The sequence below is a fragment of the Aphelocoma coerulescens genome, chromosome 21, assembly GCF_041296385.1.
Source record: "Aphelocoma coerulescens isolate FSJ_1873_10779 chromosome 21, UR_Acoe_1.0, whole genome shotgun sequence".
Classification (NCBI taxonomy): domain Eukaryota; kingdom Metazoa; phylum Chordata; class Aves; order Passeriformes; family Corvidae; genus Aphelocoma; species Aphelocoma coerulescens.
In genome coordinates, this window is record NC_091034.1 from 1,492,412 (window position 1) to 2,045,671 (window position 553,260).

A 553,260-nucleotide genomic window follows, 5' to 3' on the forward strand; every position below is an offset into this window, starting at 1 on the left:
TCCCGAGAGATGTTTTAGGGTCATCCCCAGGTCCCTGTTCCATATCCAGGTCCCCATTGCTGATCCCAACGGATGTTTTAGGGTCATTCCCAGCTCCAGCCCCATATCCTGGTCACTGCTCCTGATCCCAGAGGATATTTTGTGGCAGCCCCAGGGGCATTCCCAGCTTCAGCCCCATATCCACATTCCTGTTGCTGATCCCAGAGGTGTTTTTATGGCATCTCCAGGATCATTCCCAGCTCCTGCCCGAGAGTCAGCTCCCTGTTCCTGATCCCAGGAGATGTTTTAGGGTCATCCCCAGCTCCAGTTCCATATCCAGGTTCCTGTTCCTGATCCCGGGAGATGTTTTAGGGTCATTCCCAGCTCCTGCCCCATACCCAGGTCCCTGTTCCTGATCCCAAGGGATGTTTTAGGGTCATCCCCAGCTCCAGCCCAATATCCAGGCCCCGTTGCTGATCCCAGGGGATGTTTTAGGGTCATTCCCAGCTCCTGCCCCATACCCAGGCCCCATTGCCAGCTCACCCCGAGCCGGAGCTCTCGGCGCTTCCCGAGCGATTCCAGCTGCTGGAGCTGATTAAACCGGGCTGTGGCCCTGCATAAAATCAGGGAGTTCCGAGCAGGGCCGGGGGCACGGGCGGGAATTAAATCCCCGAGGAAGGATTTCCGCGCCGGGCCCGTTCCTTTCTCTTTTCGGGATTAATGTTTAATTAATTAAGATCCCGTCCCGGCCAGGCCTCGTCCTCCCCTGGTGCGGAGCCGCCCGGAATTTTAAGCGGTGTGCGGAGCTCACCCTTCATCCCCCGCACACCCGTGCCAGCCCTCCCCTCACCCTCGTGCCGGCATTCCCAGAATTTCTGCTCCAGGCCGACTCTTTTTGGGGCAGTTTTCCCGGGAAAGGGGCGCTGGGGGATGGGGCGGGAGGGGAAGGGGAGCAGGGTGAGGTGCCGGCATTCCCATATCCGCATTCCCAGGGAAACGCAGCCTGGGGGAGCAGGAATTGCCCCACCCCCCCTCCCCCCGGAGGGCTCTGGGGTGCGTCAGAGCCGGTTTGGGGTTTCTGCGATTGCCTCCATCCCAATTCCCTCCTACAGACGCCAAGGGAGCTGGAATTCGCCGGGAGCAGGGCAGACCCCGGGATGGGAGGAGCCCTGGATTTCCCCGCTGCTGGGGGGATCCTGGACACCCCAATTCCCTCCTCAGGCTCTGTTTTCCCCTCCAGCACCCCCTGGGCATCCCCAAATCCCACAGGGAACAGGCCGGGTTCCGGGGGGAGGCAGCGCTGTGGGATGGGGCCTCTCCTGATGGAAAACACCGGGAATGTTTTCCTAAAGCCCGGAGCTGGGGGCAAAGCGCCCTTCTCCCCACGCCCCCAAAAGCCCAGAACCCCAAAAGGTGCCCTGGAGCCCTCTCCCAGCTCCAGCGCGGGGCTTTCCCCGCTCCCGCCTCTCCCCGCCGTCCTCTGGGAAGGGATTTTCTCCCCCAGAGCTGCCGCACCGACCCTTCCCCTCGTTCCCACCTTTCCTTCTCCTTCCTCTCCTCTCATCCCTTTTCTTTTTTATCTCCCTCCCAACAATCCCTGAGCTGGAGGTGGCTGGGAAATAAAGAAATAAGTGAATGAAGAAAGAAAGAAAGAAAAGAAATAAGTGAAATAAATGAAATAAATTAAATAAATTAAATAAAGAAATATAGAATAGAATAGAATAGAATAGAATAGAATAGAATAGAATAGAATAGAATAGAAATAATAAATAAAATAAAATACAAATGAAATGAAATGAAATGAAATGAAATGAAATAAAATAAAATAAATAAAATACAATGTAAATAAAATAAAATAAAATATATAAATAAAATAAAATAAAATAAAATAAAATAAAATATAAATAAAATAAAAATAAAATAAAATAAAATAAAATAAAATATTAAATTAAAATAAAATAAAATAAAATAAAATAAAATAAAATAAAATAAAATATATAAATAAAATAAAAATTAAATATAAATAAAGATAAATATATAAATGGGATTAAATAAATAAATAAACCAAATATCCAGGAATCCTGGCTGATCCCTGCACGTCCCTCACCCCAAATTCCACCCAGGATTGTCTTTTGTGCAGAGCCAGGCTAATTGTTATTAATGGCCAGATACGGGTTTATTTCAACCCGGGGAGAAGAAAAATAAAGAAAAGGCCAAAAAAAAAAAAAATTAATCCGAGGAGGACGAGGGAGGGAGGGAAGAGGGGGGGGAAAAGGAGGGGAAAAAAAGGAAAAAAGGGAGAGAAGAAAACCCAGAAGAAACTGTTCACATTTCCCGAGACATGGCCAAAGCTTTTATGAATATAACTGGATTTGTAACAAGCATTGCAGCTGCATATAAGGCATTCAGACATGGAGACAATTTTACTAGATAATAGACTATCACGCAGGATACAATTTAAATTAAAAAATGCAATTTTCACCTTGAAATGAACAAATGATTACAATTTCTATACAAATTAAGGCATTCAGGCTCTCTTTCAGTAGTGGCATCAGCCCATGAAATATGACATAATTACCATGAAATACATTTTCAAATATTTTGATTTTTGTCCGCTGCTTTTAAAAAACACAGCCCGGGCTCTCGTGTGAGTGTGTGAGCGTGGGAGTGTGCGCGGGGGGAGAGCGGCTCCCATTATCCCACCTTCTGGGGAAAAACACATTAAAAAGAAAAGAAAAACTACCCAAAGATTAAACCTCCCCCCCCTCTGCCTCCCTCCCCCCCGCCCCGCTCCCCCTCCTCTTGACTCGCGAGATAAAATTGAAAAAAAAAATCAGACAGAAAGAAAAGGGACGCAGGCGAAAGGCTCGAAAGCCTCGAGATTTATCTAAATTACTACGCTTATCTGCAAAAATCACATCTGCCCGTTATCTCCCCGCTCCGCGCGCCGCCCGCGCCCCCTCCCCGCTCTCCCTCGCCGCGCCGGGGTTTGATTCCTCCCTTTTATTTTTTAATTATTTTTCCATTACGCTCCCCGAGCCGAGCCGCGGCTACAAGGGGCGATCAGAGGGGCGCTGACCCCGCGCAGGGGGAGGGAGAGGCTCGGCAGTGAGAGCCGGGAAGTTCGCGGGAGGAGCTGGAATTTGGGGGGCAGAGGTGGGGGTGGCGGGTGGGGGGGGGTCTTTCCATCCCCCCCTCAGCGCTATCCAGGAAAATCCCCTGGGAGCAGCGCTGGACACTCGGCTCGGGAATGATGGAGAGGGGGGATTTTGGGGATGAAATATCATTTTCAGTGAGTTTTTCCCGGCCCATCCCGGTTTCTGAAGGCACCAGGAGGTTGCACAGGCCAGGATGGCTCTGTCCCTTTGTCCTCCTGCCCGTCCCTCCCTGGTTTTTGGGGAATCCTTAAAATAAACCTGGATCAGGAGAACGGACAGGGCCTGGTGCTGCCCCGCGCTCGGGCAGCTGGGCCAGACTCGTCCTTTCTAAATTCCTCCCCAAAATGGGTCAGAGACCATCGGTGGAGGGGTTTGGATGGGATTTGGGGTAGGAATTCTTGGCTGGGCCGGAATTCCCGGAGAAGTCGTGGCTGCCCCTGGATCCCTGGAGGTGCCCAAGGCCAGGCCGGGCGGGTTGGGACAGTGGGAGGTGGCCCTGCCCATGGGTGGCACTGGATGGCTTTAAAGTCATTCCAGCCCAACCCATTCCAGGATTTTCTCCATTTTCCCCGCAGCCCTCGGGATTCCAGGAGGGGCTGGAAGTTCCCTCTTCCCTCTGGGGTGCGGCCTGGGCTTGAAGCTCTCCTCCATCTCAACCCGTTTTCCTGGAGATGTGGAGTGGGTTGGGAAAATCCTGGATTTTGGGCTCCTGGTGGGCACCTCCGGCTCACCCGGGTCCAACACCCACAGGATTTTGGGAAACCTGGGCCGGGGTTTGTCCCTTTTGCTCCCCGCTGGGTCCCATCCTCGTCCAGGAACCCGAGCTCGGGGACAGGCCCGAACAGCAGCTCCCAATCCCCTCTTTCCATGGAATAAAATCCCTTTTCCCCCATGGTTTCCACCCCTGCCTCTCTCCAAACCTGGCGTCCCCACAGGAATTGGGGATCCCTCCTCCTCAGCGGGGGTTTCTTGACCTCCATTCCCATTTCTGAGCTTTTACTCCCAAATTTTGGAGCTTTCGCTCCGAATTCCCACTCTGGGATCCGTGTCCAGCTCAGCAGCACGTCAGGAAGGGGCGGGGGAGGATGAATTCCATCTCAGTTTGGAAATTCAGGGGAGTTTTGTGGCAAAAAATCGGGTTTTTGGTGGAGGTGAGCGGCCCCTGGGGCTGCTGGGCTGGCACCGCTCCCGAAGGGGATTTTTAGCCAAAACCTGGAATTCTTGTGAGTTTTCCATGAGGAAATCCTGGAGCTCAGTGCTTGGATGCTCTTGGAGAAGGAGCTGGGAGTGATTCCTGCAGCCCTGGCAGGGGAGCACTGGAGCAACCTTGGAATCAGCCCCAGCTATAAATAATTTTATTTTTTATTAACATATTCTTTTAACTTTCATCTCGAAGATCTCGCAGCTCTTGATATCTAATAACTGATATTGATTTTAGGCTGGAGAGCTGCGCCGGGGCAGAAAAGTGCTGAGCAGCGTTTTTGAGGCGATCGATAATTTCAGCTGAGAAATTGTTCCTAATTCAGGAGGAAAAAAAGCTTTTTAGGGGCAGCTGGAGCTGCTTGTTCTGCACTCCAAAAATTAAAATGGAATAGAATAGAATAGAATAGAATAGAATAGAATAGAATAGAATAGAATAGAAATAGAATGGAATAGAATAGAATAGAATAGAATAGAATAGAATAGAATAGAATAGAATAGAATAGAATAGAAATAGAATGGAATGGAATGGAATGGAATAGAATAGAATAGAATAGAATAGAATAGAATAGAATAGAATAGAATAGAATAGAAATAAAAATAATAAAAAAATAAAAAAATAAAATAAAATAAAATAAAATAAAATAAAATAAAATAAAATAAAATAAAATAATAAAATACTGTGAGATTTCTTTCTTGAAAAGGAGGAGGAGAGGAGAGAAGGAGTCCGGGAGGGGAAGGAGGACAGGGCAGGGAATGGGATGGGGATGGGTGGACACTTCCTTATCCATGATGGGAATGCGGGAATGAGTTCCAGGAGAGGCTCCAGCACACCGAGAGCATTGCCGGGCTCGCTCTGGCCCCAGGGCAGCCATCCCTGGGGCCGTGAGCGGGGCTGGGGCTCAGCTTTGGCTGGGTTTTGGTGGTTTTTGTTGGGTTTTGGTGGTTTTTGTTGGGTTTTGGTGGTTTTATTTGCCCGGACTTTGTTCCTTTAACCCAAACTGCAGACAAAGGGTCTGCGCAGTCCCGGCCTCACCGGGAACATTTCCCATCCCCATTCCCACCGGATTTCAACCCAAAGAAACCCAGATGTGTCTCCATCTCCCGGGAGCCAGAGTCCCCTCGGGATGGGATGCGGGAAAAGCGGATCCGTGTCCTCTCCGGGTGTTGGGACAGAGCCGTTCCTCCCTGCCAGCCCCAGGGCTGTCCCTGCCAGCCCCAGAAGTGCCACCAGCCGGGCTGTCCCTGTGCCCCGAGCCCAGAGCTGTGCCCAGCCGGGCTATCCCTGTGCCCAGCCGGGCTGTCCCTGTGCCCAGCCGGGCTGTCCCTGTGCCCAGCCGGGCTATCCCTGTGCCCAGCCGGGCTGTCCCTGTGCCCCGAACCCCCGAGCTGTGCCCAGCCGGGCTATCCCTGTGCCCAGCCGGGCTGTCCCTGTGCCCAGCCGGGCTGTCCCTGTCCCTGTGCCCCGAGCCCCGCCTGTCGCAGCTCGGGGCCAGCTGGGCCCAGCTCCGCTCCCATTCCAGAGCCGCTTCCCAAAGCTCCGGAGCTCAGAGCCACCCCCGGCTCCAGCCCTGCTCGGGACCCTCTGGACGCTTCCCAAGGGGATTCCCGCTGCTGGGAGGATCCCTCCCCTCCCTGCTGAGCCCGCGGCATCTGGGAACACCTGGAATGCCGGGTTTCAGTTCGTTTTCCAGGCGGATCCCGCTGGGAAGAGCCTGGGGCTGCCAGAGCCGGCTCCTTCCCAAACCTCCCATTTCCTCCCATTTCCCGTGGCTCCACCGCACCTGGGAAGCTCCTAACACCTTCCCAGCCTCGCCTTTCCCGCTGGGAATGCCCCCAGGCTGCCTTGGGATGCTCCGGAGCTCCCAAGGAATGGCCAGAGGGAGCTCAGGAGGGTCCCTGTGACCGACCCCGGCCTTGGCCGGGAGTCCTGGGGGGCTCAGGGCTGAATTTCACCTCCAGCCACGCTCAACAGGTGCCCGGGTTTGTCCGAGGAATTCTCCTTCCCTCTGACAGCTCCTGCACAGAGGCCACACCCCGGAGGGGGTGTGCGGAGAGCCAGAAGCACCAGAGGTTGTTTATACTATTATTATTATTATTATTATTATTATTATTATTATTATTATTATTATTATTATCATCATCATCATCATCATCATTATCATCATAATTATTATCATTATCATTATCGTCAATATCATGAATGTGTTTATTATTATTTATTATTTTTATTATTATTTTTATTATTATTATTATTACTATTTCCCATCAATTCCCTGTCACCAGGAAATCCGAAGCCTCCGAAGGGAAACCCAGCGGTGCTGGCTCAGCCCCTTCCCCGCAGATCCGCGCAGCTGGAATTCCTGCCGGAATTCCTGCCCGTCCAGAACCCCACAAAGGACCTGGCATCACCTCCTCTCTCCCAGGGCAAGGCCGGAGGGGTTTTTCCCCCTGGAAATGGGACCGGCCCCGTTCCAGGTCACCCAAAGTCGCACCCGCTGCCGCCCCGAGCCGATTTTGGCCAAACTGGGGCTCGAGCAGGAAAAACAAAGGAATCTCCATCCCTGGGGAGGCCGGCGGGGAATGGGGCGAACCCAAGGATCCGGGCCGGGATTCGGGGAGGTTTTTCCGAGCTCCCTGCGCCTTTAAGGCTGGCCCCAGCTGGGATCGGCACCCGGCTGGAGAGGATGCGGAATTAAGTTATGAGAGGCTCCCGCAGCTGAAGCAGATGCGGCTCAGAGCGGGCTCTTTATGTATTCATGAGCTGTGTGGAGGGGAAATAAAAGGATTCATTACCACGCAAAGTGTTACTAATGACATGTACCTGGTGCCGAGCACCTCTGGAAATCTAATGCGGCGCGGGCAGGAGAAAATGCATTCCCTTCTCCGGGGCCGGGGCCGAATGGAAAATTTCCCCTCCTTGGCCCTGCCTCATTCCGCATTCACTAAAAGCCACATTTACAATTCTTCTGCCATTATGTCCTACCAGGGCCTCTGCGCCTCTTGGCACGACCTTGAGATGAGCTGAAAATTGGAAATTCCCTGCCGCAGCCGGGCTGGGAAGGGTGGGAAGGGACCGGCTCCGGCTTTCCGTGGGCTGGGGAGAGAGAGAAAAGAGGAGAGGGGGAGAAACGGAGAGAAAAAGAGAGAAAAGGAGGGAGGAAAAGAGAGGGAGAAAGGGAGAGAAAAAGAGAGAAAGGGATGGAGAGAGAAAGAGAGGGAGAGAGAGAAAAGGAGAGAGAAAAAGAGAGAAAAGGAGAAAAGGAGAGAAAAAGAAAGGGAAAGAGAAAGGGATGGAGAAAGGGGAGGGAGGAAGAGAGAAAGGGAGGGAGGAAGAGAGAAAGAGAGAGAGAAAGAGAGAAAGAAAGAGAGAAAGAGAGAGAGAGAGAAAGAGAGAAAGAGAAAGAAAGAGAGAAAGAGAGAAAGAGAGAAAGAGAAAGAAAGAAAGAAAGAAAGAAAGAAAAGAAAAGAAAAGAAAAGAAAAGAAAAGAAAAGAAAAGAAAAGAAAAGAAAAGAAAAGAAAAGAAAAGAAAAGAAAAGAAAAGAAAAGAAAAGAAAAGAAAAGAAAAGAAAAGAAAAGAAAAGAAAAGAAAAGAAAAGAAAAGAAAAGAAAAGAAAAGAAAAGAAAAGAGAGAAACCCTTAACTCTCTTGAAGTTCTCGGCAGGAAAAGGCGGAGGATGTGTGCGGGATGAGGGCTGCGGGACAGGGATAAAGGGATTCATGGGAGTGGATTCAGTCCAGCACCATCTCAGCCCTCACCGGGCTTTGCTTCGGCCCTCCCGATGCTCCACGAGCTGATTGCGATTCCTTTATCTCATCCCAAATCCCATTCCCAGCCCCGGGGCAGTTTCGGGGATGGCTCTTTAGCTCTGTGCCCTGAGGCTGGTCAGGTGTTGGCGGTGCCTTGGCGTGTCCCTCCCACAGCCACATTTCCTATGGAAAACCCCTCATCCCCTCCGGGGACCTCTCCCACACTCCCGCAATGGGACGGGCTCACCCCAGGCCAATCCCAAACCGCTTCATTTCATCTCTCCCAGTCCCTTTCCCCACTCCCAGCTGTACCCGGGCCGTTGCTGGAGGTTTTCTCCAAGATTCCCTCATTTTTGGGGGATCCTTGTTCTGATCGGATTCGGGCTGGGCTCTGGGAAGCTGCGGAGAGGGACTGGGAGAGAAGGAATGATTCATTTCATCGCGGTGTGAGGGGGGAGTGCTCCCAAAACGGGAGGAGAAGGGGCTGGGTGGGTTCTGCTCTCACATCCCTCAACGCTGATGCACCTCCAGCACCCTCAGCCGGGTCATTCCTGATTTATCCCGTAATTTTCATCCCAGTGTGCTAAATGAGACACTGAGGAGGGGCTGCCCACGAGGGACAGGGTGAGGTGTGAGGAGGGAGCCTGGCACCGGCAGGGGAGCAAAGCCGGCCTGGTGCCAAATCCCAGCTCCTCAGTTTGCACCGAAACCTCGGCCAGGTGCCCCTGGCAGGGCCGGGAGTGTCCCCTCCAGAGCTCAGCCAGGCTGGAGCTGCTCCGGAGCTGTGTCTGGAGCTGTGTCTGGAGCTGTTCTGGAGCTGTTCCTGGAGCTGTTCTGGATCTGTTCCTGGAGCTGTGCCTGGAGCTGTGCCTGGAGCTGTGCCTGGAGCTGTTCTGGAGCTGTGTCTGGAGCTGTGCCTGGAGCTGTGTCTGGAGCTGTTCCTGGAGCTGTTCTGGAGCTGTGTCTGGAGCTGTTTCAGGAGCTGTTCTGGAGCTGTTTCAGGAGCTGTTCTGGAGCTGTGCCTGGAGCTGTTCTGGAGCTGTGTCTGGAGCTGTTTCAGGAGCTGCTCTGGAGCTGTTCTGGAGCTGTGCCTGGAGCTGTTCTGGAGCTGTGCCTGGAGCTGTGCCTGGAGCTGTTCTGGAGCTGTGTCTGGAGCTGTGCTTGGAGCTGTTCCTGGACCTGTTCCTGGAGCTGTGTCTGGAGCTGTTCCTGGAGCTGTTCTGGATCTGTTCCTGGAGATGTTCTGGAGCTGTGCCTGGAGCTGTTCAGAAGCTGTGCCTGGAGCTGTTCAGGAGCTGTTTCAGGAGCTGCTCTGGAGCTGTTCTGGAGCTGTTCCTGGAGCTGTGCCTGGAGCTGTTCCTGGAGCTGTTCTGGAGCTGTTCCTGGAGCTGTTCTGGAGCTGTGCCTGGAGCTGTGCCTGGAGCTGTTCTGGAGCTGTTCAGGAGCTGTGCCTGGAGCTGTTCTGGAGCTGTTCAGGAGCTGTGCCTGGAGCTGTTCAGAAGCTGTGCCTGGAGCTGTGTCTGGAGCTGTGTCTGGAGCTGTTCCTGGAGCTGTTCCTGGAGCTGTTCTTGGATCTGTTCCTGGAGATGTTCAGGAGCTGTGCCTGGAGCTGTTTCAGGAGCTGTTCTGGAGCTGTTCCTGGAGCTGTGCCTGGAGCTGTTCCTGGAGCTGTTTCAGGAGCTGCTCTGGAGCTGTTCAGGAGCTGTTCTGGAGCTGTTCTGGAGCTGTTCTGGAGCTGTTCTGGAGCTGTTCCTGGAGCTGTTCTGGAGCTGTTCTGGAGCTGTTCCTGGAGCTGTGCCTGGAGCTGTTCCTGGAGCTGTTCTGGAGCTGTTCCTGGAGCTGTGCCTGGAGCTGTTCCTGGAGCTGTTTCAGGAGCTATTCTGGAGCTGTGCCTGGAGCTGTGTCTGGAGCTGTGCCTGGAGCTGTTTCAGGAGTTGTGTGTGGAGCTGTTCCTGGAGCTGTTCCTGGAGCTGTGTGTGGAGCTGTTTCAGGAGCTGTTCCTGGAGCTGTGCCTGGAGCTGGTCTGGAGCTGTTTCAGGAACTGTTTCAGGAGCTGTTCAGGAGCTGTTCCTGGAGCTGTGCCTGGAGCTGGTCTGGAGCTGTTTCAGGAACTGTTTCAGGAGCTGTTCAGGAGCTGTTCCTGGAGCTGTGCTTGGAGCTGTTCAGGAGCTGTTCCTGGAGCTGTGCTTGGAGCTGTTCAGGAGCTGTACCTGGAGCTGTTCCCGGGGCTTTTCCTGGAGCCGGTTTGGATCCATCGCAGCCTCGGCGGTTCCCGCACCTTCCTCAGGCAGGAAAAGCGCTCACACGGCCCTGCCCCGGAGCCCTCCCCTGTGACTTTCCACCCTTCGCCGTTCGCACCTCGTTCGCAGGAAACCCTTCCTTTGCTTGGCTTTTCAGGGGAACGTTTGGGGGGGAAATCGCCTTCCTCTTGTTCCAAGATTCCCTCATCTTTGGGAGATCCTTGTTCGGGTCAGGTTCGGGCTGGGCTCTGGGAAGCTGTGGAGAGGGACTGGGGGAGAAGAAATGATTCATTTCATCGTGGTGTGAGGGGGGAGTGCTCCCAGAACGGGAGGAGAAGGGGTTTCTTCTCCCCGTTCCTGCCCGGCCGTGCCTCCCTCTCCCTTTCCTGCTTCCCAAATCCCTTCCCTGCCTCCCAGCCCCGGCCCCTGTCGGGTAGCTGCTCATCCACTCGATTAGCGCCGTCTCCCTGTTTCCCGAGGCTGTTTGTGTTAGTGGAGAGCTTTCTAATTTAATCAAGCTGAAGACGCAGTTCCAGGGCTTGTTTGCCCAGCACGCCGGCCCCGCTCCCTGATTAATTCACCGGGCGTCACATGCGCTGTTCTGCCTTGTTTGTCACTGCTGCCATCGTGCCCTGCTCCGTTCCCGCGCTCCAGGTGCGCCGGGCCCGGAAAACCCGCGGGATGGGGATGGGGACACCAAAAATCCCCGGGACGGGAATGGGGATGGGGACACCAAAAACCCCCGGGACGGGAATGGGGATGGGGACACCAAAAACCCCCGGGATGGGGATGGGGACACCAAAAACCCCCGGGATGGGGATGGGGACACCGAGCTGCACCCAAACCCCCAGGATGGGGATGGGGACATCAAAAACCCCTGGGATGGGGATGGGGACACCAAAAACCCCCGGAATGGGGATACCGAGCTGCACCCAAACCCCGGGATGGAAACACCGAGCTGCACCCAAACCCCTGGGGTCGGAACGGGGATGGGGACACCGAGCTGCACTCCAACTTCTGGGATCGGGACGGGGACACCAAAAACCCTCAGGGATAGGGATGGAGATGGGGACACTGAGCTGCACCCAAACCCCCGGGATGGGAGCGGGGGCACCGAGCTGCACCCGAACCCCTGGGATCGGGATGGAGATGGGGATGGAAATGGGAGCCACCGAGCTGCACCCAAACCCCCCGGAATGCGGACACCAAGCTGCACCCAATCCCTTGGGATTGGGACGGGGATGGGGATAGGGGCAGGGGCCCCAAGCTGCACCCAAGCCCCCTGGAATGGGAACACCGAGCTGCACCCAAACCCCCGGGATGGGGGTGGGGGCACCGAGCTGCACCCAATCACCTGGGATGGGGATGGGGATGGGGACATCGAGCTACACCCAAACTTCTGGGATCAGGACAGGGACACCAAAAACCCCCAGGGATAGGGATGGAGATGGGGACACCGAGCAGCACCCAATCCCCAGGATGGGGATGGGGACACCAAGCAGCACCCACACCCCCGGGATGGAGATGGGGGCACTGAGCTGCACCCAAACCCCTGGGATCGGGATGGGGATGGGGGCAGGGGCACCGAGCTGCACACAAACCCCTGGAATGGGGACACCAAGCTGCACCCAATCCCCAGGATGGGAATGAGGATGGGGACACCGAGCAGCACCCAAACCCCTGGAATGGGGATGGGGACACCAAGCTGCACCCAAACCCCTGGGATCAGGACGGGGATGGGGATGGGGACACCGAGCTACAGCCAGACCCCTGGGGTCGGGACAGGGACACCAAAAACCATCAGGGATAGGGATGGAGATGGGGACACCGAGCTGCACCCAAACCCCCGGGATGGGGGCAGGGGCACCGAGCTGCACCCAATCCCCTGGGATGGGGATGGGGATGGGGACACCAAGCTACACCCAAACCCCTGGGATGGGGACAGGGATGGGGATGGAGATGGGGATGGGAGCACCGAGCTACACCCAAACCCCCCGGAATGGGGACACCAAGCTGCACCCAATCCCCAGGATGGGAATGAGGATGGGGACACCGAGCAGCACCCAAACCCCCGGGATGGGGATGGGGGCACTGAGCTGCACCCAAACCCCTGGAATCGGGATGGAGATGGGGATAGGGATGGGGATGGGGACACCGAGCTGCACCCAAACCTCCTAGGATGGGGATGGGACACCAAGCTGCGCCCAATCCCCAGGATGGGGGCACCAAGGTGCACCCAAATCCTGGGACGGGGATGGGGTGGGGATGGGGACACAGAGCTGCACTCAAACCCCTCAGGATGGGGATGGGGACACCGAGCTGCTCCCAAACCCCGGGATGGTGATGGGGATGGGGATGGGGACACCGAGCTGCACCCAAACCCCGGGATGGGGATGGGGACACCGAGCTGCACCCAAACCCTGGGATGGTGATGGAGATGGGGATGGGGACACCGAGCTGCACCCAAACCCTGGGATGGTGATGGAGATGGGGATGGGGACACCGAGCTGCACCCAAACCCCGGGATGGTGATGGAGATGGGGATGGGGACACCGAGCTGCACCCAAACTCCCCAGGCCGGGGCTGTTTGGTGGGGCCAATCCCCACCTTCAGCTGCTGGGGTGGCCCTGAGTGGTGTAACTGGTGTAAAAGAAAGGGAATATGGGATCCTGAGCCCACATTCCCACACTGCAAGGAGCCAACATGCCCGAAGTTCTTGGTGTCTCCCTGTGAGTTCTTCGTGTCCCTCTGGGTCAGTGAGGTCAGCCCAAAACGGGCAGCTGGGTGTTTTGAAATGTGAAACTCTGCCAAAAAAGGGGAGAAAATGTTCAATTTCTTTAGTTTTAACTTAAAAAAAAAGTTTTTAAATCTCGGTTTCCCACTGCCAGAGGGAGGGGATGGATGGGATGTTGGGAAGGAATTGTTCCCTGGGAGGTTGGGCAGGCCCTGGCACAGGGTGCCCAGAGCAGCTGTGGCTGCCCCTGGATCTCTGGCAGTGCCCAAGGCCAGGCTGGACATTGGGGCTTGGAGCAGCCTGGGACAGTGGGAGGTGTCCCTGCGATGGCAGGAGGTGGAACTGGATGGGCTTTACGGTTCCTTCCAACCCAAAGCATTCCAGGATTCTGTGATTCCCAAACCATTCCAGCCGGACTCTGCCCAGCTCTCAGCGCCTGTGGGATGCAGCCGTGCTCCTTTCCTTCTCCAGCTCAAACCGGGAGTGAAACGTCACCGCTCCGATTCCGGGACATTTTGTGGGAGTCTCAGAGCTGGGTTCTTTCCCTGCCAGGCTGATTCCCACCGAAGTCGGATTTTGCACAAGCAGGGCCCGGCCTGAGGCGCTGACAGGAATTTCCAGGGGCTCTCTGCTGGTTCAGCCATTTCCATGACCCATTTGCACCCCTTACCTGCCTCTGGGGCCAAATATTCCCCACAAAACTGGGGCATCCGGCTCTGGCTGTGCCTCAGCTCCCTGCTGGGGACAGCAGTGGCTTTTTGCAGGAATCGCCGCTGGGGAGCTCCTCCTGGAAAAACCGGGATAAACTTCCCAAAACAGCCATCCTGGGGCACTGTGGGAATTGTGTCCTTGTCCATGGGCACCGCTCTGCTGGGCTGGGAATCTGGGGAACCCCTTTGGATGTCAAATCCTCTCTAAAACAGGGATCAGCAGCATTCCCGGCGGTCCGGGGGGAGCACAGGGATGACACCACATGGATGGAGCTCCTCATTCACTGGGAGGTTCCTCCTGCGGGTTCTGTGCCTGGGAGCTGGAAAAGTTCAGGAAAATATTCCCTCACCAAACAGATGAGGTTGGAAAACCGGGGTGTAACTTCAGGAATAACTTGGGATGGTTGGAATTACCGTGCCCAAAACAACGGGGTGGGGAGGGAACGGGTTAATGTTTTTGGGGAAAGGAGGTGTGGGATCCATAGGGCTCCCAGCAGGGATGGCATGGGATGGGATGGAATGGGATGGGATGGGATGGGATGGGATGGGATGGGATGGGATGGGATGGGATGGGATGGGATGGGATGGGATGGGTGATCTGTTCTCCCTAAGGAAAGCAGGGAAAAGCTCTGGATTCTCCACCAGGGCTGCGAGGTTGGGGTGAGAAAAGGGGGGTGGAAAAGGAACGGGAGAAGGGTGGAGGGGGCAGCCGGAGCTGCGGCCGCTTGGATTTCAGTTCTCTCAGGGAAAAGCGGAGCCCTGAACTATTTTCCCAGGCCGTGAGGAGGAGCCGCAGCTGGTTCCCCCCAGCCGGGACTCAGGCAGGGGCTGAAGCGGTGCCAAACCTCGGCGTTCCCGATGAAATCGGGGGCTGGGGAAGGCTCCAGGCGGGCTCTCCGTGGCTGGAGCAGAAAGATGAGACCTCCCTGCCAGCAGCTGCTCCCCACATTGCCCAGCTCCGGGAAAACAGCGGCGGGAGCCTCTGGCGAGCTGTCATCGCCGCTCAAAGGAGCTGACAGCGGGGGGAGGCTGCAAATGCAGGTGTTAGCGGCGAATTATCGCCTTCCCCGCAGCCTGCACCGCTCTGAATCAGCCCCTCCTCATCTTCAGGGGACAGGGAGGGACCGAGGGGCGCTGGGAGCCGGCAGGGACAGGGGTCGGGCTGGGAATGGGTGAGGGAGCGGATCCCAAGGGGCAGCATCACGACCTGGCTGGGTGCCCCGTGCCCTCCAAGGGGCTCAAAACGCCCCAGCTGGGAAAAGAACCCAGGCGGGTCCCGGTTTAGGGCCCAAACCAGCAGGAAAGGTGAGGATTTCACCTCCTTCTTTCCTCCGTCCGTGCTCAGCCTCTGCCCCCAGCATGGAACGGAATCCCGGCTCCCGGAGCCGCTTTTCTGCTCGAAGCTGCTCCCTCCTCCCCAGCCCTGGGCGAGGTGAGGAGCGGGACGGTGTCCAAAGGGGTGGGACAGGGCCGGGAGCAGCACCCGGGCCATGGACAACCCTTTAATTTCCTCCGTTCCGGCTCCTCCGAGGCAGGAATGGGTCAGGACCGGGATTTTTGCTGGTTCCTCCCATCGTCACTTTGCCCCTCAGCTCCCCAAACCCGTGACTTTGCAGCTCCCTGCTGCATTCGGGCACGAGGCTGCTCCGCCCTGGAGTCAGGCGCTGGAAATCAGCCTGGTTTAATCAGCCAGTTCCTATTTTTGATAGCGTGGAACCGCTCGCTGAGGGCTCAGTTCCTTCCCGAGACGGATTTATTCATTGTCGTGGAAAAACGAAGCGGAGGCAGCGGCGGGAGCTGTGTCAGGAGGTTTGGGATGGAGATCAGGAATCCGACCAGAGCGTGCTGGGCACTGCCCAGGCTCCCCAGGGAATGGTGACATTCCCAAGGCTGCCAGAACTCCGGGAGCACTCGGACAACGCTCCCAGGGATGCCCAGGGTGGGATTGTTGGGATCATGTGCAGGGCCAGGGGTTGGATCAGTGATCCCAGCGGGTCCCTTCCAGCTCAGGACATCCCCTGAGCCTGTGATTTCTACTCTGCCCCTGCCAGCGGCATCTCTGGGATGCAGAGCCTCCGTGCCACATCCCAAAAGATGCCGTCCCAAATCCTTCCCAGGAGCTCCTCTCCACCTCAGCCACCTCCTCCCGTCGCTCGCTGTCGCTTTCCCCGACATTTATGAGCGCTCCCAGCTCGGGGAATGTCACCCCCGGCCTGCAATCCATCAGCGAGCCACGGCCGGGCTCGGAAAACCTCCCCGAATCCCCGCGCTTCAATCGCCGGGCTCTGCCCCGCGGGGAGGATGGCGGCCCTCGGGAAAGCCGCTTTGTTCCCGGGCACGCCATTCCCGGAGAACAGCTCTGCGCAGTGGGACCATGGCCAGGAACAAGCTCCCCGAGGAGAGGGGGAACAAAGGCCCCGGGACAGCGGCAGGAGCTTCCCGAGGGCAGCGCGGAGCTCCGGGAGCGCCGCTCGCCTCGGGGTTCAGCCGCAGCAGCTCTGCGGGCAGGAATTTCCCTTTCCAGGCACAGATTTCCCTGTGTTTAGCAGGAATTTCCCTTTTCCAGGCACAGATTTCCTCGTGTTTCACAGGAATTTCCCTTTTCCAGGCACAGATTTCCCTGTGTTTCCACACGAATTTCCCCTTTCCAGGCACAGATTTCCTCGTGTTTCACAGGAATTTCCCTTTTCCAGGCACAGATTTCCTTGTGTTTCACCGGAATTTCCCTTTCCAGGCGCAGATTTCCCTGTGTTTAGCAGGAATTTCCCTCTCCAGGCACAGATTTCCTCGTGTTTCACACGAATTTCCTTCTCCAGGCACAGATTTCCCTGTGTTTCCACAGGAATTTCCTTTTCCAGGCACAGATTTCTCTGTGTTTCCACACGAATTTCCCCTTTCCAGGCACAGATTTCCTCGTGTTTCCACAGGAATTTCCCTTTCCAGGCACAGATTGCCCTGTGTTTAGCAGGAATTTCCATTTTCCAGGCACAGATTTCCCTGTGTTTAGCCGGAATTTCCCTTTTCCAGGCACACATTTCCTCATGTTTCACAGGAATTTCCCTTTCCAGGCACAGATTTCCATGTGTTTCACAGGAATTTCCCCTTTCCAAGCACAGATTTCCCTGTGTTTCAAAGGAATTTCCCTTTTCCAGGCACAGATTTCCTCGTGTTTCACAGGAATTTCCCTTTCCAGGCACAGATTGCCCTGTGTTTCCACAGGAATTTCCTTTTCCAGGCACAGATTTCCCTGTGTTTCACAGGAATTTCCCTTTTCCAGGCACAGATTTCCCTGTCTTTCACAGGAATTTCCCTTTTCCAGGCACAGATTTCCCTGTGTTTCAAAGGAATTTCCCTTTCCAGGCACAGATTTCCCTGTGTTTCACAGGAATTTCCCTTTCCAGGCACAGATTTCTCTGTGTTTCACACAAATTTCCCTTTTCCAGGCACAGATTTCCCTGTGTTTAGCAGGAATTTCCCTTTCCAGGCACAGATTTCCTCATGTTTCACACAAATTTCCCCTTTCCAAGCACAGATTTCCCTGTGTTTCACAGGAATTTCCCTTTTCCAGGCACAGATTTCTCTGTGTTTCCACATGAATTTCCCCTTTCCAGGCACAGATTTCCTCGTGTTTCTCAGGAATTTTCCTTTTCCAGGCGCAGATTTCCCTGTGTTTCACAGGAATTTCCCTTTCCAGGCACAGATTTCCTTGTGTTTCACAGGAATTTCCCCTTTCCAAGCACAGATTTCCCTGTGTTTCAAAGGAATTTCCCTTTCCAGGCACAGATTTCCCTGTGTTTAGCAGGAATTTCCTTTTCCAGGCACAGATTTCCTCGTGATTCACAGGAATTTTTCCTTTCCAAGCACAGATTTCCCTGTGTTTCTCAGGAATTTCCCTTTTCCAAGCACAATTTCCTCGTGTTTGCCGTGTCTGTTTTAGCTTCGAGTCTTCAGGATTGGGGATTATCCTGGGCCCTGCAGCTGGGTGGAAACTGGGGAGAAGCAGCAGATCTGCTGGTTTAGGATTTTGCCAGCAGATTTTGGGGGATGTGGGCTGGGAATGGAGAAGGAGCATCTCTGAGTGTCACCTGTGCAGGGTGGAGGAGGGGAAAGCCCAGGAGCAGGGGGGGCTGAGGCTCCAGGGACCCTCCCAAGGGGTTAAATCCCTGGAACGGGGGGGCTGAGGCCGCTGCAGCTCCAGGGACTCTCACAAGGGGTTAAACCCCAGGAGCAGGGGGGGCTGAGGCTCCAGGGATCCTCACAAGGGGTTAAATCTCTGGAACAGGGGGGGCTGAGGCTCCAGGGACCCTCCCAAGGGGTTAAATCTCTGGAACAGGGGGGGCTGAGGCTCCAGGGACCCTCCCAAGGGGTTAAATCGCTGGAACAGGAGGGCTGAGGCTCCAGGGACCCTCCCAAGGGGTTAAATCGCTGGAACAGGAGGGCTGAGGCTCCAGGGACCCTCCCAAGGGGTTAAATCGCTGGAACAGGAGGGGCTGAGGTTCCGAGGACCCTCCCAAGGGGTTAAATCGCTGGAACAGGGGGGGCTGAGGTTCCGAGGACCCTCCCAAGGGGTTAAACCCCCGCCCAGGCTCCCCTTGCCCTGCCAGGGAGCCGAGCAGGGGCTGCCACGCCGGGCTTGGGTTTCACAGGCAGCTCTGGCTGTAAAATCTGATCGTGGCTCTGCCCTGATTGATGGTTCCAGGGAAAACATCAGGCAGAGCGGCCCCGGGGGGGATCACGTTCTCAAGGGCTGACATCCTATCCCATCCCATCCCATCCCATCCCATCCCATCCCATCCCATCCCATCCCATCCCGTCCCACCCGATCCGATCTCCCCTCGCCAGCCCAGCAGCCAAGCTGGGCCCAGTTGTGCCCGTCCCACTCGTCACCAGCCAGGGATGGAGGGGGAAAGGGGGGCAGGGGGGAGCAGAGTCTTTTGGGGGCTTGGGCACCACTCCCGGGTGGGTCATTTTTGGGAAGCAGCAGCTCAGGGGGAGGTTTGGGGTTGTGGGAAACACTGAAGAAGGAGCTGTGGCTGCCCCTGGATCCCTGGCAGGGCCCAAGGCCAGGCTGGACAGGGCTTGGAGCAGCCTGGGACAGTGGGAGGTGTCCCTGCCCATGGCAGGGGTGGCACTGGGTGGGCTTTTAGGTCCCTTCCAACCCAAACCTTTCCGTGGTTCTGTAATTTATGAACCCTTCTCACCACACACGGCAGCAAATTTGGGGTGCCCGTCAGCTGCCCTCCCATTCCACCCCAGGGCTCTCCCAGTGGCATCCCAGTGCCCGTGTGGGCAGCAGCTCCGTGGTGTGGAGCCTAACAAAGCCCTTCTTAGCACATCCAGCTGCAGAGCTGCAAATGTGCAACCCCCGGGGAGGCGCCGGGAGCGGGGAATTGGCTGCTGGACGAAGCAGAAGGTGCCGGCACAGCTCCTGGCTACCAACATCCTCCTCTAGGCACAGCCAGCCCGGCCTGGGCCCGGGTTTTGCCCCTCATTGGTGTGTAAGCCCCGAGCAGCAGCAGCCACGGAGGGCAGAGCTGCGGAGCAGGAGGAGCCGAGGGCAGCAGGAGCAGCTCCGAGCCTCCCTCCGCCTGCATCCAGCTGGAGCTGCCTCCCCTCCTTCCCTCCCTCCGGCTGTTGGCATTCCCTGCCTGGAGGCACCAGCAGCACAGACCTGGGGCTGAGAAAAGAGCCCGCAGCTGGATTTTGGGCAGCTGGAGGGGGGAACACCGCGGTGATTCCGTGATCCAGCTCGGCTCGGGCGTTCTCTCTGCCCGTACGGACGGAGCGGGGTCGCACCTTTGTCCCAGCACCGGGATTTGTGCGCAGGAATGGCCCCGTTCTCCTCCTCGGGAGCCAGTGCTGCCTGGACCTGCCGGCAAGCGGAGGGTTAAGGGCAGCACGGGCTCCTTTTCACCCCCCTTTCCCCCCGGAGAAGGAGCCCTTGGCCGCGGCAGCGCTTCCCAGCCGGGGGTGATGTCAGGCGGGCGCAGGCACAGCTGTCCCCGCACATCCCGCTGCCAGGCGGGATTAGGGCCAGCCGGGCTGGGAGGGGGCCGCATTCCTGGGCCACGGGCGTCACCGCCGTCCCCGCAGAGCCGGGGTGGGGGTTTGACCCCGCTCCGTCACCTCGGCTCCCACCGCTGCTCCCCGCGGCACCCCGAGGGTTTGTCCGGGTGCAGAGCAAGGCAGGGACGGAGGTGCCAGCAGCGCGTGGAGATGTCACCCCCCTCTTTCCAGCTCTGACCCCCTTCCCAGAGTTCCCAGAGCTCCCATCCCGCCACTTCCCACAGCAATGGGAATCCCAGTTGTCTCCTTGTTGGTTGCAGAGCCTTCAGCCCCTTCCCAGGCTCGCTCCCGGGGCTCTGCCTCAACTTCCCCACCCACGCAGGGATGCAACACCGCCCTGCCTGAGCAGGGATTCCTACGGGAAGGGGTTTGGCATCCTTCTGGGAGCACCTCTGGATGCACCCACTGCACCTACCCCGAGCCCCACGTGAGCCCCCAGCCCGGCCCCTGAGGACTGGGCTGCACCCTCTGGAGCTCAGGGGGATTTGGGACCCAGCGAATCTCTCTGGGAGCCCCAAATCCAATTGTCACTGTTCCCCACAAGCTCCCAGGTTCCACCGGGTTCTTTTCCCCAGGCACCAGGCTGGAATCCCCTTTCCCTGCATTATTGCACCTCTCTGGGCTGTGGCTGTGGCAATGGAGGAGCAGCAGACTGGTCCCAGTTTGCCACCCCTGCACAGCCCAGTTTGTCCATGCAGAGGGCACAGCTTTCCTTTCCTTTCCTTTCCTTTCCTTTCCTTTCCTTTCCTTTCCTTTCCTTTCCTTTCCTTTCCTTTCCTTTCCTTTCCTTTCCTTTCCTTTCCTTTCCTTTCCTTTCCTTTCCTTTCCTTTCCTTTCCTTTCCTTTCCTTTCCTTTCCTTTCCTTTCCTTTCCTTTCCTTTCCTTCCCTTCCCTTCCCTTCCCTTCCCTTCCCTTCCCTTCCCTTCCCTTCCCTTCCCTTCCCTTCCCTTCCCTTCCCTTCCCTTCCCTTCCCTTCCCTTCCCTTCCCTTCCCTTCCCTTCCCTTCCCTTCCCTTCCCTTCCCTTCCCTTCCCTTCCCTTCCCTTCCCTTCCCTTCCCTTCCCTTCCCTTCCCTTCCCTTCCCTTCCCTTCCCTTCCCTTCCCTTCCCTTCCCTTCCCTTCCCTCCTGCCCAGCTCCGGGGGCCTCCCGGTTTTTGGGGTGCCAGATTTCTCCCGAGCTGTGCGGAAAAGCGCTCAGGGAGCTGCGGGAAGGGCTGATCTCACGTGGATTGAATGTTTAGGATGGCACCGGGAGCCGGAGCGGGGAGAATCGATTGTCCCCGGCAGCTCTGCCCGCCTGGCACTGCGGCACAGCCTCCCAAATGTCAGGTTTGTGATCTCAAATCTGCCAGCACGACTCGGGGTGGGGGCAAAGAACCAAAGGGTGGCGTGGGGGGGGGGGAAATCCGCCACAAAAACAAGGTCAGAGCGGGGCTGCCGCTGGGAGAATGTGAATAATTGGCCCCGGGGGTGGGGGGAGCATCCACGGGAAGGAGCGGCGGTTCCAGCGTTCCCTGGGTGCTGTGTACACGCAGATCCCTTATCGCTGAGGGATGGAAAACAGCAGCTGAGATGGAACCGCTGATACATTTTAAACACCCGAGCCGGGGCTGGGGAGGGGGCTGCGGAGTGAGGAGCTGGGGTGTGCGGAGGGGGGGGGGTCTCTGCGCTGGTGCTGAGCCTGGAGGGGGTTGGGTTGTAGGGACAGGAGGAGATTTAGGGGCTAACCTCCCCCCAGGAGAGGGACTCTGGGTGCACAGAGCCCCCGGTGTGAGGAAATGGTGCTTCCAGGGAAAAGCATCCACGGGGATGAGGTTTGTGCTGCAGGCCTGGAGCTGTGTGAGGATGAGGAGGAGGAGGATGTGGCATTTGGGGGTGTTGCTGTTTGCAGGAGGGCACTTGGCCCCGAGGGCAAAGGGCTGGAGCTCCCCTGTCCACCCCGGACCAGGATCCAGCCTTTGGATGGAGCAGGATCCAGCCCTTTGGATAGACCAGGATCCATCCCTTTGGATGGAGCAGGATCCAGTCCTTTGGATAGACCAGGATCCATCCCTTTGAATGGAGCAGGATCCATCCCTTTGGATAGACCAGGATTCATCCCTTTGGATAGACTAGGATCCATCCCTTTGAATGGAGCAGGATCCATCCCTTTGGATGGAGCAGGATCCATCCCTTTGGATAGACCAGGATCCATCCCTTTGAATGGAGCAGGATCCATCCCTTTGGATAGACCAGGATCCATCCCTTTGGATGGAGCAGGATCCAGTCCTTTGGATAGACCAGAATCCATCCTTTTGGATAGACCAGGACCCATCCCTTTGGATAGACCAGGATCCATCCCTTTGGATGGAGCAGGATCCATCCCTTTGGATAGACCAGGATCCAGCCTTTGGATGGAGCAGGATCCCTCCCTTTGGATGGCTCTGCACGGAGCAGATCAGCTCCGACCCTCCAAGCTCCCATCCCATGGGATGGGGCCACCTGAGGTGGTTCCGTGCCCCCTCCAGCGCCAGCCTCTCCCCGTCCCTGGGGCTGAGGTGGCCGCGGGTGGGGCTGGAGGCGGCGGGGCCGCAGCTGGAAGGGGCAGAGGCTGCGGAGGAGCCGCTGGCAGAGGCGAAGTTGTCTCTTAATCCCAAAGCACCCCGGGCCAGCCCTGCCGCGGCTGCGGCTGCTGCTGCTGCCAGGAGCCTCCTGCTCCTCCTCCCGAGCCAGGCCGGGCCCGGCAGCCAGCGGGGAGCGATTCATGTCCTGGGGGGGCTTCCCCGCAGAGCCGGGGGGGCCGGGGCCGCCTTCACCTGTTCCCCTTCTCAGGCAGCCTGGCTCCGAAGGAATTCAGCTCCCAGACAAGCGCTCCCCGGGGAAGGGGGGAGCCGCTGGCACAGATCTGCTCCTCACCCGCTGCCGGAGCATCCCCAGCTCCGAGGGGCTGGGAAGAGACCCCGGGCCCGGCAGGAAGGGATCCAGGCGTCCTTCCAGGTGGGAAGGTGGGCGCGCTCTCTCTCTCCCCAGGGACGCACCCGGAGCTTTTCAGTGCATCGTGAGCGGCGTGGTTGTGTAACGGAGCCGGCGGGTGCTTGAGGGGGTCTCTGCCTCCCAATCCCTTGATTTTCCAGGGGTTTTTCCCTGCGCTGAGGTGGGGTCACGTCTCCTTCCCGCTTCGCCGTGTCAGCCTGAGGGATGTGAACCCCCTCTTTATTTATTTTAGCTGGAAGCTGACATCCTGCTGCATTCTCATGACTCCAGGACCTGGGGCTTTAACAAAAATGTTAAATATTAGAAGCCTCGCCGTGATTTTGCAGCATTTTTGGAGGGGACGGGGAGTGCAGGCACTTGCTCTTGAACCCGCGGTTTGTTTGTGGAGCAGGGATGACGCTCTCAAACCCTCTCCCCTCTCTTGCTGTCGGTGTTTCTTTCCTCGCTTCCTCCCTGTGGGAAAATCCGGCTCCGGAGCTGAACCCTGCGGCTCTTCCCTTTCTTCCCCCTCGGCCCCATGGCACCTCCTCCTCCCGGCCCTGGTGCCCACCAGCTCCCAGCCCAAGCCCCCCTGGATGAGCCACCCCGGCCTCGCAGCCCGGTGGGAGCCGCTGGTTTTCCCGGTTTTCCTGCGGAGAGCGGGATAAAGATCTCCATCTGCCGCTAACTCCTTGTACTGCAAACCCCTGCTGCCCGCAGCCCCCCGGGAATTCGCCGCTCCCCCAAAGCCACCCCAGGGAGCGGGGATAAGAGGCCTCGGGCAGAAACGGAGAAAGGGAGAAATAAAATAAGGCAGAAACAGAGGAAAACCAGGCCTGGGGGGGCTCTGTTTCCCTGGAAAACCCCCGGGATGATGCTCGGGGTTCCTGGCTCTCCCCGTGCCGCGTTTTCCTCTCTCCTGTCCCCACCCTCCCTCCCTCCCGCGGCTCTTTTCTCCTCACCATCCTTTTATTCAGGGAATGGGAAAACAGGAAGGCACGGGCTGTTCCCAAAAATCCCTGCCCGGAGGGACAGCCCCAGGACCGGGAAGAGGTTTTTGGGGCTGTGACCCCTCTTCGTGACCTGCTCCCTGCTCCTGGCTGTGGGAGCTGTATCCTGTGGGATATTGCCTTTATCCCGCAGTTTGGCCCTTCCCTTCCTCCCACGCAGCCCTCCACCACCTGTGTCGGGAGTTTCTCCAGCCTCTGCTTGGGAAGTGAGGGGAAACTCCCACGCACAGAGCCGGGAACTCGCCCCCAGCACCCCATGGCACCAGCACAGGGCAGAACCAGCCCTGCGGGTGGTGGGGAACACTGGGAATGCACCCCTAGGACACCGGATTTAGGATTGTTAGGAGGAATCAGGCAGGCTGGGAAAAGAAGGAGCCCTAATTGTCTCCCCCGAAGCAGTTTGTGGGAAAGGGGGGTTTCACCAGGCTGCAGCTGTGAAGGGGCTCCGGGATCCTGCAGGAAGGTGCTGCCGGCACCAAGAGGAGCCCAAAATCCTGGGAGGGGGAGGTGGAAGCAAAGGTGAGTGTGGGGCTGGAGCTGTGCCCCTCTGGAGCAGGGATGGGACTGCGGGATCTGCCTTTGCAGGGTTTGGATCCCGTGAGGTCGGGCAGGGATCCACCCTCTGTGGGGATCTGCTGGCAAATTCGGCTCCTGGGGTTTCCTGGAGGGTGGCAGGAAAAGATGCAGCAGCTGGGAACCTGACAGAGCTCCCAAGGTGGGATTGTTGGGACTGGGTGACCCCTGCGGGTCCCTTCCAGCTCAGGACATTCCACGACTCCATGAAGTGGCGATGGGAGCTGGCAGAGCAGGAGGGAGATGGAGATCGAGCCCTTCCAGGGATGTGTGCAGTGAAGCACCACCCCAATGTCACCCTGTCCCCTCCCCGGGGGCCTTGCAGGGACCCCAACATGTCCCAGAACATGGAGAGGCTCTGGAAATAAAGGAAATTTGGTGCCATATTCCCACTGGCTGCTCCTGCTGCCCAGGGCAGGGGTTCAGAGCTCATTTATTGACCCCTCAGGGGTCTCCTCTGACCCCCCAGAGCCATTGAGACCCCCTCCCGTGGTTGGGTTTTTATGTCCTGTGCTCAAGGTGATCCCTTCATCCTTGGGTTTTCCAGCTCCATGGCCTGTCCGGAGTTGGAGCCATTCCCAGTGAGGGGAATTGGAGGCATTCCCCTCAAAGTTAAACCTTTCCTTTAAACAAACAAGCAAAGCCGAACTGGTGACCGCTGCTTCGAACAGCATTCAGGCAGAAGTTGTGGTGGTCCTTGTCTCTTTTGGGCAATCTGGGCAATTCGAAATTAAAATTTAAATGCAATTTTTAAAGTTTGTTTGTTCATTTGTTTGTTTTTGTTTGGGGGTTTTTTTTTGGTGGATTTCTTGTTTGTGTTTTTTTTGTTTTGTTTTGTCTTGGGTTTGTTTGTTTGTTTATTTTTAGGGGTTTTTTTAGTTTTTACATCTCCCAGGAAGCAGAAGCTTCCCTGCTCAGTGCCAGAACAGCAGGGGGGCTGTTCTTGCGCCTCTTCCCATCCCTCTTCCAGCTCATCCCACAAGGATGCCCAGCTCCACCCTGCCTCGGTTTCCGTTTTCGTTCCACTCAGGGCTGCAGCTCTCGCCGCTCCGGGGGGTTCCCGTTATCGCCCCTGCCCGCCCGGGGTGGCGAGGAAGGGTTTGGGATCCATCCAGGATCGGCCCGGCCGCTCCTGAGGCGGGGCTTGATCGGCCAATTGTCCCCTAACGGGAAGCAGATGGAGCCGAGTGTTATCCAGGGAAAATCTGCCACTTCCCAGCCGGAACCTGGCTCAGCTTCCCACCCTGCTCCGGGATGTGCCAGGGAATGCCGAGAGCCGGGAAATGGGATCGGAGCGCTACCAGGGCACTCCAGACCTGTTGCCGCTCATTACTGGGATCGTGCAGACCCCCCCAAGCCCTCCCCAGGCCCCTTTTCCCATTCCAGGAGCAACCAAGCGGGGATGCTGGAGCAGGAAGCTCTCGTCTCTCCCCACGCCTTCCCAGGCGTTTATCAGCTTCAAAAAGCCAACGTTTAAATGGCATTAGGGGCCTGATTTGGAGCCACAAAAGCCATGAAATTCAGAGTTAAGGCTCAAAAATCCACTTGACACTCCGGCCTTGAGGCGTGAAAGGCGCGAGCCGGGGGCAGGGGCTGGGCCAGGAGCTCGGAGCCGGCGCTGCCCGGCCAGAGGGGCGAGGCCGAGCCCCTAACGAGACTGAGATGAGCTGAGGCCGGGCTGGAAGGGTCGGGGATGGCGTCTGGGGGAGCTTTGCAGGGGCTGGTCCCAAACTGGGTGGCCGGAGGTGACTGGGCTGCAGGGGACAGCGCTGTGGTCACACCCGGGGCCCATCCCGGTGGGCAGCGCGTGGTTCTCTCCTGCCTGCCCTGGGTTTGGGGTTCTCTCCTCCCTTCTGGGGCTTCGGGGTATCCCCCTCCCTGCTGGGCTTTGGGGTTCTTTGGGGTTCTCTCCTCCCTGCCCGGGGTTTGGGGTTCTTTGGGGTTCTCTCCTCCCTGCTGGGGCTTCGGGGTATCCCCCTCCCTGCTGGGCTTTGGGGTTCTTTGGGGTTCTCTCCTCCCTGCCCGGGGTTTGGGGTTCTTTGGGGTTCTCTCCTCCCTGCTGGGGCTTTGGGGTTCTTTGGGAGTCTCTCCTCCCTGCTGGGGCTTTGGGGTTCCCACCTCCCTGCTGGGGGTTTGGGGTTCTCTCCCTGCCGGGAGTTTGGGGTTCTCTCCTCCCTTCTGGGGGTTTGGGGTATTCCCTTCCCTGCTGGGGGTTTGGGGTTCTTTGGGGTTCTCTCCTCCCTGCTGGGGGTTTGGGGTTCTTTGGGGTTCTCTCCTCCCTGCTGGGGGTTTGGGGTTCTCTCCTCCCTTCTCGGGGTTTGGGGTATTCCCTTCCCTGCTGGGGGTTTGGGGTTCTTTGGGGTTCTCTCCTCCCTGCTGGGGGTTTGGGGTATTCCCCTCCTGCTGGGCTTTGGGGTTCTTTGGGATTCTCTCCTCCCTGCTGGGGGTTTGGGGTATTCCCTTCCCTGCTGGGGGTTTGGGGTTCTTTGGGGTTCTCTCCTCCCTGCAGGGGTTTGGGGTTCTCTCCCTGCCGGGGGTTTGGGGTCGGCTGGGGGCAGAGCAGGGCTCCCTCGTGCCCTCCCAGCGTGCGGCACCGGGATGCTTTGGAGTAACATCGATGAGGACAAGGGGGAGTGGCTTCCCACTGCCAGAGGGCAGGGTTGGGTGGGATACTGGGAAGGAATTCCTTCCTGTGAGGGTGGGCAGGCCCTGGCACAGGGTGCCCAGAGCAGCTGGGGCTGCCCCTGGATCCCTGGCAGTGTCCAAGGCCAGGCTGGACATTGGGGCTTGGAGCAGCCTGGGACTGTGGAAGGTGTGCCTGCCCATGGCAGGGGTGGAACTGGATGGGCTTTAAGGTCCCTTCCCACCCAAACCATCCTGGCATTGTGAACGAGGCCCCTTGTCATTCCTGCCTCTCTCTCCCTGAATCTTTGTTTTAGCAGAAAATTTAAAGCTGGGTTGGTTTTATTTAAAGGTCCCCAATGCCGACTCGCTCTCGCTCTCTATCTGACAGCAATCCGGAGAAATAATTCACAGAAGCAACACAAAGAGGCTTGAAAATGATTTTATTGCACATTTTTCTAGCTGAGCCAGGATCCACAGGAATTCCAACCACTCCTCCCTGCCCCATAGACGGACTGGGGTCACCACTGACCCCAACACTCCGTGCCAGGGTTCCATCCACCCGCAAATCCCGTTAATTAGCAGTAATTAATTCTATGGGTTAGAAACAAACACGTTTGTGAATTAGAGCTGAGCCTGGAGGAGGCAGGGCCTTGTGTTGCAGATCCCTTTTCCCGTGTGCACTGCAGGTCCCACCACCGAGCCCTGGCTGAGGGACACCCCAGGATCAGGCCCGATTTAAGGCCTGGTTTAAGTCCTGGTTTAAGGCCTGAACTCGACAGCTGGCAGAGCCCTGGGGATGGGGGCAGGTGGGACAGGAGCTTCCCAGAATGGGAGAGGGGTCCTGGAGCTCCTGCTCCTCGCAGGGGTGGTGAGGGACGGTTCCCCCACCCGGGCTGCTCGTGCAGGAACATTCCTGAAACATCTCAACGCCTCTCCCATTCCTTCCAGTGCCCACACAGGGATCAGAGCAGGGGAAGCAGCCAAGAGCTGATGGGAACAGCAGAGGCAGCCCAGCCTTGTCCCCAAGAACGAAACCAGGGGACCAAGGGGGTGCTGCTGCTCCTCTGCCCCACGGCTGAGCCCAGCTGGGAGGTCTCGTGCAGGCAACCCCGGCCGAGGGCTTTGAGGGATGGAATGAGGCTGGAATGAGGCTGGAATAAGGCACTAGAGCTCATTTCCGAGCAGCACCACAGCTGCCCTCTCCTGGCACGAGGTTCCTGCTGCCGAGTTCCCTTCCCAGACTTGGTGGGGTGTGAGGCTTTGCTCTGGCTCAGGGCTGGGGAGCAAACCCAGCTCAGGGTGTGGAACCAGGCCGGCTCCCCCCGCCGCAGGCAGGGATTGGGGCTGGTGGGGACACAGGGAGGGACAATGCTCAGTACCAGTGACAGGGACGGGGCCTCCTAACCCTCATCTCCTGCTTCGATTCCTGCTCAGCCCCGGGGGGAGGGAACCACTCTGGGCTGCTGGGGATGGGAAAACTGGGAGGAAAAGGGAGATGGGGTCCAGCTGTGCCTCTGCAGCCACCCCTTAATTAATGACTGACCTAACGAAGCATGCTCACACAGAATCACTGAGGTTGGAAAAGACCTTTAGGATCATCATATCCAACCACTGCCACATTCACCATTGTGTCCCCCAGTGCCACGTGCCTGAGGAAACCATGAGCACTTCCAAGCTTACAATTTAATAACACTTTTTTTTTTTTTTTCCTTTTTTTTAATAACTCCTAAGTGGGGCGGGTTAGAGATCAGTAGTTTAAGTGCTGTGTGGAGTGGCAGCTGTCACCCCAGGGCTCAGTGTCCCCAATGTCACTGCATGTAGGCATAGCGCCAGTCCCGCAGGGGCACGTGCGTCTCCTTGATGGCCTGAGGGGACGTCCAGCGCAGGATGTAGTGGGGACCCCCAGGTTTGTCATTGGTGCCTGTGAGGGGACGGCAGAAAGGGCTGGTGACACCACTGAGGGTGGCAGGGACACAGAGGGACGCTAGGGACAGGAGGGACATAGAGGAATGGGAAGGACATGGAGGGACACAGAGCACAGGAGGGACACAGAGGGATGGGAGGGACATGGAGGATGGGGACATGGAGGGACACGGAGCACAGAAGGGACACAGAGGGATGGGAGGGACATGAAGGGATGGGAGGGACACGGAGGGACACAAGAGACAGGAGGGACACGGAAGATGGGGACATGGAGGGACACAGAGGATAGGAAGGACACAGGGGACATAAGGGATGGGAGGGACAGGAGGGACATGCAGGGATGGGGACAAGGAGGGACGTGGAAAGACAGGAGGGACACAGAGGGATGGGATGGACACAGAGGGGCATGGAGGGACACAGAGGGACATGGAGGGACACGGAGCACAGAAGGGACACAGAGGGATGGGAGGGACATGGAGGATGGGGACATGGAGGGACACAGAGCACAGGAGGGATGCAAAGAGATGGGAGGGACACAGAGGATGGGAAGGACACAGGACACAAGGGATGGGAGGGATGGGAGGGACATGCAGGGATGGGGACAAGGAGGGATGTGGAAGGACAGGAGGGACAGAGGGATGGGAGGGACACTGAGCACAGGAGGGACATGGAAGGACAAGGAGGACGGGAGAGACAGAGGGATGGGAATGACATGGAGGGTGGGAGGGACACCAAGGACAAGGGATATGAAAAATGGGAGGGACATGGAGGGACAGGGAAGGACATGGAGGACAGAAGGGGACACAGAGGGACATGGAGGGACACAAGAGACAGGAGGGACACGGAGGATGGGGACGTGGAGGGACACGGAGCACAGAAGGGACACAGAGGGATGGGAGGGACATGGAGGGACACAAGAGACAGGAGGGACACAGAGGATGGGAAGGACACAGGGGACACAAGGGATGGGAGGGACAGGAGGGACATGCAGGGATGGGGACAAGGAGGGACATGGAAGGACAAGGAGGGACGCGGAGGGACGCGGAGCCGAGCTGGGAAGGGCCCGGCCGGGAGCGCTGGTGGCACCTGAGATGCGGGAGCCCCCGAAGGGCTGCTGGGCCACCACGGCGCCCGTGGATTTGTCGTTGATGTAGAAGTTGCCGGCGGCGTTGCGCAGCAGCCTCCGGGACTCCTCGATGACTTTCCTGGCCAAGGACAGGCACAGCCCTGAGCACCCCCCAGGATCTGTGGCTCCCTCAGAGCCACTAAAACTGGGCAAAAAAGGAGTTTGGGTTTCCTCGTGCACAATTCCAAAAACCTCGGGGGTTTCACACACACACTCATCTCCTGCGTTATCCCAGCCTTGGGGTTTTTATCAATTTCTTTCTCTATTTAAGTTTTGTGGTGATAAAATGAAGCTCGTTATCTCTCATTGTCCAGGGAAGCTGTGGCTGCCCCTGGATGCCTGGAAGTGTCCCAGGCCAGGCTGGATGGGGCTTGGAGCAGCCTGGGACAGTGGGAGGTGTCCCTGCCCAAAGCACTGGATCAACTTTAAGGTCCCTTCCACCCCAAACCATCCCAGGATTCTGTGATAACTTTTGGGTGATTCTCTCTGAGGTTACACTGCTCTTTGCCCTCCCCCTGGGCCGTGGGTTCACCCCTCACATGCTCCAAACATTCCTTTGGGATCATTCCTTCCTGAAAAAAAGCTTTTTTTAGGCTAAGAAACCACTTTCAAACTCCGTGCAGGAGGAGCACTAAAAGCAGCACGAGCTTTGTGGGAAATGCTCTTTCCTCCTCTGGAGAGGAGGAAGATCCGGGGCTCACTTCAGACAGGGAAAATATCCCCGGTTGCTTTTCAGGGGAATTTGGGGAATTTTGGGACTCACTTCTCCTGGGCGAAGACCGCCCCCGTGAGGCCGTAGGGGGTGGTGGTGTCGATGAGCTCCAGCACCTCCTTGTAGCGATTCTCGGGATACACAAAAACCGTCAGGATCGGCCCAAAAATCTCCTGGGAGCCCAAAGAATGGCACAAACCATCAGGATCGGCCCAAAAAAACCACACACCCCATCAGGATCGGCCCAAAAAAACCACACACCCCATCAGGATTGGCCCAAAAATCTCCAGTGCAGCCCAAAGAACACCACAAACCATGAGGATTGGCCCCAAAAAATAACAAAACCCACGAGGATGGGCCCAAAAATGTCCTGTGCAACCCAAATAACGTCACACACTGTGAGGATCACCCCCAAAAATCTTCTGTGAGCCCAAAGAACAATGAGGATCAGGCCAAAAATCTCCAGTGCAACCCAAATAGCTACACACCCTGTGAGGATCAGCCCCAAAATCCCCCAGATCAGCCCAAAAATCTCCTGTGCAGCCCAAAAACCAACACAAATCATGAGGATTGGCCTGAAAAACGACACAAATCATGAGGATTGGCCCAAAAATCCAGTGAGGACCAGGCCAAAAATCTCCTGTGCAGCCCAAATAGCTACACACCCTGTGAGGATCGGCCCCAAAATCTCCTGAGAGTACAAAGAATGACAAAAACCATCAGGATCAGCCCAAAAAATAACAAAATCCATGAGGATCAGGCCCAAAATCTCCTGGGAGCCCAAAGAATGAATCAAACCATCAGGATCAGCCCAAAAAAACCCCACACCCCATCAGGATTGGCCCAAAACTAACCACAAACCATGAGGATTGGCCCAAAAATCTCCAGTGCAGCCCAAAGAACACCACAAACCATGAGGATTGGCCCCAAAAAATAACAAAACCCACGAGGATTGGCCCAAAAATGTCCTGTGCAACCCAAATAACGTCACACACCGTGAGGATTTGGCCCAAAAATCTTCTGTGAGCCCAAAGAACAATGAGGATCAGGCCAAAAATCTCCAGTGCAACCCAAATAGCTACACACCCTGTGAGGATCAGCCCCAAAATCCCCCAGATCAGCCCAAAAATCTCCTGTGCAGCCCAAAAACCAACACAAATCATGAGGATTGGCCTGAAAAACGACACAAATCATGAGGATTGGCCCAAAAATCCAGTGAGGACCAGGCCAAAAATCTCCTGTGCAGCCCAAATAGCTACACACCCTGTGAGGATCGGCCCCAAAATCTCCTGAGAGTACAAAGAATGACAAAAACCATCAGGATCAGCCCAAAAAATAACAAAATCCATGAGGATCAGGCCCAAAATCTCCTGGGAGCCCAAAGAAATGACACAAACCATCAGGATCGGCCCAAAAAAACCCCACACCCCATCAGGATTGGCCCAAAACTAACCACAAACCATGAGGATTGGCCCAAAAATCTCCAGTGCAGCCCAAAGAACACCACAAACCATGAGGATTGGCCCCAAAAAATAACAAAACCCCCGAGGATGGGCCCAAAAATGTCCTGTGCAACCCAAAAAACATCACACACTGTGAGGATCACCCCCAAAAATCTTCTGTGAGCCCAAAGAACAATGAGGATCAGGCCAAAAATCTCCTGGGAGTACAAAGAATGACAAAAACCATCAGGATCAGCCCAAAAAATAACAAAATCCATGAGGATCAGGCCCAAAATCTCCTGGGAGCCCAAAGAAATGACACAAACCATCAGGATCAGCCCAAAAAAACCACATACCCCATCAGGACTGGCCCAAAAAAACCCACAAACCATGAGGATTGGCCCCAAAACACAACAAAACCCACGAGGATGGGCCCAAAAATCTCCAGTGCAGCCCAAAGAACACCACAAACCATGAGGATTGCCCCCAGAAAATAACAAACCCCATGAGGATCGCCCAAAAACCAACAGACCCCGTGAGGATTGGCCCCAAAATCTCCTGTGCAACCCAAATAACTACACGCCCCGCGAGGATTAGCCCCAAAATCTCCCAGACTAGCCCAAAACTCTCCTGTGCAGCCCCAAACCCTGGGATCAGCCCCAGGAAGGAGCAGTGGGTGCTCCCCCTGCCCCAATCAGCTCCATCATGAACAGATCCATCCCCGCAGGATGCAGCAGCTCCCCCCGTGTCCCGCAGGGATTTTGGGATGGGGATCCCTCCTCCACAGCTGCTCCCACCTCTTTCATGATGGGGTCCTGGGGGTCCTTGCTCTCCACGATGCAGGGCTCCACAAAGTACCCCACGCTGTCGTCGCAGCCGCCGCCCGCCAGGATGGTCAGGTTGGGCGAGCTCCGGGCGTGCTCCAGCCACTTCTTGATCCGTGCGAAGGACTTGGGGAAAAGGGGGCGACAGGAAAAGAGTGATTTTGGGGGGCTGAAAGGGGGTTTGGGGGGCTGAAAAGGGGGTTTGGGGGGCTGAAAAGGGGGTTTGGGTAATTCCTCTCAGGGGCACGGCGCTCTTGGTGCTCTCCCGGCTCAGGAGGGGGATTGGGAGCTGGGAATGCACACAAAAAAAACTCATGTCCAGGGGTCATTTCTGAGGGAAAAAACCCACTTCTCAAGAGCAGGCCATGCAAAAAACTCCTGTCCAGGGTCATTTCTGAGGGAAAAACCTCACTTTTCAAAAGCAGGGAACACAAAAACCTCATATCCAGGATAATTTCTGAGGGAAAACCCCCACTTTTCAAGAGGAGGCCATGCAAAAAACCTCATGTCCAGGGTCATTTCTGAGGGAAAAAACCCACTTCTCAAGAGCAGGGAACACAAAAACCTCATATCCAGGATAATTTCTGAGGGAAATACCCCACTTTTCAAGAGCAGGGAACACAAAAACCTCATATCCAGGATAATTTCTGAGGGAAATACCCCACTTCTCAAGAGCAGGGAACACAAAAACCTCATATCCAGGATAATTTCTGAGGGAAATACCCCTCTTTTCAGGAGCAGGCCATGCAAAAAACCTCATGTCCAGGGTCATTTCTGAGGAAAAAACATCCCACTTTTCAAGAGGAGGCCATGCAAAAAACTCACGTCCAGGATAATTTCTGAGGGAAAAAACCTCACTTTTCAAGAGCAGGCGATGCAAAAAACTCATGTCCAAGGTAATTTCTGAGGGAAAAACCTCACTTTACAAGAACAGGGAACACAAAAACCTCATATCCAGGATAATTTCTGAGGGAAATATCCCACTTTTCAAGAGCAGGCCATGCAAAAAACTCCTGTCCAGGGTCATTTCTGAGGGAAAAACCTCACTTTTCAAAAGCAGGGAACACAAAAACCTCATATCCAGGATAATTTCTGAGGGAAAACCCCCACTTTTCAAGAGGAGGCCATGCAAAAAACCTCATGTCCAGGGTCATTTCTGAGGGAAAAAACCCACTTCTCAAGAGCAGGGAACACAAAAACCTCATATCCAGGATAATTTCTGAGGGAAATACCCCACTTTTCAAGAGCAGGGAACACAAAAACCTCATATCCAGGATAATTTCTGAGGGAAATACCCCACTTTTCAGGAGCAGGCCATGCAAAAAACCTCATGTCCAGGGTCATTTCTGAGGAAAAAACATCCCACTTTTCAAGAGGAGGCCATGCAAAAAACTCACGTCCAGGATAATTTCTGAGGGAAAAAACCTCACTTTTCAAGAGCAGGCGATGCAAAAAACTCATGTCCAAGGTAATTTCTGAGGGAAAAACCTCACTTTTCAAGAACAGGGAACACAAAAACCTCATATCCAGGATAATTTCTGAGGGAAATATCCCACTTTTCAAGAGCAGGCCATGCAAAAAACTCCTGTCCAGGGTCATTTCTGAGGGAAAACCCCAACTTTTCAAGAGCAGGCCGTGCAAAAAATTAACATCCAGGGTAATTTCTGAGGGAAAAACCCCAATTTTCAGGAGCAGGCCATGCAAAAAACTCATATCCAGGGTAATTTCTGAGGGAAAAACTTCACTTTTCAAGAGCAGGCCATGCAAAAAACTCATGTCCAAGGTAATTTCTGAGGGAAAAACGTCACTTTTCAAGAGCAGGCCATGCAAAAAATTAACATCCAGGGTAATTTCTGAGGGAAAAACCCCACTTTTCAAGAGCATGCCATGCAAAAATGTGATTTCCAGAGTTTTTTCTGAGGGAAATTCCCCACTTTTCAAGAGGAGGGCATGCAGTGCTCAGCTGATACTCAGCTTTTAGCTGATCCCTGATGTCCCCACTTTGCTGTCAGCAGCAAACCCCACACTGGGGGAGCCTGGTGCTGTTCTGAGCTCACCTTGTCATCGATCACCGCCGAGAAGAACGTCCCGAAGTCCTGGGCGGGCTGCGGGGAGGCAGAAAGGAGGGGACGTGAGCACGCCCTGAGCCTCAGAGCTCCCTCAGGAGCCTGGGGGAGCTGCAATTCCCCCAAAAATTCTTCCCCGTGTCTGAGGAGCTCCCCTTCTCATTGAAGAGCTGGCCCAGCCCTCCCTGCAGACTGTGGCTACAAGTTAATTTCTAATCACGGCCAGAAGCTGGGGGGGAAGGCTCGGAGGGGCGGTGGGGGGAGCAGCCGGGGATGAAAAGCTCGGTTCAATGGGAATTAGCAGCCAGTTACCGCAGCCCCTAATCCCATCAGCCTCCCGCTGAGCCGCAAAGCCCTTCAGCAGCCCGGCAGCTCCGCTCACATCTCCCACTTTGATCTTCCCGTGCTCCTCCAGCAGCTTCTCTTTGATGTGGGGCCACAGCGAGGCCGGGGCGTAGAGCCGGGAGCAGGCGGAGCATTTCTGGCCGCCGAACTCGAAGGCCGAGCGCAGGGTCGCGTTCACGGCGCTGCCCACGTCGGCCGAGCTGTGCACCACGTGGAAGTTCTTCCCTCCGCACTCTGGGCGTGGATGGGAGGGAAAAGGGACAGGGGAGGAGCTGTCAGGGTGTGGCAGCTCCGAAAAGGGGCCTCGGGCTCGCCCTGCCTGGGTGGGGCTCTGAGGGGAACGGGGAGAGGCGTGAGCCTGGGGGCACAACCCTGGAGCAGGCGGATAGAACTCATGGGAGAACAGGGGGATAAAACTCGTGGAAGAGCAGGTGGATAAAACTCATGGGAAAGGGACCAACCTAAATTCCCAAACTTTGGGACTCCAAACCTTGGGACTCCAAGCCTTGGGACTCCAACCATCACCTCCCACCCAAGCGCCACCTCCCCACCCCAAAATCCCATCCCGTGCCACTCCCACAACTCTGAATACCCAGTGATTTCCTGCGTCCTCTGCCCACAGGGACAGCAATCCTGACCCTCTCCTGCCCGAGCAGAGGAGAAGCTGCCCCCTCAGCCCTGCATCGCCCCAAAACGGTGGGAGGAGAGGCTGGTACCTCCAGCCAGGCGCGGGAAATTGCGGTAGCGATCCAGGTTTTCCGAGACCTGCTTCCAGAGCCGCTTGAAAGTCCTGGAAGAGGAGCGAGGAGCTGGTCAGGGCACTCCTGTCTCTGCACACAGGGAAAGGATGTGCCCTGATGGGAAACCCCCCAAAAAAGGGATGCCCTGCACAGGGAAGTGGGAAGGGGAGCACAGGTATCAAAGCAAAGGCTCCACGGTTTAAAACCCTACGGTTTTAAAAATAAACTGCTGCAGTCCCAGGGAAGAGCATGGAGTGAGCATCCAGAAGTTTCTGTTCCTCCCCTTTCCCCCCTTCCTTTCAGGCCTCACTGTGACAAACCCCTCGACTGGAAAACAATAAAAATGGTAATGGCCTCGCAGCGGGAGGCTCAGCCACAAACACCGAGTTATGAGCTCCCCACCTTCCCAGCCCGTGCTCACCCGAGCGTGGCCTGGCCCTGGATCGGGGTCCCAGGCTTTGACAGCCCGTGCGGACCCCCCACCACACACAGCCCGAGCTCAAACCCACCTGGGGTACAAATTCACCTGAGGTACAAATCCACCCGGGGTACAAATCCACCCGGGGTACAAATCCACCTCAGAGCACCCCTGAAGTGTCACTGCCACTCTGGCTGTCCCTGTGCCCCAAGTTTAGCCCCAGAGCTAAAAGCACTCCCCCCACAGCACGGAAGCCCTGCTCAGACACTTTTTGTCACCAGCTTTAACCCCTATTTTCATATAACTGCGCAACCACGTCCTGCCGGCTCTAGCAGCCCTTCCCAACGCTGGCCTGGCATTCCAAGGGGCACCAGGGGAGCCCCCAGCCCCCTCCCTGCCCGGCAATCCCTGTCCCCAACCTACGGCACGCTGCCGGTGAAGTTGAGGCCGCAGAAGTGCTCGGAGCTGGTGACGGTGTCCCCGAACTCGGGGCCATCCGAGGGCACGAACTGCACCACGTTGGGGGGCAGCCCGGCCTCCAGCAGGATCTTGTAGATGGCGTAGCTGGACAGCAGGGCCGTGTCACTGGGCTTCCACAGCACCACGTTCCCCTGGGGAGTGGAGAGGAGAGCAGCTCCATGAGGGATGGCTGAATTCCCTGGAAAACTGTCCCAGAGCGGCGGCACCTCACGGTGATTCGCAGCCACCTTCCCCCAGCACTGGTTTGGGATGGGCTGGGATTGCCCTGCTCAGCTGAAGGCACAAACCCCCCCCCCTTTTCTCTCACCAGGTCGCTGTGCCAGCCTTCTGCACCCTCCCTTCCCCGGGATGAGCTCTGCCTTCCCTAAGAGGAGCTGGAAACATGGCCCTGGTGTCTGTCTCAGGACACAGCCAAGGAACGAGCTCCCGCTGTCCCCAGCGCCGCCAGCGGCTTTGGGCAGGGCCCAGCAGGTGTTTGTGCCAGGCAGGGCAGTAAAACCAAACCTCCTGCCCAGATCAGCCGGGCACAAACAGCACGAGGGGCTGGAAAAGTGCGCTGGTGACACCCCACCCCCTTGGCCCCGTGCCACGGCCTCCCTCCGGCTCCCAGTGACCGCCCCGTGTCCCTGTCACACGGCTTGGCCTCCCCTGCACGGGCTCACAGCCCTCGGGGGGCTGGACAGGGACTTCTGGATTCTGTCTCCTGCTTTCCAGGGACTTGCTGTGCCGGAAAAGCTCCGTCCTGGGCACAGCTCCGTCCTGGGCACAGCTCCTTCCCGGGCCCCTCTAATCCGTCCTGGGCACAGCTTCTTCCCTGAGCACGGCTTTTAATTTGGGAATGTCACATTTAAAGCCGTATTTGAGGAGAAGCATTTGAACCTGTCACTTGTGTAGGGCACGAATGGGGGGGACAAGGAAGAGGGTGAAGCCAACACGGAGCTGGGAAGATTTCTGGGGAGAGAGGTCCCTTCCTCCCACCCCACAGGAAGGGAACAGCTCCTTCCCGGTCCCCTCTAATCCTTCCACTCCAAACATCGAGAGAAACAAACCACACCGTGCAAAACCCTCCAGCCTGCTGGGCAATCCAATCCAGCCACGGCTGGACACAGCATTCCCAGCAGCCTGGATTCCGGGCCGGTGCAGCAACTGCTCCAATCCCAAGGAAATCCCGTTCCCAGGACTGACTGCACGGATTTCTCCAGCTCTTTAGGCCCAAGCAGTGTCTAATCCCCCGGGAAGTGCGCTGTGGTGGCTGAAACACCGGGCTCTAATTAATATCCCCCTATTAAGCACCGCTTTCTCCTAACTTTAATTCCAGGTGCCCCCTGCTGCTGAGCTTTTCAAGGCACCCGCTGATGTCCTGCTCCCTTCTGCTGCTGGCCCAGGGCAAGGCGGGGGATTCCAGCACCCTGCAGCATCCCGGTGGGAATTCATTGTCACACGCGAGGAGGGGGAGCTGGATGAGCCACAGGATGCCCCAGATTTCACTCCGAGCTGCCAGCTCGGGTCTGCCCCGTCCCAGCAGGGCTCATCTGCTCTGGGATGAGCTCATCTCCAGCTTTCCCAAAGCCAAGGGCCTCCCTCGGATCCTGGGGTGCAAGGAAGGGACCTCTCTCCCCAAAAATCTTCCCAGCTCCGTGCTGGCCTCACCCTCTTCCTTGTCCCCCCATTCCTGCCCACAAGTGACAGGTTCAAATGCTTCTCCTCAAATATGGCTTTAAATGTGACTTTCCCAAATTAAAAGCTCTTTTCTCCAGCCTCTTCCAGCTCCAGCTCTGCTGGAGGGCCCCTCTTTGGGGCCAGGAAGAAATCTGAGCCTAATTAGCAAAGAGCTGAGGACAATTTGTGGTTTGGTTTTCTTCTTCCCCAGTGCAACAATAAATTAATTATTCCTGGCCCAAATCCACCAGGTTATTCCAGTCTCTCCCCAAAATCCACCCTTCAAAGGCAGGAGCTCCTGTGCTCCATGGGGTGGGACACAGAAATGGGGATGTACAGAAATGCTTTTTACCAATACTTGGACTTTTTTGGTTATTTTTTCACACCTGCTGGGCTCTCCTGTCTCCCAGTTCGCTGCTAAATGGCAGAGCCACGACCTGCCCTTGCCTTCCTTTGCCAAACAAACCCACAGCACTCAAAAAGCGTCATCCCAGAGGAATTTGAGCAGCTACAAACTGGTTACACTCTCATGTCCTGACAGCACCCCTGAGCCCAGGTAGGGAATCAAACCCCAGCTGTGTTTATTCCCCAGATCCCAAACCCAGCCTGGGAAGGAAAAGACATTTTGCTTCAGAACAAAAACCCCAGAAGGGCAGGTTTGGGCAGTTTGTGCTTTTCCAACACTTCCCCCATCACCCTGGAAATCCAGACACCGGGATGTTTTCTGTTAATTAAAGGCAAATTGCTGATTCAGTCAAGGGGACCAACAGGCCCCAGGTGTGGAACAGCCCCAGGGAGGCTCAGCTCACTCCTTGCCCATCCCAGCCCAGCTGAACCCCAGCCTGAGGGCCAGGGTCCCTCTCCCAACCTTTCCCTGGACTGTCCCATCCCCCCTGTCCCCCCCAGACCCCCAGGACTCACCATCAGCGCCGGAGCCCCCGCCAGGTTCCCCCCGATGGCCGTGAAGTTGAAGGGGGACACAGCAGCCACGAACCCCTGCGGAGGGACAGGGAAAAGGGAGCACGGGGAGCACGGTGGTGCCGCCTGTCCCCGTGGGGTGACCCAGTGTGGGCACAGAGGGGCTCAGCTCACCTCCAGCCCCCGGTACACCATGGAGTTGGTGCTGATGTCCACGCTGAGGGGCTGGCTCTGCTCCAGCTCCAGCGCGTACTTGGCGTTGAAGCGGAAGAAGTCGATGAGCTCGGCAGCGGCATCGATCTCCGCCTGGATCACGGTCTTGCCCTGCAGGGAGAGGCCGCGGGCCACGACAGGAAGGGGGAATGCAGCAGCCAGAGCTGCAGCGGTGCGGTGCTGTCTGTGGGGTGCTTCTCCCAAGCTCTGTTCTCGAAGATGGAGCCTCCTGCAAGGCCTCACGCTGACCCTGCTCCCAGGAGCTCCCAGCCCCGCTTCCCTCCTTTCTCAGCAAGGAGTGGGGATCCCCCTGTATCCCCTCACAGGACATCAACATCCATTCCCACTGCCAAAAACCACCCCGGCAGCTCTTCCTGCCCTGCTCCCCCAGCTCCCTCCTGCTCAGCCCAGATTCCCCCCTGCATCCCCTACCTGCCCGACCATGGTCTTGGCCAGCACTTCTGCTCGCCGGGGCCCGCTCAGCATGTCAGCCGCCTTCAGGAAGATCTGGGCCCGGTCCTGCACAGGTTTCAGGTCCCATTCCTTCCTGGCTGCCAAGGCAGCGTTAATGGCTTTGTTAATGAGCTCCTACGGAAGGCAAGGCGGAAAGGCAGCAAAGAGGAGCCTCTCCAGGTTCCCCTCCACCACCAGCTCACAGGGAAAAGCGAGGGGTCACCCACCCCCAGGCACAAAACACTGGTGCCATCGCAACCCCGAATCTGCAGCTCCTGGTGTGGATTTGTTCTGGGATCCCTGGGGCTTGGAAAGGCTCCTGGAGCCTCCCTGCTCACAAAATGCATTTCGCTTGCTAAACCCAGGCAAAGTACTGCTGCTTCCCCCCAAAACAGCCCAGAAGAGGGGGGACAGGGAGGGCCACTCACCTTGCTGGCGTAGCAGTACTTGGCCACCTTGTGTGCATGGTTAAAGGGCTGCAAGGAGAAGAAAAGGCTCTGTAGGAACCAGTCCCAGAGAGCCTCCTGCAGGGACACCCCTGCTCCGTTCTCCCCCATTAAATAAGAACCCCCCGACTCACCGAGAGCTGGTACCTCACTGTGGGTGTCCACACCTCCTCCCCCCCGATGACGCACGGGATGTCCTCGGTTTTGCCCTTCAGGTCAGCGAGGGCCTGGCAGAGAGGAGAACACGGTGGGAGCAGCTCTCACCCCCTCCAGCTGCCCTCCATCCCTCCTTCCCACGTGCAAAGGGAACCTGGGAACAGGCTCTGGGCATGGGGTGCCCACAGGAGGCACGGCTGTCCCCAAGGGGAAGGAGCAGGAGCTGGGCAGGACGGGGCTGTCACACCAGGGAGAGCCTGGGGCTGCCGTGCAGCACCTGCAGCACAGCCCGGGCCCCTCCAGCCCCAAAGATCCCCAAATCCCGGCACTGGTACCTTCTGGAGCGCCGCTCGCTCGGGGCTCCCCGGCTTGAACTCCAGGATGGGCTCGTTGGTCACCTGGATGGCCGGGCGGTGCTGCCATCTCCGCCTGGGACAGGGGCAGGACAGGCGCTGCAATCCCTCCGTTCCCTCCTTCCCTCCGCTCCCCAGCATCCCAGGGACACCTCAATCCCGGCCAAAGCAGCCCTGCTCCATCCCTCCCGCTGGATGCGGATGCCAGAACCGGGAACTGAGCCCCCAGCCCACCATCCCTCCTCCTCGCTCGGGAAAAAGTGCTGGGAAAGGCATTTTTAAGGGACGAGGCACAGGGTGAGCTCCGCATCGATCCGGGCTGCTCCAACATCCCCACGCTCCGCTGGCTCCCGGCAAAGTCCAGCGGGCAAAAGCCGGCCTGGCACCTCTGAACCTGCCCCGGGAACAGCTCGACCTTGGCAGCTTTCCAACCCTGCGTGGGTGCTCCGCTGTCCAGCTCAGCGATAACGCCCGAAAACAGGAGGGAAATGGGAGAAAAAGGAGGGGGAAAGGGTGAAAACGAAGGGAAAAGGGTGAAGACAAGGGGGAAAGGGTGAAAACGACGGGAAAAGGGTGAAGACAAGGGGGAAAGGGTGAAAACGAAGGGAAAAGGGTGAAGACAAGGGGGAAAGGGTGAAAACGACGGGAAAAGGGTGAAGACAAGGGGGAAAGGGTGAAAACGAAGGGAAAAGGGTGAAAACGAAGGGAAAAGGGTGAAAACGAAGGGGAAAAGGTGGGGGCAGGGAAAAAGGGGGAGAAAAAAGAAAACGAGAAAAGGAGAAGACAACGGGGAAAACAAAGGGGTAAAGGAGGAAAACCAGGAGGAAGCAGTGGAAAACAGGTAAAAACAAGGGTAAAAGGGAAAACAAGAGGTAAGCTGTGGGAAACAGCTAAAAACGGGGGGGGGAAAGGGAAAAACAAAGGGAAAAACGAGGGGAACAAGGCGGGAAAAGGGGAAAACAGTGGGGAAACAGTCGGGAAACAAGGGCTGGCAGTGCCTGCGGTTGGCAGCGGGACGGTGCCCGGTGGGAGCGGGGATGGCAGAAGCGGCAGCGCGGATGGCGGGGACGGTGCGGGAAGGGGGCAAGGGAAGGGAAGGGAAGGGAAGGGAAGGGAAGGACCCCCACACTCACCCGCCGTCCCGCAGCGCCCGCAGCCGCCGCCACATCCCGGCCCCGCCGCGCTCCCGGCCCGCGGCCGCCACCACCCACCGTGCGGGGGGGAGGGCAGGGAGGAGACACAACCATTGATTAATTACTAATTAATGAAACCCGGGGGGCGGCGTTCCGCAGGAGCGGCTCCCAGCCCGCCGCTCGCTGGGCCGTGTCCCCCCCGCCCGCGGGGTGGCTGTGGGGTGTCCCCACCGGCGCGTTCCCCCCCTCCCCCCCCCCCCGCGCGGCGATGGTTGCGCCCCGAGCGGAGGGCGGCGGCGCGCGCGGCACGTGGGAGGGGGCGGGGCGCGGGAAGGAGCCAAAAGTGATTTAAAAAAGGGAAATTCGGGAAAAACAACAGCAAAACTCCCCCCCCCCCGAGGCGAGGGAGCGGCTGGGGCTGCGCGCGGAGCTCGCAGGGTCCCGGTCGCGGGAGCGGATGTGAGTAGAGAGAAAGAGAAAAGCAACGGAGAACCCCTTTGGGAACTGAGAATTACCAAAAAAGGGGGGATTTTAACCCAAAAGGGAGGCCTGGCTGGGGCGCGGGACCAGGAGAAGGCTGAGGTGTGCAGCGAGTTTTTTAATTTCCAAGGAGAGTCATGTTTCAAGAGCAGCAGCTGAAAGACCCTAATTTTGAGGGGAGTTTGGGCTATTTTAGGACCCCAAATCACCTGGCTTTTAGGAAACGAGGATGGTCCCTCCCTCCTCAGACCCAAATCCTTTTGCTTTAGAGGCGTTTTCCACCCCAAGAATTAACACACAGAGCCGTTCAACCAGGAGTTCGGTATTTATTTTATAGTTTTTTGTGGTTTTCCTCGTCACCAGAGACCGACTGGGACGCGTTTCATGGACAGCTCCCGCCCCCTGTTCCCACAGAGGAGCCCCTGGGGTCCGGCACCGCGGGCTGAGCCCCGGCCCGGGCAGGACGGAGGGATGGACACCGGACGGACACTGGCCGGACACCGGAGCAGCACACGGAGAGCCGCCAGCAGACCCGGGACGGGGGAGGTGGGGGTCGGTTTTGGCACTAAAAAAAGGAAAATGGAGCAAATCTGCCAAGCTCAGAGGAGAGCGGGTGGTTCTGGCTCTGGCTGAGGGAGTGTCCGGGGCTCCTCCTGACGTGGATTGGATTCTTGAAGCATTTCATGGTCCGAAATCCACTGGCGGTGTCCCATTCCAGAAGCTGCGGGTTCCCAGCACAGCATTCCAGCCCCATCCCCGCTCCAGAGCACGGGAGCTGGGTCATCCTCCGGCCTTTCCCCACCAGGGCTCCAACATCATCATCAGTCCAGTCTTTGTCGTTAAAATTAGCTAATATACAGAATATAAAGCACAATATTTACACGGGGACGGTAACCAGGGGCGTTCCCACACCATCAGTAGTTCGTTGGGGATAAAAGAAACTCTTACGTGACCTAAAGAGGAACCGACAAGAAGTGACACAGCAGGAGGGAAGAGCCATCGATACCCTCCACTTGAACACGATAAATAATAAATAATTCTTTTTGGCAGAAGGTAGCTACATTTGCTTTAACCACAGGAAGGTGTTTTAGGGGCTGAATCGTGAGCCTTTGGGTGAAACCACGTTACACAAGGAGTGTGTTTGTTCAGTGACCGAGGTTTAACCGCCCTCAAACCCTCCCCAGTTAAACAGAAATTTCGGCTTTCAGGGGTGGCAGTCTGGGCAGCCCCGCTGGGTTTGTGGCACCGTGGTCCTGGGCTGTTCTGCCACAGAAATGACACAGGTCTGAAGCCACCCCAGGGGTTGTTTTATGCATTAACATCATAATTTCCCAAAAAAGGGAGCTGGCCAGACCCACAAGCACCCCCTTCCCAAGTGCTTCACTGTTGGAGTGCCTCAAATCAGGAGGGATCGGCGATTTCTACACCCAAATACCCACACTTAAACACAATTTGTTGCTCCTTCAAAAGAGAAGCTTTGCAAGGCTCCTGCGAACGCAGAAGGGTCTGAGGACACAGAACTCGCACAAAAACAGACAAAGGAAAGGGTCAGGTGTTTCCTCACTGCTCTGCCAAGGGCCTGGGCGAGCCCTCAGCCTTCCCTCTGCGGGGAGAGGGGCTGGGACCCCATTCCCACGAGAATTCGGCAGGCAGTGCTTCCAGCTCACCTCCACCCCCTCATTCCCACCGGGACACCGTGCGTTGCCTCCATTGGTAATTTTGTTTCTCGGTTAAAACTCAAAGGGACACAAGTTATGTTCCACTACAAAGCTTAAAATCAAGCGTTGGGGTGGCAACAGCAAAGGCAAAGAGCTTTAAAACCTGTGTGTTCCCCTGCAGCCGAGTCCTGGACCCGTGCAAAAGGATAAAAACCCAAAAGTCCCGAAACCAAAGGCGGAAAATCCTCACTGGGGTGCTCCTGCCTCATGGAAGCGCGGGGATGTCTCAATTCAGCCGGGATAAATCACTCCTTAAACATTCAGCTCTAAAATGAAGCACTCGAACGTGAAACAGAGACCTCCCAGCAGTGCAGCTCTTCCAACACAAACATCCTTCCCCGTGCTCCCAGAGCCAAGGGAAACACCGGGAAGGAGCTCCGGGAGCACCCACGGCCGCTGCGGCTTTTCCTCAGCCAAGCCCGGCCCGGGAGCCAGCTCGTGTTTTTGCTGGCAGGAACGATTATGGAAAAGGAAAATTAATATAATCTCTCTTTAGAAGCAGCTTTAGATGCAGACTCAGGCCTGATTCCCACCTGTTGTTTTGTTTGGTTGAGTTAATCCCAATTTCTACAGGTACAGACAACCATAATTTATCTTCCAGGCTGAGGCAGATTTTAACGCCTGTCCTGCTGCGCTCCCAGGACTCGGGAGGTCCCGACCCTTTCCGGGATCAGGGAATGAAATCACAGGGAGGCAGCAGCAATTCTGCAGAGGCAGAAAAGCTGCTGAGCCTGTTGGCCTCCCCTGGAGGAAGCGACCTGTGAGTGCTCCACAGCCAAACCTGTCCCGATTATTTCCACGCTGACTCTTGGAACCGTCAGAGAATTTGGGGGTCTCGTCAGAGCAGAAGAGACTTTACAAGGGAACGATTGCATCTGCAACAGAAATCTGTTTGCACTTTAAAAACCTCTAATAAAAATAGAATATATACTGTGTTTTTATAAATAGATTACACATTTAGCTTAGATGAGCTTCATGACATTCCCCCCCAAACACTTTTTTTTTTTTAAAGAATTTTGCTTTTTTTCATTGTGTGAACTAAGACGACTGTCACTAAGTCTTTGAAAAACATGTTTGTACCACATTATTCTTTAAAACATTTGTACCACATTATTCTTTGGACGTTTTTGAACAACATGCATCCACAAACTGCCATTTGTTTACTGAAAACATTTTTGTACAAACCCAGTTTAGGAATTTGATCTATTATTACACTGCTAACGAGCAAAAAAATTTGCTTCCTTGAAATCCCCTTTTAAAAAAATGAGAAAGGATGAGGAGGATTTTCTGATTGTAAATCTAAAAAAGTGTCAATATGACACCGCATTAAGAATAGAAAACAAAAATAAAGTATTTACAGCTTTACAAAGGAAAAAAGGAAGAGGTCATCAAAATCATTTCCAGCATTTTTACATTTAAATTCCTTTTTTTTTTTCGTTGTTTCTCTGGCGAGCTTTGATCTGGTTTCTGGAGTGGTGCCACACACACAGAGCAGGACCTCGAACCAACGACCTCCCAGGGAAACCCCCAAGGACCAACCCCAGCTGCCCCCAAAAGGTTGGTCCAGCCTAAATGAAAATAAACCCCCGACCCCGAGTATGAAAACACCTTTCCTTCCTTAAAAAGGGATTACATGTGGTTATAAGAAAGACACCAACACCCATGGGAATCTACTGTCCTACACATCACCACCGAGCACGTGAGTTCTACACCCTCTACTACAGCCCCGCATCCCTCACACCCCCTCCCCCACTAGAGGTGCTCCTCCTCACCCCACACCCGAATTCCTGCCTCGGGAATTCCCTGCCCTCAGCACAACAGCTCCTGTGTTTGGGAACACTCGGCCTTTTTCCTGCTGGGACGCTGATTTTTAAGGAAAACCAACAACCCCGCAGCGAGGCGGCAGCGCCAGGAGCGTTCCCGGGCGGAGGAGAGCCAGGGGCCGGCTCCAGGAGCTGCTTCACCACACTCAGCAACGCCTGCCCCGGCCACTGAAGCATCACAGACATCCAGCCTTGGCAGACGCTTCCTCAGCCTCGGGAGAGGCTCCTCGGGAGCAGCTGAAGTTCAAACGGGCTCGAAACCCTTCAAAATTACAGATTTCAAACATGCAGTCCCAGCCCCCTCCAAAAAATACCCCAAACACCCCCCCAGCCACCCCCCAGCTTGCAGCCCTCGTGAACATCACATTTACCACTTTGGCCACCTAAGAAATAACAGGAATGAGCACTTTGGAATAAGGTTTCTCTTCCAGAGAAAAGTTATCTACATTTATAGGACAGAGCAGGCTTTGGAAAGCCCCTCGCCCACACCCAGGATCCAAGGAGTTGTCACCTGCTCTGCACTGAGCATTGCCATCAGTAAGGACACCACGGGAATATCCTTGGATGCGCTGGCTTGGACTGAAGCCATCAGCTGTGGATTGTGCCCTCCCCACTGTGGACCCCGATGGATCAGCCTGGGCCCTCCTTCCCAGCCTGGAAAACGCAGGGAGCCCACGCGGCCTCGAAGCAGGAGATGGAGCTGACAGCCAGGCAGCAACACGGGAGACTCCAGGGGAAAACATTCCTGTGCCCACAGCTCCACCAGGAACCCCCCGAGGTCCTGCCCCTCTCCCTGGCCGTGCCAGACTGAGGAATTTCCACCCAGGAATGAGCCATTTTCCAAGACACCCGTGGCTCTTTACGGAATGGAGCGACACAGACCGACACCGGCTGCTCGCAGGGATCCCAGACCAACACAGCGGAGCCTTGGAAACACCAGGCAGGAAGCTCACAGGATTGGCCACTTTGCCTTTCTGGAACACTGAGAGGGTGCTGAGATGGGGATTTTCCCTGTCCAGCCCTAGCACTGCTCCTGCACAGCACCTTCCAAGCTTCCTGGCAGGAAAAACAAACACATTTGGTATTTACTCCCAGTCTTGCAACCACTACTTAACTCCACAGCTGGCTTTGGGCAGTATCAACCACGCTCTCAATCTTGGTCTAAAAACAAACAAAAAATTATTGGCTGAGGTTTATACCCTGTTTTTACCTGGCTGAGGTGCTACAATTCCCATTCTAACCGTGAGGAGCTCGGTGATGCTGGAGTTCCCTCAGCCACCACCGAGTGATCCGACTTCTGATGCTGCTTCTCCTGGGTAAAAATACAGAAAGATGGGCAAAGCCAAGGTCTTGCCACTTTCTCACAGAGAAAGCACATGGCTGTTCCTCCCCAGTTCTAGGGCAGCAGCAGTTTGGGATTCAGTTTACTACGCCCTAAAAAGGATTACAGCATTTCCCAGTGTTCAGCTTTCCCGAAGAACAGTGGCCTGGATCTCTCCCAAAGTCCTGTCTCCAGCCTACATCTACGTCAGTGCATCCTGATGCTTCACCTACCCCACTCTACACATCACAGAAGCAGCATAAAATGGAGTTATCTCCCTGTCAGCAAAGGAAATTCTGCAAACACTAAAAAAAAAACCCAACAAAACCCTGAAAAAAGACACAAATCAACACGGACCTGAAGGGCTGATTCCCCTCCTAATCCCATCACTGGAAACAAAGGCATTGTGATATGACATTCCACCTCAAAAGCAGCTCTACAGACATCTAAGTGTGCAAATGTGGGTTTAGCTTTCCTTTTCCCAAGGGATAACTGTAGCCCAGCAGGGACCAAACATTCCACATAAATAAGGCGAGCTTTTTTTTTTGTTTTTGCATAGTAGTTAATCAGTGATAGTCCCCCCCCAGTGACCCCTCCTGTGCCCACCTGCTTTGCCACCGAGCTGAGTCCTGCTCCTCCAGGTCCTGGAGTCCAGCAGAAACCTTGTACACATCCCAAAGGCTCCCTCACCCCGAAAGGTGGGATGAAGAAAACCCTTTGAGTACTGGAGAACTGCTTCCCCCTACGAGCTGTCTCCAAACCCGCTGTGATTTTTAAACGTTTGCAGTTCAATTTGGAGGCAATTCCTTTTTTTTTTTTCTTTTGTGCCAGACATTGGAAATTGCACCATAATTGTCTTGGTTCTGCTGCTCTTTTTGCCAGTGTTGCTTTTGCCAATCAGTGCAGCAGCTCAATAAAAACAGCAGCTTACTGAAGTACCCAGAGCCTCTGCAGCACCATCCTCTGCTGCTACCAGCTTTGGTTGGCTTTTTTTTTTTTTTTTTAAAGAACATATTTTATAAAAACACCTGCTATTAATATTCCACTGGAGCTCAAAGTGGCTCAGCTTGGGGCAAAGGCACAATTAGAACACCGTGTTTTCCTACAGGACTCCGCATTTATGGTTTGTAGAACAGTAGAAATGTACAGCACCAATCCTTGGGTGGGAGGGGATGCGTGTAGGAATGAGTCCTCAGAGTCCCTCTGCGAGGGCTCTCGAGTCTTTCACCTTTCCCCCAGCAATTGGTTTGGAATCTTTGCTCTCCATCTTCCCCTTCACCGCAGTGCTCCCGCTTTCTATCAGCTGACCATGGGCTCCACGTCCGTCTCTCTGTCCAAATCGTCCTGAATTTCGTCTGTGTTTCCTGAGTCGCTGCTGGCTACGGAGCTGGGAGATGGAGAATTCCTGCAGGGAAAGGTGCAGCCAAAAAATTTAATATCAGTGACAGAAGGAGGAAGGGAAAAAAAAAGAATCTTTAAAGAAAACAGTCACTTTCCCTCCACAATACTATTGAAAAACTCCTTTATTAACATGAAATGTTGGCACTCCCCAAAGCTATTTAAAAACCCCTTTAATAACATCAAACATTGGGTTTACAGTAAATAGCAGCAGTAAAATTAAGCTGCCACCCCACCCACCCCCTACACAAACACAGGGGCTGTCCCAGGTTTACTGATGGGGAAATGGAGAGCAAAGTCTCCTCCAGAGACTCTCAGCATCCCTAATACCCAGAGCCCTGAAAATTGAAAGTTTATCATCTTGTTCTACTGGGGTTGAGCAAGAGATAAGAGAAATCCCTCATAGTGTAAGGTTCTTAACACATGAGAAGATTAAAAAACAAGTTCTTCACGTAAGTCCAGAGTCGAGATTTAATTTGGGGTTTTAAGAGTTCTAAATCTGAGATGTTCAAGACTGGAAGTCCACCCGAGCTGCAGCTCCCTGTGCTTAGGAGCAGCTGCTGAATCCTTGGAGCTGTCACAGGGTGTAGGACCCCCCCACCCTCTGCTCCAGGCCCCCCTTCCCGGCTGATCCCGGGACACAGGATTCTCCCAAAGACAAAGCCATACAGTGACAGTGCTGCCCTTAGCCCCAGCTGGCAGGAGGCAGCAGGAGGGAGCTCGTGGGGCAGCAGAGGATGCCAGTACCTGTCAGCTGAGCCCTTGATGAGCCTCCTGCAGGTCTCCATCTGCACGTCCAGGCCCCGCTTCATGCTGCACATTTCCATGTACTCGTGCAGGTGCCGGTTCATGTCACTCTTGGCCGTGGCCAGTTCCAGCTGGGGGAAAGAAGGGGAAAGAACCAGCCTCAGGTGAGGTGCAGTCCCAGTTTCCCTGCGCTTCCCACCTTGGTGGGGAGGCCTCAGCTGCCCAGAGCCCACCCAAACCCCCCGCAGTGCACGGTCAACCTCCCTGCTCCTCACTGCCAAGGCATTCACCAGCCCAGGAAGGGCAATCAGAGCTTCACAGCTGGTTCTCAACAGCCCTGGAGGGGTTTTCCTGCTCTTGGCACCTTGTTTGTCAACAGGCAGGAATTAATGAAAGCCTGTTGGAGGCAGGGCAGAGATTTTGAGAAGCTCCAGCTGTTGTTTCTGGCAACCTGTGAGGCCACACCTTGGGAAGCATTTCCCAGGGTGAGGGTGGATATGCAGAACAAAGGGGGGGAAAATAGAATAATAAAAAAGAATAATAGTGTGTTTTATTCCCTTTGTTCTGCAGGTTTTCTGTCTCCAGCAGCCCCAGATTTATGCTCAGTGCTGAAGTATGGAGCAATAATAGCACAGAGAATGGCATTTAGAAAAATCCCCAGGGCATGTCAGAGGGAAATGCCTTTGCATTCTTGGATAGATGGACATTCCTCCTTCCCTCTGGGACTCCCCGGTGCGTGCCCGTGTCCCTCCATTAGGAACAACTCCCCCTCCTCACCTCTATCTGCCCTATTGTCTCCTGGTATTCCTTGTCTCTCGTTTTGAAGAAGGACTCTGTTTCATGGATCAAGTTTCCCAGGTTTTCTTCCTGCAGGGGAAAGGAGAACACAAAGAATGAGCAAGGAACTAAAAGCATTCAGGAGAGAACGGAGGATTTTATTCAGCCTCCCCTGGAAATGCAGGTGGTTGTGTTCCTTCATGCACTGATTTTTTTTTTTTTTTAACGCAGGCAAGGAATATTCTTCTTCAAATTGGAATACCAGGAGAACACATTTCTGTGCCACGAGCACAGCTTTGGACACACAAAGGTGAGGGCTGATCAAGGCTCCAACAATTAAACCCATGCACCTGATGCATTCCAGAGCACCAAACCCCTGCATTTTCCCGAGCCTTTCACAGCCTCATCACACTTGCACTGACTGGAATTGCTCTCCAGCCATGAAACTTTTCATTTTCCCTGCACTGACCACACTGCTACTCACAGCTTTATCCTGGAATTGTCACTTTCCAGTTTCACATCGTTACCCTCCAGCACCCCCCGTGCACGCACGGATCCCCTCTGGAATTCCTCAGGGCACTGCTGGATAAAGCAGCTGAACAAATGCTGTCCTGCTCTGGAGTGACAGTACAGCCTGGGCTCCCAAACACACAGAGCTACTTTGTGCTGCACAAAAAGGCACCACAGTGTCACCTCTTCCACATCTTCAAGCAGCTCTGCTTTCCAGAGCAAAATCATCCTCGATTTAACACGAGTGCACCGATGAGTGCTAGCGGCCTTTCCGTGCTTTGGCCACATCTGTGGCAGATTTACAGGGCTCATTCCTGGTACCCACACCAGGCTATCCAGCCTGGAGTTACAAGAATCATCCCACTGATCCTTTTATATGCAGAAGAGCTTTAAGGAGGAAGGTCATAAAAGAAGGTGGCGAGGGCAGCGTGTAAGAACTTGAATAAAACCCACGGAAGGAAGATTCAGGCATGTAAAGCACATGTTAAAGAGCAGGCACAGCCGGAGCAGTCTTTATTCTGAACCTCCATCTACAAGCCAAATCTACCCTTTCCTTGTATAATTTTCATTTAGAAGGATTTAAGCTTCTTAAAATCTTTAGAGTTTCCGCGCGCGGGGCCTGGGCTCGGCGCTATTGCTGTGAAGGCTCTGCTCAGCCAGGCACGCCCGGCCTATGCAAATCAGCCTGTCATTAATTCCTGCACAAGGCTCCTCGTTATCACCCTGCCACTCTCCTGCTCCTCATTATCACCCCGCCACTCTCCCGCTCCCCGTTATCCCTCTGCCACTCTCCCGCTCAGCGCGGTTTCTGCAGCTCCAGCACTTCCCAGTAATCCCCGCAGCCTCCGAGTGCTCCGGAGGGATGATCCACGAGCAGGGAGGTGGAACACGGACACGCCCTGGCAGCCAGCCCCAGACCGTATTCCCGAGGCTACTGCCTCAGCATCTTCCCTGGCCGGGAGGCAGCAGGATGATTTCCCACCTCCCACCACTGTGCTGCTCAGCGATGCAGTAACACAGCCATTCCCAGCCCTTCCCAGCCCTTCCCAGCCCTTCCCAGCCCATTCCAGCCCATTCCCAGCCATTCCCAGCCATTCCCAGCCCATTCCCAGCCATTTCCAGCCCATTTCCAGCCCATTTCCAGCCCATTCCCAGCCATTTCCAGCCCATTTCCAGCCCATTCCCAGTGCTTCTCAGCCTATTCCCAGCCATTCCCAGCCCATTCCCAGCCCATTCCAGCCCATTCCCAGCCATTCCCAGCCCTTCTCAGCCCATTCCCAGTCATTCCCAGCCCTTCTCAGCCTATTCTCAGCCATTCCCAGCCCTTCTCAGCCCATTCCCAGTCATTCCGAGCCATTCCCAGCCCATTCCCAGCCCTTCTCAGCCCATTTCCAGCCCATCCCCAGTCCTTTTCAACCCATTTCCATCCTCTTCCCAGACTTTCCCAGCCCATTCCCAGCCCTTCTCAACCCATTTCCAGCCTTTCCCAGCCCATCCCCAGTCCTTCTCAACCCATTTCCAGCCCATTCCCAGTCCTTCTCAACCCATTTCCAGCCCATCCCCAGTCCTTCTCAACCCATTTCCAGCCCATTCCCAGCCCTTCTCAACCCATTCCCAGCCCATTCTCAGCCCATTCCGAGCCATTCCCAGCCCTTCTCAATCCATTTCCAGCCCGTTCCCAGCCCATTCTCAGCCCATTCTGAGCCATTCCCAGCCCTTCTCAGTCCATTCCCAGTCCATTCCCAGCCCGTTCCCAGCCCATTCTCAGCCATTCCCAGCCCTCTCCAGGCCGGTTTAAGAAGGCTGCGGAGTGGCTGGACGAGGCAGCACGCTGCCATTAGCTGCCTTTCCCGGGGATCTTAGGGATTAAAAGGAAGCTGCTCATTATCCACCACTGCCAGCAGATCCCCTCTGATGGGGAGAGGGAGATTCACGGCTTCAGAGGATCCCTGGGGCTTCGTGTGGTCCTGCAACCACAGGTTCTTTGTTTGGGGTGGGATTTACGTCCTTTGACACCTTCCACAGACCGCCCCGAGGCTGCTTTGCTCCCCACAGGAACAACTGTGCCACCCCGTGCCCTGCACTCCACAAATGATCATGATTCAAGTGTGAATGACAATGCACAGAGAAAGGAGGTGCTGTGGGGAAGATCACGGAATCCCAGACTGGTTTGGGTTGGAGGGACCTTAAAGATCATCCAGTGCCACCCCCTGCCACGGGCAGGGACACCTTCCACTGTCCCAGGCTGCTCCCAGCCCCATCCAGCCTGGCCTTGGACACTGCCAGGGATCCAGGGGCAGCCACAGCTGCTCTGGGCACCCTGTGCCAGGGCCTGCCCACCCTCACAGCCAGGGAAGGATTTTTTCCTAAAACCCATCTAAACCACTTCCTGTCAGCCCAGAGCAAGGGTGACAGATTCCCTGATGCCTCTGGAACAGACACCTTGGATTTTTTACCTCTCACTTGGTACTTTTAAATACTCAGTTTGAAGGAGCCAAGGAAATAAAGTTTGGCCAACAGAGTGATTGCACAGACCAAACATCAACCACAGAGATGAAGCACTAAGAGGATTTTAAAACCGAAGTAGGTTTGTGTGGCAGGCTGGATCACCAGTCAAACACCCACAGGCTCAAATGGCTGAAAGAGTAGCTGAGGGAGAGTTTCTGCAGAGAAGAGCTGGAGAAAATAAGGGGAATGAACTCACCTCTCCTTGGAGGTCAATTGAGGGATTGCAGTTGGTGAAGTCTTCCCAAAGCAGCAGCGTTTCCTCGTTCTCCTCCCATGTTAAACTGTCACAGTCGTCATCAAAATCAAACGTCTCCCGACTGAGAGAACAGAAGAGGCATTAACGAAACCACTCCAGCCCCACTCCCTCAGTCCTTTAATTAATTGTCTAGAAAAATGGGCTATGAGAGCTGAATGAGGGGACAATGCAGCGGCTGGAAATCCTCACAGCTTTTACAAGCAGCCTGTGCCACTGTCCAAGTCCCTCTTTCCTGGGCTCTCTGCCACCCCACAGCAGAATAAAAGATCCTTGTTGGATCTCCTGCTCCAAGCACCAGGCCTGGCTCTGCCCTCCAGATGGAGCTGCACAGAAGCTTCCCCTGTTTGCAAAACCACAAAAATGTTTGGAGCTGTTCCTTTGCTCCGTGGGCAAAGGAGCCCAAAGGCAGCGCGGGGATGTTACAAGGCACGGAACCCGCGCTGATTTCACGGCGGGGTTCAGCCAGCCCGTCCCCTGCAGCCCTTGGAACACGGGCTCTGAAAGGAGCAAGGACGGCAAGGCTGAGCCCCAAAGTGATGTGTGAAGGAGACAAACACTCCTGCAGCCACCAGGGCAGAGCAAACAGGCAGGAGGGGCCTTTCCCACCATGATCTGCTCCAACTTGTGCAATAAAGGAAAGTTTCAGGGGGACAGAGCACAGAGCAGTAGCTGCTTCTCATCCTGGTTCAGGAGCCCTGACAAAGAGCTGGAATTGCTCCCCAAGCAGCCTGCATTCCAGGCTGATGCATTTTTATGGCTTTAGCTCACTTCCTCTGAGCTGATAACATCTCAGGAAGCAGCCCGATGCTGTCCCAGGAGGCTGCAGAGCTTGGCAAGGGACAGGAGGTTTGTCTGGATCAGCAGCGCTGTAAAAATGTCATTTACAAAACTTGGACATTCATGATTGTGCCTTTTGCAATTCCACTTCTTCAAATTGTTTTCTTTTTGCAGGATCTGCCCTGGCCAGAGAGCACAAAGGCTCCTGGCCTGACCTCACACACTGCTCAAAATCCACGGCAGTTTGAATTTTTTACGACTTAATCCTTAAAAATTAAGTTCATTACAGCTAAAATGCAAGTTGTTTTGCTTCTGTTAACAGTATCAGCTCCTCAATCTATTTCTAAACTATTAATTTCTACTTCACAGAGACCCCAAACCCGTCCCCGATGAGCCACCACCCCTTCCCCACATCACCCCAGCTTGACAGAACAAGGTTCCTGTAGCACTTTGTGCCACGTGTAATAGGACCAGGAGATAAGAATTACCCTCATTAGCAGCACCAGTAACAACTGGGTCTCACAGGGCACGTTTGGGAATGAAATTAAAACCCAAATGCATGACCAACCTAGTAGGTACATTTTAATTTCTTGCTTTTTAAAACAATCCACACGCTGCCTGCCGTCACAGCGAATTTAGCCACGGAGAAGCCAAAAATCTGTGCTTATCCCACTGATTATTACTAAGGGCCTAAAGACATCTGAAAGGAGCCCTAACAAGGGGAATCATCCACAGCTTTTGCAAAAAACCCCCCTCCCACACAGGGAATTCAGGCAGAGAGGAGGGAACACTCCCCCTGGACGCAGAGCTCTGGGCACTGCCGACAACAGAAGAGGACTTGGTGGTTCTTAGACCATCCCTTGTGTGCTCCTCCACACAGATCCTGTCCTGCCCCGTGTGGGAAAGCCCTGGGAGCTGCCAGGAGACACCCCACACCCCCCTCAGGTCAGCAGTCAGACCCACGGTGCTTCCCGGGGCTTCTCTCTGCCAAAAGGGAACAGCAGAGACCCCGAAAGCCTCACCTGGCTGTGGCTACCCCCGTCCTGTCCCTGATGGGAGAAGGGGACACAGGGCACATCTCCAGCCACCCCCCTGACCTGCTCAGTGCAGCACCACGTGCAGGGAGTCCCTCCTCAGCTGCTACAAACTTCCTTCATGGGAGGAGTTTGGTTTGGGGTAAAGCTTTAGGCAAAAAGATTTGGTTTAGGGGTAAAGCTTTAGGCAAGATAAACTCCAATTCTCATCATTGGTGAGACTGGGCTTTGCAGCACAGCTGACAACACCAACATTCCTGACATCTAGAAACTGTCGTCCCCTGATCTTCCCAACAGATCCACCACTCCCATTTGCCTACAGCCCAACTGAAAACCACCCCGGAACACCTGAGAGGTTTGTATCCACTCCAGACTGGGCTTTCAGTTCAAATTCTGTCCAGCCAAGCAAACTCTAGGAATCAAATACTCAGGCAAACAGGCAGAACAGATTCCTGGTTTTGACCCTTTTTTGTTGCATTTTTCCTCTCTCACAACAACACAGCAGCAAAACCAGTCTGTATTTTTTCTATCCTCTGTAGTTCCTCCCACCTGAGGGAGAAGCAGGAATCCGTTCACTTTATTTGAACTTCCCCAAAGCCTCCTGGCCTGAGCCACGCTGCCAGCTCAGGGCTTCCAGGCTAAGGCTGCCTGGAACAGGAGCAGTTTTCCCGGGATACTCACAGCTGGTTGAACATCCTCTTCATCTCATCCGTGATGTTGAGGGAGCAGCTGACCTCGTCGTCCGAGAACCTCCCGTTGTCCGCGTCCTGCTCCGACAGCTCCTCGTCGGACGTGAGCTTCCGCTCCTTCTTCTTGGAAGCCACCTTGGGTGGAGAGAGCAGCAGTGACTACAGGGCTCAGCTGAGGGGGAGTGGCAAATCGGGGTGGAAGGAGAGGACAGCGTCAGGTCTGAGCAGCTCCTGGGAAATGCACGGATTCCCTGCCCGGACTCGTGGCGGGCATCGCCCCTGTAAGGAGTGGTGGACACGGAGCACAGGGAAGCAGCTGGGAAGAGCAAAGCAAGCTGCAGGCTGCCAGCGCTCTGGGGATGTTCATCTGCTCACTGAGCCCGGCCTGGGACCTGCCAGAGGCCATGCAGAGGCTGGAATGAGCCAGGGAAAAGCGGAAGCGGGCAGCGGTGCCCGGGCAGAGAGCAGTGACAGAACTCTCCCTCTCCTGCCACCACCACAGGTGTGGCCTCCAGCACGGAACCCCCAGCAAGGAACAGACAGGAAACCTTTCCAGAGAGCCTTTATTCCAGGGCCATCCCCACCCCAGCAGCGGCAGCGGATTGAGGATCCTCAGGCGGACACAGAAGGGTTGGCTGAGCCATGGAAAAGCCCGGACAGCCCCAAGAAACGAACTTCAGGGAACACAAGGGACACCCCTGCAAGGGACACACAGGGCTGGGAACACCCAGGATGCTCCCAGATCCCAGAGGATCCCAGAGGGCTGGGAACACACAGGATGCTCCCAGATCCCAGAGGATCCCAGAGGGCTGGGAACACACAGGATGCTCCCAGATCCCAGAGGATCCCAGAGGGCTGGGAACACACAGGATGCTCCCAGATCCCAGAGGATCCCAGAGGGATGGGAACACACAGGATGCACCCAGATCCCAGAGGATCCCAGAGGGATGGGAACACACAGGATGCACCCAGATCCCAGAGGATCCCAGAGGGATGGGAACACCCAGGATGCACCCAGATCCCAGAGGATCCCAGAGATGCTCCCAGCTGGTGCCAGAGCCACAAACACACAGTCCACTCCCAGCCTACAGCAGTTTTCCCTCTGCTTGGCACACAAACCATCCCTTGTTGGCATTGTTCTCCGAGGTTTCATTCTCCTGGTCATTTTAACCCCTGCAGGCCTGACCAGCAGTGTGCTCTACAGTCACCTCTGAGCAGAAAGACTCAGCAATTCTCCTCAGAGACAAGAAGGAAGCACTGGCACCACGCAGTGGCTCAACTTGCCAGAGAAATAATTCTCCTCTGAGGAGGTTTGAGTCTTTTGGGGAACATAAGGGGAAAAAAAAACCATCAAACATTTAGGCAACTTCACCAGCAGAGCCCACAAGGATCCTTTCCAGTGCTTTTGGACAGCATTTAGAACACTGTGTGCTATCACTGCACACAGACAAGCATCAGATTCACTGAGAGCCTGAACAAGACACGTTTAGATGGAAGCAGAAGGAAGGTGGGTTAATCAGGGCTGAAACTGCAGTTGTGACCAGACCAGCTGCACTGGGAGTGACAGCTCTGCTCCGGGCAGAGCTTTCGGAGCAAATTAAAGGACTTTCCTTCTAGCACCAAGGAAAGCAACTGGAGCTTGTGTCTCACAGAGCAGCCAGAGCTCACCATCACAGAAATGTTATTTCTGGCCATGGAGCTCGAGCCAGAAATAAGAACATTCAGATGACAGTTCCACGAGCTTAAAACCTCTCACTTGTGAAGGGAACAAATGGGAGGGAGGAATTATACAAACCTAGGCCCTGTAACATTGCTTTTCTCCCTGCATTCAGTGCAGACTAACATCAGACTCACAGCACGGCTTAAAGATCATCCTGGGACTTGTGGTTTTTTTTTAAACCCTCTGCACTTTGTGCTCCTGGTGCTGCAGCAGCTCCTGCAGCAGAGCTACGCTGACAGACAGAGGCAAATACGGCCATAGAGAGAGTTCAAGAAAAGGCAAATGACCTGGACCACGCTGCTCCCTCCTGCCCTACCCTATGGAAAATTCAGGGCCTAATCACCTGGAAAATCTTGGAAACGTCTTCCGAGTTGCGCTGCTGCGCGACATCGCACAGCTTGGCCGTGATATCGATTCGGCGGCAGATGTCCATGTCCACCTTCATGGCCTTTTCTTGGATCTTTGTGTCCAGGTCTGTCATGGGCTGCAGGAAGGACAGCAGGGATTATCTTCTATTATTAGACAGTTCAGGCAAGAAGAGATACCCCACAGTATCTCTGGAACCCCAGGCCACACCAGTGTTTAACAGCATCACACCCTGCTCTCCGGGCAGGCAGAACTCCACGGCTCACAGGGAGTGCTCACCCCTGGTTCTAAACCAAAGTTTCAACTCTCAGGGATTTGCCACCAAAAAAAAACCTGCACCCACCCCAAAACAACTGCTCAGTGTGGCAAGGGGGAACCTTGATGGGTCAGGAACAGGGTGGGACAATGGGATGCCCAGAGAAGCTGTGGCTGCCCCTGGATCCCTGGAAGTGTCCCAGGCCAGGCTGGATGGGGCTTGGAGCCACCTGGGATAGTGGAAGGTGTCCCTACCCATGGCAGGGGGTGGCACTGGATTGTCCTGAAGGTCCCTTCCATCCCAAACCATTCTGGGATTCCATAAATAACACTTTAAAAATGGAGAAAACCCCCCCTGTGCAGCGTGTGCAGAGCAGAATGACACCTAAAACCTGGTGAGGATGCAACACTTCCCCTCTTTCAGACACAAAAGCTGTGCCTGCACGGAGAAGATGCTGTTAAACCAGAACCCAGGCCACGCAGCAACTGCACACAAAGCATGGAACCATCAAACCCTGACTGGATCTAAAGAGATCCATGAAAACCTTGGCACAGAGAACACTCCTTGCTGGCACTAACCTGGCTTCCAGCCCAGCAAAAATTCTGCAGGAAAAATTCTGCAGGAAAAATACTGCCTGGTAGTGGTTCTAATTTCTGAGAGATACTCCCACTCAGACAGAACATCTGGCTCCTTAGGAAGGAAGAAACACTAAAAAATCCCCAAAGCACATTCTCCATCCTAGGCAAGACTTGCTCTGTTGGACAGTCCCACTCCTAAGCAACACTTCCACTTGGGACACCAAAGTGGAAAAACCCTTTGCAGACCATTCTTAAACACCAAATCCCCTTTCTAAGAGGAAAGCTTTGGCATTTTGTTGGTTAGCTTTGCTTTTTCCCACCTTTGTTTTTGTTTTAAATTATTACACAGAGTCTTCTCCAGCCCCCGTGAACCACCTTTGGAGATTTCTGTTTTCCAGCCACACTGAGGAAAACAAATCTCTCAACACTGACACACTCGACACAATCCTATCCATTGAACTGGTGATCCTTATCTGCAGGAAGGAAAGAGCCACGTGCCCACATTTTGCACTTGTCTCTTCTAAATATTTACCCAGTGAGGTTCAAAACAAGCACTGCCGGTGCTTTCCTTGGGTTCCCTTATCCCTTGAAGTGTGCAGAGCCCAGAGCACTTTCCCTGAGCCCAGGAGGATGTTTGCTTTCACCACCACCTCCCTTTTTGTACACACGGAGCACTGAGTTCCTCAGTGAAATGAAGTCACAGCCATGGCCCCAGCAGCCTCTCCCATCCAGGCTGCCTCTAGCCAGGCATGGCCATCCTCGATTAACCACCAGAAGGACACCCAGCTAATTGCCAAATTTCCCACGAGCAGATCTAGTGGCCCCGAAAGAATGGATTTGACAGCTGGGAGCGGGTTCTGCAGGTTTGTGTGAAGTCAGGAGAAGGCTGTGGCGTGCAAAAATTACACAATAAATCAGCGTAACAGGGTTTGTTCCTTACACAAGTGGCTTCAGCACTACCTCAGGCTTACTGAGAAAGGCACCTCAATGTCCACCTGGCTTATCTTTCCAGATATCTGCATGCTCTCACTGTTTAAACAAAAGCATCTTATCCTAGAAGATCCTCCGGCTTTGAAGAGAACTCAGTATCTAAGGAGACATGAGGAAATTCCTGAGAAAACAAAGTCTTTTCTTCTTTCTTTTCTTTTTAAGCCACGAGGTTGAACCAGCCCTGGAAGCAAAGCCAATACCTGAACCAGGACTACTGGATTCATCTTTTCAGAGTTTCATTAAGGGAAACGGGAAACACCCGTGAGGGTGGGCAGGCCCTGGCACAGGGTGCCCAGAGAAGCTGCCCCTGGATCCCTGGCAGTGTCCAGGGCCAGGCTGGACATTGGGGCTTGGAGCAGCCTGGGACAGCGGGAGGTGTCCCTGCCTGGGGCAGGGGGTGGCACTGGATGATCTTTAAGCTCCTTCCAACCCGAACCATTCCATGATTCCATACAACGTGTTCCTTTAGGAACGTGATTTTCCCACATAACTCGAGGCAGAGCCCCTGTGCCAGCAGCTTCTGGTGCTGCACAGTGGTGAACCTGCAGCCCAGTCTGGGAGCTCTCCAACCCTTCTTTCCCAGATCCGAGTGCTGGCCCTGCCAGCTGTGGGGAAGGGGAGGGGAGGGCAGAGTCCTGGTTATGGGCTAAGCAGCAGTTAATGCATCTCCACACAGACCAGACAGGAAGCGGGGAAGGGGGATCTGTCTGATGCATTAGATCCCAGCAGCCATGGCTAATTACACAGCAGCACTCACTAATTAATTACACAGCAGCACTCACTATTCACCTGGCCATGGGTGAAGCCATTTGCAGGACACAACACCCAAGAGGGCCCTCTGTACTTACATCACTCATCAGACCCTTAAAGACCACAAGCTCTGCTTTCAGCCTCTCAATCTTCTCGTTCAACTCCTCCTGGAGAGCTTCTGCTTCCTGTGCCTCCTGCAAGGGAAAACACACCAGAGGTGAGAGGGGAGAGCACAGCAAAGCTCCTCACTCAGCCTGAGCAGGCTGAGAAGGCACTGGGGAGAAAGGGCTTTAGAATGGAACTGAATTCTTTAGTGAAATTTGTTATCCTCCATTGTAACTTCCACTCCCTCCTCCCACTTTGTCACAAACTTTGGCACAGATTTCATCCCAGCTTCCCAACATTAACACTGTCCTCTACAGCAGCACAGCTGCTCTAGCCAGAAGTCAGATTTTTAATTAAAAGACAAATAAAATGATGACCAGCACGACAAAAGGTGCAGAAAACCCCGGCACCTTTCACTCCAAACTCCTCAAACCTCACCTCTCGCAAGGTTTCCACCATCGATTCCAGGCTCATCCTCCTCGTCAGCTCCTCTTCCCATCTGCAAGGCAAGATGTGCAAAGTGGTAATTATAGAGAAAAGCGGTTTTTGCCCCTCAAAATCACAAGTGTTCTGATAGCTGTGGGAGGATGACAGTTACTGGAAATGCAGAGCAGATGGTCTCCCTCAAAGCAGGAACACCGAGTCTGAAAGGGAAGAAAAGCTGTCTCCACTCTTAGCGGGATCAGCTTTCCTCCTGCTCTCACACATGACAGAACCACGGGATCCCAGAGGTTTGGGCTGCAAAGGAATTCAGAGCTGATCCCACTGCAGCCCCTGCCATGGCCAGGGACACCTTCCACTATCCCAGGTTGTTCCAGCCTGGCCTTGGACACTTCCAGGGATCCAGGGGCAGCCTCAGCTCCTCTGGGCACCCTCACAGGGAAGAATTCCTCCCTCACTTCTAACCTAAATTTCCCCTCTTTCAGTTCGTTTGATATTTGGCTGCAAATACGGTGGGAAGTTTTCAGTTTGAAAAGAATCGAGTGTAGGGAAGTCACATCAATCAAAAATCTCACCATTTCCCAGCTCACTCCAAGCAATCCATGTTTCTGTGCCCTCTGTATCCAATTCCTCAATAAGCTCCATGCCCCAGTCACTTCCCAGCACTCCAACTGCCAGGGGAGCACTGGGACGAGTCCCTGAGTGCTGGGTACACACACTCAGTGCTGAGGGTGGCAGCGAAGGAGACAGAGCTATGAACTGTTTAATTAAACCTCACACCGTGCTCGAGGTCATTAGTGGGGCTCAGAGCAGCCTGGTCTGGGGAAGGTGTCCCTGCCCGTGGCACAGGGTTGGAATGAGATGATTTTATGGTCGCTCCCAACCCAAATAATTCTGGGATTCTACAATTATTGGATTAAGTGTTAAAAAAAAAAAAAAAAAATCCAGTTTTTTAAGCAGTGAAACCCTTTTCAGCAAACCCAGAATTTGACACTATTAACTGGAAAGATTCTGGAAAAGTGATGATACACATGGATGTGGTTTGAGTTTAGGGGGAGAGGGAACACCAAGTGTGTGCCCCTCTTTGAACAGGCACCAATGCCAGCCCAGAGTTGCCTGGTCTATTGGGACAACAGGAATTACACTCCTGGAAAAGAAACTTTGGATACAACAGATCAAAAAGAACCCTGTGAACAGCCTCCCTGAGTGCCATCACAACCATTTCTGTTGCTACTTCAACACTTCTTAGAGTTCAGCTGCAGCTGTGAGGCCAGAAATCCACGGAATCAAAGAAAATGCAGCGGTTAAATCCACCAAAATGCACGGATTCATCCCGTTTTCCAACACACAGAGCACGCTGGTGGTGGCTGGAGTGCAGGACGCTCCCGTGGAGGCCGATTTGCTGCACTCACCAGCACGGTGCCCTCGGACACAGCTCTGCCTTCAGAGGGCAGGGTTAATCCCAGCTGGCACGGCAGCCAGAGGGAATGTCTGGGCAGGGAGGGACACGGTGCTGCTGCACTTGGCTCTTCCCAGGAGCCAGAGGCAGCTGGGCAGGCTGCAGCTCCGAGGACATTCCCGCTCCATCCTCTCTTCCCTGCTGCTGTGGGGTGGGAATATCCAGCACAGCAGCGTGTGAGAGTTGGATTTGTGCAGGAGGACTTGCTGTGCATCTTTTCACCAGCATCCAGTCACTGCCAAGCAGGGGGAAGTATTTAGGCTGGAATTCGCATTTGTCACCAAACGTTTCAGCTCGGATTTCCATGCCCTGGGTGGGTTTTGGACTAATTACATGTGCACTGCTATAAAAATAGCAAGTTTGCCTTTCACATTCTAATATCAGAGGCAAGAAGGTGAAATTAATTAAAGCAGGCAATTATATTGGCAATCTGTGAGCTGCTTCTCCTGTTACAGGACAATCATCCCTCCTGCTCCTGCCGCCAGTTGTGGATGGGAGTTGAGCAGACACTGCAAAAATTGATCTGCTGCTTTCTCAAGGTTTTAACTCTTGGAAGGAGGGATCCTGGCTGCATCCAGCCCTCCTGCTGAATTATTGCATCCTCCCCGTGCTCCATGCCTTCTGCAGAGGGAGGGATGCATTTCTGGCAAACGTCACCTGCGTGTTTTTCCTGACTCTGCCAAAAGCCAGGGAAAAGGATCAGCGTTCCTCGCCAGCAGGTCAGCCACCCCAAATTCCACATCCCCAGGTCTGCTCAGCCCAGCCTTCCTCATCCTGCAGAGATTCCAGGAGCTCCATTGCTTTGCTTTGTGCCTTTTGCAGAGCAGCAATTTCCAGCCCTAATTCCCTCCTGGCAAACCCAAACCAGGGTCTTCACACACCCTCCCTCAATCCCTGTGTTTCTCTTAATTACAGCAGCAATAAAACCATCAGGTGATCTTTAAGCAAAAAGTTCCTGCCTGACCGAAGGGAATTTTCACAGGTCTGGCAAGAAAGGTCCTGCTAACCATCGACATCAAATCCTTAACCCCAGAGCACGTTTCTCCCACCCACCACCGAGCTGATTAACCTCATTTACCAGCTCAAAATGCCAATCTTACTCTCCCCTCGCACTTAAACCCTGGGAGAATATTTGCAGTGAGGAGAGGAAGGAGCCCGGCAGGAAGGTAGGGGATGACAATGGAGCAGAGGATTAATTCTCCATTTCAACTTCCAGGGAGCTGAGACAATGGGAAGATTGCTCATTCCTGTGATCATCCTGTGTTTGCTGCAACACACCCGACTTTAAAGGGACCTTGGCAGCCGTGCTGCTGCACATTCCCAAAATCCAGGAGGCAGGGCACTGAGAGGATGCTAATTATGGCTCTGCTGCCTTTATTATTCAACACACTCAATTATTCTCCCAGTCATTCATATTAATCAATATTTTTCTCCTCGGTTACCATCTAAAGTCAGAAGAGTCTCCCACAAGTGGCAATCCCAGCAGGCTGTGGATGCCCCTCTGCTCCTTGGCACACAGAGCCGTGGGGTGCAGCCCAAAACATCCATGGAAGGGCCCAGCAGCTCCGGGCACTCCCTTCATCCTGAGGGAGAGGGAAGCACCTCCTGAAGAAGCAGCTCTGCCCAGCCAGGGAACTCCACAGCAGGAAAGCCACGGGAGGGGAGCAGGAGCTGCGCTCCCTGATCCCTGTGGGTCCCTTCCAGCCCAGGGTGTTCCACGATTCTACAGTTCTGCAATACCCAAATGGGAAATGGCTGGAAAACCAGCAGCCTTCCCATGCTTGCAGCAGGATATGAACTCTCCAGCTGCTCCCAAACACACTTTATTTCTTGGCTCGCATGCAGCTATTGCAATGATTTCCAGCTGCATCCAAAAATCCTTCTTCTGACTCAGAAGCGTTGCTGTCCAAAGCTCCCAGACTTTGGGGCTTTTTATTGCATTTTCAGTTATTCCTTCTAAAAAAAGGTCAGCAACATGAATTTCAACCCGAGCCAGGCTTTTTTTTTTTTTTTTCCCCCCTTCTTTCCCACCTTCCAAGGACGTGTCAGTTCCATCCACCCGCAAATAAAGGGCAAGTCTGACTTTTTGGAAGCCCTTTTTTTACCAGATGTGACACATCACATTCCAGGGGCATTCCGTCATTCCTTCAGCCCTGCCTCACGTCTGAGAGGAGAACAAAGGACGCCCGGCTCTCTGGGAAGGATATTGGGCAAACAAAACACTGGAGCAGTCAGGATTAGCATCGCTTAAAGCGGTGTTCTTGTAAAGCTGAGTCACACCGAGAACTCGAGTTCCCTCGGAAATTGGAAGAGCAGCCACCAGCTCCCAAAAAAGAGATGGAGACACCTCAGGATAACAGCCCTTAAAAGCTTCTCTAGGTTTTCCAGCCTTAATGTTCAGTGAATTACACCAAGCTCTGTGCTGACACAAGCCCCAAACCTCTTTGCCCCTGCCTTAAAACCAGTGTCAAGGAGCGGGATCCTCTTTCCTTTCTCCTGTCCCAGTATCAAGTCCAGCTCGGGAATATGGACCAGGGAAGGGCAGCAGATTCACAAAACCCCCTTTGGAACAGAAAGTCAGCTTTAGACAAGTTTGCCTTGCCCAAAGCTGTTCAATAACTGCCTTTTAGGGGGTTTTTAGATGTCTGGTTTGATTTAACCAACGAACAACGAGCTCACAGAAGACACCAGGTACAAACATGCTGGGTTAAGAATGTTTTTGCTCAAGGCAGGAAGGCACAAACAGAGCAGCTGATCATTAATGATGCCTGATGGTATCAACTGGATTATTCTTTCATTAAAAATATCCCTCCCTCAAGCAATGAAACATTCATCAAGTCATACTTAATGACAAAATATTTATTCCAAAAGCAAAATTCCTTAGGAAGACTCTTTTATGGAGGGTTGTGGAGGGAAGAAAACTTCCAAACAGAACAAGAGAAGCTTTGCCCGTGCTCTGAGCACCTCCCCTGCCACTCTGAGGTGCCAGCTGAGGCTTTCACTCATTTATTGCAGCATCTTCCCATCAGTTTTCAGGGAGCAGAGCAGCAGCAGGATGGGAAGGTTGAAGTCCACAATGGGAAATGGAAGCGTTAGTTTGGGCAGTAACCATGAAACGCTCGTGGAGACGTGAGCTGGCAAATCCCGAACACACAAACACCCTGAACCTCCAGCACCCAGGGAGCAGAGCCAGCGGCGTTCCCTGCCCACCGCGCCAGGGCTGGCACCAGCTGCTCCCAGCCCTGCTCTCCTGTGGGATAGGAACCACAGCTGCCAGGGGCTGCAGCCCAGCCCCGAGGCCGGGTACCAACACATCAGGGCACCCCGAGGCCTCCCAGGGCCGGCTTTGTGCTCCCCACGGAGCTGGGCGGCTCCAACGCCTGTGGGGCACTCACAGGAACCCTGAGCATGAGATGTGCCCACACTGGCACCATGGCACTCACAGGAACCCCGAGCACGGGGCTGTGCCCACGCTGGCACCATGGCACTCACAGGAGCCCCGAGCACGAGATGTGCCCATGCTGGCACCATGGCACTCACAGGAGCCCTGAGCATGAGATGTGCCCACGCTGGCACCATGGCACTCACAGGAACCCCGAGCATGAGGCTGTGCCCACACTGGCACCATGGCACTCACAGGAGCCCTGAGCACAGGGCCGTGCCCACACTGGCACCGTGGCACTCACAGGAGCCCTGAGCATGAGATGTGCCCACGCTGGCACCATGGCACTCACAGGAGCCCCGAGCATGGGGCTGTGCCCACGCTGGCACCATGGCACTCAGAGGAGCCCTGAGCATGAGGATGTGCCCACACTGGCACCATGGCACTCACAGGAGCCCTGAGCACGGGGCTGTGCCCATGCTGGCACCATGGCACTCACAGGAGCCCTGAGCACGAGGATGTGCCCACGCTGGCACCGTGGCACTCACAGGAGCCCTGAGCACAGGGCTGTGCTCACACTGGCACCGTGGCACTCACAGGAGCCCTGAGCACAGGGCCATGCTCACACTGGTACCATGGCACTCACAGGAGCCCTGAGCATGAGGATGTGCCCACGCTGGCACCATGGCACTCACAGGAGCCCTGAGCACGGGGCTGTGCCCATGCTGGCACCATGGCACTCACAGGAGCCCTGAGCACGAGGATGTGCCCACGCTGGCACCGTGGCACTCACAGGAGCCCTGAGCACAGGGCTGTGCTCACACTGGCACCGTGGCACTCACAGGAGCCCTGAGCACGGGGCTGTGCCCATGCTGGCACCATGGCACTCACAGGAGCCCTGAGCACAGGGCCATGCTCACACTGGTACCATGGCACTCACAGGAGCCCTGAGCATGAGGATGTGCCCACGCTGGCACCATGGCACTCACAGGAGCCCTGAGCATGGGGCTGTGCTCACACTGGTACCATGGCACTCACAGGTGCCCTGGCCATGAGGATGTGCCCATGCTGGCACCATGGCACTCACAGGAGCCCTGAGCACGAGATGTGCCCACGCTGGCACCATGGCACTCACAGGAGCCCTGAGCACGAGGATGTACCCACACTGGTACCATGGCACTCACAGGAGCCCTGAGCACAGGGCCGCGCCCACCCTGGCACTGCTGGTGGCCCCACGCTGCGCCGGGTGTGCCACTCGCGGCGCTCACGCGCTGGGGAGTCACTCAGCCCTGGCCCGGGGCTGCAGAACGTGCCCACTAATCCCCTCTGAACACCCACAGAGCACCCAGCTGCAGCACAGGGTGCAGCTCTGCACGCTGATTTCCCTGCCCTGCACTCCAGGGCCCCTCAGATGTGCCAACCTGGCTGCCCACACAAAAGGATCCACGCTTTAATCCTGCCCTCGGCCACGGCAGAGTCTGGGCAGGGTTGTTGCTGTTTGGGCAGGGTTGTTGCTGTTTGGGATGGGAAAGGATCGTGTTCCAGATCTTCTGAACAGATTCAGGGAAGCTCTCGTGGCACCCAACTTCTGCTGCAGCGCCAGGGTCCATTTAACCATTTTGTCAGCTGTGGGAAAAGCCCCAGCTGCCCCCACCCCAAACCACTCCTGAGGCTGGGAGTTTGGGATTGGAACCACAAACAGCTCCATTGGCTCAAAAGATCTGAACCAGGCAAGCTGGATTTCATTTCAAAAAAAGAACTCTATGAAACCTTCTTTACTTTCATGGAATCCCACAGTGGTTTGGGCTGGAAAGATCTTAAAGCTCATCCCATTCCACCCCCTGCCATGGGCAGGGACACCTCCCACTGTCCCAGGCTGCTCCAAGCCCCATCCAGCCTGGCCTTGGGCACTTCCAGGCATGGGGCAACCCCAACCTCCCAGGTTTTGTTAAACAAAACAAAAGAGACAAACAAAAACATAAAAACAAAAACCAAAACAAACGAACAATTCACCATTCTCTCCGATTTTGGAATCCTTGCCTAAGAGATCATTTTCCTTCCAATCTTGGTTTTGCACTAAATTAGACATAAAGCTGCATCAACCAAGTAGATTCTTCACAATTGCTACCTGTCTAAATGAGCATTTTTAAGATGCTGTAAAATACAGGGATTCTTCCTGATTATCCCAAGCGTTGATCATGTTGATCCAACATGCCCGGCCTCACTGAAGCAAATTAAATGTTAGTTGATGGGCCCTGTGGAAAGCATATTAATTTAATGGGAAGGGCTGATTCCATTAAAGCCTGGCTGGAACAGAGGATGCAGCACTTGAGTGAAGTTGTGTTTCTGCCTGTTGCAACACCCTCTCCACAGAAGCTCTTTGCCAGGATCACGCCAGCATCAAAATTCCCAAACATCAGAGGCATGGGGGAGTTTATCCCTGAGCCTCCACTGTGAGACACCAAATCTCTGCAGAGCAGAACTTCCCAAACATCAGAGGCACAGGGGAGTTTATCCCTGAGCCTCTACTGTGAGACATCAAACCTCTGCAGAGCAGAACCTGCCCCCTTTGCACCGCTCAGGATGGGTGCTTCACCATAAAGGAGAGGTTTCATATTAAAGTCTTACTCTAGGCCTGGGCTCTACTTAAAGCAGCAAGCAGACCTTTGAACAGCAATTCCTTGTGAAGAAAATTGCTAAAAGGAGTTACTCTACAGGAAAACATTGCCTAATTACACCCCCAGATTACACCCAGCGAGGAAGATGCTCCAGCCTGTTACTGGAACCACAATAAAAAATCATCTGCAGGTTCCTTTGTGTCTCCTCGCTGCCCACACGGGCTGTTCAAACAAAACCTGGGTTTAATGACACCACAGGTCAACAACATCAAGTAAAAGCAGCAGCCGAGCCTGCATTCCTTCAGAAGGAAAATTATGGGGCTCCCAATAGAGCAGGGGAATCCGCAGGGAACCGTGCAGCTTTAGCCACCCTGGAAGCTGCAGAGCTCCGAGTCACCGCTCCTGTGTGACTTATTCCTGCTACCACAAAGGGCACTGCTGAAGCTGCCTTTTGAATCTTGGATAAGCTGAGGATCCCTCTTGTTGTCCCTGCCCAGCCCCTTGCACAGAAATCCCTTCACAAGGACACGAGAAACTCCTTCAAAACAGGCCTGGCACGGCAGGGGAGGCTGCTCTGGGGCTTTGATACAACAGAGGAAGCGCCTACAACATCTCCTGGCCTTGCACAGACCTGCTGATGGTGAACTTGAGGTTTTTTCAGCCTCACACCCAACAAAGTGAAGGAAAAATCTAATCACTGTCCTAAGCCATTCCACTGGAGAATCCAGAACTTCTGCAAGTAGTAGGAAAAGTAGGACAGAAAACTTTTGTACAGCTTCTTCTTTCTGCTGCCCACTCTTCCCTTCCCTAATCCCATTTCTTATTCTCCTGGAGAAAAAGATCAGGCTGAAGGTGACAGAAGCCCAGCGTGCCTATCACTGATGTGCCTATCCCACAGTGATAAACTATTTTAAACACTGTTTACCAGGTTAAACCATGAGAGGTGTCCAAAGCCACATCTCCCACCCACGGTGGCCAGGAGTACACACTCCTGAGGAGAACCTGGTCATGGAAATTAATTCCTTAGTTAATTCCTTCCCAGAGTTCCAGGGAAGCTCACAGAGTCTGTCCATTGCAACCTGGCCCTTGTGCTGCTCCTGATCTCAGGAAATCAGAGCTGCCTCAGAGCAGCAGAGCTGTTACATCCCAAGGAGCAAAACTACAAAAGGCCTCTGCCTGTGCAGTCTTTATAAATGAAGCATCCACACTCAAGAAACTGGAGTGTAATTAAAAGTACATTTTATCACACCTCCCACCGTTGTGCCATCGAGGGAACACAGCGTTTCCTGCAGAGAAGGATTTGGGGTTAGTCATAAACTGCTCTGGCTGATAAGGTACCACCAGGTGTGGAGAAAGGCTTGGGATGTAATTTGTGATTTGATGTGATAAGAATGTGAACTAAACTCTGCTTCTGTATCTTCCTCTGCAAATTTGTGCCCAACCTGCCCCAGCACCGAAACCACAAGAAATAACAGACCAAGCTGGATTTCACAGAACTGGATTTCACAGAATCCCAGGATGGTTTGGGATGGGAGGGACCTTAAAGTTGATCCCGTTCCAATCCCTCTGCCATGGGCAGGGACACCTCCCACTATCCCAGGGTGCTCCAAGCCCCATCCAACCCGGCCTTGGACACTTCCAGGGATCAGGAATCCACAGCTTCTCTGGGAACCTATGCCAGGGCCTCACAGGGAATGATTTCTTCCCTCTGTTTTACCCCTGGCAGGCTGCAGGCAGAGCCAAAGCTGGTTTTATTTCCCTCCGCACCAGCAACTTAAATTCATTTTTCACTCCTGTCAAAACCTTGCTGACAGTGTTTACAAGCCCTGAACAAATGCACAGCTCTTAAGCATGAACAAATAATTCTGCAGTGGGGATCTGCTGCAGTTTTTGACAGCTGAAATGCAGTTTTTGGGGAGGCAGAGCAGCCCCCAGGGAAGGGGAGAGGGATTTGTTCAGCACCGCCTGCCTCCCATTCCCAGCCAGCTGCCCGGGACTGCAGCAACCCAGAACTGCAACCAACAAAAGAGCCTTGTGGGAAACAGCAGCCTGGGCAAAGGTCTGCAGGGCTGGCCTGGGCCTTCGCTGAGTGGGGAGAGGGATTTACTCTGGAAATCATGGAAAAGCAGCCAACAGACCAAGCACAAACAAGTCTGCAACCAGAAAAACATCAGTGATAACACTGGGTGAAAAACGTCAGTGGGGAGGGGGAAAACGTGCAGCACAGAGAAGAGGAACCTCTCCAAAGCCAGATAGCTCTAGGAAGTAATAAAAAAGGGAAATATGATGATGAACTTCAAACTTCCAATTTCTGAGACTGCCCATCGTTTCTCTGAGACAGACTTGGAGCCACCAGAGACACAACACCAGGGACACGTGAGCTGCCAAAGAACGGAATTAGCCAAAACACCAAGTTCTAGCAAGCTGCTGTGTGTCACTGGGACAGGCCACTGCCCTCCCCGTGCCCACAGGGCCTCAGTCCCCAGAGCCAGTCCCAATTCAGCCGCCTGCAGGGACACGGAGCCTCCCAGGGACACCTGCGGGGACATTTCACTCTTGGAGGGGATGGCACACACTGCTCGGCAAGGCAGCTCCCATCCCAGGGACGTGCCCACGTGGCACAGGGAATGTGGTTTGATCTGAGATTTACCCCAGACACCCCTCTGGCACAGCCTGTGGCATCTGGGGCAGGATCAGAACCAGGGCGCTGCAGGCCGGGCTTCTCTTGAGCTCAGCTGGGCAGAACTAAGTCATCCTTGTAAATATGACTGTGGCCTAGGAGGCTACACCACCTTCCTTCCCAGGAAAAGGCTCAGATTCCCAGTTCTCCTGCTCCTCTACCCATCAAATCCAAGCCATCTCCCCCAGTTTGCACTGTGTATCTGCTTATTTTTTCCATTTCTTTATCTACTTTTATTAGCAATGAAAAGAGATTTTAAGACGGGCACATCCTGGTTTCAATTTGGGAGGATGGCATCACATTTCCAAGGCTTTTTCCCGTGCTGCTGTTCTTATTTTACCTCTGAGGGGTCTCAGGGTGCTGCTGGGAACTCGGGGACTGGCACAACTGAAGAACAAAGAGGGAAAGGAGAATGGTTTGGGTTGGATGGGACTTTAAAGACCGATTTATTCCAACCCCTGTCATGGAAGGGAGAGGGGAAGTTCCACAGAACTCAGCTAAAACTGGGAAGAAATCCCGTTTTTCCAGAGCTCCAGCAGTGTCTGTACCACACTCTCGTTTTTAGCTCCACTCTGATCAAACTGTTTTCTCCCAAACGAGCAGCTCCACGCTCCTCTCCGCACATTTACCAAATCCTTATCTCCTCTGCCACTGAGGGATCCAGGGAATGTTCTCCAGGCCTGCGAAGACAACTGCGGGCAGAGCTCAGGGAACAGCCCCACGGAACGTCAACACTCCTGTACAACTGTTGTCACACCGCAGATAAAGTAATTACTGCGACTCCTTTGGAAACAGGTAATCTGAAAAGCACAGGATTACATTGCTGGGAGTGCTGCTGGCTACGAGTTAATTATCAAATCCTGAATTCCCGGGGAAGGGAATCTCCAGCAAACAGAAGCGCTACAAACCTCCTGCATTAACGACAGCCCCTCACGCACAGACATTTATTTACATTTCTTTTACAGCCCCGCCTGTTGACAAGCTGCAGTTTTATGGGATTTAGCGCGTTGTGCATTCAGGTGTTTTGTCCCAACACTGTGGCACAGGCAAATATAAAAAACTGCTGCGAAATTCAGCTGAATAAACTCACTGCTGCCCACTCTCTTTGAAGAAAACACTACCAGAACACAGCAGCAGATGCTTTAGAATCATTGAGGCTGCAAAAGGTCCTGGAGTCCAAAAGATCCTGAAGATAAAACTTCAGCAAAGGGCAGAGAACAGAGATGTTGAGCCCCAAGAAAGCACTGATTTAAGTCAGTATTTTTTCTAAACTTCCTGCGAAAGTCCCAAACCCAGTTATCCTCTGCTCCTGAGAAAGTGCTCTATGTTTATCTCCCCACCTATGGGATGCAGGGGGGTTAAATCTCATTATGAGGGTCTGGCAGCCAGGCCCAGGCAGCTCCGAACAAATGAGAAGCAGAAGTTGGACATCTTGAAGGAGTTTTTTCTGCTGACCCTGCAAGAGCAGGGCAGGAAGAAGGAGCCCATCCAGTGCTTTTAAATCCCATTTCACCCCTGGCCCGGACTATTCATCATCTCCAATTCTTCTGGTGCGAGTGCTAATGTGAGAAACTTGTAGGATTGCAGTGGGAAGGTCAAAAGAAGCTTCAGAGACCCCGAGCAGACAAAGGGGAGGCTGCGCCGGGAACACAGCGTGTCATTATCCCGTGTCCCAGTAAAGCCATGTGATTCCTTTGGACAGCTCAGCCCCGCAGCCACATCATTACCGACAGGAATACAGGAGAGGCCAGAGCCAGGAGCAGCTCCTGCAAATTGGAGTTGGGTTGTTTACAAGGGAGTTCCCCACAAAACTGGAGTGCAGCAGCGAAGCTGCGCCATGGGAAGGGGTGATTATGGCTGAGTCACGGGATAATCACCGCAAAATCCAGCCATTGTTTAGGGAAACTTGGAAATTGCCTCATGCTCCTCCGTTCACCAAACGTAATAAACCAGCGGGAGATAGGCACCAGCATGCCTGGCCCAAGTTTAATAGAAAAAAAAAAAAAAAGAATTAAAACATTAAATAAAAATATTACCAAAAAAATCTTATTATCCCAGCCTTCAATAAAGTTTTAATAAGTTGCTAAGATGCAGGATTGACCCACATGAGGACTTCAGGAAAAATCCTCCGTGCCCTGTAACCTGCACCCCAGGTAGTGTTAAGCAAGTATTTGTAATAAATAAAAGCTCTTTGCAAGCTGCCACCCACCAAACATAACCTGGCACTCCCACCCTCCCCACTAAAAACGTGACCGGCCTCGATCTCCCGAGGTTTCCAAAGCAGGGGTCCCACCCTTTTCTCCTCTCCCCACCTCAAACTCTAATTCCTTCGCCTCCCCTCCAGCACATGGATCTTAGGGTAACCTAAAACACCCACTGAGAAATCCCACAGGTCCTGAAGGGCATTGCCAGCACCCAGCAGGCTTTGGCAGGACTCACTTCTGAGGCCAAGCACCCCAAGAGCTTCAAAATAAAATTCAGCACACGAGACTTGAGTTAATTTTCAAGGCTCTCCCTCAGGTCTTTAAGTAGCATGAGAAGAACCCGTATTTTTCCACATATACCTGTATTTCCCCTCCTCTCAACCTTTCCTTCTTCTTTTACCCTGAATTCTCAGTTCTTTATTCTGGTTGGGTTTTTTTTTTTATCCCCCGAACACAGGAGACACTTCCAGAGCTGATAAGAACATTAATATGGAGGAGGGATCTCGGGCAGGAGGGAAAAGAGTAAGAAAAACAAAGCCCACAAATAAACCAGATTTGAAATCCCAATCAAGAACACGCTGTAACAAAGCAGAATAATTCCCCATAGCTCCGGCCTGGCAGCCCCTCTGAGAAGGTGACACAAGAGCGTGCCCTAATACACACCATCACCCTTTTAAAAATACATTTGTGTTTTTATGGTGCTCAGGATGTTTCCTTTGTCATTTCTCACCTCCTACTGCTGCCGAGGCCTCTCAGCACCAGGCAGAGACTCTGCCAAAGTTCCGGCAGCTCAGACAAGGAGTTCCAGGAGGGATTTAAGGCCATAATAAGATCTAAGCTGTCGGAAAGTCCAGGCAAACTTCTGTGGCATGTTTTTCCTTTCTCTTCCCTATAAACACCTCATGAAAGCTCTCCTGAATGTCCTCCTGGAGGCTGCCAAGTGAAAACAGGGCATTATCTCAGCGGCTGCACATGACTGCGGGGAAGATTCCTTCCTCACAGCTCCCAGGAACTGTCCACCAGGCCTGTGACTGCAGGAAAGTTTTCCCATGTAGGGTGAGGATTATTTTGTTTCACAACTGCCTTGTGACTTCAGGGCAATCTTGTGGAGAGGGAAATGTGGATGTTTGGAGTGATGCCGTGGGTCTCCTGCTCTCCAGACGGAGCAGGGATCTCCTGGTACTGGAACTGCACCCTGGGCTTCAATGGTCCCAGTGAGGTCTCTGGTGGGGAGGGTGAGCCAGGACAGGGCTCAGTGTGACCCTGGCAGCAACCCAGGGCTGTCTCCCTGATTCCCAGAGCTGGAAATCCATCCCAGTTAGGCTGACAGCCTTCCTGAAGGATTGCTCTCAGGGACACGCCAGGCTGAAAAAAAAAAGGAAATAAATCCCTGGGATGGCACAAACCCACCAGGGACAGCACCACTTCCATCACCTGCTGCCAAATACCAACACACGAACCCCACCAGGATATTCCCATCTCCTCTCACTCCAGCATTCGGGCAAATCACCCGTTTTTGGGACAAACTGCTCCATCCTGTAAAGCAACACTGAACTATGCAATTAAATGTGCACTGGCTGAGCTCAGCTCTTAGAATGGAACCTGCACAAGGCTCAAAACACTGCTGCTGAACATCCTCTCTCATAAAAGGCCTTTATTTACTTTCTGATTCCATGAGTAAATGCTGGCTATAAATAGCCCTCCCTGCCCAGCCACGACGTAACTGCTGTTATCACCTCAGTCATTGGAAAAGGCCCTGATAAGACCAAGTGATAATAGATCAGGATTACCCTCCTGTGGAAAGGAGCCCGCTGGAATTCATTACCGCACGATTTTCATTCCTTTGTGCAGTTCTCCAGCCTGAAGCAGCAAAAATAATGGAATGCCCATGTCCTCCTCACCTTGTCTTTGGGTTTATCTCCCTCTCCCATCACATCCTCTCAGAACCAGCCTCAAAACCGAGAGCCAAAGTCACCCCAACTCAAAACTGAGAGCTCGGGTCACCCTAATCTCTGTCCCAACACTAAACACGTTTACTGAACCTACTAAAGATCAAAGAAAAAGTGAGATAAAGCTTATCTGCTCCCAGGAGTCAGGAAGACAGGTGGAATACACACCTAGGGCACAGCAAAGCCTCCCAGCAGTGTCCTACACATCCATTATCTCTGTTTTAAGAGCTTTATGACTTTTGTAAAAGTAAATATATTTAAGTGCAGCTTTTATGTGCAGTGTTGAGATTGGGACCTCAAAAGAAATCAACTTTTCTGCAAGGGTTCCGAGGCCACTGGTGGGAATGCACAGAACTCCTACAGTGCTCCTATAAGATCCATTATCTACATTTCCGGAGTTTTATTACCTTTGAAAATGTAAATATATCGAAGTGTATCTTTCATGTGCAGTGTCAGGGTTATAAGAACACAAGGGCAAGAAATAAACTGCTCTTCAAGGGCTCCGATGGCACCTGAGGAACACACAGCACCCCCAGGAGTGCTCCTATGGATCCATTCCCTTATCTGCATTTGAAGAGTTCGATTGCCTTTGAAAGGGCAAATATATTTAATGTGCAGTGTAACAAAAATGTTAACAAAGGGTAAGAAATAAACTGCTCTTCAAGGGCTCCGAAGGCACCTGAGCAACACACAGCACCCCTGGAGGGCTCCTGCAGATCCATTCCCTTATCTGCATTTGAGGAGCTCTATCACCTTCACAAAGGTAAACATATTTAACGTGCAGTGCCACAACTGTAACAAACACAGATGTTAACAGAGGGTAAGAAATAAACTGTTCTTCAGGGGCTCCAGGGACACTTGAACACAAAAGGAACAGAAGAACGTGCCCCCTGTTCAGGCTGCTTTTATCACCTCTGGTACAACGGGCAGATTGATAAAGTTTAGGGTTCCCAGTTAATTGTGGTTAACTACCATTAAACCACAGCACTCTGCCATTGAGAGGGAAGTAAATTAATAAAGGTGGCAGCTGGGACATCAAATTCAAGGTGAGGCATTTTTAAATATTTATATAAAGGCAGAGTCTTCTATTCACACAAATGAAACAGCTGCTTTTCTGCCTCAGCTGTACAAACTTCCAATTGGAGTTGTTTAGTACCTGAATTTTTGGTAGCGGGGGACACAAACAGCCAGGGCAGGGGCAGCCCTGGGGTATTTGTGGAGGGGAAGGGATGGACAGCAGGAGAGCTCCAGTACAGACTTGGTTTTCATGGAATCCCAGAATGGTTTGAGTTGGGAGGGACCTTAAAGTTGATCCAGTTCAAATCCCTTTGCCATGGGCAGGGACACCTCCCACTGTCCCAGGCTGTTCCAACCTGGCCTTGGACACTTCCAGGGATCCAGGGGCAGCCACAGCTTCTCTGGGCACCCTGTGCCAGGGCCTCCCCACCCTCATGGTGGAGAATTCCTTCTCAAAATCCCATCTAAACTGTCCCTCTTTTAGTTTAAAACCATTCCCCCTTATCCTGATCCCTGTAAATAATCCCTCTCCATCTTTCCTGCAGCTCCTTCAGGCACAGGAAGGCCACAACCAGGTCACTCCAGAGCTTCATTCTCCAGGATGAACAATCCCAATTCTCCCAGCCTTTCCCCACTGCAAAAGGCCAGGGAAAAGGGCCGGAGTGACTGTGGCACTGACCTCATTCCCCCGCCTTCCAGTGCCCTACAATTTCAGGAGAATGGAGCTGAGTCATGGACCCAAACCCCCCCTAACCCACAGCTCACCACAGGGAATAAATCCCTGCCCACGGGCCTGGAGCTGTATCTCATTGGGAATTTTATAGGAGAAAGATCAACCAGTAATTAATGCTCCACTGAAGGCTGGGAAAAGGAAAAGGCTCCGCATTTGGAAACGGGGGGACGCCTCTTTTAGGGCTGAAACAAATCCAGAGCAGCTCGGTGCCTCCACAGCCCCAGGTGAGGCTCCCACCCTCTCCTACCTTAAATAATAGGTGAAAAAACCAGAGAATTCCTCCCAGCCACCAAAACTGAGCAGGGAAGAGCCCGCCCGCATCGCAGACCAACGGAGAGGAGAATCCCCCGCCTCAAAGGGAGAGGAGAAGGAAGGAAAAGGGGTTTATTTGCAGATCCATCTGTGCTCCGGGGCAGGCTCCCCACAGGAGCCCTTCCCGAGGGGAGCCAGCCCCGTGCAGCCTCTCTGCACGTGGGACAACATTCCCAGGGTCACTTTGTCCCTGGAACAAGGAAAGCTGCTCTCCCACTGACAGCCAGCAGCTCTGTGCCGGGTGCAGAATACAGATTAGTGGGAACACATTTTCCAGAGCTTCAAGGGATTTTTAACTGCTCCGAGCTCCCCGTTTCTTCTTTTCTTGAGACAAAATAATAAAAAAGAGAGGGGAAAAATAAAAAAAGAAAGTGTTTTAAAAATTGCAGAAAGAACCCAAGGTGAGGTGATTCTGGCATAGTCATTTGGGGGGAAATTTAATAGAAGAGTTAGGAAAAGATTCCAGACTGCCCAATGCTTCAGCATATGGCCAATGCCTTATGGAAGAATTTAGAGAGGGAAATAAAGATTTCTTTTCTGCCTGCGAGAGGGGGATTTTCTTGTAGCAGTTTTAATGACAACAGCTGTTTGAAGTATTAAATATTGATATTAAAATATCCCCACTGAGAGTCAATATTAATGCACCCCCTGCCAATTCATGGAACTCTGTAAATTCTCACCAATGCCTGGTTTTTTCTTTAACCAGATTTGACTCGTCAGGGTCAAATTCTGTGATTGAACTGACATGGGCCTGTTCAATTTAAATTCTGTTCTCTGTATCAGAGAGAGCTTCATTAAAAAAAAAATAATAAAAATGGCAGAGTTGTATTTCCTCCCCTCAGAGACAAATTTTACCTGTGAGAATCCACAGGCAGAGAGACATTTTCCAGCAGAATCACCAATTTGGAATCAATCCTGAGGCAGGATCCCTTTGATCTCAGATTCCAGCCTGAGTCACTGCATTTAAGGGAAAGGGGGATCCAGTCCTGCTGTAAATCATCACTTCCTTCATCATTCCCTGGCTGCATGAGCCACTGCAAATTAACAACTTCCCTTGCCCACATGAAGAGGAGCAAGTTAATTCCTCCTCTCTTTATTCCAGGATCTCGGAGCTGTCGTGTTTTCCAGCCCTTTTCCAAGTGCTGATGTCTGTGCACACACACAGGGCCCCCAAACCTTTCACAGCAAATAAACCCAGGCACCCCTGAGTGCCCACAACCACAAAATACAGAGCTTTGGGTGAAGTTTACCTGCTCCCAAACCCTTAGGTTTGGGAAATTTTAAATGGTTTATCCACAGAACCAAGAGATTTGGGGAGTTACATGGACCTGAGGTGCAGGCTGTAACACCAAGCCTTGGTTTTGACTGGATTTCAGTGCAAATTCAGAACAAACCCCCTGAAATGAGCATCACATTGAAGACTAAACCCAGCAGCAGTGCAAGGCTCTGATCACACACGGGGAAATTCCATCTCCAAAGCAAGGAATGCTGCTGCTTTCCAGGCAGAAAAAGCCAAAAAAGGGACACCTGAACCCATCCCCAGCGAGAAGGAGCAGCGTGGGCACAAAGAGCCGACGTGACTCGGTGCAATCCCAAACTCCACTTGGAAAGGGATCCAAATTACCAAGGTTTTGGGGAAGTGGGACACAGGGAGCCCAGCAAAACACAGTGGAGCCAGAGAGTCACATGGAGAGGAGTGGATGGACGCAGGAACAAAGGGCTGCAGGGACTCTCCGCCTGTGATTTCAGCCGGTGACGCGGTGCTGGCTGCTGGCCTGGGTCCCTAACGAGCAGGACACTTCGTTAGCGGGCACAGAGCTCCATTCTCTGCCAGCCCTCCCTTCCTGAAGGAGACCCAGAGCCACAGCTGATGTCATTCCTGCACATGGACCAGCGGCACTCGCAGAGAACGACACGGGAGAGGCTCCCACACGCTCCAGGCCTTTTAAAGCACGGCTGAGAATTTAATTTTTAAAAGGTTTTGGAAACCAAGCGCCTCGGTAACCCAGTGGTGGTAAAAATGTGTGCGTCCCCCAGCTGCCACTTCCTGCCACAGCACCAGAAAAAGTCAGGGAATCTTTCCCAAATTTCCTGAAGTCATCGCCTGAGGTGAAAGCACCTCTGGTAAATCACCTGAGCTTTTTGCAGGTTTAATTTGAAGCAGGATGATCTGGTAATAATCTGATAAGAACTGTTTCTGGGCGAGGCGACACCAGGGATTAGGAAACACCAGACGAGTTCTTTATTTCTCTGGCATCAAAACCAGATCTCGCCCTCCTACACGACTCCTCCAGCATCAACAGGCATCCAAAACACATCCCCCGGTGCCACATCCACACGGTTTTTGAACATTCCCAAGGATGGTGACTCCACCACTGCCCTGGGCAGCCTGTGCCAGGGCTCTGTGAGCCTTTCCACAAAGAAATTTTCCCTATATCCAATCTAAAGCTCCCCTGGTGCAACACGAGGCCGTTTCCTCTCGTCCTGTCTCTGTTCCCTGGGAGAAGAGGCCGACCCAAATTAAGGCATTTTAAGGATATATTTGAAATTCAGGAAGCTCTGGGTGTGCCCAGGCTGTTGCCATACTACAGTCATCTTATTTTTGCCCCTTCTTCCAAATTTATCGTGAAGTGGAGGCAAATTCCTTTCCCTTCAGATGCAAGAATGGGAGGTTCAAGGTTAGAAACCTGAGGAAACACTCAGCTGTGGCTGCCCCTGGATCCCTGGCAGTGCCCAAGGCCAGGCTGGACGGGGCTTGGAGCACCCTGGGACAGTGGAAGGTGTCCCTGCCCATGGCAGGGGGGTGGAATTGGACCTTTAAGGGCCCTTCCCACCCAAACCACCCTGTGATTCCATGACTTCCCTGTGCCTTGTTTCCCAAGCCATATCAGTCTCATTCCATTTCTTATCATTTACTGCCTTTTATTATCACTTCTCACTAATCCCTTCAGGGCTCTTGGAACAAGGTAATTTTTTATAGGAAGAGGTCACAAGGCTACACAGGAGTTTCAGTCCCACCGAACAGTGCACACACAGACACTTTTTAAGTTTTTTAACTTAAAAAAACCTGGAAGAAATCTCTTCTTTTAAAAGCTAGTTTTAAACACCAAGATGGAGATTTAGAATCAGAATACCCTGAGTTGGAAAAGACTCACAGGGCCCCTTGAGGAGCAAAAAAACAACATCCTGTGAGTATTTCTAGCACAGAAAAAAAGTAAATTTGGTCAGAGAAAAGCAGATGCAGGAAACCAACCCGAGACCTGGCACAGCAGCACCACAAGCCCTGAGCCACAAAAAAAAAAGCAGCTGCTGAGCTGGAGGTGGGTGCAGAGCTTTCTTTAGCTCCATGTCCAGCACTCCAGAGGCACCTCTGCTCCAGAGTCCCTGGTTATCCACGAGAAGAGCTGGAAATCACTTGTTCCTGAGTTTGCTTCCACCTCAGCCCCACGCTGCAGGGGCTGGGGAGATTATTTGGGTTTAAGATCTGAGCTATTTGAGGGGTTTGCTCCCAAACCTACTCTGTGCTCTGAAAATCTGGGGTTTTATTGCCTTCAGAAAGCCCGGAGTCCCCCAGAGTGAGTCACAGGAGAAATCAAAAGGTAAATTCAAAACACACACATACCCAAAGACCTGTGGTTCTCTCGCAGCAGGGGAAGCTCCTCCTTGAGGAACGTGGCCCCAGTTTCTCTGAAACTCCAACCACAGCATGAGGAGGGCATTTTTCTCCCCACTTACAAATTCATTATTTCAATTCTAATGTAAAGATAAAGTTCAGAATGACAACTTCTTCAAGTCAGTCATAACACACTCAGCCCTCCCATTACAAACCACTGAGGGCACACACAGAGATTTCTCTGCCTATTAAATACTTCAAGCACAGCCCCAACCCCACCGTGGAGCACTGCTAGAAAGCAGGATCAAAGGGAAACACCCTCTCCTCCTTCCAAACCTTCTCCTACATCCCTACAACCCAGAAGTCCCAGTTTCCAGCTGTATCATAGGGGGGAAAAAAATAAATAAACCTGTGATCTGTGAGAGTGCTCCAGCTAGCCCGTGTGTATCCTAAATGTGTGTCTCTGCAGCAGCAGTCTAGAGGGAAAGATGGAATTATTTAGGGGAACTTTATTCTTATGGTGCTTCACTTGCACAGCTCTGAGCAGTGCCACTTTCCACCCAGCAATTACAACTGGATATTTGTGCCACCCAGCCAAGATTTTTTCACAGCAGGCAATTTTATCCTTCCTCCACTGCAAAAACTGACGTGCTCCCAGCCCAGGGAAAAAGGGGCTTTTCAAGCCTGAGTCTCAGGTTTCAGCAGAGCCAGCATTTCATATCAAACTTCACATCTTGTAAGGGGCAGCCAAAAATCCCCCAGACCAGGCTGCTCTGGAAGCGGTGGAAAATCCGGAATTTCTGTGAAAAGCCACATTGAAAAATAATTATCCCTCTAAAAGAGAAAAAGAAAAGCAGGAATAGCAGAATTAAAGAGGTGGCTTTCCACAGAGATTGTTCCTGCCAGCCCTGTGACCAATCGAGGCAGGGACAGGTCTGCCACGCTGGTTACATTCCTCCAGGGGGATGAAAAAATTATTTGTTTTTGATTGGGTCTATGCAGAACATTTGCATCTTGTTATTGCTGATATTTTAGCTTTAAAAGTTCTCAGACATTCCTCCAGGGCTTATCCTAAGCACATTTTTATTAAGTTCCCTGCTCTAAAAAAAACAAGCTCCAGTGAGTTTTGACGCGCGCTGCCTTTGACAATGATAATCTTTGTCCTTCCCAGCTGCAGCAAATTTAAGATAATCTCTTTTCCAAGTGGACTTTATTAATCTTCCCAGTGAAATACCATCCTGAGGTAAAACAATTATTTCCAGTTCAACTCTTAGTACCAGTTAAGCCCATGCTGGAAAAGACAACCAACATCTGGCAGACTCAATATCTGCAGCAATTAAGAGTAATCGTGGAACCATAAATATACAAATCTACCCAAGTGCTGGGGCTGGAGCTGCGCTCTCACAGCTCGAGGAGAGGCAGGGACGGAGGGCAGGGAGTGACTGCAGGAGGATTTCAGCGAGTCAGCAGCCTGGGCTGGCCACCGTCGTGGAGCTGTGGCTGTGGTGGCTCCTCAGGGATCCCGGGAAGGTGACACCTCGGCCCGGGGAGCCGGGGCTGCCCATCGCCCCCACGCCTTCCACGTGCCTCTGCAGCCCTGCTCAGTGATTAACAGGCTTTAACTAATTGTGGGGGGAGAATCCCCTTGGTTCTCCCCAGCTCCCTCCCAGCTGGACCCTCCCCAGCGGTGCCACTGGAGGGGTTGAGGCTCCGGAGCTTCCCAGAAACGGGACAAAGATCCCCAAACAACAGGGCCAGGGCTGGGCTCACCCCCCAGCTGCTCCTCCAAAAGCAGATTTTTCTCCTGAATAACCTGGAGGGATCAACCCCAAATCCGTGCCAGGGAGGAGCCAAACCTGTGCATCCATCCCCCCAGGGATGCAGAATCCCAGATTCCAGCCCTGCTCCTGGAGGAACCTGCAGCTGCTCACTCTCACCTCAAAGCAGCTGAAGCACTACAGCTGATTATTGTTTTTATTCTGTCCAGGGAAAAAAAAAAAATCACTTTACCTGCGTGTTTTAAATTAAAAATTGTGACTTTGCTCCGTTTTCAATTAACTGTCCCTGAAAGTATTTTTTTATTGAGCTGCTTTGACTGCAAAAGTGCAATTTTGCAGAAAGACAGTTCTGCCTTTTCTTGCTAAAAGGGCAACAGTAGATAAAAATTACCAAAGATCTGACAGATAGACAATAAATTATCTGATTTGGAGTCAGATCTGTGGTCAAAAGCTCTTCTAAATGCAAGCATAGCTGGGAAAAAAAAAATGAAGAAAATTAATTTAACTTCATTTTCCCTCTAAAACTCCTCCAGTTGTTAACTCCCTCACTGAAGTCATAATCTCGTGTAAAATCATGACCATTGCAAAAAAAAAAAATGAGATTAAGACAGCACAATAAGTAGAAAATATGCAAATTTATACATTATTAGGGTAAAATATCATCACCTGGGGGGAAAAAGAAACAGCAGTTCTGATCTGAAATATCTGCTGGGCTCCTCAGAGGGAACATTTTACTTCAGACAGAAACAAAAGCCTGGGTAAAAAATGATCTGTGTGCTCAACTGACTCCAGAGCTCCAGTTTGTTGTGTTACAACGTCCTAGGAAAATTATCTTAGGGAATGGAACAAAGAAATTAAACATATTTCCCCAAATGAAGCCATTGCTAATCCCAGAAATTGCACAGGCAGAATTTCACTGGAAAGAGCATCCTGGATGCTGTCCCACTGTTATTTTACAGCAGCAAGGCTACTTTTCCTTTAAAAGAAAGGAAACCAAAGGGATTCTTTCCCCTCCGAGTTCCACCCCTGCATTTTCCAGTTCCCAGGTGTGACATCAGGGAGTTTGCCTTCAACAACAACAACAGAGACATCCCAGGTGAGTGTTGGACACCCAGCAGTTCCCTGAGCAGCATTCCCGTGCCCCACGTCACCACCTGCCTGGCTTTCCCTCGTAGCCAAACCAAACCAGAAACATTCGGTAGCCACAACCTCCTTAACCAAGCGGTCACCCAGGAAAGGGGGAACAGCCTCCCTTGCCCCAGGAAATAAATGGAATTATCGTTATCTGCTTGAGGATGCTTGGCTATGGGCTGGTGGCTCCTCGGTGAGGTTACAAGGCCCGGCTGCTCCACAAAGGTTCTGCTGGCTCTCACACTGAGCAATCAAAGGTTCTTCTCCTGGTCACACACCTGGGCTGGGAGCTTGAGCTCGTGCCCAACTTCCCACAAGCCCCAACACCCCATCAGGAGACGGGCACAAGGCTCCTGCTCCACCTGGAGCTCAGCTCCCTAAATAAACCTGGAGCGTCAAAGGGATCACAGCAAGGTAAGGGAACCCCAAAGAATGCATTTAGTGCAGACACGGAGAGGTGCCAGGCCAGGGAACCCCAGCGCTGCACAAACACCGTCCCAAGCCCTGCAGGAAGGCTGACAAACACTGCACCACCCAGAGCTCACGGCCCTAAACCCAGCTGCTTCATCGGACTGCCAGGAGTGACTTCAAACAGCACAGTCTTGCTCCCTGAGCTTGCCCAAGGCAGCTCATGGCCCCACAGGAAAAAGCCAATCCCCCAAAAACGAGTGTGTGCTGTCCACGTGGGACTGAAGGTCACGGATCAGTGACCAATTCCAGCTCCACAGTAATGAGCATCCATAAAACCCACACTGCAGATGCAACATCACCAACGTGGGACGTGTTGATATGCGTTAATCACATTGTTTTATCCAGAAGGAAAATCTCTTTCAAGGGCAAGAATAAGATCTGAGGTTCCCCTTTGCTCCACTGAATTTATCTGGTTTATGCAATCCCTGAGTGTGCAAGAACACAGACTAGAGGGAAAACATGCTTTACACAAGGGAGTAAAAGCAGAAAAATCAACTTTGTATTAGCAGAAAGGCTGAACCTGAGGGCCCACAAGTCTCCTCTTCCCCCAGAAGCGGAAATAAATCACACATTCACAGAAAAGGAGAAGCAGCCCCAAGTTTTGGTGACACAACCCACACCCCACACGGATCCCCCTTCACCCAAGGCACCATCCAGCACCACTTCCTCTGCTCCCTGCTCCTCCCATTTCTTGGGACCAGCCACAGAAACAAAAACCACCCCGTGCCACCATGGCAGCCACTACTCCAGGCTGGAAAACAGAGACCGACTCCTTTTTTCCACCCACACCAGTGGCTCCAGCCATGAGGGACAGAGCAACCGAGGCACACGAGCTCCAAGGAGATGCACTGGAAGCAGACGGAGCCTTGGCCAAGGAACAGGCCACAAATTCCTACTGGAGCAGCCAAACCTGCCCCAAAAATGCCTCTGAGCCGGGTGATTTCAGCAGGGGAGGTTGTTACAAAAGCTGCTGCTGACCTGAGGTGTGCAAAGAGCTCACTGCAGTGTGTAAACCTGGGCAGAAGGGACCCAGCCACGCTCCACAGGCCACAGAGCCGGGAAACGCAGAAAATGAGAACGGATTCAGTGCGTTCTGCAGGGAAAAACCCCGGCTGGGCGAGCAGGAAATGCATTTTAAGGCTAAATATGCCCGAAGTCCAGCCGGGAGAGCCCACGCCAGCCCCGAAGGACAGCAGCTCCTCAGACAATGCAGGAATCTCCCTGCAGAAGCCCAACTACATTTTTTTTTTTCCCTCTCTGGCCTCCATCTCTGCCACAGCAATCCAAGGGAACGCTATCCATCACCATTCCAACCCCAGGGCTTGCCACAGGCCAGGGGAGACCTCCAGACCAGCAGGGCTTACAAAGGCTTTTGTTTTGGCTAATTCCGAGGAACATCTCGGAGTACAAACCCTGCCCTGCAGTATTTGCAACCCAAATATTGCAGCACTGAGCTAATTTCGGGCAGCTGGCACACAGAACCGACTACTGGAGTAATCAGACCAAAAAAATGAAGGCGAGCTAAATTTAGGAGTAACTATGCAATGCAATATTAATAACTGATTATTTCCCTTCTAAAAAAAAAAAAATATATATATATATATATATGGTTGTTTTGTTTTGGTTTTTTATTTTTAAGTTAAGATGACAATGCTCCTTGCAAGATCCAGGCTCTCCATCCCCCCAGGGATGGATCCCACAATTTTCTGGGTACCGAGACGAGGTTCAACCCCCACCCCGAGGAAAAGCCCCCCACCATCCCCGGGGCGCATCCCCCGCCCGCAGAGACGGCCGGGGAGGGGGAGCCCGGTGCCCGCGTCCCCAGCGCTGTCCCCGAGCGCTCCCGGGGAGGGCTGGCCCCGTTTCCCCGCAGTGCAGCGCGGACCGCCCGCATGCCCCATCACTCACTTCCTCTTGTACTCGTCGCGCTCCCGCTTGACTTTGGCCAGCACGTTGTAGAGGGCGCGGATCTCGGGGGTGATGGTGTCGATCTGCACCCCGACGCCGTCCGGGTGCACCCAGGACACGCCGGGGCCCTGCACGGTCTCCAGGCCGCCGCCGCCGGTGCGCCGCACCTGGGTGTAGCTCCAGATGGTGCCGGGCAGGCGCCCGTAGTGCGGCGGCGACGGCAGCGCCCCGTGCCCGGGGCCCGGCGGCGGCACCAGCGGCGGGGTCCCGCCGTCCGTCTGCACCGCCTGGTCCCGGGAGAAGGTCTTGTAGCGCAGCCGGCGGTCGCGCTCGCTCTGCTGGGCCGCCAGCTGCTTCTCCAGCAGCCGGTTCCGCCGCTCCAGCTCGTGCACCTTGGCCAGGAAGCAGCGGAACCGCACGTTCAGCCCCTTGAGCAGATGGATGTTGGAGCCCAGGTCGTTCCGCAGCGCCGCCGTCACCGGCGGGCCCCCCCCGGCAGCCGCGGGGCCGCCGCCGCCGGGGCCCAGCGGGCAGGAGGAGGCGGCGGCAGCGGCGGCGGGGGAGAAGGCGCGGGCCATCTCCCCGAAGAGCAGCGAGTTCATGGCGGAGGGGGCGGTGATGGAGGGGCCGGCGGTGATGGAGGGGCCGGAGGTGATGGAGGGCCGGCGGTGATGGAGGGCCGGCGGTAGCGGCGGTGCGGAGCGGCCGTGCCGGTGCTGGCGCTGTCTCTGCGGCCGCCGCCGCCGCGCCGCGCTCTGAGGGCTCTGGGCGGGAGCGCGGGGCGGGCCCGGCCCCGCCTCATCCTCCCCGCGCCGGGGCCGAGGCACCGCCCTCTGCCCGTATTTACATAGCCCCGCCCCTATTTCCATACCCGGCCTCTTATTTGCATGGCCACGCCCCTCGTTCCCATAGCAACACGGTTCATTTGCATGGCCCCGCCCCGCGGTGCCGCCGCTCCCTCCACGTGTCCCCAGCGCGGGGTTCGGGATTCGGGGGGGAGCGGTGATTTTTGGGGGGTCCCGGGGTCCAAAGGCGCTCCAGAACCCGCAGGGGGCCCCCGCATTAACGGGCAACCGTACAGGAAATGAGATGCAGGCCTTACATCCCCGCTGCCGGCTCTCGGGGACACCACAGGATTATTAATCCCCTGCTAACCCCTGTGGAACCAGGCTGGGAGAGTTGGGAATGTTCAGCCTGGAGAGGAGAAGGGGCTGTGGGGACACCGTAGCACCTTCCAGGGGATGAAGGGGCTGCAGGAAAGCCTCTGCATCAGCAGCTGGAGTGACGGGACAAGGGGAAATGGGTACAAAGTGAAGGAGGGGAAATTTTGGTTGGATGTTGGGCAGAAATTGTTCCCTGTGAGGGTGGGTGCCCAGAGAAGCTGTGGATGCCACATCCCTGGCAGCATTCAAAGCCAGGTTGGATAAGGCCTTGAGCAACCTGAGATAGTGGGAATTGTCCCTGTCCATGGCAGGGTTGGGACCCGATGATCTTTAAGGGCCATTCCAATCCTTCAACACTGCATGATCCCATGATTGCACGGTTAGGTCAGATCAGACTAAATTATAAACCTTGGATTTTGTTATCCCAAAGCAGGGCCCTGCCTAAGTGCTAAACAATGCTGATATTATAATAATTAAGTTATTAAATGAGCATTTCCCAACTGCTGCTCCCGGACCTCTGGGCAATCAAAGGATATTGTTTAATTGAATGATGTGATTGCCACATTGCTCTCCTGGGCAGGGAATGATGCAAGGGAAACACACGGAAAACCCTCAGCTGGGCTGGTGTGAAGCTGCAGGAGCCCTGTTTACACAAACATGCTTTCTGAAATAAAACCATAGGGCTTGCCAGGCTATATTTATATTTATTTATATTTATATTTTTTTATCCCCGCTCGCTGAAACTCCACCAGCACCTCCAGCCACGCTCAGCACCGAAGCCAGGGCTCTTCAAAGGGCTCTGTTAATGGGTTACAAACCTGTGTTTTCCCAGCGCCTCCTGGAAAAAAAACCATAAATGTGCTGGGTGGAGGTGCCTCATTAAAAGGGTGACTCAAAGAAACACCTGAGAGATTGTCTCTCCCCGAGCACAAAACCTCCTCAGCTCAGTTGTGTTCGGGGCTGAGGTTACAGAAACCCCCTCGGTGCCCGGCTGTGGCTGCTGCTGGGTGTCAGCAAACACAGCCAGGTTCCAATGAAAAACCCCTTGCAGCTGCCTAGGAAATGTGTTCGTGGCTTGTGCCACCGCGCAGATCCACAGAAATACTCGGGAAATGCAGGAATTCACTAAAACTGCCCCTGCTGAGGACATTCCTGGGGGCAGCAGCCAGCCAGGAGTGGGTTTGGCCCAGATTTGGGTGATTCCAAGGCTTGGAACCACCTGGGACAGTGGGAGGTGTCCCTGCCTGTGGCAGGGGGTGGCACTGGATGAGCTTTAAGGTCCCTCGCAACCCAAACCATGCTGGGATTTTGTGGATTTTACGGATTTTACGGATTTCCCCGGTTTTGGGCACCCTCGCTGGTGGTGCTGGAAGGAGCCGGGTGATTTCGGAACCCCGTGGTCAGCAGGTGGGGAAATCCAGCTGAGTTTTATTTTCTCCCTTAGGGAAGCAGGAAAGCACCGAGGGGGTGATAAACCGGACAATGAAGGGTTTTGTACCTGCCCCGTGATCTTGCAGCGCCCTGGGTCCACCGGCGCCTCGTCCCAAGGTCGTTAACTCAAATGAGTCCTTTCCCTAATGAGCTCCAGCCCCTCCCTGGGATGGCCGCGGTCACCTCCAGGATCCCGCTGCGGCTCCGTCCCGGCCCCTGGAAGGGAATCGCCCTGCATTAATGGCAGTAATTAATTAATCTTGAGCTGGGAGAGATGGGAATCCCCGCTCCGGGAGGGCCCTGCAGCCCCGGCCTGACCGCTGCCACCAGCCCCGTGCCAGGCCGGGGACATTCCTGCAGGGAATTCCTGCGATTCCTGCCCAGGAAAGCTTCCCGCCGCCTGCCAGTTGCAGATATAAATAATGGAGCGCGGATGAGCCCTTTCCGATTTGGACTGGGAGGAAAAGGGCTGGGAAATGGGGCTATTTCTGAGCGCGGGGACTCTCGGTGACCACCCCGGCGGTGCCGACGATAATAACAACGCGTTGGGGGTGGCTTTGCTCCCAGTTGCTTCCCCCAAACTCGGGCTGGAGCAGGGATTGGGGAATCTGGAGAATTTTCCCTTCGCTTGGGCAGCATCCTGCTCTCCCGAACCTCCGTTCCCAGGGCTGCTCTCTAGATCTGCTCAGATTTTTAATATTAATTTTCCTGGGGCCGGGCCAGTTGTATCCCTGGAAGCTCTGTTAGTCTGGTACTGATGGGAAATTCTTGTTTCCTTGGTGCAGTGACCATTTTCCAGGCAAACCGACCCAAACCGAACCCCAGGGCTCCCGTCCTGTGCCGTAGGCGCTGCTCCCTGGGCTGAAGGGCATCACCACGGGGTTGGTGTCACTCCCCTGGGGCTCTCACCCTCTCCCAGTTTCCTGGGTGAGGGTGTTTGGGCAAACCCGGCTGCTAAAAGCAGCAGAATCTCTGGCAGTTCCACCTCCAAAATGGTTGGGTTTTACCCCAGCCCCCTGTGATGGTGCGCGAGCATCATCAGGGGGGTGGCATCGGCCTCATCCCGGATGCATTTTTGGCCAGCAAAGCCTTTCCCGCCCCAGCAGCGCCTTTTCTGCACCAGCAGCGGGATTTTTTCTTGGGAAATGGGGGCAGGAGCAGCCCTGCCCTCCCGGAGGATGGGCAGGACTTGGGGACGGCCCCGGTGACTCCGCGGTGACTCAGCCGCACCGAAACAGCCGCGGAGTCACCGAGGCACCGGGGCTGTGCCCAGCCCGGTGCCACCCGCGGGGAAAGGGCCGGGTCAGTCACCGGGCTGGTTCCCTGCCGCTTAGGGGAAGCCTTTGGATCGTGCCGGGAATCGTCACCCGGGCACGCTGCGGGAGCAGAAAGTGCTCGTGGGGCGTGGGAGGGATGAGTGACACCGGCAGCGACAGAGCAGCAGCTGCTCCTCCCTGCACCTTCACTGCCTTTAAAGGAGGTTTCTCCTCCCAAAACGCTGCTTGGTCTCCCACTTGGTCCCCCAGTTTGTCCCCTCCCTGTCCTGTCAGCTCAGGGGAGAGAGGAGCCGCCGCTGAAGCGCAGCACCTTCTCCCGCCGCAGGTTTATTCCCGCGGTCACAAAAACCTCATTTGCCCGCATTTGGGGGTTTATGGGGGTCAGCAGCACGAAACAGATCCAGCCGCAAAGAGAGAGGACGCTCCTGCACAGCCAAAGAGCTGCACGAGCCCAGCAGCAGAGATTTTGGGATGCAAGGGAAGGGTTGGATTCATATCCCCACCGGATATCCCTCCCAGCCCGGCCGGGGCTGATCTCCTCCGTGGAGAGGTGTAAATATTTTGCAAACAAAACCTTCTGCCCCAGGTGCAGCCCCGAGAGGCGGCTGAGCTCAGGAGGAGATAAAGATGCTGAGCGGAGCATCCGCGGTCGGGACACGCCGGTATTTCCGTGGAGACGGCGGCGGAGCTCTCTGCTTCCTTAGGAACCAAACATTTGCATCCGCGTTGAGTAGAGCGGCAAATATGCAGCGATGGGCCCGGACAGGCTGCCCAGGCGTGGCCCAGGGGCGGGGATTGCTCCGGCAGCTTCCCCGGGATGATCCCAGGATGCTGCGCCGGGGATCCGGGCAGGTCCACGTGCTCCGTTTCAATCCCCAAATGGTCACGCTTTTCGTTTTGAAGGCAGCAGGCGGACCCTGGCCTGATTAATTGGAATGCCAATTTCAATTAATTGAAATTGGATGACTTTTAAATTAACAAAATAAATGATTTCTTTCTCGTCGCTGCCCCAAAGTTTGCTGGGTTGAGCAGCACCCCAAGCTCCGAGCCCTGAGGAGAGCTAAGTTGAACTGGGCTTTATTTTTAGCTCCCCGTCTAAACCTCTCTTCCAGAAGCCATTAGTTGATTCTTTTCCTCGCTTGCACTGTGGGTTTTTAGCCTGGCAGGTTTTTTGCAGGACACAGGAAGGAAATCGTCCTGGTGGGAGCTGTGGATCGGGAATGTGGGGCTGGGCTTCCCCCGAGCACCCTGGTGCCTGCGCCGGCATCTCCCACCTCCCCTCGTCTGCACCAGCAGGGACAGCGGGACCTGCCCTGAGGAGGGGACATCACACCCGGAGCACCCCAGGGACAGTGGGACCTGCCCTGAGGAGGGGACATCACACCCGCAGCACCCAGCAGGGACAGAGGGTGGCTTTGCAGATGCCCAGAGATGTATTTTGGAAAATAAAGGTGGTGCCTGCGGTGCCTCCCTGCCCAGAGCACAACAGGGCTGGGATTTATGGACAAGGCAGAGCTGAAAAGGTGGGAACATCCTGACGGTGCTTCATGGAGAGCAGATTGGCCTGGGAGGGACTGAAGGTGACAATGACAACCCCAAAAGACACAGAGAGGGACAAGAACAAAAGGAAGGTGTTTTGGAGAGTTTCAGTGGTGCACAAAGAGCTCCAGACTGCAAAACCTCCTGGGCTGGGGCTGGGAAGTCAGCAGAGACTTTGGGGAGTTTGTTACTTAAATTAGGAATGAGAAGACTGAGGGAAAATGCCTCAAAATGGATGAAATCACTCAAAGTGATGAACTGAACCACGAGCTAAACAACAGAGAGTCAACCCCCTCTCAAAAAAACCCACAAAAATTAATTTATTTGCCAAAGACATTATTTGGGGGGAAAATGTCCTTTGTGATGCAGGAGAGCCTGGGTGAGCTGTGAACCTCAGTGTGGGCAGGAGCTCCCCGAGTTTCTGACATCCCAGTGCTGGGTCGGGCTCCAGGGTTTAATGGATGTGGGAATGACACCCCCGGGAGAGCAGGGACGTGCCGGGCTCCCCCCTGCTGCAGGTGACACGGAAGCCCGACCTTCCCCCGGTACAGCTGATGGCTTCTTGTCCTGCTGCCTCCTCCCCGTGCAATCCCCTGTCCCAGAGTGGGCAGTGCCCTCTGGAAGTGCAATCCCGTGTCCCAGGGCGGGCAGTGCCCTCTGGAAGTGCAATCCCCTGTCCCAAGGTGGGCAGTGCCCTCTGGAAGTGCAATCCCCTGTCCCAGGGTGGGCAGTGCCCTCTGGAAGTGCAATCCCGTGTCCCAGGGTGGGCAGTGCCCTCTGGAAGTGCAATCCCCTGTCCCAGGGTGGGCAGTGCCCTCTGGAAGTGCAATCCCCTGTCAAAGGCAGGCAGTGCCCTCTGGAAGTGCAATCCCCTGTCCCAGGGTGGGCAGTGCACTCTGGAAGTGCAATCCCCTGTCCCAGGGTGGGCAGTGCCCTCTGGAAGTGCAATCCCCTGTCAAAGGCAGGCAGTGCCCTCTGGAAGTGCAATCCCCTGTCCCAGGGTGGGCAGTGCCCTCTGGAAGTGCAATCCCCTGTCCCAGGGTGGGCAGTGCACTCTGGAAGTGCAATCCCGTGTCACAAGGTGGGCAGTGCCCTCTGGAAGTGCAATCCCCTGTCCCAGGGTGGGCAGTGCCCTCTGGAAGTGCAATCCCGTGTCCCAAGGTGGGCAGTGCCCTCTGGAAGTGCAATCCCCTGTCCCAGGGCGGGCAGTGCCCTCTGGAAGTGCAATCCCCTGTCCCAGGGCGGGTAGTGCCGTCTGGAAGTGCTGCCCTTCCCGCCGGGACGGGAACCTTCCCCGCTCCTCTCTGCCCGTCAGTCCCAGCCAGGCTCTCCCGTGTTTTGGCTCTCTCTGCCCCTGCCTGGAAGTGTTTCCAACCAGCAGCGGGCTGGAGCTGCTGAGCATAAACACGCAGCGAGCTGCGATGTTCCAGGGCTGCAAAAGATTCCCTGGACTTTTCCAATGGAGGAAAAGTGATTTTTCTCCCTGGACACGCGTCTGCGGCGCCTTTCAGGACGTGTGGATCCTTCAGCAAGACCGTGGTGGAGCCTCTGGGGACGTGGTGGGGACACCTTGGGGCTGCAGTCCCCCAGGCCCAGATGGAATCCCACATTTTCCTGCGGGAATCTCGCACCAGGGAATGACCCTCCAGCCCCTGGGTGCACACAGCCAAGCCCATATCCCACGGGATTCTCTCCTTGCCTTTGGGACAGCCCAGTTCCAGCTCAGGGCTTATTCCTGATCAGTTCATGCCCCATGGAGCGTGAGGATCAAACGTCCTCCAGGCAGGAGAGTGACAGAAACGAGCTCAAAACCACCAAGTCCAGGCTCCCAAATGAACTCCCGACTGTCACCAGGCAGGTTTGGAGCTGCTCTGGGGAGAGGCCGCCCTGCAGCCCAAGGAGGCTCCCAAAACATCCCAGAGACCTCCCGTGGTCCGGGTGGCTTTTTTAGGAGCCACCCTTGGGTCACGTTTCTGTTCCCTGCCCGACCCGATAACAAAACGGGGACTGGCCTTGACTCGTTGGCTGCACGGCCACGTTCCCGTTCCAGGTGGGGAGGTGGGGATGATTCACAGCTCACGTGTGAGGGATCAAGGATACAGGGAAAAACACGCTGTGAGCTCGCCAGGGGGGCTGGGAGAGGGTGTCAGGTGGATTAAAGACAAAATCACTTCAGGGATGTCCCCCCCGGCACACCAAGCTGCTGGGGCAGCCATGTGAACCTCTGGGACTGGTTACTCCCTTGTTCCCAAGAGGGAAAAAATTAATGATTAAACTCCTGTTTGCAGACTTTTCTGCAGGATTGATCCCATCCGTTCTCATCGACAGCTGGGGCAGGAACCAGCTCCAGCCCTTTTATCCCAGCCCTGGAGATCAGCAGGGATCCCACTCCCCTCCCAAAGGGGAAGGCGTCAGTGGGGGAAGATGCTTTTGGGTAAAATTACCAATAAAACGGCACAAAGGGCGTGTGGAGGGGAAGCCCTCGTGCTGTGTTCTAACCCCAGGCAGGTTTGGGGTCTTCAGAAGCCCAGAAGGCACCATCCTGCTGGGATGGGGAGGTTTTAGGGTGTGTGAGGAGGTCTGGATGTGCCTCTGGAAAGATTTGATTTTCCTGGTGCTTATTAAGCCTTTGCTGAGCAGGATCCCCCCGTGCTCGGTGCTGGTCCTGCAGGTCCCAGGTTTGGAGTGGGAATTACAGCCTCTCTCCTGTCCCACAGGGATTTTCTCCCTCATCCTGTTGTTGCCACAGAACCAGGAGGGATCAGACGTGTTCCCAGCTCCCTGATCCTCACACCTGGATGCTGCAGAGCTCTCCTGCCCCTTCCCTTCCCCCCGGGAGCATCAGGCACCTCACAATGGATTTCCCGCTCCAAAAATCAAGGTTTTTCTTCTGGAAAGAAGTCCCCACCCTGGCACTCCTCAGCCTGACTCAGTCAGGTCCCTTCCCTTGGGAAACACAAACCCTCTGTGGGTGAATCACGGCCGGAGCTGTGGGAGAACCCAACCAAACCTGATGCAACCTCCAGGTCCTCGGCGATCCACAAATGTCCCTGGAGCCGCAGGAGAAACAGGATTGATCAGAGAGCCCAGCTCTGCTCCTGGGGCTGCTGCCATGAGCCCCAGCCTGCCCCACGGGGGGAATGCTTTGGGGGATTTTTGCCACTGGAGAGGCAGGATAACACCTGCCCTACGGCCCTTCTCCAGTGGGGAAGGTGTGATATGACAAAGGGCAAATGTGGAGCAGAAATCAGAAAAATTCAGGTGTTTGTGGTTTAAGTTCAGCTTTGACTGTGGAGAGAGGCTGAGCTTTAAAAAACCCAGGATTGTCATGAACACCAATGTTTAGTCTTGCCAGGGATGTTGGGTTTGACACCTTTCCCATCTTTCCCATCTTTCCCTGCCGTGGGGACAGGGCAGGGGTTGGAGAAGAGATAAAGGAGATGTTTTAACCTGAGGAAGGAGGTGGAGGGCAGGGCAGGGCAGCCAGGGACACCCTGGGCTGTCGGGCTCGAGTGCCTCAGATGGAGAGATCTCTGCCCTAACGATGATAACCCAATAATTACTGTCATTAATCATAATCCCGCTTGTTCTTTCCCAAGTGTTGTGCCAGCAGGACCTCAGTCACCCTCAGCCCATGCCCCGGGGAGAGCCAGTGCTGTCCTCAGCCCCAGATGGGAGACTGAGATGGGAAAGGGCTCGGGATGTTTCTGTGGAGACTGAAATCCTCCGGGGCTTGGGCACAAATGACAGCCCTGGGCGGCGGGGACAGCCCCGAGTGAATCCCGTGTTCAGCCCTGGTGTGTCTGGGGTGTTGTCTCTGGTGTCCCATGCTGGAGGTGGCCACCCCACCCCAGAATCCTAGTTTGGGACACCCCCGGGCCCTTCCCGGGGGTTTAATCCCTGCAGCTTCTCCCAGGCCGCTGTTTTTAATCTCATTTAACGAGCAAGCAGGGCTGCGCTGCGAAGCCGGCAGCACCCTTTAATTATTCCTAACGTTTGATGGCAACAAGCTGATTCCCGAAGGATGACATCAGGCACCAAAGGCGCATCTCCGGAGCGCCGGCTCATTCCCATTTCTCTTCCCTGCAGCCGGGTTTTGCTGCTCTCAGCAGTTTTCTGTAACCCAGCGGCTGCAGCAGCGCTGGAACTGCGGGGCCTCCACCCGAGCGCTTCTCCCTCGGGAGCAGCCCGGGGAGCTGGGAAAGGCCGGAGCTCCAAAGCTTCGGCTCCGTGACTCACTGCGGGTTCGTGCGGCCACCACGGGCATCCCCCGGGGTCCGAGACGGGAACGCTGAGTGTGGGTGTGATGTCCCCTCCTCAGGGCAGGTCCCCCTGTCCCTGCTGGGTGCTCCGGGTGTGATTCCCCTCCTCAGGGCAGGTCCCTGCTGGGTGCTGCGGGTGTGATGTCCCCTCCTCAGGGCTCATTGCAGGGGTGTTTGTAAGAACAGCTTAAAATCTCCCTCTAAGATGCCCTCTCCTCAGTCATAAATGTTGAACAAAGTGACCACGTTCTGCTCCCGGGAACTCAGGATCTGCTGACCCAGCTGAAGGGGTAGAAACCCAGTGATCTGCCTGCTGGAAACTTCACCAGCTCCTGCAGCAGTTGAATCTGTTTTTACAGAAGATCTGTGCCGGCACAAGTGGAGCAAACCAGGATTTCCATCCTGAGCTGTGCTGGAGCTCTCTGGCTGGGAAAGCTGCAGAAGGTCCTGCCAAGGGTAACATCCTTCCTTGGCCAGGCAGGCAAAGCTGGGGAGAGGAGCTGAGGGCACCCCGAGGCTGTGGCTGCAGGGGAACAGATGTGGTTTTGTCAGGAAGGACACTGAGTGGGGAAGGAAGGCAGCCCGGTGTTCCCTGCAGCTCCCAAACCTCGTGTGTGGAGCTTCGCCACCCCTCTCACACAAATGGCAAAGCCAAAACGTGGTGGGGCTTCAGTCGTGCCCCGTGCTGAGGGCCTTTAGAAGCACAGCCACAAAGCCCGGGCTCCTTGTGAGCTGCTGCTGCTGCTCTCGGGACTCGGGCAGCTCTGGAGGTCATTGCCTGCAGAGGGGTTTGGCACTGCCCAGGCTGCGGGGCCGGGAGTGACTCCTGCACCCACCCTGCACCAGCCCAGCTGCTGTCTGCAGAGAGGACTGTTAGCTCTGGCTCTGCAGGGCTTTACAGCGAGGTGTGGTTGCCCTTTGATGTGGTTCCAGGGCAGCAGAGGTGCGGGATCGCTGCTCCACAGAGCCAACCCCACACCAGCCCCTCCCGGACTTCACAGGGCCAGGCAGAGCCACCAACCCACCCACAGCCCTGAGCCCCTCGTGGGACACCAACCCAAACCTCTCCGGGGCATTTCCTCTCCTCAGCAGCAATTCCAGGAGTGACATCAGCCCCCACGGAGGTGAGAACAAAAACACTGCACCTTCACCCCTCTGCTAATTGCCAGATCCCAGCGCGTGGCCAACACTAACAACAGGCACCAAATGGGCTGGGGAGTTATTCAGCCTCTAAAATTATTATTATTATTATTGTTATTATTTCTGGGATGGGACTGTGTCAGGAAATTCAAGTTCAAACAGAGATGAGGAAGCCAGGGAAAGCTTTATGAGATTCCAGCCTCACCAGGTGGCAGCTGGTTACAGCAGAGCAGAGCTGTGCCAGGTGAGTTTCCCACACGCACAGGTGGGGCACAGGGCACGGCTGTGCCTGGCAGTGCTGGGCTCAGGGCAGGGCGGGCAGGGCAGCAGGGGGGCAGTGGGGCTGTGCAGGGCTCTGGGACAGGGCTGGCTGGAGCTGGGAGTGTCCCCAGAGAGGGGACAGGGATGGGAGCAGCCCCCCGAGAGAGGCCGTCCCTCAGAGACACAGCGAGCTTTGGGTCCAGCCTGGGAGAGGGAGCCAGGACAGGCCCTGGACACCCCATGGAGAGGGGACACGGAGCCAGGACAGGCCCTGGACATCCCATGGAGAGGGGACACGGAGCCAGGACAGGCCCTGGACAGCCCATGGAGAGGGGACACGGAGCCAGGACAGGCCCTGGACACCCCATGGAGAGGGGACACAGCCAGGACAGGCCCTGGACACCCCGTGGAGAGGGGACAAAGCCAGGACAGGCCCTGGACAGCCCATGGAGAGGGGACACAGCCAGGACAGGCCCTGGACACCCCATGGAGAGGGGACAAAGCCAGGACAGGCCCTGGACATCCCATGGAGAGGGGACACGGAGCTGCTGCCTGCACCCAGGGGAGGGAAGGGGGGCAAACGTTGTCCTTGCAGAGCCCAAGCCCTGAGGCTCCTGCCCCACACGGAGGGCAGGGAGTGCCTGGCTGCTCCCTCTGGGAGCCTTCTGCTTCTGGGGCTCCTTGGCCAGAGCCAGGGCTGGACAGAGCAGCAGCTCTGGAAGGAAAAGCGAGAAACACCTCGGCATTGAGGCTCCTGGGTGGCTCAAGCACCAGTCAAACCCAGCTCACCCATTTGTTCGGTTTATTTAACTTCAAAGAGGTGCACACTAAAGCATTAAGATTTACTGGTTTGGATTCCTCTCTGTACAAGTTCTTTCAAACAGCTTGAATGCACAGGGCTTTACAGATAGAAGCGCTGAAACACAAGATAAAACAAATCTAAATTCCAAATCACTCCATGAAGAAAAATTGTAGAAAATAAAAAAAAAAAAAAAAAGAAAACCAAAAAACGAAAACAAAACAAAAAATTCCAACAAAAAACTGCAGCACTCCTCAGGGAAGGGACAGACTGCACAAGGAGGGACACAGAGGGGTGGAAGGCAAGCGATGGAGTCTCTGCCCAAAGCTTCTCCGTGCTGGCGGCTCAGGGGATGGAGTTCAGGAGATCCTTGAGGAAGCTGTCGGGATCGTTGATTTCTGACAAGAGTCCTTCGAACAGAAGAAGACAAGAGACAAGAATCAGCCCCTGATTGTCCTGCCCCCACGAGGGATTTGTGCTGGGCCATGTGTGAGCTCCTGACAGCTGCAGGGTTATTTTAAGGCTGGACACGAGGAGGGTGAACCCTGTTGGATGCATCAGGAGGGACTGAAATGTGTCCATTAAATCCACATGGAACTGCTCTTGTGCAGCTCCAGGGACCCAGCTCTGCTCCCTGTGTGGGACAGCGGGAAACTGGCCTGGGGCACAGATCTTGAGGGAAGAAAGAGCAGCTTCCCTGCAGGTTTTCAGCACCTCCTGACTCCTGGAGGCACCAAAATCCCTGGGGAGGAACTCTGGCTGCACCCAGCTGCTGCCTCTGGTGCCTGGTCACATCTGTTCACCAGCACCCCCCAAACACCTCCCAGCTGTGCCACAGATGTTTAACAGAGCAGGGGGGACCTGCAGGATCAGCTGGGAGAGATTTTCCTGCCTGGGGCTGCTCAGGTGTGTCCCAGCTGGTTTGGGACAGCTCAGGCCGTGGCTGGGCAGTGCTGGTGTCCCTCCTCTCCCTGTGCCACCCCCACAGGCTGCAGCAGTGGCAGGAATGCTGCTGTCTCCAGTCACGAGCTGCACAAGGCAGCCTATAAAAGGGCAAGCAAACACTCACCAGCCACATCCAAAAACTCGGAAAACGTTTCCACTGGCATGAATTCCTCCTGGAAGGTTTTCAGGGCCTTGTCTGCAGCCTCGTGTATTGGCATGTCGTTGTGTCGGATGAACTCAGCCAGAGAGAAGGACCAGCCTCCCTCTGTGTTACTGGTAGGCACCTTCTGACAGGGGACAAGGACACCAAATCAGGCCAAAAAAAGAATTATTTAATTAAAAAAAAAAAAAAAGAGTTACTGCAAACCCTGGTGCCTTCTCCCATTGCTCCTGGATTTCCATCCCTGCCTCTTGCAAACAACCACCAAGAGGAAGAAATTCCCCAAGTGCAACTTCAGGACCTTTTGTTACAGAATGAAACAAGGTCCTGGGCATTTTCTCACCCCGAGTACTGACCCCTCTCCGGAGGCTGCAGGTTTCTTTCTGCCCCCACCTCCTTCCTCACCCAAACACTTCCCTGGCACAACCTGGAATGTCCTTCCTTCCATGAACAATGAACAGGAAAAATAAGCAAATACACAGCACAGGAGTGCTGCCAGCTGGGGAAGTCTCTCAATTCTTCAGATCCTGAACTGCAAGGGGTACAAAGAGAAGAGGCAGCTTCCTGTGGCCTTTCTGCTTTTACAAGGTGCAGAAGAAAAAAGAAGGAAAAAATCCTTCCCTGTGAGGGTGGGAGGCCCTGGCACAGGGTGCCCAGAGCAGCTGTGGCTGCCCCTGGATCCCTGGCAGTGCCCAAGGCCAGGCTGGACATTGGGGCTTGGAGCAGCCTGGGACAGTGGAAGGTGTCCCTGCCCATGGCAGGAGGTGGCACTGGATGGGCTTTAAGGTCCCTTCCCACCCAAACCATCCTGGGATTCTGAGAAGTTTTGTTTCCAAGGACTTTGGAGAAAGGGGCTTCAAAACTTTTGCCTTCTGTTTCAAACTCATGTAGTTGCTCAGGTGAGAAAGCTGCTAGAGCTGAACTGGGGCTGCTGTAGAGGAATCCCAGTGCTCTCCTTACCTTGAACATGTTGTAAATGAGATCTACAAGTGCCCAGAAGAGCAGCCCCGAGCGGTACGTGGCATATTCCTTCACAGCCTTATCTGCCAGTCTGGGAGAAGGAAATGAGGCTGGAGTTAATCCCTCTATGAGGCTTTGATAACCCCCTGATGAACTGCAGGAAAGCTGGAACAGCCACAGAGCCCAGCAGGGACATGCAGGGGATGGCTCTGAGTGAGCCTGGCTGGCTATCCCTGGCTGTGAAACACACACTGGGCACCTGAGATTCTCTGTGCCACAACTCCTGAGGCTGGGCAGTCCCTTTGCTCCAGCTGTGCTGTGGGGCCAGAGCAGGTTTGCCAGTAAAACCTCATTCCACAGGAAGGAAACGAGCACAGAGGGATGTGGAGGGCTAAGACTGCAGAGGAAGCCAACAGCAGAGTAGGAAAAAACAATGTCCAGCCCTTGTTTGTGTGTTCACTGCTTGGAGAACAGCAGATTCCTGAAGGAATAACCAAACCCAGGTCTCACACACAGGAGGCATCAGTGACAGAACAGCCTTGAGCTTCTAACTCATCAAAGCATTTCTGCAAGATTCCGAGGAAATATCTTGTCCTCGAAGAAATGGAGGAATTTCCATTTAATATCTCCTTGGTTATTCTCCTGCCAGGAAAGGACTTCTTCTGGAAATCCAGCATCTGGATTTAGAGCGTTAGGAATGCCCTAAAAGGTGCAGAGCTGTGCTGGGACAGCAGCTCCCAAGTCTGCAGGATTAATCACAAACAGGTTCTGGCAAGGCGGAACCTCCTGCCAGCAGTTCTAATGGGTTTGGAATTTTCTTGCCTGTGCTCCTCAGGTACATCTGCCCCATCACGTGCTGCTTCCTGCTCAACACTTTGGAGCTTTGGAAAAACAAAAAGCCCTTTTTTGTGCACCTAGGACCAGCTTAGCTGCTGCTGCTGCTGTGAGTCAGCAACACAACAGGGGGCCCCAATTGCAACCTGCCCCAGGCTGGGGCTTTTTGGGGGAAAAATGAACATTTTGCTGCTCTTATTACAGGCTTCATTTGTGTGTGTGCCCTGAAAACAGACATCTTAGTAGGTGGCAGCCTGCTCGGGCAGCTCAGCTTAATTATTTAAAGGAAACCCAATTAGTAAAGGTGACTAAATTTCCACGGGATGAAGAGCAACTTAGAGCGAGGCTAATTCTGGCCTCCCAAATACTGCAAGCCAGACTTTTCTTTTCATGTGAATGGGTTTGATCTAATTGGAGTCTGCTCCTTTAATTGAAAACTAAAAGGCCCTTGTGGGTTAGGGCTGTAGTTACCTTCTGGAGCTGCTGTGTTTCATTCCTGGGAGCTGGACAGGGACTGCCAGCAGAAAGCCAGACGTGGACACTGGGGAAGTCTCGCTTCCCTCAGGAGCATTTTAGAAAGGTCACGGTGAAGAGCAAAGGGGAAAAAATCAAAAGGATCTTTTCCTTTCAAACCCCAGAAGAAACCTACACTGAAAAACATCTGTAGGGTTTTTTAGCCAGAATTCTTGGTTCAGCAGCAATGAACACTCGGATCAGTTCTTTGGGATCTGTAAATTACATGACAAAAACAGAACAAAGCCGGGTCCATCCTGGTAATTTCATCTTTGGGTTTAAACAGGAAGTGTTCCTAAAACAGGGGAGCTGCTGAGCATCTCCCCCCCTGGTACCAGTGGTCCCATCACTCCTGGCAGAGCCAGAAGCCCTTTTGGGCTCGATTCTCCCCAAATCTGACACTGAGCTGAGGAGCTGGGTGGGCACCTCCCCACAGGACAGGGAATGTGGAGATTTGCTGCCTTGGAATGAGGGAATGCAGAGCCTTGCTGCACCTTCCCGGGATTTACAGGATGTGTCTGATCTGGAGAAGATCCTCAGCTGCTCTGAGATGCACTGTGGGCTCCTGCAGCAGCTCCTGTCCCTCTCTGAGACTCACAGGTAGCAGCGAGTCCTTGAGTGTCCCCAGCCCTCACCCTGCTGTTCTCGGAACGGAGCTGCTCCCAGACAACACCCTGACCATGGAATGCTCATTTTAATCCTTTGCATGCAGACATCACCCTGGTGTCACAGCCGGTGCCTTCCTCACTGCCTCAGCCTACAAATTCCACATATTGGCACTTATCTGCAGAGCGCTTCACCAGCCATCGCCCTCTTCCTGATTTTCCACAAGAATAAATAAGCACAGCCCTTGGAAATCAGAATTGCCATATTGCAATTTCTGAGAGGCTTTATCAGAGGGAGGCTTTGTGCTCCCTTAGTCTGCAGAGATTAAAGAAAGCCCTTGAATAAACCTTGACATAATTCCCGAGCACTATTTCTGAGTGTGCTCCCCTGAAATTCCAGAGATTGGATGCTTTAGCTGGAAGTTCCTGCCTCTGCCTGTTCCAATACAGAACCATTTAGTGAGGGTTTAAAAAGCTGCAAACCCACCCCCTGCTTTGCTCTGCCAGCCCACAGGAAGAGCTGCACACCCCTGGGCCTCCAGGACAACATCTCCTGGATCTGCTGGACCCCTCCTCTTCCCCAGGATTCAGACAGGGAGCTGGAAACAGGGAACAGGAGCCAGGGGGAGCTCGAAAGCAGCACAGAGATCAATAGAGGAGCCCCTTTCAGAGCTCTCTCCTTTTTCCAAGAGCACTGGTTCATGCTGGGTTTGTACAACTACAATGTAATGACTTTATCAAACACCTAATTAATGTCATCAACATAAGAATGCCCTTTAAGGCGACTTAGAATAATAATGAATTGATTCCTAATTATGACAGCTATTTCAAATCATCCTTTCAGAAACCGGAATTCCCTTTCCCTCTCTGGAAATATTGTGCCTTTGTCAGGCAGGCACAGCCATTTATTCTCGTGCTTCAAGTGCCTGACAGCTGCTATTGATTTTTTTCTTTTTAAAAAGCAACGGCATTTGATTTCTATTTCTATTTTTCTATTTGAGGGAGGCTGGAGTGCTGATCAAAAGGGCTCAGAAGGAGCTCCTTTAGCAAGGCAAACAGGGAGTGAGGCACAGCTCGGAGACAGCTCATGGCTGGAGCTGCTGCAGTGCTGAGCTGGGGGAGGGAAGAAGGAAAAGCATCGTTTCCATTGATCAGCTCATTGATCCACTCCAAGAACACCCAGAACTGAGTGCTCCTGCTCATCGCAGCCCTGGGCTCAGGGCCACGATGGATGGGGCTTGCAGCAACCTGGGCTGTGGGAGGTGGCCCTGCCCATGGCAGGGGGTGGCATTGGGGGGGCTTTTGGGTCCCTCCCAACCCAGCCCAGCCCAGCCCAGCCCAGCCCAGCCCAGCCCAGCCCAGCCCAGCCCAAGCCAGGCTGGGACTCTGCAGCTCTGCAGCACTGAGTGCAAAGGTTACTCAGAGGGGTTAACACCCGGTGTAAACGACACACTCTGCCCGTAAGCCGCGGTGGCTCTGTGACAGTGACACGGGCGGGTGTGACAGTGACACGAGCGGCTCTGTGAAGGTGACACAAGCTCTGTGACTGTGCCAGTGACCCGCGGGGCTCTGTGCCAGCGACAGGAGCGGTGCCCAGCCAGGGGAGGGGACTGACCTGCTGGCTCCGCCCGGGGACACCACGCGCGCGTGGGAGGTGACGAGGAGGCGCCGGAGGATGTCCCCGCGGATGGCCCTCCACCTCTCTGGGGGACAGATGTGCAGGGCCAGCACGGTGTAGTAGTGGGGCCCGTCCACCTCGAAGGCGCTCTCCACCCACTTCTCCCGGGGCTGCTCCAGGAAGCTCTGCAGGTTCTTCTCCTCCCGCGAGGTCGCCCGGGTTCTGCAACACAAGGAAAGCCTCAGGGGCTGCTCCGGCCCCGGCGGGCTCAGCTGCTGCTCCCCAGGAGCTCGGGGGGGGCTGCCCGTGCCCCCTGCACAGGGAAACAGCTGGGCATCACCAGCTTCCCCCTAATTCATCCCCTGGCTGAGGATCTGCTCCCAGTGAAGCACGCAAGCCCAGCAAACACATTTTCCTTGGAGCTGTGGGTGCCACTAGAGAGGTTTGCCAGGCAGCTGCCACTGCCCCAATGGAAGACAACACCACTGTAGAGGTATTTTTCCCTTTTTTTGGAGAAAAAAAACGGAGCCAGGCCAGCCAGGCTGGGCACTGGAGTGGAACCATCTCCCATGGGACACCGCACAGCAACTGCAGCTCCCGCAGCCAACCTGGATCCATTTACACAACTCCTCTACTGCAAAAGCAACCCCTGGGAAGATAGAGGCCAAACTCAAACCCCAGAGACACTGCACTTACTGCAAGCTTGTATCAATATAATTTTATAACTTTCCTCCTTCCCCCCAGAGCTCCAGTGTCCCAGGAGTCCTGACACCCCAGAAGTGACAGTGCAAACCACGTGCCACAGGAGACTTTGGGAAGCTGCATCACACTTTACCACATCCACGGCTTTGCTGCACCAGGAAGAGGCTGCCAGCCAGGTCAGACCCTTGGTTTTTAAGCGAAATAAACTCTCCCTATCAGACAACAACCAGCATCCCAGCAGATAAAGCTGTCAGGGTTGTGTGACCTTTTCATCTGCTGGAAGATGCAGTTGGGAGCCAAGCAGCAGCTCTTTGTTTTCTCCATTTCGTATTAATAATTCTGTCTGGGAAGTACAGAAGGCCTTTTTCCACGTCTGCCCAGTGGGTTCTGGGCTCTGTGGTGCTAACAGCAGCCTAACAAGATGAAACAAATAGTTCCATTTATTTGTCTCCCAAAGGCCTGGGAAAACAATAGCACAGGGATCCGGAGATAGATATTAAAAACAAAAGACAAATTGTATTACAGCCAAAACCTTGATTAGTTCCAGGCGGGAAAGTGAAAGGGATTTCACTGCACTGCATTTGGAGTGACCTTGGTGTGTATTTTAATATTTATACCCTCATCTAATTAGTATTACTTACTAATAGCTAACTACTCAAATAGAGGATAAATATGGGCATCCCATTTTTGCAGGATCAGAACCAGCTCATGCATTCCAAAGCATCTGGGTGCCTATGGATGTGGCCATGTAGCCTCAATGCAGTGCCAAAGCACTGCTGTTTATTGGTAAAAAATAATAATGATAGCCCAAAAAAATAATTAAAAATATCAGGAAAATCTGATGGACCTGAACCCTCCTCTAGGAGAATTCCAGGATGTCGAATCTGGAAACAAAACTGTGTTATTTGAACACTGAATAAAATGATATCAGGGTTAAGTTCTCAACTAACAATTACTTCATCGCAGTGTCTCTTCTGCCTGCTCAGGAGAAAATTAAGCTGGCAGAGTTTCTTTAATGTAATAACCCTGTTGCTCACCCCAGAGGTAATAATTACATCTAGAATGGAAAGAGAAGCTAATTCCCAATTGCTTTTACTCAATAGGCTCCCTGTTATCCGGCATGTCCAGGCTTCACTCCCAACAATGTAAATCCTTAACAACCTACTTAAGATGTGCAATCCCGTTCCTCCTAAAACTTTGTGTGATTTCCCATCTTTCCTGCCCCGTGCACAAAGCAGAGCCCAGAGTGCAGCGCCCAGAGCTGAGGGAGGGCAGGGTGAGGGTGGCACTGACGTGTTGAGCACGTAGAGCACGGTGTGGATGATGTAGGGGATGAGGTGGATGTTGCTCTCCCGGCCGCCTCCCCCGGTGTCGATGCTGAACGACTGCTCCATGGCGAAGCGCAGGAACAGCAGTTTGATGTCGTGCACGTTGAGCTGGTACGTGGGCTCCCTCTGCCCCGTGCACTCCTGGAGGTACGTGTTGTGTCTGCAAAACAGCAGGGAAACCTTCACCAGGCTCCTCCTGGCCCAGCACAGCCCAGAACCCAAGCAAGGATGGCCCAGAGAAGCGTTAGAGAGTGAGGAGGCTGCACAAGGGCAGCCCCTGCTACCTTGGATTAACCTCCCCAAAGGGAGCCTCTCGGCTCACTCTGGCAAATCCAATTCCATCTGCAGATATCTGTCCACTCATCAATACTGTTTTCCCATGTCCAGGACCTGGGATACAGCTCCCTGGCTGAAATGCTCCCAGGAGGTTACCACTCCTGATCCCACAGAATCCCACACTGGGATTGGGAGGGACATTAAAGAGTACCCAGTGCCACCCCCTGCCATGGGCAGGGACACCTTCCACTATCCCAGCTTGCTCCAAGCCCCGTCCAGCCTGGCCTTGGACATTTCCAGGGATGGGGCAGCCACAGCTTCTCTGGGCATCTTGTGCCAGTGCACACCCCTTCACAGGGAAGACTTTCTTACCAATATCTCATCTACACCTACACCCTGTCAGGTTCAAATTTCTAATGTGACATTACAAACCCAGCACGAGGTGAACCAGAATCCTGCCAACAGCATCTCCATCTGCTCCAGGTAGGTGCTCAAATACCTCACTACCATCCCAGAGAAGTCTGGAAATCTACCCCAGGGAATCCACTGGCACCAGAAGGTTTCTTTCATACAAATGAATCAACATTGCACCTTCAGCAGTGAGTGGGGGCTAAGGAGGCACCGAAATTATTTACACGAAGCCAAGGAGCAAACAGACACCTGTATTCTTTAGGAGATTCACTCTTGATGGTAGAACCTGAAAGGGCTCAGTTTTACCAAGATTCAGCTGCACCACCCCTGATGCCAAGATTTCAGAGGAGTCTGTGGCAAGGCTCTGACTCACCCAGATGCAACCAGCTGGGGAAGAACCTCTCTGTACTCACCGTGCCAAGCACGTGGCAAAAGCAGACTCAGGCACGTGGGGCCCCCACACGGGCAGGAGCCCATTGCACTTGGTGTTGGCATTTTGCAGGGCTGCGCTCTCCCACTCCTCACGGCCCCGAGCGAGTCTGCACGGAGAAAGGGAGCGGGCAAGTCAGGAGGATGCAAGCTTTTGTCTAAGGAAACATCCCAAAAATGACGAGCCCACAGCTGCTGGCCTTGGCACAGTCCAGGCCTGGACACTGAGAGAAGCTGTGGAAGCAGACCCTGACAGAGAAGGGAAGAATATCAAAGCAGACCCTGACAGAGAAGTGGCTGCAAAGTGACCAACAACCAAGCCCACCCACCCCGAGTTCCACGGTGAGTGTCGTGACCCCAAACCACCCTGAAAGGCCCTCAGCCCCAGGCTGTGGGCAGCCTGTACCTCACAGCTGCCAGGTGGCAGTCGTAGTGCACGATGTTGAAGTGAGACACGGTGCTGTAGCCCTGCTGCTTGCGGGGCTTGTTCTCAAACTCCTCGAGCGCCACGCGCTTGGTGAAGGTGTAAATCCCCAGTACCTTGGTGGGCTGCAAGGACACACAGCTGGCTTAGAAACCACTCAGCTCTGCAACAGGTCACATTTCCTGCTCTTTCCACACCACACTGAATTGAATCTCTCCCAGTCCCCACCTCAAGCTTAAACTGATACTGTGTTTTTCCAGCTTTCACTGAAAACACACTTCCACTTCCCAGCCACCTCTGGAATTACTGATCTCAAGAACCAACCCTGAGACTTCCTGATCTTCCAGTGCCAACACTTGTGCAGCCAGACACTGGCAAGTCCCCTTAGGAGGTGAGAGGGCTCCGAAAATGCACCTCCCTTCACCTGGAAGTTGAATCTCCCTTCACCTGGAACTTCTATCTCCCATTACCTGAAAACTGAATCTCCCTTTACCTGAAACTTGCATCTCCCATCCACCATGACGTGGAACTTTTAGCTCCCATTACCTGAAAACTGAATCTCCCTTTACCTGAAACTTGCATCTCCCATCCACCATGACATGGAACTTTTAGCTCCCACTACCTGGAACTTGTATCCCTCCCGGCAGATGCAGCAGGTCAGTCCCGGTTCCTCTATCAGCTCCTCCATCTGTTTAAGCAGCGCAGTCTTGGTCACCACCTGGCCCTTCTCATTTGTCTGGAAGAGAAAAAAGCTCAAGCAGGTTAAACAGAATGACAAACCACACCAGCCCCACCACTGGCACTGGAATGCCCATCCCACTTCCCAGCAGCCGTGTTCCCTCTCCGGCAGCACCAGGCAAGCTGGGGGCTGGAGCTCTGCAATACCCATCAAGAAATCATTTTACACACTTCCTGCTGAGGCACTTTGAGCAGGGCAAGGAAGAAAAGCCCCTGAATGACCCAGCCATTACCGTCATGCCCAGGGTGCCCAAGGCCTTCTGCCTCATGGCCATGGCCATCCTCTTCTTCTCGGCGCGCGTCTCCTTCCGCGCGGCGTCGATCTTCTTGTTCACCTCGGGGTGTTCCCTCAGTGCCTCCAGGAGGTTCTCTGCCAGTGTCCCAATCCCTTCGTCACTCGACACCTGCTCCAGTTTGTGCAGGTTGGTGATGGAGTCTGTTCCTATTAGCACCTGGCAGGGATGGGAACGCAGCACTGCTCAGGAACAGGGGCTCAGGACAGGGCCTGTCCCCTCTAATCCCACGGGGACAGCAGCCCTGAGCTGCAACAAGTGTCTTCCTTCCTTTTTTAATGCCCCTGAGCCCTAAAGCTGTGTGTAACACTGGGGCAATTTGCCTCTCTGCTGGCCATTACCAAGAGCTCAGATGGGGATGTTGGATAAAACGTTTATTTTTTGGTAAGACACTGTATCGATGCCTTCAAACACCAACAATCACACCCTGAGGAGCTTATCAATAATTACCTTCTTTTCACATCGGTGTGCCAGTCTCACAACACACAGCAGGAGGAAATACTCAAGTCAGAATCTCTGACTTTTCCAGATGATGCCCAAAGCTGCCCAGCAGAGGCTCAAGGCATCAAGACAAAGACACAAAGTCACGTTCCCAATCTTGTCGTGTGACACACAAAACCCAGAGGATGCTCTGCAAAGGCAGAACTTGCCCAGGGAATACCTGAACAGCTTCCATATCTATGCCTACTTTGGGATTCCAAACAGGCTTTCATATTCTTGGAACAGGTAAGATCAGGAGAACTGGATCTTCTCTGCTTTATCCCCCTAAGAAAATTCCTATCAGACTAGAACCAACATCTTCTGGCAGAGAAAAGCTGTGAGCAAAACTGTTCCAGCTATGGTGAGGATAACAAAACCCAAGAGAAATGAGTGCAGAACCAACTCTTAGAGGAATTAACCCTGAGCTCCAGGCCCAAAGCAGAGTGACAATGCAGGCACGTCCCCCGTGCCTCCCGGGCAGTCTCCTCACCTGTGTTGCAGGGTGCTGCGTCGCAAGGCCTCGGAGCAGGCGCAGGATAAAAGGAAGTGCAGGTCGAGATAAGAACTTCTTCCATATGTCTGCATCCAAACTGCATGGAAAACCAGAGGCAGCAGCTGAGGGCCAGTGTCCCAGCCAGCAGCACGGCTCCAGGCTGCAGGGAGGACTCCCTCCCCCGTGTCCCTCGTCAGCTAATTAATGAAGGGACAGCCACACTCCCACTTCCATGCTGTGCACAGCCACGGTGCCAACTCTTAGCCTGGGGAATTTATGTCCATGAGTTGGCCACCAACAGCAAAAACTCTGTTGCCGTGCAACAGGAGGGGACAGGCAGGAAACACGAGGATGGTGATATCCAAGGAATCAGCTTGGATGGGTACCAAATGGGAGGATTTCAGGCTTTTTAGCTCATCCCTGTACGTGCACTGCCTCACCAGATCTCTGAATGCTCCTGAACGTGCACTTGTTCATGGATTTCTTGGGAGATTGTGGGGATGGAATGAGGAGGATGTCCAGGACACTCACACACATTAACCACACACATTAAATAGTGACTCTTACTTCTTTGCACTGGGAATGTGCTTTTTCATGTAATCCAGGGCATTCTGTGTGATTCCCTTCTGCAGGATGAGATCTTTCAGCTGATGGCCGTTGCTGTTGTTCTTTATTCCTGCTGCTATTTTACAGAAGCAGTCTAGGAAAACTTTATCATCTCCACTGTGCTCCTCATCATACCTGAACAAAGAGAAGAAATGGTAACTCTGCCTGTAGTTCTCATTTTCATTATCACTGCATGATGTACCTGCCCCAGCTCAGAGACTCAGAAAAGCCACTCAGGCCCCTGTCACCTCACAATGCTCTCTAAGGACCTATTTCTCAAGCTAGAGCTCACACATTTCTTTCAAAAATGGCTTAGAAGTGAAAGAGGAAATGAAGCTGAAGCCTGGCGTTACACTGGAGCAAGCACCAGTGAGGAAATAAAGGTAGAGATGTGGCAGTACAGCTGATTTCAGGGGCTTTTAGCTGAACTGTGCCAACGTACTTATCGAAGTTACAGTAGGGCTTGAACCGATCCACCAGGATCTGCATCTTCTCCATCTCCCCGAAGGACAGGTAGGGGATGATGCGCAGCAGCCCCTGCAGCACGCTCAGGTTGGAGCGCACGAAGGTGCTGTTGATCTGGTCCAGCAGCATCACCAGCTGGTCCTTGTCCCCCGTGAGGAGCAGGTTGCCCTGGGAAGGAAGAAGAGCAGGATTTACATTCAGGGATCAATCGACAAGAAAATCCTCACTCTGGTAGCTGGAGGACTACTCCAGTTGTGAAGGGGTAGTTGCTGATAAAAATAAAACCCAGCCTCGTTCCCAAAGGTCTTGTGGGATGGTATTGATGCCTTAGGTTTTAACTTTTAGATTTTTCAAATCCTGTACTGCTTGGTGTGTCACTCTGAAGCTGAAGTGTGGCCTGGTAGCTGCTGTTCTCTCATGCTGGTCAGACATAACAAAGCCTCTCTAGGTTTGCTCTTCGAGGACACCTCGATTGTCCCAGGCCCCAAAATGTGCAAACTAAAAGGCTCTGAAGAGGAGGGGCAGACTTGGGGTAATAATTGGAGAATTAACCCTGACATGCAAATGGACCAAACTTATAAAAGTGTGAAGGACCCGTGACCCAGGGTCCATCTTGGACATAGGCTTTGGACTGCCCAGGGTGTACCTTTGAAGGCCCTTCAAATAAATACCTCCTTTTATTCTCATATTTTTGTCTAGCCTCTGCTTTCAGGTGGCCACCTCAAGGCATCAGTATCAACTCCTCTAGCTGACAGCTGGCTTATTCCACCTACTGTTAAAGCATTTTCCAGGCAAAAGTCTAATAATTCCAACCCGAAGCACACCAGATTCCTGTCCACCCACAGCTTCAAAAGATGAGTGAGAAACTCTTCTTGTTGTCAGTCTGGTTGAGATTCATTTTATTCTCAATTAGCTGGAAAATCAATCATGTTTTCAACACATACAAAATCACTTCAAAAAACAAGGCCAAGCTGTGTCTTTTCTTGTCTCTCCCTGGCCTGTGGCCCAAAGCAGGAAGGAAAGGATCCAAGCAGTGCCTAACAACCCTCACCCAACTGTGCAAGACCCATCCTAACGAAGCCTCGCAGTGCTTTTGCTTCAGGGCCCTCCTTGAGCCCTTCCCCAAGACCTGCCAGAAGTGTAAGGAGGCTCAGACTCCATCAGCACCCCCCTGCAGCTCCTGGAGCCCAGCATCCCCGTGAGCAGGGATGTGCAAGCCTTGAATCCCAGGCAAGGGGCCCCGGGCACCCACCTTGTCCTCGCTCAGAGGCTCCGCGTTGGATTCATCCAGAATGATCTCCATGATGCTGAGCACCTGCTCGGCCACAGCTGCTCCCCCGCTGTCCTTGCTCTCCTGCTCAGCCACCAGAGCCTGCAAGACATGGGGGCACTCAGGGGAGCACCAGCAGCCACTGGTTTGAGGGGGGAGGAAGCACTGGAACACCAGCAGTCACTGGTTTGAGGTGGGAGCAGGCACTGGAGCACCAGCAGTCACTGGTTTGAGGTGGGAAGAGGCACTAGAACACCAGCAGTCACTGGTTTGAGGTGGGAGCAGGCACTGGAGCACCAGCAGTCACTGGTTTGAGGTGGGAGCAGGCACTGGAACACCAGCAGTCACTGGTTTGAGGTGGGAAGAGGCACTGGAACACCAGCAGTCACTGGTTTGAGGTGGGAAGAGGCACTGGAACACCAGCAGCCACTGGTTTGAGGTGGGAGGAGGCACTGGAGCACCAGCAGTCACTGGTTTGAGGTGGGAAGAGGCACTAGAACACCAGCAGTCACTGGTTTGAGGTGGGAGCAGGCACTGGAGCACCAGCAGTCACTGGTTTGAGGTGGGAAGAGGCACTAGAACACCAGCAGTCACTGGTTTGAGGTGGGAAGAGGCACTAGAACACCAGCAGTCACTGGTTTGAGGTGGGAGCAGGCACTGGAACACCAGCAGCCACTGGTTTGAGGTGGGAAGAGGCACTGGAACACCAGCAGCCACTGGTTTGAGGTGGGAAGAGGCACTGGAACACCAGCAGTCACTGGTTTGAGGTGGGAGCAGGCACTGGAACACCAGCAGCCACTGGTTTGAGGTGGGAAGAGGCACTGGAACACCAGCAGTCACTGGTTTGAGGTGGGAAGGGGCACTGGAACACCAGTAGTCACTGGTTTGAGTGGGAAGAGGCACTGGAACACCAGCAGCCACTGGTTTGAGGTGGGAAGAGGCACTGGAACACCAGCAGCCACTGGTTTGAGGTGGGAAGAGGCACTGGAGCACCAGCAGTCACTGGTTTGAGGTGGGAGGAAGCACTGGAACACCAGCAGTCACTGGTTTGAGGTGGGAGCAGGCACTGGAGCACCAGCAGTCACTGGTTTGAGGTGGGAAGAGGCACTGGAACACCAGCAGTCACTGGTTTGAGGTGGGAGGAGGCACTGGAACACCAGCAGCCACTGGTTTGAGGTGGGAAGAGGCACTGGAACACCAGCAGCCACTGGTTTGAGGTGGGAAGAGGCACTGGAACACCAGCAGTCACTGGTTTGAGGTGGGAGCAGGCACTGGAACACCAGCAGCCACTGGTTTGAGGTGGGAGGAGGCACTGGAGCACCAGCAGCCACTGGTTTGAGGTGGGAAGAGGCACTGGAACACCAGCAGCCACTGGTTTGAGGTGGGAAGAGGCACTGGAACACCAGCAGTCACTGGTTTGAGGTGGGAAGAGGCACTGGAACACCAGCAGTCACTGGTTTGAGGTGGGAGGAGGCACTGGAACACCAGCAGTCACTGGTTTGAGGTGGGAAGAGGCACTGGAACACCAGCAGCCACTGGTTTGAGGTGGGAAGAGGCACTGGAACACCAGCAGCCACTGGTTTGAGGTGGGAAGAGGCACTGGAACACCAGCAGTCACTGGTTTGAGGTGGGAAGAGGCACTGGAACACCAGCAGTCACTGGTTTGAGGTGGGAAGAGGCACTGGAACACCAGCAGTCACTGGTTTGAGGTGGGAAGAGGCACTGGAACACCAGCAGTCACTGGTTTGAGGTGGGAGGAGGCACTGGAACACCAGCAGTCACTGGTTTGAGGTGGGAAGAGGCACTGGAACACCAGCAGCCACTGGTTTGAGGTGGGAAGAGGCACTGGAACACCAGCAGCCACTGGTTTGAGGTGGGAAGAGGCACTGGAACACCAGCAGCCACTGGTTTGAGGTGGGAAGAGGCACTGGAACACCAGCAGTCACTGGTTTGAGGTGGGAAGAGGCACTGGAACACCAGCAGCCACTGGTTTGAGGTGGGAAGAGGCACTGGAACACCAGCAGCCACTGGTTTGAGGTGGGAAGAGGCACTGGAACACCAGCAGTCACTGGTTTGAGGTGGGAAGAGGCACTGGAACACCAGCAGTCACTGGTTTGAGGTGGGAAGAGGCACTGGAACACCAGTAGTCACTGGTTTGAGGTGGGAGGAGGCTCTGGAACACCAGCAGCCACTGGTTTGAAGTGGGAAGAGGCACTAGAACACCAGCAGTCACTGGTTTGAGGTGGGAGGAGGCACTGGAACACCAGCAGCCACTGGTTTGAGGTGGGAAGAGGCACTGGAACACCAGTAGTCACTGGTTTGAGGTGGGAAGAGGCACTGGAACACCAGCAGTCACTGGTTTGAGGTGGGAGGAAGCACTGGAACACCAGCAGTCACTGGTTTGAGGTGGGAAGAGGCACTGGAACACCAGCAGTCACTGGTTTGAGGTGGGAAGAGGCACTGGAACACCAGCAGTCACTGGTTTGAGGTGGGAGGAGGCACTGGAACACCAGCAGTCACTGGTTTGAGGTGGGAGCAGGCACTGGAGCACCAGCAGTCACTGGTTTGAGGTGGGAGGAGGCAATGGAACACCAGCAGTCACTGGTTTGAGGTGGGAAGAGGCACTGGAACACCAGCAGCCACTGGTTTGAGGTGGGAGGAGGCACTGGAACACCAGCAGTCACTGGTTTGAGGTGGGAAGAGGCACTGGAACACCAGCAGTCACTGGTTTGAGGTGGGAGGAGGCACTGGAACACCAGCAGTCACTGGTTTGAGGTGGGAAGAGGCACTGGAACACCAGCAGTCACTGGTTTGAGGTGGGAAGAGGCACTGGAACACCAGCAGCCACTGGTTTGAGGTGGGAGGAGGCACTGGAACACCAGCAGCCACTGGTTTGAGGTGGGAGGAAGCACTGGAACACCAGCAGTCACTGGTTTGAGGTGGGAAGAGGCACTGGAACACCAGCAGTCACTGGTTTGAGGTGGGAAGAGGCACTGGAACACCAGCAGCCACTGGTTTGAGGTGGGAAGAGGCACTGGAACACCAGCAGTCACTGGTTTGAGGTGGGAAGAGGCACTGGAACACCAGCAGTCACTGGTTTGAGGTGGGAAGAGGCACTGGAACACCAGTAGTCACTGGTTTGAGGTGGGAGGAGGCTCTGGAACACCAGCAGCCACTGGTTTGAAGTGGGAAGAGGCACTAGAACACCAGCAGTCACTGGTTTGAGGTGGGAGCAGGCACTGGAACACCAGCAGCCACTGGTTTGAGGTGGGAAGAGGCACTGGAACACCAGTAGTCACTGGTTTGAGGTGGGAAGAGGCACTGGAACACCAGCAGTCACTGGTTTGAGGTGGGAGGAAGCACTGGAACACCAGCAGTCACTGGTTTGAGGTGGGAAGAGGCACTGGAACACCAGCAGTCACTGGTTTGAGGTGGGAAGAGGCACTGGAACACCAGCAGTCACTGGTTTGAGGTGGGAGGAGGCACTGGAACACCAGCAGTCACTGGTTTGAGGTGGGAGCAGGCACTGGAACACCAGCAGTCACTGGTTTGAGGTGGGAGGAGGCAATGGAACACCAGCAGTCACTGGTTTGAGGTGGGAAGAGGCACTGGAACACCAGCAGCCACTGGTTTGAGGTGGGAGGAGGCACTGGAACACCAGCAGTCACTGGTTTGAGGTGGGAAGAGGCACTGGAACACCAGCAGTCACTGGTTTGAGGTGGGAGGAGGCAATGGAACACCAGCAGTCACTGGTTTGAGGTGGGAAGAGGCACTGGAACACCAGCAGCCACTGGTTTGAGGTGGGAGGAGGCACTGGAACACCAGCAGTCACTGGTTTGAGGTGGGAAGAGGCACTGGAACACCAGCAGTCACTGGTTTGAGGTGGGAAGAGGCACTGGAACACCAGCAGCCACTGGTTTGAGGTGGGAGGAGGCACTGGAACACCAGCAGTCACTGGTTTGAGGTGGGAGGAGGCACTGGAACACCAGCAGTCACTGGTTTGAGGTGGGAGGAGGCACTGGAACACCAGCAGCCACTGGTTTGAGGTGGGAGGAGGCACTGGAACACCAGGTGGTTTAACTGCCCCCCACACTTGCACCCACACCAGATAAGGAACGTCCAGGGGATCATTTGCAGCGCCAGCACAGCAACATTTCCCATCTCTCATAGCTGCCACAAGGCAGCAGGGCAGCCAGAAGTGGCTTAAATTCATTGGAATCCATGGAAACAACACTTCTGGAAGACGAGGCTGTCCTTACCAAGTTGAGAGTCCCCAGCATGACATTCAGAGTGTTCATCTCTGGCTTGACCAGCTGCTGCCGGTTTATTTTCACCTTCACACAGTAACTGAAGAGTTTTAGCAGCACCTACAAAAAACACAGACAAGGGATCTCTGTGGTACCTGCACAGCGAGGGGGGGATTTTGCTGAAACTAAAAGCACCCAGGAATACACCTGATTACACTTCTGGGGTACAGTTCAGCCCAGATTTTTACATCTATATGTACATCTTAGCACAGCTTTGGTTTTCATGTAAGGCCAAGGCAGGAAACGCTAGAGAGAGACAGGATTTAGTCTTACCAACTCCTCAGCTTCTACACACTTCAAGTTCTGTAAGGAATTGTTAACCAAGAGGAATGGGAGAGCTCAGAGGAGATTGTCTAAACCTCATGGATGCCTGTGGCATTTTGCACCCTGTAACTCCTGACCCCAGAGCCAAAGGGAGACTCACGGTTAAGAGGTGCCGGCCCTGCTTGAAGTCCTTGATCCCAGTCAGTCTGTTGAGCATGCACTCCAGGCCTCCACAGGGGGCCATCACTCCTGCCATCTTATACACTTCTTCCTCATCCTCCTCCTCATCTGCAGGACAGACACGGGTGGTGAGGACAGGAGCAGCCACAGGGACAGGCTCGTGCAGTGGAAGCAGAAATGGGGCGTAGAGCAGCACGCATTTACCAGCAATTCAAGTCACTTCAGTTGTATGGAATTCAAAAAGAATTAAGAGCAGGAAGATGAAGAAGGGCTGGGCAGAATGGTCCCCGTGCCATGCAAGTGCTCCCATTTGAAGCACAGCTTTAAAGCGCTGTTAAAATCCTCCTTCACTCGAGGTGAAGCAGGTAAATGCAGCAAAAGCAACGTCAATCAACTTTAAGCTCACTGCTGTGAGGATAATAATGTCATTGCTCTGCAGCAAACCTCAGATTTCAAATCTAATCCCAGCTTTCAGCAGACAAATGCATTACCAGTGGTGGAGTCGAGGGACTCGATGAATTCCTCCGTTGCATCTCCCAGTAACCCCCGCATGCGGTAAATGATCCTCATGGGCTCCCCCTGCAAGAGCAGAGCTTTTCATTAATTGTATCTCTGGGCACTTGTGCACAAGCCTGGTTCTGGTTTCAGGGTGTGCAGACACTGCAGCCCCAGCTCTCCCTCGTGCTGTTTCACCCGAGGATGGTAACACAGGGAAATCTTTCCCTCCCTCATCCTCCCCTTCCTGAGATGAATTAAAAACAACAGTAGAGCCACCTGCAAAAACATCAATAACTCATCCCTAGGTCTGTCCAGCTTTTCTTGGCACTGCCAATTAATTGACAGACTGGTAATGAACAGTCTCTTCCTCCTTACATCTCCTCCAGGTTTCCTTCAGCACCAGTGAAAGGTTTAGCCAAGGAAAACGGGTTCATCTGCAAAGGAACACCTGCTTTCCATGGCAACCTTTCCTCAGAGAGTATGGCACAGCATACCTGGGAAATACAGGGAGCAGGCACAGCCCAGGAAATGAAGCAGGACAGGCTAATTGGACGAATGCTTTCAAACAGATAAAATCTGCAGTGATGGCAAACGGAGGAGGAGTGAAAGGCAATTTAATGAGCTTTCAGTAAGACAGTACCTCACTGAAATGATGCAGCCAAAAAAGCCGTGCTTTTACCCTGAGAAAGGGACAGTTTTCCAGATGCATTTCCAGCTGGAAATACTGACAGCATATCACGAAACTTTCCATTTTTAATCCATAGGTCTGAATAAAAAGCAGAAAAGAAAAATCCCAGATTTGGGAGCAGGAGACCTTGCAAGAGAAAACCTGTCAGGGATCGTGCTAAGCCTAATGTGGAATAAGCAGTGCTTAATGTCACTGCAAATACATAAGCACAGGGAAAGCCCCGGGGGGAAGATCTGCTCAAAGGCCACGCTGGCGACCAGCAATTAACACCACAGGGGCCCTGGTAAAACGGCAGATGAACAAAAAAAGCCACTGAGAGACAAGGGAAACAAAAAGGGGCCTGAGGTTGCGTTTCTTGTGCGCCTGTCGCTCCCAGGGAACGGGCGGCTCCAGGAGGTGCTCACAAAGGAAGACAGATGAAAGCTGTTCATCCACAGGAATGCTGAGCAAACTCTGCCTTTCACCATCAGAGCTGCTGCCTGGGAGAGCTGCACGTCAGCTCCGGCCTGGCATCCCACGGGAACAGCTCCTCGCTGCTCCCAGGGGCAGCACAGGGATCATTTCCACCAGAGACTGGATCAGAATTCAAATCAGAACTCACAGATTAACACCAGCACCTCACTTCCCTTTCCAGGTTGGTACCTCGCTAAAAAATTATCCCTCACAAGGTCTGGGCTCGATTTTGCAGTACTGAAGGCTTTGTTACTGAAATAAAGCATTAATGAGGCCCATTTTATCTTCATTCACTGCTAACTGGCACTTTGTTTGAATTCTTCCCACAAATGATTTCAGGAAACTGAGGTTTCAAAGGTGATTTGAGGCCAGGAGGAAATGAGGAATGACCAAGAAATGCTGGGCAAATCAGTCTTGTTGTATGATCTCAAGCGCCTCTAAGAACATATCTGTAGTGGGCAAGATTGAGCCTGATGGCCTCACTGGGAGTTTATTTTAGTGGCTACGAGGAAAGAAGGGAAGAGCTTGGTCTGGACCACATCCACCTCTGGAACAAGCTCAGCATGACATGGGGGACTGGACCCTCAAGACTGTTGGGTCCATTTCTTCATGTGAAAAACACTCAACAAATACTATGAAAAGCAAACTGGGAGGATGAATCTGCCAAGTGCCTGAGATGCTGATGAAAACCACGAGAGCAGAAGTGCAAATATGGAGAACCATTGGATGTTCTGTGCACAACTAACTTGGGTTCGTCCCCGAAGCACAGACTGATGAGCAATCTGGTGTCCCTGTGTGTACACACACATTGAACTGTCGTGTGCAGATGGAGTGTGAAATGTGCTTTGAAAGGCAGTGACAACGTTCAGCTCTCCCCAAGGGAGCACAGGGAGTTTGTTCCTCAGGAAGAGTCACACGTGACACAGGACACAGCTCACCTGGGGCAGTGCTCTGCAATCACTCACGTTGCAGGGCTGTGCACGATCTGTCCTAACAGAGCACCAAAAGGTGCTGAGCAGTTACACCCAATAAATTACATGCCAGGAAATAAATCCTGACTCGTGTGATTTTGATTTTTCCCCCTCTTTTTTTTTTTTTGGTATGAAGGATGGGTGCTCTGTGCTGTTAACACGTACAAAGGTAACACACACCTCGTTTGTGGGACACCACACCTTCTTGTAGACCTCAGCCACAGGCAGATCCAGACTGATGATCTTGTTGTTCACCAGAAGCTGAAAGGGAGAGAAGAACAAGTCAAGAACAAGCTCAGGTTGTTGCATCACCACCCCAGCAACCACCAGCTGCCCAAAACCAGCATCCCACAGGTCTGTGCAAGAAATCCCCACCTCAAGAAATTCTCACCTCCATCCCGCTGTCGTCCTCCAGCAGAGCCACCAGGTCACAGTCCTGACAGATCTTGTTCTTGATGTCCCTCATGAGAGGCCCAATGCCAGGCTCGTTACTGCTGTAGGGATTCCCTGGCATCCTGCCCTGCAGGAAGTCTTCCTGCTGGGGGTCTTTCTCCAGAGTGACAAAGAACTCGGTGACTTCATTCTCTTCCTAAAGAGCAGCAGCAGAGACAGAGTAAGTAAGTTTTTCCCTAACCATGCTCCCATTCCTGCATTTTTATGGCAGGATGTCCCTAAACCTTCACTCCTTTCCCCACTGCTGCATCTGCTCTGCATGCCACACTCAGAGGATCTCCAGGATCATTCAGCAACCAAATTCCTCAGGGAACTTGAACAGCGACCTCCCAAATGGGATACACTGGGATACACTGGGATACAGATCTGCACTGGCTAATGGCAAACCATGACTGCAGACACTGCTGTTCCTGGGGAAAAGGAACCAGATCTAGGGTTGCTAGAGGTGGTTGGCGGTGATTGTCCTCCTCTATCATGAGACCCCACCTGGAGCACTGCACACAGTCCTGTGCCTCCTCAACAAAAAAAGGACATGAAACTGTTGGAGCAAGTGCAGAGGAGGCCACAGAGTTGCTCAGAGGACTGGGAAGAGATGAGAATGTTCAGTCTGGAGAACAGAAAGTTGTGTGGAGACCTCAGAGCACCTCCCATGGTCTGAAGGGGCTCCAGGGAAGCCAGAGAGGGACTGTTCATCAGGAACTGGAGTGACAGGACAAGGGGGAATGGGTTTAAGCTGGAAGAGGGGAAATTTAGGTCAGATACTGGGAAGAAATTCCTCCCTATGAGGGTGAGGCCCTGGCACAGGGTGCCCAGAGCAGCTGTGGCTGCCTCACCCCTGGAAGTGTCCAAGGCCAGGTTGGACGGGGCTCAGAGCAACCTGGGATAGTGGAAGGTGTCCCTGCCATGGCAGGGGGTGGCACTGGACAATCTCTAAGTCCTGCCCAAAGCACTCCCTGGCTCGGTTTAGGCAGTGTGACTCTCCTGGTGGTGCAGCCCTGCCCCACTCACAGGGTAGATGATGCTGCAGAGCCTCTCGAAGATGAACACTGGGGTCCGGTAGTCGTCGAGGCTGTAACGCTTGGCGGTCTCTATGCACACTGCCATGAACGCCTTGGTCTCAGACTCTGTGCCTGCCAACAAAAGGGAGCATTAAAATGGATACTGGAGTCAATTTTATAGATTCCACTTGAACTCAGCACACACAATAAATCCTCCTGCAGTCGGCCCCACGCTTTGGTGCTCTCTTCTTTTGCGAATCCCCTCGGTGAAAGATGAAAGGGATTTATTGGTAGGGTTACTAGGAAAACCTCTGCATAGCTGGGCTGCAGTAAAACAGCCCCATAAACAGGAGGAGGCTGAGATTCCTGGAAATAAGAGGAGACTAGAAATGCTATTCAACTTTTCTGTGCCAACAGGAAATACTGAAGCCATGAACCCCCCTGACTACAGCAGTCATTTAGAAAAGTTCTTTGTGTGGCTGTTCTGCTTTTTCATCTTGGTTGATCCAACGGCTGGATTTCGGGAACACAGGTGGTTTTACCTGTTGTCATGTCCTCCAGCATCTCCAGCAGCATGTCCTGGGTCTCATCAATCAGCTTTGTCCTCTGCACCACCAGCTTCCTCAAGCACAGGTACCCGTTGAGCACCGTGCCCACCAGCCGGCTCTTGAAGTGCCTTTTGATGGACTCCACCTCCACGAAGGAAGAGAGAAGACCTAGAAAGCCACAAAAATTCAGGAGGTGGGAGAGAATTGGATTTCTAGATTTCATAGCAGCAAACAGGGCACAGTATCATAAAGATGGCTTGTTCCAACTCCCATCAGGCTGTGGTTTAAAGCTCACTCCTGTGAACTGAGTGGTTGGAGGCCAAAGCCTCGGCCTGTCTTGTAAACTGTAACCTATGGAAGAATAGTTTGGGAATGAGGAAAGGGCCCAAGGAGTGTCCTAAGTGCTTGATACAAAATTCTGCACTCTTTGGCATTTTTCTGTTGCAAGCTGTCCCAAAAGCAGATGATTGCTCCTCTTGTAACACCTCTAATACCTCTGACGATGTGAAATGACTTATCAGTGACATCACCAAACTGGTCACTCCAACAATGAAGTAAAGAATCAGCAAACACAAGGATCCTTTCCCATGACACACTGATCAACATGCTGCTTCTTGCAAGAAGCCAGGCTTTGTGAATTCACCCACTAATGTCTGAAGAATGTGAAAGAGGATACAAAAAACAATGACCTAGTTCACGAGGTATTTCCATTTCCAACAAATTTTTGTAAAAGGGTATACACCCTAGAAGATGAAATAAAGCTCCCATGGAACAGGGAGGTAGGAGCAACAGGTAGGAATAAAGCAGCAGGGTTTACAGTGCTGCCAGGGACTGTACTATGTAATAAAGTGAAATGATGAAGCTTGCCTGATATGTTACCACAGTTCAGCTAAAAACTCTTACTAACCATAGGAAATATGGAAAAATCCATTTAGAGATTAAGTGCTAAATCGATGGCAAAAATCCAGTGCTGATAATGGCAACACAGCTGAATGAGATCTCTCTGAAATTCTGCCACAGGCTGTCAGAGAACAATGAGCACCCCAGCTGCAACCCTGCTGCAGGACCACTGAGTACCTGTGAGACTCTTCAGGGCATATCCCTGCTGCAAATCTGTGCTGAGTGTTGCTTCCTCCAAGGCGAGTAAACGAGCTATTTCCTGAAAATAATGAACAAGCCTGTCAGGCCAAGACCCTGCAACACCAGCCAGTAAGGATCAGAGTGTCTAACACAGGGTGCAAAGGAACTCGGCCCAGAAACTGAGCCAGGCACAGAGAAAGCACAATTGCACCAGCAGGGAGGGAAGGGGGAAAGGAGAGGAAAACTGCCACAAAAATCCCACTCATTTTCTCCTTGCACCTTCCTGCCACCACTGCTCGGCTCTAGTGGCCCTCCAGGAGGGCTCAAGGCCACCACTGATATGGAGAGTGTCACCTGCCTGTTTGGAGTGCAGCAGGGAGCCCCACAGAGGACTCCTACCACTCTGAGCACTGCAAACTCAGTGTGCTGCCTCTCCAACAGGCTGCAATTCCCACTCCAGCCATGGCAGCATGCCTGATCCTTCCCTGTCCCTCAGGGCTCTCAGAGTCCAGTCTGGGAGCTGGACAACAGCTTCCAGCTCTGAGCTGGTGCCAAGGCAGTGCAGCAATGTTTATAATCCCAGAGCACTTAATTAAAGTGCTGAGGAATTCTCCAGCTGGGGCTAAAACCCCCGTGGCCTCCCTCTGTTCAGAGGTAACAGCACTGGAGTGCGAACTTGAGAACCGTGGCAGGGTCAGTCACAAGGCACTGAACAAAGGGATGGAATTTCAAAGGGAAAAATGCCAAGCTAGCAGGTCACTTCCTGCACACAAATCCACACCTTAGTGATGAGGCTGCCAATATAGGGCAGAACCCCTCTGGCTGCCAGGTAGACCTTCCAGTGAGCAGGTTTGATGAGTTTCTGATACAGGGCCAGGTACTCGGCAGCACATTCGCCAGCAATGCTCAGCTCATCCAGGTAGCTGTGAAAGAGAAACACAAGCTGACAACCCCTTCACAGCAACAAAAGGCATTCCAGCTGAAGGACACCGTGGAAAGAAAGAAAAAGCCTCCAGAAATCCATCCTCCCTGTGGTCCTTGCTAACAGCATCACTGATATTCATTACTCCCTGGTTAAATTTGTATTTGTCCCAAAAAGGAGTTGACTGTGCTGTCAGCATGAGCTGGGCTAAGTCATGTCCCAGGAGTTGGAAGAGATTTCACCCTATTATTTTGCTGTTGAAGAGGCAGGGGAAATGTTGGCCACACAGCTGAACACCAGATCCTTACTTCTGGAAAAAGCACAGACTGCAACAGCTCATTGCCAGGCAGCAAACCCCAAGTCTCCCTAAATCTATACCCTCCCAGCTAATTAAAAATCCAGCTCAAAAAGACCCCTGAACTGGAGGTATGCAAGGGAGAGGTGTGACAAAAGCTGCAAGAAGGGAGAGATTCTGATCCAAATACTCGTGGAGCTGTCAGGTGTGGCAGCACAGGAATACCTGGTGAGGAGATCGAGGACCTGCTGTTTCCTGCTGGGGATGGTGGCCAGGGCCTCCACGATGGTGCAGGCAGCCTGCCTGGCAGCCTGGGTGGCAGGAGTGAACAGCACCTGGGGTGGGGGCAGGAAAAGCCAGGTCAGACTGATGGGCACAGATGAACTTGTGACAGCTCACAAAAAGGCACAGCACTGGGGCTGTTGGGTGAGCTGGTGGCAGCGTTTCTTGCTCTCCCAGCACTCGGTTCTGTGACAATTCCTGCTTTGCTCAGCACCAGAGTGTCTGAAGAGTGCATGGCGTGGGTGACCTGCTGATCACACACACGAGAGGCAAAGCTTTGGTCCGTGACCCTCAGAGGTGCAGCTCATCAGGCAGGCAGCAGCACCGTGGCAATGAGAGGTTGAGAGTTTAGGAACACACAGACTCCCAGAGAAATGTCTGATGCAGCATTTCTAAGGGAACACAGCTGCAAACCTGACTTGGAACTAGAGGCAGTGAGTCCCAGCCTCCCCAAACACCCCTGCACAGGAACTGCAGCAAACCAGCCACACTCTGTGACTGAACTCTGCCCCGGGGCTCTCCCCACCTTTACCTGTCGCAGCCAATTGTTGTGTCCCAGCTTGAGATCCAGAGGACAAGTTCTCTTCCCACGGCGACTCATGAACTGCTTCCACTTCCAGACATATTTTTCTGACAAGTAGAGCTGGTGAAGCTCAGCTTTGCTGGGAGTTTTCCCGTTGGCATCTGCACCTGCAATGTTGAGCAGAGCCCAAGAGAACTGTCACAGTCATGAACTGCAAACTGCCAGAGTGTTTTTGTCTTCTCACTGGAACTCGCCAAACTTCAGCTGGGAAGCTCAGTGCCTCCCATCTCCTCCTGCTGCCATTTTAACTCCTGTGTGGAGCCATGCTCAATTCCAAGCCTCATTCGATTCCCAGAGCCTCTCTCAAGGAATTCCATCAGCTTTCCAGCTGGCTGGTATCAATTTAAACAACAAGTTTCATTTTTTACAATGCCCTGATTCTCTTCATGCATTTTCTGCTCAGGGTTTGAACAACACAGCCTGGAAAAGTCAGTGCTACAAGTCTAAGGACTAAATGTGAGGATGGTTTCAGATGTCATGGGACAGAAGCCAACACCACTCCACAGAAGCATATTCCACATTAAAGCTGGGGGGACACACATGTTCCTGGCAGAGAACTGCAGGAGGTCACAGGCACAGGGGTTACCTCTGGCAGGGAGGCACTTCTTCCAAGCTTCATACGATGCTTTGGGGTCCCTCTTGAGCCACAGCTGAGCTTGTGCATGGATTTCATTGCTGTAAGGCTTCACAGTGGTGAGAGCATCCATGGGCACATCCTAACAAATGAAAAAAGCTCTGTGACTCTTCAGAAAGCCACAGTCTGCTCCCAAAGAGCAACTCCTGACACCGGGGCTGGGCCATGCAGCTCTCGGACAGCAGCAGGGTAATACAGTGTCTGTTAATGGTGAGCTAAGAGAGAGTAAACCCATCTCTGACATCCACCTGTGATTATCAGACAGGCAGATCAAAGCAGAAGAATACCTTCTCTCCTGCAAATCTAATCCTAAATTAAAACCAATAGCAGTCAATCAATATATTTTTATGAGAACTGTAGCTCTGTATTTAAAAATCTGAGTCAGAAGCACTTGATTCTATTAAATTAGGTACTTGATTCTACAAAGCTGCTGAAAGCACCAAAAGCCTGCCCAAAATAACCAAGCTGCAGCTTTGAAGCAGCTCTTTTCCCGTGCCTCAGATCCGAAGGGGAAAAAGCAAAGTCTGAACAGCAATGGTCAAAGTCATCAAAACCCAGTGAAAAATAGAAAGCAGCCACCTGTAATTTGCAGTGTGTACAGAGCAGAGTCACGGGGCTTGTGCTTCCCCAGGAACAGTGACCAGGAAAAGCAAGTCCTGGCTTCCTCACAAATTAATTCACCACTGTGTGCCAGACTTCAATCAGCAAATTCTCAGTGCTTTGCTCAGCCTCTAAGGCAGTACCTTGTTTTTCTTGCTGGTTGGAGCAGGTGGCTTGATGAGCTTCTGGAGGATGCGCAGGCACATGAGGGTGATGTTTTCAACAACCACCGGAGTCTTGATGTTCACTGCCATCAGGAAGAGGCTGAGAGCTGAAAGACAGACAGGAATGCTCATTATCCTGTGAGAGCTGCAGACAGGACACACCTCCACAGCTCTACACAGCAGATGAAATGGGTTTAGAGGTAGAAATCTCCCTGCATTTCCTGGCCCTGGGCACAGCAGTGGGAAATGCAGCTTTGCCCGGTTCTGTGAGCTCACCGCAGCGCAGCCGGAGCTCCCAGCAGCTGTCCTCCTTGGAGATGGAGTCTGTCAGCAGCAGCATTTCGTACTGGAGGCTGCTCGCCTGCAACACAGATGGTGTCCGAGGTGTTGGGGGTGCCCCATGCCTTCCTGCCTTCTCATCTTTAATAAACTCGGGTTCCAAACACATAGAGCTAAATTAATTTAATGCCATGCACACTTGGGGTGACTGGTAACCTGCTGGAGAGGTACAACCAAAGGCGAGGCAGGGAACTGCCTGAGGAAACTTCAGCATGTATTTGTACACAACATTTTGTGCTTTACTCTGACATTTACCTCATTTCCTATCAAGTCTCAATTTTTTTCTTACAAACAGACCATAAGAGAGAAGATGCAATGATTAGAATACACCAGCAGTGCAGAGGGGCAGAACAAAGAAACAGGAAAACACTGGAATCTCTCACCAAGTCTGGATTTGCCCAGTGTCCCTTCAGAGCCGCAGAAACCTTCCCAATGATCAAGTCATTCATTTGCTGTGTGGCCTCTGGATTGTCCCTGATTCCAGGAGGAAAAAGAGAACACTGTTATGCTCTGCTTGTACCACATGCCAAAAGCTCCTGGGAGTTCAGCTTTGCTGACAACAAATGCCCAAGGGGAAGGAGCTGGAGGTTACACTCTGCTGTCTAAGATACACCCATGGCAGGGGTGGAACTGGGCGGCCTCTCGGGTCTCCTCCAGCCCAGAGCACTTTGTGGTTCTGAGGCAGCTCCTCCTGTGAGGCTTTTCCTTCCCGAGGGATGAGGAAGGGAAGTGCCCGGCGCAGCTCTCACCTGGTCAGCAGGCACATGAGCTGCCGCACCTCCTCGCGCATGGCGGCCGCGCCCCGGCGCAGGTTGTAGTCGAAGAGCTCGCGGATGAGGCCCTGGGCCACCAGGATGTGCCGGATGGCCCCGTTGGTGGCCAGGGCCCGCAGCAGGGTGATGCAGTGCTCGGTGACGGCCGAGGCGCAGCCGTAGCACTTGGTGGAGGAGGTGTGGCCGCAGCCCAGCACGGAGAGCGCGCGGTACTGGCTGGCCGTGAACGTGGGCTGCGCCGAGCTGCGCGAGGACTTGGTGGCCGCCTCGCGCTGCTGCAGGTCGTACTCCAGCAGCTCCTTCCGGGAGGCAAACACTTTCTGGGAACACAGATAGGCAATTCTGAGCTGGCACACGATGCCAGTCCCAGGCACAGGTTATTTTCACCGCGTATTTTGTGGACAAACGTTTTTAACCAAGTGTTTTCAAACGTGAAATCCTTCATGGCAACGGCAGACTTGGGAAATCCATTAGGAGTATCAGCCTAACTCCCAGTTATCTGCCCTGCTGTTTACACTACATGCAATGTAACACTGGAAATGTGACAAATCCATGGTATTAATTACTGTTAATACTGGCAGAGCAAGTCAGAGTAATTTATTCTATATAGAAAGAGCTAAATATATTTAATATGCTTAAATATCACAGCCAAAAGGGCATTCATCATGTAGCAGGTTTTTCAGGGCTCTTTTATGTGAATTGCTGAACACAAATAAATAGATTTAATTTATAAAACACTTCTGTAGGTCACCTTTTAGACTGGTGTGTTTTCAAACACTTTGGATACATGCAAAAATTCAATTCTCTTTAATTAACCATCTGTTCAGTCTCCTGCACTCCATGATGTAGCTGCTGAGAAAACCAGTTTCACAAGCTAGCTGGATTTTTACTAATTAATACATAGCTTTTAGAAATTATTGTTTTATTATTTCCCTGAGAAGATGCAGCTGATCACCTGTTGTTAGTGACATTATTAAATGAAGAATGGCAACATTTTGTTTTTTATTTCTAATGAACACCTGACCCAAATCCAAACCAAAGCACATCGTACCTGGATGATTTTGGAAAGTTCATCGAAGGAGTTCTTGCAGTCCCCACAGTACTCCTGGGCTAACTGCAGGATGTACCTGTTCACACTGGCTGAGGTAGAACTGATCCCTCCACTGCTGCCTGACTCGTCCTGGAACGGGGGAAAGCAAAGAGGAATCCCACATGGAGGCTCCACACAAAAATAACAACTGCAGAGCAGCGTCTGAGGCAAGGAGTGCCTTGGGCAGTGTCAAGGCCAGTGTGTCCCAGCCTGGAGGTCTGGGCAAGCTCCACCTGTCCCCTGTTACCTGGGGCTTTTCAGGGGCTGCCTCGTTCACTTTGCACAGGAGGTTCTCCAGCTGCGGTCGGTGTCCCATCAGCTGGTGATACACCCTGTCAGCCTTGTCCAGCAGAGTGTTGATGTTTGTCACTGCCTGCGAAGGAAAAAGGAAAGGAAACTCTTAGTTCATATTCAGAACTAGCTCCAAGTCTTCTCTTTTGCCTTTCTTTAGGCGGGGGTGGGGGGAAAAATCACTAAATGGGGACCCTGCAGCCTGGTTCTGCCCTGAGAAGCACTCTGGTGACACCACACCGAGCACAGCCTGTGACATGACACTCCACTGAGCACACTGCTCCTTTGGACAGGACATGGAGGCAACGGGCTCTTCATCACTAGCAGGGCTCCTCAGGTGGGATGGGAAGCAAACAGAATAACCCAAATCATCCCCTTCTACAGCAAGGCAAAGAGATGCAGTCAGCTCATAAGCCAGGCACTGAATGATGGCTTTTGAAGAATTTCACGTTTGGTGGAGCAAGACACAAACACGGAATGCATCAGTCAGCGAGCACCTTGAAGGAGCTCCTTGAAGGAGCACTGATTCTGACAGGGGATGGACCCCTGCTGTCCCCACAGTGGCCAAGAGCTACAGCATCTCCTGCCTGCCCCTGCTCCAGCCTCACCTTCTTGCGATCCTCCTCGTTCTCGATGGGATCCACAGCGCAGCAGGGCTTGGCGTAGAGCATGAAGTCGAAGCGGGCGTATTTACAGAAGCCGCAGGCATTGCACAGGAAGGGATCCTTCTCATCGTAATTGATGGACCTGAAAGGCAAGGCAGCAGCTCAGAACCTGCAGCTCAAGGCAGCTGAGGCAATGAAATGAACTGAACAGACTCAGCTAAAAAAGGTGGGTGACTCTTAAAACATCTCAGTGACCACACTGCCCTGGGAAGGGAAATACATGAGAATCAAAACCTACACAAAAAAATCCTTACAGCAGTGCCACATTCTGGCTGGAAAAAGCAGGAACGGAATTTGCTCCTAACAATTCTACTTTAATGACAGCAATTCCCAGTAGAAAGTCAGGCTGGGGCACTGTGTCCTTTAGGAGAACACAGATAAAGGAACTGTTCTGGTTTGTAGGGGCTGGGCTTTGCAGTGGGACTGACTGCAGCACTTCTTACCCCACTGCACACCAGGGCAGCACGGCAGAACTGATTTACAGCTCCCAGAACTCAAGAAGGGATGTGGAAACCTTTCCACACACCAGCAGCCACCAGGAAAGAGCCTGCTAAACACCTCGAATCCCGTGAGAATTAGAGAGGAATATGGGACAACAGTAAGGGGAAAGAGATATCAGATAAGGAGACAAAAGTGACAAAAGAGAAGGATTTCTAAGGCCCAGTGGAAATGTGAATAGCACACAGTAAATTACCCCTGAGCCTGCTCTGAATGAGGAGAGCACAACAAAAGCCCTGAATAGAACTGTCTGTCCAGCCCCAGCCAGCCATCCTGGGGGAACCCCTGCAATCCCACAGCTGAACTCCAGCCCAGGCAGGCCAAAAATAACCTGCTCCTGGGAATTCTGTGGTGTGAACTTCGAGGGCTTGATGTGAAACTTCAGCTCTGTGAGTATTGTGCTCGCAGGCTCCCTTTGTTAGCCTGAATTACATTAAATCCCTGTAAGCCTGTTTTATACTTCCCCACTAATTTGATTGTGCTTGTATTAACCAGAGTGGGGGATTTACATGGCAGGGGTGTGGGGCACCCAGCAGGGCTCTGGGGGACACACCTGCACTGGTGGCACTGCTACACACACTGGGGACACTGGGGACACACAGTGACACTGGTACATGCTCTGGGGACACACTGTGGCACTGGGGACACACAGACCTGCACATTGGCACTGGTAGATGTTCAGGGGACACTGGGAATACCCTGGGGACACCCTGGGGATACCCAGTGAGACACACAGACCTGCACTTGTGGCACTGGTAGATGTTCTGGGCACACACACAGGGACACTGGGGACACTGGAGGCACACACAGTGACACTGGGCACACACAGACCTGCACTTGTGGCACTGGGAGATGTTCTGAGCACACACACGGTGACTCTGGGGACACTAGGGGCACACACAGGGACACTGGGGGCACACACAGTGACTGGGGACACTGGGCACACACACAGTGACTCTGGGCACACACAGACCTGCACTTGTGGCACTGGTAGATGTTCTGGGCACACACACAGGGAGACTGGGCACACACAGACCTGCACTTGTGGCACTGGTAGATGTTCTGGGCACACACACAGTGACTCTGGGGACACTGGGGGCACACACACAGTGACTCTGGGGACCCTGGGCACACACAGACCTGCACTTGTGGCACTGGGAGATGTTCTGGGCACACACACAGTGAGTCTGGGGACCCTGGGCACACACAGACCTGCACTTGTGGCACTGGGAGATGTTCTGGGCACACACACAGGGACTCAGAGGGCACACACAGTGACAGTGGGCACACACAGACCTGCACTTGTGGCACTGGGAGATGTTCTGGGCACACACACAGGGACACTGGGCACACACAGACCTGCACTTGTGGCACTGGTAGATGTTCTGGGCACACACACAGTGACAGTGGGCACACACAGACCTGCACTTGTGGCACTGGTAGATGTTCTGGGCACACACACAGTGACTCTGGGGACACTGGGGGCACACACACAGTGACTCTGGGGACCCTGGGCACACACAGACCTGCACTTGTGGCACTGGGAGATGTTCTGGGCACACACACAGTGAGTCTGGGGACCCTGGGGGCACACACAGTGACAGTGGGCACACACAGACCTGCACTTGTGGCACTGGTAGATGTTCTGGGCACACACACAGTGACAGTGGGCACACACAGACCTGCACTTGTGGCACTGGTAGATGTTCTGGGCACACACACAGTGACAGTGGGCACACACAGACCTGCACTTGTGGCACTGGTAGATGTTCTGGGCACACACACAGTGACAGTGGGCACACACAGACCTGCACTTGTGGCACTGGTAGATGTTCTGGGCACACACACAGTGACAGTGGGCACACACAGACCTGCACTTGTGGCACTGGTAGATGTTCTGGGCACACACACAGTGACAGTGGGCACACACAGACCTGCACTTGTGGCACTGGTAGATGTTCTGGGCACACACACAGGGACTCAGAGGGCACACACAGGGACTCAGAGGGCACACACAGTGACAGTGGGCACACACAGACCTGCACTTGTGGCACTGGTAGATGTTCTGGGCACACACACAGGGACACTGGGCACACACAGACCTGCACTTGTGGCACTGGTAGATGTTCTGGGCACACACACAGTGACTCTGGGGACACTGGGGGCACACACACAGTGACTCTGGGCACACACAGACCTGCACTTGTGGCACTGGGATGTTCTGGGCACACACACAGGGACACTGGGCACACACAGACCTGCACTTGTGGCACTGGTAGATGTTCTGGGCACACACACAGTGACAGTGGGCACACACAGACCTGCACTTGTGGCACTGGGATGTTCTGGGCACACACACAGTGACAGTGGGCACACACAGACCTGCACTTGTGGCACTGGGAGATGTTCTGGGCACACACACAGGGACACTGGGCACACACAGACCTGCACTTGTGGCACTGGCAGATGTTCTGGGCACACACACAGGGACTCAGAAGGCACACACAGTGACAGTGGGCACACACAGACCTGCACTTGTGGCACTGGGAGATGTTCTGGGCATGCACACAGTGACTCTGGGGACCCTGGGCACACACAGACCTGCACTTGTGGCACTGGGAGATGTTCTGGGCACACACACGGTGACAGTGGGCACACACAGACCTGCACTTGTGGCACTGGTAGATGTTCTGGGCACACACACAGTGACAGTGGGCACACACAGACCTGCACTTGTGGCACTGGGATGTTCTGGGCACACACACAGTGACAGTGGGCACACACAGACCTGCACTTGTGGCACTGGTAGATGTTCTGGGCACACACACAGTGACAGTGGGCACACACAGACCTGCACTTGTGGCACTGGTAGACGTTCTCGCCGCAGTTGCCGCACACGCCGGGGTTGGCGGGCACTGAGGCGCTGCAGCGCGGGCACTGCAGGGTCTCGGTGGACGCCTGGTAGTTCTCGTAGAAGTCGGCGAACTCGATCATCAGGTTGGAGGCCACGATGGGCAGGGGCAGATCAATCTTCACCTCCGTCTGCCCTGGCGTCAGCTGCACCTTCTTGGCCTTGTGCCAGCGAGCCGGCCTGCAGGAGGGGAGGGGAGGGAAGGTTTTCCAGAGGGAAGTTCCCTCCCCGCCCACGTGTGAGGAGAAGCCAAATGGAACCGTCTCGGCTCCAAATCTCCTTTAACTGGGATGAATGGAGAGCAGTTCTAGGATTCGTTTCCTTAGCTTCTGTATTGACATGATATGTAGCCAGAAATACATTTTAAGCCTTTATCCTCTTCATAGAGAGAGAGACTGTTTGGGATTAAAGAGCTGTTGATGCCTCATGGAAAAACTTTAATTCTACAGACATTTTCTAGGGATTTTCACCTCCATTTTTTTATTAGTAAGGACATTTGCATGAAAACAGGATATTTATTTCTTAAAGATCTCATCTGCTCCCACTGCTTATTCTCAACCTGAAGTCAGAATCCTCTCTTTGTGACATCATAATCCTCTCCACAGCAGCCACTTGTGATGTCACAGAGGATTAAGACTTCAAATAAGCAATAAGCGGCGGGCACAGATTAATCCCTAAGCCAGAGAGATCTGATTCTGGTGAGAACATCTCAAGAAGTAAGGAGGGGAAGCACATAAGCAGGACTGGCTCCAGACTGAGCAGTGGGTTGAAAAGAAGCCATTTCTGGTAGGTAAAGCAGAGCTGAGAGTGAGACCATCCAACTTCTCATTTTAATTCTACTCTGTGGCTTCAAACAAACAATGTTAATGCTTTCAGCATTCCTGGACATGCTGCAAAGTCCAAATCCCTTTTGCAGTCAAACTACCCATGACGTGCTCTTGGTATTACTACTGGTTCCCACACAATTAAGTCAGGTGCTTAAAAGCGAGCCTGGACAAAGTTGGAATCCACAGATTTTATGGACATTTTTCAAGCTTCAGAAGAAATATGGATCTTTTCTTCAACAACTGTAGGGAATTCAGAACAACCCCACTCCATGTGGGCTGAGAGTGATGAGTGACAGTCAGTCTAAGGAGGAACCTTGGGGAAAACGAGAAGCCAAGGGAACAAATCGGATTTGAGATTGCACACAAAACATGATGAACATACTTGTTCTTCAGCTCCACGATGGCCTGCACGGTCCTGTTGTTGTAGTAGAGGTTGATGGTTCGCACCATCTTGGTCCGTTTCAGGTCTCCAATCTTCACTGTCACCTTGCTGATGGTGTGGCTGCCAATGAGCTTCACCACCTGCTGCGTGGTCGTGTAGCGTGTGTCCACTTTGATGGAGGAGAGCTTGATGTACTGGGGAGACAAACCAAGGACACACTGCCTGTCTGAGGGCAGCCCAAAACATCAGGGACACAGGAAAGCACAGCTGGAAATGGCTGGGATCCCTGAGCTACTGGGGAGACAAACCAAGGACACACTGCCTGTCTGAGGGCAGCCCAAAAACCTCAGGGACACAGGAAAGCACAGCTGGAAATGGCTGGGATCCCTGAGCTACTGGGGAGACAAACCAAGGACACACTGCCTGTCTGAGGGCAGCCCAAAACATCAGGGACACAGGAAAGCACAGCTGGAAATGGCTGGGATCCCTGAGCTACTGGGGAGACAAACCAAGGACACACTGCCTGTCTCAGGACATCCCAAAACCTCAGGGACACAGGAAAGCACAGCTGGAAATGGCTGGGATCCCTGAGCTACTGGGGAGACAAACCAAGGACACACTGCCTGTCTGAGGGCAGCCCAAAACATCAGGGACACAGGAAAGCACAGCTGGAAATGGCTGGGATCCCTACCACTGGGAAGGATTTAATAACAGCAGTTACAGCTGGTGTCCTGCAGAGCAGCTGGAGCTGTGTCAGGGCAGGGTTAGGTTGGATCTCAGGAAAGGTTCTTCCCCCAGAGGGTGCTGGGCACTGCCCAGGCTCCCCAGGGAATGGTGACATTCCCAAGGCTACTAGAACTCCAGGAGCGTTTGGACACCGCTCCCAGGGATGCCCAGGGTGGGATTGTTGGGGTGTCTGTGCAGGGCCAAGGGTTGGATTCTCTCCTTGTGGGCCCTTTCCAGCTCAGGATATTCCATGATTCTGTGGTTCCAGGGTTACTTACACAGAAGGGCACCTCGGGGTTGTTGCAGACAAGGCAAGGATCACTCTCCAGGTAGTAGCCATCGAATTCCACGAGCCCAGACAACGTGCTGGAATGAGGGAACAGCACTGGCTATGGAACTGGGCATTTGCTGTGTTTAAACACAGGCCATTCAAGCAGAATTGCTTTAATTTCCCCCAGTCACAATGTGTAACAGAACTGTTACAATTAAATCACACTGGAAAAAACTGGTTTTAGTTAAAACAGCATTTTCACTGTAATTATCAACTGCCAAGGTGGGACCAAGAACACAACACTTAAATCTGCCATCTCTTATTCGCAGTTGGGCCTAAGATTTTATAACATTTACTGACAGTGAAAGCAGAAGAGCTAAAGCCAGGCCCTGCTGGTAGGGCACAGAATGTCAGGTTTCCACCTGGCAGGAAGGATTCTGCTGCTGTCCCAGCAGAGATGGAACCTCAGCAGGGTCCATCCCCAGCACAGCTGTGCATTCCCCTGTGGATGGAGCTCAGCTGGAAAGCCCTTCAGGGACATGGATCAAAGGCAGAAGTGACTCACTTGTAGATGTTGGAGTTGGGGTGGTTGGTGAGAATGTGGTTTTGAGTCCGGAGGATCTCCACGGCCTTTTGGGAATACTCCTTCAGCTGCAACACAACCAGGAAAAGCCAGTCCTCAAAGCAATGCTTTTATTGCTACACAGACACAAATATCCCTCATCCTGCAGTGTTCCAGGTCCCCCAGACGAGGCACACAGTACACCCACAGGAATTTCCATGTTTAAATCATTACCCAGGACTGTAATCGGTCCTAAAATTAGAGATTTACACAAGTGGTGCTGTTTGTCAGTCAATCACTGCAAATGCCTGCCAAGATTTGTACAGCATTCCCAGCTCTTTAACCATACTCATTCAAGTATCAATGGCTCTAAATTATTTGTTCCAAATCCCACTGATCCCCTAGAAGAGGCCACCACTTCCTTCACTCAAAAATCACGGTTACAAAAGATTTCTAGGAGTTGCAATATCAAAAATCTATAAACTGGAACTGCCAGATCCACATAAAACTCCAGTGGGAAAGAAGTCTTAGAAATCCTTCTCTTTTGTCACTTTTGTCTCCTTATCTGGTATCTCTTTCCCCTTACTGCTATCCCATACTCCTCTCTAATATTTCTCAATAAATAAAAAACTCACCAGGATAATTTCACCCCAAAACAATAAAACAAAAATCCACACTTCCAAATTTTTTAAGGATCCTGCTTTTTTTAACATAGGAACACAAACAATTTCACCCAGAAGCTCTTCTGACAGAAGATCTCTCCCAGCTGTACCATAAATGAGCACCTGGGATGCTGTACCTCCTTTCTGGAATGTCACTGTACCTTTTTCTCAGTCTGTTGTGTTTTCAGGGAGAAGTATCCCAGGAGATCTACAAACTGGGCAGCCTTTCTTCCATAGGCTGGCAGTTCTGGCCAGATGGACCACATGAGATCCAGCAGTAACTCCTGCTGAGACTTGCTGGAGTTCCTGTTGAGAGGATTACAGACAGTCAGGCTGCTGAAGATGGCACAGGTCTCGTGCAGAAGGAGAACACAAGCTCCAGTTCACCAAACTGGGAAACCATCATCCTGCAGAGCTCCCAGAGCTAAATCCCACCATTCCTTGAACCCAGCTGTTTTCCAGCACTCCAAAATGAAAGCAGCTGGTCCCACAACAAGTGAACAGAGCTCTGAAGGAGTCCAGCCCCCTGAAGTGCTCCTTTCCCTACACAACTCCCAACTTTTCACGGTGTGAGTCTGGATCTGCCTCAGAAATTCACTTTGCCCACGAGCACCTGCTCCTGGTCACATCAGGAGTCAGATTGTGCAGACACAAATAAAATGCTCCTTGCAGATGACAACTGAGGTTGATCATGGATAGGTCACAACTTCTGCCTCCATCCCAGTAACTGCAAACCAGTAAGGGAAATTCCAGGGGGGGCAACACCTGCAGGCTCTAGTGTCCTTCAGGAGAGGGGCTCTGGCACTGACCCAGCCCCAGGGCAGGGCCAAGGCCAAGGCCAGGCTGCCCAGCTCACCTGTAGATGTGCAGGGCCAGGCAGTGGGCCTGCCACCTCACTGAGGAGGAGTTGGATTCCAGCAGGAAGCAGCGCAGGAACTGGATGAGGGTCTCCTTGTCAGCAAACTTGTTCAGCTGGTTCACCAGGGCTGTACACAGCTGGTCCTCCTGACTGCCTGAACCCTCACCTAGGGACACAGGGAAGGCTTTAGGGAGAACAGAAATGCAGCATCTCACAGGCAGGCCACTCTCCTGTTTCACAGATCACAGAGCCAGGATTACACAGACAAATGCCAATGTTAAGTTTAACATTCCTGTCTTTTTCAGAAATATAACCTAGTACTCCTGATCAACAGGAGAAAAACTGCTGGAAAACTTGCCAGTGAGGACGTGAGAAATGTGCTACACATCCTGATAAAAAGAAAAGGATTGACCATGAGGCATTGAAAAGACTCACAGAGAACCATCTGATGGTGAAAGCCAAAGCGGTTCCTTGAAGAAAAGCCAAGAGAGAATTTATGCCTGTGACTTTTATAGGGAAGCTTAATTACTTTCCCAGGACTGTGGATATTCATTAAGCAGCAGCCCTGGCTCCAGCAGAGCTTCCAAGGCAGCCAGAGGAAACAAGTCTGAACACAATCCCTGAAGAGTAGAGCTAACTGGGTGTGCATCTCTAGGATTTGTTTTAATCCTCGTGAGCATTTCAGCCTCCAACAACCCAGGACAGGCAAGTTAAGTGGGAGCTGCTTCATCACTAGATTAGGTAACACCATTAGACAACTTCAAACCCATTCAAGGCAATAAACACAGTGAGTTTGGGATGTCCTCAGCATGTGATTTCAGACCAACTCTCAGGACACCTGCTTCACCTTAGTCCCATCCACACACGGGAAAACTGCTCCTCTCTCCTAACTGTGGCTGTGGGGGCCCTTGCCACGAGCCTTTACCCTTCACAACAGTGGAATTTATCACCCAGTTCTTTCTAAACAGAGTAAGAAAGGCTGTGAGGAGCAGACTTGCTCCCTAAAACCACAGGACAGGGCCCAGCTGCCCCTCACCCTCTCGCTCCTTTTCCTTTTCCTCTTTCTTGCTCTTTTTGGTGGAGGATTTGCTCTGCGCTGCCGCCTGCCCGGAGCCTGATGCTGCAGGGGCAGAGGTGGAAGAGGTGCTCGAAGATCCAGAGGATGAAGCCACAGACAGCACTTTGCTGCCACACAGAGCACAAGACAACAGCTGCAGGAGAACCGGGGACACTCCTTCGTCTACCAGGAAGCTGACTTGGAGCAGGAAATAGAGAACCGCTGGGGAGGGAAGGAGAAAATGTTTCAATCACAGAATCATGGAACATCCTGGAAAGGGCCCACGAGGAGAGAATCCAACCCCTGGTTCTATAGAGACACCCCAACAATCCCACCCGGGGCATCCCTGGGAGCATTGTCCAAATGCTCCTGGAGCTCTGGCAGCCTTGGGAATGTCACCATTCCCTGGGGAGCCTGGGCAGTACCCAGCACCCTCTGGGGGAAGAACCTTCCCTGATATCCAACCTAACCCTGCCCTGACACAGCTCCATGCCATTAAAGCCTGAACTGAAAAAACAAAACCAAAACCAAAACCCCAACCTAAACAAAAATCCTTTGTACATGAGGACCAAACTCCCAGAACTGTCCTGTCCTTACACCACAGAAGCCTAACATGGGGATGCACCAGGGAAAGTGGCTCATCCCAAATTACTGTCTGGGACAGCAGCAGCACAAGCAAGAGAACACAGATCTCCTGTTCCCCTAAGTTATCCATTACACTGTATTTTGCTCCTTAGCCAAGGCCCAGATGCAATTAGGGCACTGGGATAATTAGTACGGGAAACAGTTCAGTCCTATCAAGACTCTCAGCTGCGTCTCCCCTTCTCTGCTGAGCCTCCTCATCTGAGCCGCCTTGATCCCAACCACGACCCCACTGCTCCCCCAACCCTGTCGAGACAGAACTCACAGTCATCCTTGATGCAGAATTTCTGCCAGTTCACTGTTCTCTGCGTGGCAATCTCTGCACAAGCCTTTAAATGCTCCATCTGCGGGCACAAGGGGATGGGATCAAACAGCACATCAGCATTCCTGGCACCCCAGTGCCACTCCACGGCCCCTTCCCTTACCAGGGAGATCAGGGTGTCGTACTGCAGGGCAGAGCCCGAGCTGGCAGTGACCACGCTGGCCCGCAGGAAGATGCCCTGCTCCTCCAGCAGCTTTTTGATGCCCCGCACGTGCGAGTCCAGCGTGTGCAGGTCCCGCAGCTGCCGGTACTTGTCCTTGGAGCCGCAGATGAACAGCAGCAGCTTGCGGACCTGGCGGCGCACGAACGGCGTCTGCTGGATCATCAGGTACTGCAGAGAGAAGCCAGGGCAGTGTGAGCTCACCAGGGGCACACTGGGCAGTAAGAAAGTGTGTTTTCTTCCAAAAAGGAAAGAAATGAGAGAAGCATTCACCCAGCTTTAAGGTACCGTAAGTCCCAGGCAGAAGAAACGTTGCACAGAAACACTGCAGCGTCCTGAAAACCACCCCTTGTCATCTCCAACCTCAAATAAACAACCAGCCAAGCCTAATTAAGAAATCCTATCTCGTATTTGTGTAAATATAAGATAACTTGTTATGCAAAGTAGGAAGCAAACTGAGAAGACAAACTCCAAATATCTTCCTGATTTCTTTTTTAAGGCCCAAGTTCCAACCGCTGAGCTCGATGTTACATTTTTCCATCTCACAGCAGGTTTTCTCTCTAAGCTTTGTGGCAGCAACCACTGAGTTCCAGGAAATAACAGCAACCTTATTTTTCATGTATGTTTTCCTACAGATTCCTGTTCAACAGGAACAACACAAAGCCAAGAGTTCACCTTCTTTCAAGGGGATTAAAAATACAAGATGGAGCCGAGATCAGCTCTGCAAAAGCTCATCTCTCCCATGAAAGAAATCATTACTGGAGTTTCCTTGTGGAAATCTGCAGGTGTAACACGTTCTTGCTTACCTCAGACAAAAAGTAGAACCAGGAGTGATCGAAGATGGGTGGGGGGATGCGGGAGTTTGTGTCTGCAATCTTCTTGATCTGGTAGGGCAGGCGCAGCACCATCTCTGTCAGGAGCTGAGTGTAGGCCTCAAAAACATCTGCAGCGTGACCCTGGAAGCAAGAGAAATCCCTCAGGCTCTGGCTCTGAGCACAGCCAGAGCAGTGTCACAACGAGCGACAGGGTGCTTTTGCTGATTTTCTAAAAACAATGGATTTCTGCCCCTTTGCAGCCCAAAGAATGTTCCCAAATGGTGAATAAAAACCTGCACAAGGCCTTGAACTGGATGGCAGCTAAGCCAGTCTGGAGTAATAAAGCATTTCAACTTAGGAGACATTCTTACATGTAATCAGGCTTTTTGCACTGCACCTGTACCAACTCCAGCCCATGGCATAAAGGCACCACAGTGGTGGAACGAGTCTGGGAATTACTGTGGAAATCCCCATCCACTGCTCCACTTCCTTGCTACACTAAGTTCAGGAATTCTGCCTGCCAAGCACAAGGAATCAGGGGCTGGAGCAGCTCCCCTTCAGGATGATTAACAATTCTCCCAGGAACAGGGAGAGCAGCTCCACAGAACACCCGGGTTGGGAGTGCACCGGAGGATGCAGTGAGCTGGGCTGCCCTGTGAGAACCCAGAGCACTCCCAGTTGTGACTTTGTGCTAAAAGCTGAATTTTGGCTGCTCTACTAAGGGCAAACTCGCTGCTTTTCCCAGCTCTGGGCAGCCTCCTCTCAGTGCAGGCCCTGCCCAGCTCCCAGCACGGGGCAGGACTCACCTTCACGTACTGGCGGAGGAAAAAGGGGCTCATGTCAGGGGGAGAGGAAGTGGTGTGAGGTTTCAGGAGCTGGCTGGTGGCCACAGGCTCCTCGTCGTTCTGCTGGCTCTTCCAGTACTCCAGCAGGGATTTGAGCACGTGCAGACAGTAATCAACAGCACCAGAGCTCAGCAAGGCAGCTGCCGTGGCACTGGAGATCAGGGAGGAAGCCTGGAACAGAGGGAAGGAGGTGGGTCAGGAACACACCTGGGAAGCTGCAGTGGGGAGAGCTGGGGCAGCCCTGAGCACCTGCTGACAGTGTGGGCAAGAGAGCAGGTTTGGATGAAACTTTGCAGGCAGCTTTTAAGTTTGGGGTTTGTTTGAGGTTGGGGTTTTTTGGGTTTTTTTGTGTTTATGAAAAGCAACTCAAATATTTACAGAGACTCTTTTGAACAAGTGCTTAGTAAAGGAAAACAAATAAAATCTCCTCTTAAGTCTAATCTCCCCTCGACACATGTGCCAGAGGCCACTCTGCTATGGATTAGACGACTAGGGCTTTTTTCCCTTCCTTTTTTTCCCCTCTTCTTTTTTTTTTTTAAAGTTGGGATTTCTATTTGTTTATCTGGGATTTGGCCAGCTGGGCGTGAATCCTGGCAGAGAAAGAGTCCCCTGTTGCAGCTGCCGCTCACAGGCTCTGCTCCACCCAGGTATTGCTCCACCTGCATTCTGCAAGACGAGGAGCTTTGATTTCTGTGGGAAGCTCAAGTGAATAACAAAGGCTGGAGAAAAAGCTACTGTAAATAAAACTATTAAAGCAGCCCTGTAAATCCAAACAAACCCCACAGCTCATAAGCTCATTAAAATTTGATGCAGTTCAGACTAAATTTTTTAACCTCTATGCTTTTTTATTAATCTCCTTCCCACCACACATACTGCTTTTTATGCCTTATTACTGTACCTTTTAGCAACAAATATCTAAGGAATCCTCTTAGCGACTTTTACGTTGACACAGCAGCATATTGCTTTCCAATAATCACATTACAAATCCTCTTTAACCCCTTCAGCACTGGGAAGATGCAAGGGAAAAATCTGCCAGACTGTTTGAAGTAACATCATTAATGTGCTGCCCTGAGCTCAGTCTGAAACCGTGCACAAAACAAGAGCATCCACTTGTCTTTACACGGCTGCTTCCTCCAGTCCCAGTCTCAAAACTCTTTTTCCACAAGAGTCAGGTAACATTACAGGTTCCCTATAAATTTTTCCAAAGCCCTCTGCAGGATTTTTCAGTTAGCAGCTTTTTGATGAACAAAAGTCTCCCAAGCACATCATGGAATCATGGAATGGTTTGGGTGGGAAGGGACCTTAAACATCATCCCATTCCAACCCCTGCCATGGGCAGGGACACCTTCCATGATCCAAGGTTGCTCCAAGCCCTGTCCAACCTGGCCTTGGACACTTCCAGCCACAGCTTCTCTGGGCAATCTCCACCCTCATAGGGAGGAATTTCTTCCCAATATCTGACCTAAATTTCCCCTCTTTCAGTCTGAATCCATTCGCCCTTGTCCTGTCACTCCAGTTCCTGATGAACAGTCCCTCTCTGGCTTCCCTGGAGCCCCTTCAGACTATGGAAGGTGCTCTGATGTCTCCACACAACATTCTGCAGGCTGAACATTCCCAACTTTCCCAGCCTGTCTCCATAGGGGAGGTGGTCCAGTCCCCTGAGCAACTCTGTGGCCTCCTCTGCACTTGCTCCAACAGTTCCACGCGTTCTTGTGTTGGGAACACCAGAACTGTGTGCAATGCTCCAGGTGGGGTCTTGTGAGAGCTGAGCAGAGGGGGGACAAAACCATCCCCTGACAAAGCAATTTGGAGAATGTACCTCACAAATGGAAGTCTTGGATCCTGACTTGGTCCTGGACATGAACACACTGAGCAGCCTCATCACCACCAAGTGCACCTCGTTCACGGGGGAGCGCTCGTTCTTCTTGGACACATCCTGCAAGAGAAGACACATCCTGCTTGTTAAATCCCAGAGCTGAGCAGTGTCCCAAGCCTCTCAAGTTCAGTGCTCAGATCCTCGGGAAGCATTTCTAATTTAAGCTCAAGCAGTAAGACTAAAAAAGCAGCACAAATGCCTCAGTAGAAGGGTAGGCAGTGACCTGGCTCCCAGGGAACAGTCCCACACAAATGAAAAGCTACATATGTCAATCATGCATTTACTGATCATGGCTGTTCTCAGAGTTTAATTCCAGCAAAACAAATTTTCATGCTCACTTGTGGATGCCAGACCCAGGAAACAGTGGGAGTTCCACTCATGTCATTTTCTACCTTATGTGAAAGGGGGCAAGAGGAATAAACTGCCTGAACACATCCACACAGCAATGTTTCTGTGACTCCCAAGCATTTAATTCCTCCACAGAAAGAAACCTTGCCCAGAAGGAGCAGATTCAGAGCATGTGCCCACACTGCACTTTACCTTTTTGTCCATGCCCAGCTCTGCAATCAGCTGGGACAGGAGGTTATCCAAAGCTCCCTTGTCTTTCTCATCATCTCCATCTAGATCTGTTGTGAGCATCAGAATAACCTGGGAAGAGCAGTCAAGAGAATTATTAGAGGGCAGTTTCCATGTTTTCAAGATAAATAGTTACTTTTCATGAAACAGCACAGATTTTATCTTGATTTATCTGTGTTCTTTCCCAAATCCAGCCTGTGCTATCCCACCCTAATATGAACATTCAGTACAAACCCAGAAGACCTTCCCCAACACACTGGAGCTCAAGGATTGGAGCCCTCAGGCTCCTCAGTCAGCTGTAAAGTCACACTGAGAAAGGGCACACGTCCAGCAAAAATCTGTGGTAAGGAATGCTGAGCAACAGATGGACTCACACTGTGACTGGGCAGCAGGAGAAAAGCACATGCAAACAGAAAGCAGTGACCAGTTTGATTAGGGTTTAACTCTGAGCCCTCCCCACTCACCTGCATGTAGGGGATGGCCCGGACCCCTCCCACGTTCCTCAGCTGGGGCAAATTCTGCAGCAGCCTCTCCAGCAGCATCAGCCGGACCATGTGCAGCCTGGAGGTTCAGAGGCAGGAGTCAGACACACCACAGAACACATCATACCCAGCAGGATCTCCCTCACAGCACTGCAATCTGCCCCAGAAACCCTAAATCATCAAATCCTCTCAGGGAGGAGAGGGCTCCCTCAGACTTCTCAGGGAAGTGATGCCACAGATGCAGAGCACCTCTGACAATGGAGCCCTCCTGCCTAGGCCTGGCCACCTGGAGACTGCAACTGCATGGAAACATCCTGCAAATCAGCTCCACACTGCACTGGAGAAGGGACTGAGATCCCCCAGGACGAAAAACTGCCCAGGTTCCCAAAGGACACTTGCACACGCTCCTGTCCTAACAGTGACTTCCACAGGCTCCCAAGATCTCAGTGATTCTGTGTTAACTAGATTCATGCAGGATTTTTCCATCACTTCCTAGAGGCAGCAGTTTTGTGGGACACACACTGGGTGTGTGCACCACGTTATGTGGTGATTGCACAGAGGGTGCTGGGCACTGCCCAGGCTCCCCAGGGAATGGGCACGGCCCCGAGGCTGCCAGAGCTCCAGAAGCGTTTGGACAGCGCTGCCAGGGATGCCCAGGGTGGGACTGTTGGGGGGGGTCTGTGCAGGGCCAGGGGTCGGGACTGGATGATCCTTGTGGGTGCCTTCCAGCTCAGGATATTCCATGATTCCATGATTTGGCAGTTTGCTCTAGTCTGTGTTTCTGAATTCCCACTTTCGTTACCCAGCGGTCGCAAATCGCGCTCCCGGAATTCCAGCAGCCCCCTCCTCTGCAAACACCCCCAGAGCACCAGTGTTACTCCTGAAGAGGAAACAAAGCTTCTTGCCTGTTGCTGGTGTGGACGTCCCCCTCTGCCTCCCCTTCCCCCTCGGAGCCCTCTCCCTCCTGCTGGCCCGTGGTGGTGCTGATGGCGCCGGTGCTGGAGCTGACGCTGCCCGGCCCTGCCGGGTGGCCCTCGGCTGTCGTGTCCCCGTAGGCACTGCTCCGGCCAGACACTGGGAAAGGAAAGGAAAAGAGGAAAAGACAATGTCAGCACAACTCAACAAGCACCTTGCCAGCTTCGTATCCACCAGCACAGCTGAGCTGTACTTTGGACTCGTGGTTCTGAGGAGATGCTGGCTTTGGTTCTCTTCTTAAAGCTACAAGAGAGGCTGAAGATGCATCTGTAGAAATCTTTTATTTGCCAGCCTCATGTTTGTGGCCCAAACTGAACTGATCCCACAGAAGTCATTCAAACTGACTCAGACAAGGCTTGGATGGGCAGTGCAGACAATTTTTGAAATAAGAGTCTGTGATAATTTTACCTGGGTATCAGTCCCAAGCTAAAAGGGAGGAATTGATCCTATCTCATCCAAACTTACCCAGCAGCATAGTGAATTCTCTCAGTCTTGCTCTAGGCATTCTGAGAGGCAAAGGCTCCGGGGAGACCTTGATGTGGCCTCCCAGTACCTTAAAGAGTACTGGGTACTTATGGTACTTATGAAGAGGAGGGAGAGAGACTTGTAATATGGGGAGAGAGTGACAGGACCAGGGGCACTGGTTAGATGGGATATTAGGAAGAATTTCTTTACTCAGAGGGTGATGAAGCCCTGGCACAGGGTGCCCAGAGAAGTTGTGGCTGCACCATCCTTGGCAGTGTCCAAGGCCAGGTTGGACAGGGCTTGGAGCAGCCTGGGACAGTGGAAGCTGTCCCTGACTTGGGGTTGGTACAGGATGATCTTTAAGGTCCCTTCCCACCCAAACCATTCTGGTATTCGATTATTCTGTTATTACAGCCCAGCAAAACCTGCTGCAGACTCCACACTTCCAGAGAACCACGAAAAGCAGCCAATATTGCACCTGTGGGCACTTGGGCAGAACCCACAAAATGATGGATGGCAGCAGCCACTGGGAGCTGAGATTTCCTCTGTGCCAAGAATCACCCACATGCTCCCATGGTGGGCGAGGCTGTGGCAGCAGAGAAGGAGCAGGGTGCAGCAGGGGGTGCAGCAGGGGTGCAGCAGGGGGTGCAGCAGGGGGTGCAGCAGGGGGTGCAGCAGGGAAGGAGCAGGGTGCAGCAGGGAAGGAGCAGGGTGCAGCAGGGTCAATAGGGTGCAGCAGGGAAGGGGCAGGGGTGCAGCAGGGGTGCAGCAGGGGGTGCAGCAGGGGGTGCAGCAGGGGGTGCAGCAGGGGGTGCAGCAGGAAAGGAGCAGGGTGCAGCAGGGGTGCAGCAGGAAAGGAGCAGGGTGCAGCAGGGTGCAGCAGAGGGGGTGCAGCAGGGGGTGCAGCAGGGGGTGCAGCAGGGGGTGCAGCAGGGAAGGAGCAGGGTGCAGCAGGGTGCAGCAGAGGGTGCAGCAGAGAAGGAGCAGGGTGCAGCAGGGTGCAGCAGAGGGTGCAGCAGGGAAGGAGCAGGGTGCAGCAGGGGGTGCAGCAGGGGGTGCAGCAGGGGGTGCAGCAGGGGGTGCAGCAGGGGGTGCAGCAGGAAAGGAGCAGGGTGCAGCAGGGGGTGCAGCAGAGGGTGCAGCAGGGAAGGAGCAGGGTGCAGCAGGGGGTGCAGCAGAGGGTGCAGCAGGGAAGGAGCAGGGTGCAGCGGGGTGCAGCAGAGGGTGCAGCAGGGGGTGCAGCAGAGGGTGCAGCAGGGTGCAGCAGGGAAGGAGCAGGGTGCAGCAGGGTGCAGCAGGGTGCAGCAGGGGGTGCAGCAGGGGGTGCAGCAGGGGGTGCAGCAGGGAAGGAGCAGGGTGCAGCAGGGTGCAGCAGGGGGTGCAGCAGAGGGTGCAGCAGAGGGTGCAGCAGGGTGCAGCAGGGGGTGCAGCAGGGGGTGCAGCAGGGGGTGCAGCAGGGGTGCAGCAGGGGTGCAGCAGGGAAGGAGCAGGGTGCAGCAGGGGGTGCAGCAGGGGGTGCAGCAGGGGGTGCAGCAGGGGTGCAGCAGGGGTGCAGCAGGGGTGCAGCAGGGAAGGAGCAGGGTGCAGCAGGGTGCAGCAGGGTGCAGCAGGGGGTGCAGCAGGGGGTGCAGCAGGGGGTGCAGCAGGGGTGCAGCAGGGGTGCAGCAGGGGTGCAGCAGGGAAGGAGCAGGGTGCAGCAGGGGGTGCAGCAGGGGGTGCAGCAGGGGGTGCAGCAGGGGTGCAGCAGGGGTGCAGCAGGGGTGCAGCAGGGAAGGAGCAGGGTGCAGCAGGGTGCAGCAGGGTGCAGCAGGGTGCAGCAGGGTGTGCAGCAGGGGGTGCAGCAAGGCTCACTCACCGCTGTGCTCCCCGGCCACCGAGTCCACGGCGCTGCCGCCGCTCTCCGAGCCCACGCTGCCGCCGTGCTCCGCGGGTGACGTCCGCAGCGTCGAGCCGTCCGTGGCCGCCGTGCTGCCCTCGTCGTCGGACGCTGGAGCTAAGAGAATAAAGAGAGCTGTTACAAGTAAAAACACTGCCTGGGAACAACCGCAAACGACGCTCACGCTACGGGGAAGGGCCGCGGGAATCGGGCTTTGGGTTTGGGCTCAGCTACAAACGGAAAGGGAGCTTGGGGCGAGCAGCAGGACAATTAAGGCTGCTGAAAGCAGTGGAGGAGAGACATCCCGAGAGGAAACCTTCTCATCAAACACACAGGCATGCACAGGTACCTAAAGAACAGTGTCTGGTTGTTTATAAAAGCAAGGGAAATACAGCACATGCTTTGTTTTGTCTGCTTTAGTTTAAAGAGAGGAAATAACTTCCTCACAAGTCTACAGTGAGAGTCCATCAAAGCAGGGAAAAGCTGTAAGTACACTCTCACAAATACAAGAAGCCAAGAGTAATAACTGGCTCTTCCAAACCATATTTGCAAACCAATTTTGAGGCATTATTTAGGTCAAAATCTGAAAAAGCTGATTCCTTGCAGTGAACAGTTACCTGATGCTGTTGTGTCTGAGAGCGTTCCGGCGTCCAGCGAGGAGGAGCTGGGAGCTTGGCCAGACAGTCCTAAGCTCTGCAGTCCAAGGGCACTGCTGCTGCTCCCTGCAAGCAGAGCACAAGTTATGAGCATCTTTCTTTGAGAGAATGTAGCTAGTTCTGGCATTTTCTGTACATTTCATAGTTCTGCTGTCTTTGGTTCACTGGTGGGGACAGCAACAGCTTTGCTTCATTTCTTTCCCGGTTTCACAGATTCCATCCCCCTTTTGCCTGCCAACAGTGCCCACATCTGACCTTGCTGATCCTGTTGCAGGCTCAGGGCAATAGCCAATTCCACCATTGTCTCATCATCTGCATCTGGAGGGATATCCAGCATCGGAGGGAAGCCCTCTGCTCCAGCCAGGAGAGCCTCCAGAGGAGAAGGGTTCCCATTATTCACGTTCTCAGAAGTCTCCAAAACCATGGATTCGGACTGTGGAGAGGAAACACAGTGAGAGCTTTCCCCAGACCACCACCAGTAATAGAGCACTACAAGCAGGTTCGTCAGAACTAAATTTAACTCAAGTCCTAGCACACTTCAAAGGCTCCAAGGAGAAGCTCTGGACTCACCACCATCTCAAAGTCCCCATGATCCACCTCGCTCTGTTCCTGGCTCTCCTGTCGGATGTGCTCTCCATTTGCTATCCCAGAGCTCTGCAGCTTGTCTTCTGCATCATCATCATCATCATCATCCTTATCTCCTGAGTGGCAGAGCATGAGTTCATAAATGCACAGCTCATCCCATCCCAAGCGAGGCAGTTAATGCTGGGAAAAACCCAAGCTACCCACAGTTACCAAGAGACTCCCTGACACCTAGAATTTGCTTCAATACTAAAAAGCCTCTCTTGGATGGAGCTCTGATGCTCTAATTCTGGTCTGCACACATCTTTGACTGATTTATTAGACCCTGCAAACATGCATAGAAATACTAACTCTGGATTATAGCTCTCTAGAATAAAATGATCAGATTTTCCTGTCACTGAAAGGGGAATATCTCAGAGAGATCTCCTCTTTGAATCCCAAAATATCACCAAAAAGGTGAGCATTTATTAAATAAAATTTTTAAAAGGGGTTTAAAGGGCAAGGAAGAGCAAAAGAAAAAGGCCGATTTTAGTCTTTTTTCAGTCCTGATTTATAACAAGACTACTTTATTTTTCCTGTCCTATCAAGAAGGCCATGCTGGTCTGAAGGCAGAGGGATGCCCTGGCATACCCATGGGAGTGTTGCTGCGAGGGGACGATGGCAGGGTCACGTGTCTCCGCTTGTTCCGTGGTCTCAGCACCCTGATCAAAGCTTGCTTGCAGGAAAAGCTCACTGCTGGGTCCTGCAGGGTTAACAGTTCATCATTACACTCCTGAAGCTCTCAGTCCTTATTCACAGCATTTGGAAAGATGGCTAAAAATACACTTGTGACTCTCCTTGGCCATGGCTCATGTAGGGCACAAGGCGCTGCCTCAGCTCCCTGTTTCCCTCAGGAGCCACAGAGCAACACTTGTAATTTCACATGCAGCACATGGCAAACATTACTGGAACACAAGGAGAGAGAGAATTCTCCTTGATTGAGCTCTGGCTGGGTGCTTTTGGCTGTATTTTGTGTCTGTACTACGTATTCTTGTTCTACCCACATTTAATTATTTTCACATTATAGAATCATAGCAACACTTAGGTTCAAAAAGCCCTCTGCGATCGAGTCCAGCCATAAACCCAACACTGCCAATCCCCCTAACCCATGTCCCCAAGTGCCACATCTACACTTTTAAATCCCTCCAGAGGCAGTGACTCCAGCAGTGCTCTGGGCAGCCTGTGGCAGGCTGGACAACCCTTTCCATGAAGGAATTTTTCCTGATGTCCAACCTAAACCTGCCCTGGTGCAATTACAGAGCAGAGCAAGATGACGTACTGGGCAAAGCAACATCTGCATGTAGATCTTGGATGCTGTATGGATACAGTCCAGCTCACATGTGCAGTATCCATGGATAATATCCACCAAAGCATTGACTGTGGCTTCAACGTGAGTGAGACCTGAGAGGAATAAAAGCAGGACTGGAATCAGCTCTCTCTGTATTTCAGCACAGAGTGAGGCACTGCAGGAAGCATTTTGTTTGCAGACTTCCAGGCACAATGTTAACAGCACAAATATATTGATTTTCAGTCCAGACTGAGCCAGCCTTGTCTGTCTGATGGAATATTGTGAACTCCATATACCAGCACCACTGAATATCCTCTACCACCACCCACGAAGCCAAATGTGGGTAAATCAATCATCAGTCCCTTTTTCCTGGCACAATGCACATCCCCCTGAACAAAAGCTTCGGAGCAGAATTTGCAGCTCCACATCACAAAGCTCTCAGTGCACCACTAGCACTGAACAAGTCATTTTCTCTGCTTACAAACTTAAAACAGGCCCCTTCAGAAGCCACAGGCTTGCCAATAGCGAAGGAAGAGCTCTCCCACCTGGCAGGCAGGCAGGGGCCAGGAAGGCGTTTTTGGGTTTTGATGCATGGAGCTTCCAGAAGTGGTTCACCAGCTGGGTAATGAAGGTGCAGCCCTCTCCTTCTGTGTGTTTCTGGGCCTCCTGCCCTTCTTCACTCTCTGCACAGATTAAAAAACACCTCTCAGGAATGTGCAGGGGAAAGCCTTAATGAGGGTAACACCAAGTTTATTTGAAATGGCTTTTTTCAGAGGCTTTGATGTTCTCACCACCAGGATATCACACACCTACCAAACGTGTCAAATACATTCCCTGTCACTCCGAACCCGACACCCCAGCACAGCTTCAATTATCACAACAGAAACTTAGAGAAAATTACAGACTTATCTACCTGTTTCCAGCTGTGGCAGCTTTGATTCCGTGTAGTGAACCAGATTGTTGGGTCTCATAATAGCAATGGATCGAGCAGTGATGACCAGCCTCTGGAACACCTCGGGATCAAGGTCCTTTCCTTCTTTGGTTGAGGAAGTCAAATACTGAATGGCTTTGCTCAGCAGTGCTTGATCCTGTAGAGTGAAAGATAACACAGGCAAAGAAAAACAACTGACTGAGCACGAGGAAGCAGCTGAAGTACAACCACGGGACAGATCCTGGGGAAATCCGGCACTTGTCATCTAAGGAGGGACAACTCATCCTAAAAGGTCACAGAATCACACAACTCTGGGGAAACACAAAAGCCAGCAGGGCAGGCAGCAGGAGCTAAAGGGAGATGAGGCAGGTTTGTGCTGCATGGAGGAAGGGCTCTCTAGGGCTGTGCTGCACCTCAGCCATGACCTGGCAAGTTCCAGGAGCCCCCAGATCCCCGTGCCCTGGGCAGTACCTTGTGGTTGTGGTAGGCTGAACGGCTGGTGTGCAAGCTGGCCAGGAGGCTCTTGGTCTGCTGCTGCACGCTGGAAGGGGCTGGCATGGACAGCAGCACAGTAGCCAGTTCCTGAGCTGCAATCTTATTCTTCTCCTAAGAACAGACAAACCCCATTATTCAGTATATTCACCATCGCTCAGAGTACCTGCAGCTCCCTCCCCTCAATACCCTTTTGACAGCCTCCCAATTTACTGTTTGACATTTAGGAAACATTTCACATGTCTACATAAGAGAAGTCCTTCTGAGATTTATGGGCTGCTACCCTGCTGTTTCTGTAAACGAGGTCACTCCTCACTCCGCAGCACAACAAGCCCACCAGCGCTAAATGCAAATGCCAATTGTCATTCTAAACTAGTTTCAAATGCTTTTGGCTAAGGCAACTTTCAGATCAGTGCTCTGAGCAAAAGGGATGCGGCTCTGCTCCTATCAGGCCCCCGGGGCTGCAGGAGGTAGTGCTGAGCTCGCCCCTCCTCCCCCAGCTCCAAAGCTCAGGAATGTATTCAGAAAGTTACTTGCCTTCTCGTTGACTGGTCCCACAGCAAAGCAGCTTTCCAGCGCTTCTAAAGAACTCACTACTAGCCTGGAGGGAGAGAGGAAAGCAGGCTTGAGTACAGCAACCCTTCTCTCTCCTTAGCACTTTGCTTTATGCGGGCTACAGTCATGAGTAGCTCAGAGACAGCTAACGAATGCCAAGTACAAAATCAAAGCATGATAAAACCTGCCACAGGCACCATGCATATCATTTCATTGTGTTACAGACCAGAGTTAAACCTGGCTCACGCTCACAGACAAACTTAGGACTGCTTTAATAATCCACAGCTGAAAGACAGGGGCTTTTCTCTCCCAAAGAGGATAAAACATTTCCTTACGCAGCCTGCAGCAGGGATAACTTGGATTGTCTTGACAGTCCCAATTCACCATGGCCCCCAGACGTACAGATGACTGCAGATCAAGGCTGGCTATGACACATGGGAAAAAGCGGAACCGACTTTGCTAGGGAGCAACATTCTACTCGCTTGCTATTTTCACACAGGTTGCTCTTTCCAATTTGGAGTTTCAGCACAAAATATTCCAGAGGGAAATTAACTCGGAGCACTGGGTGTGACCCCAAGCGAGGAGGGATGCTGAGGTTCAAGCTCTGGACAGTGGGAAGGCAGGCTGGGAAAACACTCCTCCCGAGGGAAAACCTGATTTACAAGTGGCTGCAAAGTCCCTGTAGCAGCACTCCATGCCCCAGGTAGAACTACCTGAAATGCCACCTGACACACCAGAAGGAGCAGGAAGATACAGGAAAAAGCAGGGAAGAGAGAGCATTAAGGGGAGAAATAACACTGTAGGATTGGATATGAGGCAGAAGGAACAATTGTCTGGTGTGGTAGTGATAAATAACATCCCCCTCCCCACAGCCACCCTCATAAAGCTTGGGGGGAATAGAAGTGGGATAAGAAGGCGCAAGTAAGGAACAAAGCAGAGAGGAGTCTGTCAAACGAGCAACAGTTGTGCTGTGTACAGCAAAAATCTGCAAACCACCTCATCTTTACATTTGCTAAACCATCTGCCATGCAATGACCAGAATGTAAAGAAGCAAATGTCACTTGGAAAACAAAAAAACCCCAGTCACCAAAAGCCACACCATGTGTTCTGTCTCTCTGACACACACTCATTCGTGCAGAGAAAAGGATGCCATACTAACCGGTCCAGAGTGGTTAGGGACTCAGTGTCAGAACTTTGGGGGAGCAAAGAAAAAGGAAAAAAAAAATAAAAATGTGTAAAGCTCACAGAAAAACTCCCTAGAACACATTCTAAGCAAAAGGCAAATTAAATGGGGAAATCAGGAAGCTGGGGGAGCGTCAGTCTAAGCAGGGTCTTTCTACCTGGGCAGCACACACCGGTCTGGAGCAAAACAAAGACAGAGAGGAGCCAGGTCACCTCACACAGAGAAGCCAAGCACCACTTAAAGCACCACTTAAAGCACCACCCAGGCTTAAATTCGAGTTCAGACACCAAACTTGGATAGAAAAGCTGCCTCCTGCCTGCCATTAGCTGTTCCTACTCCAGAGGCCCTTTAGAAGCCAACACCAAATAGGAAGAATAGGTTTCTTTTATCTGAATTTTTAGAATATAATCCCACTGCTCTGGAAAACCAGAGAGCATGTCCGTGCCAAGAGGGACATCTTGTGGGGATGTCACAGCAGAGGAGGGAAGGAAAGGGAAAATAAACACAGGAAAAAATCCCATGCACTATTAGACAAAATATTAAAGGATGGCTGAACAGGTCCCTCAACTGGGCCTAACTGGCACTTCAAGCCCTGACCCTTTACCTGAGAATTTCAGTCAGACAAACTTAATCACCACTTCCTCCCAGTTGAGCAGTGTATGTATCCTTTAAAATGCTCATTTTTCAGCAGTACCAGTTCCTCTTTGAGCTGTTTCCCTCCTGTCCTTGCTGCTTTCTACAACCCTTATGACACAGACTGTATGAGCTCAAAGAAAAACACAGCGTGGATAGAAGAATGAACACAAGTTCTATTTATTCACTAAATATATGTCCAGGTCACCCTTGGGGTTTGGCTCTCAGCAGGGATATGGGGGAAAACCAAACACTTTCCCCAGCACAACAGTTCAGCCTGAGGCACGTGGGCTACAGGGCAAGTTGGTGGGAGCCACGAGCCTAAGGCAGGGTCACACACAAAGCCCTCCCCAAAACTGAGCTTAACTTCAGAGAAGCCTGACCTTTGTGAGCTCTGGATAATGAAAAAGGGCCAGCTGGAAATGAGAGAATGTACCAAGGCAGCAGAAATTCCTTTGAGCTCCTCGAGACTGCTTAAACATGAACTAGGCAGCACAAGCATGCACACAGATCTACCCATCTACTGCACCAGATCAACCAAGAGCCACCACGAACCCTCCTACCCAGATAATCACTGTTTTCAGTTGTTGCTTTGTAAGGCAGTCAGAACAACTCACTAATTCCCTCCAGTTCTCCCACTTAGGAAAAGCACACAAGTGCACCCAAGTGCCCCCCACAACAACGACCCATTTCCAAGGAGAAATAAAAGAAAGACTGTGGAAATACCTCTCCAGGACAGTCCCACTGGCAGCAGCAGGGGCAGCTGACTCCGTGTCCCCAGTGCCATTCCCTTGGTTGAGGTTTGGGGGACAAACGTTGCTCACGGAAGCAGATGGGAAGTCCTCGGGGGGCTCGTCAGGCCAGCCAAACTGCTCTTTGGTTTTGCCATAAATTTTTATGGAATCCATCATGGTGACTCCAGCAGGATCCACAGAAGCCCCAACTGTAGTGATGAGAGAAATTTCTTAAAAATTGAGAAAACTGTTGCTGTTGGATACAAACCAGCGTCATTTCACAGGGCCAGGACAGCAATTACACTGCCATTAACACACAGCCACTTGACAGTGCCATCTCCTTTGCAAGGCCATTCTCCTTCTCTTCCCTCAGCACAAAATCACTGAGCTCAACCACTGACCATTCACTCACTGCAGCAAGAAACTGGGCCATAAACAAAGTTATGAAATGTTCAGGGCTCCCCCCTCAGACTGGTTTTGAAGGGTAAACAAACAGATCATGGCAACTCCCTGCTGTGAGGTGAAGCAGCTTCATCCCACCCAAACAAAACCATCCGTGGGTCAGACCAAGCAGTGCACAAAGCCTTACTGAAGATGGTGAGTTTCTTGTCAGCCTGCAAGGCCTCCTCCCGGGTGAAGGGGAAGTCGAACCAGCGGGCGCGGGTCATGTTGAGCTGCATGGTGCGGCCGAAGATCTCCAGGTAGGAGGGAGCTCTCTCGATGGCCTGGGTGCCGATCTGGATCCGCATGCCTGTCATCACCATCGTGCTGTTGTTGTTGGTCACCTCGATGGTGAAACCCCCAGGCTGCAGAGAACAAATCACAGCTCAAAAACCCCCTCTGAAGCCAAGGAATCTGTGCAGAGGTGCCTCCGCTGTTTACTGAATTACGGTATTTGTGCGGGGTCATTTGAACAAAGCAGACTCCTTAAGGCCAGGCATGGTATCAACACGAACAATAATGAACAATAATGTCACCCAGAAGCCTGAAAGAGTCCCCAGATTGCCCCACTTACCTTTGTGTTGGCCACGTACATGCCCGTGGAATTGAGCCGGTGCTTTATCTGCTGGGCATTGTACACCTGCAGCAGGTCATTGCCTCCAAACTCCACGTCTGTGAGCTGCTGGTTGTGCTCAAAGAAGTCAATGGGGAAGTTCACCTGGCTGGATGTGCGAGTTGCTAGAAGGGGAAAGAGATGTTTATGACAAAAGACTTTCTGAACAGGCAAAGCTGTGGCAAAAAACCTGCAGAAACAACTGGCCTCCTTTGGAAACTATTTCTGTATACATCTATGGAAACATTCTACCCACTTAGCCAGTGCTTAGGTCATTGTCAGAGGTGAATGTTTAAAGTATTTAGATGATGCTGATCAATCTTTACATCTCCATTAGTTACAAAGGTCATGTGAGGAGCCCTTACTGATGGCGGCTGCCTTGCGCTTGCGCACGGGTTTCATGATGCTGATGACACTGCTGGGCTGCAGAGAGGGCTGGAGCCAGTAGGACGTGTTCTCCACATTGGCCATGTAGATCCTCAGGCTGCCATCCTCACACAGCAGGATCATGGTGGTCCTCTGCTGCTCGTTGCAGGCCGTGTGACGGATGGCCACCATGTCCTGGATCTGCAAGGCAAAGCAAGGACTTGGCAACTCTCGCTTGGAGGAACAAACTCATTGCATTAGAAAAGCTGCTAAGACTGGAGATCTGGTTGATAGAACAAGAAACCAAATTTTAAGGGTCAAAACCACAGGGAATTCTGACTAACCTTTGCTTTGGCTGGCAAGGTCTTAATCTCCTGGATGAGGAAGGTGTCCGGCTTCACCATCACCACCAGTGGGACACCCGTGGTTTGCTGGACACAGCACACCAGGCCAGGGTGGTTCATCACCTCAGACCACTGACACAGGGCTGGAGAAGTCTTACTGCCACCATTGGAACTGCAAGAGACGAAGCACATAAGCACAATGACATTCATTTAAAGAGCAGCACAAGCAAAACCATGCAAATTTCATCGTGTTCAAGTCAGTTAAAGCTTCCTCCTGAGCAGGGGTTCAAGCACTGCACCAATGAACAGTGTCTGTTTTACAGGTGAGAAACCTCACACAGTCACCAGTGGACAGAAGGCATGAGCATCCCAGTTCTCAGTCCTGATCCCTCTCTGCAAGCTCAAGGAAAAACTTGCTCAGTGTTGCATTTTACGCCCCAAATCAAGGAGATAATTTATAAATGGCTTTCATGAATCTTTTTATCTGAACAGATGAACAGTTCCAGGTTTTAACACACCCAGCAGCAGTAAGCAAAAGTCAATGCAGGAGAGTATGTGTGACTGCTCACTGGAAAAAGTGAAAACAGAGCTGCAAAAAGACTAAGCCAAACTGGACTGGAGTTCAGGAGCTCTTGGAACTTGACCCTCCTTCAGAGCCCACTCGTGACACTGGCTTTTTGTCAGGCTAGTGAAGAGTCTGCGGCCTGCGTGCCCAGCACCGTGTATCAGAAAACACAACAGAACTGTGTTTTCTTGCCACATTCATAGAGTAAGAGATTGCTTTCCCCCAAGGGAGTCTGAAAATCAGCCTTAACACACACAGTGCCCAAGGTGTGCTGCAGCAGTGGTGCCCAAAGGAAACAAAGGCTTCCTGCTTGGCTGCCTCGGCGAGGGCCGATAATCCCAGCGGCTGCACCAGGAGCAGCTCACTCTGCGCAGCTCCACTGCCCTGCAGACACCTTTCTGCTCTGAAATCCTCCTGGGAAGACAAAATGCATGCGTGGCCTACTGCTAAAGCAGCCAGCTTTGGTTTCTAATCATCCTGCAGCTGGGGTACCATGGAATTCCTGAGCTGGAAGAGACCACCAAGGATCATCCAAGTCCATTAGGACAGAAGGACCATGAAAAGCAGCAAGAAATCATCAGCCAAGAGGGAATTTTCACCACGAGGTTTGGCCATTCAGAGCTGGGAATGTTTAATAATAAGCAGTATTTATTAATAATGAAAAGAAATAAAAATGCAGGGAGTCTCCCCCGGGATCCTCACCTCTTGATGTTAATTGGGAAGAGCCGCTGCACTTCCAGGCTGGCCCGGCTGATGGTGGCTGCGAAGGATTTGCCTTGGCAGTAGCTGAAGAACAACATCTGCAGCACGTGGGAGTAATAGACTGACACCCCCCCTCCTGCCACCTGGCCATTGCTGTCCTGGGGGATCCAGAGAAATGCCAACATTTAACATAAACACAAATATCCCCAAACACTCTGTCAGGCTTTTAAATTTACGATGGAATTATTGCCAAAGCCGCCCCTCCTCCCCAGCAGTGAGAGAACAGAGCCCTAAATGACAATTTTCTAAGCTGAACTCCTGTGTGAACTCATCCATCAGACACTTCAAAGGCTCTGGAAGGGGATGCTGAGCCTGCACACCCGGAGGCTGTAGGTAACACCCTGAGCTCCCGCAGCTGTGAGCCTCAGCGCCGTGTGACAGTCTCACATGGAGCATTCCCTGTATTCCCAGCTCATAAAAGCCCTTCCTGAGGGCCTCCTTCCCATCTATTCCTGTTTTGAAGCAGGCTGGGGTAAAAACACTGGAGAGATTTTAAAGGTCACCCCCAAGACTAGAAACAAAGGTTCACTCCAGCTCTCCAGCCCCAGCAATGGTGATTTATCCCTTCTGCTCCTGCACCTTTGGAGTGCCTCGCTCCGAGAGCAGCACTGCTCTGAAGCCATCTCCCTGCTGAGAAATCCTGCTGGGCACGACTTCAGAGCCAGCCACAGAAAGCATGCTCCATTTTCTAGATGAAAGGATCAAGGGGTTTAATTTTCACCCCCACCTCCTTTTACTGTAAGGATATTTCTCTCTTTAGAGGAACGAGAAAGCTCCTTGATCTAGATCAGGGGGCTTAAAAGGAGAAGGGAAAAAAACAGAAGGAAACTTCTGCCTTCAAATGGAAGATGCAAAAAGAGAGAAAGGGAAGTCACCAGCACCTTCAGGTCCTCGTGATTGACTTCAAGCACATTGGTGACATAGAAGGGTCCGTGCTGGGCACTGCTGGCCTCCTCCATGAGCTGTGTGTAGATGTACCCAGCAGAGGACATGATCACTATGATGTTCTTCCCCTCCTCGTTGAACAGGAAAGTGACATCCCTGATTTTGGAACTCGGTAGGAGGAAGTAGAAAGTTGGACTCAAGGCATCTACTGAGAGATCATAAATCTGTGGGAAGAACCAAGGAAATAATTAACTACAACAATTATCAAGGCAGTAATTAACAAAACAGTGCAAACGGACAAGAGCTGAGATGAGGGAATCCCTATGAGATGTTACAGTTTGGGGTTTTGCTCTTTGAATTCTTTGGTTTTGCTTTTCCCTGCAAGAACAGCCCAAACATCCCAAATTTATGTTTCTAAGAATATTATCATATTTTCCCACATGCAGCTCCATGAGGATCCAGACTCTGATGTCTGCAAGAAGCTGTATCATCAATAGCTCATGACCAGATATACCTTCACAAAGTCTGCAGTGACAATGGCCAGCTCTGTTTGAGATCCAGGCAGCCACACGGCTTTGATGATGAAATTCCCAGTGGCCAGTTGGGGATGAAGCACCAAATGATCAGAGACTGATCCAGAGCTGCTGAACGTTAACACGTGGCAGTCCTGGAGTAATCAAGAAATTCAGTTAAATATAAGAACAAAATGTTTATGAACCTTTGAAGCAAGAACGGAGTTAAAAGTCAGCATTTCTCGCAGGGCAAATAATGATTTAAAGAATCTAAATCTAAATTTCCTGCATTAAAGATAAATTGACATGAAGGTTTGAGAAGAAAAAACCATAAAAAACTACAGAGAGTGCAGCTTTTTCTCAGCTAAATAACACATCTGTAGATTCTGCACTGGGAAAGCCAAATCTAAATTTGGGAGAATACAAAGAAGAGGAGTCCTTGCCAAAGAACACCAATAGCTACAGACTAGTTATAACACACTAAGTTTGACGTGACTAAACCTTGGCTCTTCTCTTAAAACAAAATCAGCCTAAATACACTACGAAATACTATTTCAAGGCACTGTCTCATTAATTATATTGTTCATACAGGTCCTGCTTCATTTGCCTCATCTACCTAGCAGGAAAGTGAATTGGGAGCTAAATTAGTGACAGAGCTTTGGAGGCAGCTCTGTGCTGACTCCTTGGAGGAAACAAACACGGCTGGCTTTGAGCTGATGTTTGCAGCTCCCTGGAAAAGCGTTTGGCAGGAACTTACTTTGAGCCCACACACAGCCAGGTAGTCCTCCTTGCAGGGATTCCCAGTCAGGCTCAGCACAGTGAAGGGGACAGGAGCAGATGCCAGGCGGGTGAGGGTCAGTTTTCTTTTGCTGGAGTCAGCTTGTTTCAGCAGGGCTGAGAGCTGGAGCACTGTGATCTGCACCACAGAATGAACCCGGTTATCTGACTTTGTAACTGAGGGAGTCAGGCACTTCAGCTCCAGATCCCAGTTACAGAATCAGAACCACAGAATCATCAAGGCTGGAAGAGACCCACGGGATCACTGAGTCCAACCACCACCATGATCGCCCCTAAACCACATCCCCCATGTCCAGACACCTCTTGAACACCTCCAGAGTTGGTGACTCCACCACCTATCTGGGACACTTATTCCAATGCCTGACCACTCCTGTAGTCAAATTTGTGTTCATAGTAACTAATTTGAACCTCCCTCGGCGCACCTTAAGGTCATTTCCTCTTGTCCTTTCACTGAGTCATGAACCCCCACCTGACTCCAACCTCCTCTCAGGTGCCTGCAGTGAGGTGGGTGATGGCAGCGAGTTGTTCTCGCTCTTCCTGCTGCAGGAGTTCTTTTCCCTGAAGAGTTTTTCCTATGAGACGTTCCCCTAAGCTATGCAACACTTCACACCAGATCTCAGGATGGGCAGAACAAACCACAGTCCTGCCTGTCGCACAGCACTGTTCCCCTTCCCTCAGGAACCCAGCAGCTCCAGCACCGTTCCATTTCCCTCAGGAACCCAGCAGCTCCAGCACCGTTCCATTTCCCTCAGGAACCCAGCAGCTCCAGCACTGCTCCATTTCCCTCAGGAACCCAGCAGCTCCAGCACCGTTCCATTTCCCTCAGGAACCCAGCAGCTCCAGCACTGCTCCATTTCCCTCAGGAACCCAGCAGCTCCAGCACTGCTCCATTTCCCTCAGGAACCCAGCAGCTCCAGCACTGCTCCATTTCCCTCAGGAACCCAGCAGCTCCAGCACTGTTCCCCTTCCCTCAGGAACCCAGCAGCTCCAGCACTGCTCCATTTCCCTCAGGAACCCAGCAGCTCCAGCACTGCTCCATTTCCCTCAGGAACCCAGCAGCTCCAGCACCGCTCCATTTCCCTCAGGAACCCAGCAGCTCCAGCACTGCTCCATTTCCCTCAGGAACCCAGCAGCTCCAGCACCGTTCCATTTCCCTCAGGAACCCAGCAGCTCCAGCACCGTTCCATTTCCCTCAGGAACCCAGCAGCTCCAGCACTGCTCCATTTCCCTCAGGAACCCAGCAGCTCCAGCACTGTTCCATTTCCCTCGGGAACCCAGCAGCTCCAGCACTGCTCCATTTCCCTCAGGAACCCAGCAGCTCCAGCACTGCTCCATTTCCCTCAGGAACCCAGCAGCTCCAGCACTGTTCCATTTCCCTCGGGAACCCAGCAGCTCCAGCACTGTTCCCCTTCCCTCAGGAACCCAGCAGCTCCAGCACTGTTCCATTTCCCTCAGGAACCCAGCAGCTCCAGCACTGCTCCATTTCCCTCAGGAACCCAGCAGCTCCAGCACCGTTCCATTTCCCTCAGGAACCCAGCAGCTCCAGCACTGTTCCATTTCCCTCGGGAACCCAGCAGCTCCAGCACTGCTCCATTTCCCTCGGGTACCCAGCAGCTCCAGCACCGTTCCATTTCCCTCAGGAACCCAGCAGCTCCAGCACTGCTCCATTTCCCTCAGGAACCCAGCAGCTCCAGCACTGTTCCATTTCCCTCGGGAACCCAGCAGCTCCAGCACTGCTCCATTTCCCTCAGGAGCCCAGGGCTCCGTGCAGGGGGCTCACCTTGCCCTTCTCGTGGCTCACGGCCAGGTGCTGGCGGCGGCCGTGGGGCGAGGACAGCACGCACATGGCCACGCGCCGCAGCACGTGCGCGCTGATCAGCTGCCGGATCGTCTGGCCCTGGTCCCCGCTGTAGTTCATGCGCACGTTCTCAAAGGCGCCTTCCTGAGAGCCGAGGGTTGGGACCTGAGCAAGGGAAAGCACCCAAAGGGTGTCACTGGAACGTCTCTGTTTAAAAGCCACTCCCCCCATGCGCACTCTGTTAATCCCTTTTGCTCCGTACCATCAACTGATCCGTCATTTCTACCGATTTGTCCAAAGTGTGGAGCTCGTTGAGAGCCTGCTGGGCACGGCTGCTGCTCCCCATGGCTGAAGCTTGCTGGAAGTTAACCTGGATGGCATCCATCAGGAAATTCAGCATCTCCAGCACCAAAGGGGCAAAGGAGAAGTTGGCCTACAAGAAACAAACAGATTAGGCAAACAAGGAACAAGATGCTCCTGATGGGAGCTGCACATCAACTGCTTTTTAAAGCCTGACACTCCTTTATGACCCCTCTCATCGTAAAAATCAAACAACTCAGCTGATAACCCACCCGGCCTGCCCAAGATCCTCACCATAACCCATTTCTGCTTAGCAGCTGACAATTAATTATACCTGGGACTGCAGCTCCTCTCGACAGCCCTCCACATTTCTGCACAGGCTGCTCTTCTTGGGCTTCTCCTCGTCAGGGCCCTTGCCCTCGCTGATGGTGACCTTGGCCTTCTCGGCAGGGGACGTGCTCGCGTGGCGGATGACGCTCTCGGGCACGCGGGGCTCGCTCTGGAAGGCCGATTCCTTCATGGTAGAGCTCATCCCACTGCTGGGAGTTCTCTTCACCAGCGCCTGGGAATGACAGAGTGACACTAAAAGCCCAAACCAGACTCAACCTGGCTACTGATGAAGTGAATACAGATTGTAAGAGCAGCAATTAGAGCACAATTCTAAAGAAATAACATCCTGCATGTCACCCTCCACCCAAGGACTAAAAAATTTCCATATTTAAGACACAATTACTTTGTTTGCTGCTAGTGGAAAACATGGGAAAAGGTGTTCTTTGCTGTGCAGCAAACTCTGTAAAGGCAGGTGGAATCCCAGGAGTCACTAGGACACCGATTTGCCAATGCTCTTATTTGGTGCAAAAAAATTAATTTCCAGGCGAGCTGTAAATTCCGAGGGTTCATTATAAAGTCAAAGCCTTCAAGTCTTAGCACTCCTGCCATCTCAAATCCTGGCATAACTTACTGCAGAACAGAAAATTGCAAAGGACTCAAAAATCTGAAGACATAAAGAATTTACCAGGCAGCTGCCATCCTCCTTGGCTCCACAGTCACAGAAGAAGGATCCGTACTTGGCGTAAGAAATCTCATGATCCTTGTGACAAACTTTAGCACAAACTGTGCAAACACCAACCCCGTCAACCATCTTGCAAGTGTGACAGTGGTACCTGCCCAAAATAAGCCAGGTGAGTTTTGACAGGCAGTGCCTTGAGGCTCACAAACTCCACCGGTTTCCTTCCCAATGGCCAGAAACACCAGGTTGAAACTCAGAACACAAGCTTGAGATTCTTACCAATGTTGATTCATGAATTCTTTCTGCGTGATGGTGAAGGTACAGAGCTTATTACAGAGAGAATCTTCATCCTATCCAGAAGAAAATTGTTTTAGGAAGGTGTTATAACTGCAGCTACAGTGAAGTACACGTACAGAATAAACTCCCCAAACGTGCATTTTAGGAATAGCCAGTTTTAGTAACACTGAGCTAAAAGGAGGCAGCTGGAATCAAAACCACATGGAGAGAGCAGATGGTGACACATTGTAGCAACATGAAATGGTTAACAAGAAAAAGAAACAGTAACAAAAATTTGATACAAAAAATTTTAAAGAACACACTCTAACAGCTTTTCTTTCACCACCCGACAGCTCTAAAGTGTTAATCTAAGTTGCTTGCTGATACAAAAACTAGTAATTGAGCAACCAGTAGGAACAAACCCGTTTTACTTCACCTCTTCCTTTAATTAAAAAAATAAATATTTAACTTTTGTTGACATCACAAAGTCAAGAGATCTAGGCAGGAAGGACAGATCCTTTCCTCCAGACCTGACAAGCAGGGTTCTCCACTCAGTCTCACATCAGGAATAAACAGCAAAATCTCAATTTATAAACTGAGTGGTTTGCGAGGTGCACAATAAACCCTCCTGTCCTCTGCAGCATTCCCTGTGCCCGTTGCCTACCGAGTCTTCAGCCTGAGAGTCCTCCTCCTCCACCGCCAGCTCCTCCACCCAGTCGGAGTCCACCTCGATGGCCCTCTCCTCCCCGTCCACAGACAGGTGGCTGGGGCCCTGCCCGCTGCTCTGGCTCAGGGCGTTGGTGACATCGGCCAGGTAGGACACGATGTGGCACGTGCACTCCAGGATGGTCACGTGCTGGGGAGCAGAAGTGAAGGAAAATCAGAGGCAACACTCACATCCCCCAACAGCAGCTACAGGGCACGTAACAGGACAGTCCCTCCCTGGCCAAATGGCTTTAAAATTCCCACCATGAAACCAAACCAGGACAGCTGAACTCATGCCTGGGATTCATTCCTGCAAGTGAAGCACCAGCACAAGTCTTACCTTCCCTTGCATGACGTTGGCATTCATTTTTTCTACCACGTTCTTTTGAGACAGGTATTTCTTACTGCAACACAAAACTGGGAATTACTACAGAATGGTTTAGGATGATGGAAGGAATCCTAAAGCCCATCTCATCCCACCCCCAGCCACAGACAGGGACACCTTCCACTATCCCAGGGTGCTCCAAGCCCTGTCCAGCCTAGCCTGGGACACTTCCAGGGATGGGAAGCCCAAAACCCCTCATTGCAGCTGAGAGCCTTTGGGAAGGTACAAACTCAGTCCTGACCAAGAGCTTCAAGCATTCAGTTTGCTTTAGATTAACAACGTATAAATGCAGTAATTCGACTATCCAGAGTAGAAAAGAAAGAAAAAACGTGATTGTTTGGAACAGATGGACACAGATCAGCCTCCCTCAGACACTTCATAGCTCAAACAGCAAACAGTAAACTAAGAGAGAAGGGAATATCTGTGAACACAAATTTCTGTCCCCAAAATCCAGGAAAGAAATGAAGAACACCCCACAAATGAAGCATCAGCAGCACAGAGTTCTCTCTTACCATCTGCCCAGCCAGTCCACAGCAGCACCATGAAGCTGGAGGTGTCCTGCCCCTTGTCCTGCGCTGGCCAAAGTCGCCATGACGACCATCAGCTCAGGAAAGCCTGTGCCATCCCCATTTGCCAACATCTCCGTTGCCATTGGTATCAGGGTGCTGAGCAGAACAGTGCACACGCCTTCCCCCACTTGGCTGAGCAAAAAGGGGACAGTTTCACACAGGTACCACAAACAATCAGCAGCAACTCACACGAAATGTGCACCTCTCAAGAACAAACAGAGCACACAGGACAGGACCGAGGCTGTGCTTTACCTGTTCTCCCGAACAATGTAAGTTGTCAGGAGCTGCAGCAGCTGCCTGTTCTCCTGCACCACGTCCAGCTGGTCCGAGTCCTTGGGTGGGGACATGGTCATCCTGGTCAGCCAGGCCTGCAGCCTCACGGGCTCCACACAGGCCAGCTGAGCCAGGGAGCCGCAGAGGCGCAGCAGGCTGGGGTTGGGGCTCTTCTCAGCTGGGGGGAAAGTTTCTGTCAGTGACAGTTGCTCCAATGAACACTCGTGAAAATGGCTTTTCTTGAAAGCACGGAGCTGTGACCCCACTCCCTCCCACAGCTTCCTCCCAATCTCAGACAATACCAGAACAGTGTGAAGTGGCAAAGGCAGAACGGAGGAGATCCCAGCAGCACTTACTCAGCTGGAAGAGCTTGGTGAAGAATTTCAGCACCCTGTTACAGAACTTGGCCGAGAGGTTCTCGTTGGCCGTCGCCATCATGATCTGCACCAGTTCTCCACTGCACAAAGGGGGGAATTAAATCAGCTTTGTAAAAAGCAGCCCATTCCCTTTTTCCACTGGCTCCACTTGTCTCTGCCCTCACGTTTCAGACTGGCAGGAGTTTGTGTTAACACTGCTCAGTAGCCAAACCACAGAAATTGCTTTCAGCCAAACAGCAAACCCAGCTCAGACCAAAACTCATGAATGGGCTCCTCAGTAGCACTTCAGTGCTCTCCACATACTGAGTCACAAAAGGGCCTGAACTGGTTTCCAAACCAAAACTCAAGATTTTCTTGCCTATCTTTCCCTTCCATACTAACATTGTACAGCCACCAGGCTGTTTCATTCTGTTAAACAAGTAGAAAAACCAGGCAATGGTCAGATTTCTGAGGGAGAAAGCCTTTCCTCTCCTTCACCTCACACTCAGAACACTGTGGGTGTGCTAGGCTATTTCTATCACAGCTCCTCTAGGCTGCTGCCAGCACAATTTGTCTTCATGATTCAAAGTCAGGCCAACCCCCCACCTCCACCCTTAAAATTATCAATCTGTAGCCCCACAGAAGCACCGAGAGAATTTGGGATTTTGCAGCTTGGTCTGTAAGTGCTTTATGGAGCAGCATCTCTCAGAAACCTCCTGTGACAGAACAATCATCTTGCAAGATTCCCCACTGATCATTGCTGTGAGGACTCGCTGAGTATTTGATTTGGACAAAGACCCAGGTCCTCTCCCCCCCAGAGTCTCTTCCCACTCTCCTGCACTGCCTGAAGGATATCCTGGCCTTACACAGTCTGTATTTTCCTGCACAATGGCATTAACATCACCTTGGTGTCTACAGGGACAAGCTAACAGAAAAAGGATGAGAAATGAAGTCCTTGGGCTACAACCTCCATGGTGACTTCACCTTTCTGAAAAGAATTCCTCCATGGCTTTTCTGGCCTGGCTGCTCTCCAGCTGTTTCTCCAGATGCTGCAAACATTCCTCCAAGATGGACTCATCCAGGCCACTGAGGATTAAAAGAGGAATTGATAAGGATTGAATACATGAGGATCAGATAAGAACATAGAGAAACAATTTCAACAATCAGAACAGTTCTGAGAGGCCAGAAGTGATCCATTTTGCTATTACAATTCCAGTAAATTTTCCACCAATTGAAAGCAGCTCTTCTTCCAAGAGACAGGAGAAAAACAATTGATGAATAAAACACCAACAAATCCACCAAGTTCAGAACAAAGGGACACATGATGCTCTAAGGGAAGTCCCAGTCAGAACTCCAGAATAATCCAGACCTTTCAGACACCTCACAGACAAATTCCTATTAAGAGCTGCTCTTTTTACACTTTAAGTCTCTTCTGGTGTTACTCCTCCCCATTCTCTCTTGCTCTCACCCCCTCTCCACAATTCTGGTAATGTGAATAAAATATCTCATATTTATAGTATACAAGTAGAAGCTTTCAACAGATAAAAATAAGCTGATTTTTTCTGTTCCAGAAGCAAGACTGCTGTAGCCAAGCTATGCACACAGCTCTGTTACCTGTTTGGGTCCGAGTGATGGGCCAGGATGTTATAGCACCCTGTGATCAACTTCTCATAAACACGTGCCAGGAACTCATCAGATTCCGCAGGGCCCAAGATCCTTTCCAGGGAGTTGCTGCTGATTTCTGCCACGCTCTCTGTGCTGGTCTCCAGAAGGAGGGGCAGCAGGGAATGAATCACCTGGGGTGGGTTCAGATCATCTGACCAGCTTGAAAAGCAAAGGACACAAGTTAATTCTCTGCATGACGTGTCCCAGAACGTCCCTGCTGGAAACTAGAATTCACATTAAGTGAGGCACAACTCTGAATGCAAGTGAGTGATGAAACCATTTTTAGAAAGGTGGGATCAATACACTGGCCCAGCCATTTCCCTCTCAGAAAAACAGTTCTCCTTTGGAAAATTCTACACGTTGCTTTTGCACATATACACTTAGAACATCTGCCTAGACAGCCCCACTGTCACATATTGTGGCTTTTGGGCTTGTTTGCAGGGTCAACAACTACTTTTTGGTTGCAGAGTATTTTAGACTAAGTCCCTGGTAAAAAAATGACATTTCCCTTTTCCTTACACATTAAAAACTTGACACGAGTGAATGGTAACAAAACACGAATGAATTAATTAGATCCATACTGTGTCAGTTTATATCCCAGTTTCTTCAAGTCCATATTTGATAAAGAGGTTTCTCTCAGGGAGCTTGACTTTTGGAGATATCACATGAAGACAGAAAGACTGTCTGTCATTCATTTAGTATTTGGAACTGTGAACTGGAAGGTTTAGGTCAGAACCAGCAGCAGGTCAGTAAGTGTGGCACAGACACAGCCTGAAGTCAGCCCTGGAGGACACGGAGCAATGCCCCCAGCAGGGCACGGAACACACAGTGTAACACAGGCCTGACTTACACGATGAGATCCCCGGTGAGCCTGACCAGGGACAGCAGGGTGTGCTTGAGGGAGGCTGCCAGGGGCAGGCTCTGGCTGCAGAGGGTGCCCAGGTGGGCGGCCTGCACGGCGCTGATGTAGCTTTCTGCAGGGATGGTGTCGTTGGCAAAGGCGTTGCGCTGGGGAGGGACACACACATCAGAGCCCTGGATCTGGGACAGAGCCACACAGTGCCCCCATTCCCAGCAACTCCTGCAGCTGCAGTCACACCACACCAGGCCTTGAGGCTGGACTCACCCATGAGCCGATGTTGGGGAACTCGTTGGTGTGGATGTTGTTCCAGGACTCACACAGGGTCTGCACAGCTGATGGCAAGTTCTGGACAAGTGTTGGACCTGCAGTTACACAGAACAATCATGCACTGAATAAATTCATGGGTCTACGAGTCAAAATCATCCCTAAGTTTTATTTAAGAGTGTCCCAGCTTCCTCCACTTCATTAAAACTGCAGAAAACATGGCACAAATACTAATTCACAGAAGTCTTGAGCATACTAACATTTCATAGTTCCCCTTGTTATTCCATGCCACCAGTTCCAATATGGTTATAAGAGCATTTCACTAATCCAGAGGAATCCCCAAGATACCGATCCTTTCAAGGTTTGCCCAACTGTTTCAGTTGGTAAGGTACTGAAAGGAAGAGACTTCGCTGTGCTGGCAGCACAACTCACTCGTTTGAACAGAGAGGTGGAGATCACTTTGAAATTGGGTATTGGCAGCATTGAGGAAAGATTCACCTGCAGGGAGGAGGTGCCCTGAACCCCGTGCCCTGCCCCTCACCCAGAGTGTTGGACTTGCAGCGGCTGGAGCCGATGGCCAGGACAGCGGCGTAGCCCCGCAGCTTCTCCTCGGAGGGTTTGTTGTCCGAGGAACCCTCCTCTGAGAGGCTCCGCAGCAAGTAGGATCTGCAGGCAGCATGGAGAGGATTTACTTCAGGAATCAGCTCTGCAGCTCAGAACTAAGTGTGTCAATGGAGTGACAGATAAAACACAAACTTCTGAAGTTCTGCCCCACACTTCATCTTACACCACTAAGGGAGTTCTGGGCTTTATCCCCTCTAAGCTACTTACCAGGAGAAGTGCCCAAAAAGAAAAAGCTGATTTACTTTTGCTTTCTTCTACACAGGTTCTAACGAGAGTTTAGAAGAATTCAGATTTTTAATGTAAGAATTAGCCCCCCTCTCTTTCTCGATGGTCTGACAGCCTCAGTATTATCCCAGAGAAATAACCTTAAGTAGCACTATCCTAGAGGGTGGCTTTATCTTTTGAGGAAAAGCTGGTTTTGCAAACTTGCAAGGAAGCCTTGGAAGATCAGACAAGGAGGCTACTCAGAAACAACAACGTCCCATGCCTGGCTTGAGAAGCTACTTGTTATTCTTCTTTTAAAGCAACGGACCCTCTAGACGACATAAAGCAATTACTCTGGACTGTAAAACTCCCAGGCACTTCTAAGAAAACAACACATGAAGTGCAGAGAAAGCCCAAAGCACAGCAGGAAATGGTATTCCTGCTGGAAATCCCAAGGGCTGTACCTGGTAAACGTGGCATAAGTGTCAATGAGCTGCAGCGTAGCAGGGAGGAGGTTCTTGGTTATCTCTGAGGACTTGTGGGGATCAGTTTCTGCAGCTAACTTGGAAAAGTGCTCGTCTAGAGAAACCTGGATCTTGGAGATTGCAGCATCAAGGGTGTAAATGGATTGTAAACTGGGGACTTCGTGCAGCTGGAGAATGGTTGTGCAGTCGACAGCGCAGAAAGAAGAGATCTGAAAATAGAGAGGGATGGAACAGTAAGTGCAGATCATTCCACAGAAGCAGGAGTTCCGTGTGCCCAGCTGCACTCCCACCACCTCACCTGCCGAGCAAAGTATTCCTCTGCTATTTCCACGTCATACTTCACTGAGATGCACTTGCTGGAGGTCAGTTCGATGAGAGGAGCAGCATGTTCAGCCTTCATGCCCTGCTTGATAAGGTGATCCTACAAATGCCAAACCCCAGACCCATCACGTTTGAACAGTGCTCTGGAATTAACCAGTTTAGAAAAGACAGGCCCAAGCTCCCACAGAACAAACCCCACGTGCAGCCAGCACGGAGGAGACCGACACTCTCACTGTCACCATCTCCACACACCCCACGGAGCTGAGGCTGTACCTTGATCCACACGACGTAGGACGGGATCTGCAGGCGGGAAGACCAGCGCAGGGTGTGCAGGAGGTCACAGTCACTCATCTCGGGGGTGTTCATGGCCAAATGGTGCATGTAGCTTTTGGAGGGAGGCAAAATCCCCAGGATCCGCCACAGGATCAGGAAGTAGTACTGAAGGGCACAGGCTTCCTACACAGAGGAACAGTTGGAAAAGTTAGTACAGAAAGATTGCAGTTTCCATCATTACAGCTACTGAACTATCTCCTCAGGGACTCCACACTCCTGCAGATGTGCCAAATCAGATGAACATGTTGTTCTGGACTGAGTTTCTGTCATATTAAACAATAAAATATGCAACACGGGAGTGAGAAAAGAAAAAGGAAAAGTTATACAATTCTCTCCTGTTTAGTTGTGTTCTAGCCACACCTCCTGCAATTACCAAGGACTTACAGCAAGTCGAAAGCACACTAGGAATTAAAAACTCAAGAGATGTGTAGCCACCATGAACATTATGGTTAGTTATGAGATTTTGAAGTTCCTCCTTACTCCAAGCACAGTCCAAAATACTTTGGTTAAACACTTTGTTTGAAAATACTAAGTTTGAAAACTTGTTACTCCTCAACACAGGCAGCAAGACAGTCTTACCAGTGCAGTGACATTTTTGTTCTCCCTCCTCCTGAGGGTATCAAACTGGGACCCAGCAGCCAGTAACGAGGTGAGGGCTGCGTAGAGCTCGTCGTACTTCGTAGCCCTGGAGAAAAGGACCTCACAAACCTGCAGGAGATGACAAGTCAGGACCCTTGCTCTGCAAAGCTCTTTAAGCATTCAGAATACCCACAGCTCAAAACCATGCAAAATAAACTTCAGGGAGAGGTTCTGTCGGGACTGAGGACGAATGGACTGGGGATAAGGAGCAGGGAGGAGAGAGAGCCCATAACCCTGATGGCAACAAATGTAGTGAGGAAACAAAACCCAGGGAGAACCTGGAGCAAAGTGATGAGAAAGCAACTCTAATGCCATGTGTCAGTCTGAATCCCAAGCATTCCTGCAAGTACCACAACAGATCTTCACAGACTTTGCACAGTGACTGCCCTGACATCCAACTAGGAGCAAAAAGGAATCCCATGTTATCTTATCTGGCCACTCTTCTTTCCTCCACTTAGTGAAAGATTCCCAATCCTCTAAATAAGTCTTTCCTTCTTGTCTGTTTTCCCTGGCACTTGGCAAACCCCATGGCCCTCCAGGAAGTCTACCAGCAGTACCATACCGTGCTATCCAGACGGTTCAGATCGTCCTCAGAAGCTTCTGGAGACAGGATGCAGTAGAACCTGGGCTGTGGAGCCGAGTCTGGAATGTGAGAACAAAAAACACCCTTCAAAGTGGCAGTTTAAACAGGCCACATTACGTTATATTCTCTCCTCCATCCCCATAACCTTCCACATTTTAAGATCACTACCAGAGTCCAAGCCAGCTCCATGACACATTATGGGTTCTCTAACCTGTGGTGCATGCAGCCAGAGTTTTCCTACTCTTACAATCCTGGCAAAATAAACACATACTTATTTTTATATACTTGTTGCATGCTCCTAGATGAGAACAACTTTGAATTTTGTTTAATAAAACAATTCTGGCATTATTAGATCTATTTTTACCTATTGTAACTATGCCCATTAAAAGCAGGAAAAGCTGCCCAGACCAAGGCACAGAAAGGGCTCTCATTTATTTATAAAGGCAAAACTCGGAATAAAAAATTCCTTACATTTTCTTTCTTACCTGATGAACTGTGTTTGGTCCAGTTTTCTTCCACTTCCTTAAAGCCATGATAAAGTGGGACAGACGTTCGCCTGCTGCTGTCCTGGGATCCACTCACCCAGCCAATGGGTGGAGTCAGCAAATTATATTGTACCTGAATTAAAGAAACCAAACAGAAACCCACCCATGGCATCCTTGTCACTGTGGGGTAGGGGGAAAATATCACCCCACAGTGAAAGAACCACAAAATAGAAACAATCCTGTTCAAAACACAACATTCCACACTTCTGGGGGAAGCCCTGGACCCTCTGTGATGATTTTTATTCTGGACTGAGCAGTTTAAATCCATGGCCAAGCTTCCCACAATTGGAAAAGCCAGGCACAAGACACCATCTCATTCCATTAACAAGAACTGTGCCAAAAACCTCCACGGTGAAACACTAAAGCAAGGAGATGGTACAAAAGGTATTTGTGAGCTAAACAGCCAAATACTCAAGATTTTGAAGACATGGTGGGACAACTATCCTGTCCTTACTAGGATACATTAAGACACCAGTCACGCCAGGAATTTACACTCCAACTGAACCTGCTGCTAGGAACCAGCCACGATAATTAACCATTCCTTGGAACCCCAAAGTTTGGTAACAGCATCAAAACTGACTTACAAGGGTCACAGGTAGAACACACCAAATGACTGCCCAGTGCAGATTCCTGCTGGGTGACCAATTAAATATCCAGATGTCAAAATCTTACCTGTTCGAACAGGTACACGGGGGCCTTGGAATACTGGTGGAGCAGGTAGTCAAACACCAAGAGCAGCCGTGCCACGATAAGAGGCACAGAACACTGCTGGGTCTCCATGTTTGCAGTCAGCTCCACGATGGTCTGGATACAGAGCATCATGATGGATCTGCGGCCCCGCTCTGAGAAATTGTGGAAAATGAGCAGCAGCAGCTGGAGATGCTCCACATTCAGATCTTCTGTGTCACTGGGGAGAGTCCCTTGCAAGGCGTTTTGCTTCAGGGTGCCCACAAACCTGGCAACAGGAGAGGAAGTTTGTCAAGTTTAGTTTTCCTCTTACATCCCTCTTTAAAATCTCTTTAACTAGAGCTTAGTTATATTTTTCTGCTTATTGTTCTAATACTGGCAATTTCACAAATGGTTTGCTACTTTATGTACTGGAATGAGACTGTGTGAGCAGTAAAACCTACAGAAATTAAATTAGCAGCAAATATATTTAATGGAAAATAGGAACAATCATTCAGACGGAGAAAGGGTGATTCAAACCTGTTCCCTGGGAAAGGCTGTTCATTAGAGCTTTAAGCCACCTAAACCCTTTCAGAGACTTTCACATCTAGGTAATGGCAGAGAGAAACAATCGTGGCACCATCCTTACAGGACTAGCAGAAACCTGCTGAGATAAGACACTCTCCTTCCCTTTTTACAGCCAGCCCTGCTGCAATTCAGCCTCCTCCCACCTAACTCCTGACTGCAGGTCTCATTTCCTGGGCTCTGGGTGAAGGATTCCACAGCACAGCAGACTGAGCCTCTGCTCCTCCCAGCACCACATGGATCCCAGATCAGAGAACTCACACACTTGGAGTGCTGGGCCCAGAGAATTTTCACTTGACAGGAAATGAGAGAGGTAAGAGATGACTGATTTTCAGCTTCACATAAAATGATCTCACCTTTCCCAGACTTTAAGGCATTCTGGAACATCAGGATCTCCCTGGGCAGTGGCTTTATGCTGCCAAATCAGGAGCAGTCGGGACAGCACCGACAAACTTTGAGGGTGGATGTAGAGAGGCCACGGACCTTCAGAAAAAGGGGCAACTCCCAGCTGCTGGAGAAGTGTGTTCTGGAACAAACAGGGGCTTGTTAAAAAGAGGCAAGTCCTACCTGATGCTTTAATTAACTAAAAGTATGATCTGAGCATACAGATGACAATAAAGAGCAGGGCTCTCAGCTCTGCTCACACAGCAATGGCTCTCCTGTCTGATACAGGGCAGAGTTGCTGAGGGACACTCAATGCTGTCACTTTGCCACCTAAACACAACAAAGTCTTAACACCAATGCAGGAAAAATGGCATTAACGAGCTTTTCTCATTCACTGCAATATCAGAGCAGGAAAGGTTATGCTACTGTGTTCAGTATCTGTGAATTTGGAAGAAGAGCTCTTTAAATGATCACAGTAACATTTGCTTCTTTTCTAAGAGAGTAAAAAGGCAGATTGCTGAAAAGTCCAACTGCTTTTAAAAATTAACAATCAACAGAGTGTTTTAAATACAGTAGGAAACAGCCAACAAAGTATAGGGATTGAATTCAGTGATGGGTGAAGCAGGTTTGTAACCTCCATGACAGGGTTAAGTCAGGTCATCCCATGACCCAGCAAAGAAACCTAGAGGCTACAAAGTTAGGACAGGAAAGCAAAAGGATTAATTTGATTCTCTCCTGAGAGAATCCCAAGGCCTTTTGGCATCAGTCCTGACAGCAGAGCAAATCTGTAGGAATGTCTCTTGATAAACTCATGGATAGAGGCAACTCTCCAAGACAAAATACACAAACTCATTTCCTTCTCAGCTTTCATCACCTTCAAAGTTCAGTGGATTAGTCTGAACTCTAGATGTTAAGTTTACACTGTGCAGGATGTTTTGTGCTGGATGACTGCAAAGGTCATTCAAACCATAGGACTCAAAATATTCCAACCTCTTTTTGCAGAATATACTCGGGGCCAAATGGAACAGCCAACACACTACTCAAGATGTGGAGAACCCACATAGAGGCATAAACAGACACCACCACTTCTTAATTTTATTTATGCATTCAATCCCAGCTCACCTGCAGGGCAGGGGACTGAAGATCTGAGGTCACCAAGGAATGGTTGAAGTGATACAGAGCAGCAGCAAACTCCTCATCTGACGTGCCTGTAAGACAGGGATCGAGAGCCACTTACTACCTTTGCTCTCCAGTATCTAAAATTTTGACGTGAAACTAAAAAAAGAGACACCTCTGAGCTGTACAGCTCTACCAGAGAAGTTGTGCTCACTCACCCTTCAGGCCATCCTTATCCACCTCCTTGATGATGCTCGCCAGCGTGGCCATGTGCTGCTCCGACAGGGACACGCTCAGGTAGTTGCGGATGAAGTTATTCCTGGAGTTCAGCATAGAAGAAGTGATAAAGTTCAAAATGTTTGAAGCTAGGCTCAAAAACTGAAAAGAAAAGAGAAACACACTATAGAAGCAACAAAAGCAGAGGGTTAACATTAAACCAAAACGAAACCACCAGCAAAATAAATCGAGTCCCTTAAACCTGCCCTCCCCTGCAGCAAAGGTGCACTCATGGCAATCCAGCTCCCTGCACTGTGGTCTGGGCCAGGACTGATTCCAGAACTCTCTGAGAAGGCTGGAGGCCTCCAACTTCTCTACTGCAGTATTTATTTTTATCTTTACCCAGTGGAGTTGGAGCTAAAAGCATCTGTCAGCAAGTCACTTCACTTGCAGCTCTACCCCCCTTTTCCCATCCCTCTGTAACCCAAACAGATACAATCTCCAGCCTCTTCTTCCCTGCCAGCAACAAATCCTCAGACATTCCACCTGACAGGAGAGGAGAGCAAACATCCTTCTCCACAGCCAGGACAGTCCCTGATTCCCCCTGAGCAGTGCACCAGCACTGCCTGCCATTTCCCACGGAGGCTGCCAGCACAGCTGTCCCTGGCAGGAGCACGGTGCCACAGCCCAGCAGCGCCTGCCCCGAGCCCCCGCAGCCCCCCGGGACCGAGCTCCGGCCGTACCAGCTCGGGATCCTTGCGGCTGGCCAGGATGTTCCCGTTCTCCCCAGCACTCTGCTTGTTGGGGCTCTTCACCCTCGGAGAGCTCTCCAGAGGAGGGGGTGGAGGGGGAGGCGGTGGGGCCACTTTCTCTTTGCTGGGAGAGATTGTCTCTTCAAACCATTGCCCCAGGATTGGTTCACTGTCGTCATCTAGCACACAGGGCAGGAAAAACAAGCCCATACTCTCATAAGCAAATACCTTATAAAACTACGCAGCCTGAAAAAGGCCTAAAACAGAATTTCAATGAGCACAGTTAAGGTGTCTGCTATCTTCATTTCTTCTTTCCAAATCACAAGGCAAAGCCCTTTCACAGAGGTCCAGCAGGAGTTTACACAAAGAAATTATTTCCACTCTCTTCTTAAGCAAATACTGCCAAATCCCAGCCACTCAGGCTTCAGTTTACACAAAAGAGTGCAGTCAGCACTACTTCTGCCACACAGACCTCACAAACTGCTCTGTATTTTCAGTGTTACCAGTCATACAGTCTGAGAAGGCAACAGCACAGTAGCCAGGTTTCCATTAAATGTGAAAAGCAGTGTAAAATCCTGAGTTGCTACAAACTCTATTACCTTGGCTGCTGTCCTCCTCAGTGCTGCTAAAATCATCCTCGTAGTAAGTGTTGGAGTCAGTGGAGGCACTGGCATCGCTGCTCATGGAGCCCTTCCTCTGGCGCTGCAGGACACAGGCCTAAAGAACAGCACAACAAGGAAAATTTTATGATTATGGAAGATGATAATTTGAAAATAAGAGTAACTTCCTCATGCCTTTTAATTTTCTTCTAGTGAATTTGTCTCAACTAGTTTATTACCAGTTTTTCAAGGCTTAAGTTGTACTAAAAATTACACAGAATGGTTGAAAATAAACAATCTATGCCAAGCTAGTAAGCGACACTTGAAGTAACAGTTCTAATATAAAAGCATCTGTTATCAACACAGCCTTTTCATCTTTCCACTAAAATCACAAATACCACTGAACTTACAAAAAAAGTGCATTTTCATTAGCACAAGTTTGTCAAATTTACATCTCTGAAAAGAGGAAAGAGAGAGGCCCCGGCTGACAGCTTCTGAAAGAAGAACTGTACGTTCTCAGCACAGGCCCAGGTTTGTAAAGTGATGATAACTTGGAGTGGCTCAGCTCTGGAAGTTCTCTAGCTGTGTGCCGTTCCTACCTTTCTGTAGGAAGTAGAGAGCAGAGTCAGCAGCAAATTAGTGAGTGGCACAGAGTCTATGAGCCGCTGAATCCTCTGGATGGACGTGCTCTGAGCCATGATGTCCAGCACTGCTGGCGGGCCGTCGCTCTCCCAGCCCTGGAGAACAGAATTTCAAATTGAATTGAAAGAAAGAGAAATTGGTGGGAGAATTCCAAGTGTGTATCAGTGGAGAAGGCAGAATGTCTCAGGACAACGTCCATGCTACCTGCATACCTTGTGCAATGCTTCCACTTGCAGATCTTGGAAAAGAGATGACAGCAATTTGATGGCATGATTTGCCAGCACCACTGACAGCACCCCAAACCCTTGATGCCTGCAGGAAAAGAAAGGACAGAATGGCATTTCAGGGGGAAAATAATAAAGAAATAAATATGAAATAAAGTGACTGCTTTGCTAAACTGGAGACAACAAATTCTCGTCTTTCCAAGACTCAGGACGTGAATTGCAAAGAGAGATAAAATTTCAAGAGACCAACAAGACCCCACAGCAGCTGCTTGCTGGGCCTGGTTAGATCCCTGGACAATGATTCCTGCAGGGGTGTCACATACCCTTTCCCAGGTCCCAGTTTGGGAGACCCCACGCCCTCCTTAGTGCGAGCAATGATGTCTCTGACGCGAAGAGCAGCCAAGGGATCCTTCTCCTTCCCCTTATCAGCCAAGGCCGTGGGGCTGAGGTTCAAGATGAGGAACAGGCTGTTCAGCAAACACCAAGCCCCAAGCAGCTGGAAGTTCTGATAATGCTATCGTGCCAAAAGTCAAGGGGAAGGGGGGGAGAAAAAAGCACCAAAAAGATAAAATACTGTCAATCCAAACGCCAAAGTACATCAGCACAAACAGAGAGAAAAAGCTTCCCGAGATGGAAATCTTACCTCACCCCCTGCACGGCGTGAATTGCTGATTGCTTGTCCAATCATTTCATAGATTTCAAGCTGCAAATAATTCCAAAAGCATGGTAAGGCACCCCGCCAGACAGCAATTAAAAATAAAAACTCCAAATGTAATTTTATTTTACCCTCTACAATTAGCCACCCCTTTAACTCCTTTATCAGCAAGGTTAATGTCCCAAAATCAATCACAGCTGTGTATTGCAATGCAAATAAAGACAAATTCTGTGCTCTTTGCTTGCTGAGGAGGAAAACAACGAACACTCTGTCATTTACTTACACATTTCTGTACAATAGTAGCAGCATCGTTCTCATAATCCTCTTCTTTGGAGCTCGTCGACCCGGTTCGTACCTGTTGGGTGCTGCCCACGTGCAGGATGGCCATGCAGGTGGCCACACTCACACCTCAGGGAAAACAAGTGCAGGGGACATTCTTAGGAAGAGCCAATCTTGGGACAGAATGTTCCTATTTAGCACATTAAGACAAGCGGTATTGAATGAGTCCGTCAACTTGATGGAGCAGGGAATGCTCAGTATGACAGGGAAAGATTAAAAAATCTTTAGTACCCTCAAAAGAGTGAAGTTTTATCCTACACAAACACATGGGAACAGTTAAAGGAGGTAATGTTTTACCATGTAATTCAATACCATTTTAAAGACAATCTTCATACTCAAGTGCCACATCTCCTTAAAGTCTCCCCCATACCAATTAAACACTCAGGATTTTGGTGTGCTTAAACCACTCCTGGGAAACAAGGCTGATTTGGGGCTATAACAAATTAAGCTGAAGCCTAAAGTAAAAATATATTATGCTCTGAATATAAAAAGAAAGAACAGAAATTACAGGCTGTTAAGATGTTGAGTCACTCAGTCTTTTTCTTAGATACTGACAAGAACAGTGGCAGATCGTAACAACTTCAGTATTAACCCAGTCACCACACTGTGCTGCAGAGCTTCAAATTCATGAGAAATAAAGGCTATTTGCGGGCTGAGCCCCCAACACACAGGTAACAAAGCAGAGCAAAAGACTCTAAAGAACGACTGGAGATCCACTCACCTGCATAGAGACAGCTGAGAGCAAGAACAGTCACGTCCTGGAGACGTGTGGGCGTCAGGGGCTCCAGCACGGGCAGGGACAGCGTATCCAGAGCCATGGTCACATCGATCACCAGCGAGTGGAACCTGTGGGCAGGACACATGGTGAGGACGGGCCAGCGAGCGCTGCCCTGCCAGCACAGTGACCTGCCCCAGGCACACAGAGATGCCCCAGGCACACAGAGATGCCCCAGGCACGCAGAGACGCCCCGAGCAGGGGTGGCACTGACCCGTTGCGCACGGCCGTGGCGTCGGCCACCGTGGCCGGCATGATGAAGAAGGAGTTGGCGGACACGGCGTCCTGGAAGCGGTTGATGTAGCGCAGGAAGTACGGCAGGTTCAGGCACACGCGCAGCAGCTTCTCAGAGCCACCTGCCAACCACAGCAGCAGGGCTGTGTCACTGCTTCAGCCCTAACGGTCCTCAATAATTGACTTAATTGCTCTTGGTGGTGAGAAAATGCCATCAGGGATGAGGCAATAGGATAAAGGCTGTTTTACAACACCAGCTGGTGAAGTTTCCAGCCCACATTTGTAACGGGTGTCACAAAGCTCTGTGTCCATGTTACAGGGCACACCAGGTCCAGCTGGTGGGACTTGATGATCCCAAGGTCTTTTCCAATCTTAAGGATCCTGTGATTCTAATCCACATCTGCTCAATAATCCATCCCATAACGTATTTTATATCATCCACTTTATCTACCCCTCCAAACACAAATACAGTGAGCTCATCTCTGCAATGAAAACTCCATTCCAGCCACAACCTCCCTTGGCAATCACCAGCAACCCAGAGAACCCTTTAGGTCAGAAAGCTTCTTCCCACTCAGAGCTGTGAGATGTAACACTGGACAGAGATTTTTCCAGCACTCTTTTGGCCCCAAGCTAGAAACCTGATTCTCACCAAGTTCTTGCAGACTGGCCACATTCTGAGCAATGAATATGCTCTTGGTCTTTGTTGCAGAGGTTTGATCTGTGGCAGCTTGATCCTCGCTTTCTCCTTCCACCTAAAGCAAGCACATACTAAATATATTATGGGGGCACTAAAACCACATGGTATTTCTCTAAGTCTCTACACAGAAGCGAGATGTATCAGCAGCACGACTCCAAACAGCCATGGATGTCACTGAACACTGCCTTCCATGAGGAAGCAAATCCAGTATTGCCAATACAGCACAAACAGTTTTTGGTTGTTTGCCATTGATCACGTGCAAGCAGGATTCACATTTTTAAGAAAGATTCTTTTTACATTTGTATTAAGAAGTACCACTTAGAGCCCTCTGTCCTTCTCCGCACTGGGTTATTAATGTTGAAATTCAGACTCTTTCTGTTTTAGAGGATTTTTTACCTGTGTCTCTGTTGTGATTGATGGTGATGATGAGACTCTGGGGTTAAAGACTGATGTCAATTGGTTGAGGAAGTTCATCTGCACTTCCTTCTGTCTCAGCTCCGGGCTCACCGGGGAGGCTAATTCCTTCTGGTCCTCAACTGCAGGGAAAACAACAAACCCCCATTTCAGACAGCAAACCCCAGATTTTCTGTGCCTAACTGCAGTGCTGCAGTGAAACACACACAGCTGAAGCCTCCTCCCTACCATCAGAGAGGGTTTTGACAGTCTGAGGGAGCTTGGCTGATTTCATCATTGCTGTGAAGGTGATGATTTCCGTCCGGTCCAGGCGGCTGCAGCCCGTGCACAGCCCCTTGATCAGCAGAATGAGGTGTTTCTACAGAAAACAGAGACATCAAGTACCATTTAAACTCTCTTGATTCCTCCGTATCGTTTACTCTAAGCAGATGGATTAAGAGTAATGCAACTTCAGCTGGTGAGGCCACTGCAACAGCTCTGAGCCACTCTGATCCCCCCCCCCCCCCCCCCAGGATCGTGACACATCCCTGACTGCAGGTAATCCAGGTCACTGACACTGCCTGTGCTTCTTCTTATGGAAAACACCTGGAAAAGCTCTGTCTGCTACAACACACTACATCATGGGAACACTCCTCACAGGCCTTCCCTCTTTCAAACAGATTTAAGCTTTCCCACAAGACAGAAATACAAGCAGGCAAGAAAACATCTTTAAAAACTCAACAAATAGCTGTGATCCAGGTTGTTGCACAAAACCAAACCAGAGTGTAGGAAACTGGAACAGAATTAACTGAGGCTTCAGGTCACCTTTATTTTGAGCTGTGAGTAAGCTTTGATTCTGAGTACAGAATGCAGAGGGAAGATTCAGCAGGAATCAGTGTCTACCAAAGTGTAACTTTAAATATTTTAAGAGCTTCATTAATTTTGCTTTATGCACTGAACATTAGAGCAGATTATTTCAGAATTAGAGCCCAAAGTTCATTTTCACACTGAGGCTGGCCCAGGAGGTCCAAACCTTTGCTCACCTGTGAAACAGCACATGCTTCGTCTGGGTTCTCAAGCCGCAGCAGGGAGAATTCAATCAGGACTTTACAGGCAGCTGCCACTGACTGCAACTGGTTTCTTGGTACTGAAAAAAGCAGATCCTTGTACTCAGAGCAAGTTTTAAAATAGTCCAGTGCAATAAGCTCCCAATGCTGTCAGTAAAGCAGGATGCTCCGCAGTGTGGGTACACACTCAATCTATCCTGCCTGACACAGATGCAATATAAACTCAGTCTTATTACAATGTAACCTAAGAAATGTCAGCAAAGTGAAGGATAATTCCTTCTGCCAGACAGGGGAATTCAGACAGATAAAACAGTTTCCCCAGCAACATTATTTAATGCTGACAGAAGCTCTGAAGAAATGAAACAAGTTCACAAAGCCCATTTTTTTGTTGTAATTGCTAAATTGTCAGCCAAAATAACAGAAAATATTTTGAGTCACAATGTTTTGATCACTAACTCCAACGCAGTAACATAACTACAGAAGCCCTGAATGGTTTGGGTTGGAAGGGACCTTAAATCCCATCCAGTCCCACCCCCTGCCATGGCCAGGAACACCTTCCACTAGATCAGGCTGCTCCAAGCCCGGGCCAACCCGGCCTTGGACATTTCCAGGGATAGCAGTGTTCTAACTGCTGAAGGATAATCTAAAAATCCTGAAAACGGATTTAAACCCTTGACCAAAAATTAGATCGGGTCAATAAGCAGCCAAAAAGGCAATGCAGTCCAGTAGTTAGTGGCCAAATACTCCCATCAACAAGCTTCGCTTTCCAGAGCTGACATTTTGTGGTACAAAAGCCAGCAACGCTGGCCCTAAAGTCTGATTCAGCAAAAGGGCAAAAAAAACAAAGACAAAAATCAACAGTTCTGATTTACTTTTACTGCACCCAGTCATTACACAGGAGCAAGAGAAGGAAAGGAACACTTACTGAGACCACACACAGTAGTGATGTAATGCGTGGAAAGTGCAACGAAGGAGGAGTAAAAGGGCTCATACTGCTTGTCGTGGTGCAGGATCTCAGACTCACTGCAACGGAGAAGGGGAGAGAGGTCAGCCGGACCCAGCACAGCAGCAGCACCACCCCACACCCCAAAGCATCCAGTGACAGGGGCAAGGCAAGATGACAGCTCTGGGAACACAACCCTCGTGTCCCCAGGACCGAGTCCTCCAGCCGCAGCCGCATCACGGCATCAGCATCGCTGTCCACACAGGAAATTTAAGGAAATAGTTCCACTGCTGCCAGTGTTTCTCCTCCACAGCATCAACAGGTCAGGCTCTACCAGCTGCACTCCCTGCCAGAGGCTCATTAACCTTTAAGTTGTCCTAAACTCAGCTGCCCAGAGTGCCTGGGCTGTGTGTTCTGCTAACGCCGGCAGGATTTGCCAGGCCTGGAGCACAGGCATTCCCTTTCTGTCACGGCATGGAGGCAACTGGAGTTTGTGCCAGTGTGCAAATCACAGGGATCAAACCAGGCAACTGCAGAACCACAACAGACACAGGCACAGCCCCTGCGACCACCTGGGGAGGGAAGGGTTTGGCCAGGTAAGGCAAAGCCCCCGAGGCCTCTCAGCGAGACTCACTGGCCTTGGACATCAGCCTTTTATGGCAGAGGTGACACCTTAAAGGTGTCCCACCACATCCCACCTGCACAGACACGGAGAACACAAACGGCTCTGCCTCCGCATCTTGTTCTGCCCCTTGTTTTTCCTGTGACAAGACTAAGGGATGTGCATATCTGCCTATCAAATGATCAATTTACTTACTTTCACATTTTCATGCAGTGATGTGAACAAGCAAGCTGGAAGAACAGATTAGTTGACTCAGCTTCACTTTGCCTCTCCAAACCAAGCCAGGCTTCTCCAACTCTGGGACAGAAGTTATTCTTGGAGGGCAGGTGGGGAGCAGAGGGCAGCAGCCCATGGCACAGGCTGTACCCAACTCCAACCACGATTTCACCATTCCCTGCTGACCTGAACAAAGCCCAGTTTATACCCAGTCACCTTCCCTTTTTCCACCCTAAGCCATCGTTTCCAGCTCCAAGGGAGATGCAGCTGAAACAGAAACAACTCTGGAACAGAACCATTTCTCCACAAAAACGAGCAGAAAGAAATAGTCATCAGCTTTGTAGCTTGATTTCCTAAGTCTGAGGTTTTATTCAGTCTGCCTAGAAAGCTGAAATAGAAAAACAGAAAATGAAGAGAGAAGCTTTACTGGAAGATATTCAGCAGCGTCACACGACCGAGTTCCAATATCTCAGGCCTCACCTCACCCTCTCCTGCCAGAACTGCTCTGGTGAGGAACGAGCCTAGAGACTGAACATGCAACACAGTCCGTGCTCTCTCCTTTTCAGACACTAATTTTGCTCACCTACCTCTCAGGCCCAACTCAAACCCAGCAGCAGTAAGCGGTAGGTACGTAAGTATTGTTAAGAGAACAAATTAGAACAATTGGGGAATAACAGAGTACAGGAGAGGCTGACAGCTCCTAAATTACTGCACAGGTCAAGCTGGGCAATGCACAGTGCCCACAGGCTATAAAGAACACAGAGGTGCAGAATCCAGCACGAGATAGGGATTGGGCAATGAGAGGTCTGAGTTTTAATAAAACACGTTGTGGATGTTAGGATAATGTGAAGTGGAAGGCTGCTGTCAAGAAATCATCAATCCTTGCAAACAACCATCAACAGAAGATAACAGCTCAATCTGTGATGTGCCAGTGTTATTGTGAGCATACAGTGAGATTTAATAATGACTTTCAGCCTCTGTACTGTGTCTTATTGTTTAGAGGGGGTTTGCTTCCCAGGGAAGCTCATTACTCAGGCTGAGGAGAAGCCTCTGTGTCACTATCAACATTAATCAGCACCAAACCCCACCTCCTGCCTCAGCGCTGCTCCCCAGCCCTGACCAGCCCCCGACCAGCCCCTGCCCTTAGGGCAGTGGGCACAAAGCAGCCTCCTCCTCAGGAAGGCACTGCTCCAGGTGCAGCAGTTCTTCCCTGTGGAAACCCCTTCCCCAAAGACCAGCCTGGAGTGACTTCACAGACCCAGAGGTCCTCTCCAGCTGCACCCTTCCAAGTCAGCATTTCCGTCATTTATGTCAAATAAGGGACTAATTTCTATCAATTCTTGAAGACACTCGCTAACAGAGGAATACCAGTAACCTTACACTTATAAATGAAATACAAGAGTACTTAAAAAAAGGAGTTTATTGATTTATTTTGAAAAGAATAATACCAGTGATTTCACTGTCATCTCAGCAAGTTTATTTAAGGGGAAATCCAGCCACTTTGGGGTTGGCTGACACCATCAAGAGCTTAGCGACTGCCTTCTAAAAATAACTTGAACAGATAAAAGATTTTCTGTCAGGAATCTAAAGATAGATTCTTGTTCAGCACAGAAAAGCACAGCTCCAGACACGAACAAGTCGTATTTATTCCTTTGTGATTTAGCACGCCACACCAAGGCATGAAACAAAAAGTACCATCCTGCAAGAGCCCAAATCCTGCCAGATCATCAGACACACAACTCCAACCTCAGGCAGTGCTGCTTGAAGGCAACGAACTGCTGTCTCAAGTGGAAAACAGAACCAACATTCCCTCTAAAGGAGGAAGCAGCCCTCTCCCAGAACTCAAGTGGATCCACTCGAGTGTCCCTGGGATATTTTGATGGAACACTCCACTAATGACCTTTAGGCAAAGGGACAGCAGAGCTGCTTGGGGAAAAGTGACACTGGAATGGTCCCTAAAACAAAGACTGGCCAAAGAACTGCCCAAACCCATCAACACTGAGCGTGCAGCTTCTGGGGGAACAACTGCTCTGTGTATGCAGGCACAGAACTCTGTGAATTGAACTCTTTGAGTCTAAAGCATTCACTGCACACTCAGCCATTCTACATTAAGCAAAAGACCACAAGGCTTTATTTTATCACCTTCCTCAGTGCAGTGTTTATTTTATGTTTCCTAACAACTTGCTGTGGCCGGGGTTATAGATCTCTGTAACTGAGCGTGATGTTGTGGCATTCACATCTCGTGTTTTAGATCATAAAACAAGCTGTAAGTTGAATTAGGTACTCTTATGCTCAGAGTCAAACCTATGTGGTTAAGACAAGGCAGACTTGATTTGGTTCTGCTTTATTTCTATTTAAAATAGCAAAAGTATTGCAGTGGTAAAGACTTAAAGGGAAGTCTGGTCCCCCCAGAGCCCGGTGAGACAACACTTCCCACGGCCCAAGCGGGCAAACTGTGACACGCCTGGACAAAAGCAAAACCACAAGAACAGTCCCGAAGCCTCTCGGCGGGCGCCTGTCCGAGGTGCTGCGGCCGGGCGAGCACCCTCAGCCCGTTATGGGGCCCGAGGGCACCTCCGAGAGCTCCGGCCCCGGGAGAGCGGGAGGAGCTCGGGGCTTTTCCCGGGCAGCCGCAGCCCCGCCGCTTGCCCTGCCGGGCACCGAGCCCGGCACCGGGCACCTCACACCCAGCCGGGCACCGCGCCGGGCCCCGCCTCAGCCGCCCCTCAGCTGCTCCCGCAGCAGCACCCCCAGCGCTCCCCCTGAGCGGGCGACGCCGAGGGGCGGCAGCCCTCGCCCGCGCTCCCTCACCTCTCGATGACCGAGGCGAGCAGCTGCGGCAGCTCCTTCATGTCGAAGGCCGAGTAGGACGCGGAGAGCAGCGGCCGCACGGCCACGTCCCAGCCGGGCCCGGCCGCGGCCCCCGCGCCGCCCGCCGCCATCTTGGGCTGCGCTGGGCCGGGGGCCGCGGCGCGCACAGCGCCCCCTGCCGGCGGGGCGGCGACCGCGCAACGTCGCGCCGCCCCATTGGCCCGCGGCGCGGGCGCGTGCGCACTGCGTGAGTCAGCAACTTTGGCGCGCGGCGCGTGCGCGGCGCGGGGAAGGCGGTGCGGGGACGCGCATGCGCCGTGTGCGCGCCCCGCCCCCGCGGCTGCCCCGGCGCAGGGAGAGCTTGGAGCGACCCCAAAGTCATCCAAAGATCATCCAAAAACACTCGAAGAGCGACAAACTCCCCGCTTCAAGAGTCCCCCAAACACTTAAATAATTAGATAACACCCCCCACTTAATGACCAGAAAAAATCCCCATTTAAATAGCAAAAAATTCCCTCTTAAGTAGCTCAAACCCCACCGAAATAGACCCCAAATCCCATTGAAATAGCCCTGTAAAACCACTTAAACAGCCCCAAAACCCACGTCAGTGGTCCCCAAAAAAACCTCACTAGCCCACCAAAACCCAGTTAAATAGCCCCAAAACCCACCTAAATAGCCTCAAAAAAAACACCTAAATACCCCCACAAAATCCCCTAAATAACACCTAAAACCCACCCAAAGAGCCCCACCAAAAACCACTCAAATAGCCCCAAACCCCTTAAACAGCCCAAGAAACACTTCAGTAGCCCAAACCCACTCCCTGCTCCGCAGCTTTTATTTGGGATCTGGACACTGGGAGGGGGCGGGGGGGACACAGCCTCTCCTGGGGGAAGAACTCGATGCCAAACTGTATCTTAACAATTTAAATCCCAAGGGAAACGCTGAGAGGCTCCTCCTCCTGAACCACCCCTGCCTTAACCCCAGTGCTGCACACAAAAAAAATGCAGGAGAATTTAGAAACAAATGGGAAGGAATTGATGTTGTCATAATAAATAAAGAATGTGGAGAGACTTTGGGTTCAAATTCTTCCCACTGCTCTGCAGCTTTGTCAGTGGCTCCATGAGGCTGTTTCCCACTGACAGACACCCAATTCCCAACATTTTTCCCAAGGAAATCACCCAAGGTCTCTTCCCCACACCAGGAGCTTGTTACCACGTATCAGCAGCCAACAACCCTCACCCCTCATCTCTGCCAGATGTGGGGCACAGTTGGCACTGAGGGAGAGCCCAGGATGGGCAGGACACACATCCTTAATAATCTCTTCACCAACATCAGGGAGACTGATTTTGGGGCTTCAAGGGAGGTTTGGGACATTCTTTTTCAGTCAGAACAGACTAAAAAAAGTCTCTATTTTTCATCTCTTCTGTTTCTCCTCACAGGAGACACGTGGGCAGTGCAGGTTTTGTTCCACCAGCAGCTTTTCCTCACAAATATCTTCCAGCCAAATGGAATAGAGGCGTTTGGATCCATCACTCAGCGGGGCTGGGATCCCAGCAGAGCCCTCCAGGCAATCCCAGCCCAGCTGCTCTCCAGGCTGGGCCTCCCTCAGCGCCAGGCCCGGTTCAGCAGCTTCACCTGGGCCAGTCTCTTGGTGATCATGGTGGCAAAGACCAGCCCGAAGAGGACGCTGCTGATCAGCACGTAGTCATAGTCGTCCTTGAGCACGTCAAACTGCTTGGAGGGGTACACCCGGGTCTGGAAGATGTCCAGCCCGTAGGCCACAACCTGCAGGGGCGAGATCAGGAGCCGGGGATGAAGCTTGGAGCATAAAACCCCACAATGATGCACTCAGGGCTACAGTTCTGATGGAAAGGAGCGATGTTTAAGCTGTGAGCAGCCGTCCTATGGGAGTTACAGAGCTCCCTGACATTGGAATCCATCCCCAGATTCCACACTGAAGCCTCCACCCTGCACTCACCAAGCACGTGGACTCGAGGCCAGAGGGGGCTGTGTAAATGCCCCTCATCCTGGAGATGGTCTGGTTGTAGTTGATGAACCTCTCGGCGTGGATCTGCACGTCCGGCGAGTAGGGGATCAGGTTCTCCTCCCTGCAAGGCACCACAAGAGACATCAAACCCCAGCCAAGCAGCACACAGGGGATGTCACCTGTGTTTCCTACCCTGATTATCAAAAGCTGACCTAAAACAGCACATTTGGGAGCTTTTCCCAGTGCAGATTCATTACTGCTGCAGGATGAAAATCCAATCTATCAGCCAGGTCAGGCTAAACTAGAGCTGCCTCCTTTCAGGCTTTGAAAGTTTTAAAAATAAGTGTAACTCTAAAAAAATCCAGGTCCTCTGCCTGCTCCTCCTGAAGAATACAGAGCCCAGGCTGGTTTAATGACTGACCTGCTGTAATACAGACAAAAGTATCCCATCATCACAGACCGGGAACAGAAACATAGAATCCTTTAGACCTCCAAGATCGAGTCCAACCTTTGACCTTGAAGGAACCTCCCTTCATTCCATGCAAAGACTGCCCTGAGTCCAGCCAGGACGAGTTGTTCCTCTCCACACAACGCATGACACACAAAATCCAGCCCTCTCCACAGCCCAGGGAGAGAGGTTCTCATTCCTTCCCTACCTGCTCTGTTCCGTCGGGATCTCTGGGCGCCGAGGGTCCAGCAGAGCCTTGGGAAGGGACAGGATGGCCCCAGAGGGAAGCCCAACTGTGCATTAAAGGAAAAGCATCTTAAAAAAATCACAGAATCCCACAACAGCTGGGGTTGGAAGGGCCTTCTGGGGATCACTCAGTCCAACCCCCCTGCCCAGGAAGGGTCAGCCAGAGCAGGCGGCACAGGAATCCATCCAGGTGGGTTTGGAATGTCTCCAGAGAAGGAGACTCCACGCCCTCCCTGGGCACCTGGGCCAGTGCTCTGCCACCCTCAAGGAAAAGTTCTTCCTCACGCTGGGCTGAAACTTACTGGGTTTTAGTTTATGGCCATTGCTGCTCTGGGCACCATTGGAAACTCTGGCACCCCATGGCCATTTCTGACAGCATTTTCCAAACAGCCAGCAGAAACACTCCCCTGGTGCTTATCCCTGCACTTGCAGGAGCCCAGGATGACCCCCAGGCACGAGTTTTGGCAGCATTTTGCTTGGATTTCAGTGCTCCCCACTGAGCACGGGGCAGGTACTCACTGAGCAAGTGGCGGCTGGTGATGCCCCGCTCGGTGATCGTGGCTTCCATGGCACTGATGGCAGAGGGGAAAATGTAGGATTGCTGGAGAACCTGAGGCAAAATGGGGCGGTCCAGGGAGCTGAAGGCTGTGGCGTTGTACTGCTCCGTGCCCTCGTAGAGCTCCAGCACGGTGAACTCGTTCCGACGGGCCTTCGTGTTCCAGTACTGGTACTGCAAGCAGGAGTTTTAGGAGTATCAGGGAAGCAGCCAAGGGTACAGGGAAATCACAGAGGGTGCTCAGAAAACTGCCTCCATGCAGGCTCAGGAACTGCCCCTGATGCCAGAAGATCTTTGCTTTTTATACATTTTACATCTATTTGTAGCTCTCCAGACTACTACTATAAAGTTATATAGCTCCTTAACTAACTGTGGTACCTTTCTTCCCCTTCCCTTAGATTTCAGAACAATAAGCTAACCTTGCTGGAATCTTTAGTCTTTGCTCTAGAGTGAGCCAAAGACATCTCATTTTCTCCATATATCACAGACATAATAAATAGGGGGTGAGAAGCAAGGGGGGGCTTCAGTGGGGGCAGAACCAAAAGAGGGGATTACTTAATTAACTGTGCCTCTAACTGGATGATTTCTGTTAAGCTTGCTAGTTTGTCAAACTTATAAAATTACGTGTGCATTTTGCACCGTGAAGGACCTTCATTACAGGTAACCACTTTTTATCACCTTAATATTGTTCAGCCTGTGCTTTTAGGGGTCACCCCAAACAAGAAGCAGCTCTCACCACCACCCAGTTCTCGGAGTGCACCATGTGCACGGGCCCCTTGGCCTTCTTCTGCACAGAGGAGTGGATGATCCTGCCCGTGACCCCGTCCATGAGGTAGATCCCGATGAAGGTGCGCTCGTGGTGCATGTCCGTGCTCTCGGTCACCACGGCCAGCAGGTTGGGGTTCAGGGACTAGGGACAAAGGAGAAACAGCTGAGACCCCCTATCAGACACCTCCTTTCTGCACTTCATCTGGCACTGGGCATATTGTGAACAAATTAGTGTAAATCACCTCAAGAAATCAAGCTGCTGTTTCCCCAGTATCAGACCCTGACTGACTCAACTGCTGCATGAAAACATTTCAGAAAAGAAACCTTCGAAATGAGCGTTTTTCTGCAGAGACACTGGTGCCCATAAAGCAAAACTGGCACCACAGGGCAGCTCATCCCAACATAGCAGCAGGGAATGGTACTGGGATCTTCCTGTGGGATAATTCCTCAACAAAAAGCCCACACAGAGCAGCAGGAGCACCTTGTAGAGGACGCTGCGGTCGCCCATCACACGGCCCTGGGAGTGCACGTGCTCGTTGGACCTTTTCCCTTTGACCATCACTATCCTCTGCACCTCCGTGGGGATGGCCACCTCCCAGCTCTCCTCTGTGCTCAGGTCCTGCAGGGAAAAAGCACGTGGGAGCTTGGATCTTGTCCTCCAAGGACTCCATCTCCACCAGCAGGATGCAGCTTTGTTTGCTTTGGGATTTCACAAGTTTCACAGCGTTTTGAGGCTGAACGCTCCAGTTCGGAGCAAAGCTCCGTGAAGGAAACGGAGATCTGCCATTATCCACAGGGCATTTAGGGAAGTGTAATGGGTCCTCCATACCTTTTTCAACCTGAATCCAGAGAGTTTTCCCTGCTCAGCATCAACTAGGTAAAAATAGATGGAATGGGCTATTTCTTCTAACTGGCGAAGGACGTTTTTAGTGGCTGGGAAAGGTGTAACCTGGAAAAAGAGAATTGAAACACAGGTTGAAAACAACTGACACAGACAAAAAAACACCCCAGAATGAGCCAGAAAGATGATTTCTAACATGTTTATCAAGATAAGGTCTGTCTTACCAGAATAACCTCATAGTTTTGTGTGAAATGTGGCTCAATAGCATTTTTTCCATCTTGCTCCAAAAGGGAGGGGAATAATTAACCAGAATGTGAAGAAAACTGCCTCTAGGCAAAGCAATTTACCTTGTACTCATCATCAATCAGGAGCAGCACTTTGGCATAGTCTTGATCCATAATAGGCAGAAGCAAAGTCTGGAGAATCGGACGTTTCAGAACAGGAGGAGCTACTTGGCTTCTCTTCCCAAAGATGGGGTTAAAGACGTACAGAAAACTCATTCTGGTTTCCTGAAAAACAGGTTAAGTTTTACCTCTTGTCTAAGTCAAAAAAAGAGGTGTTTTTCTAACTGTTACTTGCTGGTGTTCAGCTATTCCATCCTGAAAATATTCTGTTTGGACACACACACATTTGTCCAAACATTTATCCCACATTTGTCCATCACAGCCACGATCATTTTTACGTTTCCTAGGCTTCTATGTCTGCTTCCCTCCAGATCTTTCTCCCCTCCTATCCCCACATCAGTGACAACCAAATGATGCCCAAGAAGATGTTCTACTGCCCTGTCCAAGGGCAGATTTCCATGCCCAGTGGAGGGGCAGGGAAAGGGCCTCACCTTGTCCTTCACGAGCAGAGTGCACTGTGGAGGGTGGGGGAAATGGGCTGTTGTTCTCTGCACCATCAGCTTGAAGGAGGAGCCAGGTCTCACATTCCTGAGGTATTGCTTCCACAGGATGGTGCCAGAGCTGCTCTCAATGCCAAAAAGCTGAGGAAAAACACATGGGAAAGCCAAAGTTTAGGGAAACACCTCTCCTATTCAAACACTGCATCGTCCTCTGTCGTATCCCAAAGAAAGCTGGGTCTTAGTCCTCCCCCCCCTTTACAGCCACCACAGAACATCCTGTGCATCTTCCCATGATTCCTGCCCGAGCCTGGCTAAAAACAGGGCTGAGAATTCAGAGCTGAGACTCTTTGCTCCAGCCTAGAACCAGATTCCTATCCCAGCCTCCTCACCTTCCCCGAGGCAGTGACCATCACCATCATTTTCTGGAGGTTGAATTCATCTCTGGCCAAATTGTCAATGTTAATCTCATTTTTAATCTGGCTCCGGGGCTTCCTGGCATCATAGAACATCTTCCAGAGATGAGCAGTCCAGGCTTGCAGCAGGATGAGCTGGGATGAGAGTCGCTTCAGGAACATTCCCAGCAAACCATCTGCAGATGGCACCCACAGTGACAACAGCAGGGAAAACACACACGTCCCACCCAGAGCTGAAATTATGGTGTCAAACGCTGCCATGCACAAACCTGGGGTAACTCCTTGCCTCCCACTCTGCAATGTTACAGTTGCCATTTCTGTGACAGACTCTGGCATTTACCAACCTTTCCCACTCCACACTCATTCCAAAATACACCCTGATCGACGGAAAGCAAACCTTCATGCAGAGGATTTGTGCTCCTTCTCACCGTGCCCACCTAGAGCTCCCCCACCTCTACAAAAATCCCTCTGCACCCAGAGGAATTAAAAAGACTTAATTCTGCCCAACCAAGGTTTTTATTTAACTTCTTAGAATAACCAAAACACTGGATTTCAACTCTGTTTCAGCCCCAATGAGAGCAAGCAGAGGGGACCAGTGGCACCAGGAAGCATTAGGCAGGAGCAGAGCACACTCCATGCAGGATGGGGTTACCTTGGATGGCTGCATCCAGGACAGCAAGGAAAGACAAAACAAAGCAAAAAAAAAAAGCTATTGGAAACGAGTCTTCCAGAAAGAGTCACAGGAAACATTTAGGAGACATGGCCAAAATCCCTCCTACTGCTGCTGACTGCTTTCTTAATGTAACAGTGTAATACAGTCAGGTCATCTGGATTGGATTTCCAAAGTTTAGTCAGAAAAGGGTTTATTTCTGCTCATTTTAATTGGTATCAGTAGAGATTTAAATTAATCTCTCAGCTCAGAGTAAAGAGAAAACAGTAAGTACATTTATTTAGGAAGGAAAACAAACTCACCAAGGTAGTTCTGTTAAACTCACCTGCTTTTTTTCCAAATTCTCCCTCCAGCTCAGCCTGGGCACCCGTCAGCGGCAGATCCACCATCTCCAGGCTCACCACCTCTGCCAGTGACTCCTCCCTACTCCATACAACTTTTCCTGGAAAGAAGAGCAGAATCTTATCAAAAATCAACTTAATATCTGTGAAGTGACTCACTCAACGTAAGAGTGCAACCTGGAAATTCAAATTGCCTCTTGATGAAATGCAGAACAGTGTCTAAGTATCTAATATCATTAAATTAACTGTTTCATAAAAGACAAATCCTTCATGCAACTGGAGCCACTTCTGGGAAGAAAACCTCAGGGTCAGTAAAAGCAATCTGGTGTTTCAGAAGGGTTACAGTCATTGAGTATTTAAAAAAAGAGAATCACAGAGTGAACTCCTGGATTCCTTTACAGCCCCAGAGAATTCCCATCACTGAGATGGGACTTTCAACCCTTTCTACAAATTAACATTTTTGCCATGAGGATCTTCTCTGAAAACCTTTAAGGAAGATCTACACTAGGACTTACACTCTCATCCTATGAACAGAGATGTGAAATCTGCAGAAACCTCCTGAAGTCCAAAAGCTCTGCCCACACAAAACAGGGCAGAACTGTTTGTCCGGGCAAGGGTGAAAGAGTCTCCTGTGTCTTCCATGGGACTCAGAAGAGTTAAATTAATTTTTTCAGCTTCCAAGGAAAGTAATGATAAAATATAATCCTTGAGGACATGGAATTTTCTCCTGGTGACTGTTATAAATGGAGGAAGCTGTTTGTGGGAGTTACCTGGCTGCTGGAGGAACATGAGCATGTGGTCCTCTGTCTGCACCAAGGCTCGATAGCCCACGGAGTCATCCTTCTTCAGGAAAACCTGGATGTACAGCTGGGAAAAAAACCAAACAAAAAAAGGCAAGGAAAACAACAAGATTAATGATCACATCATCTCCCTGGAGAAAGCAGGAATCAGGTGAAAGCAGGAATCAGAGAAAGCAGAGCAGGCAGGGTGATGCTGTAATCCCTAGAATGCTTTTCCCCTTGGCTAAAGGGCTCCCATCCTGCCAAATCAGGGAAGGGATGGCACTGTAAGGACTGAAATAATCCCTCCCTGCTCACCTGCTGTGGCTTGGCCCCTCCCTGCTCCAGGTTAAAGGTGATTGTGGTATCCAACAATCTTTGCCCAGTTTCAACCAGGTAGAGATTTATGTTGTAGGTTTGATTGGAGCAGGTTAAGGAATCCTGTAGCAAACAGGGCAGAGAACAGGGGTTACACACAGACCACACCAAATTCTGCAGCAGGATTCAATGCCCAGCAAGAACTGGGGCTTCAAGATATTTTTAGGCTGTATTTTTAGGTTGTATAGCTGGTATAACACCTCTGTCATTCTGTTCCTGCAGGTGAAGGAATAAAATGGACTGACAAGAACTTGGGAACAAGAGCAGCCCATACCTGCCTCCGGGCATCCTCCAGAGCACTGCCAGCATGGAGGCCATCAGAGCTTCCAGGTTTCTGAAGCGAGGATGAGAAGAGATGTAACATGGCTTCAGATGCCAGTAAAAGCATAAAAAAATTAGGTTTCCAACTGCCTGACAAGTCTCAGCTCGCCTGTGACATCAGGCAGGAAAGAGCTCTCTTCTGTTCTGTTCTGTTTCTGATAAAAATGAAACTGGGTTTCATATGGCCAAGAACTGAAATCCTCTGTGGATCACTAAAGCCAATTCCTTGTCACATGCCCACCTTCCACAGGGCTGAAACAGGACATTCACTGAGCCAGACACAGTCTGAGCTGGACATAATCAAGCCCTGCTTGTGTTATCACTGAAACTTATCAAATCCTCTTCTTCCTCAAGGGACTCCCCACCCCTGGGCCTGTGAAACACCTGTGGAACCCACCCCCAGTGCTCATTCCCAAGGCTGGGCTGGTCCCAGAGTACAGGAATTGTGCTGACCAGTTCACTCCTGCACGTCAGGACTGCAGCCACCGTCTTCTCCCCGGTTGTTGCAAAACTCACCAGAGCTGCCTGGAAAGGAAAAAAAATAGCATGAAATCATTAAAAAGAAAAACCTCAAGAAACTCTCAAACCTCACCAAAAATGACTTGTGAAGTAAATCAAACCACAGGGGAATTAAAAACAAATGAACTGTCACAGCCAAATTTTAAATTGTATTGTTTCTCCAAACAAAAAAAATTAGAAAAAAAAAAAGACTGAAAGTACTTCTCAAAGAGATGGGAACAGCTGACCTGCCACAGGTTTTTGAGCCATTATGCTTGGAGTTACTGAGATATTTTAAACCTGCCAGCTGGCCCAGCAGTTTGAAGGATGCTCAGCTGCACTTGGCCCTCTGCCTGGTACATCTGTCTTGGGTACCTGCTGGAAGTCCCGGAGGTGGCTGAGCAGCCCCTGCTTGTACTGCAGCAGGGAGAAATGGCTTGGGGACAGCTGCAGGAAGAATTGAGTCCGTGAGGCGCTGGTCACACTGGGCTGAGTGGCCAAGATCCTGGCCTGGAAGTCATCTTCAAACTCCAGCTCCAGGGACTGCAAGGGAGACAAGCACATGTGCTGGGAGAGTTATCCTTCACTGAGACCAACACCTTCCTCCCCTCAGCAGCAGTGAGAGATTCCCTGGGTCAGGGGACAGAGCAGGAGCAGGGAGGCTGAGGCTCCACCGGAGCAAAGCGCTGAAGACATTGATCCAGAAGGAGCAACAGACAAAAAGCTTTCCCACCCTCCCCTCAATTTACAGATCACGATCCCCCACCTCCAATCACCCCCCAGTTCACCAACAGGCTGGGTCAGGCACCAGAGCAGCTGGGCAAGGAATGACAGGGAATGTTCCTGCAGCACTCCTCACCTGCAGCGGGATGTGCCTCATGTCCTGCTCCGTGTCCAGGGCGCAGACGTGCAGCGAGCGCGTGGCCGTGTCCGCACACAGCAGCACCGCCTCCCCCACCACGCCACAGGAGCCCTCCAGGGCCCGCAGCCACGGGGCTGCCACCCTCACCTGCACAGACACACAGAGCCAGGGCTCAGCAGGACACGGCCCTCACGGAAACAGTGTGCACACCAACAGCAGTTTAAGGCAGGATTGTTTTTATCCGTGATTGGGAGGAACTACCTGTCAGCCTGAGGGTTCTGGGACAATCTTGACTAACAGCTGCCAGTCTAATTCAGTTTGGCTTTCAGGACATTCAGCCATGAAATCCCTGAGTTTGGAGGCAATGCCCCAGTGAAAGGGAGGGTTCTCTGTACCACAGTTGATTCCTCTGCCCACCACACCGCAGGGTTGGGAGCACATTTGTTAACATCAAATCCAGCATTTTGGCTCCATTACCTGTTTGGTGATTTCTCCGTCTTCTACATTGAACGTCAAGATGTTCAGGTGGCTCTGGGGAACGATGCCAACCACGTGGATCACTCCAGTCCCACGGGAATACAGCAGCTGGTACTGAGTGCTCTCACTGCAAGAGAGGCAGCAACCACCAAGCATCACCTTCTGACACTGCTGTTTGCAGAAGCACAAGGCAGGTGCAGCCCCTGTTCCTCTGCCCCGTGCCAGGGGCTCACACCTCTCCTTCCAGGTGTTCTCACCTTTCTGGCAGGTGTTCCACCCACTTCTGGTGCCCGTTGGACAGGTAGTGCAGAGACAGGGCCGCCTTCTTCAGCACTGCCACGTACTTAACCGCCTCGGGGAGCCCCACCAGGGCAGCCCCCTGGAAACTGAGCACAGACACAAGGAGTGAGGGGATTACTTTCCTATTTTACCCTGGGGAAGGGTCTGGAGCACCAAGAGTGCCTGAGAGGTCTCAGCCTGGAGCAAAGGAGGCTCAGGGGGGACCTTGTGGCTCTGCACAAGTCCCTGACAGGAGGGGGCAGCCGGGGGGATCCGGCTCTGCTCCCAGGGAACAGGGACAGGAGGAGAGGGAACGGCCTCAGGCTGGGCCAGGGAAGGTTAAAATTGGCTATCAGGAGGAATTTCCTCCTGGAAAGGGTGCTCAGGCATTGGAAGGGGCTGCCCAGGGAGGTTTGGAGTCCCCATCCCTGGAGGTGTCCAAGGAAGGCCTGGACGTGGCACTGAGTGCTCTGGGCTGGGGACAAGGTGGGGATTGGGCACACGTTGGACTCCACGGTCTGGGAGGGTTTTCCCAACCTCTGTGATTCTGGGATTCTGTGCAAGGTTCAGGCATTCACAAAGAATTCACCCAACATTTGTTTTAGAAACTTTACATCTGACTAATCTTTCTCCACAATGCAAGCCCAGACCAAGTCCATGACCCATTTTTTTCCTTCCCAGAGCAGCACTACGAGGAGAAACAGCCCGTGCAGACAGCAAATCCCACCTGCCAGTGTCCAGGGAGGTCTCCCAATTCAAGCCCCCGATGTTGGTCTCCCAGGAACGCAGAATCCGTCCGGCATTGGACACAGTGATGGCATCTGGAAAGGAGGGGAGGGGGATGAACACAGAACACGTACCCACCATGGGCCAAAGAAGGGATGCGTTCTGCAGGTCCAGCCTGTGCTCTAACGCTGGCTCCACGTTCCAGGAGTGCTGCCAGCCCCGGCACGTTCCCCTTACCCTGCCCATGGATCAGCATCGCATCGATGGCTCCTTCCGGGGTGCCCTTGTCCACATGGCGCCACACTGCAACAGACAGGGCCGGGGGAGAACGGCGTTTATCCCACAAAGGCGTTTCTGTGTTATTATGTCTAAACCTGGGCTGCTCACAGAGCCAGTCCTAAGACAGAGCTCTGACCTGCCGGCTGAACCCTCCCGCCCGCCACGGCCCAACCCGCAGCATTAACCTTTCTGGAGGAAAAGCCACCACAACCGCATTGACCCTCGGCCCCAAAGCCGCCGCACTCACGGATTTCGCCGCTCCGGGAGTTCAGGGCGGCTACTACATTCTCCTCGGTGGCCACGACGAGCTTCTTCGAGCCCTGCGAGGCCTCCAAGGAGGCGAACTTGAGCTTCCCCACGTACTGCTGCCTCCTGCGAGAGGGAACGGGAGCGCCGGTGAGATCGGACCCGGGGCGGCAGCGGCGCGGCGGGCGCGGGGCATATCCGCGGGAAGGGGGACCCAGCCCGGCGGGACCCCCGGTGCTCACCAGTCGAACTTGCCCACTTGGTCCTCGTAGACGGCGGCGACCAAAGGCAGCAGGACCGGCAGCAGGACCGGCAGCAGCGGGGGCGGCAGCACCCACGGCCTCGCCGCCATGGCAGCGGCCCCGGCGCCCGGGGGGCCTTCGGCACCGTGGGACCGCCCGCACCGCCGCCTGCGCGGGGAAAGAGCGCCAGCGCCGCGGGGAGCGCGCAGGCAGCGCGCGGGGCAGCCCCGCCCGCTCCCGGCAGCCCGCGCGCCGCTCGGGGGCCTCGGAGCACGGCGGAACCATGCCCAAGTCCAAGCGGGACCGCAAAGGTGGGAGCGGCACCCCCGAGCCCCGGTCCCGGACACCTCCCTCTCCCCACTCCCTTCTCCGTCCTTTTCCCATCCCTTGTCCCCATCCCATCTCCCATCCCCTTCCCCATCCTTCCGACTCCTTGCCCATCCCTCGTCCCCTTCCCGATCACCGTCCCCTTCCTCGTCCTGTTCCCCATCCCGCCCTGACGCTCTCTCCGCTCCCCGCAGTGTCCCTGACGCGGACGCCCCGCAAGGGGCTGGAGGCCAAGCAGGCGCTGATCGCCGAGGTGAGTCTGACCCGGGCCCGGGCCCCGCTGCCCTTTCCCTGTCCTCCCCGTTCCCCCCGGCCCCTGTGCCCGTCCCTGTCCCGGTAACGGCCCCCTCGCAGCTGCGGCGCTGTGTGGACACCTACAAGTACATCTTCGTCTTCTCCGTGGCCAACATGAGGAACAACAAGCTGAAGGATGTGCGGAACGCCTGGAAGCACAGCAGGTGGGCAGGGGGGTGGTGCCGGGGGGATGCCCAAGGGGATGAGCTCCAGGGCTGACATCCTGCTCCTGCTCCTCCTGGGCCAGGATCTTCTTCGGGAAGAACAAGGTGATGATGGTGGCGCTGGGCCGGGAGCCGAGCAGCGAGTACAAGGAGAACCTGCACAAGGTACCTGCTGGGGGTTCCTCTGGATGTCCTAAAGCTTCACCTGGCGTATTCCACATCCTGGAATATCATCCTGGGGTCACGGTTCTGTGGGTGTTTTAATTGAACCCATCCATGTGCTGCCACAAAGGCTCTGTTGTGAGTGGAGCTGTGCAGGACCGAGCCCTTGCAGGTGAGTCCCCAGTGCTCCCCAGTCCCCATGGATGCTCCTTTCTTCCAGGTCAGCAAACACCTGAGAGGGGAGGTCGGGCTCCTCTTCACCAACCGCACCAGGGACGAGGTGGATGAGTAAGTACCAGCCTGGCACAGCCTTTTTGTTGCCACAAAAGCCCTTCACTCCCTGCTGGTTCCCTTCAAGCAGGGATGGTCTCATGGGCCTTTTCCACTCATCTTTGTCAGCCATTCCTGCGACAGCTGGGCAGAATCGTGGAAGGGTTTGGGTTGGGAAAGACTTTAAAGCTCATCTCATTCCACCCCCTTGGACACTTCCAGGGATGGGGCAGCCACAACCTCTCTGAGGACTGTAGGGCAGGCTGTGCCTCAATCCCTGCCTCAGCCCAGGGCTGTTCTCCCACAGCTGAAGCTCTCCTTGCCTGTCTCTGTCCCAGGTGGTTCTCCAAGTTCCGGGAGCTGGACTTTGCCCGCGCCGGGAACAAGGCGCCGTACGGGGTGAGCCTGGACACGGGGCCCCTGGAGCAGTTCCCCCACTCCATGGAGCCGCAGCTGCGGCAGCTGGGACTGCCCACGGCGCTGAAGAAAGGTACAGCAGGGGCTGGGAGGGTCAGCTCTGAGCTTGTCTGTGCAGCTGGGAGCTCTTACAGAGAACATTAAATACAGAGTGGGGTTTAGGCCTGGAGAAAACCTGAGGGACAACTTTGTCCTTGTTAGGCTGGGGTTAGAACTCCTTATGTCCTTCTTGTGCTGTTGTTCCCAAACTCGTGTCAAAGGCTGAGTAAAACCTGCAGATTTCTCCACAATGCCACCTTTCTCCAGGGGAAACAGCTCGGATTAACCCACTCAGGAACCAGGTGTGGGGTTTTAGAGCTGATCTCACCCATCTCTGTGGGGTGCACTGATACTGCCTGGGAAGGTGTCAGCTCCAGGGGGTGGTGTTGGAGGGGGTCCTGGCTCTGCCCCCCACATTCCAGGGGAGTTCCCAGTGCCTGGGAGCCTATTTCCAGGGGGTTTGCTCTGCAGGAGTGGTGACGCTGCTTTCGGATTACGAAGTGTGCAAGGAAGGGGATGTTCTCACCCCGGAACAGGCCCGTGTGCTGGTGAGTAACAGGCCCTGCTTCCTGACACAAAACAACTAATAATTAATTAACACAACTCCTAAAACCCAGCAGCAATTAATTTGGTTCCTGCTTTGCTCCACTTCCCACGTGGAAGCGGAATTTACTGTTTTGCTAGGCTGGGCATGGAGATGGTAAAGCAGGAATGACAGATTTGTGTTTTCTCCTAGAAACTCTTTGGCTACGAGATGGCAGAGTTTAAAGTCACCATGAAGTTTCTGTGGAATTCTGAGACAGGAGACTTCCAGAAGCTCGTGGGAGACACAACAGAGGAGGAAGAGGAGGATGACGACGATGGCAGCAATGAGGACTAACACCTTGGACACCAGACAGTTCTATTTTAGGGACAAAAACAGGAGGATATTTCTCTTCCCTGGGTGCACCTGGACTGGGGTGATCTTTATATAAAATGACTTGACTATGCTTTTTTTAATATTTATATAAATATCTATGTAAAACTCCAGCTGGTTGTTGCTGCTGCCTGTTGCTGTTGGTGGATCCTGGGATCTGAGGAAATGCCCCTCAAACATGAAAACTGGGCAGAAAGGGTGTAAATGTAATGCAACTTTGATACAGCACAATAGGAAAGATGCTGAGAGTTTGTTATTCTGACACAGAAGATATTTAGCTCAATCCTTGGAATTTTACCTCATCTCTGGAAGTGTTCAAGGCCAGGCTGGATGGGGCTCGGAGCACCCTGGGATAGTGGAAGATGTTCCTACCCGTGGCAGGGGGTGGAACGAGATGAGATTTAAGGACCTTCCAACCCAAACCATTCTGGAATTCTGTGATTCAAAGGCCCCAAGTGCTGCCAAAGAGATGCCAGGTTCCAGGTGCAGGTCAGAGATGGGGTCTGCATTAGAAAGAAGTTTTATTCTTGTATGTAGTTACTTAAGATTTCACATTAAAGCAGAACAGGGGCCTTCACCTCGTTAACGCGTTCATTTTCCTGATCAGCTGCATCCTGAATCACGGGGTGTGCTGGGAGAGCTGAGGGGCCGGGAGGGAGGAACAACTGAGGCACGGGTGTGGATCCTACAAAGCTTCGTTGATTCAGGAAAAATCTCCAGCCCTCCACACGTGGGTGGGAGGGCAGGGTGGGGAGTACCTCTCCCGAGTTCCCAGAGCCTGTGCCGGGTGTCCCAGGCCGTCCCTAGCGGAAGTAGTTGGGGCAGTCGTGTGCACTCAAGTTCCAGGCCTCGTCGAACGCCTGCACCACGGCCGGCAGCAGGGGACCGTCCTCGCTGTAGTTGAGGTTCTGCTCCAGCTGCTCCAAGTTGGACATCCCGATGATCACTGCATCTCCAAGAGAACCCTGGAAAGAGATGGGAGGTGGTGCTGATCCCAAAAGGAAGCTCACCTCCCAAGCCACTGTGGGCCAAACGAAGCATCTTTCCACTAAAGAACATCAGCAATTAAGCAACTGACACCACAAGTTCTGCTCACTAGGCCTGGACATCCTCAGGTCATGCCAACTCCTCAAAAGCTGCCAAGTCCTACTTTATGATGGGCTACAGGAACATTTAGGGGAGATGGGGAATGTTAAGCATTAGTTTCCTAGTCCAATGAAGGGTGAGTCCTCTCTCCTTGCAGGGAAGCTGAGTGCGTGGGAAGCCAAGACCCCAGTAACTGGCACCTAAAATCTTCCAGTTCTGACCACATGGGATAGCATGAGGAAAGGCAACGAGCTGCCTCACTCCCGCTGCCTGGCAGAGTCTGTACACCAGTATCCACTTTGGAACACCACAATCCCACAGGATGAAAAGACAGGACACTGAAATTTCCCTGTTTGTGAGCCATGGCAGCAGTGCCCAGTGCTGGCAGCAGGGCCCAGTGCTGGCAGCAGGGCCCAGGTGAAGCTCTCACCTGCAGTTTGGAGTGGTTGTAGAGCCAGCGCAGTGCAGCGGACGCCAGGCTGGGTGCAGTGGAGCCATAAGCCTCTTTTAGAGCTTTTTCTACCAGTGCAATTCCCTCAAAATTGTGTTTTTTCCAGTACCTGCAAAAAAAAAAAAATCATTGTTATTGTCCTTGGGACCTCTAGTCAGTGGTACATCTATATTCCAATCAAAAGGCTTTCAGGAAGCGTCACACAACTCTTTGTAGCCTCTGAGGACTTCTGCAATCTCCCTTGGAAGCTGTGAGGAAGCTTAGCCTAAAAACCACCCTGCAGAGCTCAGTCACACACCACAGCCCCAAGCATGTGTGCTGACATAATCCCAAACTTTGGGCAAATCTGCTTCCTCTCAGCTGCCTATTAGAGTGTTTTTTTTAATGCAGCCATTCCTGCTCATCTGTCAGCTCAGGACATACCTGTCCCTGTAGGCCTGAGCCCAGTCATTCCCAAAAAACCTCCCAGTGGGCTGGCTCGTGTCTTTGTCCTCGTACTTGTACTTGCCAGTCAGCAGCCCTCCTGCAAAGGAAGGGAGCAGCAGCTTCAGGGATGGGCCAGCTCTGCACAGCCCCTGTTCCACTGGGTTTTGTCCCAAAGCCTGCCCTTGCCCCCTGTACCTGCCAGCGGGTTGTAGGCGTAGAAGCGCAGCCCAAAGTGCCTCAGGCAGGGGAACAGCTCGGCCTCCACCTGGCGCGTGGTCGCGTTGTACATTCCCTGCACCGGGTGGGAGACAGCCTGGAACAGAGCTCGGGGCACAGCATCCACCTTTTCCCACCCTTCCCTGGCCATGCTCATCTGGGAGAGCAGCTTCAGCTCACACAAGGTTATGATTTGCTTAGGAACAGACTCGCTGAAGGACTGCAAATAATTTAAGTTCCATGCCAGGGGAGTCACTGGCTCCAGCAAAGAACACACCAAGCTGCTTCTGAGCAGCGACCTCGCTCAGCTTCCTGAATTTCCTCACTGAAAGAGTGGTCAGTCATTGAAGGGGCTGCCCAGGGAGGTTTGGAGTCCCCATCCCTCGAGGTGTCCAAGGAACTCCTGGACGTGGCACTCAATGCTCTGGGCTGGGTGCCAAGGTGGGGATTGGTCACAGCTTGGACTGGAGATCTTTTCCAACCTCAGTGATTCTGTGACTTCCCAGACTAAATGCAGCAGATTCCTTCTCTGTGTTTATATCTGGCACACTGGGGGCTGGTCCTATATTCGGGGAGCCCAAATCCAAGATTCCCCCCTCCCTCACCTGGTACACAGTTGGCATCACCCAGTTGTTGTACTTGCAGATGGTGCAGATTTCTGCCACCTCCCACGCAGCATAGTTTGACAGGCCAAGCTCTTTAAACTTTCCCTGCAGAGGAATGAAAGGGAATTCAGTTCCACTGTTTGAAAGTTCATCTGGACCCAGACAGCACAGATGGGTACAGTGAAAAGGACAGTCAGTCACTAAATTTTAGTCCAGAAGGGTTAATTCCTGTCCACCTTTTCTGACAGACTATGAATTATTAAGACCTGACAAAAATATTTCCCGTTTTCTGTTCATTTGGAATTCACATCTTCTAGTTTAAATGACATAAGTAGATAAACGAAACTCAGGAGTTCTTCACCCATTCCCAGCACTAATTCTAACCCAGACAGGTTAGGATTAACAGGGCTGGAAACAAAGTTCAGATGTTCCAATGCTTCCAAGAGCTCTTGGGAACAAAGTGCACCACGTGAGCACACAAAGAGCAGTGGCTGCTTGGCTTTGCCCTGGGCTCTGTCTCCTCTTGCCACAGCTGCACAAACCCAGTGCTGCAGATGGGCACAACAAGCAGCCCTGGATTATTAAAAGTGGTGGGAAGGAGGGAATCAAGGATTGTCCAGGCTTGGACTCTGCACTTTACCTCTTTGTGCAGCTCATTGCAGGCACGCAGGGTCTCCTCCACCGGGGTCCCATGGTCGGGAGCGTGGAGGTAGAAGAGCTCCACACTCTTCCTCTGCAGCCTCTCCAGGGATGTGTCCAGCTGGGAGCGCACGCTCTCCGGCTTCAGCGTCTTCCCATCCCATGGGTTGGCCTTGGTGGCCACTTCCACTGGCAGAGAGAGAAGGAATGAGCAAGGACGTTTCCACCTTGAGGAGGGGAATGGGGATAAGGCACATAACCCAAGTGTTTGAGGTGTTCCAGGGAAGGTGCCTCTCCTCAGGAATCACATCAGCCTAGCAGGCGAGGCTCCTCTCTGCAGGGACTGGGGGTCTGCCCCAGACAGGGAAGGTCTGCTCCTCAAGGTCTGGGGGTCAGCACTAATAGGGGGGTCCCTTCTCCTCAGGCATGGCATCAGCCTGGCAGGGACAACCCTTATCCTAAGGGGATGAGCCTGGGGCAAGTCCCTTTTCCTCAAGGAGGGAGTCAGCGTGGCAGGGAGGATCCCTCTCCTCAGGGAATGCACCCTGGGGAAGGTCCTTGCCCTCTTGTCCTCAGGGACAGAGTCAGCCTGGCAGAGGAGACCCTTCTCCTCAGGGCAGACACCTCTTCTCAGAGCACGAGTCCTGAGGCACTTCCCTTCTCCTCAAGGACTGTCTCAGCCTAGCAGGAAACACCCTTCTCGTTCCCCAGGGAAGTCCCATCTCCTCAGGGAAGTCTCTTCTCAGGGAGGGCATTTAGCCTAACAGGGAAACCCTGCTCTTCAGGGGACGAGTCCTGGCCAAGTCCTTTCTCCTCAAGGACTGTCAACCTGGCAGAAGAGACAAGACCCTCTCCTCAGGGAAGACCCTTCTAAGGGAAGAGCCCTCTCCTCAGGGCACGGTTCTCAGCAAGTCCCTTCTACTCAGGAAAGACCGCTCTCTTCACGGAACGAGTCCTCGCTAAGTCCCTCCTCCTCAAGGACAGCGTCAGCCTCCCAAAGCGGACCCCTCTCCTCAGGGCAGCCCCCTCTCCTCAGACACGAGCCCCAAGCCAGCCCCTTTCCCCCAGCTGCAGCCCACCCTCCGCGGCCGTACCGGGCTCGGTGCCGCCGGCCAGCAGCGTGCCCAGGATGCGCTCGGACTCGCCGCCCGCGTACATGAAGGCGGTGTCGAGGAGGCGGTATTGGCGGCGCAGGAAGGCGCGGAGCAGCTCGGCGCTCGCCTCGGGCCCGGCGCGCCGGCCCATCTCCATCGTGCCCAGCACCACGGCGGGCCGGGCCCCGCCGGCCGCCCGCGCCGCCATCGCCGCCCGCGCCGCCATCGCGCCTGCGCGGCCTCGGCCCGCCCCGCGCCCCGCCCGGCCCCACACGCGGCGGGGCCGGCGCCGAGCGCCCCGAGCTCGGGAAAAAGCGGCGGCTTTGGGAAAGGCAGCGCCGGGAACCCATAGGGAGTGTGTGGAAAAGCAGCGACTTTGTGAAAAGGCTCGCTGATTTCCCGCCGCGGGGTCGTGGAAAACTGCTGGTTTCCGGCAGCTTCCTGAGAAAGCGCCTGAGGCGGCAGAGGAGACCCGGCAGGATTTGGGACAGCGTTAAAAGAAACCCGGCAGGATTTGGGAGAACAGCGGAGGAAACCGGGCAGGAGTTGGGACAGCGGCGAAGGAAACCCGGCGGGTGTCTGAGGAGTTGTGGATTTGCAAAGAAAAACAGCCCAAGTTTCAAAAAGAGGGGGTTTCCAAGGAAAAATAAAGTCAAATTCCGAACCGCGTCGGTGAGGAGGTGAGTGCCGCTGCTGCGAGGACAGGTTGGGCTGGATTTCGGCTTCTTTTGTTTATTCTCTCCCCTCCCCGCCCCCACCTTTTTTCTTCTCCTTTTTTCTTCTTCTTTTCTTTTCTTCCTCTTCTTTTCTTCTTCTTCTTTTCTTCTTAATTTCTTCTTCTCATTCTCTTCTTCTTCATTTATTCTTCTTCTTCCTCTCCTTCTCTTCTTCTCCCCTTTCTTCTCTCTTTTTTCTTTTTCTTCTTTCTTCTTTTTTCTTCTTTCCCCCTTCCATTTTCTTTTTTCCTTTTATTTTTTCTTCTTTGCCTTTTCTTTTTTCCTTTTTTTTTGTTTTTTTTTCCTCTTCCCTCCCTTCTTTTCCTCCTTTTTCCCCTTCTTATTTCTTCTTTATTTCTTCTTCTTTCATTCCTTCTGTTTCTCCTCTGAGGCCAAACCCTGCCGGGCTGCCCGCATTTCCCACCGGATGCAAACCCGAAGCCAATAAAGGTGTATTATCCACTAACGATCCATTTTTCCAACAGGAGCCAGCTCCCGGAGGAGCCCCAGCCCTGTCCCTCACACAGATCTATCTTTCCCCAGTGTTAATAATTTTTTTCTATATTATTCCCTTCTCCCCAGCGTTATCCCAGCGGTTCCATGGCTGCGCGGCGCTGGAGGGGTCTCCCCTTCGGGAATCTCTCCGACTGCCCCAATGGCTCCCGCTGGATCATGGATGTGTTCAACGAGTGTGCCCAGGACGGCTGGGATGTCGCCAGCGTCGTCCTGGGGCTGGGCTCCATCGGCTGCTTCATCGCTGCAGCCTTCCCGTGAGTACCGCTCCCAGATCCCTGGGGTACCGCTCCCAGATCCCTGGGGTACCGCTCCCAGATCCCTGGGTATCGCTCCCAAATCCCGCAGTATCGCCCCCAGATCCCGGCCAGCCCTTCCCGGGGGACGGCCCAGCCCGACCTGCCAGCACAAGGTGCCAGAGTTATTAAATCCCCCCGGCAAAAGCAGCGAGGGCTTGGCAGGTTTCGGGTGAGGGGAGCCGGCAGCACAGCCCCAGAGCCTTGCTGGCGGCCGTGGTGCTGTTGCTGTGCCCGGCAGCCGGAATGTCCCACGTAAGGCACGTGCAGGGCCAGCAGGACAGGTCATCCTGCAGAAGGAATGTCCCCAGGAGCCCTGGGGTGCTTGGAAGTGCTGACACAAGGGTGGCAGAGGGGCACGTGAGGGGTCACGGCTCTTTCGCAACCAAGAGGGGAGGATCCTGCAGCTGGGATCATCCTCCCTGCTCCTCCCACAGGGCGCCCGGTGAGCAGCAGTGGGGCTCTGGAGTTCCAGCTGGGGTCAGGGGAGCATGTGGCCTTGCTTCTCCTCCCCCGACTGCTTTGGGATCTACAGGAAGCCTGGGGATGGCTCCCAGGTAGCGCTGAACCAGCTGAGGGTGATGTTTGTGCCTCTGCCCAATGCTCTGCAGGCAGTTTTACCAGGCCTGCAGAACGGGCATCATGGACCAGGCTCTCTCCATCTATTTCCTGCTGGGGTGGCTGGGCGGAGACCTCCTCAACCTCATCGGTTCCTTCCTGGCTGATCAGCTGCCCCTGCAGGTACCGGGGCCGGGCTGGCTCTCAAACGCCCCAGCTCCAAGGAGGAGGGAGGGGCTGGGAGCTGCTTTATCCAGCACTGGGAGCCAGAGACCCAAACTGCCCGGGATGCTCCCTCTTTCCCCCCAAGAAATGCTCCTCCTGGGGTTGCTCCCTTTTCACCCCCGGGTGTGGTCCTTTCTCTCCCAAGGATGTTCCCTCTTTCCCCTCTGGGGTTGTTCCCTTCTCCCCCAGGGATGCTCCCTTCTTCACCCCCCGGGTTACTCCTTTCTTTCTCGCTGGGGTTGTTCCCTTCTCCACCCCAGGACACTCCCTTCTCCCCCAGGGACCCCGGGAGAGGAGGGAGCATCCCTGTGGGACCATCCCAGCCCCCGGGCAGGTCCCTTCGGGTGTGCCCAGCGTGTCCCCTCCCGCAGGTGTACACAGCCATTTACTACGTGCTGGCAGACCTGGGGATGCTCTCCCTCTACTGCTACTACCGGGTGAAGAGCGGGGGCAGAGCGTGTGAGTTGGGGCAGGGCCGGGGTCTCTGCTCCCCTTGGCACTGGGAACAGGGAGGGGGAGACTCCAGGGGGCACTGGGAGCCTGGGGAGATTCCAGTTATTAGATGCCTCTTACTGCTTGCTGGGTTTTTTTTTCTCCTTGGGTAATTTGAGCCCTTAGGAGAGCCAAAGCCAACAACTGGCTGGGCCTGAGGCTTCTGCAGACCCTACAAACCCCCCATGGTGTCCAGGCTGAAAATACTCCCCCCCCCAACCTCACTGGACACAGAAATAAATAAATCCTGGGAAATAAATCCATCTGGGAGCTGGGAACCACAGAACTCCTGACTCAGGCAGTGCTGGGAAGCAAATGGGGAAGTTTTCAACTGTTTTGGGGTCAGTGCTCCAGGCTTGACAGGGAAGTTCCTGTCTGTTCAACTGCAGTGAAAAGGGAACCTGAGCAGCTCTTGCAGGGTTTAAACAGCCAGAGAAAACAGAGAAAATCCCTTTTCCAGCACTGCTGAACCCCAAACACAGATAATTGACTTGGTAAAGACATGTAAAGTTATTAGCCACTATTATTAGTTGATATTTGACCCATCAGATACGTAGTTTTGTTAAGCTGGAGAGCTTCTTTGCTGAATATAATCACTAAAAAATGACTGAAAAATAATAAACTACTACTAATAAATAAGCCACAGCAGAGCTTGCTGTGGCAGGGATTTGAGAGTGGCCATCGTGAGTTAAGACAGTGAAATCTTCCAGAGGGGATGATTTTTAAGAGCCCTAAACCCGAAGAAACTGAGATAGGAGCAGTTTCCTCCCTGATAAGGTACAAATTGGCCACATCACTGGGAGATAAATCACATCACTCACCCACAGCAGCCACTGCCCATCCCTTGGTGAGATAAGGGAAAGTTCAGAGGTTGCTCAGTCCCTTGGTGAGATAAGGGAGAGTTTGGAGGTTTCTTCACCCCGAGGGGGTCCTGGCACCCCCGGGGCTGTTGGGGGTTGCTGGGTTCTCCCTCATCAGGCTCTGTCTGACTCCCTGCAGTCCCTGCTCCCATCAACGCAGCCTTTGTGTTCCTCTCCGTGGGGTCCCTGTCCAGCCTCTCCCTCCTGGGCAGTGCCAGCACCGAGGATCCAGGAACCATCAAAGGAAGGTCTCTGCTGTCAGCTCCTGGGGATGAGCTTGGATCAAAGGTGAGCCAATTCCTGAACCTGGGAGATGGGATAGAGATCTGTGTGGGGATGTCCTGTTGGGTGCTGTGATGCCAGAAAACCACCCTGGACCCCACAATGCGTTTTGGGGTTGGGGGTTATTCCTATTTTAGGACCAACCTTCCAGGAGACTGTTACAGTCTAGGAAGGTGACACTGGAAAGAGAACTTTTCCAGAGATTGCTCCAAAATTCAGGAAGAGTTTGCTGCAGGATTTCAGACATTTCAGGGCATTTTCACTTCAGACTTCAAGCACTTCTGTGAGCCTGCTCGAGAGTCAGCAAACCTCACATTTCCCACATCTCTGTTTGCAAGCAGACTTTATCTCAGGTAGCTGCGTAGGATGGACATACTGTAAAAAATGTGGTTTTAAGAGGCTGTTTTCGGGAAATTTGAAAGACTTCTCCCCTTTAATTCTCTTTCCAATTATCCACATTTATATATATTACTGGAAATCAAACAAGCAAGAGAGTGCAGCAAGGTAACTCAGCTGGCTGAAAGTAAAGGGAGGTTTGCAAAATAGTTTTGCACTGGCAGTAGAAAAGGACCTTTCCAAGCAATGCAAATAAACCCAATTCCTGTGATAACAGACTGCACTGGGTATTTTCCTGTGGCAAAGTGAAATACAATTATCAGCTGTAATTATCTCCGGGCTGTCAGGGGAGGGGGAGCTGGGCACAGCCAAGGCTGGGTGCTCTGAGCCCCTTGTCCCTGTCCCCACCCCTGCCTTGCAGCCTTTCTCCAGGACTGAAATCATTGGATTTACCATCGGCTCCATCTCCTCCGTGCTCTACCTGTGCTCCCGAGTGCCCCAGATCTGCACCAACGTGAGTGCCCAGCCTGGGACCCCGGGGCTCCTCACCTGGCACTCGAAGGGGGCTGGGGGGGTTCTCCTTTCTCCTCGGGGTGGAGGATTCTCCTTTCTCCTCGGGGTGGGGGATTCTCCTTTCTCCTCGGGGGGGGTCTCCTTTCTCCTCGGGGGGGGGGTCTCCTTTCTCCTTGGGGGGGGGGATTCTCCTTTCTCCCTGGGAGATTCTCCTTGGGGGGTTCTCCTTTCTCCTCTGGGAAGGTCTCCTTTCTCCTTGGGGGTTCTCCTTTTTCCCTGGGGGATTCTCCTTTCTCCTCGGAGGGGGTTCTCCTTCTCTCTGCTCAGAGGTCCCACGCCCCATCTCCCATCATTCCATTCCACTATTTCTCTGTATTTATTCTCCACCCCCCCCCCTTAACCTACCAATACTTTGAGGGTGGGGCTTTCATTTTGTCTTATTTACAAGCCAAAGGGGAACCAAAAGACTCTCAGCATTGAGTCACCACCTCTTTTCTTCTCTTTTTTTAATGCTGGGGGAGAGGATGATTAATATCACTTTGTACGGAGATTGGCTGCAGCCAGGCTCCTCTCCTCTCCCTCTTTTCCCAGTACAAGAGGAAATCCACCAGCGGGGTCTCCTACTTCCTCTTTGCCCTGGTGATGCTGGGGAATTCCCTGTATGGCCTCAGTGTCCTCCTGAAGAACCCGGAGCCGGGCCAGGGCCGGGGTGACTACGTCCTGCACCACCTGCCCTGGCTCGTGGGCAGCCTGGGCGTCCTGGCCCTCGACGTGGTTGTATCCTTTCCCCTGGGATGGGATCCCATCCTGCCAGCAGGGCCTTGCAGGGAGTGGGACAGGCAGGGACAGGCAGGAGGGCTGGGGTGATGCTGCTCCGTGGGTGATTTGTGGTGTTGCACCAGCTGGGAAGTGCCTCAGCCCCTGGTTTGCATTGAGCTCCTTGTCCCGTTCCCACCTCTCCTGGCACAAACCCTTTCCTCTGGGTGGTGGCACCCAGTGCATGCAGAGACCCTCCCTGTGAGCGTGCAGAGCCTTGACCTCTCCCCAGATCTCCTTCCAGTTCCTGGAGTATCGGAAAGGACGGCCCGGAACCCTCGAGGAGAGGGATGCCCTCCTCAGGGAGCAGGATGAGAGCCCGGAGAGCTGACAGAGGGCCCTGCCCTGCAGGGATTGCAGGAGGGGGATGCACCGGAGGAAGGTGGCCCTAGGGCCGGGCAAACCGGCCCCTCCATCCTGGTGGCTCCTGGGAGGAGAGGCCCCGAGCCCGTGGGTGACGCGTTGTGCTGCCAAGGCGATGGCACAGGATGCTTCTGGGACACCTCGTGCCTCTTTGATACCAAAGATGCTTTCAGGATAAAAGGGAATTTTTGGATACCTCAGTTGCTCTTTGCTGCTCTGGTGCCCCACAGCTGAGCCCAGTCGCTGCTGCGACTCCCGAGGGTGATCTGGAGCTTCCTTGGTGCTGAAAAATGTGGGAAGAGCCTGAGTGGGGAGGGGACAGGGATGACGGACCTGCCACAGACATGAGCACCACTGTGGCCTCACAACTCCCCACTCAGCTCCTTCCACCCAGGGCTGGATCCAGTGGGGAAGGAGCAGCAGAACCAAAGTGTTCAGTCCACACCTATTTTAATTAGCGTGGCTCACCCGTCTATAAAACACGTCCTTCCCCACCTGCCTGCCTGGGTTTCACTTTGCTGCTTTACCTGGCAGCTCCTGCCTCTTTCCTAATGAGTCTCACAGTCCCATTTCTCTGACTTCTCATTTTTTGCCTCACCCATGTTTTAATTGCACAGATTCCTTGGGGAAGTTGCTCCATTGCTGTTCCCCAGCCAAAGAGCTGCCTCTCTGCTCACTCTGGTTTTCGGTTCCTGCTGTCTCTCCTTGATGAATTTATCCTCAACTTGATGAGTTTAGCCCCTTCTCAGGGCCCTGCACTCCTTGACCAGGGAAGGATGGGAAGCAGGGGTGGTCTGGGAAAAGCCGTGTCTCCAGCAGGACAGAGCAGAGGTGTAGCCAGGCTCCCTCCCGGGTGCTGAGCTCTTCCTGCTGGGGATGAGCAGCTCAATCTCCCTGGGAAAACGAGGAAAACCAACCAAAGCTTGGAGACACTTCAGGAAGAGCTATCACAGCTTGTCTTTGTGAAAACAAGAGCTTTCCTTTTCCTGCAGTTGCTATCAGCTCTTCCTTTTGCCTCTCTTTCCCCTTTCTAGCTCCCTTCTGATATCCAACATCGTGTTCCTTTTGGCTTTAGCACCCTTATCATTAATTTATGATTCCTCAGCCAGTCCATGACATTTGTCCTTCCCAAGGAAGTCACTGCTTTGTCCTCACACCAAGGACAGCAATCTGTGGTTACCCAGCTCAGCCTGGATCTCACAAGAAATGGGATTCTGACTGCTCAGTGCCCAAGCTGCACCAGCAGGTTCACTGAAACACAAGTTGGGCCAGTGCTTGGGACTGAGCCAGCTGTTTCCAGAAAGGAAAAGTATTTTTCAGTCCCTCTGAGCCCCTTGGACCAAGTGAGTGGGTTTTTACTGGATTAATTCACCATTCTGCCCCTCCAGGCAAAGCAGCTGCTCACCTCATCCTGAAGGCAGCAGGATTTCCTCTCCTGTCTTTCCCTAGGAATTGTAGAACAATTCATACCCAGTACTAATCCAAACCATGAGCAAAGCCCTCATCTCTGCCACTCACAACCCTAAATTACTGTCACATACTGGCTTTTCTTAAACCTCGACAAAGAACCTGTGCCATAAGGAGGAGAGCACACACACACACATTTATATATATATATATATATATGTATATATTTATCACACACAGTGTGTCCCCATAGGTGTACCCCAAGCACGAGTTAGGTACGAAGTTGATTGACTCTGACTTTACTCAGGCAGGGCAGGAGCAGGAGGTTACACACCTGCAGCAGTCTCGGGGGTGGCCGGAAATTCCTGAGGCTCTCCCTGAGGTTCGCCTGGCTCCAGGTCATCACTGCAGCCCTGTCCCTGCCTTCAGGAGTTTGCAGAGGCCAATGTTCAACCAGAAAAGGCTGAGCAGAAACAACCAGCCCTGAGGGAGAGGGTAACTGAGAACCTCAGCAGGAGCCTCCCCCTCCCAGGCTCCAGAACTCAGCTCCAGCTTCAAAAGAGGCTTGACTTGGGGCAGAACCGTGAGACAGCAACCAAATCCCAGAGTGTTCCCTGGGGGATCCCAGGGCACTGTCCTTTCCCAGCCTGTATCCCACAGGAGCTCCAGCACCTTCCACAGGCTCCGGGTGAACTCTGGCCACGAGCAGGAGTCTGGGTGGGACACAGGTCACGTTACAAGAGCAAAATTAGAGCACGTTAATTAATCAATCAGCGTTAATGCCAACAGCCCCCACTTGCAGAGGGCCACACAGAGGGCAATTCCCAGAGAGCCAGGGGCAGGAAGAGCCCAGCAGATCTTTATGTGCTTCCCCAGTTTTGCCAGGATTGGGTTTGGTACAACCAAAGCCTGGAGCAGGGAGGGAACCCAAAGCTGTGCCAGCTTCCTCTGCCCACCGAGGGCTCAGGAGGCGACGCTGGGGAGGGTCACAGGTGACACAGGGACCAGGGCAGGAGCTTTTGGGTCAGCACCGATGGGAGGAACCACCCAGCCCAGCACAGCCCCTCTGCCCAGGGCTGGACACACAGGTGCCCCACTTTGTAGCACACCCAGCAGAGCTGGACTGTGCCCTCTCCCCTGAATGCACCCCTTCCACGTCTGCTGGATGCCTGGGGCATCAATTCCAGCAGCTCGTAAGGGCAGCTGGACCATGAGTGACACGGGTCCAAGCAGCAGTGGGACATCACACCCCCTTCCAGACAAACGCTTCTGGATGTGGGACAGGCAACAAACCCCAAGTAACCCTGCAAGGAAGGAAAGAGAAACAAGGAGGACACAACCACACACACACTTCTTCCTGGGATTTTTTTTGTTTTTATTGTTTTAGTCTTTTTTTTTTCTTTTTTTTTTTTTTCCATTTTTTAGTATGGAGGCTCAAGTATCAGATGTAGATTCAATTTAAGCTTTACAAAAAAAACAAAAAATCAAAACAAAAACCCCTTTTGCATTCCATAAAAATTGACAGAAAAGCGCCTTGGAACCAGGCTATAGAAGAGCAGAACTTTCAGCAGGTCTCCAAATCACCATCTCCTGCACATCTGGGTTACTCAGCATCGTACAACCCCAAGGAACACCCTCTCTTCCCTCCCTCCAGCCAGCCCCTGTGCCCAGCCCCCAAACACACGTGGAATAGATTATTTTTCTTTTTTTTTTTTGTTTTTCCAGTTCTTCCTCTTTCACACACCACAGTATTTAATAAATTTTTGTTTTACATTTTTTACACCAATGTAACAAAAGGCAGGAGGGGGTGAGGGAGGAAAAGACAAACAATGATCCGTGGTGATGCATATAAATGGGGGAGGGTGGGAGAGGGGGGGAAGAAAAAATAATACATGGACTTCTACAGAAACATAGCCTAAGGTCTCGATAGTAAAATGTGGTGCAAAGTAGGCCTCAGAGACTGAAAAAGTTTGTACAGCTTTATTCATGGGGAGAGGATGGCGTTGCATGGAGAGTATTGGATGCAAATCGTGACGTGACGAACAGAAAAGGGCGGGGGATGATTCTCTACGAAAGGAATCTAACGAGTGCATGGCATGGCTGGTTAGCACGGACAGGACTTTAACTTTGCTGCTTTCTCTTCAAAGCCTCCACCAGGTCGTTTTTAAGAGCTTCTTGTTTTGATTTGTCTGCAAAAGTCTGCACAGACCTGCGGGGAAGAAGGAAAGGCGGGTCAGAGGCGGCGCAGGGGAGGGAAGGGTTGGGAACAGTCCTGGGAGTCAGGAGGAAGGAGAAGCCCCTCAGGCCAGGCTCAGCTCTGCCTGCTGGACCCCGGGAAGCAGAAGGCAACGTGAACACTCAGTGAGAACACAAAGCAAAACTCACTCTGGCAAGGATGGCACCAAAGGCTTCCCCCCCAGCTCCGCTCAGGCTGCCGGAGGGAGATTCCCAACATTTTGTGTTACAGACTGGAAGAAGCCCAGCATCCCACAGCAAAGGGGTTAGGTGCTCCTGCTGCCCCAGAGAAAACCCAGCCCCAGCCAGGAGAAGGGCCGGGCTAGGGAGCTCTGACCCTTCTGCAGACTGTTCACCCAGGCTCGCCTCGGAACCTCCCGCCGGCCTTTGCACCGGTGGGAAAAGCAGCCAGAGGTTCTGGTGTCCAATTTGCCTTTTTTTGTACCTTCCCTAAGGAATGAGGGATCAAAGCAGCGGAAGAAGAGCAGAGGTACTGTCACAAGGTTATTGCAGGGCTTCCCTTTGTCTGCAATACACAGCAAAAGCTCCACCTTTCAGGAATCACCTGAGTTCGGTGCCCTGGGAGCTGCCTGTGGAGGAACCTCTGATTTCAATGAGACAGTAAGTAATTTCCACTTTTAGAAAGGCCCCTCTTAAATAAATTGATAGAATGGGTTCTATCAAGAACCAGACTCTTCCAGAGTGGCTACCACAGAGAGGTGGAAGGATGCAGCTGGGTAGGATTTCTCCCCACCTAAACCACATTTCCCAGCCTTTACAGTACCTGGGATAGTGGAAGATCTCCCTGCCCGTGGCAGGGGGTTGGAATTGGATGAGCTTTAAGGGCCCTTCCAACCCAAACCAGTCTGGGATTCTGTGATTCAGAGCGACCTTATTTTCCCTGGTTGCTGTCTCCTGTAAACAAGGCTGCTCTTTGTGGTGGTGATTTTCCTACCATTTTTATAACAGTATTTCCATTCTCTTGCCTCTGGAGACTTCTGCTGCTTTAATAAGAACATACACATTTATATTTGCATTTGTCACAGGCTGCAGCGATTCTTGGCCACTATCAACAGTAGCTGACAACTATTTGTCAGCTGAATGGGTTTGAAAAAACATCTGTAACTCGTTAGAACTGGAGTGGAAGGTTAGGCTGGCTCGGGGTTAGTCACTGCCGTGCGCCCTTGACACTCAGAGCTCCAGAGCAAACGAGAGCACAGCAACAAATCCCCTTGGAGGCTGTGCAGAGCACAAGCAAGTGGAGGCTGGGAATGTTTGAGTGAGCTTGAGCAGGACTGGGTTTCAAGCTCCAAGGAAATTCAAAATCCACCAGGCCCGTGGGGACGGGCGTGTGGGCGAGCACACGTTTACTCTGAAGTCATGGGAAGTACCAGTCATTTTTGTTTTCCAAACTGTGAGACTCCCAAGATTTCATTCTGCAGGGAGGACACTGGGATTACAGGGAATTTCTTCATGGAAGTGGTGTACCACAGGTGTAAGAAACTGCCGGTGCCCATGGGACAGAGTCCCGGGGCTTCTGGATCGGATCAGCCCAATCCAACACCACTCCAGGCACGGGACCACGGGCCCCTTTCCTGCTCCCAAGCCAGAGTGCAAAGTGGTAAATCCTGCCACAGTTCCGAGCGTGAGGTTTCCACGGGGGAGGAGCCACCAGCTGAAACAAGAACCGCAGCGTTCAGAGGCCGCAGCGAGGAGGAGCCCGGGGCTGACCGGGCGGCGCCGGGGCCGCTCCGCCTGCGGGATTAGGGGTTAGTTCTTCCCGGTTACCATGCAGGGGCTGGGCTGGTGAGTCCTGGTTTAGTGCTGGCTCACACCTCACAGGCAGCGAGGGTACCTGGACTGGTTTAGTTATCAGGCTGGATGTAGATCTGGCGCTGGGTCAACACTTGAGAAAGTTCCCTCTGCAACTGCTTATACTTTTGGTTGTCGGGAATAGCATCGATAGATCTACAGAGAGCAGTGGGAAACCAGGGAGCAAACAGGGAAAAGAACAGTCAGAAGAGCTCAGTAACACAGAGCTGGGGCTCTGAGAGCCACCAGGGAGGAGAAGGGGACACACACAGGTGAGAAGGAGCAGGGAAAGGCTGGAGGAGCCGGGTGTTTCCATCAGGAGCTGCCCACAGGGCCGGGACTGAGACTGAGGGATGGGGAGACAGCAGAGATTCAACCACAACGGCTCAAGGCAATGCTCACAAGAGAAAGACTCTATTACAGATTCCCTCTGAGGTTAATAAATGCTTCCTGGCTAAACCCTGCTCAGCACAAAGGAAACTGAGGCTGTTCTGAGCTGGGCTTGTGGCAGAACAAATATTTAATGAACACATTTTTCTCTCTTCTTCCACATCTCAGTGTGTGAGAGAAGAGCAGAGCATTTATTTGTGCCCTTTGGTTATTCTACATTACCCCACTGTGCTGGGAGGTCTCTCTGCACTTTACAGTGAAGTGATTTGGCATCACAGTTCTGTGCTTTCCTCTGTGAGCATCAGAATTACCAGCTTGGGATTTCCATGTCCAATTCCTGCCCAGGAATGAGCAGGGGCTGAAAAGCACTGCACAGTTTCCCTCCACAAAGGCAGAGGGAATTTAATCTCTTCTCATACACTGCATTTTGACCAGTGGTATTGAGAGAACAACAGAATTTAAATCAAAGTCTAAATACCACAAACCACTCATGTCATGACTTAATTCTGGGACTGTTTTTAAGGGTAGCAGAAAGAGAAGACAGAATTCAAGTGCAGCTTGCAGGACTGTGAAGAATAAAACTAATGAAAAATAATCTGGAAGTACAAGTGTTAGTCGGGCTGTTTCACTCCCTGTGAGGGAACAAGGGATTAAAACATTGCTTCAGGTTTCTGCAGTAAAAGAATTCCCTGAACTCCACACAGCAAATCCTGTCCCAAAGCACAGGGAGGGAAAACAAAAGCAGCTCAAGGCTGGGGTGGCACCACAGGGATGGGAAGGGTCCCCCACCCACTGCAGCTCCCTTACCTCAGCCCATTAACGATGTCCTTTGTTTTTCCAAAATAAATCTCATTCAGTGTACTTCTGATTTTGTTTTCCATGTCCTGGGAAAAAAAAGTAAGACAGCAGCTCTTTAGTCACCTCAGCTGCTGGCAGGGATGGTGCAGCACCTGTGACCACAACACCCGGAGCACCCGCAGCACTCAGATTCCCCCAAACCCACAGGGACCCAGCCTCTCTGCCCCTGTCAAAGGCTTTGTCCCTGCTCCCTCCTCCCAGCCCATCTCTCCAGGCTCGGGGACCTCTCTGCACCACGAGAGGGCAGCTTCTCCCCAGCATTGCACGTTCTGCTGAGAAGGAAAACGCCTCTCGCCCCAACCTGCCCGTGCACTGGACAGACTCCAAGTGCCAAGTCAGTCCTTCAGGATAACCAACAGTCCACAGTTCTGTGCTGAGGGGTGACTTTGGGTTTTTGACTCGTTCCTTAAAGCTCCAGGACAGAGCTCTGTGAGAGATCTTGTAACAAAGCAGCTTTTTTTTGTTACGTTGCTTTCACTCAAGCAAAAAACTTTAAAAAGGGATCAAAAAAGTAGCAGCTGCCTTTCTTTAATTTCCCAGTTCCCTTAAAAATGCATCACAGTTGAGAATTTCCTCCTTTCTTGGTTATAACCATCAAGGAAATGTGGAACACCTTCACTCAGGACAGAGCAGTGAAACAGCAAAGTGGTGCTGCACCTTCTGAGCAGCTGCCACAAAATCCAACACTAAACCCAATCCCAGGGGACTCCATAAGCACTTGACACACAGTGAACTTTCAGTCCAAGGGACAGTGGTGTGTAGCAACCTGACTTGAAATAATTCTCCCCACAAGTGGCTGCAGAAGGGTGGGAAGTTGTTAATTAGTGCTCAGGAAAGGGACACCCATCTCCCAGAAGGTCACTGCAGAGCTGACACAACACCAAGGGCAGAGGGGTGGCTTTGTACCCACAAACAGCTGGAAGTGATGGAAGGAGAGCACTGAGCCATCACACACCGAGCAACAACAGCAATGAAAAAGTTGTTTGTAAAGAGAAAGCAACAAAATTCTGAAGGATGGGGCCAAATGTGGGCAGAAGAACCTCACTCACCTCTACCAAGCGCCCGATATTGGCTATGTGCGGAGAGGAGTCACTCACAGTCTCGTCCTTCTCCATCTGCAAAGGAAAGCACAGATCCATCTGTCACAGGAATCCCAGGGCAGTGTCCAGGAGTGGTGGGGGAAGGGTCTCACCAGCTCCTCCAGTGTGCAAACAGAGGAGAACACGGCGAGGGACTGCCAGCACTTGCCACGGGCACATGTTGGTAACGGAGATGTGGTGGAATAAAAACCAGGAATCAAAACAACCCCTGCTCAGATAGAGCCCACAACAGCCACTGCCTCCCCACTGAGGGACAGCCAAGGGTCTTCTGCAGGAGAAATTCAGAGCTGGAACAACTCAAGTGGACAAAGAGCCCAGTGCCCTCAGTGAACAGGACACAGGTCCCTGAGCCAGGTGAGATCTTTCACCCCAATATCAGAACTGGGAGCTGAACTGCAGCTGCAACGCTTGATTCCATCTGACTTTGCCTCATGGGAACATCCATGCCATGGCCCTCCATGGTCTGTGCTAAGAGAAAGTCCATCTTCCCCAGTTCTTGAGGTGAAAATTGTGGCCAAGACACAGCCAAGCTGTTGAACAACGAACATCAGACCCAGGAACCTCAGCAAGATTTGCTGAGGCAGCATGAAAACAAAACTGGAAGGCAAATGTAGTGGGAAGAACAGTCTTCAAAGGGTTTTACTAATCCCACTGAATTCTCTTATCCATCTGTTCCTATCCCTCCCTCAGGGCAGAGTTTAAAAATCTGGGCCAGCTACAGGTTTCTGCTAATAAGCCAAGTCTGTAACAGGCTTGGGGAAGCGTGTAATTTAGTTGAACCCCCGAAGGCAAAAGATAACCTGGAAGAGGGGGAGAAAGAGCAGCAGGACATTTAATTGTGCCTTTAGACTGTTTACATGGAGTGGAGACATGCTGCCTGGAGAAGGGATCCAGCTGCAGTGCAGGGACAGTGTAATTTCTCAACTACACAAACACACACACACACTATGGGCAGTTTGGGAACCATCAGCAAATTGCCCAAATCTGGGGCATCTGGGAGCTGGCAGTGGGGCAGTTACTGCCACAGGCTCCCTGCTGTGCCTCCTCCACACCTGGACAGGCCCAGCTCCATGGTAAGAAGCAGAATCTGAAAATAGAATTAATTTTTTTTGAAAAACGTGTATTATTACATCTCCATAAAAACTGCTGCCAGAAGGAAAACATTTTTATGTGCTCTGGAAGGCCAGATGTTACGAGAGGCTGTTTAATGGAGTGCAGAGTCAGGATCAGCCATGTCCTACAAACAGTTGGGTTTTGTTGAGTTGTTGGGGTTTTTAAAGGTTCCTTCCGGTGGCTGGCACTGCACAGGCTCAAGCAGCAGCAGGACTTTTGCTGCTTAAATAAAGGGGTTGGTTTGCTTCAAGAGGAAATTCCCTCTATAGGTTGATGTTAAGGAGCAGCTCATCTCCCCAATGTCACTCCCCACCTGCCTGCTGGGCTCAGCCAAACCCCAGGCTGAGCCAAGTCCCAGCCCAGTCCCGGCCCAGTCCCAGCCCAGTCCCGGCCCAGTCCCGGCTCTCCCGTGGCAGATCCAGGGCCTGGCTCCCCTGCCTGGCTCCCCCAGCCATCTGCTCCAAGTCTGACTCACAGGGAAACTCACTCCTCTGGGATATCTCGAGGGCTGGCTGGTCACTTTGGATGTTTTCTGCACGGAATAAAGCAGCTGTCTGGGCTTTCTGTAAACGTTATTTGGACGAATAATACCAAGAGAGATATTTAAGCTGGATAAACACTTTGTTTCATCATGAAAGTGTCTGAAAATACCAGGGAAGGTAGAAGGGAACTCATCCTCCATTTTGCTCTGAAAAGCCAACAACACTCACAGCTGCTCTGGCCACGGAGCAAAGTGAAAATCCCTTTAATGAAACACAAACAGCAACGTGTGCCAAGGGCTCCCAAAGCAGTGAGCAGGCTGAAGGCTCCAGGTGGAAAATATGTGGAATTTTTTGGATATCAGTAAGGCAAAATTTGGCCTGTCTCTCCAGCACTTATTTCAAACTATAACCAGATAAATGGAGGTTGTGATCTCTGCAGGGCTTGCTCAGAACTGACCCCATCCCTTCACGGAGATTTGCTCTCATCAATGGAACCAAACACATCCCATTTCCTCTGCCAAACTCTCCAGCCATAACCATGGGCAAACCTGGGGATGCTACATGACCTTTACCTGCCACTTCCCAGACCTCCTCAACTCCTCTGCTCCTTTTTTCTAAACTATTACAGAACTGAACCTCTGTGAAATCCATGTGGGACCTCAAAGCCCATCCCATTCCACCCCTGCTGTGGGCAGGGACACCTTCCACTGTCCCAGCCTGGCCTTGGACACTTCCAGGGACCCAGGGGCAGCCACAGCTGCTCTGGGCAGCCTGAGAGGTGCCAGGGCCTCCCCACCCTCATGACAGGAAAGTGAGGCAGAAATAATTCCCTAGACAACCCCTGTCAGCACATCCCTGCTGTGCCTGCACCCAAACACTGCTCAGCTGGTGATGAGAGAGACTCCAGGAGCTGAGGGGGAGCTCCAAGATCACAAGAAGATCCCACTGGTGGAAAACCAAAGCTACAACATCTGGAAGTCGGTGGGATGGGCCTTTCCATGAAAGCTGCCCTGAAGGAAAGGGATGAGTTTCCTAACTGCCCTGCACAGGGATTTCCCTGTGATGATAAATGGCACAATGGCTCTGCTGAGGTTTCACTGAGCAGCAGCAGATCCCAGGGCAGCTCTTCCTGCTCGCAGGGACTGCTCAGTTTGCACAGCCCAGCCTTCATCCAGCTCTGCAAAACCTCCTGCCCTCACTAGAGAGTGTTCCAAGTTCAAAAATCAGCATGTCTGTGCTACTTTAATCCCAAATCTCAGGCCTCACTTCCCTATGACTTTACATCCTCCCCTTCCCACATCTCCAAATATAAATAAACTGTAGGTTTGGAGCCAACTTCTTTCTCAGCAAACTCACTTCCTCAGGGCTCATCCTGGCTCAGGAAACCCACACACAGGTTCTTTGTGCACGAGGACAGCTCAGGAAGGCACCTGCTCGTCCTGCTTGGGAGGAGGGGGCTGCAGAAGCCCATCCAGCAAAGTGCAGTGCTGACTGTTTGCCAGGAAATGGGGAGCCTTTACATCTCCTTTGCATGAAGTGAAACAGGATCACACAGCTGCTCTTACCTTAAATAAAAGTGCAGCCTAATGAAAGCTCAAAATGCAGCCAAAGCCCTTCGGAGCCATGGTGAACGACACAAGCGATTCCAGTGTACACAAAGGGGACAGGACCCCGAAATCTGCCAGGGAAATCATCTGCCAAACATCTGGCTTCAATCAGGAGGGGTGGGAGGTACCTGCAGTCCCCAGAGAACGTGCAAGGTAATTGAAAAGCTGCTGGCACGTTTCATTTCCCTGCAAGTCTTGCTCTCTGCGTCCTCTCTGGCAGTATTTATGGAGAACAACATTTGTTCCTAAAAATTACAGCCAAACTGGGCAAGGGAGAGTCTCTGCCCTACAGAGGCACTGCTGCAGCCAGGACCTAATGAAGTGTCCAGCTTTAACTCTCCCTAAGTTTTCAGGGCAGAATTACAATCCATGGATCCTGTGTGCCTGGAGCTGGCTAAGAATCGATCTCATCCTCTCAGGGTAAGTTAATACCTGCACATACATAAAGCAATTATGCAAACAGATAAATCATATAAAGGAGTGGATGTGACAACACACAGGGGTCTGTGTTGCACACTCCTGTGTGTGTTTATACACCCACTTCTCTACTGGATCAGGACAGAATCTGGAATTCTGTAATTGAACTGATAAAGCAAAAACCTGAAATTCCAAAATCCGCCAGGTGAAGTAAATTAAAGCTACACCAAGGGGAGTTTTCAGCTTCCTAAAACAGGCTGAATCCTCTATGTATAAAGGCTGAATCCCTTTCCTTACTCTGTCCACTCACAAATGTAAAATGTTTGTTTCCTCCTAGAAACAGAGACAACTCATACTGTAGCAGATGAAAAACTGCACTGGAAAAACCAAGGAAAAGTAGTTCAAGGCACTGGAAGAGAGATGTCAACTGCCAGTGTATGAAATAAAATAGACACAGGCCAGGGATGTGACCTTTGAGCAGCATCGACCCAGGAGGTACCACCACATGGCCCCAAGGCAGCTGTAGGAACACTCCAAGAGAATCCCAGAATCCTGGAATGGTTTGGGTTGGAAGGATCAAAGCTCATCCAGTCCCACCCCTGCGACACCTTCCACTGTCCCAGGTTGCTCCAAGCCCCGTCCAGCCTGGCCTTGGACACTGCCAGGGATCCAGGAGCAGCCACAGTAACAAACACAGTGTCTTGAAGAGAGAGGAAAAAAATCATTCTCAAAAATTCAGTGCAGCATTCAGGAACAGCCCAAGTGGAGCCTTGCAGGACCAAGGCTGGGGATATTCAAGAAAGGCAGAGTTTTTCCAAATGGTCTCGAGAAAGGCAACAAAAAGCCCCTGTTTGTGCCGGGTGCAGGGCAACAATCTCTCACCTCCTGGAAGTGACTGCACAGACCAGCCATTCCCAGACCCTTATTCCAGCTCCAAGCTCAGCTGCACCACGTGGCATTCCCTGAGCCGTTCCTTTGGCCTGTTCCTGGCCACCAAGTTAATCACTCCATCAGCACTCACAAAATACCCCCCTTGCAGCTACGAGGCCAAGCTGGTTTCACAGCAGTGGCTCTCAGCAGACTTCCCTCTGCAAGCACTGCGAGGCTGCTCTGCCATCAGCTTGTAAGCCAGGATATGACCGAGCTTGTGAACACTTCAAAAGCTTCCTCTCAAACACGAGGACATCTGCTACTCTCATTTTAGGATCAAAGGTGGTCAAGTAGCTCAAATGCTGAGTTGACCAAAACCATGTAAATTTACCACGTACCAAGTTTTTTCAAAATATTACTGATATTGCCAAGGTGAAACTGTAACATGCCATCCAAGAGGTAACTAAAACCACGTTCTGGTGGCTCAGTTTGCTGCAGGCTGTATAAAGGGCTGATCAAAAGAGTTGAAATAAAACTTGCAGTCCCTTGGGTGATGTGGCAAACTGGATTTGGGCAAAGTCCAAGCTTTTGCACTCAGGAGTTTAGTCCAGCTGCAGGTAAATTTCCAGCTGGGGACAAACAGCTCCTCCTCACACAGAACACCTCGAGGCAGAGTGCAGACTGCAGATTTCTGCTGGGATGTGCCCCCCAGGTTGCCCTGTTTGTGCAGGAGCTGTGCATCCTCACCCCGGCGCTGCTGCGCCGTTACTGACATTGGAACCAGGCCCTGGCTTAATGCACCACATCTGAATCCAATGTTCTGCTCTTAAAATGATGACAGAAGCATGAATCTCCCCACCGAAGCTTTGAGAGGGAAAGTCAAACCAAACAAGGCCCAGCAGCCCAGGCCAAGGTGTACTGAGGACACCCATTCTCCACAGGCCCTTGTTTTCCTTGGCACAGCTCAGGCTCCAGAGGCCATGGCCAGAGTCAAGCCCTTGGCCTGCACTTCACAGCTCTGATTTACAGGATTAGCAAGGCCTGTGATTAAATATTTGTCCGGGTCACCATAACTCGGGTGTAATTACTGCAAAAAGAGTCAAAAAAAAAAAAGGCTCAAAACTGTCTCCAGATGCCTTTTTCCTTCAGTTGCTTTTCCATCAGCTTCTTCAAGGTCAACAACGTGGAAAGAAAAATCACCCAGGCTGGGGCAAGCTGTGCAAGACTAACCCAATTTCAGTCCCTCTCTGCAATCCCAGACCCTCCTTGCCTTCACCTGGCTCAAACCTGTACAAAACCATGAGGTTTTTAACAGAGTCTGCATTGTCCTTTGTATGGAAAGCCCCAGCCTGCCCTGGGAAGGCTCATAAAGGAGTTTCAGCTGCTGCCAATCTCTCCAGTCACTCATGACCTTACAATGTGCCTCCTGTCCTCCAGAGTTTATTACTCTGCTCGAGTCACTGACTTCCACAGCCCAAAGCAACCCCAATTCATCAGCAGGGAGACAGAAGCCTTTGGCAGGTGGTGGGGCAGGAGCAGCTTCATCCAAGGAAGTCCAGTTCAGGAGATGCTGCCTGTCAGGGACCCAGCAGCACTGCTGAGATCAGCCAGTCTGGCACCTTCCTGCTGCAAACCAGCTCTCGGGAGGCAGTCAAAGTAATTAATGCTGGCACAAAACACCCAAATGTTTAGGACAGATTTATCTTATTTTTTAAGGAGATTTTTTAAAATCAGTGTCCTGGTACTGCAGGAAGAAAACACTAAAGGAAGATACTGTATAATTGATGTCCTTAAAAAATCCTACAGTCAGTGCAAAACACAGGTTTGTTCACAGTGGTTTTGCTGGCTTTTAAAAGAGAGACATAAGAAAAGAGGTCATCCTGTACTTTTACAATCCTATTGGAATCTTCCAGTGAGAAAGTGGGCAAATCTTACAGATAAAAATATCTGCAACACGCATGGAAGTATAAAACTCAGGAATACCAAAGGACAAACTGAGATTTACAAGCAAGTCTGAACTCCTGTTGAACGTTCTGTATTTTTAATTGCAAGCTCCACTGTGTCAAGCACAGTTCAAGGGGCTTTCTGGTAATTGCATACTGCATTCACCATTTCACTGGGCTGCAGAACAGCAGGAGAAGAGATGTTTATACAACACCTCACAAAACCAATGCTTTTGTGCCTCACTGAGGCTGCTGGGTGTGGAAGTGAGGGAAGGGCTGCCTGGTTCTGCCAGCACCCTGCAGGACACAGCCATACCTGTCTGGTGAGGCTCCCCCCCAGGTTCATGGTACCAGAGCCAGTTTTATTGGTCTGCAGCCACAGCATCACTGTGGAGGTCAGCTTGTAATGGGCAGTGCGGCCACTGGACTTCTCCTGCAAGTGGAAGGGAACAAAAAGGGACAGAGACAGAAGGTTAAAATCCCTGCTGAAGCTGAATGGGGGGCTGGCCTGGCAGACCCCACAAGCAACAGGACAGGTCGGTCTAACCCCCCTCATATAGCACTGTCTCTAAAAGACAATTCCAAGTGTGCACATTCCTCTAATTTTCTCTAATTTTCCAAAGCAAACCTAGTTAGAGCAATTTACCCTCCTATTACCTTGTTTTTATTACCTAATTAGTGATATTTATCTGTAGCCCTTTATGTTAAACCCCCCCAATCTCAGGATCACATGCACAGAAAGTAACATACTTTCAATTCTTCTGGGATTCTTTTTGATTACAGCCCTGACTTATCTCTATCCAAATTGCTTCGGGGCATTTTCAAAAATTAACAGGGGAAAGAAGTTTACAGCCCTGACACAATATTGCATTGTTCAGTGGAACACCTGTGCTCCTTAATTGTCTGGAATTAACTGGGTTTTGTTTTCACTTGGGTGTATCAGCTGCCCCAGAGGCTGTACCTGAACCTCCACCACGTGGATGGAATCCCAGCATCCCTTAATCTTCTTTGATCCATCTCCAGCTTTCTTAATGAGGATCACCCCGGCAAAGCCATGATCCAGATCCCAGAGGTAGACAGAGGAGACTCCACCTTCAAAATACCTGCAGGATGCAATCCAAAGGCAAGTTAAAAGCAAGCAGGACCCAAGCCAGAGTCAGCTATCTATAATAATAATCATCATCTTAAATAAGCACAATTTCTTAGTCCTAATACAGATTATTTTCTTCTTTCAAGACAGCACTCTCTCCCAGTCACACACCCAGAAACACAGCAGTTCAAATCACTTCATAATGCAGAGACTTTAATTACAAAACAACTGCACATTTCTCTGAAGGAGAACAAAGGTCTGGTGAGAACCAGAGCTATGTACAGAATTCTACAGGACTTGAGCAAACAATTCCTCTGATTCCAATTACCTACAACAGCTGGTAAAAGCACGAGCTACAAAGTGGGCTGAGAGTAAGGCTTTATTTTACAATTTGGTCTTTTTTTCCCCCTCTTTTCCCTGGCTATTGGCAAAGTCTGGAAGTTCTTTACAGCAAAGTTCACTAATTAAGACAAAAGGGAGCAAGTAAGTAACTTTATGTTGCTGCCTCAAAAGTCTGTGTGAAGCTGACATTGATTTACTGCAAAGGGAGCAGAACTGAAACCAAGGATCTCAGAAATGTAGAGATGCTGTTGAGGTTTTATTATTCCAGCATCAGATACGGGAAACACGAGAAAAGAAACCAGACTGCCTCAATCTCAGGTGTCTGCTGCTAAAAGTACACTCAGAAAACCAACAGAGCAATGGGATCTGTGGAGCCCCACTCCCTCTGGATGACACTGGTGCAGATGGAAAATGCAGTTAATAAAATAATGGCAAACAACCCAAGACTGCTGGAAGAAAGATGCACAAGGAGTAATTTTGTCTTCTAGAAAACTGGAATTGCAACCCACAGCACTTTACCCCTTCCATTCTCCAGTTACCAAACAGCCATAGGGAGGATGAAGGAAAAGGGAATAAATGCTCTTTCATGGCACACAACTCTCAGATCTCAGGGATGACCATGGCACACAAAGACCACGTGGAAAGGAGGAGAGGCAACTTCATCAACAACACAAAATGTTGGTAGTCAGACTTTTCATTGCCTGCAGGAGGGCAAAATCTCATCATGCAAAAACACGAGGAGCTGCCAGGACTGACAGTCCCCAGCAGCTGAGAGGACCAGGCAGATGAACCTGGTCTGTGCTCTGACTGTCACACACACCTGGGAGTGACCACACATTCCTCTCCTGCAAGAGAGCAAATCATCCCTCCTGGCCAATGAAACAATTATCGAACCTCTGTGCTCCCCTCCTTTCCACCCACAGGCCTTCCAGCTGTGAATGGTGCTTCCAAGTCAATTTACTGTGCAGTTGGAGCTCATGTACTACCTCGAAGCACTGTGGATTTGAGCACATTAACCCACCCTTGCCAACAGTCAGGAGAAAAGGCACTGGGAAGTGAATGCCAGCGACACTTTCAACACTTCCAGCACATTCCCTGCCCTCACAGACCAGCCCAATGTGTTTCAAGAGGGCAGAGCTACCAAAGCGCCCAAATTCCCTTTAACTGCAGACATCCAAGCCTGTATCCAAACCAGTGCTGACCTCAGGGGGGTAAACAACTTCCTGTTAACTCACCACAGCCTCTTATTTGCAATGGGTGGCTCTGCCTCTCCTCACCAAGCTCAGCCCTGCCAGTTCAGGACCCACTGTCCCGTGGCACTTGTCAGCCACTGCTAACACAGCACTGAAAAAGCAAAGCCCTCTTCTGCCCAGCCACGCTAAAGCCAGGCTTCCAGCAGGCAACTTCAACCTAACAAACCAACAAACACCCTTTTTATATCCCCTGGGGAATTCCCAAATGGATTTTGGTTAATGCAGTTAATGGGAATTCCAGTCCTGCAGTGAACCTCAGCTCCAACCTAAGTGACCCCTCCTTTGGCAGTGGGAATCAAAGGCCAGAGAGAAGCAGTTATTGTCCCTTCTCAGAGTGAGATTGCTTAAAAATATATATATATATAACATATTCTTTTTCATATACAGAATCAGTGAATCCACTCAAAATAAACTGGCAGGCACTGAGAACATTACAGTGTGCACAGACAGTTTCCCCATTACCCACTTTACAACCTTGCTACGAGCATGAAACATTAATTAAGAGAGGGACCGAAACAAGGTTTTGGGAAATTTATTCTTACCTACTGTACTTTGATCCTAATGACATGAAACAGGAAAAAAATAATTTTTATGTGGTTCACCTTTATGAGATTTTACATAAAGGCTTTTGTGGGTATTTTAAGAATGTGCTAAAATGTTGTCTGAAACCACATAAAACCATGTGAAGAACCCCCCGCCAGAACCAACAGCGCACACATGGAAACGCTTTAACTGCCTTTGGAGATCTAATGAATCAAATATAGTATTAATATTGTTTTAAATACCAACATGCTATTTCAATAAAACTGCTTTGCCATGGCCAGACCTAGGATCTGGAGACTGGAACAACAATGCCAGCGATTGAATCCAAGGCACGCCAGGATTTACATTATCCAAAGGCTCCTCTGTGCTTCAGCACTACAGAATCACCCAAAATCCCCTCCTCCTTCATGGGGAGAAAATAAATAGCACTGACCACTACACTGGATTTCACCTTCCTCACACAGCACTGAAGTGGGATTTCTGAACCCAGGAAAGTCACAGCTGGAGAGGGGAACATTCCTTGGAACCTGTTGGTTTTGGCTTTTTTTTTTTAAAGAAAAATAAAGAGGTGCCACAGGCTAATTGGTCCATAATAGAAAACAGGATGTCAGATTGGGAAGAATTTAAATTGACATTTGTGGACTTGGATTTGCTGCAGGAAGGCTGGGCTTCCTCCAAGAAACCCCTTCACCACGGACTGAAATGCAGCACGCACTAAAATCCAAGCAGGAGAGGAACCAGCTTGGAAAAGGCTCCAGGAAGGCATAAACTGGGATCTTCTCTGTTAAATGGAAGGGCAGGGCAGAGCACAGGCCCAGAGTCACACGCAGCAGTCGCAGCAGTGCATTAAAGCTCCTGGATGGAACATCTCTTTCCTCGGTGGCCTGTTCTGGATGTCCCTGATGCTCCTGCACAGCTGTGGCTGGAAAAGGCAACCTGTCCTCTTTGGAAGCTGGAATCACAGAATCCTTAAGGCTGGGAAAGCCCTTTAAGGTCATCAAGTCCAATCATCAGCCCAGCACCACCACGTTCAGCACTAACCCACATCTGCAGGTGCCACATCTGTAGGTTTTCTGAACACTTCCAGGGGTGGCAACTCCACCACTGCCCTGGACAGCCTGTTCCAATGCTTTACAAACCTTTTCCTGAAAATTTTTTCCTAATATCCAACTTAAACCTCACCTGGCACAACCTGAGGCTGTTTCCTCTTGTCACCTGAGAGAAGAGACCGACCCCTACCTGGCCACAACTGCCCTCTCCCAAAGCATCCAAGAGACCAGCAGATGCTTTTGGGATGTTTAGGAGACCTCCAGTAGGAGGAATTCACATTGTGGTACCTCAGAAACATCCCCAAGGGATAAACCAATCTCAAAGGACAGCTTCAAAGCAAAGCAATCGTTGCTCTCTGCCTAGGGACTCCCATCAATCCAGGATGTTTCAATCAAGATCAATCAGGCTTTACCTACAGACAAAAGCTTGTTATAAAACAATGAAAAATCATCGTTTTATGGTTGTCATATCCCTTTATTAATAACCAAAACACTGCTAAACGATATCATAGCTGGGTTCAGTTGGAAGGACCTTAAAAGATGACCTAGACCAAGTGACATCCCTGTCCTTGGAGAGGACAGCCAGTGTTCTACCTCTGGGAAAATAACTTTTTGTAAGGCTGCCCAGGAAGGTGACTAAAAGGCATAAGGCCCAAAGTAATCATTCATTCTCTTCACAGAATTCAGAACAGCAGTTCACTCAAAATCAATTACAGTTTTAATGTCATGATCAAACACTGAATTTTTATATCCGTTACTCATCAACCACAGAACTCCTGGAAAAAGCTGTTTTATACAAAAAATGTCACACTTAAGACTGACCTACTTTACAAATGCAAGAATAAAAGAAAATATTTAAGCTAAGAGTGATCCAAAGCTTTATGAAGTGTTTGAAGTTGAAGCGGGTGGAGACACAGGATGGAAACTTGTCTGAGGAGCCGGAGCTGTACCCATGAAATAGAGGCTGTGGCCAGAACAAAGCCGTAACTTCAAGAGGGATGTGATAGGGGAGGAAATCCCCCAGCTTCCAGCACAGACCTCAGGAAAGGAGGGCAGATTAATCACTTTGTTTTACCACTGAAGGACAGCTCAGAAAAGGCCCCAAGACCCTCCTGATAACGTTCTGCTCCTCCCAAGCCTCACCAACGGATCTTGGACCCCGTGTGGAGAAAATGACTTTCCACCACATAGCAATAAAAGCAAGCTCTGACTTTCAATTACACCTCAGAACCAAATCACCCATCCATAAAAACATTTGTGTGTTTTCCAGCAAGTAGCTGAGAGCCAGAGACAAAAAGTCTGTGGCTTATGGCTCTCCCAACCCCCTGACGCCAAAGCACCAACACCTGGAACCTCAGCCTGGCCCCGCAAACCTTCGAAGGGCTTGCACAGGGTTTCAAACCGGCTCATTTAAAGCAGAAAAATAGATTTTCTTTTATTCCCTAAAGGTCACATAGTTATTTCTTCCAGCTACAGAAGTTCAGCATAGAAAGGGAAATGTCTCCAGCTATTTAGATCAACAGACTTCCGAGAAAACTGGCATTTAAAAATCCTACCCCAAAGGAAAATACTGAGTGTTGAGCTACACGTGTTTTTCCAAGAGTGACAATGACTAAAGTCACAGCGTGAGCAGCTGGTGTCTCACAGCAACCCAAAACATTTCCTAAATGCCGAGGTGGGGAAGCAAACATTCCAACTCTTATGGCAACAGAAGACTGGAGGGGCAGGTGACTCGGCACAATCCCACCGAGCCCTTTCCCACCGTCACCTCAAACCAGCACAGGAATCGCAACAGAAACACGATGGAAGTGGCAAATTTGAGCAACCCACCTTCCACCAAACCCAAAGCATTGCCCAGGTGTTCAAGAAATCCCCTGCAATCTCACACCTCAAGCTGGAGGAGGAACAAATTCTTCAGGACATCAGTTGTCCCTAAATGATTGTTGCCTCCATCCAGCTGTCGAGTGACGAGGCTCAGGAGCCTGTTCTGTAATGAAAGGACAGGCTGGTACCAGCAACGAGCCAGGATGGGACACTTCACCCACTGCTGTGAGTCCAGATGATTTAGAGCTCCTCTCTCCTTCCCTGGCCCCAGGAGCACAACTGTGGAACACTTCCACAATCTCACCCAGAGATTTAAAATGAAGAAGGTAAAATGTCTGTGCACAGCCCATGGGTTTTGCACCCCACTTGATGAACTCAGCCCAAATTACGCTTGGGGGCTCTGTACAGGTATTTTACAGGAATTCTTTCCAGCATACACAGGTGCAAAAATCCCTGGAGCAAACATACCAATCCAGTTAGGTATGTGTAACTTCAATGCCAGTTGTACTTAAAAGCACACATCTGGACCATGGTGGGATGACTCAAACTGCTCAGTAGAGTTGTGAAGTGCAGGAACCCTGCAAGTTAGGAAAACAGTAACCAAACAATGGGATCCTGAAGGCTGAAAGTCTCCCAGCACCTCCCAATTTGTGCTTTCTAGCACCTTTCATTATTTAATAAAAACAGCATACTGCTCACGTTTTCCTTCCCATCTGATTGCTCTTGGCAGATGGAAACTAACAACCAAATCCCTCTGGAGAAGTCACCTGGAAAGAGTTCCATCAGCCACCTAATGAGCACGACAAGGGGTCACTCTGGAACGTGTCCAAAGGAGGAACTGCTTCATTAACACCAGGAAGCTCCGACTGCTTCCAAACCCTCTGCCTGTGGCCATCCTCAGGCAGCACAGACACTGCTTCAGCCACCCCCAGTCTGCCACATCCCAGACTCTGCCACATCCCAGACTCTGCCACATCCCAGACTCTGCCAGCTGAAATCCAAACATGCACAGGAGGGGGAGAGACTGCCGAGATCTTCTGTGTCGTGGTTTAAGTTTGCCAAAATCCATGCAGGCTGCAGATTTCACGTGACATCAATTCTTCTAACAGAAGAGTTCTATAGCAGATCTGCCACCAGAAGGCTGCTGTTGTGTAAGTTACTCTGCCTCCAAATTCCATAATTACAACACTGTACATTTGTGAGGGCATGAGGTAAATCTCTGTCCATACAACACCAAGTATTATTAGAGACCACCAGTTCAAAAATTCCAGATCGCAATAAACTGACAGTTTAAAATTTCGTCTCATTTTTGAATGTAAGTAATTTCTTCCTAGGGATTGAAAGCCTTCAGAGAGCAGTGTTTGAGGACAATGCTGCATCATCAGTGCTGACCTCCTAATCCAAGTGTTCAGATTTTATGTAATCACAGAGAACCGTGGGAACCCAAGGGAAAAACTCCTCCTCCACCCAATGTCTCCGATTCACAAGATAAGAATGCAGTGTGTGCAGAGCTGCTCCAGAATGGAACTCCCAAAGAAAAAAAAATCAGATTAAAAGCAACTGATTTCGTTTTCCAGCATGGCAGTACATTTAATTTTTCCCTCTTTTCTAAGAGGATTCTCTAATCTGTGTAATATACATCAACAACTTCAATATTAATTCTGCTCTGAGCTGCCCATGGGTGTGCTCAGGGGATCCTAACACTGCTCTGTTTTCTACATCTGAATAATTTCCTTGGGAAAACAGCACGGCTGTGACTGTAAAAGCACACAGACATGAAAGCAGTGAATGTCTTGGTGGTTTAGACCTGTCTTAGGAGACTTCATCTCACCCTTATCAGCCTGACCCGAGGCAAGAATCTCCCTGATGACACAATCCCGATGTCACACCCTGTTGTGCAGATCCCCAGCCAGCAGAGATGGAGGGGCAGGTTTCCTTAGTGCTGGGATGCACAACAAACCCATCTGGATTCAATCTGCAGGGCCCTCGCTGTGTGAGCCCCAGGAACTCCCATGCCCAGGAGAAGGCCGGCACAAAGGGCTGCAGCAGTAATGAGGAACAGGGAGCTGATGGCAATAAAGTCACTTCAAAGCTTTCCAGGGGTTTCTAGTTCAGGCAGACCAGGTTTGTATCTGAGCACAGACACAGGGCTCACATAAAGAGCTCACAGCTGCCACATCCCTTGGTGAGCTCCAACCCCGTCCAGCCTTGGACACTTCCAGGGGTTGGGCATCCACAGTTTCTCTGGGTACCCTGTGCCAGGGCTGGAACCAACCCCCAGTCACATCTCTTACTGATGTTCTTTACTTGGTGGGACCAGGGCTGTTCCATGCACAAAATACAGCAAAGTTGGTCAAACAGATGAATGCAGCAGTTGCTACAAACCCTGTGAGAAGTGCAAAGTATTTTGTGAGTTGGCCTGAACTCCACTGAGAGGCTCCCAAGGTCTGTCAGGGCAGGGAAAGAGAAATCAGATGACACCACAGAGATCTCAGAAACAGCTACAGCCCAAGGGCAGCACTAATAGAGGTTTCCATTTTTTCTTATCAAGACAAGTGGACTAAGGCAGTGTCAGAGGTGGTTCAAGCACACAATCCAAAATAAACTAGGAAAAAGGGTAAAAACAGCAAAAAAAGGTAAAACCACCCAGCAGTTTACAGGACGTGCACATATTTGGTATAGACGATGGCACAGGTCAGTCAAAATGAGACATCCCTGAAGCCCAGCAAAGCCAGGCTGTTCCATGAGATTAAACACAGCAATAAAAATAACAAACACCATCAGCCCTGAGCACTCTAAAAGTGAAAGGGCAAACTCATCTGTCACTGGGATTTCACTGCAGTACCTGCCCGAGCTCCAGCAAAAGGCTCCTCAATCTGCACATTCCTGAGGCACACGGCCCAGGGAGCTCCTCAGCCTTTCCTCCTCCAGAGCAGAGAAAGGCACTGGATGCTCAGTTGGCTGCAAAGAACACCTGTGTTCTATCCACAGGACAGAAATATCCGTGCTGCAAAGAGCAGAGGCCTGGGGTGCCACCCCTGGCACTGCTAACACCATCCAAAACTGGAATAACCGTTCTGGACCAGATTCCAATCAAAATTCAATAATAAAAGGATTACACACAACAAAGATATTTCAGAGGTCAATCCTCTCCCAGACCTCCTTCCACTCCTACCAAATTCCTGGTCCAGAGCTCTAATATAACAAACTGAAAATGGATCAACATCAAAACACAGACAGAAGCAGAAGTTCAAAAGGTTTCATTGCTCGCTCTGTTGAGGGAATGCAAAACCTTAATCAACACAAGCATTTTCAGGAGCAGAATGATTAAGACGATGTTTTATCTTTTTTTAAAGCTGTTAAAAATCAAAAGCACCAATAAATCCAACTTAGGCTGAGGAAAAAAGGAGGAATAGCTTTCTAAATGTATGTCAGTCACTAAACCAGTCCAAAGTTGCCAAAACTCATCCTGTTTGCAGACAGATCAGCAGCATCCTTCCCAGGGGAGGTCTACTTAATCACTTCAGAAATTATTTCTTCCAGACAACAAAGAGCCATTAGATTACTTAATTAAAGCCCTGATTATCTCCAACCCAAAACAAGGGAAGGCAGAATCTAAAATAGGGAGATTTAACCAGCTGCCCTGGTCCTCATTACGCTTTGATTTCAATCAAGCACACACACGTCAAGCAAAGGGCAATAAATTACAACCATGTGTTGGAAGAAATTATCTTCACCATATTGGAAGTGGAAAGCCAAGGCTCTAACTGAGTGGTGTAAGATATTAGACTTCCATCTGGGAATAATAACCTACTGAACACAAACATACCGGGGCATTAGCTCCAGGCACTGTCGGAGTTAAACCTGGCAGCAGGAGATGGAAATGCAACAGTTGTTTTTTGGGAAAGTGACATGGATTTTGGTAAAACAGATAACCAAGAAATATGCTTGTTGTTCAGCATGCAGAACAGAGAGGGAACTAAAACCTGGTGGAATTCCTCTTGAACCCAAAAGCCTCCAGAAAGAAAAGGTGGGAAACTCCAGAGATACTAAGGGTAGTTTGCACTAAAACAGATGCTTAAGGCCAACTCAGCACTGGCTCAGAGGCACTGAAAGTTCAGCAAAATCGTTCTTCTCCAGCTTACATGATTTCATTACATGCAATACCACAAGACTTCTCCAAACTTGTTTTCATGCTCCAATACACTCAGTGTATTGGCCACTAAGCTTTTGGGGACAAAATTAAATTTTAAGGTCCCCAGCAAGTAAATCTGACTGGATTATTTCACGCAAACTGTTAACAAATCCATACCTCAAAACACCCTCAAAACACCCACGACAGCAGGTGCCAACCCCTTGGGAAATGGCAAATACAATGCAGTGACTCACTGAACGTAGGTGGAGACTTACCACACTCGATGAAAAGAGAAATCTAAAAACGAAAGGTGTGTGGGCCAAAAGGGACTGACACAAGGAAAAACTGAAGCGTTGGGAGAGGCCTGAGATGAATTCTGTGAGATATCAGCACTTTCTGTGTTAAAGGTAAAATGGGAGCCAAGCCAGGGGAGGCTTGGACCACATGGGGAGAGCAGAGTGGGATGGAGATGTTCTCAGAGGTACCTGTTTATCTACAGCTGCTGGAATGACCAGCATAAAGTGTATTTGGAAGCTCAGGAGTGAAGTGAGCCCCATGCACAGCAACTTCTGAGAGACCTCTCCTGTGAAGGAAGGCTGGGAGAACTGGGATTGTTCAGCCTGGAGAAGAGGAGACCCCAGGCTGACCTGACTGGGGCCTTCCAGTGCCTGAAGGGAGCCTGCAAAAAAGATGGAGAGAGGCTGTTTCCAAGGGCCTGGAGTGTCAGCACAAGAGGGAACGGCTTCCCACTGCCAGAGGGCAGGGTTTGATGGGATATTGGCATGGAATTCTTCCCTGTGAAGGTGGGGAGGCCCTGCCACAGGGTGCCCAGAGAAGCTGTGGCTGCCCCATCCCTGGAAGCATCCAAGGCCAGGCTGGATGGGGCTTGGAGCAACCTGGGATAGTGTAAAGGGTCCACAAAGCCACTACTTGCTCTGAAAAATCCAGCAGAAACTCCCATTATAGGAATAAAATGCCTTAACAGCCCAGGAAATTCAGGCACTCTGGGATCTGGTGTTCCCTGTGAGTGCTGTGATTATTTTTGTATTCACTGTTACCTCTCTCCCACAAAACAGCGCCTGGGGCTATAGGGGCAGCTCAGAAACATTCCCAACCCCACAGAGAGACAGAACAGCCTCTTAAGGGACTGCTGGTGAGGAGCTGATGTGTCAGATTTGAGGCTTCTCCCTCAGCACCATTTTCATCCTCTTCATCTGCAGCCACTGCACTTAAACCAGTATTTTTAAAGGGACAATTTGTAATGTGAGGTATCAATTAGCCTGGTGTCCCCAGTGAAGGATCTGTGTGGGCAGACAACCCCACCACAGTGAACAGAAACAATGAAAGCCTCTGCAGGTCAACTCAAAATGTAGATTTTCTGCACACTGCCTACAGACTGATCCCTGTTCCTGGAAGGTGAACCTGGAATAGATCTCCCCATCCAACAGAAACCAGAATTTCCACAAAAGATACAGTCCTGAGGGCTGCCAGCATGCTTAGCTCTTTGATTAATACATCCACGAGCCTGAAGCATTTCCCAATGCTGGAAAAGCTCTGCTGTCCTGGCTCTGCAATTCGGAAGGACCCTGGTGACCAGCCCAGGATGCCTCGTGCACTCCCTCCCCAGCTCCAGGAGCTGCCAGAGCAGCAGGGCAGTGACACCTCCAGTGACACTGCTTGGCCCAGCCCTGCTGCTGGCTTTACAGGGCATTCCCAGTGTCAGCTCCCAGCTCCAGCAGACCATGGGAATGCCATCCCTGCCACTGCCATCCCCTTCCCACCACAGCCCTCCCCATGCAGCTCCAGCAGCTGCTCCGTGAGGAATTGCTGCAGTCACTCCCAACCTGATGTGTTGGCAAGAGCAGCACAGAGAGAAGCTGGCACTTGTTACCACCTCTGAATTTCCCCCCCCCCTCTGATCTCCAAGTAAAAATTAAGCTTCTGCTGTCAAGACACAAGAATCCAACTGTCTTATTCAGGAAGCTGCAAGAACAAAAGCCTGTTTCTCTCCACATCTCTGCTGGAGGTAAAGTACAAATCCTGATTTCAAGCACGACAAACCCTTCAGACACTGAGGTTAAGTTTCCTTAACTCTGCAAATTCTTTCCACAAATGCCACAATTTTTTTACGCCTCTCAGCCAAACATAAACCACCCGTGTCCCCTTCTCCTCCCCCACTTTTGGGATCACAACAGGCACTGAAGTGCTCTGTGCTGGCACCTGTGCTCATCCAGTGTGACCTGTCCTCCCTGGCTGTGACACCAGAGCGATCCCACCTGGAGCCTCTCTGACCAAGTCCTGCCTGTAAAACTTGCCCTGGCAAACAGAAAGATGGAATTTGGAACAATCTCCCCTTTTCCTTCCACACAATTCATGAGGATTGTTACATAAAGGTACTGCTGTACCCCAAGCTGAGCAGGGCTCAGCAGATTCACCTCAGTCAGAGAATCCTGCCCTGTGCTTTCCTTCCAGTGAATTCAAGCTGTTTAAAGAAGTTATTGTATCCAGCCATAACTTCATGGTCATCTGAGCAGAGAGGGATTTAAAAAGACAACCTTGGTTCCATAAACCTCCTCATTTTCGTCTCAGGGTATTAAAAATCTTATTGGTCCTGGTCTGTTCTGCATCTGGGGAGTAACTGCAAACTTGGCTTTGCTGAATATGCAAAATTCCTTTCTTCCAGTTAGTTCAGACACCAGTAACAACTGTTACTTACAAGAGAAGTTGGAGGGCTTTGAAAATAATGCATGAAGTTAAAATTTGATACCTGTAACAGAAGTGTGATGCTTACACATTTGGACAGGCTACATTTACACCCAGCCACAGAATCCAGCAAAGAAAGTTCCTTTTAATGTCCTTCTGTCAGTGCTGTAAGATGAGGAACTACATCTAAGGCTGTGTTTTATCTCCCTTTTTGGGCAACATCAAGCAGCAATGAAGTTTGTTCACTTTTCTCATGGTCTTTAGGCATCTCCATTAGAAAGCATCCCAGTAGTGGACACACTTACTGGTTCACCTTGCTCTGCAACACTCACCTGCTGCACAGTTTTAGCATCACTTCCCACCCCAGCACTGCTTAGGAGACCAGAGAACCTGATCACATCCCAAGGATTCAGATGTAAGTGCAGTGCAGGACCAGTACAGCCCCAATTTATAGAAAAACTGTTCAACTGGTAGGACACCCAGACAGAGAGCTCCTATTGCTGCTTTAAAAAGCCACTGCCTAATCTACATTTATCTCACATGTGCTGTATTAATTCCTTTGTTTTACACCTCTTCAATGAGACAGGGCCTAAAACAAGCATCCTGCAGCAGAAGTGCATTAATCCCTGTCCAACTGCTGCATTTCAGTGCCCAGGGCCTGTTGTTTTACTGGAAGATGTGAGAGCTGCTGCTGTACACAGAGATTTTTTAAGAGTACAGCCTTGAGGGAATGGAAAATGCAGATGGTTTAAGACTGAACTTAAAGATCAAAGAGAAGCCAGGTCATGCCAGGACAGAGACACCATCAATCTGTTAAAGGGGGAGGGAGGTGGGAAAGCACCTCAGCACCTGCCTTTGGCACCAGCTGACAGATCTGATCACGTCTGGCATCACAAAGCCCAGCGGGTCAGCGCTGCCTCCCCCCGCCAGACCCCGTGTGTGCACTGCACACCTGCCCCAGGGGACACACAGACAGACAGACAGACAGACAGGCCTCTGAGGGGAGGACTGACATACAAGTCTCTGTACTGGTCGAAGGCATTGTTGGCTTCCACCTCCAGCTTGCGCAGGCGAGCCGAGGGCATGGCACCGTCCTCCAGGGGAGGGTCGTACTTGTTGCTCCACGGTGACCTGCCAGGGAGACAAGGAAAGGGACAGTCAGGTGAGGGGACAAGAAAAACACACAGACAACAAGACAAAGCCTGCTCACGGCCCCAAGGCTGCCAGAGCTCCAGGAGTGTTTGGACAACGCTCTCAGGCACAGGGTGGCATTGCTGGGGTGTCTGTGCAGGGCCAGGAGCTGGCCTGGATGGTCCTTGTGGGTCCCTTCCAGCTCAGGATATTCCACCACAGCTCTAGAAAGTTTAATATTGGTGGGTCTGACCTCATCCACAGATGCTGAATTCCCAAAAACCCCGAGAGGTGCCCAGAGCAATCACCTGTAAGAACTGCACCCTCCACAGCCATTTCAAACGCTGGCAAAAAGAGGACACTGAGCCCTCAGAACTCACCTGGGGGTCACACCCTGGCTTCAGGTTTTTCTATATTAAAAAAATATCTCTTGGGTTTCAATCTGTTCCTTCTTATATATTCAAACCAAGGCTTCAGCTGTTGCACATTAAATATTTAAAATTGTTTTCATGAAATACAAATCGATTGTGTAGTTTATTTGGGATCTGACACTACCTGAGCCAAACACTGCTGGCTATGAATAAGGTCCACATTTTCCTCCACTCTTCTGTTTTGAAATAAACTCTACCTTTAGCATAACATTAGGAAACCCTTTGAACAGTTTGAAGGATTTAACAGGGTTTGTAAAGCTGCAGGTTTTACTACAATTTCTGCAGGTGTGGAAGAGATTTTTGTTCTCCTAATGAAAGATTTGGTATTAAAAGATTAATGGAACCCTTTGCCCATCTGCTTGAGGCTTTTATAACTCCCATTCTGGAAAGCTGCATTTTGTTTTTCATTTCCCCTTGGAGTAACCAACTCGCACATATCACTGCTGGCTCAAAGAAAAGAACTCTACCCTTGCTCTCCCCTTTCCCCACCCACTCTTCCCAGCCCCTGGTTGCAGCACCAGGTCCCAGTGCTGGCCATAGGGAAAGGCTTTTCCTCAGCAGCCCTTTGTCACTCATTTCTCAGGAAGGCAGCAGGGTCTGACACCTGTTTGATGCAAAACACAAAGCCCAGGCTCTGCTTTGCTCCATTACTCCTCCTGACCACACCTGACAGGAGAGATGAGACCAGGAAAAGTGGAGTTGTTGTGTCCCATCCACCCAGGAGATGTTTTCAGGTCGTAGTTCACCTCAGGGCTGTGTCCAGTCCTGAGCCCTTCATCCAGGAAGGACATGGAGGGGCTGGAGTGTGCCCATAGATGGGAATAGAGCTGGGAAGGGGCTGGAGCCCCAGGAGGGGCTGAGGGAGCTGGGAAGGGGCTGAGCCTGGAGCAAAGGAGGCTCAGGGGGGACCTTGTGGCTCTGCACAAGTCCCTGACAGGAGGGGGCAGCCGGGGGGATCCGGCTCTGCTCCCAGGGAACAGGGACAGGAGGAGAGGGAACGGCCTCAGGCTGGGCCAGGGGAGGCTCAGGTTGGACACCAGCAGGAATTTCCTCATGGAAAGGGAGGTCAGGCCTTGGAAGGGGCTGCCCAGGGAGGTTTGGAGTCCCCATCCCTGGAGGTGTCCAAGGAACACCTGGACGTGGCACTCAGTGCTCTGGGCTGGGGACAAGGTGGGGATCAGGAACAGGTTGCACTCGATGGCCTGGGAGGGTTTTTCCAACCTCAGTGATTCTGGATTTTGTGATTTTAAATAGCTGCTTAAAATGTGGTCGCTTTGGAGGAGAGTCAAGAGCCACAGACTGGGTCAGGCTGGAAGGGCCCACAGTGGCTCATCTGGTGCCACCTCGCTGCTCCAGCAGGGTCAGCCCAGAGCACAGTGCACAGGATTGTGTCTGGATGGGTCTGCAGTAACTCCAGTGAGGAAGATTCCACACCCTCTCTGGGCAATGTGTCCCAGAGTGTGTAAAGAAGTTCTTCCTTATGTTTAGATGGGCCTTCCTGGGGTCAGTTCCTGCCCGTTCCTCTGGTGCCGTTGCTGGGCCCCAGGGAGCAGAGCCTGGGCCCTGCTTGGAGCCCTCCCTGCAGACAAGGAAGGGCAGGGATGAGATCCCTTCTCAGCTCTTTCTTTACTCCTTCACCTAAAATCTCTGAATTCCGGGAGAGATTCACATAAAAATCCCCCTGGTGCTCCCAAATGGCTCAGCTACTGCAGACTGTGAGCAGAGAACTCCTGCAGAACCTCTGTGAGATGCTCTCAGTGCACACACCAAACCCCTTCCACTGGCTGCAGGAATGGGATTGAGGGGCAGCCCAGAACACATCCTTCCAGCCAGCAGCAGCATTTTCATCCCATTCCAGTTGGAGCCAGCAGCAGCTTTATCAACAAAAAAACCTCCTAACACAGCCCTGTATTTTTTACTTTTGTGGAAATGCACTCACAACACATTTAAACACTTAACTGGAGGCTATTTGAAGAAAGACAGATGGACAAGCACTTAAATTTCAAAAGTCAGACCTCTAATTTCCCCAAAAGAGAATGGTTTGTGTTTCAGCTAACAGGTTTCAGTGTTGTTGGCCCCAAAGTCCCCATAAGGATTCCATTTAACAGAGTGATCAAACACACTTTGAGTGGAAATGTATGGACAAAGTCAGGGACCTTGAAGTCTAATATTAAAAAAAAATAATTAATAAAAGCTCTGCCTTCACAATGTGGACTCCATGACTGTTTGATATCTTCACAAACCTTTGTTATTCCAGGAGCACTCACAGAAATGCCTGTGAGACTTCCACAAGCAGGATTTGATAATATGAAGAAAATAAAAACTATCTATTTATGAAGATCCAAGGAGACTCCAAAAATCCACCTTCTAGTCTGATCCATGTTCGATATGGACCAAACCAAGTCTGTCTAAATATAAGGAAAGACTAAACTGTGATGGGCTAAGCCTTAGGATATTCACTTCCCACAGCAGCCTTTTTTCCAGGCAAATTCCCAGTCAATTGTAAAGCCACTCAAAAAACCCAACCCTGTAAAACTGGATTCCCAGTGGGAAAGTCTGACTACCCAGCCCCACACCTTTCCTGCTGAAGGAGAATGAGGCTCAGTTGCCCACGGAATGCTCTGAAATCCCTGGATTAGTGTTAAAAGAAATGCAATTAGCAACCTGTCCAATACGAAGAAAACGTGTTTAGCTTGGAGCGTGCAGGAACTGGGGATGCAGCACGTTGCAGGCAGGGAATAGGATTCCCTGGGACTTCTAATCGAGCATGTGGTTCTGAAAAATGGCTGTGGAAATATCAAAAGCTTTTAAAAGCCCAGTGAATTCCTCCTAGATCTTGGCCTAATTGATTAAATTAGTGTAAGAGCCACTTCCCAGTAACAACTGCAGATTTTATGAGGTACGAAGGAGTGTCTGGACACAGGCACAGAATGGGATTAACATGCACAGGGCAGTGCTGCTGGGGTTTCAAAGGCTTCTGCTGTGTGCTGAAGGAAAGAATTTACTTCATGAATCAGAGCTGGGACCAATCAATTCCAGAAGGAAGAATCACTTCAATCCAGAATGCCTGAATCAAAAGCCTTAGGAACAGGACTCTTTCATGCCAGCAATTAACACATGGTGCCTGTTCTAGAGGAACAAATGAAAGAGCTTTTCTGAAACCTCATTACTTAATAAGTCCTGAAAATTTCAAAGTGATTCTACAAACTGAATTCCTCCTCCTTCCTTGTAACTGTTTAACACCTTCTCAGAAAGAGACGGAGCAAATTTCAGAGGCAAGTGTGACACTGACCCTAGAGGAAGGGCTGTCATGTGCCCTAATTAAACACAGGGCATTATTTGTGATTGCACAATGTCCCATTACTGTCTAACCAGTGCCTTTTCCAGTTCCCTGTGTCCCTGGTGATTGATGTCCATGCCAACAGCCTCAGTAGGATGCACAGGGGCTGCAAGAAACATCACAACTTCAGGGAGAAAGCATCTCTTGAAAGATCCACAAGAAATTCAGGATTTAATCCCTCCTCCTGCATGTGCCAGAGGGGCTGCAGCTGTGTGGGGACATCCCGGGGGTGGCAGAAGCTCTAAACCCCTATTTTATCTACTAATTCAGAACTGATTAAATGCATGTAGCTGCTAATGTAGATTTGACCAGCTGGGGCACACAAAATTAATGCAAAATGCTTTTAGAAGGCACCAGGTTCTTCTGTAGAAGGTTGAAACAGTTTCTAAACACGAGTTTAGTACCCTAAAGAACGTGAGTGACGCTCCACCTTCGGGTCCTGCTCGCTTGCTGGCCCTCTGCAATAGGTTGTATTTTAAACAATCCTCATTAGGATTTACACTCAGCCACAGTCCAGAGGCACTGTCAAACTCTGCATCCACTCTCATTCTCCATCTCCTGTTTCTAGGACAAAATGAACCTCAGCATGTTCTCTGTGTAAATCATCTACACACAGATGTGCTCCAGCTTAGACAAGGACCTTTCCTGCAACTCAGAGCAACTGAACCAATTCATCTCAAATCATTACATCACCTGCTTCTGCAGTGATGCCTGAGCCAAAGAAAAACCATTTGTTAAAAGATATTTTCTGAAATTCCACTTTGAAACACAATTCTTGAAGCATTCTGGCCAGATGAATGTAAAACACTACATCAAACCTGCACAAAGTGAGATTCTTACTGGAGATAGTTCCAAGCACTAAAATGTAAATTATGACACTGAAGCTGGTGGAGACAAGTGGAAGCCTCAGATCATCCCCAGAAGCAGCAGGATGGCTGAGCTGCTCACTCAGGGCAGGAGATGAATGGGGTTGTTACCTCAGAGCCCAGCACCCTTCATTTAGGGAAAGAATAAAAGTGCTGCAAGAGTCCCAAAGGTTTCTGGACTGTAAGCTCGTGATTCTTAAATTAAAGATCTGGAACTATGCCACTGTCACTACAGCCATTAAGGAAAGTCAGGCAATGTGAGAAAGGGAGGGGATAATTTAAACATAACTTAAAAATCATCATCCTAATGGCAAGGTAGAGGGAAAAACATTAAAAGAGAGACTGTGTTCAAAGTGGCAGCCAAAACTCTGAAACCTGATTGTACCATTCCAGTATTACAGCCCCTTCTACTCCAAAATTAATTATATTGTAATTACACACAGCTTATAGGGTTCAAATATTTTCATTCTTTTTGTCTATAGTCCTCAGAATAAATTGGCCATTTTGGTAGACAGGGATTCCTTTTCTTTGGTAAAAACTCGGGCCAAGATTTTCAAACAGAACTAATGACACTGAGTCCAAAGTCAGTCAATTCCTTGCAAAACATGAGTGAAAGAGCCCTTCCCAGCTGGCAAACCCACCCTGTTTTGTACAAGCAGAAGATGATTTTGTTTAAACCCACACTGCTTGCATCATCTCTTTTCTGTCACTATCCATTCCAGAAGTTTTCTAACCTTGCAGTGGTCTAATTTCCTGTTAGGGCCATTTCTGCAAGAGATCTGACTGGTTTTAATCCCGAATACAGAAAACAAAGAGAAATACATCACTCATCCCCCTTTAGCAAGATAACAACAGCATGCTTTGGGCTCTAAATCTTTAAATGACTGATAATTTTTTGACTGAAGAGGGAGAAGGGCCTGCAATAGCTGCACATGGATGTCATTTACAGAGCACCAGCCAGCCCCCTCCTCTGGCTGGGAACTCACCTGTACGAGTCCCCATCTCTGTTGTAGTCACACAATAGATAATCTTTCCCTACCACCTTGTCTCGTGCAATCTTCAAGGGCTGATCCACAGAGGAGAGGAGATCTTCACACAGGCTCGGGACCTGTGGGGTGGGAGGAGACAACAGGGAGGGGAGAGAGGGCAACACGTTCAGGTTAAAAGGCACTGGCACCCCTAAGAACAGATTTTGTTATTAACAGCCCACATCTGTCCCAAAGCCAAAACTCTTTGAGAAATCACTTCAGTTACAACACACCCCTATGCTCCCACCTCCAGTAATTCCAGATTTAATCACCAAACCACTGGGGTGGTCCAGCACACTCCCATACACACACGCTCCATGTTCGCTCCGTGCCAAGGCTGCCCAGGGAAGCGATGTCCAGGGCTGATGGATAAAGGTAAATATTTACAGTGGAGTGGGAATGAGGAATCTGCCATCCACACGCTGGAGTGAGCTTTCCCAAGCTCCCACTCTGGGTCAAGTTCAGAGCAGTCTCCAGGCAGGTGGCCAAGCATGGCCACGCTGGCTAATGAGAATAAACGCATCCTTGTGTGTTCACATGTCAAACCCAACACACCTCCTGCGTCCTCCATAGCTTTCCACGGATCCAGGACCCCAACTGCCTCCCTGCCCTGCACATGGAGAAAGACAAGCTCTGCTTCCAACGTGGCAGAGGGGCTGTGATGTCCTGCAGAGAGATGAGACTCCATCTCCCCTGCACACACCTCAGGTAAGGCACAGCCCTGTGCCCCAGTCCATGCTGGGGACCATCAACAATGATTCCTGCAGTTGTTGTCATTAAACAATCAGGGCATCAGGTGTTCCCTGCTGGAACGACATTCCAGAATTCACTGCAAGAGAAATGGACTAAAGCAAAATGTCCTTTCCCAACAATACAACAGGATCACAGGACAACTGGCAAGTTCTTGAATAGATTGGTAACAACGTGCTAATAAAACAAGAAAGAAAGAAGCGCTGTGGAATCTCTTCTACATTTCACTCTGCATCATAGAGACAAAAACCTGACTGAGAACATGAGGACAACAGGCAATCAAGGGCAAAATTAACCACAAAGTGATGAATTCACAACTCCTCAGAAATGAAAAGGGGAGGGAGGAATAAAGGAAACATGGAAATGTGCTTTCTTCTCTTCAAGCCACTGATTCAGTGAATGGATTAGCATCATTTCAAAGGAAAGAAGCCTAGAGGAGAAAAAACAAATTTGGGATGCAACAGCCCCGAAACTATTTTAATGCACCAGATGGGACAGAAGAAATCAAAACTGCCTGGAACAAAAACATTCCTAATCCCAAGTCCAAGGCAGTAACATACAGAGCATGACAGTCAGAGTGAGCAGGGACACACATAAACCAGTGTGACTATGAAAGAGCAAAAAAAAAAATCCTAAATGGAAATGACAAAACAAACTGTGGCTGCCTCATCCCTGCAAGTGTCCAAGGCCAGGTTGGACAGGGCTTGGAGCAACCTGGGATAGTGGAAGGTGTCCTGCACATGGCAGGAGGGGGAACTGGATGGGCCTTAAGGTCCCTCCAACCCAAACCATTCCATGGCTCTGAGACCAGCAAGTGATGCAACACCTGACCCACACAATCAACCCTTAAACACACAAAAAATCAGAGGCAAACCAAGACATGGTTGGTAAAGTGCTGAAAAAGCCGAAATATTCGTTTGAGTGTTTTTATTTTGGTCTCTACAGACTGTAATGTGGCCGTGAGTGAGAACTGCAGAACCCAGATCAAGAGCAGGGCAGTTCAGGATTTAACCCAGCTTGGGGCTCTCATGGGCACTCATCCTTTGCTACCTGCAGACCTGGCTGAAGAGGCCTCAAAGCCACAACACATTCCCTGGGTAAACAGAAGTGGACAAGCAGCCGCAGCTCTTAGGGAAATCCTTCCTTTTCCTGAGACCAGCCAACCCAAATGCTTCCTGGAGCTGATCCAAAGCAGCAGTGTCATGGCACAAGTCAGGTGAAATGATGTATCTGTGTCTGTGAGCACATCTGGTTCCCCTCTGTCCCTTCCTTCTCGTCCCCATTAACCATGAACTTTGGGCTGACTCTTCAGGCTGACAGCAACTCCGTGTGACTGCTTCACCTTCACATACAGCACAGGCAGCCCAGAGCAGCCCAGCACTGGGAGCTCGATCCTGAGGGTGACCAGTGGGCCACATCCCTCCCCTCCCCTCAGCTGCTCCTTGCCCAGGAGCCCATCAGCACAGAGAGAAATGTCCAGGAACAGGCTCCTCGCTCCGACCTGCCTTTAGGATGAGTAACAGTGATGCACACCATCGGGGGGGAAGTGGCTTTTTCCCAGCCTCTGTTTCCACTCTGTTTCTTTGGGAACAGCCCTACACTACACATGTGGTAAGGGAGCACGAGAGGCCTCGCTGTGCAATCCTCCAACCCCAAATATCCACACAAAGCGTTTTCACAAGAAACCCCAAACCTGAGGGAGAGTTCATTCCCCTGCAGAAAAGCTGAATTTATAACCCTTATAAAAAACCTCACACAAGTAACTTTGAGGTTTAACTTTCTTTCAAGAACAGCACATGCCTGGTGTGGGGTTTCTGTAGGGCTCAGAGCACAATCCCATATTGACTAGCAGGAACTTGTAACCCATTGTTTTTTTTAAGATACAATCTACTGAACTGAACTTATCTGTGGATGACTTGGTAACAAACATTCATGAGCAGGGTCACTTTCCCAATTTCTGAGGGCTGTGGTTATTCCTACAGCCATAACAGTGACTGCATTATATCACACATGTACCAGAATATAATACTGCACTGTACTGTAACCCCCCACTGTAAAACAAGCTGTATATCCCCTGTCTCCTTGGTACAGACACTCCACAGGACTTCAGGCAATCTATTCTTTTCCCCTTCTCTTCTGTCAGAATAAAACAGAAAAAAAGCCACTCATCTAGTCTGGAAATACTAGAAAATTTCTACAGTATTTATAAAAAGAACAGATATTCCAGCTGATGGAACTACTCGTGTAATTCTAATTATTGGAAAAGCACCCAAGTGTGGCACAGTTACTCCGAGAACATAATTTTTATACCATTTATTACATCAACTGTACTTCCCAAGAATGAATTCACAATTTATGCACACTTTATGCACACTGCCCTTCCTCTTCTACTCCTGAAAACTGCTTACAAGGCAAAGGCAGTAACTTGAACAAGGGAATTTGCAGCTTTAAACACTTCAGCTTTATGTTCATGAGATGATGATTCCTTCTGACTTTAGGTCCTTTGGATTCTTCTCCATGTCAAATATTAAATCTTACTAAAACATTTAAATTACTGCTGTGCACATTCAGACTCTTGCAGGATTCAGTTTATCTTCTGATCCCAGCAGAGACAACTCTTGTCTGGAAGGCAACTGATGCTCTGAGTTTTCAGCCTCAAACAGATTTGCGTTGTTAAGTTTTCTTTTTAAGCTTGTTGTGTGTTAACTGAAGAGCCAAAATTCACTCAGGTGCCTGAGCACTTATCCACAGCAGCCATTCCACGGGGAATTCTGACTTAAATTTAGAACCACAAGAATTAACCCACTCCTCAGGCCAAATTGCAATGCCAAGGCAGTGATTTTGTTCCATTCCTCACCGCACTATAAATAAATGTCACTTTGATGCAAACACTGGGGGATGAGGTTCTTGGATAAGCAAAGACTGGGCTCCCATCTCTGTTCTGACACAAGTTTTTCCCACTCTAGGCACTGGAAGGTCACATGCAGAACACAATCTGCACCTTGTATCTTCAGCAAAAGGCCAGCATTAATGTCACCTGGCCCTAATGCACTCTTGTTGCCTCCCATCAGCTCTCAGTCATCTCTTCTGGTGTCTCTGGGTACTCAGGAAGTGAGACCACCCTCAATGCAAATTGGAAAGAGAAAAAACGGTATCTGGGGCTCAGGCTGGAAGAACAGCAGCATCATTCAGAAGGAGCAGGGCACGGTGTTTGGGGGATATTTTCTTCCAAGGAGATATACAATGGATGTGTAGTGCAGAGGAAAGAAAACCTGAATGAGAAAGCGAGGGAAACGTGTCGAACAAGGATCCTGTTGTCCCGTGTAACCAAACTCTCCAGCAGAGCTGCCCAGGTATGTGGACAGTGTTTTAATTAAGGCAACTGCTCTGCTATCAAGACAAATAATCACTTGTGCCAAAGTGGAAACCGTACCCTTTTTGGAGTAGCTAAGCTCAGCCACTCCTTCTGGACTCACTACTTGGTTCAAGGAGCTTATTAGCAATTACACAATTACTACCAGATTATTTTTTAAAATATGATGAAACAAGTATCTAAAAAGAAATCCACAAAGGAAAGAGGAATTATATCTCGGTTCCCCATGTAAGACACACACTCCCCATCCTTGCTTTGATCACACTAAATTGTATCAAATTCTGCACTTCACACACTCAGGACAGCCAATATCTTGGCTCAGTAGCCACTCAAGTTGAGTACACCCAGGTGGCTGTTTTCTTCTACAGCCTTGACTGAAATGTACCCCATCTACCACTGAAACAGCAGCATTCCTGGTGTAACAGCCCTTGGAAATAGTCTTTTTCCATGTTTATTCAGAGGTCAGTGTTACTGACCTCCACAGGAACCTTACACACTGGAAAACTATGCTAAATGCAGCAAAATTAAAGATGGTATGTTTTTTCCTTGAAGAAGCAGAAGGAACAAGGGGGAATGGCTTCAAAGTGAAAGAGATTAAGTTTACTTTGGAAATTAGAAAGAAATTCTTCTCTGTGAAGGTGGGAGGCCCTGGTACAAGGTGCCAAGAGCAGCTGTGGCTGCCCCTGGATCCCTGGCAGTGTCCAAGGCCAGGCTGGCCAGGGCTTGGAGCAGCCTGGGACAGTGGAAAGTGTCCCTGCCCATGGACTGGGTGCTCTTTAAGGACCCTTCCAACCCCAACATTTCTACAGTTCTGGGAAGATGAACTTCAATTAGCCAAGGAGCCATTCAGATCCATCTGTGTTTTGAATCTGCATCTGCAAGGTGCAGGTATCTGAAGACGCATGTGATGAGAGCAGTTTTTAATTAAAAGCCCATCCCACCAGGAAAGTGAGTATTTTAACCACATGTGAACTTCTAACATTAAAGGAGGACAGAAGCACTGCTCCCATGGCTTGGGGAAACCACTCAAACACAAAGAAGAGACCCTGGAAGCTCCCTGACCATCTCACAGAACAACCATTCTGGCACAGCTCCAGCTCAGATCCTTCATCTAATAAAACATCAGAATAATGTTTCTGAGTCACTGCACAGCCTCAGAACTTCCTGCTCCTGCAGAAGGCAGCCACGGCCTAGGCTGTTGTGTTCCACGGATGTTGTGGAAACTCAAGAAGGAAGCCTGGCTCTGCTCATCTCGGGCCTAAAACCACCAGCAGAGTCACTCCCACAAATCCACACACAGTGCTAAACCTTAATTCAATCCACCACATGTCCAGAGGCCACACAATCATCAAGCTTTGTTTAGTAAATGACACTTAAATGGACTTTTGTGTTCACATATAATTGATACTGGAAACAGCTCAGCATTATTCATGTATTTGCACTAAATTCCAACACTGCAAGAACTGGCAAAACCAAAATTAAACCAAATGAGCTTTTCTGCAAAAAGACAGATGTTAACAAGGTTGCAAATCCAGGTTTGTCTAGCTAACTGTGTCATAGCAGGAACGTCACATTAATTACAGAAAGTTTTAATTCTGCTCCAGGAACTCCATTTAAAAAGGTGACAACCATTCATAAAACAGGATCCTTGGCTTTCTTCCTGTGCCTTGCTGGATAAAATAGGGCTTTTGCTGGATTCCCATTCTGAGAAACAAAAGGCAGCCATCTGGCAGGCACAGCCAGAGTGCCCTGGACTGTGCCTGGTGACCTGCAGGTGAGGGCTCCTGTATCTCATTACCAGTCCCCAGTCCCAGGAGCCATCACAGAGTATCAATACCTTGGGAAGTCCTGACTGTGTCAGACTCCAGCTGGGGTTGGAGATATCCAGCAACAATTCAGGGATATGCAGGACATATCTCCAGTGGTATTTCTCTATCCCAGCCTTCCCCTCCATCCTTTAAAGAGGTCAGGTAGGTTTTCAACTAGGATTCATCCTCATACACACTCCCTTCAAATGACATTGAAACAGTTATTTTAAGGGTCTCTAACACCAGCAGTGCAGTGGCAAGAGCCTGGAAGACAAAAAGGCTTAAAAATAGGGAGAATAAGTGATATGAGGCCAGAGCTGAAATTCCCTTTTCCAATCTCATGCCAGGAAGTGGGGTTGCTAGCTCTAAGCCAAGCATCACATTAACAATTTACATATATTAATTGCTATCTCCAATTACCATCAAGATATCCAGAGGTAATCTTTGCTAGCTGGAAAAGCTCCTGCTTACAGCCACTCACCAAATGGAAAAACTGGCTCTCAAGCACCATAAATTTATTCAGAGAGCCAGAGCCCCTTTCTTTAGCCAATAATCCTTGTGTTAGAAACCTGCCTGGCTGCTGCTGGCTGGGAGCTCATCCCACAGGTCAGCAAGTCCGGTCAGAAACTCAGCTTTGAGCCCACAGGGCTGTCAAAGTGCTTCTGCTTCCACCACCTTCTTTTTCAGCTTTCACTGGGTCTGATTTTTTGTTTAAAACATCTTCCACCCTCACCAGACGCTCAGCTGGCCATCTGCATCCAATTATTTTATCTCTCCCCGTGATGCGGCACAGCGCTCAGGCTCTTGGACTCCAAATACAAAAAGCTCCAGTCACATTCTCATGTTCTTTATGGTCTGTGCAGCCCAAGCAGCACAGTTTGCCTGGGGGTAAATTCTGTAGCTTCATACATCTTCAGTACTGAAGGCATGCAAGCAGATTTGGGACTTGCCTGGAGCTTGCATGAAGCAACGGCCTGAACCGTGTTCAAATATTTCAAAATCCTACGTTTATACATCTTAAGATTCATCACTCTGGGATTTTCTAAAAAATAGCACATTCTACTAAAAATACTTCAGTATTCCCCTGCGATGAGAAAGCAGAGCTGATCACCTCCCAGATCTTTAATTGCAAACAGAGCCTTAAAAAATAACCAGCAAAGTTATGACTGCTGTGTCTATAAAGAACTCTCACTTTAATTCTTCCATGGCAGCATTACTTGGTTCTGCTCTTCAAGAAAGCTTTCACTTTTGGGAATGAGTGCTGTTTCAATACCAGTCTTACTGGGAGAAGAGAGGGAGAAAGCTGTGGCTGTGAGCAGCCCCCCCTCTCCTGGAGAGCCTGTCCATTCTGTGAGGACCATTTTCTGTCCCCACATCATGCCAGGCATCTGATTTTCCTGAGTCAGCTAGATTTTTCATCTAATTTATATTATACACACCCAGGCAAACATCCAAATTAAACACTCAGCAGGAAATTTGTATTTGCTAAAGGAACCTGCTTAACTTTCACCAAGACTGAGAGCACATCAACTTCCACACTCGAGTCAAAGCCATCAAGGCAACCCTGCCACAGATCCATTACTTGCTGCACGTGGCCCACAGGGACAATAAATTCAGCTTCCACCTTTGCCACCTCAGCCCTCGAAGACACGTCAGTGAAGAAAATACCCCAAAAGGACTCTGGAGGCTGTGATCCTGGGCATCACTCACCCCCCTTGTCCCAGGGGCTGATCCTTCTTTGGGATTTCTCTTGGAAAGAGCACAGCTAGAAGTACAGAGGGCTGACTTTCTGTACAGCTGACCTTAAGAGAAAGGAAGCAGGAGGACAATTGCCATGGATTGTTCTGACCTTTCAGGATAAGCTGCTCAGCCACTCGGAAGCGAGCTCTACCAGCTTCCCTCCCTCACGCCTCCTGCCACTCAGTGTGACTTCCACGAGGCAAACAAAACCTCACTCTCAGCTGATCCCAGGACACATTTCCAACCAGAGCACATCCTCACAGTCCCCTTTCTAGCAGATGATGAGAACAGACGTGATTCACAACAGGCTTCATGCAGTGGATCGGCAGCAGCAACTCCTGGACAACGTGAGGCAGTAAGGAGGTGACACAGCATTTATGTGACATCTGAACTAATGCTCCAAGTGCTGTCACTACACACAGAGTAATTTAGGCTGGAAAAGACTTTAATATCATCAAGTCAAACCTTTGACTTGGAGCATCCTCACAACTAACCCCTTTAAGAGCAGTGCAATCACCTTTCTCTCTTCTCTTCTGGGAACTTCCTCACAGCTTGGACTTGGCCCACAGGTAGATGCTCCAAGGCTCACAGTTTCCAGAGGAGCTCCATGGAAAATTATTCCAATTTCAATTAGTTGTCCTTAAAATGGTATGTGCCTACAGCAAACTCATTCTGTAGAGATTCAGAAGTCCTCTTGTACATTCTGACAGCCTCTGAGCAGTGTATTTGCAAATAATGACTGACTGAATCCCGAGCAGAGCACTCCACGCCAAGACCCATTTCCAGCACCATGCACAGCTTCTGTCAGGCAGGACTTCTGGAGGGCTGTGATTGACAAGGTCTCTAATGAACTCTAATTGAAGCCTCAGCAGTCTGAAAAACCCAACAACAGATGTGGTGAAAGGGCAAACCACAAACTGTTTTGCTAATGAATGAAAAGTGTCTGGGCTGATGAGGGCCAGTGACCCAAAAATTCTCTTCTTCCACCCACCCTTTTACTTCATGTTCAAGTTTGGGCCATTTCCCTTGTGAGCACAACACTTGGGGGCAGTCATGGACAGTCCTGGATAGTCCTGGACATACTCCATGTATTCAGGTTGGGACCAAGATGCTCTTTTGTGAGAAACAAGCAGCAGAACATGGACAGAGTAAGAGGGACCTCAGGGAGGGAACTTAGTGTGGTTATCCTTCCCAGCAGGAATACCAGCCTAGGAGTGGTTTTAAACTGCCAGAGGACAGGGATAGATGGGATATTGGGAAGGAATTGCTCCCTGGGAGGGTGGGGAGGCCCTGGCACAGGGTGCCCAGAGCAGCTGTGGCTGCCCCTGGATCCCTGGAAGTGTCCAAGGCCAGGTTGGATGGGGCTTGGAGCAGCCTGGGATAGCAGAAGGTGTCCCTGCCCATGGCAGGGGTGGCACTGGATGACCTTTAAGGTCCCTCCCAACCCAAACCATTCTGGGATTCTGGAAAGGAGATGCCAGTTTCTTACTGGCTAGTTTTGGAAAACTTTTTACATACAATGACATTTTTAAGCCATCTTCTCTCCTTTCAATGGATCTCAAGCAAGCAGCTACCATCAGTCTGGAGATCAAGTCCTCTAAAAAGACCATGGCAAACTGAGCTGCAAACAGACTTCAGGTAATACCCTAAACTTCACAGTAAATATTGACATGAGCCTCTGCTTCACATCTACTCCACCGTGGCAGTGGACTAAAGAAATCAGGAAGTCAGGGTGCCACGTTTTACAATTCTCTCCCAAGTTTAATGAACCTGCTCATGCTCCTCATGCTCGTGCATTTGGAGCTCGTGCCCTTTTCCTCAAGGAGGTTACAGTCTGCTAATGGGACAAGCAGCAGAATCAAAACGTCAGATGTAAAGGTCTGGATGAAATTTGCCCAAAAAAGGTCAAAAAACTGTGTGTTCAAGTCTGGCTCCTGATATTTCTGGAGCTGTTACAGGCAGCAGAGCACACCCTGCTCTTGTCTAACCAGTGGAGACTTCAGGAGGTCAGGCTGAGAGTGGCTGCAGAACAGGTCTGCAGGTGTCTCAACAATAAAGGAATCGTACTGGATTTAACAAATTATTTCATCTCTGCCCCAGAGGAGGGACTGCAATGCCTCGTGTGGGGGTCACAGACCCTCCTCCTAACAAGCACCAAACGGGTCTGGTTCGTGTTACACTATGAAAAGAAGCCCAGTGAGCGTGTTGCTGATGGAAAGCATGTAGAGCACTAATGAGCACCATCCAAAAGTAATTCCAGCATTTAGAGGTACCCAGCCATTTTCTGAGTCATTAAAAAACCTCAGACCAATTACACAGTCAAGCTTGCCATGGCTCCCCAAACAATTCCTCGTTTTGAGTGGTCCTGGGAGCTGCTCAAACCCCAATATCTGCTCAGTCCTCCAATTTCGTCACAAAACCAACCATGTCACACCAGATCAGATCAGTGATTTAGTTACTTGTGTCCTACCTCCAGCAACAGCCACAAACACGATGCTCTAGGTTGCCAAGAGTTTTGGGGGCACAGATGTAGCCAATTACTAAATGGTTTCAAGAGAGAGAAATAATCCCTTCCTGAAGGGAATAACTTCTTTCCTGACCCCCAGAGCTCTCTTACCTGTACCTGGACTTATATGAGTAAAAGAAATGTTTAGAGTTTGATAAATTTAAGTCAGCCACAACTTTTTGACCACAGCTTACCAAAACCAGCCTCAGAAGCACTTAGGAACAGACCTTTCCAACCAAATCTCTACCTGGTGAGCAGCTGCTCTTTGCACAAATGTAGAAGCTTAGGTCAGAAATAAGCCATGTATTTAGACTGGACAACAGAATCCAGTTTTCCCACTAGCAGACTCTGTATAGATTAAATCAGTATTTTAGTAACACCTTCAGTTACTCCAGAGGCAACTGTGCCACACACTGTTTTAAGGGACAGTTGGCACTAACCAGGTTATTACAGCCCAAACGTGCATCACAGGATGTGCAACTTGTAATGAGCCTAGAAATCCTTCCTAAGTTAGTTTCCTTCCCTAGCACTGTGTAAAGGACAAAAAAAGTTCCAGGGACAAGCAGAAAAAAGGTATCAGACACAAGATGGTTGGCCAGGTTTGCTTTTTGACACTGGACTGCAGAATATCTGATAGAGCATAAATTATAAATAGATTTGGGTGCTCTCCAGATGCCCAGACACTCTCAGCAGCGTCTTTGCAGCGTGTGAGGCAGCACAGCCACTGCACTTCCCAGAGCTGCACACAGCAGGTTGTTTATCAGGAGATAACACCCAGGTACAAGGGCCTGCACCCATCTGTACACACTGTCCCACATCCAAACAGCAGCCTCCGAGCTGGCAGTGAGCTCATCACGAGAGCTGCTAATGACCCTTCATCCCCAAGTGTCCCTGCACACACAGCCTGTTGGCTGGCCCCAAACAACCACGTGGATTCCTGACATTGCTCAGGCAGTGGTTGGTTGTCTAACCTTGCCAAAAGACAAGGGGACAAACAAATCACCACACCTTCGAGATGCCTCAGAAGAAGTTCTTACATACCAGGCCTTCGTCACAGCCACTTCTTGGGGACAGCATCCAGTACTCACCAAGTCAATGAGGTCACTGAGATTCTTCTCTATCTGCTGCGGAGGCAGACGCCTCATCAAATCCAAGGCACAATCCAGCTGCTGGTCACTCTGCAGGAACAAGAAGAGCCCTCGGTCACAAGGTGGACACATAACACAACACACAGCTCCCAGTTCTCAGCATGCTTTGCATTAATACAAGTAAAATTCACTACACTTGATTGTGGATTATTGGCAATTTAACACCGTGCAGTTGATGGAAAGGAGTCCAGTCCTTACTTCACCCAAACTGCTTCCAATGTTTGTCTAAGTGTTTAATGCGTTGTTTTTCCACACTATCTCAACAATAACCTGGGTTAGGGAACTGAAAGTTGCTTCTCCCAAAGCAGGTTTAACACTTCCTCATTTGCACTCATCAGCTTGAGACAACCAGCATCCAAGACAAACTCTGTTCCACTACAGAGCTCCCTCCCCCCTGCAGCTTTATCAGAAAACCAGAATGAAACATGCACACAAAGCATGACCCATAATTTCCTTCTTCCCACAAAACACACCCCAAGGGCTGCCTGTATCTAAGAAATCAGGGACATCAGTTATTTAGAGCAAACACGGCAACCTTCTCCAAAGGGCTCACTGTAGCTGCTCTCACACCAATTCTGACACAAAAAAACACCCTTAAACTCTACTTCAGAGTCAGAAAATGTGCCCCAGACCCTTGAGGAATTGAGCCACAGTCCTGACATAACCTTTAGCTGTCCTTTTCATCAACAGACACAAACAGACACTTTCCTGCTGACCTAACAGCACCCACAATCTGCACAAGTTCCTTTGATCACAGGTCAGGTGAAGCAAAACCAGTTCGTTTTCACTGCTCCTCCCCTCCCCCTTTTCTCTTTGCCATTTCCAGCCACCCAAATCCCACGAGGTGAGGTTTAATTTCACCCTCCATGTTCTTTCAAACGCCCAAAGTCTTCCTTAAAAACAGCTTCAAGACTAACACAGTTCTATCATCACATTATTCAGCGCAGCAGCCCCCAGGACAGGGAGAAACAGGAAGCCAAGTTTCCTGCAATTAAATAGCTAAACCTGTGGAATGAGGGAAGGAGGGAGTGCTCAGTTTAGTGGACATCCATTAGGAAGCTGTTCATTAGATGGCCAGGGGAAGGGAACTCCTCACTTTTTGTTACTGAACTCTCAGTCTCCAAGCAAAGATACTCTTTAGGTGGCCTGAGTCTGCCCAGCTCCTGCAGCCAAGCCCAGGCAGGGGATCTCTCTTCCCAAGTATTGTCTGTACTTCCTTCTATCTCTTGCATCCAGGAAGGAAACCTGGCACATTGACACAGGGTTGCGCTCTTCACTTGTGGATCGTGGGAACACTCAGGGAAGTGCTCTGTCCTCCTCTGTCAGCTGGAATTGTTTAAAAGACAAAAAAGCCTAGGGAAGGATGTTAAAAACCACCACTAAAGCTGCAACCCCAGAGTAAGTATTTTACAGCGAGGCAAACTGAAAATGAAATACACTGAATGGAGGAGAATCCACACTTGCAATGTTTATGGATTAACCAAGAGAACCTGGAGTGACCATTTTTATCCCAATAGATTCAGTAACAGCTGTAAAAGACACAAGCAGGATTGTTTAAGGCAGAGATTCTCCAAGGGGTTCGGACACAGCTGACACACATGGCTGTGTGCAGTGGAAAAACAAAAACATCCAGGCACATACAGTGCCTGGGTAGAGTGCATTTTTCTGGTATCCAGGAGGTAAAAGCAAGGCTGAGCAGCAGGACCCTTCAGTTTCTTGTGGAGCATTTAGGTAATTAAACAGCTTGCCAGCAGATCTCTTAAAGCACCAAAATAAAGACAGGTTCTGCTGGAGTTCTGTTCCTAAATCCATGGTTATACAGTCACTTCAATCCAGCATAAATCCAGCTGGAATGGTCAAAAAGGCAACACAAAGCTGACAGATTACAGAGCCAAGTGGTACCTTGGGTATTGGATACATCTGGTATGACCTATTTCAGAATTGAACAGGCAATTGAACCAGGATCTTTTGCTCCCAGGTCTTTCTCTGCAGGTGAAGATTTAAAAACCAGGTGTGTGGTCAAACCCAGCCTATGGCTCAAGCCCAGCCTGTGGCTCCAGCCTCTGCCCAGCTGGGAGAGATGGAGCAGCTGCAAGCACTGACACACAGAGGGACAGGAGCCACATTCCAGGTGCCAGCACCAGCAGCACCCAGTTCCCTAATTTTACAGAAGGTGAATGCTCCCAGGGATGTGCTGCCACTGCAGTTTTGAGAGTGGCATCTGCTGAAAACCCCCCAAAGCCTTCACACAACTGTGTGAGTGGAAGGTGCTCTGGGGGAACTCAGGACATGTGTCACCTATCTCTCCAAACCCCACCTACTCCTCCAACTTCACCTGTCTTGGATTTCCATTTGCTTAATTCTTTTGTAAAATCACATCCTGAAGACCACGTTTCTTAACAGACCTCCAGATAAAACATTTCCACTGAATTTTTGCCTTTACCCAAGGAGAGGCTCCTGAAGCCCTGCTCTCTGAGCAGGTGAGCAGACAGGCTGTCTCCCAGGCTGGGCTGCTCCCAAAGCCAAGCTCTTTGAGCTTGCAGGACTTAATGAGCTTAGTGTTTACTTGATAGGAGGTCGTTTTCCACCATTCCTGTTTCATCCAGCCCAGAACCTCCTGTGGAGGAGCAGGGAGTTCAGACAGAAATTCTAAATGAAGTTTTATTACAGCTGAAGTCACTGAAGGATTTAGAGATCATAGGAATCTCAAAGACTGAAAATATTAGCTTAGATGAAAGGTCTTTAATAAGTTTCCTTTAAAGATGTTTGCCTATCTAGAATCTCCACTTAAGCACCTGTTATAGCATTCCCATGGCACCACCCCAGGGAAAAAGGTTATGAGTATGTCTGTAGTAGTTATTTTACAGCCTCCTTTGTCTGCACCTCCTCTTCTTTTTGGTCTCTTTGCTGTATTTAGCTTATATCCAAAAGAGAAACCCTCTCACAACAGCCACAGGTCTCTGGTCATCTGGGCACTCTGTGTTAAAGCTCAAATCAGAAAAAAGCAGTACTGAAAAATAATAATTTTTAAAAAATTGTATAAATGTGCAGTTGTAAAGGGGTGCAGCTGTGCACCCTAATTTTAAAGGCCGAGTATGGGCAGATGTCATTCAATGCAGAAAACACAAATTAAAAACCCCAGGTAGTTACTATAGGTATGGAAACCACAAAAACTGAAACAGGCAACAAGCTGAACTTCCTTTTGACTGCCACTTGCCACGTCTAAAGCACAGAGCTCTCCGGGATGAGGGGGACAGGGCACAGGGGCACTCCCTGCTGAATCTGTCAGCAAACAGGAGCTGACCCAACACAACACAAAAGCAAAGAGCTTCTCCTGCAATAACCCACACCACAGCACTGTCACCTGATCAATGAGCTCCTATGCACCAGGATACACATCCAGAGCCTTCCCACCTCCAGCAGAACCAGGAACACTTCCCTGAAGTGGCACCTGTTTGCTCTTCTCAACAGACACCAGCACTCAGATGAGTTACTACAGGTATTCTGCATTTTCAAAATATCTTTACACATGCTTTTGACTCCATACACTTACAGAAATCCACAGGCTTTATTCCCAAGTTTTGACAGTTCTCCTTGCACCTTACCTGAGACTTAACTTATATTCCATCTTTCAGGAGGGCTTACACAAACCTGCAGCTCTCCCCATTCCAAAGCCATTCCACTTGAAAGGAGGTAAAAGACCTCATTTAAAGCTCCAGCCTTCCAGTCAGCAGCAATTTGCTCCGGTTTATCACAGAGCCCCGTGGATTGACTCCCCCTTCACACCTCTGTTGGATACTCCTGCTCATCTGACCGTGTTATTGCTGAGCATAAACAGAGTTGGGCAGAGTCTTCCAACAGAAACCCAGGCTGGTTTCACTTCTGTGCTCTACTTCTGTATTAACTCCACTCAGAGCAAACTCCTGAGCCAAGAGCTGAGGTAGCTCAGTGCTACAGCAGTGGGAGCTTCTCCCAGTTTAGTCCTTCCCGGGAAACAATCCAGTTGGGCCACCAAATCTTTTCCACCAGCAAACCCAGTTCAACATTTCTACTCCAGGCATGATTGTGCTACTGACCCCCTTCTCCATCTGTGACATCAGCTGAGAACAACTGGGAGGCCTAAAAACTACTTCAGTAATTAAGATTGAGGTGAAAAAGCCACACACCTGATGCAACAGGTAAACATCTTGGAGATGCTTCACACACAAGTTTTACTCCAGACTGGCATCTGAAAGGTTACCCAAATTCAAAGTACAAGTGCCATCTCAATGTTCAGACAGCAAAAATAAAAGGTAACAACCTAAAGAGACACCACAACTAGAACCTCTGCTCAATGCCATGCAATTCGAAGCACTCACACATCAGATCACTCTGATCCCTGGTCAGTTTGCAGGCAAAATCTCTTTGTAAATTAATCCAGGGCCAGAAGTACACAACCAGCAAATGACTCTTTTTCCTTCCTTTCAAGCTGCAGACATACCCAAGATTGTAAATCACATTATTTCCTGTCAGTTCTCCCAACAGGAATGTCTGACTAATGTTTCAGCTTTGTGGTACTACAACACTAAGTTTTTTTAATTGAAACAGATACCCAGCTTCCCCTCCTGCTTGTCATTTTAATCCCTGCCAACTTCCAGAGCTCCAAGGGCAGAAGACTCCCTTTTCCAATTACACAATAGGATAGCATTACTGCTAGAAGCTGCAGCAAGGGTTGAATTATTGTAACCCTTGGGTAATAAAAAGTACAGTAGTATGTTAAGTTGCAGGGTTCCCTTCTCAGCTGTCAGCATTCACTTTTTAGAATATTAGATGGGAAGGGGAATAACTGTCTGACCTGGGAAAGCCCAGAGAAGTTCTGCACTCATGACAGTTCCATCAGCTGCACATATTCCTTGCAATCTGTTTTTCCACATTATTTTTCCCTTGACTATTAAACCTCCTCTGGCAGATCCTATCTAAAACCATTTGTAATGGACTCATAAATCACTGCTCTGTGACAGCAAGGTGTGCTAGGGGAGAAACAGCAATAGCACAGTTAGGAAACAATCAAAGGTAATAAAACCTGAAGGTAGAATCTGCTGTGGACACTCATAAAAGGTCAAAGATTATTAAAAAGCAAGACACTGATGCAGACCTCATTCTCCTTCCCTTGAACTACTTTTACCTTTGTCTGGTTTTGGTTGGGGTGGGATCCAGTGGCTTTTATTATCTCAAACACTTCTGACCACATCATATGCTCAGTAACGAGTTCAGCCCAATTTGCTGCGGTCAAGACCAAACAGACCAAGTGCTGACACCGCTCGTTCCACGAATACCAAGTGAGAAGGATTAGAGATTAAAATAAAAGCAAGAAGTGATGGATTGGAAGGCTTTAGCAGAAGCTGCTGTACTCTGTCTCCCCCAGGTCCCCTGTAATCTGTATTTATTTACAGAGCAATTGTACAAGTCACGTCACGGCTTCTGAGTCAGTGAATCCTCCTCGGAGACATTCCCCTGCACATTATTTATTTTATTCTTCTGTGCTCTAACTTTTAAATACAATTGAGCACATAGCAGTACTAGCCTCAATTAATGCCTGAACAATTAATGCCTGAACACACTCTCACAACTTGTTTTCTGAATTCAAGTCTTGGTGTTGTACACACCGCAAATGCAGCCAAAAAACCCCAGAAACACTGACCAGCTTTTGTCCTCCATTGCTCCAGGAATGGAACACACACGAAATTCAGAGGGAAAAGAGGGATCTCTTTAAAGAGGTACTCCAGGAACAAGCAACACGTACATCTGCCCTGAAGCCTCATGCAGAGGAACTAAAATAATCCATGGGCAGGAGAGAAGCGAGGCAGCTTCACTTTCCTTGGCACCAGAGTGCTGCTGACATCGGATACTTCTCACCATTTCAGGCTCCAGCACAGCCATGGCAAGTCCTGCACAGATTAAAGGAGCAGCAATGGGCTTCTAGGGGCAGCTACCAAAGAGATCTTCTCCCCCTGCAGACAAGCTCAAGGATCAGTGTTTTGTCAAATCCTCGTTTATCACTTTGGCCTCCTGCAGCTCTTCCAAGCATCCTTGCAATCAGCTGTACCTGATTTCCCTTCCTCATTCCCACCTCCGAGCCAGGCCAGCACTGTTCTCTGCCCATGATACAACTCCCAACATCCCAGCCCAACTCCAAAACAACTACCAAGTGAGTTATAACACACTGAAGGCACTTCCATCTGGGAGCTTCTAAATAATCCAGAGCTGCCTGCAGCTTAATCTCATGGACCAACTAGTCATCAAAACATGTTACCTCCAGGGAGAAGAAACTACAACCCTGGATAGTCTCGAGCAGGGCACTTGTCTGTAACTCCCTAATAGTTTACAAGTAAGGATCCAGCATCTCTAGGAGCACATTCTGCAAGTGGTTTCCATCCCTGTAGGTGTTTTCTGACCAGATGCAGTTCCTGTTAGCACATCTACAAAGGTGTACAGCACACAGGGAAAAATTAACATTTCCTTGGCACCTCCTTCCCAGCAAGGATGTATTTCCAGAGGGCACATACTTGTGTCTACTCTCAAACTTTAGTTTCTATAAATCCACTGCAAGTCTCCATCATGTGTCCAAGGAAAAGAGCCACCAGGCCCCAACAGAAGAGCAGGATGGAGCAGCACCAAGGCTTTCTGGAACAGCTCTTCATCCCGACCTTTTGCCAGGATCACTAATGATTTCTGCACCAGCATTTGTCTTCTGGGTAACAGAAACAATGTTTTATTTATTAAACTTGTCATTGAACATGACAATGCAATTTACTGGCTTTCATCTGGTGCCAAGAATTCCTGTGAAGCATAAAGTTTGCAAAAAGTCACTTCCCAATAAATCATGGCAGTGAGTGACTTTGCAATCTGTGAGCCCCACATGAAAGAGGGAAGTGGGGGCTACAGATAAAAGTTGCACAGATGGCAAAAAAAATCTCTAACTTTTAATAAAGGGATTAAAGACATTGAAGTTGCCTGTAGAACTGACCAACTTCACCAGTAGGTTTTATGACTAATGTTGCTGAACAATGGGAGTTTTTCCCCATTTCAAATATGGATTTCACACAAAATAACATTTTCTTTGTTAGTGCTAACTACAAATAGGAAATTTTAGCCAAAAAAAAAATTCAAATAACCTGTTACAGCATAGCACTGGCCTGGTTTTGCAAACTCTCCATAAGGCAGCTGCAACACCTGGTTTCACAACCAGGAGGGATGAATACCAGTGTTTGTGTCCGAAAAAGTTTTGAAATCACCCAATGTAGTAGGTCTGAGTTGGTTCACAAGTCTGGTGACCTGTTTTTCACACTGTCTTCCTGCCTTCTACTCAAATATTCTGAGGAAGAGCCCAAATCCATCCCTGGAGAAGGGCTGCCTTATTTTTACAGGGATCACTTATTTTATTTTTTAAATTGAAACCATAATTACTACAAATACAGCAGCTCTTGAGATTCAACGCTGCCATTTGCCATCCTGACCATCTACAAACATGTCATTTGTGATGCTTTCTTTTAATCCTGCTAATGCTCAATGACCTTTTCAAATGCTCTTTTCTTCTATGCACTGTTTGCTTCATGTTCCAATCAGCCTGGTCACAAAAGTTTTGGAACTGCTCAATTGAAATTGAGAGGTTTTTTCTTGCAGGAAGAGCAAAGTTGGGCAAATTGGTCTTGCCCTGACAGATGCAGGCTCTCCTTCCAGTCAACTGCAACTGAAATTCTGTTTTGGGAGAAATCACATCAAAAACATTTGAGAAAATGCACATTAGTAGAGCAGCAGGGAGCATGCACTATATTTGAAGGTAACAGCAAACCTCCTGTGCTCACTGACAGCAGAACTAACACAGTGTCAACATCTCAAATTCAGGATTTGCTCTATCCCAGCTCTCCCTGAAGCCAACAGCTGCCTGGCTTCAGATGCAAACTCAGCACTTTCCAGCTCCTGGAGGCTGTAGCCAGGGTTGTAAATTCAGGAGATAACTCTGGCAAGTAACCAGATGCCTGGCAAGGCAGGCAGGAGGCAGAGAGGATCTCTCATTAGCCCTCTTCCCTGAAAGTTCTCCCATTCCTCAAAGGTCAGAAAAGTAGGTTAATATGCCTTCTGCTTGGGTCTCGCACAATGTGCCTTGGTGACTGCCCTGCAAAGCTCCCAACTGCCCAGTTCTGTCCTCGGATTTCCACTTTTAAACCAGGAAGCTCCTGGTTTTGCACACCTATAGGCCATAGGAATATCACACCTAACAACATACTCACACTTCCCAGAATTCCTTCCTTTGCTGTAATTCCCAGACCTGCCTATCCTTGCAGTTTTTTCATGCCTTCCTCGCCACTTTTGAGCCCGCCTGGCCTACCCTCCATCACACCTGCCCACAGGCACCCAGCTCCACACAGGCTCTGTGAGCAATGCCAGCAGTGGGGACAGTTTCTGTGCAGCAGGGTTCACCTGCTACACACGAGCCACCTTCAATCCCCGTCACGTTTTTCCTTCACTCTCATATGAAGTTAACAGTGACTCCATCTGGCCAGTTTGCACCTTACCAAGCTCTGGATTCATGGCTATGCAAAGCTGGTTTTGACCACCCAGTGGAGCACTGTCAATGCTGAGCCAGGTTTACACCCAAACCTCTCTCGATGACCCCTGGATCTGCAGGGTGACAGCACCTGGTGGATAAATGAAGCTGTAGTCAGCACAATGCAGCTGATATTTTACCTCATTCCTCCATTTCATGGCTCTCTCCTCCCTTGAATTAACACACCAAAAGCCCCATCTCTTGTTTCCTGAGCCTTTCTCAGGTTGCAAGCCCAGGCTGGCAGCCAGGCCCCCACTGCCTGGGCTGGCAGAAGCTTTTGAAATCCTGGTATTTACCAAGGCAAAAATGTCCAGGGAAGGCAGGTAACAGGACATCACTTTCAAACTCAGCAGTTCCTCTAATGGAAAAGAGAGAAAATATCACCTGAAGAAATGCAAACAACATTCCCTGAGAGAATAAAGAGTATTTTATTTATGGTGGCTTCAGGCAACCACTAAGCTTCTGTCTTCAGTGCAATCTCAAATATTTTTCCTTCCGCACAAAATCCTCTTACTTAAGTGCTGTTTTCAGTCTTGTTTCAGCTGATGCTGCTAAAATTGTGAGCTCCTGAGTTCTGCTTTCACCCGGGCTCGTAACGCTCCCACTTTGCAACAAGGACGTGATTGAAATTCCAATTTCACGGGAAAGGACTCGACTCCACTTTCTGTGGAGGACATCCCCTTCAGACTGGGGAAGGACACGCTCTGCAGCACGGCTGCAAACACCTGGAGTCGAGTCCCAAGGGGCTAAACCCAGAGCCAGGACTCCCAAACCAACTCTGCACCGAAAATAATGCAGGTGCACTGATGAAATATAAACTAGTGAGGTTTAATTTGCATAGAGCAGGAATAAAGTAGGTAACTTATGAGCAGGGCAGCCAGGTAAGTCAAGTGCCCGCAAATCCATTCCTTAATTCTTCAGCCCAGCTTGGAAGGTGTGGCACAAAGAGCAGGAGCTCTAAGCAAGCTGCATATTTCCTTCTAAAGCCTAGAAAAGGGAGGGAGGGCAAAACAGCAGCACCAGATAATACAAGGAGATTAATCTCCTGGTTGGTGCCAAGGCTCAGGCCACCACTCCAGGAAACAGAGCACCAGGTATTACCTAATGCAACTAAAGTCATTCTAAATAGAAGATTATTTTGGGCACAGGCAAGGAATAGATCGTGCTTTCAATTCCTCACTCAAAACTTCACTGCATCTAGAAATGCAGAAGGTCAGGGCTCCACTGCATCTGGCATTACAGAGGAGAATTACAATATTTTAACTGAGAAACAAGCAAAGGCCCTTCCCCAAATCCACCCTTCCATGATAAATCCTCTCAGCTCAAGTAACAGAGCCTTTAAAACTTCCTCAACACCACATTCCCCCTCGTGTCCCACAAAGGAAGTTTCAAAAGCAAGTGTCTCGTCTATCACACAGGCAAGAGCTCCAACTTCCCAGGACAACCTGTTTGGAAGCATCTGTTCCCATCCTGCTTGAGAACACAGGACTAATAAGTGAATTCCGGCCACTGGGTCAGGTCCAGGAACCCCAAATTATTCAGCTCAAGTCACAACAGCTTCACACTCTCCAGGTGTTTCAGTCACACCTTAACCAGGTATCCACTACAGTATTTGGTCACTTCTCACAGGAACGCCAGCACCAACCCCTCAGTCACAGACTATTAAACATTTAAGAAGGCATCACACCAAAGATGAAGAAAAAGATCAGCTTATACTCCAGTTTGAAGTGGCCACACCCCCACTGCACTGGCCTGAGCTCTTGATCTTCAAGTTAGAGAAGCTTTTTAATTAGCACGACCTATCAGCAAACAAAATTTGGGCTAAAGCCCAACTAGAGAGAGCAGGAAGCCTGGGAAAAGCTTGTGTTGGTCAGATATATTAATTACTCCTTCAGGAATGAAGCCTCTGTGGTGCAAAGAAAATCAAATTTGAAATCCCATGTTTTCCAGTGAGATTTTTTTTGCCCTTATTCCTGGAAATGGCAAAGGCTTAGGAAGAACTGAAGCATACACAAGCTTTGGGCCTTGTGCATTAAGGAGAGACACAGAGATTTATTTGCTTGAGGCTTTTTAAATTCTTCAGGACTCCTAGCATGAATCAGTGGGAAAGCAGGAAATTTCATAATGCACTTTAAAAATCAGTTTATGAATCACTTTATAAAGTGATCGGCTAAAACATATCGATAAAAACAGAGGATGAGCATCTCTTTTGAGTATCTTCTACTGCTGTAATCATCTCCTCTGCCTGGGAAAAAAAGTTATTAAAGCACATTGGATTAAAGTGGAGTGAAAAACCAGGGCTGAGCATGGACAGGGCTCTGAGCAACCTGCTCTAGTGAAGGTGTCCCAGCTCACAGAGGGGGCTGGACTACATGGCCTTAAAGGTCCTTCCAGCCCAAAATATCCTGGGATTCCATAGCCCTGAACTCTGTACAGGCACCTTTCAGAACCTCACATTTCTCCAGTAAAATTGCTCTCTTCGGCACCATGGAAAATAGTTTTATTTTGCCTTGAGGTGGCTCTACCACAGTGTGAACCAGCTCAAAGGGAACAAATCCCAGCAAAATGCTGCTCTACAAGTTTACTTTGCAGGCTAAGGAGCTCCTTGGACTTGACCAAACATCCCAACAAAGGGCGGGCAGAAAGACAAACACGGGCACTGGCACTGCCCATTGAGTCTGCAGATGTATCCCAAGTCTAAATTTGAATTTTAAGGCTCTGGGGTGACCTAACTGGGGCCTTCCAGTACCTGAAGGGAGCTGACAGGAAGGATGGAGACAGACTTTGGACAAGGACACGGAGGGACAGGACACAGGGAATGGCTTCCCACTGCCAGAGGGCAGGGATGGATGGGATACTGGGATGGAATTCTTCCCTGTGAGGGTGGGGAGGCCCTGGCACAGGATGCCCAGAGCAGCTGTGGCTGCCCCTGGATCCCTGGAAGTGTCCCAGGCCAGGCTTGGGGCTTGGAGCACCCTGGGGTGGTGGAAGGAGCCCCTGCCCATGGCAGGGGTGGGATGGGATGGGCTTTAAGGTCCCTTCCAACCCAAACCATTCCATGATTCTATGATGCACCAACAGCAAACTGGACCAGTACAGAGCACTGGGGAGCACTGGATGATGATGTGCAACCCGAATGCTCCAGCCATCCTTCATCCAGGGAAGTCAAGGGATGGATGGAAAGCAAAGCTGACAGCTGTGGAAGTGGAAATTGAGAAGGGCAGCATTGTCGCTTTCCCAAAGAAAGTAATTTCTCAACTCAATTCCAGTAATAAGGACTAAAAATAGTCACTCAAAAGAGCTGAGCTGCACTTTCATTTTGTTTCACTCCCAGATGTCAACTAGTCCCATATCAGCATATATATTTACCATATGAGGAAATCCTGTTTGAACAACTCCAGCTTGCGAATGCTTTTCCTTCCCTAATAAACCACAAGATTAAGCATCACTGCAATGGCAGTATTCCCTATCCCAGTGATATCCTCTGACTTGATTATTTTGGGAATTTGCCGTTTAAGATAACATTCAGCTAAGCTCACACACTTGGCTTGCCTAATAAAACACAGGCTCCACAAAACAGCTGAAGTTGGTGTTTCTCAGAAGGCACGGGGTGCAAAAGACTTGCTGTGGACACTGGCAATGTCCCCACACCCCCAGAGCACATGGTGGGGGTCCAAAAGGGACATAACCAGGCTAGAGATGGGCTCTGGTTCCAGACAAACAATTCCTGTCCTGAAAATCTTAGTGACCCTGAGCAGCATATGAGGTTTGTGTTGGTGTCACTGTCACATTACACACCCTGGGCTGTGCTTCAGTGCTCTTTATGTGCCTCACAAATCCTAGATGGATGATGCACAGCCAGCACTACTCTAGACAGTCTGAATTTATGGATGACTGAATCATAAATTTTGCTAAAATTGTCCTCCTTTTCCTCAAGAGTTGCATAGCCGAAGAAATCCTTACTAATATGATCAGGCCAGTTTACATAACCTGGAAAGGGAGGGTTTTATTTTTACAAAGAGTAACTGGATTCCATCCATTCATAACCCACAATTCCAGAAATCTCAGCAGATCCACTCTCCCAAGTCCTGCTTGCCCTGAACAGGGCATTCCATTTATTTTTAGCACAGGAGACACTGTCCATCCAGACAGTTTTCAAGCCTCATGTCTTGCCCTGCCGTTTCCCTGAGCACCTGACTGAAATGTGGGCACAGCTCCGAGTTTTCCAAGGAGACAAAGGTTCCCATCTCTGCTCTACACAAATGTTGGTAACCCCATGGCACCAGGAAGGTGTTTGACCCAATATCCTGCACCCCAGCTGCTCTCTTCAGTGAAAAGGGCCATTCCATCCTTTCAATGCTCCACTTCTATATTCTGGTCTCAGACCACTAAAAGTAAAGATCCTGGAAGAACCCTAAACACTGGGTTTGTATGCGAGTTGAAACTGGAGGCTGCAGGTTCATCCCTGAAGTCCACTCAACATTGGAAACCACCACATAGCGTTGGAAGTTCTGATCAGATTTCTCCTATGCCCCGTGGTCTCCATGACTAAACATGAAAAAACCAGAAGGCAGCAGAAGCTTTTAACACTCGGGAAATTTCCAAAGGATCTGTGCTGTACCTCCTCTAAATGACTGACACGGTTACATTTAAACCCTGACTGGATTCTCCTAAACAACACGTTTTTATACCCCTTTCAAAGAGGTTGGTACCACCGTTGTTATTTTACATGAAGCTTCCTTGAACTCCTTTCCTGTGAGGATTTTTGCCGTGGCAGAAGTTAGGACAGTTTGCTGGAAGCCCAGTTTCAGATGCCACGGTCGGGTCTTGCACATACAGATTTCAGTACGTTAAAATAAGGTACACAGCTGGAATAAGATGCTCTGTCCTGCCAGGAGTCAGGTACAGCACCTGCTCTTGTTTGAGCCAGTGAGGAGAAGAACTTTGATCATAACTGTTCTTCACCTTTCACCTGACATTAAAGATCTTTATCCTGCATGATACAGGTGGCTCCAGCTCCAGAGAAAAAACATAAGGCATTGCCTCTGAAATTCTTATGGATGAAGGTAACAAGTAAAGAATTACACTTGTGTGGTTAAACAACCTTTACACTGCTGTAAAGCCGAGCTCTGGGTTGTTCTTTTATAAACTAAACATATTTGAACATTGTTAAATTGTCATGTTGGAAAACCTGAATCACAAATTCCCAGCAGCATAAAGTGATGTGATTCCCTACAAGTGATTCCATCCATGCCGAGGCTCAGGAAAAGCCACGAAGGCAGGGAGCAGAGCAGGGCCTGGGCCAGCTCCCCTTTCCTTGCTGCCTGGCCGGGAGCTGATGGAATCTGCTCCCTTTACACAGCACCAAAGGGAAATCGAAAGGGTTTGTGCCCTGGGCTAATCCATTCGGGAAACACAGCGAGATGGAGATTATTCCACACGGCTGAGGAAACTGGAGGTTCTCCTTGGGAAAGGAAAGTTCTCAGCCCTGAGGAGGAGCAGCACCCACGGCTGCAGCAGCCCCTGCTCGGGCGGTGCTTGACTTTCCCGTATTTCGCAGATTCCATGAGATCACAGCACACTTAACACCAATCCCAGCTTCCAGACGGTGGGGGACAACTTGGATTTATGCACAGGGGCGACACGGATGGGCCCAGCGCTCCCAGACGCTGCTGCACCCGCGCCGTTCGCGATACCCCGGGCGGTACCACTCTCCGCCAAAGCGGAGCCATTCCCCATGGGATTCTACAGCATTCCCTCTGGAAACACCGCCCGGTACCGGGACCAGAGACCTGGCAGGAACCGAGCAGCGGAGCTCCGGGCGAGTCCCCCGCCCCCGGGCCCTGCGGAACACCGGGCTGAGCTTCCGCCAGCCTCAGCCCCCTCGCCAGCGCCCCCAGGCCGGGCCACCCCTCCCTGCGTCCCGGCAGCACCGCCTAGGCCCTCCCTCCCTCCGTCCTCGCCGCCCGGGGGAGGCCGGGGGAGGCCCCCCGGTGCGAGGGGGCGGTGTGGGCGCGGGGGGTGGCGCAGGGGGGCCGTGCGGAAGGGCGGGGGCCGCGGCTGGGGGCGCGGGGCCGGCCCGCTCTCACCATGTCGGCTGGGCGGGTACGCGGGGCGGTAGAACGGCGGCGCCTCCCGGTCCGTCCCTGTCGCTCCGAGGCAGCGGCCCGTCCGCTTCCGCCGCCGCCCGGCAGTGAACATCCGGGTCAGCGCCGCCGGCCCCGCCCCCGCGCCGCTCCCCGCCAATCAGCGCGCGGCTCGCCGGCCATCGCCAAGTATGGATGCGCGGCGGCGGGGCGGGACGGCGGGGCGGGGCGAACCAAGCCACCGGCGCGGGGGGGAAGGAGCGCACGGCGGCACCAACTGCAGCGCGGGGGTGAGAGCGGCGGCCAATCAGAGGCCGGAGGCGGTCCCGGGGGCGGGGCCTGCGGGGGGCGCGCCAGCAGCTCGGGCCCGGCCGTCAGTCGGTCCCGGAGCCTCCGCGCAGAAACATCGCTTTCTTAAACACCTTTAAGCGCACTTGTTTAAGTTTAAACGAAAGGCAGAACGAGGCAGGCGGGTAGCACGGCAAACGCCACCCAGAGTAGGTAACAAATAGCAAACTCATCAGCCCTAAAGCTGGGTTTTACACTGGTAAACTGTACTTTACACATGCCTGTAACGCATCCACCAGGTCAAGTGATGTGGAAAAATAATCAGCCTCCGGCTGCTTAAGGCCAGGGATAATTATTACTTATTTTTAAAAGGAAGTGTTCAGTGTTGTCAGGGAGGTACCTGCTGGAAGCTGGGTAGATGCTGACATAGTTGAATGCCTTCAGGGCTCAGGCAGTTGTCATAGGGATAACAGGATCACAGATTTCTTAGAGCTGGAAGGGACGTCAGGAGACCATCTCATCCAGCCCCCCACCACGGCAGAGTCACCTGCAGGTGACCTGGAGCAGGATCTCCAAATGCAAGAGCAAAATCAGGGTATACTTGCAAATAAAACATTTCTATTTTGCTCAGGCTGTCCCAAAATAAAGCATTTTTTCCTTCTGCTGGACTAATTCCCATTTCAGTGATTTCAGGTAAGACATCCTGATTCCAGACTCCCGACTTGTCCTCAACATGGACCTGGGAATCTCAGAGCTACAAAAGACAATTACCCCAGGAAAGCATAGAATTCATTACGCAGTGACACCTTCCTCTGCAGCTTTTTTGGAACAGTTCAGGCCTTGTTTCACCTCAGTTTTGTTGCCAGGACCCTAAAACCCCTCCACTGGGACTCTGTGCCCTGGTGAGCCAAAAGCCCTTCCCTCGATTTGCTGTAGGAGCTGGAAATGCTGACACAGGGAGTCACACCGGGCTTTTCTCTTGGATGGAACGCTGGCACATCCTCCCCAGCGGGGACAGCCCAGGCCAGGCTCTGCCCTTGCACTCCCACGTTATCGCAGGTGTTTGTGGCTGGACGCTATCAGGTACCAAACAGCAGCTGGCAGGAGGGAGCAGCTCTGACTGCTCCTTAACTTAATGGGGCAGAGCAGCCAAGCTTTCAGTCTGCAAAGGACAGCCCCGATTTCTAGGGAAGTGAACGGCTTGGCCATGGATCCGGTTACAGTAGCCAGAGACAGGGCTGTACCACATGAATTTGCACCAAATGGACCCCGTGCAGGCAGAACAGCTCTCACTGGAGAGCAGGAACAAAATGAACAAAATGAAGGGAGGAGAGAAAACAGTAGAACGATCTCAGGAAAAACAGGAGCTGTATTACTTCACAGAAACACAAACCCACATAAAACTCCATCAATAACCAGTAAGGTGGGAAATTATCCTTGCACATTTGGGAGAGCAGCCACCTGACCTCAGAAGGCTCAAGAGACTCCAAATTCAGTTCTTTGCCACTACTCCTCAGCCTAACCTCCTTCAGCCCGCTTTGTAACATGCAGCAATCCCAAATGGCTCCTATTTTGCAGTCCCCAGATCCTCCTCCAGTCCTTGCATTCCCTCAGAGCTGCCTCCCAGCAGTAATTAAGAAAAGAAAACCTGTTAATTACACAGGCCAAATTATTCATTCATTTTCCAGGGATCCACGCATCTAGTGCACGTGTGCTCCTCAGGGCTGGGAGGCCAGAACTGATAAATTTGAAAATGCCTGTTCTAAACTTCCTTCTTTCTGTCACAAAATGTGTGCAAAGTATTCAATGACAACTCTACTTGTAGTAGCTTTTAGTTTTGAACAGAATCAGCTCCTAGGTGGTTGCTGAAGCAGCACAGCAATAACAGAATTAGGCAGCCCAGTACATTTCAACCAATTTGAGCTCCAAATGAACGTCGAGGCCAAGAGGATGTTTTTCTTAGCGGAAGAAATACAAGCAATCCTGGATTTTGTTTTCCTGCTAATAGGTATAAAGAAGAATAAACAGCTGCTTTTTGTTTTCCAAAAAATATTTGCATTAAGAAGAGCTGCAGATTCGTTTTGAAATGGATGTCACATCTTTTTTCAAATGAGGACCAGCTGTTTGCTTTGCTTGTTTATAGCAGGACATGTTTCAGGGATTTTTTGTTGTTTGTTTATTGAGATGTAGGACCAGACTCTCCCAGGCAGGCTTAAGTTTGGGGTGGGGAGTGGATCCCAGCAGGCAGAAGGTCCATGTACGTCACTACCATCCTGCCTTCTGTTGGGATTTGTGGAGGGGTTGACACTAAATGAGGCAAATTCAGGGATATTGCACAAATCCAAGTGCTGTGAGGTGGCGTTACCTGCGCCTCAGGCACTTCCCAAACCTCCTGGCGTGGATCACCCACCTACGAAGGAAAGAGCACTCAAAAGGCTTCGTGTCAGGCATTATCCCTCTTTAGAACGAGGGTCTATAAACAAAGGAAGCAAACAATGATGTCAGTTGACATCTTAACGGCCCAACAACATCAGATTCATGTGCAATTAATAACAAGGCTTTTGATCCTGCAATCAGCAGCTCTAAAATCCATGTGCTTTCCCTGTACATTTGATTACATTCAAGGAAGCAAAAGGATAAACACTTATTAGCATTACAAAGTACTTTTCACGTTCAGCCAGAACTTCCTGAAGCATTTGTGGTCCAGCATGATGTGGTTTTTATTTTATCCTCCTGCATGCGTGGTGAAACGCTATTTATTCTGTTTATTCCAGCATTTATCCAGGACCAAGGGTGACTGTGAGAACATGCTGAGGAACAAGGTCTGAGAGAAAAAAACCTTCATGCTTCACTGAATAGTCATTTTTTTTAATAAAGAAAGAAACATCTTGAGCTTTTTTTTTTTTTTTTTTTTTTGGTCAGATTGCCCATTTTCTTTCATGGCACTTGAAAGATATGTAAACTTTTATTAGGAGTTCTCATAAACTGAATTTACTGCTGCAAGAGTCTTCCAGCAATGGTAAAGTTTAGCTTGCTGGGTTTTATTAGTCAGAGTCAGTAAAACAGCAGCATCACTTGATTTGAGGCTGAAAACCAAGTGTTTCTTGGAAACTAATATAGGAAAAAGGTACCTACAACACCACCCAACGTCTTGGAATTCTATGTTCAAGCCACAGATAGTTCTCACTATGGAGATCTTTGTACACAGTGTCAAAATAGCGCACAAACAATAAAAAAGTCCCCCATCCTGAATCCAAAGCAGCTTTGCTGAGTGTACTTTTGGAATGTAAAGGTTTTAAGAGTTTCCCCATTTCCTGCAGGAACTGATGAGTAACTCCAAATACCATGTTTAATGAAAAACAACATATTGCCCATTTAAGTGTGAGGTTTGAGGCATTCCCCTCCCTGCATTAAGAATGTTTTTTCCACTCCATCAGCACCCAAGCAGATCAGCTCCTTTGGTTAATGGAAAGGACAATAAACCCAGCAGCAGCCCAAGATGTCCATACACTGCAGGACTACTGGGATCCCTCATGTTCCAGCACATCCTGCTTAGTTGCATATCCCAGGACACTGTTTATTCCTGTTCTTGCAGCTATTTCTTTAACTTTGTATTTTCAACTCAGAAAACTTGAGAGACAAGAGCTGTCTTTAGCCTGAGCAAAGAGAGTATTGAGGACATTCTTGTCAAACTCGGTCATTAACTAGCAATAGTGTCTGTGGCTTGTCATTAAAAAAGAATCAAGGAGAAGCTGATTAAATACACCAGAAGAAACAAAACTTTCCATTCCCTTACTTTTTCCTTGACACGTTGCACTTCATTTGAAGCCTGCTAATATACCAGCCAAAAGAATTGTAAGGGCCTGGATTCTTTCTTAATACAATGGTCACGGTTCAGTAGTTAGAATCTGTATAGAATTAGCCAGAGACATGGACGAATGGAAAAACATACTAAAAGGCTGAAAAATAGAACTTTTTCATGGGCTTATTCGTTAGAAAACCTCATCAACACAGCACGGGGAGCTTTTCTCTTTCTACTATTCTAAAAAATTATCACAAAATAGTACACAGAAAATAAAGACAGAAAATGTCAGAGCACTGCTTTTGCTTGGAATTTCAGAGTTGGCAAAAACTCAGGTCAGTGTTTCCATGCAAGTGCTTTCCTGCTGAGATTTTTGGGGCAAACTTCATCTTCACGGCAAAAGCAGCTTAGAGAAGAATTAGCACAACGAGCTGTGACACATCTTGTCCCATTTTTCCAAGTTCTGCTTCAACCAGCCATACCTGACAGCTGGAACCAGCAGCACCACACACCAAATCCAGCCAAAGTGGCATGGAAATCCATCAGCACAGGCAAAAAATGTGCTAATTAACGTGGATATGATCCCCATGGAAAGCACAAGCTGTCCCTCCTAATGCAAGTCAGCTCAGCTTCAGAGTACTGTTCATCCCACAGCATCCGACTGCCGTCCACATAAAATCAATAAGGACAGCACAGGAGACTTAATGGAGTCGCTGGCACCTTTCCCATTTCAGGGCAAAGTCCTGCTGAGGAGTGATTTCTTTCTCCTCAGACTTTTTTTTGTTGTTGCTTGGATAGCTAAAAGGTTTTCAAAGAGAGAAAGCAGCATCGGTGTCTGTTGGTGAATGTGGCTTGTGTTTGGGAGGAAAAACCCAACACACTGGAGTGGAGATTGAGAGTTGGAGGTTCCCACCCAGGTCTGATGTCTCTGTAACATGAAAGAATTGTTCTGGAAGTACAGGAAACAATAGGGGCCCACAGCAAGGCTGTGTCAACCATTTCAAGCAGATAACTCCTACACTGCTGCCTCCCTGTGCAGATCTTGGCAGAAAAATAAATAATAAATGTGTGAGTGGGAGGTGATTCATGTTATTTAAAACTATGGGAGAAGCTGCATGTGTATTCTTTGGAAAAGAGGAGAGCAAGAGTGTATTAGTATCCAGTGGGGAAATGACAGGAGGAATGCTTTAGGATTCTTTGAAAAAATAGGATAGAAGGTGATATTCTCATCCTGGGGAAGGTTCAAGATTTAAAAGAAACTTGCTGGGAACTTTTGAAACAAGAACTCCTCCTGCACTATGGACAAGCCAGAGGTAACAGTTGAAAGAAAGTCTGCTCTGTTGAAAAGGGTTTGAATTCCGGCTGGTACAGTTCCAGAGGAGCTCCTCACCTCCAAGTGCAGCTGTGGAGTCAGAATCCTTCTGGTTGGAAAAGACCTCCCAGACCATCGAGTCCAACCTGTGACCAAATCCCCACCTTGGCACCAGCCCAGAGCCCTGAGTGCCACGTCCAGGCCTTCCTTGGACACCTCCAGGGATGGGGACTCCAAACCTCCCTGGGCAGCCCCTTCCAATGCCTGACCTCCCTTTCCATGAGGAAATTCCTGCTGGTTTCCAACCTGAGCCTCCGCTGGCCCAGCCTGAGGCTGTTCCCTCTCCTCCTGTCCCTGTTCCCTGGGAGCAGAGCCCGACCCCCCCCCCGGCTGCCCCCTCCTGTCAGGGAGTTGTGCAGAGCCACAAGGTCCCCCCTGAGCCTCCTTTGCTCCAGGCTGAGCCCCTTCCCAGCTCCCTCAGCCGCTTCTGGAGCTCCAGCCCCTTCCCCAGCTCTATTCCTGCCTCTGGACACGCTCCAGCCCCTCAATGTCCTTCTTGTGGTGAGGGTCCCAGAACTGGACACAGCCCTGGACGTGCCCTCTGCATGGATCTTCCACTGGCCACAAGGGAAGCAGCAATTTTGAAGAATAATAATGGTACTTATTCATCTGAGATCTCCAATCCTGCCTCTGGCTTATCCGATGGCGTCTCTGCTGAAAACCTCAGCAGTGTCTAACTCCTGGTGAGCAGCTCCTAATTGCATACACAACTCAGTCAGTTATAGAGTTAACAAAACTGGGGATACAAGGTCTGAACCTACTTCAACTAGAAGTTGACTTCCACCAGAGAAATACAGGGCTTATTTTGAAGCTTTCTGGCTTCATTTCCTCCATTTATTCATACACTTTTTTACTGGAAAGAAAGGAGAGGAGAGCATGAGGGGAGAAGGGAGGGAAGGAATTCTGGGACAGCACATGTTGGGCTGTAAAACGCAAAAAAGGTTTTTCAAAACCGCATGTTCTAAACATCACCTTGGAGTCCCACAATAATAAATACTTGATATTACACTGCGAGGGTCTAATTGCCAAGTAACTATAGCAATGGAGAGAAAAGCCTGTCTTCGGACACATTCCCTCCTGCCTTAATTTTTCCCTGGGGTGGGGAAGGGGTACAGAGAATGTGCTCTAGATCCTTAATGGATAACGTTTTCCAGAGCCCCCTCTGATCACTCAGTGACTCTGGGATTTAAAAGCAGCAGAGTGATTTCTCCAAAGGAAGCTGAACGTTCAAAACAATTACCCTGAACTATTCCATCCCCTTGGAACGGGTTTAATGCACCAGGTCCTGAGGTGAGGCTGTCAGGATACATTGAGACACAGCAACACAACCCTTTACAAAATGCCTCACAATCCAGCAGCTCACCACTCCTTCCTTCATCCCGAAAAACAGCGTTTTCCAGGGAGCCCAACAGCCTGAAAATGAGTAAGTGTGAAGTGAGACTACACTGGCCTGCACCGAGCATTTGTTTTTGCCAAGAGAAGACCACATTTCTGGGCTGCTTTTAAACACTGCCTTCTGGAACTTAATTTTGGGGATGAAAATTAAAGAATTATTTTGGAGGCTTCAAGTTATCTTTCCCCTCTTGATATTTTCCAGAGCTGTTTGGAAACGGGAGGGTGGAGCTGGCACCACTGGGGCAGTGGTTTCAGAAAGCACTTCTGCAGCTATTCAGGGAAAAAACTGCTGGATCATGTTGGTATTTTTATAAGTAACTTGATGCGTGGTTCTATTTTGGATACCAACTATGCAGCAATGCAGACTGGTTTGAGCAAACTGCAGGGGGAGGAAGAAAAAAGGAAGATCCCCTTACAGAACAAAGGCTGCCTCCTCCAGGGAAACCTCTTGAACCTCCAAGGGCTCAGTTTAACCATGTGCCTTTCAAAATAAGTTTTGAAAAGCCATTTAGATTTTATAAGGAAGTGAAAATAATAGTCAATTGTGATTGTTCTGTGATATGTGAAGGAGTTGAACCAAACTAATTAAAAGTAAAAATCTTCCATCATGACTCTAGATCAAAACCAGTTGTACTTTTAAGATAAACAAAAGACCTAAACCAACAATAACTTCATGAAATTTTTGCCACCTTCAATAATTTTTCATTTCTGTTTGCTGCTTTGGTCTCTAATTGACTTGCTAAAGAACTTCCCATTTTATGAAGCACCAGAACCTCCTCCACCTCAATAAAGAAAATTGCCAGAACTTGAAGAAATGAAAACAAGTAATGCCAGCTAAAAATTGCCTCACAGTGTGAATGGGGACATTAGTACTTGACAAACACCCTGGGATTTTTTTTCACAGGGCTTTTAGAGAATGCCTTCCAGGCAACCTACACACCATTTGCAACACAGAATTCATTATAGTAGGTTTGAAGACATTCACACTTACGTTGCTGGCTCCACAAAGCTGTAGCACGCTGCAGGGTGGGCTGTAGAAGCCCCAAAAGTCAGTGGGAATCCTTCCCACAACCTCTTCCTCTAAAATTAGGAAATATGTATGTATGTATGTATATATACAAGGAAGAAATTCTTCCCTGTGAGGGTAGGAAGGCCCTGGCACAGGGTGCCCAGAGAAGCTGTGGCTGCCCCTAGAAGTGTCCAAGGCCAGGTTGGACAGGGCTTGGAGCAACCTGGGATAGTGGAAGGTGTCCCTGCCCATGGCAGGGGGGTGGAATTGAATCAACTTTTATTATCCCTCCCAACCCAAACAATTCTACAATTCTGTGATTCTAATTATCAATCTATTGTGTGGAATAACTTCCTGAATGCGACAGAATGAGCTTGCTGAGATTATTCAGCTCCTTTTCTCAAATAAACAAGAATATGGGGGGGCCAGGTTGCTCTTAAGATTAGGTGATTCCTGGGCTATTGACAGGGATTGGCAACAGCTGTCTTTCTATTCACACACCTGTATCTCATTTGAGGCCCTGAGGAGCCACTGAGGCCAGACAGCAAAAATCACAGAATTATTAGGGTTGGAAGGGATTTCTGGAGATCATTCGTTTCAACCTCTCTGCCAAGGCAGGGACACCTGGAGCAGGTGACACAGGAATCCATCCAGGTGGGTTTGGAATGTCTCCAGCGAGGAAGACTCCACACCCTCCCTGGGCACCTGTTCCAGTGCTCTGCCACCCTCACGCAATGTTTTTCCTCCTGCTGAGGTGATGCAGGAACTGTGCGGGATGTAGGGCCCCTGCCAGGAAAAACCTACACGGGAGTGTGTGTCCAGTGATGTACCCAACGCTGCAGTGAGAAACCTCGCTCTGCAGCACAGCTCGGCTCTTACCATGGCTGAGGCGAGAGCCCTGCGGGCAGGGGGGCGGCGGGCGCGGGCCCAACCCAGGCTCCTGCGAGGAGGTAGGGACGTTGCCATGGGCTGAGGGAGGCGAGGGCTAACAAGGACACAGCGGGAGCTCTAGACGGAGAGACGGAGCCCGGGGCGGGCTGGGGACGTGGCGAGCCCGGTCTTACGGGGGAAAACGGCGTTTTGGGCCGGATCCTACGGGGAAAAAGGGCATTTTGGGCCGGGCCCAAGGTCGGGCGCGGCGGCCATGACGCCCTCCCGCCGGTAACCATGGCAGCGACGGGGCAATCTCGCGAGATCTGCTGGCGTGAGCGATAGGTGGAGCACCAAGTCTCGCGAGAGTTGCGCGGGGGAGGAGGTGAGGGGACGGGCAAGATGGCGTCGGAGGGCGACCTGGGCAGGAAGTGGGACCGGTGTGTGGCGGACTCCGCCGTCAAGCTGGGTAAGGGCGGCACGGGCATGGCGGAGCGGGAGGGCCCAGGGAACAGCGGTGGTGGTCCCCGGGGCTCCCCGGAGCCGGGAGAGCGGCCGCCGGCGTGTCCCCGCGGCGCGGGGCCCACTGCCCCCCGCCGCCCCGGGTTCGCCTCAGAGCGGTTGTGAGCCCGGGAGGGGCTCAGGGTGTCCGGAGGATCCGCCCTCATAGCTGTCCCCGGCGTCGGGTAGAGTCGGCGACCCCGGGCCTGGTAAGGTGACCTTGGCCGCGGGCTTGGACCCCCGCCGGGCCCTCTCCCAGCTCTGCGCCCCGGCCCGGCCCCGGCTTACCGCGGTCCGGGCGTGTTTGACCTCTGGTTACTCCCTGTGTTGAATGTAAGATGTTTCCGTGCGAAATGCGGGCTCCGTAGGAAATGTGGGAGGCCTCCCGGCCGGAATGAATGAGCAGCGGGCAGGCTCGACCGGGTCCTGGCGTGCCGCGACCTTGCCCGCCTTCGGCTTTGCTGCGGCGGTGGGTTTGAATCAGTCTGTGCAGAGCTGTTCGCATCAGTCCGTGTGCGAGGGGGGCTGCGTTTATTAAAAGCAGTAGGCAGCGTGACAGGCTGAGAGCTCTGGCACGTGTTACTTAGTACAGCGTGTGGAGTGTGACATTGAGAAGCTCCGTCCGTGTCCCAGCCCTGTAGTTCTGCCTTTTCGCTAAATAGGGGAGCAGTTCTGTTGGATTTTTTCCGTATTTATTTGCCCTTAAAGTGAGAGCTACGCACGTGCCTCAGTTTTCTGCAACAAACCATTCGCGAGGTTTCACTAAGTACTGTGAGTTTTAGGGGTGGTGCTGGTGGCAGCGCCGTGCTCGCCCTGTGACCGGCTGCAGACTGACAGAGCTCGTGGCTTCGCAAAATGTGCTTACAAACCCAAAGCCTTCAATGCAACGTATAGAGCAAGAAATGCAGTGTCTGACAAAAGGTATTCGTTCCATGTTGGTGCAGATGTCTCTTTTAGAACCATAAATAATATCTGGGAAATGTGAATGTTTATTTCTTGCTGCTGCAGTGGCCTTGTGCTTAAAAGCTGATGAGGAACTTGGGGGTTTTAGTTGCTTAATACTTTTCCATTAGAAAAGATGTTTAATAATTTTAAGTAAACTGAAACTTCCATTGTTTATAACAGACCTTTGAAAAGTGTCAAGTGCTCCAGAGCAGTGTTTTTCCTTATGAAATTCTATTCAGGTTTGTCTGACAAACATATCTGGATATGTTTATGTTTCCATAGCATTGGTTGCTTTATCATAAAATATTAAGTTTGCCAAATTATAAACAAGACCTTGTTCCATGCTGCAGCTGTACATGTCAGAATCCTGTACATCCTCTGTCCTGAAGGCTGAAAGAAGTGGATACAGGGTTGATTTCACAGAATCACAGGCTGGTTTGTTCTGGAAGAGACCCTAAAGCTCATCCTGTCCCACCCCCTGCCATGGCAGGGACACCTTCCGCTATCCCAGGGTGCTCCAAGCCCCATCCAACCCAGCCTTGGATGCTTCCAGGGATGCTTCCTCACCCTCACAGGGAAGAATTTTTTCCCATTATCCAACCTAACCCTGCCCTTTGTTATTGGGAAGTCATTCCCCCTTGGCCTGTCTCTCCAGGCCCTTGGAAAAAGTCTCTTTCTATCTTTCCTATCAGCTCCCTTCAGGTACTAGAAGGCTGCAATTAGGTCACCCCAAAACCTTCTTTTTTCCAGGCTGAACAATCCCAATTCTCTCAGCCTTTCCTCCCAGCAGAGCTGCTCCATCCCTCTGATCATCCTGGTGCCTCCTCTGGACTCTCCCAGCAGTTCCACGTCCTTCCTGTGCTGGGCCCCAGGGCTGGGGCAGCTCTGCAGGTGGGGCCTCACCTGAATGAGGCAGAGGGGCAGAATTCCCCCTTTCCTGCTGCCCACGCTGGGGGATCAGCCCAGGGCACGGGGAGTTTCTGGGCTGGGTCACGTCCAGCTCTCACCCACAGCACCCCCAGGTCCTTCTCCCTAGAGCTGCTCCCAATCTGTTCATCCCTCAACCTGGATTGATCCTGGGGGTTGCCCTGACCCATGTGCAGCACCAGCACCTGTTCCTGTCAAACCTCATGGGATTCCCATGGGCCACTCCTCGAGCTTGCCCAGGTCCCTCTGGATGTCCCCGTCCTTCAGGTGTGTCTGTGCCACTTAGTTTGGTGTCTGTCACCTGCACTCCTGACTCTTCAGTGGGCCTTTTGTTTTGATTCGGTGTTTTCTTCCAACCTAAAGTGGCAACAGAAGAAAGAGAACCTGCTTTGCCTTGTGCACTGGTGCTCCAGTCCAGGGATTCCCAGTGTTGGCTTCATGAGGATGAGTAGAGATCTCAGTCAAATTCATGGTTTTCATTAGACAGCCCAAAAAGATCACATGTGCTGCATCTCTTTATCTTAGCGCCAAACCTGGTGGGATGGGCTCAGACACGTGTTTCTCTTCATGTGTGAGGGCACTTTTCTGGTTTGTGTGCTTTTACAATTGATCAGTAACTGAGTCATTTGTGTTGGCAACCTCCTCCATGAACTGTGTGCTGACAACACAATTTTTTCCGTGGTATCCCAGTGGGAACGATTGTTTTCTCTGCAGGGACATTAAAACCTTGAGTGGTCGTGTTGATTGGTTTTGTAATATTACTGTGATTTGTAATATTACTGCAAAGTTTGCTGGAGTTTCCAATAAATTATCGAGGGTGATTGTTGTACTGGAAAGAAGGAAGGAAATAAAATAAACTTTTCTACTTGAGGATTTGGGTGCTTGTTACATGGGATATAGGATTTGGTAAATGTGTTACTTTTTTTGTCAGACTTTTCCCTTTGGTGGCCGCAGTTTCCTTCCCCAATGCTCCTTTACTGTCCTTCCTGAGTGCTACATCCAGGGAGATCTTTCCAGGCAGTGGTTGGAGAAAAACAAACATTGTGATTAGCCCAGTGTTTTCCCATTCCAGACTCTAAATAAAGGAAAGCACTGAATTTCTGGAGCCTTGCATGCGGGACATTTCCCAGTGTCTGTGAGAACTGTGGACAGATAACTTCTGTGGATTAGTTTGAGGGCTGGAGGGACATGGGAAACAGAAAAGGGGGAGAAGGGGAGGTAGGGCTCTCAGGCTGGCTTTATTAGCAATAATGTGGTTTTAAATTCCAGCTGGGGGCTGTGCAGCCTGTCCTTAGCCCATCAGGATTCCCACTACGCTGCGTAAGCCAGGGTTTGTCGTTAGCTCTGTTGTTTGCAGTTGTGCAATGCTGTTTTAGTTGGAGACCAAGCTCCTGAAAAAAACTTGATCTTCTGCCACTAAAACTTCCAAAATAAATATTTATCTTGTGTTGCATCTTTTGAAATGCTGTATTATGTTTTCAAGCTCTTGGTTACTACCTGTGTGGATCTTGTAATTCAGGATTAACTTTTTCCTGTTAGTTCCAAACAGAGGATGTTGTCAGGCGTTGTTAAGACAGTGTTTAATTTCAAAGAGTAAGTAAACCTGGTTATGCCTGCGCAAAACATTGAGCCATTGTTAAATGGAGCTTGTGGTGACCTCGTTTTTTATTAGGGCTGATATTTATTTGTTTTGCTAATGAAGAGGCTGTATCTAGGTGGTTTTGTTCCTCTTCCATTCCAAATGTAGTTGTGAGCACAGTGTTTGTGCGTGGGGGACTGGGTTGTGCTTTCTTAGCTGACCAGGCGCTTTCTGACAGACAGTCCAGGTCTTGCTGGCTCTGGCTTTGCACCATTCTCAGGGCTTTTCACCCAGGCAGTCATTTAAATAATTTAACTTTCTGTTCCTTTTTTTGGTTCTGATACTGATTTTTCGTGCAGAAAAGCTAGTTGTTACTTTCTGACAGAAAAGTTGTTTGTTTGGGGTGTGGGAACAGGGACTCCAACTACCGAGGCTTTCTTTTTCTTCCCAGCTTGCAAACCTTTCTCAGCTCCTGTGTCTTCCCCAGCCTTCACAGCCAGTTCTTCCTTTTCAGTAGAGCTCTGCAGAGGAGGGATGATGAAGTAAACAGTGTTGTGGTCTTCCTCCATCCTGCAGGCTCCAAAGCTGGTTCAAAGGGTTGGTCTGTTTGTTTAACTGATGGATAGTTCATGGCTGTTTATTTGGAAAGACAATTATTCACAAAAGACTGACAGAGGTGGTTTTTGCTACAAGGCTGTAATTTTGGACAAATTATTATTATGTGCTGTTTCCAGGGGACAGAGAGGCAATAAAGAGTATGTGTGGAAGGGAGGGAGGTTTATGTCTTGGTTTGTTTTGAAGCTGTTGTTATTTTAAATGAGTTGAACACTGTAATTTCCCTGACACTGGAAGGTAATCCTAGGGAAGCTGTTTGCTTCCTGACTTGTGTGTGTGAAGTTGCTGTGTTGAAATTCATTTTTTTTTTCTGGAGAGAAATATTTTGATGTATGTCTGTGATTGACCAAAATTCAGCCTGGAAGCTTGTAAATAACCCAGTGTAGTGATTTCATTTTCCTCTAATCCTCTGTTTTGACATCTGAAAATAAAATGCTTCTAATTTCCATTTAATATGGATTTTTTTAAGAGAAAAGGGCACTTTGAATTCTCCTACAACTGTTAACATGATTTCTTCTGGCTTGCATCATCTGGCCTGCTTGAATAGCTGTTCTGTTAATGGCAAGGGTGAAATTGTATTGTTTGTGTCATTCCACAGATTGGGTATTTCAGAAAGAACCATTGTATGGATTGCAATGTCAGTATTTTTAAATAATCCTTCCCATGGTTGTGAATAGGATAAAGTCAGTCTATATAATGATAAAACTTGATTACACTTTCTGAAAACTAGATTAGACTTTGTCTAAATATACAAAAATCCTGAAATTCCTGTTTTGAAGTGTTTTTTTGCTTGGCAGTTGGATCGTGGTCATCCAGTCTTAACTACCAGGTCAGAAGGCTTGTTCTTCCTTTGGGGTTTTGTTTTTAATGCTGCAGATCAGGGATATTATGTGAGCACACAACTGCATTGTTGTGTGAGCTTTGTTGGAACCCCAAGTTATTTTTCTGTGTCGTACAGAAGATCCAGCTCTACTAGTTGTGTCTTGCACAGAGCAAGTAGTGTAAATATTAACTGCTTATGGCTGTGCAGGGAGGCAGCACAGACAACAAAAAATGTTTTCTTTGGAAGAGTTGGGCAAATGCTGTTCTGAGAATAGGCTTTTAGTCAAAAATCTAACAGCAACATTTAGTTATTATGTTAGCAGAGCTCAGAATACAATGTCCATCTACAAATTAAGGGGGTAGTCTGTTGGAAGAAAAAGACAGGAAACTCTTTAGGAATCCAGGTCTCCTCCTAACTGCATTGTGCCCCTGCTGTTCCTCTTGGCTGGCACTCTGGATGAGTCAGGGAATGTGCCCTGCTGAGGTGTGTCCCACCAGCTGTGCCAGCCTGCTCTTGGTGGACTTTGGAGCAAGAGAACCTGAGAGAAGAGCTGTGACAGTCCATCGGCTAATCCATTGCAGCCTTTGCAAACCCCAGACCTCCTCAGCTCTGCTCCACGGGAAATGAGTGCAAAATGCCCTGACTTCCCAGACCTCTGCGTTAGTGCATTGATAAGATGCCAGCTCTGCCTTTTTTGGAGGTGGCATGCAGTGGCAGTGCCCAGGGGAAAGGGACTGTAGCCAAGTGATATTCTGAAGTTTGGTCCTTGAGATGTTACAGCAGTAGGTGGGAACAAGACTTTGTTGGTTTTTTTATATCAGAAACAGTTCTCTGAGAAAATCCTTTCAGGGCTGCTGGCACATCCTTGGTGATCATAAATGAATAGCAAGAGGTTTGAGAAGGACCAAACTCCTTTCCTCTTCATTCCCGCCAGTGAGATGCCCCTGAAACTCTTCTTGCTCTCAGTTGCCTCCGTTTCTGAGCTGGGCCAGCAGACGTCAGTACTGGCCAGCCTCTGCTGGCTGGGTGTGAAGCAGCAGCACTGCCAACCCTCATAGCTGGGCTGCAAAAGCCCTGAGTGTGGGTGTGTTTACTCCTGCTAAATCTTTCTTTTCAGCAATGTTATTGTTTTTATTAACAGAACATGTAATTGCAGTAAGACAAGGTAAAGTTTCCTGTCAGAGGGGTATTTTCTGTGTTTTCAGAATATTGCTGGTTTTTTACGTATGAGCTTCTAAAGCAAGCACAGCCCTGATTTGTCTAAAAGCTTGGTGCAACATTGATCACAGAATCCCAAAATGGTTTGGGTTGGGAGGCACCTTAAAGCTCATCCAGTCCCACCCTCTGCTGTGGGCAGGGACACCTTCCACCACCCCAGGCTGCTCCAAGCCCCATCCAGCCTGGCCTTGGACACTTAGAGGGATTGGGCAGCCACAGCTGCTCTGGGAAATCTTTGCCAGGGCCTCCCCACCTTCACAGGAAAGTTGCACTATCTCATCACTGAGCAGCTTCCACTCCTCTCCCCTTCCCCTTTTAAAGGAGGGAGAAAACATAGTGCCCTCAGGTCTCACAGTTCTGGTGTGAGGCTGAAGTTTCTGGTCCAGTATCACCGTGATTCCTTGGGAGATCACGGGCCCTTCCTGCTGCTGCCTGTGCCTCTGCTGATGTTTACCCAAGGTTTGCCTTTGAGCAGCACTTGACCTGACCCTGAGTGCTTAAGTGTGAAAGCAGCCCCTGAAAACATGTCAGGATTTTTGATTATAATGATATTTGGATATTAATATTTTGTTATTCCAATTTTTCTGTGTTACTACAGTCAGATGCTGGTATAAAACAAAACACTATTTTTTCTGCTTCTGTCTTGAGTACTTGGTATATAATTTCACTGTGTTTTCTTCTCGTGTCCTTGCTCATTTTTCTGTCTGCTCTGCAAACAATCCACACCACAGGGGAGATGGGAATGAAAGCTTCAAAGTTGGTGTTTGAAGAAAATCTGATTCCTGCCACTAAGCCCTTGCAAAGAGTCTGCTTAAAATTAATTCTCTCCGTAAATAAGTGATTTCATGGTCTCAGATTTCTAACTGGTGCTAAGTGCTGCCCTGTGAAGGCCCTAGTGTATGAAAGCAGTTTTTCCTCCACATTTTTGCAAAGCAATTCTTTATGTATCTTGTCAGAGTGGGATCGGAGGCTGGAGCTCTCAGTTTTGTGTTTGTGTGTGTGGAATGGCAAAGGAAAATAATAGTTTTTGTTTTGGGATTAAGTAATTGAAAACCTTCCAGCTGCTATAGTAACAGCAACACATCTACCAGATGTCAATGAGCATATTTTAATCCTTCTATTTTAAGTTTCAAGCTATTGAAACAAAGTACATCTAGGTGTGGCTGTGTTAATAGCTGCCTCAGCCTGTATCTACTTGGGGAGCCTAGGAAAAGAACCATGTAGTATCTCTCTTGGAGCGACTGCTGATTATATTTATAGAAAAAGCTTTTCCCAGATGTTCTTATGGGGCAGGAGCCCATCCTGAAGATTTGTGTTTCTCTCCGAGACACTTTTATGATGTCCTGTTGGGTATACAGCGCGTGCTCTCCTGCGTGTTAGATTGATTGGCGGTACCAGGACGTTTTTCTTGGAAGGTGTAAGAGCCAAAAACATAGAAAGAAAAAGTTTTGGCGCCTGGGCTCACTGCCTAATGCCAATTCCATGTGGCTGGGACGCTCTGTGTGGCTGGGACGTGTAGTGGGGAGCAGGGGTGAGGTGTCCACACAACTGTCCTGTCCCCTGTTGACACTGTAAATGAGTTTAGGCTGAAGTGATGGATGTGGGGTGGAAGAGGCTGTTTTTCTAGTTAAACATTTTAAACTGTCAGAGAAGGTGAAAAATGGGTTGTACTCTTTCCTGTGGCCTTTTCCTCCAAAGAGTCTGTCATGCAAGAAAGGGAGGGAAAATGTGCCTGGCGTGGATCAAGACCTTTGCTTTGCCATGTTCGTTTGTTTTCATTGTAAGATAAACCTTTCATGTTTTATTGTTACGAAGTTAAAGCCTGGCCTAGAGGTGCTGATCTTTAGGAGGAACAGCTGGAGTGTCCCCTGGTCAGGTGGGAGACTCTTTGAAGCGACATGTTGCCTTTTTAAGAGGAAATGGAGCATGTGAGAACTTAAACCTGTAAAACTCATCATCAGCTCTGCCATTGTTTATCTCTGGTGTAACTTTATATAGAATTAAAGTGAAATGCATTACTTTGCTCCCAAGGCAAGATGGTTTTGCTCCCCCTTGGTCTTGGAGACACAGGAAATGACCACATAACCACAAATACTTTCTAGTGGAATGAAGATGAGTGACAAACTTCCCGCAGAAAGAGGTTCTTAACCAGACGGGCTAAGGAATTAAATGTAGCTGAAGGTTCTGGGTTTAAGTTAAAACCAACTTCTAGCTGTTCAAGCCAAGTAGAAAAGAGTGAATGCTGTACATGCAGTGGCTGGTGTGAGGGGCAGATCTGGTGTTTCCAGTAGACAGGAGGTTGTGATCACAACAGTTGTGAGCACAGACTGTGCCTCAGTCAGGAGAGGAGTGAACCAAGCTGCCTTTGAGATGAGGAAAGCTAAGGTACTCCTTTGGCTTTGTTTCTCAAGTTGCCTTCTTGTACAGAAAGCCAAAATCCATTAGCTGTCAGATCTCCTTCACTTCTCTGTAGCATTTTCATTACTTAAAGCTTAGCTATCATACCATCATTTTTTTGTACTAATTATCATTATCAGACTCCTTACAGCTGGAACAAAGTGCAATGATAGCCTCTAAAATGGCACAAAAAATGCATTTGCATGAAGAAGAACAGTCCCTTCAAATGAGCTGCTTCAGAAAAAGCTTTAAGATAGAGTAGTTTTTCATAAGTCAGTCATGCTGGACCACATCTGTTTAACAGTGGTGTTAGTGTGGGGGAAGGCATAGTTTGTGTTTTAGGCTTAGGCTGAGTTGCAGTTGACATAAAAATTTTTTCACCTTTTAAGTGTATCCTGTAGCTTCCCCCATGGCCAACAGCAAGCAGCATTGATGGCATCTGAGTGGAGTCCTTACAGAGGGGCTGTAATGTGAGAGAACACCTGAAGGAGGTGAAGAGAATACGAGATAATGATAATTTCTGGAAGTAAATGGAAAGAAACTGTATTAATTATAGCTGCTTCCTTAGTGCAGGGTTGTCTTAAGACAAGACAGGAAGCAGTTCACCACCAGGCTGGTGAGAAGAATGTGGGTTTGACTGGTAACGTGGAAAATGTGGTGACATTAGAAACTGCCCAGGCTGTGCATGGAGATGATGCAGAATTTGTCATCCTGTAAATCATTTCTCATTGATTAGTCAAGCTGTTTGGATTGGCAGAGGGGATCTTCCCAGGGACAGGAAGTGTAGGACCAGGATCGCTTCCTCGTGGCAGGGCTGCTGAACCGGGCACTTCAAACAGCGCCTGGTGCTGTCTGAACAGAGAGAATTCCCCCCACCAAGTCCTTGTGAGCCCTGAAGTGCGACAGCCCAAACCAGACCAGCACAACTGCAGAGTGCAGGAACAGGCTGGCAGAGGAGCCGGGCCAGGGAGCCAAACAGGATGGATTCTGGAAGACAGTGATTATCCTTAATGGCATAAACATTGTGGGAGAGCCAGCACCAGCTGGACTATAGCAAAGGTACGGCAGGAAGGCTCTGTTGGGAGGGGGTGGGGGGATGAGAGGGGTGAGCTGTGGCTCTGAGGAAGGCCTGATGTCTCTTCCAGGCTGCGGGTGAGCACTGCTCTGTGCCATGGGTCTGAACGGGCTGCTCCAAGGAGTGTCTCTTGCTGTCTGAAAGGTACAAAAACCGTGACGCTCTGAGCAGACATCTGAGGATCCGAGACTTTCCCTTAGCTGTGCAAATGATTAGAGTGAAAACCTGACCTTCTGCGAAGCGCTTGGGCTCTAAAATGTCTGGGGGAGTTATGTCAGGATCGCTTGGCAGGCGGTCAGAGCTCTTCCTGCGTGTTTTGTAAGCCTACTCCGAAGTTGTAATGACCTGGTAAAGTAGTTACCTCTGGCACAACTGAAAAGCTGTAGTAAAATGAAAAGGGTTTTCAAATCAACTCCCATTTCCAGCTCTCAGTAAATACGGAGAGTAAAGTCCTAGCAGAGAGTGAACGTGAGGGGGTTTGCTCAGGTCACGTTTGCTCACCTCTGTTCTAATATTCAGGGGTGTATAATCAATAAAACACATGGGATGCTTAGTTAAGGTATGAGGTGGTGCATCCTAATGTACTTAGGATGTCAAGTATTTTTTGAGCTCCTCAATAGAAACTATCAATATATTTTTTACAAGGAAAAAATTTTGAAGAGCACAAGGAAACTTAAAAAAAAAGAAACGTCATCCTATATGCCATGAGGGCACAGGATCCTTGGCATTGTTCTGGACTCAACTCACTTACTGATGCATTCAACAGGATCATATGCTTTTAAGAATATAAAAAAAGTATGTATTATAATTAGTAAACTTATTATATAGAAGTTAAATTTCTTGTATTGAAAGGAGAGAATTGAAACCCATAACAGGATGTGTTTGCTGCAAAATAAACCTGAAGCTGTTGGTTTGGTTTTTTTAATGAGCATGACTGATTTTTTTTTCAGTTTTCAAACTTTTGTACTTCCATGCCTTATCTAAAATTCTTGTTTTTAGTGGACATAATTAAAGGTAGAATTTGCCCACTCAGCTGCAAGTTTTCACTGTTATATTTATTGGGTCCTGAGAGGAGTTTTGCAGACTTGCCTGACATCTTGCACAAAATCATAAGCTCACCTTCCAAGGAAAGCAAAAAATTATTTTTAAATGTGCTGAGTTTTTTAATGGCACTGAATAATTTTGTTTCAACTGCTGCAGTTATTTCTATATAGTATAAGGATGTGAAAAGTCATTCACTCCTAATGTGTTTAAATATGCTCCATAATGAATGTTGTGGATGTGAAAGATAAGCAGCCTGGAGCTTTCTTTGTAAGGTATAGGGTAACACAAAGCTTCAAAGTTCTGCTGCCCTCAGGACACACATTGAAGCAGTTAAAGTAGTGAGATAAACGAACTACAATGAGATACTCATCTGCAGAATCTAAAGCTCAAGGACACAATAAGTTTTCATTTAAGTGTTTCTCATTTGCTGACAATGAGCCAAATAAATTTTAATTCCACATTGTAGATGGTGACAGAAATTCAGGAACTTTCCCTGGGATGAGAGTCTGGTTTGTTTCCCAGATAGTTCTGATAATGTGCTTATATGTTTGGATTCTAATCTGAATTCACTGCTTACAGTTACTTCAGAAAACAAGAATTGTTTTTTTTCAGATTTGTTATGTAAGAGCTCTTTGGTTTGGTGTGCTGAAATAACATGTAGTTGGATAGTCATAGTCTGATGTTCATAGTCTGATATTCCCAAGTTGGAATAAAGAATTGCTGTAAAGAACTAAATAATTTTCCATTACTTTGCTTTGTCTTTGTCCTCACTTGCTGCATTTCTTCTTACAGGTGCTGGATTTGGATTAGGAATTGTTTTCTCAGTCATCTTCTTCAAAAGTAAGTACACTGCATTAATCTTGGCTCTCTGGCTTCCCAGTTTCCACCTGCTGTAGGTGCAGTTAAAAGTCTTTGAGGCATGTAGAAGTTAATCAGCTTGCTAGACCAATTCTTCCATTGTTTCTCCTGTCTTTTCCATTGAAATGGAGTTCCCAAAACTTTTAGCTGTTGTGTAACAAGGTTGTTATCCATGGCACCTCCCTGAGCTCCTCCTGTGCTCAGCTCAAATCCTGGAATTGCAGGAGACCCTGAGCCAAATCACTGGAGCCATGTGTCTAGCCATCAGTTTATGCCAGCCTTGCCAGGGCTTTAAAACTGATCTTAGTTCTTCAGCTGTGCTTTAAAACAGAGTAATTTTCAGTAATACCTTGAATTCAGAGATTGCTCTCTGTTAAGTTCTAAACTTGTGTTACTGTTACTCTTCTTCTGCAGTGGGCTGGTTTGGAGGATTTTAGAACTTGAAAATGCCTAGAATGCATCTTCCACTAATTTGTTCTTTCTTGGTGCTTATGGAACAATACATAACAAACAGCTTTCCTTGACTTTACTTTTTCCTCTCTGCTTGCCTCTTCCACAGGAAAGGCATGGCCTATTGCATTTGGGTCAGGGATGGGGTTAGGAATGGCTTATTCCAATTGTCAACACGATTTCCAGTCTCCGTATCTTCTCCATGGTAAATTTGTAAAAGTAAGTATCAATGCCACCTGCTATTGATCGGTAGCTGTTTGTATGGATACATTTACATGGATATTCCTCTGCCTTTCCCAAAGGAGTGCTGGTAGGAAGAAATTTGTGTTGCCAAAGCTGGAATGTTCCCCTGCTCTTTAATATCTGGTGTGTTTAACAGTAAATTTACTAGACTGAATACATGGAATTAGTTTAACAGATCCCACAGGTAGCTTTTCCCACAACCTGAAAACACAATAAAAATACATGTCGGGAAAGCAGAAAAACTAAACTAATGTTAAGGTTCTTCAGACTTTAAAAGAGATGAGCTGGGAAGAAACTGGAAGTCATGTCAGGCACGTCAGGTAGACCTGCCTGTGGAAGCAGATCTTTGATCTTCTGTAGGGTTTTTTTTAATATGAAAACACTGATCACTTGGAAGTTTTGTGTCTTGTCTGTCTGGATAATAATGTAGTAGTTAGTCTGGAAAAAAATGTACCCTGTAAGCAGTTTTGAAGAGGATAATTTCAATGAGTTCAGTATTAACACTGAAGTAAAATATTTAAAAATAGATTAATTAGCAGGAACCGTTTGTGCTCTCACAACCTGGCTGCAGTGCATCCGTCCACAAACTGACTCCATTAGTGTTTTCTTAATTTCTTCACGTGTCAAAATTGGGGCTGTTCTCATGGTAATTTATCATTGTGGCATCTGGAAAACAAAAGAAGTGTGAGTGTGTGTTTTGGATCCACAAACCCATGGCCTGGTTAAATCATTTCATGACCCTGGTGGAGAGGTGTCCTCCAGGATATATTCACAGTGACTTCAGCACTTCAGAAAGTACCGAGGTAAAATACCCTGCCAGGAGCTTTTCATGCAGGACATGGAGTACAGAAATCCCTCCTGTGTTGCTCCTCTGCCTGGTGCAGGAGGCCTGCAGGTGTTTTCAGGTTTTTCCTGATGCTCGTAGAGCTGCAAGTAGAGCCTAGTCCTCCTTAGATTTACTGACAGATGAGCTTTTGTCAGCCTTCTGCAGCCCTACCAGACACACCTGCTTACAAATATTTTCTCCAGCTGCCTGTTAAAGAGATTCTCCAACAAATAAAATCTTTGGAGAGCAATATACAGAAACTTGACTTGGATACAGCTGATCAGCATTGCCAGCTACTGCCCAGAATCAAAAATCTATGTGGCTCTTCTGGCTGGATTTGTTAACATTAAAGTGTGTTAGTTTTCCACATCATCCTGAGATTATTTCTCCAGTTTGTCTCCAAAAAAAAGCTGGAATGACATGTCTGTGGCTTCATGTGAGTGATAAATGCACTGTTTACGTGTTCTGAGAGAGCATTATTCATTCAAGGGTGCTTGTTCCTAGGGATGTTGGGCAGCAGCAAACAGTGTCCAGTCACCCTAGGAAGGGATTTTATTTGGATTAAGGACTAATTTGGAGCAGGGATGGTCCTTGGAAGCATGAAGTAACTGGAAGGACGCTTCAGATGCCTGCATGGCACAAGACAAGTAGTTTCCAGTGCACTGTCTCCATGACTTTCTCTGGCACAAAGTGGCTGACAGAGGGAAAATGTGGATGAAGCCATCTAATGGTTAATGTCATTAATTCCCTCCAAAATGTAATGTCATGGGTAATGGCTGCAGGGTTATTACAACAAAATTATTTCATTTCTCTTGGTTAGGAACATGGAAAATATTGTTGCATTATCACTCATCTGTTTTTTTCCTAGAAAAATTTGTTATAACCGAACTCTGTAGGATTTCCTGTACAAAACTGAGTTCTGTTCAAATGCTAACTTGTCAAAATGAGAGAATCTGCGAGAAAATCAGCTTTATTAGAGAGAAATGTAACACAGATTAACTTGGACAAAATTATTTCTACTTTTCTGAGCCGGTCGAGTTCACAGGATCACAGGAGAACTCAAGTTGGAAAGGACTTCAAGGAGGTCATGGGGGTCAGCTGTGAGGTCAGACCAGGTTACTCAGGCCTTTATCCAGTTGGGATTGTTGATTCTTCAGGATCAAGTTCTTAATTCTGAGTCCTGAGCCAGAATGAGAGAGGACAGAGGACCTTCACAATACCAAATAATCGGGAGATGTCAGAGTGACTTTGCAGCTGTTCTGGCTGTAACTTGGATCATCACAGTGCCCATCCTTTGGGTTAGAAATTCCATCATGAAACCCCAAAAGAATACTTAAAATACAGAAAAGTTCTAATTTGTGGTCAGAATTTTCTGAGGGCTTTTTAAGTAATTTGATCAAGTGGTTTTCACTGTGACTTCAGCAGAATTTAGAATCAACATCACAATTATTTCAAGGCTTAAAATGCTATGGCTGTGAATTACACAGCCTAGATTTCCTTGCAAAATGGAAAATATCCTATTTTTCAGGTTATTCAGCCTGTATTATCACTCCAACCCCACAATCCTGTACTTTGATAGAACTGTGGGTTTAGATTGATGTGCAGGAACACAAGAAGGCAACTGCAGCCTTTCCTCTTGCCCTTTGTGGCTTTGATTTCAGTCTGATTTCTCTTCAGCCTGTGAATAGTTAACTTGACCAATAATGTGGGGTTGTTTGAAGTACCCAGTTTATCAGAATGGAGGGTTATGCATGAAAACATGGCATGCTTCTGGCGTGGAACAGCTGCTTAATTCCTCCATACACAACTTCTTGCTTTAGCAAAGGATGAAAATGTTCCTGTACCCTCTGGAAATGTTACAGAGCTCCGTGACTTGCTTTACATCCTGCAGCACCTTCCATGTAAGGAACCCAAATGGCTTTTTAATAATATAAGCCTTCTTGCTTTACAGGAACAGTGACTAATGGCTAAGACTATCCCAGTGGGAAGGAAGGAGAAATCAATGATTATTCCTCAGGAATACTGAAGTGCCCCTGGAATAAGCCAACATTCTTCAGTAACGATCACCAGTAACTCTTTATACTCCAACAAACTGTTTCTGTCTATGAAACAAAGTTCTGTTGCTTGTTTTGTATCGTGTCTGAAAAGTGCAAGGAAGAGCTCTTCTGGGAAATAAATAAAAGAAAAATGGCCTTCTCTGGTGTGTTGACTTTGTATGTGAGTGAGAGAGAGGGAGAATGGAAGGAGAGACCTTCATTTGGAGTAGCCAGCAGCTGGGACCACCTGGGCCACTGGGAGAGCTCCTCAGCAAAGCCAGCCATCGTCTGTTCCTCCCCACTCCTGAGAGCAACCCCCATCCACCATCCAGTTCAAAGAAGCATTCCCACCTCATAAATCACCCACTAGACCCCTGCTGCTTGTGCCGGTGTTTGGAGAGGAATATAAATACTCCTATGTCCTGTTTGTACAGTTGCTCTTTAAAATTGGAATTTTGTCCTCTTAGAAGAGGCAGAATCCAAACGGGTAAATCCAAACCGTGTGACGGATGCAGCAAGGCCCTGCTGTCTGTTGTAGCTTTGGGTCATGGAATGACCCCTGTTTGAAACTTCCCAGGATAGTGGGTGAGTTAAACACATCCTCATGCCATCTGGCTCTCAGCTTACCCTTTAGGCTGATTGTTTTTGCACCCCTCTTCTGTGGGAGAACAGAGAGGTTTCAGTGTCTCAGAATGGGTCACGACTACTTAAAGCTCTTTATTGCCTTGGCAAGACACTGCTCCAAACGCTCCCTTCCTTGCACCTACCCCAGTCCTTGTGATGCCTTCTTGGCACGTTGTCTGCTGCTCTTCCCCTGGCTCAGGAGCTCATCTTCACTGCTCTTTACTCAGCACAATTTTCTAGCTATGGAGATGACTCTCTCAGATCTCTTTCCTTTGTCCCACACTTGTGTGTTTTCCCTGTAGCACGAGTGAGTGCATGTCTCAAGATGGAAATGGAATGGCATAGGTTGATACAGAACTTCCCTTTATTGAAAGGCTGTTGTGCTGCATGGTGAGTGCTGGTAGATGGAAAAGTGACAGAGCAACTCCTCCCCAGAAAGGAAAACAAGTTGTACGATAGTTGTTTTTTAAACCATGCCAGGAGAGGAAGGGGATGGACTGAGGGCTAGACTGGAGTTCAGAGGGCTTGAGAAACTCCTTATCTTACAGACCTGAGGTGTGGGTGCTGCAGCAGCCCTGCATCCCCACCTCTCCTGGGCACTGCTCTGTGCACCCTGCGCTCTGGAGAAACGTGTTGAGCTGTGCCCAGAGTCAACAGACACTGAGGAGCTTGCCTGGAGCAAAGGACTTGTGAAATAAAATAGCTCCAGTGCCAGAGCAGCATTAAGACTGTCAGAGTGTGATACCATCCAGGTCCATTGCTCCAGCATGTCCTTGTTTTTCCACCTCCTCCCTTGCCGGACTGCATTCATCAGTCAGGTCAAAACAACTTACTGAAAACAGGATATCTTCCTTCCCAATTTTGAATCATTTTATCCAGCCCCAATTTTTAATTTGAACTATGTACTTTGGAGCCATAGCTCCTCTGTGGTTTGGAAAGGGGTTTTATTGAGTTCTCCGTGTGTGTGCTGCCTGAGAAGTCTGAGAAGCCAGTGGGATCTGCTGGAGAGAGGAGCATCAGCCTGGGCAAGACCCAGGAGACCCAAAAGCCCTGGCAGCACCCAGCACCCTGTCAGTGTGCAGGGAAAGCTTCAGCTCCTGCTGAAAGCTTCATCTGGGCCGATGAGTTCAATTTTTGTTTAGTGCCCCTGGTAACAAGTCATCCTGTCCTGCCCTTACATGCTCTGCTTCAGCTCAAAGATGACTTTCTAGAGTTAATTCTTGTGTTGGGCTACTGTGCCTGTGGTCAAGTGGTTCTTCTGGCCATGGAACTCAGAGACATCACTTGCAGATATCGATCCCGGTGTGTCCTTTATTGCTAGAGTGAGAATAATCAGAACAAGGGTTCTTGCTCGTTAATGTGAAGTCAACATCGGTGAGTGTGAGAAAAGTACACAATTCTAAAAGTGGAATTTAAATTTGTCATTGCTTTTTAAAAGCTTAACTTTTTGGTTTCTTTCACAGCTGCCTTGCTTCTTGTTGTCTGTGTTGATGTATATATATATATATGTATATGCACATAAACTACCACGTAAGGGTCTGTATTTGTTTGGCTTTATTTAATTAAAGATGTATTATCCCAAACCTATGTTTGAACCTGTCCATGTAAGCTGTGCAAAATATCTTCTTGTGAGGACAAGTCTCCTCTTTCCCTCAGTGAGAAGGAGCCTGTACCCTTCCCAGCTGAGGTTGGAATAGGAATGGTTTCCTGCCGCTTGATTTCTAATTACATAAATGGAAGGGGGAAAAGTGGAAATTCTAAGTACCAAAAGGCATGTTAAATTTAGTATAATACACTCATCTGGAAACTATCACATTTTTCCTTCTTTCTTAAGCCTGCTGAAATCATTGCTTCGTCTGTGGCGTGATTTGGATCGGGACCAAAAAGTGCAAACAAGATAGGGCTGAAAAAGGCAGGTGTCCCTACCCAAACGGAGACCTTTTAGGAGAGAACTTGTATCACAATTGTAATAGGAGTATACAGTGAGTAAGGAAACTGTATCACTACCCAAAAAAAAAGAAGCTGTTTGCTGACTAGAACTGGTTTTGAACGTTTAACAACTCCCCAAGTGCTCGACTGACCACAAATCTGCCTCTTTAACAGCTTGATTAGATGTCTGCTGAGGCTTTGAGATGAATAAACAAGTCACGGAAAAGCAGAGACAGCGGGGAAAAAAAATATCAAGCTGCTTTTCTATTGTTTATCCGAGTTGTTCATGTTTGATCAAGATACCGTCATTGCTTTGTGTTCCAATCCTGCCTGGAGCCGTGGCCAAGAGCAGGACCTGGCTGTATGTGGTGCTGTACACACAAATAAAAACCAGCCTCTGCCCTGGAGAACTTACAAACGAAACAGATGGGCTGCAGGGAGGCAGGAGGGTTTGTGATTCCCATTTTAAAGATGGGAGAAGCTGTAGGCAAGGTCAGGGATAAGTCGTGCAGGGAATGTGGTGTGCAGCCAGGGCTCTGACTGGAGTCCAGCAGCCTGTCCTTCCTGACTGGTTTTTCGGGTGGTGGCGGAGTCTCAGGGGAAAGCTGCCCTTCATAGTCTGGGAGACTGCAGAAGTGTTTGTGCCACCCTTTGCCATCCTCAAATTGCCCCAGTTCTTACTGGCACATCCCTGAAAAGTTAGGAATGACATTTTATTGTCCAGAGGGTGATAGCTTATGGAATCACTAGTAGTTGTAAAATGCTGTGATCCTCATTATTGACTTTGGTGATAATCTGAATCTGATAAGGAGAGAAAATACTGAAATGTATTCCCAGTTCTTTGTGCCTCATGGACACTGCTGTGCTAGGCAAAACATAAACATAATACCAGGAGACAGCCATGGCCTTAGTAAATCTACCTTGAATATAAATTTAGGAGGATCAAGGAGACAGCAGCATTTCAGTACCATGGAATCATGGAATGGTTTGGGCTGGGAGAGACCTTAAAGCCCTTCCAGTCCCACCCCCTGCCATGGGCAGGGACGCCTTCCACTATCCCAGGTTGCTTCAAGCCCTGTCCAACCTGGCCTTGGACACTTGCAGGGATGGGGCAGCCACAGCTGCTCTGGGCACCCTGTGCTGGGGCCTCCCCACTCTTGGAGGGAAGAATTTCTTCCCAGTATCCAATTTAAACTTGCTCTCTTCCAGTGTGAAGCCCTTGTCCTGTCACTCCAGGCCCTTGTCCAAACTTCCTCTCCAGTAGTGGAAACACAGCAGTGATGGTGTAACTCAACTCTTCCAGAGAGTTCACACGGATGATTCTCCAAAGGAAGAGGAATTGGTTTCCCAGCTATTTTTCTTGGGTTTCCTCTGAGTTTGGGAAAATTGCAGAAGAAATCACAAAGGTGCTGGTTTGCAAATGGGAATAGTGGGTGCACAATTTGGACTAAAGGTGCCTGGTTGTTGTGGTAGTGATGTGCCACGAGGTACAGTTGATGCTGCAGCTGGAAGGGAGAGGCTCGTGGAGCTGGGCAACCCCTGATCCGTGAGTGACCTGCTGGGAAAACTCCATTTTTCAGCCAGTTCTGAACCAGCAAGGCACTGCTGACCCTTCTTTCACTCCGAGCTGGCAGGGTTTGGTACTTACCCCATACCACACACCCCACAGTAAGAAATAAACTTTCTCCTCCTCTCTCACCCCACTCCTGCCTTTGGAAGTAGGACTGGTGCAAATTTTGGCATGCCAGCTCTGTAGGCAGCTGGATGCAATGTGCACTGTGTCTGTACTGCTCCGAGAGTCCAGCCTATAGCCCACCCACAGTGAAATGCTTAACTGAGATTGAAACTAAATGGGAACATAGTTTATGGAAATTCAGCTGTGGATGGCCGTTCTCTCGTGCCTTCTGGCTGTCAGCACTTTGCTGTACAGCACCGCAGGCTGTTGGAGCTGGATTTTCCTCGTGGTGCTGGATACCCACCTCCTGGAGCTTATAAAGATGCTTAGAAAGTTGCTGGTGACTAATAAATCACTCTTCATCTCTAGTCTTTATTAGTGGTGCTTGTAAAGCCTCCAGCTCTGGGTTAGGAGTGGATGCCCCTTCCTGGAAAAGGTCATGCCCTGATCGGTTCAAATTCAGTTCATAAATCATGCAAAGGAGTGTGTTTCTTTTTAGAGGTTTTAGAGGATATTCTTCCTCCCCCTCGGTGCTGCACTTGAAGTTGTTAGCAGTGATAAACAGCTAAACCCAAACCCATTACTGCTCCCATGAGCCCTGCATTCCCTGTGGATTTGGACTGAAGGACACAGACCTGTTGGAGCAAGTCCAGAGGAAGCACCAAGGTGATCAGAGGGATGGAGCAGCTCTGCTGTGAGGAAAGGCTGGGAGAACTGGGATTGTTCAGCCTGGAGAAGAGAAGGCTCTGGGGTGACCCAGTTGTGGCCTTCCAGTGCCTGAAGGAGCCAACAGGAAAGATGGAGACTGTTTCCAAGGGATGGAGTGCCAGGACAAGCAGGAATGGCTTCCCGATGACAGAGGGCAGGGTTAGATGGGATATTGGGAAGGAATTCTTCCCAGGGTGCTGAGGCCCTGGCACAGGTTGTATTTGTAATTTTAATTAATTATCTAGAAGTAAATACAAGAAGCTGGCAGACAAATAACTGCTGTTTGGTGGGATGCTGTGTAAGCGAAAAAGAAAGTGGAGCAATGTGGATTTTTGTCCAGTCAAATGTGAAGTTCAGCATCCAGGTGCCACAAACACTGATAATACCTGGAGATGGCACAGCCTCAGGGATTATGGAACCCCAGGAACCGAAGGGATTTCTGCTAGCAGGGAGAGGCACAGCGAGAAGCAAGGCCTGGAGGCCAAAGCTTGAGCCATGCAGATGAGCAGTGAGGCACTGAATTACAGACTGGGATGAGCTGGTAGAGCCATGGGAGGATTTTCCAGCTCCTGACGTCTTAAATGGAAGTTACTGAGCTCCACCTGGGAGTGACTGGGTGAAATCAAATGACCTGTAACACTCATGGATTCAGATCAGATGATCCAACTGTGCTTGTTGGCCATAAATTCTCTGAAACTTTTAAGGCCACAAAGGTTGCCTCCAGAATTCCTGGTCTCTGTCCCATGGCTTAATCCAGTCTGAACTAAAGGCAGAGTGTTTTCAGCTCGAGGACCCTGCTCGTTAGACACTCCCTGAAGATGTCCCTGGCAGGGACCTCAGGCAAAAGACAACCTATTTCTGTGCCGTTCCTTGCTGCTTTGTTCCTCAGCTCCTCCCCTTTGGACTGTTTTCCTTGGGTTTGTTTGAGGGAATAGCTGATGATGTGCGCTTCCCCTGCTCCTTTTTCCAGGCACGGGGCCCATTTTTTGTTTAATTTTCTCTGAAGATGACATGGTTCTGTAGATAATCTGTCGAGAGATGGGGTATTTCATATGTCAATAAATACATCTTTCGATGATGGATGGAAGCCTGGGGCTGGAGCTGCAGGAGTGTTAGTGGGATAGGAGTGGAGGTGCCCTGGAATGGCTGCATGGGAAAGCTCACATCGTCCTGCAGTTTGCACCACAATCAGGCAGGACAGGGAAAGTGAGTTCCATGGGTTCTTTTAAGGTCTGAGAAATAATTCCTTTAAATCTTTGGGAGCATCCTAGCAGGCGACATGCTTGTGGGAGGCTCTAGTTTACTATCTGCAAAGTCATGGATTTTATATCCATATTAGGTATAAATAGAGGTAGGCTGGCAGATAGAGGCAAGGTCACTGTGACTCCTCCGAGCACCGGATGAGCCTACGATTATTTAACTGGGGCTTCAGATTTAACTCTTGTCGTGCACTGCAGCAGCCGCTGTTGCCAAAATTAAAACCTGAATGATGCAAAGTTGGTCTAACACGGATGTCTCAGCCTGTTCAGGAAAGCTGTGGTAAGCTGAGAACTCCTGGCCACTTTCATTTCATTCCTCATCAGCTGCAGTAATAGTCTCAAAAATCCTAATCCTGCTCCAGGGCAGGAGGAGAGGGAGGCAATAAGCAGATTTCTCAGGGTCCCACATTTCTGATGTTATGAACCCTTTAAACTATGAAAATCACGTTATCACTTTAAGAAGTGTATTTGCATTTGTGTTTTGGAAGGTGGGAGGAGTGTGAGCTGAGGACTTTAATCTGTTAACAAATGCATTTTTTCTTTTCTTGTTTCTCAGTCATCCTAATTCTTAAAAATGCTGACACTTGCTGTAGCAGGACTTTGAAAAACTGGCACTTTAAGGCTTCTGATTTTGAGTGCTTCTCTTCAAGGCCAGAGAGTTTGTGCATGAGGCTCTTCCCATGCAATATTGCTCTGTGAGTCACCCCGTTTCAGGCGGGTGCTGGTTTCCTTTCAGTAATGTGCAAAATGTTCCCTGCACACATGTGGATGTTCTAAGTTTGTCCTGCTGGTTGACAGTTTGGAGGAGCTTCGGTGCCAGAACTGTCTCTGAACACACACAAGCACCTATTGTGATGAGGCCTGAGCTTGGCTGGGGCCTTCAGGCAGTGCTGCAAGAAAAATAATTAATATAATAAGAGGTTCTGAGTGATTGCAGCAGGGGGAAGTTGTGCAGCAGAGAATAAGATGGTTATCAGAGGGGATTTGACTGGTTGCAGTGGTGGAGTTGGAGGAAAGTGGTTATTTTTGAAGTAGAAAGGAAAAAAAAGCTGTTTGACCTCGTAGGGACGAGGGCACCTGCAAACGAAGGCCAGCAGCTTCTTCCCAGCCCTCCCTGCTCAGAGCTGCCCCTGCACACACGAACTGAATGGGAGAAGGATTTTGCATGACCTGAGTTGCTGGGGAAGCGAGGGAGGGAGGGATGGAGGGGCCTGGAGTGCCTGGGAGCGGGGAGCGGTTGGGCAAGGTGGAAAATGGAGCGATTAAACACACTTGGACTTGCTCAGGGATGGGAGGGGAACGTTTTTACTGCTGCCCCAGGGCCCCAAAATGCACTGGCACGGCGCTACAGAGAAACCACTAATCCCAGTGACCAAGGGGAGGGAACGGGACTTTCTCCCGCAGCCCCCCGCGGAAGGCGAGGCTGATGGGATTAGAGGAAACAGCTGGCTCGAGTCGTGCCCTGCGGGAGCGCGCATTCCCGGGGCCGGGGAGGAGAGGAGCACCCCGCTGCCGAGTCGCATTCCAGGTCATTTGCTGAGCCCAGATGTTTTCTAATGGGCTCTCTGATAAATCCTTTTCCTTCACTGCTGAGCTCAGCCCCTGGCAGCCAGGTCTGTCCCCTGATCTTGCCTTTGCAGTCCAAGCCAGCCCGCCAGATTCCCACCGGGACTCGTTCCTTTCCGCTTTGCCTGCACGGAGGGATTCAGCACAGAGCTCAAATCCGGCGTCCCAAACCTGCGGCTGATGGAGGTTGCTGCTCCCAATTCCTCCCGTGGCTGAACCTTCCCCTCCAGCCTCTCCTCAGCTCCCTGCATGTTGTAAAGCCCAGTGAGTGCTCTGGCTGGGTTGCTCTGAAGGAGCAGTGAGGGGCTGTTGTACCGACGTGCTTTGGGGGAATCTGAGGAAGCAAGAATGGTGTTTGTAAGGACGGATTCACTCTTGGCCGGGCGTGCTGGAGCTGCACAGATGTGAGGGTTTGTGCTAGCAGCACAGGAGGATGTGGTCCTCACACCCTGCTACCACTGTCCCCTCCCTGCACCTACCTGAGGTGGAGATGGGAAATCATCCCTCAGCTTTTTTAGTAGTTAAATCTTTGCCTCTGTCTCCTGGCATGAGTACTGCTCCCTTCACCCAGGGTGTGTATGCCCTTACAAACAGCAGTTTGGGGTCCTGGTATCTTGGAGATGACTTCAGGCTTATTTAGGAACCAAAAAGTTGGAGTTTAACCCCAGCAGGTCTGGTAAGAGAATCATAGAATGGAATCACAGAATGGTTTGGGTTGGAAGGGGCCTTAAAGATCCTCTTGTTCCAGCCTCTGCCAAGGGCAGGGATGCCACACACTAAATCAGGTTACTCCAAGCCCCCTCCAACCTGGCCTTGATCAGCCTTGATCCAGCCTCCCTCAGAAGGGAGCTGATAAAGAGCTGCCTTATTTCAGGGACCAGCAGTGCAATTCTGCCCCCGTTTGCAGATCAGATGCAGAGGTGAAGGGAGCTGGTCTGAGCTGGGCAGGGTGGTCCATGGCAGACCCAGGCATCAGGCTCCCCAGTCCCTTATGGGTCGTGCAAGGGGCCTTATCCCCCGAGAGCACTTCCTTGGACCCTGTGTGGTTTATCTCAGGGATGGTGAACAAAATACCAGTGGGGGAAGAGATGGAGTTCAGGCCCAGCTGTGGGATATGTGCAGAGCCATTCTCCTCACACTGCTCCCTGCAGCCCTTCATGGACACACACACACCCCCCCCACTCATTTCCCACCCACTTTTCCCCCCATGTGTTTTCTAGCATCCCACTGTGGGCAGGCAGGGAGCCTTGCACTCTGCACTGACACAAATAAAAGAAACTGTTTTATTTTTAACTTACAAATACACCCTTTTAATTCTCACACCCACAGTGCCAGGTCCTGTCCTGACAAGTGGGGAGCCCCTGGCACTGTGGGTGTTTGTCAGCAGCCCAAAACAGCAACAGCAGGCGAGGGAGGGACGTCCTGGGTTTCTGCTGTGTCCCAGTGCACGAAGCCTTGGTGATCCAGCAACAGGGCAAGGGCTGAGGGGGAAGGCACAGGGGGATGTGGATGTTTTGGGCAAGGCTGTGTGTACCTGGTGGAAAAGCAGGATGGAATGGGCTGTCATCGAGGTGAGAGTGAGGAGTTGTGTCACACTCCACGTCACACCACGCCGTGTGAAAACATCACTGTGCCGTGGCACGCCTGGCTTAGGGGCAGGCAGCAAACTCCCCCGAGCTGTGGGGAGTGGGAGCTGCTAAACAACGGGGTGATGTGTGCAGCAAGAGCCTAAAGCTGCTGCTGAAGCCAGAGCCCCTGGCTAGGGAAGAGGGGCTGGCTGGTGAGGTCGGCTCCTTTCCTGCTGGTGCTGCCTCCCTGCTCTCCCTCCCTGCGGAGCGGCTGCCTCTGCTCTGTGCCTGAGTCTGTCCAAATGACATCTGCAGGCATCGGGTCATCACTCCTTGTTCTGGCTGTGATATCACATTGCCTAGGAGAAGGGGAAAAGTCTTGGCCCAGGGCTTTGACAGCCTTTCAGCAGCTTCTTTCATCCCCCAGCCAACCCGCTCTGTCCTGCAGCACCTCTGCCTGTTCCTCCTGACACCAGAAAACCTGAACCCTGCTCCGCCTGCCTCCCCACCCCCAGATTCACAGATTGCTGTTTCCCTTTCATGCTGTTTACAGAACTGGAACAGGGATGAATAGTAGGAAGCAGTGAATGAACTGCACGCTGGCTCAGAGCTCCTTGCAGAACAATCACAGCCCAGAGCCGAGGATCCCACAAAACTCATCCAAACACTGAACCATGGACTGAAACACTTGGCTAAATTTCACCTTAATGCCTGTGGTCTGTTGCTTTGTAGCTCGTTGCATCTACATCTTATTTTTCATGGTGAGAACTTGCTTCAAAGTCTCAGATGTCTCTTATTTCACTCATATTATTCAGAATAAAGTAGCCTCCTGAGCAGGGGTTTACTGCTGGTCATGCTGGCCATAGGGAGCAGGTAGAGCATTGGTCAAAGGCCTGGGTTTAGCAGTGGGTGAAAATGCTGGGAAACCAGATTTTGGGCTCCTGCTGGGGTGTGTGGTCATGGCTAGAGGCTGTTCCTCTGTTGTTGGCCCTTTTGGAGCTGAGCAGTGCAGTACAGTTCGGGGCTGGGTAGGTTGCATCTAGCAGGATAAGAAAGTGATGCTGAAGGCAGCTTTTTGCCACCCTGTTTACAAATCCTGTTATCCTGGAGCTGGAAGGAACTGAGCAGCAGGAAACCATTCCTTCACTGGCAGCCTGCAGCCTCCTCCAGCAAACACCCAGCCCCAAAGCCTCTCCCCACAGCTGCTGCCAGGGCACTACCAACACTTCTCTCAGCACAGCTGTTGCTTCTTGCCATCTCCCCTTCCTGCTTCTCTGATCTCTATGCAAATCCTCACACCAACAGGAGCCAGCAAAACCCAGCCAAGCCTGGCAGGTATCTTTTGATTTGGGTAATGTTTAATGTGGGGGCCTCTTTAGATTAATTGTGCCTTAACAGAAACAGAGCCCTTCGGTCTCCAGCAATTATCCTACCTGAGAGAGAGCCATGAATGGGGCTTCGCTGGCGTGGGGTTTGGCTGTTAGTTTTTTAATGGGAAAGGGAAAGAGGGAAAGAAAAGAGAAAGAGAAATAAGAGAAAAAGATGTGAAAGAGGAAGGGAAAAGAAAACCAAAAGAGAAAACCATCGTCTCAAGTGCTGAAGAACTTTCCCAAAATCTTCACTGCAGCCAGGACTCTGCTCCAAGCACTCTCTATCACGAATTATGTTTAAATAAGAGTTGTTGGCGTTCCGTGAGCCCAATCCAGACTCTATGCCACTGCAGGGGCAAGTGCTGGGACATTCCCTTAGGCTCTCCTGGCCGAAGCTCCCTCGTTTTGTGGCCGGGCGTTTCCAGCGGGCTCTCCCCGTTAGCTCTAACACTTGCCGGGGGTTTCACGGCCCAGGTCGGTGGGTGAGCTCCGTGCCCGGGGTGTTGGGGCTCCGGCTCTCATCTCCGAGCCCGGCGGCCGCAGGGGCTGCTCGGGGCTCTCGGTACGCCCGGACCCCGGCGGGGCGGGCGGGCGCTGCCGCCGCCGCTCCCTCGCTCCCTCCTCCCGCCGGCCGTCCCTCCCTCCTTTCCCCTCCTCTCCCTTCCCAGCCCGATTGTGCAATCGCGAGCGGCGGGGCCGGCGGCACCGCCCGGAGCCCGGCACCGGGGGGAGGGAGGCGGCAGCTCCCGCCCGCCCCGCGCCTCCCTCCGAGGCCGCCCCGCCGCGCCGGGGATGCGGCAGCCGCCGGGCACCGCCGGGCCCCGGACCCCATGGGATGCGCCCGCCGTCGCCTGGCTGGTGAGTAGCCCTTGGCTTTGTGTGCCCCCCACCCCCGCCCCGAACCTGCTGCTTTTTCCCCGCACCAGATTTTCCGCCTCTTTTCCTCTCGCTTCTCGTTCTCCCCCCCGCCGGTGATGGATGGCCGGGAGGATGAGGATGTTGCCACGGGCAGAAATCGGTTGCAGATGAGGCGGACTTGGGGGGATCTGCTCTGCAATCGTTAAACTATTTCCACCGCCGCTTTAGCTCGAATAGAATGAAAGCCTGGGAGCCGGGGAGCCGCGCTGTGTCGGTCGCACATCTGTGGTACAGAGTCCTTCCCTCCTTCCCATCCCTGTCGGGGTTTGAAACAAAAGTGCCGAGGGAAGAACGGGAACGCTCAGTATCGATTAACCACACCACCAGCGGACGTGGGGTAGTTCAACGATCGTAAAAGAAATTTTCCCGATGGCAAGGCAGTAAACTTTTGTTCCTTGAAAAGATCATCCCGGGGATTAATTTACATCCTTGTATCGTGGAAATACTTTAGGCACTTACTGGAAAGCTTATATCCAATATAGCCCTACCTGTTTTTTTGAACCCAACGTAGCATTTCAATTTGTCTCAGTATTTGCAGCAATTTTTATTTGTTCTGTACAATAATCTCTGCATTTTAAGATCAGTGGGGATTTCTCTTTTTTCTCTCGGAGGTGTTTTGGGAATAGAACATGCTTTAGCTTGCTTTCAGGCTGCATTAAAGTTGATCTGGGCAATCCCTTATTGCCTACTAACATTTCTCTTACGAGGGCACCAGCAAGTTCTGCTCTGCTCCACAACCTAACTTTTACATATAGGATTAACCCCACCAAATTAAAAATTCAGCCTGTGTGAAGTGTTTGTGGATTTAGGGCACCGTAGCTTTTCCATGCGGGTTTTTTTGGAAGAAATATGCACCCTCCTGAAACAAGTGGGAACGATCCTAGTGATATGGAGAGACCCAGATTTTCCCTTGTATTTTTAGCCGAAGCACTCAGTGTCCCCTTTGCAATGTCCAACCAGCCAAAAATCAGCTGCACACACTGGGCACTTCTGCCTTTTGAAGGCAGTCTCCCATCTCGTAAAAGGCTGCTCGCCTCAAATTTGCAAACCGCAGGATGGGAAATGGAATTTGCCTTCAGTATAAAAATCCCAAGTGTTTGCAAACAGCCCTGAGAAGAATCCGGGCTCTTGGCGTGACCTCTCTGCGCTGAATTCCAGCGTGGGGAGTTTGCGGTCTCACAAAAAGGGCAAACGAGCAAAGTCTTCCCGAGTGCCCGGTCGCCTTTCCGGAGCGAGGAAAACAGTGGAGCTGGAGGGAATTTTGGGTGCTCTGGAGGTGGAGGATCGGGCCCCGAGCCAAAACGCTTTTCAAGGAGCCTTGAAGATCTGCCCGAGTTGGAGTAGCTTTGCTCGCGGCGTGCGCTGGCATTGCCGAGGGCGGATCGAGCTGGTGCAGCCATGGGAAACCTGCCCGAGGAGCAGAGGAAACTCCCGGGCAGCTCCTCCTGCCCAAACTCCGCGCCGTTCCCATTAAAGCTTTAGCAGTACCTCTGCCAGATCCCATATCCGACCACGGGGCAGGCAGAGCAGGGTTCTTGCACCGTCCTCGGGCCTTGCTCCTGCTCTTTTTGTTTTGAAGTCTGCTGGAAAAAAACACCCTCCTCTGTAGGAGCCCGGGCTCGGAGATCCCCTGTGACAAAGCAAGGAGCAGAGTGATGGGGTTCAGCACGGCTGAGGGCAAAGAAACTTCACACCCGCTCAAATCAGACTCTTAAAAACCTGAACAGCTGATAAAATTGTCCTTCTGGGGGAGTTCCGGAGTGGGAGTGAGGGGTGGTCTGCCCTCTGCTAGCCCTGGCGGGGCTGTGCTTGCTGCTGCCCAGGCCTTTGTTTCTTGTGCAGTGCTGTTTGGGGAGGGAGGGACGTGGGGCGGTGGGGGCCAGGGCTTTCCTGGACATAAATTAGCACCGAGGGTGGGAACGGAACAACCCAGCACCCATCCCAGCAGTTGTGGAGCTGGGCTGGGCTGCTGCCCCCATTGCAGCCGAGCTTGCAGCCCTGTGGAGCTGAGCTTTGGAAATGGCGTCAGGATGGAGCCCTTGCTCGGGTCACTCTCAGATGTGCTTTAAGCCTCCTTCTTCTCTGACACAGAGCTCAGGCAACCTGTCCAGAGCAGGGAAAGGAGCACTGTTCGGGTCACAGTGTGATTTCTTTGTGGTTACTGGGCCCAATCCTGCAGTTTTAGGAGAAACTGTCTAAATGTCAAGTGTGAGGTCAGGCCTGGTAGTGGCTGAAAATACCAGCTGGGCCATGGGCTGTTACCTTACCCCCAACTCCCCTGGCCCTGCACTTGCGTGTGTTTTTCTGCTTTGGTCAGTGCCATGGGTAGATAACACAGACATTAGGTTTATGCCATCAAAACTGAGGGGGCTGGTGTGATGTAAAGCAGAGACTAAAACAGGGCAAAGCCACATCAGGTGTCATGGGTTAGCATACATCAGGTCACTGAACTTCTGCTGCTGTGACCAAGATATGGCCTAAATGGGTATAAAGGGAGAGGGAGACAGCAGGGCGGATCCTGAAAGATCCACGGCTCCATCCACAAGCTCTTTTCTCCTTCCCTCTTTCCCCTTCTTGCTCCAGCAGCTGGGAACCTGATCCTGCAGGCGCAACCCCGCTGCGTTGGGTTTTTATGCAAGTTTGGTAATGAATGACCGAGCCAGGCGAAAGCCAGCGTGGTTGGCATCCGAGACAGCTCCCCTCGCTGCCTGCAGGAATTAAAAAAATCATCATCCTGGTGGCCACTCTGCACTGGAACTGGTTTTATCTGGTTCCAGTTAGGCTTGTTTTGAGTAAGACGAGCGGTGCCAGATTCTGATCTCATTTGCACCAGTGGAGTCATTTGGAGGAGCCGGTCCCAGTTTACCTCACTCTAAGTGGAAGCAGAACGGGGCCTGCTGGGAGAAGCGCTCCCCGGGGCAGCGGCCGCTGCCCGCCTGCAAACCCAACCCGGGAGCAGCCAGCGGCTCCGGGACCCTTCCCGCAGGCTCCGGGACCCTTCCCGCAGGCTCCGGGGCTTTCGCTGCCCACTCGTGAAAGCTGTGCTCCAACAGGGAGGGGAGAGGTTGTGGCTTCAGCCGCACAGGGAGTTGGAGTGACTGAGCTCCAGGTGCTCTGGGGAGGTGCTGCAGGTGAGGGATGATGGTCAGGCTCCCGGCAGTGGTGCTGTGCTGCAGGAGGAGATATTCCCTTTCCACGCTGGGTGGGAATCTGCTGCTCGCAGGGGTCAGGGACAGCGTTGGAGAGAGCAGCAAAATCCCTGTTATCCGTGAGATTTTCCAAGGGGCTGCTGGACACCCACCGCCCTCCTGCACGTCCAGATGCCCTCAGGCCCAGGCTGGCTCTCCCGGCTCTGCGGCTGTGGGGCGGCTGTGTGGGAAACACCAGCTCCAGGAGAAGCAGGAGGCAGCCGGGCCCCGCTCAGGCCCAGGCATGTGAGCGAGGCCTGAGGCTGAAACGCTGCTCCCAGCTGCGCTGGGAAGCGCCTGGTTCTCAGATCAGCTCCGACCCAGCGCTGGGAATGCTCCAGCCACGGCTTCAGATGGGTCCTGCCCTGTGCAGGGGCTCGGGCAGAGCCAGGACCCCCTCCCTCTGCCCAGCGTGCCGAGGCTTCCCAGTCCCGCTGCTCCCCAGAACCGCTGCTGCTGGAGGCTGGTCCCAGGTTTGTTTCCCAGGTCCCCACACAGCTGATCCTTGCTCCCATCCCACTCGTCTCACTGCTCTTGGGGACTGCAGAACCCCTTGTGCTTGAAGAAGAGGCAGAGTGGAGGTGTGGGGTCAGGATATGTTCCTGAGCTTCAGGTTGATGCATTTTCCTGGCCGTGATTGTTCTTAATCCTGAAGAAATCGAGCAATTGAAATAAATTACCAGAAACTGTTTAAATGACTCTTGCCTCTTCCACAGGCCATTAGTGTGTCCCTTTTACAGCAGAGATCCTCCAGGACCCCATCCTCAGCCTATCTAAGTCCAGAGGTAGCTTTCCAATGACTTTTGGAGGTAAAGCAGCTCAGACTTTTTTTTCCAGCTGCAAAAAATGAGTTTCCCAAGTGCTCAGTGCATGGTCGAGAAGCCAGATTAAAACTCCCAATGTACCAGCACCTTCTGACATTCTGGCTGATGTGGGCAGGGCAGAAGGCTTTAAACAAGCTGCACTGCTTTTCTTTATTTCTGCTTTATTTCTGTGGCTTGCCCAACCATGCTTGAGTGGAAATTAATATGTTACAGAAAGGGAAGCTCTAACATCTGTTTCTGAAAGGAGCAGACACAGCCAGGTCCACAGTGAGAAACGACACAGCTTTTGCTCCACTATCACAAAGTTCTTGGGATGGATTCTTGTGGTTGTTAAATATCAAATGTCTTCCTGTGGTAGTTCCCTGTTTATTTTTTTGTAATTTCTCCCCAGATTTTACAGCTCAGCGAAGCAAGACTGGAGCTCTGAGCTTGGGAGAGATTTCTGTGCTCAGTTAAGGACACTCTTGTGTCCTGCTGTCCTGAAGAATTACCTCCAGACATTCCCAGTGCAGAGTTCCCTTCCCTGTCCCCTGCCCACATTGTACCTGAATCAGATCCTTTTGGGCTGTTACAGTCACTACAGTAAGGGTCCCCAAAAATGTAAATTTTTAGCTAAATGCAAATTTCAGAAAGGGGGAAGTATTGAATAAGAACAGGTATTGAATAACATCTGTTGTTTTGATAGATGTTTTTCAATACACAATGATTTTCCAGTTTTGTGCAGTTGAGATTTAAGCTTTTCCTGCTAATAATGCTGGCTTATAAATTGTTTTGTTCCATGTAAGCAAATATTATTTGATTTGAGTTTCTCAAGAGCCAATCCCCGGTGGTGTTCAGAAGTTACCGACCTAATCCTGAGCCTGAGGAGAGCCGTGCCCTGGATCTTTCTGGGATATTTCTTTCCAGTTGAAGCATCAAGCAGACACTTCACTCTGGCTTTGCATCCTTTTAGGTGCCTAAATAATAATTTTCCTTTCAGCATTTCCTGCAGTGAGATCTCTCCTGGCCACCTGCACACGCAGGAGTGATCCCACCCGAGTCCTTGGAGAGCTTCCCCCGCTGCCCTGCAGCGCCGTGTCCTGGTGTGACTCCCCCACACGCTGTCCCAGCCCGGCTCCCACCTGTCCTGTGCCTTCCCCCAGCACCTTCCCATCAGGAATGTGGGGCGAGGGCTGCTGGCAGCCAGCCCTCCCTCCTGCCCCGGGCAGCTTTCCCTCCAAGGGAGTCTGGCTCTCCAAACACCTCCCTGTGCTTTGCACCCTCCCTGCACCCATCAGCTCACTTGGTGCTCCCCCATCCCTGCTCTTGCGCCAGGGAAACTGAGGCACAGAGCATCTTTGGGGCCTGCTCTGCTCCGTGTGGCAGCTCCTCTCAGCAAACAGCAGAAACAACCATTGGCACACGAACTGCTGCGACTCTGTCTGACACCAGCCTGGGGCCGCTCTCGGCAGTGAGGGCAGAGCCCGGCTGGGTGAGGAGCTGGCTCTGTCAGGAAGGACAGCCCTGTGTCCAGGGAGGCCGGAGAGGGACGTGGGGACCCCAGCTCTGACCCGGACCAGGAGCTGAAACCTTCACCGTGTCCATCTCTGCTGAGATCTCGTGTGTCACAAAGGACCTGGGTCCCTGAGTGAGGCACTGAGGTGCCCCGTTTTCCTGAGCTGCAGCATGAGGGGGACCCTGTTTCTGTGCCGTGTTCACAGGCTGGAAGCCTTGGCCAGGTGATGTTTGTAAAGCTTTGGGGGTTCTTGTTTCTCAGAGCCTGGGGTGCCTCGTGTGTGGCCATGAGCACAATCTACCTGTGTTTGTGCTTCTCTGGATTTGGCAGAATTGCAAGATCCCGGATAAGAAAAATACCTATAAACACATTTAACAACTCATGAAACGCTCCCCATGTCCACCTGCAAGCTTGTCTTGTGTTATGGCGTAAACTTCCCACTGGAAAAAGAGGGTAAAACTGATTAGATCTGTTTTATTTTCCTCCAGAAGTGTTTGGTTTCCAAATGTCTGGGAACAGCTGTGGGCTGGATGGTGGGAACGTGGCCTCCGAGGTAATTCCAGTGATTGTTCTCCAGCCGATGTAACGATGTGGATTTTCCCAGCTGCTTCCAGGCGTTATCCTGCTGGAGGGACTCCTGAGAGCGCTGAGATTGCTGGGATGGGAGGAAGGAGCTCCTCTAGGTGACACAAAACTTCTGAGGTTGTTCCAGAAGATCTCCAAAGCGGGAAGCTGAGCTGTCGGCAGAACTCCAGGGTCTCGCAGGGGTGCTGGGGTGGTACCCTGAGACCCACTGATGCCTTTTCCTGGTCTTAAAATCAAGAGTCAGACACGGTTAGAAGGGAAAAAGGGATTTTACCTTGGTATTTATTTTAAGGATCCTTAGGTGCACACGCCCAGGTCGAATGCACCGAAATGCACCCCGCAATGCCCACCCCCAAAAGATCTGGTATAACATTATAGGTGTTACTAATTAGCACATCTATCAAAGATTCCCCAATGAGAGGCTCGAGTGAGCCCCCCTCCCCAAGGAACCTTCCCCTGGATGGTTCTGTCTGAGTTTACAGAATGTGTTCTGGAGGGGACCTTGGGGTCTGGGGCACGCTGATCCCTAACTACGAAGCTTCTAAAATGCTGAGCCTCCCAGCTGAACAAACAAGTCCGAGAATGTAGGCGAAAAGCACTAAGAATACAGAAGTTGTAGAAAGGTATAAAAGGCAAAAAAATCTTCATGGCATCACCCCCAGCCCCTCAGCTCCTCGGGCACGGGCTGCCAAAGGGCTCCGGAGCCGCTCACCACGAGGCTGCAGCTGTGCCTGCGCTGAGAAGTTGTTTGTGTCGGGAGCTGGGATGTGCCAGGTCCGGGGCTGAGTCATTTATTTCCCAAATGCTGCCCGAGGGATGCCGAGGAAGCTGCCATGCGGCTCCCTGCAGAGGGAGCGGGGGGAGACCCTCACGGGCCGGTGGCTCTGCCGGAACTGAGCTGAACTTTCTGCTTGAAGAGCTTTGACTAGCGGGGGAAAAAATGTGCCTCGGTGCGGGGAAGAGAAAGAAGCCCCTGTGTGCCGGGAAGTGGCTGCTCCGCCGGGTCAGCCGGGGAACACACTTGTTCCTTTCGGGCTGCAACGTGTAATTTAGCTTGTCACGGAGGAATGTGCTCAATGCCTTTATTTAATCGGGAGTTTGCAAACCTGCTCGAGTGCCTTGTCTTCCTTTTTCCCTTCCCTTCCTTTCCCAGCCGGGGGGGAGAAGGAACACGGTGCTTTTGTCTCCGTCCCTGTGGCTGCTGTCAGATGAATGGTGCTGGTGGCAGCTCTGTTCGCATGACTGGTTTGAGCTATGGACACGCTGCTCCCAGCCCCGGCTCCCTCCCAAACTCAGCTGCATCAGATGTTTTCCTAGGCACTGGCAGAAACCTTGTTACTTATTAGAAAAGTAGCCCTGCGGGTTCCAGGACATTCCTGGGAGAAGGAAAACACCCTGTGCTGTGGATGCGGTGTGTTCAGGGCTGCAGGTCAGTGGGGGATAGCAGTGCTGGGTGCCCTGAGGGATGGGGGAGACTTGGAATTGCTCCAGCTCCAAAGAGGTGCCTGGTTCCCCTGCTGGGGGTACCCAATTCCCCACTCTTCCACCACCCCCCTGCACATGGAACCAGCGGTTGTGGGGCCCTGGTTACGAACACATCTCTGCTCAGGAAAGGAGAAGGCTGCAGCACGTGTTTAAGTGCTTTCCTGAATCCAGGCCAGGGCCTGTGCTTTACAGAGCACAGCCTCACTCATCTTCCTCGCAGGAGCCCAGATGCTGGGAGAGGATCCCTCGTGCCTCTGGCAGTGGGTCTGCTCTGAGCAGCGCTGTGGAAACACCTCCATGGAACACCTCCCTCCAGGAACACAGATCCCAGGCAGCAGCACTGGCAGCACAGACAGGAATGTTTGTCTCTGCATCTGGGTAGAGATGCACAGAAACCTGGAAAAAAAACCCACCTTTCTTAGGAAGGAAGGAAATTGCTCTCTAATCGGACATGTGGAAGTGAACTTGTGCGCTGCCTCCAGAGGAATTTGGGCTGTTCCCCGGGGGGTTGTGATTGCTCTTTGGGTCACATCCAAGCCCTGATCTTGGACTTGCCTTTGGGAGCAGGATTCCTCAGCACAGAGCTGCTGGCATTTGAGGAATGAGTGATGCTTGTTTCAGAAAACAAACCAAGCGTGTGTGCATGTGCAACTTAGCCATGCTCTTCCTTCAGAAACTGCAGAATTCTCCCACTGAAATGGAAAAAGAAATTCAGGCAGAAGAGTCTTCTTCGGGACAGATGTGTTTAACCCCACAACTCTCATCAGTGGCAGTGCAAGCTCAGAGTTTTAACCCTCTGCTTATCTCCAGCCAACACCTGCAAAGCCTTTGTGCAGGTATTCCCACCAGGGACGCATGGGATTCACATCCCACAGGCGCTGGGAGGATTACAAAACCAGGGCTTTGCAGGTGTTGCTGCATTGTATGACTGTGGTTCTTGTATCACCAGGAAATGAGGAAATGTAGCAGAGACCCCACATGATTCCTCCAGAGATCCCATGAATGAGGATGCTCTTTTCTGGGTGCCCTGGGATGGAAGACTGGGAAGAATCTTTCTCATCTGTCTTTTGATTCAGATCCAGGAGGCTGGGCTCAGGGAGGGATAACAGGGCAAAATCCCATAATGACCTTAAAATCCCTGAGTGCTTAGGAGGGCGTCTCAATCGTTTAGATAAGTCTGGTGGTCCTGCAGCCCAGGGTGTGTGGATGAGGACTCTGGAGGAACAGGGCATTTTTCCTCTCCTTCCCAGCAAGTGTTAGAGGGCTGGGCCCAGGAGCCACGGGAATCAACAGGAGTCTTTCCAGTGTGGGTTTTGGATTGTCGTCTGGATAAATAAATAGAAGGAAATAACAAATAACATGGTTCTAACAAATATTTTAGGAAGTACAAATGCCTTTCACCGTGACTCCATCCAAACCCCACACAGGAAAATATTTCCCTGTTCCTGTGATGCTTTTCCATCTGCCTTTCCCCAGCGATTGGGAGTGTTAATTCAGGCGCCTTGGTGGGAGAGCAGAGCCAGGAAACCTCGTGGGGATTTCTCTGGGGCTGGGGCGCGACCTCCAAGCCGCCCACCTTTGCGAGCGAGGTTTGTCCTTGTAACGGGGGCCCCCCTTGTCTGCAGCCCCACGTCCCGTTCTCGGAGTAACCTTTTGCAGGATTCGAGCGGCTCTGTACAAATAAATGTTGTATTGTTCCTTCCTGCGGGTTCCCAGCCCCTGGGCTGAGGTTTCCCCTGCGTGCTGCTGCCTTGCAGCGACATCTGCTGCTGCTCCTCCTCCCCTCGGCCCCGGCCAGGCTGGCAGCAAGGCCGGCTTTGGCTTTCAAGTGGGAGAAAAGGAAGTGGGAAAGCTTGTTCCTTCCTCAAATAATAACATTTCTGTGGTGTGGGACTTCTCCAGCCTGGCTCGGCCCGTGGCGGTGACACTTTCGGTTTGCAAACTTCTCCCAGCCCAGCTTTGGGTGGGAAATGAGGAAAAGCCTGCTCTTGTTCCAGGCACAGAGCTTGGGAGAGGTGATGCAGGTATGACTGTCCCAGAGCTTGTTCTGAAGAGGGAAGAGGCAAAGTAGCACATCCCACTTCCCGGGCAGTGTTCTGGGAGCTGTCCTGGCCTCTGCAGTGGAGGGGGATGTGGGGATGGACCTGGGCTTGTAACAACCAAGGACTTCCACGGGGTTGGAGAAATGGGCTGCTCTGCCAGCTTTCTTTGCTGCTAACGCTTTGCTCTCCGTGTCCAGGTGTAGGATTTTGGCAGAGCTGGCCATGATGTTATGGTTCGTGGTGGGGGCCCTGTTCCCAGCGCTGCTCCTGGCTGCTCCACCACCCATAAACAAGCTCGCCCTCTTCCCGGACAAGAGTGCCTGGTGCGAGGCCAAGAACATCACCCAGATCGTGGGGCACAGCGGCTGCGAGTCCAAATCCATCCAGAACAGGTAAAGATCCATCTCAGCCCAGGGCTGGAGGCACCTGGTGGCACGGGAGTGGCTCTGGGGACTGTCACTCGCACAAGAAGCCAGGCACGGTGTCCTGCCTCTGTCTGTCTCAGGGGAAGGTCACATCTCCTCTGCCTTTGCTGGGAAGAGCAGCACCTCCCCTGAGCCCCCACCCTCCTGTTCTCTTTGCAGGGCTTGTCTGGGACAGTGTTTCAGCTACAGCGTCCCCAACACCTTCCCCCAGTCCACAGAGTCCCTGGTTCACTGCGACTCCTGCATGCCAGCCCAGTCCATGTGGGAAATCGTGAGTATCCCGCTCTGCTGCATGGGGCCTCAGCTCTGCTCTGACACCACTTCAGGGCCAGTTCTTCTTCCCTGGGGTTTTCCCACTCGTAGTTTGCTTCCAGGGCATCTCTCAGGTGACTGTACCCTGTCTGGAGATGCCTGGATGGAAGGAGCTGCTGGAAGCTCTGCTGAATGATCCGTTATCCCTCTATTTGCAGAACTATCTCATCCCATTCCCTGCATTATTTATCCCTGTGCTTATCCACATGCCCACTCTCTCCACTGCTTCGTGTCTCCCGCTCCCCCTTGGCACATTTTGCCGTGTTTGATGTCCAGAAGTGCCTCCCACAGCCAGTCATCCTTAGGCCTCACGGTTCTGTGTCACCTCTGAGCCTCGCAGAGCCATAATCCCATGCCCAAGAGAAGCCCAGAGTGCAGGGAACCGGCTCAGCTCTGCCTTGCTTCCGGCTCACATTTGATGAGAGGGTTTAGTCCAAACTCCCCGAGCTGCTTGGCATCGTGTCTTGTGGGTGGCCTTTGCTGTCACACCAATATTCCAGTGCCAGCAGTGCCTGGGAGCTGCATCCTGCTGGAGTGGGTGCTGAAAGGAGGTGGGAGTGAGGTGGGAATGAGGTGGGGGTCGCTCTCTTCTGCCGTGTCTCAAGTGAAAGAAGGAGAGGAAATGGCCTCAGGTTGCACCAAGGGAGGTTCAGATTAGATATAAGAAAAAAAATCACTGAAAGGGTGGCCAGGCTTTGGAAAAAGTTCCCCAAGGAGGTGGTGGAGTCTCTGGCCCTGGAGATGTCCAAGGAATGACTGGACATGGCACTCAGGGCTCTGGGCTGGGTGACAAGGTGGGAGTGGGCCACAGGTTGGATTTGATGGCTTTGGAGGTCTTTTCCAATCGTAATGATTCAGTGATTCCACAGTTTAGAGGTGACTGTGGTGGCACTGGGTTGATGGTTGGACTCCATGATCTTGAAGGTCTCTTCCTGCCTTGATGATCCTGTGATTTTCCCTGAGTGTCTGGAACGAGACATTCCCAGGGAACTCCCACCTTGCAGACTGCCCGGGGGTTGGTTTCTGTGGAAGGAAACCCATCACATCTGCCTTAAAACTCCCCAGATCTGCAGGGCCCGGGGCAGGTCAGGCCTCCCACCGCATGAGCCTGAGCACTGACCCGCCGTGTCCTTGTCCCACTGCCCAGGTGACGCTGGACTGCCCAGGCAACGAGGAGATCCCCAGGGTGGACAAGCTGGTGGAGAAGATCCTGCACTGCAGCTGCCAGGCGTGCGGGAAGGAGCCGAGCCACGAGGGAGCCCTGTTCAACGTGTACCTGAACGCCGAGGAGAACATGCCCCACGAGGGGCCCGGGCCCCACCACTACCCCCACCACCAGCAGGAGCTGGAGGAGCCGCCGGCCTCCAGCCACCACCACCACGAGGAGGAGGGCGAGGAGTGACCCGGCCCGTGCGGACTGTCCTGGCAGGGCTGTGCGAGCACCGGGGCCTGGCTTTGGGGAGGGAGGGGGGTGCTGGAGTGTTTCCTGTCTCATTGCTGCCCTCGCTTCGCCCCCCGGCACCCCGGGACGTTCCGAGGCGCAGGCAGGGCTGAGGCTGGAGCTGCAGGGTGAGACACGAGGGCTCGGTGTTTCCTGATGCAAAACTACTTGCACATAATAATAATAATATATTGAGAGGAGTGGCACGAGGGGCTCTGGCTGGGAGCAGGGGCTGGGCCGGGATCCCGGGGCTCTCCTCAGGCTCCCAGCCCTGGGGGGAGCCCTCTGAGTCCTGCTTTTCCTCATTCCCAGCATGGAGGAAGAAGGGAAGCAGCCTCTCCACAGCCCCTCGAGGTACCCACATCTCTCCTGGGCTGGTGGTATCAGCAGCATCCCTTCTGCCTCCTCTCTCCCTGCCTGCCCACACGGGCTCAGCGTGGACATGCTCCTGGCACCCGCTGGATCTTAGTCCAGCTCTTTGTATTAGGTGGCTCTTGGGGAGGGTTTTGCCCCAGGATGTGCCCCTGGGGCTGTGTGTGAGGTGACAGAACCGTGGTGGTGACAGCCCTTACCTTGCTGTCCCCAGGGCCACCACGTTGCTCCCTGGGGACGAGCAACTTGGATCAGGAGCGCTGTGGCTTCATGTTTTGGGGCTGCAGGGGAAGGCCAAGAGCTGGGGGGGTCCGGGGGAGCTTCCAGGCCCTGTCCCCCCTCTCCCTGCTGCACTTTCATGGTGGTGGAGGGAGAAGGGGCCCGAGGGCTGGAGCATCCCTGTGCAGGGAGTGCTCAGGCAGTGCTGGGGGTCGGGGTGGGCACGGCCTCTGTTGCCCCTCTCTCTCTGTTGTATAAAGCTGATTCCTTGGCGTTGTCCGGACAAGAGCTTCCAGAGCTTGTAATCGATGCCCCCCCCTCCTTTTGTCAAGTTTTGGGTTTGTTGTTTTTTTTTTTTTTTTTTTCTTAAATAAATTAGTTCTGACTTCCACTGCTCAGCGCTCTGATGCCTGTCTGGTTTTTGGCAGTGCTGACACCAGGACATCAGCCAGGACAGGCAGCGGTGCCAGATGGTCCTGGGCAGGGAAGAGCCGTGGTTCCCGCAGCTTTCTGCTGCCTTCCATCTGGGAAAAGGAGGAGAGAGAGCTGCTGGAAGGAAAACCGAGCCCAAATACTGAGCGTGTGGGCTGCATGTGGCCCGGGGAGCCCGCCCGGGGAGCCTGCGCAGCAGCTGTGGCCGGGCGCGGTGGGTTCCACTTGTGTGGGACTCGTGTGGGATCTGTGGGATCACGCGACCTTCTCCAGCGCTGTTGCCACTAGGTGACAGTCTTGGTCCGGCGTGTTCCCTGGCATCCAGCTGCTCACGGACCCCGGGAACGCTTCTGAAGGCCAGCTCGGACAGGACTGGACATCCCTTCGGGAGTGAGGAGGGGCTGAGCACCTCGGCTGAAGCCAGCGGGCTCTTCCCGAGGGTGTTTGGATCAGGCATGCCCTGGGCAGGGCAGTGTGTGCCCTTGCAAAGCTCTGGTCCCACTGATGCCCAGGCGGGTGTGGATGCGCCCTCAGAAATGATCAGTGATGCTCCTTGGTCTGAGCTGACCCTGGGGAAGGTCCAGCAGCTCCCGGAGGGGCTGGAGGCTGTGCTGGGCCAGCAGACAGCTCTTATTGCCCCCTTCCTTGAGGCTCTGGGGGCTCTGCACACGTTGGGAAAGCAGGTCTCTGCTTTGGGAAGTAGGACAGGGTTTGCATTAAGGCAGGAATTGCCACAGCAGAGGGGATGGGCTGATCAGGGAGGGCCTGGGAGGACTAGAGGTGCTCTGTGTGTCACCATGAAGTTTTTAGGCTGTGAAGTGTCTTCCCAAGGAACAGAGCTTTGCTTGACAGCCAGGAAAAGGTGGAGAAACCCATGGTGGTCACTGAGTACTCTCACAGGGCCCTTTTACTGGTGTACAGTGGAAACAGGCTGGATTTAGCAGGGGGCTGTTCCTGTGAATTCCAGGAGCTGCAGTTCAAGGTGTTTGGAGCAGGACATCTCCACCTCCGTTCTGCACAAGCTGAGCTCCAGCAGAGCAGGCGGCGGAGGGCTGGTGTGCAGATGAAACCAGAAATCGAGGTAGTTAGCCAGACCCTGTCCAAATTCAAACCCAAGGAGCCATCCCAGTTAAAGCCTGGAAGGACATGCTGAGAGTGCAGTGCACTGCTGGACGTTGCTGTGTTGAACCCTGGACTGCCTGGATGTCCTCACCGAGGTCTCTCAGCTCCCAGTTTGACTCTCTCTGTCTCAAACTTTTTTTTTTTTTTTTGCCGTGTTGACACTTGGGTGGCTGTTGATAACCTGGTTTTGCTTTCCCTGCCAGTGGTACTGGAGAGCAGTGCTGGTGGAGTCCATGATCCCTGCAGATGTGGCCAGAAATGCAGCACAGAGAGGCAGCACAGGCAGGCCAGGAGAGCTGCCAGCACGGAGAAGCTTTTGCAGGGACAATGGTAGGATAATGGGATTTGGACCTCATTTTAAGGCAGGTTTTTTTAAACACATTTTGCTTTGATCAGTTCAGATCCACTTCCCCAGCAAACACATCCAAACCCAGTGTACAAAACCTCCCACGTGTGGAGGACGTGCTGGGGATGCTGGGAAGAGGCTGCCCAGAGGAGCCATGGCTGCCCCATCCCTGGAAGTGTCCAAGGCCAGATTGGATGGGGCTTGGAGCAACTTGGGATAGTGGAAGGTGTGGAACGTGGATGAGCTTTAAGGTCCCTCCCAACCCAACCCATTCCAGGATTCCACGATTCTGATCCAGTCTCCTTCTCAGAAGCAAAAGCTCTGGAGCCCAACTGGGATGTTCCTAATGCTGGGAGGCAGCAGGGCTGAGAGCAAAGCCTGGCTTTGCACTGTGGCACCACTTCCTCACTGAGCGTTACTGTGGATCCAGCTGGGATAAATCTGTGCTGCTGCCTTCACTTATCCTGGCTGGGGAGGCTGCTCAGGGTGGGCTCGGGGTGGGGTTTCTCTCTGCTCCCAGCACAGATGGGCCGGGGAAGTGAGGGTTTCCTGGGGCAAACGCTTTTCTAAGGAAACCTCCTGCTGCGATCAGAGCCTCGCGTGTGCGTGCGCTGCCCCGGGGCTCCTGCCAGCACACTGTGACGCCGAGGTGGCCGGGGAGGTTTGGCTGGGAGCATCCAAGGAGAGGATCCCGGGGAAGCAGAGGGAGGGCAGAGCCTGTCCTGGCACGAGTGGCAGCAGCTGTTTGCCAGCGGCAGCCTGATCCCCCCACAGAGGTCCTGGGGGGATAACCGGGGTGGGGTGGGGGTGGGCTGTGTCCCCGTGCCTTCCACCTCCCCATCAGAGATGGTTTCCAGGCCTGGAATCCCCATCCTGGCACTGGGAAAAGCACAACAAATTTGCTAGGAAGTGATTAGAAAAGCAGGACTTTGTAAAGAGGCCAGTTTCTGTCCCGGGGAGGGAGGCTGGGCAGCGCTGGGGATGCGTCGTGCACAGCTGGCTCTCACCCCACATCTGCAGCACAGCTTCCCAGGGGAAGCGTGTTAAGGAAAGCTTTAGTGGGCACTTGGGGAGGAACGGGCAGCAGCTGGCAGTGCCTGGCCCTGGGAGCACAGGGTGGGTGCTGGGTCACACCTCAGCTCTGGTCTGTGCTGGAGCCGCTGCCTTCAGCTCTGGTCTCCCCCAGCAGAAACCACAGCCATTTGTTGGGAAAATGCCACCTTTGGGCAGCTGGATAATTAAAAAACCCCAATCGGTCCCTGCCCAGCACCCCGAGGTGTTTGCCCTGGCTGTGGAGGTGGCAGTAACACACAGAGGCTCAGAAGAGTTTTCTGAGCTGGCTCCTCTCACGTGCTGCCTCCCACCTGCTGAAGGGCAGGGTCCATCCAGGACTGCCCCTCAGGCAGGGAGCTGGGCTGCGCCCAGGCCAGCCCAAATAACTCGGGAGCAGAGGGGCCAGGCTCTCCCTTGTCTCTGTTCCTCCATCCCTGCCTGCAGATTGCTGGAATATCTGCCGGCGAGTCCTCTGGCTGCTTCCTGAGGGCTGTTGTGTGCAGCTGTTTGTTGGGTTTTTTATTTGACTTTGCAAAATTTTGCTTTTTATCACCCATTGTGGAGGATGGAGCCTGGAACTCAGAGCTGCTGGCCAGGTTTGGCCACTGACCTGCTGGCCCAGCTGCCAGGTGCCTCCAGCCAGGGCTCCAGCGCTGGCACAGATGGCAGGGATGGCAGGGGAGGCAGAGCACGGGGCTGTCTCTCTTTAAGGCAGAAACGGGAACTCTCTGGCTGCCACTTTGCGGAGTTTAGCCCAGATCTCTGTTTTCATTAGCGCTTCATTTCATCTCCTCCTCTCCCCCCCAGCCCCACCTCCTCGATCGGCATTTCTGCATCCTTTGCCGTGCATCCAGAGCAGCAGGTGAAAGTCGGGCTGGCACCTGCACACACCCGCTCTCACAGCTCCCTGCGGGCTGGACGCACCTCTGCCGCGGGAGAGATCCCTTCCCGCACTCCGGATCTTCCTCCTCCCGGGAGGGCTTGGCTGGGAGCATCCCGGTCCTCGCCTGAGGCTGCTCTGCCGCTCCTGGCGGCTCCGGCTGCAGCAGCGGCAGCGCCGGGCACGGAGGAGCTCGGGGACCCCGGGGACAGAGCTCTGCAGGGAGCCCAGCCCAGCTGGGGGGCGAGAGCTGAGCCTCGGGGAGCCGGAGCATCCCCAGCATCTGGAGCATCCTGGAGTCCAGAGCATCCCCAGCATCCAGGGTATCCTGGGTACAGAGCAGCCCTGGCATCCGGAATATCCTGGGATGCAGAGCACCCCCAGCATCTGAAGTATCCTGAGTGCAGAGCATCCAAAGCATCTCGGTGTCTTATTATTCCATGGTCCAGTGCATCCAGAGCATCAGAGTATCCAGAGCATCCTGCCATCCCTGGCATCTCGAGTATCCTGCCATCCAGCTCATCCCTAGCATCCAGAAGCAGCATCCAGGGACATCCCAGAGCAGGGGGACTTACAGAGACGAGGAACTGCTGTGAGTAATGGGGAGGGAACCTTGGTCCTGCTGATCGGCTCCTGGGAATGGCATTCTGCCCTGAGTGCCAGTGAAGAGAGAGAGTGGGGGAAGAGGGAGAGGAGGAGGAGAGAAGGGAGGACGGACATGGAGTGGAGAGAGCTGATCCTCCTTCCCCGGCCCCGGCGATGATCACGTAGCACAGGCCACACCGGAGAAAGTCCCCAGCCCCAGAGCCAGCCCTGCCCCCGGCTCCTCATGGAGGGGGATCTGGGAGCCCCCAATGCCAGCGTGCTGGGGGAGCACTCCCTGATCGTGGGCAGCAGCTGGGTGGCCGCCTTCCTCTGCTTCATCATCCTGCTGACCACAGCGGGCAACTTCCTCCTCATCCTCCTCATCGTCACCCAGCGCTCCCTCCGCAACACCTCCAACTACTTCCTGGTGTCCCTGTTCATGTCAGACCTGATGGTGGGGCTGGTGGTGATGCCCCCGGCCATGCTCAACCAGCTCTACGGCCGCTGGGTGCTGCGGGGGGACTTCTGCTCCCTCTGGGCTTCCTTTGACGTCATGTGCTGCAGTGCCTCCATCCTCAACCTCTGCGTCATCAGCCTGGACCGCTACCTGCTCATCACATCCCCGCTCAGGTACAAGCTGCGCATGACGTCCTGCAGGGCCCTGGCGCTCATCCTGGCCACCTGGACCTTGGCCGCACTGGCCTCCTTCCTGCCCATCAAGATGGGGTGGCACGAGCTGGAGTTCGAGGTGCGGGCCCTGAACGTCACTGGCCGTGGGGACGAGGACCAGTGCCGGCTGCTGGTCAGTCTGCCCTACGCCCTGGTGGCCTCCTGCCTCACCTTCTTCCTGCCGTCCGCCGCCATCTCCTTCACCTACTGCCGCATCCTGCTGGCCGCGCGCAAGCAGGCGGTGCAGGTGGCTTCCCTCGCCTCCAACGTGGCCACCACCGACGAGGCCACGCCGCAGGTAAGGTGCCCACAGGGACGTTGCTCTGGCAGACCCCATATTTGGGTGCCTGGGCTGTTTCTGCCTCCTGGAAGGCCTCAGGGTTGGAGCCAGCTTTGACAACCGCAGGGAGGGAGATTTTGGGCAACATCCACTTCCCTGACATCCTCTGAGGTGCCCCGTGCCTTGTGTCAGCAATGGAGAGCTCTGGAGCTGCTCGTGAGCACAGAAATAGCGTGAGCAGAAGCAGAGAAATAAATAAGATTCAGATAAAAATGCTCAGGCGTGCAAAATAAACGCAGTTTCGCCCCCCTCCTGGCTGGCGTCATCCCCGAGGGGTTTAATCTTATCTGACTTTCCACTCGTAAATCTTGGCCGTGGTGGGTGTGAGACACACGGGGGAGAAGGATTTTAACTAATAGCAAATGCCAGATTCCCGAGAGCACCTTATTTTGAACAGAAGCTTCTATTTTTGTTACCTGCTCTATAACAGGAGCTGCCAAACCCCTCCTCGCGCGCTCGCCGGTGGAACCGGAGTGTGTGGGTTTTATAACAAAAACGTGGCTGCACTTGTTTGTATTTCTCCAGGAGAAGGTAATTGCCACTAAATCTAACAGCTTTAATTCCCTGTAATAGGTTTTATTGACCTCATATCCTACAGGGAAAAGGCAAACTTAATTGCCTTTAAATACCTTGATTCAGTTTGTTCTCTCCAAGAGCAGAGCCAGGACTCTGGCCAGCTCCCCCACATGTGATAAGCTGCACCAGACGGTCAAAAGGAAAAGGAGAATCAAAGAATAAACAGATAATACTATAAAGTGCTTATTTTCTCGCAGGATGCCAGGTTTTTGGACTCCACAAAAAAAGTCAGGGGATCAGGGGACGCTCAGGGGCTTTGCTGTGCCATGGAAGAGCAGAATCCATCCCCCTGTCTGTCAGCTGAGGCCCAAAAGGCTCCTTGAAGCCCTAAATTGGCTGAAAAACAAGGTGTCAGCCAGGGAACCCTCAAATTTCATCCTTTAACCTTTTCCATCTTCATCTCATTGTAGGGATTTTTGTTCTCTTTTTGGGCTGGAAGCTGAGTTGCAACAGGGCATCATTTAATTACAGCGGAGGGCTGAGATAATCACTTAATTTTAGATTGCAGGAAGAGATGGATGGAGGGCTGGGTTCTAGTGTTTGGAGGCTGAAATGTTTCATGTCCCGCGTTTAAAAACATAATTAGTTTGCTGCTGTAATCAGCAGCTGGAGCTGCCTGTTTAGGGCAGCTTTACCCTCAACAGGGACCGAGCTGGGTTTTTCTCTGAGGAGCAGCCTAATGAGAAACACGGTGTGACACAGTAAATAGAGTCATACTGTCAATGCTGAGGGTTTCTATTCCCTCCTCTTCCTAATTTGCTCTTCAGGGCTAGGGGTGCGTGCCCTGCTCCTGCTCCTCAGAAAAGGGAATTACTGGCAGGGTTTTTTGCAGGATCTGGAGCACCAAATGCCACTTTTCTTGGGCAGAGGCCAGTGCTGGTGCCGGGGAGAGCTGCCCACCACTCCCTGTCTCCGGCCGCAGGTTCCACGCGCCCCGAGCCAGCCCCTGGCTGGCAGCGAGAGCAGGAGGTTCACCAACAAGCACAGCAAGAAGGCTCTGAAGGCCAGCCTGACCCTGGGAATCCTCCTGGGCATGTTCTTCGTGGCCTGGCTGCCCTTCTTCGTCACCAATGTGGCACAGGTAAGAACCTGTGGGAGTTACGCCGGGTTTCCAGAAGCTTTTCCTTTGGAATCCAGCTGGGTTCAATTGGAGGCACCTGAAGGTCTTGCTGGACCTCTGGGACCAAGGATGCAATTCCCCAGGGAGCAAAAGCAAGGAAAAAACCCTTCAAAAGGGATTTGAAGGTTTCCTTTGAAAGGGGAACGTTGGTGTGCCTGGGAAGCCCCTCTGGATTGGGGCTGAGGTGGGGGACACTGCTAATCCCTGCTGTGTCCCCCCAGGCAGTTTGTGGCTGCGTCCCGGCCGGATTCTTCGATGTGCTCACCTGGCTGGGCTACTGCAACAGCACCATGAACCCCATCATCTACCCGCTCTTCATGAGGGACTTCAAGAGAGCCATGGGCAAGTTCCTGCCCTGCTGCCAGCGCTCCGGGGAGCCCCGGCCCAGCGCCATCTCCCTGTCCATGAGGAATTCCAACAGCGGTCCCCGCGCTGCCACGTCCCTCAAGAACGTCCTCACCCTGCAGGCTGAGACCGACTCTGTCGACTCCGGGGCACCGGGGAGTGACCCCCGGCTGCTCCCGGCCCCGCCGGGCCCCGGCGCCCGCTCCGTCAGCCTTTGGGATGCGGAGCCCCCGGACACGGAGCTGCAGCTCGGCACCCCCGTGGCCTGAGCGCGGCACACGCAGCTCTGTGCGCTGGGAAGGATCCCCCAGGAGCCCAACACAAACCCTCCAGGAGCTGATTTGCCACAAGCCATCTCCCAGATTGCCTGTTCCAGCACACGGTGCAGCTCATGGACGGGATGGCAGCCCCGGGCACTGTCACAAGGAGGATCAAACCGTGCAAAGCCAGGTGCTGCTGCTGAATTAAGCTGCCTTGTGTCTCTCTTTCATCCTTCCTTTGCTCACCATCACCATCCCCTAACCCTTCCTGTGGCCTTTCCATCTCTGGCGAGTCTGACCCTTGGGCTCCAGACCCTCCATCTCCCTGACCTCAAACCAAGGCTTGGTTTTGCACACACAGAGCTCAGCAGATGTCCTCTGAGGGCACCGAGGGGAGTGGTGGAAACACGTCCTGTGGCTCATGGACGAGAGGTCTGGGGCTGCTTCAGCAGGAACACTGAGCTTTGGGGCTGCTTCAGCCCACGGAACAACACGTCCTCCTGGAGCTGGATCTCCTCACCAGAGTCGCGTCTGTCTCAGGTTCCTCACACAGCGAGTTCCAGCTCAGTGGCACCGCCGTGTCTCGTCACGCAGAGCTGCAGTGTGGGGGCTGCATTTGGTGCAGAACGTCCAGCACCGATTTTTGGGTGTTCAGTGGGGGTGTGGGGTGCGACTCACTGCGGCTCTGTGGGTGTCTCGCAGTAGTAACGGGATCAGCTCCTCTTACAGGCTCCATCCCACAGCTTCCCACTCCTGGCACAGGACCATCACACTTCCCTCCGACAACCCATCACGTCCTCAAGGATGCAATTAGAAAATACACTTTTCCCTCCCTTCAAATAAGAATCTAAAGGAATATTGTATTTTAAATGACAATGCCAGCCCCCTCCCCAGAGCCATGTGGCAAGTGGGCACTTCAAAAAATCAATAAAACAAATCATTTTACTAAATTCTTCCTCAAGTGCCTTTGGGCTGGCATTTGGCTGCTGTGCCCTCCCTGGACCCCTTCCCTCCAAGCCTTCTGCCTAATTCCAAGACTGTGCTCCTGGAACTCCCTGCTATCCAAACGGACACAGAGCATCCCTCGGATATGGGATGCTGGAAGAAGCAGCCACATGCCAGGCCACTCTCATTAGTTTTCTTTCCACGTTGCCCATGGATATTCCAGAACTGAACAAGAGTTTGTATGACCAACATGGCATTTATTTGCCACAAATCCCTTGGGAGCCAGGGATGAGTGATCAGGACATGCCAAGCACAAGTTCAAACCTCAAACTGTTCGATGCATTTCGCCACAGATAGAGCTTGGGGCTGGTGTTGAGCACCAAGATCAAGATGTGCATCTTCCCACAATGGCTTCATATGAATACAAGCTTGGACTACAACTCCAGCTAAAAAGGAGCAGATAAAGGCACTGTGGAGTCTGGAAGTTTATTAGGTACCAAATCAGCCTCGGGACATGGACGGAGAGGGGGAGAGAGGGAGAGACCTCTTCAAACCAAGCATTCAAAAGCAATAATTCCTCACTGTCTCAACCAGGCAGTTCTGTCTAATTCAGTGTTTGCTTGTGGACAAACCCGGGCACGAGCAGAGAAATCCCATCCCATCCCTGCAGTTAACAGCATCAACACCAGCTGGCAAAACTGGCTGTGGGATCCCACAGCCGGTCCTGCCTCGGCAGCGAGGCACCGCTCCAGGCCGGAGCTGGGCAGGTTCTGAGCCCCCTTGGATGCTGGATTTAGGGAGAGCAATTGCCAGGCACTGTATCCAAACCATGGTGCTTTGCTAGGTCACAGCATCGCCCCCAAACCCAGCTGTGTCTGACTCCACGAGGAATGACTGATCTGCAGGTAAGGTCTGCGGGAAGCTGGGGATGGAAGGAGAGGGGGATTAACGTGGCTGCTGGGTCGAGGGGTGGAAGAGGGGGAGAACCCTGTGTGAACCAAAACTGGAAGGTGCAATCCCACTGTTTCCCCTCTCGTGAGACAACAGGACCCCCCAGATGGGGGGTGGGAGAGTTTGAACCCTCCCTTGTGGCAAAGCATAAAACTCCAGAGGCGCCCCAGACAGAGGGGGGGGTTACCCGCCTGCCACGCTCCTGCCAGATGCATTTTCCAGGGCTCAGCAGCAAAACAGGCCAGAAAAAGGGCTTTTATGGAAGATGTGGATCATTGCCACATGGTTCTGGAGCTGTGCTGGCAGCGGATGCAGAGCCGTGTCCTTCCCTCTGTTCTGAGACTGGGGATGAAGAGAGTGGAGCCAATTCACTGTTATGGAAGGAGGTAGAAATCAAACAGATCCATGCTTATCCTGTGCCAAGGATTGGTTTTGTTCTAAGCCAATTAAAAATATGTCTGGAGGGGGCTTTTAAGGCTGGAGATGTCTGTGGGACACAAAAGGAAAGTCTGGCTTGGAGAGCCTGGGAGGAATTTTCATAAACCATCCAAAACCCCCTTGGTTTTCCTGCTGCTTTCACCCAGGGTCCCAAACATGTTTCTAACAGGAATGGGGCCTCCAACACCCACCAACCCCAGCCTGGAGACAGGGGAAGTCTTGGAGATGGGAAAGTGCCCGAGCCCTGGCAGCAAACCTGCAGCAGGTGGGGAAAGGAAGCCTGGCAGCCTGAGCCTTTCCCATCCCGGTCAGCAGAGCCGGAGACCGGATGCGGATCTGTCTGGAGAGGGGCAGGCAGAGCCTGGAACACACCTGAGATCCTCAAGCCAAACTCATCTCCAGTGGAAAAATGTTTTTAATTTCCTAGTAACGAAGCCCTCTGCTTAAAATCCCCTCAGCGCCACCTGCTTCCCCCAGTCACAGCAGGGACACGGTGCCGAGGGGTGCAGCTGCTTCCTGCGAGGATTTGGATGGCATCTGCCTCGGATTCCTGAGGAGCAGTGCAGACTCAGGCAGGAATCAGCTCTCTCTCGCCTGGGGGCGGCTGCTCCAAACGCTTTGATCCAGTGCCACGCCAGTGCCACGCTTTTCTCGGGAGGGGCTGGAAACAGCAGCTGCAGCTCCGCCAGCTCCATCCTCTGGGAATCCCAGTGCCACGGATGTGCTGTGACAGCGGGTTTTGTGCTGGCTGAGCAGCTCTGCCCTAATTTGCTCCTTTGCCCACTGCCTGGCCCTTGCTGTCCGTGCTGTGTGAGCAGGGCAGCGAGGGCTCTCCCAGGGCAGAGCTGGAGGAATCCTGTCCGTGAGCGCAGCCGGCTGGGACAGCCTCACCCCCAGCCTCATCCTCCTCTTTCCTGATGTTTTCCTCTCCCCGAGCCTCGCTGCCGGCTGCCTGCTGGGATTTCTTGGCTTGAGGGGAAAAAAGACTTCTACTGCCCTTCTCTTCTGGCTGGCATTCCTTGGTTTTAATGCCCACGGCTTTTAGGATTGTGTCCATCTGCTTCATGTAGTCCAGGTGGCCGTTTACCTGCAGGGAACAAGAACCTTGTGAGTGGGGAACCCACAGGGATCCAGCTCAGCCAAGTCCTTCATCCCAACAGCTACCACTGCTGAGAGACTTGGGTTTAGCTCTGACAGATGGAAAGAATGAGGTTGGAAAAAATCACAGAATCGTGGAATTGTTAAGGTTGGAAAAGATGTTTATGATCATCAAGTCCATCATGCCGAGACCACCACTAAGCCATGTCCCCAAGTGCCACATTCACATGTTTTTTGAGCACTTCCAGGGGTGGTGATTCCACCAGGATAAGTGCAGGTGTCCATTGACCAGCCTGAAGTGGCTGCAACATTTGGGGCACACACTGGTGCTGGATGACTTTTCCTCAGTGATATTTAAAAGCCTGGACCTGGCTGAGTTCCACCCCCCAAATCCTGGGTGCCAGGAGGGTCAGAGGAGGAGCTCTGCCCTGGGGAGGGACACCCAGGAAGGAGGGGAGTTCTCTTAGTTCAGCTGTCTGCTCTTGCTAAAGTTGTCATCCAGGTGCCTCAGCTCCCTTGTAAAAGCCAGGATTATCTTATTTAAATTAGGATGCAGTCATTAAACCTCACACAGTCACCAAGCTGAGGTTCTTGGCTGGAAGCTGCACTGATCCATCCTGCCCTGTATAAAACTGGGAGCCCAGGAGTTACGGGTTTATAAACCAAATAAAGGTCAACAGTAAGTGTAAAAACACAGACAGGTTTATCATAAGATGAATTCCATGATAAGATAACCCCTTCTGAGATGGATGTTGGAAAGTTCCCTTCCAATCAGGGAAGAGGAGGAGAGGAAATCTCCTTTGCAGGTGATTGCTCTTGATGCTAAAGGCCATGTGGCTGAAATTCCTTCCCCATTCCAGGTATCCCGAGTGCTTGATGTACCAACAGCATCCCCAGATATTTCAGCATTTCTGGTAAAATCTAATTTTTAGCAGTTTAAATCTTCCTGACCCAGCCAGAGAGCTGTCTTGGCCTTTTATTTTCCCAAACCTTGCTAGTAATTAGGGAATTTCTGCAGCAGAGAATACCCATAACCTCAGTCCCAGGTTTCCTGCTTCCCACACACAGGGGTGACTCCCCCAGGAAGAGATGATGATGGTAAGAGCACTTCACAGAGCTCTGTAAAGACACCAGCCCTGGACCCTCTGCTCATCTCCTGCTTGCTCCTGCCTGGTGCCAGAGCAATCCTTCCGCTGCCCCATCCCTGGCAGCGTCCAAGACCAGGCTGGATGGGGCTTGGAGCAACCTAGGACAGTGGAAGATGTCCCTGCCCAGGGCAGGGGGTGGCACTGGATGGGCTTTCAGGTCCCTCCCAGCCCAAACCACTGCAGGATTCATGGCTGGGCCAGCACCAGCGTTCCCAGCACACCTCTCCCAAAGCCAAAGACAACCTTTTCACCACAGATCCAACCCCCTGAGCTGTTTGTGTGAAGCTTTGGAGGGGACATTTGGCTGTACTGAGGGTTTGGAGCAAACTGAAGGATTTACTCAGCACATCAGGAATACAAATATGTGACTTGAATCCGTCCAGATGGCTCGACGGGCTCTGGATGTTTTGAAGAGATTAGTTCATTAAAATAACCACAAAAGGACTGGGAGCTGTGGACATTGTCCTCTGGAAAAGTACAACACTTTCACTGCTCAGTCAGGGGGGCTGGAATGAGCATGGCCTTGGGCAGGGTGGGGAGAGACAGGAAGGAACTGGAGTTACTGGGAGCAGGGGCTGAAGGCTCTTGGTTTGCTGCATTCAGAACCTCTCCAGTCACATCATCTGCCTGCCCTGGCTGGGGAATTCTCAGCCTGTTGTTACTGAGTCATTAGTCAGAGAGAACTAATTTCTTTTGCCACACTAAGGACTGATTTTCATTACTCTTCAGCATCCAGCAGCTTCCACTAAAAAAACAGGGAATTCCTCTTCCCTGAGTACCACGATCCCTGAGAGATGCTGGGTATGAGCCATTCTGAGGAGCTCATGCAGCTGAAAGAGAAGCTGGGACCTCAGGAGATTCTGTCCCTACTGCAGCTCTGCAGCTCTGAATCTCTTCCATCGAAACTCCCTCCTGTCCAGGAGAGGATTCCATGAAGCTGGACAAGTGCAATCCCTGAGAAGTGTAAGAGGAGGGAGGACTCTTCTCTGCTGCACTGAGCCACCAGGAAAAGAACAGCAAACAAACTTCCTTGCCAGTTTAAAGCCATCCTGGTGGGGAAATCCAGCAATTCCAGCTCTCTAAAGCCTGCTTTCATCTTCAGTCTGAAAGGCTGAATTCCTCTGCTGGGTAGGTGGTGCTGGAGATGGGAGGGGAACATCTACAACATAGTTAATAAAAACTTTAAAGGGAAATAAAGAACTAATTTAATACTTGTCAGAACAAAGTGCAAGAGGGATTTCAGGACAAAAGGAAGAGCGTCCTCGGCACCAGAGCAAACACATTTCTGCTTGCTGTAAGGAAAGCAGTGGGGTGGGTTTATTGGGATTGTTTAGGTGACTTCTCCCAGCCATATTTGACTTTATGGTTGCTTTGACTGGAACCACGAGCCAGCTGCCTCTGGCACTGCTGCTGCCCAGGACTCCAACGCTGCACCAGGGGATCTCGGGAAGACAAATTTGGAATTTGGCCTTTGCCCAGGGGGATCTATCACCCAGTCAGCTCAGCACGTTTGGAAAGGTTTTCAAGTCCAAATCCACCCAAAAGTATCAAAAATGTCACTGAGCACAATCAGTTGTGAGGATTAAACTGCCAGGGAAGTGTTTCTGTTGGATACAGAGGATTAAGAGTCCTGGCTTCTCTCTGGTTTGACCTACAGGAGCACAGCGTGTCACGGAGGGGGTGCTGCCCAGGGGAGGGCAGAGGAAGGGCCGGGAGAAGGGAGACATTCCATACAATCCTGTCTCTGCCACAGACTCGGGCACAGACACGACTCCGTCACAACACTGATGTCACAACACTGACGTTACAACACGGACGTCACAGGGACAGGCTCGACACCGCCAGGTAACACTTCACTGCTCACTCCAGAGCCAAGAACCTTCAGATCCTGTCCAGGGTCCTTCAATAAAAGCTCCTCCACCCATTCCGAGCAGCCAACACAGGAACGCTCATGGCTCCAGATGCTCTGCAGGGCTGCAGAACTGACAGAGCTCAGCTGAGTGTCCCTCCCCCCTCTGCTCCCTGTGGGCAGGTGAAGGACAGGGCAGCCCAGCTGTGCCTTCCTCCTGCTCCCCCTCACCAAACACCCTACGGATTCACAGGGAATCACTGTGGAGGCAAGCAGTGTGGTGGACAATGCACAGGTCACTCATACACCTGAGAATTTCACTGCTTTCGTGTGTTCTGAGCCCATCACGCCCAAAGAGCAACTTTATTCCGCAGCAAAAGATCCCCTCAAGTTCAAACATGTCTGCAGAGGTTGGTTATTTCAGCAGGAGCAGCAACAACCTTGGAGGGGATCCTTCAGGATTCCCTTTTGGCAAATACTGTGTGTTTTCATAGAAGATGGTATTTTATGGGAGGCGAAGGAGTTTCTGGAGCGAGCTGCAGTTCTGGAGCTTAGTGGATAATCACAGCTCACCTTCAGGAGCCCTCACCTGCCCTGGGTGTCACACACAGAGTGAAACTCAACTGCAGAGCCAGCTTGGCCCCTCTGGGTATTGTTATTGTTTACTCTCCCTTTCCCAAAGCTGTAGTGAATGTGTTGTCCAGGAAAAGCACTGGACTCCAGCCCTGCTCTGAGCTGAACTGCCAGTTCCGGGAGCTGTCGGTGCAGATGGGAAGAAGCTCAAAAGTCACTGCTGCTTTCCAAAAACTCCTCCATTCTGGATGCTGCCTCCGAACCCACACAGCCCAAATGGTGGCACAGGCTGATGGATTGCAGGGCTCCCAAGCTCTGCCAGGTTATCCCTCAAAATCCAGTCAGCTCTGCCAAGCTGGCAGGTCACAGATATTCCCACATGTCAGTGTAAGCCTTAATTCCGAGTCTGGATACATCCTGCCTGACAGAGGGCACCCACAGAATCCCAGGATGGTTTGGGCTGGAAAGGACCTTGAAGTCCATCCTATTCCACCCCTGCCATGGGCAGGGACACCTTCCACTGTCCCAGGCTGCTCCAAGCCCCATCCAACCTGGCCTTGGACACTGCCAGGGATCCAGGGGCAGCCACAGCTGCTCTGGGCACCCTGTGCCAGAACCTGCCCACCCTCACAGGGAACAATTCCTTCCCAATATCCCATCCATCCCTGCCCTCTGGCACTGGGAAGCCATTCCCTGTGTCCTGTCCCTCCAGGCCTTGTCCCCAGTCCCTCTCCAGCTCTCTTGGAACCCCTTTAAGCCTTGGAAGGGGCTCTAAGGTCTCCCTGGAGCCTTCTCTCCTCCAGGATGAACAATCCCAACTCTCAGCCTGGCAGAAAATGTCCTGGCTGTTTCCTACAGTTTTCCGACAGCTCATGGCAAAGCTGTGATGCTGCCTGGGCAGAGGAGCTGGAAAATCCAGAGGCAGAGCAGATTCCACAGCAGAAACCCAAAAACATTCAACAGACCTTGACACAGGCTGTGGCTGAATGCAGCTAGAATAGGAATAAAATTCTTCTGTTTGGATTGTCAGGAAACAATGTCTTCTCAAAGTGAGGACAGTGAATACATCCAGTAATTCAGAAGCTGCCATTTAAATGGATGTATTAAGAAATGGATTCAATTCACCAATTGAATTTGGCACCTGCAGCAATGGTGCATCCTGGGCACCAGCAGTCCTGAAGAAACCAATAAAAATATATTTGAGGAAGAACTGATAGAGCTGAATTTCTTTTGGAAATCCTGACAATGCCATTTGCATGATTCCTCTTTAATGTTTCTATTTCTGCTCTGACAACTGAGGGAATAAAGACTGATTCTGCTGAGGCTCAGAGGCTTTGCTTTGACATCGTCCCTTCACACAATCACAGTCCTTGTGGACAGAATAAGGCACTCAATTCTTATTTTTCTTCTCATTTTAAAACTCACTTGACTGGTAAAAGTTCTCCTTTCATTGCAGTGATATTTTTTGAGCCAGACTATAATTTTTTCCTGCAATCATCTTTCAGCCACAAGAGATTGATCCTCATTGTCACCTCTGGGGTGGTAATTGAGGGATGTTCCCCTCAGACACCCTCAGGCAATTCCACACCAAGGCAAGAGCTTTTTCCAAGAGTTTTTTTCCATCAAACTTTGGTATGTTTTGTGATCAGTGTTGAAAATTCTGAGTAATCACTGGCTTCTGCTGGATTCATCCACTGCTGAAAATCCCTGCCAGCTTTACTCTCAATTTACCTCCAGCAGTTCCAAGAGGATGACGGAGAGGAGTAAAATACAGAATATAACAAGAAAACACAGGAAGCAAATAGAGGAATCAAGTTCTGGAGGTCTAAGGGACAAGATGGAGAGCAGCTGTACATCAGTGACAACAGGCAGCACAGAATTAGGAATTAATATTCTGAATTAATAAAAGAGTCCTTGAAAGAGTTTCAAGGGAAATATGCCTTCACAAATGTCCCTCTGCTCCCAGGTAAAGCCCTCCAAGCCATCCCACTGAAGGAAACAGCTCTTCCATTAATTTTTCAACTGTTTGTGGAGCTGCTGTTGAGTATTTTTTGTTGATGCTCTCCCCAATGACCACCACTTGTTTATAAGGTGGCTATAATTAAATACTCATTTTTTAGTGCTAATCCAAGTGGAAATTATTTAAATTCGATGGTTTAAAGAGTGTTTTAAAAGACCCAGCATAAACTGTGCATATAATTATCACTGGGGAATAATTTGAACATAATGTCTTGGGCCATGGAAGACAAGAGATCCCAAAAATAAAGACTGGATTGATCCACGGAATTGGAGTCATCCCAGAAAGGGCTTAGGGGACCCAGGTGTCTGACCTAAAATACTGGACATACTCATCACACCAGGATTATGGAAAATTTCTCAGGATTCCACATGAGAATACTGAGATGAGGTTCAGTGTCCATAACCAGAAGGATGTAACAGGACCAGCCCGAAGCAGAGGGAGACTCCTGTAACACCCAAAGGGATTGTCACCTGTGCTCTCCCGATCTTGCTCTAGGAATACACAAGATTTGGCAGCTCAAACATTACCATCTCTGCTGTTTTCAAACCAGGTTCTCAGCCCAATCTCACAAAACAAGGTCACCTGAGATTAACTACAAGAGTTTTTGCTGCTTTTGGGGACAACAACCCGTTCTGACTCATCCCTCATGAGCTGATGGCAATAATGTGTCCGGACAAGAAGTCTTGGGCATTTGGGAAATTCCAAGAGCTGTGGAGTAGTGCCACATCTCTCCTCAGCAATGTGATATCCTACAAATCCACCATGCTGGGATTTGCAGCAGGTTTAAGCCCTCCCCGTCCCCCAGTGTCACTGGGGCAGCGACACCTTCGTGGTATTTCAGTGACATTCAGCTCCTATCAATAATTCAGCTGCTCTCATTGCAGCATCTCAAACACGTGACGTGCCCAAGGTGTCAGCAAAGTCAGCCTTCCCCTGGATCAACATTTTTAACTGGCTGTTGCACTGGGATTTTGTTTCCATGTTAGCTGAGGTGGTCAGAAAGGGAGTTCAAAGGGAGCAGAAAAATGATACAGAATCATCATTCGTTTTCCAGCAGAAGACAGGAAATTAAAAGCTGAGTTTTCTGTCCTTAACTCACCTGCCTGAGCTCTGTGTGGGTATTCCTGCAGAACTCAGCTGAACAGTACTTTGGGAAAACTCCCCCTGCTTTGCTCCAGGAAGGGCTGGGACAGGGAAAGCTGCCTGCAAAGCCAGCAGCTACAGACCCACTCACTGCAAACCAGGAAAGGACAGGGGGTGCAGCGCCTGCACCTGCAGGAACTGCCCCATTTCCACATGCAAAGTGCTCTGAGGGGGAAGAGAAAATCTATTGAAGGTGATTTGTGATGCCAGTTGTTCCACAGGAGAAAGATGTGATGGCATCACAACTTTGCCAGTTCTGCAAAGGAATAGTGAAGTTCCTCTGCTGGGCTGCATTTGATGGAAATAGGAACCACCCGTGATGTGGCACTTGGTCCCCTCAGCTCTTCTGAAGGAGAAGCTGCAGTCCCAGGAATTCAGCCCTGCCCAGGGTAGCTGGGGGTTGTGGACACCGTACACACTCCAGCAGATAACGTGGGAATCCCCTGTGGAAGGATGCACATGTGTTCCAGGCACCATGGGGGAACGGGAAAATCCCTCCTGTAAATCTGCAGGAAGTTGTGGCACTCTCCTGGTTCCCAGAGCAGAGCACGTGGGAATTTGGGCACCAGCCTTGTGAAATGTGAGTCCTGTAAAATGGTTTTCTCTCTGCCTTTAGAAGCAGCTGAGCATCCCCAGGCTCCCACAAAGCACATCCAGCTCGAGCAATCTGTGTGTGCTGGAGCGAGGAGGGACATCGGCCTTTGAGGTTTGTCAGCCACAGAGCAAAAACAAACTGCAAGTTATTAACGGCCTCATTTGCACTTTCTGTTTGGAAAAGCTTTTTCACTTTCTTCCTCTGTTCTAACACAGTGACACTGCCAGCACCCTCTGCTTGTGTCCCAAAGGGAAAAACATATTGAATATGTATTTAACGTGGGATTCTTGGAGCTCCCAAATCAACAGCAAGAAGGAGCACAGAAGATGAAGCCACTGATGATTCCAGGGGTGTGGAAGCCATCCCTGTGACCTCACAGCCTCACAGAAAGATGGAATTGTTTCTACAAAGCCCTACATGTCCCCCTGATGGGAGAGGGGCTCTCCCAGCTCCTCCAGGCAGCTGCCTGAAGCCGAGTTCTGCTCCGAGCTCTTGTTCCTCTGATCCTGCCCTTTGGGGAGGTGACACTGCTCACTGGGAACAAGAGAAACAGAGGAGTAATGACACACCAGAAACCTTTTTTTGCCTTTCCAACTCCCCAGGGCTCTTAATGAATCTGCATTTTGTAACCACAATTAATTCTTTGCTGCAAGTCTTGGGAATACAGTGGGAAAAAACACAATTTAATGTGTTTGGAGGAAAAAAGCCTGACTCACAGAAGTGCCAAGTCAGTTGGATTTCACAAAATTCAGACTTTCCATCTGCATATGGTATTGATGTACCTGGCTGCCTTGAATCTGTCTCCCCTCATAATGGGAATTTTGGTCCCTTTTTTGAGAGCTGTCAGGAGGGGGGATCCAGGTGGGGGTTGGTCTCTTCTCCCAGTGACAAGTGAGAGGACAAGAGGAAATAGCCTCAGTCTATGCCAGAGGACATGTAGATTGGATATTAGGGAAAATTTCTCCATGGAAAGGGCTGTTCAGCCCTGGCACAGGGCAAGGATGGAATTTCCATCCTTGGAGGGATTTAAAAGCTGTGTGGATGTGGCACTCGGGGGCATGGGTTAGTGGTGGCCTTGGCAGTGCTGGGGGAATGACTGGACTCAGTGGTCTCTTGAGAGCTTTCCCCCCTCACCAATTCCATGATTCTATGATCCATCCCTGCTCTCCACCAGACTTCCAGCCACGCATTCCCACTGCCTCTAAAGCTGCAAGTTCACCCCTGATTTCTGCTGCTGTGAAACTGCCCATTCCAGACTTGTTGCTGACTCCTGAGCCTCCCTGAAGGTGCTCCTTGAGCAGTTGTGCAATATTCAAATGTTAATTCAGACTGCACTGAACAAACTCCCCTGGGAACAAACAGCAATCAGGATAATCCCCTGCAGCTCCACGACTTCCTTGGTCTCTAACAGGTGCTGTCAAATAAATCCACTGAATAAATCAGCCCCATTGTAACCATGAGGAAGGATTTTATAACTGTGTTTGCTGAGTGGGAGGACATTTTTCTCTCTGCTTTTTTACTGACAGTCAGATAAAAACCACACTAATCAAGAGAGACATGAGATGGAGGCCTCGGAGGTGAATTCCTGTTTATACTGAGGGCTCCTAATCCCCCACTCATTTGAGGATTCTGGAGCTACCACAGAAGAGAGAACCAAACTGGATCCCGTTCAGTTTTCATTATGGATGGACTGGCAGATGCCAAAAATACTGATGCTGCCCTTGTAATATTTTCCTGCCGAGCACTTTTGCATAAGGTACCCTTTATTCTTCTATCACAGCTTGTCCTTCTCCTGGCAGGACACTAACAGGGACCTCCAACAAGGGCATGTGCAGGGATACAGCTGGTCTCCATAAACACCTGTATCTCTACATACCTCTAAATATCAATGTGTATTTTTCTGTTATGCTACTGCACTGTACTTGCAGCAAAATCCATCTTTGCTTTCTTGCCACTTTAAAAAATATTGCCCCTGGATATTTCCTTCGCCATTCTTGCTCCTTTTACTTCTAAGATGTTCCCCAGAATGCACTGTATTTCTTCCCATGGTCTGGAAAATGGATCAAGGCAATGACACCTACTTAATATACATTTTTCCTCCCCAAAGCTTTGCAGTGAGATGAAGGAAGTGTCAATTCCTTCTGAAGGAGAGCAGCACTGGGACTGACTGCCGGCACCAGGCAGCCGGGATGCAGACATACAGCTCTGGGAGATGAGCAGAGAGCAGCTCTGCAGACATTACTCATTCAGCTGAAATGGAAATCCTGCTCCTCTGAGGGGAATGGAGAAGCTGCTGTGATCCAGGCAGGATAAAGTGTGCAGGGCTCTGGGGGGTTTCATGCTTCAGGAAGCAGAGGGTCATTAAAAGGAGGGTCTCTGAAGAGAACCCAGAAAGACAGGGGTGACATGGACTGACTGACAGGAAATGTCACCCCAGTGCCACCACCTGGCATCTTGGGCCATTTTCATGCCAGAAACAGATGTCAGAGAGCAAATGAGTACTGGCAGCTCTGGGGACGGTGAGAAAATGGACGTGGGAGTGTGTGGAAATGCTGACAGCCCAGAGAGATGCAAAGATGCATGGACCATGTTTAAAAGCCTCCACTAAACCCCCTCCTCCCGGGAAGCCCCTGTTTTGTTCCTCCAAGTGTCTGTTCTCTCTGCTCAGCACCAAGCCCTGCGTGTGCTGCCAAGGGCTGTGCAGAGCTCAGTTATCATGAATGAAATGAGCTGAGAACAGTTGGGTATTTATAGGCTCAGCAAGCTGGTGTTCCAAAAAATCTGAAAGCTCTTCAAAGTGCCTTTAGCTGCAGAGCAACACACTGACAGTCCCTGCCAGCTTGTGGGGACATTTGGGAAGAAGAGTCACGGTAGGAACACCGACCATGGAAATATCCTGAGCTTTGTGCTGAGCATCTTCCAGTTTGCAGAGAGTAAACAATGAATTAAAACATTAAGATATGGAAAAAACATGATGGCACATCCAAGATTGCCCTGGATATAGATACACAAATAAGTTCTTCTTTTTCTTCTGTGGAAGAGACAGCAACCTGGTGATGAGTTTAAGATAATTGAGTTGAACATTGCTTAGATATATTGCCAGATGTTCCAACAGGGGCTTATCACTAATGACACCAGATAGCTTTGAGGAAGCTGAATGTTTCCCAGATATACCAGTGATACTCTCTCCCTGTTTCCTGGAGACACACACTCCAAAAAGGCAGCAAGACCTGGCAAACCAATTGCTGCTATCACAGAGCTTCTGTAATTCCAAACCAGTTCCGGCTCCTGCAGCCCCAGGGACCAAGGTACAAGGGCCAGGAGCCTGTCCCTGGATGATCCTGAGCAGTGTGGAAGGCTCCACCAAGATAAGATAGTGGCTTGCACCTGCCGTGCAGGCGCGTGTTTGAGATCCACGTTTTCCAGCTGCTGATCCCACCTCCCCTGGATCCACACTCAGAGGGGCTGGGACCAGGCTTTTTCCAACCCAGACCATTCCATGACTCTGTGACAGCAAGGCCCTTCTTGAGGAGTACAGCATTTTCTATCTCCAGTATGAGATATGTCGGAACCAAAACCCCCAAACACGTCCAACAGGAGAGGTAGATTCTCATTGTTTTGCTCAATGCTGAGTGCTAGCTGGGCCAACAAAATCCAGAGGGAAGTGTGGGTAAGAGTTCCCTCAAAGACAGGAAAGAGGGACGGTGTACCTGGAGGGGCTCTCTTCAGTCCCCAGCTTCCCCTGCACGGTGAGTGTGGGGTTACAGTGCTGCAGGCAAAGGATGATGGAGAAAAAATGAGAATATGAGAACTTACCACAGAGGAAAGGTCCATGTTCACCATCCTCCTGTCATCCAGGTCGACTGGCTGGAGGCCTGCAACGTTGAGCTGGACAGAGGAAGTTCTGTAAACAAAGCTCAGCAGCCAGTCCCCCCTAGAAGCAGAGAAGAGTGGGAATAAATCCTGTTGCCCAGCCAATGCAATGTGGAATCAAAGAATTCCATTCCAGAACAGTTTGGGTTAGAAGGGACCTTAAAGCTCATCCTGTTCCACCCACTACCATGGGCAGGGGCACCTTCTACTAGACCAGGCTGCACCAAGCCCCATCCAACCTGACCTGAACACTTCCAGTGCATTACTACTCAGACCATGAGGAGAGTGGAAGGGCTGGGAAGCACAGTGATGTCTGGAGCAAGACCTGCTGCAGGTCTGTGTGATGTAGGAATCACACCAGGAATCACTTGCTGGATTCAGGGCAGGTTCCTGGGACACAGGGGTGTAAGCCTGAACTGAATCCTGATCCATGGGTGTAGTCTCTTTACTTGCAGGGAGTTTAAAAATCGGACCCTTCTGTTTATTTCTATGTTTGCTTAGCGATTGCATATTGACGTATTTCATCTTTTCCATGTACTGATAGGTTCTCCAGCCCATAAAGCTGTAAAGGTGATGAGACCTACAACACTGATGTTGTGACATAAATATCGACTGTGAAGCTCCTGGGAGTGCTCCTGATTTATAGGTACTGTAGAAATACATGGCTTCAGTGACAGAACTAGGAAGAGTTTGCTCCCACTCTAAAGCAGTGCCATAAGTCACTGTGACAGTTTCAGGGTAGACCATGGCATGAGGAGAGAAGGAAACACAAAACTCTTCTGTGCTGAGCAACAGCATAAAATCTGGGCACTGAAATGCCACAGTGCTCTACAGAGCAGACTGAAGTGGGACATGAGTGGGATTTGTGCTCTGTGATGGCAGCAGGTGAAATGCTCCTGCACAGGTGCCCATTCCTGGCTACTCCCAAATAATCCACACTAGGAGCTGTAAGTAAAACCTTTACAACACATCCACGCTGCTCAGGCGTGGGTTCTTTCAAAAGCTGAGCCAGTCCAACTGATTTGGGTGAGGTTTCCCCCTGGGAATTTGTAACCCCGCTGTTAAGTGGGAGGGGACAGCTCCGACAGCTGACAGGGCTCTCACTCGCCCTGTCCCTTTATTCCAAAACCAAAGAAGAACAAGGACTGAAGCTCAACAGCTGGGCTCAAATCTGATCTTACAGGAATTCTATCCAGTGTAATTCATCCAACCTAAATAGAGTTACTCCTGAAGTGACAGAACGAGGCCACCCTTTGTACAAGCGAGAGATCAGAGAAATCAGAATCAGGTGAGGCCTTACTACACAATGTTTGTATAATCTTTCTCCCATACCTCAATCCTCACAGAAATTACCCATATCTCTCAATCCCCTCCTCTAGCTGCCCCTCATGTTACCTGAATAGCCCCTATTACATGTGACACACACATACTGTATTTTATTCCAACAGCCAGGCAGGCTTGGAAACTGTAACAAGATGTTTTGTGTGTGTGTGTTCTAGGAAATGGATACACTGAGCTTCTTACAGTGAAATTTAGTTTTGTAGAACAGGGAGGAACAATATTTTCTGGGTAAACTCAGTTATATGCAATGATTTCTATCATTTATGGCTTCTTGGAGGAAGTCAGAGCACTCCCAGGGAGGCAGCTTTTCCTCATGCCACATGAAGAACCACTGCAAGTGGTGTTTACATCCAGCATCCCTGAAAATCCTGGGATCTAAAGAGGACAAAAGCAACAATTTCCAGCCTAGCTGAGAGATGGGATTGATAATTTGTTGTTTTAACCTTGAATACTTTTAAATCATTGATTTAATTCTTCTTTCTGAGTTAGAACACTCTGCTAGAAGCACAGTAAGACAATACTTCCCCAACTTCAATGTACGTGTGTAGGCATCCATATGGATGTGTGCATGGAAAACGCCAGCAGCATTTTCAGCTGTCCTTGACCCGAGGGCTCACAGCTTTATAAACTGTCTTGACTTGCAGGTTCTTTGCTAATCTTCTTGCCTGGTTATTTCTCAATTTATTTCCCCATGCTCTTAGTCTTCCCTGCTTCATTCCTTGGTTTTAATTTCCCCTTATCTAATTGTGCTGGTAAGCAGTGTTCCTGCCACAATTATCTTCCAAGACATAGTCATTAGGTTTGAAGCTGTCACTTGAATACTTAATAGCTTTTCTGAGATTGCTTCAGCTGTTTCAGACCTCTGAACCTTCCTCTTCTCACCCAGCAGCTCCCACAACTCTGCACAACAGTTGTCTGCTTTTATTTCTAAAATGTTTTTAAATGTGGTTTTAAAAGGCTGGTATTTGTTTTGAAGACAATCTTTGTATTCTTTCACATCCTTACTAAATTTGCTACAGCTATTCCAGCTATTCTTCCCCTGTAAGTTACATATCTTGTTCATGTGGACTGTCTTGACCAGAAACCCAGTCCAGATATAAAAACCTTCAATTTGCTTGAGCTCCTTCCCTTCCATTGTGATTTTCACATTTTGTTCCCTATAAGCAGCCACAAGTGAACTGCATTTTAAAGCTTTTATAGATTCTAATTCCCATTCTTTAAGTCAGCAAACTTAACTGCTGTATTTATAGTCCTTCACATAAAGCTGAGATTTAAAGGGGCTTTAGAACATACCAGATTACACACACAAACACACTGACCCAGCTTTAGGATCCCTCTATGAACAGGACCTGCTTGAGCTTCCAGTGTCACAAAGAGCCAAGAGCTGGGTCAAACAGCCTTCAAGTGTCTCCTGAAGCTGTTATCTCCAGTGGATCTGAGGGAGAGGCCTGGAGGGATGAGGCTCTGGCACTGCTGAATCAACGTCCTCACCAGCACTCAGAAGGTGCTTGAAAGGGGTAAATACCCCAAACCATTCCCAGGCTAACGAGGCCGGGCCCTGAGCACACACTGACCTGCAGTAGCCGTTTATGATCCTGCCCGACACCACTCTGGTGAGAGCTTTCCAGTGCTTGGCTTCTCCTTCCACTGGAGCTCCCAGTAAGACGACGTCTTCAATGATCCCTTGTGAGTCTGTTCAGGTGAAAGCAGAACAGCTCAGATTTAGAAGATGGATCAGAAGATATTCTTACATGAAGTGTGTTCAGATGTGTGCTACAGAAAAACCATCATTTCAGTGGCTTCAATTTGAAAGACAGGAACACTGGAAAGGAGGATCACAAATACAACTTTGTATACATGTGAAGTGTCCACCAATCACCTGGAGTTAGTAAATGTGAAAAATCAAGATCCTCAGACAGTGCAAAGGACCAGGCTGATGGCAGGAGGGAGAAATGGCCTGGCCTCTGCCCAGGAAAACACTGTTCAAGCAGCAAACCTCTGGAAAAGCTTGGAAACCTCTGGAAAGGTTTCTGCAGGCTCACTGATGTGAGCACAGAGCTTTGAAACAGGTGAAAGGGTCTGAGATCCCACAGAGTGAGCAAATGTTGTGATATGTGAAGCATGAGGAACCCTTCCCACAGCTGATTCTATGAAAAACATGACCTGAACATGCAAGAGAAAATCCCAAATTGTTAATATTGATTTGGAAGTAGCAACAACAGAGGCACTTGCCAATGCACAGTGAAGATCTATCAGACTGGTTTGATTTCCTTCTGCTGTAACCTGAATGCCCAGGGCCTGATTTGCTGAACAGCAATGTTGACTTTCAAGCATAATAAATCTTCCTCACTTATCAGAGAGCTGCAGCTGGGCAATTTCAGGAGAAATAATGACGGAATGAGAAATATTGGGCAGCTCTGCTACTTTCCTAAACTGCTGAACAATATATCAGTATCTTCCATAAATCTTTGTAAAGAGAGTTAAATGGAAGACTCATGAGCGTAACATTCCAAATCCATGCCCTGCACCTGTGGGAGACCAGGCTCCACAGACCTGAGCTAAACCCAACATTTGAGGGAGAGGTGCTGCCTGGGTAGACTTTTCAAATGTAAATCACTTAGCTTCCTTTCCCTGAGAGCAGTAAAAGATTGGAGCTGTCTGCAGTGCCTGGATCCTTCTCCATGGTGAAAATCCCGGTGCCTGACAAATCCAAATGAGCTCTCCTGGAATTATTTCTTATTGCAGAGCAAATTTTTCACCAATCAAAGAGAGCAAAGAGCAATTCAATTTTGTGAGTCTAATCTGTGAGCAATAAAGCCCTGTTCCCTTAATCATGGGCAATCAAAAGGAAACCCAGAGCCTTACTAACGGGAAAGCTCGTTCCAACCAAGGTTCTAAATTCCACGGCCATGGTGTAAGCCAACTGAATAAACAAACAGCTAATTCATCAGGATCCTGAATTTTTAGGCAAGGTGTTGGAAGCTTTTGTTTCTCCAGTCCTTTGTCCAGATTATTGCTTGCTCAGAACAACAAAAAAAAAATGTTTAGCCTTGGCTGCAAAATGCTCATTTTTTTTGAATGTTGACAGGATAGAAACCTGGGAACAGATCACTGGAGAGATCTGCAGAGCAGCTGAGGCTCGAGATAAATGAAATGTATTTCACAGTTTGTAAATCTTTTAGATTATGAAGAACAATAAAGTCTGCAAAAGCAGTGGAAAAAAATTAATTCATTAACCATTTAACCTCAGAGAGTGGCTAATGAATAAGGAGTTTTATAAAGGAAAGTTCCCAATCGAGTCCAGGCAGGTGGGAACAGAGTGAAAATGCCAGGCCAAAATCAAAACCTGATTAAGATGATTTCTCCAGAAAAGGTGTGGAAGAAAGAAGCTGTTCCAGAGACCATAACCAATCCTGGGAGCTGGGCCTTGCTGTGCCCTTGGGATGCAACTCACTGGGAAAGGGAAAGTACCTCAGCACATTAGTCCTGACTGGACAGAGAACAGGGCTGGAACTCAGCTCTGGCTGTGTACAGATGTTCCAGGGCAGAGCTGGCAGCAGCACTCCCAACACCTGAGCACAGCAGGGATCCCAGCCCAGTGGGGTACTGGTCACAGGAGCTGTGATCAGTACCAAACACCCAGTGTGTGACACCTCACTCCTGTCACACACAGCTGGGTTTCAAGGTTCAGGCTCTGGTGGTAACAGCCATTCTCAATTTGCATTCGTTTTCTAAATTGCTAATTATTTATTAAAATGCATGGGAATCACGATGAAGAAATCAGAGCAATGATCTTCCCACGCAGTAACATGTCTCTGATGGCTCATTTACTCCAGCTTCTGCCATAATGTCATTTTCTGGAAACCTGCTGAGCTCTGGCTCCCAATGTCATCCGTGATGAAATATCCAAAGGTTATTCCATTGCTTTGCAGAGAAGCATTTGAGCAGAGTCTGAGTCCCTGTCGTGGTGTTTCACTGGCCAATCCATCATCTGCTATTTGTCTTCAGAAATGCCACTGCCATCTGGGTACAGAGCCCTGCATGACAGGGCCGTGTGATCCTTTCGTGTGAGACATCCAAGTCCAAACCCAAATCAGTCTCAGCTGTCCCAGGTCCCAGCTCCATTCCTTCTGTGGCTTGCTCTGGAATGTGCCTGTGAAGAACGCCTTGGCAATCTGTGCTAAACATGCTGCTTTTCATCTCACAAACAGCTCAGCTTTCAGAACTCAATTAAGGAACTGAAAAATCAGTGTATGGTGGGAGCTGCTCTGACACATCACCATGATACTTGGATTCCTTTGGAGTGGCAGCCAACCTTCCAGACCCCTAAGGATTTCCTTCCTAAGCTATGGGCTCGTGTTATTCCAGAGTCTGCAGGCTGAAATAAAAGCCTGGAAATACCTCAGCCCTTGGCATCCTCAGGACACAAAAAGTGTAGATCTAGGGCCAGATTAGGATCTGGGTGCTGGCACCAGTGTAACTCCGTTAGGCTCATTCTGGATTTGATTAGATTTATTTTGAGAACAGAATTCCTGTATTTGAGGACTTCCATTTTAAACTGAAGTGAACTTCTGGCACACAGCTGTCAGTGCTGACCTTCTCCATCCTCACTTGACCCACCTACTGTTGCACCTACTTGGACTTTACTGGACATTTCCCTTTATAAAATTCCCTATTTATGATTTATTGTGAAGCTAAATGGTTAATGAGTTAAATTGCTACGTGGGGGGAAGGCAGGCTGCACACACTCACTGCTGACTCAACTCCAAGATACAATTTCCATCAACTGATCATAATGATTTTACTCTTCTTTTTTTCCTAAATTAAAAATAGAATCTATTAATAAACAGAACCACAATGGGTAATAAATTGACAGATGGTTTTATACTTGACTTTAGGGGAAAATTACCATGAAAATAGCAGATGACAGTGGCATTTCAGCGACTTAAATGGAAGGCAGGACTCAGGGAATCAGATACGAGAGCTGCAGAGAGCTCCCAAGAAAGGCAAATCCCTCTGCTGGGATCAGGCAGTGTGTGGGCAGCTCCAGACTGATCACAGATGTCACCTTGTTGTTTACAGACCAAAGTGACCCACTGGAACCCCTCAAGTGAAGACAGAGGATTTCATCTGCTGGACTGAGGGAAATGACAGCAGAATTTGGCTCCAAAGGCATTTAAACCTCTTTTTTTGTTTGTTTTTGTCCTATCCTAAAAGAGCCAAGCTGTGTTCTTCCTCTTGGAAGAAAAAATTCTCCATCAGGAGTAAGGAAAATAAAAGAAAAAAAGGTTAGAAGGTGAATTTTACCTTTTTCTTGAGCCATTTCCTGCAGGCAGAAGTAAATGACTCTGGCACCCAGGCTGAAGCCAATCAGTGTGACAGGTCTCTGGCCCTGAGAAAGAAGGAAAGGAAAAAAATGCCATCAAATGGTGTTTTCTCTGGAAAGAGAGACTGGGGTTGGGATCCCCAAGAGCCTGAGACACAGAGCACCTGCTTGTGCATCACCTTTGAAATACTGGAGTGATTTGGTTGGTTTCAAAGGGATCAGGTCTCCTCAGAGTTATGCCCAGTTCAATATGGAGAATTCTACATATCCGAGTATTTTGTATGTTTTGATCTTCAGAAAATCAACTGAAAAAAATCTCATGACCAGCAGTTACAACAAAGCAGATGTTTCAAACAGAACCAAAACAGATGCTGTCACTGGTTTGAAATTTCCAAATGAAAACCTTCTTCAAGGAACAAAATTTTCCTAGAAATGTTTCAATAAACAGAAGAAGAAGCTGTAACACAAAAATACTGACCACGTCCCAGTTTCAGGCTGAGTGACAGCAGCACCATGCGATGGTTATAAAAAATGATGGGGCTTTTAAGCTCTAAGCTTTTATTTTGAATAGCCTAATAAGATTTTCTGTAAGATCAAAGGGAACCTAATCCTAACATCAATGAAAACTGGTCTTTGTAATATGCAGGGAGCAGGTGTGTGATGGACACCCCAGACATCACGTTAACTAGTTTTAGACTCTCCAGCACACTGGAATGTGTGTTTTCACAACAAATGCTTAACAGGCAGGAACAAATGCCACCGAGCAAAACAAAGGGCTTATATGAAATAAAGTTTATTGAGTTTTCTAGCACTGGATTCTCATGAGAAATCAAGTTTGTTCCTCCTCTGCTGTTCCACCTTGCTGGGACACACAGCTCTGGGGCCACGGCTCCCCTCGGGCTCCTCTATAATCAACAGTGACTGGTGTGAGACAAACATGTGGCCAGCAAAAACCAGTGCTGGGCCAGCAAATGATGGCAGGCTCTTGAGGGGCAGAAATGTCTTTTTTCAAGCTTTTTCAGAGAGACTTCTGTCACTTCTGTCAGACACCAGCCCATTCCCCTTCTCTGCAGGCAAAGCCATGGCTCACTGGGCGTTGGCTGCCACCCACTTTTCTCTCACGTTGTTTTGCTGGTGCCTCTTAATGATCAATAAATATTTTTAAAACTCTGTATTCTCCTTTCCTTTTCACCCCACCCCACTTCCTGCTCTCTGACTTCCACTAGGTGAGTGGGCCTGGCTGTGGCATGGTTAAGCCACTGATCATTTATGTTCTGGATCTCTTCTTCCTCATTTAGAAAAGCTTTAGGTTAAATGGAACAAATCTCAGCAGGATTTCTCTGAGTGGATTTCAAGTGGATTTCTCTGATCCACTTGGGATTTCCTCCTTTTCCCCAGTGAGCCAGATATCTGCTGGTCACCTTCATGCAGCACTGAGTTTTTGTTTTATTAATTTTTGTCTCCCATGAAAGATGCCATGTAACCAGCATGACTATCAACCTCCACCCCCCGGGCCAAATCCCTCCCAGCCATAATTCCTGGATCATTCTGGCCGGTCACCTGCTGTCGGCTGAGCAGGATGTGTGCAAGGTGTTTGCCCACTTCAGCAGAGCGATGCAGACACACTCCCCAGGGGTTGTCAATGACACTGGCAACAGTCAGGAGCGATGCTGGCCAAGTCAAGGCTGTCACGATCCCTGCATCACACAGAGGTTTCTTAGAAAACACCAAAATCAAGAGAGTTCACTGAAGTTAAAAGCTAAGCCTAGGAGCTTTTGTCATTTCCAGCTCTTCTTTCCCAATAGCTGTGCTGAGAAATGCTTTGCTGGACTAAAGATAAGAAAGAATCTGATGTTCTGGCATGGGGGGGTGAGTGTAACCTGTGTGTTTCTGTACAGCAGTAAATGGTGTGATAACATGGAGAAATGAACAGTCACACATGAAGGAAGGTGTTTCCAGCTGTAACTTTAACAGAATGATGCAATGACACAGCAGCTCAGCAGTCCAGGAAAGCACAGCTAAATTACAGGTGTGGTAGAGGTCACTTCTCAGGTCACTTCTGCTGGGCAGTGCCAGCACTGCCTCCTCCAAACATTCCTTCTTTAGGAAAGATCCTCTAACAGTGAAACTGCCCAAGAGCCACTCATCAGATGTGATAAAATTTAGTTTCTTACCTGACAAGACAGTGAATTTTAGGGCTTCTTGAGCCATCATGTTCACAAAACCATTCAGCAGGGAATCCAAGGCATTGCCAAGCTCCATCAAGTACTTGGATTCCCAGGCCAGGCAGTACTGCTCACTTGAGTGCAACATGCTGCTCCACGGGGCTGTGAAGCTCCCTGGGAAAGGTGCAAAGATGGAATTCATGTCTGGAGAACACAATGGCTGATTCCTGGCAAGAGGAGCCCAAGAGAGGATCGGAATAGAACCTGCAGGACACTGGAATATTCTGGCAATGCTATTAATGACAGATCAGCACTGAAGGGCAGAGCAGAATTGTCATCTTAATTTATTAAAAGCCTTCCCACACTGTTCCTTCCCCAAACAATGCAGGCAGGTTGAGGCAGCTGCTGATCAAAGTGACACAAGATTCCCACAGTGGACTGTCATCATAGTTGGGGACACATGGATTGGCAGCTACTGGCAACTCCAAAATCACAAAGTGGCAAATTCCATAAAATTCCTGTCCTCAGTTCCTCTGTCTGAAGGAGTGTGTACACACACAGACACTGCTGTAAGGAGGAAAATGGATGACAACCCTAGTTTTGCTCTTTAAAACACCCTCGCAGATTGCTAGTTATGGAAGAAGAATGTGTGTCATCTGTTAACTCCCTTTTAAGGGCAAACAGACACAAAAAGGTTCCTGGAGGGACACACTTGCCTCTCTAACCGTGCCTGGGAGCCCTCCAGCCCTGAGGATTTGGACCTCTGGCAAGCAGATGAAGAGAGAAGCCAAAGCCCAGCACTGCAAAGTGAAAGGAACTTCCCTGTGACAGCAAACTGCAGCCTGGCAAGCGACAGGGTGAGACATCCTTCTGTGTTAATGATATCCAGAGTTAATTATGGTGCTTCTCAATGAACTGGCAGCTGTTCAGTCAGGTTGCTGAGCACATCAGCAGACAGGTGACATATTTTATATGACAAGCTACACTGGAAAATAAAGCACTACAGACCTTTCAAGGTTTCCCCTGTAAGTCACCTCCAGAGTGCTGTGCTTAACAGGATTGACTTGACAGAACTTTCTTGCCAATAAACCTCATTAGCTGGCAGATACAGAGAGAGCAAAACCACACTGTTTTCTGTTAATTCCTGGAGGATAAACATAAGGTCTCGGAGACATTTTGTACTAGTGCTGGCAATCATCTCCCAAACCTTTTCTGGCAAAACCTTCCAACAGTTCCTAACAGAAACAATCCTGCTGCGGCTGCTCCCAATCCTGCTATCACTACCAACTTAATGCCCTCTTCTTTGCCTCTGTTTGCCTGGGATTGCAGATTGGGCTGCAAAGGCTTATGGTGACAACTGACATGGTTTAGTCACCATGCCATGGAAATGTGGGGCAGACATGCTGCTTTGTGAGCACAAACACAGCCTGAAGCGGGACACAGCCTGAAGTGGGACACGGCCATGGCTCTTTGAGGTCCTCTCTGTTTTCTCATCATGTTCTTACCATATTTGCCAGTGCACAGCCATCCAGTGATTGCTATGGTGATGTGGAGCTGCTTCCCTTCAGTAAGTGGGAGGAATTCAAACTCTTCTATGGCTCCCACACGTTTCTTCATCTTGTATCCTACACACAGCCAGGAAGAAACACACGGCTCAGAGATGGCACAGAAAGGACACACTCTGCTAACAGAGTTCATTAAGGAATTAATTGGGTAACCTGGAGAGGGTTTTTTTTCTTCTCAAAACCCTCAGTCAGTCCATGCATTACTTACAGCTTGGTAAGGAGCCAACATGATGCTTCTGAATTTGTTTGATCTGAGGGAATCTAGCCGAGGGGGATTTTTGCTGTAACAGCTGCTTTTCTCCATGGCAGCATCTTTCTAACCCAAAGCAGCAAGTTTGCAAGTCCTTCATTAACCACACACCAAATATTCCTTCCCTATTTGGTCACCAGGGGCTACAGAGTACCTTAATCAGCAGTGACATAAAAATCTCACAGATTACACCTCCAATTGCTTCCCTTGCCCTGCAGAGAGCTCAGTGGGGTGACTAACTGTGCTTTTGCAGACATGATCCTGTGCCTCGGTGCCTGAGAATGGTGTGGTCACTCACCAGTAAGACCAGCTCCTGCTGCTCCAAAAAGGGATGCCATGACAGCAATCCCAGCAGTTGATCCTAAAGCAGCTGCTCCAGCACTCCCGATGATCGTGGCAGCTCCCGCAGCAACCAGAGGGGCAGCCAGGCCTCCTGTCAGACCTGAAGATGCAACAAGAGATATCACCAAACTATTACCCCTTAGGAACCCCAGGCAGGCATTTCCCTGTGCTGGGAGAGTGCTGATACTCCTGCTGAAGAGCTTTTTGCATGTCCAATAAAGGGGCTTCCTGAGACCCTCCCCAGGCCCTGAATCTCTGCCCAAATCGTTTGCCTGACTTCAGTAAAAATGAAGAATCATTTCAAAGTCAAAGGAACATTGTGTGGTGATCTGGGGTGAGCTGTGCTCTATTTTCTCAGGAAACACGGATCTAATCTCACACTTTTGATTTCAGAGTTGAAGATCTGATCCTCTTGTAACACAAAAGCAAAGAAGGAGAAAACATTTTTAAGGCTGACAACCTCAGTTTAATGCTTCCCCAGCTAGTGAAGCTACACTGGAATAACTTTTCCAGCTAATTCTTTCATGTTTATTTTTATGGGGCTGAAAATACTTTTCTTGGAGTCAGACCCCTCTCTGTCCCTGGTGCTGTGTCCCCAAAATGCCAAGGGCAGCCTCACCAATCACTGTTCCACCCCCAACAGTTGCCAGACCGATCAGCAGGTATCTCTTCAGCTTTTTCCTTCTTTCCTTCTTTTTTCTTGAGACTTCCGCAGTTCTGTGGGGGGATTAGAAGTACGAAAACTAAGGGAAAAGCCTGGTGGATAACATTGCTGCATCAGAATCTGCTTTTATTCTCCTTGGTGTAATTTCCCTCCCAGGAACAGTAAAAAGGAACATGCAGGTGTGGACTGTGACAGCACACTGAGATTTATGAGCATGGATTTAGAGATTTAAATTGAATGGATTAAATGGACCACAGATTTAAATTGAAACGATTTAATTGCTGACAAAAGCCAACAGATATTACTTACTCAGAAAACCCTTCCTAATAGGGCTGAAGCTTGTAAAAAAAAAAAAAAAAAGAAACAAAAAGTCAAAAGCATTTCATTAACTATATGCTGCCTAAGTGTCTTAAAAAACCACAAGAAAGCTAAGGAGAAACAGGGAAAAATGTTTGAAATAAAAGGGACTAGGGGTAATTTGTGCTAACAAACAGAGATGCAATTAAACTATTTTCCAACATCAGTGTTTACTTCGAGCTGCTTTCTAATTGCACATCACAATATAATAATATAATAGGAATTAAACACAATCATCAGTTCATTTGTCTGTGTGCATTTAAGCTGTATTTTAACAAGCTTATCAGAAAGAGGTAAACAAACATAAAAGGAACAAATACCACTTATTAGCCACTACTTTTGACTTCTCTTGAGTGTCTTTGCTTTTTCTCTTACAAGAAGTGCTTCAATTTCAGAGGAAAGTAGGAGAAACAGAGGATACTGGAGTAAGTTGTTTCCAAATGAAGGTTCCATCTGGCCTGTTTACACAGTTAATCCAGGCCTTGAAACGTGACAATTTATCTTGCTTCCAAACTTGGATATTTTCCCTGTTAATCCTAGCCTAATTTTGGATTTTCATTATCCATATAATTGCCTAATCCTTCCTGGAACCCCCTAAGCACACTGTAATTTTGATTAAGACAATTTTACACGAGTCCCAAACAATATGCAGCTTTGTGAGGCGCAGCAGGAGGAGAATGGAGCTCAGTGGGTGAAATCCCTGAGTCACTGCACTCACTGGCAGAACTCCCACAGACCTGCACGTCACAGAGATTCTGTCTCCACAGAGACCCTCCAAGAAACCATTGTTCATTACCTTACACAGCTGCAAATGTGGTGTCTGCAGAGAACACCACCTCTCCAGTTTCTGCACAACCACAGTCACTTTCTACAGCCCCACGGACAAAGTGGTGTTTGGCTATCAGAGAATCATGGAATCATCGATGTTGGAAAAGATCTCCAGGACCATCGAGTCCAACCTGTGCCCAATCCCTACTTTGTAACCCAGCCCAGAACACTGAGTGCTATGTCCAGTTGTTCTTTGAGCACCTCCAGGGATGGGCACTCCACTAACTCCCTGGGCAGCCCCTTCCAATGCCTGACGGCCCTTTCCATGAAGAAACTCCTCCTGACTTAACCTGAAGCTCTCCTGGCACAGCTTGAGGCCGTTTCCTCTCATCCTTTCAAAATGCTCTACTTTGTGCCTTAGTCACCAATCTGAATGCTTGGCTTCAGATAAAATTGCTCCTGGAGCTCTTTACAAAAGTGCTGCAGCCGGGCTGTTCATACCTAAGCTGGCAATACCCAGCAATTTCTGTTCTACATGAAGTTCATCAGCTTTTACAGTCACTGCACTGTGTCTGAGAATAATGACAAGAGAGCTGGAACTTGTGTAACCTGGAGTCTGTTGGAATAATGAGCAGCTTGAGTTATGTGGGGAGAAAGAGAGTGGCAGCTAAATCCTGCCTGCCAATGCAGTAAATAAAAGGAGGAGTTTTGCCTGTCACTGCTTCCCTTCTGGAGCTGCCAGCAGCTGCTTCCTAATGGCTCCTCCATTATCATTATCACTGGATTACCAGACTGCTTTTATCCACTGTGGTAATTAACTGCTGCCTCTGGTATTTCTCTACCCTCACTGTATGAGCAGCTTCTTGCCTGAACCACAAATTATGTTCAGAGCGATTGTTATGGGGAACTTCAGGTCATTTTCCAATAAGGAAAAGTGGCAGGAGCGCACATTAGCAAGCAAATGTTGTGATGTTTTCCAGTTTCTTACAGAACTGTGTACAGAAGAAAGATTCACACACCTGCAGGTCAGAACAGGTTTGGTACAAGTAACATGGATCTAAGTGGTTGGAGCGTAATTCTATAGAGGATTGTACATTTAAACTTGCAGGTTCTGGGCCTCAATCCAACACATCCACAGCAGCAAAGGCAGGAGCAAAACCTCCTTTTAACAAATATCAGTAAAAACACCTGTACAGGAGCTGCCACAGTTGTTTCTGTTCCAAAACCTCTTGCTGGTCAAAGCTGGAAGCATCCCAAGCACATGCTGGTGTTCCCAGCCCCAAAATCTGTGAGGTCAAGGTGGTGATGGGTTTATATTTTGCTTCCTTTCCCCATCAACTCCTGACTTCAAACCAAAGACGGGGTCATGGATTCCCCACAAATCTCAGCCTTGTTTTAGCACAGCAACAACAATGTGTTCACACTGCGGTCTTGGGCTCCTCTCTCCATAAGGATTTTTCTTTTTCCTTTTATCTAATAGACATTTATTCCCATGGCTGCAATTTGGGCAAAGGACAAGGCAGGAATCCCTGGCTCCTTCCACAGCAGACACACAGGAACCCCACTGGCTTGGCAGCAGGGATTGAAAGCTGTGCTGTTCTTTTGCTGTTATCAGACATAGCTTAAAGGCCCAGCACTGAGTTTGTTTCCACAAACCACAGCAAAACAATCCCCATCAATACCAACCCTTGCTCCTGCACACCAAACATTTGGCAATCCACGATCTTTGAGATAGATATTCTGACTTTTCCTTTTTACAGTGGGCTATAAAGTTAAGCATTATTTGAATACTGTAATTAGCTGTAACTAGAATATACCCATCACATGCTAGACCCCATGGTAATAATATCTGAGCTGAACCATGGCATGGGTGTTGATTAAAGCCTTTATTAGCATTCAGGGTAATCTCATAACTCATTTGCTGAGTTGACAGATGAAAATATTTCCCTTGAAAGTCCACTACAGTAAATATCACTAAACCATCACACAATTCCTGTGCCTGATGAGAAGAATATGAAGATACTACATTTCTTACAGATTCCAAGGATTAATCCTGTATTAATAACATAGAATTAGGAGCCAGGTCTGTACATATCTGAAGATTTAGCCTGTTGCCCTCAGAAATCTCCCTTCAATAGGAGTTATCCAGCTGTCTCTTAAAGATGGACAGATCCATAGACAACAAACAGTTGAGGATCTAACCCTGATTATCTGCAGGAACTTCATTCTGCAAGAGGCAGTTCTATCTGAAGGAGACTGGGCCAAGAGACAACAAGATCTTTGTGCTGTATTTATTCAAAATCTACAATCTCTGAGAGGCAACTGCGAAGAGGAATGGAGGCAGCTCAGTGCAGAACAGCCTTTACCAGTGTGCAAGGCCAGGTCTCAGCTCTGATTTTAAGAATGCTGAGCTTTTCTGCTTGTCAGTGCTGTCAGGGCTCTGCAACCCTAATCAAGCCATAAATGACTACAGTAAGAGCCATGTGGGGAATAATCAGAGACTGGACTTAGGCACAAGTAATTACTGCTAAGCTTTTGAGCACTGGCAGTGTTTTTTGATCCCATAGTCAACCCAAATGTTCTTACTCTGACTCTTCCTCTTTTTGTTCCTTCAGGCTCTCAAGCAGAGATTCCTCCAGAACTTCCAGATCTTCCAAGGGGATTCTCAGCAGCTGGCTGACATGACAGATCAACACCCTGGCTCGAGCATCATAGTATCCTTGAAAGAGAGAAAAGCCCAGGAAATCAGTCTAATCAGTCTGATCACACAATTTAGTTATGGGGCAGAGCACTCGAGGAACATGTCACAGAGCAGCTCCTTCTCCCAGGCCCTCTTTTTCTTCCAGGAACATGAGAAGAGACTGATAAATGGAAAATCCTTCTTCCCTGAGAATAGAGCCACCTCACCAGGTAATGCCTCTGTGGCAGGAAAAGGATCTCAGATACTTTGGTCTCCATCCTCTGTGATAGAGGCCTGCTGGCAACTTTTCAACAGAGAAATGCTGCAGCAGGACCACTGCTAACTGGAAATATCAAACATGTCTATGTGGGTGGGCACAGCCCACCTCGACTGCACCAGTGCAGGAGGTGGCATTTTGTAAAAATGCAGCTCCATGCAAAACCCTTACCTTCAACTTATCTTGGTGGCAACAAGAGGCACTCGGGAGTGTAAAGCTACACACCAGCTCCCCCAGCAGCACCACAGACTAATGTTTGCTTTTATACTCCCTGCTGGAGATGCAAGAGTGGACAGTGCACTCAGACAACACCAGACAGCAGAATTGACTACTCCTGGGCTTATAAGCAGGTGTTCTTGAAGAAAAGACATCTTAAATGTAATAGATTTTAAATTATTTGTGCCAACTCTTGCTTTTTAATGTGTTTCTCTCATCAGCTTCCTGATGTTTGGCTTTTATAAATGGTTCTTGGTGCACTCTGGGATGAAAACCCAATTGCTTTTCTCAGGGTGGGTGAAGATACCAGCAAGACCCAGATACAAAGAATGTTTGTGATACCTGCTGCACGTAGATCAAATATGGCATTGGGCAATCTATTAAGTTTGTTTATTTATTACCATAATTACCAAGATACCAAACTAATTCCGTGCCTTTGATGACACTGTTCATCAGGGTTATGCTTAGTTGAGAAATGAGGACAGGATTTATCTGCCCTCCTTCCCGAAATGTGGCACGTCCTGCAAGTCCAGGCAGGTGCGTAACGAGCCCCCTTCTTGTTTCCTGTCTGCTGACACTCTGCTGGGCTCTTTCCTCACCAGCCTGGCGGGAAGGCAGCAAGGCTTGGAAAGATATTTCTTCTGAATTCCAGCTTTACAAAATAAGAGGTTTTGCAATAACTGACTTGTCAATTTTCCATTAAAAATAAAGCAAGAACAAAACTTGTTTTGTTCTGCAGTGCAACAGGCTAATCAGCAAGCAGTGAGTTCTTTCCTGGGAGAACATGTTAAAACACAGAGATTCAAAAAATGCAAGTAGTGATAGAATCCAGGCTTCTTTTAGAAGTGGACATTCTGTTCAGTAGACAGTCTTTATTTCATTAATTTTATCAGATTAATCCATGTAATGGATTGCAAACCAGAGAATTGTTTTATGTGTAATATAATAGATGAGAAAAATCACATTTATTTATAATGGGCTTCACAGGACACTCTGGAATTATACCCTGAATATTTTTTTCTTTTTTTTTTTAGGCAACCAGCAGAAATTTTTTTAGGCTGAGATTTTCCTAACAGCTTTACTTCCTTCCTAAAGGAAGAGGTCACCTGCTTCCCTGGAAACATTGGAGAAAAAACACCCCACTCCACCACCATTTACACCTGCTTGCCAATGCATGGTGTGTGAAGGTACGGGGTGAAGAGCTGTTCAATTTTCAGTGGGTATTATTAACCATTCCTAATATAAGAGTTGTTTTTCTTGAAGGGGATGCAGGGAAGGAGTGTGCTGCTTTTGCCAGAGAGGAAGCTGCGATGAAACAGGATAGTACCTTTTTGAGCACTTTAAAGTATCAGATGTAAACTCAACTACATTATTTTTACAAAGAACAAATGCTAAGTAAACTTACCATCTCGAAGAGAGAAGGATAAGAGATCCTAAGGGAAAAAAAAAAAAAAAAAGAATATTCAATTTAAAACTGATGATGTAGGTCTAGAGGGATCAAAATGGAGGCATAAAAACCCATCAGACTGATTTAATTACTGCAGCAGCTCAGTTCATAAGTGGGAAGCAGAAAGCCACAATTCAGTGAGGCAGCACAGAGCAAAACCAGTCTGAAATTCTCCAGAGGCCAGTCCAAAGGGCTGGACAGAAGTAGGCAATGCTTGGTATATGCTGAGGCATCCCACTTTTTTTGTTATTTTGTTTGTCCTGATCTTACACCAGACTTCAAAGTTTGGAGGAACAGGGTTCTAATCCTCCCACTCCAATGCCTTGTGCTCCCCACAGTCATACCTACTCACATATGCAACATCACTAACAGGTTTAAATGTTCCTCTAATGACCCCTATTTTCCTTGGCATTCTGGGAATTCACAGCTCTAGGCAGTAAGGCTGAACTGGCATGAAGTTCTTTTGGATTAAGCGAGTTAGAAAACTCAGAATTTATGGCCATCTGTCAAGATTGAGGGACTTGACTTCTGTGTTGGCTCTTTACCATAAAAACAACGGAAAAACAAATCAATTAAATAGATGGTTTCTATGGCTAAATCCATGAAAAAGAGGCCAGTGTTTTTACAACTGTGTGCTCCTCTTTTATTGCCACTGGACAAATTCTAAGCTCTTTATGCGACTACATTAAGCACCAGCTCAGTTGAGCTGCTTCGCTCTCCTACACGCAAATACAGCACAGCTGAATTTTACAGGGAATCCTTTCAGCCCTCTGGGAACACAAAAAATGCAGCCAAAGATGTAGGAGGCTGCCAAAGAGTTTATGATTATTAGTCCTGTAAGCTCCCAAGCACAATTTGCATCATAAAAACGTCTCTAATCTGAGCGTTCTACACATGAGAAGTGCAGAATGGAGAACAAACCATCCTGAACCACCAGAAGAGGGACAAACTGCAGACTGTTCCCCAGGCTGACTGGTGGGATGTGGGAATTGGAGATGCCAGTCCAGAGGGAGGAATGTAACTGGTTCCCCAAAGCCTGACCACTGGGAGTGCCCAGGGATCAGCTCCGTGGGCACCATCACCGCCTCTCTGGGTCCAGTTCTGGGGGAAGGGTTGGCACAGAGGAGTCAAAGCCCAGCAGACGGTGCAGGGCTGGGAGCCTTGAGCAAAAAGCTGACCAAGCAAAGGGCCTCCAGTCTAGAATAAGGTGAAGCTTGTGACCTTGTTGCCACAATTTTCCCTGGACTGACGTAAGCAGCCTCTGGAACAGGGTGATGGTTTGTAGCCAATAAACTGAGTGAGGCTCAGGGAGACGGGGGTGTGACTCAGGTCCCGTCCCATCTGCCCAATATCACCTGTGGCACCTTGTATCAAACCACCCCAAATAAATCCGGCCTAAGTAAGTACACACGTGCATTTCAAAAGTCACAGATGCACATAGGTAAGCAGGTGATAAACTGGAACAACTGTTTTAATGGCATCTGTGCCAGTTAGCACTCCCAAATTCTCCAGTTTAGGCTGTGCACATACTGCACATGCAGGCAGCTGGAATTCAACCAGCAGTGACTAGATTAGTTCACAACTGGTTTGTTTTTCTCCCTAAGCAGCAGTTGTTATACTGCAGCCTTATTGAAGTCGGTGTTTTGAATCTCCCTGAAAACTCTATGACAAAACAACCATCCATATGATTGAGAAGCCCTACAAAGGAAGGGAATCTTTTCCAAACTTTTTCTGAGTTGATGCAAGTTCAAAACCCATTTCCCTAACAACAGATAGCCCCAAATCCACATTGCAGTGAATGTGTGTAGGAAACCACCGGAAAATGAGCATTCTAAGTATGCTGAGAGCAAAAAACATATTCATAATAAACATTTTCTGTGTTTTATCACCTATCACCACTTCTATACCTCTTTTATTGCATTGCCTTCCCATACCACACCCACAGCCTGCTATGACTACTGTCTTTAAAGGATTCAGTTACCACCATCTGCCTGTGTTAGTCATCTGCAATGAACACAAAGCTAACAATCCATAATCCTCACATGCTCATTGAATTAATGGTGAGCTCACATCTAATCTCCTGACTTCATGGAGCATGCCTTCAGCTCCTTTGAGATGAAGGGCCTTCAAAAATGCAGCATTAGTGCCAGCAAGGCCCTGCCACAGAACACGGCAAGCAATTAAAGCAGATACTTAATAAACAGTAAATATTGCGTCAGCTGCAGCTGAATACAAAGGAGCACAAGCACCACAAAGCAAAAGATCAATAAATCATAAAGCTTTGCCCTGTAGCTTGTTTATTTTCAGGTAAGAAGGAAAAGCTGATCTCAGCTTATCACCCATGTTTCCCCAACACCAGTGTTTTTTTCAAGACACACCTCTGCTGCCTTGCTCTACTAAAGTCTTTCATTCTGTCCTTCCTCAGACAAAATCAATCACCTTGCCCATGCAGATGACTGTGCAAGGGATTGATGTGGTAGCATTAGACTGATAGTTATTCCTCATCTTTGCTTTCAACTGATCAAAGTTGTCTATGGTTTCTGTATTCCACCCAAATCCAGGGCATATCCTCAGTTTCCTGGGTCAGAGCAAAATCCTGCGTGCTCCCGCTGATCCAGAGCCACTTTTGTAAAAGCACATGGAGCCCTTATGCAGCGTAAGCTCGGAGCAAGCAGAAGCTAAATTTCACCCTTAATAAACTCAGCAGCAATGCAGGAAAACCTGCCTCAATGTAGAGAATCCACCCTGAGGCAGAGAGACTGAGGGCAACAATGCAGGAAGCACATCAAGGCAGAAAGAATGAGTGTGGATGTATTGAATTTGAGGAAACAGCATCCAAAGAGCCATTTTTAGTTTAGAAGATCTTCTCTAAATTATTAATTAAGCTTAAGATCTCTGTTGCTGTCCTTGTATTGTTGTAGGACCTTGGGCATTGGAACATTCAGAGGTTTGGAGCAGATCCTCTGAGGCAGTTCTTGGACTGACAGGAGACAGAAAAAGGTGGCTGAGGAAATGGGAGCTGGTCATGGTGACCAAAGAAGTTCACTGCTCTCTTATCTCCCCTTACACAGCCGAGTTCTCACATCTGCTGCTCTGCTGGGCCATTGCTCAAGGTGAGTGTGTGATAACCCTTAATCAATCAATACAGAGCACTGGCTGCATGCAGGGTGTCTGGCACAGGGTGACACAGCACAGGGTGACAGTGCCCACATTCTGTGTGGCACCAGCAGCAGCCTAATGCTCTCTTCACCCAAAATGGCATAACAGGGAGTTGGATGAACAGAGATCTTCCCCAGAAAAAGCAAATGCTGCCAAAATGCTTCACCTCTTTTATCTTTCCATCAGCTTTTACAGCAGAACATTATGGAGCAGTCCCAGTTTCACTTTATCAGTGAAAGAAAATAAAGCCACAATAGCTTCCTTCTGGTCAAAGCTTACTCTGGGAAAATGACTTTGGAAATTGTGCTCCTTGGAGCATGTATGTGGAGGTGGTTTGTATTACATATACAGTGAAGGGGCTTTTAAACAAGTGAAAATCACGTCTACTGTGTTCAGGGTGTCACTAAAATCTGTACAACACATGTATGAATGAAAACCATTGCAGTAACACAAAGTAAAAACTTTGTCAGTTCTCTGTTCTGTAGAGCAAAACCATCAAAGTCACAACTCAGCAGACAGTGGCCGTGCCTCATGTTCATGATTTCCATGAGCTCTTTATGGATAGACTGCCTGTCCCCCCCCAGCTGCTTATAAATAGATGCCTATCAGAAATATTGATTTTATTTCCCTGACTGCACAAACAGCACTTCAGCTGCAAACAGACACGACAAACCTCTTTTGCAAAGCAAACAAGGATGAGGGGAGCACATGGACTTACCTGGGTAATGAGAAGTGGATTTTCTTTCAAGACAGGATCTTTCAGCAAAATTTCAGTGAAAGTTTCTGTGCCCTCCCCTCCTAAGCCATCAGCAAAGGCTGTCATGGCAGGTAAGACAGCATCAGGCAGGTCCAGCCACTTCACAAAGCCCTTGATGAATTCTGTCCTGAAAGAGCTGTAAGGCAACAGAAGCAGTTAAGGTTTCACAACTGGGTATTGCAAGGCTCCACAACTGCGTATTTTTGGAAGCTTTGAGCAGTCCTTGGTTTCAAACATTGGGTCACACAAAAATCAAAGCATCAGGAGTCAGCAGAAGGTGAATTGCTAAACCAACTGGCTAAATAAACAAGGAAACAATCTGAATGGGGCTAGACCTTGCTTCAGAACATGCTTTGATGTCTGCAGTGTTAATGGATGTGTTTTGTGCTCAATTGTAAAAGTCTTACAGGTGCAAGAGAGAAAGGAGCTTCCACTCTCCCAGCTTCAGAAGACCCCACACAGAGTCTGAATCCACCTGCCCTGCCCAGCCCTCGCTCCACTTGTACCTTTGCTCGTTTTCAGGGAACAGCCAGGCGAGGGATATCCCACAAAGTGCCGCGTACGCGAATCTCCCCGGTTCACCCAGCTGCCGGCCCAGGAGCACACACGGCTCCTTCTCCCCGCCATGTTCAGCCTCCTTGTGCTGTTCCAAAGCCCAGCCTTGCCACTTCTCTTCCACAGCCATTTTCACCTGCAAGTTCAAGGAGGAAAAAGCAGCAGAAAAAAAACCAACAGCAAACAGTTGGAAACCAGGAAGTGAGGAGACAAATTGTCTTTGTTTTTACTGCCACACTTGCTGCTGGAATTAAGACAAGGAATTAAGACAAGGAATTAAGACAAGGTCCAGCTTGTCTATTGCCCCCAACACACTGGTGTGACCAAAGAAGACACAGGACCAGGACATGGATGAACAGTTCACCAATTCTCAAAAGTTAAATCTTTCAACCTGGGAAAGGAGAAGTCGAGATGCAAAAGGACTGGGCCTCCTTCATTCAGTCCCACATTTACTGCAAAAATAACATGAAAATAAAAGCTCTGCACCTGGTGCAGGGACCAGTACGGATGCCTGGGAAATATTTTTTCCTCTCTCATCCTCAGCCCAAGTTGCTCCTGTTTGTTTTGCTGATGGCATTAGGAAAGCTGAGTCCAGCTGCAGCCTCTGAGAAGGACTTTGATGTGCCCCATGGTCATTGCTGTGCTTTGCTTGTAATATTCCTCCTCTACACAACCTGACACTGCTTTTTCCCTAAAAATAAGATCCCCGCGCCACATGGATCTTGAGCTGGGCCAAGATATTACTTTTTAGAGTGTAGATGTGCACACTTCCAAGTGAAGGGCTTCCAGCTGCTCGCATGATGGTGCCAGCAGCAAATTGAGACCTCAGACAGAGGTGACAATGGCTCATTTCAAATTCAGCCTGGGTAACAACCTGCTCCAGAGCTCACTTCCATCAGCTGGAATTTCTGCTCTTTTCCTTAAGATTCAATTGGTTTATAAGGGGCTCAAGTCACCCATTTTATTTTATAGTTCAAATTAAAATGTTTCCTTTCTTCCACACCCTGGCTAAATAGGAATTAGGAGCCCATGACACTACAAGTGACTCCTAGGCGATGCAGACACCATTTATGGATAGTTTTAGAGCCCTTAAATAAAGAAGTGCAATAGAAGCCGCTCTTTTAAAAGTGATTTTATTATCTGCATGCCATCTGTCATAGTCCTCCAGGAAAGGTGTCTGTCCTGCCTTCCCACTCAGAAACCCTAAATATCCAAACTTCCAGACCAATTTTCCCAGGAATAATCTAATGCTAAAGTTTCAGTAATTTCACTATTATTTGTCATGTCTGCTCACCTCTGGACACATTATGGGAGACAGCCCTGAAAATAAAACCCCCTTCCCTGACAGATTTGTTGATTTCTTAACTTGGGCTAATATGAAAAATGAAACAGCTAAAAAAAATCCATGAGCAATACAACTGTTTATCCTAATTTCCTAATAACATAAAATATGGAGCAATAATGAAGCATCACCACAGTGGTGCCTGGCATGCAACAAATGATTCAGAGTGCTGAGCAGCTAAAATACCCATAGAAAGTTTCTGGAAGACTTTGCTCTGAAGATGCTCAGATCAATGTACTTTCCTCTACACAAGTATCTTTTCCCTGATAGGAAAAAATGGGCTTGGGATTTTCAGACATGCAGTGTTAAAAAAGGGCAACACATGATTCACTGAAGAAAATTTGGGCCAAGAAGTTTTGCTACAAATCCAAGACGCGGGAATTGAGAGTTAAAAACATATTCCAAAAGTTATTTATTCCAAAAGTTTTTAAGTCTTGTGGCAATGGAATTCTCATCTCTGCCTCGAACAGTGTGGTTCAGCATCAACAGCACTGCCATAATCTGAACTGTCACTTGAAAGAGAATTTTTTATCACTTCCAGTTCTCATTTTTCACACAAAGCCCTTTGTTTTCTTGAGAGATGATGTATTTTATACAGCAGCTCCCACAATCCTGTTTGGAAAGCAGAAAGATAATTCCTTTGGGGATCTAAAGCTGTACGATACACGTGTTCCCTGCAGCTGAAAGAGGAAACAAGAGACATGGCAGCATCATGTTTGTCCTAAACTATGACAAAAGCAACCAAACCATCATCTCCACAACCCCCAAAAGTTAATGAGGCATCTCATTAACTTCAGAGAAGCGGTTGTAGATAATTATTCAGATGGGGCTGGCCAAAAAGTCCTGTGTAAGGCACAGCAGGGACAGCACAGCCCAATTGTGGTTACGCATCACACACAACGCTGTGACTGAGGAAATATTTGGGCAGAAGAGATTTTTTGGGGACCTGCACATGGCTCCAGAGGTGCTGGGAGCAGAGCACCACAGCCTCTGCTTTTAATTCGTAGATATGAGCTATGAACACAGAATGCTGTTAGTTCAGTGCTGTCTCAATGCAAATACACATGAATACGATATGGATGGGCCACAGGGATCAGAGCGTGAGGGGATAGGGCCATGGAGAAGCCCAAAGCTTAAGCAGTTGGAAAAGTGAGCGTGTTTAATTCAGTTAATCTTAAGGTTTGCACAGCAGCGGCTGAGATGTCCTCAACAGGAAAGTGGGCAAAGCTGCGGAGAGGGAAGAGCACATTAAGAAGCATGAAGGCATCACCTCAGCTGAGGAAGCTGTGAGGGCGGACACCGTCACAGCCACCCGTGTTCGCTTTTACCACAAGTTTTTCACGTCTGAAGTCTCTGCTGATCCAGCACAGGCACTTATTCAAGGAAAGCGGCGCTTCTAGCCACGCTGAGGGGAAGAAGCAGCGCCCAGAGGAAGGGAGCGGCCTGAGGGGAGGGTCCCGCCCGCTCGCCCCTCAGCCCGCGACGCTGCCCCCGCCCAGCCGTCTCCCACCCCCCGGCCCGGCCCCGACCTGCCGCCGGCCCGGCCGAGCACCGGGAACCGAGCACCGCGAACGGAGCACCGCGAACGGAGCACCGCGAACCGGGAACCGAGCACCGCCGCCGGCACCCGCCCCTTCCTGCCCGGCCCGGCCTTCCCGCCGGCACTGCGCCATCGGCGCAGCCAAGTGCGTAGGGAGGGTGGGAGCTGGGCTGGGCTGAGGGGATGGAGGGGACTGAGGGGACTTGAGGGGGCCGAGGGGATGATGAGGGCCGAGGGAACTTGAGGGGGCCGAAGGGATGGTGAGAGCTGAGGGGATCACAGAATATTCTGAATTGGAAGGGTCGCACAGGGATTATCAAGTCCAACTCCTTAAGTGAATGGCCCTTAAGGGGATCAAACCCACGATCTTGGTGTTGTCAGCACCGTGCTCCAACCAGCCGAACTGACCCCGGGATCATGGAGAGTGCTGAGGGGATGGCGAGGGATGAGGGGATGGTGAGGGATGAGGTCATGCTGCCTAGGCCCATTTCTCATTATAATTCCCTCTCTCTCAGGCCACAGTGTATTATTACCCAGTCACTATCCAAAATCAGGAGCTAGCCAGGTAAGGTAAGCAGGACACAGGACTTCAGAGCTGAAACTTTCTTAACAAAATGACCGGGATGAATTAAACCTGAGTACAAGCAAATCCTTTACATTTTGGAATAAGTATATAATCCCATTAGCCTTTTCTCTGTAAATTTAATTGCTGCTTCAAAGTCTTGCATGGTTATTGAGCCTTATCTTACCAGACAGGATCTGTTCAAGAGATACCAGGTTCCAGAGCCTCATGACAGCCACCAGCATCTGTGAACTCTTGAATCACCTGCGTGATAGTGGCTCTCAGGCTGAAAAACGTATCAGTGGAACTGCTGAAGGAAAACTTGGAAGGTGCTGCTCCATAACTGTATGGATCCATAGGGATTCTTTCAGAGGGCCAATCTCTCCCTGGAAAGCACACTTCTGTATGCTGCCCTTTCCTGATGGCCTTTTTTTTGGCTCTGTAGAAAGTGGTCTAATAAAACAACTCTTTTGTAAGGGCAGGATGAAAGATAATAACAGATTTTACTGATTATGTTCATTCTGTTTTAATTTCTTCACACCCGTGTGCTGAAAACACACATGGGCTGGCAGGATCCCTTGTGAGTGATCTGTTCAGGCCAATACTTGTTAGAAACCTTTACAGTACCAGTCACCCACTGGTGTTGGTGAAGAGAACTTGGCAAGGATTCACAGACTCATCCATCTGTGAGCTGAAAGACTTGCCTAGGGTTTCTGAAACTATTTTCAGTGCAACTAAATATCTAGTCCAGTCTTTATATTTGGGAAAATATAGTATGTGGGTTTAAAACTACCTTCTTTTTCCCAGCTGGAAAGCTTTTTTCTGGTTGGCTATTAGCAAATGTCATATGTATTCTGCAGTAAGTCCATTGCTGTCCAAAGAGATGAGAAAACCCAAAGGATTTATTTGCCCTGAAAGCTCCCGTTCCTGGCAGAAAACAAACCTGTGTTTTCCAGGACTTTAGGAGCACAAGAGCTCCTACCCTCTTAGTCTAATCTGTTTTATCTGCTGTGAGACACTCTGTATATTTATATACTGAACAACTGCAGGACATCAGTTTCCATTCTTATCAAACACAAATATTTACCTGATCCAAGGTCTCCTGAGATCCTTGACACTCTTAAACGTGCAGTTTAACTACAGAAATCCATTTTTTGGCCTCAATTTAATTTTAGTGCGGTTTCAGGGTATTTTCTTAGCAACAAAGTATTTTTTTAAATGAAAGAACATGCCAACAAATTACTGCTTAAACTCACCAATTCAGCTCTGCAGACTCCCTAATACACTTTCTCAGCTGCAATTCCTGCCAATAAGGAAGATGGGAATTGTTTTGACATTAATTGTCCATGAGGAATTGAAACAAAGAAGTCAATGAGCAATCAATATTATTTAAATTTAATGGAGACATTCCATTTTAAAATATCACATGGTGTGGCACAGCACTCGATGGATTTCTGTTTACCTCTGTGAGCATCTCCAAGGGCAATGTAAGGGGGGCCAGAAGAGAGGTGGTGCAGGTAGCCAGATAAAGGAATTCAGGTGAGAGGAACTATTTCTATGCTAAACAACGTGGGGAATTTGGAGGGTCATGAGTTTTTTGAGCCTTGCTCTTTGCAAGCCACAGACTCAAGATTAGGAATGTTGATTTTGCCTTTTCCTCTCCAGTTTTGTGTGTAACTTCAAAACTGACATCCCCTTTTCCCAGTCCCTTTCCCATCCCTGCAAGGGATTAAGGTGATCATCTGGGTTAAAACTGCTTTCTTCCAACTCCCAGATTTAGCAGCTTTATTTCCCACACTGTCCCAAGGAAAAGTGTCCATGTGTTCAGAGAGTGGGAAACAGCAACTGTGGGGTTTTCCAAGACATCACCTCCAGGGTGTTCCAGGTAACATCCTGTAGGGCTGATCAGGAGAGGACACAGACATGAACAAAATGGCAAAAGCAAACCAACACAATTACTAGTCTGGGATAAAAATTGTGTGGAAAACATATAAATATCAACATATAAATAGTTCATTTTGTTTGCAGTAATGAGATTTAACAACACTGTGCATTGGCATTGAGCCAGCTCAGCCAACTGTGGAATTTATTCTGTGAGAGATTGTTTTTAAGTCCACAACTCACTGGTGTCCCCAGCGTGCATGCTGCCCCAGTTCCTTATCTCCGGGACAGACAGGTTAATTGTTTCAGGCAACAGTAACAACGTGGATGTCCTTGTCACAGGAGGTGGGGGAGTCCTTCTTGCACCTGCAGTGGAATTTAGGAGTGCAGCAAAGCACCATAGACATGACCAACCCCAAAGTAAGCAGGAGACAAATTACCCATTTCACCTTCCCTGAGTACATAAAAGGGAGGATGAGCATGGCGAGGATCACCCCGAGCAGCAGGAGCAGCACAAGTCTCTGCACAGCCAGGCTGGTGTCTGCTGGGCTGTTTTCCTCTGTGATTACAATGTCTTGGCTGCTCTGAGTCCAGCTATTGCTGTCCAGCCCTATGGCATAGGTGTGCACCTCAGGGTTTGAATCAAGGTTCTCCAAGTGCTCCAGGATGTCTTCTTTATTCTGGAGTGTGCGGATGAGCCCTCCTGACACGAAGGTGGGTTTTCTGCAAAGGGGGCAGGTGATTATCCAGGTGTTCTCCTGTTTCCTGAGGATCAGCTTGAGGCAGACGGCGCAGAAGGCATGCTGGCAGTCCAGGAGTTTTGGGACTCTGTAGATGCTGTACTTGTTGAAGCAGATCATGCAGTCCATATCCATGGTGGCTGTGTCTGAGCACTGGTGGTTCAGTTCCAACCTGCTCATTTCGGGAGAGGTTGTGTTCGTTAGCACAGCAAGTGGCTTTGAGTTCGGAGAGTGTCTTTCCAAAACTGCTGGCTTAAAGGCAGCAGGACTGTCTCTCTCTGTTCCTGAAGGTCTCTCCATTTCTTCAGTACACTCTTCAGAGAATCCCACTCTCTTCTCACGTTTTGTGTTTTGTGTTACGGATCCTGCTCTGCTCATTTCTGCAGCACCTCCCGCCGCGGGCGCGGGACTGTCTGCCTCAGCCTGCAGCACTCCAGGAGCCGGCGATCCGTTTTCCTTGTTTGGCTTGTCAGTGGATTTCTCCATGGAGATAAACCTCGGTGCAGCTTGTCTCCCCTTAGCTGAAGGATTTCCCGAGTCTCTGGCTCCTTTTATGTGTTGCTGTATCCTGCTCTATGCCTGATTGATTAGTGAGAGCCTTAAGCGAGTCACGCTCTTACAATACGATGTTTTTATGACACGGGGACCTGAGTTAATGATTGACTTCCCAGCCAAGACAGTTTACAACCACTGATCATATCAGTGAGCAATTCTTGTCCGGAAGCAGACTCCATGGCATTAGCAGACTGCTCTGACAGCCAGACACTACCGTTATTATTAAATTAGAACTCTCTTAGTTGAAAGCAGTTTCATTGTTCTCTAAACAGTGCTTTGCTGGACAGTGACAGGCTTGGGGGAATTACCTGTTACTAACATTGGTGTGCTGAATGCAGTGCTTTGATTAAAGCATAAGTATCACCAGTTTTGAGCTCTCTGGGTAGGAAATTTGCTCTTGGTTTAGAAATATTTACTACCCTACAGCACCAAGAGAAGAATGAGATTGAAATTATTAATTTGACTGTTGAATGTCCAATTGTTATTAACTCTTTTATCCTAGGGTATATATATTTTTAAACCTGTGATAACTCTTTTGTCCTGTTTGTTTTAGTCATCAGAAGGCTTCTAGTACAAACTGAAGCATGACTGAGGCTCAGACAGAGTCTCACAGAGTCCATGAGAAAGATCTGGAAACCAAGACTAGTGTCCTAGATGGTGGGACCATCTTCTTTCCTGTAGCATTCACCAAACACCTCATGCACTCGGGAATGCCTTTCCTGAGTGGTTTTGTGAATATTCATCTAGTCTGAAAAAAATGCCTGAACAAAATCCCGCAGTCTCTAATTTCTTTCTTTTTTATTTGAGGAGTAAAATACAGATGGTTTCTCAGCAAGAATCTCATAGAAGGAAGGAATGAAAGAAGGAAGGGAAGGATCACTAATCCCAAAAAGCCAGATGAGGTCAGTGTTACCAGCAGAAGCCACACAGTACCATGCTGGTAGCCTCAAGTGCACCTGAATGCTCAAACCATCTGTGCCCCATGTCCCAACCCCTCCCTCCCAGAGAGGAGCAGCAGAAAGAAATGAAACAACTGCAGCTGAGGAGGGCGAGGAGTTCAGGAAGGCTCTAATCTCATGAACTCGCTGGAGGGGGGAATGGGGTGAGAAGAGCTTGTTCTTACTTGCTGAGAAATAGAAGGTTTGTCATAAGCAAACTTCGTCAAAGGGCCTGAGCACTGCTGTGTTTCTGCTGATGTGGCATGTAGTGGTGCTTGATGGACTTTTGGATGACCCCAAATTTTAGGAGCCTGGATATCTCTCAGTTGCGTAAGTTGGTATCAAAGTGCAAGAATGTCTGGAAGTAGGCTGGTGAACGGCAAGACTCATCTTTAAAAAGAGAATTTTCTTTTGCATTTCTCATGACTCTTTGTCAGCAAGTTCATGCTGTTAAAAAGATCCAGGAAAGTGGAAAACAGACTTGCCACTATTAAAATACTTTAGAAGCTTCAAATTTGCTCTGTCAGTTCCCACATCCAAAATGGAAATGTCTTAAAATTTCTTGATTCTTAATTATTAGAACAATATAAAAACACCTTGCATGTGTTGCATATTGGAAGTTGGAACAGACACCAAGAGGGACAACTACACTCCTAAACATAAAAAGTTTAAACTAGTTGGGATGAATCTGTGCTCCATGTCTGTCTGCTCTGTGTTCTGTCAGTGGGTAAGGGTGACTTCTCTGTGTCTTTTGTGTTGGAAGGCTCCGCTTTGTCTCTGGTGTCACGAGTGATGCTCCCTGGCTGGCATGTGCCTTGTGTTTATCTGAATTGCCCACAGCCCGTTAATGCTCCTCGGGCTAATTACTGTCTCATCAATCATTTGCAATCAGTTTATGTACTCACGCTGTTTTCCCGCTTTTAGCGTGTTTGTATAAGAAAATGTGTTTCTATGAAATGCCGTGTATGGAATGGTTTATAACAGGAAATAGATATAAAAGAGCAGTTCTGTCATTCCGAGTAAAATACTCACGTGCCAGAGGCCAAACATCCCAGAAGATATTGGGGATACTCCTGTGAGCTTCTCCCTGTGCTGAGCTGTGCTTCAGGTTGTCCTGACTCTGGACCAGAGGAACATAAAAATAGTATACAACTTAAAATCCATCGTGATGTGAAGCCTGTCATTGTATTCCCGGGACTGTTTTGTTTAGTTAGTGTTCCTCACAAAGCTGTTTGGATGTGCCTTCTGAGCTAGGAATTAGAAATTCATAGAATCCCAGAATCCCAGCTTGGTTTGGGTTGGGAGGGACCTTAGAGCCATCCCCTGCCATGGGCAGGGACACCTTCCACTGTCCCAGCTGCTCCAAGCCCCGTCCAGCCTGGCCTTGGACACTGCCAGGGACGCAGGGGCAGCCACAGCTGCTCTGGGCACCCTGTGCCAGGGCGTCACCGCCCTCACAGGGAAGGATTTCCTCCCAATATCCCGTCTAACCCTGCTCACTGGCAGTAGGAAGCCATTGCCTCTTGTCCTGGCACTCCAGGCCCTTGTAAATAGTCTCTCTCCATCTTTTTGTCAGCTCCCATAAGGTACTGAAAAACTGCAATTAGGTCACCCTGGAGCCGCCTTTCCTCCAAATGGAACAACCCCAATTCTCCCAGCCTTTCCTCACGGGAGAGGTGCTCCATCCCTCCGATCATCTTGGCCTCCTCCAGACTTGGCCGATGTGCAGCAGCTGTGACAGCATCGGGCCCTTCTGCCACGCTACCAGCAGAGAAAGCCAGAGTCACGGGCAGGGCGATGCCTTGGTGGGTGCTTGCTGCGTGACTCCTTTAAACTCCTTACTGTGGGACACGTGGAAGAGCCGAAGAGCATGAGGATGGCAGGCAATCCTCCCCAAGAGCCCTGCTCCAGACAAATCACCCATCTTGCTGTGCCTGCCCCTTCTCCAGCATCCTGTGAGGAGTCTCCCTCAGTGCTAGAGGAAGCAAGACGCAGAGGTTCAGTTTATTACACTTAGCACATTTAATTAATCGTTGCTGTCTCAGCTCCGCTCCTGCCCCGCCGCTGCTCTCAGCCCTGTTCTCCTGGTGCCACCTCGCGGGTAGTGCATCTGCTCAGCTCCCCGATTTGCTGGGAGTTCATTTGGCAGCGCTGATCTGGGGTTGAGCAGACACGTTTCGGAGTGGCGTGTCCTAGAGCGGCAGAGAAAGCGCCCACCCGTGGGGTCACAGCGGGCCGTCACGGTGAGGGCCGGGAGCTGTGCTGGGCAGCAGGGGAATGCTCCTGGGCGGGGAAGCGCAATTAACAGCAGAGGCCAATTAGCCGGAATCCGGCAGCTTTTGGTACATTAGTGATTTGTGGCGCTGCTTTCCGCAGCCTCCCCAGTGTTTCTCCGCGGACATGCCGCTCCCGGCGCTTGGCTGCGCTGTCCTTCCCTTCCTTCCCCTCCCCCTTTCCATCCCCATCCTCAGTTTCCCCCCCGGGCCCCCTCTGTTCCCTCTGCCCTTCCTCCTCCTCCTCGAGGGTCCCCCGGGCGGGCAGGCGCTCACGTGACCCGCTCCCGGTGCCGCGCCCACGTGACCCGCTCCCGGTGCCTCGGTCACGTGCCCACGCCGGTGCCTCGGTCACGTGAGCCGCTCCCGGTGCCTCGGTCACGTGAGCCGCTCCCGGTGCCTCGGTCACGTGAGCCGCGCCGGTGCCTCGGTCACGTGAGCCGCTCCCGGTGCCTCGGTCACGTGAGCCGCGCCGGTGCCTCGGTCACGTGAGCCGCTCCCGGTGCCTCGGTCACGTGAGCCGCTCGCGGTGCGGCAGGCGCGGCGCCCGGCGGGGATGTCCCGCAAGCAGGCGGCCAAGGCCCGGCCCGCTGCCGGCGCCAGGAAGGGTCGGCGGCCCCGGCATCCCCCCGCCGGACCGGCCCCGGGCCCCGCTTCAGGCAACAGCGGCGGCCTCGCCGGGCAGCTCCGGGCTCTCGGCCTCAAGCTGCGGGAGGTGCCGGGAGATGGGTGAGCGCCGCGACGGGTGTCCCCAGCAACCCCGGGGCCGGCGATTCCCCGGGCATCCAGCCCTGAAGGCTGAGGGCTTCCTCCTCCCCGGGTAATGGGAGCCCGTGTCCCCGCGGCCGAGGGCTCTCATCGCTCCCGGGGATGGGGACCCCGTGTCCCGGGAGCCGGGGATTTTTCCCTCCCGGTTCAGTGGGCCCAGTGCTCCGCAGGGGCGAGGATTTCCCCGCTGTACCCCTCAGGGATCTCTGCTGTTCTCTGCGGTTCTCTAGGGCCTGACGGCTCGGCCAGTCCCAGCCCTGGTGCCCGGGGGGCCGAGGGCTGCATTGTCCGGCGGAGCAGAGCATAGGAAGGTCCATAAATGTTCTTATGGAACACTTTCACCCCCTTCTTTTCCATAAGGTGAAAGGGTAGTAAGCGTTTCTGCTGAGAAGCGGCTCGGTGGGTCATTGGCTTGTCCTTTGTTGTTTTATGTCACTTGTCTGGTGTCGGTGTAAGACACTTTGGCCCAGCAGTTGTACCGTGACACGATCGCTCAAACCCAGCCGTTCCAGCAGCAGCAGCAGCCATTCGAAGCACGGGGAATGAGTGCTCCTTTGCATTCGTACCCTTGCTAAACTGGGCAGAACGAGCGCAGCCCTTTCCCTTTGACCCCGTATTCCTTCTGCTGCCTCAGACACGTTCACTCATCATTTCCCTCTCGGCAGCAACTGCTTGTTCCGGGCCCTGGGGGACCAGCTGGAGGGGCACTCCCGGAACCACCTGCGGCACCGCCAGGAGACGGTGGAGTACATGGTGAGGCAGCGCGGGGACTTCGAGCCCTTCGTGGAGGATGATGTGCCCTTTGACAAGCATGGTATGGGCTCCGTGGGACATCCTGGGAGGCGTCCTTGTGGCGTGGGGTTGCATCTCCTCAGAGCAGCTCCTTACGAACCAGTTCCTCATCCCAGAACTACCTGAGGGCTCCTCCTTAGTTTTTAGAAGCAAGGATTTTACACTTAGGGCTGTTGTTCTGATGCTGTGGAAAGGCGAGCTGTTTAATCCGCATTGAATTTGTCCTGGAAATGATTTAAATTTAGGAGGAACTTGGAGAAGGAAAGAGAGACCAAAAAGGCAAGGAGTAAAAATTAGGTGTTTTCAAAAGGAACTTAAGAAAACTTGTCTAGTTCTCCTTGAATACTGGTGGGTATTTGGCTGTTTTGGTGAGTGGCTGATTTCTTTGGGTTTCTTTCTCCTTGGAACTCAGTATTTCCTACTGGGAACCCAGGGGAAGATCCAAAGCAGAGGTGAATACAGCCTTTGATGTGCCAGGCACCGTGCAGATAATGCATGAAAGTGGTTTGGTCACTTAGTACGTGGCACTCCTCCTTCTGAGGTAACAGAGCCAGTGGCCTTGCTTAGTCTAAGAGTGTAGTGCCCTTTTTAGAGATCTCTGTGGTCATTTAAATGTATTAAATTCTGTTGCTGCCAAATTCTTGCCTCAGCACTCACTGTTTCACAGGTGGGATTTCCCTTCCAGAATTTCTTGGGCTCATGTTGAAATCTAACCCCTCCTTATCCCTCCACTGCTTCTGGAAGTGTCAGAAATCAGCTTTCAACTCTTGTGAATGTTTTTTCCTTTAGTTGCCAATTTGGCCAAGCCTGGTACTTTTGCTGGCAACGATGCTATCGTGGCCTTTGCAAGGAACAATCAGATGAATGTGGTTATTCATCAGCTCAACGCTCCGCTGTGGCAGGTGAGAAACAAAGCTTCTGCATTTTGGCCTAATTTTTACCTGATGGATATAAATAGTGTGGAAAAATCCTGATTTATTAAAAAAGAGCAGTCGCTGCAATGAGCTGGGCATGGTGCAGAGCTGTGCTTGGTTTTGAAGAGGGGAAGCACTCCAGATTTTGGCTAGGAGGAAAGAAAACAGCGAATGCATGAAAGATGGGTGTGTGGGGGCAGAGCAGTGTGTTTTAGTTGGGTTTGAAGCTGTGAGCTTCAGTGCCATGCTCTGTCTCCTGAAGATCAGACTGCATGTGAGGTGAGTTTTCTGGTAGGAATCCCAGAATGGGTCAGGTTGGAAGGGACCACAGTGGATCATCTGGTCCTGTCTCCCTGCTCTCGAGGCTGAGCAGCCCCGGCTCCCTCAGCCTTCCCTGGGCACGGAGATGCTCCAGGCCCTTCCTCGCCTCGGCTGCCCCGGCTCCAGGAGCTCCCTGGCCCTGCTGTGCTGAGGAGCCCAGGCTGGACACAGCACTCCAGGCGTGTCTCCCAGGGCTGGGCAGAGGGGCAGGGTCGCTCCCTGACCTGCTGCCAATGCTCCTCCCAGTGCACTGCAGGATCCCATTGGCCTCTTGGCCCCCAGGAGGCTCTGCTGGCTCCAGGACAGCTCGTTGGCCATGGGACCCCCAGGTGCTTCTCCGTAGAGCTGCTCCAGCAGGTCACCCCCAGCCTGTGCTGGCACTTGGGGTTGTTCCTCCCCAGGGGCAGGACCTGCACCTGCCCTTGTTGAGCTTCAGACAGTTCTTCCCTGCCCATCTCTCCAGCCTGGTGAGGCCTTCTGAAGGACTGCACAGCCCTCTGGGGATCAGCCCCCTGGAATTTGAGCTAGGCTTAAGGAAATCTGTACAAGAAAGTTCAGGAAGATGGAAATGAAGGTATAGCAGGGCATGCACTGTGTGGGAGCGAAGCTCCATCAATTCTGCTTGGGATGTGGAATGCCAAGGTTTCTGACAGACAGAGAAATGAGGTTCTAAAATAAGTGTTAAAACCTTAAAATGGTTCCTGGAAAGGACTGTGTGGTGTGGTTTCCTCTGACAGAGGGACACTGAAACAAGTAATCCATCAGGTCCCTCATTTTCTCTTTTTTGTTGTTTTTCTGTGGCAAGTCCACACTGGAACGGGTCCATGCTCAGTCTGCCTGGCCATTGAGCAGGTGAGAACCTGTATTCAAGCCAGGATTGTTTCTGGCCCCTATTTACAGACAGAACCAATGAAGTATATAGATTAAACAGGGCAATAAAGATAAAACACCGTCTGAAAGCTGTCAGTGACGTCTTAATAGATTTAAAACAGCGTCAAGTGGATTCCTGAACTCAGACAAGTTTAAACTCTCCTTTATAGGCAGCCATGGCCAGTGGGACAGGTGGGTGACGTGCCTGTGCAGAGGCAGTGACCCTGCAGGGGAGGTCACAGGGGTGGTTTTCATGTGCTGTTCCTCAGTGTTATAATTTACTGGGATTTTGATGTCCTCCTGAAAACCTTGGTTCTTTAATCTCTCACTGACCATTTTAGGGTGTCAGTACAGAGTTTGTGATGAGGTTCTGTCTTGCCCAAGCAGTGCTGTTAGTGGAGGGTTGTCTCAGGCCCTTGAGAATGGTGTGAGTAGCTGTAACATCATGAGAAGCTCCTTGCAGGTGGACATCTCTGCATGGAATTTTTAGGGTTTTGAACACCCCTTAACTTTTTTGATAGTGACTGTAAATCCTAGAATTGGTAAGGTTGGAAAAGACCTTTAAGATCATGGAGTCCAACCATAGACTCAGGTTAGCTGAGATTTGTAGGTTATTTTATTGGCTTTTTGGATAACGGGTTGGCTTTTTTTCCCCTCTGTTTTTAATCTGCAGCTCTCAATTACTTACCAGTTTCAGTGTGTTCATAGAATCAGAGAATCCCAGGTGGGTTAGGGTTGGGAGGGACCTTAAAGCCCATCCAGTGCCACCCCTGCCATGGCAGGGACACCTTCCACTGTCCCAGGGTGCTCCAAGCCCCATCCAACCTGGCCTTGGGCACTTCCAGGGATCCAGGAGCAGCCACAGCTGCTCTGGGCACCCTGTGCCAGGGCCTCCCCACCCTCACAGGGAACAATTCCTTCCCAATATCCCATCTAACCCTGCCCTCTGTCACTGGGAAGCCATTCCCCCTTGTCCTGGCACTCCAGGCCCTTGGAAACAGCCTCTCTCCACCTCTCCCATCGGCTCCTTCAGGTACTGGAAGGTCACAATTAGGTCTTCCTGGAGCCTTCTCTTCTCCAGGCTGAACAATCCCAATTCTCTCAGTCTTTCATCATAGGAGAGCTGCTCCATCCCTCTAAATCAATTTGGTGGCCTCCTCTAGGCCCACTCCAGAGTGAAAAGAGGCTTCTCTAATGAGAGCTAAATTGGCTAATTTTCAGAATAATCTTTCAAGAGCTTTGGGATTTGTTAGATACCTATGCAAGCTCTGGCAGAAGATAAATCTTTGAGATTAATCTGACCAAGTTTCGGCATTTGAATAATTCAGTAGGATAAAAAGCAGGAGTTAAGTATAACCAAGTGCTGAGTTGGAACCTGAAGGTGAAATAGATGAATGGAGAATTATTTGTTGGAAAACCTGAAGTCATTAGTGCAGCACAGACTGCAGACACAGCTGAAGGGTGACTTGGTGTGTGGTCTTGGAGCTGAGATAAGGCAATTCACAGACGTAAAAGGGTTGGGAAACTCTGGAGCCCTAAAGCAAGGAGTTCTGGTCCTTTGCTTACTGACGTCTGCTCCAGGAGAGCTGTTGGGTCTTTGAACTCAGGCTGGCAGGTCAGGCCAAGCTGGTCTGCAAGTGCAGTGGGATTTTCTGCATTCCTGGCAGGAGCTGGAATGGTGTAGCTCTTATCTAATAGTTTGAGACACTGATAATCAGGGCAGTAACAATTCTCGCATCAGTACAGATAATACTCAGAGCAGGAATTTTCTGTGGAAACTGCTGTAACGTGGTGCTGACAAAGCAAAGGAACATTTGGTTGTTAACAGTGCTCCTGAGCAGTTAGTACATTTTCATGGATTGGCTTTCTTTTAAAAACAAAACACAGCCACCTGGAATGCTGTTAAAACAGCATCTTGTCCCAGCTGCAGATCAGAATTTCCTCTGAGTGGCTGTTTCCACCGTTGCTGTCACTTGAATGGCATCTCTTCCCTCATATTTGAGGGTACAGTGACATGGTACCTTCCCTGGGAGCTGTTGCTGAAGTTGGTTCTGGGAAGATGATCAGAAAACTGATAGCTCCTGTGGAAAGTTTAGGAAATAGTCCTGAGCTTTCCACAAAAATATTTTCATCCCACGTTTTGTTTGTTCTGATGTAACTGCCCAGTATTTTACATCTGGCTTTCAAACCTTCTTCTTCTCTTCCTGTTTCAAATGCTCCGGCAGCCACGTACTCGCTTCCTCCACGGCGTTTGCCATCGCTGCAAAAAATGAATACTTTGATAAATCTGGTGCTGAAGTCCATTCCAAATCCTGATTTGCTGTTTGCTTCTTTTACTGAGATTCGGGGCACGGACAGGAGCGAGGCGAGGGAGCTGCACATCGCCTACCGGTACGGGGAGCACTACGACAGCGTCAGGAGGATCAGCGACGACTCCGAAGCCCCGGCCTATCTTCGGATGGAGGTTGGTTTTGGTGGAATGAGCCAGCTGTGGGTGACAGACAGAGCTGATGAGTGCTGCCAGTTGATTTCCATTCTCCTTCGGGATGGAGGGAAGAGCTGGGTCTCTGTGTCATGCTGGGATAGCAAAGCCCTGAGGTCGTTGTAGCTCATGCTGCCGGCTCTCCTGGGAGGGGCCGTGAAGGATTTCAACCTCTAGGCTGGAAATGAATCCAAAGCTGATGCTGTCTTGTGGGCTGTCTGGGAGCAATCTCATCTAAATGACATAATTGTGCACCTCAAATGGAAAAACAAAGGGAAGGGAGGAAAGAGCTGGAAATGCAACAGCTGGATGCAGCTGTCCTCTTCATATCTCCCTTTTTGATGTTGAGTAATTGTGCTGTGTGAGAGGTTCTCTGCACACAGCTGAGGTGTGGTATTGTATTAAAAAGAATCCATTTAAAAGCTTGTTTATTGTGATTCATGATGCTGTGGTACACTGGAGTTTGTTCAGCAAACAAACTGGAATGATGGTGGAAGTTACACAGTTGCCAAGGTGGTTTGACAGGGGATGTTCCCGAGAAAAGTGTGCAATGATAATTACTTTTTTTAGGATGTCAGATTTTTTGGGTTGCCTGCTTGTGTGCTCTGCTGGGCTTTGCTCTTCTTCAGATGCTTTGCAAGAACGATTCAAACAAGGCAGAGGAAGTGAAGCCACAGAAGGGCGACTCCGAAGATGAGACTGAAGTGGAGGTGGAAGATGCTGTACAAAAAGTGTGCAGTGCAACTGGGTGTTCAGTAGGTATCGAGGAGCCTTTCTGTGCTTAATGTTGAAACCTCCTTGATACATGAAAGTAGTCCTGGGGAAAAGTTCTAAAAAACACTTGTCTTGGACAAACTTGAGTACCATGGCCATCAGTCAGGGTGCGTCTCATCCTAGAATCAACCCTTAAATGCAGGTGAAATACCTACTTTCTGTGGATGCCTAATAATTTTGGAAGGTTTGTCATGCAGCTCTCATAAAATTCACTTGGAAACAAATCCTGTAAGTTCTGAAATCCTTTGGGGCTATTGAAGATCCCAGATGTCTGGATAATCTGTGACTCTTGGCTCTTGGCACTGTGCAGGTGCCTAGAACAGAAGGGGCCAAGAGGGAAACTTATGCTGAAACAGCATATTCCTTTTTCCTGATATCTTCAGGAATTTAAGGTTTTCCCCCTCACCTTTTCAGAAGTGAAGCACAGACCAATTGAGTGATCATAAAAGCAGCAGCCCCCTCTCAGTGGTGCAGGTGTTGTTAAGTCAATGTAGGTCAGAGATTTGAACTTCCTCAGTGTTCTCCTTCCCCTCTTGTGGACAGGACACTGATTTAGTGAGCCACGTTCTGGAAGTGGAGGACTACAACGTGGAATCTGCAATATTTGCCATCTTGCAAGTGAAGGAAGGGGAAGGAATAGGTGAGTCACAGTTTGTCACCTGGGGCTTCAGGTGGCTGTGATGTTGGTGTTGGGGACAGAAACAGGGCAGGTGGGGTTTGTGTGCTGCCACTTCAGCCTTCTGTGCTCAGGAAGGTTGGTAGTGAGGGCAGCTTCAATCCAGCTTCCAAAAAACCCCGGGACTTCTGGGAGAAGGAGTTGGCTGACAGTGCAGCAGCTCCTGGGTAGAGTGTGTCTGAGGAAAACCTCTGCTGTTGGTAGGTACCGAGGAGCAGCAGGAGCCCCCGGGCAGCGAGCAGAAATCCTGCAGCAGAACACTGTGGGAGGAGAATGGAAGTGGTTCAAGAATCTTTGGAAATCAGAGCTTGCATCAAGGTGAACCAAAAAACGACAAGGGACGGGCTGGATCCAGGGAAGAGAACCGAGCCAGCAGAAACCCAAAGGTGTGTGAGGGGTTTGGCAGCAACATGAGCACCCTTCAGTGATTGGGGGATGTCCTAGCATTGCTTACTCAGCACCTCTCTTCTCCTTTCAGTTAAAACCAGCTTCTGCTCACTGCATGTTGTCACTGGTGCAGCTGTGACTACTCTGCCACAAACATTTCCTGGTGACATGTGGCACTGTTCCCAAAACAACTTGGAATAAAGTCCTGATAAATACTTAGCAATGTCCTCTGGCAGCTGCCTTGGTATCTGCTTGTCTCCTTTATTACTTTTCCCCAGCTGAGCAGAACACGTGTGGTTTGAACTTTGTGTTTCCATCCTTCCCTTTCAGGTAGCCAAGAAACAAAGGAAGGAGCAGCAGCGGCTGGAGAAGAAGAAGCGGCAGGAGGAGAGGCACCGGCAGAAGGTCCTGGCCACCAAGAGGGACAGTGCAGACAACAGGACAGAGACAGACCCGGGCAACCATGTCACCCTGGTGAAAGCCATGGCAGCCCTAAACATATGACTCAGTGCTCTGCTGAGAAAAGTCAATAAAACTGATGAAGACAAAATTCCCCCCAAGAGAATTTCCAGGCACCCATTGTTATCTTAAAATCCATCTCTGCCGGGATTTCCAAGCACGAGAGAACTTCCTGTTCCTTTGCTTGTGGGGAGGACAATTGCTCACTGATTCTGCATCAGCCTGTGGTGAGAAGAGTTGTTTGAACTTAGCAGGAAGTAGAGACTTGGGTCTGTAATCTTGGAGTTAGATGAAGTTGAGAACCTTTTCTTCACACAAAGGTGTCACATTTGTTTGACATCTCTTGATGTGCCTGGATTTTTTTTTTTTTTTATTTGATTATGCTTGGAGGAGCTTTATTTTACCTTGCTGTCAGGGAAAGCTTAACAAATCTCAACTCAGGAATATCCCTGGTGGGTTTTTTTCTATTTAAATTCAAACAAAGTAAGGGAACAGAGTCCCAGAATCCTTTCCAAAGCAAAGTATGTCAGGCAGCACTGTCTCAAACATGACATTCCTCTTTTCTTTGCCATGCAGGAGTGCAGTGACAAGTTTTAATCTCACGAGAACTGCTAGCTTTGCACTGGGCTGGCTCAGAAGTGATTAATACATGGAGGGAGATTGGGATTGCTGCATCCATGAGGTTTGGGATCAGCTCCTGAGACCTGTAGGGGGAAAAAAAAACCACCTGAAACAACAATCCCAGTGGACTCATGAGACTGCAGAGCCAATTCTTCTGATCTGGTAAAATATGACAGGAACGGGCATGAGATTCCTGGTGAGTGTTGTTACTTGGACACCTGGAATCTTGTCCCCTTTGCCATGTTCCAGAGGTTTTGGGCTATTCCAGGGCTTTAGTCCAAGCCAGGAGCTTGATAGGTGTTAGTCTCCAAATGAAATTAGTATGGCCAAAGGACCAGGAGTCCTGGGAACAGGCTTCCAAGCAGCAGCGATCCCTGGGAAACCTGCCTATTTCACCTCATAAATCAAGCTTTTTTTCCAGGGTAGGACTTTTTTTTCATCTTAAATGCCATTTTGGTGAGGTCACCAAGTAGGATGTACAGCTTGACTCCTGGGATATTTTCCACTGTAGGGCTGAGAATTTGGATGGAGGTGAAAGGACTGTGGGACTCAGCCTCTGACTTATGGCTCACGGTGTTTCAGCTCCACTCAGGTTTTTGGGCTTGTAACAAGCACTAAGCTTGAAGAAAGCACATGTGCACTTACACACAGGAGGCACCTCCTCAGCTGGGGCAGAAGTGAAAGGGATCTTCTGAAAGTAAGGAGTGTTGCATTTGAAAAATTTCTGCCTGTGCTTTGAAGTTCATGAATCAGCATGAAAATAGAAATGTTGTTTTTTTTTTTACTGAACTGCCAAGAACTGATCTGGTACTTGGTGTGCTCTGCTGCTGTTACTTGAAGAATAAAAAGAAAGGGGCTCTCCTGGAAGAACTGGTGGTGTAGGAATTCCTGTTTCTCCGAGACAGTCGTTTTTACAGTAGTGGAAAGAGAGGTGAGTCACAGCTTAGTAGGGAGAAAGTGCAACTTCATTCAGGGGGTGGTGAGCTGTGACAGCAGGTTTGGCAAGGCAGTACAGATGAATGTGTCACCTATGTCCTCACCTGTCTTGTATTTTGGCCTGAAAAGCAGGTGTGTTCTGCAGGTTTGAAGAGATAAGAATTTGCAGTTGTGTACTGTGAATAAGAGGTTTGATCTTAATGAATTGGGTTTTTGTCCTCTGGAGCCAGAGCTGATAAGAGATTCCTTATTGCCTGGAGCCTGAGAGCTGTGAAGGGAGTTGTCTTGGAGGCTCACGGGGGAACTCAAACCTCACCCCATCATGTCCAGGATGAAAGGGGGGGGGGTCTGCAACAGCAGCACAAACAGCAGAGGGAGAGACTGGCCAGCAGCTCGTGGCCTCTGATACCTGGAACCAAATCTGGGGCTGAAAATGCTTTAATTTCCAAGTGGCATAGGACTAAAATAAACTGTTGATGTGCTGGGCTCAGAAATCTTGACAAGATCTTTATCTTGACAAGAAAGCTTTGTGCCTGCACAGCCAGTCTGTATCCAAAGATATTAAAACTGATTTTGTCTGTTTCAGGTTTCTCCTGTTGAAATTTCCACCTTCCCAATGTATATATTTTTTTTCCTGGGGAATCTTTGTGCAATATTCTTCACAGAACTCAATTTATGCAGTGAATTTGCTTTGTAAACAGGTTGTGGATTTCCCTGGGAGGAGGAAGGGAGGCGAGGAACAAGAGCAGAACAGCACCATGATTCATAGTGTGTGTTTACTCCTTGCTGGAGCTGAGTGCTCCGTAATCCACGGGCTGAGGATGGACAATAAGCACTGGATATTGCCTTGGGATTTGAGGAGGATGACTGTTTGTTATTAGCTGCTGGCTGACAAATTTGAGGGTGTTTTGGCTATTGCTGCAGCAGGGTTCACTGTGAGCCTCTCAAGGGCGAATGCGCAGCAGGAGGGTGTAGAAAGCCACTTTCCCTGCATCCTATCTCCCACCATCATCTTCCCTGGACTTATTTTCCTAAATCCTGCCCCTGCAGGTCAGGAGTTCAGTTGAACTGGAAGTTTTAAGCATTTAGGCAGGTTCTGACTGCCCTCCATAAGCATGTCTGCGTATGGGAAGGGTTTTCTGCCCATGCTGCTCCGTGTCTCCTGTCCCTTGTTCCTCCTTGGGAGCTGCCTTCTGGTTTATCTCACAGCTTTGCCACACCACCCACGGTCTCCATGGCCGTAGAGCTTTGGGACCTGCAGACAGGAAGGGAAATTGGGCCTGAAGAACGATCCATAATCCAGTGTTGGATGAAAGGTAGATGGTTTGTGCTGGTGTTGAGCTGGAGGGTGGTTCCTTGGAGCTTCCTGGGTGCAGGTGCCAGCCTTAGAGGACAGCATTGGCTCTGTCTCAGCTTCTAGAATCCTTCAGTGGCTGTAGACAATGAGAGGAAATGAGTGGTTTGGAGTTACAAAAACACCACATTTACTCTAGGGGTGTTGCTTGTAATGAAACACTTAACAGAGTCAGGCAGGAGCCCTCAGCACTGAGGTGGAACTCAAAGAAATTACCCTTAAAACTCCTTTATTTTAGGCAGAACGCATCTCCAGAGGCAGAGTTACAGTTGGAGATGCCCCCATCGAGGCCCAGGGCTGTGGTACAGCCAGCCCTGGCTTGTTAGAGGTAATTAGGGCTGATTTGGGATCATGTGCAGCTGTGGTGTGGGACCAGGTGGCTGCAGGGAGCTGCAGCCTGAGATGTCTGTCTGCAAGAAAGAGCCACCCAAACCTCCGAGACCCTTCCATTGGATTCCCCCATGCCTTCAGTGAGTATTAATTGCTTAAACAGTCATTAGGAGTGGGATGGGGCTGAGCTCCTGGAGGGAAGCTGGGCTTGGAGCCTGCTTTGGGGTTGGGGTGCAGCAGCCACTTCCTGTTTCTGTGGTCATTTTTTTCTCTGGAGCTCTTAAGACTTTGTGGTTGGCTGCTAAAATGTCACTTCTGGTCATTTTTTAAGAAAAACCATGTGCAGGAAAGAATATTTGCTTCAAAAAATCAGCCCTCAAGCTCTGTGCTGTTACCTACCCCTTCCACCACCGATTCCCAAAACACAACACTAGTCACAATTTACAAATTTCTTTTAAAAATGTATCTTTATTTGCAGGGTCTGCCTCATTTTTATGAGTTATTTAACCACGGGGAGCAGTTTTTCCCTGTGCCAAGGCTCTGAGGAAAGGTGCTGGACACCTTTTTGGTGCCGCAGGGCTGTGCCATGTCCTGCCTGGCCACAGGGAAGGCAGAACACCCCCAATTCCGATGGTTTCTGTCAGGTTTGGAGCCCCAGCCTGGCAGGTGTGTTCAGCAGGAGGGTGTTCGGCCCTTGCACTTGGATTGGGGGTAATTGTCGTAGGATTTGCGGTAGGTCTTGGCTGCCCTCTGGAAGCAGTCCACCGCCGCCTTGTCGCAAGCACAGGTCCTTTTTTGGCACGAATTCCCGGCTCCTGGAAGAAAATTGGGGGGGATGGAGGCAGGCAAAGGCTGTGAGGGTCAGGGGGAGATTTTTGGATAGTCCCCACTGCTGAGTTTGGGGTGTCTCAGGTGGTCTCACCTCTGGGGTGTGGAACTACCTGGCCCTGGAGGGAAGGCTTAATTCACTTTCTCTCTGATGTGTCTGTGGGTATTTTCCTGGATCGCTGGGATGTGCTTTGCTTTGGTCCATGGAACAATGAGTTTGCTCTGGGGGACTCACAGCAGCTGTGCCCAGTCCCCATCCAGGCTGGGAGGGTCACCTCAAACCCTCCGTATTTGGTCTCTCGGGAAGGACAAGGCCCCTCCTCAGGGAAGTCTCCAAGCTCTAAACTTCACCATAATCCAGCAAATATTTTTTTGCCTTATTCCTGGCACTTTTCCTGTATTTCCACCCACTTCACTGTGTGTGGTTTCCAGGCTAGGATGGTCTAAAGGGGATCTTGGAAGCCAAGCTCCCCGAGAGTGTGGGTGGTTGTGCCCCCGTGCTCAGAGCTGTGCCCCCCTGCTCAGAGCTGTGCCCCCCTGCTCAGAGCTCTGCCCCCGCCCCACTCTTACCGCAGGTTATTTGGTTATTTTGGAAGGAGTACTTGTAGGTGGCAATTTTGGGGTTGCAGTGGGAGGAAGCCAATTTCTTGTAGCAGCAGTCGTGGGCATGGCAGCACCTGGGGACACGAGAGCCGAGGTCAGGGCAGGTGACAGCTGGGACAATGCAATAGAACATCAAGGACGTGCATCTTTGCTGCTGCTGCTAAACCGCTTCTAAAGAGGCTTTAAGGACAAGCAACAATTTTCTCTTTGCTACTTCCATTCCCAGGAGCAGGAACAAGATGCCCCTCGCTGGACCCAGGGAGGTGAGGGGGCACCTGCTCTGCCTTCCCCAGGCCCCAGCTTACCTGTCAGTGGCATCCAGGGGCTGTTTGGATCCCCCCCAGCCGCAGTAGCAGCCGTATCTGTTGTAGGCCAGCGGCGATTTCCCGGTCTTTTGCTTAATCATCAATCCAAACTGGACCAAGTTGCAGCTGACAAGGGCCACTCCTAGGACTGGAGATGGGGGGTTAGGAGCACTGGGAAAAGCAACCTCCCATCCCACCTTTCCACAGCAGAAATGAGCATTTCACCCTCCCAATCTGTCTATGCACGGGACCTGGGAGCTCTCCCGGGGTGGAAGCTGGCAGGGGATACTTACAGAAGAGGAGCAGTGAAAGGAGCTTCATTCTGGCGGTGGCAGCTCCGGGATTTGGTGAGCCCGAGGTGCTGCTGGTTACACCTTTTATGGCTGTGCACCCTCAGTGGGGCCCCTCCTTCGGAGAGGCCAAAGTGGGCAAATATTGACAATCCTCCCCATACCAGTCCAGCTGCTGTGCAGGTCTGCTGGCATTGCTGGGGGCCCTGGCTGTGGGATGCCTTACGTAGTGAAGCTCTTGTTTGGATACGTGGGGCGGCCTGGGGTCGAGTCTGTGCATGGCTCTGGGTGTCTCAGCATTCCCAGAGCTTCCCTGAGCAAAATGGGAGAACTTGAGGGAGAACAGGAACCACTTAGAGCAAGGTGTCCCTTCCCATGGCAGGGGGTGGAAAGATACTGTCGAGGGGTCTGTGATTCCATGATCCACTTTCTTGCTGAATGAGTGTTTTTTGATGTCTTGGCTAGAAAACACCTTTCTGTGTCTTACTGTTTCCATCCTGACTTACCTGGGCAGGGAGAAAATGCAGCCAGTGCAAAGCATCCTCCACTCTCGACTTACCAGAGTGGGTGAGATGCAGCCTGGGGAGTGGAGGAAGATCCCACGATCCCCAGAATGGCTGGGAATTCCCCCCACTATCAAGAAAACCACCATACATGGCCTCTGCTCAGCTCTTTCTCAGTGCCCAGATGCCCCCTGCATTTGGGAATGCTCCATCCTTCTCCCCACGTGTGCTGGGCACTGAGTTTTGCTCTCAAAAACCTCGTGGCATGAGGTGTGTGGTTCACCTTTATTTAGAAGCAAAATAAGGCAAGTGGCAGGGAAGAAAAAACGCAAGTGGTGTATGATGGAAGGCGGGGAAAAAAGAGGCTGCTTGTGTCGTGAGAATCTCAAATCGGTGGTACTGAACAACAATTTAGCAGATTCCTTCTGGCAGAGATTGCAGGTGCTGCTTTTTGGGGAACCCCAGCAAGGGCAGGCACTGAGGCAGGGGAGGAAATCCCCCCGGGGCTGGTAGGGAAACTGAGGCAGGGAACAAGGATGCGACTTGTGTGAGAATCAGAGAGATGCTGAGAAAAGGGAACTTGGCTCAGCAAAATCTCTTCCCCCCCCGGCATGGGCCCTTTGCCTCATCAGCTCTCTGGGCTAATTTAAGCAGTCCCTTGGGATGGTGTTGAGTTAATTGGCTAAACCAGGATTTGCCATAATTCAGGATTTTCCAAGTCCACAACCAGTTTTATCGCAGGGGAATAAGGGATATTCTTGTGCACCAAGCTGGCTGAGCTCCAGTGAAAGCCTCTCCATCCCAGCCCCTCCACCTGTTGCAGGTTTGCACGATCCCTCCTTCAAATGGGAAATAAGCCCCCCCCCCCAAGCCAAACACCCCCTGGGGAGATGTGGATTTTGTTTCATAGTATGAAAACCACAACTTTTGCAGCCCAGCTTATCACAATGCTCTGAGGGGGTGCAGTATCTGAGCCAAAGCATCAGCACTTGGAGCTCTGTGTGAATGGATTTGTACAGCCGGATGTCCAAGCAGTAAAATTCATGGATGGTTAAAATTCACCCAGAATTTACAAAGGGAGAGTGTGATTCAGTTAATCCCAGCCTGCAATCTGTCTGGGATATCCTCTCGGTGAGGATTTGATCCTTGATTTATGTCCTGCAAACATCAGCTGCTGGGCAAAGAGCTCCTTCCTCATGTCCCCCAGGATCCCACACAGCTGGAGGAGGAGGAGGGTGGTAGGGCCTGCTTCCTGGGTGACAGCTGGCAGAAGATTGCTGATTTAAGGGCTGTTTCCTGGTGCCCTTGATTTTAGCTATGGGGCAATCCAGGGGAGAGTATTCCAGCTGGGCATCAGCCCCTGGGGAAATAGTGTTTTGTTGCTGTTTCTGTGGCTTTATTTCATTGCTGAGCCCCCCTACGAGAGTTTGGAGCACTGAGACCTGCTGGGGTCAACACCCCGGGGCACAAAAGCTGGGGATGCCGAAAGGGGGAAAGCAGCCACTGCCTGAGCAGCCTTTTCCTAAGGGATGTGCTCAGGGCTGTTGCAGAATTGGGCCAAAACATTCTTTTCTGGTGAGAACTCTGTTTTGCTCAGCACCGGGTGTGAGGCAAGCTCCCGGCCACCCTGTTGCAGCAGAGATTTAGGGGATCACAGAACATCCCGAGCTGGAAGGGACCCACAAGGATCATGGAAATCCAAGCCCGGCCCTCCCACGCCATCGTGCCTGCCCCCCAGCCCTTCCACCAGCCTCCATTTCTCCATCTCTCAGAAAAAACGGGAAAATTTCAGAGCCTGAAGGTTAAGAGCTAAGTTGGGGCAGTTCAGGGGTGAGTTGTGTCACCCCTCAGGTGTCATTTTCGCTGGGTACTTCAACAGGAAACCCGTCTGAGATGTGAGGGGTGGTCGCTGGGCTCAGCTGAGTCACGGCACGCTGCGAACCGGTGCTTTGGGCTCTCTGGTTTTATTTTGGAGCAACAGGAGGGAATTTGCTGTGAAGCAGGAAGCAGAGGGAGCAGACAGGCAGCCGAGGGGAAACGCTTCCCATCTCGCCCCTCACCGGGACGAGGGGCAGGTGTCCGCCCCTCCCTTGTTTTGCTGTGCTGGGACACCACGTCAGCGCTGCTCCCCCTCCTCGGATCCCGTGACGCGGCTTCACCGGAGGGTTGTTGTCCTCGCCTCGAAGCCAAAAAGGCCCGAGGAGGAGGCTCGCCAGGGCTGGGAAGCGCTGCCGGCGCCGTCCCTTCGCGGCTCAGCCCGGAGGCGGTTTTGCCAAGGGAGGTTTTGCTTCAGCAGCGCCCGGCCCGGCCCCGGCACCTGGCGCGGCGGCGGAGCTGAGCCCGGCGGAGCTGAGCCCGGCGGAGCTGAGCCCGGCACAGCCGCGCCGCCCGCTCGCACCTGCAGGCGCCGCGCTGGCACCACGTCCCCGACCCTGCGGGGACCGACAGCGCACCTGAGACCTTCCCCGAGCGCCCCGGGAAAGGGCGCCCCGAGAGAGGGGATGGTGCGGAAAGGGGCATCCCGAGCCCTGGGGGGAGCACTCACTGCAGCTGGGGAGCCCCGCCGGGGCCGCAGCGAGGGGCTGCACGGGTCCCACGCGGCACCGCCGCGCTGCCAGCTTGGCATAGCAGCAGGCTCGGAGCAGGCAGCACCTGCGGGAGAAGGAGAGCCTGGACTCGCCGGGAATGTGGCACCGGCCGCTTCTGCCCCACCTGACACAGGCTCTGCGAGCCGCCAGCTCTGCATCCACCTGCTCTGGATGCTGCTCTTTCCAGCCCGTTCCCACGCCAAGCCTCTGCTTCCCCGTGCAATCCCTGCCCAGCGTCCTGGCTTCGGGACCGTCCCTCTCCGCTGGTGCCATCCCAGTTGTCACTGGCACCACCCTACTGACTCCGGGATGGAATTAGGGGTGACCACTGCCTCACTTTCCCTACTTCCCGAAAACCTGATTCTTTCCTGCTGCTGCCAAGCACTTGGTCTGCATTTTGCAAAGCTTCGGGGAGGGGCTGCAGAGCCCCGGGATTATCCCGGGACCAGCGTTAGCCCTCCGGGGCAGTGTTGCCTGTACCGGTCCATTGAAGCCCTCGAGGTGCCCCATCCCGAGTAGCATCCGTGGGCAGTCAGGTTTCCTACGGTGCTTCCCTCGAGTCCCGGTGTGAACGTGCGTGGGTGCTTCCCACGAGCTGTGAACACACCTAGAGTGACCGGAAAAATGTGATTTTTTTGTAAGTTATATGCAGAAATGAGGCCTGGGGAACTGGGGAGGGAAGGAGGCCTTGCTGGGAGTTTCCCTGAGGGGTGCACAGGAGTTTGGGGATGAGCCTGGCTCCCGTCTGTGGGTCGGGGATGCACTTACTGCAGGCAAACAGCATCGTCAGCGCCAGCAGGACCTTCATCTTCCTCTCACCTGGGCCTGGGAGGAGAAACAGGGCACAGGCTCAGCCGAGCAGCGTGGCCAGTTTGACAGGAGCTGCCGTGAGAAGCTTCCTCTGAAATCGGATCAACCCCCAAAATTGGGAGGGAGGAGAGCAACTGTGCCCCCTCACATCTGTGTGCTGCCTCTTGGCCGAGGGCAGGTGGTTTCTGAAGCTGCCCCCCCACCTGAGCATCCCCCACCTCCCGTCCCACCACTCCCGCACTTCTCACCTCCTGTCCCACCGCTTTTGGCACCCAGTGCCGCTCTCCCCGCGGGTGCAGCCTCCCAGCTGTGCTTTCATTGGGAAGCGATTACACTTTTCCTGCAGGCACGGGCCGTTCCCGCTGCCTCCTCCCGACATTCCCCCCGTATTTTCCTTTCCACAGCAGCGGCGTGAGGGGGGGAGTTGCTCACCAGGGATCTTCCTCGCTGTCAGTCTGTCCTCCCGGGGAGAGCTGGCCCTCCGTGTCCAGCCCGCGAGCTCCAACTGGAAGCTCCAAAATGACTCGTCTGTCCCAAACCCACGGAATGCTACGCCCCTTCCCCCCCGGCCAGCCCCCTCTCCCCGTGGGCTGCAGCCTCGAGTGACGCAGGGGCCGAGACGGAGTTCTTGGAAAGTTTTGGGAAGATGTTGATTATTTACGGGGATTTCTCTCCCTGCCCAGCAGCAGGTCTCAGAGGAGCGAGGACGCTGAACAAGAACATTGTTTATTTGCGCGTTGATTTAATTTACAGCAGCTCTGGTGTGGTCAGCACAGGCAGGGATGAAGGGCGATCCCGGCGCGGACCCGCGCATGCTCCGGCCCCGCATCCCAGCTCCCATCACCAGCACAGCTTGTTGGGGTAGAACTGGTAGAGTTTCCTGTAGCTCCTGACGTTTCTCCTCAGGCACAGCGCCAGGCTGCGGTCGCACTCACAGGACAAGAAGGAGCACCGGGAGCCGTTACCTGCGGGACGAGGGGAGCTCAGGGTCAGCCCCGGCTTTGGGGGGGAGGGGAGGTGGGGGTGACACCCCCTTTTCCAGGGCCCTACTCACTGCAGGAGAGGCTGTCATGGTGCCAGCTGTAGTGGTAGAGCCGTGTCTTGGCATTGCAGTGGTAGTTCAGGAGGTTTTGGTAGCAAGTATCGTGCAGCTGGCAGCATCTGCACGGGAGATCGAAGCTTTAAGGGATGGAATTTTCTCCCCCTCACCCCATAAACTGAAAAATATTCAAGAACGTGTCCGGCCAGGGGGCTTTTAAGTGGATTCTCACCTGTCTGTGGCATCCTTGGGGTGCCCCTTGCCCCCCAGGCCGCAGTAGCAGCCGTAGAAGCCGTAATGCAGAAGAGCGTTTTTCCCTGTTGCCTCCGAGATCATCTGGTGCAGCTGCAAGAGGCTCCCGTGGGCTGGGGACAAGCCTGGAGGGGGGAAATCAGGGAGATCACGCTGAGTCCCTGCCCCCCCCAGCAGCAGCTCCATCTCTTCAGCCCCCAAACTGGCACCTAGGTGGTGATGTCTTAGAAATCATAATGCAATGGAGAGGAAATTTGTTCCCAGCTTGGTGCAGGAGAGCTGTTGCACGTCTGGGAGAGCTGGTGAAGAAATCACCAGCCTGGTCCTAATTTCAATGAATGTAACTGCACAGAGAGCCTTGGGACTGAGAGAGGACACTTACCCCAAGCAAACAGCACAGCGAGGCCAAAGAGAGAGTTCATCCTTCTGACAGCTCTGGGGGAGGAAACCAAACCATTCCCTGTGATACCAACCACCACCTTCTTTATTTCCCTCCTCATCCAAGAGCAGGGATGCTCCCTCTCTCCAGGGACTAGGAGAGGTGAGGGGCATAGGGATGCACCCATTGTTTCAGCACAAAGTGTCAGGGATGGGAAGTGATGGGAATCAGATGGTGGAGGGGTGGGAAAAAGCAAAAATCAGGGGAAAGGCAGAAAAATTGGAGGGATGATCAGCTCTCGAGGGCTGCACCCGCTGCTCTTCTTCTGGGCTGGCGTCTCAGGCAGCATCTCCTTCAATCCTGCTTCCCCAGCATGGCACTCACCCCCCACTTGCAGCGCAGCTTCTGGTTAGAGGAGGAAAAGAAGGAAAAGCAATCCTCCATCCGATCCTGCATCCCCACTTACCTTGGGAAAGCCCTGCTGGCTTGCAGTGCTCTGCAGCCAACTGGGCTTGCTTTATATAGTTCGTTCCCATCTGCCTGGGGCTCCTTTACCCAAATCTCGCTGACTGGGCTTTCCTGTGAAGGGGAAGGTGCCATCCTTCCCCTTTCGAGGAATGTCAGAAATCCCCCAACGCCCCGGCTCCGTACCCCATGCACGGGGTGGCTGCTGCGTGGGATGAGGTGGAAAAGCAGCGTCACTTCCAGGCCAAGGAGGAAGCAAACACCCTCTTGCCTCAGTCAGAGATGCCCAAGGGCCTTCTCCTCTGCCCTTCTCAGCACCAAGGAGCCGCATCAGGGGGGAAAAGAGCAGCCCTGGTTCAGGCTGGGCATGGACAAAGCAGGTTTGGGGCTTTCAAGGGGGTGTAAGGTGGTTCAGGGAGATTTATCAGTTCTCTGGGAAAAGTTTATGGGCAACACTGAAAGCATCTCTAAACGTTCAGTTCCAAGAGACACAAGGCTGGGCAGACACTGGATGATTACACCTTCGCTCACCATGAAAAAACAGAGAAGCAAAATGAATGTTCTGAGGTGAGAAAGTGCAGCTTCCCTTTATTTCTATCCTTGTGGTTTTTCCGCCCCCCCCATTCCACCCTTCAGCAGAAACCATTCAATCAACTGCCCTCCTGAATTAGCATTTGCCTCATCTAAGTGGTCAAGGCTTTGAAATCTTCCTTCCTCTGTGGATGATTACTCTTTAGCCCTTATGTCCAAGAGTCATGGAATCCCAGACTGCTTTGGTTTGGGAGGGATGTTCAGGAAGGAAGGTGATCTGTCTGTGTCTTTTGTCTTACGTGTTGGAAAAATAGTTTTTTGTTGTCCTCCACTGACAAAGTGTTCAGCCAAGCCCTGATTCTAGCTCTGCTTTGTCCCTTACTTTGTCCCTTGCCTTGTGCTTATCTGAATTGCCCACAGCTCGTTAATGCTCCTCGGGCTAATTACTGCCTCATTAATCATTTGCAATCAGTTTATGTACTCACGCTGTTTTCCCACTTTTAGCGTGTTTGTATAAGAAAATGTGTTTCTATGAAATGCCGTGTATGGAATGGTTTATAACAGGAAATAGATATAAAAGAGCATTTCTGTCATTCCGACTAAAATCCTCACGTGCCAGAGGCCAAACATCCCAGAAGATACTGGGGCTACTCCTGTGAGCTTCTCCCTGTGCTGAGCTGTGCTTCAGGTTGTCCTGACTCTGGACCAGAGGAACATAAAAATAATATACAACTTAAAATCCATCGTGATGTGAAGCCTGTCATTGTATTGCCGGGACTGTTTTGTTTAGTTAGTGTTCCTCACAAAGCTGTTTGGATGTGCCTTCTGAGCTAGGAATTAGAAATTCATAGAATCCCAGAATCCCAGCTTGGTTTGGGTTGGGAGGGACCTTAGAGCCATCCCCTGCCATGGGCAGGGACACCTTCCACTGTCCCAGGCTGCTCCAAGCCCCGTCCAGCCTGGCCTTGGACACTGCCAGGGACGCAGGGGCAGCCACAGCTGCTCTGGGCAACCTGTTCCCCAAACTTAGTGCTTCACATTGGGACAGATCTGTGAATTACAGCCCTGTGGGGACCATGGAAATACTGGGGTGTCAGGCAGATGTTGTGGCTGAGGTGTGGGACGCAGAAGTGCTCCCCAAATTCGGCAGCCACAGTTGCAGTGCCTCAATCTCAGCAGCCCTTACAGGAAAACGCCACGGAGAACCAGTTTGCATCCCTTTTATTGTATCTCTTTATTATCTTTGCTGGGAAATAAAATCAAGAGAGGAGGAAGGGACAAAAAAGAGGACGCTGGTGTGTCTTTCCAGGAGCTGGTGGGTCTCCATCCATGGTGTGTGTGCCCTTCTCACCCTGAGCAGCACCTCACAGGGAGCCTCGGGGGCTCTGCCTTTTCTCAGCCCCCAACCCAGGCCTTTCTTGCTGGGGTAAAAACCAGCCAAAATCTGGAACTCTGTGTGCCGATTCCCCCTCCTCAGCACTGCAGCTTGCTTCCTTGGCATTTGAGCTTGAAGTAGAAGCGGTAGGAATTGTTGTAGGAATGCAGGGTGCTCGCGAAGCACGAGGCCACCGCGGTGTCACACAGGCAGGTCTCTCTCTCGCACCAGCTCTGCTCGTCACCTGCGGGGGGAACACGGAGCCCTGCGGCGGCTTTCCCGGCCGGAGGCATCGGGGGAAGGGGAAAGAGCAGCGTGTCCCCGTGCTTGCCCTCCCCAACCTGCCCACATCCTCAGTGCCCATTTAATTATCCCAGGCGGCCGGGAATGGGGCTGGATTCATGCAGAGGATGCTCTCCTGTGTGCCCTGCTCCGGGGATGGGGTGTCTCGGGGAGCAGTGCTGCTCCGCACTCCCCGCTCGGTACTCACTGCAGGTGACGTGCCCGTCGGTGGAGGAGAAGCTGTACGGGGTGATCAGGGGGCTGCACTTGCCCTCTCTCAGCCTCCTGTAGCAGCAGTCGTGGGCTTGGCAGCACCTGCAGGGACCCCACGTCAAACCGCGGCCCCCAAACCCTCCCTCGCCACACCTGGAGGGCAGAGGAAAGTCCAGCCTCAAATTTAAGGCGACCAGGAGGAGGAGGAGGCGGCAAGGCAGCAGCGGGACTTGGCTGGGAAACGGTGCAAACCCCACCCAGGGCTGGGAGGCTGCCAGTGAGGGGCTTTTAGGGACCGCAGGCTGGGAGCGGTGATGCTGTTCTGGGTACTCACCGGTCAGTGGGATCCACGGGGGTCCCGGTGCCCCCGATGCCGCAGAAACAGCCGTACCAGCTGTAGGACAGCAGGGCGCTCTTCCCCGTGGCCACCCTGATCATCCGCTCCAGCTCCAGGACGCTGGTGCCAGCCGGGAGCAGCCCTGCGGGGGCACAGGATGGGCTCGTGCCGGAGCAGAGCGGGGAGCCCGGTGCCATTCCCTGCACCTCGCACCGGCACGGGCATTAAGCTGATCTGGCATTGCTGGATATGTGCACTTTCAGGGCTTGAACCATGAGAAGCTTTATCCCCCTCCTCCAGAATTATGGAATCACAGAATCATGGAATGGTTTGGGTTGGAAGGGAACCTCAACGCCCGTCTTGTTCCACCTCCTGCCATGGGCAGGGACACCTTCCACCACTGTCCCAGGCTGCTCCAAGCCCCGTCCAACCTGGCCTTGGACACTGCCGGGACTGGGGCAGCCACAGCTCCTCTGGTCAGCCTGTGCCAGGGCCACCCTCACAGGGAGGATGGCTTTTACAGTCTGGCTTTTACAGCCTCTGGATTTGGTCTGGCACGAGATATTTTGCCCTATGGACTGGCTCTGCTGTGCTGCAAACTGCAATCCTCCATCACCAGGATCAGCCATGGGCTTGGCACAGGCAGGAAAGGTGACAACAGGCTCCAGGGCCTCCCAAAATAAATATGGATCTCAGCATCCCAAAGCCTCCCCATGACAAAGCCCTCCAGGACTGCAGCACTTCTACACAAAGCACTAGAGAGAAACAGCCAGATTTAAAAAAACCTGAGTTGTTCACAAAGACTTGGGGTTTGTACGTGGATCCCGGCCTGGCCAGGGACAGCAGGGCACTTACCACAAGCCAGGAGCACGGCAAGGAGGAGATTCCTCATCCTGGGGCTGCCCTGGAGAGGGAACAACAAGGACGGGCGATGAACCGGGGGCAGGACAGAGGCTCCTCCAGTGCCCCCATGAGGGGCATGGACCCAGCTGGGCGCACCCGGGCAATGCCTCAGGTGACAGTTGTGTCACTGTGGATACACAGCATTGTAAGGCATCACCGAGTGAATCCTGACGGTTCTTTATCCCAGTTTTGGGATGTGGCTCCTGGCAGGGACGTGGTGGCTCATCCTGCCCGGGGCTGGTGGAGCAGCTCAGGACCTGCAGCCCTCCCCCCGTGCCCTGAGCTGCCTGCTGAGCACCAGGGCAGTGAAATCCCCTCTCCTTACCCCACCCGGACCTGCAGCTCCAACGCCGCCGGCGCAGCGGGGTGGGTTTATATGTCTGCGAGGCCCACCCCCTCCTCTATCTGTGCTGACGGCGTGTGTCGTTCCGAGCTGGGCTTTCCTGGAACAGGGAGCAGATTCCCATCCTTCTCTTGCCCAAAACCCACGAGTTTTCCCACAGCAGTGAGCACCAACACTCCCTCCATCATCTCGCTCATCCCTGGGCACGAGGCCGTCTCCATCCCTGTGTGAGGCCAGTCAAGGCCTTGGCCATGGTTTTAAAATCCATGGGATTTGGTGGCTGGAGAGATGGGATGGATTTACATCCAGGATGGCACCTCAGAGGCTGTTCAATCCTTGTTCCAGGTTTAGAGGCAGCACGTTGGGCTCAGTGTTGCCTTGGCTTTGCCAACTCACTCCCTGAAGCCTCAAAGATGATTTCACTTGGCTCCTTCCTTGCCACCACCTCCCCAAATCCATGGCTGCATCCAAATCTGGCCTTGCCAAATTGCAAGGGAGAGAGCGAACACCAGGATTGCAGTTCCTGGGTCTGCAGTTTTCCTGTCCTGCCCTCAGGTTTTCCTGTCTACCCAGGGGGCAAGGGGTCTGTGGAATTAAACCACCAGCAGCAAAGGCTGGAAAAGCCATGGAAACCCGACTTGGAATGCTTTGGGAATACAGTTTATTTAATTACCATAAGCCAAACATGATACAGAGACACGGGGGAGGCAGAAAACCAGAGGAGATAAGGAACAAAAGCTGCTGTTTTCCCTCGAAACAGTGGGGCCAAGAGCAAACACAGACACAAGCGCGGGTATCGGGCGATATGCAGGGCCCCACCCTCAGGGATTACCACACTCCTGGGGAAGGGAATTCGGGTTGGGAATTGTGAAGAAATGACTGAAATGACTGCTCTGGAGTCAAGAAGAGAAACTTTTGTTGAAATTCCCAAGGGCCACCAAAACTGACATGGAAGGGACTTCAACCTCTTGGCTGTCCTCCAAGGTGGCAGAGCTCTCTGTCTGTCCCTGGGTTTTCCTTCCCTCTAACCTTTTATTTCTTGCTGCAAGTGGAATAAATCCCCATCCAAGCCTGTTAAGGATGGGCAGCAACCTCTCACCTGCCTCCCCACTCGCCATCTGCACAAGAAACCACTCCAAAATGCCACAATGACAACCCCAGCCCCTGCTTTCCCCACCTGACTTTTAAAACCATAGCATCCCTAATAATTAATTAATCAATCCCTTTCCCACCTCCTCCACAAAATGCTTCCATTGCAGAAGGTTTCCCCCACTGTGGTAGTCATAATCTGTGCTGCTCCTGCTTTGGTGTTGCAGGCCCTTGGATTTGGGGGGAAAATCTGGGGGTTCGCTGTAGAGTTTGGACAAATTTGTGTGAAAAGCATTGTCCAGAGATGTAAAAGGAGAGCAGAGGGCTGGGATCACATGGATTTGGGATCCACACATGGTTTTAACTGAATCCTCTCATTTTAGGCCCTCCCTCTCTGTGGAGGATCTCAGGGGAGCACCCACACAAAGCTAAACCCTGTCTTTAACTAACCCACAAACTCGAGGGCTTAAAAACCACCTGTGGAAGTTATTATCCCACTGGAAATGTGGAACTTTTCAGCCTTCAGCCTATGGAGCAAGCAGAGCCGGGTATCACCCACCCATCTGTTTGTTCAGGGCCCTATTGAGGTGCAAATACCCCTTTGTGCTTTGATCTGCAACGCGCCTGTTTTCCCAGCAGCGTTGCTACACATCCTGGCCTGCGGTGAGCTGATAGGAAACTATTTCCCTAATTATTTTATTTATTTTCAGTGTGCAGGTTCGCCTTGATCCTCCCGCCCCGCAGGGTGGGGACCCCAAGTTTATGGTGGATATTTATTGCTTGTTTCTTGCTGCCTTCGATGGGCATCTGTTAGTGGGGGCTTGAAATAGGAGTGGGTTTAGAAAGGGATTAACGGGGAGAGATGGGAAGGTCGGTGTTTTGTGGGGTGTTCCCAGAAGGAAAACTGACTCAGGGATCATTTGTAGTCGGGGGGATCAGGAGGACTCCCCCTCCCTCCCAGCTGCAGCTTTCCCAGCACAAACTCCCCCACAAGAGTTGTTTTAGGTCCCCACGTGATCTTGTGGGTGAAGTGTAATTTTTTAAGGTGTTTTCATCACAATTCGTGAGTTTGGGGTTTATTTGTCTGGTTTTATTCAGCGGTCACTGAATAATGTCACAGGGAGGTTAAACTCTGTCTTGGTGCTCCCATCCTGCTGCCTTTGCTCAGGACGAGCTGTAACGCCTTGGTTTCAAACCGCTGGGGTTCAACCCCAGATTTGGGTATTTAAGCAGGGTGACATCATTGTGGTTTTGCTTTGGGTGGGTTGGAGGAATGAGAATTCCTGAAGGAGGGCTGGGACACCCCGGGTTCCACAGTCACCCGCGGGTGGAGTTTGGGAGAGGCCCCTGAGCCACCCCTGCTCCCCCCTGAGCCACCCCCTGCTCCCCCCTGAGCCACACCCCGCTCCCCCCTGAGCCACCCCCTGCTCCCCCCTGAGCCACCCCCTTTGTGGTGGGCGAAGCCCCCGGAACCTTCCCAACGTCACGGGGCTGCTCCTGTGCCATGCCGAGGCCTGAGGCCGTGTCACGGCCCCGTGCAGAGCCCACAGCGGGTCACGGCATTCCCTGAGCCTGGGGACGTCCCCCGGGACCACACTGGGACATCCCAGCCGTTCCCAGCCCTGGTTCCATCCACCCCGCCAACAACATCCTGGTTGTTCCCATCCCTGTATCCACCCCGGGACATCCCAGCTGTTCCCAGCCCTGGCTCCATCTCTGGATCCACCCCGGGACATCCCGGCTGTCCCATTCCTGCCTGCTCCCATCTCCGTTCCCATTCCCATTCCCATTCCCATTCCCATTCCCATTCCCATTCCCATTCCCATTCCCATCCGTTCCCATTCCCGTTCCCATCCATTCCCATTCCCGTCCCCATCCGTTCCCGTTCCCATCCATTCCCTGTTCCTGTCCCGTTCCCGTCCCGTCCCCGTTCCCGTCCCCATCCGTTCCCGTTCCCATCCATTCCCATTCCCGTTCCCATCCATTCCCATTCCCGTCCCCATCCATTCCCGTTCCCATCCATCCCCGTCCCCGTCCCTGTTCCCATTTCCGTCCCTGTCTCTGTCCCCGTCCCCGCCCCGTTCCCGTCCCGTCCCCGTTCCCGTTCCCGTTCCCGTCCCCGTTCCCGTTCCCATTCCCATTCCCATTCCCGTTCCCATTCCCATTCCCATTCCCATCCGTTCCCATTCCCATTCCCATTCCCATTCCCATTCCCGTTCCCATCCATTCCCATTCCCATTCCCATCCGTTCCCGTTCCCATCCATCCCCGTCCCCGTCCCCATCCCCGTTCCCATTTCCGTCCCCGTCTCCGTCCCCACCCCGTTCCCGTTCCGGTTCCCGTCCCCGTCCTGTCCCCGTTCCCGTCCCCGTTCCGGTTCCCGTCCCCGTCCGGTTCCCGTTCCCATTCCCATTCCCGTTCCCGTCCCCGTCCCCGTTGCCGTCCCCGTTCCCGTTGCCGTTCCCGTCCCCGTTCCCGTTCCCGTCCCCGTTCCCGTTCCCATTCCCGTTCCCATCCCCGTTCCCGTTCCCGTTCCCGTCCCCGTTCCCGTTCCAGTTCCCGTTCCCGTTCCAGTTCCCGTGCCCGTTCCCGTCCCCGTTCCGGTTCCCGTTCCGGTTCCCGTTCCGGTTCCCGTCCCCGTTCCCATCCCCGTCCCCGTTCCCATCCCCGTTCCCGTCCCCGTTCCCGTTCCCGTTCCCGTTCCCGTTCCCGTCCCCGTTCCCATCCCCGTTCCCGTCCCCGTTCCCGTTCCCATCCCCGTTCCCATCCCCGTTCCCGTCCCCGTTCCCGTTCCCGTCCCCGTTCCCGTTCCCGTCCCCGTTCCCATCCCCGTTCCCGTCCCCGTTCCCGTTCCCATCCCCGTTCCCGTTCCCGTCCCCGTTCCCATCCCCGTTCCCGTCCCCGTTCCCGTTCCCATCCCCGTTCCCGTTCCCGTCCCCGTTCCCATCCCCGTTCCCGTTCCCGTCCCCGTTCCCGTTCCCATTCCCGTTCCCGTTCCCGCGCGCGCCGGGGGGCGGGGCGGGGCGTCGCGCGCGCCCGGAAGTGCCGCTGTCGCCACGGCAACGGCGTCGTGCGGCGGGCGCGGGGCAGGTGAGGCCGGCGGGGCCGCTGCGGGACCGGGGCCGATGCGGGACCGGGGCCGGGGCCGGGGGAAGGACCGGGGTCTGGTTCCGGGTCTGTGGAGCCGCGCTCGAGGGCCGGGCTCTGCCGGCGGGGCTGCGCTGCTGCCGTGGGGCCCGGCTGTGGCCCCGGCCAGGCTGTGGCACTGAGGGCTCTGCCTGGGGCTGTGCCAGCCCTCACCGGGACAAGGGGCAGCGGGCAGGGACTGATGTGCAGGAAGTTCCACCCGAACATAAGGAAGAACTTCTTTAAACACCTGGAATGCATTGCCCAGAGAGGGTGCGGAGTGTCCCTCACTGGAGATGTTCCGGACCCATCGGCAGAATCCTGTGTGCTGTGCTCGGGCTGACCCTGCTGGAGCAGGGAGGTGGCACCAGATGAGCTGCCATTGTCCCTTCCAGCCTGACCCAGCCTGTGATCCCGTGCTGTAGGTCGGGGGTGGGAAGTGCCCATCTCCCAGGCCCTGGGGTCATCGTTTTGGGGGCACCTGTGGGCACAGCCCTCCGTGGCTGCGGGTCCCCATCCCACCCCTCAGCAGACCGCGTGTTTTCAGCCTCTCCTCTCTCACATACACCGTGCTGGGGCGGTACAGACACTCGCGGAGGGTCTCACCAGGGCTTTGCCAGGTTGGTTGGTTGGGGGTTTATTCTTGGAAGTGGCAGCGTCACTGGGGATATTTGTAGGTGCTCCCGTGTGCTTGGGAGTTCTGCCTCAGTGCGTTGTTGCCTTGGAGTTCATTTGTTAGCGGCAGTAAAGGGAAGGCACAGCCCCCGTCCCTCCCACAGGCTCCGGGGAGACTGGGGTGGGTCACCTGGGCGAGTGTCCCTGTCCAGCTCCGCTGGAGGCTCGGGACGGGCAGGTCTGTCAGCTGGGGCTGGGCAGGGTGTGCTGGGACTCTGCCTTGGCCGTGCTGAGCTGGAGGAGAAATCAGGTGTTAAATAACAAACACATTGCTGGCAAAGTGCCACAGGGGCTGTTCCCTCTGTTAGTTTGGTTTAGAATAGAACCCCAGAAGGGGTTGGATTCGAAGGGAACCTAAAGCCCATCTTGTTCCATCCCCTGCCATGGGCAGGGGCTCCTTCCACTCTCCCAGGCTGCTCCAAGCCCCAATGTCCAACCTGGCCTTGGACACTGCCAGGGATCCAGGAGCAGCCACAGCTTCTCTGGGCACCCTGTGCCAGGGCCTCCCCCACCTCACAGGGAACGATTCCTTCCCAATATCCCATCTAACCCTGCCCTCTGTCACTGGGAAGCCATTCCCCCTTGTCCTGGCACTCCAAGCCCTTGGAAAAAGTCTCTCTCCATCTTTCCTGTCAGCTGCCTTCAGGTACTGGGAGGCCACAGTTAGGTCATCCTGGAGCCTTCTCTCTCTGGGCTGAACAATCCCAACTCTCGCAGCCTTTCCTCCCAGCAGAGCTGCTTCATCCCTCTGATCATCCTGGTGCATCCTCTAGACTCTCTCCAGCAGCTCCATGTCCTTCCTTTGCTGGGGGCCCTTGAGCTGGAGGCAGCTCTGTAGGTTGTTCTTCTCCCAGGACTGCTCTTCATCCCTTCTCCACCCAGGTGTGCCTGGGATTGGCCCAACCCAGCTGTAAGGTTTTGCCCTTGGCTTTGCTGACCTCGGTGAGGTTTGCATTGACCCGCTCGCTGCTGGGGTGACAAACAGCAGCCGAGTGTGACTGTGTCATTTCTGGAGAACGCCAAGCAATCCAAGATGACCTTTTTTTGCCCCCTCAGTAAATGCTGCCATGAAACCCACAGGAACAGAAGATGAGGTTCCCTGTGGCACTTCTCCAAAGTGTTGTTGTGAGGTTGTGACCCCATGGCCGGGCTGCCTGTCCTGGCATAGCCGAGTGCTCCGAGCGCAACTTCCTTTGGGGAACATGCAGCAGATGTGGAGGTTCTATCACAGAACCATGGAATATCCTCAGGTGGAAGGGACCCACAAGGATCAGAGTCCAGCCCCTGGCCCTGCACAGACACCCCAACAACCCCACCCTGGGCATCCCTGGCAGCGCTGTCCAAACGCTCCTGGAGCTCTGGCAGCCTCAGGGCCGTGCCCATTCCCTGGGGAGCCTGGGCAGTGCCCAGCACCCTCTGGGGGAAAAACCTTTCCTGATATCCAACCTAAACCCCCCTGCCATTCCCTCAGGTAAATCATTCACTGTTAAGCAGCTTTTGGTCACAGGAGAGTCAGAACAGGTTTCTGTGTATTGAGTCAGGGTTTTTCAATCTCAGTGGTCTTGAGATATCTCTAAAATATGAAGTGTAGTCAGTCTTATCCCAAAATCCACAACGGGAACTGAACCTGCCACTGCAGGAACAGTGGAAAGGCCAGAGCTGTGCTCGGAGCTTCACTCATCTCCTGTTTGCACTGAGTTTCCAGCTTCAGAAGAAAATAATTGTTCTTTCCATCAAAGGAAAGAACATTCAGTGGCTAAGGGCACAACCTCCCAAAGCTCTGGGTCAACTTTCCACAATTCCTGCCAAAGCCAGTCCCTACAAATAACACATCTCCCCCCCCTCTGTGACTCAGCCCTTACTGCACCACAGGGTTGCTGCCTGCCCACGCCGTGATACCCCAGATTTATTCTATTATGACCTGACACGCAGCACAAGGTGGGAGTCACAGGGAGATTGAACTTTTCTAGAGTCTTCCTGGCCAGTTCCTGTAACTTTTCCCTCTGCTCCCGGCCTGCAGGTGCGATGGCCACAGCGGCTTTCCTGGACTTTGCACCAGCTCAGCTCTGCTTCCCTCTGGGCACAGCCACTCTGCCGTGGGCCAGCACTGTCACCATGCACGTCACCAGGCCCAAATCTGCCAAGGGACAGAGGCGAAGCATGAGCCACCCTCAGGGCATGGAAGCCTGTCCGTGCCACGTGCCGGCAGCCTCTCCTCGGGAATTAGTGAACAGCCGGAGAGCATCACTCACAAAACCGGAGTTCCCACCCAGCCAGGTGTCTCCTGAGAAAATCCCAAAGCTCCTGCAGCAAGTGCCTTTGAAAACCTCCTCGTCCCTGAACAAGTACCGGGTGCTCCCCTCCATCGTCCGGAAGGGCGCAGGGAGCGACGCCGTGGAAGCGCTGGCTGAACGGACCAACCGGCTGGAAGTGAGTGAGGGGCAGGAGGACGCTTCAGAAGGCATCAAGACTCTTTCTGGAGAACAGGGATCTGCCAGCACATTGTCAGGAAGTGACATTCCCACTGAGGGCAGCTCACACATGCACTGTGCCCCCGAGCAGTGGGGACAGCAAGCGAGGCACGAGAGCCCTTGGATGTCCCCTGCAAGCCTGGAAGAGCCGCACGTGCTGCTCGCTGTCCGGTCTCCCTCTGGGCAGAGGTTTGAGCACCACTTCAAGCCCTCTGATAGTCTCCAGACAGTCCTTGCTGTGGCAGGACAGAAACTTTATGCCAACTACCAACACTGCAGCATTGAAACCATGGAAGTGCCCCGGAGGAGCTTCTCTGACCTTACAAAGTCCCTTCAGGAATGTGGGATCCTCCACAAGTCCGTGCTGTGCATCCGACAGGACGAGCAGCACGATGCAGCAGATCTTTAGGCACACAGAGATGCCTTGGGTTGTTCTGCCCAGTGAGGTGCATTGCTGCTTCCAAAAAACTGAGAGTCTGATGCTTCCTGTGCCTACTTCTTTCTCTTCCATCTCCCACAAAATCCCTGTGAAGCGGAGTTATGGCTATGTCTTGAAATAGTATTTCAGATGCATAAACCTGATTGAGACAGAGCAGCTTGAGTCGAAGTGCCATCACAAATTTCTGCCTCAGCGCCACCAACCTTCAGCCTTTTTGGTTTGTTGAAGTTGCTGATATTCTTTGAAAACTCAAGTTTTCAAGGCCTTTCCCCTTGTCCTTTTCTATATTTTGGGAAGGTACCACTTCTCTGAATGCAGAAGCACCATTTGGGAAAGTAGAAACAGAACTGGTTTAGCTACAGGACCACCTTCACTAGCTTCTCATTATCCTAAACATCTTCTCAAGAGACTGAAAAGGCGATCAAACCCCAAAACCATCTGGAAATAACAGTATAGACACATTAATGGGTTATTGTGAAGTATTAAATTGCAAGAGTGATCGTAAAATACCTGTGAGGGCTCAGGTCTTTCTGACTAACCTCAGTCCAGCTCTTAACTGTGATTAAATCATCTTTTTAAGAACAAATAATTATTATTTTGGCTGTCTTGAGGAGGATTTTCTCCATAGCTTTCCTTCTCTTATTCGGCTCATGTGATCCATAGGTAAGAACAGATGGATCATTAAGGGATGTTACAGATAATTCCATTTAACACCTCTACACTGAAGCGAGTTAGTCCGAGAAGCAAGTGCTGCTTTGGGAATTTTTAAGTAAGGTATTAATGGGATTTGACTGGGAATTGGCTCAAGGAGTAAGCCATGTTTTACTAAACCATCATTAAAAGGCTGGTTGGGTGCCTTGGCAGGTTTAGGCAAACACAATGTGCTTGTGCTAAAACAAGGAGAAATACCTCCTAGTTTCTGATGGCATTTCAAAGGCAATAATTTTTAATCTCCTTAAAGTATGAACCACTTGCCACACAGATGAGTGAGTTTAAATGTTTTGAGGCAAACCCAATTTATTTCAAAGCTCAGTGTAACTTGCCAAACCAACTCAGCACAGGAGCAGAAAGCTGATGCTGGCACTGGCTACGTGTGGAACCTGATGCTAAATCAGTGCAGAGGGTCCAGCAGCTTTGTAAAGCCAGTACCTGATGGAACAGTGGTACCTGCTGCTGTCGGTGATGGGAATCGCTCAGCAGCAGTCCCAGATATTGAAACACATGGATGCCTTCAGCAGAGCCACCAAGTATTTCATTGGAGAAAGGATCATTTTCCATGTTCCTTCAGTGTTAGGTAGTTAATTCCCTTTCTCTGCCTGTTGTCTGTACTGTGTTACTCCTACATTTCGGAGCGTTTCCATCCTGTGTTAAATAAAACCTTTTAGGCTGAAACTTGAACGTCAGATGATTTACGTGAGCTGAGGTTTATCCATCACACCTGCTCTTAAGAAACCTTTAATTCCATGGCAAATGCTCAGGGGCTGCACAAATCGGCCTTTGGATGGTCAGCTGCCCTCTACAACCACCCTCCTGGAGTTTGGATCTGCATCCCGTGCTGGATGCAAGATTGGAGCCAAGGAGGAAGCACTTTGGATCAGAGACAAGCTGGGGACCACCAGGCAGGTGTGAGAGCACAGGGGCTCTGAGCAAGAACAGAAGAGTCAGACAATTCAATAACTTGGCTCACAGTGGACTTCTCCTGCTGGAGGATGTTCCTCCTGGATATCTAAGATAAAGCTGGATGAGTTTGGTTCTAATCACCTCACTAAGCCTACAGCATCTCCAAAGATGGGCAAAAAGTATCAAGTCTTGATCTAGGCAAGCACAGCACAGGGAAAACACCTCTTTTCTCCCTCAGTTCTCCTCCTCTTCCCTTCACAACTGTTCTGGGAAGATTTTAGCAGCAACTCTGCCAAGTCCAGAACAAGAAGCACAGGGGGGAAGAACAATGTTTATCTGACCTCATTTATTGTGTGGCATCATTTAACGGCCTTCTTTGTGGGAATCTTTTAAGAATTTCAGCATTAAAATTCAGTCTGTTACAGGATGAGGAGGTCACAAATACAAAACGTACCAGGACTTTTGGCTGGGAATGTCCTTACCTGAGGCTTTTTAAAAACACCAACAAAGTATTCAAGCAAGAAGTCAGCACAGGGATTGTTCAGTATGTGTTCTTTAATTCCAATTAAAAGTACATTAGAAACAGCACACAGGACCAGCAGCAGCTTCCATGACAATTCAGGCCAATACTCTGCTGTCACCAGGTCATTCAGCTGTACTAGGAAAGTAGGTGATTAAATCAAGTCTTCCACTCCACACGAAAGCACTCACTCACCTGCCACTTTAAATAGGATTCCAACAGAATAAAAATAGATACACCCCAGAATACAAAAAGTTTAATTTTAAGCTGGTTTTTTTTTTTCTTCACTAAAGCCTTTATACAAATTGATAAAAGGGTGCACATTTCCTAAAATTTTAGGTACATTTTAAATGAGCCTTTTTTTACTTGGTAAAAGGATCCATGTTCCTGTCTTTGAACAGAATATGATGGCCAAAATTGCAAAGAAAACAATTCAGTTTAAATTTACAATTTATACATTTGTTTTGACATGATTCCCACACTGAGTAGCAGGCCCATGGCTGCTCACGCATGTCCCATTTCCCCCCAACAAAGAGCTGTGCACCCTAAGTTCTGGTTCAGGAGCCTCCTTCTCCTGGAGACAGGGCTGAGGGAACAGCCCACAGCTTCCAGCTGTGTGCACCAGAGTGCTTCCAACACACAGGTGTCATCCTTCCTTCTCCAGGAGTTGTGAATCCTTCCTTCTCCATGGAACACCCTGGGGCAGGGACCAATGACCTATTTTGCACTATGGAGCACTTCCCACCTGCAATTTGGCTGAGCAATTTAACTCAAAACTCTGGTACTGAAACATACTGTAACAGGTAAATTCGGTGTTTTAAGGGTAAATTCTTTTGGTCAATCCAGGCTATCATGATTTTTTTGTTTTTGTTCTTTTATTCCTGTATCTGATGGGTGAAGCCCAACAGCTCTGTACATTATCCATGCTGAGCTTCACAGCACGGTGCATTTAATCACATGGTGAATTTAATTCACAGAGGTGAATTTAATCAGACAGTTCATTAGTACAGTTCCTTTCATACTGCCCCTCCCACCCCACCCACCCACACCGAAGCCAGGTTAAACACTTGGGATGAACTTCTGTAGTGTCACCACCACCCACGTCACGGAGAGCGGCCATCCCAACAAATCCAGGACAAAGGAAAAGAAAATACTGCCCAGCAAAAGCAACACGGCACCTGTGTCTGTGAGGAGGAGCTACTGGAGACATCCTCAGGACAATTTATGGAAGGAAAAGCAGGGCAAATCCACCAGGAAGCCAGAAATGAGTCTTAAAGAGCTCAGGGGAGTGCCAAAGAGAAGGACATCCTAGTTTGTACAAGTTGAGTATTTAGCCAAAAACCAGCTGCCTTGTTTGGGGCTTTTGGTTTTTCTTTTTTTTTTCCTTTCCTAATGTCCGTTATATATTCAGCTGTTGAATTGAAACTGATCAGGTTAATGCTGCACATTATTCCAATTAAAGGCAAGAATGTTTTTTTTTTCTTTTAAAATTTTAGATAATTCCCTATTGCCTCTCTTTTGGCAAGTGTATTTCTCAGAATTCCAAAGATCATCCCATTTTAAGGCTAAACTAAGAAATGTTAAAAGCTTCTGTAAACATTTCCTCTTTCTCCCCATAGTTGCACAATTTGAAGTCCAACTGCAATTTTGAAAATGAGGTAATTTTTGTGTACTCGTATCTTGAAGAGTCCTTTTCGGGACAAGCCGAGAGGCTGTGCCAATCCAAACGCTGATCCAATTGTAGTGGGAGAGCTTCCACAGCAGGGCACACACCAGTTCCAGCAGCTATTTCAGTTATTTATCTTCTCAATTTCATCCAAGTCGTCAGTATCCAATTTGTTTATCTTTTTGTCTGGGAAAGAAGAGAAATAAGTCAGATTTTGTAACACTGAGCAGAGAAGGGAACGCTGCTCTCCCCAGCTGGACCTCAGCTCTGCTTTATCAGGGAATGTTCAGTCAGGTTTTAAAAACACAAATTAAAACTGTTTCCTTTTAGCAAAGGCACCTCTGGGTACTCCAGTGTTACCCACCCCTGGAACATCCACTTCAAGGACTACCCAGGCAGCCAGCAAACACAGCCTGATTTATTCTGCTCCTGTCACAGGCAGCAGGTCACAATCCCAAGTGACACTACACCAAACACCTCTGCTGTGCTCCTCTGCCACCTGCTTAAGGCTCCACAAACACTGGAGACCTGCTCAGCATCCACCGAGTCCAATTCTGCAGCAGTTCAGCAGCTCAGAGAAAGAAGAAAGCCTGAGGGTACGTACTGAAATGTTCCTGGATTCTGTTGAGAATGTTCATGCTGTGCTTGCTGTCCACCATGTTAATGGCCAGCCCTCGCTTGCCGAAGCGGCCGGTGCGGCCGATCCGGTGCAGGTAGGTCTCGTTGTCTGGATTTCCATCCTTGTCCACAGGAAGGTCAAAATTGATAACAACAGAGACCTGCTCTACATCGATCCCTGACAAAAAGAAAGCATCGGGTTACACAACTTCACTTAAATCCTTTTAGAGTAGGAACAGCCTCCTCAGACTCTGAAATGGAGCTTTTCCACAATATTCCTACAGGGTACTTGGAAATAAAACCTGTTGAGCTGTTAGAGAATCTCACTGAAACAGCCAAAGGCACTTACGTATTTTGGAAACACTCTTCCTCTGCAAAGCTCTAAAGACCACTTGTTTTTTTCTAAGTAGGATCCTGTCTTAACTGTCTAGGATGTCAAATTACACCACAAATTCCTACTGGGACAGTGAACTGGATTTTCCTATTTTCAGTTTTCCGTACTTGGGCACCTGCTCACTGCAAACCCTGAAGGTCAGCAAGGGCAAGGCAGGCTTGGTGCCAGATTCTCACAGGATGGACTTGTCCATCTCAAGCAGCAGGGAACCAACAAGGAATCCTGTGTTTGCCCACAGGCACACAGTGTAAGGACACCAATTTCTCCCAACTGGAACCCCTGAGGAGGCGAATTCTCCCTGCGAGCTGGCCAGGGGTGTGTGTTATCTTAGGGAGTGCTGCTTCCAGCCCTCCCTGGCCCTGGTCTGCCGTGTCCTACCTCTGGCACAGACGTTTGTGGTCACCAGCACCTTCTCCTTGCCCTCTCGGAAGCGCTCGATCACGGCAGCTCTCTGCTCCACCATCATCTCCCCGCTGAGCAATGCCACCTGATGGCCCTCCCTGGACAGCTCCGCCGCCAGCCACCCCGCCGTCTTCCGAGTCTGGAACACACAGCCAGCCCCACATTTGGGAGGGGGTTTTAATGTTGGAAAGCAGCAAGAAACCTCTCTGGGGGCCCACTGGAAGCTCAGTGGCTGCTCAGTTTTTGTCCCCGTTACAAACTGTATCAGAAGGAGGACAATACACCTCTGCCACCACAGGAGCCCTTGATTAATAAAGGAGATGTTTTCTTTGTGCTCTGCTCCTTTGATTTCACCCTTCTGGAGACTGACATTACACATGTACACTGAAAACTCCTGAAAATTGTCACAAAACCACAACTACTCAGCTTGGAAAACGGCAGGGTCAGACCTGAACGTAGCTGTGAAATCCCACAGAGGCTCTGCACAGCCTTGAATTAAACAGTTCCCAATTATGATACAGTTTTTTGAGCTCCAATTATGTCTTTACACAGCCTAAAAGCAAACTGCTGCAGCAGATTCCAAACACTTTCATCCTGTCTGTCTCATTTTGGCTGGCTGTTCTGTGCTGTCAGCACTGATTTTTCCCTAAAAGTTATTATGGTGGCTTCCAGAAAAAGAAAACAAAGTCAGTGTGATTCACAGTGAGATCCCAGAGGTGTATCCTCAATTACCCGAGGGAAGTGGAGTCCCAGGAACAGCTCTGTATCAGCTACAGAAGCAAAAGACTTCCCAATCCCTCATTCTGCCCTATTTTCACCCATTTTCCAACCCCACTTTTTTTTCAGTAGTTCAGAGTTTTGGAAAAACGTGCATTACTCTGATCTTTGCTTCAGAGGACTTCAGGGATAACAACAACCATTCAGGAATACAAAAGTCCAATGCTGCCTCCTGGATGGACAAACCCAGAGAATCAAACCAGCCAGCGCTAACATGGCTTTCAGGATTTCAATCCAAGACGGAGCCAGAGAAGCCACAAAGGGCAATTTTGTTCTCACTTTCTGGCTTGGTTTTGGCACTAGCAGACATAGAGGGGGTCACTAGGACTGACGTTCCCTGGAAGCACTCACGTGGCAGAAGATCATGGCCTGGGCGATGGTGATGGCGCCGTAGATGTTACAGAGGGCCCGGAACTTCTCATCTCTGTTATTGCACAGAACATAATACTGCTTGATGGTGTCCAGGGTCTCCTCCTCGCGCTTCAGTTTGATAATGTTTGGGTCAGGAACAACTTTTTGAGCAAACTTCCACACAGAATCCTCAAAAGTAGCTGAGAACAGGAGCATCTGGCAGTCCCTGGGAAGCATTCTGAAAGAAAGAGAAATAGGGAGGGTTCTCACACAACACTGTCATCTCCTGATAGCCTGATGGAATTCATGCTACGGGCAAAGGAGAACCATAACCCTGGAACCAGTTATTTCAGTGGCTGGAAAGATTAATACCAATCTTACCCGCCCATGATCACTCCCTCATGGACCACAGGCATCCACACTTGCCTTCTTAAAAAGGAATAAACCCTGCTCCAGGGACAGGATTTTTATTCTGTAAGGAAATGAAACTGCTTGTCATCCCCTCACATTGTGCCTCTATTAACCACCAGGACTAGAGCTGATCTGTCATTTAAATCTTGTTGCTTCATCAGTGAGGACAGAGGTCCTGAGTGCAGCCCCGCTGTGCCTGTGGCACCGGTCTGTACCTCTGAATGCGGATGCTCTGGTCCTGGTGGCCCTGGGTTGCGATCATCACATCCGCCTCATCCAGCACAAACACCTTGATCTTCTTGGGATCGATGAACTTCAGTTTGGAACACCAGTCCAGCACGGTGCCGGGTGTGCCGATTACGATCTGCTCCGAGATCTTCTGCCCCCTCTCCACTGCCGAGACAGAAGGAAGGGCTGCTCTAGGGTGGCTCTGCAGGCAGGGAAATGCTCTGGCCCTCTCTGACCCAGCTATTTCACCACCTGGCTGCTCTGGTGCACCTGAGGAGTCTCATTCTCTCATTCCTGCCTGTAATGTTTCCCCTTACTCACGTTTGTTGCCTCGGACAGCGTACGCAAGTTTCAGCTCTGGGTAGAAGTTTCCCATCTGTTCAATCACTTTCCCTGTTTGAAGTGCCAGCTCGTATGTTGGGGAAAGGCACAAACACTGGAGGAACAGAAGGATAACGAGTGAGATGATCAACATCCAGGACAACACTATCATACTTGCTTTTTAAAATCCTTGTTGAAGTTTTCTTCAAGATGAACAGGCAAGTGGCTGAACAGTTTCTCAACCATTCCATGAGGAAATTGGATTTAAAAAGTCCCTTCTGGGCATTGTCTGCTCTGTTGTCACAGTTACCTTCTCTTCCACCCCAAACCCACTTACCCAACACTCTTCAGGCTGCACTATTTCTCTGATTTAAGTCCTCCCAGAAAGATTTAACTCCTCACAGAACAACGGCATCCTGTGTGATGCACAGGAAGGATTGACAGGAACAAGCTTTAAGCACAATCCACATCTTTTGCACTGAAGGCATTTTGATAAACCCCCAAACCTCCATCCCCTTTAAAGAAATAACGCCATGGCCCCATCAAGCCATGAATTTACATCTGAAGGCCTCCCAGCAGCTCAGGCTCGTCACTAGATGGCACTGCACCACCACGGAACGCCCCGAACCAGCCACATCCCACAAACTTTACCTGTGGATACTTGTTCCCAGGCTCAACCCTGCTGAGCATGGCCAGGACGAAGGCAGCTGTCTTGCCAGTACCAGACTGCGACTGTGCGATGAGGTTCTGCGGGCTGGGGGCACAGCAGGCACAGCTCAGAGGGTGAAGCACCACGGTGGCATTTGAATCCTGTCACATTTACCCCTGCTCTGGATCCATGGCCAACCTGACCAGCTACACTCCATGGGGCAGGAATTACTTCCTGCCCAACACTCCCCTTCACTGTGTCTCAATTATGAAGATTTGGAAGCAGAACTGTGGTTATCTCTCAGTAGTTCCCATTTCAATCGTCTTCCCCAGTGTCTCAGTATCATACACATTCCAGCTCAGGGTTGTGGAGAGGAAAACCAGCACCTCAGCTACTCCCACCAACCTGGGATTTCTGAGCTATTTCCTATTATTTCTTCCCAAACGAATGAGGAAAATGGGAATGCCCTCCCAAACAGCACAGCACTGCGTGTTCAGTACGAGACCTAGGAAAAGGACAAATCCAGGGCTGCTGTCACACAGTTAATAACCACAGAAACACCGTGGCATGGGAACCCTTTCTCCATACCCCAAGAGTTTCTCCATCACCCTCCTCCCAGCCAAAATCCAGGAGCAGCACACTGAACCTTTCAAATCCTTCTATTCTGGGAGGGAGTAGGAAGAATGTGTACGTACGGTTCAGCAAGCATCATGGGCAGGGCATTCTCTTGGATCTTAGATGGTCTGTTGAAGCCCATGGCATAGACTCCTTGCAGGAGCTGTGGCTTCCTGAAAAGAGAAATTTTTATATTGAGACCTATTAAAGTCCGTTTAGTTTTCATTTGTGTAAAAAAAAAGTGAGAAAAACCCTTGAGAAGATGACCTAGAGCTGTCCCTGCCACAATCCCACCTGTGAAACAACTGTGGTCAGCATCTGGAAGCACAAGTGACAGCAGAAGTTTGGAGAGGAAGCTTTGGAAAAACCCCTGGATTTAATAAGTCAGCCTACCTGTCCCAGCTCGAGGGCAAAGCCTGTGTCTAAGGCCAGCTTGTTCAAAGCAGCTTTTCAGACAATCCAGGAATCCCAGAGCAGAAAGCATTAATCCTGTCCTTCAGGCCAATCCCATTTCCTCAGCCATACCTAAGCTTGGTGCCAAAATTATCACTCCTCGATGACTCAAACACAGGACAAAGCGATCTCAGTACATGAGGAACAGGATGAAGGGATCATGAGATCATTGCAAGGACTTCAGGAAGTCGTGTGGATTCTCTAATACAACTGAGCGAAGCTGGCTCAGGTAAATGCTCAGTTTGCTGTGACTACACCTTGTGATCGTGGGTGCAAGCCAGCCCTCACACCCAGAACTGCATGGTGACACTGCTGGCCAGCAAACTCTCATCTACTGCTTTCTCTTGAGGGAGCTTTCTACTCTCAGCAGACACTTGTGTAGACAAGGAGACCCCAGAACAACCTAAATCCAGGTTATGGTGCTGGAAGCTCTCAGCTGATGACCCCCGAGTGCTCCCTGGAGGCTGGGAGTGCTCTCAGAAGGGCTCTCCTTTCAAAGAAGGTTACAGGTCTCCTGCCTGCATTTCCCACTGCAGTAACTCCCTATTCAGCACAACGGGCTTTTGCAAAAATCCTGTATTACTTTCCAACGATGGCTGGAACAAAAGCTCTTTGAAAACGTAACCTTGTGCTGCTCCAAGCAAGGACAGACAAAGCCCAACTGCACCAGTTGCCAAGGATACCCCGAGTCATAACAAAATGAAGACTCAATTAGGCTGGCTGTCCCTGTCATTAACTCCCTGGGATTGTTTGCCTTTCGAAACACAGGAATTAGTCTAACAGGCACTGCAGGACCTCAGCTTCTTTTTGTAGACATTCAACCACTAACACTAACAAAGCAAAACATCCTGACATTTCAAAGGGAGAATGCTCCTTAGCTCCCATTGCCCTGTAGAGCTTGTAGAGCAACAAACCTGAGATCAGTGTGAGCACAACAGTCCCAACAGGACACACTCTTCAAAATATATCCATCTGTCATGCCTTAAATATACTTATCATCACTTGAAAGCTGCACTGGTAAAGGTTTCCAGTGGGAAAGAAGTCAGAAAAGACTGGTCTCTCCAATACATAAATCCAGTATTGCTGGAAAAGATAAGCTTTTCCCTTTGTGCTGTCACTGCTGTTGTTTCAGATGGAAACCCCCACCAGGCACCCAGATAAACCAACTCTCCTTTGCATTTAAATAATACAAATGATACTCATTTATTAATGACACCTTGGCAGTAACCTGAAACACAAACCCATGTACTTTTGAGTGGTGTCTCCTATGCAACCAGGGAATTTTTCAGGACGTGAGGAAAGGTTCCAACTACCTGATGGGCTCCAAACTCACACCTGCTCTGGTAGTTTTAGTAGAACTGCTCTTCCAGAGTTTACTAATAAGGCTGCCCACAACAAACTGAAAAATACAATTATAAGGGAGCCTATTTAATGTATCTGATCCCAGGATTTAACAGCTCCATGCGGAGAAGGTTCTGGCTCATCCCAGCAGGCACTTACAGGCGCAGCTCCTCGAAAGACTTGACGGAGTAGAGGGGTGATGTGGGGTCCCTCTGCAGCACCTCCACCTGATTTGTGGTGTCAACCAGGTTACTGCGGATCAGCTTGTTCAGTAAGGACTGGGCAGCTCTGTCCTCTAAGAAAGGAGGTGGAAAACATAAATCCATCAGTCACAGCCTGCTCCAGGTCTTGCTCCCACTGAACTCCTGAGCCAGTTAAAAGGGACAAAATCCCTCCAAATACTGAAATTCTTCATTAGAAGAATGTAATGGCTTGAGGAGCCCAAAATTCCTGGATGAGACATCAAGAGATCCCAGAGATTCCCCCTTTTAATACCCAGGAAGACAAACCAAATGAGCACTGTTCTAAGGAGGCCTTTAACAGATCCAGATTTCTGCTTATTTAAGATTATTTTAGCTTTAGCATCTACCTGGGACAGTGTAAGGCTGCCGCAAGCCTCACTCTGACATGTGGGCACACACATCTTAGAGTTTTATTTTTAAGGAAATTTTGAGGATAAATGGTACTTCAAAAGATTCCAGAGCTGAAACACAAGGGCTGAGGATAAGGGAGATCCAAACAAGGTTAAACTGCTGCACTCTGGGGTTTTGCTGCTAGATCTGCTCCCTAAAACCACCTTCTGAAAGATTTTGAGCCGTTACCCACCTCTGAACAGCCACTGCATAAACGCAACTGTTGGTTGCTACAGCAATCCCAGCTCCAGGTTATCCAATTGCTCCTGTATCCAGTCCTGCCTTGAGGATACTGCTATCCCCTTATTTCTCTCCACTCTAATCCAGGAGTCTCCCAAGTTATTACAGGACACAATGCCTTTAAAAGTATTTTGGAGGAAGGACATGTCTTACAATTAAGTCCTTGGGGCAGGATACAAGATCAGCGGTCCTGAGACATAAGGCAGACTTACTTTAAGCATATATTAAATCAATATAATCACAATTAATAATGATATTAAATTAATTTCCTTGCCAAAGCTTTTTTCAGGAAGGCACTTACCCTTCTCCTCATCCTCCGTCTTCTCCACATTGTCATCTGCCTTGACAACGGCACCTGAATTGGAACAGTTTTGGGGGGCACAGGTGAGGTCAGGCCTCAGGGACAGCCCACACCCCCAGAGCTTTGAAATATTGTGGGAAAAGCTACAAAACAGCTCATTTTCCTGAGGAGAACTGCCCTGCTCCATTGCTGTGCAGAGGAAACCCAGGCTCCAAGTGGAGTTTAGCAACCCCACCAATGGATTCTGCTCACACAGCTCCCTGAAGACACCACAATATTTAGTCTGTGCTGCTGCTTAGTCTCAGCTCTTCTGGAATTTCATGATTTATCAGGAATTTACTTTGTCAGCAGTGCTCTGGACCCCACAGGGGGAACATTCCACCCTTTCCAACCCCATCTGAGCAGCTGGAACTCACCATTGGCATCTGGTTTGGTTTTTTCATCCTTCAGGTGTAAAGTGCTCAGCTAGAAATGAGGAAAAACACAAGATCAGAGAAATTCAAAGGCTCCCTATATTCTAATTCCAGCCAGGAAAACCTAAGCTTTGGATTTATAAAGTACTGCACAAACCCTGCTCAGCTGGAAGGGATGAAGATACAAGAGGAACTTGATTTCAAGAGTTTTAATACAACTATTTCTAAGCAAGAGTTTTAACACAAATACAAGTTTTTATAAGCTGTAAGAACAACACAGAGAAGGGGTTGTTTTCTGTCCTGTAGCCTCCACTCCCTAATAGTTCTGCTGATGGAAAATGGGAGAAAATCAGCATTCCATGATGGAAACAGGATCCACGCACAGTCCTGGCCAGCACAAGCTGCCCCAGGATGAGTTTGTTTCACCACCTGAGATGTGAAGGGAGAGCAGCCCCGAGGGTCTTCCCCATATCCAGGGGCCCAGTAAGGGTTCTGTGCCCAAGCACAGTGGTTGAGCAGCTCAGAAAAAATAGAAAACAATTCTTTTGAGGCACAAAGTTGCATCTTTTCATTAAACAAATATGAGAGAAAGAGAGAATTTTTTTGGATGCTGGAAGACAGAGCTGAGGCTGGGTGAGTGCCTGAAGCGATGCAGTGTCTGGATGGAGGGTGAGGGGGACGGCAGGGACGTCTCTGCCCTTTGGATATGCAAAAAATGGATGAAGGAGAAGAAACTGAAAAAATAATGGTAAGTAAAAAAAAAAATTAAATGGGGTTTTTGCTTATAAAAGAAGAGCCCAAGCCCAGGGACAACCCGATACCCCGGGCCCTCCCCGTCCCCACGGCAGAAAATGGGGCGAAAAAGTGTTTCCCCGATCGCTGTTTTCTGTGAGGAGGCGGCGGGGGCCGCGCGGCCCGTGGGACCCCGCGCCGCTGGACCGGGCCGGGCCATCCCGAGCCCCCGCGGGCCCCGGCGCGAACTCACCGACTCGGCCGCCGCCTCCTGCTCGTCCACGGCCAGGGCCCACGAGTCGGTGGCCATGGCCGGCCCGGGGTGGCCGCAGCAGCCGCGATGGCGCCGGGCGGGAGCGGCGCCTGCGCGCCCGCGGCACCGCCCCGCCACCGCCCGGACCCGCGAACCGCGGCCGCGCACGGGCGTTCCGGGGGCAGCGCGTTCCGGGGGCGACGGAGAGAGGGGATGGGGGGGCTGAGGGGTGAGATCGGGGGGTGTCTGAGATGGGGGGGAGGTGGACACGGTGTGGGGTGAGCCCTGTGTGGGGCCGTGAGCCTTGTGTGGGGTGGGGCTGTGAGCCCTGTGTGCTCTGTGGGGCCGTGAGCCCTGTGTGGGGTGAGGCCGTGAGCCCTGTGTGGGGCTGTGAATCCTGTGTGGGGGTGGGGCCGTGAGCCCTGTGTGGGGCCGTGAGCCCTCTGTGGGGCCGTGAGCCCTCTGTGGGGCCGTGAGCCCTGTGTGGGGTGAGGCTGTGAGCCCTGTGTGCTCTGTGGGGCTGTGAGCCCTGTGTGGGGCTGTGAATCCTGTGTGGGGGTGGGGCTGTGAGCCCTGTGTGGGGTGAGGCTGTGAGCCCTGTGTGCTCTGTGGGGCCGTGAGCCCTGTGTGGGGCTGTGAATCCTGTGTGGGGGTGGGGCTGTGAGCCCTGTGTGGGGTGAGGCTGTGAGCCCTGTGTGCTCTGTGGGGCCGTGAGCCCTGTGTGGGGCCGTGAGCCCTGTGTGGGGTGAGGCTGTGAGCCCTGTGTGCTCTGTGGGGCTGTGAGCCCTTTGTGGGGCTGTGAGCCCTCTGTGGTGTGGGGCCAGGCAGTCAGGTCCCCTGAATGTTGAGGGGGCCTGCAGTTGGGGGCCTGGTACCTTGAATGCTGTGGGGCTGAGATCAGGACCCCAGTATGATGTGGGGGTCTGGGGGTCAGCCTGTGTCTCACAGGATGTGGGGCTCAGTCCCCTGTGTGACCTGGGCCTCCCTGGGGGTCAGGCCCCCCATATGGTGTGGGGCTGGGGCTGTCCCCCCTGGCTGGTTTGGGGCTGGGGTCAGGCCCTGCCGTGCTGTCTGGTGTGGGGTCTGCCCCCCTGTTTGGTGTGAGGCTGGAGCTTCTGTTTCCCATGGAATGGAGTCCCTGTGGGAGCCAGGGCTGGGGGAAGATCACGCAGACACTGTGACATTTGTGAGGGAACTGCAGCTCTGTGTCTGGAATAGGGATGGAGGTGAAAACAAGGTTGTAGGATGAGTCATGGAGGTGTAGAAGTGGCAGGAGCTGAAGAATCATTTCTGTCCTGTCTCCTGCTGTAGGGCAGGAACCAGCTTAGGCCTGGTATCAAACCTGTTCTTTAAAGGTCCTGGAATAAAGAGGAGTAAAAGGGAAAGTAGAAATGAAAGAAGTGTGGGAAGAGCCTGTGGGATTTCCTTGCTGGGCTGCTGTTCCCTTCCTTGAGCCTTCTTTTAAAGAGCAGCTCTTGAGGGTCTGAATTTGTGTTTTTATTCCATGCAGCAGAACCAGTAAAATGGCCAGGCTTGCAGGCATCAGCCACAAGTTCCCAAACCAAGGATTATTTCCCTGTGTCAGTAGTCCCCCTCCCCTTTAACGGAGACACTTAATTTGTTCCCATTGCCTAAAACTTCCATCTGAGCTGTTATTTCTTTCTGTGCTGAGAAATCGTATCCCAGGCAGGGCTGGACCCTTCACTATTGCTCTTCACACCAATTGTGGGTGGTTTTTTCCTTAAAACTAAACCGTGTCATTATCAAATATTATCATCTGATGCTTTTCCATCTAATTCAGTTTCCTGCTTGGAAGTGGCAGCCCCGTGTCCCCCAATCCATCAGGATCCCTCCCCAGCCCCACACCTGAACTTTGGGGTCTGGCAGCTTTATTTGTGGAAGTGACATCATGGCTTTTTTTTCCATGGCAACAGGAGGATGCTGAACACAGGAGCTGAACGCGAGGAGATTTTCAATGGCAACAGAGCAGGCAGCCAAAGGCAAGTCTGAGACATTAATTAGTTAATTAGGGTAAAAATAAAGATGAATGTGGGAAGTCCCAGAGGCTGACAGGCTCGTGCTTCCCAAATTAGTGTTTTCTTGCAGACACACCTCCTGTAAACATATTTAATTGGGATTAGTCCCATTTTAGAGAGGGGAAACCAGAGGCACTGAGCAGAAGACAACCATGGTCAGGTAACACTGGCTGGGGGCAGATCCTTCCAATTCCTCCTTTCTGCTCCTTGACCTTGGCTACAATAATTCCTTGGGATTTTTAGGGCTGTGAAGCCTGTCAGTGAGGTGTGACTGTGCTGGGTGTTTCTCTGTTCTGTCCACAAGGAAGGACTTTTCTCCTCAGTCTCTGGAGCAGGGGTGGGCTCCTGTGGGTTTCCTGTGGGTTCTGTGCAGGGTCCTTGATTTCGCTGGAGACTCTGCTGTCATGTAATTACATATTTATTCATATAAACATGAGATAAATATTCAGATGCATTTAAATAAATGCTTAATTCACCTCACCAGCAGACTTTGGCTGTGCTGGAATGAGATCTCACAATGGTGGAGGTTGGATGATGGAATTTCATTGGAATTATCTGCGGTCCTTACACACCACCCAGGCCAGAGTCTTCCTTGCCCACACACAAACCTGCTGCGAGGAGGAAGAAGAGGAAGACGAAAAGGAGGAGAAGAAAGAGGAGGAGGAAGAGGAGGAGGCAGTCCCTGCCCAGCCCTGTGTCATCACGATCTCCCCAAAGGGTGATTATTTGTTTCTTCAGAGCATTCCAGGCTGAGGAAAATGGCATTTACATACAGAGCACACATGGAGATCATGGGGAGTGCCCGTTGCTGTCCATCCAGCAGGAGATTTGGTTCAGTACTGGTTTTCTTCCTGTTCTTTTTTTCAGTTTTGAGCCTGTCTGAATCTCCCAGCACAAGAGCACCACACTTGCACACTCGAGTGAGCTGGATAATGAACCTGGAAAGCCTGTCCTGTGCTTGGCCAGTCCCAGAATCCACCCAGGCGTGAACCAGGACTGGAAATACTCCTCTGTGGTGGTTAGAGGTGCTGCTGTTGCCTGGCCCCAGGGGGGTAAAGCCACAAGCCTAGTGATGGCACTTAGGTGACCTCAAATGCTATTTTTAGCTTGTCCCCTCCTCAGTTTTGCCTCATTTATACCCATCCACTTCCCCACTGCTGCTCCCTGGGAGGGGCTGGCCCTTGTGGATGGTGGGGTGTCATGGGCAAAGCCAACCTGGAGAAGATGAGGAGGAACAAACACCAGCTGAAGGCCCCTGTGAGCTGTTTTGGGCAGCACTTCTGAACACCTCATTGATGCCCGTGGTGATGCAGCTTCACCATCAGCACTAAATATTAATTCCCCCCAAAACAACTCCGTGTGTGTCCTCCTGAGGTCTCACACTTGCCTCATCCACCGTGTCAGATGTTGCTTTATCTTCTAAACAAATACCCCGCTGCTACCACATTTGTTGGTTTGAATCCCAGGATTTCTCCTGACATATGTTATTTTCTTCCTAGAAGCCACAAGTGGTAAACAAACATTTACAGGCGCTGGGAACACAGGACAAGGGTTTCTCCACGGCTGACTTATTTGTCTGGCAAGAACCATAAATTCTGGAGGTTCAGGGCTGAAGTCAGCCCTGGGGGCTGGGCTTAGGAAAAAATTCTTGAACAGGCATTTGTTTGTGGAGTTTCTTGCCATCTCCTCTAAAGCATATTGTTCTTGGGGAGCAAGATGGGTCATTGGGGATGCCACATGTCTGGTGATCCCAATCCTACAGCGTGGATGTGTCCTTGGAGAGCAGGGGGAGAAGGATAAGCTTTACCCTCTATATGCTCTGACCCAGGCTCCCTGTCCAGCTCTGCTTTGGGATAATATCCAAGTCTCTGCCACTCCAGCTGCCTCAGCTTCCCCTTTCTACAAGTTGTTTTTCTGGGTTTAAGTTGCTCCGGGCAGGGACTGTATCCCACCAAGGACATCCCTCAGTGACAACATTGCTCCCGTGGGGAGGGTCCTTCTAGACCCCCATGGATGGGGGCTGTGGTTGAGGGGCTTTGGGTCTTCTGGGGAGGGGAGGGTGGTTGAGCTGAGATGGGAACGGGAACAACAGCAAGAGTGGAAGAGAGATCCAGTCTAGGGCTGCAGAGGAGGCCAGTGAGGGGTGACGCATCCTGATTTTGGGAGGCTTTAGGGTGCTTTCCCTCTTTTAAAAGAGGAAGGGGATGACAAGAGGTGAATGCGGTGGGTTCTTCCCCTCCCGGCAGCTGCTGCGGAAAATCCCGGGGAGACAAATCGTGAGGATGGGTAAGGGGAGTTCACAGCCTGTTTTTTCCACCAGCCTGCCCAGCTCGAGGGCAGCTCCTCCGCCCGGGTGGGCTTCGCCCCTCGCCCTTTCCCTCCCCTACAGCCCCCGGGCGCAGGAGGGGAGAGAGGGGAGGAGGAACCGCCAGAGTGTTCGGGGGGGTCGTCATGGTTACCTCCTTGGCAAAACAAATGGCTCCACTGAGTGATGATGATGATGGTGATGGTCACCCAGACAGCTCCGGACACTTTGAGACAGCGGTGGGGGGCGAGAGACCCACCCTGGGGATCCAGAAGCCCCCCCTCCCAGGGGAGCCAGACACCCTCCCGGCTCCGGGCAGAGCCTCCCCGCCGGGGCACATGTTGCTGCAGCCGGTTCGGTAAGACCCTTCCTCGCCCCGCAGGGACCCCCGGATCCCCCGGTTTCCCCCACCCCGCTGCCCGCTGGGGAGGGTCCGGAGGGGTGATGCCACCGGTTGCTGAGGTGGCTGGTGGTGCAGCGCTCCCCCACCCCAAGCCCCGGCGCTTGCTCCTCTCCCTCTCTCCCTCCCTTTCCCTCTCTCCTCATTTCCCTCTCTCCCTGTCTTCCAGAGACAAAAGCGCTCCGCAGCTGTGCCTGTCGCCTTCGGGATTCCTCCTGCCCCCCCAGCCCAGCCGCAGAGGGGCTGGAAGAGTGGGTGAAGTTGCTCCAACCCCCCCATCCCCTTCTTCCTTCTCTTCCTCCTCTCTCCCAGGAAAGGTAAGAAAAGCAGTGGCTACTCTCCAGTTGCTCCTGCACCTTTTTAGCTCTGCAGGGGTGGGTGTGAGGGGTGTGTGTGTGTGTCACTTTCCAAGGCTGTGCACGATCCCAGCACAAAGCCGCTCACTGAAGAGATCCCTGTCATAATATTTCTGCAGGCATAAGCCCACACTCAGCAAGCTGCTGCTTCCCAGCCTTGCCTTTTCCCAGCTGGATGGTGAGTCCTGGAACATCCCATCCCTCCCCAAAAATTGTACAGACATTAGTAGTGGCTGTGTCTGTCTCTGTGCAGGCAGAGGACAGGGATGGATGGGGGGATGATGCTGGGGGTGATGGACTGTTGCTGTCCTGGGCAGCCAAGGGGGATAAGCCGTGTGTGGACACACTGTTCGGGGAAGGAGGAGTGACCTTGGCAGGGTGAGGGGGGCTGATCCCCCCCGGTAAGGGTCAAAACATTGAGACCTGGCTGGAATCCACCACAGTGGCTGGGGCAGGGCAGGAAAGGGGTAGATGGAGGAGGGCTGTGCTGCTCCTGGGGACCCTGTGTGTCTCCTTGGATCCAGATGCATCCCAAGCAGGAAGCAGGCTGCAGGTTTAGCCCAGCTGAGGGGTGTCTGGGCCAACACCCCCTCTCTGGCTCAGCCCAGGGATCTTCCCCGGCTGTGAGCCTGGTGAGGTGGGGGTTAACTAACCCCTGTGTCAGAAACGTGTGATTAACAGCTCTAGGAAGGGACTTGGGACATGAATCCAGGTCCTTGAGACCCAACTCTGGGGCCAGGCTGGTGGTCCAAGAGCTGCCAGGGGTGTGGCTGACAGTCCCCAAAATCTGTCTCTGCCAGGGCTGTCATATCCCAGCCTGGCACTGTGTCACCTTGGGGAGGAGGACCTGGTTGCTTCCCCTGGGCTCTGGCAGGAGCAGCTGCTTCCCAATCTTTTCCCTGTCTCCTGTCTGAGGCCTCAGCGTGCCCTTGAAGCCAGCAGTCCTTGTCACTGCTGTGGCAGTGGGGGGCCATATTGTCACCCTTTGGGGGGCCTGCAGTGGCTGTTTTCCTGGTTTTCCATCAAGTGGGATACTCCGCTTGCAGTTTGAGGCAAAGGCAGGCTGGAGATGGGAGAACAGTTCCTGTAGCTTTTCCTGAGAGTATCCCACAGGCCTGCCATGGTGGATCCATGGCTCTTCCAGGTAGGACAGTGCTATGTGTGCTCTTTCAAACCCCATTTCCTCCTGTTGCTTCCTAGAGATATTCTGGGGGTTGATCCCAGTTTCCTGGCCAGGTTTGAGCCTCGTGCTTTGGGAGAAAGCAGCTGGAGGGGTCCTGCACGTCTTAGTCATGACCTGCAGTGATGTGGGTCAGGTAGGTGAAGTCAGGGGTCCCTCAGCAGCATGCCCACATCTGCTCCCTGAGCCCTGCTGCCCCTGAAAACCAGGGAGAATTCCCAAGTGTGACTCTACTTGAGAGCCCTGAAAGTTTGGGAAATGCAAGGCTTCTCCTGTCTTGGATTTGCAAGCAGGGGGGAGTTTGCTTCCCCGTGGTGATTGCCCAGGAATGCTGATGGAAGGCTGTGGAGCAACGGGCATCCTTGGCCAGGTCTGTCCACCTGTACATCTCCACAGGGCGCTCCGGCTGTCGTCATCCCGGCGAGCCACTGGATGTCAGTGTTGATTGAGACAGACGACGTGGAAGGAATATTTTACCCAGCTGCAGAAAACCTGGTGTCCTCTGAGCAGTGGGGATGTGTCCCAGGTCTAGCTCGGACCTCGAGGCGAGATCTCCAAGGGAACCCGTTTGTGGCCGGTCAGGGGTTACGGCAGGGCGGGGCAGCGATTCAGCAGCCCAAAAATGCGTCTGACACAAGGTATGGCACCAGGGCTGGGCTTCACACGGCTGCCTTCCTGTCCTGGCGAGCTGAAACAGCCGGGCTGCCCCTGGTATCTGCCCTTCAGGCAGTAGGGCCGGGTGGGGCTAGGTCGGGTTTTATCCCAGCTCCTGGTCTGGCTCTCCCTGTCCTGTTGTCGGCTGCAGATGCCGCAGATCCTGTGGTGTGGTACAGCTGGGACCCCAGCCTGCTCCTGGGAGTCGGGTCCTGCCGGAAGCCAAGCTGTGTGCTCACAGTTTTGCTCTGTTTTCCTATTCAGTGCATGAAAATAGACCTCAGAGGAGCATTATTCTGCCCCTGTCTTTACTCCGTGTGCTCAGACAGATTTTTTGAGGGCCCATCAATGCTCAGAGACACAGACGGACACCCTGGAAGCTCTGAGCAGCTCTCCAGGCACCACCTGCCCTTTTCCGGCACATAAACACCTTTTCCCATCCCCTAAAATCCAGCCCCAGCCTCTCGGGAGTGCTGGGACAGGTGCCTGCAGCCCTGTGGAGGGGCTGGAGCCTGTGCTCCGGCTCGCAGCCCGGCGCTCTCTGCGCGTCACCGGACCGTCCGCAGATGTCGCAGCAGCATCAGCGCCTTCCCCGTCAGTCGGGCACAGGAACTGGCCGAGGGTATTGCCTGGAGTGGGGTGATCACACTTCCGCGTCTCCCTCCCCTCCGTGGCCAGGAAGAGCAGTGGATTGTCAGGAAAGAGCGCTTACAAAGGAAGGGGGAAATAAAGATCGATCCAGTAGCAGCCTGGTGTGCCAGGTCCAGAGTGTGGCTGGCCAAGGGACAATGTCTGTCCCCAGCCCTGAGCTGCTCTCTAGTTGATGGGATTACAGGTGTATTTTGAGGGCTGGAGGTAGTAACCAGCGGTTTCCCTTTTTCCTGGGATGCCAGATGCAGTGTGAGGTCGGGAGGCACCTGACCAGGTCCATGGGATGGCCCCGTGCCTGCTGTGTGCAGGAAGCAGGACACATTTGGTGGCAGTGAGGGGACACGCTGAGGACCGGGTGGGTGTAGGGATACCCTGTGCAGCATCCAGCTGTTGGTAATTTTTTGGGGATGCAGGGTCCTGCCAGGTCCCATCCTTAGAGTCCAGCCCTGTGACCTGAACGGAGACTGAGCACACATCCCAGAGCAGCAAAGGCAGGATGGGGAGCAGGCAAGGGGCTGGTGCTGAGCTCCTGGGCGGCACAGGAGAGACATTCCAGCCTTCCCACTGCTCTCCTTCACTCCAGCCTCTCCGCTGCTCTCCCTTTCCATGCTGCAGTCACTTGATGGCGTTGGTGACACGAGCTGTGTGGAGCAGCCCCATGGCTCTGCTGGCAGCGTCCCCTATCAAAGGGTTTTTGCCGGGAAGAGCCCTCTGAGCCCTCCCTATCCTTGTGGGGTCGATTTTTTTTGGCTGGCACAGCAGTAAGGACTGGTGCCAGGCTCCTCTGAGCCACCTTGGAGCTACAGGAGAGGTGCAACTCTCCTGGCTGGCTTAAACAGGACATGGCACGGGGCTCTGCGTCCCACTAAGGGTCCCTTGGTGCTTGTCCTGGCCCAGGTGATGCAGAAAGCCCTGCTGGCAGAGTGGTTCCCAGGGTAGTTATGTCCCCAGTCTCCCACGGGTGCAGGAGATGTGAGTGGCTTGGATTTCACCCATGGCTCTGCACTAAGTCCCCGCTTCCAAGCTGAAGTCACACTCTTGGAGCCCATATTCACCCCTCTGGCAGTCCCATAATGAATTCCTGTTGTGCCAAGCTGGTAGAGAGCTCCTTCCCATTATTATTTCTTCCCTAAGGTAAAAGAATTCCCTCTCCTTCCTCCCCCTCCTGGCATTTAATCACTTCCCGATACCTTGATGACCTCAGCCACATCTCGCATTTAGGGGGCCTTCATTATCTCTCCCTGTGCAGGTGAACCCTTGCCAGCTCCTGACTTTTCAAGCCCTGTTGGCACAGCTGGGAGCATCCCAGTGTGGGATGGCCTCCCCTGGCTCAGGCAGGACTCCTGGTTATCTCCTGACTGTGTGGGGCTGCATCCCCATGGATGCATCCCCGACCTCCCTGGGCAGCTCCTGGCGTGAGCAGCATTTGTGGTGGAAGGAGAGGTGGATTCAATCGGGAATGGCTGAGGATTTTGGCCGGGATTCAGGGGCGTGCCTTGGGATTACTGCCCTCTATCATCATCTTTGCTGCTGTTTCCTTTGCTCAGTTTCCCTGGCTGCTTTCCCCCATCCTGAACAGCCCTTCTTGCTCTCTCTGGCTCTCCCTTCTTCCTTTCCTAACGGGCCGTTTTCCTGCCTGAGCACATTAAGCTCGTGGCCTTGATGTCTTCAGTGGCATTTGCATAAAAAGGTGGGTTTTAATAACGCAGGACTGGTAGGGAATGAGAAACTGATGTATTTCAGTGCTGCTGGCTCCTCCTGAGCCTCGTAAATCACTGCATAAAGCATTGCAGAGCCAGCCAGGGAGAACTGCTGCCTAGCAACTTCTCCCGGCTCCCTGGGGGAGCAAGATGGGGCCCTAAAATCCACCTGAAAGGTCTCCTTTGAAACCCTGAGGCTTGGGGGAGAGGAGCTGGAACGGAGGAAAACCTGCTTAGGGAAAAGAGTTGGAATGTAATTGGCAGAAGAAGTCACTTTGCATCTGAATGTGTCGGCTGAGCACAGGAAGGGATGAGTCAGCCCGTGCAGGAAGGATCTGGAGATGCAGGACAGCAGAGCAGTGGCACCTCCCCGAAATCAGCGAGGATGAGGATGGGCAAGGGCATGGGAGGGCAGGAGGATGCCTGGCTCTGCCTGCCTGCTCTTCCTTCCCCAGGATAAAGGAAAACTCTCATGATCATAGTCTTATCCTGGAGAAAGTTGTTGGTTTGGAGAATAATGAGGAGAAAGAGGGACAGAAAAAGATGTTAACCTGTTCTGCCCAGACTCCAGCAGTGTGGGAGCTGGGGAGTGTGGATCTCCGGCGCTGTCTGCCCCTAGCCAGGGAGGTTTGATCTGAACCTCCCTTGTGCCGATGGGGATTTGGGGCAGGGGTTTTCCTTGTGTCTTCCCACCGGGGTCTTGCTCCATCCCCATCACTGCAGTCATCAAGCCCAGATCTTGTCCTGTCCCAGGTCACTCACCTTTCTGTCCTCAGGGCTTCAGAATGAGGTGGCAGAGGCATGCAAACATTTCGGGCACTCAGGGCTCCACATCCATTCTTACCTTTCTCTCTCCAGCTCCCCACCATCACCCAGAGACCCCCGGGAAGATGCCAGGGCTGATTAACCGGGTGACCTTCTCCCGGCTGCCCCTCATCGCGTCCGAGGTGACATCCTGCGTCAGTGGCTATGCCTTTGGGATGACAGCCCTGCTCACCTACCACAACCCAGACCCCCAGGCTTTGGAAGGCAAGTTTCAAGGAGTGAAGCTTGGAATGGGAACTTTAGAGCCAGGATATGGCAGTGCTGGGTTTCTGTGCATGCCTTAAACCTTTAGATGCTGGTGGGAAGCACAACCAAGTGTATTGTGTCCAAGTCTCCAACTTTTTAGGTGTGAAAAATCCCACAAGTGGGATTTTTTTCCCACTTGGGAACTGCCAAAAGGGACCTGGCTGGTGGGTCTGGGGAAGTGGTGGGTGTTGCTAACACCCCTCCTGGCTGGCAGGTCTCTTTGTGTACCCCTTGGACGAGGGCACGACTGTCGTGGGCTTCAAGGCGGCCGTGTGCCGGCGCACGGTGACAGTGCAGATCAAAGACAAAGCCAAGATAGATGACACCTACTTCGACAGCTGCAGCCTCCCCCCTGGAAGAGCTGGTGATGGAAGCGGTGAGGGGATTGAGGGTGTTTTAGGGAATGTGGGGAGAAAAGGAGAGGAAGGGGAGTAGGGCGGTGGCAGGGGGTGGCTGGCTGGTGTCTGCTGTGGCACCAAGGGGGCTTCTTTTGGGAAGCTGAGGGGTTGTCGTGCTCACGTCCCTGCCAAAAATATCAGTCATGCCCATCTTGGAAAGCACTCCTACTTCTGGGCAGCCAAAGGAGTGATGCAGGAGCTGAGGCTGTTCAAAGAAAGCTGATGTGTGCAGCAGGGGTGGCTTTGGGTGTTTGATCCGGGGCTGGGGGTTGTGGGAGGCCTGGAAAGGGGCATTTTCCATGGTTGCGATACCTGGCGTGGTCCTCTCTGTGCAGGAAGGATCATGATGGATGAGGACCTGGAGAGGATTGTTTTTGTGGCCAACCTGGGCATGATTCCTCCCCTGGAAAGTGTGTCCATCTTCATCAGCACCTCCTCTGAGCTGCAGACACTGCCCAGCGGGGCAGTGAGGGTCCACCTGCCAGCTGTGTGCGTCCCCAGGGTCCCCCAGCCCAGCCTGGAGAATGCCAGCAGCCTTTCCAGCCACCAGCTCCGAATGTATGGAAAACCACTGGGTGGACTCTGTCTGGGACTGATCCTGGGGAATGCAGGGCTGGCTGAGCAGGAGCTGCAGGAGACTGGAGAGTGGCTGCAGGCTTTACCTCCGGCAGCCCTGCAGTTCCTGGGGGGATAGAACACGTTCACAGGGTTTGTTGGGATTTATCTCACCGGCAGGGACAAGCACCTCTGCGGATCGGGGAGCCCGGAGCAAGGGAGCAGGTTCTGCCTGGCTCAGCTGCTGGACAGTGAGGCCACCAACCCCTTTGAGTACGAGTTCAGCTTCCACCTGGAGATCCGGGGGCCATGTTTGCTGGCAGGTAGGAGCACTGGGGCTGTCCTGCTGCACAAGGCTGATTTGTCACCTCCCCATGTGGCAATGTCCACACTCCTCCTCCTCAATGCAAATCTGTGTTGGCAACTTAACTGTGCTGGGGTGGATTTACCAGTACCAGGCTGATGCTAACGTGGGCTCCTGTCCTCTGCCACCTTGTCATCTCTTCTCCCTGGTCTCCCCCACCCTCAATCCCTACTGGCACCTCGATTTCCCCGGGCAGGAGTTGAGAGCCCCACACACGAGATCCGAGCAGATGCCGACCCCTCGGCTCGCTCCGCCAAGAGCATCGTGATCACGCTGGCCAACAAACACTCCTTCGACAGACCCGTGGAGATCCTGATCCATCCAAGTGGTAGGTGGGCTCTGCTTCCCCTCTGCTGGTCTTGCCCCTTCCTGGGATCCTCATCTGTAGCTCTGGAGACAGCTGGATTAGCACTGGTTTTGCAAATATTGTCAAGGTTAGGCTTCCCGGGAGGTAATTCTGGCCGCGCTCAGGATTTTCTGGGCTCCCCAAGCTCACAGATACTGCTGCTCTCCCAGCCAAGAGTGCCTGCGTCTCTGCCAGACCCAAAGTGTTACCACGGCTGTTCTTCACACAATTCTCTGCATTTCCAGAGCCCCACATGCCCCACGTCTTAATGGAAGAGGGTGACATGACCCCTGCAGAGTACGAACGACACCTGAAGGGGAAGAATGATTTCATTAAAGGCACTAGGAAAGACCCCAGTGCCAAGAGAAAGGTGAGAAACACAAGCTGCAGGTGTTAACTGAGGCTTTCCATGGGCTGGAGCTGAGCTAGAAGATGATTCCTTGTTTCCAGCATCACTGTCCCAATGAGACCTTCAACATCCTCCCTTGGAGAGGGGCTTGTGTGGAGGAAGAGGGGAAAATACGGCAGTGCTGCTGATAAACTGAGAGTGGAAGGAGCTCTGAGATGGTTATTGTGTGTATAATTAGTGCTAGTCTAGCATAGCATAATTAGAGAGGTGCACTGTGATAGCATTAAGGGTATTATAATTATTGCAATGACATAGAATAAAATATTCTTTTAATTGCTCAGTAAATGTTTACTGTTTCTGGGTAGCTGTCAGAGAGAAAGAAGTGATTTTCCTTGGAATAATGAGCTGAACTGAAGACAAGGTAGGAGAGACTTCTCTTTGTTCTGCTGAGCAGCAAAGAGAAAAATATCTGTGCTGGGATTTGTGCCTCGTCTTCCAGCAGTTCTGAAGGAATGAGTGACAGCCCAGCACTTTGGTGTGTCTGGGATCAGCGGAGAGGAGCGGACAGCTCAGAGCCCTCCGGATTTCCAGGGTGGGCGTCTTCCCCTAAGGGACAGGTTGTGCTTGTGTGGCCACGGCCGGGGCTGATGGTGTCAACTCCTGTTTTACACAGCTGGGGCTCTCCTGTGTGCCCAGGGATGCTCATTTCCCCCTAAACTCCTTCTCCACATGTCTGATCCTGGGTTCCTCTTGGCAGACATCCCGGACCTGCTGCAGGGGTGCCTCCTCATGCTGCTAAGATTTCTCCTTTCATGAGAGACTTGTCAACCCTCCTCTCCTTCCTTCCCTTTGCCCTCGCTCTCTCTCGCAGGGCTGGGACTCCGCAGGCATCTCCTCTAATTGTGTTCAGCGTGTGGCAGGTGGAATGAGATGAAACTCCCACGCTACGCCTCGGATGGCTCCCTAATTATTTCTGCTTCTTTGGCATGTCAAATTATCTAAGGGGGGATCATTCTGGAGACATTTCCCTGCAGGAAAGCCACCTGTGCCCCAGGAGGACTGGGAAACAACTGCAGGGAGGAGAGAAAATGCCTGGAATATCTGGGGTAGATGATGGGCTGCAATTGCTGCTGCTCAGAGCAGGACACTGGCCACTTCTCGGCTTAAATTAAATTAGCCCAGAAATTTCAGCAGTAAATGATAATCAATTCTCTTCCCTCAGTTTGTTATGGAAAAGGCTTGGATCCTGTCAGCTGCAGGTTGGTGGGGATGGATGCACACTGGAATCAACTTTCCTCGACAAAATCTGATTAGCTTACGGTAATTGGATAATGGGTGAAGGGGAACGGAAGGAAGGTGAGGAGATGTTTTCTTTTCTGGCTGACCCCTAGCAGCACCTCTGAAGCTGTTTACTGAAGACTTGCCTGTAAAATTCTCTTCAGAGTCAGTGAGAAATCCCAAATCTGGGCTTATCCTGATCCCACAGGAAATTTATGTCGTGGATACCCAAGAGCATTCCAGGAAGTTCTGTGGATAGGTCCAGGGCCACAATTCAGTCCTTGGACAGAGGCAGCAAGGAACACTCTAGTCTGAAATGTGATAAACTGGAAAAGTTGTTGAACAAAATAATATCATATGGCTGGAGGGAAATGGAAATGGAAAAAGCCCTTTGATTTCTCAGCAGCTGATTAATTTATACCTCATCCCATGGAAGGGAAAGGCAAGAAGATGAGTGGGAGCTTGGCTCATTCCTGTGAGTGGGACCTGTCTTTTCACTGGGTCAGAGAAGCAGCACTCAGGCACAGGATCTGAAAGCAGAGCTCGTGTGTGTGTTGAGCCACAGGGAGTTAGTGAGTTATAGAAAACACAGGTTGGTCATCAGCTCATAGACTGAGGAATGTGACTCATGGCCGGAGAAAACAAGCACAGTTATCTGGGGTCTGGTTTACTCCCGGTGAAACCAATGAGAAAAGCAGCCAGAAAGAGGAGAAGGCAGCAAACAAAGCCCCTGAGGATCGAGCTGCTGTTGTGGAGTTGTTTCCACACTCAGACCCAGGGATGAAAGGCCATAGCCAGGCTCATGTGGGGTCCTGGAGCTCCCTCCAAAGCAGCTGAGGCCGTGAAACTGTTACTGCTCGATACACACATAACAGCACTTTATAAACGTATCACAGGAGGTTTTTACCAGTTTAATTTTATCCCATTTGTAATGAATACTTGAAATAGAAGGAGAGAAAATACCGAGAGCCAGTGGAGCTGTGTGCAGTGCAGAGACAGATCGTGCAGGTTCCTATCGAACCATGGCCGGAGCAGCCGGTTCAGCTTTCCAAAGCCTTTCAATCCCTACAAAGAAATGTGATAAAAGAAAGGGCAGAAAAAGCAGCAAACCAGAGGTGGCAGGAATGAATTGGAGCGGCGAATGCAGCACATCAAGGGCTGCATCTCACACTTCATTAGTGAGTGACCATGGAGAAAACCTCTGGTGTGCCTCGGTGGGATGCTAAGCTGTGCTAATGAACCAGGTTTTTGGGAAGGATCTAATGAAATGTTTGGAGAATCAGTTTTGCAAGGTGCTGGGTAGGGCCAGGTCTTTTGATTTCTTCTCCAGGCTTTTATCTGAGTGTGCAGTTGCTCCATACAGTCGCAGAAGGATAGGGCCTTAAAGCTTATCTTGTCCCACCCCCTGCCATGGGTAGGGACACCTTTCACTATCCCAGGCTGCTCCAAGCCCCACTGTCCAACCTGGCCTTGGACACTTCCAGGGGTGAGGAATACTGTGGGTATGGACACAACAGAACACCTGGACACTGACCCACCCTGGTGTTGTCACCTCTGAGGCCAGAACAAGCAGATTCTGGCCCACAAAAGGCCCTGCACTTGCATTTTTACCCCTGCTCCGATTCCCCTCGAATTGAAGTGGGGTAGAAAAATGAGCTCTCTCCTGCTTTCTTTCAGACGGAAATCATTAGGAAGCGGCTGAACAAGGACATCCCCCACCACCCTGTCATCATGCTCAACTTCTGCCCTGACTTGAGGACTGTGCAGCCAGGCCTCCAGAAAGCCCAGGGAGAGTTTATCTTCCTGGTAGACCGCAGCAGGAGCATGAGCGGTGTGAACATCAACCATGCCAAGGTACCTGCAGGAGGGGAAGCACCTGCCTGTCAACAGGGAGGAATGAGAGAGAGCGCTGGGGGTGCTGAGAGCAGAAGTGTTCATTATCAGGGGATGGGGGGTAATTATGGGCTGTATTTCAGTCACCTCAACTGTGGCGCTTGTTCGGTACCTGCAACGAAGGTGACTCTCCCCCGTTCTCTTCCCCTTCTTCCTATCAGCACATAAAATGCAAAATTATTTTCTTTCCCTCTCTTGCTGGCATGTTTTGTGCATCCCTTTTCCAGTTCTCCCTGTCTCCAGGAGGGCTTTGGGTGATGGCTGCCTAGGGGGAAACCTCCAGGGAGCTCTGCTGATCACATGCTGACCATGTGTTAGGAGAGGTTTTGCTGATGGGCACCTCTGTGCACCCACAGAAATGATTTATACACGAGACATCCCTTTTCCAAAGACAAATGAACACCAGCAGCCTGGTGGATGGTTATGCAAGTTGTGTCGACACCTCTGCATAAAAAATAGCATTGTCAGGATATTTTGTGGGTCTGAGGTTCCCGTGTCAGATGTGGCTCTCACCCAGTGCCAGCCCCGGTGCAGCACGCTGCACTTGGTCTGTTGAACCTCATGAGGTTCCCACGGACCCACTCCTGAGCTTGTCCATCTTCTAGCACATCTCCTTTCCCATCTGTCTCCAGTTTCCATGGGAACTGCTGAAGGACAGACACCTTCAGCAACAAGGATTGGGATGCTGGGGAGCCTGCGGACGGCTGCAGCACATCCCCTGGGATAGGGAGGCTGTTCCCAAGGGGAACAGGATATCTCTGGGGTTGTACCCCTTTCCCCCCCAGCACCTTCAGGAGCCTGGGAATCTTGTCCCAGGGTGGATTTTCACTTTCCAACTCACAGCATGGCTGGGTTTAGGCACCACAGTGTCTGCAGCCTCTGTGGAGGCAGGATTGTCCCCTGGGGATGGGGACCTGAAGGAGCAGAGCTCTTCTCTGAGAGGTCCTGAAATGGAAACCCCATCGCAGGAGGGCTGTAGAAACAGGGAAAAGGCTGTTCCCCTTCAAGAAAAAATATTTTGAGGGAGATAGAGGGGATTTTGGAGGAGATACCTCAAAGGAGAAACCCACTGTCCCTCTTTTGAGTGTCCCAATCCTTGTTTGTCACTCGCAGACACCAGGGACCTCGCAGCAGGGGCTGTTCTGAGAGGGTTTGGGTGGGGTTTGCTTGGTGGAACCTTCTGCATCATTCTCAGCTGGCTGGATGCACAGCATGACAGGGCTCAGAGCTGTGCAGCCTCAGGATGCCTCAGGGATGGGATGGAAGGGCCCGTGCGGAGCAGGAGGGCACTCATCCAAAGCAGCTGGAGTGGAAAATTCAGGGATTTAAATTTCCTGCAGCCAGTTCCTTTCCCACCCTGATGCAGTCAGGGAGAAGAGCCAGGCTGTGATGGTGCTCACTGGCAAAACTACGCTAATAACTGGGAATTGACTTTTCTGGAAGCAAGCGTCCCTCCTTATTGAATTGCCATATAGCTATTGAGTGCAACAGGATCAAGATCAATATTTACCATAAGAAGCAATAAATCTTTCTGCTTGCTGAAACAGCAAGCAGGCATCAGTTGCCCATTTTGGGAAGTGCTTTAAGAGAAATATTTGGAAATTTGTATTTTTTCCCTTGTAATGAGTTCCAAGATGGGATGTCAGCATTGAGATCTGGAAGAGCCAGCATCCCAGGAGCCATCTGGGAGCAGTGGTATAAATATATCCTCGTAGGTTTGCGATAACAGCTTGGATTCAAGTACTCCAGAGCCTGTTAAAGGGCAGCCCTGTTCTTGTACATTATTCCACTGATTTTCAGTGCTCCAGCTCTGCGCTGTTGCTGAGTCTTACAGGCTTTGGGAGCTGGATTGACCTGGCACCACATCCCTGCTGGTGCCAGGCAGGGGGTTCACTGTGTCTCTCTGTGGTCACTCGGTCTTTGCCACTGGTAGGACAACTCGAGGAGGCTGTTCTTGCTCATTTGACCTTGGCAGCTCCTCCAGGGGCTGGCTCGAGGGTTTCTGCTGCCCTCGGCAGACTGGCAGGAGTCTGCCTTGATCAGCATTTAAATAGAGCTGAGCTGCTCCTGAACACTTTGCTTTACATTTTGCTTTACATAAACACTTTGCTTTAAATGGGCCTCCTCTCCTACCACATAATTGCTCCTACAAGCTCAAGAGCTCCTTAGGCAGCTCTTGCCCAATTGCTGTGATCACAAGCTCTGTCCTGGACTTGTCCACGACATAGCTGTGCAACAATTCAAGTTGCTCTTGCCTTATGTAAAGCCCAGGAATAGGCACGTTAGATAACCACCTCTGGTAAAGAAAATAGCTTAAAACTGTCGTCTCCCAGTTATTTTAATTGAAGCCAACTATGAATACAAGAGAATTGGGGATGGGGGAGGCTTTTCCTTTTGTGTAACTTTAAGCTGTTTGTTTATTTTCTGCAAGTTTAGGCATTGAGATGCATTGCGTGTCGCACTTCTCAATTTCACACTCTGCTTCTCACCCACCAGCTCTGTGCTGCAGCACTGTGTTGCCAGCACAAATTGAATCCCTTAAAAACAAACAGAAAAATTTGTTCAGCTCTTTGTTGTCTTTTTTTTTTTTTCCCCCCCAAAGACTCCCCATTTTCCTCACTGCTTCGGGTCCCAAATAACATCAGGGGACTTTGAAAAGAGTGGGGTCATATGGGGGCATGGGAAAGGAGCAGTTGGTTTGTTGTCAGATGAAGGTGGGATGGCTCTGGGCAGGGCTTTTACTGGTCACGTTGGGGCAGCCGGGGAGAGTCCAAGTGTGCTGATACCTGTTTGCTTTCCACCCCTCAGGATGCCCTGTTGGTCATTCTCAAGAGCCTGATGCCAGCGTGTCTCTTCAACATCATTGGGTTTGGATCCACCTTCAAGACCCTCTTTCCTGCCAGTCAGGCCTACTGTGAGGTGGGTGAGCCCACAGTCCATAGAATCACAGACTGGTTTGTGTGGGGAGGGATCTTACATGCCACAGGTGGGGACACCTTCCACTATCCCAAGGTGCTCCAAGCCTGGTCCAGCCAGGCCTTGGGATAGGGATGGGACAGCCACAGCTTCTCTGGGCAACCTGTGCCAGGGCCTCACTACCCTTAGAGTAAATAATTTCTTTCTAATACCAAATCTAAACCTGCCCTTTTTTAGCTTAAAGCTATTCCCCCTTGTCCTGTCACTCCAGGCCCTTGTCCAAAGTCCTTCTCCAGCTCTCTGGGAGCCCCTTTAGGCACTGGAAGTGGCTTTAAGTTCTCCCCAGAGCCTTCCCTTCTCCAGGATGAACAACCTCAACTCCCTCAGCCTCTCCTGTTGTGCTCCTCGGTGCTCGGAGGGTGCTGGTGCTGATGATTCCACTGCTCCTTTGGGCAGGAGAGCCTGGCCATTGCCTGCCAGAGCATCAGGAGGATCCGGGCTGATATGGGCAGCATCAACCTCTTATCCCCGCTGAAGTGGGTCATCCGCCAGCCCATCCACAGGGGCCACCCCCGGCTGCTCTTCCTGCTGACGGCCGGGGCCATCAGCAACCCCGGGAAGGTTCTGGAGCTGCTGCGGGACCACTCCTGCTCCACCAGGTACGGGAGGCAGCGGGGCTCCCCCCTGTGGGGCCAGAAACCTGGCACAGGCTGGGATGTGCCTCTCCTTGAGCACAGCTCCATCTCACAGACATCCCCACTTCAGAGACAGAGGCAGGAGAGATTGCTGCTATGAGCCATGGGAGAACCTCAAAGGGTTTGGAACGGATCCCAGAAGTTCAGATGCTTTTTAAACAATCAAAAGCAGGATAATTGAGCTGACAACTTCACAGCTCTCGGCTGATGCTTCCTGCTAGGAGAGATTGACACGCCAACAATCTTCCTTGCTTTTTTTTTTAATTTTTTTTAAAGCACATCTGGGGCTGGCCCCAGCTGCTTCCAGGATGGGGCTGTGCAGAATTGAATATGCTGAAAGGGAGCAATGTAAAAAGCAGCTAATTTGTGCACGAGCTCCCAGCCTGGCTCCCCAGCTCTGATCACAGGCTGTTCTGGTTTCTCCTCTGCCTCTTTAAGGGGCACAAAACATGAGAAAAATGTATTCCTCTTCCATCTGTCAGACTTCGGGGCTTACCAGGGAAGCTGCTCTGTGGGTCTGTAACTGCACAGAGCTCTGATTGCTTCCCAGTGTAGAGGGCATCCCACCATCCCACCCCTTGCTCTTATGGAGCTGTAGGAGAGGGTTAAATGCAGTCAGAGCTGGAGTGTGGTCTCGGATGACCCTGGAAGGAAGAGTCCTGGGCATGGCCATCTTAAAAGAAGATCAGAGCCTTATTTAAGAGGGGTGTGAGGCTGGCTTAGGATTTGCTGCCAGCTGAGGATTAAAACCCACAAGAGAAAAGCCCCTTGTGCAGATGCAGTTTGCTGCTGAAGGTGCTTTCTCAGCAATCCACTGCCCTGCCCAAATGCTGTATCCCACCCATTCCCATCCTCCTGGCTTCCTGGTGCATCCATCCCCACCTACCACTGCCCTCCCTGCCTGGGCTCCAGCTCCACTTCCAGCCTTCAACCCCAACCAAATCCTGATTCTCAGAGCTGGGAGTCGGGGGAGCAGCCTTGCCTGGCTTGATCCTCCTTCCTTGAGAAAACGTTTTTTTCGTTGCAAGCAGAGATAATTAGTGGATATTTAGTGCTATTGACCACAACCAGCAGGGAAAAGAGATGAATTGAGAGCAAAGCAGCTTGTTTGTGTTTGCAGAGGAGGAGAAGGCTGGAGGTCCTGCTGGGAACCCCTGAGTGTCACTGCTGAAGGCTGGTCCTCGGGGAAGGGGTTTGGGGTCTGCTGAGTGGAGGAGGCTAGGGGTTCATAGAGCCCCTGGATGGTTTGGATTGGAAGGGACCTTAAAGCCCATCCCATTCCGCCCCCCTGCCATGGGCAGGGGCTCCTTCCACTATCCCAGGCTGCTTCAAGCCCCATCCAGCCTGGCCTTGGACACTTCCAGGGATCCAGGGGCAGCCACAGCTGCTCTGGGCACCCTATGCCAGGGCCTCCCCACCCTCACAGGGAACAATTCCTTCCCAACGTCCCATGTAACCCTGCCCCTGTGGGAAGCCATTCCCCCCTGTCTTGCCACTCCATGACCGTGTCCAAAGTCCTTCTCCAGCTCTCCTGGAGCCCCTTTAGGAACTGGGATGTTCCCAGCTCTCCTGCCAGCCACCTAAAAGAGCAGCTGCTTTATTCCTCTGGATGCAGCAGTGGGATAAAGCCGGAGGGAGTTTCCACCTGAGGGAGTGTGTGAACTACATGGGGCTGGGGGGTGGTTTTTCCTCTGGATCCTGATTCTCCCTGTCCCTTTGCAGGTGCTACAGCTTCGGCATCGGGCCAAACGCCTGCAGGAGGCTGGTCCGGGGTCTGGCTGCCGTGTCCAGGGGCATCTCCGAGTTCCTGGCGGAGGGCGAGAGGCTCCAGCCCAAGGTACAGCCCCCATTCCCCAGGGGCCACCCCGTGGGGCTCTAACGATGCTCTGGTTCAGCGAGGGGGAGGCCACGGCTCCCAGCGGGTTCATTCTCCATCCTGGCCCTGCTTTCCCAACTCCCCCTCGCAGCAGGTGGGCGAGAGGGACGGGATGAAAGAGCATCTCCATGTCCGGCCGTCGGAGGGAGTGGGAGGGTGTGCTTCCCTCCGCCTGGGGCCGGGGGGGCCGCGATAGCCGCGATGCAGCAGCTCTGCCTTCAAAGGCAGCTCTGCCTCAGACACGGCGAGGGCAGAGGGACCGGCATCAAAGCAGCCAATTAGTTTTGAAGTCGGGCTCAGCCCTGGCATTGCTCAGGCGAGAAGGACTCGAGGTTGGAGCGGGAGGAATGCGCTGTGATGGCTTTGCTTATTAAGCCGACTTTAAAGCCTCTCCGTTCCCTCTCTCCCCATGAAGAGTAAAACCGTGTGCTTCAAATCCGGCGTAGGGGTGCCTCTGTCCCCTGGTGAATGCACGGAGCCCAGCCTGTTGCCTGCTGCATGACTAAACCCAGAGAGAATTGGGTCTTTAGCTCCTAAATATCTCCAAAAAGCCAGCTCCTACCTTCTTGATCTCACAAGGAGGAGTTGGGCAACCCCCCCCCCCCTCTGCAGGAACCTGGAGCACACAAAAACCTCTCTAAGACAGAACAGCATCAACATTTCTGATGTAAATTAAAAGCAAAGACAGCGAAGAGAGAGGTTTTTAATAAGAGCTATTAATAAGAGCTTTGCAGGCTGTGCAGCTCGATGCCTTCAGCAGTCTGAGGCGTCAATTAATGGCCTTATAAAACACAGCCTGGTGTGTCTTCCCGAGCCTGTGAAAAAGCAGGGAACAATAGGGAATATTTGAGCTCTTCTGCCTCTAAATCCGGTGTTCAGTTCCCTTGGCGTACAGGGAAGCTCATGTAGATGGCTCCCTGGGAGGTTTGTCCATGCGGTATTCACGAATATTGGTCTTCTCCACATGTGGACTGGCAGAGCATTGCTGATCTCTGGCAGTGGCTTGTGCCAGCAATGAGCTGTTCCAAAAATATCAGTGTGTGAGTGCCAGGCTTGGGACAGGGGCTCAGACCAGTGAAGGCTGACAGCTTTTCCTGGGTGCTGGAGGCGAGCAGGGGATGCTGCCTCACATCAGAGCAAGATCCTTCTGGCCACAAGCTCCCACCTTGCTCTGGGCTGGCAGCATGTGTGAGATCAGCTTGTGCTCCATCACTATCTGCTCTTGGGAAAAAATCATGGAATCATGGAGCCATTTAGGTTGGAAAAGACGTATAGGATTAACCCAGCTCTGCCAAGTATAAGTGTGCCAAGGAGATGGGGGTGCTGGGATGGGCATCAGAGTAGACTAAGAGGAAGCAGACTGTCAGGAGAGGGCAGGAATCAGCTGATGGGTTTGTTCGAGGGAATGTTCCCCTTCCCTGCGGCACATGGCACGTGCACCGTGGCTCACCCCATGTCCAGCTGGTGTTGAACCTCTCCCCCCTGCCCTTTGCAGATGATCAGGTCACTGAAGAAGGCGATGGCGCCGGTCCTGAGTGATGTGTCTGTGGAGTGGGTCTTTCCTGAGAGCACTGAGGTCCTGGTATCTCCTGTCAGCACCAGCTGCCTGTTCCCTGGTGACCGCCTGGTCAGCTACGGTGTCATCTGCGACACCTCCCTGTACCTCTCCAACCCCAGATCCGTGAGTCCGTGGGGCTGTCCTGGGAGTGGGGGGTGTTGGGGGTGTACACGAGGGTCTCTGCTCTGTGCGTGGTCAGGAGGTGTCTCTTGCAATCCAACTCTGTCCTTAAGGGAGATGATGGGCAAGAGTTTGGGGGGAAATAGTGGATAAGGGTGCTGGTGCAGCCTGTCTCGGCTGGGAGCCGTGGGCAGACATGGTGGTGGGACCTGTTCCCTCTCTGTGCTTCCCCCCAGGACAAGAGGCGGCGGTACAGCATGATGCATTCCCAGGAGTCGGGCAGCTCTGTTTTCTTTCACTCCCAGGAGGAGGGAGCAGGCTTGGAGAGCTGGAACCACTCCAGAGACTTGGAGGGCTCCTGCCCCGCCGAGCGCTCCCCCGACCACCTGGGCGTGGGCAGAGATCCCGAGGGAGAGTCGGACACGGACACGGGTCAGAGTTTCCTCTGTACATGTGGGGGGGTGATGCCCCTGTCTCTCTAATCAAGCTCCTGTCACTGCTCCCCCAATTTTTTTGCCTGATAAATACATGTCTTCAGCTGCAAAGAGCTGGGGGAGTTCACAGGAGAGATGACAGATCTCCTGAGGCTTGAGCAAGTCTGTTTGGTTTGGATGTTTTATCCAAACCTGTCAGGAAATCAAGGGAAGCCCTGGTGAGCTGGGTTCCCTGGAGATTTTCAAAGCAGCTTTAGCTTTGGCCACATAATTATTTACAAGCTTCCCAAGCTGTGTAGGAGGAATGGAGTGAGCAAATGGGTAGTTCTGCTAGACCATCCCTGTACCTGCAAAGCAACTTCCCAGTTCAGAGGGGGGGGAATGGATCCAAAGCCCAGTCCCCAGGGAGTCACTCCTCTCCACCATGGCTTGGCTGGTGTTTGTGTCAACAGCATGTGGCATAAAGCAGCTGGTTGCACCCCGGAGCTGGGGAAACCTCTGTTACTCACAGGATGTTCTTCCCTTTTATTCCAAGCGGAGCTGTGCTGTGCATCCCCTCAAACTTGTCAAAAGCAATGAGAAATCATGTCTTTCCAAGACAAATTTTAGTCTTGCTCTGACAGGAGCGTGTCTGCACTAATTAAATTTCATTAGTAAATCCTTTGTCTTCTCCAGGGAGGTTTGGGGAAATGCAGTCAGGCTTTTTTTTTGGCTGAAAACTCCTCAGACAAAACCTTCCCAACCTGCTCTCTTGATATCCCCAGGAATTTTGAGTGTTCCTATTTCCTTTTGTGGTTTTGTTGCTTTGCTTAAAACTTTGCAGGGCTGAGTGTGGCCCCCTGAGCTTTGGCAGGACCCTGGGGAGGGTTCCCTGCCTCCCACCATGAGCCAAGGGGGGTGGTGCTGGCTGATCCCACTCCGGAGTGGAGCCGATCCTCTCTCCCACTGTTCAGGAATGGATGTGAAGGCTCTGTCCAGGAGACGGGCGTACAGCACCACCCAAATCTCTGACCACGAGCCTCGCAGGAAGGTGCCCACAGCCAGCGATCCTGGCACAGCCCTGGTGAAAAACCCCCTCCGGAAAACCCACCTGCAGGACCTGCAGCAGGTCAGCCCCGAGCCCTGGCAGGTGGATTTCCAGGTAGGTGATCCCCCGAGGGGTTTTGCCTGCAGGTGGAAGCCAGCAAGGAGAAGCAGGAAAATATCAGGTGGATAAGAGCCTGAGGGAAAGGGTCTGACTCACACTAGTCCTAAAATATTGATATAGATAATAGATATAGATAATAGACATAGATAATAGATACAGATAACAGATGTAGCTCTGCAGCACATCACAAACACGGGGGAAATGAGCCAAGTAGGGAGCAGAGTGCCATCACGATATCCCATAGCAGTCCCTCCCCATGGGTGCCTGCTTTTCCCTGCTCCTCTTCCCCTCAGTGGCCTGTGCTTCACCCTTGCTGCTCCTCTGGTCCTTCTTATCTCCCTACAATTTAGGATTCAAACTCTCCCCATGGCTGTGGCACTTCTGTGCCCGGCAGGGAAAAGGAATTCAGTGCCAAAGCAGATTCCCAGCTGGATCCACAGCCTCATGCAGCCCTGGGATGAGACGTGAACCTGTGTGATGATACACCTGCTGAACAGGGTTATGTCCCCTGCCTGCAGCAGGTGGAATTGGGACAGGTTTTTCAACTGATCCGTGGGAAGGATAGGGATAGTTCTCTGCAATCCTTGGCATCGCCGGGATGCTCTGCTCTGCAATCAGCATCTGCAGGGCTGGGAGGACCAGCAGCACTTGTGTTCCCATGGAAACTCGGAGCGGGATGTTGGGGACTTTCATTTCCCCTCTGCCGTGGTTTAGAGATCACTAGGTGAGGGGTGGGAGGGGAGATGAGGGGGTAAAGGGGAACCAGGGCCAGGGCTCCACAGGGATGAGACCTCTACCCTCAGGCTACAGCACTGAGGATGGTGAACAGCATCAATGACCAAGAACAAGCAGATTTTAGGGGTACTGGCAACATTCCCTGTATTGGGAAGGTCCCCAGAGCATCCCCCTGCCCTCGGCATACTGACTCCCTCCTGGAGGGCAGTAAATGGTTAACAGCATGCATCCTGCTCTTAATTAAATGCAGCCTGGTTTTGCTATCCCTCCTGCTGCCAGGGCTCCCAGCAGCTCTCCTAGCTCCCAGTCCTGCTGCCAGGGCTTGACATTTTCGGGGATGTGAAGCCAAGCCCTCAGCTCATCTCCACACTTGCTGTGCTGGGAAGGAAAGGTCAGCGCCAGCCACGGGCAGCTTAAACCCCCAGCTCCATTCCCAGCTGGCTTCCTCTGGCTAGCAGGAGAGCCGGGCAGGAGAAGAAGCGGGTTTGGAATGGAAAGGGTCTGGCAGGATTTGTCAATATTAGGTTGGTAAATCGCTCCTGGAGCCGCCTGGCTCCCAGTTTTGCTGGTCTCAGAACGACAAAAATTAGGTGGTGGTTGAGGTCATATCCGTGTCTGTCACCCAGAGCAAGTATCCTTCCATCTACCACTTTCTACCACCTCTGTTCTTTGCTGATGTTGTGCTAGGAATACAGAATCTGTCTGTTTTAGATGGATCTTCCCACAGCCCTGGGGACAGGGATGAAACCCAGACCTTGCAGAGGGGAGTATCTGTGTGGAATGCGGCACCATAGGTGCTGAAGTGGGGGATTCATGTCTCCTGAAAGTGGAGAAACAGTCTCATAAAAAAAAAAGAAAAAAAGATAAAAATTCCTTTCTCCCATCCCCTGCGCCTCTCTCCTTTCGTTACTAAGCAACTGGTCCTTGATCTTTCTGTCTCTCTTCTTTTCTTTGGTTCCCAAGTGAAGTCATTAAAATGTCTGGAGGGATGAAACTCATATTTCACCTTCTGCATGTCTGGGGAAGGAGCCCCTGGGGCCAGGGTCCCTTGGGGACATCCTGAGGTCTGGTGGAGGGCTTTGTCTGGGCATGGATCCCAGCTGAGGATGGGCAGAGGGAAGGGCCTGAGTGATTGCATCCCATGCCAGGGTTGGGCAGGGAGCAGACGGGATCAGAGGGCGCAGAGCAGGTCTGTGCAGAGAGTAGAACAGGATCAGAGAGCACAGAGCAGACCCATGCCTTTGGCTGCAGCCGGATCCAGCCCAAACATCTGCTCTGCTCACAGCCCCTCGCGGCCACCCGGCATGGCTCTGCCACCAGGATCCGTGGTGCAGGCGCCCGGCGCCCAGCCCTGCTCCAGCGCAGCTGCGTGTCCTCCTGCCATGACGCCAACTCCCCGGCACCGCTGGACGGGCTGCAGGAAGCCCCGGCAAGGGGCTTGGAAGCACCCGATGCCTTCCCGAGCCTGCGCTCCTCGTCGGACAGCCGGAGCCCCGGGGATCTGGGTAACGGGGAGAGGGGGGGCATGGCCAGCCTCACCTGTCCGTGCCGGGGTTCGGTGGCATTGCGTCGCGCTCCGTGCCACCGTGGGAAAACTGGGAAAGATTAATTATGGCTTTGTGGTGGCAGTGGGTAATTCAGTTCCCGGGGAGGTGATTAATGATCTGCCTCTCCCCTCTCTGCAGAGTCTGCCCAGCATCCATCCCTCACCTTTGAGACAGAGACCTCCTCTGACTGGGAGCCCCAGGACCTGGATATCAGCACTGCCTGCGGCTCCCTGCACTCCCCCAGGACCGTCTGCAAGGCGGTGGTGAAGGGGCTGAGGAACAACGAGCCTGTGCAGTGGGAAGTCGCCTTTGACATCTGCCCTCTGTTCCGGGAGCGGGGGAGCCAGGAGGGTGGAGACACAGACCTGTGGAGTGAGACCTTCCACCACCTGGCAGCCAAGTCGCTCATCCAGGACTTGGAGCAGCTCGCCGAGAGGGAGTGTGAAATCGAGCATGGTAATGCACAGCTGGCTGCAGGCAGACCCTGCCCAGCCTTGCAAAGGCTTTCCAGCAGTCTCAGCAGCCTCTGGAGTGAAAACAAGAGCTGCTGGTGGTGAAATAGTAGGGAATGTCTCACATAGCTCCCAAATAATAGCCCCCTTCAGCTGCCTTGTGCTCTTCTGCTTCTGCAACCTTGCTGCACATGAGTGTTCCCGAGCTCATGCTCCTTCCCACTCCTCAGGAGCAGGAGGTGGACTTGATGGTCCTTGAGGGTCCCTTCTGACTCAGTATGTTCCATGATTCCCTGGCTCCTCTGCTTCATGCACCAGGTAACACGGTTATTTTTAAGGAATTGGTCACCTGGAGCTGGGAGGTGGCATCAAACTCCAGCAGCAGCCACATCACTGCCCTGGGCCACACGTGTCCCTGGGCCGTGTCAGCCCTCTCCCCCTGAAGTGCATCTGGGCTTGTAAAATAAGAGCAGGAGTAGCAGAGTTTAGAGGGATACAGGGATACAGCCCCTGCTGGGCATGGATCCCCAAGCACGGAGGTGGGGCTGGGAGCTGGGTGTGAGGGGTGGGGGAGCCCAGGGGCCCACAGACTCTGACCCTGCTGTCCCTCCCATGGCAGGGTCCGGGCGACGGTTCCAGCTCAGCGCTGTCCACACCAGCAAGGCCTGTAACGTCATCAGCAAGTACACGGCATTCGTGCCCGTGGACCTGAGCACCAACTCCTACCTGCCCACCCTGGTGCAGTACACCCACACAGGTAACGTGGCGCTGGCACAGGCATGGAACCTTGTCCTAGCAGGGAAGGTGTCACTGGGAAACCACTTTCAGGGCAAACCCTATGAAGCCACAGCCCAGTTTGGCGCCAGACTCATACCCAAGGCCATGGCCAAGCAGTTGGTGGCAAGAACCTCTTCTCATGGCCAGACCTCTCCTCTGAGGTCTGGATGCCCAGAGATGACAATAGAATCACATAATGTTTTGGGCTGGAAGGAACCTTAAAGCTCATCCCATTCCACCCCCTGCCATGGGCAGGGACACCTTCCACTAGCCCAGGTTGCCCCAAGTCCCATCCAACCTGGCCTCGAGCACTTCCAGGGATGGAGCAGCCACAGCTTCTCTGGGCAGCCTGTGCCAGTGCTTCACCACCCTCAAATCAAAGGATTTATTTTCAATATCCCATGGAAACCTACCCTCTTCCTCTTTGAAGCCATTCCCCTTGTCCTGTCACTCCAGTTCCTGACCAAGCTCATTCTGTGGTTTCGTTGCCATCGTGCATGTGCCAGTCCCTCTCTAACACTGGCCATTCCCTTCTCTCATGCCAAGGGGCAACCTCCAAGCAAGGCAACCAGAGGAAACAGAAGAGCTCAGGAAACAGAAGGCATCATGGCTGTTCCCCTGGACGTCCTCAGTCAGCGTGTGGCCAGAATGGAGACCATGGATTTTACAGCATGAGTAAGATTCCTCAGGGTTTTATCTCCTTCCTGGTGTTAGAGATCTCAATGGTTTGGGACATCTTCTGTGGTCTTTTAACATTCTGCCTTCCCCTTTGCATACGGTGCTCACCAGACACATGTCAGGCTGGGGCTCATCTCCTTAAATGGTGAGAGAGCTCCAGTTTCCCCCGAAACCCTGAAATCGCAGCTCATGCTGCTGACAATGCTGGGAAGTTAATTGGCAGCCGTGCGCGGATAACACGAAGGATGAAACGGGTGTAATTAGAGGCAGGGGGGATGTGAGACACTCGCTTGTCACCAAATCCTCTGCTAATGAAGACAAGTTGGATCGGACCTTGTCTGGCACTGTCAGAGCTGCAGCTGAATTAAAAGAGCCCCGAAGAGGCTCATTAACCCAATTGTGCCATGGGAGGGAAGGTGCTGGTTTTGGCTGGGTGCTGTTGCTGATGTGGTTCCTCGGTTGCAGATGCTGAGGAGAGCAGCCCCTCACCCTCCAGCACCCTGTCCTCCTCTGCCTGGGAGCGCTGCCGTGTCCCCGAAGGTAGGGAAAGAGCTGCTGGCTCTCGGTGCAGCTACATCGAGTCTGTGGTTTGGGCTTCTGCTGAGTTTTGGGGAATTTAAAAAAAAATTATGACCTAAAATTAGGCTTGTGAGCACAGGGCCTGACTCATTCTGAGGTGCAAAGGATGGAGCCTATGTGGCTGTTGGTATAAATCTCCTCCAGAGAAGTGTGGGAATGTTATTATCCATGTAGGAAAAATGAGGCAAGGGGAGAGAAAGGGTTTTGCCAAAGATTCAGCAGCCAAACAAACCACCTCGTGTCCCAGGACCTTGACTGCTCCCTTTTGCTCCCCTGTAGCACCTTGTTTTACCCCCAGCACTGTGTTTCTCCCCAGGGCCACTCCAGAGCCTGTCAGCTTCCTCTGCACAAGCCCAAAAATCCATCGAGAGGCTCTTTGCTGCCAGGTAGGAGCCAGCTTGACCTTCCTCTGACCTCAGCACATTTCACCTGCATGGGTCTGATGTGAACACAAGTCAGGGGGAGAGGAGGGACTGCAGGGATAGCGGCCAGAGCTGGGACCGAGCGTGGTGCCAGTGTCTGGGGAGCAGGGATGATTTTGGAGGGGAGTGTGCGTGCCAGGATGAGCACAGAGGTCACAGACACCTTTTCATCCTCTCACAGGCTGACCCTCAATAAAACCAGGCTGCTGGTTCGAGCTGCCAAAGGCTTCATGAGTAAATCTCCAAGCAGAGGAAGCGAAGCCGGCTCCGAGGGTGACAATGAGAGCATGGGCTACCTTCCCCTGGTGAGCAGCTCCTCCCCGAGTCCTGTTGGGGTTGTGTGGTCACTGCAGGGGAGCAGAGGAGGATCCCCCCGAGTCTTCCTCCTGCTGTCTCTGACAACCATGTCCAGTGACCTGCTCAGAGATGGAGAGCTGTTCCATCCATCCATGCCTTTTTCTTGAGCTACCCCCAAGTGGCTGGTGTGCCAGAGCTTCCCTTTGTGCCTGCCATCCCTTGCAGGTGTCCCTGCAGCTGGCCTGCGGTGCCTTTCTCCTGAATTCAGCTTTCTGCGATGCCGTCAGCATCCCCATGGAGAAGCTGAAGTGGACATCACCCTTCGCCTGCCACCGCCTGTCCCTCAGCCCCTCTGGCTCCTACAGCACCAGGAGGAACAGTCCCTCCTCAGAGCACAAAATCCTGAACTCCAGCCAGCAGCTCCTGGTCCCCAGTGGGCAGGGGAAGGGTCCCAGCACTGGAGACATGGCTCGGGGAGCGGTGCTGGAGGACACCGGCCGCCTCCGGCACCTGTCGGGCAGCGCGGCCGAGAGCGTCTGCAGCGCCCTGAAAGCCGAGCAGGAACTGTCCCCCCCGGCCATCACCGTCCGCCGCTTCTCCTCACCGGCCGAGTGCCAGGCCCACAGCAGCCAGGGCTGGGACACCGGCGGCTCCCAGGTCCAGGCTTTGCTCTCCGACGTGGAGCTGCAGCAGCAGACGGAGCCCGAGGGGATGCTATGGGCCACGGCCGTGGCCCTGGCCTGGCTGGAGCACAGCTCGGCTTCCTACTTCATCGAGTGGGAGCTGGTGGCTGCCAAAGCCAGCCTGTGGCTGAGCAGGCAGGACTTCCCAGAGGGATCCAGCCTGGCCACGGTGAAAGCTGCAGCCCAGCAGCTCTTTGTGCTGCTCCGTCACTGGGATGAAAACCTGGAGTTCAACCTGCTGTGCTACAACCCAGGCAGTGTGTAGAGAGGAGGAGGAGGGAGGCTTGGGCAGATTAGTGAGGGCACAGGAGCAGGGATTCATTCTTAAGGAAATGCCTCCAAGGAGCTCAATTCCTCTGCTGCAGGGATGTGTGTGTTTATTAGAGCAAACCCTGCAAACAGAGCAGCCTGGGCAAAATCCTGCACTCAGCAGTCATGATTTTGCCCTGGGAGGGAACCTTCCTCTGCCTGCAGTAGATGCTTTTTATTTTCAACTGGAGCAGCACTTCCAGTTACAGCAGTTCCCTCTGATCCTGGTTTCTTCTGGTTCCCAGCCCAGTTTCCAGAGCAGATCTTGTGGCCTGCTCCACTTGCCCTGTCCTTGCTTAGATGCCTCTTCCCAGCCCTGAATCACTGCCAAGCCCCAGCTGCAGCCCCTCAGCCCTGAGTCCCGGCTTTCCTGCCTGGCTCCTGCCATCTCAGATGGCTTTCAGAGAAGACAAAGGTCTGACAACATGCTCATCTCATGGATCAAAGGGAATGGGGGCTGGGAATGACAATGTGAAGGGCAGCCCTGCTGTCACAGCCAGGAGGATCGAGCCCAGCCACGAACAAGCTGGGCTGGTTGGAGGCTGGGACCAAACCCCACCACATCCACACGGTGCTGGGCTCCCTCAGCCCCTCTGCAATCCCAGAAGGAGTTTGTGAGATCCCTTGCAGCCAACGTGTGCCTTTGGAGCTTCACAGGCAGAGCCAGGGGGCCAGGGATTGAAGGATCAAGTGCCTACAGAGGGAGTTGTGCCACTGTCTCTGGCGTGGCTGCCGTGCCTGTGGAGCCCATCTGGAACCCGCTGCCTTTCGCTCCCTCCCTTGGCATGTAGCAGCCTTGCCCTGTCCCAGCAGGCTTCTGTCTCGTGTCTGTGTGTCTGGGGGTGAGACAGGAGGGAAACCAGTGCTGGGGACCATGAGCACCCCTCCGGTCTCTGCTCTGGTGTCACCTCTCCAAGGTCCCCAGGACAAATGAGCATCCTTCTGGTCTCTATTCTCAGTGTTGCCTCTCCGGAGTCCCCAGGATCATCCCTCTGGTCTCTGCTCTGGTTTCACCTCTCTCAGGTCTCCAGGAGCTTCCCTGTGGTCTCTGCTCTCAGTGTCAGCTCTCCAGGTTCTGCAGAACCTCGAGTAACCCTCCTGTCTCTGCTTTGATGTCACCTCTCTGAGGTCCCCAGAACTGTGGGTATCCCTCTGATCTTTGATCTGGTGCCACCTCCCCAGAGTCCCCAGGAGCACAAAGATCCCTCTGGTCTCTGCTCTGGTGCCACGTCTCTGGGTCCCCAGGGTGGCAATGCTCGGTGATGCTGCAGGTTTGCCGGCCGGGTGCCTCGGCACAGTCCTGTTCTCTGTTGTTGCAGATGTGTTGTTGTCCCAGTAAATCACAGCCTGCTCTACTTCCCAGTGTGAGTCCCTTTGTTTTGGGCTGGGTTCTTGGTGGGTTTCCCCAGGGCCACCCTGGAGCTTTGTGTGGCTGTTCAGTAAAATACCCCCCAAAAAACCCCATCATAATTTAGTGTGTGAGTTTAGGTCTGGGTTTCAGAGGGGATAAGGAGCTTCCTTCAGGTTTTGGGGAGTTTTGTTTTGCAAACCCTGGATTGCGCAGCATTTGGTAAGCTGATGGATCCAGGATTTTAAAAACCAGGGGAAACTGGGTTTAATTATTCTCTAAGGCAGAGATGGAGCTGAGAAGTCCTTCTGCTCTTTCTTATTCTCAACAATTTAACCTGTCACCTTGGTCAGTGCAAGGAAGCAGAAATCCTGCCTTCATCCCACACCTTCCTTAATTAGTGTTGTACTTACAGGTGTTAATAAAGCAGCCATTGTGTTTTCCAACCCAAAGCAGAACGTAGGAGCTCTGCCATCCCTTATTTTCCCCTTGGCAAGCAAGGACCCTCTCTGATGCCCTCCTGCTTTTGGTGACATCTGTATATATACATCTATCACAAGAAATAGACACTTCTGGCCCAATTTCCTCCCTCTGGACTCCATCTCCGGGGATGGAGAGGGTCTCCAAGAAGGGGGGATGGTGTCTCCAGGCCCAGCATCTCCGGAGGCCCTCTCGGCACCCTCTTTGCATCCAAGGGGATTTTCACCCCATTAAGACATCTCCTAAGGGCGCTCCGGTGCTGTTGCCGGGGTGACCACAAGTGCCTTATTAAGAGAAATTAGTTTGAATACAGTTGTCAGCTGTGGCTTAATAAATAACCCCCTTTATGCTGCGTAAATAAATATTTGCACGCAGCGTCTGCACGGGGAGGGAGAGATTTCCCAGCCCGGGCAGCCTCGTGCCAAGGGGCGTTTTGGGGAGAGAACCGGCCAAATTTGGGTTATGGTGGGACCCCGCAGAGACCCCTCCGTGTCCCTCCCTGCCCCGTCACACCCGCGGTGGGGAGATTTTGCTGCCGAGCTTCCCTCCTGCCAGGACCGCGGCTCCTCCTCCGCAGGGGCTCATTAGCCGGGAACCGGAGGAGCCTTTTCGTGCTTTGAAGGGTTATGAAACCTGAGGGAGAGGGGGAGGACGGGAGAGCTTAAAAAAGAGCCGTCGTGTCCCCCCCCCGCCCCACAACCCAGCCATCGCCTGCCGAAGGAAAAGGGCTGGCAGCCGTTCCAGCACAGATTGCGCCTCTGCCCCCGTCCCCCGCCAACCCGCCGCCGACGGGCGATGCCGCGGGGTGGAGAACTTTGCTAGAAAACGACATTTTTAACAGAATTTGCCGCGTTTGGTGTGCGCGTGTCCCAGTGCTGTGAGGAGACTGCGGGGCAGAGGCCACGCTGCAGCCGCAACCCCCCGGGAGCAGCCGCTGCGATCCAGGGGCTGCGATCCAGGGGCTGCTCCAGGTGCTTTTAGCTCCCGATCTCTCCAAATTGATGCAGCATCTGCCTGCGATGCTGGGGAGGGGGTCTGAACCCACCAAACAAACCCTCACCCCCAAAACCTGAACCAGGGAGCAGCGTGGGGCCGTCTTGTGTTAACTACAAAATAGTTTTGCTTCGGGCATGTTTTCCCCTTTGGTTTTCCCCATCCCAGGACCCCGGGCATGCCGGCGGGGGATGCAGCCGGTTGGTGCCGTGGGCTCCATCACTCCTGAAATAGAGCTCAGGGGCAGCTTTTGGGTGTCGGAGGCATCTGAGTGAAGTCATGTGGATGTTATGCAAGACTTGATGATAGGTTGTAAACAGCTATTAAAGTGACTGACAGGCCCAGGATGAAGTTTTGAGGGGGGGGGGGGGGGGGAAGAAAGGGGAAAGATGAGTAATAATGATTAAAATAATTATCAAATCGAGACGTTCCTTAAATTAGGGGAAAGTTTGGTGAGGAGGGAGAAAGATGAAGAAATCACATTTGAGCTCTTCTCTGAGCTGGGGGTTGGGAGGATGGGGCAGATACTGAGCACATAAAGTTTGGAAAGGAGGGTTTTGCTTCCTCCAAACCTAAAAAAGCAATTTCAGCAGAAATTTGGCAGATTTGGGTTCACTGAGTGCCACTGGGTGCTGGCTCCCCCAAAACCCAAGGGCTGAGCAGCCCAAGGAGAGCAGCCCCGAGTTAATTAGGAGAAACAAGCAGATTATGGGGAAGACAGCTTCTATTTATATATAAATACTCCAGTAATCAGCAGTGAAGGGCAAGGGAAATCCAATAGAAATATGTGACTGCTTAAGAAGCTTTTTGAGCAAAACGTTACACAATCAGTAGCATTTGCCTGGGTTTCGCTCCAAGTCCCAAGAAATGAAGGGGAGAAAAGAGTGACCCTGAGCAGAAGGAAGGAGAAGGGATTTGTAGAAGCTTCTGCCTATCAGATAAGGGGGAATCTCGGGAGCCTCAATGGAGATCCCAAGGGTGCCAGCAGCTCCCTTCGACCCCAAACCCCCCAGCTTTGCACCCAGACCCAGCGAGCTCCACACCTCACAATGCTGGGGGCTAATGTGGAAGTACAGCTATGTACAGGTGGATTTCTCTTGGCAAAATGATGCCTGGAGCTTCGCTGTGTTCCCAGGGTGGTGCTGTCAGTGGGTGCTGACACGGAGCAGAAATAGCTGCCGGCCGCCCCACGATTTCACACATCGCCCTCGCTGCCTCCCGCAGCTCTGCTTCACCCCAGCACAGCAGAGACTCCGGGGGGTTTTGGGGGCCCCACGCGTACCCTCTGCTGAGAATCACTGTAACAATGGCTTTCAGTGGCAATGGGATGGTTGGATGCTCACCTTGGGGCTGGGAGTTCTTTAAGCACCTCAGGTTGGTGTCCTTTTGGTGGTTTCCCCTCCCGGGGCAGCTGCACTGAGATTTTGTGGTTTGTTTATCCTGAAGGCAATATAAGGCCTGAAGCTGAGGTCTGTGGGTGTCTCAGAGGAGGGATGGGTGCAGACCCGGGGTGTCTGACCCTGCCATGAGCTGGTTGTCCCAGTGTTCTGCCTTTGGGGTGGCTGCTGTCCCCATAGAATCATTCCCTACATAAAGACGGAGGATGGAAATTTGTCACTCCCCAAGAGTCACTGGTGGGTGTTTGCTTCAGCTCTGGGTGTGCCTGTGGTTTTGCAGTGTGGGTTTTGGGGGTTCTATTTAAATCAGGAGCATCACCCCCTCTTGTGCAATGACCTTTTCAGGTTTTCTTTTTTCTGTGCCACCTGTAAAGTCACCTTTGCCATGGGAAGTTTGTGCTGGGCTGGGATGCACACGAGTCCTGCAGGTGCTTGTTCCCTCTAAGTGCTGCCTCTTCGGGGTGCCTTTTAATTGTTAAAATCATTACATCTCCTCAAGACATAGATATGATATTGCTCATTTTAAAAAGCCAAGCTAGAGGTCTGTGGGCTTCTCTGCTTATTAAATTAGAGGACTTCTCAGCTTTTTGTCATAGTTTTTAATCCTTTCTTTACACAAGGCAGGAAAGCAAAGGGTGTGGGTAGTGAGAGAATGTGGGTTTGTGGGGTGAGAAGGAGCTGGGGTCAAAACATCAGCCCCAGTGCAGCAGGCACAGCACCTGGAAATCCTGGAAAGGAACCCTGTAAAGGGTGTAAATCCCTCGGGAAAGGTGACCTGGTTGGGGTTGCAGGTTCTTACAACCCTCTCTGGCCACGTGCTCATCGACAGCCATGAAGTTGAGCCAGATCCGAAGCACCACAGCGGGCATGAGCAACGTGGTCTAGGGCGTGAACAACGTGGTTTAGGGTGAGCTGCCCTGTGCCAAACCACCCAGGGGGCTGGCCAAAGGCACCCCTGGGTGCTGATGTGGTGCTGGTTAAAGGCAATGCTTACGCCCCTGGGATGAGCGCTGGGAGCTGAGGCTGATGCTCACCTGCCTCTCCCACTCCGCAGAGGCTCCCTGGGAGCCCAAGCCCTGCAGGATGCTTCCCCAGCACCTCTTGGTTAAAAGGCTTTTTAAAATGGTCTTCCCCTGGGACTAACCCCAGTTCCAGGTCTGGAAGTGGCAGCAGGTGAGCCAAAGGCTGGTGTGCAGGCTGCTTGCTGGCTTTGGGGGCTCTGGCAGCCTTTCTCCAGCTGTTAAGGGCTGAATTCCTGCTATTTTTGGTCTCTTCAACAAGGATGGTGAAGGGATGGGGTCAGTCCTGTTGCAGGGGGTTGTGTCACCCTCGTTTAGGGGTGGCTGCACGATGTCCTGCTCCAGATCCCACGGGACTCCTGTGGGATATGGACTCTGGCCACGGATCCCATCCCGAGGCGTGGCTTCGGGGCCGTGGTTGCTGCTCACTTTTCCTCTCTCCTTGAGGCTGCTGCCGCTTATGCAAGCGCCGGGAGCCTTGTGTAACAGTGCCGCGGGCGGGGCACGGCCGCGGGGTGCGGGCGAGGGGCCCGCCGGCATCCGCACGCCCGGAGCATCCCTGTCCGGGCTCTCCCTCCGGATCATTCCCCAGGTGTGCGCTTTCCCGGCGTTCAGGACTGTAGGACGGACGCTTTGGGGTCTCGTGGCTGTTTGCTCCTAGCTGGAGCCGGGGGAGGGTGTAGCAGAGCTCCTGACTTCCCAGCTGGGAATTAAACTGGGAATGCTGATACACCTGGGATGGGTTGATGAGATCTGTGCCGGGCAGGGGTGATGGGATGGGGGGCAGCTCCCCAGTCTCCCTGGAAGGGCTGTCCTGGAGGGTCTGTGTGGGGTCACAGCTCCCAGAGCCCGGCCTCAGCCTCCCCTCGCTCCCGAGGCACCGAGGTGTGAAGTGATTTTCTGTACCAAACCCTGTTTTTTGCTGCTCGTGGGGTCCCCCTGAGCTCCCGCCTCATTCCTGCTTCCCAGCACCCGCTGCCGATCTGGGGCCGAACCTGTTGCTATGGAAACTGGTTATAGATGCTGAGGATGCCGCCAGGGTCTCATCCTGATCCCGCCTTTTGCCTTTCCTTACCCTGCGGCGCAGGGAGGGTGCAATAACCTGGGATGAGGCCGGCACCAACCCTGCCCGGAGAATCCCGGGGGCTTAAGCACGGTGGGGGATTAAACCCAGCTATAAGGTGTTCCACCCCCATGTATTTGTCCAGATCCAGTGGGAATAACCCAAGGGCAGCTTTCCTAAGGCACCTCCTCCAAAATCAGCCATCTCTTGTGGTTTTCCATCCCTCTGAGGATGTTTCAGGATGCTGTGGCTTGGGAAGGGCTGGGGCTGGATTGCACCCAGGTGGGAACTGAGTCTCATCCCAGCTCCACCAGCACCCACTGCCCCCCCAGTGTGGTGTCCTGGAATGAGGCTTCACCCTGTGCTGGGCAGGGTCTCTGCTCCGTGCTGGCTTCCCCTGTCCGTGACCGATGGGAATTGGTGCTTCATGTTTAAAATGATGCTAAGCTGAGAAAATATTAATTAATTAGAGCTGGTTGGAAAATCCCAAGTGCTTCCTTGCCATGGCATCAGCAAGAACCTCCTGTGTGTGTGTGTGTTTCCCCTTCCAAAAATATATATTTAAAAAAACATTTTAAATACTTCAAAGGTTCCCAGGCCTGGCTTTTGCGGGATACTGGTGTGTCCAGCCCTTGTGGCACCATCGGGAATTCGGGGGGCTGGAAGGGGCTGCTGCAGGCTGAGCCCCACCACATGTCTCTTAGTCACCGAGTATTTATTTATATTTGAGCAGGTTTGGAGCAAAAATGGGAAACAGGAGTTGGGGGGGGGGGACACAAACAGGCTGCACCGGCTGCCCGGGCTGAGTCAGAGCTGGATCAGCCCCATCTCCACACCCGTGACTCACCGCCGGGTATTTCGGAGTGTTGTGTCACATGGCCTGTTTGGGGATTTATTTTTGTGGTTTGGTTATTTTCCTTTATTTTCTTTTATTCCCTCATCCCGGGAAGGGGCCGATGCTTCAAGCTGTGCACACAAAGCTCCAGGGACTCTGAGATGTTCCCAGCAGCCACTTTGCTCCCTTTGTCCCATGGGAAAGGGTGAGCAGGGTGGGATATCTGCAAAGGAAAGGGCTCGTGCGGGTGTCACATCTGTCTCTGCAAAAATTATATCTATAATATTGAATGTATTATATAATAACATATATATTATATAATATTATATAGCATTATATAATGTAATACTATATATATTAATAATGGAGATGCTGTAGCATGGAGGGGAGCCCAAATTCCTCTGGTTTCCTTCATATTCCTTCGTGTTCCTGGCATTGCATCACCAGCACGAATTTAACAGGGCAATTGCTATCACAGGCACATCCTGCTGAAACTCAGGGGAGGAATTGTCTTGGAAAAATCTGTGGCAGGGAATCTTCTTCCGAAGCCAGTGAGGCTGGGAACTGGGGCAGCCCTGAGGAGGCAGTGGCCATTCTCACCTGCCCTCCAAGGGTCTGAAAATACCCAAATCTGAGGGCACCACAGGCATCCCAACCTCCCAGAAAAATATAATCCCCACCCCCCGAACACTGATTATTCCTCTGGGAAGGCTTTGGCCGGGTTGCAGAGCCTGGTGCTGTTCTCAGGTTTGGGTTTTGTCTGAGCATCTGTTGCTGCATTTGGCTCCGGCTGGAACTTCTCCCGTTTTTTGGGTGAGGTGTCTCCCACTTGTTATTGTCATGCAACAGTTTGACACCTGGAGCGGTGTGTAAATGAAGATGTCTGATGTTTCCCTCTTTAAGTGGGAACGGCTGTTTAGAATATCCTAGAAAAATTTAACTCCAGGCAAAATGAAAATGAGGAGCCTGGGGAGGCAGGCAGCTCCACTCCCAGGCTCCCCGAGGCAGCAGCAGCAGGGGATTTAGGGATTTTCTTGCAGAATATTCCCAAGGTAAGGAATGCCACATCATGGGAGTGCCTTCTTGACCCCTCCATAAAATTCCTGGTGAGCCCAGGAAGGATGCTGCATGAGGGGCAGCATTTCCCTGTCCTCTGGAGATGTTTAGCTTGGGGCAGGACACTCAAAATTCCTGCTGGTGCTCAGCACAAGTCTGAGCAGCTGAGCGGCTCGACCAGATTTGGGAAGAGTGCCCCTGTTCCCTGTGGGGTCCCGGGCTGGGGATGCCCCTGGAGACACCGACAGAGCTCAGGGACAGCCCTTCTCTGTGCTGCCTTTCCCCAGTTTTGCTGCCTCTGTGGATTTCAGGTATCGTTCTCACCCGGTTTTAGATTTTTGGGTGCCAATGTGTGTCCAAATGTCCTGCCTGAGTAAATCAGCCGGGATCACAGAGCCTCAGTGGCCTCTAGTGGCTGTGGGACAAAGATCCCAGGCAAGGGGGACCCGCAGCCCCCCAAAGAAGCAACACGTGGGGTCCATCCCACCAGAAACCACTCTACCCACGGGGAGACCCAAAGGCAAAGGCAAAGCCCCCCAAAAACCTCCAAGGCCATGACAGATGGGGGAGCATCCAGCAGGATGGTGCTGCATCCCCACTCCCGCTTGGCCAGCCCCATTCCCTGGCAGGGATGGGTGGAGAGATTTTGGGCAGCCGCTGGGTTTTTCTCATTCCTGTGTTAAAAAGCAGGAAAAAAACCCCTGAGTTTTAAAGGAGGGTGAAATTGCTTTCACGTCTTTTCCCATTTTTCGTTTGTCTAAATTTTCGTATTTTCTGTCTAATGCCTCAATACAAAACACGAACCCCACGCAGTGAAAACAGTCGAGCGAATGGATCAAAAATGGTTTGATACCGTTAAAATGACCGTTTTTGTGTCTTCTCCACCAAAGGTCACTAAAGCTGCTTCCTTCTGAGTAATTGTGATTTTTCAACAAGGGAAGAGGGAAGAACTGACCCATTTTATTCCCCAAACCCATGGCATTTGGGGGCAGGATGGAGCATCCCCTCCTGCCGCTCATGCTGTCCCTCCTTGCTCCCCCCCATGATAAATAAATTACTTGAGGAGTGCTGGCCTAGTTTAACATGCCCTAGTTTTGATGGAGGAGGGGAAAAAAAAAAAGAGAATATTTATTTTGGGCAGTTGCTCCATGGGTGTCCTTTTGGGAAGAGCTTTGGGGGACTCACCCGCTCCCCCTGCTCCGCTTTGCCCTGGCTGCAACACACTGCCCTCGATTTTGGCTTTTTTATTTCTGTGAGTTATTGCCTGGGTGATGTGGCAATGAGTGGTGGGGACACTGATCCAGCCCCAAAATCGTTGTCCATTGCTCTGAGCTCCCCCCAGGACTGGTGTCATCCTGGGGGGCTCCCATAGGCTGATGCCTTAAAGCCTGTGGAAAACGAGCAGCTTTAGAGGTGAATAAAAGTACAGCCTGGTTCTGGGTGTAAGCGGTCAGGGTTGGCTTTGCTGCAGGAACAACGGTGTTAGCACCTTCTCCCAACGCCAAAATCCCTGGGAAAATGGGATTAAAGCGTGTGTTTGGGCATGGGAGTGGGATTTTGCAAGCGCTCTGGGTGTCACTGGGACCTTTGCACCTCACTTGTCCCTCCCGCTCCGCTCTCTTCCCAAGGTGCCAAGTTTCCTCCGCTAAATAAACCTGCAAATGGCTCTTTTCTATACATTTTATTTTTTCCTCCTTTTTTTTTTCCCACCCCTGCCAAAACGAGCAGCCCATATGGGCAGGGTTGGGTGGGGATTTTTGCAGTTTCCATGGGGATTTGGCTCTGGAGCTGCTGGGTGCTGGCTCCCGGGGTTTGGTTCGGTGGGGTTTTTTTTTTCCCTCTGATCCCTGTAACCGGAGCGTGGTGATGGCACCAGGCTCCTTTCCCAGCTCCGGCATCTCCCAGCCAAGGTCACCGGGGAGACCGTAGGCAGCCGCCGCCTGCGTTGGGCCATCTGTTAAATAATGTATGCAATAAACTCCTGCCCCGGGGCCAGCTTAATCCTTAAATCCTCCTTCAGAACATCATCTCCCGGCCGTGCGGGATGCCCGCCTTGGTCTCTTGGGCGCATCTTTCCCCACCATCCCTCGTGAACCCCTCTCTCCTCGGCCCTCCATCCCGCATCCTCCCGCACGCGAGCTCGCCGGGCTCTCCTGCTCCATTATTTATGTGCCGTGCATGAAAGATGCATATAAAAGAGCGGTTTATAATTTAGCAGAATCTCCTCTTCTTTCAGCCTCCCTTCCCCCTCTGGCTTTCTCTGGTTCATTGCCGGCTTCTCCCAGGCATCCAGGTGTTTTTGGGGGGCTCCCAGGGCTGTGCCTGGGGCCCATCCTCTGAGCACCCATGGACTGGGTCTGGGTTTCAGGGTGGTTTAAGCGCTCAGAGGTCTTTTGATGTATGGAAGGAAGTGGGAAATTGGGTTTGGCAGACCCACAGATCAGGTTTTTTACACTAAAAAAGGGCTTTTTGCTAAACTTAATTAACCTGGTGCTGCACCCAGCCCATGGTTTTGTGTCCAAGGAGCTCCCAGGCGCTGCCTCCTCAGCACGTGTGCGACGCTTTGCTCCTCTCTGGCTGTATCTGCTTTCCCAAAGCCCTGGGCTCACCTCCAGATGCCAGTTGGGGCAGAAAACATTAGTTTTGGGGGAAAAAAATGCCTTCTGAGGGCCATCTTGAGCTTTGGAGGTGCAGCAGATCCCACAGCATAGAAAATCCTGGGGCCAAAACTGCGTGCGCCGAGTCCAACCCACACAGCCGCGACCTCAGAGCTGAACTCGCTGGGGAAAAAATGAAAATAATTGGGGATTTTTCAAGGGAGCAATTCAGCAAAGCTCCTCATCCTACCCTGGATGTGGGAGAGCCTGTGTGGGTTAAAAATGGAGCAATAAGTAGCAAAGGTGGTGGGGAGGGGAGTGTTGTGCAGCCTTTGCGCCCCAAAAATGGGGTACCAGCTCCCTGTGCCACCCCAAATGAATCCATCTGTCCCCCAGGTCATCCTGTACAAATCCCAGCTCAGCAGCATCCTGCTTCCAGTGCAACACATGATTTTCTTCGCAATGAAATCCCACCCCTGGACCTGTTTCCCATCTGTGGTTATATTCCTACTCCCTGGGCACAAAGTGCCCTTGGGGGCAGGGGCAGAAGGGATAAGGGCCTTTTTTTAACACCAGGATTTGGGGTTTTGGGGGAAGGGAGGCAATACTGGAACGGAAATGCCCATTTTCCACAGTTTTTCCCATCAGTGAAGGGGAAGGCACCTTTTTTTCCCCGTCCCCAACAGCCACTTTCAGGACTCAGCACTGAATTTTCCCATTAAATTTGTGCCCCTGAAGCGTTTTCCCATCAAACAAAAAAGTCCCACAAATAAATATTAATGACAATTAATTATTCAGCACGAACAGGGGTCCGTGCTGGAGAGTGGTGGCGTTTTCCTTAGTTATTTTGGGATTATTTGGGTGGACAGGGAGGGATGCTCACGGCGCTGGGCCCCGGCAGCCCATGGGAAAACACGGCAGATCCGCATTTATAATTTTTTTTTTTCCGTTTTGTTTCATTTTCCTTTTTATTCGTACATTGCAGAAATAGCCCTGTGTAGTGGATAAAAGTGCAACATACACAATATTTAAGAAAAGGAGGAAAGAAAAACCTGCCTTGAGGTCTGTCAGTCAATCGCAAACAGAAACAAGAACCAAGCCCGGGCGCCAGAGGCGCTTTTTGTTCCCCCCCCCTTTTTTTTTTCCCCTTTTGTTTTTATGCACGTCATGCAAAATAGTTAAAAAGAAAGATTAGAAAAGAGAAGTCAGAGAAAACCCCACGAGAGATCGACCGAGCCCTAGAAAGAGCAGAAAGCTCCGAGTGCTGCTCGTCTCGGGGAGGGAATCGCTGCCCTCCAGCATCTCCAAGTGTTTGGCACTCTTGTGATTACATTAAATAATTTCTTTATATATATATTTTAATACAGTCTATTAAAGAGAGGAAACTGCCACAATATAAGAAAAAAAAAACCAAGATCACCCACACTACAGACTGCATGGTAGTTAGAAAAGCTGAGCGTCCCCCCACCCCCCGTACATATAAAATCTGTCCCTTTGCTCACAGCAACCAAGAAGTACAAGCTTTAAAAAATAAACCAGCAATTCTTCCTTCAGGCCTTTCCTTTATAAAAGTTTTGGTTTTCCCCCTCGAGAACCCTAAAACGTGACTAAAATTAAATATATATATATATATCTATTTTATATAATTTCCCAACATCCAAAGACATCAACATAAAAAAAAAAGAAACTCATACGGAAGGGGATAGCGTGGTACATCCAAGTGCACGGATTCATTTTTGCAAGATTAAATAATGTAAACAAGGTGCCCGCTGGGAACAGCCCTGGCCGGGGGCTGTTCCCCCCCGCCCCCATTTCCCGCTGCCCCCTTTCCTCTTACCCCCCGATCTAGCGCGGCACAAGGTTCATCAGCCCGAGAAAAGCGATCCCGAGTAATTCAGAGCCGCGGCGTGACTCCTCCGTCCATCCCTCGGGGTGGGGGTTTTGAAGCAGGTGACCATTTTCCCGATTATATATATAGATATTTTAATTTATTATAATTTTTTAATTCATGGCTGGGCTCTGGCTCGCTCGCCGCCCTCCCCTCCGCGCGTCTCCGGAGGGCAGGACGTGCCGCGGTGCCGTGGGACTGCGGGCGGGCGCGGACGGCGTTCCCGGCGCTCGGGCGGTCGCTGCGGTCTTGGGGGGTTATTTTTTGCCGATCACCTGTGCCATTGTAAACCGACCCCACCCCGGGCTTCAGCCCAGCGTCCCCAGGGAGGCTTTAAACACCGGGAGGGGCCTTTTCGGAGAGGTTTTGCAGCACATCATCAATTCTATCATCTTCAATAACCACTAGAAAGCAGAAAGAAACAGAAGCGCGGTGAATTTCCTGCCGCCGTGCTCCCCTCGCCCAAGGTCACCCTGGGGGAGGTTGGAGGGGTCCCACATGCCCGGTGTGGCTGCTGGCAAAGCTACGCCCCGCAGGGTACCTGGTGCACCGTGTCCCGTCCCCAGGGAGGGTCCCCAGCATCGCGCGCCCGGGGCTGGTGCCCTGGCCCTGGGGAAACCTGGCAAAGGGCACGTCCCCAGGGAAGGTCCCCTCACCTCTGTGCCCCGCAGATGGTCCCCAGGGAACGATGCCCCGTCCCTGGGGAAGGTCGCTGCTGCCCTATACCCGGTGAAGTGCCCAAGGCACAATGTCCTGTCCCCAGGGAAGGTCCCGGCTACCCGATACCCTGGTGACAGTCCTTGGGACGTGATGCCTGACATCCTGCAGGGAGTCTGGTGCATCGTGCCCCGTCCCCGGGGATGCTTCCCGGTGCCCTGCACCCCCGAAAGGCGCTTGATGCCCCATCCCTGGGGAAGATCCAAGGAGCACGGTGCCGAACGCCCCTCAGGGAGCCCGGTGCTCCATACCCTGTCCTTGGGGACGGTCCCCAGTGCCCCGCATTCCTGGAGAAGGTCCTCAGGACGAGATGCCCGACATCCCTCAGGGAGCCCGGCCACCGTGCCCCGTCCCTGGGGACGGTTCCCGGTGTCCTGCATCCCCGGGGAAGGTCCCCGGTACACGATGCCCAACACCCCGCGGGATACCCGCTGCATCCCGCCCCATCCCTGGGGCCGTGCCCCGCATCCCGGGCAGCTCCCGGTGCGCCCCGCTCCCTCCGGCACCCACCTCTCTTGCTGCGGCCGATCTGCCCCAGCTTGGGCGGCCGCTTGCCCTGCCCGCCGGCCAGGAGCCCGTCGCCGCCGCGGAGGCGAACGGGGAAGGGGAGCTGCCCCACGGCCGCGTCCCCCGCCAGCTGCCCCTCGCCGTAGGGCGGCCCCTCCGACATGGGGGCGGCGGGGGGGGACCCGCCGCCGCCGCCGCCCCCCGACAGCCTCCCGGGGCGCGGGGCCCGCGGGCCCGGGGCAGCGGCGCAGCGGGCGCGGGGCAGCCGCCCCGTCACATCCCGGCCCGGCCGGCGCTGCTCGCGGCTCCGCGGCTGCGGCGGCGGCTCCGGCGGCGGCGGCGATAGAGGAGCGGGAGGCGGGACCGGGCGGGGCGGGGCGGGACCGGCTCGGCCCCCGGCACCGGCGGCGGCACCGCCCCGGCGGGCTGATCCCGCACCCCGGGGATCCCCGGGACTGCCCCGCCGCCTGCCCCGCAGCGTCCCCGGGGAGCGCGGAGCATCCTCAAGGAGCTCGGACCTGCCCCGCAAGCTCCCCGCGGAGCACGGAGCTGTCCCGGAGCATCCTCGGGGTGTCCCACAGCATCCCTGGAGATCCCAGAACTGCCTAAGACGCCCTGTGGAGCCCGGAGCTGCCCCACTTCGTCCTCAGGATGCCCCAGCCTGCCCCTCCGCGTCCCTGGGGAGTCCGGAGCTGCCCTACAAGAACCCTCTGAGAGCTTAGGTGGCCCCACAGCACTTCTAGGGAGCCCAGAGCTGCCCCACAGCCACATCTGAGGAGCCTAGACTGCCCCACAGACACGTGTAGGGAGTGCAGAGTGAGCCCCCCCAGCCACTCCTGGGAAGTCTGGAACCAACCCCTCCACACCCCTGGGGAGGCCAGCTCTGTTCCCAGGAATACTGGACACAGCCCCACATGTGCCCGACAGAGCCCAGCAGAAATGAGCCATCTCGGGGCCTCTGGCACTTTTGGGGGCTGCAACATGGACGGACAGTCTGGGTGTGCTTGGCTGTGGGACCCCGGGACCTGTCCCTGCACAAGCCTTTCCTGGGGCACTGCAGGAAGACTTGTGGGTCACTGTGAGCTTTCCATGGGGTTTTCCATGCAGGGCTGTGAACAGCAGCGTGGGTCATTGGGGTTATTGCCTGGCAAAGTGAGTGATGGGAAGGCTGGGGATAACATTTTGGGACAGACCACAGCTATGCTGGGGGCGCTCAGGCATCCGCGGTGCACCTCCTGCAAAGCGGAGGGGGGGACAGTAGCAACGGCAGCAAAGAAGCTGTGCAAGGCTGAGTTACAGGAGTCCTCTGGAATCCGGAGTCTGGCTCATTTTGGGGCCGAGCAGGATGGGGGCACAGGAAGAACAGGGCTGGGCTGCGCTGTCCCGAGGCTGCTCCCGTCTCCAAACCCCTTGTTTGCTGAAATCCTCAGCCCCCAGAGCTGCACAAGCCCCTCTCCCCTGCACCCCCGCCCGCCCCCGAGCTGTCAGCTCCTTACATAAGGTTGCGGCTACGCCCAAGATATCACAGGGAGAGCTTGGAAACAGGAGGCGAAGGGTAATGGGGAAGCACAGCCCCTCCAAAGTGTATTTTTAGGCTTCACCTGATGCTCCATTCCTGGGCAAAATGCTGAGGTTCGAGGCTGTGTCCTGCACTGGTCTGAAGGGGATTGACCTCCCCGCTGTCCCCAGTGAGAGGATGAGGCTTTTTGGGGTGGTTGGTGCCCTGGAGAGGAGGGGCATCTCTTCCAGCAGGTGGGATTCTGTTGTTTCAATCTGTGTATTTTCGAGCTGCAGTGTGGCTTTTTGAGCTGTGTTCTGGCTGCTCCCTCTGGGATTCTGTTCCGCAGGCTGCCTCGCCCTGCAGGCAGCCACCGCCATCTACAGCTGGCGGGATGCGGCCCTTTCCCGGCACTGGGACAACCAGGGACTTGCTCCTCCTCAAAACCCAGCTGTGGATTTGTGCCTCAGCCAGAATGGCCTTCGGACGCTGCCCAGCCGCTCTGGTTAATGTTTAATGAGGAAACAACCCATCATCTTCTCTGCTGAATTCAGGGTTTTTTAAATGCCAGTCGATGGGAATGTTTCTTTTCAAACATGCCTGGGGGATGTGAACAGCTCTGCCTGCCCGCAGGCACCGGATGGAGCAGGGGTCTCTCCCCGCTGCCCAGGGGCTGCCTCAGTCCGGGGCTTTTCACCTGTTCCTACTTGAGGCTCCCTCAGCCCCCAGAAATGTTTCTCTAATTGTCCTCCCTAGCAAATGTTAATTGCAGCAGCGCTTTGGGTCAATTTACCCTCTTGGGTGCATATGGAATTTATGGCAAAATGGCGGTGTCAGGGAAGGGAATTCTCCTTTTTTGTGTCAGTTTGGGGGTTTGGCACCATCTGTGTCATGAGGGGACAGCACTGACTGTCATGTCCGGTGCAGGGGGGACAGGATCCCCCCCCTCAGCCAACCTCCATCACAGCTCGGGGTGATCTGGGCTCGCCGTGTCCACCTCAGGGAGCACAAACCTCGTCACTCCCATGGAATAATCCGACACAGACACACTTTTCATCCTATTTTATTACTTCATACCCTCTTTTCTATCCCAAGCCAAGCCAAGCCCAGCCATCAGCCACAGCATTCTCACATCCCCATCCTCACATCCTGGTGTGACAAACCCATTTCGGGAGGGATCACAGAATTACCTGTGTTCCCACCCCCCAGTACGAGCTCTCTGACAGCCCCTCCTGCTCTGCTGGGCCTTGCAGCCCGCTGGCAGCACCACAGGAATTCTGCAGCCTCTGAGAACCTTTAATACATTTTATTTTTGTTTTCCCCATGTTTTTATCAGCTGGGTAAGGGTCTGCAGGCTCTGTAACCATGACACAAACCCTGGGAGTCCAAACCTTAACAGAAGAGCTTCAAGCTGCATCTCCCCCTGAGCACCTCACCCTTTGAAAGGAGTCATCTCTCTCAAGAACACCTGCAGAGCACAGCGTGAGCCCTGATCAGCTGCACAGTCACCTTTTCAGACTCAGTTCTGCCCCCCCGCTGAAGCACCTGCTCCCTCAAGCTCCCTCCCCTTCCCCAAAATCCATCACCCAAGCAGCGAGGCAACAAAACCCCTTTGCCAGTGGCAGCTTTAAATCCAAAATCTCCCCCCCGAGAATCACAAAAAATTAACTGTTGTACAAGGGAACCACCCTGGTGATGCCCTGCCTGCAGATCGGGCACTTTTTGGGCTCGGGAAGAGCCTGGTAGCACTTGTGGCAGGAGCAGACGTGGCCACACTCCAGGAAAACGCAGGATTTGGTGCTGCTCAAGCAGACCACGCAGGCGTTTTTGAGGGTCTCACCGCCCTCGGCGTTCGTCAGGCGCTCCTGGGCCTGCCGGAATTCCTCCTGCATCTGCCTGAGGTGCTGCTTCTCCCGGTGGTGCCGGTACTGCTTCCGCAGGAGGAAGAAGAGGACAGCGCAGGTGGCAAAGCCAAAAACGACGGTCAGGATTTTCCAAAACCGGACGCTGGACTCTTGTTTCTGCAGCAAGGACTCGAAATCCAGGGCGCTCAGGTAGTAGGGCATGCCCTGCTTCGGGGGCTGCAGCTTGATGGTGGCGTTGTCCAGGACCAGCTCTCCCACCCCGGTCAGGGCCGTGCCCACCTTCAGCATCTGCTCCGTCTCCTGGATTCCCTTGGGACGCTCCCCGCTGATGTAGTGGCCGATGACGTCCGTGAAGGACTGGACAGAGGGGTGGAACTTCTCGTACACCGTCTCCAGGCTGAGCTCGGCGGCGTCCAGAGGCTTCATCACGCGCACGGTGACGCCGGCGCCGCCCTCGGCGGGGACCAGGTCGAAGGGGGTGGTGTTGGTTCTCTGGTGGATGACCTTCTCATAGTCGTTCCTGGGGAGGGAAAAGGGGGGCAACACAGCCTGGGATGATCTGCTGGTTTTGGGGACTGCCAGATGGGATGTGCCCCAAGCGGAGTTTCTTTGATGGGGTTCTCTGGAGAACAACACCTTTTCCCTCATGGCACTGTCCAGGTGTGCACAAGGCCACTCCACCCTCACCTCAGTGCTCCACAAGTAGTGGGGGCTTCCTTCATGCCCACCTAACTCCTCCTCACCTGTCTGTGGCATTCCCAGCTGTCACAAATCACCCCGTGAAGAGAAGCACCATGTGTCACACATCCCAATTTGATAAGTGTTATCAAATCCTTATCAAAGAGCATCGCTGGGCTCTGTTTCAGCAGCTCTGGGACCCTCCTTGGGTCCCCTGGGTGTGGGAATCACCCAAATCCAATTCTGTTCTAAAACCAGGTTTTTTTTTTGGAAATGCCATCCTCAGGCCACCTCTGTAACAAGGTGGGGCTGATCTGCCTGTGTTGGGTTACTCGACATGCTCTTCCCCTCCAGCCCCTCTGTGAACTCTAAAAGCCCTAAAACACGCCCCATTTTGGCAGCTGTTGCCGTGGGGGCTACTTTGGGATCCAGCTCTGAGGCACTTGGTCACTCTGGCCATGCCTGAGGCCATTTCAGGGTGTCCCACCCCCCGAGGGCACCCCAGGTGGGCACCAGGCACGTACCAGAGGTGGGTGGTTCTGTTCCACACCATCTTGTGCTCCTGCAGCGTCAACCTCTGAACCACCCCCTTGCAGTTCTCCACAAACTGACTGCTCAGGGTCTCCTTCACCGACCGCACCACACCTGGAACGGAGATCCAAGGGGCTGCTGAGGTGCTCGTCAAACAAACCTTGGACAAGGGCCCGGAGTGACAGGACAAGGGGCAATGGCTTCATACTGACAGGTGTCGATGGGATACTGGGAAGAAATCCTTCCCTGTGAGAGTGGGCAGGCCCTGGCACAGGGTGCCCAGAGCAGCTGTGGCTGCCCCTGGATCCCTGGCAGTGTCCAAGGCCAGGCTGGACAGGGCTCAGAGCAACCTGGGACAGTGGAAGGTGTCCCTGTCCGTGGCAGGGGGTGAAACAGGATGAGCTTTAAGGTCTTTTTCAACCAAAACCATTCTGAAATTCTAAGACGGGGGGCAAAAGCCTGAGAGCCCGTGTTTTCTGCTGTCAGGAGTCTGTGGCTGCTTGGCGGGGGGGATATGACCTGACGGGCACAGAAGGAGGAGCTGGCGATGGAACCCCGCGGTGAGGAGCAGCTGGGGGGGAGATGTGCCCCCGACCCCCGTTTGAAGCATCGCTGCGGGCCCTGACCCTACCTTCTATGACCGCATAGGGCACGCAGCGTCCGGGCGCCTCCAGCAGCACGGCCCGCAGGTCCCCGTCCAACCGGACCTTTCTGGCGCCCTGTGGGGAACAAACAGAGGCCGCGACTCAGCAGGCGCGACCAGGCCGTGGCCCGGGGGCCGGGCCCGTGCACTCCCCCATCGCACCCCTCGCACCCACCTCGAGCCCGCGGGCCACGCGGGCCTTCTGCCGGTAGACGGAGTAGAGCAGGGCGGTGATGGCGGTGCTGGCGGCCAAGAGCACGGCCTGTGCGGCCGAGGGCCGCCCGCCGCCCTCCATGGCCGCCGGGCCCGCCGTTGCCACGGCAACCTCCCACCGCGCCGGCGCGAGGTGATGACGTCACGAGCAGCGCTCTGGCGGCGGCGGAGCCGCCATCGAGATGCGGGTCCGCCAAGGCCGGGCGGGGGGCGCGGGGACCCCCCCAAATCCTTGTTGGGGTGCGGGGGGAGCACAAAATACCCCCTCACAAGGGTTACGGGTCAGGGGAGGCAGGTCAGATCACAGCCTTACGGAGCTTTAGGGGGATAAACCCCATCCCTGGGAGTTGGGGGGCAGGACAGGTCGCAGCCCCCTCACCTCTTACCTCCACCTCCACCCTGGGGTCCTTGGGGAGGACATCAAACTCCAGCCTCGCCAGTATCTCAGGCGGGATTAGCCCAAGGGCCAGCCATCCCTTAGGATCTTGGCAGCTGGCCCCAAATCCTAATGCCCCCAGGTGCGGGGAGGAGCATTCCCCGTGCCACCCCCCACCCTCCCCCCCCGCTTTGGGGGTGGGGGGCCAACCCAAATTTCACCCCCCTGCTAAGTCTGGGGGCGCAGTGGTCAGATCAAAGCCTGCTCCGCCGCGCCTGGGAGGGGATGTCTTCCCAAATCCCAGCCCTATAGCACCTTGGGGAGGGTGCTTGGGGAGGTTTTAACCCCTCACTGGGCTGTGGGGCAGCAGCACCACGTGGCCCCCCCACTGCGAGGGCTCAGTCTCAGGACGCAGCCCCCAGCCCCACTTTGCAGGTTCCTTCTCCCCCACCCCACACAGAGCCATGGCAGAGTGGCAGGACCCTGCTGGGGGGGACACAAGACCCCCCACCCCCACCACCCCATCTCCTTACCATTGCTTATTCTGGGAAAGCAGCAAAAGGGGAAGAAAAAAATAGCATTTTTTCATAAATTATTGATCTTCAGGCCCTTGGTGCTAATTTTGGGGTGGGGTGGGGGGTGCAGGCAAGTTCTGCTCTCCAGTGGGGTCCAAGGGGCCGAAACCCCGTCACAGCTCCCCCGACGTGGGTGGCACAGCCGCCCCCCCAGCTCTATATCTAAAAAATCAAGTTGCCATGACTACGCCGAGCAGCTCTCCCCAGCCCTCGGTGCCGCAGGAAAGCACCGTGGACCCCGCAGCCCCCCCCTCCTTGGCTCGCCTTTCAGGGGAGTATATACCCCCCAAACTGCCTCGGTGCCGAGCTCAGCGCTGTCGTCCGCCGGGGTCCGGGCGAGACACAGGCGCCGTCACACCGCAGAAAACACACATGAATTTTATTATTATGGCCGCTGCGGAGGAGGCACGAGAGCAGGTTCATGTGCGGGGCCGGGGGGAGGGGGTCCCTGGGGTGCAAGCCCACCCCTACCATGGGTCTTCCTGCAAACGGAGCGGGTGTCTTGTCCAGACTGATCCTCGAGGAGGGTCCAGCACCGGCCTGGGGCGCAGGGAGGGCACCTGATGCCCGGAACGCGGTGACCGCCGGCGCTCAGCACACGGCGGGCCGGGGCCCGCGCAGGCTGCAGCCCCTCATGTCGCTGGCCAGCCGCAGCACGGCCGCTCGCTCAGGGTCCCCCAGGGGCGTCCCGGTGCCGAAGGCCTCCTCCTCCTCCTCCTCCAGGATGGAGCTGAGCCGAGGGGCGCAGCGGGCCCGCTCAGCCGGCGGGCGGTAGGGACACTTGGCGTTGAGCAGCCTGCGGAGGGGCACCAAGGGCACGATGGCATCGCCCAGGAGCTGCTGCTGGACGTGGCGGAAATCGCTCTGTCTCTTGAGGCGCTTGAACTCGTTGAAGGCGGAGGCCGAGGTCTGGTAGAGGAGCAGCGCCATGGCGCGCGCCTTGTCGGCCTTGGAGACCAGCACGGCGTGGCAGCGCAGCACCACCGCCTTGTTCTTCACCTGGTGCCGGTACACCCAGGCGAACACCTTGGGGTGCCGGCGGTCGGCGGCGCAGTAGGTGATGCGGTGCAGCAGGTACGCGTGGCCCGGCCGGCGGGCCCCCTTTTCGCAAGGCGTCATGCGGATGCCATGGGGGCCCAGCGTCAGCTTCATCTTGGCCCCGCCGGCGCCCGCCTCGCTCTTGGCCCAGATCTTGCCCACCGCCTCCTCGGTGCAGCCCTCGCCCTTGGCGTGCAGGGTGACGGCATTGCCCAGGTACCGCACCGTGTACGTCGGGTCCTCCTTGTTCAGCTCCACTTTCTGGCGCTTCCCGCGGAAGACGCTGCCCAGGCGCTCCAGCGGGCACTCGGGCAGCAGGTCCGGGCAGGAGCGGAGGAAGCCGGCCAGCAGCGCCGCGTAGCTCAACCCCGGCCCCAGGCTCTTGCCTTTGCACTTACGTTCATTTTCCACCAGCACGAACTTGCTCCGGCGCCAGGGCAGCATCTCGGCTCCGCTCCGCTAATCCCGGCCTCGCTCGCAAGCAGCGGGACCCACCCCCCCCCAAGCCCCGAAGCCGGTTTGGGGGGTGTCCCCGCGCCCCCCCGCGCAGGGGGTGAAGCCCCTACCCCGGCAGCGGGAGGCGGCCGCCGTATCCGATCCGGCTGCCCACGGAGGATGCGGAGCCGAGGAGCCGCCGCGTTCCGGGTGCCGCCTGCGCCTGATGCTGCGGGAGCGACGGCGGCGGCTGCGGGGACGCGGCTCTCCGTGGGCTGCTCCACCTCCCCGAGCACGCGGGGAGCCGCCGGTGAACGGCCCCCGCCAGCTCCGTGCGCGCTCGCTCCGTGCTCCGGCAGGGATTGCAAGCCGGGGGGGGAATTAAGCCCCCCACCCCCCTGCAGCAGCCAGACCTCCAGCGCCAAAACCCACCGGCGTGAGGGGAAATTCCCTGATTTCCCACCTGCGAGGGATGATTTTTGGGAGGGTCAGATGATGGCTTCTGACACTACAACGACAAAAAGGTGGGTTTTTTTTTCCACAAATCAGTGCATTGCACAAGGGTGTGTGCCAGGATTTGCACATCCTGCAGGTTTGCTGGCATTTTTTCCTCCAAACCTCCCATTTGCCCCTGTTATGTCCAAGCCAGTCAGACCTCCTTGCTGCTCCTCTCCTTTTGGGCTGAGCTGTTTTTTAACCTGTTGCTTTTATCTCTGGCCAAGGCCCCAGGACAGCTTCTCTCCAGGAGAAATGGAATGTTATTTCCCCATGGCACAGCTTGGAGGGGATTTTTTGGGAGCACTGTGAGCTTTCAGCCCTGCAGTGGAGTCAGGCTGCTCAGGATTCAGCTCCTTTGGCTCAAACCCTGATTTCCGCCTTATTTTTTTTAACCATCTGGATGTAAAGCAGGGAGACCCCCAGGCTTGGGGATGCTCTGTTTGCCTTGGGATTGAAAAATGGGAAGGAGAAAGGGGTAAAATAACACCATGTGCCCCCACTTTTAGTCCATTTGGGGAAGAAAACCAGAGTGGGGTGTTGCAGGGAACAGGAAGCCATTTCCCAGCAGCTTCCCAGATTTTCTACGGTTTGAGTGAAGCAAATACAGCCTTAAAATAGCAGCTTCACAGGCAGACAGCACCAGCCCCACTCTCTCACTGCCGCGGCCTCGACAGCCTCATACGTTTTTGCAGCCAAAATAATAAAAAATGCATGAATTTGTCTGTTTTTCAGCTTTTCTGATGCAAACATGGGCTGTGTGGTTTGCTCCCAGTGTGAGGATGGTTTTGGGGAGATGGCAATTAGGGAATTAGTGCTAATGAGGAAGATTTCTATCCACGCCAGCCTCTGTCTTTCACAATTTCTATTCTTGCCCTCACTGACTGAGGTGAGGACTGTATTTACTTGCTCGGTGTTCATATTGAGAGGGCAGGTGTGAACCCACCCAGAAGCTTCTTTATTTACAGATCCCACATTACTGGGGTCGGGGTGGGGGGTGTCCCTCTACATTGGTTTCATCCCACTGTGCCACCCACAAGCTGCCCTGGGACTGGTTTTCCTTTGTTCTCCCAGCTTTTGGGGGGCAAAGGAGACTCTGCACTGCATTTTATAGAGGGGAAAACAACCTGGATTTGCAATCTGAGAGCTGGATAACAGGGTTGTGGGCTGGTTCAGGGCTGCCAATCCCTCCTCTCACTCACTGCCCTGGCAAGTAGGGAACTGTCATCACTGGGTTCCAGAATGAACAAGCACCCACACAGTGTGTGGTAGGTGGGTTTCCCAGTTATCCCTTGGACAATACCCATCTCAGCATCCCAGCTTTGGTTTCTTGGGGTGCCTGTGGTGGTCTCACTGTCCCATGCTCTGTTTCAGCTCCCGGAGTTTCAACCCCATCAGAAGTCACTGCCAATTTGGACACCGCTTCCCAGCCTGTTGTGGCTCCTCAGCAGCGACCTAGCACCAAGATTTGCTGGGAAAACCAGCAGGTAAGGTCAAAATCCTCCCCAAATCCAACAAATTGGACAAAAATCCCAGTGATAAATCCTTGGGGGCTGTTATACCTGTCCTTGCAGCTAGAAAATGGGGCAGGAAGCTCCTTGGGCAAGGGGAAAAATAGAGAAATCTTTAATTAAAAAGCGATTTGATGATCACCTGGGAGACCTTTACCTTGTGTGGGCTGATTCCCATGGAAGCACCAGCCAAACTGAATTTGGGCTCCAGTATGAGGGCATCCCAAACTGGGCTTTTGACCATCTGTGTCTTCAGCCAGTTTCCCCTGCTGCCTGTAGTTAGAAGACCTGGGAAAATGTGACATATACAGATACTATTTTTTATGCTTTCAATCAAATTAATTTATTTCTTTTGATCTCACTGATCAGGAACTGTTGTTCCTTCTGCCCCAGGAATGATTAATGACATTATCCTGTGAAGCCACAGAACCAGTTTTGAACTGACGAGGAAAAAACCTCCGGGACGGCAGCGGAAAAATGCTCTGCCGGGACAGAGAAAGGAGGAAGTAAATAACAAAACCAGGAGAAATTGGAAAAAATGAGGCAGCTGGCAGGGAGAGGACGTGGGAATCCCTGAGCACGATGCTTTGGGGGCCAGGGCTTCCCCTGGGGATGCTTCCCGGAGTTCAGCTGCGTGCTGGGGCGTTATCCCGGCGTCCCGGCCAGCCTATTCCAGGCGAGGAAATATTTAACCGCGGCGTCAGCGGGCAGGGCAGGCGGGCGCAGGAATGGAGGGAGGCGGGCAGCACCCGGTCGCCGCTGTCCCCCCAGGCCAGCCCCAGGGTGACCCTCTCCAGCTCCTGCTGCGCCGCAGCCGGGAGGCCAAAAACTGCGCCTATTGCCCCTACAGCCGCTTCCCGGTGGGAGCCGCGCTGCTCACCGCCGGCGGGGAGATCTTCTCGGGTAAGATGGGGACCTGAGACCCCCCCGGGGATTTTGGGGAGCCCCCAGCAAGCCTTGGGTCATGTATGAGGGTGTAGCAGGGTCATCCTGGGGTGCTGGTGTTGTGTGTCCTCCCCCGCTGCCTCTTGGCAGCCGCCATCCCGGAGAGAGCCAAAGATCACAGTGGATGGGAAAATAAATAGGGGAAGCAGGGAAAATGGCTTTTCTTTGTAAATTCCCTAAGAAGAAAGGAGATGATGGGGTTTGGGGTGGCTGATTTCGGGGTCTTCCCTGCAGGGTGCAACGTGGAGAACGCCTGCTACAGCCTGGGGGTGTGTGCCGAGCGCACTGCCATCCAAAAAGCCATCTCTGAGGGGCACACCAGCTTCAAGGCCATGGCCATCGCCAGGTGAGGGTGCTCTGAGAGCTGGAATGGTGAGGGACGGGATGGGGGGCCAGCAGGAGAACCCCTGGTACTCCTCTGGGGCAGCTTCTGCTGCAGCAGCCCCAGCTTTTGGGGAGGGAAAGGAAGTTTTTTGCATGGTATTTTTTGAGGAATTGGGGGGGCAAATCTGTTGTGGCTCTGTAGTTATTGGGGCATGAAGGTCTTCTGCAGGTGTTCCCCCCTCCTCTGACCTCAGGACTGAGATCTGTGCCCTTCTCCTTTGGCAGTGACATGGGGGACCACTTCATCATGCCCTGCGGCGCCTGCAGACAAGTGATGAGAGAGGTGACAGCTCGTGTGGGGCTCCATGGCTCCTTTCCTGACCCCAGACACCATCCCCTGCCCCCAGGCATCTTGCCCTAAAACACCTGGAGGTACCAAGGAGGGTGCAACTCCCCATCCTCAGCCCCATGGCTGGCTCCAGGCTCTTCAAATTGCATTATCTGCTGGGAAAGGAGTATTCCCACCCTGGGTGGGTGTTCAGTGGGAACCCTCACCCTCCCCAGGGGAGTTTATTCTTCCAGGTGCAGAGTTTTGCCCTCGAGTCCTTGCTCTGGCTCTGGCAAGCCTGAAAAGGGGGGTTTTCCTGCAAAAGCTGAGCTTCCCACAGATGCTGTCCGGCTCTTGTCTCCCTCCTCCCGCAGGAATCCCAGCACCCGCAGCCCGTTTTTGGGTCGTTAATATTTAATGGATCGAGGGGCTCAGCTCGAGTGTCAGATTCAGCAGGCTCAGAGGCACCGGGGCTCACCCTGGTGGCGTAAAAACACAAGATCTGAGCCCAAAGTATCCTCTGGGGGAGGTGGAGGTAATGCTGATAAGCCAACCCAAAATACATGCAATAGAGGGGGATACTCCCTGTGAACCTGAAAAGATTGTATGAGTAATTTGGGGAAGAAGTGCAGGTTCTACTCCCTTCTTCTTCTTCTCCCTCATCGGGCTCTTCTTTCTCCTCTTCTCCTCCAGTTCGGCACGGACTGGGATGTCTACCTGACCAAAGCAGATGGCACCTACATTGTCAAGAGGCTGGAGGAGCTGCTGCCGCTCTCCTTTGGCCCTGAGGACCTGAAGAAGGTCTGAGCAGCATGGCCACCACCAGCCTTTGCCCTCAGGCACAGGGGACAATGGTTTTCCCCAATTTTCTCAGCCTGTAAGCAACTTTTTGGGAACAACGCAGTGGGAAATGTGTTTATATTGTTAAGTTGCCTGTTCCTCTGGCTCACCTTCTGATTCAGTGTTGATTCGCAGACTCCAGCTCCACATTGCCCCGAGGAAATGGCAAAATCAAATCATAGAAATTCCCTGTTATTAGTAAAAAAAGCATCCAGACATCCCTGTAGGCAAGGGAGGAGTTCGCAGACGGAGATGGGTTTGATGCACGGCTTGGTACGGAAACTACTCCTGAATAATGTGAAATCATTGCTTGGGAAAGTGCTGGATCCTTCAGCTCTGAAGAGGAGTGAAAGCAAGAAGGAAAAGGTCCATCAGCCCCAGGAGTAATTAATGAGCCGATCCAGATTAGGTGGATTGCTGGAACAGGAGAGTTATCGCATGGAACATGTCCTTTGCTCGTTTCTCCCCAGCTTGTTTTCCTTGCTTTTATTCCATTTGGGGGGAAGAAGAGGACAAGGAGTTTTTGAGGGCTTCTGGAGAGTTTTGTGCCTCCAGGGTAATGCCATTTTCTGATTGTACTATTGATTTATAATACAATGATAAATGAATTCGTTACGTTTCCCAACCAGCGCTGGGTTCAGCATTTCTGCCATGCCCAAGTGAGATAAAAGCAGTTCTGGTTTATCTCCTGCAGTTGTAGCAAGTGATGAAACACAGGGAGTGGGGTCCTGGGGCTGTCCTGCAGCCCAGGCAGGGCTGGGGGGTGCTGGATGTGTCGTGGGAACCTCATGAGGTTCAACAAAGCCGAGTGCAGGGTGCTGCACCTGAGTCAGGGCAACCCCCAGTATCCACACTGACTGGAGGATGGAGAGCACTCCTGCTGGGAAGGACTTGGAGATGCTGGTGGGTGAGAGGCTGGATGTGCCTCGGCTGTGGGGCTGATCCCACAGCATGGGCAGCAGGGGACGGAGGGATTCTGGCACAGGTTCCCAGAGCAGCTGTGGCTGCCCCATCCCTGGCAGTGTCCAAGGCCAGGCTGGATGGGGCTTGGAGCAGCCTGGGCTAGTGGAAGGTGTTCCTGCCCATGGCAGGGGGTGGAACAAGATGGGCTTTGAGGTCCCCTCCAGCCCAAACCAGTCAGTAATTCCGTGATTTGATGATCCCACACACTGGGCTGTGCCCTGGCTGTTCCCAGGGCAGTGCCGTGCTCCATGCCAAGGCACTCCCAGCTGTGTCCTCCATGCCCTGCATTGCACAAGGCTTTACCTTGGCTGCACCCTGCTCTGTGCCCTGTTCAGTGCCCTGCTCCATGATCCACTCCATGTCCCCTTCCATATCCTGCTTCATGCCTTGCTACATATCCTATTCCATGTCCCCTTCCATATCCTGCTTTATGCCTTGCTACATATCCTATTCCATGCCTCACTCCATGTCCCGTTCCATGCCCTATTCAGTGCCCCACTCCATGCCCCACTCCCTGCCCGTCTCCATGCCCCATTCCAGGCCCATTTCCACGCTTCGCTCCGTGCCCGGCTCCGTGCCCCGCTCCGTGCCCCATTCCCTCCCGTCCCCGTCCCGTCCCCTCCCGTTCCCGGGGGCGTGGCCTCACCGCCCATGGGGCCATTTCTGGGCGTGGCCTCTCCCCATTCTCCGCCCCTCGGCCCCGCCCCTCTCCCTGAGGCGGCCGCCATGGCGCTGCGGCTGCTGCTGGCGCGGGCCCTGCGGCTCTTCCCGCGGTGCCGCCCGCCCTGCGCGCCCCGCGCCGCCCCCCGCCCCGGCCCCGGTCCCGGTCCCGGTTCCGGCCCCGGCCCCGCGCCCGCCGCGCCGCCCGCGCCATGGCGGCCCTGGCTGGCCTGGCTGCCGGCCGCCCGCCGCCTCTTCCTGCGCGGCCCGGCGGGCGGGCTGGCGGCCGTTGCGCGGCGGGGCCGCGGCGGCGTCTGCCTGGCGCTGGCCATGGCGCTGGGCTTGGTGGAGCCGCGCCTGGAGGAGCAGCGCCGGGCCGAGGCGGCGTGTCGCCACATCCAGGTGGGCAGCGGGCCGCGGGACCCGCGGGCCCGGGGATCCCGCTGGGCAGCGCCTGGGGCGCCCTCTGTAACGGGGGCGGGGGGCATTGCTGGGGCGGAGACCCTCAGTCACCCCTCAAGAAGGGCACAGGGGGTCGTTGCTCTGCGTAGCCCTCCAGACACCCGTCATGAAAGGGAGGGGGGTCCTTGATGTGAGGCGTCCCTTGACCCCCACCCCCCATGAAGGTCACAGAGAGTCAGTGCCGTGGGGAGCTACTTAGACACGCCCCCCATGAAGGGAAGGGGGGTCCTTGCTTTGGGGAGTCCCTCAGACACCCCTCATTAAGGGTAGTGGGGGGTTCTTGCTCTGGAGAACCCGTTAGACATCATCCATAAAGGGGAAGGGGGATTCTTGCTGTGGGGAGCCCCTCAGATGCCCCCTCTTAAGGGAAGGGGGAGGGTCACTGGGGAGCCCCCCAACCACCCTTGGTGAAGGGGAGGGGAGAGCCTTGTTTATGGAGCCCCTCAGACACCCCTCATGAAGGGAAGGGGGATCACTACCGTGGGGAGCCCCCCTGACAACCCCTGTGAAGGGCACACTGTGGGGAGCCCCCCAGACACCTCTCCATCTCTCCTCAAGGAAGGTGGGGGGTGCTGCAATGAGCAGCCCTCAGGCACATCCCCAAAGGTGGGCTCTGCTGGGAGCAGCCCCACAGACACCTCTTCCTCTCCAAAAACAGGATCCTGGGGAGGCCTCTCACTCGGCAGCCCCTCATCACCCTAAAGCAGTTACTAGGGGACCCTCACTCCCTGTCCCCCTACAGAGGGAGGGGGTCGGGGCCCTGGTGATGGGGATCTCATGTCCCAGGACACTGACGTTGATCCCCAGGTCCATCCCCTCTGCCTGAGACAGATGGGGACCCTGCGGTGCTGGGCCAGGCCGTGCTGGCAGGGCACATGGGACGGATGGTGCTGAACATATTTCCTGGGTAAAAATAGACCTTTGGTGCTCAGAGCCAGCTGTCACCTGCTCCACCGACCAGCAGACACATTCCCTGAAGTTCCTCAGGATGCCTTCTCTCCTCTGCCCTCGCCGGGTAGTTCCATTTGCTGTCTGTGGGTCTGTGTCCCGTTGTCCCATGACACATCCCTAGGGTGATCACTGGTGCTTTGGGGCTGCAGTTCACAGAGAAGGCCGCTGGTTTATATCAGTCCAGGTGACAGCTGGGGCACCGCCAGACCTGTAGGATCGTGAACTGTGATGGAACTCCAGAACAGCCTTCTATGTGTTGTTTTCCCACATCTCTTGATTTCCTCCCCCAGCTCCCTCCCATCATGGAGTCATTCTTCCTCAAACTAACCAGCCCTCACAGTTGACTGCCACAAAAGGGCAGGAAATATTGTTTTTCCTGTTGCTGCTTTTATCTGCGTTTTCTTTTAAATGCTGCTAACCTGATTTATTCATGGAGGGGGAGAAAAGTGTAATAATGCATCTGTTTTTAGAAGTGTTCAGTTAAACTTTTCTTTGCACAACCACAGAATTATGGAATGGTTTGGGCTGGAAGGGACTTTAGGGCCCATTTCCTTCCACCCCCAGCCATGTGCAGGGACACCTTCCACTATCCCAGGGTGCTCCAAGCCCCGTCCAACCTGGCCTTGGACACTTCAGGGATGGGGCAGCCACAGCTTCTCTTGGCAAAATATATTTATATTCTAGATTAGCAAATTACTCCCCCTCCTGGTTCTTCTTCCCTCAAAAAGGGCACCTTTATGAAAGACTGATTTAGGGGTAGATTGTATCAGACAAAAATATATTGGGCTGCCATTTATCTTCCCTGTGGTTACAGTGATTTGAGCCCAATGCTTAGAGTCTGATTGTGACTTTCAGGTTGGACCAACCCACCGGGACGTGTAATACCACTGAAACACCAAGTTCTCCTTCGCTGGGAAGTCTGGGATAACTGAGTGGGTTTTCCTGTTTGTATTCCTTTCAGACCGTGTTTGTTGGGAAGAACAAGCCGCAGAAAGATCCCTTGAGCTCATTCCGCTGGCAGGGCTTCAAGCTGGAGGAATATCTCATCGGCCAGCCCATCGGGAAGGGCTGCAGTGCCGCTGTGTACGAAGCAGCCATTCCCTTCTGTCCCAATCCTCGGGATCGTGCGGAGAGCAGCCGTCTCCCAGCCGTGCAGCAGGACCGTGGCTCAGCCTCCCAGGGGGCTGAAGAGGAGCCTGTAGTGGAACACCAACCGAAAGGGGCTTTTCCCTTAGCTATCAAAATGATGTGGAACATTTCGGTAAGGAGTCGGCGCTGAATCCCCGCTGGGGAATTCTGGCTGGAATGTTTAGTACTGAAGTGTTGAAAGTGCTAATTATGGAGTGCAGGACGAGTGTGTCACAACAAAGCTGTTGGTAGGTGACACTGGAGACGTCGAGTGTTAGTGGAGAGTCCCAGAGCAAGGTAATTAGCATTTATCATCCTCTGGAATCGGCACTGAGAGCTGCTGCTGCTGCTGGAGCTGTTGGGTATGGAGGTGATGTTTTGGGAAGAAAAGGTTTCTGAGGCTGGCTCTGATGGAAAGGTCTAGGAATGGGAAGGCCACTGGTGACAGTGGTTTAGGAATTGGTGTCCTGTCAGTGTCAGGACAGAGGTAGCTTTCTTCCTGAAGAGTCAGTGGTCTCAGGGTGGGCAGTAACCTGCCTGCTGGGTCCCCTTGCCGTGAGGTGACTGTCCAAGATCTGCTCCTGTGTTTCCCAGCCCAGGTGACTGGTGATCCAGTCCCTCAGTGTGGCTCTTCCACGTTTAAAAAAAATCCATGTGGCTTTCCCCATTGATGTGACAAGTGAATATTTCAAGAGAATCTTCCAAAATGCCAACATTTGGAATCCCTTGGGCTCCAGAAGTACCCTGGTATTTAGTTGTGGGCTCTTCCACTTGGGTTTGGAAGTTGAAAGTGGGTGTTAAGGTGTAGTTTGGATTGCTGACGGTCAAGGATGGATTTGAAGTGACAAATAGATTTCTTTCTGCAAATAAAGGCCTTGCCACCTCCCTTGGTGAACTCTCTAAGTAGTTAATTGCCTTCTTTGATTTTCAAGGGAGGGAAGTCCTGGAATCTAGTCTCAGTCAATCCAGCTCCAGACACAGTGCCAGCAGTAGGATTATCTGCTTTCAGCTTGTGTTGGGGCTGGGTGATTTCAGAGCTGAAACCAACATGGGGTGTGATTGTTGCTGCAGGCTGGTTCCTCGAGTGAAGCCATCCTCGATGCCATGGGCCGAGAGCTCGTCCCAGCCACAGGCGTTGCATTATCCGGGGAATACGGAGCTGTCTCTGGCCGCAGGTACGGACACTACAGAGATGGCGAGGTGCTAATTTCATCCCTTGATTAATTCTGCAGCAATCTGCACTGTTAAGAAGGTGGACAGAGCTTTCTAGAATAGCTTCTGAAGGCAGATAAACCTGGGGATTGTTAAGTTTGTTGGCATGCAGGGAATTGCATTGCTAAACTCTCATTGCTAAACTCCAGAGGGAATTGGAAGGGTGTGCCAATAATTTGGGAGCATTTAGGGTCCTGCCAGGGTCCGGTGGGTGGCTGTGGCTGTGTCTTAGCTTCCCTGTGTGTGAAATGTGTTGGCATTTGCTGAGGTAAAGGCTGGAGGAGCCACTGCTCAAACACCATGTTAGTTTGCATTGTGATGCTTTTTAATTGCACCCCTGCAATCAGTAACAGTTTGAGTGTTTTAAACATCAAATGATTTCACTGTAATACAATTTGACTGTGAGGTTTGAGAACTGGCTTAAAATTGGTGTAAAATGGGTGCTGGACAGGGAGGTTGAAACTGTTTTAGTGCAGGAAAACTGGTGAGAAGGAAAATGGAAATGACTCAGTTCCCACTCTTTCACCTGAGTAGGAAGTGAGCAAACAGCATGAAGGTGGAAAATCGCGTGGAAACTTTTAAATTACCTCAAGTTAGCTATCTTTTTGTTCCAAAACGCATCTTTTTGTTCCATTTGAAACAATGGAGTCCACAGCCCAGATTGTCTGATTTAAATTTCAAATCCATCCTGGCTGCCAATACAAATGAATAATGAATGCTGTGCCCTGCGTGGCTGGCTGGGAATGCAATAGAGCAGCCAAAGGGATATTTGACATTCAGGGGATGAGAGACCTGTGTTGCTGACAGATAGGTAACCTGCTTTTCAGGGTAGTGAGAGCTTCCTGCCTGTGCCATAAAATAGAGGGTCTAAATTGATACTCCCAGTGTGAAGTTGACCTTTATTCTATTTCTAACAAAGTAATTGCATTTGGGTGTCATTCTCTAGAGCTGCTGTAGCTCTTTTTGAATGGAGAAGCAGCCTGTGCGTGGCTCTGCCTTTGTTAGCAGCATGGAAGGGTCAGTGGGGCTTGAGTAAAATGAAAAGCAGCATGTCATGTGTGAGGGTTTTTATCAAAGCTTTGTTTGTAGTGCAGGTGAAGCACCTTATTTCCTGTTTGGCCATTGTGAATAGGGAAATCCAGTTACAGCAGAGGCCCTGTGAGGCCTTGGTTGGCTCAGTTTGCTCTGGGAAGCACCGGGGTGGATTCTGAGCTCTGGAGAAGCTGCTGGGAGATGCCCGTTGCTGCGGTGGATCCGCACGGGCTGCGGGTGCTCTGCGTCCACCTGGGAAACGCTGGGCTGAGATGCTGGTTGGGAAATGGGCCATGAAACTGCTGCCCATGTTCTTCCTCAGTGAATGGATTCCAGGATGTGAGTGTCTGCCTATTTGCTTAACGTGCAGTCCTGTAATCCACCCTGTGCAGCTTTAATCTCCCTCTGATGAGGCTTCCAGTGCAGAACAAATGTGTTTGCTCGCTGCTGGGGAGCCCTTTGGTGTGGAGGATGGGCCATAATAATGAAGAGTAATTCCAGCAATAATAGCAATGTGTCTGTGATCCATCAGAACCGACTGAGGGATTGATGTGATCTGTGGTGTCTCTCCTCTGCACAGAAAACCTGTCCTTGGGAGGAAGACGCTTCAACCTCATCCGAATATAATCCAGGTGATCCGAGCGTTCACATCCTCTGTCCCTTTGCTGCCCGGAGCCTTTGCTGAGTATCCTGACGTCCTTCCATTGAGCCTGAACCCCAGAGGGATCGGCCACAGCCGCACGCTCTTCTTGGTGATGAAGAAGTAGGTGGAGAGAAGCTGGTTAACGTGACTTGGGTACTCTGTCCCTGCAAAGCTTGGGCCTGGGCTGCTGCCAAAGAGCAGAGTATGCTCTTGGAAATGCCTCCCAGGACCTGTTCCAAGTCCTTGAGGTTCTAACTGTGCTTCCACAATGAAGACAAACCGTTCTTTTTAATAATTACCCCAAATTAAAGTGAGAAATGTGGAGTTTGTCCCCATTTGTCTGCCCTTCTAGGCCTGAACTTCACCCCTAGTCTGAGCACGCTGCTAGAGACGGAGTAGAATCAGTAATGAGATGAGCCAACACTGAGGTTGAACCGCCAGTGATAAGCCTCCAGGATGCTAATTCCCACTTTGTCCTTGTTCTGCCTAGTTACCCCTGCACGCTGCGCCAGTATCTGCGGGAGAACACTCCGGATGTCCGCCTCTCCACAGTGATGATTCTACAGCTCTTGGAAGGCGTGGACCATCTTGTTCGACATGGAATAGCACACAGAGACCTCAAGTCTGACAACATCCTGGTTGAATTTGATTCTGGTACGTGGATCCCTGAGGATAAATGCCAGTAAATTCACAGAAGTGATTTGGTCACGTAGGTATTTGGGGAGGTCCCACCCAGCTGTGTGTTTGGGGAAAGAAGCATGAAACCTTTTGAATAATTTCAGTTTTAGTTTTTAGCTTAGTGTTTGCTGTCACTGCAGTCATTCATTGATCCTGTCTGTGCCTGAGGTTTTGGATCATTAACATGGACATAGTGTATTGCTGAGGTGATGGATTGCATGACCACAGCCAGCATTGACCAGAGCATCTGGGAACACATTTGGGATGCTGCAGGAGCCTTTGCTTCAGGCTCTTGGCTCTGTCATCTCTCCCAAGCCAAAGAGCACAGGGAGCCTCTTAAAATCCCACCCCGTGGCCAGGTTAATAGTGCTACACCCTGGGCTGGTGAAACATGGGCTGGGAGGGAAGGGAACCAACGCAGCGTTTTCATCCTGTTTCAGCATGTTCTCCTGTCAGCCTCTAGCAGAGATTTTAATTACCTGAGCTCTTTTTCGGTGTGATTGAGATTCAAATGGGCAGGAAGCCATAGCAGGCAGGCAGGTCTGTGTAATTAGGAGTGGAAGAATTTGGTTGAAGAGTATCAGGGAGAGAGACAGAGAGACCACTGTAATCCACCTGCCTTCCTGGAGACTGGCCTAAGAGGCAGATGATACAGAGGATTCTCTGTTCCCCAGGGCTCAGGATGTAGAATCATAAAATTGTGGAATGGCCTGGGTTGGAAGGGACCTCGAAGCTCTTCTCATTCCAACCCCCTGCCATGGGCAGGGACACCTCCCACTAGACCAGGTTACTCTACTGAATATCTTTACCCACAATCCTGACGAGGGGACCAGATGCCCCCTCAGTCAGTTTGCAGAGGACACTAAGCTGGGTGTTGGTGTGATGTGGTGTTAGGTGCAGCCAGGTCCTCCCAAACGGAACCCTAACTCTGGCAGCCCTGTGTTGTTCACAGCTGGCTGCCCCTGGCTGGTCATCACCGACTTCGGCTGCTGTTTGGCAGATGAAAACATCGGCCTGAGGCTGCCCTTCACCAGCTCCTATGTGGATCGGGGTGGCAATGGCTGCCTTATGGCACCTGAGGTAAATCCCTCTGTAGTAGTGCTGGTTTTCTCCTTGTCCTGCTGTTGGGGCGAGAAGTTTTGGTGGCACAGAAGGTTTGTGTCCTACCTTGAGTTAGGCTTGGTGAACATTTGTGCTGAGCTGTGTCAAATAGGCACTTTGAGCTCTAACAGGTGAAACCTAATCAGTTGATGTTAAGAGGCAGAATCAGCCTTTCCCCCCTTCACATTTACTCTTTAGTCTTTATCCAGGCCCATTTCCATATAACTGTTAAGGATTTATGCAGCAGTCCTTGTGTTGCAACAGTGGCTTTTGGCTGAAGTTCAAAGCAGTTGTGAAATTATTTACAGTTCCTTTTTATTTCTCTGATGATAAGCCTAATAAAAGCCAAGACACCCTTAACTGTCTGCTGGACCTGGAGCACCTTGCTGTGGTGTTGGTTGTTCATCTGCAGGTCTCCTGTCTCTAATTCCAGCAGGAGACAGCCCTTGGGACTCTGGGAATGCTGGTCAGGGGCAATGGCTAAAGCCTCGGTGCAATGTCCAAACTCCTCCCAGCATCCCAGTGGGCTGAGCAGTGCCAGAGGCTTAGAGCATGGCAATAGGGAATATTTACACCACAGATTCAGATGCAACCCACCTTTGGTTCCACTCTCTTAAGTTTATTACGGGGAAAATGCTGATTTGAGCATTAAAAATCAAATTCCAACACAGAGGCTGCACTCGAGCTGTTTATTTGAGTAGCCCCCTCTCCGTGGCAGGTGATCACAGCGTCACCTGGTCCTGGCACAGTGATCAACTACAGTAAAGCCGATGCTTGGGCTGTTGGAGCGATTGCCTACGAAATCTTGGGCCTGGCCAATCCTTTCTATGGCCACGGGCACTCGACTCTGGAAAGCAGAAGTTACCAGGAGGACCAGCTGCCGAGCCTGCCCGACCACGTGCCCCTCGAGGTGAAGCAGGTGATAAAGATGCTGCTTCAGAGGGATCCCAACAAGGTAAGAAGCTGTTGCCCTCAAGATACCCTCTTTGGGAGTATCCCTGGTGGATCCCCGTGGAGGGCTGCGGGTGCAGGAGTTAATCCAGATCTCACTGCAGGATCAAAGGACAACATAAGGATCAAAGCAAAAAAAATCTTTGCTGAGTGGTGCTGAATCATTCCAGGGATTTCAGGAGCTGTTTGTTGTCAGGACTGGACCTCACATTGGAGGGTTGCACACAACATTATATATGTACAGTAATAGTCTCAAAGGGCTTTCCAATTCACAGGGTGGTGCCTCAGGGGAGGCCCAGGGATCACCGTGCTGGTGATGTGGCTGAGTGCAGCAGGATCAGCTAATCTCCCCTCCCCTTCCTCTTGCAGAGGTTGTCTGCGAGAGTTGCTGCGAACGTGCTGCACCTGAGCCTCTGGGGTGACAGTGTTGTAGCGTCCAGGACCCTGAAACCCGACCAGATGATCGCCTGGCTGCTCTGCCAGTCTGCAGCCACCCTGCTCACCAACAGGCTGGCGGAGAAGAGCCAGGTAGAAACCAAAATGAAGATGTGCTTCTTGGCAAACCTTGAGTTTGAAGACCTCTGGGCAGCAATATTCCTGTTGCTGGCCTGGAGAAGCCAGTCTGGGTGAAGAAACCACCTGGAACACGAGCATCCCACATAAATGGCACTTTCTAAAGGCACATAGGAACCCGTCCTTTCTGTCTGTCTGGAGTCCTGTAGTGCTTTAGGGAACAAGCTGCGGGCCTGTGTTTAGGAGCTTGAGTTTCTCTCTAGCAAGTGTTAACCACGCCCCTGCTAATTTCTGCCCCTGCTGGAGGAGATGCCCTTGCTTCCTTACCCTCTGGAGGGGAGGGTGTGTGGACCTTGCAGGTGTCCAGAGGTACGTGGTTGGTTTGTAAGTTGTGTGTTGAGTGAAGCAGGTTCCTTTCAGAGGGGTAGCTGGGAGGAGGCACCGTCTGGCTGCATTTTACATGGAAACAATCACAATTTAAACAACACACAGAAATCCAAGCTGACAAAGGGACCTGCCATCTGTTCTTGGGGTAACTAGGGTGGTCTGAAACTCCTATTCCTCTGAGCTGTGAAATGACAGCCTGAGAACTTCCTGGTGAGGTGCTGCCTGGTAACGTGAGCATCAGCAGCACTAAAAACCTCGCAGTTGTACGCAGGATAGTGGAAGCACATCGTCCTCAAATCCCGCTTATCTTTGTTCTTAACTGTTGTAGCTCTGTGGTGGAGGCTGCCCCAGGGTCCAAGGCTGAGTCAGACTCTCCAGTTAGGGATAATGCTCCAAACAAAGTGAGGCTGGGCAGCAGCCCCTGCTTAAAGAGCTTAGTGTGATGCTCTGCTCTTTTACCTGCCTGTGTTTCCTTCAATGAAATAATATCCTTTGGTGGGGAGGACGGGAGACATCAATCTTTAAATAACAACAGCCATGTTTGTGAAACATCATTTGATTTCGTGGCTATAATTGTGTTTAAAGGAACTTGGGGAGAAAGTTATTTATGTTTGTTGCACAATAAAGGGAAGATTAAGCTCTGTGGCTGTGTGGGTTCTCTCAATCCAATTTGGGCTGTGGAACATTGGTTCCGGGCTGTCTTAAATGCGAATTCAGCTCTTTCCAGTCCTTGCTGTGGAACATGGTGTTTTATTCCAAGTGGAATTCCCCAAGGAGGAGGAACAGACCTTGCCTTGGGGATGTTTCGTACTCTCCTGCATGGTACGTCGCTGGCTGCTCCTGCAGTTTCCAGGTAGATGACAGTGGCTGATACCCCTCATCATCACAGGATAACCTGCTCTCAGGGTTCTGCACATTGTTCTGGTGCAGCAAAGAGCACAGAGCCTGGGGAATCAGGGAAAATGAGCTCTTGGGGGGAAAAGTTGCAAAAAAAGACCCTTGTAACATTGATCTGACTCAACCAAAGTGTGTGCTGCTGTTTCTTGCTGAGTTCTTGCAGTGTGTTTCTGCTGCCTTTGCTTTGTGTCTGCCTGGGTCTGGCAGTGAGTCCCATGCCCTGGACACTCTTTGGAGCCTTTTGAGAAATAAATGCTGCTGCATTGGTGGATCTCTACTCTGAGCCCTCTTTCTGCCACGAACATCATTCCTGTGCCTTTCCCTCTCTCTTCCAGGTCCAGTCTCTATTCAAGTAGGGAGCAGAATTAGGGGCTGGGGCTATTCAGTGTCAAGTGTGTTTGTACTTGCCCAACGAAGGTTTTATCTGTGCTGAAGAACTCCACTCGTTGGAAACTTGCTTCCCCTGGAAACCATTTCAATTCTGTCCTCAAAAATGGCCTAAAATGCTTGTCCTGCAGCTTGTTCCTCTGGTCCTTAAATCCCTGTTAATGCTTCCCCTGTGCTTGCATTTTGTCCCCCCATGGTTCTGCTGAGGCCAGACTTTCCTTTTGTTTTCTTTCCCTTCTGCCTTCCTCTAACGAGACGTTTTTATGATTCTTCAGCATTCTGGGTGCTTTTGTGAAGTGCAGGTTAAAAGTACAAGCTGTTAATGCAGCACATGCTGCCGTGCTGTCTGCCTGCAAATGCCTGAGGGGAGCAAACTGGGACAGCTCCCAGCACGGCCTTCCTGCCCTGTCCCGCTAAGCCCTGCCCGGGCTCTTGCCCCTCACTGCCGTGTTTGTTCCCAGTGTTTGCCAGGACTATGCCATTGAGAAAGAGGGTGGCTGGGAGGGTGAATGTGGAGGCTGGGCTGGATTTCTGCCCTTCCCCGGGCAGTGGAGTGTTCGGCTGCACTTTGATCCCTGGAGTGAGGCTTGGCAGAGGCGGCTGGTGCTCTGTGTGACTTGGGAACGGGCTCCACAGCACCCCTCACTGCGTTCCCTGTGGGCCAGAGCGTGGGAGAGTGGGTCAGGATGAGGCCCCTGCTCTGGGCTGCCTGCAGCCAGCTGCTGCCCCAGGGAGCTGGGCTCTGCGCTCCCAAGCCAGCTCTGACCACTCTGGTGACCACTCTGGTGACCACCTCACACCACAGCCTGCGGCCCCCGGCCCCTCTGGCCACCTCCAGCTCGTCACCCAGTGCGTCCGCAGCGTTCCTCCGGCCCCTGGTTCCAGGGAGCAGAGCCCCCACCCGCTGGAGCTCACGGTTCAACGTGCCCCCCAGTGCCCTGCTTGTGGCCCGGCCCGTGGGGGTCTGCTCCATGATGAGGCTTCCCCTGCAGGCATCGGCGGAGGGGCTGGACGCGGCGTTTGTCGGCGTTCCGCTGGACACGGGCACGTCCAACCGGCCGGGAGCCAGGTAAGGGCCAGCCAGGGAAGCTGGTGCTTCCCTCTGGCCATCACCTTCCCGTGGTGAGAGGAGTGCTGGGAACGAAGCCTGGTGGCGTTTCCCAGCCACGCCATCGCCCAGGTTCGGCCCGCGTCAGATCCGCGCCGAGTCCGCGATGGTGAGGAGGTGCAACGGCAGCACCGGGGCGGCACCGTTCGACTCCCTGCGGGTGGCCGACATCGGGGACGTGAACGTGAACCTCTACAACCTGCCCGACAGCTGCCGCCTCATCCGGGAGTCCTACCAGGGGATCGTGGCCTCTGGCTGCGTGCCCCTCACCTTGGGTAAGGAGCCTGTTTCTCCCTGTCCTGCCACCGCGTCCTGGCTCCGTCAAACTCCCTCTCCTTCTCCTCCCATCATTCAATCCAGACTTGGCAGAAGGCGAGCGATGAATCCGTCCCCTGCACGGGCTGTTGTGCTGTACTGTGGGTAAATTCACAGGCTCTCTGCTGAACAGGATGTTCTGTGATGCCTCTTGCTTTGGGTCAGAAATGAGGAGGATGGGTCAGTCTGTAAATACAACCAGTGACATGCTTTTGGTGTCCTGTTGAGCAGGACCCAAAGCAAGAGCAGGTTTTGTCCCTTGTGTCCCTCCAGCTGAGCGAGCACCAGGCTTTGCACGAGGCCTGATTTGGGTGCGCATTCAAGTTTGCAGCTGTTACAGCTTGGCATCACTGAAGGAAGCGAGTGTGTGGAGTAACAAGGGGCAAGTCACCAGTTAGTGTCCTCAGAAGCTGATCAAATGTCTATTTATAAGCCCAATCAAGGGTCCTGCTCCACAGGCTGTCCCTGCTGGCAGTCCTGCAGATCTGGTCCTCCCTAGAAGGAAGGCCAGGAGAAGAGAGGACCCAAGAGAGGACAAAGGAAGCAACCTGCACCTGGGAGTGTTATTTTCCTTTGGCAATGAAGCCCTACATAAATAAGTGCAGGATAAATGCAAAGAGGGAAAAAATGACTTGGGAACAAAAGTAATGAGCGCTGAGCTGCTCTTGTAGTGGTGTGTTCCCCTTCCCTGTGTCCTCTTGCAGGTGGAGATCACACCATAACATACCCAATCCTGCAGGCCCTGGCAGCAAAGTACGTATCTAATCCGGAGATGGAGATAAAGGACCTGGGAAAGCCTCAGAAAGGCTCCTGGTTCCCTGTGGGCCACCATGCACGGGACAGGACTAACGCGGCCACCCTGTCTGGAGCAGGCATGGTCCTGTGGGACTGGTGCACGTGGATGCTCACACCGACACCGGAGACACGGCTCTGGGGGAGAAGATCTACCACGGGAGCACGTTCCGGCGCTGTGTGGAGGAAGGGCTGCTGGACTGCGGCCGCGTGGTCCAGATCGGCATCCGGGGCTCCTCCTATGACCCCGATCCCAACAAGTACTGCCGGGAACAGGTAAAGTGATCCGCAGCCAAGCACTGGGTGCTCTCCCTGCCATAAATACCATGTCAGTCATGACTTGGCTTCAGCAGGGAAATTAATGCATTTTTTGCTTCTTGTTCCATGCCAGCGGCTTGTCCTGCAGGACAAGCACTCCTGGCTCACTGAGTGTCAGCTGAGCAGAGTAAAAAAGTGTGTGTGGGGAGTGGAAGGTGTTTCCAGGTACACTTCTGCAGCTTTGTCTTGGAATGAGGGTTGTTCCTGTAGATATTCCCCAGCAGGGCCAGGGATGCTGCTCATCTCCCCCCCTGTGCCTGTGTCTCTGTGTTCCTGCAGGGTTTCCGGGTGGTCCCGGCTGAGGAGTGCTGGATGAAGTCCCTGGAGCCGCTGATGAGGGAGGTGAGGGCACAGATGGGGGACAAGCCAATGTACATCAGCTTCGATATCGATGGGCTGGACCCCGCGTACGCCCCGGGCACCGGCACCCCGGAGATAGCCGGGCTCACACCAGCACAGGTGAGATAGCCGGGCTCACACCGGCACAGGTGAGATAGCCGGGCTCACACCAGCACAGGTGAGATAGCCGGGCTCACACCGGCACAGGTGAGATAGCCGGGCTCACACTGGCACCCCGGAGATAGCTGGGCTCACACCGGCACAGGTGAGATAGCCGGGCTCACACTGGCACCCCGGAGATAGCTGGGCTCACACCAGCGCAGGTGAGATAGCCAGGCTCACACTGGCGCAGGTGAGATAGCCGGGCTCACACCGGCGCAGGTGAGATAGCCGGGCTCACACCGGCACCCCGGAGATAGCCAGGCTCACACCGGCGCAGGTGAGATAGCCAGGCTCACACCGGCACCCCGGAGATAGCCGGGCTCACACCGGCGCAGGTGAGATAGCCGGGCTCACACCGGCACCCCGGAGATAGCCGGGCTCACACCGGCGCAGGTGAGATAGCCGGGCTCACACCGGCACCCCGGAGATAGCCGGGCTCACACCGGCGCAGGTGAGATAGCCGGGCTCACACCGGCACCCCGGAGATAGCCGGGCTCACACTGGCACCCCGGAGATAGCCGGGCTCACACCGGCGCAGGTGAGATAGCTGGGCTCACACTGGCACCCCGGAGATAGCCGGGCTCACATCGGCGCAGGTGAGATAGCCGGGCTCACACCAGCACAGGTGAGGGGGACACCGCTGCCCTTCCCAGAGGAAGGGGAGGGTTTGCTCCCTTTGAAGGAGGTCGTTTCACCTACACAGCAACGTGGAAGTTTAGGGAGGCCAGGAAGTGTTTCCTTGTGGTGATGAGGAAAGGAAATGTGGAACTGATATGATTTGTTCTGTAGAGGTTGGGTTTCCTTACTGGAGTATGGGGAAAGCAGAGCCCTGATGGGTCTGCTAGGTCAGATGTGTTTCTTGATCCCAAATCCATTTTTCCTTAGGCTTTGGAGATTATTCGTGGCTGCAAAGGCCTGAACATAGTGGGGTGTGACCTTGTGGAAGTCGCACCGATGTACGACACCTCTGGTGAGTCTGAAGATGCCTGAGGGCAAGACAAGTGCCTGGCACAGGCGGCTGTGGGTGAAAGCCTTTGGATATACACAGATTTTTTCTTTTTTTTTGTCTTGTTTTTTAGGCAACACGGCCCTCCTGGGGGCAAACCTACTGTTTGAGATGCTGTGTGTTCTCCCAGGAGTGAAGACGCTATGAGGGCAGTTCCCACCTGCCCTGGGGCGGTGCTACTCTGTGTCCTCAGCCAGGCTTACCATGTACCCTTCCCTTCAGCTGGCTGCAGCCAGCATGGGCTTTGCAGCACAAAATAAATGCCATTTACCACTAGAGAAGGTACTTTTAAGCTGAGAAACTGCAAGGAACAGGCTAGACACCCCATTGAATTGGGGTCTGGAGCTTTGGAGTTGGCCTGGGAAAGGGATAGCTAATGCCATTTTGCCTCTGGAATGACTCACCCAGCTCACAGGGCTCCTCGAAAAACTGTCACTGGTAAAAGGTTTGTCCCATTAGGATGTGACAGCAGGACAATGAATGCAGAAGAAAGGAGGGCATGAAGGGGGCCTGGGCCTCCTGCTGAGAGTAGGGACATCCTTGACTAGATTTCCTGCTGATGGAATAACCAGGAGTTTCCTATGGCAGGAGCAGTTTAATACTCCTGGAATTTCTGAGAGGACATGGAGGCAAGGTTAGTTTGTGCATGGAGACACAGAGCCACCTCATCACACATTAAAATAGTTTATTTTGGTTGCGTAATTGTCTTAAAACAAAATGACATCAGTGCCTGTTCACAAATACAAAAACAAAACGAAACAAAAACCAAACCAAACAAAAAAACCCAAAAATAAAAAAGACAAGTTTGCCAAATAAGTTAATTCCCCCCCTCCCGGTATCAAAAGTGCAAAATAGGTACCTAGTTTTCAGTCCTACTTTTCAGGCTGCGCTCGTGTCCTGGCTCCTGCTTGTTGTGGGTGAAGGGCAGAGACAGGGAGGAGTTTGGGAGCAACCTCCACTCTGGGGCCTGTATCCCTTCGCCTCAGCTGCGAGCACTGTGCCATCGCTCAGATCTCACTAGGAAAGTGCACTAGGACCGAATTTCCTCAATCTTTGGATTACGAACCACCACGCACGGAACAGAATCGCAAATGTTCAGAAAGTGATGGGGGGTGACGGCTCACGGCTGCTGAGGGAGGGCAGATCCTGGGATAAGCAGCTCTGACCGCGGTCTCAGGACAGAAAACACCCGGAGTGCCACGCTGGCACTACAGCCAACTAACCCAGGGGTCAGAGCAGCTTGGCTTTTGCCTCAACCCAGGCAAAAGCTTCCATAAAAATCCAGGAGCTGAGCTCCCGTCCAGCTGCAGCTGGCAAGGGTGGACTGATGCAAGTGCTCCCTCAGCTCAACTTCAGCTGAAAGGGGAGGCTACCTGTGCTAAAAAGAAAATAAACCCAAGGATTCTGGCAGCATGCAGCACACACAAGGGATGTGAAGGCCTTCTCCCCTTCCTCAGGGCAGGGCTGAATTCCCTCGCTGTAGCATAAATAGGCACTTTTTATCACGAGTCGAGGGTTTTCTCCCTGTTTCTGCCCAGCTGAAGAGGCAGCAGAGACACAGAGAGCATTCTTCTACTTTTGCAAATGTGTCAGACGTTATGTGGAGCCTTCTGCTGGGCTAAAACCTATTCCAGTCACATCCTGCACGGCAAGGTGTGGGAAAAGTGCAGGAATGCTGTGGTGATTGCTCCAGCCAGGTGGAAATAAAGTCCAGAAGCATCAGGCTGGTGTTTCATTCCCCCTCTGCTCTCTGTCAGCACTGCCTGTGCACCTTCACAGGAGCTTCACAGGAGCTCCTGGGCAGGAAGAAGACCTCACCTTCCTTCCTTCCCTCTACTTTAGTGCCTCATTCTGTAGCCCAGAATCAACTGGGCTGGAATTAATTAACCTCACGGTTTGTTTACCTGGTCGGTTTGTAGCATCGCAGCCTTTATTTGAAGCATGTTTTACAGGGGTCTGAGGTACCTGTGGGGGTTGGAGCATGCCAGGCTGCTCCCAGGACAGGGAAATGTGGTGAGGCAAGGTTTTGGGAGCAACTGGAGCATGTAGGGAGTGCAATGACTGGAGCACTCCCGGCTTCTGTGCAGGATCAGCAGCTAGCTCAGGGGTTATTCCTACTGACTGGCTGCTCTGCTGAGATGATAACTAAGTTGGCAAGGGCTGAGTCTGCCATTAACACCATGTGCTCGCTGAGTGCTCTGTGTTCCAAGCCCTGTGGCAAAGGCCACTGGCCCCCATCCCTGTGCTTTGGCAGTGCCGGAGTCTGATGGTGCTGCGGGGCTCCAGATCCATGGAAGGCGCCAGTGTCAGCCCCAGAACAGCGAAAAGGAAGAACAAACGTCACAGGATTTCAGTCCTGGGCACAAAGAGAAGCCCTGCTGCCTCACTTGGCCACTCGAGGAGTGTTCAGCAGCCATGAGGCTGCTGCTTGTCCTGCCTCTGCCTTACCCAGGGCCACCCTTTCCCTGTGGTGCTGGAAGTGGCCGTTGGGGCACCGCTACAGCAAAGCATCATCCAAACCCTGGGCTGTGCAGCTGTTCTAACCTCACACACCCCCACTGCTTCCAAAAGACAAAAGAAATACCCAAGCAAACAAACGCAAAGCCACGGGAGCAGCCTGAGCGTGGAGAAATGGAGGTGTGGGGCAAGAAGGAAACGGGTGAGAGGCTGAAACCCAACATCTCAACCCCCTGACTAAACCAAAGGAGCTTCACACGCACGCAACGGTCTGATGATACAGCACTTCTGGGGCAACATTTCAAGAATACAATCGTTGAAGGATGAGGTTCCTTGATACAAAGGAAGGTTGGTTTGTACTACAGCTGGAAGGGTGTATGCAAGGAGCCCCAGTGACTCCCTGGCAGCTACGTAGAGTTTTTTTTACACTTCTACTGGCTCATAGCAGCTCACGCCTACAATCTGAGGACGCAGGTAAAGTTATGGCTCTAGGATACATTGTCTAAAATCGACAGAAGCAGAAAAGGCATCTGAAAAATCAACATGACATTTAAATGGCTCAACACTTTGACAGTATTTTACGGCCGTGCCCTTTCCCTCCCCGTTACGGTTCAGCCGGTGAAGCTGCAGGTGGAACCATGACACGAGGAGCATGAAACATGCAGATCGCCCACGAGCCTGCACCACGGGGGAGTCCCAGCTAAGGTTTGCTACAAGGGAGGTGGTCCTGACCGGATTCTGCATCACTTACCATGGGGAAAGCTGAGAGAGTACAACTGCCTGGTGAGAGGAGGCCTTTCAGAAGGGCAGGGCCTGGAGGAGGGTCTGCAGGGTCTTGCCAGAGTTACACCATGCACCATGGGCTAAGCACACGGGGATGGGGAGGGAGAACCGTGACCCGGCCTGCGTCACCGGCCGCGGCTGGTCCGGACCCAGGGAAGTCACGGCTTTCTTCAACCGAGGTAAAACAAGAGATGGGACAGGGGCGACTCGGGAAGCAGATGTGGCAGGACGAGAAGGGCAAAACAGACTTCTTGGCTCTTCGGTTGTACGGCGTCCAAACGCACGGCGGGGCGGTGGAGGGCACATGGGTGCACTTGGCTGCGCTCCTGGGCTCCGGACGCGGGAGGTGTGTTCTAGGTGCCGGCCCCAGGAGAGTTCATCTAAAACCTAAGGTCCATTCATCACGCTTGTTTGAGTATTCCTGGAAAGAGCTGTCCCTTGTCATCTTCATAAAAAGTTTGTCTTTTAGAACCTCTGTAAAATCCCTCAGTCTAGCGCTGGCCACGAGGGGATATAGAACCTCTGTAAGGAACCCTCTAGAAGGCGTTCCATCCAAAAGGACAATTTGTGTAATTTGTTTTTAATGGATCTAGATCCTGGGCTGCAGGAGGGTTTCCCTCTGGCTTCTGTGTGTTGTAAAGCATCGTAATCCTCGCACAATCCCAGGGTTCCCCCCTCGTCCCCTGATCTGTGAGGTTTAAAGAGGCAGAAGTACTTCTTGTGGCCGTTCAGAGCCAGGACATAGCCCGTGTAGTCACGCTCGAGGAAATGCTTGTCATACTGGTTCGGGATGGGGGCCGCATCCTGCGCAAACTCCAGCAGATACTCCAGCCACTCTCGGTGCTTGTCCAGGCTGAGGAAGGAGAAGTGAAGAGAGCTGCTCCTGGGGAAAGAGCAGAGAAGGCAGTAGGATTAGCACGTGTCCTGAGCCCGGCTGGATTCCTGCTGGGCAGGTAAGGAATTGTCAACAAAGGCGGGGCAGTGCTGTGTTCCTGCAGCTCCTTTTTCAGCTCAGTGTATGCAGCACTGTCGTGCTTTCTATTTGTCAAAACACAGGTACAGCCAAAGTGGCACCAGCACCTGACTCCTCTGGCCACCATCACCAAATCTGGCTGGGAACAGCTTCTCCATTTTTGGTAGCTCATTGCCACTGATGAGGGCAGAGGCCGCTTCGCTCATCAGAAGCGTTCATTCCTGGCAATGGAGTTCATCCCGCTCCTCATGTGTCACCAGAGCAGCATCATACAAGTGGTTAACACAGCAACAGAAACCCAGGAGAGGGCCCAGCCTACCCTGTGAACGTGTAGACTTCCAGGGCGAACTTCTGGAGCAGGGGGGTTTTGGTGGAGTTGGACAGGATCAAGACGACGTTCATATGCCCCGGCCTCAGGCGCACCAGGTTACTGGTGTAGTTGATGTCCGTTAGCTCAGTCACCTCAACAAAGCCCTTTTTGGGAATCCTGCTGCAACAAAAAGACCAGTGAAAGGGAAGCAAGGGACTGGGAGCAACTGAGGATGGAGAAACTGTGAGTGTGTTCACCATCCCTTACGCCGAGCCATCCCTGTGCCCTGTAGCCAAAGCCAGTGTAACTGGTGCAATGGCTTGGTTTGCATCTCCCTCAACGAGTGGGTCAGACCTTTACCCATCCCGAGGGTGCTGTCTTGGGCAAACTTGGTGGGAGTTATTTAATAAGCAAATTAGTGTCCCCCTGTCCTTGCTGCCTGGGTCCTGGCTGTGCACTGGTCCTCCTGCCTTGCTGTGCCTGTTCTGCCCCACACAACAACTGCACTCTGTCTGTGCAACTTCAGCACTTCTTTGCTTGCCACTAATCCTCCCTGCACAGGTGCTCCCTGAGCAATGCTTCTGCAGAGAACGTTGTGGAGAAGTTAGAGAGGGAACCTGTTACTCTCTTTGCTGAAGCTCGCGTCGTTCTTCTCCGTCTTTGTGGCGGTTTCTTCTTTCCCCGAGGGTGGAGAGTCCCTCGTGTCACTCGAATCACTGCAGAGGAAGGTGATTTTGTGTGTGTTTAAGGCCTTGGGTTGGACTGAGGAGCTATCCCTGAGGGCATTTTGGTGTGCACTCACCTGAAAGCCTGAACAATAACGGTGCCAAAGAGAATGAAGAGTGCGGAGAAGAGCAAGGACAGGAGTGGCATCATTTCTCGCCTGAGGGGAAGATGTGCAAGCAGCAGTCAGGTCTGGGAGTTCACATTTTCTGCCTCAGTTTCAGTTCCTGCCTACCTCAGATAACACTGCGTGCCTTCCCCAGAAACTCAGCCTGTTTCTTGGGTCTTAAAGACCATCAAGTTTTTGAGTGCTGTCCAAAAGGAGGCTAAAATTGGATCTGTTTTAAAATAAGGTGACAGGGAAGCAGTGAAAACCAACCATGGATGCCCAATCCGTACCAGTTACTGTGAAACAAACTGTCCCAGCAGTCTGAGGCGTAGTCCAGCGTGGAGTAGAACCATCGGACAAGGAACATCTGCTCGAAAAGAATGAAAAGCAAAAAGCAAATGACAAAACTGCTATAAAGAGCCCCAATAGGTTCAGAGCATGCCACGAGCTTCCTTCCATAAGCAAGAAATCTTGTAAGAGCCTTGCCTTGGTATTTTAAAAGATAAATAATGGCTTTGAACAACCTTAATGGGACTGTCCACAAAGGTAACACGGATGTCAGGCATCTGGAAAGGCCGTGCACTTACGGGAGCGAGCTCGTCATTCAGGTCTGCCACGACGGTCTCTGATGAGAGAAGGCCGGGGTCTGTCCTCAGCTGGTCCAGGAGATCCAGGAGGATGAAGTTGTCCTCTTTGCTGCCCTGCCAGGCCTCCTCTAAGGCTTTGTAGGCAATCTTCCCCACATTATTGCGTCTCTCCAGAATGACCACCTGGATGAGCCAAGAGCATGGCAGATGTCAGAGAGGAAGGGGCTTTTTTATTTTCCAGACAGATGATTCATTTCAAACCACTGCCCAGAATTAGGTGTCAGATCAAGGTACAGAATCAATTAAATGACAGGCTAAAAGAAGAAGGGATTAAAAACATAAAAGGAAGCCCTCACAGCTGATCTTCCACGATACTTCTCCTCATCCATCAGCAAGGCCTCTGCAAATTCCGGCTGCCGATCGCTGTAGATGTGCACAAACCTCAGCGTGTCTTTTGTGTTGGCCACAGCAAAAGTCAAAAAGGCCTCATAAGCCTCAGCAAACTTCTCTCCTTCCCCGGTAAGCAAGACCACGCAGTGCCTGGGTGACACAACAAGATGGGGGATTAAGAGCCAGTCTGGAGGTGAGAGGGAATGACCAACCCCTTTCCTCTTGCCAGAACAATCCTGATGAGCCAGAAACCTCTCTGACAGTGTGGATATTGGGCATGATCCAATGCAGTCATTGCTCTTTTCCCTCAGAATCAAACCAAAAGTGACTCTAGGAGCAGCCCCAGAGCCTTGGGAAACAAAAGAGGGGGATGTGTCACTTACTTCCGCTGACGGTGAGATTTCTTCACAGGACACAGCTCCTGGAACAGCCTCTGGTTGGTGAGTCTGGCCACCATGAGGAACTTATTCTGGGAAAGGAAGTCATCAATGAGCTGCTTCTTCATTTCTCGTGCCTGGCAAGGACAAAGAGAGCAGAAGTCAGAACTGAGCAGGAAGAGGAGGGGAAAGCTGTTGGATGCTCCTGGGGAAGGCTGCCAGCCCTTGTGGTCCTCCGTGCAATCACCCAAGATGTTCAGAGGCCCCAAGACTGGGAAGTTACATGTGTCCCCCCTCCTCAACAGGTTAGAGTCCCCCAAGCTTCCCCTTTTCTAACACTCGCTCTCCTTCTCCTCCAAAGCCTGAGTTTAAGCTGAGAACAAACACTCTTCCTCCAAACTGCACCACTGACCAACCTCTCATTGCCAGCTCGGTCAGAAAAGCTCTGTGCCCGTTTTCCCTAAGCTCTTGGAGAGGGCTCTGAGCGATACCTGCACAACGTCAGCAGGCCGGTCAATGTGCTCCTTGAAGATCATCATGGTGGGAGTGTAGACATTGATGTTGTACTGGCTGGACAACTCCTCGGTGCCTCGGAGTCCGACGTACACGTACCCAAAGGACAGGTAATCTCGGTAGGCAAAGGCCGTCAGCTGGGAGGGAGGAAATCCCCAGCACATGTTTATGTTACAGGGTGAGCATTTTCTCCCTCAAGTGCCCGTGGTGTACTCTTTGCTCCAAGAACACATCTCGCTGTTTGAATGCCATTGGATGTGCTGTGAGAGGTACAAGCCCTTCCTCTCCCTCACTGAACCACATTTTGTGTCCTCTTAGTCGTTGTGCCGGGAGCCTCAACAAATCCACAGCTTTATTTACAGCCTGATGTGTTGTAGGGTAGCAGGGGCTTCTTAGGAAATGGGATTTTCAGTAACCCAAATTAGATATGCCACAAACATCTGTCTTTCCCAACAAAGGTTGTACACCTCTGTTGCTTCTACCTCTGAAACACACCTGCACCTTCACACCCATGAAGGGTAACTGTGTCAGGACAAAGAAACAGACTCCTAACAAAGGTGGTCACCTGGCTGTGCCATTTCCAACCAGCACATATCACCTGCCTCTCCTAGAACCAGTCAGTGGTGTCTGGAGGCATCAGTCCACCTCTGCTCACACCAGGGGCATGTTTTCTTTTGGAACATCTGGATTTATAAGCAAGTCAAAAACACAGTGAGAGAAGTGACATTACCTTGTATAACAAGGGCACAACTGGCATGTGATCGAACAGCAGCACGTGGGGCTTGTTGTCCTTCTTCCAGTCAGACAGAAAGCGGATGTAGTTTTTATCTGTAATCTTTAGACAGAACCAGAATGTTATTTTAACCTCTGAGCTGTCAGACACCGGCAATGCTCTGCAATGAGGCGTCTGAACGAGGACTGAGCCTGAAAGGGCTGTCCCGGTGTTGAAGGAAGCAGACCGTGGGCTGGTCTTTCCACCAGGTATTCCTGATTAAGGAATGAATTAAAACCAACACTCTTGACCTCCCTCAGCCCTCTTAGTTATTGCAGCCTCTGTCGATGCCATTCCAAGTCAATGCCAATGGCACTGTTATTCTCCTGTTTGTTGGGACCATATTCTTTATACATATACATAAAGTGGGAAGCCAAGGGTTAAAAGGCACCTGTGAGCTCCATTAAACCTGCTCTGTTTCAGGTGTAATACCTCTCAGAAAGGACATAAATGGCTGCATTTACTGTAGAATGGAAACAGACCCTGTTTTTGGGGAGAGGAGTCCAATAACTCCAATACCCAGAGGACAAGTCAAGAGCCTGTTGGGGAAAGTGACCCCTGGTGAAGATCCCAAGGGAAAATGAGGTGAGGTGAAGTGAACAAGGCAAAAGCAGAGGCCAGGCAGGTGAGAGTGCTGTGGGAGCTGACCCAGCACCATTGCACTGAAAGGGGCGGTGGGCATTTCAGGACTCTGCCAAAAATCACCAGAAGGCTGAAATACAGGAATATTTTATCAGTTAGGAGGTTTGTTTATGACTGTGAAAGGGCTCATGTTGCCAGCTCCAGTTTCAAAGGTCTGAAAGAAAACTGGACAAAACAAACTGGACTCTGTGTCAGTGAGTTTTGGCAGACGTGACCTATGAGGCAGTGAGTGGTCCCTAATCTGCTGGATGAAATGCTGAGAAAGGAGGAGGGAAGTGAAACCCAGCAGGTTCCTGTCCTAGGGATAGCTTGGGTAGATTCCTGCCAGCTGTGGGGTGTCACAGCTGGGGGCAGCTGGCACTAGAATTACTGATGTGACCACGTGGTAGCAGGATCAGCCCTTTTCAAGGAGAAGTGTGGGGTGGGAATGCTTTTGACAGCTCCAGGGTTTGGAGCTTTGTGACACAGATCAGCTTGGAGCCCGAATTAAACAGATTAGCAACCAAAACAGCCAAGGAGAGAGGGATCTCCAGGCAGAGAGGAGAAGCAGCATCTGACACCCCTGCTAGAACCTACCTTTTCAACAAGATTCCCTGGCAGAAGGTTCTCCACGAATTGCCGCAGGTTTTCCCGAACGACAGCGTTGTGGAAGAAGGTTATTTTCCCGTTAATGAGCCCCAGCAGGGTCGGAGTGCTGTGGGCACCCAGATGATGGGCGAGGCGCCGTTCGTACCCCGCGTGAACGACGCCGATTCCTGCTCCTGGAAAAGGAGAGCACCGGGTTCACCTGAAAGATCCCCAGCAAGCCAAATGCCCAGTGGAAAACTGATGACCTGCTCCTTTGCCCAGCACCCTACTTTGGAGTTAGGAATGTTTGGGAAACCATTAGCATAAATCCCTGAGGAAATCCACAGGGTTTAAACTGGGTCACACAAACCTGAAGGCAACCACTGCAGCCTCACTGGGCGAGGGAGACGCACACCCAACCTCAACAACCTCATCCTTACCCAGCGCCTCCAATTCCTGAGCAACTTCCTTCCACACAGGCTCGATGTGGATGCAGCTGAAGCACCAGTCTGAGGTGATTTTAATGAGGTAAGGTTTCTTGAAACTATCCGGCACGATTTCATTGATGTAGTGGGAAAAGTGGAGCAAATACTTCTCGTCGGAGGTGTCGCGCCTCTCCGAATTGAAAGGGAAATGGAAGAAGGACTCATCAAAATAGAAGCCGTCATGGAAGCGGTGGAACTGGCGATGGTGCTGCTGAGCAAAGCCCTGGCTTTCCCCGGCATCTCCGTAGCGATCAAAGTTTGCCCTCTTTTCCTCGTTGGAGAGAATCTGGAAAGCAAATGATGGAAAAATGATTGTCTGAAACCACGAGGGGGAACTGCCCTGACTGTAATCCCTTAGTAAACAATGTAAGGAATGTGCAGCCTTTGCTGCATGTCAGAGGGATAAATATTTTGGAAGAAGGAAGCATCACATCCTTCTAGGCTCACTGTGGTAAATAAGGGTAAAAAACCCCTCAAAGTCCAAAGAAAAGGAGCCCCTAAATCCAGAGTGCTGTACCCTCTTCTGTCACCAACAGCTCCTTGGGTCTAAACATCCTGTGCTCTGAGCACAAATGATCTTTTCTGGAATGGCTTTTGCTGGTCTCTCTTTGAATCTGGAGGGTTCAGAAAGTGCCAAAAGTTTCACTGAGCAGCCAGAAGCCCTGTAGAGAAACCACATTTTTTAACAGGGAAATAAGGATTTATTTTGATTTGCCACAAACTGGGGCAACCAATTTCCAGAATAACATGCAAATAACTACTGCTAAGAATAATTTGAAGTGACCAAAGCCCTGTGATCATTAACGTTGCTTACATCACCCCAAAATGCTTTTATGTATGTGTGACACAGTCAAGACGCTGCACAGCTGGGCAGGGCTTGGGGAATACCCACTCCTTCCTCCTTTGAGGCTTTTTAGCAAAAACAGGGCAGACCCATAGCAAAGTATTTGCAGCAGAAACCATGCTGGTGACTCCAGTGGCTTTGTCAACAAAGCTGGGCAAACTTTTTGGGTGGGTCATGTCCACCTCCACAGGGCCAAGCTCCTTTCCCACACAGAAACACACAGGAAGAGCACAAAGCCATGTATAAAATAACATCGCTTAATGTTAACGATAGCAAGAGTTTGCAGGAAGCATGTGTTACCTCATAGGCCTTGCTGATCTGGATGAATTTGTCTTCTGCTCCTGGGTCCTTGTTTTTGTCAGGGTGCCTAAGGGGCAGAACCAGAGGAAAAGGGGTCAGTGGGGGGCACAGGGAGCTGTCAGCCTCTGTTTTGAGGTGAGGAGGACATGGGCAGTGAGGGCGTGCAGTGACATCCCTGAGGCTGAGATCAGATTTATACCCAGCACGTGCTGTCTCTGCCCAAACTCCATCCCAAAATGCAGCGCTGGGATGTGTGCTGTGTGCCTGTGGGCCCGTCCCTCTGTCTGCTCCATCCCCAGCAGTCTGAGCCCCGGACACGGAGCGAGTCTGCTTCAGAGCAATGCCTCCCTTGGCTGCTGCCCTACATAACTACCGGGTTCTTCCTTAAATCACCTCCTGCCATGGCCTCGGGGATGTCTCACACAGAACAACATGGGCTCTAAAAGCTCCAGGTAATTTTACTCATTTTATTTCTATGCCTTAAGCCTGTCCCTCACCACACAACACCTGCATGAGGGGTGTGACATTTGCGCATCCAACACATTTCCCTTCCACAGGACAGGGACTGAACTGCCCTTGGACATCAAGGTATCAAGCTGAGACTTCAACCCTCATGTATTAGAAGTTCCCAGGTAGAAGTTTTTCTCCCCACAGCCAGACTCCAAGAGAACTTTCCCCCCCCCCGTCACTTGACTCTGGGAGAACTTTTTCCCTTTGTAGCCAGACTCCAGCAGAACTTTTCCCCCCCACAGCCAGACTCTGGGAGAACTTTTCTCCCTGTAGCCTGATTCTGGGAGAACTTTTTCCCTTTGTAACCAGACTCCGGAAGAACTTTTTTTCCTGTAGCCAGACTCTGGGAGAATTTCCCCCCTACAGACACACTCCAGGAGAACTTTTCCCTCCGTAGCCAGATTCCAGGAGAACCTTCCCCCCATAGGCAGACTCTCGGAGAACTCTCCCACCCCAGCCAGATCGTGGGAGAACTTTTCCCCCTGTAGCCTGATTCTGGAGAACTTTCTCCCCGCGTAAGCAGACTCTGAGCGAACTTCTCCCCCCGCAGCCAGACTCCCGAGGGTTTTACAGCACGGATCGCTGGCACGGAGCATCTACGTGTTTCAGGCTGACTCCCGGCCTGCGAGGAAGCACAGCCAGGCGAGGCGCCTCCTGCCACCACGGCCGCGGGGCCGGCCGCTGTCACCGAACCGGCGTCGGGACCCGCTCCCGGGGCCGGGCGGAGGGGTGGAAGGGCAGCACGTACCATTCCCGGGCGAGCCGCTTGTAGGCCTTCTTGATGTCGGCCTGGCTGGAGCTCCGGCCGACCCCCAGCACGCGGTACGGGTCGAATTCTCCCAGCGCGGCCGCTCCCAGCGCCGGCAGCAGCAGGAGGAGCAGGAGGCACCCGGCCCGGCCCGGCTCCATGGCGCGGCGCGGCCCGCGGGCGGAGGGAGCGGACGGGCCGCCCTCCCGCACCCAGCGCCGCCGCTTCCGGCGCGCCCGCCCGCCGTCCCCATGGAGACCGAGCCCTTCCGGGAAAGCGGGGCTGCCGCGGGAGCGTGCTCGGAGGTGAGGCCCTGCCGGAGGGTTCGTGCCGGCCCAGAAGCTGTGGCGGTGCCGTGGGTTGGGTTCGGAATGGGAATGGTGGCAGCCGGGAGCGCCAGCCGTGTCCTGAGGGGCATCGGGCCAGGGAGGGGATTATCCCGCTCTGTGCTGGGGCGGCCTCACCCGGGATACTGAGGGTGGGTTTGGGCACTGCAATGTAAGAAAGCTGTTAAGGTGGTAGAAAGCGTCCAAAGGAGGGCAGTGAACTTGGTGAACGGCCTTTAGGGGAACAGGAGCGGCTGAGGGCACTTGTTCTGTTCAGCCTGGAGGAGACTGAGGGGAGACTCATCCCAGTTACAACTTCCTCATGAGGGGAAAAGGAGAGACAGGCACTGATCTCTGCTCTGGTGACAGTGACAGGACCCGAGGGAATGGCCTGAAGTTGTATCAGGGAGGTTTAGGTTGGATGTTAGGAAAAGGTTCTTCCCCCAGAGGGTGGTCAGGCACTGAACAGGCTCCCCAGGGCAGTGGTCACAGCACTGTCTGTCTGAGTTCAAGGAGCACTTGGACAACACTTTTGGGCACATGATGTGACTCTTGGGGTGTCCTGTGCAGGACCGGGACTTGGACTCGACGATCCCTGTGGATCCCTTCCAACTCAGCACGTTCTGTGATTCTGTTTTGGTTTTTTGCTAAGTCGTGTTTATCCAAAGTCAAGGACATTTTGCTTGCCTTGTGCTCTGACAGTGAGGAGGTTCACAAAGGAAACTGGGAGGGAGCACAGATGGGACAGGTGACCCGAACTGGCCAAAGGGATATTCCACACCACAGAATGCCCAGTGTATAAACTGGGGGGAGTTACTGGGAAGGAGCTGATCTGGGTTCAGGAAGGGGGTCTGACATCAGTCAGTGGGTGGTGAGCAACTGCATCGTGCATCACTTGTTTTCCTCTATATTATTGTTATTATTGTTGTTGTTATAATCTACATTACTACTGTATTTTACTTTATTTTCAATAATAAAGCTGTTATTTTTTTCAACATACAAGTTTTACCTTGATTCTCCTTCCCATTCCACTGGGGTGGGAGGGGAAGAGAAGGGGGGAGTTGAGCAAGCTGCGTGGTGCTGAATTTCCAGCTCAGCTGAAACCCTCAACAGTTGGCTTAGGGAATGTGGGTTGGACGAATGGGTGATGAGGAGGATCAAGGGCTGCCTGGATGGCAGAGCTCAGAGAGCCGTGATCCAGCTGGAGGTCTGCATTCAGTGGCTTGCTCAAAACTGAATACTGGGTCCAGTCTTACTCAACTTGTTAATCAACAACCTGGACAGAGCTATGGAATGTACCCTCAGCAGGTTTGGTGATGATATGGAACTGGGGAAGTGGCTGATCCACCTGAAGTTTGGGGGACTGGGTGACATGCCTGGGGGAGTGGCTCATCCACCTTGAAGGCTGTGCTGCCATTCAGCAGGACTTTGAGAGGCTGGAGAATTGGGCAGAGAGAAACCTAATGAAGCTCAACAAGGGCAGGTGCAGGTCCTGCCCCTGGGGAGGAACCACCCCAAGTGCCAGCACAGGCTGGGGGTGACCTGCTGGAGCAGCTCTACGGAAAAGCACCTGGGGGTCCCATGGCCAACGAGCTGTCCTGGAGCCAGCAGAGCCTCCTGGGGGCCAAGAGGCCAATGGGATCCTGCAGTGCACTGGGAGGAGCATTGGCAGCAGGTCAGGGAGCGACCCTGCCCCTCTGCCCAGCCCTGGGAGACACGCCTGGAGTGCTGTGTCCAGCCTGGGCTCCTCAGCACAGCAGGGCCAGGGAGCTCCTGGAGCCGGGGCAGCGGAGGCGAGGAAGGGCCTGGAGCAGCTCCGTGCCCAGGGAAGGCTGAGGGAGCCGGGGCTGCTCAGCCTCGAGAGGAGCCCCAGCTGAGAGGGGCCCTCTGCCCTGGGTGTCCCTGTGTGCAGGGAGGGCTCCGAGCAGGGCCAGGCTCTGCTCCGGGGCCCAGCAGCAGCACCAGAGCAACGGGCAGGAACTGATGCACAGGAAGTTCTATCTGAACATGAGGAAGAACTTCTTGCTGTGCGGGTGACACAGTGCCCAGAGAGGGTGTGGAGTGCCCATCCCTGGAGGTATTTAAAAGCAAACAAACAAAACACCAAAACACAAAAGGACGGAATCCTGTTTCGTGTGCTCTGGGATGACCCTTCTGGACCACACCAGGGCTCTTCTAGCCTGGCTCCCTGTGTGATTCTGGGACTCTGAGGCGGCGGCGCTTCCGGGCAGCGAGCGGTGGTTCCGGGGCAGAGCGGCGGCTCCGGGAAGAGACCGGCAGCGGCTCCGGGGATTGAGCGGCGGCTCCGGGAAGAGACCGGCGGTGGTTCCGGGGCAGAGCGGCGGCTCCGGGGGTTGAGGGGCGGCTCCGGGGCAGAGCGGCGGCTCCGGGAAGAGACCGGCAGCGGCTCCGGGGATTGAGCGGCGGCTCCGGGAAGAGACCGGCAGCGGCTCCGGGGCAGAGCGGTGGCTCCGGGAAGAAACCGGCGGCGGCTCCGGGGATTGAGCGGCGGCTCCGGGAAGAGACCGGCAGTGGTTCCGGGGCAGAGCGGCGGCTCCGGGAAGAGACCGGCGGCGGCTCCGGGGCAGAGCGGCGGCTCCGGGGCTGAGCGGCGGCTCCGGCAGCGCCCAGGGCTCCGGGGCCATGGAGGAGCAGCAGCGCCGGGCGCTGCGGCGCGGGCGGGCCCGGCTGGTGGCAGCGCTAAGGGTGGAGCCGCTCTGGGACCCGCTGGAGCAGCGCGGGCTCTTCACCCGGCCCATGCTGGAGGAGCTGCAGGTGGGTCAGGGAGCGGGACACTCCGACACAGCGGGACACAGCGAGCACCGGGGGTGGGCCGGGGAGGGTCCGTGTTCCCTGAGAGCCGGGGACGGGCGTGGCGGGGTAGCTCCCGCATCCTCTGAGCCGAGGTGACAGGCCTAAGGGAGCGTCCCATGTCCCCTGAGCCCTGGTGACAGGCCCCCATGTCCTCTTGGGCCCAAAGAGGGAACCCATATCCCCTGAGCCCCGGTGACGGGTCTGGGGGTGGCCTCCCAAGTCCTCTCACTCTGGTGACAGACGTAGAAGGGATTGTCCTGTGTCCTCTGAAGTCCAAGGGAGACCCCAGGTCCCCTCACGCTGGTGACAAGCTCATAGGGGAACTCCATGTCCCGGTGACAGGCCCAAAGGGATGGCCCTGTGTCCCCTCACTCTGATGGCAAAGCCTGGGGTTGGTCCTTGTGCAGATAAGATGTTTGAGAACCCCCCACACTTGTCCGTTCTTGTTCCCAGCCCCAGGCAGTGCCAGGTGTAGGGCTTTCTGTTCGTGTCCCTATCCCAATCTCATGACACCCTTAAGGTGTCCCCCCCTGGTTACAGGTGCCAGGCCTGGGGGTGTTTTACCCCATCTTACACACTGGTGACAGCTCAGGGGTGCCTGTTTGTCCCTAGGGGCCAGGCTGGGGGTGCTCCCTCTCCCCCTTTCCCTCTTAGACCCCGCAGTGGGCTGGGTGTCCCAGTGGTGACTGTTGTTGTTGGAGGGAGGTCAGGGCTGGGGGTCTGGTGGCTGCTGAGGGTTTCTGTGACTCTTTCCACTTGGTTTTGCTGTTGTTTGCCCCGTGTCCATGTCCTGGGTGCAGATCCCGCATTCCCCTGTTCAGATTGGTCAGAAGGGCTGCGCAGGCACTGCATGAGCCCTTGTTTTTCTGGGTTTTTCTCCTCTGCAGAGTGCTGGCAGCCGAGGAGAGCAAGCCCGGCAGCTGATCATCGACCTGGAGACTCGAGGGAAGCAGGCTTTCCCTGCTTTCCTCTCCATCCTGAGGGACACTGGGCAGGGTGACCTCGCTGAGATGCTGATCCAGGAGTGCGAATCCCGGCCAGTGCTGCCGCAGCTGCCGGACCTGCGGCCCGTGGAGCTGGAGCTGCAGGAAGAAAAACAGCGTAAAAGTCAGTGTTGAGTGTGTGAGGTGTTTTTGGCAAACAGCACCATGGGGGGTGGCAGCTGTGGGCAAGAATCTGGGAAGTCATGATTTTTATTATCCTGGTAGAAGTGACTGATGGGAGAATCATGGAATCCCAGAATGGTTTGGATTGGAAGGGGCCTTAAAGTTCATCTAATTCCATCCCCTGCCATGGGTAGGGACACCTTCCACTATCCCAGGTTACTCCAAGCCCCGTCCAGCCTGGCTTTAAACACTGCCAGGGATGGGGCCTCCTCAGCTTCGTGGGGCAATCTGTATGTCCTGCTCTCCAGCAGGCTCAGGCTTTTGAGCTCAGACTCATCCTCTGTGTTTTTGTCCCATGTCATTACAGATGTGACCCCTCACGAACATTTGTCTGTCCCAGTCCAAGCTGAGAGTGAAAGACCTCTAATACCTTCTGTGCCAGCCCGGGGTAAGCCACATTCCAGGCTCTTCTAGAGACACAGCATGCCAAAAAGCTCATTTCCAGTTGACACTGAACTGTGCTGTAAATCAAATCTCTCCTGATGGGAGAGGGTGTTTTAAAGTCCTTGCAAGGAGTTCAAGAGACAAACTGAGACTTTCCTGGAGTTTCAATGCTGCCGGATAGTTATTTATTAACTCTTATCAGAGAAACAGAGCCACTAGCGTGACCCAGGCATAACGCAGAGCAGAGAATGCTGGAGAAAAGTCCCATTATCAAGATTTACACAGCCTTTTAAAGATAAGTTAACCAGTGGTTACTAGAAATGTGTATTATTTTCACTTTCCTACCAATTATTCAGTAACACAGCCAGGAACTGTGGAATTTTTTGTCCAATCATCCCAAACTACTTTTACTGCAGAATATGGAGTAGTAGAAGAAGAAGAAGATTTGGAGAGCAACAACAGTCCTCCATTTTGATGTTTTTTGCTCTTACCTATTTACTACAAAGAGAAGCCCAAAACCTCTAAATTTTCACCCTGTGACAATCTTACATAGTAGCCTATCACTTAATTCACACCACTGTATTTTCTAGTCTATCACCTAATTCACAACATTGTATTTTCTAGTTCCTGTCTGATCGTAGGCAGTTTTTTCCAAGGCTGGAGGTTAAAACAGTGTTGTTCAGGGGGTTAAAAACCCTTAAAAACAGGCAGAGAAATATTCACGGCACTCTGGGTTCCTACACCAGTGTGGTGGGAAGGGGAAATTAATATGTGTTGGGAAAGACGTGAGCTCTAGGAGTGCGGTCTCATTGTGGAGTGTGGTGAGCTAAATCCTGTGTCTGTTGTGTGTTGTAGGTTCAGCTGTTGACAAGAGGAGCCGTGACCTGGTTAGTATTTGAGTAGGCTGAAAGTGTTCCCTACCAGGCAAAAGCTCTGTGCCTCACGGGTGACTCAAGAAAATATCTCTGGAAGAGCTGGTTCTCATTTCATGTTAGCTGAGCAATTGCTCCGAGGCTGTAACAGGGCTGAGGTCAGTCATTAGCCAGATCCTCCTTAAGACTACCGCAGCAATACCACAAATTCTTGGCTTCTTGTGAGATTTAATGATGATGCCTAAAAAAAATTCCCAGAAATTTCAGCTTGCTGTGGGAGATGCTACAGATAAAGCAGCAGCCAGTTTCTCACAAAGGTTTTCTCCAGTTTAGTGGGTTGTTTTTTGTTCCCGGCTCCTGATGAGAACATGTGTGTGGAGGATGGATGCTCCTACCCATCCCTAAGTGTAGAGAAATGAAAAAGCTGTGAAATGAGCCACTTTAAGGACTCCCATTCCTCACTGGCATTGTATCCTGCTGGATTAGCCAGCAAGCACTTGGAATAAGAGGGAGTTTAATTGTGACATGTCCATGCCAGGTTTATGAGATGAAAATGGATCCCTGTGGACACTGCCTGATCCTCAATAACGTCAATTTCTCCAGAGACTCGGGTCTCTCGACCCGAGAAGGCTCCGACATCGACTGTGAGAAGCTGGAGAGGCGCTTCAAGGCCTTGCGCTTCACCGTCCTGACGCGGCGGGATCTGAAAGCTCAGGTGAGGCTGGTTATGTCCTGCTGACATGAGGGATGAGAGGTGAGCCCCTGGAAATGATGGGAATGCTTTAGGGGATGTGTCTCGTGTTGGCAACATGCCGAAACCGCCCCCCAGAGAAACGATGAACCACTTGCATCCTCTTATTTTATTGTGCTGCAATTGCAGAAGGAGAGAGGACCTTGCACATTTTCACCCCTCTGCCTGAATGTTGAATCCGGGTTGTGATTTGTAGGGAATTGGTGGGGCTGTGTTTTTGGGATAGCTTGGACAGCTGTGTGACGTCTGTTTGTGCCATCCTTGGCTGTTACTGGAAGCGTTGGGGGAACTTGATCATCTGAAAGTAAAACGTGGTTCTCTGCTCACCCACGAGCTCCCAGTCAGAAGCAGCGGATTTCAGCAGATAAATCATGTGGAAATGTGTTTTGGTTCGTGGTGCTGTAAGGAGTGCAGAGAGGTGAGAAATCTGTGTGATTAAAGCAGCCAGTGTTACATAAGGGCAGAGACACAGAAATACTGACCCTCTGCCATGGCTTTTGCCAGCTGTACTTGGGGCTCATGTTATCCTGTGGCAGAGATTGACCAGATCCTTCCACATGGCAGCACAATTAGAGCAGGGCCTGGCAGTAACCTGTGGCTGAGATATGGTTCAAAAAACTCTCATTGCAATGTTTTCCACACAGGAAATGGTTTTGGAGCTGCAGAAGCTGTCACGGCAGGACCACAGTGCTTTGGACTGCTGCATCGTGGTCATCCTTTCCCATGGCTGTCAGGTGGGTTTGTCCCATCTCTCCCTTTGCTCCTTAGGTGTGGGAAGGGCTTAATTCCCTGTCCTGTGGTCTCACACAGGGTGAGAGGGAAGTGGTCTGTCAAACCCTTGTTCTGCCATCACAATGCATTTCAAAGAGTTACATCCTTATTCTGGGTTAAAGAAAACAGGAGCCTCTCTGGTGTAGTCTGATCCAGTGGTGCCAGTGGACAAGTGTTTCCCATTTTCAAAGTTGGGGCTAATACTTTGAAGTAAAGGGAGGTCCCACTCAGCCTCATGCTGTGGTCATTCAGTCCTTCCTGTTCTCCAGCTCTGACAGTGAGACGCTATTAGCAGTAAAGCTTGTTTATTCCAAATCAGTTCTTGAAGGGTGAGGAGAGGCATTCTTAGGAAAATGGTGTATGGTATGTGCCCATTGTCCCAGAGGATGAAGAACTGCTTTGCAGGAGGAAGTGGGATATGAGTTGGATATAGAAGTTGGATTGCTGGGTTTTAGTGCATTTCAAATAACTCCTGGGTGTCCCCTTGCCCTGACTTGGCCACAGGGATTCCCACAAATGCCAGGATTTGTTCTGGTACCTTTCGGCCATGAAGCACCTGATGGGAAAGGGGCTCCCTCGGAACTGGCCTCGCCTTCCGTGTCACTAGGTCCTGCATTTTCCTCTTGCAGACGAGCCATATTCAGTTTCCCGGAGGCATTTACGGAACGGATGGAAAACCCATTCCCATAGAAAAGATTGTGAACTATTTCAATGGGTCCAATTGCCCGAGTTTGAGAGGAAAACCCAAACTGTTCTTCATCCAGGCCTGTGGTGGAGGTGAATCTTTGTGTTGGCTCCGGTAGCGTTGGGCTGCGGAGATGTGGTCAGGCTGTGGCTTTGGCTCCCTTTCTGTTTGTCACCTGCCCCTCTCTCCAGCTGCCTTCTCACTCCAGCTGCCTCTTCTCTTCCCACATGCTGAGAGGCTGCTCCAGCTCCTCACACGGAATGAGGAATTTCGTATAAACCACCAATGACTTTGACTCAAGCAGTGCAGCCGAACGGCCAAAGAGCCTTAGTTTGTTCTAGGGCCTTTGTCCTTTTCTTTCCCCATCTTTTCTTAACATTGGATGTACAGCCGTGAATCGCTTAGGTGGGGTGAACGTCAGGAGCTGTCTTGTTGCTGCTTTTTTCAGAACAAAGAGATCAAGGCTTTGTAGTGGATTGTGATTCACCTGAAGAGGAAGCTCCTGGGGGTTCTTTGGAATCGGATGCGACCCCGTTTCGGGTGCCATCAGATAACGTGGATGAGCCCGATGCCATCGCCTGTTTGCCCACACCCAGTGACATCTTGGTTTCCTACTCAACTTTTCCAGGTGAAGCAGCCTGTGCAAATCCTTTGCTGGGCATGGGGGAGTTAGCAAAACAGTTGGAGCTTCGTGGCCAAAATCTGGCTCTGTTGGAGCAGCAGGAACTCGTTGGGATGAGAACAGCAGATGGGTTTTGGCATAACATTCTCCTTCTTTCTCTGAAGGTTTTGTCTCCTGGAGGGAGAAGTCGAGTGGCTCGTGGTATGTGGAAATGCTGGACAGTGTGCTGGAGCAATATGCCCATTCAGAAGACCTGCTGGGCATGTTAGTGAGGGTAAATGTTCTTTTTTTTCCTGCTTTTTGTGGATGAAGGAAATAGTCAGGGGTGTGATCAGTTGGGGCATGGAGGCCTACACTCAAAAAGGGAGTGAGGATATTGAGCATTATGTTTAGGGATGGGCTAATTGGAGATCCTGCAGAGAGGTTTAATTACAGAGAAAGTGTCTGGCCTCAATCTGCCAAAAATCACTGGAGGTTCCTCCAGTGAGGAGTAGTCCTGACAATACAGGCTTTAATCCCTCTGAGGAAATTGCTAAAAAATGTCATGGCTTGTCCTGTCCAAGCTGATGGGGTTTGGGTGCTGCTGTAAGCTTGTCCTGGGAGTGGAGGAGAGCAATGCACAGGGCAATGGAACGAGTCTGGCTGATCAATGTCTTCCTTTGTGTGCCTTGTTGACTCGATATCGCCAAAGCTGGGTACAAGTGTAGGTGCCCCAGACACTTACTCTGTTCTCCATGGATAGGAGAAAAGTCCAATGTGAAGGGAGAGAGGACTTACAGAATCACCTTGTTGTTGTTTTCCGGTCATTGTGGTGCTTCTCTGGCCGCCTTGGCATGGCAGCTGTTGATTTCGAGGGGTGGGGAGAGCACCCTGTTCCTCAGCCTCTCTCCTGTTCCCAGGTGGCAGGTGCTGTCTCTGCCAAGGGGAGGTACAAGCAGATGCCGGGATGTTTCAATTTCCTCCGTAAAAAATTCTTCTTCGCGTGCGACTGACACGTGGGCTCCGAGCCCCCTGCCAAGCGCTGGAGATATTCCTGTGGCGAATGAAATCTGTGCCCACCGCCACCCGGTGTCAGTGCTCCCCGTGGATTTTGTCTGTGTGTCCAGATGTTTGTCTGGAGAAACGTGATCTGCGAGCGCTGTCTTTGCCGTGGAGTAGAGATGAGATGGAGGTTGTGCTGTGCTGATGGGAAATGCTGTGGATGGAGCGGGAAGTCCCTTTCCTGGAGAGCAGAGCCAGAGGAGAGCACTTCTGCCTTATCCTGACACGGCCACGCTCGGCCTCAGAGTGTTTTTCTTTGCTGATCATGATATTTGTGTCCTGTGCTGCCCGGGTAACTGATTGATGGTATCTGATGTTCAAGTGAAATGGGATGAGTTTTGTAGTCAGTGTTTCTAATAAATGCAATTAAAAAGCAAATCTTTAGTTGTATTCCCTTGTCTGTTGCATCTCCTCATTGCCATTTCAGTGCCTCCTGAAGGCTCCTCTGAAGTGGGAAGAGTAGGAACCTTCACTCATGTCTGCTATTACTGGGTCATTTCTAATGTGGCTGTGCCCGCCTATGGAGTTCCAGCAGGAAACTGATGAGGATTCATTGGAATATCAGAGCTGAGGTAAAGTACTTGAGGAGCTGCTGCAGTGATGGTCGTGGGTCAGAAATCCTGCATCTCTGTTGGATTTTGAGAAGGGAAAGCATCCTTGGAGCCACCCTTGGGAGGTGCAGAGGCCTTAGGGTAGGGCTGTGCTGAGGGGTGCTTGGGGATTCCCAGGGGACCTGGGAATATCCAGTTTGCTTCTGCAGTCACTGAGTATTTCCATGCTCCTTTGGGAGCATTTCAGGTGGTTTGAGGGTCCTTCAGGAGGGAGCCAGGGCTGCCCGGAGCACCACAAGGAGGCCCCAGCTGGAGCTGGGGTGTGGCTGTGATGGCCTTGCCTGTGCTCAGGGGTTTGTGAGAGCTCATGGTTGTCTCCTTCCTCATTCCCCTTCCCCATTCCCTGGGGGGTGGAGTTCTGGGTTGCCCTGTCCTGTCTTGGCCAGTTTTGTACTTGGCATGGCAGGTGCACTTGGATGTGCAGGTGATCCTAGGGCTGACCCCACCTCCCCTGGATGTGTTCTTCTTTGGGAAAGGTGACCCTGCACTTCTCCCCTTGCTTATTTCCCCAGTTCTCTCACTAAGGGAGCAATGGGACCAGGGTGTTCCATGGGCACCCTGGCTGGGGTGGGGGTGACTGTGCAGAGATGGCTCAGCCTTGTCCCTTTCCTTTCCATGATGAGACTGCATTGGCTGCTCCTTCCCTGGGCCATCCCTGACAGAGGTGAGAGCAGAGTGGGAGCACTCTGGCAGCACAGGTGGTGGAGGGAATGTGGTGGGGCTGCAGGATGACTCCCCAGGACCAACCCAGTTCCCTCAAGACCCCCACTGTAAATCTGCTGTCATCAAGTAGCCCAGTACCAGCAAGATCCCCTGATCCATCCCAGGGCCAGCCAAGACACCTAAAACCTCCTGGGGTCAGCCAGGGGCCCTATAGCTCCTCCCTCCAAGTTCCCTAGAGCCCCCCAGGACCACCAGGCTGGATTCCAGCCACTCTCCCATCAAACCACCAACCAAGCCTGGAACCCTTTGGTTTGGTGATGGCCATGGCTCTTCTCCCAGCTGGGACCACCTTGTGGGATCTCTGCCCACCTTGGACTCCCCAGGACCCTGCCCAGCCTCACTGCACGATGTGGGGGCTCTCCCCAGCACACAGGCAGAAGCCCAGGACCACAAGAACACAGCCCCCTGTTTCTGATCCACGGCATCCCCCTGAAAGAACACATGAGACCAGCTCAGGACTATTGCCTTTATCACACTCAATACTTCAGCTCCATGCTGTGTCCTCAGTTCGCACTTATTTTCTGCCAAAGACAAGACACGAGAGGCTCATGGTGAGACCCCTGGCAGGGCAGAGGCAGCGTGGCCAACCCCCTGCATGGGGGCAGAGGAAGGGGCACCCACCTCGTTGATCCAGTCGATGTAGGCGGACACCCGGGTGAAGACCGTCGGCTTCCTGATCATGTTGCAGCTCAAGCCGGAGCCAAAGCTGACGATGCCCTCCACCTCCCAGATGCCATCGTCGCGCTGGCAGTTCAGGGGGCCGCCGGAATCGCCCTGCGTGGAGAGATGCTCTGTACCACTGCTCCTGGGCCAGCACACCCCTCATCCCTCCTGGGCCTCCACCACCACGGCTCCATCCCTCTCCTCCCAGGGCCCACGGTTCCGCACCACTTGGACACCCACCGCGCCGCAGTGGTGACACTCACGTTGCATCCAGAGACGACGCCGTCACCGCCGGCGCACACCATGGTGGTGCGCACGCTGCTGCCCCACCAGTTCCACTGGGAGCAGGTCTCGTAGTCCACCACGGGCAGCAGAGCCTGCTGCAGGACGTCAGCCAGGGGCCCGTTGGCTGCAAGGACAGTCACACCTCACACCCTGCACACACACCCCTTTCCTGGGGACCCCCTGGCCACCCTCCTGGGGACCCTCTGCTTACTCCTGATGCGTCCCCAGCCGGTGACGTAGCAGGGGTAGTCGTTGGGCAGGATCTTGTCAGCGTCCGGCAGGCAGGCGGCACGGATGGTGTCACTCTCCTGCACCTCCTCTGCCAGCTTGATCAGGGCAATGTCGTTGCTACAGGGGGACACGGACCATGAGGATGTGGTCCCCAGCTTTGTTGCCCCCCACCCACTCCCAGACACATCCCATCCCGTACATGATGAGGAGGGAGTTCCATTGCTCATGGACGATCGTCTTCTCCACACTCACGGCCACAGAACCGGGCTCGTCATCCACACTCAGGTCCTGCTTGCCCAGCACCACACGGTAGGTCATGGAAGAGCTGCCAGGGAGAGAGAGGGCATGTCAGTCCCCACAGATATCTTACCTCCATGGCACAGATCCCCCCAGCACCCCAACACCCACCTGATGCAGTGGGCGGCCGTCAGCACCCACTGGGGGGCAATCAGGGTCCCGCCACAAGTGTGGTACCAAGACCCAGAGAGGCTGTACTGCAGCGAGATCTGCGAGGGCAGAGGCACAGGGTCAGAGCAGGACTGTCCCCCTCCCTGTCCCCCTCCCTGTCCCCATGCCCGTCCCTGTGCCCCCTTACCTGCCATGGCCAGCTGTGGGCTACGGCGTCTTCACCGCCCACCACGCGGGAGCCCAGCTGTGGCGGCACGGCCGGCTGGCCGCATCCATAGGCTGTGTGGCACCCGGCAAAGGGACATCAGAGGCTGCCTGCGCCCATGCCCAGGGCCACGGCAGGCCCCACGGTCCTGTCCCCGCTGCCCCGAGCCCTCCCCATGCCCTGCACCCACCGTAGCCCAGCAGCACGACGAGACAGACGGCTCCCAGCATGGTTGTGCTGACCAAAGGTGCTGCGGTGGGGCCGCTCACCCCTCTTATGGTGTCCGCACTGCCAGGGACCTTGGAGTGGCCTCGCCTGCCGCTGACATGTGGGGACTGTCCCACGCTGGGGGCACAGAGGCTCCTCAGCCCCATTGCCCCATCTTATCGCACTCACCGTTCCACCTGGGAACGGCCACATCTGCCCGTTGTGTGCTGGCACCATGCTGGGACACGGCGGGGACACCTGGCCCTGCTCTTGGAATACCTCCTGGGGCACAGCTGGTGGGCAGCCCCCCACCCACGATGCCATCAGTGAGGTGCTGCCCCCAACCCTGAGCACCAACTGCCCCAGGACCCTCCCTGCCCCAGCCCATCACTCCCCCAGGGACAAGGTGCTTCCTTTCCTGAAATGCTCATCACTGGGTGAGTCCCTGTCAGTGTTTGCTCACCTTGTGTACCCATCCTTGGCATGTTTGGGTGCATGTTCCTGGCCACTGCCTTGGCTGTGGCATCATCTTGGATACCTTGTGTACTTGGGAGAGCCTGGGGGTGTGTATGGCTGTGCCATGTACGACTATGAGGTGCATGTGTGAGGATTTGGGGGTTTTTGCTTTGCCTTATGTTGTCATTTTAGACTGTTGTGTTTATGGTTTGAAGCTGCAGAAGTTTATTTTAGGGGTTTTTTTGTATCTTTGGCTGGTGGTGGGTGCCCCAGGGCAGTGGTGGGAGCCAATGCCCGTGTGTGGCTGGAGAAGAGCACCTGGATGTGTGCGGCTACTTCTACCACAGGGTGCCAGGGCCACCCAAGCTCCCCAAGAGGGTCCAGCAGGAGCCGGGATGTGGCTGGAATGGCCTTGCCTCTGCCCAGGGTTTTGCAAGAGCTCAGTGGCACATATGGCCCCTTCCCCATCCCCCTGCGGTGTGAGATTCCGGGTTGCCCTGTCATGTGTTGGCTGCTTTTGCACAGAGCACCTGGGTGTACAGGTGATCCTGAGGCTGATCCCGCCTCTCCTTGACCTATTCTTCTTTGGGAATAGTGACCTTGCACTCTTCCCCTTGTTTATTTCCCCAGTTCTCTCACTAAGGGAGCATTGGGACTGAGGTGTCTCGTGGGCATCCTGGCTGGGATGGGGGTGCAGGGAGCTGGTGCTTGACTTTGTGCAGAGATGGCTCAGTCTTGTCCTTTTCCTTCTTCCATGACATGGACTGCAGTGGCTTGTCCCTTCCTGGGACATCCCAGGTGGAGGCCAGAGCAGAGCAGGAGCACTGCAGTGGCATGGGTGTGGTGTTGGGGCGTGTGGCGGAGCTGGAGGACAGTGGGGGCTCAGGGAGAGATGGGGGAATGCTCTTTTGGGGTTACTCCACGGGCCCCACTGCTCATCTCCCCCCTCCTTGTGTTTCAGTGCTGGATGTCCCTGAGGAGAGCCCGGGATGTGGACTGGCACCGTGTGCCAGGGCCGTGCTTCCCTATGGCTCTGTGCCATCAGCATCAGGATGCTGCTCAGTGTCAGGGGAGTTCATGTCTCGCAGGTGCCCCGAGCTCTCATTTCCAGGAGTGGGTAAAGACCACTTTTAAGATGTAATTTTTATGTAAGTGATTGTATGAGTACTGATATTTCAACAGGGAAGTAAAAGTGATGAACTTCACAAAGTTTTGCTGTATTCTTTTAAACTTCCCCTTATTCTCCCATATTGTTAAATACTTAATAATGGACACATCCTATAAAGTGTATATAAGGTGTTACACATTTAACAAAAATAAAGCTTACACTTCTTTAGGTTAACTTGTAGATTTAATGTGTCAGTTACAAAGTGTATGAAAAGAATATAACAATAATTGACAATTAACATGTAAGTATAACAAATACTCATTAAACTCTATGCAGCCTTAGAGATTAAAAGTCGAGACTGAAGTCACTTGGTTTGTTCAGATGGAGGAGGCTGTGGTCAGACCTGCTGGAGGCTGCAGCTCCTCCCGAGGGGCAGCTCCGATCTCTGCTCTCTGTGACAGGGACAGGAGCCGGGGGAACGGCTGGAGCTGTGTCCAAGGAAAGACTGGATGTTAGAAAAAGGTTCTTCACCCAGAGGGACCACAACTCTCCACCTCCTCCTGGGCAAGGGGACACTGGTTGTTGGGGTGACACCCACTGCAGGGGAGTGCCCATGGCTGGCTGGGTGGGGCAGGGCTGATGCCCCAGCACAGGGGCTTGTGGCACTCTGGGGCCTTGCCCAGGGCTCTTGTGTCCACCAAACCCCCTCAGAGGATGGGACACAATGGACAGGCACACATACAACAGGCTGTGACACCAAGGTCCTGCGCTCCCAGCCCCAACAACCGTCCCCATGGGACATGTGTGTGCACACAGAGGGGACGGGCACCCCACATTGCCCAGCTTCCCATGGACAGCCTGGAACTCTCCATCCACGACAGCAGATCCTGCTGCCAATCCCATGCCAATGTCCCGAGCACCTGGCCCCATCCTGCTGTGCAGAGTAGCCACCTCTACACATCATCTGACTGGCAGGCCTTTATTGCCTTTGGGGTGATCCCTACAGTTCCTTTGCCATAGCACATTTCCTGTCCATCCAAACCATTTCCCTTCCCGCACCCCTCTTCACCTGCTAAATCTTTGGTCAGGCTGATGAGTGCCAGAGGGTCCCTGGAGAGTCCCCATGTGGCTCACACAGTGCCAGGGCTCGTGCTGGCACTCCCAGGCCCGGTGCAGGTGCCAGTGTTGCTCTCTGGGCTGGTGATGGTGCTGCTCAGCACTCCAGTGGCACCACAGCTCCTAAACCAGGCACCGTCCATCACGTCCCCCACCGAGCTTGAGGTGCTGCCGTCCGTCCCTGCTCCTTCTCCTCCTCCTCACTCCGCAAGGATCCCGGCTGGGATGATGGTGTGGTGGATGGTTCTGCTCAGGGGCTCATGGTGCAGCACCCACCCCCACCTCCTGGCCAGCCCCTTCACACCTGCTCCCACCCACATGCTGCCTTCTTCCTGAAAAGTTTCCCTATCTCCCCAGGGCAGCCCTGGCTCCTCCTGGGAACCCCACAGCTGGGGGTCCTGTCAGCTGCCCACTGCCCACCTTGTTCCTCCAGCCACCACAGAAGGAGATCCGTGATGCTCCACTCCTGGGCCACGTCACAGGTCCTGGAGATGGAGCTGGCAGTGCCATACAGATCCCAAGGGCTCTGCCTCCAACGGAGTTCCTGCAGGCACCCCGACCCCTCCCAAACCAGTCAGACTCTCTCAAGTCCCCCAAAGCCAACCTGGTTCCCTCAAGACCCCCACTGAAAGTCAGCTGCCCTCATCTAGGCAGTGCCAATGAGGTTCCCTAAAGCACCCTGGGAGCTACCAAGTGTTCTAGATTGTCCCCAAGGGCCAGCTGGGTTCCCTGGAGCTCCCCTGAACAACCTGGATAGACCCCAGCCCCTCTCCCATCAAACCTCGAGCCCCTTGGCTCAGCCACGGCATCAGGACCAGAAGCATCTTGCAGGATGTACCCGACAGCCTCCCCAGGGCCCTGCCCAACCCCACTGCACAACAGGGAAACCTTCCCCGGCACACAAGCAGGACGTTGGCATCACCAGACCCAGCCCTGGATGTGCATCCCCAGCCCCACCACAGCCCCCCACAAAAAGAACCAGTGAGGCCAGCTCAGCACTTTCGCTTTTATCTTGGTCAACAGTTGTATCTCCACGTGCTGCGTCCTCAGTTCGCACTTATTTTCTGCCAAAGACAAGACACGAGAGGCTCATGGTGAGACCCCTGGCAGGGCAGAGGCAGCGTGGCCAACCCCCTGCATGGGGGCAGAGGAAGGGGCACCCACCTCGTTGATCCAGTCGATGTAGGCGGACACCCGGGTGAAGACCGTCGGCTTCCTGATCATGTTGCAGCTCAAGCCGGAGCCAAAGCTGACGATGCCCTCCACCTCCCAGATGCCATCGTCGCGCTGGCAGTTCAGGGGGCCGCCGGAATCGCCCTGCGTGGAGAGATGCTCTGTACCACTGCTCCTGGGCCAGCACACCCCTCATCCCTCCTGGGCCTCCACCACCACGGCTCCATCCCTCTCCTCCCAGGGCCCACGGTTCCGCACCACTTGGACACCCACCGCGCCGCAGTGGTGACACTCACGTTGCATCCAGAGACGACGCCGTCACCGCCGGCGCACACCATGGTGGTGCGCACGCTGCTGCCCCACCAGTTCCACTGGGAGCAGGTCTCGTAGTCCACCACGGGCAGCAGAGCCTGCTGCAGGACGTCAGCCAGGGGCCCGTTGGCTGCAAGGACAGTCACACCTCACACCCTGCACACACACCCCTTTCCTGGGGACCCCCTGGCCACCCTCCTGGGGACCCTCTGCTTACTCCTGATGCGTCCCCAGCCGGTGACGTAGCAGGGGTAGTCGTTGGGCAGGATCTTGTCAGCGTCCGGCAGGCAGGCGGCACGGATGGTGTCACTCTCCTGCACCTCCTCTGCCAGCTTGATCAGGGCAATGTCGTTGCTACAGGGGGACACGGACCATGAGGATGTGGTCCCCAGCTTTGTTGCCCCCCACCCACTCCCAGACACATCCCATCCCGTACATGATGAGGAGGGAGTTCCATTGCTCATGGACGATCGTCTTCTCCACACTCACGGCCACAGAACCGGGCTCGTCATCCACACTCAGGTCCTGCTTGCCCAGCACCACACGGTAGGTCATGGAAGAGCTGCCAGGGAGAGAGAGGGCATGTCAGTCCCCACAGATATCTTACCTCCATGGCACAGATCCCCCCAGCACCCCAACACCCACCTGATGCAGTGGGCGGCCGTCAGCACCCACTGGGGGGCAATCAGGGTCCCGCCACAAGTGTGGTACCAAGACCCAGAGAGGCTGTACTGCAGCGAGATCTGCGAGGGCAGAGGCACAGGGTCAGAGCAGGACTGTCCCCCTCCCTGTCCCCCTCCCTGTCCCCATGCCCGTCCCTGTGCCCCCTTACCTGCCATGGCCAGCTGTGGGCTACGGCGTCTTCACCGCCCACCACGCGGGAGCCCAGCTGTGGCGGCACGGCCGGCTGGCCGCATCCATAGGCTGTGTGGCACCCGGCAAAGGGACATCAGAGGCTGCCTGCGCCCATGCCCAGGGCCACGGCAGGCCCCACGGTCCTGTCCCCGCTGCCCCGAGCCCTCCCCATGCCCTGCACCCACCGTAGCCCAGCAGCACGACGAGACAGACGGCTCCCAGCATGGTTGTGCTGACCAAAGGTGCTGCGGTGGGGCCGCTCACCCCTCTTATGGTGTCCGCACTGCCAGGGACCTTGGAGTGGCCTCGCCTGCCGCTGACATGTGGGGACTGTCCCACGCTGGGGGCACAGGGGCTCCTCAGCCCCATTGCCCCATCTTATCGCACTCACCGTTCCACCTGGGAACGGCCACATCTGCCCGTTGTGTGCTGGCACCATGCTGGGACACGGCGGGGACACCTGGCCCTGCTCTTGGAATACCTCCTGGGGCACAGCTGGTGGGCAGCCCCCCACCCACGATGCCATCAGTGAGGTGCTGCCCCCAACCCTGAGCACCAACTGCCCCAGGACACTGCCCTCCTCATACCAGCACACCCCCAGGCAAAAGGTCCCCTTATCTCACTCTTGATGTGGCCAAGACCAGCCAAAACCCCACGGGTGCCACAGGGTGGGACAGGCGCAGGTGTCAGCAGCATTGCCGATGGCTTTCGAGAGCCCCCACACTCCAATCAGGTCTCTGCTGCTTCCCACGCCAATGAGCCACGGCTCATCCCTGTTCAGTGCCACCATCTGCGGTGGCAACCGGGTGCCCACGGTCACACCCCACTCCCCAGATTCCTTCCCCCCACCCCAGCTCCCGCCACAGACATGCCCATCCCACAGCTGCACCCCAGCAACCAGCACTTAAGAAATATAATATTTATTTGGGATTAAATTAAAAAAAACATAACACACCCCCTATACCATCACTTGGGGGACACTGTGGGACAGATGTGGGTCTTTACAGCCACCCACAAACACGAGAGCCTCAGTGACCAATGGCAACCACTCGTGGCCACCACGCTCATCCTGCCAGGCTGAACACAACATGAAGAAACATAATACAGCCCCATGAGCCAGCAGCTGCCTTTCTGTACGTCTTTGACCAAAATAAAGAGAGACACAGCTCCTGGGGGGCTCCATGCCAGCGGGGTGGGTGAGTGGGCACCCACCCCCCAGCACCACACACACACACACACACACACACACAGAGCCCCTCTACCAGCACCCGATCCTTGCCATGGCTTTTATCACTGGTGTCACACATAGCAATACCAACAGACACCAAGCCAGCATGGCCACCACGACACCCATCATGGCCACCTGGGCAAGCCCCCACCCTGCAAACCTCCCAGTGCACTCACAACACACAACAGTCCGGGCACAGGTGTCCCAGGGATAGGCATTCTGGACGTGGCTCCCCTGGGACTCAGCAGCAGCAACCCCCGGTGCAGCTGCGGGCAGGGAACAGGGTGGGGGGCACACTGGGGAGGTGGGGGGCATGAACAACACCTACAGACACCACAGCAAGAGGGGAGGGGGGAGCTGGGGCTGAGCAGGCTGTGCCAGCAAGGTGGGTGCTGTGCCGAGCACACGCCGGGATCCTGCCGGCAGCCCAGGTGGCACACGGCTCGGGCATCGCTCCCAGCGCGGCTGGCACGTGGCACAGGCAGCACTGCCAGCCTGGGCACCGCTGACCAGTCCTGCCTGGCCCCGTCACTGCGTGAAGGTGGACTGCAGCTCCTTGAAGGCCGCCTTCCTCTGCTTCAGCTCTTCTGCCTGCTTCTTCTTCTCCTCCTGCTCTGCCTTGATCTCCTCCTCAAACCTGCTGGCTTCGTTGATGGCCTGTGCCTGAGCATGGAAATGTCCAGCTGTGACCTCTGCCAAGCTCTCCTGCCCACCCCAACATCTCCACCTCCTGCCCACCCAGCACCAAACTGCCCTCACGCATCGCCATCCTGCAGCTGAGTATCCTGAGCGCTGCCTCACCTTGGCCTCAAAGAAGTTCTTGGCACCTTTCACTCCCTCTGTGGAGACATCGATCTCGGAGAGCCGGGCCAGGGCGTGCAGCCCACTGTCCTCCTGCAGCTCGCCCGCTGCTGCCTTCCGGAAAATCAGCAGGAACTGTGGGGGGAGATGGTAGCATTGGCTCCCTGAAGACCCTAGAGCCACCACAGCCACTGCCCACCTTCTCACCAGCACCAACAGTGGCTGGGGACATCTCCCTGCTGGTGTGGAGCCTCCTAGCCCCTTACCCCTCACCTCTCGAAAGCTGAGCTTGCTGTCCAGGTCTTCATCCACCTCCTTAATCATGTTCTTCAGTCCCAGGTGTGTCTGTGGAGCCCCCAGCTTCTCCATCATCAGCTTCAGCTCCATCAGGTCAATGAAGCCATCTTTCCCTGCATCATACCTGCAGGATGGAGGCACGATCCTGACACATCACCTTGGGGTGCAGAGCCCACACAGCCCCCACACTGACCCCCAGCAGCAGACCCTGAGTGCTCTCACTGGCTGAGAAGCAGAGGGATCAGCAAGGCCTTGGGCACTGATGGTGTCCGGCAGCTTTCCAGACCACAGGGAAGCTGCTGCTGAACCACTAACAACCCCCCGGAGCATTCTCCAGGGTCATGCCCGTTTCCGTGTGGCACTTGGCAGGAGAACCTGCCAGGATACTGCCAAGCCTGCTGCCAGCTCCCTCTGCCAGGAGCCTGAGCACATGCTCCCCTTGGCTGCAGCACGGGATAACAGGCCATGGGGCTAAGCCCACCAGGCACTGCTCCCCATGTCACCACCTCCTCCTCACTATGACACCTCCAGGTGACCCACCCTCACTGCCCAGAGCCTGTGCCATCCATACTCCACCCCTGGCCAGGTGCCTGGGCTTGGCTGAGAGCTCTGGGCACAGCTCTGCTCACTGATGCTACCTACGGACCTCTCAGGAATGCCCCTCCTCAGACTCCTGCCTGTGGCTGTGCCTCAGTCCCCTCCAGCTTCCCCGCAGCCGCGCCGCTGCCTGCTCCCCTGCCCGCGCACCGTGGGCTGTGCTGGCGGCACGCTGGCGTGGCACAGCGCGATCTCCACGGGGAGCCAGCACGGAGCCACGCTTTGTACGGCTCCACACGTTGTAGGTGGGCAGCTACACACTGCACCCGTTGTGACAGAGGTTTTTTTTTCTATCTTGTCACTGCAGCAGCCACGAAGAGCCCCGGCTCCCCATGCCGCAGGTCCGTGACTCATCTGTACCTTCTGTGCTGCTCTCTGCTCTGTGTCTCCAGCAGCACCTTCCTGATCTGCCAGGGACCCCAAAATGGTCCTGCTCACGCCTGCCTACTGCTGCCATCACCCTCAGAGTGGGGCTGTGGACACAGACCACACATGATTTTTGCCTCCAATACCTCTCTTGGGGCATAGGATCATAGAATCATGGAATGGTTTGGGTTAGAAGAGACTTTAAAGACCATCTTGTTCCACCCCCTGCCATCGGCAGAGACACCTTCCACTATCCCAGATTACTCCAAGCCCTGTCCAACCTGGTCTGGAACACTTCCAGGGATGTGGCAGCCACAGATTCTCTGTGTACCCTGTGCCAGGGCCTTACCACTCTCACAGGGATGAACTTCCTCCCAGTCTCCAAACTAACCCTGCCCTCTGTCACTTTTGAAGACTTTCCCTCCTGTCCTGTCACTCCATGCCCTTGTCCAAAGTCCTTCCCCATCCTGCATCACACAGACCTTCTCTGCAAGGGGTGAGTTGCCCAGCCTGGCTTTCCCACTTCATCCCATGCAAGCCACCTCCCCAGATGCAGGGCACTTCCTTGCTCTCAATTCTCTCTGGTTTTTTGGGATGCCAGCATCCTGCACCTCCCAAGGGGCACCATCTCCCCTGTGCAGACCCAAAACCCTTCCACGCATCGCTTTATCCTCTACCGCCGGATTGTCACATCCCGAGGACAGTGTGGCAGGGCTCTGTTCCAGAGCATCCTTCCCTCGGGAGACCCCCCGGCTCCCAAACCTCCCCAGCGGCCCGCAGCCCCGGCGCTGCTCCTTTCGCTGCAGCGAGACGCCGCAGCTGTCAGGGCAAACACGTCTGCTCCGCACGCCGCTCCCTCGCCTGCGCGGCGCCGACACCCGCCCCGCCATCTGCGCCCGGAGCACCCACGGCACGGCCACCCATCGCCTCCGGCACCGGGACCTGCCACTGTCCCCCCGCGGACCCCGAGCACGCTGCCCCCGCCGCAGGCTCCCTTCTGCTGCAGTGCCCGGCTCGCAGCAACCTGCGCGCCTGGCTCGCTGCCATGTGCTGGCGGTGGGTGACAGCCCCCCAGCAAGGCACGGGGAACAGGGAGGCTCCGTGCACCGCCAGGGCTGCTGACAGGGTGTGCCTGCACCCTACGCAGCCCCTCAGCCTCGTGTTTCGGCGGTCGCTGCCTCCAGCTCCTCGCTTCCTCCACCCCCCGCTCGTGTCCGAGCGAGACCACCCAGGACGCCGATGCGGATCCGCCCCCCGGTGCCAGACGGGATGAGGGGCACTGGCATGTCGCAGCCAAGCCTTCCTTCGCCTGTACCACATCTCCGCGCTTTCCGGAGTCCCACTGTCTCCACGCCTCCCGCACAAAGCAGCCAGCGCGCCGCGGGATCCATGGGGATGCTCCGGGCTGTCCCGTTTGCCCCTGGCTACTCCCGCGCATTCCAGCGTGACCACGCTTGGAGTCACCCCGACTTCTGGCTCCCCCTGGAAATTTCCAGGGCTGGAGGCACGCTGCCAGCTCCCCCCCTTCCCAGGGGCCGGGGACCGAGCTCGTGCTCCGAGTCACGCTCCGCCACGCGTGGTGGCACGCAGCGAGGGCAGGGATGCTGAGGACACGCCAGCCTGGCCTCTGCGGCCCCGGGGGCTGCAGGGGTGTGGGATCCCTCGGTGATGCGGCAGAGGGAATGTGGGGGTCCCCGGTCCCCGCTTTCAGCCCCCTGTCTCTGGTCTCAGCACCAGGGTACCCTCTCCTGGGGGACAGGAGGTTCTTTCTGCAAGAATTTAGGGCGCACAGGAACGTCTCCTGCAAGGAGCTGGGAGAAGGTGTCCCCGGCACCAATCTTGTGAGGGGTTTTGGGAGGAGAGGGGCGTCCCTGGCATCCCTCCTGAGAGGGGTAGGAGGGGGATCCCTCCTACAAGGAATTGGAGGTGCCCTGACATCCCTGCTGCACTCAGCTGGGGCGGGGGAGTCTCCGACAAGGAGCCGGAGGATCCATCCCGCAAGAGGCTTGGGTGCATGGGGGTCCCTCTCGCAAGGAATAGGGGGGTCCCGCCCCCAGGCACGGGGCGGCAGGCGCTGAGGCATCTGCCCTGCCAGAAGCAGGGATGCCGGGGATGCAGGAACCGGGATGTCGTGGGTGCGGGATGCCCGGGGTCCCCCGTCCGCCCCGGCGCTGCCACCCGGGGACCCCCCTCTCCCTGCGCCCCACACTCACTGTCGGAAGAGCCGTTCCATGTCGCGGAGCTGCCGCCGGGAGAACTCGCGGAACTCCCCAGCGGGGCTGAAGACGCGGCGGCCGCCGCCCCCGGGCGAGCCCTCGCCCACTGCCCGCCCCGCGGGGCTGCCCGGCGCCGGTCCCGGCCGCGGTCCCCGGCCCCGCCGCCCCTCCGGCTCCTCCGCCGCCGCCGCCATGGTGCGGTGCCCGGATGGCCGCGCCGCTCCGCCCCGCTCCGCCCCGGGGCCGGGCTGCGGCCCCCCGGCTCCCTTGCCCGCCCCGGGGGGCTCTGGCTGCCCGCCCCCGTCGGCGCATCGCCGTCCCCTCGGACCGCCCCGCCGGCCCGACCGCGCCAGCCCGGCTCCCGCACCGACACCGGAGGGGTCCCCTCCCCGCCGCCCTCCATCAGGCATCACCGTCCCTTCAGACCCCCTCCCCTCCACCGGCAACGCCGGCAGGTCTCATCCATCCCCCGGTGGGATCAACCCGGGATGATCCTTAGGGTCCGGCATCACCAGTGGGTCCCATAGCCTGATGGGATCCCTTCCGGAACATCTTTAGGGTCCCTTTCAACCCAAACCAACCCACGATTTCATGAATCCATAGGCTCGAAGGAGGGTAAGGGGAGTCTGGTGCACTCACAGCCACCTGTGCTATGGCCATCTCCATCCATTCCTGACCCAGAGTTTGCCAAAGGTGGCATGGGGAGGACACAGAGTCACGGAGCAGCCCAACACCTCCAGATACACCTGCAGAGGATGCCCACAGCGGCAGCATCTTTAACCTACACAGGTATACAAGGTCATGCCTTGCCCCAAAGTAAACCCAGGCATTCAGACGGGGAAGCATGCAGCTTCTCCCGGCACAGGGAGCAGGAAAACCAATTAGCCACACCAATTAGCAGAGCCCCACAGCACTGCTATTGCCATTAGGGATCGGCCACTGCGCACACATGGGTGCTTCGCATGCCCAGAGACGATGCAGCCCTGCATCAGCCCGCTGCAGCCCTCCGTACTGCTTCCAGACCTTTTTGATCCTATTAAAAAATAAAGACCAAAAATCCCCAGTGGGGCTTTGCTCACATCCAAATTATCCTCGGCTGAAGAGGTCTGCAGAGGACTCGGCACACAGGCTGCTCCGAGCGATGCCGAGGCGAAGCGGCTGCAGGGATGATGTGCTGGAGCTGCCTGTTGCCTACAGGGACCCCCCCTCCCCAAAACACTGCTACTCCCCAAAATCTTGCTAATGCCAAGAATCAGTAAGTGACCCTGTGCCATCACTGTGTCCCAACCCACCACGTCGCTCTCATCTCCCCAGCTTCTCCTCATGCTGCTGCTGTACTGGTGTGGCTCACATAGGTTCTCTTCTTCCCCCTTCCCAGGTGGAAGGTCCAGCATTCCTGGGAGGCTCCAAGAATTCCAGAATTCCATACTACATCGTGCCTTATGTTCCAGTCCCGCTGTGACACGATGGGGACTAGAGGACATGGGAGTTTCAAGAGATTTTTCAAGCCATGTCAGCCTCATGTGCTCGAGGCCACTTCAGCAAGGACAGGACACACCCCCCACAAGTGACTTCACACGTCACTGGCTGTATTCACACGCACAAATATACATCCACATGTGTATGCTGGACGACATCCTCACCAAGTTTTGCACTGCCATAAATCCCACCACGCTCTATGGGACACGGACTGTGGGAAAACAAGGTCCTACACTGTACAGTCGCACCAGTGTGCCCAGGAGCTATGGGATACAAACAGGAGCTCCTCAAAATGCACCCACACCTCATGCCACATCCACCCTCACAGAGTCCACAGCGATGGCCTGTTCCTACTGCAGACCACCACCTAGTGAAGGTCCCCATGGTGTGTCTCCTAGGACCTTCCTGATTTGACAGCATCTGCCATGCGCTCCTTGGCCTTCGGCTTGCCCGAGCAGAGAGGCTTTGTGGCTCCAGGCTGCAGAACAGAGACATCAGACACAGCACTGACCACGAGAGCTCAGCATGGCCTGCTCTTCTCCCTCGCCCTCGTACATGGCGCAAACCCATCGCTACAGGTGCCTGCACCACCTCCAACTTCATCAAGGGATGCTGCCACGGCTGGGCGCTGGGGGCCCGGAACCTGCAGCCTCTCGGGATGGTCCAACCGACCACTCCGTGGATGGTTCCCAACAGATGGAGCTGGCTGTTGGACAAAGCGCAGGAGTTGGGTATTGTCTTCTCACCTTGTGCCGTTTGGCCGCTCGTCGCAGCCTCTTCTCCTGCTCCAGCTGGAGCTGTGTCCTCTCCAGAGCCTCTCGCAGCAGAGCCTTCTCTTCTGCCACCCTGTGGGCTTCATCTTCCAGGTTGGACATCTCCTCCTGGCACCTTCGCAGGGACGCTTGGTTCTGCCTGTGCAAAATGGGAGGGGAGGATTCTGTTGGTCTTTTGCCCTTATCAACTCCTTGACCCTCAGCTGGGCTCTCCCACGCCTGCCTTGGTCCTGCTGACACCATCCCTCTGCCCAGCCAATGCTGCTGCTGTCCCAGGCTCCAGCCATCCCAGACAAGGGAACCTGTCAAGACTTTCCTGTCTCTGACACTGCTCAACCATGTGAGGCTGCAGAAGGTACCACTGCAGAAAACTGAGAGGACCTTTTCCCACTCCTCCTGACATTTGGTTTTTGTACCGTGGCCATACTGTGACTGGTCCCAGACAGACACAGGACCCAGCAGTGTTGCATCACTCCTTGCCCCAGGCTCCCCGTCACTTAGAATCCAAGGACCAGGTCTCATTCAGAACCATGACCTTGCCTTTCCATACCTGAGCTGCTCCACACTTCCCTCATAACCTTTCAGCATTTCTTCTTTCCTTTCCAGGCGAATCTGGAGGTTCCTGATCTTTTTGTACAACAGCTCCAGGGCCTTCTGTCTCTGCAGTCCCATTTCGGCCCTCTTCTCCTGAGGAAGGTGCAGCAGAGGCTGCATTCCTGACAGCTCCTTCATCTCCATCAGGCTTCCCAGAGCACCGATTACATCAAGGTACTGTGGGAAGAAGAGGGAATGCATTATTTACCAGGTCTGCTGCATTCCGTCACGCTGCTCAGCCATCTGCTTTCTGTCTGCTTTCCTGAGGAGATGACAGTGTCCCAAGGAAAGTAGGTTTGCATTTCATTCCCAGCTGCACAGCTTACTGGGACTGGATTGCTTCCTTCTCTGAGTTTTCCCGGCTGGATGTTTCCCTACCCATTTTGGAAGTAAGAGACCCCCTTGCCCAACCCACCAGCTGTGCTACCCGTGGACCCCTCCCCTGGCAGCTCCCTCCATTGCTCCCCAGCCTCTCTGATGCACCATGGCATGTTTTGGGGTCCCAGGATGTCCAGGCAGACACACAATGTGCTCTGGGCCGTAGAATCATACAATAGTTTAGATTGGAAATGAAATTTAAAGGTCATCTAATCCAACCTGCCTGCCATGGACAGGGATGTCTTCAACTGGACCAGAGCCGTTCATCCTCAACATTCCTGCAGCATCCTGATGTCACATACCTCCGAAAGGTGTTCAAAAACCACCTAAACTCTACACACACTGGGCATCTACACACACTCTACACATGATTTACACATCTATCCCTGGCGTACCATCTTCTCACCGAAGACTGTCACCTCAGCCATCTCCAAGCTTGCTGTGCTGTTGGTGATCCTGAACAAGCCCCCATTAGGAACAGGGTCAGGAACCTGCACAGACAGGGAAAGACCTGTGGAGCCCACTTTGGGCCTGGATCTTGGTCAAGTGGCCTCGAGCCTCCCTTTTACCTCATGAAAAACCACCCCAGTATCGCTGTGGTCCCAAGCCTCCCACTCCGCCCGTGGCATCCCTGGTGCTATTCCAACAGCACCAGGCAACGTGCTGGTCCTGATGGAGCTGCCACCCTCTGCAGGAGCACTGCCTGCCATCCACCAGGATGCATCTCCCACCCTGACTTCTTACGTAGCATCTCTGAAAACCTATTTCTCCGTGTTCCAGGGCGTACTTTCCAAACAAAGCCACGGGCATTACAAACCATACACCGCCTCCCTACCTTGCCGGCCCTCAGTTTTTCTCCCAACACAGGTGCAGGTTCCATCTCAAGACCTCTTTGTTGGACTATTTTCTCTGCTAAGTCTTTCATCCTGACCACCAGTGGCTCTGAATAGTTCTTCACAGCACCTGGAGGCAAACAAGCAGCTTCCAAACTGTTCCACTCTCCACACAAGTTGGAGGCTGGACAGCTTTCACAGGGTGCCCAGAGCAGCTGTGGCTGCCCCTGGATCCCTGGAAGTGTCCAAGGCCTGGCTGGACAGGACTTGGAGCAACCTGGGATAGTGGAAGGTGTCCCATGGCAGGGGGTGGAACAAGATGGTCTTTAATGTCCTTTCCAACCCAAACCATTGCATGATTCTAGGAGAGCCCTGCTCACCTGAGCACTGCCTCTTCTCCAGCATCTTTACTCTCTCCCGGAGCTCGGCCAAACCTTCTTTTTGGTGCTGGATCGTTTCCTCGTGCCTGAGGCCTCGGCATTTTGCACCAAGCTCAGCCAAGTCTGATGGTGGCTCCTGGAAGAAGCAAGCAGAAGGCTGGTTCTTGCCCAGTCTGCATCTGGTGCAGCACAAGCTCAACGTAAACACAGCCTCGCCGCCAGACACTGGGCACTTGGCACACGCCAAGAGCAAAGCCTGGGAAGGATCTCCATGGATTTGGGGGGCTATAAGAGACTTGCCAGAGACCTCTTCCCTGCTCTGCTGTGTAATAGTCAGGATATGAACCCTGCAAATGCTCTGGAGGGGCAGGAGAGGGATGGTGCACGGCTCTGAACAGCCATGTTGGGGGTTTTCCCTTGTCCTTTGCACGACCACAAAGCACTTACCATCTACACACAGACACCGATGCACTTCACAGACTCTGTCCCGACATGAACTGGGACATTATTGTCTACACATGCACTGCCCTCTCCCAGCCTCATCCAGATCCCTGCGTTATGACAAACATCCAAAAATCTGTGATGGGGCTAGGGCCCATCAGCGTGCCCTGTGCACAGCTAATGATGGCTGCAGGCCCCCAGCTCGGTCTGGCTGCTGTCACCCCTCAGCTCTGCCCATCCTGCTCCCAGATGGCACCCCCAGCACTTGGATCTTCCCCTCCCCATCCCAGAATGTGGAACAGGACGGGCAATACCTCCCGCCCGCTCATCAGCTGGCTGTGAGTCACCGGCCGGCCCCCGCAGCCAGCCGGCCTCGCTGGCACGCTGCTGGCTGCCACCGTCGCTGTACAGAATGTACAATTCCTACAGTCCCTCCATCTGCTGCTGCCACCACCTGCGAGTTCTTCCCTTTTCCAGCCTCGGGGAAATCAAACAGGAATTTGGCGCAGGAGAATGAGGAGCGTTTCTTCCTGTCCTGTGCAACAAGCTGCCCCTACTCCTGCACACACAACCCTAGAACTGGTTCTGCATTACCTGCACAGCCAGCATCCACGGCCAGGCAAGCTGGAAAAAGGAGGGAATGCTTGCATGTCGCTATTGCCTCTAATTGGCAATTAACGAAGCCATTAGCACACACAGCGCTTAGAAGCTCCAAAGTGCTGTGCAAACATCAGCTCATTAACCAGCCGCAGCCTGGTGGGGGCTGCGGGTACCCCGGACCACGGGCAGCACAGGCAGCCCTGGGTCGGGAAAGGGTGCCCGGCCATCCTGCCCTCCGGCCAGCGTGGAGCAGCTCCAGGCTTGGCTCTCCCCGTGATGCCGAGGAATGCCGTGTGCCATCCATGCTCCTGGCAAACCCACACCTCGGTGCTCTCCATGAGGACTCACCCCCTGGGAGGCTTCAGCTGCCTGCACTGGTGTCCTGGGAGCATCCTCTGGGTTCTCCACTGTTTGTTGGGAAGCATCCCTCAGCACCTGGCAGTGGGTTTGAGCTTGGCTGTGTGGAGAGACAAGATGTTGTGGGACCCCATGATGGATGGAGGTGACCCGAACAGCTTGTGGAGAGCAGCACCCTGGGCACCCAGCGATGACTACCACGGTGTGGGTGGGAACACGCAGTTACAAGTGCCTGAGTTACACATCCACTGGCATGAGCTCCACTAAACCCCCCCATTTCAGTTCCTGTGTCATGGATTCAGAGCTGAGCTCCATCCGGATACTCTCACACGTGCCTTTTGCTCTGGGGAGAACCCTGAACACCATCAGCTGCTGGGGACACACAGAGTGGCATCTGCAAAGCCTCGGGTGATGTCAGGGTGTACCTTAACTCTTCAGCTGCTGCTTTCAGGGCCTGATCCTTCTCCTCCACAAGGCTGGACATCTCAGATAGCTTCTCTCTGAGCTGGTTCACTTCCCACTCCCGGTGTTTCAGCTGCCTCTGGCTGTGCTCCAGCTCCACCTTCTGCTCTTCACTCAGCTCCCCTAAGCACAGAACAGCCTCGTGGGATGCTGGCTGACTCACCACCCAGTTCTGGGGGATCTGCAGCTGGTGCACCCTCATGGAAGCTGGCAGCAACAATGGGGCTCATCCCTGCAGAGCCCTGCCCTGCCCTTGACAGCTGCCCTCAGATCCTGGGCCATGCCAACAGGACACCCCAGTCTCTTTGTGGAAGTATAGCCCAGGGCAATTCCTGGCTGGGGCACTTTTCCTTCAGATTGAAGGACAGGTCACCGGCATTTTCTGACTTGCATCTTTTGACTCCATACGTTCCTCATGGGCTCTATCCCCATGTTCACAGCCCTGCCCATGGGGGAATCCCAGGCAAGGCTCTCCCAGTCCACTGTCTTGGAACATCTTCAGCTCCAAGAAGTTCACCAGTGTGATTCTGAGCTCAGTTTTGTCTAAATGCTCTCCCCCTGATTACTCTGCTCTCTCATTGTCACTGCTGCTACTTAGCCGAGGACGGGGAGAAATTCACCTTCCCAAAGGGAACAGACTGCCTGCTTTGTTCCCAGCAGGACAAAGCATTGCCTGGGGATGGTGACATCAATTTCCATGATCTGTGTGTGCCCACTACACGGTCACTGCTTGCAGGTGGACGGGGATGATGGCAGCCACACAGTGCACGTCACCCACCTCTCATGTCTGACATCCTGGCTTTGGTTTCTGACAGCTCCCTGGTGAGCCTGCTGATGAATGCCTTCTTTTCCAGGAGCATGCCCTGCGCCACTGCCAGCTCCTCCTGCAGTTTCCTGGGAAAGATGAGTGCAAATCCCACAGTCATTGGGAAGTCTCATTTCAGGGAGCCCATGCACACAGCCTGTGCTGCATCTCCTGATTAATGCTCACACATTCCTTTTCTACCTGCCTTTTGGTCCCCTGGGGTCACCCTGTGGTGTGAGATTGGCCACAACCCTTGCCTTTACCTGGATCTGTCCAGATGGGATGGCAGATCTGCATGTGCTATTTGGCATCCCTTTGATGCTCTACGCCCTTAGGATCACTTCAGCCTAGCAAAGGGACTCCAGTCCTATCCCAGACTAAAAAGATCTCAGAACAAGTTGTGTTGGACTTCCTTAGGCTCTCCCAAGTGGTCCCTGCCCTTCTCCAAGCCTCTCTGATCACCATCAGTGAGTGCTGCTCACCTCAGACAAACATGTGACTCCATGGCAGGACAGATCCCCAGCCAAGCTCCCGATGCTGACCTGTGGGCATCACACTGAAGTCCTACAGGACACAAGAAAAAAAGGCCAATTACTTCTTTGTAACACTTACATGCTTGTTGCTTCTGCTACACAAATCATTTCCTTCACAGCAGCTCTGAGGGCTGAGGACTGTCTCTTTGGGAAACTCATGTCCCTGAGAGCGCAGTTCCAAGGCCAAATGGACAATTCCTGACATCCAGCCTTGCTTGGGATTGCTCCTGTCTGGGAGCAGCCCAAAGCATCCCAGTCTTCTTGTTTTAGAGAGCAAAGAGTCCTTCTCCCCACTTTTGAAGGCAAAGCTCTGTTGACAGTCTCCAAAACCACCAAACAAGGAAACTCCTTCTGCAGGGCCTCACAGAGCTTGTCCTGCAGGTCCTCCATTCAACATCTTCCCAATGCTTTCTAGCAGCAAATTCACCATTCCATCTCCACACGATTTCACGTTAACCCAGCCAGCTCCTGGATCAGGTGCATCCCATACAACCCTTACCTACCTTCCATTTTCCCCACAAGTGCTGCCTTTTCCTCCTCCAGCATCTTCTGCTGCTGAGCGGCCTCTAGCAGCCTGTCCTCTAAAGCCAAGATGGTCAGGGAATGCTGCTTGCTTTGCTCCCTATATCCTGCTACTTCTTCGTGCAGCTTCTGCCTCTGTAGCTCATTTTCCTCCTGGACAGCCCTGAGCTGTTTGTCCTGCTGAAGCACCTGCTGCTGTAGCACTGCCTGGGAAACAAGACGTAGGAGCTCAGTTGGAAGCTCTGGGGGTTTCTTTTGGGATCACCATTGCCATCATCTCCCCTGGATGGCAGCTGGAAGAAGGGAGGGAAGGGTTTCAGGGATGGGGAAGCCTTCGTCTCCAGCACTGCATCCTCCACCTGCACGGGTCAGTGCAAGTACCTCTCGTGCAGTGATTTCCTTCAGCTTGTGCAAAGCTTCTCCCAGTTTTCCCTCTGTCAGCTCCTGCTCCTCTGCCTTCTTTGTTGTTGCCTATGGGAAGAAATTAGCAGTAATTAGGTTAGCCAGGAATCCACCTTTCTTTCTGCAGAGCTGCATCTCTGTGTATTTAGGGGAGGAAAAACCCTTTCGTCCACTGATTTGAGCCCCCGGAGCACCACACTACAGCACACCTTCCCTTTTCTTCATTCCAAGAGTGAGCTGTCCCACTTCACCTCCCATGCTCACCTCAGTCATGCTTCTTAGGTGGCTTTCCAACTCCTGGATCTTCTTCTGTTTTTCCTCCACAGATTTCTTGCACTTGTCCTTCTCCTCAGTGACAGCGCTTTCCAGAATCTGTGAATCACCAGCCCACAGATTCACTTCAGGAAAAAAAGACCTCAGCTCCAAGGAGGAAAGCAGCAGGGAGGGTTATTGCTCTGGAGCAGGGGCAGGTGATGGGAGAAAAGCTTGGCAGGACACGAGGTGACTCAGTGAAAGAGAGGATGGGAGCACCTGGGGAAAGTACAGCTGAGAGACTGGGTAGGAGCTGCTTGGCTGGTCCTTGCCTGAATCCTTGGAAAACTCAACACCAGGAAACCACCATTCCCAAGGTGCCAGACAGAGAAGCAGACTAGAAACTGTCCTACAAGGCCACCATGATGACAACATACACATGGCAAAACACCCATTCACACCCTGACTGACACTGCATCCCACACCAGAGCCACTGGTGCAATGGCCTGGGCTTCCCTGGGACTGAGGGGGACTGCTGCCCCCCTGCTCCACAGGGATATCCTTTTCCAGCCAAAAAGGAGCCAGCAGGAGTCCAGCATGGGGAGGGAGGGAGAGAAGGCTTGAGAGGAAGCAAGGCAATGTTTCCCTGAGCTCATGGATCACAACGCTCCCTGCTCTCCCTTCTCCCAGTGACTGACTGGCAGCCGTGCATCCCGATGCCACCTGCAGGTGCTTCCCAGTTCCACCATGGATACTTTTGGGAGTTTACATCACCTGGATCGATATTGGAGGATAGCCAATGTCCACCTGGGATCCTATTGGGCCCTTGGGACTGCACTCAGTTCGGAGCTAGAGGTTCCTCCTCTCACTAGCCAGCATTCCTACAGACACCCATCTTTCCTGCATAACGTTCCTTCTCTGAAACACCAACCATGTCACTGTACCTCTTTGCTCTCCTTGTCCTTTTCCAGGATAATTTGCTGGATTTTTATCTGTAAATCTCGCTCGTGTTTTGCTTCCAGCTCCTTTGTGTGCTCCTGCAGCAGCTCTGCCTGCAGCTCCTGGAGCTTCTCTAATTGCTCCTACAGGGAGACACCGAGGTATTAAAGGAAGTGTGTCAGCAGCAGGGCAAGAAATAAACCTCCTATGTACATTCACTCACAAAAAAAATCACAAAAGAGATCTCCTCTCTATCCTTTCTGCATTATGGATATGGACACACCAACAGTGGGCTCTGTAGGTTCAGGGATCTCAGCTACTGCACATCCCCAGTCCAGGTGCCACACTGGCTTGCTTGGGACTGCCATCATATCTACCCAGAGAAAGATTCCAAATCCACCTGGTTTATGTGCATAAATATTTCTGTACCTGCAACATCTGATTCTTCTGTGCCATCTCCTGACTCTTTTCTGACAAGCTCCCGAGAGCAGCCAACAGCCCTGCAAAAGTGAACGGAGCCTCGCTCTGTGGGGTGCTCACGCACCATATTATGGATATCAGGGAAACCTTCTTCATGAAAAGGATGGTCAGGCACTGGAACAGGCCACCAGCCCTGAAGTGTTCAAAAAGTGTGAGGCTGTGGCACATGGGAACAGTGCTGGCTTAATGGCTGGACTCAGTGACCTTGGAGGTATTTTCCAGCCTAAAAATTTCCATGATTCTGTGGTTTTCTCCCCAAGGAGTGGCTCATGCTGGACTTTCTCCTCTACAGCTGGCTTGCTAGGACATCCCACATTCCCAGCAGGGATGCCCAGCAGGATACAGACCTTTGCCAGAGGTGCTCAGGTCCATCCCTGCGCTGTCCAAGAGCTGCTCCACACCCTCCAGCCAGGACAGGGGACCACGTGCCATGTCCACCACTGCTGCCCTGATGGCTGAGACAGAGGGATCCAGGCACAACACCTCCAGCTGCCCCAGCTCCCCTCGCAGGCTGGCGCTGCTGCAGGGGCTCCTCAGGCAAGCCTGGAACAAACGGAACCAGAGGGGGAACAAGCCAGTCTCCACTGCCAGTGGCCTTCAGGGACTGGCAAATGACACAACACCTCTGAACATCCCAGGCCAGGCTGGACGGGGCTTGGAGCAACCTGGTCCAGTGGAAGGTGTCCCTGCCCATGGCAGGGGCTGGAATGGGATGGACTTTATGGAGAATCTGACAAACTCCTGGGAACAGCTACATGAACACTTTGGGATGATGCCTTGCTTCAGGGTTGTATCTTTACTCTGACCTATCCTCAGGCCAACAAAACACCCTGTGCCACAATCTCCCAGCTACCACTTGGTCCTCAGTATTTAAAAGGCTGACCTGGAGCTTCTGCAGGGAGTTCTTGAACACCTCGATGTTTGCAGACACCTCCTTCTCCTGTGCGAGCCTGGAGCTTAATTCCTTCTGCAGACTCTTCTCTCTCTCATGACTTTGCTGGTTCTCATCAGAGATCTGCCTGACCTTCTCTATCACCTGGCAAAAGTGGGTGAAGAAAGATGAGGATAAAAGGCTCATCCTGTTTTCCAGCTGAGGATGGTCTCAGAGAGCAACAACTGAGACTTGCTGCACACTGGCAGTCACATCAGGCTCCTGGGCTTGTCTGACTGACTCCCTCCAAGCTTTAGGAGACGAAAAGGACTGTGTCCCCTTCACGTCATTAACCTGGGACAGCCACAGCACAACTCCTCATCTGGAGAAGCTTGGATGCTCTGGCCTCACTGCACATGGAGCAGGTCCCACGGCCGCTCCGCAGCGGCCCCCTTGAGCCACTCTGGGCATTGGAGGCATCGAACATCTCTGTGAACTGATGTCCAAACTCACCTGCTGCTCTGTCACAGATTCCCCTGTGCTGCCTGCTGCTGATGGAGAACAGACTTGCATCACTCGGGTCTTGAAGGACTCCAGCTGCAGCAGGGATCAGCACATGGAAACAAACATCACCGATCATTGATAGCCGCTCTGCTGATCACTGATGATCAATATCTAGCACGATGTTATCTGCAAGGGCTGTCCCTGCCCAGGGCAGCACTATGCAGGGACTGAGGAGGGTTTGTGTGGTTCCCAGACAGCGTAACTAAGATCACAGATTCCTTTTCTGTATCCTATTAAACTGCTCCGTTGTCCATGCTGCCACACAAATCCTGTGGATAAGCCTTTTATACTTCACCCAATGACAAGGTAAGTCCCGTGCTAGGGTTTGGTGCTCAGGACTCTGGGTTTCCGTTTCCACAGCACGTCCTTCCCCGTGGGAAGCCGCATCCCTCTGCTGCCCACGGCCCCAGTGGTGATGTTCCCATCCCTGCCATTCCCTACCTGCTCCCCAGCTCGCTGCAGGTCAGATCGCAGCAGGCGCTCCCTGCGCCCCATCTCCCGCAGCTGCCCCGCCTGCTGGGACCAGGCTGCCTTCAGCTCCTCCTCTGCCTGCAACGAGAGCTTTGGCATCTCAGAGTGACATCCAAAACCCTGCCACAGGCATTTCAACCCTAACTATCCACTGTTCCCATCAGACAGCTCCAGCTTTGGAGTACCAGGAGGCAGGCAGCAATCCTGTAGCAGGGAGTGGGGTTGCAGCATCGACCCTTCCCTGCATTTTGCCTGGGTTTGGTCCCTGGGATATTGACCATCCTTGACTTCCTCGCCCAACACCCACACAGGGCACTCTGCTATCTGCTATTTTCCTTCTTCCCTCAGGGCCCATGGCAGAGCTCAGGACAGCTGGATGCCCTGCCCATCCAGCCTGAGCTCCCAGGGATTGCTGGTCCTCGCCCCACCCCTCTGGGATGATGGGACCTGCCCCCTCTGTGTGTCCCGTGCAGCCAACTGTGTACCTTGGCTTTCTCAGCCAGTTGCTTTTGGACACTCTCTTGCTTCCGGATCTCCCCCTGCAGCCCCTCCAGGTCCCGCTCCAGCTCCTCGATGCGCTGCAAGAGCCCGGGGAGGGCGGGGGTCTGACCAGGGCAGCTGGGCATTGCCCCTCTGGATCACCTCCACCGATAAGCAAGATTTTCTCCCCATCTAACTCACTTTGTTTACCCTGGAATTCTCTTCTAGCCTATGTTTACTGTGGTTATATCAGCTTACAAGTGGAATTCCAATCTGATTTCTGATCACAACCCCCCCAAGCCCCCTCTCCCGCACCCTCCCCTTCACACTGTAACCCAGCATTACAAATCCAACAGAGTTTACACTTCCCCAGGTCCTTATGCCCATTACGTGCCTTTCAGGACAGGAGCTGAATTCCAAACAACTCCCTTACAATGCCCAGTTAATTATTCCCTCACTGATGCTTTCCTGCAGCCAACTGCTTACCCCAAATGACTTCCGACTCACCTTTCTGCAGGAGATTAGCTCCTGCTCTCCGAGTTCGCGCTTTGTTTCTTCTTTTATTCTCGAGCACTAGAAGGATTGGCAACCAAGGAAAATAACCATCAGGGCAGTGATACCATCGCTCCTGCTGCGAATGGGACACTGGCACAGGCTGCCCAGGGCAGTGGTTGAGTCACCATCCCTGCAGGGATTTAAAAGACACTTGGGGACATGGTCTAGTGGTGGCCTTGGCAGTGCTGGGGTAATGGTTGAACTCAGTGATCTTAAAGGTCATTTTGAAACACAGAATTTTCAAAGAAACATAAAGATTTAGTTAGAAGGTTAGCTGCGCTGAATTTAGTTAAAATAGAATAGAGTTTAGGCCTGGTTAGAATCAATTAAAGGTTAATAGTTAGTTAAGAAGAGCTGGACCTGAAATGAGTTTCCAAGATGTGAGTAACTGTTTACTAAATAACTGATTACCTGTTACTTTTATGTTTGTTTAGCTGAGCTTAGAATGAGAAACAGAAACATTGATAAATAGATTTAGGGAACGTAAACAATTGTCAATTTCCTCCCCTTCTGAGAATCTATTCAAAAGTCACACAAAGAGGAACTGGAAGGTCACCAAAAGTAATCTGTATTGTCAAAACCCAGGAAGGCAGAAAGGTCAAATCGAGGAAGACTACTTTTACTTCATCTTTGAGACCACCGACTCAATTCAGAGCACACACTACGCATGCTTAATGACATTTAAGCTCATTTCCATGCAAAGCAGAGAATGGGAGGTGTCAATGTTATACATAAGCATCTGTATTTTGAATATTCAGAACTCTTGTGGATAAATAGACTCTGTATTAGCTTGCACGTTTGCACTGTGTATCAGGGAATTATCCTGCGCAGCTGCCCGGCGCTGGAATAAACATACACTTTCTAACTCTAAACTGTTAGGGAGTCTTTGTCCGTCTCATTTGGGTGTCAACATTAGATCCATACCCATATTTTGGTAATTCCGTTTCCAACCTCATCGATTCTAGGATTCCCTGTCAATCCCTGTGATTTCCTGGCACACTGCATCCAACAGAGCCTCTGCCCTTATCATGCTGCTGGTGCAGCTCTGCCCGTTGAGGAGGAGCTGCACATGCAGAGGAACAAGCTGCTGCACAAGCCACTTTCTTTAAGGAAAAATCCAGGTTGGGCCACAGGGAGCCCCATGGCACAGGGGTGACAGGGTTTCCACAGCTCCTTGGGAGGATCTTGGCAGGAATATTTTGTGTGTACAAACAACTACTGCGCTCACAGGAATCCAGGGCACGTGGGACCTGATGCAGAGCAAGGAGGGAGATCCAGCTGGGGAAGGATCCGTAGGCATTGTGGCACACCCGGCCATGGCCATGGGACCATCGCCACTATATCCCAGCCATACAACTGCTACCATCCCCACCAGAGAGAAGCACAACCCTTCTCACCTGCTGTCCCACCTTAATCCCCATGTCAGACCATAAACTACTGAGCCCCTTGTTAGTGCTGCCAACCTTGGCTGAAACCACGGCCAGCTGATTGTCCTTTTCTCGGTTTTCCTTCTTCAGTTTTTCAATCTCTTGCTGGAGCTGCTGGATTTTCTGCTCCTTTTGCAGGAGTTCCCTTTGCAAGCTGCTCACCAGACCTGAGGAAAACAACTCTGGTCAGAGGTCACCCAGATGTGACATTTAGATGGGATATTGGGAGGAAATTCTTCCCTGTGAGGGTGGGGAGGCCCTGGAACAGGGTGCCCAGAGCAGCTGTGGCTGCCCCTGGATCCAAGGCCAGACTAGATGGGGCTTGGAGCAGCCTGGGATAGTGGAAAGTGTCCCTGCCCAGAGCAGGGGGTGGAATGAGGTGGTCTTTAAGGTCCCTTCCCACCCAAACCATCCTGGGATTTGATGATTTCTACAAGCCACTGGGAGTAATTTGTTACCTGTACAGTTTGGCCAATGCTTGCTCCTTATCCAGAGCCAGTCCCAAACTGCTTCATGCCCTGGCCCAGAGCTCCAGGGACACAATACCTGCAGTCAAAGCCTGGTTCCTCTTCAACTTCTCACTTTCTCTCTGCAGCTTCCCGATCTCCAGGTCTCTTTCACGGAGGGAATGGCTGAAAACCTGGCTTGAGCCTCTCTGCAGGTCATTGATCTGCAAAACACAGATTCACCTGTGTTCCTGACCAGATCATTCACTGACTTTGCTACGGCTCGTTCAGAGAGGGACATCTGGCGCTTCTGGTTTGGTGGGATTGCTCTTTAGCATCTTCAAATACCACCTTAAATGTGCTTGGGCTGTTCCTGCTGAAATCCTAATGCCAGAGGCATTTGAAAATGAAGGAAGGAAGGAAGGAAGGAAGGAAGGAAGGAAGGAAGGAAGGAAGGAAGGAAGGAAGGAAGGAAGGAAGGAAGGAAGGAAGGAAGGAAGGAAGGAAGGAAGGAAGGAAGGAAGGAAGGAAGGAAGGAAGGAAGGAAGGAAGGAAAGGAGGGAGGGAGGGTGGGAAGGAAAAAACCTCCCTCCCTCATTTCCCTTGATTGCAGACACACCAACGCCCCCTGCCCAAACCTGGGTGTCACTCTACAAACACATCTGTACCAGAGAGGTGTTTTCCATGCTCAGTGCCTATGAAAGCCTCCAGTACCTGTTCCCTCAGGGCTTTGATCTCCTCAGTTTGGGCTCCCAGCTCTTGGTTGAAGGTGAGCAGCTTCTGGGTCAGCTCAGCCTCATTCCTCACTGCTGCCTGGGCCAGTTTCTTTGCCATGGCCGCAATCTCCTCCTGCAGGTCTCTTATCACCACGTTTTTTCCCTTTGACTCTGTTTCCAAACCAGAGAGGTGACCCATTTCCTTCTCCAGCAGCTTCTCACCCTGTGGGCAGATTCAGGTGCCACTGGCCAGTCTGCAGCCACAGAGACTCCAGACCCCCTGCCCAGGGGTACCGACTCATGGCCATCAGCAAGGGTCCTGCTGTCCCCAGCTTCCCACATCCTCCCGCCCCCCACTGTCCCCACACCCTGCTGGGACTCCCGGTGGGACACAGCCATTTGGCAGGATTCAGCTGCTCTGCCAAGGACAGGGATGGCATTCCTCCCTCCCTCGCTCCCCAGCATTACCTTCTCCTGCAGGAGGAGATCCACCCCGTGAGTCCCCAGGGAAGGGGGTCCCCCCACAGCGCTTACACCATTCCCTGAGACGCTGCTTGAGACTGGAAGACAGCAAATTATCACCATGAGAGGTGGTTGCAGGCAGCAGAAATGCTCCCTGCAGCATCCTTTTCCCTCGTCCCACAGCTACTCCAAGGCAGTGGCCACTATTCAGGGCATGAGCTCACTTCACAACCAGCAGAGAAACCAAAATAAAGACTCTTAGAGTGCAAACAATCTGCACAGCAGAGAGAGTGATTCACCTCTGGGAACCAAAGCAGCCTCCAAGCAGCAGAGACACAGCAGAGAGAGGCTGCCCTTATTTTCCAGCACTGCCCAGCCCCTCAGAAAGCTGAGCTTTTTTGTCTCCCCACATGGGAACAGCTCTGCTCGCTGCCCTTAGGGCATGGGGATCCTTTGGGCTGTTCCCCAGCACAGGAGTTCGTGCTACCCTGGCTCTGTGTGTCCCTCCCTTCGCCCTTGCTGTGGTTTCCAGTTCAGCACCGGGACTGCACGGTGCTGCCTCCACTCTGGCACCTCACTGTTGACTTTGTGTGGCTTATGACTGCTCAAAGAACCCAACCCCACAGCAGGAAATCCACAGCATCGAGCCCCAGACCACAAAATTCATGGCAAATGTCATGTTCTCCAGCTGTCCTACTCCCCCAAACCCTCACCTCTGCCCTTCTCTATCACATACTTCATTTTCAAAGGTGTGTCACGTATGGATCCAGTTTAAAGTGCCTTCACTCGAGGCAGCCACTTCAAAGGAGGAAAAAACACCCCTTCAAACAGGAGTCGGAAACAGGCACAGTGGTCAGTGGTGCAGATAAATCAGTCATGGCCCTTCTGGGTCCCACACCAGGAAAAAGGAAGAGGAAATGTCCCTCTGCAAGGGCAACAGCATTCCCTCTGGGATGTCACAACTCATTTCTTCCCTGACCCGAACGCCACCCAGGACCACACACGGATTTTGATCAGCTCCACTGGACAAGGACTTGCACCCACTTCCTCAACACTCATCCCTTCTCTGCTCCAATCAACTCCACTCAACACCAAGTTGCCCTGTGAACACACCAGGACACAAATGGCTGGTTTGGCATCATGGAGTACCTGGCCTCACCACAGAGGTCCTGCTGAAGGTGTCCAGAGAGGCGGCACTGGCCGTGCTCCTGTCCCGGGCACTCGCAGGCCGCCTCGGCAGCACCAGATGGGGCACTTGGCCAGGGGCTCTGGGGGCTCCACTGCCCGAGGAGTCAGAGGGAAGCTGCCACTGCAGCGAGGGCAGGCGAGATGCAGGAGTCGTGGGTTTGGGCTCAGCAACCACCTGGAGCTGCCCTGTCCACCCTACGCGATGTTTCAAGGGGGGACAGGACATCTACGGTGGGAAAACAGCATGTTATCTGCAAAATTTTAGGAAAGATTTTAGCCCTGGATTCATGTGCACCATGTTGTGCAAAACCCAGGCACAGTTTTAGTCCTTTCCCATTTCGATTACTCAAGGATCAGATTTTAATCAGGACATCCAGACTCTTTGCTCAAGCAAAAGGAAATTATTGGGGTTTGCTGCCTTTTGGGCTTTCCCCCCTCTCCATCTGACTGCCCGAATTCTGCCCATCGTGTGCACGGTCCAGCAGAGCTCCCTGCACAGCTCTCCTGGCTCACACAAGGTCCTGCCCCATCGTTTCTCCCATTCACCCAGATGAACCAAAGCCTCTCATTGTGCTCCTGTTTTCCCATCAGCTGGGCCTGTCAGACTGGGAATTTGGGCACTGCCTGCTGCCCTCCTGATGAGCAGAGCTCTCCAGGACACTGGGGACAAGCCACCACACAGGTCTCAGTTACAAGGGCTGCACTAAACATCTGCCAGCGCGGGGTCGGACCTGGGTGTGGATCCTTCCACACCCGGCTGTTAACGGAGCCCCAGACCCCAGCGCAGGCTCCCTGCGAGCCCAGCACCGTCCCCTCTCCCGGGGCACGTCCCAGCCCTGCTGCCTTTGCTCGTGCTGCTGCCCACGGCGCTGGCTCACTGCGGGATTGCACAAAAACCTCACACTGGCCCTGTCTGGGCACGGCAGGATGCGGTTCCCAGCCGGGTGCTGCTCCTCTGTACAACACGTTCCTCTGAGACTCGAGAGGAGCCATCCCTCCCCTTGTTAGACACTTCACAGCCGAGCTGCTTCCCTCCCCGCAGGCAGCAGGGTCAGGCTTCAAAGCTGCTCCTCCAAAGGAGGATCACAGAGCGAGGAAAAGGCACGGCATGGACCGGCTCTGCATCGCTGTGCAGAGCCGATTCTGTGTGCATCCTGCCTTTGGGAATTCAGCTGCTCACCGCTCCAGCAGGATCTAGCTTTACCTAGGCAGCACCTTGGATTCCTCACGAGCCAAAATAATAAAAATATTACTGGGACTTATCAGCTGCCCTAGGTTTTATTTGAAGCTTCTCTCTTATTAAGTGGCATAGGAGGAAACATGAAATGCAAATAGAGGGAAAGGACATTTTCCAGGTCTACCTTTGCTAATGCTAACGTCCCGTGCTTTTCCTTTTCCCTACCGAACTGCCCGAGTTTCTTCAGCAGAGGGAGCTCCAGCTTCTAATTTCCTCCTCCCCGCCTTTGGCACCTTTCCTCAGACGAGAAGGGAGCGAGTTCTGCTTCTGGAGCCTTCCCTGGGGAGCAACACCCACCCACCTTTCCAGGGCACCTTTCCCTGGACATCCTCATCCACCCTTGCCCGGGCATCCTTCCATGGGCCACAGCATCCATTCTTCCCTGGGCACCTTTCCCTGGGCAGCAGAACGCACCCACCCTTGCCCGGGCACCTTCCCTGGACATCCCCACCCACCCTTGCCCGGGCACCTTCCCTGGACATCCCCACCCACCCTTCCCCGGGCAGCCCCACCCTACCTGGGCTGCCCCATCCAGCACCAGCTCGAAGGACGCTCCCGCGGTGCCGAAGCTCAGGATGTCCCCCGGCCTCACCCTGACGGCCGCGTTTTGGACCTGGCAGCTGTTGACAAAGGTGCCGTGGGGGGAGTTGAAGTCCTGAAGGACGAAGCTGTTGTCTGAGGCGGAGAATTCCAGGGCTGCATGACGATCTGCCACACCTGCGGACTGGGAGCAGGCAAGGGACAGGCAGGGAACGCTGCTGGAGGTGGCTCCAGGTCTGTCCCTGCTTTGCCAACCCCTTTTCTGGTCGTCAATCCCAGCATAAACTGGTACCTCCGCACTTTGCACGGAGGACTGCAGCACATCCTCCTCCCTCCCCTCCGTCCAAACCACGGCTCGTTTCAGGATGCTCAGCTGCCTCGGCCCTACCTGCAGGACGATGTCGGCCCCTCTGTGGCTCCCGATGGTCGTGGTGTAGGATTTCAGCTGGAAACATCCCTCCGAGCCCTTTAGGAAAGCTCGCATTGCCCAACCCCCTCACTTGCCAGGCTTGCACCGAACCAACAAGTTCTGTCAGCAGCTTCCCCCCCAACACTCAACCTGAGCGGCTCAACCAACTCAAACACTAAAAATTGTACAAAATGACCCCAAAAGCGGTTCTGTCCCAGCTGGCAGTGTGGCTGCAGTAGCCTTGGAAACCTCGGCTATGCTGGAGCCTGCTGCTGCCTGCCTGGGTGAGTTTTTCCTCTTTGATTTGTTTAGATTTTTTTTCCTTCCCCTTTTCCCAAGCAACTGGCCCGGCAGCACAACACAGCTCCGCGCCGGCGTGGCCGCAGCGATCCCGTGCCTGCTGGGGACACACGTGGGAATGCGTATCACAAACCTCACAGGGGCCCTGCCACCTGCCAGGGCTGCCAAAGAACCTTTAGTCCTCATTTTGCTTATTTTTTATTTAATATCACGCACACACACACAAATGGGTCTTGCAACCTCAAGGGGATAAACGTCGCTGTCAGGTGGGCGGTGTCACGCATCAGCGCTTCTCCATCAATATCCCTTGGTCCTACGCTGCCACACACCCTTTTTCAACAGAAAAAAAAGGAAAAACCCCACACTTGCCACCAATACCCCCCAGTTTGCCCTCACCAGTCCTGCAAGATTTCGTCATGCTTCTGTTTGAGGCAGAAGCAGCACATTTGGCAAATTAGAGCTTCTCTGCCAACTTCTACCAGTTTGAAGCCATTCCCTCTTGTCCTGTCACTCTGTGCTCTCGCATTAATCTGTATTGAAACTGATGTCAAATTTTAATCTCAAATGACTAAGCCGTACAGAAGTGTATCTGAGGAAGTGTAACTGAAAATAAGTAATTCAATGAAGTTGTAATAAAGATTTTTTTTGTTCCCTCTTTCTTATGGTGTGATTTTCTCTTTTTTGTTTGTGTTCTGTGTTGTCTGTGTCTGGGTCTCTCCCTGTCTCTCTGTCTCTCTCTCACTTTCTCCCCCTCTTTGTGCCTCTCAATCTCTCTCCCCCTCTCTTGGCCATCTTTGTCCCCCCCTCTCTCCTCTTCACCTCTCTCTCTTTTCTTCTTCTCTCTTTCCTCTTTGTTTTGCCCCTTTTAATCTCTCTTGTCTTTTGTCTCTTCTTACCTCTTACTTTCTTGTCTCTCTTCTCCCCATCTCAGATGTTCCATCTTGTACCTTTTCCAAACTATAAACACGCATACAGAAGTGGAGGCTTGCCCCCAGCTGCAGCTGTGTAGTGCCCCTGCACAGGGTCTGACCATCCCAGCAGTCAGAGGTTCAGAGAATCCCTGAATCCCTGGGTTGGAAGGGACCTTAAGTATCATCTATTTCCAACCCCTCCCTCCCTGCCATGGGCAGGGACACCTTCCACTGCCCCAGGTTGCTCCAAGCCCCACCCAACCTGGCCTTGGACACTCCCAGGGTTTCTTCTGTCACAGCTTCCCTGGGCAACCTGTGCCAGTGCCTCACCACTATCACAGTAAGGATTTCTTCCTGGTATCTAATGGAAACGAAACCTCTTCCATCCTAAAGCCATTTCCTGTGTTCTAGCACTACCTGCCCTTGTAAGAAGCCCTTCTCCAACTTTCTCATAGCCCCATCAGGTACTGAAAGGCCACAGTGAGAAGTTCTGGAGCCTTCTCCAGGCTAAACAACCCCAACTCTCTCATCCTGCCCTACAGCAGAGGTGTCCCATCCCTCAAATCATTTGCAGTCCTTTCCTTCCCCTCACATTGCTCTCTCTGTGACAAGAGCAGCCAAGTAGCTGTACTAAAATTTGATAGTTTTTGACATCTCTCATCATTAAATTATGAATTTAAGATTTACAATGTGTTCCATTTATAGAACTCCAAAAAGGCTTCTGACTTCAGACAAGTAACAGTGACATTCCTAAAAATTACATTAAGACAAACAAGAAGAGTTGTTAATTAGAAGGTAGGATAAGTAGGGAGAAGCTTTAAATTGACAGTAAATGCATTGTTATGTCTGAAATTAGAGATTATCTGCATCTTTAAAGCCTCTGAATTTGCTTTTCTGTTGTTAATTAAAAAAATAATTATTTCTTGTATTCTGGAGATCTTTCTCCCAGGCCTGTGATGCATAGGAAAAAGAGGCAGGAGAAACAAAATAATGTGCTAATATCGCAGATGTGGGCAAACAACTTGCTCTTCAGAAGAGGGAGGAAGTGGAAAATAAACTAAAGAAGCTGAAGGTGCAATTAGCTGCTTGACTAGCTACTACAACACCTTGTGTGAAAAACTGTGGAGATATGGAAAAGATATCCTTGCCAAAGCTCTGTTCCTTACAAAATAGGCTGCACTTAGGAACAGGGTGAGGTGAATTCCTTCTGCATAACGATTACTGATGAACTGGAACTGGCAGTTCAGTAACTTTCAAGAACATATTTATGCTAGATTTCCTTTCAAAGAGCAACGAGTCTTTATTTCCTGAAATAGATGATGCTGTCAGAACAAATTACAGGTGCTTCACAAGAATTCTGGAGGTGACTAAGAAAAGAGAATTAAAGCCAGCATCTACTTCCAACATCGTGGGCACTCCCTAAATAAATACAAAGAATTGCCCTAAATAAATGAGAACAGTTCCATGCTTTTCACTTGTTTCAAAGGTGGGGGCTGAGGTTCCCTGCCAGGATTTGATGTCAGAGAGGCCAATACAGACTTGGAGCATGGAATCATCGGCGTTGGAAGGGACCTTTGGAGATCCTCAGTCCAACCCCTCGCTCAAACCTGAGCAGATTGCTCAGGGCCCTCCCAGTAATGCTTTGAGTCTCTCCAAGGATCAACAGTCCAGCACCACTGTGGGCAGCCTTTTCCAGTGTTTGACCATCCTCATGGTAGGGAAAGTTCTTTCTCATGTCTATGTGCTATTTGTGGTATTTTAATGTGTGCCTATTCCCTCTTTTTTCACTGGACACCACCCAGCACAGTGTGACCCTGTATGTTTTACCCTCTCCCATCGGGTATTTATGCACAGTGGTTACAATGCCACCTCTTCCCAGGGCTAAACCATCTCAGGGATCTCTTCAGCCTCTTGCCTGTCAGATGCTCCAGTCCCTCAATCACCTTGGTGGCATTTCTGTGTATTTCACCTTCTCTCGCATCCCGACTCAGTGTATCCAAAATTCAGAATGTCCTTTCACTGCAGGGCTGAGGTCATTTCTCAAAGCTGGGAATATCAGGTACCACTCTGAGCACTTCAAGGAAGATAAAAACATCCATCCACTGCTCCAGGCACCACACTTCACATCCTGATGGGCACACTTTGGTTTCACACTGCTTTCTTCCCTGTAGTCTCAGGGATACCACACACTGCTGGTCTGCTTTGATGTTATTGTCCAGACAAAAAAACCCCAAACCCCCCAAAAAACCCAAACCAACAAAAAACCCCCAAAAAATCCTTTCACTCCTGGGACAGTCTGCCATACTCCAGTACCCACCTGAGTTCAGCAGTGTTTATTCTGTCTCAGTGCACCTCCTGCCCAATGCCATCTCTGCCACTAGGAACAGCAGCCTTGGAAAAAAAAGCCAAGCTCTCCTTAGAAGAGTTTAAATCATAATTTAGGTCTTTGCCAATATAGAAAGTGGACCAGTTAAATAAAACACAATTATATTTGCATTTTCAAGCACACTTTTCTGCCCTAAAAGAAGACATCTTTTAGGTATCCATGTATTTTTTTGCATCTGTGCAGTCTACAATAAAGACTGATTTTTGAAACTCAGCAGCATTTTGGTCTAAAGCAAACATTTTTATATAAGGGTTGCTTTGTTTTGTTTTGTTTGTTTTTGGCTTGGCTTTTTTTGTTTCATTTGTTTTTTTGCCTTTTTTTTTAACAGTGACCATATCAAAGAATAATGTGTCATCATAGTTTGAAGTGCTGATCTTTTTTAAAAACAAACAGTTATTCTGGACACTGCTTTACTGCATTCATCTCGTGTGCTCCGGCATTCTGCAACCACTGTGCTCACAAAAACACTTAGAAACATCTTAAGGGAAAATCTTTGCTTTGTTATTGTAAAAGAAATCAGCGGAGGCCCCCTGGCGCTGCCCACGTGCAGCTGTGTGACGTTTTTGGCCATGAAGCAGAGGCATGGTTTGTGTTGCCTTGTCGCAGTACAGCTCTCTGTGTGCACTGCAGTGCATTTACCAATGTCCTCGGGCTGCTTTTGCTCCCTTTTTGGTTTTTTCTGTATCTCTTAACACCAAAAAAAAAAAGGAATGCAAACAGCACTTGCAGTGCAAATCATCACATTGACCCTCGGAGTTTTTAGGTGCTGCATTTTTAGAGACAAGGAACGAATACGTTTAATCGGTTGCTTTTTGAAGCTGTAGGATGCTTTGTGTTTTACAACGATGAGACTTGAAGACAGCCATGTGTGTCCTGAAAATTTCGCAGGTGTTGCCTCTAAGTTTCTTTGGTGCTGAATTACAGACGTATTTAAAACTACCAAAAAAGCATCCTGTGGAAAAGCACATACCAAAGAAACATCTCTGTGTGTGAAATAAATTCTTCTGCAATCATTGAACTGTACATTACCATACAGAAATAATACAGCTGTTCTTCACAAAATCCTTTTTCTAAGGAATGACAAGCAAGGTTTTTTTATATTTTATTGAAGGAAGTCAACCGCAGGTACAAATAAAAATGTACTTTTGCATGAGTACTTCAAAATAGTGAAATACAGGCTGTTGAGCAGAGACAGCTGTTTGGAAGAGGTCAGAAGTGAATCCAGACCTTTGCAAATATTTGTTCTTATCCCATATATATTTTCTAAAGACTGGACACATTAAAATGATATTTTAACACCAGCGCAGATGGTATTTTGCTGTATTCACAGAAGACATAAAACCAAACTAAACAGATTTTCAATACATTTTGCTATTTGAAAAAGTTCCGTGTTACATATCTGCAAGAACATAATTTTTAATGTGAATGACATTATGTTGTCACAATGATTTTGGCCTGAGGAACAACAGATTAAGGTTGTGATTTATCAGGGCTTTTAGAGTCAGGAGCTGCAATTTAAGCAGGAGTTCAATGCTAATTACAGACAGATCCCAAGCTGCATGTTATAAGCTTCTTGTTAGTCTTCTTTGAACAGCAGATTGAGAGACACACTTGGTTTGTTATAAATGGCACTCAGAGTATCCTAGTATTAAATATAGATACTAACATTACTCCTGTCACTATGCTTGTGTAACTGTGGATATCATCAGACCCTAAATAAATATGGATTTTCTGCTCATATTAATCTAGGCATTAAAAACTGTAAAGTCTCTCGTTTTTGTACATAAATAAAACTAATATTAATTTATATAGAAATCGATTTCAAAATAAGAATATATCTATTATATACAAGATTTTAGGATATAAGAAATTATCATTATCATGATAATTATAGGTAGGGTTTGGAAATACAACTTTTCTCTATATAAATGAAATAATAAAAGGCTTGAAAATGTAAAAGATGATCTAGATGAAGGAAATAAAAACAGCGTGTGTTTGCCACTGTGTCCTGCCCACTGCCCCTCCTGTTCTCCTTCTGGCTCAGTGTCCTCCTCCCTGACACTCTTTCCCTGTTGCTCTGTCCTTTTATCTGTCTGTCCTTATCTGCTCTGTCCTTTTACCTGTCCTCCATGCCTCTCTCAGGATCCCTCATTCCTTTTTATTCTCTGTTGCTCTGTCCTGCTCTCTGTACCATCCTTTCTCGCAGTATCTTTCTGTCCCGTTCCCTGCCCCTATTATCAATCCCTCTCTGTTGTGCTGCTCATTCATTTTGTTTTCTTCATCTCCATCCTGGCACCCTGTCCTTATTTTCCTTTCCCTGTGCTGCTCCCACTCCCTCTTTCTGCCTGTCCTCCTCTCTCTCCTGTGCTTCCAGCCACAATTCCCCAGGTGGGGCAGCTGGTGCTGCCTTCAGGTGACATGGCCTGCTGGTGGACTTGGCAGTGCTGGGTTAATGGTTGGACTCGGATCATCTTAAGACTTCCTTTCCAACCTAAACGATTCTCTGGTTCTTTACCTGTCTCCTCCTCCCCTCCCCTCCCCTCCCCTCCCCTCCCCTCCCCTCCCCTCCCCTCCCCTCCCCTCCCCTCCCCTCCCCTCCCCTCCCCTCCCCTCCCCCACTGTTCCTCGCTCCTTTTTCTTGTCCCGGTCTTTTCTGCCTTTCTCTGTCCCATTCCCAGCCCTGTGCTTTCTCACTGCACCTTCTCACCAAGCTGGCCTCTTCCTTCTCCTCCTCCTCCTCCTTCTCCTCTTCCTCCTCCTTCTCCTCTTCCTTCTCCTCTTCCTTCTCCCTCTCCTTCTCCTCCTCCCTCTCCTCCTCCTCCTCCTCCTCCTCCTCCTCCTCCTTGTCCTCCTTCTCCTTCTCCTTCTCCTTCTCCTTCTCCTTCTCCTTCTCTTTCTCCTTCTCTTTCTCCTTCTCCTCCTCCTCCTTCTCCTCCTCCTCCTCTTCCTTCTCCTGCTGAGGTGTCCTGAGGGCAGTGTCAGTGTCCCCAGGTGACAGAGCAGACTTGCTGAAGGAATGTTTCATGTGTGTGACAGAATAAACCCTTCCTGGCCGCCTTCGCCCTGCCTTTGCACTGAGCAGGGGGTGATGCACAGTGGGGACCAGGAGATGGGCCCAGGAGATGGCCCCTGGTCCTGCTGGGCTCCTGATGACATCTCTGCTCCTGTCCTCACCTTACGTCTCTGGGTCACACAGTTTGTTTTGTCTGTGTGCAGTGTGTGTGTCTGCATGTTTGTGTTGTGTTGTGCACAAAAAACATCAAAAACTAACTTTTGTTATCTCTCTATATATATGTAGAAAAAAACCAAAACATTGATTTCCAAATACAACCCTGTGTCTACTCTCTTATACGCAGCATCTTAGAGCATAAGAAATCCTAAGTACGGACATACAAGGTTTGAAAATACAGATATAACCTTTGTATGTATAAATTAAACAATAAAGGGCCTGAAAAGGGGAGACAACATGACCTCTGGGAAGGCAGCAGCCACAGCTCTGTGCGCTCGGAAGGGTTTTGTGCGCCACGGGAGCACCAACGCCGAGCCCTCGGCCGGGCCTCGCAGCGCTGCTGCCGCCTGGCGCCGAGCGCGGGTACTGCGCATGTGCGCGGTGGATCGGCGGCGCCTCCCGCAGGCCAGGAGCGGTACTGCACGCAGGGACTGGCGCATGCGCAGTGACACGAACGGCTCGCTGGCCCCACCCGCAGATAAAATGCGGTGCTGCAACTAACAGAGGCGCGCAGGCGCAGTGACCTGCCCGAGCGCCGCCGCCGCCGCTTCCCGCCGCCTCCCGCCGCCTCCCGCCGCCTCCCGCCGCCTCCCGCCGCCTCCCGCCGGCCCTAGCGCACGCGCGGTGCCCGGGAGCAGCGTGGGAGCACCCGGCGCGGGTCCCGGCTGTGGTGGCGGGCGAAGCTCGCAGGGAGCCCGCGGAGGAGCGGGGCGGTCGCCAGGTGGCAACGGGCTGCGGCTGCCGG

General features: G+C 51.8%; 31 protein-coding genes and 3 long non-coding RNA genes across 50 annotated transcripts; 15 read left to right on the forward strand and 19 right to left on the reverse strand.

Annotated features, from left to right (window-relative positions):
• Nucleotides 1–27,420: 27,420 nt before the first annotated feature.
• ALDH4A1 (aldehyde dehydrogenase 4 family member A1) lies at nt 27,421–42,508 on the reverse strand. The gene is made up of 15 exons (XM_069035189.1): nt 42,405–42,508; nt 41,254–41,347; nt 40,897–40,989; nt 40,745–40,792; nt 40,296–40,451; nt 39,825–39,974; nt 39,654–39,728; nt 37,017–37,204; nt 36,152–36,225; nt 35,473–35,669; nt 35,082–35,129; nt 32,998–33,150; nt 30,810–30,931; nt 30,007–30,125; nt 27,421–28,918 (listed from the first exon to the last, which is right to left on the reverse strand). The coding sequence occupies exons 1-15, from the start codon at nt 42,437–42,439 to the stop codon at nt 28,806–28,808; spliced, it is 1,665 nt and encodes a 554-aa protein (XP_068891290.1). The 5' UTR covers nt 42,440–42,508; the 3' UTR covers nt 27,421–28,805.
• Nucleotides 42,509–42,794: 286 nt separating this feature from the next.
• Nucleotides 42,795–44,472, forward strand: LOC138121552 (uncharacterized). The gene is made up of 2 exons (XR_011156213.1): nt 42,795–42,863; nt 43,248–44,472. It is a non-coding gene; the product is annotated as an uncharacterized lncRNA (long non-coding RNA).
• Nucleotides 44,473–46,780: 2,308 nt separating this feature from the next.
• Nucleotides 46,781–87,655, reverse strand: IFFO2 (intermediate filament family orphan 2). The gene is made up of 9 exons (XM_069035041.1): nt 86,904–87,655; nt 61,646–61,706; nt 61,201–61,296; nt 58,506–58,646; nt 56,435–56,577; nt 53,883–54,003; nt 50,669–50,758; nt 49,892–50,022; nt 46,781–49,151 (listed from the first exon to the last, which is right to left on the reverse strand). The coding sequence occupies exons 1-9, from the start codon at nt 87,503–87,505 to the stop codon at nt 49,046–49,048; spliced, it is 1,491 nt and encodes a 496-aa protein (XP_068891142.1). The 5' UTR covers nt 87,506–87,655; the 3' UTR covers nt 46,781–49,045.
• Nucleotides 87,656–98,764: 11,109 nt separating this feature from the next.
• UBR4 (ubiquitin protein ligase E3 component n-recognin 4) lies at nt 98,765–185,834 on the reverse strand. 2 transcript variants are annotated; one of them, XM_069035017.1, is made up of 107 exons: nt 185,704–185,834; nt 182,037–182,134; nt 181,088–181,191; nt 180,294–180,423; nt 180,048–180,187; nt 179,604–179,706; nt 178,935–179,076; nt 178,667–178,791; nt 177,890–178,014; nt 177,595–177,654; nt 177,275–177,465; nt 176,940–177,039; nt 176,685–176,822; nt 176,086–176,203; nt 175,478–175,665; nt 174,737–174,896; nt 174,525–174,610; nt 173,375–173,544; nt 172,440–172,722; nt 171,708–171,840; nt 171,202–171,281; nt 170,580–170,708; nt 169,941–170,123; nt 169,645–169,767; nt 169,326–169,555; nt 168,575–168,699; nt 168,034–168,131; nt 167,758–167,915; nt 166,857–167,066; nt 166,227–166,328; nt 165,243–165,343; nt 164,866–165,064; nt 164,557–164,745; nt 164,000–164,063; nt 163,619–163,810; nt 162,958–163,028; nt 162,685–162,832; nt 162,004–162,231; nt 161,632–161,802; nt 161,352–161,534; nt 159,531–159,689; nt 158,776–158,928; nt 158,258–158,485; nt 157,317–157,474; nt 156,050–156,221; nt 155,705–155,906; nt 155,301–155,464; nt 154,875–155,091; nt 154,278–154,494; nt 152,895–152,927; nt 151,718–151,781; nt 151,160–151,294; nt 150,671–150,845; nt 150,303–150,440; nt 149,749–149,870; nt 149,061–149,172; nt 148,419–148,549; nt 148,104–148,281; nt 147,810–147,914; nt 147,172–147,327; nt 144,782–144,950; nt 143,859–143,955; nt 143,359–143,466; nt 142,762–142,878; nt 140,904–141,113; nt 140,089–140,238; nt 139,226–139,453; nt 139,066–139,144; nt 138,138–138,380; nt 137,099–137,267; nt 136,404–136,548; nt 135,584–135,669; nt 135,026–135,113; nt 134,022–134,215; nt 132,753–132,992; nt 129,347–129,485; nt 128,695–128,820; nt 128,409–128,537; nt 127,334–127,677; nt 126,968–127,058; nt 126,522–126,606; nt 126,225–126,352; nt 125,434–125,563; nt 124,797–124,954; nt 124,208–124,317; nt 123,547–123,688; nt 122,763–122,844; nt 121,680–121,853; nt 121,148–121,269; nt 120,078–120,275; nt 119,867–119,947; nt 117,568–117,655; nt 117,057–117,184; nt 116,585–116,692; nt 112,308–112,427; nt 111,033–111,223; nt 110,552–110,725; nt 109,982–110,081; nt 108,952–109,170; nt 108,603–108,716; nt 107,963–108,105; nt 107,541–107,666; nt 106,406–106,600; nt 104,408–104,632; nt 100,841–100,931; nt 99,845–100,007; nt 98,765–99,185 (listed from the first exon to the last, which is right to left on the reverse strand). In XM_069035017.1, the coding sequence occupies exons 1-107, from the start codon at nt 185,832–185,834 to the stop codon at nt 99,121–99,123; spliced, it is 15,540 nt and encodes a 5,179-aa protein (XP_068891118.1). In that variant the 3' UTR covers nt 98,765–99,120. The 2 variants fall into 2 exon arrangements, with proteins under 2 accessions (XP_068891118.1, XP_068891119.1); XM_069035018.1 differs by lacking the exon at nt 152,895–152,927 and having other exon boundaries at nt 185,704–185,824.
• A 686-nt stretch (nt 185,835–186,520) lies between these two features.
• EMC1 (ER membrane protein complex subunit 1) lies at nt 186,521–198,055 on the reverse strand. The gene is made up of 23 exons (XM_069035173.1): nt 197,905–198,055; nt 197,664–197,788; nt 197,375–197,440; nt 197,139–197,232; nt 196,390–196,518; nt 196,133–196,259; nt 195,653–195,802; nt 195,169–195,336; nt 194,749–194,820; nt 194,249–194,308; nt 193,915–194,037; nt 193,588–193,684; nt 192,802–192,918; nt 191,783–191,982; nt 191,385–191,534; nt 190,897–191,058; nt 190,538–190,657; nt 190,190–190,327; nt 189,677–189,850; nt 188,904–189,114; nt 188,347–188,431; nt 187,682–187,811; nt 186,521–187,488 (listed from the first exon to the last, which is right to left on the reverse strand). The coding sequence occupies exons 1-23, from the start codon at nt 198,012–198,014 to the stop codon at nt 187,309–187,311; spliced, it is 2,988 nt and encodes a 995-aa protein (XP_068891274.1). The 5' UTR covers nt 198,015–198,055; the 3' UTR covers nt 186,521–187,308.
• Nucleotides 198,056–198,128: 73 nt separating this feature from the next.
• Nucleotides 198,129–200,606, forward strand: MRTO4 (MRT4 homolog, ribosome maturation factor). Its single transcript, XM_069035177.1, has 8 exons — nt 198,129–198,215; nt 198,426–198,484; nt 198,586–198,689; nt 198,773–198,854; nt 199,072–199,139; nt 199,460–199,611; nt 200,049–200,125; nt 200,314–200,606. Exons 1-8 carry the CDS (start codon nt 198,188–198,190, stop codon nt 200,455–200,457), a joined length of 714 nt encoding a protein of 237 aa, XP_068891278.1. The 5' UTR covers nt 198,129–198,187; the 3' UTR covers nt 200,458–200,606.
• Nucleotides 200,607–200,997: 391 nt separating this feature from the next.
• AKR7A2 (aldo-keto reductase family 7 member A2) lies at nt 200,998–205,236 on the reverse strand. Of its 2 annotated transcripts, XM_069035176.1 has the most exons (8): nt 205,011–205,236; nt 203,918–204,105; nt 203,278–203,382; nt 202,652–202,748; nt 202,454–202,553; nt 202,010–202,139; nt 201,252–201,458; nt 200,998–201,133 (listed from the first exon to the last, which is right to left on the reverse strand). In XM_069035176.1, the coding sequence occupies exons 1-7, from the start codon at nt 205,234–205,236 to the stop codon at nt 201,297–201,299; spliced, it is 1,008 nt and encodes a 335-aa protein (XP_068891277.1). In that variant the 3' UTR covers nt 200,998–201,133; nt 201,252–201,296. The 2 variants fall into 2 exon arrangements, with proteins under 2 accessions (XP_068891277.1, XP_068891275.1); XM_069035174.1 differs by having other exon boundaries at nt 200,998–201,458.
• A 51-nt stretch (nt 205,237–205,287) lies between these two features.
• SLC66A1 (solute carrier family 66 member 1) lies at nt 205,288–214,220 on the forward strand. Its single transcript, XM_069034630.1, has 8 exons — nt 205,288–205,690; nt 206,309–206,496; nt 207,147–207,276; nt 207,690–207,777; nt 208,810–208,958; nt 209,710–209,802; nt 210,393–210,578; nt 210,850–214,220. The coding sequence occupies exons 2-8, from the start codon at nt 206,327–206,329 to the stop codon at nt 210,946–210,948; spliced, it is 915 nt and encodes a 304-aa protein (XP_068890731.1). The 5' UTR covers nt 205,288–205,690; nt 206,309–206,326; the 3' UTR covers nt 210,949–214,220.
• Nucleotides 214,221–214,352: 132 nt separating this feature from the next.
• On the reverse strand, nt 214,353–271,061 carry CAPZB (capping actin protein of muscle Z-line subunit beta). 2 transcript variants are annotated; one of them, XM_069034631.1, is made up of 10 exons: nt 270,951–271,060; nt 256,215–256,304; nt 244,908–245,029; nt 239,171–239,284; nt 226,176–226,317; nt 225,531–225,647; nt 218,732–218,797; nt 217,632–217,708; nt 216,478–216,590; nt 214,510–214,596 (listed from the first exon to the last, which is right to left on the reverse strand). In XM_069034631.1, the coding sequence occupies exons 1-9, from the start codon at nt 270,951–270,953 to the stop codon at nt 216,488–216,490; spliced, it is 834 nt and encodes a 277-aa protein (XP_068890732.1). In that variant the 5' UTR covers nt 270,954–271,060; the 3' UTR covers nt 214,510–214,596; nt 216,478–216,487. The 2 variants fall into 2 exon arrangements, with proteins under 2 accessions (XP_068890733.1, XP_068890732.1); XM_069034632.1 differs by lacking the exon at nt 216,478–216,590 and having other exon boundaries at nt 214,353–214,596; nt 270,951–271,061.
• An 8,985-nt stretch (nt 271,062–280,046) lies between these two features.
• On the forward strand, nt 280,047–295,380 carry MICOS10 (mitochondrial contact site and cristae organizing system subunit 10). The gene is made up of 4 exons (XM_069034814.1): nt 280,047–280,152; nt 291,600–291,647; nt 292,225–292,334; nt 295,136–295,380. The coding sequence occupies exons 1-4, from the start codon at nt 280,086–280,088 to the stop codon at nt 295,142–295,144; spliced, it is 234 nt and encodes a 77-aa protein (XP_068890915.1). The 5' UTR covers nt 280,047–280,085; the 3' UTR covers nt 295,145–295,380.
• An 11,249-nt stretch (nt 295,381–306,629) lies between these two features.
• On the forward strand, nt 306,630–319,623 carry NBL1 (NBL1, DAN family BMP antagonist). The gene is made up of 4 exons (XM_069034925.1): nt 306,630–306,777; nt 316,654–316,848; nt 317,041–317,152; nt 318,341–319,623. The coding sequence occupies exons 1-4, from the start codon at nt 306,755–306,757 to the stop codon at nt 318,593–318,595; spliced, it is 585 nt and encodes a 194-aa protein (XP_068891026.1). The 5' UTR covers nt 306,630–306,754; the 3' UTR covers nt 318,596–319,623.
• Nucleotides 319,624–323,887: 4,264 nt separating this feature from the next.
• HTR6 (5-hydroxytryptamine receptor 6) lies at nt 323,888–326,962 on the forward strand. Its single transcript, XM_069035134.1, has 3 exons — nt 323,888–324,610; nt 326,151–326,309; nt 326,570–326,962. The coding sequence occupies exons 1-3, from the start codon at nt 323,888–323,890 to the stop codon at nt 326,960–326,962; spliced, it is 1,275 nt and encodes a 424-aa protein (XP_068891235.1).
• Nucleotides 326,963–328,250: 1,288 nt separating this feature from the next.
• Nucleotides 328,251–367,405, reverse strand: TMCO4 (transmembrane and coiled-coil domains 4). 6 transcript variants are annotated; one of them, XM_069034692.1, is made up of 14 exons: nt 367,087–367,405; nt 363,407–363,591; nt 362,862–363,036; nt 358,943–358,970; nt 356,951–357,083; nt 353,195–353,292; nt 352,532–352,675; nt 351,924–352,043; nt 350,428–350,592; nt 349,814–349,950; nt 348,235–348,319; nt 344,502–344,619; nt 341,530–341,647; nt 328,251–330,374 (listed from the first exon to the last, which is right to left on the reverse strand). In XM_069034692.1, exons 2-14 carry the CDS (start codon nt 363,583–363,585, stop codon nt 330,051–330,053), a joined length of 1,824 nt encoding a protein of 607 aa, XP_068890793.1. In that variant the 5' UTR covers nt 363,586–363,591; nt 367,087–367,405; the 3' UTR covers nt 328,251–330,050. The 6 variants fall into 6 exon arrangements, with proteins under 6 accessions (XP_068890793.1, XP_068890788.1, XP_068890789.1 ...); XM_069034687.1 differs by lacking the exon at nt 367,087–367,405 and adding an exon at nt 366,327–366,476; XM_069034688.1 differs by lacking the exon at nt 367,087–367,405 and adding an exon at nt 366,327–366,389 and having other exon boundaries at nt 363,407–366,202.
• On the forward strand, nt 366,399–367,400 carry LOC138121303 (uncharacterized). The gene is made up of 2 exons (XR_011156151.1): nt 366,399–366,482; nt 366,853–367,400. It is a non-coding gene; the product is annotated as an uncharacterized lncRNA (long non-coding RNA).
• An 873-nt stretch (nt 367,406–368,278) lies between the features above and the next one.
• RNF186 (ring finger protein 186) lies at nt 368,279–373,433 on the reverse strand. The gene is made up of 2 exons (XM_069034693.1): nt 372,046–373,433; nt 368,279–371,460 (listed from the first exon to the last, which is right to left on the reverse strand). The coding sequence occupies exon 2, from the start codon at nt 370,004–370,006 to the stop codon at nt 369,086–369,088; it is 921 nt and encodes a 306-aa protein (XP_068890794.1). The 5' UTR covers nt 370,007–371,460; nt 372,046–373,433; the 3' UTR covers nt 368,279–369,085.
• A 376-nt stretch (nt 373,434–373,809) lies between these two features.
• Nucleotides 373,810–391,356, forward strand: OTUD3 (OTU deubiquitinase 3). 5 transcript variants are annotated; one of them, XR_011156182.1, is made up of 9 exons: nt 373,810–374,015; nt 374,720–374,868; nt 375,636–375,748; nt 379,293–379,415; nt 380,063–380,188; nt 380,751–380,847; nt 381,088–381,269; nt 381,601–385,110; nt 391,302–391,356. XR_011156182.1 is itself a non-coding variant. In XM_069034935.1 (8 exons), the coding sequence occupies exons 1-8, from the start codon at nt 373,843–373,845 to the stop codon at nt 381,772–381,774; spliced, it is 1,137 nt and encodes a 378-aa protein (XP_068891036.1). In that variant the 5' UTR covers nt 373,810–373,842; the 3' UTR covers nt 381,775–385,608. The 5 variants fall into 5 exon arrangements, 1 of the variants encoding a protein (XP_068891036.1); XR_011156183.1 differs by lacking the exon at nt 391,302–391,356 and having other exon boundaries at nt 381,601–383,281; nt 383,432–385,608; XR_011156184.1 differs by lacking the exon at nt 391,302–391,356 and having other exon boundaries at nt 381,601–383,281; nt 383,517–385,608.
• A 381-nt stretch (nt 391,357–391,737) lies between these two features.
• LOC138121435 (basic phospholipase A2 CoaTx-II-like) lies at nt 391,738–394,446 on the reverse strand. Its single transcript, XM_069034938.1, is given in 6 exon segments — nt 391,738–391,862; nt 391,952–392,058; nt 392,169–392,313; nt 392,571–392,673; nt 392,675–392,720; nt 393,034–394,446. Coding segments are annotated over 6 exon segments (660 nt in total). The 5' UTR covers nt 393,168–394,446.
• A 590-nt stretch (nt 394,447–395,036) lies between these two features.
• LOC138121433 (phospholipase A2, membrane associated-like) lies at nt 395,037–396,662 on the reverse strand. The gene is made up of 4 exons (XM_069034937.1): nt 396,626–396,662; nt 395,768–395,912; nt 395,429–395,535; nt 395,037–395,182 (listed from the first exon to the last, which is right to left on the reverse strand). The coding sequence occupies exons 1-4, from the start codon at nt 396,660–396,662 to the stop codon at nt 395,037–395,039; spliced, it is 435 nt and encodes a 144-aa protein (XP_068891038.1).
• A 4,493-nt stretch (nt 396,663–401,155) lies between these two features.
• On the forward strand, nt 401,156–407,996 carry UBXN10 (UBX domain protein 10). Its single transcript, XM_069034936.1, has 2 exons — nt 401,156–401,194; nt 403,926–407,996. The coding sequence occupies exon 2, from the start codon at nt 403,931–403,933 to the stop codon at nt 404,783–404,785; it is 855 nt and encodes a 284-aa protein (XP_068891037.1). The 5' UTR covers nt 401,156–401,194; nt 403,926–403,930; the 3' UTR covers nt 404,786–407,996.
• LOC138121430 (ATP-dependent RNA helicase DDX19B) lies at nt 407,994–417,872 on the reverse strand. 3 transcript variants are annotated; one of them, XM_069034932.1, is made up of 12 exons: nt 417,753–417,872; nt 416,771–416,819; nt 416,355–416,408; nt 415,341–415,476; nt 413,468–413,560; nt 412,775–412,877; nt 412,124–412,238; nt 411,790–411,967; nt 411,164–411,401; nt 410,012–410,174; nt 409,226–409,417; nt 407,994–408,807 (listed from the first exon to the last, which is right to left on the reverse strand). In XM_069034932.1, the coding sequence occupies exons 1-12, from the start codon at nt 417,807–417,809 to the stop codon at nt 408,746–408,748; spliced, it is 1,440 nt and encodes a 479-aa protein (XP_068891033.1). In that variant the 5' UTR covers nt 417,810–417,872; the 3' UTR covers nt 407,994–408,745. The 3 variants fall into 3 exon arrangements, with proteins under 3 accessions (XP_068891033.1, XP_068891034.1, XP_068891035.1); XM_069034933.1 differs by lacking the exons at nt 416,355–416,408; nt 416,771–416,819; nt 417,753–417,872 and adding an exon at nt 416,007–416,106; XM_069034934.1 differs by lacking the exons at nt 416,355–416,408; nt 416,771–416,819; nt 417,753–417,872 and having other exon boundaries at nt 413,468–413,556; nt 415,337–415,424.
• Nucleotides 417,873–419,690: 1,818 nt separating this feature from the next.
• Nucleotides 419,691–421,755, forward strand: LOC138121436 (uncharacterized). Its single transcript, XR_011156186.1, has 3 exons — nt 419,691–419,752; nt 420,276–420,506; nt 420,656–421,755. It is a non-coding gene; the product is annotated as an uncharacterized lncRNA (long non-coding RNA).
• Nucleotides 421,756–427,909: 6,154 nt separating this feature from the next.
• On the forward strand, nt 427,910–448,469 carry VWA5B1 (von Willebrand factor A domain containing 5B1). Its single transcript, XM_069034918.1, has 21 exons — nt 427,910–428,063; nt 428,320–428,481; nt 428,839–429,061; nt 429,239–429,381; nt 429,619–429,750; nt 430,014–430,138; nt 433,073–433,249; nt 436,097–436,207; nt 436,661–436,863; nt 438,622–438,736; nt 440,271–440,456; nt 440,690–440,885; nt 441,841–442,028; nt 444,055–444,274; nt 444,455–444,772; nt 445,388–445,525; nt 446,092–446,220; nt 446,689–446,763; nt 447,119–447,188; nt 447,406–447,529; nt 447,747–448,469. The coding sequence occupies exons 1-21, from the start codon at nt 427,925–427,927 to the stop codon at nt 448,467–448,469; spliced, it is 3,897 nt and encodes a 1,298-aa protein (XP_068891019.1). The 5' UTR covers nt 427,910–427,924.
• An 11,781-nt stretch (nt 448,470–460,250) lies between these two features.
• Nucleotides 460,251–462,718, reverse strand: CAMK2N1 (calcium/calmodulin dependent protein kinase II inhibitor 1). Its single transcript, XM_069034824.1, has 2 exons — nt 462,417–462,718; nt 460,251–461,593 (listed from the first exon to the last, which is right to left on the reverse strand). The coding sequence occupies exons 1-2, from the start codon at nt 462,574–462,576 to the stop codon at nt 461,523–461,525; spliced, it is 231 nt and encodes a 76-aa protein (XP_068890925.1). The 5' UTR covers nt 462,577–462,718; the 3' UTR covers nt 460,251–461,522.
• A 2,240-nt stretch (nt 462,719–464,958) lies between these two features.
• Nucleotides 464,959–467,952, reverse strand: MUL1 (mitochondrial E3 ubiquitin protein ligase 1). Its single transcript, XM_069035016.1, has 4 exons — nt 467,804–467,952; nt 467,617–467,704; nt 466,979–467,099; nt 464,959–466,296 (listed from the first exon to the last, which is right to left on the reverse strand). The coding sequence occupies exons 1-4, from the start codon at nt 467,921–467,923 to the stop codon at nt 465,576–465,578; spliced, it is 1,050 nt and encodes a 349-aa protein (XP_068891117.1). The 5' UTR covers nt 467,924–467,952; the 3' UTR covers nt 464,959–465,575.
• Nucleotides 467,953–469,244: 1,292 nt separating this feature from the next.
• On the reverse strand, nt 469,245–470,274 carry FAM43B (family with sequence similarity 43 member B). Its single transcript, XM_069034949.1, has one exon. The coding sequence runs from the start codon at nt 470,272–470,274 to the stop codon at nt 469,384–469,386; it is 891 nt and encodes a 296-aa protein (XP_068891050.1). The 3' UTR covers nt 469,245–469,383.
• A 2,679-nt stretch (nt 470,275–472,953) lies between these two features.
• Nucleotides 472,954–475,336, forward strand: CDA (cytidine deaminase). Its single transcript, XM_069034730.1, has 4 exons — nt 472,954–473,174; nt 473,451–473,562; nt 473,826–473,883; nt 474,562–475,336. The coding sequence occupies exons 1-4, from the start codon at nt 473,000–473,002 to the stop codon at nt 474,673–474,675; spliced, it is 459 nt and encodes a 152-aa protein (XP_068890831.1). The 5' UTR covers nt 472,954–472,999; the 3' UTR covers nt 474,676–475,336.
• Nucleotides 475,337–476,374: 1,038 nt separating this feature from the next.
• PINK1 (PTEN induced kinase 1) lies at nt 476,375–486,032 on the forward strand. Its single transcript, XM_069034909.1, has 8 exons — nt 476,375–476,733; nt 478,706–479,005; nt 479,944–480,047; nt 481,697–481,879; nt 482,250–482,413; nt 483,390–483,517; nt 484,257–484,493; nt 484,859–486,032. Exons 1-8 carry the CDS (start codon nt 476,398–476,400, stop codon nt 485,117–485,119), a joined length of 1,713 nt encoding a protein of 570 aa, XP_068891010.1. The 5' UTR covers nt 476,375–476,397; the 3' UTR covers nt 485,120–486,032.
• Nucleotides 486,033–487,251: 1,219 nt separating this feature from the next.
• AGMAT (agmatinase (putative)) lies at nt 487,252–490,994 on the forward strand. Of its 2 annotated transcripts, none has more exons than XM_069034910.1 (7): nt 487,252–487,742; nt 487,854–488,056; nt 488,801–488,849; nt 488,969–489,164; nt 489,486–489,665; nt 490,593–490,677; nt 490,787–490,994. In XM_069034910.1, exons 1-7 carry the CDS (start codon nt 487,360–487,362, stop codon nt 490,858–490,860), a joined length of 1,170 nt encoding a protein of 389 aa, XP_068891011.1. In that variant the 5' UTR covers nt 487,252–487,359; the 3' UTR covers nt 490,861–490,994. The 2 variants fall into 2 exon arrangements, with proteins under 2 accessions (XP_068891011.1, XP_068891012.1); XM_069034911.1 differs by having other exon boundaries at nt 489,486–489,548.
• A 387-nt stretch (nt 490,995–491,381) lies between these two features.
• Nucleotides 491,382–503,006, reverse strand: DNAJC16 (DnaJ heat shock protein family (Hsp40) member C16). 2 transcript variants are annotated; one of them, XM_069034907.1, is made up of 14 exons: nt 502,804–503,006; nt 501,546–501,612; nt 500,357–500,687; nt 499,926–500,110; nt 498,666–498,770; nt 497,914–498,072; nt 497,429–497,559; nt 497,012–497,195; nt 496,656–496,838; nt 496,359–496,435; nt 496,039–496,119; nt 495,854–495,952; nt 495,246–495,413; nt 491,382–494,836 (listed from the first exon to the last, which is right to left on the reverse strand). In XM_069034907.1, exons 1-14 carry the CDS (start codon nt 502,962–502,964, stop codon nt 494,440–494,442), a joined length of 2,328 nt encoding a protein of 775 aa, XP_068891008.1. In that variant the 5' UTR covers nt 502,965–503,006; the 3' UTR covers nt 491,382–494,439. The 2 variants fall into 2 exon arrangements, with proteins under 2 accessions (XP_068891008.1, XP_068891009.1); XM_069034908.1 differs by having other exon boundaries at nt 495,246–495,416; nt 502,804–502,987.
• A 1,584-nt stretch (nt 503,007–504,590) lies between these two features.
• On the forward strand, nt 504,591–512,603 carry CASP9 (caspase 9). The gene is made up of 10 exons (XM_069034930.1): nt 504,591–505,904; nt 506,831–507,050; nt 507,417–507,497; nt 508,349–508,380; nt 508,904–509,080; nt 509,761–509,850; nt 510,517–510,664; nt 511,021–511,200; nt 511,359–511,468; nt 512,094–512,603. Exons 1-10 carry the CDS (start codon nt 505,773–505,775, stop codon nt 512,184–512,186), a joined length of 1,263 nt encoding a protein of 420 aa, XP_068891031.1. The 5' UTR covers nt 504,591–505,772; the 3' UTR covers nt 512,187–512,603.
• A 1,441-nt stretch (nt 512,604–514,044) lies between these two features.
• LOC138121363 (chymotrypsin-C-like) lies at nt 514,045–515,911 on the reverse strand. Its single transcript, XM_069034811.1, is given in 9 exon segments — nt 514,045–514,090; nt 514,191–514,343; nt 514,496–514,641; nt 514,729–514,865; nt 514,948–515,073; nt 515,157–515,254; nt 515,344–515,435; nt 515,552–515,733; nt 515,735–515,911. Coding segments are annotated over 9 exon segments (1,110 nt in total). The 5' UTR covers nt 515,893–515,911; the 3' UTR covers nt 514,045–514,072.
• A 3,329-nt stretch (nt 515,912–519,240) lies between these two features.
• LOC138121410 (chymotrypsin-C-like) lies at nt 519,241–521,049 on the reverse strand. The gene is made up of 8 exons (XM_069034890.1): nt 520,774–521,049; nt 520,566–520,657; nt 520,379–520,476; nt 520,170–520,295; nt 519,951–520,087; nt 519,718–519,863; nt 519,413–519,565; nt 519,241–519,312 (listed from the first exon to the last, which is right to left on the reverse strand). Exons 1-8 carry the CDS (start codon nt 520,955–520,957, stop codon nt 519,295–519,297), a joined length of 954 nt encoding a protein of 317 aa, XP_068890991.1. The 5' UTR covers nt 520,958–521,049; the 3' UTR covers nt 519,241–519,294.
• Nucleotides 521,050–521,492: 443 nt separating this feature from the next.
• EFHD2 (EF-hand domain family member D2) lies at nt 521,493–526,287 on the reverse strand. The gene is made up of 4 exons (XM_069034892.1): nt 526,091–526,287; nt 522,891–523,038; nt 522,618–522,752; nt 521,493–522,479 (listed from the first exon to the last, which is right to left on the reverse strand). The coding sequence occupies exons 1-4, from the start codon at nt 526,285–526,287 to the stop codon at nt 522,345–522,347; spliced, it is 615 nt and encodes a 204-aa protein (XP_068890993.1). The 3' UTR covers nt 521,493–522,344.
• A 1,374-nt stretch (nt 526,288–527,661) lies between these two features.
• Nucleotides 527,662–545,960, reverse strand: LOC138121412 (forkhead-associated domain-containing protein 1-like). The gene is given in 32 exon segments (XM_069034893.1): nt 527,662–528,050; nt 528,319–528,484; nt 528,896–529,116; nt 529,713–529,808; nt 530,153–530,280; nt 530,531–530,666; nt 531,293–531,329; nt 531,331–531,396; nt 531,398–531,449; nt 531,669–531,672; nt 531,920–532,028; nt 532,354–532,513; nt 533,169–533,284; nt 533,678–533,759; nt 534,232–534,457; nt 534,632–534,721; nt 534,917–535,024; nt 535,849–535,986; nt 536,273–536,343; nt 536,671–536,866; nt 537,207–537,359; nt 537,708–537,791; nt 538,200–538,307; nt 538,715–538,807; nt 539,217–539,282; nt 540,728–540,858; nt 541,238–541,361; nt 541,852–542,076; nt 542,322–542,413; nt 543,465–543,729; nt 545,258–545,464; nt 545,669–545,960. Coding segments are annotated over 32 exon segments (3,930 nt in total). The 5' UTR covers nt 545,765–545,960; the 3' UTR covers nt 527,662–527,966.
• Between the last annotated feature and the right edge of the window lie 7,300 nt (nt 545,961–553,260).

Coding starts and splice junctions, on each gene's coding strand:
- ALDH4A1 (XM_069035189.1), bottom strand. CDS start 42,439: ATGTGGCGGCGGCTGCGGGCGCTGCGGGACGGCGG. Junction 39,729..39,824: donor TGGTGTACCGGGGGCTGGAG/GTGAGCTGAGCC, acceptor GTCCCTCCGCAG/GGGTTCGTGGCTGCTGTGTC. Junction 33,151..35,081: donor CGGCGGTGATCGATGACAAG/GTGAGCTCAGAA, acceptor CTTTTCCCCAAG/TCCTTCGCACGGATCAAGAA.
- IFFO2 (XM_069035041.1), bottom strand. CDS start 87,505: ATGAACTCGCTGCTCTTCGGGGAGATGGCCCGCGCCTTCTCCCCCGCC. Junction 61,297..61,645: donor TGGTGGAAACCTTGCGAGAG/GTGAGGTTTGAG, acceptor TTTCCCTTGCAG/GAGGCACAGGAAGCAGAAGC. Junction 56,578..58,505: donor ACGTTTCCAAGATTTTCCAG/GTGATTAGGCCC, acceptor TCTCCACCCAAG/GTGGCTTCCAAGAAGAAGGA.
- UBR4 (XM_069035017.1), bottom strand. CDS start 185,834: ATGGCGGCGGGCGGCGCGGGGGCCGCGGCCGGGCCCGGCTGGGACGTG. Junction 135,114..135,583: donor CCCAACTCCAACATCTACAA/GTGAGTCACTTC, acceptor CCCTCATTCCAG/CACGTTGTCTGGGCTCGTGG. Junction 134,216..135,025: donor ACCCCGAGGTGCCCTTCTGT/GTAAGTAACCCT, acceptor TTGTCTCCCCAG/TACATCAAGCTCTCCTCCAT.
- EMC1 (XM_069035173.1), bottom strand. CDS start 198,014: ATGGCGGCGAGGCCGTGGGTGCTGCCGCCCCCGCTGCTGCCGGTCCTG. Junction 194,038..194,248: donor TGGAGGATGCCCGGAGGCAG/GTATGGGCTGCT, acceptor TGTTTGCTACAG/GATTCCTTAACCTGCTCCAA. Junction 191,983..192,801: donor AGAATTTGGAAAAAAAGCAG/GTGAGTTTAACA, acceptor TGCCATCTGCAG/ATGGTTTGCTGGGAATGTTC.
- MRTO4 (XM_069035177.1), top strand. CDS start 198,188: ATGCCCAAGTCCAAGCGGGACCGCAAAG. Junction 198,690..198,772: donor AACGCCTGGAAGCACAGCAG/GTGGGCAGGGGG, acceptor CTCCTGGGCCAG/GATCTTCTTCGGGAAGAACA. Junction 199,612..200,048: donor GCCCACGGCGCTGAAGAAAG/GTACAGCAGGGG, acceptor TTTGCTCTGCAG/GAGTGGTGACGCTGCTTTCG.
- AKR7A2 (XM_069035176.1), bottom strand. CDS start 205,236: ATGGCGGCGCGGGCGGCGATGGCGGCGCGGGCGGCCGGCGGGGCCCGG. Junction 202,554..202,651: donor CGCCTACAACCCGCTGGCAG/GTACAGGGGGCA, acceptor CTTCCTTTGCAG/GAGGGCTGCTGACTGGCAAG. Junction 201,459..202,009: donor ACAACCACTCCAAACTGCAG/GTGAGAGCTTCA, acceptor ATCTCTTTCCAG/GGTTCTCTTGGAGATGCAGT.
- SLC66A1 (XM_069034630.1), top strand. CDS start 206,327: ATGGCTGCGCGGCGCTGGAGGGGTCTCCCCTTCGGGAATCTCTCCGAC. Junction 207,778..208,809: donor GAAGAGCGGGGGCAGAGCGT/GTGAGTTGGGGC, acceptor GACTCCCTGCAG/TCCCTGCTCCCATCAACGCA. Junction 210,579..210,849: donor TCCTGGCCCTCGACGTGGTT/GTATCCTTTCCC, acceptor ACCTCTCCCCAG/ATCTCCTTCCAGTTCCTGGA.
- CAPZB (XM_069034631.1), bottom strand. Junction 218,798..225,530: donor GGGGGAGCCTCACCAGACAG/GTATGGCTGTGT, acceptor TTTCCTTTGCAG/ATGGAGAAGGACGAGACTGT. Junction 217,709..218,731: donor ATATCGGGCGCTTGGTAGAG/GTGAGTGAGGTT, acceptor TTTTTTTCCCAG/GACATGGAAAACAAAATCAG.
- MICOS10 (XM_069034814.1), top strand. CDS start 280,086: ATGGCGTCGGAGGGCGACCTGGGCAGGAAGTGGGACCGGTGTGTGGCG. Junction 280,153..291,599: donor GGACTCCGCCGTCAAGCTGG/GTAAGGGCGGCA, acceptor TTCTTCTTACAG/GTGCTGGATTTGGATTAGGA. Junction 291,648..292,224: donor CTCAGTCATCTTCTTCAAAA/GTAAGTACACTG, acceptor CCTCTTCCACAG/GAAAGGCATGGCCTATTGCA.
- NBL1 (XM_069034925.1), top strand. CDS start 306,755: ATGCGCCCGCCGTCGCCTGGCTG. Junction 306,778..316,653: donor CGCCCGCCGTCGCCTGGCTG/GTGAGTAGCCCT, acceptor CTCCGTGTCCAG/GTGTAGGATTTTGGCAGAGC. Junction 317,153..318,340: donor CCCAGTCCATGTGGGAAATC/GTGAGTATCCCG, acceptor CCCACTGCCCAG/GTGACGCTGGACTGCCCAGG.
- HTR6 (XM_069035134.1), top strand. CDS start 323,888: ATGGAGGGGGATCTGGGAGCCCCCAATGCCAGCGTGCTGGGGGAGCAC. Junction 324,611..326,150: donor CCGACGAGGCCACGCCGCAG/GTAAGGTGCCCA, acceptor CTCCGGCCGCAG/GTTCCACGCGCCCCGAGCCA. Junction 326,310..326,569: donor TCGTCACCAATGTGGCACAG/GTAAGAACCTGT, acceptor GTGTCCCCCCAG/GCAGTTTGTGGCTGCGTCCC.
- TMCO4 (XM_069034687.1), bottom strand. CDS start 366,470: ATGGCGCAGTGCCGGCGGGAAGGCCGGGCCGGGCAGGAAGGGGCGGGT. Junction 363,037..363,406: donor TTCCCTGAAAACGAGCAAAG/GTACAAGTGGAG, acceptor GTTGCCTTACAG/CTCTTTCAGGACAGAATTCA. Junction 341,648..344,501: donor ATCATAAACGGCTACTGCAG/GTCAGTGTGTGC, acceptor CTCTGCTTCTAG/GGGGGACTGGCTGCTGAGCT.
- RNF186 (XM_069034693.1), bottom strand. CDS start 370,006: ATGGAGAAATCCACTGACAAGCCAAACAAGGAAAACGGATCGCCGGCT.
- OTUD3 (XM_069034935.1), top strand. CDS start 373,843: ATGTCCCGCAAGCAGGCGGCCAAGGCCCGGCCCGCTGCCGGCGCCAGG. Junction 379,416..380,062: donor CGGCCTATCTTCGGATGGAG/GTTGGTTTTGGT, acceptor GCTCTTCTTCAG/ATGCTTTGCAAGAACGATTC. Junction 381,270..381,600: donor GAGCCAGCAGAAACCCAAAG/GTGTGTGAGGGG, acceptor CTTCCCTTTCAG/GTAGCCAAGAAACAAAGGAA.
- LOC138121433 (XM_069034937.1), bottom strand. CDS start 396,662: ATGAGGAATCTCCTCCTTGCCGTGCTCCTGGCTTGTG. Junction 395,913..396,625: donor TGCCGTGCTCCTGGCTTGTG/GTAAGTGCCCTG, acceptor GTGCCCCCGCAG/GGCTGCTCCCGGCTGGCACC. Junction 395,183..395,428: donor CGACGGGCACGTCACCTGCA/GTGAGTACCGAG, acceptor TTCCCCCCGCAG/GTGACGAGCAGAGCTGGTGC.
- UBXN10 (XM_069034936.1), top strand. CDS start 403,931: ATGGCCACAGCGGCTTTCCTGGACTTTGCACCAGCTCAGCTCTGCTTC.
- LOC138121430 (XM_069034932.1), bottom strand. CDS start 417,809: ATGGCCACCGACTCGTGGGCCCTGGCCGTGGACGAGCAGGAGGCGGCG. Junction 409,418..410,011: donor CACAAACGTCTGTGCCAGAG/GTAGGACACGGC, acceptor TCTTTTTGTCAG/GGATCGATGTAGAGCAGGTC. Junction 408,808..409,225: donor CAGAATCCAGGAACATTTCA/GTACGTACCCTC, acceptor CTTCTTTCCCAG/ACAAAAAGATAAACAAATTG.
- VWA5B1 (XM_069034918.1), top strand. CDS start 427,925: ATGCCAGGGCTGATTAACCGGGTGACCTTCTCCCGGCTGCCCCTCATC. Junction 444,773..445,387: donor GGAGTGTGAAATCGAGCATG/GTAATGCACAGC, acceptor CTCCCATGGCAG/GGTCCGGGCGACGGTTCCAG. Junction 445,526..446,091: donor GGTGCAGTACACCCACACAG/GTAACGTGGCGC, acceptor TCTCATGCCAAG/GGGCAACCTCCAAGCAAGGC.
- CAMK2N1 (XM_069034824.1), bottom strand. CDS start 462,576: ATGTCGGAGGGGCCGCCCTACGGCGAGGGGCAGCTGGCGGGGGACGCG. Junction 461,594..462,416: donor GATCGGCCGCAGCAAGAGAG/GTGGGTGCCGGA, acceptor TCTGCTTTCTAG/TGGTTATTGAAGATGATAGA.
- MUL1 (XM_069035016.1), bottom strand. CDS start 467,923: ATGGAGGGCGGCGGGCGGCCCTCGGCCGCACAGGCCGTGCTCTTGGCC. Junction 467,100..467,616: donor GCCCTATGCGGTCATAGAAG/GTAGGGTCAGGG, acceptor TCTCCGTTCCAG/GTGTGGTGCGGTCGGTGAAG. Junction 466,297..466,978: donor AACAGAACCACCCACCTCTG/GTACGTGCCTGG, acceptor TTCCCTCCCCAG/GAACGACTATGAGAAGGTCA.
- FAM43B (XM_069034949.1), bottom strand. CDS start 470,274: ATGCTGCCCTGGCGCCGGAGCAAGTTCGTGCTGGTGGAAAATGAACGT.
- CDA (XM_069034730.1), top strand. CDS start 473,000: ATGGAGGGAGGCGGGCAGCACCCGGTCGCCGCTGTCCCCCCAGGCCAG. Junction 473,175..473,450: donor CGGCGGGGAGATCTTCTCGG/GTAAGATGGGGA, acceptor TCTTCCCTGCAG/GGTGCAACGTGGAGAACGCC. Junction 473,884..474,561: donor GCAGACAAGTGATGAGAGAG/GTGACAGCTCGT, acceptor CTTCTCCTCCAG/TTCGGCACGGACTGGGATGT.
- PINK1 (XM_069034909.1), top strand. CDS start 476,398: ATGGCGCTGCGGCTGCTGCTGGCGCGGGCCCTGCGGCTCTTCCCGCGG. Junction 480,048..481,696: donor GGAGCTGTCTCTGGCCGCAG/GTACGGACACTA, acceptor TCCTCTGCACAG/AAAACCTGTCCTTGGGAGGA. Junction 484,494..484,858: donor TTCAGAGGGATCCCAACAAG/GTAAGAAGCTGT, acceptor TTCCTCTTGCAG/AGGTTGTCTGCGAGAGTTGC.
- AGMAT (XM_069034910.1), top strand. CDS start 487,360: ATGAGGCCCCTGCTCTGGGCTGCCTGCAGCCAGCTGCTGCCCCAGGGA. Junction 489,165..489,485: donor ACAAGTACTGCCGGGAACAG/GTAAAGTGATCC, acceptor GTGTTCCTGCAG/GGTTTCCGGGTGGTCCCGGC. Junction 490,678..490,786: donor ACCGATGTACGACACCTCTG/GTGAGTCTGAAG, acceptor CTTGTTTTTTAG/GCAACACGGCCCTCCTGGGG.
- DNAJC16 (XM_069034908.1), bottom strand. CDS start 502,964: ATGGAGCCGGGCCGGGCCGGGTGCCTCCTGCTCCTCCTGCTGCTGCCG. Junction 501,613..502,803: donor AAGCGGCTCGCCCGGGAATG/GTACGTGCTGCC, acceptor TCTGCCCCTTAG/GCACCCTGACAAAAACAAGG. Junction 500,688..501,545: donor AGATCAGCAAGGCCTATGAG/GTAACACATGCT, acceptor TTTGCTTTCCAG/ATTCTCTCCAACGAGGAAAA.
- CASP9 (XM_069034930.1), top strand. CDS start 505,773: ATGGAGGAGCAGCAGCGCCGGGCGCTGCGGCGCGGGCGGGCCCGGCTG. Junction 508,381..508,903: donor ACAAGAGGAGCCGTGACCTG/GTTAGTATTTGA, acceptor TGTCCATGCCAG/GTTTATGAGATGAAAATGGA. Junction 510,665..511,020: donor CATCCAGGCCTGTGGTGGAG/GTGAATCTTTGT, acceptor TGCTTTTTTCAG/AACAAAGAGATCAAGGCTTT.
- LOC138121410 (XM_069034890.1), bottom strand. CDS start 520,957: ATGGGGCTGAGGAGCCCCTGTGCCCCCAGCGTGGGACAGTCCCCACAT. Junction 520,477..520,565: donor CCCACAGCTGGCCATGGCAG/GTAAGGGGGCAC, acceptor CTGCCCTCGCAG/ATCTCGCTGCAGTACAGCCT. Junction 520,296..520,378: donor ACGGCCGCCCACTGCATCAG/GTGGGTGTTGGG, acceptor TCTCCCTGGCAG/CTCTTCCATGACCTACCGTG.
- EFHD2 (XM_069034892.1), bottom strand. CDS start 526,287: ATGGCGGCGGCGGCGGAGGAGCCGGAGGGGCGGCGGGGCCGGGGACCG. Junction 522,753..522,890: donor GCAAGCTCAGCTTTCGAGAG/GTGAGGGGTAAG, acceptor CTCCCCCCACAG/TTCCTGCTGATTTTCCGGAA. Junction 522,480..522,617: donor AGAACTTCTTTGAGGCCAAG/GTGAGGCAGCGC, acceptor TTCCATGCTCAG/GCACAGGCCATCAACGAAGC.